Genomic DNA, 487,587 nt, shown 5'->3' with positions numbered 1-487,587 from the left:
CATCAGGATACATTGATCACATTGTAAAGAACTGTCTACTTCGTATACATCACTGTATACATACATCACCAGCTGTAATTCGGAATACTCTCCCTAAAGTATTTAAAATGAGATCCAATCTGCAAATCATTAATGTATACTCATTTTCTCTTCAGGAATTCAGTTTACTTGGATTTTTATGTACATAATTTAATACAATTTACTTAAATTGTATTATTTAAATATAATAGAGGTACATATGCTCAAATTTATATTAGACTCTTGTTTCAATCATCTAGGTAAGTGCCTGGCATAAAATAAGTGTTCAATAGATATTTGTGAATGAAGGGATAGAAACTTGTTATATGCAAGGTCTTGTGTGTGTGTGTGTGTGTGTGCACGCATGTATCTGTATATGCGATGTCAGTAGTATTAACACTGATAATCTACTAGGAGAACTAAGGAAATCATAGCAAAAATCACATACAGCAAAAACTAAGTGATGAGCAGACCATTAAGCATGGTGTAGAAGTAGGGATGATTCGGCAAGTCTTCTTGGAGATGTGGAACTTGAGCTGGGGTAGGATTTTTATGAGTGAAGAAAGTTGAAAGGCATTTCAGGTTTTTTAAAAGGCATAACTAAAGTCAAGAAGATGGCAATATGCCAGTCATTTTCAGGCCTTGTGGGCTGTAGATGTATTCCGGAGGCAACATGAAGGTGCGTTTAGAGTCCAAGGTTGTGGAGTAAGCAGTATATCTTAAAGACTGTTGAATGGAGTGATGAGATAACACAAGTGCTATCTCATGAGAATCATCCTGTAAGCAGATAAAATTTAAATTAATGAGAGGTTCAACACTTGAACTCAACTATAGAAATCTCAACACCTTTCACATCATAATGCTACAGATCTATTATGCAAATTTACACACATACTGTGGATTCGAATTTTGCACTTTTCTGCTGAACTGCTGCTGCTAAGCCACACTTCACCGTCGCCTATTCATTGTACACATACATAACTTACCAGAAGTAATTATGCAGAAAGAAAAATGTGTGTTAACAATATGCTCATAAGCTGCATTGATAGAAATGCAGTGTATTATGTAGAACAAAGATGGTTTCTGGCTCAAGGCTTTCAGTAAAGATTAGCTGTATTGGTATTATTACTATTATTTTTTATCACTATTAATTTTATCCTTGTTGGCATTGTTGCTAATGTAAACTCCATGTTCAGGTCATGTGTCACATTCAAAACTTTAAAAGCCTTGCTTTCCCTGCCATGGAGCACTTTTAGAGGAAGATTTGCTTAAGACCTTCAGTTGAAAATTTCCAGAAATATCTGGAAATGTGAAACTAGAGCTTGAAAATATCATGATTTTCAACATCATGGTCAAAAGTGCTTACAGATTCTTCCTACATCTTATAATTTACCAAGTAAATTCATGTTCACTAGCTCGTTTTGACTTCACATTAACTCTGAGGAATGAACACTATTTAGTTCCATTTTATAGATGGGAAAACTAGGTGTCCACTGTCCAATAGAAATATAATGTGAGCCATATATGTAATTAAAAAGTCTCTGGTAGCCGCATTAGAAAAGCAAAAAAAAATAAAATAAAAGGAAAAGTTAAAATCAGTTCTAATAATGTATTTTATTTAACCCAGTATATCCACAATATGATCATTCCCACATGTAATGAATTTGAAAATTATTAAAGAGATAATTCACATTCTTTTCTCATTTCTTTTGCACTATGAGTTTGAAATCCAGTGAATATCTTTCAGTCACAGGACCTGTCACTTTGGACTGACCACAGTCAAGTGCTCAGTAGCCTTGGGTAGCTAGTGGCTGTTGTCTTGGATGAGCTGGTCTAGAGGATGGAGTAGGAATGTATGTGCCCTGAACAGTCAGAATAGTGCCCACACCAAAAAGACAGCTAGGAAGCCCTTTGCTTCTGTAGTAATACATGTAGCCTACAACAACCATAAAAATGAAACAAATTAGCTAAAAAGAAAATGACTGTGCCATTCAATCCAAGTGTGTTAATGTATCACACATACTTTAAATTTTAAAACGTGAGGACGTGTGGGAAGGAAACAGTTTGAATCCTTTCTAGCAAAATGTCTGCAACTGAGAAGTCAGAGTCGGCTGTGCTCACAACCCTGAGAACAGAATCAAAACCCACATTATTTCAGACTCTTTCAGAGCGTGATTATATTTCAGGTGACAGATTCTGACTAATGGGAAGGGGTTTAAATCTCTGTGGCCACATCCTCCGGTAGGCGAGTCTCAAATCCACTTAATGCTGTCTGCCTTTAATAGAGGCAGTTCTCATTCACCATCAATAATACAGGCATGTGATTGTAAGTGCAGGCATGTTGTGTGCATTACAGTGGGAGTTTACATGGAAATATGTACATATTTAGATTGAATGAAAAATAATATATATCCGATTACCAGGATTTAGTTGTCATTGATTAGAATTGATTATGAGGGACGAGGTTTCTATTATCAAAATATTAATGCAAATATTTAAGTTATTCAAAAACAGAGATTCTCCCTGCAGTGGGACCAGTGTCCTTCAAACCCTAAAGGGAGGTTGTTGACTCAGGGACACAGAGGAGGTGAATCTCCATTAGTCCTACATGCTGCCATGAAAAATATGGCGAAGTTGTCAAGACATTTTGATTATTTGGCACTCACACAATATCCCTGATCTGGGCTATTCTCCCTTACCTCATATCTGACTTTCAGAACAACCATGAACATATTAAAACATATATATCTCTGAAAGGGAATATAGATGCCCTTAGCAGCTTTGGAGACAGAAGGTCAGTACGAAATGAGTAAAGTGCTGATTTCTGGAAAACATGTGCTTTCAAATATCTACATGTGATTTTTATCCATTCCCTGTCAGCAATTTATTACTTAAAAAGAACTTCCACAGTTAGGGTCAGTCTTGCCCTTAGGTGTTAGGGCAGTCATTGTTTCACTTTTAGGCCTTTTACATATTAATAGGAAATAAAGAGTATAATAGATCCTTTGCCCAAAAAGAAAAATCACATAGACACAAAAATCTTACCCGTAATTTAAATGCACTTCCCTGCTAAAATCCCTCTATTTCTCTCCCCAAATCTGGCATGAACTCTAGGTGCAGAGGTCCTGTTTTTAAGAGTCACTTGCTGTAATGTGCTGTGCTGGTTCTATTTGGCAGAATGAGAACCACTGATCAGAATGCATTTAGATTTGACTGCTTTCCCAATTATGAATTGTAATTACACAGGATGTAAACACGAGTTTAAGTGGTTGTAAAGCTGCTCCAATACTTGTCACACTATTAATTTAATAAACTAAATATTTAGCTAGGGTCTTCATAATTAGGCATCAACTGACTGAAGGCTTCTTGCAAATATCATCATCCTCTATTTGGACCCATTTGGTTGTTTTGTTTTGTTTTTTCTAAAGGGAGAGAAAAAGAGACGGAGAGTGATGACACTAATCTCTTTGCCTTTAGGTGTTTATCACACCATGAGAACCCAAACAATTACTCAGGGCTTCATGGGGTAGGCATGACTGGTAAACAGCAAACTGCTACTTCCTTGGAGAATGTTTTCTTGTCATGCTTCACGCTGGCAGAGGGAAAACCATTCCCCTGCCAGACTGGACCTCCTTCAGAGTGCAAATACAAACCAACAGCAATGACATTATGCTCTTGCCTGCCTGGGGCAAAAAGAATCACCTATTCTTAAAAGAACTTCAGGTGTGTAATTTTCTGCCATTTTCCTGCTTTTGTTAGTTTGGAATGATGGCCCGTGTCAAGCAAAGCTGTAATGTGTTGCTGTCAGAGCAGGGCAACTGGAGGGAACACACCTTGGCACATTATGGCTTTAATGTAACTTGTCACATTCTTGCCATGCAGGAATTTCAGAATCTTTAGACAGATGAAGGAGGAGAAGTAATTATTTTTCTTCTCTTCCAATCAGGTTTTTTTCTCATAGAATTCATAGTTCACTAATTCAATAATGGTTAAAAGTGATGCCTCTGAAGAAAAGGAGACTAGGTTAAGTAAATGGGTATTATTTTTATTTCCAGTTTCTCTGCAGTTTGCTTCAGCCAGTCCAGCTTAATCTTTAGTGTTAACATAATTAGGTCTTGCAGAATAATGGCCCATTTTCTCAGCTATCATTTCAGGTTAATAAAAACATCACATAATTTTAAATGTTACTATCCCATTTTAATTCGTCCATCAATTAAAAAGAGCTCTCAGGCGATGGGAGAAGGTAGACAGGGGATTCTAGCATTTGTTAAATGGTCAACCAGGTAAATCTAAATAGCACCTCTAAAATCATTCAAGCCTTCTTTGTAGATTTGTTTCAGGACCTATTCTAAAAATGTATTAGAGGCAGGATTTTTTTTTTTGTCACAGAGATTTCAAGTAACTGCATTTTCAATATTAGTATAAAATTTCCACAGATGTTTTTTTTCTAACTTTTGGTTAAATGCAACAATATGATTTATACAAGGGATTTGCCTGTTTTTTAGTTATTTGAGTCTCAAGATGCAAACTGAAGATGGTAATATGTGAGTCACACCTTCCAGGTGTGTGAAGAGGAAAAGTTCTCTATGTTCCCCAGATTGTTGGTGAAAATTAAAAATATGATAGTTGGCATTCTTTAATCTCTTTAACATCATATTACGTTTTTGTGCGGTTTATGCTGGGAGTTGGCATCAGAAACTATTTTAATGTAAAAAAGTGAAAGTGGAGTTAAAAGTGAAAAATTCTCCAATGGGGAAGTGGTCAGAACTGTCAGAATATTTGTGCCAGATCAACATTTTATATTTTTGAGAAAGGAAATTGATTCGAATCTAGCCCTCATATCCTGAGGCAAAGAAGGAACTGCTCACAAATAGACATTTGGATCAAAACCCTGGGGGTGCTTCTTATCTATATGTTTTATTTCTATGAATCAAGTCTGTCCAACTGGGTTTTCTGAAAAAAAATCCTAGAGTTTTACCTGTTTATTCATATTGTCCTGAGACACAGCTTAGTCTCTGCTGCCATTGCCATCTTTATTGGTAAAGAATGAGAATAAAAATGATCGGTAAGAAATTCAAGGTCAGGTTTCTGAGGCTGAAGCTTTAAATTGCACCAGATCATAATTACAGAGTCCCACATGTAACAAATATATGGAACATGTAGTTCAAAGTGCCCACATATTCTGTGCAATCCTATGAGAGAAGGAAACTGTGAAAAAGGTATTTTATTCAGTATTTAGCAACAGGTGACATATGACAACCCATTTCCCATTTGGCACAGAGGGTCCCATTTCAAAATATGGGGTCTTACATCCCAATAATCCTGCATTATGGATGGTGCGGAGGGAGGGTGTTGCAACAAAAGATACGATTTCAGGGTTTTGTCACAGCTTCTACCAGTCCATCCAAAGCTTCATTAATCCCAGTAATGCCACAGGTCCAAAGAAGAGGTGAGGTGGACATTAACTACAGGAACCATTGAACTGTAGCCCATTTCCTTCCCCAGCCTGTACCTTTCTTAATGTTACCCGGGTGAGTGATTTGTGCCAACTTAGCAATTTGACTTGAGGACACCTCATGCAGTGCTCACCTCCAGGCAGATCCATCAGGCAGGGGCAAGGACAAAAGCACCAGTGTGAGCTCAGATTCCATATGTCTAAATATTTAAAAGTTATACAACAGGCTAACATAGTGTCAGTATGTTTCCTCCTGCTATTTTGACACAAATACTTTCCTAACAACTGGAAACCCAGGTATAGGTTTACAATCCTTAGATGCTCAGAGTTCTATACTGGTCCCTGGTCCTGAGGCAGCCCCAGTCTATCTTCCTGCCATTCCTTAGCCCCTTCTTATCCATCCCTAAGCTATGGTTTTCACTGCACGAGGCCTCTTCCCCCTTACCTGTGTACACCCCCAGGCCCAAGTCACTCATCTATCCACACATATTCACTCTTTGCCACTCCTTACACCCAGGGATGTGCACTAGTTACTGCCTGCCTTCGGGAGTTTGGACTCTCAGAAGAGGTGCACACATACCCTTCAAGTGGGTGGAGGACAGCTAGGTAGGGAATTCTAGGCTCCTGGCTACTGAGAAAAAGTGGGAAGAGGGTCAGAATGGGTCCCCCTGAGCAAGGGCCTTTCTTTGCTGGAACTAAAGTTCTCCCTCTAGGCTGTGTACAAGGTCAGAAAGGATTCACTCCCACAGCATGCAGGCAAGTCTGGTTAGTTTCCTATAAATAACACTTTCTATATAGATGACCCTTTAGACAAAGAGTTCATTGAAATGTTATGCTTGTCAGTGGTATTGATGGAAGGAATCTATTTTTATTCTATGGGAAAGTTGAGAGGTTAACTCATATGCAAGACTATATTAACCTACTTAAGGGTTAATCTAAGTAGAGACAGAGCAACAATTAGGACTTTAAGTATGTGAACAACTTAGTATTCATTTCACCCCAATTCTGTTCTTAAGACATAATATTGTAAATGGTACCAGCTTTGCAAGAATGCTGGAAAACAGCAAACAAAATCCAGTGAGTTGAGGTTTCTTTGAAAGAATAGACCCTTTAGAAAAACTTGAGAATCCAGATTAAAAAGAACATTTCATTTCCATTTTTTATATACCTAAAAGTGACTTTTTATTAAAAGCAGATCACATCACTTTAGGAAATTCAGAAAACTATATCTAAATACACTGAATGCAAGATATTCCTCATCAATTTAGATTCTTATAGCCTCATAAAGATAAAATGCAGATGAATTGATTTAGATCAGGCCTTCATTAAATTTCAGAATTAGCTTTTGGAATCCCACTTATTGAAATGTGCAGAGTCTGATTCCTGAGCATCGTGACAAAGCCATGAATGGATAATGATAAAGTGCATCGTTGCTAGAAATAACAGTCTGCCTTTGGTTTGTGCTAATAAGCTATAAGACAACTTAAATTCCAATTTTAATATTGGAAATCCACCTCATTATAAGTTATCTCAAACTCTGGGTGTTACTGGCATTTTCATGGGTATTCTTTGGTGAGTCTGAAATATAATCTGCTGTTTATGCTTCTCATGTAAATCTCCAATTTCTGGTTGGCCACTCTGGTACTAAGCCAGAGCTCTAATTTATTTCCATCTTTCCTTATTTCTTACATCAAAAGAGACTGTTGGTTTGAATAACAAACATTCAATCGACTTAGACGTGGGGTGGCAGACAGTACAGGCATTACCCGTTTATCTTTGATTGCCTTCTTTGAATTGGTTTTTCTGGGAACAAAACCAATAAGACACACTGTTTCTTCATCTAGTTTTTTAACCAGGTTATTTATCAGAAGATATCCCTCCCTGCAATACCCCCCGAACCCCCCCTGCCCCAAGCCCCTCATTTCAGCGGAGAGGCAGCAGGGTGATGAATTCAGACTGCAAGTAGGCTTCCAGCCCTACACTATCATAGCTTATTGCTCTACCAAGTCATGTAGGACTCCATTGTCCTTAAAACTGGCTTGAGCTGATAATTGATTTTGATTGCAGGAAACACTGCTGCTAACACACTTGTAACCTGTAGGACCACAGTGTGCCGGGAATGGAATACACACTGTTTCAGCCACTTTGAAACTTTGCCAGGGTTCTCCTCCCCCTCCTCCCCTTGCTGTCTTGCACAGTAATTGGCCTAATAAAAGGCAGAAACAACTTATTACACCTTGGGCGGTACTTAAAACAAACTTTATTCTCAAGAACAGCAGTTATGTCTACTTGCTGCTGGATATTTTGATATTTACTCTAAACAGTTTGAATATATTCAAGTCAAATTGCTCATCACTCAATTTCCCTGCAACTTCCCTGGTTCCCCAGGTTGCCTCTTATGATACTCCATGTAAACACTGTATTTGGAAAGATACATAGATCAGCATCCCTAGAGTCACATGATCACATCAATCTGTGAAAATAGCATGACTTAAAAATAAAAGTCTCTTAGTACTTTGCCAACAGGCTTTGGCATAATCTTGGCAATCACTTAGATTTTTTTTTTTCTGTTATAATTTTCCCAAGTGGAAATAGTCTCATATTTTGCAGAAGTTGTCCAAACTAGTGAACATCAATCCATCTTCCTGGGTATTAAATTCGTCAGCTGAACATATTCAGTCCACACAGAAATTAGTAAAGTGAGTGTGCAACTGCTGAGTGGCTGCTCCTCTCATCTTAAGAAATTGCAATACAAATTCCTGAAATCGTTTACGCAGGAATTTTTATTCTTTAAATCTTCCAGTGTTAAAGCAACAAGAAAACACTTAGGATGTCCTTTGGTGGAATCTTATTACACTTGTTATATATGTAAACTGATATTCTTTGATGCCAGCACGTTCGTTGCCCTTACAGAGAAATCTCTGCACAATGAAACAAAACAGAACGAAAGAGGACAAAATAAAGTGTCAGTCTCTGCTGATTTGAGTTAGGTACATTAACGGATTGTCTGCTAACACAAATTGGCAAGAATACAAAAAATCTACATATTACAGTATTTCAAGAAAAATAACTTCATTTGAATACAAAAGGATAGATACACTTTCTGTTTCCCCTAGAGCCACTCGTGGCCAGTGGATGTGTGCTCGCACCGGTTGACTCCGTGCGGCTAGGATATATGGGGTATGACTGGCTTGAGCTTCTGGAGGGGCTGTTACGCCTATGCATTACTAACATCAGACAAAGAAACCTTTCAACCAACGGGGGTTACAGAGCAACGTTCACTAAAGCACAGGTCGGGAGGGGCTCGGGGGCTGAAGCAGGCCAATGCGGCAGCTCGGAACAGATCTCCTTATACCCACAGCACACTGCCAGCAATGACGATCGATGCCTCCAGGCGGCGGTCCGAGCGGTCGGGAGGCGCTGGCCTCCCCACGGAGGGCAGCGAATGTCTGTAGGTTGGCTGATTTCGTTTTCGTCGGTCTAGTCCGGGAGCTGTCCCAGCCTTTCCAATCGGCAGTCAGCTCTGCAGCTGGCAAGGTGATTTGCAGTGATAATATCAACAGCTGCCAACTCCTCGGGAGTCAGAAATTAACAGTCTTGACTCGGACGTGCCGTCCACGGCTGATAGATATGGCTTAGGTCAGTTAGGCCTTCTTAGCTTGTACACTGTGTCTGCGTGGGGTGTCTGAGTGTGTTCCTGTGTCGGGCGCGAGTGCCCGGGGCGCGCCGGCTTCCCCGCGGCACAGGCTCGGCGGGCTGCGGGCCGAGGCGCCTAGAGCGCCAGGGGCCCGGCGGTCCCCAGCAGGGCGGCCAGGAGCAGCAGCGCGGGGGCGCCGCGCGGGGGCGCCCGCTGGCCCGAGTCGGCGCCGCAGCTGCCCGCCTCCTCGCACCGCAGCTTCTCGCACAGGATGCCAGTGTACGCGGCCGGGCACAGGCAGCGCACGTTGTTGTGGCACGTCCCTCCGTTCTGGCAGTGCAGGAGCTCGTTGTCGCAGACATTCGCTGCAGAACGAGGGGAGGGTGGGGGTTGGCGCGGGGAGGAGAAGCAGAATCAATTTAAGTTCATCTGGTACATCATGCTTTCAGCTTTAAAAAGAATCTCAATCAATCTTGTGCTCCCCCCGCCCCCTCCACAAACTAAGCATGTGACTCCAATTTCCAAACAAATGTAGTTTGCTGCCTTTGTTTTCACCGTATTAGTCCTTTTCATATAGATTTTTGCTGCAATCTTAGATGTTATCATTGCCTGTTTCAGGCTATCCAATACAAAGTAATGTAATACTCCTGGTTTGGCAGTATCTTCCCTTCATGGAACTGGGACCTGTTGTGACCTCCAGGGTTTTTAAAGGACAAGTGCCTGATACAAGAATGCAGAGCTTTAAAGTCAGATGAATAGTAATTAAAATGCAAAGCAGTACTGCTGATGTGACCAAGAACCGCTAAGGAATGGGCCATTCCCTCTGCAGGTGATTCCAGCCTTTGAGCAGGAAGACTGGAGTATGAGGAGGGAGGGGAGGGGGCAGGGGACAGGCAGCATGCTGCAGGCAGCTGGCAGCCAGATACGGAGAGAGAAAGCTTTTACGTGGGAGGAGTGCGAGGAAGAGCAGTCACATTTTCCCCTGAGGGCCAATAAATATGAGGATATTTATTGCATTGTAAGTATGAGAAGTAGAGTCCAAAGAAATCAAGTCCTTTGATTTATGAGAATAATAATAATAAATGCAATCATGAAACCCTGATTACCAAAATTTCATTATATCAATTAATAGAATCAGTTTGAATAAGTCAAGCAAGCAATGCCAGATACTAAAATTCATTCTGTCATGTATGTAACTTTCATCTCTAATAATTTATTTCTTCAAAATTCTGGTTGTCCTCATTAACTCCATGTCTCCTATTCTTTTAGATAATCAAGGTTTCACTGATTTAGCAGAATGTTAAATAGAACCCAGGGAAATTAAAACAACAACAAAGAGCAAAAGAGCCAAGAACACTTCTTAGCAACACATGCTGCTTAAGCACTTAATATATAGAACCACTCTGGAACTGGGGTGGGGGGCAGAGCAGAAAAAGTAGCTTTTCATAATTTAGAACATTTTTCATTTTTAAAAAATGTTATAGATTTCCCCAGGGGGTACCACATGAATTAAACATACACACACACACACGCATGCACACACAATATTACTATCAAGGGCAAAGCATTTTAAAAAAATGACCCCCAGCTCCCAAGTAATAATTCAATGGAGAATGTTGCCTTGTCCATTAATCATGTTCAATAATCATGTCTTCTTCAAAAGAAACTTCTTACACACAAAGATGCTAACGCTCTGCGTGCAAATGAACTGAGAAAAGATGGTGGTGGATGCTCACAGAGTTAATGACAAAGTGCCCTAAACAGGGCCCTGTTTTACCACCTTCCACAAAAGTTCTTTGGCAAGCTCTAAAACAGTTGCACAATGTGTTGGTATAATTTTCAAATGTACCCACACTTGCTATCTGTAAATGCCAGAAGTGGCTATTAAGGCCTACGAAATCCTTCAGGCTCAAAATACTGATATATATAAGGTAGTGTTCCAGGGATTCTAATGATTATATAAGCTACCTCACACTGGGTGGTTTAGAAATCATGAATATGAGACCCAAATTATAGTATTTTATGAGTTATCGTTAAAAATGTCAAGATCTGTAGCTGTGAGGCAAAGTCCACAAGTGGAGAGTGGTTAAACTCACGATCAAAACTGATAAAAGTCTTCTTTCCTTTTGGTTGTTGTTAGTTTGGAAAGCATAAGTAGGTTTTCAGGATTTTGTTTTGCTTACACTTCAGGAAATATCTGTTTAATTGGGGCAACATGGAATAAGCAGATCCAAACAATGGCTTCCATTTAAAGTTAAAGATTCTCAGCATTTCTTGTTCCAGGCAGCAGATTGCTGAATGGGAGATTTCCCTTCATTTGCACACTAGAGGTAGGGAAATATCTGTTCCGTCAATATCGATAATTGCTTGCCTTGAATAATTGAGAACAAATCAATAGTTAATTAAATATCACTTCCCTTAAGAAAAAAGCACTATTTTTCTTCTTCTTGGACCTGCATGTAAATCAGTTGTTGAACAGAGGTTTCTTTATTTCAAGAAGCTGATGATTAAGTTAATGTTCAATACCCTGCCTACATTTAAGGAATCGACTAGGTGATGTGATGATGGTGAGCAATTTAACAAATATACAAGGAATAGATGTAACCCAGGATTAATAATCTCATTGATTGGGGGAATATGTTTTGTGTAAGAGATGAACAGGAAAAATGAAACCTAGGATATATTTCATTACCCCAGAATTCACTGGAAGACATTATGTTTGGTCTCTTGATTATGCTATTCAACAAATACAGAACTTTATCATATGCACTCTCTGTTGGAATTATGTGCTAGAAGCACATCTAAACCTAATTACACATCTTACCTGCTATTCATAAACTTATGCTCCATCTTCATGTCATTTTGAATCAAATTTGTGGTGTTTAATGAATAAACTAGGAGGTTAACAAATATTGCACTCTTCTTCAGCATTTGAAACCTTGTACTAAACACCATGAAGAAATGAAAGAAACATAAAGTGTGATCTCTGCTCTTACGGGAGTTCAAGGCTGGTTGGAAAGATAAAATACATACAAGAAATCATCTAATATTAATTTCATTAAAATGCCTTTATCAATTCCACCTAGCTCAACCAACATCTGTTTTGTGCCAGGCGCTCTGCTATGCTGTGTGGTTGTAAATCTACCTGCCCTAAAGGAGCTCACAATTTAGCAGAAAACAAATAAACGAACATATACAAAAATAACTATGACGCTACATAAAAAGACTGTAAAGGAAGTATTTGCAAACTACTGGCGGAGCTCAGATGCTGGTGTAATTAATTCTTTTGGGGAAGATTGGAGAAAGTTACAGAAAAGAGACTGTATTTGAACAATGGTGTGTGGCAGGCAGATATTGGTGGGAAGAACATTATGTACGGGCAAACTATGAGTAAAGACAAGGGGACATGACCGTGCATTATTAAGCAATTGTCTCTCAACTTTAAATCCTCCCTTTCTTCTGATGTTGAGGCGGCAACTCTGCAAGTTGTCTCCTGGCTTCCACTAACTGGGAGCACACGAGGGAGCAGGGGACGTAGAAGGAAGGAAGAAGCAATTTCCTTTTTCGTGCTTGATGGCTCTTCCTAACAGCACTGCCCCAGCAAAGGCTCTTCATCCCAACAGCAGCGTTTGCCTCCAGTGCACAGTTTATTAGAACCAGCTTCATCTGATCCTTGGAGGTTCCTTCACCAACCTGCTGGCTTCCCTTCCCTAGATGTTTCAGCCCAGCCCCAAGGGGCCCCTGCCACCAAAAGCCAGGCATTACCCCTCCTCAGAAGAGCAGATTCTACCTCTGTGGGGTCTCTCCTCCAAACTTTAAGTTTCTAATAAACCCTTCCTCTTTCTTGTAATCCCTCAGCTCAGGAGTCAGAGACGCTCCCTGCTTACAGTTACTATCTGCGTTACTTTCGTGTCCTCTTCTCATCTTAACATTCTAAAACACCCGTTTAACCATTTCCTTTAATAAATTTTCTGTGTTAGAATACCTAGTGTGATTTCTGTTTTCTGACTGGAGCATGAGTAAGTGATGCGGGGAACATGCTGGTGAGTGGTGACTGTACTGGTGTGGCTGGTACATTGCTGTTTGCAGGGAAATGGAGAAGAGAAAAGCAGGCTGTGGCTTGGTGGTGTAGGGGCTACGTAACACACTACAGAGTTTAGATAACAGGCAACTGGGAGCTGTCAAAGACCTATGAGCAGGGTAGTGTAATAAAGTGGGGAGAAAAGGTGGGCTAACCCACAGAAAGGACAGCATGGATGCACGGAGACCAGATGCTGCGATAGAATGGGCGTGGTCTGGGATAGAGCCCTGGGGACAGAGAAGGGACAGCTTTGGAGACAGGTTACTTGAAGTGAGTCAGACAGATTTGGAGGTCCCTGCATTTGGGTGCCTCATAATGTAGTTTATTAACAAGAGAAGATTGGAGGATGACTTTGGTCAGCAACAAAATGAACATTTTTTGGACCTATTGATTTTGAGGGTTCTGCAGGCTCTTCTGCAGGGCTCTTTCTATTAGTTGGAAAAACTGGTTAATAGCTCAGGAGATAGGTCACCCTGGGGATACAGATTTGGAGCAAGGGTCATAGTGATCACTGTTACAAAGAATGAAGCACAAGGAATGGAAGACCTTATCCTGGTAGAATTTATATCGAGTAGAAATGAAGACTACAGACAGAACACAGAGGAATATCAGGAAGAGAAAGAACACAAAGGATGCTGAGAAGAAAGATATCAACAAAGTGCAGTGATCCTATGAGGGTATAAATTAATCACAGAAGTGTTCCTATGTGGTTGACTGGAACCTAGGAATAAACAGGCAGACTGGAAGAATACGAGAGGAAGGGCACTTGAGCTGGGTAAAGGAAATATGCAAAATAAGAATGACATGTTCTTGATTGAATCTGACTAAAGGGATTTTGGAATAATTAGAAAAAGGTTTGGAGAAATTTGAGGAATTAACATTTAATAGAGGTCTTCAGTTGTCAATCTAAAGTAGTGGTTTTCAACAATGGATGATTTTGTCTACAGGAGACATTTGACAATGTCTGGAGATGTATTCAATTGTCACATGTTGGGGAGCGCGTGCTACTAGCCTCCAGTGGATAGAGGCCAGAGATGTTGCTAAATACCCTATAGTGCACAGGAGAGCCACCCCTCAACAAAACAACTATTCCTCAACTGCTGCTGGTGGTGAAGAGAGGGCGACCTGGATCAGAGTGTCAGCAAAGCAGTGAAGATGAGCAGCTTGTCCTTATGTGTACTGGGAAAAGGGGAATGAAAACTTCTCGGCAATTCCAGACCAGAGAGAGGCAGGTGCCTCTCTCATTCTCCACCTGTGAACAGTACTAAATGGTTCGTCGTAGATCCCAGATTTCTGTATTTACTCCCCTGGGAAGATAATCCAGTGTTATATTTCAACTTTGAGTACTTATAGTCACCCCTAATACCCGACATGCACTTTGCAGTTATCACTCTTTTTACTTGATGCCCTCCTCTGTGGATTTGTCTCATACTGAAAACTCTGACCTTTTTTGTCAAATATTTATGTTAAGCATTTCCCGATTCTTTCTTCATTGCTATTGACAACCTAAGAGTGAGTTTTCAGGTGCCGAGCAATGGGAATTAGGGGTGACTATTAGTACTCAAAGTTGAAATATAACACTGGATTATCTTCCCAGGGGAGTAAATACAGAAGTCTGGGATCTACGACGAACCATTTAGTACTGTTCACAGGTGGAGAATGAGAGAGGAACCAAACCCACCCTTGTCATGTGCTTTGTTCTGCCTCACTCTGACAGAAACAGTAAAATCTCAGAAACTGTCTAGACAGACAAGCTCTAGATGAGGAAACCGAGAGCAGCTTAGGGGAGAACTAGAACCCAGGCCTCTCATTTTACAGACTCCTGCCCTTTCACACAGAAAAGGTCAGGAGAAATGCAGCAAATGCCCGCAGGGCTGCAGAAAGGCAGTGTTGCCCAGTGCCCGTTCTATATTCCTCCAAACAATGTAAATTACGCCTTCACACCACACTGTGACTAGGCAGAGGTCTTTGTTGATAGCATTAAATACCACATCTTCCAGAGTTATACCACATCCTTGTCAATCTCTAAATACAAATCAGATCATACATCAAATATAACCAAAAGCATCAGAGGTCTAGGCTGGGAATGGCAATAATGTTGTATAGGCTTTCATTTTCTTTCCTCCTATAGGGAACATATGGCTATTCAGCCATGGCACTCTCTTGCACTGAACTTCAGATTTCCTCTCCACAAAAGGTTTCAAGCATCCACCACCTGTGGACAGAACTGGCAAGAGGATAAACAACTCTTACAATCCTAGCGTTACCTCTATTTGATCTTGCATTTCATTGCCTATTAAAAATGTAGGTAGGAATTTCTACCCGACATGCACTTTGCAGTTATCACTCTTTTTACTTGATGCCCTCCTCTGTGGATTTGCCTCATACTGAAAACTCTGACCTTTTTTGTCAAATATTTATGTTAAGCATTTCCCGATTCTTTCTTCATTGCTATTGACAACCTAAGAGTGTGTTATCTTGGTAAATAGGGGAGGTTCATTTTTAAATCCCTTATACAACACTTGATCCAGTACTGGATGAAAACTGTTATTTGCTAGACATAATTCTTTTTATTATGATACAGGAAAAGCTAAGACTACTTTGGTAATAGTTTGACTATGTTCTAAAGGGTCATTTTACTATCGATAAAAATAATTCACTTAAGTTATGTCTAATATCACACCATGCAACCTATAACTCCTTGGCTTTTCAATATCAGGAATGCTTGCAAATGGAGTGACCAGGTAACCTGTGGCCCGTTATAGAGAAGCTTATAGTATTAATGTTAGACCCAAACAGTTATGTGGCTAAAAGATGAACTGTGGAATCCTGGTGGAAGGGCTGAAGTCTGCAAGGTGTTATAATAACTCTGATCACAGCTTCCGTAGACAAGCCACAATACTAGATAAATAAGCTCTCCCACTTGCTACAAGGATATAGAAACACACAGAATTTTCATAGTGAAACAGTAGGAACAAGTGTACTTCTTCCTCCCTCTTTCGCTTCTTATTTTTCCTTTAGCTTAGATAATGAAAGGCACAAGGATGTAGCTACAGTATTCAATTCTTGAACTTGCTTTTTGTAGGTTTCTTGATTGTCATGCACATTTCCTCTTCCCAAACTGCAATCTATTGTCAAAATGTGACCCATGAGGCCTTGATTCCTTTTCCTTCTATTAGTACTTTCTGGAAGGTATGGAAAAGCAGAACTAGACCGGAATCCCATACGCTCAAAGAGAGCACCAGCCAGGACTTAGTGCTGTGGCTTGTTCTCGTCTTCTTTTCTCTTGTGACCTAAAGGGTCATTTATTCCCATTATGGTCATATGACCCATTACATTACCAAAGGGAAGTTTTCTTTTCTCTGTTTGGTTCTTGTTCAAAGCTATACCTTCGAGTTCACCCTGTCGGTAAGCCGCTAGCAATGCCGGGTCTGTATTTATAGACTTGAAAGTTTCTCTTTTTGGCTTTGTCTCCTGCACTTCAAGGAATTGATGTAATGCGTTACCATGACAGCCTTCCTTGATGGTTGTATTAATAAAGTGACCTCTACCTTCACCACCTGAAACAAGCCCAGGATTGCCGAGGGAGAGATGTTCCAAATTGTTCCCGTCCTTTTCAAAGAAACATCGAACAGTGAATAACCTCCACCAAATGGGCTAATAACAAAGGCATATGTGCAACATTTAGTTCTGATTTAGGCATTTGAGAGTTTGTATCAGGGAGATAAAGAGGTGTGATTATGACCCATTTGTTCAGCATTGGCAGCTGTTTTACTGTTAAGAGAAGTGAGATATAAAACTGAATCTACAGGCTAGACCCTGGGGTATGGAAGGAACTTAGGGACTGTTGTTCAGTGGCCTTCTTGGGGAATTCCATGTACAGTAACTGCATTGCCCCATTTTTTCTCACTCCTATCTCCATGCTTGGTGTCACGGTGCTGTGGAAAAGCCACTGACTGCAAGCCATGCAACCTGAGTCCTAGTTCTGCCAGCCATCACTTTGCTGTAAAGCCTTGGCCATACAAAACTGGTAGGTGACATCATCCATCATCCCGCCAGGCCCTGCCCTAGACGCGGGCACACAGTGTGAGCCGCGGGGGAGTGCGGCTGCTTCCGGGCACTTACATTCTAGTGACAGCTATCCAGCTAAGGGCAGAGTTTGCAGTAGGCATTTCTTAAGTTCTCTTGAGCTTTATGATTGGCACACACATTTTTCATGGAAAGCCTATCATCTTAAATGACGAAGAGTGAGGTATTTTCTCCTCTTTTTGATCAAATACACAGTGATGGTTGGACTTCTCCAATATTATGAATCCTGGTGATGATTCAAGTGGCTGATTTTGCTTGATCAGTTTTGCCTGTCAGTTTTATCTGTTGCCTCATCGAACTGGGATAGTTTTCTTCCCATTTGTACTAAAAGCATAAGGTGGTATGAAGAGGATTAGGTGAAGAGCTTGTGATTCAAGCCTGGTCTCTGTGATGAATGGCTGGTTGGACTTGGGGCAACTGTGTAACTTCTTTGTGTCTCTCTTGCCTCCTTTCAAAGCAAGGATATCAGCACTTGTCCTATTCACCCACCTCACAGTTGTTGGGAGCCTTGAGATGGGTTACATGGAGGCACTTTACAAGATATAAAACACGGCATAACAATACTTTGTTCATGGTCCATATCTTTCCATTCCCCTGCAGTACTAGAAGCCTGGGGCAGAAGAGCGAGGTGCTTATTCCTGGGTCTGCCAGAATAATGAATTCATCACTAATTGTTCAATTCAAGGGACTTGCAGTGAAAAAGGAAGCAAGAGTCCTTCCACAAAGACAGCAGCATCTGTGTATGTCCTTGGTGGGTAAGAATCCTGAGGCAGCATGGGGTCAGACAGGCAGATCTTGAACATTTGTTTGTTACAGCTGTGTACTCCACAAAGCTTTGCAAGGTCAGCCTGCACTGGCAGTGCCCGTTTGCTCAAAGGTGACGTGTATACTCTCAGGGTGCATTCTCTTTTACCAATCAGAGTGCACGAGTGTGTTTTCAGAGGGGCAGGGAGGTGACTGCCTCATAGCCTGCCTCTAGACTCTGCCATGAGGAGACAGGGGAGAGGCCTGGATGCAAACAGTATCCAGACTGAAATTTGGGGACAATCAAGTGGAGACATCCTTGCTTTTGGCTCTCTGCCTACACTTCTGTCTGTGTCTGCATTCATCTGTAGACAGTCATGCTAGGGCATGATCCCTGTGGGACAGCAGCCAGCCTAGTTGGCTTCAGTGTAATGGGGCTGAGGAGCAGAGCTGAAGAGGCTGTAAGGAGCAATGTGGAAGCTGTCAGCTGGGTAATCACACATGTCTGGGTGATCAAGTACAGCAGGTTCTGACATTAGGGGGCAGCCATTCTATTCTTATTTATCTAAGATCAAAGCACCAATTTTGAGAGTGACACTTGCTCTTGTCCAATCAAAGGGAGCACTGCTCAAAACATCATAAAAAAATCAAGCCACGTTCATTATGAAAGAGCCTACATCTGCAGTATACTGTAACCCAGCTAGTGTGAAAGAGGTGACAGGTGACTTTAATGCAGAAGCGAGAGGCATTGGCACAAAAACCCCTAAAATTTTCAGCATTTGCCACCTGAAAAAAGCCTCTGATGATGTTGAGAAAGAATTAATTCACTGAGAATCCCACAAGCGGAAGGCTGGGCACCTTTTCCCAAAGTGATCATTAGTGATGTATTGAAATCCTATTTAGGTCAACACCTTCAGACACAGATGCAGACAAGGTGCTCATAAAAACACTGCTGAGAAATCACAGTTTCTCATCTGGTATCAGAAAATGCACTTGTCTAGTTTAATAAACAGATGCAACCTCTACTCTTTGGCTGAAGGTGAAAGATGGGGCTCATTGTGAGGCACAGCCACACACAGCGGCAAGACCCAGCGGGCACACACCATCGCCTCAAAGGGTGTTCATGACAGCTCACTGTGTTGGGAGGACAAGCAGTATGGATGTTTATTCAGTGTGATTCCCATCAGTACGACATATGCCTCTTCATATACTTTACCTAATATACACTTTAGGGAAAAACACTGGAACGACTTGCACCAAAATGGGACCAGTGTTTACCTCTGGTTGGTGAGAATGCACATGACCTTAGTGATTTTAATGTTCATCCTTATACTTCTCACTCTTTCCAAATTGCCTAAAATAAACATACAGTCAGTCCTCTGAAGATACTAAAAATGTTAATAAAAAGAATTGTTATTAAAAATTTTTATAAAAAAGAGAACATAAAAATTATCTTTTACTGACATAATACAGGTGATTCACTTAAGAAATGACTAATGTGACTAAATTTTGCCATATTTCAGTATTTGTGTTATTAATATGTGTTTCTAGTTCAACTATCAATTATCTTAGGTCTACACAAATTGTCTCAGAAAAGGCATATGAGATTGTGTAAGAGTCCCTACACAATCTCATAATCCTAAGAGGAGCCTAGACACTGGGATTCCTTCCCTGGCCAAAGACTGCACAGCATCAGTTATGGATGGAACCACCTGAGCTAAGGAGGCCTGCAGCCTGTGGGCTGTCTTACTGAAGACAGGTGCAAAATGGGTGGACATTTTTACATTTGAAGATCACAGTAATGCCTGTGATTGAACTTCGCACCACCATTCTAGTACAGGGGCTCACAGTCAGATTTAATTTAAAGAAAACATATGTCATGCAACTTGTGTTTGTGGGAGACTCATACAGGCTACCCTTGTACATGTGTGCCATAGCTGTGACCTGTTCATTGTGGTTGTGTCATTAGTATTTAGCACTATCCCTGACATCAAACAGAAGCCCAATAAATATTCATTAAATGTGTCAGTAAACTTTTCTCCTGTTCTGTGCCTCCTTCTGAATGGTGGATATGTATCTATTATTAGTAGATAGGTCGATATTGATACGGGTGGAGATAAAGCTTACAGGGTGGAGTGCAGGAGTGGAAGGAAATATTCCTTGCTGGCCTCACTTTAGCTTCTGGGAATTCGGAGATGAGATTATCTCCTGAGCTTGAGGAGGCAGACGCAAGGTAGGGTCTCAAAGGTAGGGTGCAGTATTGGGCAGGGAACAGGAGAGCATGCTAACTAGGGACACATGGAAAAAATGCCGTCAGCTTCAACTCTCCAGCTCAGCTTGTATTCCATAATTTCTCAGGGCTTCCCATATATGATTTCATGATGGTGAACAGCAGCAGGAGGAGAATGGCGACTCGTGGTGGGTTTCTTCTGTCAACTATCGCTGTTCGCCTGGGAGGGCGGGGAGGAAGGGGAGGAACAGGGGCGGCCCGGTGAGCTCAGAGATCAGAAGCACTCCCTTCATTTTTCACCAGGCAATACACTTCAGCTCTCATTATAATCTTGGCATTGAGAGTAATATGAAGGTAAAAAAGACATAGCCTTGCAGGAACTTGGTGGCTTTTATTATGAAATTTTTTTAAAGCTGGAAGGTGACAAGTTAAGTCAGGAAAGCCCAGATGGAGCTGTTTTAAGTGGAGCTGGGATGGAGGTGACAGACCATGATGGACACACAGAAGCATGCAGGCGAGGGGATTCGGTGTCCTTTGATGTGTGCATTGTAGAAGGCAACCATACAGCCTCATTCAGTGCTAAAGACAAATCTGCACAGCATTCCACACTCCGTGTAGGAGGCAGAGCAGTACTATGGGCCTTTGATATGCGGCATTAAGAAATCCAAGTATCTGTGACTGAAAGGAGATAATTGTGTCATTAATTCACATGTGTGGGCTTTTTTTTTTTTTTTGAGACAGAATTTCAATGCCTTTGAGCACTTTGTAAAGCTAAAATATAATTTGAGGTTCCTGTTTGTCAAACTATAGCTAAATGTCTCCTTAGAGACTTAATTTTTCCTATATATACTTGGAAGGAGTGTTCTAAATATGGTCTAAGCCCTCTTAGGATTTTTAAACAGCAGGAATATTTAAGTATGAAAAATAGCTACTGAAATCACACAGCAGTAACTTTTCTGAATGATTTTTTTTTTTTCCTGGGATTCACTGTAATGCACCCTTGTCTGCTGTGGCCTTGCTCTCACCAGAACCAGCCCCTGACAGTGTTGAACCAAGACTTGGGAGGTGATTTTATAACATCAGGATGAAACAAAGCTATTTCCCTGTTCATGCCAATGTCAAGGCAAAATGAATTGGTGTCAATAAATTCAAGGTGAGGAAAACATTACAGAATCAAGAGAATGTGCAAATGATGACATGAGTCATTTAGGGATGCAGAGCCCAAGTGAAAATGATGGGTAATTTTCAAACCTGTTATTTGTTACTGCACCTGGGGCCAAACACTTGTGTCCTAAAATACATTAGTGAGGTTAAGAAAGGACAAAGTTATAATTATAGACAAGTCCTAAGCACACCTTTTCAAGGAAGTCAGTGCTGACCACTTCAATTCACGTTGTCCTTCCCATTGCTAAATTCCTGAGACGCTCAAAATTTGAATTGTGAAGTTTAGTATTTAATTGTTTACTCTGGTGTTCCACAGGTCTGGCTTTGGATACTGACAGCACTGCCTTTGGCTCTCTGATCTGGATTGCTGAGACTCTATTTTTTTCATCTGTAACAGGGACCATTTTGCAGGACTGTTCTGAGTGTGAGAAATCACTCAATTCAACGATTATTATTAAGTGCTTTGTAAGTGCCAGGCACTGCTCTGATTCCAACAATACTAAGAAGACAGACTGGAAGAGTCACAGAATGGTGTTTATATTTATAGGTGCATGTATTTACATCTCATTAGACAATGTAACTTCACATAAGATATGCTCTGGTGTCTTCTTGTTCACTTTCATCATTAATAATTTCTAGCTTCTTTGATGCTTAATAATACTCGTCAATTTGAAAAAATAATCTTTCACTCTTACAATTTCCCACATGAAAAAAAAACCTCACCTGCTGAAATATCTACTTGTACCTTTTTCTTCAGTGAAGAGAGAAAAAGACAAAAGCCTTTATTGAAGGGAGCATCTAGGGAAAGATGGGGATGCTAGGCTAGCTCATGAGTAATGTTAATTTTATGTAACATAACTTTTACTAAAACTGTTCAAACATGAGGCAGCCGGAAGAGGTACTCAGTCCTTTCTTAACATCTGAAGGAACCCTTCCTCAACTGGTTCAGAAATAGCATGGGAAGGAGAACAAATCCATAGAGTAGATGACCTGAAGAGGGGAACACGGTCACTGCAGATAGAGAGAAGGTTGTTTCAAAGCTTCTCCCAATAAGAGCAAAAGGCTATTGTGTCTCAGCAGAGAAGTGAGCTAGTTAGACCAAAATCAAGAGGCTGGCAAGCTGTGCTTTCTGGGGCTTTCAGAACCAATGGGAGAAAGAAGAAAAAATTATGAACTGGTTTGGATACAACTGGGAGGCTGTGAACATTCTTGAAAGCACAGTGAAAAGATGTGAGCACTTCTTTTTGAAGCAGACTAAGGCACACCAAGGTTAGATTAAGCAGGGATGAATGCGATTTGGGTGGGCTTGTGAAAGAAATCACACGTGCTTTGAAAATATCTTGCTCTAATTCATTTCATCTTCTTGGACATTCCTCTTATTTTTGAATATGTGTACTTTTATATTAATAAGGAGTTATTTTAGGATATGAACTCTGTGAAGATAAAGACTTTGACTATCTTGTTCCCTGCTGTATGTGCAATGCCTAGAACAGCACCTGGTACCAGATTGCATTCAGTGAGTGAGTAATTTTGAGTGAATAACTGAATTTTATATTAAAAAAATCACACAGTCCATATCCATTACTTTCTTTCTATTTCTAAAATAGCTTCCCAACTGTATCTAGTCTCTCTCCTCCAAATCAAATTGTAAAGAAATGTTATAGCCATATTGAGTTTTTTCACAAAGCATTTTCACAATACCTCTCACTACCCACTGCTAAGTGGATAGTCCTGTAGTCAGGATCCTCCACAACGTGGCTTATTTCCACTAACCTGGCAGGAAAGGCTTCTTCTTATTACTATCATTTCCATTTTATGGGAGGCCTGTGGATCCTGCCCCCGCCACACCAGTGACTGGGCAGCAGAAGCAGGGTTATGACTCAGGCCTCCCTGACTCCAGAAACCATCAGCCCAGGTTGTCCTCCTGTCCCTTGACTGCTGCATGCTAGCCCCTGAGTCGGTGCCTCTGCTCCTGGTGTGTCCTTCCCTAAATTCCCTGCCCATCCTTGAAAGTCCAGCTCATGACAACTCCCACCATTAAGATTTCTCTGTTGCAGGCTTTAGTTAGAAGTTTTACAGCAGATGATATAGATCTAAGCAGAGATATAAATGTAAATATAATTTGAATAGCCTGGATTGAAATTTTGGTCCCACCAAATATTCCCACCACTAGGTGATTTCATGCAAATTTTTCACTCTACCTTTATTTCATTCATAAGTGGAGATAATTTTATATCTGTTATCCATTTCATAGGACAGCTATGTAGATTAAATGAATTAATGCATGTGAGGTAATGACACCAATGCCTGACTACAGGAAGTACTTCAGTAAATGTCAAGGTTTATTTGACTTTTCAAAACCTAACAAACTCTCCTTTTCCATGTGCATTTCCTGTCTCCTCCCCTAAGACATAGCAAGTTAAGGGTAGGGCACTGTCTTGTACCTCTTTTCGTTGTCCACACTGAGCAGCATGGTGCTCTTCACAGAGTGGACCATCTGTAAACTTCACTTCTCGAGGGTAGTGGACATCTCTTACCTTTGTCTCCTCAGGCACCACTTTTATCTGTATAAAAAATACCCATTCTATAGCCTGGCACATTACAAAAGACTCTTTATAACATGTTCTCCAAGCATGTTCTGCACTCCTAGAATCATATTAAGAGTTAAGTAATTCCTGAGAATATAATTGAAAATAATTTGAATTTCATTACTGACTCTAAGTAGTAGTTTCAGCCAAGTCCCTTAATTTAGTAATTTTTAATATCTTTTGTTTCTGTGCCTTTCATTCCTTTGGAGAAAAGGAGAACAGTAGGGAGAGGGTCACAGAAGACAGGGGAGGAGGGGAAATGCAGGACTGTGGTGACTGGGAGAGAAATATCCACACGGACCCACCCACAGATGCAGTATCTGCCCTCCTCAGGGTGTCTCCCGCTCTGCAGGCTTGCGGGTAGGGGTCACATGTAAAGGTTTGAGTCTTCAAGTTCTTAAACTAAAACTACATCTTGGATTTAGCTTCTGTATAGGCTATTTTATCCCAAGGACCAGGAGGATGAATGAACCTCATGCACTCCCCAAACCAAGTATGGAAGGGTGCACAGGCTTTTGCATTCTACACATTCCCACTTAGACTTTGACCCCTGAGGTTAAAGCTAAGACCCTAACTCAAACAAACATGTTTCACGTCCTTGGATGTGCTGCTGGTGCACTGTGTGATCCCATGAGACCACCTATCTGGTTGCTTCCAGAGTACTTATTGTTTATAGCAGTCCCATATAGGCCTCTTGGTTAATCTAAAGTTCTGTGTTTCTATTTATCCCCCTTTCCTGGGTTCCAGCTACTTGTCAGATACTTCATTCATCTGTGTCCAAGTCACTCATTTCCATGTGGTGCTGGCTTTCTACACCAGGGGCTGCTAACTAGTGAAATCTTTTGACCGTCACTCCAGCCTGTTAGGAGGTTTCAGGCAGATCTCTAACCTGTTCAACTAGGCAATTCCTTGTGCTGATGATGTTGCTGGTTATAAATCTTTACGCTCATCAAATCTACTTACGATGTTTAAACACTAGTCTAAAGGTTAGCCTATGGCTGGCCTGGCTTTAACAAGACATCACAGGTCGGTTTACTCACAGATTACATAGAAAGAAAGGATTCATAAGGGTAGAGGGGAAACAGGTTTTTTTTTGACAATTTGAGAATTTTTTGATAAAAATTTTTAGACTTTCTTTCGATCTAATGCTAAAATACCTAAAAGTGTTTTGATTAACATTGCCAATTATTCATTTGCTATTTTAAATTCATCAATTCTGTTTTTTTTGAGAACAGGTGTAAAAAGCAAAGAAGCAAAAGTACCATGAACTAAAATTGTGTATTATTTTTATGCTATTATATAACTAATAAGAGGAAAGTTTATGACAAAAATTCAGTCAGTAAAGAAGAATCGTGCCCAAATTTCAAGATAAATGAATGTGTGTGATCAAGCTATGAACTACTTGGTATAGATTTATTTTACAATGCTAACATCAATAGACATTAAACTATATTGCCAAGAACAACAATATGAGAATAACAGGAAAAGATAGAATGACCACATGAAAAAATAAAGGATTTTCAATGATTTCCAACCTTCATCAATTTATTTCCTAAGAAGCACATAATAAATTAATGCTGATGATGAATATTTGCCTAATGACATCAAAATGTATGATCAATATATGTTAAGTGGGTGATGAATCTACCTCAAAAAGCATTCGTGTTGGAAACTTCTCAGGGCACAAATGAAGACCTGAGCTGGCATGGGAGGAAGGAAGGGGAAGAATCTAATTTCCTGCTTTGTTTGATGATGGGTCTGAGAGACAACTGGAAGTAGCCTGGTATAGTTTGTCTCTAACCCATTCTTTAGAAGAAAGAACAAAGCGCTGTGAAATTACAAAGCTGCATCAAATCTTGACTCTCAAATCATTAATTGTGGTTTTATAGCAGGGCAAGTGATTTCCCTCAACCTCTGGAACCTTCCACATCTGTAAAATAGGCATAACATGTTCTCCTAGAATGGTACCTTGAAGATGAATATAGATACTGAATATAAAAAGCTTACCAATAAATGGTAACTATTTCCGTTACAGAGAGGCCTAAATGAGATACAATGGTCTATGAAACACCTGTCAAGTAACAAGAGCTTCTTAACAGTTAGTTCCTCTTCTTTCAAGAGATATAATTCTCTACATAGTTCCTATTCCGGTTGATATGTCATTATATGTACCGCTTGACATCACATTGGGGGTTCACTAAGTCCACAGTAATAACAACAAAAGCTAATATTTATTTTTTGAGTCCTTGGTCTGTCCCAGGCATTATTCTAAGTGCTTTTCCTGTGTTAACTTATTTAATCCTCTTAACACTCTTATAAGGTAGGTATTCGCATCCTAACAGTTTTATTACAAATTAAGAAACAAAGACTCAGGGAAGGTAAATAACATGTCTAAGGTCATGGGTAGGGGGTGGCAGACCCCAGGATCCCACCCAGTTCTGTGGGCTCGATCACCTTGTTATTCTGTCCAATCACTGTGCTCTCCGTCCATATGCTGGGACGCTGGTACTGCTGCAACTTTTTCCCTTTGTTTCCTTCTCTACCAAACAGAAACCATTATGAACCAGTAACAGAGCATCCATGTGGTAAGGGCAAGAGAAAACAGAAAAAGCCTCTCTCTGTTGCAGACCACCTCAAAATTTAGCTCTAATACCAAGTTTCTCAGCAAAAGCAGGCACGGGGTACAACAGGTCCTGACTCCATCCATTTTCCTTACTTGCTTTGCTCTCAACCCAGTTCGATCCACTAACACCTCTTCCTGGACTGCTGTAGTCTTGATTAGCTCCACTCTGGCCTTTCCCTCCTCGCCCCTCTACCTTCCAGGGTCCACACAGCTGCCAGAATTATTGGTTTTTAATTGAAACCCTTACATCATGCAACTCTACTGCTTAACATCTACTGGGCACTTAGAATAAAACCCACACCTCTTGTTCTGGCCTTCAGGGCCAGGCCATCTGGTACTCTCTCTCCTACCTCCCCTCAGACCACCTCCACCTCACCCTCCATGCTCCAGCTACACTTGTTTCTTTCCATTTTCTGAACTGGCCAAGCTCCGTCCTGCTTTCCGGCTTTTGCAGGAAGTGTTTCCTCTGCCCGGGTACTCTTCCTACAGAACGTGCCACCACGGACTCTTTCTCGACACTCAGGTCTCAGCCTCGGCCGACCACCAGTCTAAAACACGGCCCCACACACTGTTACTTCCTTGACTTGTTTCCTATCTGCCACCCAGTAGCCTGTGAGCTCCTGAGAGCAGGATCTATGTTTGCCTTTTTATCCTCAGTACCCAGAACAGCACCTGGCACCAAATTCATGCTCAATACACATTTATTGAACAAACTAAAGGCTTCTATGGCTTGCTGCACCCAGCACCCCTTCTTTCAGGGCCTCAAAATAGGGCACGGATAATGGATTTTGTTGGAAGGCCTCCTGGCTGGGATGGATGTTAATTGCTCTCTTACCCCAGGATTAGATAAACTCTTCTGACCTCTGGGCCGTAAGATGGATGATAACTGTAGAACACAATTAGCGCCCCAGTGCACGGAGCAGCCAGATCCTTTAGAGTTAAATATCATGGGAAGTGTCACAGCAGTGTTGTTTTATGTAGCCTCGCTCCAGGGGAATATTATGCACTTGGCAATCCAGCAGAAAATTCCCCTCAGAGAAAAGTTCCTCATGATGGATGAACAGTTTGCAGCAACAGTTGCCATGGCTAGGCTACTTCCTAATTTCTTGTTTGGTATAAAAGTGAAAGTTGAAGGATGTACTGCTGTCAAAAAAAAGAACCTACCAAATAATTATAGCTATTATTTCAACAGGACTGCCTTTTTTCCCTGGCAGGGCAGCTAAGATGCTAGGAATATAAATATTCGTAAGAAGTCAATATCAAACCACCGGCCATAGAGGAAATAATTTCATAACCCAAATAGAAACTATCGGATTTCTTCGTGAGATTTAATTGCCAAAGTTATTCCAAATTGTAAAACCTGTCCTGCCCTGTAACATATGGTCAGTTCCCCTGTGTCTGAGTAAAGGAGCAGAGGAGTGGTGTCATGGGGGAAGAGGCAGCTGGTGACCCGAATGTGCTCCTGGTGAGCTGACAGCCTGGCACTGTGCAGGGGCCCGGCTCAGTCGGGGGGCACTTGGGCATGAGATGGGTGTCATGACGAGACCTGGGAGCAGCCATCTGTGACTCGGAAATGAGTCGCAGTCCACACAGTCACTGTGCTGAGAACCGGGTTTTGAGGTTTTTCTCTCCTGGCAGAGCAAGCTTGTTTTCCCCTCTCAATGTACTGAAGAAATGGAAAGGAACAAATAGCGAAATCGGAAGAGACGAGCCACGATTGTACTTTAACTCATCAGTTCATTTGCACTCCCTCGGTGACATCTGGCTCGCTGGGGAGGAGGGATACTGATTTATGATTTAAAGTCTCTCATTGATAAATCCACAAGCAAATAATTCGCTCTGGAGGGACTTGGTTGGCTATGTCTGAAAATGCTGCTGTGAACAATTTTCTTCAACAGCCCAAAACCATGTACTGGAACAGCTCCTTTGTGCCAGGTTCTAGGTTAAAGTGCTCTATTCCAAAGGTGTTTTAACAAACTCTCCTCTGCTGGCTTCCTGTTAGAGTCACTGCATAATGGATTTTGTCAGGAGAAACTAGTGGGGATGCTAAACCCTCCCCCCATCTGTAAGGAATCATTAATCTTTACTGTGAATAATTTTGAAAGACTTGACTGAATATAAATAACCTCAAATTGAAAATACAGTTTTTCTCTCTTGGCGACTTCTTATTTTCTACTCCTGCCTTGCTCCCACCCCCACCTTCCCTTTCATTTTTCCAGGCTGACATCTATGTATACTGGCAAGGGTATTTGCAAAGACTCTAGCAGCAATGAATGCAGGGAATGGGATCTTCAGAAAGTATGTGTTCTATTTTGAGGCTGACTGAATAGCATAACCTGAAGCTAGTGGCCTCTGTGTTAGGAAAACAAGACACAAAACAACAGAGCTTGAGTTTTACAAAGGATATAGGAAATAAAGTTATCCTAGGTGTAAAACTCAAACTAAATTAATGCAATTTCTACCGCCCTCTTCTTGAACAATATATTACAAGTCTTTGCAAAGTTGCTAAAGAGCAAAGCAGTGAACTGCTCTGTTTTCTCTTTGATATACTTCAGGTAACAATAGTGTAAAAAAAAAATCTAATAATGACATTTTTCAGAGGTAAAAGAGATTAATAAAAATAAATAAAACATACACTTGCATTAAAACAGCATCCATCCACCACTTCCTACACTGTTTTGATGCCTTCTGAGATTGTAGGAAGCAGAACAAAATTAGGTAAAAATTAAATTATATTCCTTCCTAGGGAATAACACTCCCAACTTGAAAATGAGGTTTATATCCTATCAATAGGATTGCATATACAGGAAAAATGATAGCAATTGAAATGATAATGTGGCTCTCCCGTTTCTGGCATGCAAAAATGTTACGCAAGGACCAATTAGAAAGGAAAACGGCAACTGTAGTAATGGTCTCGGTTAGACAAGCCATGTTTCTTTTTTTGACCCCTCAGTTGTTCAGTTTCAAAAAGGCTTTTGGGCTATTTTTCTCGGTAATTGTTTCATGAAGGTTGCTCACACGTGAATTAACTGAATTTGAAATCTTTAAAAAGGAAAGATACAGAGAAGATTAGCATGGCCCCCTTGCAAGGATGACATGCAAATTCGTGAAGTGTTCCATATTTTTTACTGCACCAGAGAGGGTGAGGATTTAATCATGGGGGAACTGTTGAATCGCTGTGTTGTACATCTGAAACCAATATAAGATTGTATATCAATGATACTTCAATTAAAAATAAAAAAAGGAAGCTGTGGACACTTTGCTCATTTCTGTCCATATATCAAATGATACCTATTTTTTAGTTTTAAGCCAGATGGTCAATGAAGGCAGTGGCCTCAGTAATGGCCAATGTAATTACCTATTTTATTTTCACTGAAACTGAAACTACATTGAAAATAATTTTGTCTCAGTTTATTTATGGTGAAAAGTGCTTTTTACCTTTTGAACTTTAAGACTATTGGGCTGAATTTAATGGCTAGAGATCTCCTTTAATTTTCTCTAATGACTTAAGAGTAGGCTGAGGTTAAATTTAAAATGATCTAGAATTCTTTTGCTTACCCCAGATTGGCAGTTCCTAATTTTAGAAGATTGTCACTGGAGTAGTATAACAGTGGAACTAATGTGTCATCCCCATTAATCTGACTAATTAATTGAAAGTTAGGGGATTTTGAACTAGCTTTTTACTATTTTGTGTTTTCTAATATTGACATTAGGCATATGTTGAATAACACTCCCAACATTTCAGATGAGAACATGTCAGAATTGAATATATATGTGCACAGGCTATTAGAGCAAATGAGATAAATTTTTAAGGGGAAACTGAACTTTTTCCTTACATACTCTGGATAAAGACATACCATCCTGAGGATGGGCTCATTTTATAATATCTCTAACCAAGGAGTCTGGCACACATAAATGAATAAAAATAGTCTTCAGAAAAATTTCCTTACACTATTCATAACACAAAATGCCAAGAAATTAATATTCTGCTTCTTAGGTATTATGGCAAAGAATTAGATTCATAATTTTCGAATACTTTAGGAGGCAAATACATCCTCATGCTATGAACTCATAAGTCTACTGATATAAATTATTTATTCTGGCAGCTTATGTATGATTCAAACTGTAATATTTATAAAAGAATGTTGTAATTTTCCTGTTAGGAAAAATCTTCATAAAAATAAATTATTGTTAGATAAACCACAAAACAAAATATCTTTTGCCACTTAGAAACCAACATGAATATCTGATAACCACATACATGACATAATTAAGCACAAGGTTGAACACTATTTCCCAATTCTCCATTAATTGAGTATAACACACTCCATGTAATCATGTTGGATACATGCTCCTATCTATGTGTATCTACAACATTGAGCGGAATGTTATGCACATGGGTAAACATGAAGGGTACAAACGTCATTCAAATGTATTACTTCCAGATTTTTCCATATATGTGCTGCTCTTTGTAGTTAAAGTATTGGATAGGGAATTCTATACCAAAAGATTCATGACATCACACTGAAAAATCAGCTGAGTGATAGGTGTATGGTGCTTCCTGCCAATTTGGATATTTTTGATGGCCTTTATTTCTCTCCATGAATGCTTTTCTAATGAAGGAGAACAGACTGAACAATTCTAAGTGTTCATGTCTAAAACAGCATGAAAAAGGATTGTGTTAGCCACCCAAACCTGAAGCTTGAGATTGGTGTTTTCTTCAAATAATAAGGTTTAGATGTGCTAGCAACTAGATTTATGATGGAACAAAGAGGCTATTTCTTAAATGTGTGGATGGTGCTGTATATAGAATTTCTGCAGAATAATGATTTGTTCATCTGCACATTGGGTTACATAACATGCAATATTCCAACATGCAATCCATGGACATGAGGCCTAGCCTAGCATTCTGGTGTGGTCTCATGGAGAATGGTTTCGTGGCAGGTTCTCTTATGGGTAATAGTTTACATCACAGCACAGCTGTCATTCAGCAGGGTGATAAAGCTCTTGCATTATGGCAGAGCAACAGCGTTGCAATGTATGGGCAGGCGAAGATATTTGTAGACCAGTATGAAACCAAATGGAACCTCTAACCCTGAGTTACAGAGTATCCTGGTTGGTACCAGATACTTCAGTCTACTCTGGAGGTGGGGATTAGATGAAGTGCGGTACGGCACCGGCAAACACATCAAAGACTATTCTAAAGTCCTCCTGGGAGTCACAGTAAGCAAGCAGGCCGAGCCTCCTGATGGTCCACTTGCTTCCAGTGGGAGCTCTCAGAAGCTTGGCAGATTCACTTGACTGAGAGTGATCCTATTATTCTGGGTGCCCAGGATTGAGCATGGGCTTATCACAGATCCAAAGCCAGTCTGGCTGAGAGAGAACTTGTTTGTGCCCACTAGGTCCAAATCCTGCTTTCTCTCCATTTGAAAGCAGGGATATAGACATCTGCTTGGTGACACTTTGTTAAACCCACATAGCTTCCAGCCAAGGGGTCCTAAGAGTCCCTACGAGCCCACGGCGGGCATGCTTCCTGTGGCCACTCTACTCTCTCCTTACTGTGTGCAGATCCATGTGCTCCACTGGAGGTCTCAGGGGACTCCAGGATGCTTTCCACTGCCTTATTTCATTTCCTTTGTCCTTCATTGTCCTCTTCACAAGATGGTTTTCAGTTTTAAAGATGGAATGACCTGTCTGCCATCGGGATGGGTCACTGTGTTATAGCCTGGGGAATAGTCACATCCCTTCTACAAATGGGTGCATTTTTCCAAGCCTCATAGGAGACTATTCCATGACTCTAAGCCATGTTTTCAAAGATCCTGTTCATAGCATTTGCTTCCATTATATCAAGCCATCTTCACTCCTTCTCTTACACCCTTCCAAACAGATGACAGGCACAGGACACGAGGGCTGAGACAGTGTGTCTGCCACCAGCAGCTAATGATTTGATGATGAAGAGAATTCTTGCTATTCCTTGTCTCCAGGGCAACAGGGGGAGCCTAGCCATGTAGTTCCTGACGTGACATCATGCAAGTTGCTGCCATGATCAAGGTTTGTCCCCATATTGCTGGGCTATGCAGGACTGTCACTCAATTCACAGGGGTGGTTGCTGTGTGACAGCCATTCCGTTCCATTTCACCACGAGCTGTACAGCAGAGTCACTTTGTAGTTGCCCCACCTGTCTGAGAATACTGGGCCCTCAGATGAATCTGGCACTTGTCACTTTCACAAGCACTAACACAGCCTGGAGAAGAACAAGAGAAGATGGGCACTGTCCTGCTTCTAGCACCCGACATTGTTTCTCGATCCTGAGGAGTGCCACACTAGGCTAGTGGATGACATTGTGATTAATTACTTTTTATTGCTTCAAAACCATCATGCAGGTGTCTGATGTGCAACAGCCCTCCTCATGACACCTCGCTTCTCGCCCTCCTCCCCTGCAAGGCTCACCCCTGAGTTGCTGTAGCTCAGGGCTCAGCACACAGCACCTGAACAGTGAATACATGTTGCGGTGGGTTGCAGAGGCAGAGAGTTGGCCTTGACCTCATTCTTATTTCTTCTAATTTTGTGACTTTAGACAGTTTGTTTCATCTTCCCAAGTCTTAGTTTCCTCATCTCTAAAATGCAGAAGGTGATACCTTCTCTCATAAAGAGGTGAAGATTAATGATGGTGAGGCACAGTGCTTGCTGTGATGACGATGTTGGAATGAGATGATCTCTTTTGTCATATATGACCCAGTGACTAAATATCTGACAGCTGTGTAAGTGGGCAATTTCCTTCTTTGGGGTACTAACTTGTGAAGTGACATGGCATCTGCTGAAGTTTGATGTCCATTTATTTGAATTTTTGACTGGCTGAGGAACTGGTCAGGAAGTATTTTCATGACCAGTTTGGGTGATTCTGTGTGTGTGAAACACAGAAGTTTTGGCTTGACTTGCATGATTTGCCTCTTTAGGATGGCAGCCCACTCTCCCTGCTAACACCCCAGGCCTGCGTGAAGTGCTACGCCCCAACAGTGCCTCTGCATTGCAACAGAGTCTCTCCTCAGTGCACATCTGAGGACTGACCTTGAGAGCTGGGAATCTAAAACTATAACTTGCCTGTCCAAGCGAGCATGGGTGAACTAGCTGTTGATTCTGAGAATTTGCTGCACATAGAGGACAGTGAATAAACATTCACTCCTGTTAGCAGATGCTAAAGTGATAGTGAGAGAGAGCTGGTAACCTTTGTCCTTTGCAGCTTGTTTTTGTTTGGAAGTCTCTTTCCCTGTTGGGTGGCACTGTGTGTGTTCGTGAACAGCCCTAATAATGAGTACTGAGGCTTGTTTCCATCTCACTGAAAAAACTGATCCTGTCACTCAGCTATGGTCCACGACTAGAACCTGGCAAGCTCCTGTTACCCTCCTGCCTCTAAAGGAGGACTGAGCACAAAGTGAGTCTATTTTGGACTTGCAGCAATGAGTCAGTGAGGCATGGGGGACAGGGAGTAAGATCTCTAGCTCGGTTTAATAACAGCTCTATTGCTTACTAATTGTTTGCTTTGAACACATTAAACTCTCCGAGGCTGTTTTCTCATCTATGAAATGGGTATGCTAGCACTTCCTGGTAGGGTTTGGGAAGAAGAAATGAAATAATATGTGTAAAATGTTCAAGTATTTAATGAAATATTTTTAACACAGTTTAATTCATGAAGTGTTTGTGATATGTGTACATGCATTTGTAAGACTCCAGCGTATTTCCGTACATGGTATTTGTCTTTCCTGTTTCTTAAAGGCATGGCAGCTTAAAAAGAAAGATAGAGCAGGTAAAGCTTAAGTACATTGGAGAAAAAGAACTGGACTTAGGCTGGACTGAAGAGATCACCTCAGGGTTTTAGTCATGATCTCTAGTTGTGTTTTCAAACACATTTTTTTTAGTGAGTGATGCATACGATTGTAGCTGGAAACCAGGTACCTGCTGAGGGAAAGAAAAGAGCCCAGTGAACTCCTGTTTTCTCTTGAAAAAGAATGTGTTCCAAGTGTTCTTTTTGACTGTCAACTTCTGGCTGATGTTTTAGACAGAGATCCATTCTCTACAGGAACATTTTTTTCTGTACTAACATTAAATTTGTAGCTAGGAATAGGTAATGCTTTCTTGATTAAAGAGAAATAAAAGGCCACCTTATCTTCAGGTTTATTAACAAACTTGAGGCTGACTGTATGGTTTCACAAAACGATAAAATTCTCATTTGAAATTGGACACAGGAGAGAACTCTTTTTTTCTACTATATGGCTAATGCTGACCATTGTTTTGAGACACTAAACTTGTATCAGGGAAGTAAATGGATGCCCCATTCTCTGACTCAGTGACCCAGAGGGATGTATGTGTTCAAGAGTCCTGAGCAAGGCTGTGGGGCGCAGGCACGCCCCTGGGACCAGGGGAGCTGACCTGTGATGTCAGGTACATTCTGAATACAGGATGGACTTTCAGCTCCTTATCTTTCCTGCAATTCCATCCTCTGCTGAGTTTCAGAACTTCAGGGAATCCATACTAAGGTCTCAGTCTACCCCCAAAGACTTCCCACTTTCCTCTGATGGTATCTTGGCACACACAATTGTCTTGTCAAATATTTCTTGAGAACCAGTATTTCCATTTACAGAGTAGTGACTCATTCACAGTTGCAAACCCTCCTGAGTTCTTCATCAAGGCTCTCTGTTTTCCACTGGAGTTTGCTTATAGTAGAGCACTACCAGTAACAGTGATCATTTATAGACACATTTATTGTGCTCTAAGAACTGTACTCAGCAGTTTACGAACATTTCATTTAATTCTCTAACAACCCTATGAGGTATTATCACCTCTTTTTTAGAGAAGCAATCTTAGGTCAGAGAGGTTATATAATTTGCTCAACCAGACACACAGTAAGAGGCAGAGGCAGGATTCCAACCACTATACAAACACAGCTACTCGGTGAGAGCAGACCTAGAATAGATTCCAGTTTCCTTCTACAACCAGAGCCATTAGGAGGGCCCTCAGTTCTCTCTGGACAGAAAACTCTGTTTCACTCTATGACATTATGTGCTTTACACCGATCTCAAGTTTGGTAACCTCCTTGACGGTCCAGACTGTATGAAACTTGGATACCTCTTACACAGAATCTATCACGGCACAGGCTTCATGGAAAAAGATCAGTAATGTTTGACTCTTTATTGATGAATTCCTCAACCTTGGGTCTGTCTTCTCACCAAGCTCCTTCAGAGTGGTGCTTCTTACACTGTTCCTCTCTGCCTTGATGATTCTTCATTCAACATGTAGTTGTAACGACTAGTATATTCTTATGCAAATGTAAAACAACATGCCAATATAGAGTGTAGAGGGACAGCGCATTTCAAATAAACCAAGATTGGCTGACCCTTGACAATGAGGCCCCTGGACACCTGCTGCTAGGACAGTCACAATTCTCTCATTCTCCTTATTCTTTGGAAATTAGGATTCCTTTTTATTTTCACATTTTGTGGTGGCATTGTTAGGGCTGCAGAATTATTAACTTAATGTCTGTTCCTCAATGCCTTTTGGTTTACTATAAAAATTCAGCCTTACTTCCTCAAGGAAAATATGACATGTGGATTTTTAAAATTTACAGGAATTAACACCTTATTCCCTTCAAAGTAAGAGTCCTCAATTTGGGTATCTTTTTAGTAAAGAAATCTTAACTTTGCTGAAAAATAGCATGTAACACGAACTTGCTAAGAATAGCCAAATAACCCTGTGAAAAGTCTCCTGAGAAGTTCTTTAAAAAAAAAAAATAGATGGAGCTGAATGTTCCCTGATATATAAATCCCTAAGGGCATCAACAGTCACCAAGCTGAAAACAGTCAAGTATCCAATATGTCTGATGGTGACCGAATGGATTGTAACTGTCCAGTCATCACTCCTGAGAAGCTGGCTTATGTCCAAGCACAGGACCCAGTCTGCTTTTGGTTTGTTTAGGGGTCACCATTATTCAAGACCTGGCTAGCAGACAGGCATTTTACCATTACAGGGTAATTTCCAGGATTTAGGATGATCCTAAAATTGATGAAGGAGTGCCGCTAAGGTTAGGGTAAATTTAATGGATAAAAGTTTATCACAAGGGCTTTATTTCCCTATTTGGAAGCAGCAAAGGCATTGATTTTAGACAAAATCTTAACTAAATTTTTGCAATTACATATGGCAGTTAAAACTTAAAATAACCCTAAAAATGACACAATATTAAATCCCATTCATTTTTCAGCCTTTTTTTCCCCAAAAAAGCAGCCATGACTATTTTATCATGTTATTTGTTTGTGGCTTGATTGATTTCTTAAATTTTTTGATCCAATTCCTATCATTTTCAATGATACTTTGAAAGTAGGTAACATCACTCAGTTTATTAACTCACTGCATGTCAGAAATCAGGTTAAGTGTCATTATAGTATTTGATTCTCATAGTGAGGTGGATCCAATTTTTATTTTCATGAGCAAATTGAGGTTAAGTAAGGGTCATGAATGCTATAGAACTGTCACTGCTGCACACAAAATTTTTGGTTGGGTCTAGAAGGATTTATGCATATTAGTCAAGGTTGCAAATTTGTTTTGTCTCATCTTTAAGTTTCTGTCATTGCCATTAATGTTCTTACTCTTTACTCCAACATTAAAAAAATTAGCAGGTAGTAATGTATTTTAAAAATCCTAATCATATTAAAAAGTTTAACTGATTATAAATAGAATTTTTTGAAGAAAGAGGATCAAGCTATCAAACAGGAATGAAGCAGCCATATTTTTATCTTTATATTCTTGCTTTCTCTCTGTCTTAGAAATATTTTATCAAGAGAAGTATGTAATGAAGAATTTATTTTAAAAAACAGTAATTGGGAATCAAGTAAAATATACTTCAGAGTAATGCTAATCATGTGTGTCAAGATAAAGGAAATTAAGGTGGCTTAAGTTTTCAGTTCTCTACAGGAAAATCAATTATAAAGCAATTAAGCTGCTGACACTAAACAATAAATCCCTGGATTTAGTTAATAAAAAAAAAGTTTCCACTTTTTGAAGGTTTGTTTTTTCAGCCGACAGAAGAAATTCATAACATTGATTTCTGAGAAAGAAGGGGCTATTTACATCAGGTATCTTTAAATCCAGAGGTACTCTTGCTCTGTGCCTGTTTGGATCAGAAATTCACTTGCCATCTAGAGAATACATCTTTATCTAGCTGCACACGGTTTACAATGCTTGTGGCATTAGGGGTGTGAGTCCCCGTACTTCAGCTCTAACTAGGGGTGGCAAACGCAGCCCAACTTAAATCTCACTTGAGGTTCAGAATATTCTGAGTCAAATTCATGACTGGACTAAATCTCTCTGATAATGTGTAATTACTGAAAAGGCAGTCCTCAATCCTGGCTGCATGTTATTACTGCCTAGGGAATTTTGTAAAATACAGATGCCTAGGCCCACCCCAGAGAATCACACTTCAGAATGCTGGAGTGGGGCCAGTGATAACCATTTCATTTAAATCTCAATTAACCTTTGTGTAGTTACTGAGATGTTTGACAGTCTTGCGGTTTCTAGTTTTGGACGATTAGAATCTTGCTGTCATTCCTTTTTGTTCTCAGAAAACCAGTGACACAAAGGTTAAAGCCACTGTGAAAGAAAGTTTTTCAACAAACGCAGTTCTGCTCTTCGCTTTTCAAATGAGCAATTAATAATTCATAACAATTAACTGAGTTATGAGTTTCTCTTTCAATACGTTTCCAAACATGAATAGATTAAATGGTAATTGCCATCAGATTTTATGTTCTATTTCATGTACCCAATAAAAGTTTATCTTTTGGAACTCACTTTGTATTTCCTCTTGATATATTCATAACCAAATGCAATATACTATATTAAAATATTTATTATTAACCTATCAAATATTAACCACTTTTAAATTATATAGATGAAAGAAAACAAATAGGCTACTTGTTTAAGTTTTCATGATTCTCCTTATTTTAATATGATTTGGATTTGTAGAATATATGCTGGTAAAAACTGATGACATAAAGTATTTATATATATATATGAATTTTATATATATATATATATATGAATTTTATATATATATATATATATGAATTTTTCTAAGGCATATGTATGCCCTTGATTTCCCAGCATTATTTTATGAACACTAAATGATAAAAATAAACACACACACATAAAAGTTGGACTTGGAGTCAGCCTATCTTAGGTTAAAAGCCAGACTATCTCATCCTCTGAAACTGAAACTTAATGCACATGTTAATTACCTGGAGACCTTGTTAAAACGCAGATCTTTAGTCAGTCCGAGGTGGACTTACTAATATTCTGCATTTCTAACAATTCCCAAGTGATGCTGACACTATTAGTTGGAGGATCACACTTCTAAATGGCAAGAATCTAGAGGACCATGTACAGGTTACTTAGTCTCTCTGTTCCTCAGTTCCTTTATCTGTAAAGTGGGGATAACTACTAAAGGGATTTTATGCGGATGAAACAAGGCAGTATAAATGGCATAGTTCCTGGCATGTGGGAAACACTTAATAGTGGCCATTATCATCATGAAATGCAGTAAAGAGAGCTTATAAACTCTATAAACAATTTTAAAGATTAAGCCATTTTAATCTATGACCTAAATGCGATACTAGAATATCTTTAAGACTCCAATTCAGATGTAATATTCTAAGTTTACAGGTCAGAGCAGAGATGTCTATGACCAGAGAAATGGTACTGGAAGTCAGTGTTCTCAGATTCCAGCAGGAGTGACAGATTTGAGACCCCTTTCAAATTGTCAGCACTTAGAAGTCATAGATCATACTTTATTTGTATTTTGGTGCTAAAATTTAGCACAATTCCTGGCACACAACAGGACTTTAAAGTTTAAAAATGAGTATGAATAAGTGAATGAGTAAATGAGTGAATGAATGATTGCATGGACAAGTGAATGATTAGGCAACCCTAAGCGAGCCCAGTTTGCTAGGGAGGAGAATTCAAACAATTTAGCAAGGCTCTGTTAAGAAGCCCTTCTATCACCTTGGTTAAATTGAATTTAGTAACTAAAGATGAAATGAAGGGCAGAGATTTCCTATAGAGTGTGATATGATCTGACCTCATTTCTTGTATGTGAAGGAACATATTGAGCATGATTGATTTAATCATGTTTTATTAAGTGGGCTTTCAATAGGTGAAGCAAAAATTCTTCCATCACAAGACTCTGCACAGTCTTTAGTAAAACTGACTTAAGAAATTTCAAGGCCTGACGTAATCAGATAGAATTCATACATTGTGTCTATAGGTCTATATGTGGTTTAGCATCTTTCATACAGAATCAGCAACCTTAATTTTTATTTGATTTAGAAAGAACTGGGGTAAAATATCTCAGGAAAGGCCTCATAATACATCCAAATATCTTCCATTTGGGCACTAATAAAAGCTGAGTCAGCTAACTCATTGAAAGCACTGAGATTGTCACCTCTGACATTACATCACTAATAAATTGCCAAATTACCCTGGTAATAAGCCCTCCTGTAAGCTCACCCAAACTTTGTCTTTTTGTACTCAAAATCATGTGAACAATGTAGTTGTCCATATTATTGATTTTGGGATAAAGAATACAGATCAACATAAGACTAAGTCCATAGGGTCAAAATGCTAATTAAGAAGAGGTCTAAATGTGATTCTTAAAAATAATTACATCAATATTTCATTATTCTTGAGGGTTTTGTCTCTGAAACATATGTTGATTTCCCCAAAAGAATTATAGCTTAGAAGAATAATTGCAACACATAATATGAATTTGCAGAAAATGAGAAAGAATACTGTTAAAAATACAATTTAGCAAATGTTTCTGTTTTAAAATATCCAGCAATGTTTGTATGAGTTGTGGATTGAGGTTGGCCACAGAGCAAATGAACTGTGCGCAGGCTGGACTTTGCGTGTGTGCCTGTTCTAGATGACATCCAACCTTATTGGCATTGATATCAAGATCATCAATTGCTCTAAGCTAATGCATGTTCTTCTTGCTCTTCTTCCCACCTTGCAGCAATGGAAAAGCAAAGGTTGATCACAATTTTTAAAAACAGAAAATTTGACAAAGATGGGACAAGCATATTAAATATACTTAATATGCATATAAAGCATATTTAAGCATACTTAAACAGAGCTAGGTCATGACATAATTCTATTCCTGTAGGTACAGCCACTTGATCTAGAATGTCCTGGGTTGAATAGACTGTCACCCTCAAAAGAGCACTGGACAGAAAAGGCAAGGGTTCACAGCACAAACATGCACTATATTCAGAATAATTACCTCAGATATCAAAGTCAATGGTAACACATACATTCTCTACAGGTTCTGTGTGAGATTTTTTTTCTCCTGTGCCCTTGGTATGGTAGCTGACATTATTACTGTAATTCTCTCTTAGGAGAGCTTTTTACTGATATTCAAGGTGATGGGTTGTTCCTGCAGAACACAACAGAATGATTGCCCACACCAACATGAGCAGTCCTGATTGCATTAGGGCCACCCCGACTTCTCTTTCATTAGTTGCTGATTGTACTAAATTGATGCTAAATTGACTTGGCTGGTTTGTAAGTCTTTAAACAGTTGGCCCTGACTAAGCCTGTGATCATGTCTTGGAAATTATATGGTCAAAGCCTTCATGTTTCTGGAATCCTCACATTTTTCTTAAGGTCAGTTAAGGCCTGGTAAATACGAACCAGTTAGATCAACTTGTGATACCCACATCAAGATAGAGGACTCACCTTAGTGAAATGTATGGTTTTTATTTTTCAGTATTCTCTCCTGCCTCCCGCTTAATACACTCTTCACTTTATTGGACAGGTCCTTTCTTTCTTCATTTCTAACTGCTCTGTGACTTTGAAATAAATCAAACTGTGGTCTGTAGGCCAAATCAAGCTCACTTCCTGCTCACTACAGACTATGGACTAAGAATGGTATACACACTTTAAGTGACTGAAACAAAAACAAAAAAGAATAGTATTTCATGGTAGGTGAAAATTTTATGAAATTAAAACTTTAGTATCCATAAACAAAATTTTATTGGAACACAGACACATTCACTTCAGTATGGTCTGTGGCTGACATGGGGCTACAACACCGGAGTTGAGTAGTTGCCACACAGACTGTCTAGCCCGGGAAACCCAAATAATCACTATCTGACCCTTTACAGAAAAAATTTGCTGATCCCTGGAATAAATCACAAAGCTTCCATCTCCATCTGCAAAGTAAAAATGACAAAAGCCTGTAAAATGCCACAGCAAAGTCAATCAATAAATATTCACTAATAAATGGTTTGTTACTTTGCGGTGTTTGGGTTGGGGAATTAACCCTCTTTAAGTCTCAGTTTTGCTGTCTACCAAATGAGGAAAATAGTCTTACTCCCCTTGTAGAAATGAGATAATACATACATGCTCTTGACACATGGAACATGCACAATAAATAACTTTTTGTTATTTTAAAATAATTATTCTTCTTCAGAAATTGGTCCATGTGCAAACACGTCAGACCATTTGTGAGATTTCAGGGTCATAGAATTTCAGACCAAGAAGTAGTCTTAGAACGTCTAAGCCCTCTCTAGAATTTCACAGGAGGACATGCACAGAGAAGGCGAAAGTGGGTGAGCAAACATTCCCAGGAGAGGTGGTAGAGCTCCCACCCAGAGCCAAGGCACCGGACTTCACACTGTGTTGCCTCCCTGAATTTAGTTATCAGGAACCCTTCCACACCGGTTTATTGGTGGTATTCTGCCACAGAATTCTGCTCTGATGGTGGCCCTTCACTTAAATGAATGTTTTTCTCCTATGAGTTGCAAATGGAATGGCCCTTTTTCTATTGGGTTGATTTTCACACTCAGAGATTATCTTTACATGAGGAATGTCTGCATATTTTGAGATTCTTCCTCTTTCTCTCTTTCACACATACATACACACACAAACTCACTCACTGGTGTGTAAAGAGTGGATGAAGGTGAAACTCCACTTATGTACTGTGTAAAGTGAGGAAAGAAGTTCATGTGTCATATTTCTGCCTGCTCTACTGAATATGTTACTATCATATAGGCCCAGGCTGTTGCTTTGATTCTGGGCTACTAGTAGGTAAAATTGTGCCTACATTTCTCCATAAGTTTTGACATTTTATATACCTTTCACTGTTAAGCTCGGATGACTCTGTGGTGTGAACTGGTAGAGTTTGGGCATGCCTGTCATTCTCAATAGTCTCTTCAAATAAAGGGGGGAAGTTAGCACGGATTGCCAAGTAAATATGGAAAGTTGCTCATCTAGGTCAGAGCTGCGGCCCCTCTCTGAGCTAAGCACAGGAGAGCTGAGGAGTGGGCTAACCTCAGACTATCAGGACGTAGTCTAGAACTGCCATTACTATGTACACGATTTGTCCTATGTCGAGCTTGAACAATTCAAGAGCCTCAGGATCTGAATGCATTTAGGACATGATCCTGCTGTGAAGGGCATTCCAGACAATTCACTGCTTTCAAGCTGCTCCATCAGCCTTTACTCACGGTTGCTCCAAATGGAGTCATTGGTGTTGTGAGGAATTAAAGCACTTTCCATGGCGTAAGCATAGGCTGACAGCCCATCCCCCACTGCCCCGCTTGCAGATGGCAGCAGGTCCCTGATGTGTTAGAGGTCAGTGGGCTTTTTCTATCAACTGCAAATTAAAGTTATGTGATGAATGGAGGGAAAACAGGCCTGGAACTGGAAAGCAATGGCTATTAACATTACTGAGTGGTATGGCATCATCCTGCTGAAATGAGAGAACTTTCACAACTGGGAGCAGCGCTGAGGTTCACTTGTCTAGCTGACAAAATGAGTCTTTCCTCCCCGGAGGACTACCCAGCATATTTTTAATGCCTACAAATTGCCACTTTCCATCTTCTGTCTTCCTAATATTTTCCTTTTTAAATTACCTCTGGGAGGTGCCTTTGGTTCTGTTTAATGAGCACTTCCTTCCCACCCTTAGGAGTTGAACAAGAGCAACATCAAGTGCTGTTCCAAGTGTTCAGTTTTCATCACTCATAAGTACGTGGTGCTCAGTAAGGGAAATGAGACTGCCGTTTAAGTTGCTAGCAAGGAAATGAAAAACTTGGATTCAGTGATGCTATTCATTTTTAGCAATAGAAATATAAGAGCCAAATGAGTGAAATCCTATGTGTAGGACTGCAAATGCTCAGAAGCATTGCAGACCTCCTTGTCTAAGTGACATGCCACTGTCAATGGATTCAAAATGTGAGGTCAACTGGTGAAATGTGAACTGGACATTTTAATACAACACAGCAAATAACAGGAGGCTGCAACTCAAGGCAATTGAAAAATTACAAGTTAGGCTCAAGGTATTTGTCCAAGGAGGTATAATCTTCATTTCAAAGAAGTAATTGGAAGCATCATCTTAATGATCACCAGTTGTCAGGCCTGTAGAAGTTATATCTCATACCACAAAAAAAAAAAAGAAAAAGAAAAAGAAAGAAAATAAAAAGAAGCCTCCTCAACTGTGGTAGCAGAAAAGCTATGATGAAAACTGATTAATATCTAGAAATTCTCATCAGTGCAGGTCAACATCAACAAAGATGTGTTAGCAAAACACATCTTTTGAATTTGAATTCCCCCATTTTGGACCCCATTTGAATTTGAATTCTCCATTTGGAAGATTAGAGAGAATTTATATTTTCTAATTTGGTTTTGGACAATTTCTATGTACTTTAAATGATTGTGTGGTCTATGATACACACTCATAACACCTTTTCTATAGGATCTTTGGTCTTGAATGAAAAATATTCCACTGTTTCTACCTTTTTCACATATATCACTCTTTTCTAATCCTATCCTATTATATACTTCTTTTAAGTAAGTTTTACCTTTGCATGTCTTTATTCCAAGTGTGAGTTATATTTTGTCTCCATGACAGCTGCATATTTATCCCTGGCATTAAAAATTGACATTCTTGATGATTATCATGATAGGCAGTATAAAATTCTGCCCAAATGTGTACCTCCAAATCCCTTGAACCTGATCCCTTACATGGCAAATGGAACTTGTCAAAGGAGATTAGGTGAAGGAAGGACCTTGAGCTGGAGAGATCATCCTGGATTATCCGGGGTGTCCAATCTGATTGAATGGGTCCTTAAAAGTGGAGACCCTTTCCCAGCTGTCCTCAGAGGAAGAATGTGGTAATGGAAGAAAAGCACAGAGAATGGGAAAGTTCCTGGCTTTGAAGGTAGAGAAAGCAGGCCATGAGCAAAGGAATGCAAGAAAAAGGAAGGAAAAAGATTCTCCCCTGGAGCAACAGAGGGAATGCAACCCTGCAGATACCTTGATCTTAGCCCAGTGAGACACATGTTGGACTTCTAACTACAAAACCCCAGAAAAATAAGTATGCGTTGTTTTGAGCTACTTAGTTTATGGAAATTTATGGTAATTGTCTATAGAAGCAGTAGAAAATGAATACAGTTATTGTGCATTCTCTGGGAAGGGATACATCTAAGCCATGAAGTTTTTTTCCCAAACTTTCTCTCACCCTTCTCCTGAGAACACTGTAGTTTGCCATAGTGTCTGGTTTTATAGTTTTACAATGGGCTTTCCTCCTTATTTTGCTCAAATTTACTAGAAATCTTCTTGATCAAGCTACTGTGCCTCCCAGTAACACATTCTCCTCTTCTTGGTACTATCTGTATTCTGATATTATAGGCCATGGGCCAGCTGCTGAAATCTCAGCCTTCCCCCGGCCGACTGCTTAATTCTTGGTATCCTACGTGCTCTGAATCATAACACTGAATTATGTCACCAGGTCTTTTGACTTTAACCCAAATATTCAGACTAAATTCTTATGTAAGCACCATTAGTATTCATAAAAATTAGGCAAAAATGGAGGATAACTGGTGGCTTTAGTAAACCCTGCATGCTGTTCCACTGTATCTTGTATATCATCTCACCAGCCTCACTGGGTCTCTGTGTGGCTATTTCCATTCCATTTTCCAAACCAAGAAAAAAATATCACCGATCTCCCCTATGTTTAGTTTTCTTCTAGTGGGGAACAAATCTTCATTACTTACCACTACCTGCTAACCCTCCATATTCTATGGGGTGGGTGGAATGAGACTTCTTCTATCGAGGGTTCAGCTTTATCCTCTGGGATGCGGCTCATGCCTACCCTCTGATTGCAAAGGGGCGCATTAAAAAAAATCTCTCCTTAATGTCTCATTCCTCTACTGACAGCCTTAACATGAATTTTGATTCTGCCTGGCCTCCTGGAAATCTTTTTCTTTCTTTGATTCCCGGATCTTGTGTTCCATGCTGTCCAAGACCATTGTGACGGTTTTCAAGTGTTTGACCTTTTATGTCAGAGAGACTCGCTTACATGTACAGAACACTCCCTCGGTTGGCCCCCTTAAGCGGGAAGTTCTTCATTACTTGAGCTGAAGCAACGATACTGCTTTTGGGGCCAGCCTTGCTTCAATCTCTTAAATTAGCCTCTTTCTCAGATTGCAGGCTTTTTGGAAGTTTCTAGGCCAACAGTTTGATACTCCAGGGGTGGCCCTCTTGCTGCATGTTCAACTATCATTGTCCAGTAAGTTTTAAGCACCAGTTCTTGCCTCATATTTTGACACATACCATGTGCTTAGAACTAAGTAATAATGATTGAGTGCTTCTGTGTAGCATAGTGTCCACATGTACTAGTTTCCTTGAATCTCCATGATTGTCATATGTGTTAGGTCCTAATATTACTCCCCTTTTTAGAAAAATAGGCTTAGAGACTCTGAATAATTTCTTCTAAGTCTTGCAGGCAGTGACCAGTGGAGAGGAAGTTCAAACCCACGTCTGTGTGACCCTGGGGCCTGAGTGCATACTCACTCTGTTCTGCTCATTGGATGAGAGCAATAGTGTTGGAAACTGGATCCCTTTCTTTTCTGTTCTCAAGACCAAGTCCTTTTGATCTGCAGGCCTACACTTCTCCTTCTCCTACCAGGCCATTTTGGGGTCTGGATCCCTCAGACTCTGTCTTGATAGCAACTAGAGCCCATTGCTTGCAGCGTCTGCCTAAACACCTGCTTGCTCCGCACTCACCGCTACCAGCGTTGCTACCAGCCCTGCTCTACCACTGTTTTTCTGGGCACTGGTTTCTTGCTGCCAGGTTACCAGCACTGCTGCTGGTAATGTGAACCCATGGATGGGTTCAACTCAGGGCAAACAGAAGCATTTATGGGGGTGGAGGAAGAGAGAAAAAGAGAGAGATTAACTTGAGGGACATTTCTGAGTGCATTCGTGTGTAATATGAAAAGTATTTGCCATCCTACAGTCACCAATTAGAATGGACACCTGTTGTAATACTGGTGTGGGAGGCATCCTACCATGACAGGGTTACCTCCTTAGCTGCTAGACCTTAGGGGTGGTCTAACGGATCCCAGGGGAAGGCATTTAGAGGTCTTTATGAAGGAGCCATTTGCCAACTGAACGAAGAATTTCTGATTTTAATAGAGAATATCTGCTCTGTGTGGGTGGGTCTGAGGGAGGGAAGGATTTCATAGTTAGATAAAGCTATTATGTGCTCAAAGGTATACTGAAGTATGTTAAGTTTATATAGCAAATTCAGTCTCACCCTATTCTGGTCCTCCTTTCACAGAACAGCTAGAATAATCTTTCTAAAACAAAATCTGATCCTTTCATTCCTCTGCTTAAAACTGTATGAGGGCTCCCGTGTCTCCTCAGGATGAGGGCTCCTGTATCTCCTCCCTGATGAGGTGAAACTCCTCAGCTTGTTGTTCAAGAAACCAGATGTTCTGCTCCCTGGTTGCTTTTGACATCTTTCCTCCCTCCTAGCATGTGGCATGCATGCACACACAGGCATGTGCACATACACATACACATCCTTATCCCCCAATCACATCAAAACTATTTGATATGCATGGAACGTACTGTGTTAGCTCACATACTTCTGCCCAAGGTCCTTCGTAGAAAGCTCTGAGTAGTGCTTCAGAACTCAAACCAGTCCCCATGGGGGCTTCACTAAGAGCATGTTCCTAGCTCTTCCTGACTTCTCATTACCTAGTGTCAAAATTGTTGGGGTGCATGATAGCCTGTTGCTCCAGACTCCATGTGCACATGTCCACAGCAGCTATCTCTTCATGCTTGCAGCATCTAGTGTCAGCTCAAAGCCTAATTCACAGTAAGTGCTCAAGAGAGATACTGTGGGGTAAAGCACGCACTTCCATCGTGTCACTGATCCCCGTCAAGGACGTGCCATGCTGGAGGCCCCAGAGGGCCTTGGACACAGCACAGCCCTTCCAGTGGAGGGCCACCCTTCAGCTCAGTCTTCAAATTCCAGAAGGGAAGATTTGGTGACATTCAATCTTTATATATCACTCCAGAAATTAATACAGATAAATTAAGTTAGACCCTACATTTCCCCCTGAGACTAGATCAGTTTATTTTCCTCTCCAATGTCTTTCCCTGGTGACACTCCAGGAACCCCTTCATTAGGTCCTGTTGTGTTAGGAAGTTCATAGGAGACTGTCCTTTTGACAAGTGTGTCTCACTTTTAAGTCTCCTCACACCTCATGCCTTGAGTCTTGGGGCTGGTCTTGGCTCTTCCTTTGTCTATTCCTTCTTTCTCCTCCTGACCGCCTGCCTTCCCTGGGCCTCCACATCCCTGTGTTCCAGGATTGATGCCTGTCCTCTGAGTCCTGGCTCTACAATGTCCCTGGAATCTGTCAACTCCTCAGACCCTAGGGTGTTTTCTGGGAACTGACAGCATGTAGGACTTTCAAACCACAGCCTTCCCCACAGCTTGCCTGAGGGTATGCTGCCTGACTTCTGCCTATTCCCTGTCTTTTAATGTTCTTCCCCACTATCTCTGCAGATGCTCACCCTCCAGCTCCTAGATCCCATACTACCCTTGGCCCACTCAGTGCTAAAGCTCTTATCCTATCACCATAGTTCACGGCTGTGCATGGCATTAGTGTGGCAACAGAATTCACCATGGCTTTATAATATGTAGGAATGTAGCTTCCAGGTAACTCTAACTTCCACAGGTAGCAGATAAAATAGTCTATACAGCTCTGGTAGAAATTAGCCTCTGCCAGTTCCTGCATGTTGACATTTTTTTCAAGTGAAAAGTAAGCAAAAAACCTCTAGCTCTGTGTTGTCCAATGTGGTAGACACATTTGGCTATTAAGCCCTGTAATGTGGGGATGTTCTGTAAGTATAATACATATCTGATTTCAAAGACTTTGAAAATTGTAAAATAGAACCTTAAAAATTTTGATGTTAATTATATGTTGAATAATATTTTAGATATTTTAGGGTAAATAAATTTTGAAAAATAATTTCTTTGATTCTTTTTTACTTTTTTTAATGTGGATAACTAAACATGTGGAATACCAGGTGCAGCTTTCATGATTTGCTATAGGAATGTGCTGCTCTAGAGGATTTGCCTGGTGGCTTTTTAATATTAGTAAGGGGACTGAGTATAGACAGAATGGCAGTTAGTGCAGAATTATAAAGCAGAAAAGGTTATGAATGACAGGAGGAAGCTTCTGCTCAGGTTTTAAAATTTCTGTTCCCTGAATATATCGACATGCCACCTGCCTGACAAGCTTTTAAGAAGGTCTGATAATCCTCAGAGAAATGAGGCTGAACCAAATGGCATCTGTCTAAGGCTCACTGCATGGTGCCTAACCTCAGAGGCTTAAAATCAATATTGATTTTCATCATTTATTTTACTCTGGCATTTAAACATCCTTTAGATTTATTACCTTTAGGTTTTTGGTTAAGAGTCAGTGATGGGTATGATAGCAAGAATGGTAATAAGTTATGTAGATATCATTTAATTTATGAACTCTGGAGCACCAGGGTAGCTTTCAATTCAAGAAATATATTAACCACATACACATCACCGTTCATTCTGTGGTAAGGATTTCCAGGCTTGGTCCCTGTTGTGCCACTTAATTTATTGTCTTGCCAGGTACACGGATCTGCGTACAATATTTCAGTAAGTTGCCGCAGCCATCAGAGGGGATGAAGATGGACTTCAAAGAAGCCAACTGGACAGCTGATGGATCACTCTCTCTCCTCTACATAGGCTGGGGCTTTTAAAGCTTGCCAGCGGTTTGGGTCTTTTTCTGCTCTGTGAAGCTGCACGCGCTGGCCCGGTAAGCGGAATCAGTCATGCTGCAGCAGGCGGAGGGCAGCCCCCAGAGTTACTTACGTTGGCAGCCGTAGCGCCAGGAATTTCCTGGCAGACACTCATCACACTTAGGCCCTGTCGTTCCAGTCTTACACTCACAAAATCCTGAGCCATTACAACGATCATGGACTGAGCCCAAAGGGTTACAATAACACTCTGTAGAAATGAGACAACACACAGGCTGGAGACAAGTCTGCATGGCTTATGGGTTATCAACACAGGAGCATCGCTTACTTAAATGCATCACTTACTTAAAGGAAGATGCCCACTAATGAAATGCTTTGGCAAATACAGCTATTTCAGGTCCATTTATTTATTTGCTCAGTCTTCCATGATATCATTTTTATGATATGGGAGGAAATCAACTGAAAACTTTCAAGGAAATAAGACATCATGCTCCTCATTGCTAACAGATCATAATGGAGATTCCATTTGTTAGGGCATTTTTAGATGGTTTAATGAACACCATGAGGAGTTTTATATCAAGGATAAATCAATATGCCATCATTGTAAACTCTGTTCTAAATTATTCAAATGGGCTTATCTGTTACACTCAATATTTGAGAACTGCTGAACATTTAAAAAGTGCCATAAGAATGCACTTTGTTCATTCAAAAGCAGTTTTACTTTATGATTTGGCACAGCACTGTAACTTATTTATATATATACTGCTTTGTGATGAGCCTTTAGATACTGTATCTGTTAGGCATGTTAGTACAGCTTTTATGCAGCCAAGACTAATAATCATAAAAGAAAAATAAATTTTGTAATCCCCAGTAAATTTCAACATAGGCATAATTTGACACATACTTTTCATTATAATGTCTACTGGCAGGACAATACAACTGTGTCTAACAAAAGGTACATAGAATATTATCTTGATTCCTCACACATACTTATACAGAATATTTGTACCTCTCAAGTTTTATTTTGCTTAAAGGCTGAACCAGAAATGGGAATTCCTCAGGCTTCTAGTAGCTTGAAAGGGAACAATAGCCAGTTGGCAGGTTTTGGAATTTGTGGGCCAAAGTTTGTTTCTTTGTTACCTCACTGCATGCTCCTGGGCAAGTGATTACAACCTCTCTGTCTCTCAGTTTCCTTTACTTTAAAATGGTACAATTAAAAGGTCTTTTTGATAAAAATCAAATCAAATACTAAACAACCAAGAGAAGCCCTGAGAACCTCCATTTAATAGCATCAAGTTTAACATTTTACATTAGCCATGGAGATCAAAGGGTCAATGTTACAGAGAGCTCCAGAAGTTTGGCTCGGTTTTTGTTATAGGGACTCATTAGATAATTTCTTCAGAGTGTGGAGTACCTTAGAATTGTGATTTAGTTCATGTTGATGAAGTCAGTTTTTAAGTTCAGCATTCTTCCGATACAAACATTTATAAGACTAATAGCGATGTATGTAGATATGTAGATAAAGATAAAACTATATAAACTCTAAAATGCTCCCTCCTTGCCTGGTTTGATTTGTACTTCATAACTAGAATTTTATTTTAAATTGGCATTTTCTATTTTAGTGTGTGTGTGATGGGAGTTGTTAAAAACATTTCTTAATATTAATTTTGTGTGTGTGTTATGTTTGTCTGTACATATGTATACTCCAGGAATGTACCTATAACCGAACTGTAATATGTTTTTTCTGTTAAAAGGATGTAAGTTGCTGATGAATCACAAAAATTTTGTAAGACAGGGAATAGAGTTATAGCTGGCCAACATGAATTCACATACTACTTTAGTCAGTCCATACCAGTTAATTACTATAACGTTTTTGATGTAAAAATTAATATAATGTTTAGCAAAAAATGTAAGCAAAATTTTTAAAAATATGGAACATCTAAACCACAGTACATCCCCGTGATTGTTGTAAGAAAAGGGTGTAAGTGTGATGTGACTCAAACAGTCATGAAAAGAAGTGACAAGGAGAGGTATGGTCCACAAATAATTTAGTTAAAAAATACATATCATTTTGGGGACTATGGTCAATGTTGGGGTGATAAGGATGGCCCTGGAGCATTATATTTTATTCCATGAAATTAGCAAGAATATGCAGAACTGGTAGACTAAAACTCATGAAAGGCTTTTGGAGGTTTGATTAAAAATTTATACTACAATTGATTTATAGATATTAGAAGTGTTCTGTGTTTGCTTTGCTCTATAGAAAGTACCTCTGATTATCTGACCTTAGGTTTCAAGGGGAGTAAAAAATAATACATCATAACCAGATGTGTTTAGTAACAACTGCTGAGTCCTGTGTTTCATTCTGATGTTCAGGTATCTGAGATTATTAGCAGTCATTACCCAAGGTCATGAACCATGCATCCTGTAGCTTCCTGCTTAATGCTCAAACTTATATGAAACAGAAGCATGCAAGGATGTCATCTTCATGTAATTGCTGCATCATACAGCATAATTACATGCATCTTTGGAGACATCCTGTGCTTGGAATTTGTATGAAAATGTATAAATTCACCAGTAATCACAATGCAGCAATCACTGTGGCCACATGGGCTGGCCTGCATTTTTTGTTTGCTGTAATATAAAATGATACAAATAGTTTATGACATCTATTTCAGCACAGTCTACATTTTGTTAAAGATAAAGGCTGTTCTTGAACAGCCAGGGTGGTGGATTTCATTATCAAATGCTAAAAAAATGGCAGAGTGCCTTTTTTCTCTTGAATTTAGAGAAGACTTAGATGAAGTTCAAATTTTCCAAGATTACTGCCTAATGCTATGCAAGTGAATTGGGCAAATTTCCATCCATTTTCATTAGTGCTTTCTATACAAATATTAAAATTAATTCTCTATTACTTGTGAGGGTACTTGTGCTATACCCTTTCAAATTTAATTCTCAGTCCTGCCTTAAGCCCTTTGAGGGTAATTTAAATGTGGAAAACAGTGGCTAGGTTCATGCTGCCCTGTAAGGCAAACCTTGGCAATGGAGCCACAGTTTCCAATGGCCCTCAGAGAGCAAACTCCAGCCTCAGCCTCGTGCACGGGCAGCCCTGATATTTCTCCCCTGGCCTCTCAGGTGGGAAGAGTGGAATCTATATGCCTCTTCTAGGAAATTGTTATCCACTCATTGTATGCATGCATAGGCTAAAGACAAAGAAAGATGGTAGCATATATCATCTAGCCAAATTTTGCAGTTCATTCTTTAAAACACAATTTTACCCCTTAGGAAAAGGACAGCAATTTAAGGAATTTTGGTATGTGGGGGAGATACTGTAGCTAATTTTAATGGTACCTACAAATCCTCATCTTTGTGCTTACCAATTATTTTACTTGGTTGGAGGTTATAAAAGACTGAAGAGGAACATGTTTGCCTCAATGAAAAAATTCCCCAAAGACTTATAATTTTAATTAACAAAATTTCTAGAAATGGAGAGAGCAACTTGTTTTTTTAAGTAGAAAAACATGCATATTAAACTAATAAATGCATATTAAATTAAATATGAAATTCATATTTCATCTGTAGTTTCTGTGATTTGAAAGACAAAAGCTGAATGGGCTGTCTTCTTGTCTGTTACTAAACAAACATGGATTTACAACAGAACTATATTCTTAGAACTGGATAGGAAGTGCAGATTGTGTAGTTTGCAGAGTACTTCAGCCACACTATAATAGAATACACTAAGTAAAACATATTGGGATATTGTCAAGTTACCTGCTATGAGAAATTTTATGGACTAAAATCTTTTTTAAGACCTTTTTATTTGGTTTATTTAAAAAAATGTGAAATTTGCATTTTAATCTTCTGTATTTCATAAAAATGATTAGGTTTTATTACTGTGTTCCTATTTATTTTACCTTCTCTCTTATTCCATATGTGTACTATGACATTTATGTATTTTTATGGATGACATTCACTGAAGTGCAATTCTGCATTCAAATCAGACAGCTACATGTATCTTGGTTTTTATTAATATCTTCAAATCTTTGTAACTCAAGTATCATGAAGGCATTTGAACTTTGGCTCACAAGCTCATAGTGGGATTGTTGCTGTTATCCAAAAAGTATACCTTAAGTAGAAGTCTGAGAAGTTTAGCTTTGCTAATTATGTCAGGGTAGTTGGGGGAAAGTGTTCAAGCTTTGAAGTCAGAACACAACACTTTGCTGAACTGTATAATTTGGGTCAATTTGCCTTATTTTTCTCAACTAGAAAATAGAGGAAATTATCAGTGGAATACTTACCTCATGGTTTTATTAATGAGGATTAAGTAAAACACAAATTTGCAAGTCAATTCACAGTCCTCTGCATCCCATATAACACCAAATTGACCAGGAGTTCTCAAATGACTTACCTAAGGCACACAGTTTTAAATAGCAAACTGGGACTTGGACCCAGATCTCCGGCCTCTAAGTCCAGTGATTTCTCCACTAATCCACAAATAATAAATAAGGAAGAACTTTGAAATAGAACATGCTGTAGACATAAACAGTATTATGTAAACTTGGCTCAGTTGAATTCAAAACAACTTGTACGGCTATTTTATGTGACACTTGGCGAGTATCTGTATGGCCTTGACAATTCAATCAGAAAACAGTGATCTCAGAACAGCAGATTGACTGGATTCCTTTTTTGATGAAAAGATCACCTGTCATTTTTCAGCATGTACATTCTATTTAGATTAATCTCTATGTGAAAAGTTCTACCTTTAAAACTGGTTGCCTGTATAGTCACCTACTATGCGCTAACACACATATCCTCCATCATTTCGCATATATGTATTTCTTTAAATTGTGATGTGAAATTCCATTTACTGTTTCTTATTTTTCCATCAGCTCCTCTTCTTAAAGACAGGCTCCTCTAGTCGAAAGATGGAAGCCCCTTTTTGGTGGGAAGAACACCTGGTTCTCTCCGATTGACATGAACAGTAGCCACAGGGGTGGAAGAAGTGTTCCAGGGAACACTGTGGACCCAGTTTTCCAGGAATCATGCACCTTGGAAGCTAAGGGTATGAATCACTTACAATAGTTTTGAGAAATTACTTCTCCTTTTGGGGGCTACAGGAAAATTCAATAAATGGAATTTCACTATTATAGGTGGAAAATTCAGGCAAACATCTACATTACTGATTGATAGTGGCTTTCAATTCCAAATCGCAGTATTTTAAATGAATCAATATTTGTTGATTAAAAATTATGTGCAAGAGTTTATATCCTAATTTATCATACCTATAATTAAATCCCATATAATGAGTTTCCATTTTGAAGTCTGAATGTTCGACTTAGGACTCTAAGGTCAGGTTGAAATTACTAGGTTTTAAGACTTCATGCAAAAGGAATAAAAAAGGAAGAAAGAAAAACATAAAATTCTTCATATTCAAAATAGAAGTTTTCAGCTCATCATCTTTAAAGCAACAATAATATAAGGACTCAAAATGTCTCCTCCAACTATGATTTCAACCAGCAAAAGTGAATTTTAAATCTACCACAAGGATGTTTTCTCCATTGAGAAAGTTCACTCTGGCTCAGACGTGGTGCAAATCAATGGCCTCTCCACCTTAAATTGCTCCCCATAGTTTGAAAGGCACAGAACAGTAGCTGAAAGTATAATGGAACTGACCTATGCACACATTCTCATCGTCCAGCTGTGCAGAAGCATTTCTGAAGTAGCCCAGCCTGCATAACTCACAGTGCTGCCCTCTAGTGTTGTGTTTACAGCTCACGCAAATGACTGTGTTTAGCAGATCGATATAACTGCATCGATTGGAGTGGCCGAAGCATTCACAATCTTGCAAGGAAGAACAGAGATGTATACAGAATGTACACAATAGCAGAGTAATAGCACACTACATGCGTGGATAAAATGAGAAGTGGAGAAAAGATGGCGGAATGGCATTACATACATGTGACTGATCATGATACATGGCGACCACAGTGGCTGTGACTGGCATGGAAGTTGCATCTGTTTCAAGCAGGATAGAAAGGTTGGACATTCAGAACATGACTGGAGATTGTTAATTCTTGGCAAACACTATGAACAGAAGCATTTGCAGGTGTACACCTTTTAAAATTTGGGAAGGCTTGGTGTCCATTGATGCAAAAGTCTAATTTTTACACTCTGAAAAACTTTACTGTCTTTGCATCATTTCCCCCATTTTCTCTTCATATTTGCAGTCTTAAAAAAAAAGAGGGAGAGAAGTATATGAGCATCTCTGCTCTGAGTCTGCCATGCTGCATGGCTTCTTTGTTTAGAATCTCTCATTTACCTCAAGACGGTAATTCAGTCAGGGTTTCACAGAAATTATGGCAAATTTAACAGGGATCTACACAACTACATAATGCTTTATTTTTGTTTTCTCCAAATGCTAAGAGGAAAGATGGCTTTTGTGAGCCTTTCATCAGGCCAAACCTGCATATTTGTTTATGTGTGAGAGAAAATATAAAAAGCAGGGAGATTATTGGTATGAAAATACCATTGTTATTACTGTGAATTTCCTTTTCTTACAAGTTTCAAGTTAAGTTGGCTACAAAAGAAGGGTTAGGCAGCTACTATAACCCCAGGTTTCTCTTCATTTGTCTCTCCAAGATGTTGGGGAGTGGTTTGTCTGAAGTTTAGGGTTGATGGTGATAAGAACTAGACAAGGAGATGGAGAAAAGAGGATGACAGCAGGCGGGGAGGGGTGGAGAGTGACTAGATTTTCTCTGTGTTGCATCTCAAGCAAAGCAAAAAGTTGTTCATTTAATTCTATCTTTGCAAAAGAAGTGGTCAAGACAAAGCCTCTATTGGTAGCACTAATTATCAAATCAAACAGAAAAAACAAGGCATAACTAGATGGAGTATGTAATTTGTCTTCTCGAAATGTGGTGGTAGACCTAGATGAACATCTCTGAGGACGGTCAGCCATGATACTGCAAACTTTACCTAAAAACACTCCTCTCATTAATGTCTGTTTTTTATGTTCTTCCACAAAGCAGCCCAAAACAGTCACTATTTGAGCTCATTCATTCAATAAATTATTTTTTTGGTTGATCTACTATGTGCCAGGCACTGTGCAAGGTGCTGAGTTAGTCCTTTGGCCTAAAATTTTGGAAGTACTGCCTTTGGTGACCAGACTGAAAATGAATGAGGAAGAATAGGGAACAGTGACTAGCCTTAAAATTTTTTTACATTATTAACATGCTAGATGTTAATGTTATTATGATCATTATCATCATCAGAAAGGTGTGGATTTACTTACTGGGGAGCCAGTTACTATAGCAGAGAGCTGAGGCCAAGGTGCTGACATCAAATCAAATTTGGATAGAAACAGAGGAGGACACTGTAAATGGTAAAGAGTAGAAGACATTCTGGAGTAGGGTTGGCACCTTGGGGACCCCAGATACTTAAGAGATAGGCAAGAAGAAGGGGCATTTCTGAAGGCAAGCCACTCCCTTTTTTGGAAGCACCTTTACCACTAAGTTAAGTGCACTGGGGGTGGGGATCAGGAATAAGCAGAAAGACAACGCAAGTGCTGGGATGGGGAAGCCTTGGGAGTCTGATGTGGGAAATGGTGTAAGAAGATGCCTGCATAAATTTACTGGTTAAGGCATGCCAAATTAATAATAATAATGATAACTACCAAAGTCATATAATTACAAGTCACCAAATAATTAAGTCTGTTAGAAAACAAGCATTTCACTTCAATATGCTGTATCTTCCTGAGTTACACCTTTTTAAGCTGGCATTTCTGACTCCTTAGGAAATCTAAAAGTCCTCTAGAACCTTCCTTGGTTGAAAGCTTGAAACAGAGAGACTTTTTTCTGGCCCCAGAGTAGTGGTAGCATGGAGGAGATGCAAGCCCCAAATCAGCTGCTTCCCAAAGACCTCTTCAGAGTGACCAGGAATTCCCGAGGAGTGGGCTCTAAGGGCCCAGCCCTGGGGCTCTCCATCTCTGGAGGAGGCCTTTTAGTGGATGACATTCTTCATGTTCCCCAGCTCAGGTTGGTCCTAGGTGTACCTAATGTAATTAATCAGGCTTTTTTCTAAAGCATTCTTTTATGTGCATAAATTCACCCTAGGAATTTTCCAGAACTACACAGAAGTCCTGTTGTCAATAAGTTCGTTTAGTGGGTAAGACAAACACATGCTCAGATAACTAAGGAGTAGGTGCTAAGAAAACCAAATAGTGACAAAATATGATCTAGAGATAAATAACTTCAGGGGGATTAGGAAAATGAACTACACTGCACTTAACATTGAATCTTCTGTGAGGGTAGATAGGGTTGTTTTTTTTTTTTTTTTAAAGGAGGAATGGACATTTCAGGTGAAAGGAATAGAATGTGTAAAGACGTGAAGTTGGAAAAATGTAGAGAATGAGTAAGGGCTGGAGAAATTTTGGAACATAGCACCTTTGTGGGTATTTGAAGGATTCTGTAGGATCTGCCCAGCAGCCAGAACTACATCTAACAAAGCAACATCTGACAAAGCTTTATCCAAGAGAGAAAACATATCTCCAGGTTCAACACTTTCAAGAAACAGTTCATGAATCTTCACAGACATGTCAAATGTGACACTGTCATCTACTATTCTTTGAATTCTGTGAGCAGTATCATGTTGCTGGGTCATGTTTCAAAATGAATTTATTAATTTTGATAGGAAAAAGTAATATAAATTATAATAACTAATTATATACAAAACTATACTCAGCTAAACACTCAGTATTTAAACATATTTTAGAAGATAGGTGGATATTTATGTCTTATAATTTAGGGAATGGGCTAAGAGTTACTCCATTTTTTAATGAGAAAAAGATCTTTGATTAGAAAAACATGAGCACACTATATAAAAGCAAGGCATTTCAAATGTTATTATAAGACTGCGGTATTATTTTGCAATATTTTGTTAATTTACCGCTCTTTAATAACCAGTCTTTCCACATACACACAGAATACATGAGAGATCATTAGTGATACAGACTGAGCTGCATTATCATAGTAAGACCCTGAAGGGATAACAGCAATAGTTCAATAATTCTTCGCTCCTCTAATGCATTGACCTATCATGTCCTGCCGTCCCTTCTCTCAAAGTAGGGCCCCGTGGTCCATCCTTGCAATGACTTCCTTACTTCCTTTGATTTGATGCACTCTCATTTCCCCTTGCCCCTTAGTCCCCCTTCCCCAATCATAGTCTCCTGAAAAAACCTGACCCTGGTTCAATCCAACTCTCCATCTCTCCATGCCTATCCCCAGCAGCTGAATGTGGCTGCAGTTTTCCTCCAACCATTCTGTTTACACTCTCACTTCAGTTTACAACCATAAACCTCAACAGGACCCTCAAGGCTGCCTGGTGATCCTTCCTGAAACAGGAGGCTCCTGGTCACCACTTTAGCTTGGTTGTCCTCCTTCCCCACTCACCATTGCCTTGTCCTCTCTTTTGCTTTTTGTCCTATCTTCTCAAATGCCTCGGGCCTTAGGCCTTGTACCTCTTTTCTCTTTAGGCTTATCATGGAGCCAGGGTTCTTTGCCCAGCCTCATGACTTTACAAAACATCTATATGCTGGCCTTTCTAAAATAGTTAAATCTATCCTGGACCAAATTCCCCAGTTCATGATCTACTCAACAGCATTCTTAATGGCTCCACTTGGACATTTAATATATATCTCAACTTTAACATGTTCAAAACTGAGCCCTTAGGTTCCCTTCCCAAACCTGCACCTTACCCAGGCAGTCCACCCTATCCCAGCGAATAAAATGACAATTCCATTCCTCCAGTTGCTTAGCTCAAAATTCCTAGAGTTGTTCTTGACACCTCTTTTTTGCATCTCTGACAACCAGTCAGCAGATCCTCTTGGCTACGCTTTTAAAATACATTCTAAATCTCACCACCTCTCACCATCTCATCCTTAGCTAAAGGCACCTGGATTATTGTTGTTGTCCCCAAACTGCTCTCTTGTCCATCCTTGTGAAAGTTTCCTCTCCACACAGCAGAGCAACTCTCTCAAAACCTAAATTAGGTCATGACACCCCTTTGCTCATGATCCAAATGGCATCTTATCTCATTCAGAAAATAGGCAGAGTTTGGTTCATTTTGTCCCCAACTGATCTGGCCCCTGGCTGGGCTGGGGGCTCATTGCTATCACTCTTCTTCTTACAATGCCTCCATCTTGCTCTGCAGAAGTCAAACCCCTTCCCCAGGGCCTTTGCACTTGCTGTTACTTCTGTCTGGAATACTCTTCCCTCAGAAATAGCTATGACCTGCTTCCTCACTTTGTTTTTAGGTCTCTGCTCAAAGAAAATTCTGTGACCAGTCTATCAGAAATAACAATTCTAATCCAAACACACTAATCTCCCAATCTTGTTTAATTAATTTTTTTGTAGAATTTACAGCATCTGGAGAGCATTATTTTTAAAAAAGTTTTTCCCTTTACTCTAAATATAAATACATGAGTACAGACTATGTCTATTTTGTTCACAGATGTAACCACACCACTCAAACATCATGTGGCACATACTAAGCATTCAAAAAATGTCAAATGAATGAATCAGTGAATCAGTGAATCAAGGATGATCCTGAGGCACCTTCTTTGGGAAACAGAGGAAGACAGAGGAAAGTTTTGTTTCAGTTAATTCCTCTACCACTAGAATTCTATAAGAGAGTTTGGCTATACCTTATATATTAAAGAGGTTAGAGAAACAACAGCCACACAACAAGATATAAAAAAGTTAGTGATTATTTTAGCTGAGAGTTGACTAGATGTCTATGCAGATCAGCTGAGGCAGAAAAAAAGGTATTTCCAAAAATTGCTGTGGTTTTATAGTTTTTCAACTTCAAATCATATTATAGATTTATATATTCTTTTTTCAGACAAGTTTTAGTGACTATTATATAAGCAAGTTAACAGAGTCCTTTAGAACACATTTTCATGGTGTGACACAGCAGGCATTAGAAACACATATTTATTCAGAATCACATTGTACCAGGGGACAAAGGGAATGAGGCCCCGTCCTGCAAAGTCTAGTGCAGAGTTTCTCAGCCTTGGCACTATTGATATTACTGGCTGAAGAATTCTTTGTTTTCCTATATGTTGTAGGATATTCAGAAGATCCCTGGCCTCTACCCACTAGATATAGTAACAACCCACCAAACTGTGACAACTAAAAGTCCCCTGAGGGGAAAATCCCCCCACATGACACATATTTCATCATGTAAGGCACTGAGCATAATATGGTGCTTAGTAACAGGCAATTCAGAGCAGTAAAAGTAGAGATGTTTTAGGAGAGCTCAAAGTCAGCTTTCTAGATCAGCAAAGACCCAAACCTCTTCTAAGGCTTAAAGACTCTTTGACTAAGACTGGCTGGGGAAGGTGGGGCACGTAGAAGGTACAGAAAAGCAAAAGTTTGGAGAGAAAGAGAATGGAAGGAAAGGAAAGTCAAGAATAGAAGGGGTTAAATTGCCCCCTGGTGTCTTCCTTCTTACTGTTCCCAGTGTTGCCTCTAATTACATTATCACATTGTCTATGTAAATAGGAAGGATTCTGAGTGTGGCCTCCAAGGGGTCTCTTCCAGGGGTAGAAATGAAGAAGCTGGAGCATTTTCTTGGTCCTTACCCCTCCACCACCCCTGTCTTGCAAACTTATGTAGCTTTTGAAGCTCCTCTGTACACATCATTTGATGACAATGTGGATTTTCCTGTAAGTCTACCTCATTAGGTGGTTTCTTCCTGCTTTTGGAGCTGCGTTTGGACCTCATTGGACCCCAAGGAACTAACCACTCAGTGATGCAGGGTCAAATGCCAGGTCAAGTGGCCTCTTGTATATCCAGTATGGTTGACATGACATAAAGGAGATTGACTCTGTGAAAGTCCCTATTGCTTCCTTTTTCCCTCACCTCCTTGGCTTCTTTGTGCAGATTAGCATATTGTACATAAGGAAGGACATTCCAGCCTCAGTGACTGCCTCATGATATGTACACATGCCCAGACAGGCTTCATGACCTGGGAGCCTGTGGCTTCTCTGCTCCTGGAGAACTGAATTCTCCAAATTTCAAATCCATATGGAGTCCCCTCAAAAGGGGACCATCAATGTTCAAGACGTAAAAGCACATTGTGCTTTAAGCTATGGTTTAAATACAATTGGTTTCCATTCTCCCATCTTCTGACCACTTTACTTCTTTTCCCTTATGCCACAGAAGAACCAATTCGCTGCTGATCAAAGTCTGGGAAATGATTAGACTATACTCAATACAGAATAAGGGAAGCTATTATGGTTATTCTCACCAAGTGGGTCAAAATAAATTCAGATTTTGTTAATAAATAGATTTCTTTGTAAGAGTTATTTCATAAAACAACAACAAGAACAATGTGACATATACCCAACAGTCAAGGGTGAAAAACAAGACACACCTGTCACAGGGGACATATAAAGGAAGCTGGTGACATAAAAGCAGGATTCCTTCATGTTTCCTCAATAACCTTAATTCTGTGAATGACAGATGCTAACTGGAATGGGGAATTCATGAGTCAGAGAAGAGATACTGCTTGCTTTCATTTAATGAAAGTAATATAACCATTATTTTTGGGTCATAACCAACATCTAGCCCCGTGCAGATCTTCACTCCTATGTATTCAAATGTATTCCAAACGTTTGGAAGTAGAAATTCCAAGATATTTCATTTGTCACAGGCAAATGGGCACCGTACATGGAACTTGTCTCTCTTTTCTTGTGAAAAGCAACCTTGAAACTCACTGTAAGTGGGTTTCCTTATTTTCAATGCAAATGAGTTATAATATTAGTACTCTAACATTCATGTTCTAAACATGAATCTAAACTGTTATAATTCTTATTTACACATTACTCTCTTAGAAAACAAATGTTGCAGCATTTCAAATTTCCAACAGTCAAATATTTGAGTGAAGCCTTTTCTTATTCTCTTACAGATTACATTTTCACTACTATTTGATGCATTAATCAGTATCAGTCAACATGCCTCACCAATAAGCTGATGGGTACACTTCACAGATATTCCAGATTCATACAGTGCAATGTTTCACAACACATAACACCATGAAATCACTGTATGAATCCAAGAATTCCTACCTCTCTTGTGGTTTGCAACTTGAACAGAAGAAACTGTTGACAAAGCTAATTTGGGAGCAACTGGATAGGTTTAAAAGAATGAACAGCACATTAGAAACAACAGTGAAAAGTTCAAACTGTAATAACTTATCATCAACCCACTTGAAAAGTAGCCCTAAATGAAAAGATTATTTGTATTTGTTGTTTTTGGGAGTTTGTTTCAAAAACAAAGGAAGTCTTGTGTTTGGCTGAAAGTGGTTTAACATGGTCAGTAATAAGGTTCAGAAGCTTTATTTTTTGAGGCAAAAAGAATTACCATTTAAATCAAGAATCCAGTTGTGTGAAGATTATTCCAGTAATAATATGTATTTTAGGATCCCCTACTGTCCCTCTCTTAAAATAACAGTTGTGTTGTTGAATTAATTCTCTGTATCATTGCTTCAATTTACCATGTCATTCTATGTAATCATAAGCTCATCTACTTATAAGCCAGTTAAATGATTTTTTGTTGCATTGATTAGACATCACAGAGCAATGATCAACCATTCATTGATATCTGGACCTTAGTTTCAGAGTCACCTTGAACTGTGTCTACCTTTCAAAAATGTAGTCTCCTCAACATGCATTACCTTTGTGATGATATCAGTTTGTTAATGGCAGGGATTTCTCTCTGTTTGCATGCCATTTCTTTTCCAATTATTCATCAAGTTTGTGAAAACAGCAAAACAGGATAGAGCCTGCTGTTCTTTGCAGATGCTGACAAGATAAATTATAGCTGCACAGAGCTTGCCTCTGCTAGGAAGTGCACCTTTAGCTAAAATTTCAAGTTCAAGCACTTTATTCAACTGTGCTGCTTCTCAAATAAGTTCATTTGAACTCATTATCCACATTCTAAAAAATTGCAACTGGTGTTAACTAAAGATATTTCTGAAAGCTTTTAGTCCTTGTGACACTCACAGAAAACACAGCAAAATAATTAAATGTGTCTGTTTCAGGTTTTGAAGAATGCATCATCTCATTCATCTCAAAACTCAATGTGGAGAAGTGGTAATTCTTAGATCCTGTCTTGTATAATTTGTTGAGCTATGAAATGCAATGGGAAATATTGAGTGACATTTCATTGAAGATGCTCTCATTGAACTTGCCAAGAAATAAAGCCACTAAACCTCCCCCGAATCCTCACAGAATTATACTAATAGGGGTGAGTTTGATCTGTATTTCTTTTTCCACAATGTATGCAGAAACTTGAAAAAATTCATTTGGAGCAGATGATTAAGATAATTCTATTTGCTACTAATATATGTATCTAGGACAGTCTCGATTTCATCACTCTCATCAAGGACTGAAAATGCAGCCCTTCCAATTTGACTCCTCAAGAAATTGCTAATATATTTTGTTTTGCTTAGCAGCTATTTCCTGGCTCCTCCTTTTGCTCATTTCCTCCTCCATCTGTATTCATTAGAGTTTAAAAGGAACATCCTGTATATAACGAAAGAAGGAAGGTGGACGCCAAAGATGTGTCTTTTTTTTTTTTAAAGAAAGGAGGCAAAATAACAGTTTTCCAGTAAAATAACTTCCTATTTATACATACCTCTGTACATCTATAGACTTGATGTTAATGTGAATTTAACATAAATTACACTGCACCTTACGAATTTTATTGCCCAGTTTTTCAAAGTTCTATTTCTTCTTGTGCAATCATATTGCACAGTCAGTTTCTCTCTTGTATTTGTTTATTTTTTTTGATGTGGGAAGTCAGATAATAATTACTATTCTAAGGACAGGTAACAGGTTGCTTTTAATGTTGGTAGAAAGGATTGCTAATTCGTAAGGAATTAAAAGAGGGAATGCCCCAACAGAGAAAATACATTGTGACATGGAAGAGAGAGAGGGAAGAGAGACTGAGATTCAAATTTCTGCAAGTCAACGTGAGCCCCAGTGAAAGAAAATAGGTCTCTGAGGCACTGCAACATCGCTGTTAGGTATTTTCCCCGCCCAAACTGATCAGTTTCACTTAAGATAAGTGAAATAGAGACAGTGGAGGACGCCTGTGCCACTCACATGTTTTAAAGACTTACTATTTGTGCCCCTTACTCTGATGGGAATAGAACTCTGGGCTCTCTTGGGACAGACTGACAGTCAGTGTAAATTTGACCAAGTGCTACACCATCTCATTTTCCTCTATATCTTTCACCATAATATTTCTGGTGATGCTCTTCATGTTAGAAAAAACTATTCTAATTATGATTCTTTCAAAGACATGGCATTGATGATAATGTTCTTCTTGAGTGCTAAAAAATAGTGTACGGGATTTTTCTCCTCAACATGTGGGACTTTATATCACTAGGAATTTTACATGCTCCTACCTTGTTTTGGGTTAGAAACCTCAAGGGAAGAAATATTCGGCCATATCCTATTAAACTTTGGAGGATCTGCATGCATCAGGAAAAATCAGGGTATGTTATTTTCAGCTATAATGTCATTTAGTCTAAACAGAAAATTATATGGACAAAGACACAAACCACACATCTGCTCTTTAACTTGGCTGTGATGCAGTTAACAGACCATGACTTCCGCACCAAACAAGAGCAAGCAATTGATGACTCCCAAAACATTGAATGGACATTAAATATATAGCCCCTTCCCTAAAAAGCTATATACATTTACTTTGGCAATAAAGTGGAGTGTTCTTACAAATAACCAAATAGGGACTTCAGCAATTCAAACCGTTATATAAAGCTGGTGCCTGAAACTAGAAGATAACGTGTAAGAAATAATTTCTCACTTGAGGATTTCATTCTCTGCAATTTATATATACAGATATGAACTGGTTGTATTAGTCTTTCGTGAGAGATTCTTTGGGGTAGGTTTTAAGTGTGAGCCATTATCTCTGCGAAGAAGTGATTTATTTCCTATTTTTATTTATGCAATTTCTCAGAGAAAGAGAGGGATTGTGGGTGGTTCTGGCTTAAGGAGAATAGTCCAAAGTGCTTTTGATCATATCTGAGGTTTGCATGTATAGGTGTTTTCATGATATTTTACCACCAAATATGTTTCTAGAGTTATTGGTTCCAATCCAGAAATAATTATAAGCATAGTTAACTTAAGAATTGGTGTTATTTCTTCCTCAGATTCACCAGTGTAAAAAACATCAATGTGGAAAAGTAGGTGAACAGCTAGGTTAGGATTTGATAATTTAAAACTATTTTTGCTAAGATGCAAAGGCCGTAACTATTAAAGCAGTCATTTCATGACTCAGATCCACCGTCTGCTGAGATCAGCTCAAAACTGCATCTCTTGAGCTGTCCTTTGGGACCACCTAAGTCCACAAGGAGAGCTGTTGCCTGAAAACCCCTATAGCATGTTACTGTCTGCGCTCCTGATTTCTCATTAATACATGGATTGCCATGAGTTTTAATATTGCTAGTTTAAATTTTCTAAGTCTATTTCTTGTTTCCATAATTAGATTAGATCTTTTTGAGGAAGGGCAAAGCCTTGCAGAAGGCCTCAGTAAATACTAGTAATTGCATAATTGATATCAAGTGGTGGAGCTACTATAAACAGGTATTATCAGATTGTTTCCTCCATAATTACATTATAGCAAGTAACATTATTGCAAGACATGGAATTTGTATTGTAACTTTGGTTTTTTAATATTTGTTAAAGAAGGTTTTTTCTATTGTGCTCCCTTCTCCCTCTCCCTCTCTCTTTCTGTGTGTATACACACAAAACCAAAGGAAACCTTAATATTGATGCTGCTGTATTTGTGAAAATTTATGGAAAAAGAATGTAATGATTTTCCACATCTGTATCCAAGGGTTACTAAATATGTAGATATTTGGTAACACGTAGGCAAATGTGAAGTTTATTGACAGAATGTTGCTTTTCACTTGAGCATTTTGGTGATGGGTAGATAATGAATTAACAGAACAAGCTGACTTGAACCGCGATGATCACTTCTGAAAAACCATACATTTGCATTTTGAGTGAATTAATATGATTTCTAGAAATTTTTCATTTAGAAAAAATTTCAAACCGTTGTTATGGTTTTACATAGAAAATATATTTATATAATTTGCATCAAATCAAGAAAATTTTAGTTTGTTAAAATGCTTTTCCCCATCTTTTTTTCTGTAGGAGAGGCAAAAATAGGTTGTAAGTGGGGTGATATTTATAAATTTAAATTTAAGTATTCAGTGACTTGCTTGTCTTGATGAAATGAAAGCAATTTCAAAAATTTAATGTAAAGGCAAAAGTTTATATGAAATCAATTTAGAAGTGAGTTTTGAAAATTAACTTTATAAATCAAGTTTTATTTCCTACTCCAATATGTTAACTATTTGTTTATGCTATACTATAGTATACTCTTGGTCTTAGTAATGTAGGTCACTTTACTTCTGAATCGTTAATTCTATTTGACCTTTGTGAAATTATCAAGATAAACACCTCAGTTACAAGCTGATCCCTACCTAGAATATAATTTTCTTCCATATTGTGTACCTAAAATAGTTTCCTGGGGAGGGGGAAAGGTAGACCTTGTATTTGGTGGGAGTACTAGACTATTTTTCCAAAGAATTTTCATTATGTGGGATGCCTAAACTTCCTGAACAATTAAAACAGAACCATCAGTAGTCACCATGTGGAAATCCTAATCTAATCTAAACATATCTCCAGTGGGACAAAATTTATGTGTTTTTTCTTGGGAGGAAAAATGTCCTGAAAATGAGATACTGAAATTTGTGGCCCCTCAACTCCTATAGCATATTACTGTCTGTGCATACATGTTTTAATACTTGACCATCATGGCATTTTTAAATTTAATATCTCATCTTACTTTTAAAAACTTAATTTTGTTTATATATAATTGTAAGGCCAAATAAGAAGAGAACTTAAAATTAACCAGTTACTGTCTGGTTACTCTTGCTACTCTAAGATCCTGGCATATGAAAATATTCAATCAATATTACTAACAAATATCTAACTTTCAGAAGTAGATTAGGCATATAAGAGTCTCTATGAATAGTATAAATGAAACAATTTCTATGTTATCTTTTCCAATTCTAATGAGAGTCTTGGATAACATGTGGCCCCTGAGAATTTTAACCAGTTAGCCACTTGTTTCAAGTAGTTAGAAACTGCAAATAGAAAAAAACATATAATAGATCAAAAGTATTTGTGTTACCTCTTTGGGTGAACTGTTGCAGAATTAATAATTTAATTATTTCATGAATTAACTAGGGAATATCTTCGGCTCAGTATGAAGGTCTCAGAGGGGTAGTTTGTTACAAGGCAAAGAGTACTGGGAATCAAAAGGTAAGGGGTCTGGTCCCACATCTGCTGCTGGGGAGCTGTGTGGCTATTAATTTCTCTGGACTTCAGTTTCCCTATCTATGAAACAAAGGTGTTGGGCTAAAAGATCTAAGGTTTCTCTCACCTGCTAAATTCCATCACTCCAGTAGTTCTTTTCTGGTCTAGGAGGGTTATACTAAAGTTCATGGAAAGATGAAATACTGGGATGAAGAATATGCTCTTTGGAGAATCTATGGGATTAATGGTTCCCTATGTGGAGGGAAAAGTATTGCTGCATGTTTTGACTGTGGACCTTCTGACTGTTGTAGTGCTGGATTTGAAAATTATTATTGGAGAGAGCAGAGGGATACCACATGTGTGTGCAGATGGACAATCATTCAAAAATAGCTTTTTTTTTTTTGGAAATCCCTTCTTAAAGATCCTGGTCCCATACAGCTGGGAAAATGGACTGAACTTGTCTTGGTGATCTCCTCGACTGTGTTCCAAAGACTCTTGCCCTGGGAGTATAGAGACCAAAATCCCACTTCACAACTGTCTCCTTTAAAAAGAAATAAAATATCTGAAATGCCCATTAGATGCTATTACTCCATTGTCATTGTTGCATTTTCAAATGACACCTATGGGTGGCCTAGAAAATATCTGTTTAAAGGAAATTTATTTAATATATGGTGAATGTAAATAGCACTCAGGCTGGATTTGAATCTCGATTCTATCACTTGGACAAGTTTCATAACTTCTGGGTCTAAGCTTCTCATCTGTAAAGTGGGGATGAATGATGACACCACCTGCTGCTTGTTGTCAAGACTTGAATGAGTTAATATTTGCTTGTCACTATAGTGAGCGTTCAATAAATGTTACTTTTATTATGTTATTTATAGTTGCTGTTTTAATAAAAATCAGACTTATACTGTAGTGTAAATAGTTCTTACTGAATTGAAGTAGAGAAAGTAATGTACTCCCTTATTTTTTGAAATTTTAATTGTTCCCAGAGTATGTGACCTAATACATAAAAAAAGCTCACTTAAGATACAGCTTACTTTAGGGAATAATCTGGTTCTAGCACCTACATTGATTAATACTATTGTTCAGAAAACAATAGAAATCATTTTGGAATATTGTGGAAAAATTTGATTTTTAACATTTGAAATAAAGTGTTAATTTCCAAATTAATTTCAGTTTAGTAGCACATCAGTTTAGACTATGGATCAAATATTTGTTTCATCTGAATTTTTTTCAATAGGGAGAGAATCAGAAAATTATTATGTGACAATTTGGTTGTGGCACTTGAAATTCATTTTCATGAATTAGAAAAATTGAGATTCTAGTTGTGAAAATGAGGTTTTGGAAGAAGTTCTCCTCTGTGCCTCGAGGAAAGTTCTTTGCAACGTGAGTTGGAGAGAACTATGTTAAAATTGCTAAACTTGATCGACTATTGTTGACATCATAGTTTGTCAAGCTGAAAAGCAAGCTTGAAGCATAAGGCTAAAACATTTTATTTATACCAAGAAAGCTTTAGAGGTAGGGTTGTATTACAATATTAAGTTGTCTTCTGTCATATACAGCATTCACTTAGCATGAATGATAGGCAGTTTTCAACTCACTAAATGGATGCCTTTAAAAACAGAATAAATTATGACTATGCTTTCTCATTTTTTTCTAGAATAACTGACAATGTAGGCTTTCATAGTTTAGTTATTTAAGTAAATGAGAAGGTGAATTCTAATGTCATGACAGAATGTAGAGAGTCCTAGTTTGGAAATTGGACATTGAGCTGGAATCCCACTTTAACCACTATTTAGATGACTTAGACAATTCACTCAAGCTTTAGTTACCTTATCTGTAAGATGATGATGTTGAATGATTGCTCTTTAAGATTGGTTCTAAAATGTGGTGGGAAATGGTGCCATAGGTAAGAAAACCACTGCTGAGAGGATTTTAGTGAGCCTTCTTTGAACATCCTTCTTCCAGGGGTGTATGAGGAAAGTATCAGGTGGAGACAAAGTCACAGGGTTCCTTTGGGTTTATACAGTTACTGTTGCTGTTCCCTAGGGAATCTGGAGACAACATTACTGATGCCTAGAAAGGAATCAACAGACGACCCTCAAGCTCTCCAGGAGAAATCCGTAGGCCCTTGGAGGGAATCTTATCATCCTCACAGCAAGCTGCCTACTCTCAGAAATGCAGCATCATTAAACTAGTGGGGAAGATACAGTTTAATGTGACAGTGGGTCTGTCCCTGAGATGGCACACAGAATTTCATTTTGCTATAAGTGACTATCTTGATAAAGAAAAAAATTTGGATTTTTACTGTCATAGAATATGTACAAACATGTTCACAATATGCATAGCTAATTTGATGAACTATCTCATGTTTTAGAATATATTTGACATCTATACATTTCTCCTCTTTCTCAGCATATTGAGGATGCCTGGTGGTAGAGGAAGGGCTTATTTTAATGTGGGGGAGGGTCACAGTCTCCTATCCCCTCTCCTCAGACATTATGCTTGTTAACTTCTGTTCACAACACAATGACGTACCAGAAAGGGAACGTCTGTTTTTCTCCAGGATGCTAACGTTCCCTGCAGAGAAATGGGTCAATTCAGGGATCAACAGGTCTAAAGATACAGTGTAGTGGATTGGAAAGAGTGTGGGGGTAGGAGTCAGAAACTGGAATTTTTCTTTCTCAACTCTTCCACTTGGTATGATGTTATGAGTGTAGCTTTTGGAGTCAGACAGGCTTTCCCAGCTGTATTACATTCGGCAAGTTATATGGCCTCTCTGAAACTCAGATTCACCATCTGTAAAATGGAATTCTGTAGAGATGTGGGATCATTTCTCTCCAGTTCCAAGCAGAACCTCTGACTCTTCCCAGGAAGTGGAACAGTTGGTTGGCCCACTTCTTACTGATACTCCAAGAAGACATCTATGATACCCACACTTAGTGTGGGTGTTCACAGCTACATGTTTGAAGGTTCATCATAGGATCTTATAAGAGATCTTGGTAAATCTTTGTTTATGCTAGGAATTTCCAGATGCCCCCACACAGAGAAAACAGCAAAGGTACAGATATCAGCTCACACTTAAAAAGTGGCTTGACATTCTAAATTCATTTGCATAAAGGTTAATGCATGAAACAAAGTCAGTTTGCTCAAGGTAGGCAATTATTGTCAATAAAGATTTCTAAACCTCTTGGATTTTTTCTTTCTTTTTTTAGGTAGGGAATACTTCCCCCACCTTAGTTGAAATATTTTATTTTTTCTTCAGGATTAAAGAAACAGCTACGTCCTAATGTTCATTCAACTTTAGGATAATCACAAAAGTTTCATGAATGTGAAATGCTAGTTACACAAATATGAAATGGATCTGTGATGAGGATACTTGGTACATGATATAACAAAGTCCCAGAAGTATATCACCTGGGACCTTAGCTTTCCTTCTAGAACATCAGCAAACAGTTCAGAATTAATGTAGCACACCATGCAATTTGCCATATAGCTATACTAGCCTGATAATTCTTTTCCTCATTATATAAAACCCAATTAGTTAAAGGGCAATTCAAATGAAACTTTTATTTGGGGGATTTAGAAGTATTAAACCAAAAGGAAACAAACAAACACTGCAGCTCTCTGGATAGCATGAACACGATTACTAATAACCCTTGGGTGGGGAAATGACTGACCTTGTTATTTTCCTCACGATGCAGGCTCCTACAGTAAATCAGTACTGAACAAAAATATTTGGATGCTGTCTGGTAAACAACTTTTACAAGGTCTCCAACTGGCATCAAATGTTTTCAAGTATGAAAACATCTCTGGGCTTTCTCAACAGGCTGAGGGTTCCCTGCAGGTAATAGTTCCCTTGTTTAATAGTCCTGCCAATTAAATCAAATTAGCGATGATTTTTAACTATGTGATGAAGGCAATGCTAATTATAAGAGAAAACAGGAAAGTGGAATATATCCCTTATGTGAACTATTGTTTCAAAGTGAATAAATTGGAGGGGAGGTAATAGCCATGCCTCCATCAATATTTCTATGCTTTATATACTATGATGTCAATCATTTGGAAGTAATTTAAGGAAATAACATGTATTTGGGTTCACAAAATGTTTACATCTTTTTTTTCTATTGTTGCTATTCTAAGAAATATTTTCATTCTTAAAGAATTCCAAGTTTTTCCTTATGTGATCTTTGATTTTCAGTGGATGGCCTACTTTTAATCTCTGACTTATCTGTCTGCTTTTTTTTTTAAGTGATAAGCACCCACACAAAGCTATGTGCACATGAAGCCAATTCTTGTTCTATGTATGTTCTTTAAAGTACACTATTTAACATAATTAGTGAAATCACTTTCTTTTCCGGACTAAGATATTATGTTAGAAGCTAATGATTAGTTTATTACTTTAAAAAAATCATCCACCTCAAACCTACTATTAATTTGGATCATCCACATCAATCAGTGTTCACTTGTGTAAGACTGTGAATATTTACTTATAAATGCATGATACCTTTTATTAAAAAATACCTGAGTGAATTACTACTACATCAGGTAAAACAAAAAAACAGATCATAAGGTTCATAGGGCTAAAATTTATTTGGGGATTCATTAATTGCTGACAATATCACCAATAATTTTTTCAGCCACAGCCAAAGCACAGCAAAATGACTGAGTTTAAACCAAGTACCTCTGGGATGACTGGGAAACCTATTTCCTAATAGATAGACAGCAGCAGGTACAAATGACCTTCATGGGAAATTTGTTTTAAAAACATTTTTAGCAGATGATCAGAAAGGATGACTCTCCTGTCCATGCATTTGAGCCTTAATACAGGCATTGATAGTTTGAGATCTATACTAAAATCTATTAGGCCTCCAAAATCTTTAGTCATTGAGTATAGGTATGTGAACTTATGGTTACACACATCAATAATTTATGATGATAACATACATGATTCATTTTCTTTGAGGTATGCTTCGGTGATGGGAGTCTCATGGGTGTTACATCTGTTATAATGGCATCTCTCTATATACTTAGTGGAATCACACTCATTGATTCCTTCTTTGGGATAAAGGGAAAAGCTCTGGCAAACACCCAAACTTAGTTAAAAATCAAAGCAGCTTCCTCGTCTCTGACTTGTACCTTGGCAACCCCATTCCTATGGCCTCCAGAGCAGGCTGTGTCATCTATCTGTGCGTGAATTTTTGCACTTTTGGAGAGGAAAAGAACCCACCAGTGCATACAACAGGCACTTTATGAGCTCACAAATGGGGAATGTGCGAATGCCAGTGAAGCAGCCCAGAAGATACACCCATGTTTCCTGATTTTTATCATAAATCTCTTGAGCTTACAGCCAGCAAGAGGCAAGCCAGTCATGTTTGCTGTAGGGTGACCCCTGGAAAAGCTTATGTCCTGGTTGCTGGAGAAATCTGAGGAAATACCCCTTGTACTCCAAGCAGAACAGTCAGAGGCACCCCAAAGGCAGGGTACAAACTATCACTTTATCTGTTAGAGGGTTTTGGTTACGTTTTAAGGAGTTAAATTTTCCTACGTTCCTGTAATAACAGTTAATATATTTTCCAAAGGCACACAATGCATCCTTTCAGGTCACCACACTGAGTTCAAAATAAAACAAAGCAGAACAAAACTGGAATTTCCCGATTCAGCGTGTAAAAGGTCAACATCTGCTGATGCTCAGAGATGGGGCATGTGGTGGAGGTGGCCGAATGAGATGGTGAGTGAGCTGTACAGTCAAAGAATCCATGCAACACATGACTGACACTCTGAACAGAAACACACCCAGCACCAAAGAACTACTTTCCACCCATCCATTTCTGGAACTTTTGACAGGCCAGACCACGGCAGCAGTACTCAGTAACCTGTGTCAGCGTGCTTGCACTTAACTCCCTTTTGTTCTAAAATCCATGTGCAAATGCAATTGCCAAGGCCTGAAAGGAGCACCTTGTGGGCTATAGCTACAGTGAAGGCAAATGCCCAGGGAGATCCAAAAGCAGAACACAGACCATTAGAGCTAAAGGTTTTCATTTACATGTTTGTAGCACTCATGCTGTTTCAACAAAATCACAAAGAGGATGTTCCAGCATTAGGCTGGAATCTAAATGGATGTGGCCCCAACTTTTATTTACAAAGCAGCTGGTTTTCATGGCAGTTAATATGTCTGGTGCTTAACAAATCTGTGTCCCAGCCTATTCACAAGATTAAGTAAACTGGGTTGATTTATAAATTGGAAGATCCGACTGTGAATTTATAAGAAGTGGGAAGTTGTTTTCCCAAAATTATCAGATGGATGTTGGGTGTTAGAATGCTTCACCCACTGCTGTCTATGCTGCTGCAGTCATCCTGTTGGGCACAACTCCTGTAATGGAGCCTGTGAGGTGTGAGGCCACAGTGAAAATTCTTCTCTTCACTTACAGTGCATAATCTCAGTTTCCTCAGAATTTTGAATCAGTTATTCAGCAGCTGCTCAAAGGCTGCAGCCATCAGAGAGAAAGGGTGCAATATATAAAAACATGAGAATCTGCTCTGAAGATATATGGGGCATTTCCTTACTGAGCATGTCAGGCGTGGTGTTGGGGGTGTCATTGTTTTATATGGAAGAGAGGGTTACAATCCGGTTCTCCCATTATAGCTGGGAGAATGCTCTTTGCAACAGTACTGAAGTGTTTCCCACAGACAGGCGAAGAGGGATTTCTCCTTCCATTGCTTGTATTTCTACTACAAGATTTCTTGCAGGAATTTCTAGTAGCCTGGCTCCTAAATAGTGCATGCATTTTTATACCTCTTCTCTATCAAACTTAACCTAAGTAAACAGGAAAGCATGGGTCACTCTATTTTAGGAGGGAAAAATGGACATTCTGATTATTTTCTTCCTTCCTTTCTCCAGAAAGACTAATGATCACAAACCTGCCCCTTTCAGGCCTTTACAAAGACTAAACCTTGATGCATTAATAAAATTCCCTCCCCCTGGTTTCATGCATTTTCCTTGGATTCTAATGAATATGCCTAAAGCATCCATTGACATCATTTTCTGCTTTTCCAAGTTGTGAAAGAAATCCATATCCAGTCCTAGGAAGAGAGTTCAGTGTGTTTGTTGGTTACTGAGCACAGTTAAACAGGACTTTATAATTTCGCTAAATGAACTGCCTAAGTTAATTGTACCTTGTAAGGTAACCTTCATTGATCAAAAGTGGTCAGGGAAGCTGGGGCACTGCCATGTCCTCAAAGGAGTTGTACACAGGTGACCACTGTATTTGTACTCTCACCGTATCTGTGCAGAGAGCGAACTGATACAATTACCAAAGAAAATACTCCCTTACATCAGAAATGGACACTGGGAAAATAGGTCTGAGGAGCTAAACAACAAAGCAGAGCTAGCTTAGACTTGGTTTGGTGATTTTTTTACTTACTACCAATACTGGAAATACTGGGGATACCTGGAGAGAAAGAAAACAATAAAGAAAAGCTGTTAGACATACATTAGTACATGACAATCTATAACTTAATATAAAATCTCAGAAACTTCACACTTGATAACATTCAGATCATTAGGAAATCAGCACAAAAAAAGCAAAATTCATCCTTTGAAACCATTTTGCTTTCATTATCAAACTCCTGAACTCATCAGAGTTGGGAAATTAATGCGCAGCTTTAATAGTTGGTTCAAGACAGCTTCATGACATCAAACATTTTGTGCTTTCCTATAAGGTTAATGAACATTCATTTGTATGTAGGTCAAACAGATACTAAGCTAGGCTTAAATTCTGAGCGCAGAGTAACAAATATACACTACGGGGGCCCAGCAAATATATCCACATATGCAATAGATCACTTTAAATGTGTTGTGAAATGCATGTGCTAGCTTTAGAAATTCACTTGGTGCTTTGATTAATTCCACATAAGCAACATTTTTATTCCTCTTTTACTTGTCAGATATGTGGATTAAACTCTCTATAGAAGCTTAATTGAGCAGAATAATTCAAGAATACATTAGGTTGTTCATATTGATCATGGAATTAATTGATTTTCCAGCTTCCACTTTAATTTACAAGTTAGTGCTGAGATGGTGGAACTATTTCAGAATGTGCCTGGACTTGGTATAAATATGGACATGAATTCAGTCAGTATCCTAAACACTCCTAGCCAAGAGCAGGGGCATGGAAGCCTGGCCTTTTGGCTTTGAAGCTTTGTTCTTACACGTACTGGCTGTGTGACCATTGGGCAAGTTGCTTATGTTCTTAGTGGCTTGGTTTCCTACCTCTTCAGGTTGTTGCAAGGATTACATAAATTAATATGTTTAAAGTACTCAAAGCATTGCTTGGTAGGTACTCTGTGCTATATCCAGCTCTGCTATGATTACTATTATTGATATTGTTGGTTCATGAAACAAGCCACACCATCACAGACATTGCTAATTAAAAGTCAGAGATATGTATCTTCTCCATTAAATTCAGGTAGTGGTGCATGTGAGCATGAGATGAGAATCAGACAAAAACTAAGTAAGGGTTCTGCTTTGCAACTGACTAGCTGGGTGATTTCAGGCAAGTTCCCAGCCTCTCTATGTATGTTTCCTCATCTGAAAGGGGCTAATAATATCTACTGCATGGAGCTGCTGTGAGGATTGAATGAGATAATCCATAACAATGTCTGACACATGGTATAGTCAATAAATGATAGCTGTTAATGAGCTGTTCAGACTTGTTCTCCACAGTGCTGAAGTGTGCTAACAGGTGGTAATCATAGGAATCATTAAACTTCTATTTTAGTATTTATCTTTGAACAACTGCCCTCTGCTTATTTTAACTAATCATTGTGCCTTATGCAGAGATTTCTAGCTTTGTGTTCCGTAAAACTAAGAGCTATATTCCTCTTTCTTGGGAAGGGAGAAGGAGGAATTAAAGCTTACTATGATTTTTAAAAACCCTGGAAGCATTGAAATCTTATTTTCAGCTGTTACATACATCAAAATATTTTATGTTAAATGCAAAGAGTTTTATGGTGCATCTGCTTAATTACTGATCAACGATCAACCCAAACTGGAAACCTAAATTTCCATGTCCATGTTTTAACTCTGCCCTGTGAACTGAATTTCAAGCCAAATGTGATTTCTGCAAAGGACTGTTGAGTTCCTGACCTGACACTTTAGTAGCCTATCTTTGCTGCAGGGTGACAGTGACTTGGCACCGAATCTTTTCTTTTTTTTTTTATTCCTTTGCAAATCCACTGAGTGAAGCACGATGGCAGCATCATAATTTTACTATCAACTGCAGAAACTCCAAATTTCCCCATGATTGAGATCCTGCTCTATTGCAAGGACCTGCTTGCCTTTGGTAATTCGTCAAAGAGAATGGAAGGTAGGATGGCAGAAAGAGACTTTTCATGTGTTTTCTAACTTACATGGAGCTCGAGGGCCATGCATAATGCAAGGCAAAGTTTTTCGGGGTGTTTGTCCAGACACAATGGAGAACAAATCCACAAGACTGTTTGATGCAGTATTTGCTGTAGTTGAATACTTTAGAAAGATGCAGAAATGTTTCCATTCCTTTGGGGAGGCCAGGGCAGGGAAAAATGTTCACTGCAGCTATACAAACCTGGCCAAGCAAGGCCATTACATGATCCTATTTTCTTCATGAAGATGTTTTCTATTACCTAACATTTGGATGTTTAAAATTCAGGCTCTTCCTCACTGGGTGGCTCATAATTTTTTGAGGTGCTGCCAGATGAGTCACTTTCTATTCCACTGCTGTAAAATGGGAATTGCTTAGAAAAGATTTTTAAACTGCTCATTGGAATAAAGATTTTTGAAGTTGAAAATATATGAACACCAAAGGATATCCATTAGTATATTTTCAAATGTTGTTTTTGCCCTAATGTTTCTTATCATAACATCCAAACAGATCACTCTTGGTTCTCTACAGACACCTAAAGCATTTAATAAACCCATTACATCCATTACAAAAACTACAAGCAAGCCATGAGATATCTTTCACCTGTTTAAGGACATAGGCAGGAAGGCTACTATTCATTTCATAAAAGGTGGGTTTCTTGGGGTCTGAAAGGAACAAATCAATGAATGGGATTCCATCTTACCACTGTGACAATACTCATAAACTGTGGGAATAAGAGTCAGATCATGCTCAGGAAAACCGTCTAGACATGTGTTGGCAGTTTGTCTAACATTACTTGTGAAGTGACAACTCTTATGTAAGGAATATTTTTACCTTTAAAATTGAGCTTAGAAATTCTTCCTTTCCTGACTTCTCCATCTCCCTGATGTGAATTAGCCGCTCTCCTTTGTGTTCACATACCTCTTTGTCCGGGTCTCCATGAGCAACCTAGCAACTTATTTTTATGATTGTCTGCATGTTTGCCTGAGAGCTTTGAGGGGGACAAGTGCCATGTCTCGTTCCAGCTTAGATCTCTAGCATCTGTCTGGGACAATGCCTGGTAGAGAAGAGTTCAATGGTATTTGAGAAAAACTCTATTGCTTCTTTCAAAGAAGGTTTCTACTATAGTAAGAATACAACTTTTGGTCCTAGTATGATCTTCTCTCCTACAAAATCTTCCGCTGAGACATTTCTCAGTACTGACGTCTGTTTTTGTTCTCTGAGCATTTCCTCCATTCTGATAGTGACAGTCCCATTGGGTACAGATGCCTCCTTACCACTTGCCCTCTGAGAACTGCAGAGGCTCAGAGCTCAACTTGATGCTCAACTGGGTAAACTCATTTAATATCTGGCTTGTTTTCTTTCTATTTTTTCTCACATTTTCCTTTTGAATTCCTATTTGGGTATTCTTCTTTGTATTTGTCTTTTTGTCCTAAGTCATCCCGGGGCAAATACAGATTTCGTGGGGCCCGAAGCATATACAAAAACGGGAGTTCTCTTTTGAGAAAGAGATATTAAGTTTAAAATACAAAATTAGATATTTTGAATTTAGAAGGGGTGTAGGGAAGGACCTTGAAATTTAAGCTTCATCAGCTTAAATCCATCTCTAGAAAAGCCTCAGAAATGCTTGGGAAAGATAAATAGATGATTAAGTACATAGAAAGGAAGGAAGAGAAGAAAGGAAGATACAAGATAAACTGATTCAGAAAGAGTGACTTAAAAAATGGAGAGCTGAAAGGAAATTAAGAAATAATCTATTTCAGCTATTTCATTTTACAGAAGAGGAAACTAAAGGCCCAAAGAGAAGCAAGGGCATTGGCCAAGTCGAGCCCTTTATGTTCAGCACCGGAGCATGTAATTCCTAATTACTGAGACGTTGCTGAACTTGCATGGAGCAAATGAAGCACGGGTGCCCATGGGCTTTAAGGGAAGGTTCTGCAATACAAGGTATTGCTTCTTCCAGAACCGAGATGCTCCTTCAGTCAGAGACACACATGCATATTGAGTAAGCCAAACGGCACTGTGCGCTGAAAGAATGAGAAGGTGCTCAGTGTATAGGCACTTGTATTTATTCCCTCCTCCACCAGCCCTCCCACACCTATATTTATAATCATGTTTGTTTTAAAAGAATTCGGTTGAAATCAGGTGAATAAGAACCTAGAACCTAGTTGAATTATAAAGTGTGTTTTCTTCTTTTTTCTTTTCTTTTTTTATCCTTTCAATTTTACTAATCCTCCCATCAAGCAAATGACTAATGGGGGTACAGTTAGGCTTAAGGAAGTTGACATGATGAGGATCTCAAAAATAAACACCCTGATCTTCCAAAGCAGGTTAATATAGTGCTAAAAGCCATAACTCCTTTGAAGAATCAACGGAAAGTTCAGCAGCTCTTCATCAAGAGGGAAGCCAAGGGGAGAAGGATCTGCCATGCTTCGCACTGAGAGGAAGCGTTACAGCCATTGTGATGGATGGTTTGAAAGAAGCCCAAGTGGGTGGGCAGATCTTCTCGCCAGGCTGCTGCCGCTGGGGCACTGACTCTGAGAAGCCCAGCTGAAGAAGAGGTAGGTGGTGATAGAAAACCATTCTGCGACCTCATTTGTATTCTGGAGGAATGACCTCCAGCGTCTTTCCAGCCCTGGTTCCTGGTCGGGACCACTCTTGATAGGAGGAGGTACAGTGAGTTACCTCCCGGGAACTTGAAAGTGAATGAAATAAGATTGCCTTCATGGAATCTGATTTCTGTGAGATCATCATATAAATGATCCAAATAGAGATAGTGGAAGTCATTTTTATAACAGAAGGTTTCTGGGACCTGCAGGGCTGTGACAGACTTGCCAGAGGTGACAGTAACCTGACCTGGTGTATTAACATTCCTGAAGAATGGGAAAACGGCGAATCGAGGAAGGTGGGAGCCAGCAAAGTGCAGCATCCTGAGGCAAATGGCGGCAGTGCCAGCGTAGCATTTTCTCGGGAAGAGGGAGGGGTAAGCGGCAAACTTTTAGACCTTCGGTGTTCTGCTGGCTTTCGGGAGGAAGACCCCATGGTCGGATGGATGTGTCAGGATATTTCAGCCTAATGCTACCAACACTGGAGTCATTTAAATTTCCTGATCCCATGCTCACCAAGCAACCTTCTGATAATTATCTGCCTCTGCAAGGAGACTTAATTACAGGGGAGAGAATACACTGGTCATAAGGACTGAAATATTCTGAATACTGTAATAGTTATTTCATATTGTGGATGAATAAACTGGCATTTGGACACAAGCTATCTCCCCACACAGCTGCTACCGCCAAAGGGAGAATTTGCTCATCAGGCTGGGAAGGACCCACGTGCTAGATCTCAGTGAGATTATAATGTCAGTAGTGGCTGACTTCACTGTGCTTACTGTGTGCCTGCTACTGTTCTCAATACCTTATACGAATAATTTGATTTTTATGACAACCCTATGAGGTCAATATTCAGGCTTATTTTAGAAACGGGGCAAAAATCAAACACAAAGAGCTTGCCCAAGGCCATCTTAGTCAGTAGGGAAGGAAACTGAGATTTGAATTCAGGTCCCAGAGTTTCGCTTATAACAACTACTCTACATTATCTCTCAATTTATTGAAGGCCCTCTTACCTCCAACCCTCAAATAAAAAATATCCAAAAACTGATTTTTTTCCCCCAGTATTTACCTACAGTACAACCTAATGTGATCTGAACTAACTTGGTGGCAAACCTGACTGGAAGGGATATGAGGTCTTTCCTTATCAAACTTGGTGAGAATAATCACAGGTTTGCTGTGGAAATATCAAAATGAGTAAGGGGCACTACCCAATATTCTGCTGTGGGCATTGTCATAATATAACATATGTTCACTGTATTTCCTTTTAAAATCCTAAAAATTGTGAACTTCAAGTCATATCTTGTACCATAAACTTCAGATAAGAGACTGGAGACTGGTGGTTGTACATGAATAACTTGGTTTCTAATTTGATATATGGGGCCTACAGCTTGGATCATATATATATGGCTCTGAGAGGAAGGTCCTTTCTTACTATACTAGCAGAATTATTAGGGTTCTGAGCCTGAAAAGCTGGAGGTCAGAGCCTGACACAAGTCAAGTCACTGAAGCCATGAATGCCACGTGGGGAGGCCTGTGACCACCAGCCAGCCAATGTGCCACCTCTAGATGCCTGGATGGGTCATGAGCACCCACGAAAATAAAGGGAGTCTTTCTCCTATCATATTCCTCCAAGATCTCAGATGGTATCTTTTTGTAGGAGACTGAAGGTGCCTGTGCTACAGCTGCTGAGCTGTGAAGGTCAAATATTCCAGGAGACATGGGAAGACTGATGGTCAATGCACCTATATGCACATTACAGGGTTATTGAGGTTTTACTTACTCATTTACCAAATAATTCATTCCACACACATTTATAAAGGCTAAGAATAAAGCATGGCCTCATTCTTAAATTGCCAACATTTTAGTTCCTGAAGTCAGATAGACCTGAGTTTCAGTCTTGTTCTGCCATTCATTCCATGTGGGACTATGGGGCAACTTAAACTTATTAACTTTTATGTGCCTGTATTTCCTTATCTGTAAAATGGGAATAAATATGATACATACCCTATGGGGAGGTTATAAGGATTTAATGCAAAAAAGCACATAGAACACTTCACAAAATATACAGGCTATCATAAGCTTAATAACTAGTAGCTACCATTATTATCATAATTTTGGCTATAGAGTTAACCAATTGTAAGTGTATGGACATCATCAAGAATGTAGAGAGAAAAGAAGCTGCTGATTTTGCATGGGAGATCTAGGTAGGCTGCACTGAGGAGTTGACATTGAGGAGTGATCTTGAAAAAAGGAGTGATCTTGAAAAATGAGCAAAATTTCAATAGAGAGGGAAGAGAAAGGTGATTTGGGGAAGAGAAATGAATTCAATACTTAACATGTTGACTTTGAGATCTTCATAGACAGCTGGTAAAATTGTTCTGGATTCATTAAAAAAATTCAGGATATAATTGGTTGATTAATATTAAACCAATAATGTTAAGAACTAAAACTACAGGAATAGGTTGGAATGAAAGCATTATAGACAGAGAAGAGGCAACCGTGAAGAGAATGAAAATTTAAAGCAAGGGCAGAAAGGAGTTCTTTGAAGGCAAAGAAACAGTAAGATTTCTAGAAAGAGAGCAGGTTTAGAGAAGACTGACTTTTTCAAATAGGTATCAAAGTGGAGTCCATATCCCAGTGGAAGACAGAACAAGTCAGTGAACTTTAACTTGAGAAACAAAGAGTACAAAGTATAGCCCTGGTTCTAATTCTCCTTCTCATCCTGACTAGCTATGTGAATCTTAAATAAAATTCTTCCCCTCAATAGTCATCAGATTCCATATCTGTAAAATGAAAATAGTAGCATCTACCTACGAGATTATTGGTAGTTAAGACTGAACTAATGCATGTAAAGCCCTTAGGAAATTGTCTGGGTAAATGACACACACACATGTATGTATAAACCTGGGAAACTATAAATTGTCAGTGCAAATTTAATACTGGAGAAAATAATAAACAATCATCAAATTACTTTCAATCACTCAAGGAACCCTAGATATTGTATAATTCAAGTTGGATTTCTGAACAAACAAATAATGTCAATATCAGATCAATTTAATTTTCTTTCTTTGAACAATATTAGACCAAGTAGGTGAGAGGAAAGTAGAAAAATGAATACAGCTGAACTAGCTGGGCTTTCTCTGTCTCCATGACATTTCTATCACTAGGCTGAAGGAATAGTTTAGAGCATCACAACCCTAAAAGAGTGTTGCAAAGAAAGTTATTAAGTGTTGCATGAGCAATTAAGTTTGGGAAACACAGGGTAAAATAGGTAACTTTCCTATAGGATTCTCAAATGTTTTTAATAAGGTGATGTGAATGTCTAAGAATCAGTATAGTGTACAGCATTTTCCAAACCTATTTGGCTGTGGAATTCTTTTAAGGGTCTTAGAACACAGTTTGGGAAACAGAGGTGAGGTGATATTATCTTTACTGAAGTTTTAGTTCCTAGAAGTTCATTATTAAGTTTTCAGCAAGCGTATACAGAAAAATGTGTGTTATTCTACAGGGATCAGATTTTAAGGAGGTGTTATTGAATCCTTTAATTTATAAGCTGGAAAATGGGAATCAAGAGAATCATGCTTACGCTTGAAGTTGGAAAAGTTGCTATCTACTTGGAAGACAAATGAAATTCAAAGGAGTAGAATTCTATCAAAAATAGAATGAAGATCAATAGGGAGAAAAGAAAAATGTCTTAGAGATAAAATGCTAGCTTTGTAGAGAAATAAGGAAAAGATTTTGATACTTATATAATGGCCTTAAAAGACCAAAAAAAAAAAAAAGAAGAAGAAAAAAACCACACTGGGTCTCAAATAAGAAGCACAATGAATAAAAATACCACAAGAGTTAGTGCTTCTGTCTCTGCCAAGTTTATTATGATAAGAAGCACAGGGCAACATGATGGGTCTCACAGACTGGGGTGGCAATGCCTTAGAGTTCTGGGGTCTTCTACTCTTCCCTTCTGGCTCAAGATGTGGCTGTGGAGCTGCTCCAGCATTCAGGACTTCCAAAGTCTTATGATTCCCAGTAAGGTCCCAGTGAAGGGTACCTTAGAGCAATGGACTGAGTGTTTTCAAGGGAGATCTTACAATTTCCTCATTTAATGAAGGCCTCTCGGTTCTTTTTGTAAGAGTGGGTAGGAACTGACTTTCATTTTCAAAAATTATCCTGCCTGCTTGAGATTCCGTTAAATCCGGAAACTATCTGGTGTGGGTGGCATTTCTAGGCCACTGAGGAGTTGATGTTGAGGGATTGCAGCCACTCCTTTTCATTTCTTAAGTTTTGAATTCTTGTATTTGGATATGGCATATCTTAAGTGTCCCTCTTAAATAACTGACTTATAGTGTACCAATGAGAGTCGTGTGTGTGTGTGCACAGGTGTGTTTGTGCATGTGTGTGTGTGTGCATGTATATGTGTGTGTGTAAGAAAAAGCCAGTATGAAATGAGAGTCACAAAAGTACTAGAAGTTCTGTGCTTGGTTTAAATTTCCACACTGAAAAATTAGAGGACTTCCAGGGCAAACAACCAGGTAAGAGATGTGTCCATCTTATCACATGAAAAATGGAGTTGATGTTAACTGGGAGAAGAAAAGAAACAGGGGTCAATATAGTTCTTTCACTACTTGTAAAGAAAAAATGGTTGGAAATTAGGAGACACTCAATATTGGTGTGAAGAAATAAATTTTTTAACAAAACTTCAATAATGGACAAATCCGCCTTATGAAAAAAATACTAAAAATAAAATTATTTTTGAATAATTGATTATCTGAATAACTTACTTTGCATCAGTTGTTATGATAAACACATTACATGCGTTAGCTTATTCAATTCTCTCAAAATCCCTTTGAGGTGAGAACTGTTATTATTCTCCTATTACAGATGGGAAACTGAATGCTGGAGAGATTTATTTTTTTCAAAGTCACACAGCTAGTGAATGGATACACAGGTATTTGATACTGGAATCTGTGTATTAAACCAGTAAGTTGCTTACTTTCACCCATGGACATTTTAAAGCACAGTCTGATGATTTAGTTTAAGGGGTTCTTTTAACTGAAAGAATGAACCATCATTTTAAATAATCTCTAAAATCTTTAATTTCTGCCATATTGAGGATTGAAACATTGCATTGAATCTCCTCGGTCATTGTGTCCACCTGTCACCTTCCTATTTTAACAGAGATGGAGAAAAGTCTAAAAATCTAGAGAAGGCTGCTAAAAACTAAAGGGTTTGGACAATGACATCAACAAGGAAAACCAAAAGGGGTTCCATTCCTTTAGCCAGGGAGTGAGCTGGTGATCTTCAATGATTATATACCCCTAATAAAAGACTAGGGGCATATAAGTCATTTCCATGGACATTAGAACAAGAAATCCATTTTAGTGAAAAAGCTTGGCTGGCACAAGCAGGCTTTCCCAATGAAAATGTCTAGAAACAAACAAGACTTTGAAGCACGGTTATGGGTCATATTAGAAATGAACCAATGCCTTCAACACCAGCCCCTCCAGCTGCCTTGCTAGCAGCCCTGAAAAGTTGGCTCGTCTGGAGAAGGAACTAGAATGTTGTAAGTGTTTGCAAACTTCACTCTCTTCCTCCCTGTCCTACTAAAGAAGCAGCAGACAAAGGAAATGAAATCTAAGCCATTTTCATCTTGGAAAACCTTTCAACTAAATTTCATGACTTTAGTGATAAGGTCCCTTAGGTAGTCAGCCACAGGGCACCACAACATATAACCTCACGAGATTCCTTCTAAATTCATGAGTCCATGGCCCTCACCAAGGAAAGCCCACAGAGCCTCCGTTAATGAAACTACCTAGAAAAATCCACATTTCTGCTCAACAGCTTCTTGTATTAATTTTAGGTGCTAAATTGTCTGTTTTTTCTTTTTGCTGACTGAATATCTTTACAAAAAGGAATTTTTTTTTCAACCTTTGGAAGGATTTCCTTTTCTTTCCTCACAGAAATTTATCATCATTTCATGCCCCCACATTCATGGCTTGTTACTTGGTCCATTACTCTTACATTCAACTTGATAAGGTCTCGGTTCCTGTCATCTTAGTTTTTAGGTTTTGGTTTCTCACAGCTGTGGCTGTGAAGTGCCTGGTAACATCCTGAGCGTTGTGCACAGCCAGCGGATGTTCACGTTCTCATTCTCCCACTGCTCACTGTTCTATTTCTGGCCCTCACTTGAATGGATATATCGTCAACTTCACCCTTTCTCTGCTTTTGAAAGAGGGCACACCTTGGGCTTTTGTAAGTGGCTAATGGGTCCATCCATAGCACTGGGTCATTTACTCGGGAAGTAGTCACTTCTCTGAGCATGTCAGAGCATGGTTTCCTATGGATGTTCAGGGACTTCAGTGGGGCACACACGTGAGTGGTGAACGACTGTACTATTTCATGTGCACACAAACATCCATTTTCTTAACGTGGTACCCACAGGCCTACAGTCATGTCTCTGCTAATAGGATCCATGCCAGGCATGGCTTCAACCACTGGTATTCAGAAAAAGCCAGTTATTTCAATGGGCAAAGTTAGGCCACAGCTAAAATTGGAGAGGAAAACTGCTTCTGGACAAAACATCTTTCAGGTGACCGAGTATGGAAAGGAGGATTGTAAACATTTAGTGGATTTCTAGAAGTTGTTTATGGTTAAAATGAAGTTAGAGTTGAGAGTTTTGAATGCTTTCATTATTTTAATTGGGAGTTAAATAGGAAGTTAAATAGGGAGGAAAAACAGCACCTCCTGTTTCATCTACTTAGAATCAATTTCCATCATTTCCCAACACATTTGATGTGACTGTTGGAAGACTGAATTTAACAGATGATCCAAGTTGTACAATGTGCGTATGAGTGGTAAAATAGAGACTGAAGCTTTAGCTGCCTTTTGAAGAGAACCAGTGGGAGGAGTAAAAGCACAAAGGCAAGTGAAATTGGGAGGAACTCTCAGTTCACCGTGCACAACATAAGGTGTGACCGAGCAAAGTTACTCACAGGTATTCGCAGTGCCTTTGGGGATGGGGAGATACGAGCCTGGACTCCAAGGTCGGCCCTGATAATTCTTCTTGCATTTCCCACAGTCTGGACCTGTAGTGTTGTGCTCACATTCACAGGTCAGTTTGCTGTTGTCAAACACACACACAGTGGCGTGGAGATTACATTTGCACCTAGGCAGAGAGAGACAAGAGTTCATCGTAAGTCAGAGTGGTCTTAGTATCAGGGAGGCTGCAGCCAGCTGTCTCCCAGGCTGGGGGCATTTCACCCCACAGGGCTTGAGGGCTCCGTGGAGGCTCTTGGTAAAATGTAGATTTACTGGCTTCACCCCTGGGATTTTTTCCTTCCAGCACCCTTGGGGGTGGGAGTGGGATTGTGCTGCATCCTGCCCTCACACTATCCTTAGGAATTCTAATACCAGTTAGTCAGCTTAGTGTGGACCTGAGCTCCCCTAAGGGGCCTGTGCTCCGAAATCAAGGATTTCCCAACAGGTGTCCAAACTGTTGCCACTAGTGAGAGGTTTTTGTGGGATATCATCAAATCTATGACAATGTCGTCTGGGTCCAAAGAGTAATGTCATCTTCTGTTTTCCCTTAAACCAGAAGGACAGTTTTTATTTGTTTAGAAAGGAAGATAAACATTTAGACAATTTGCTCTTGAGACATATTTTATAGGCTCTAAATGGTGGTAATCAGGTCTTTTCATTCTGGGCTCTAAAATGGCACCTCAGGTCAGAAGAGCTTTTCCACCAAGCTGAGTAGTCCTCAGATTTCCCCCTCACAGCAAATAAGCTAATTACAAAGGTCTCTCAGAAATGGGTCAAATGACTCTGACAAAAGGTGCTCAGAATCCTAGAAAATAAAAACCTACTTGTGGCAGGGATTTCAAGTGATCAGCAAAGGCCCTGCCTCTGGTGCCCCTGAATAAAGCCACGACACAGGAGGGCAACAATGGATATGCAGTTTCCACAGAACCACATTTCCACATCCAAAGTCTTTGACTGCAAAATTGCAAAGCCCAATTTGATACTGGTTGAGGTAGCAGGTTATAAATTGTAACACACTAAGCATGAGTCACATTCTCTGGAGCAGGAAAACCTGCATGGACAGAATGACCATGACCAGGTATCAGAACAATGTGTGCAGGAAGAGGTGGGCCCACACAAGGGGGAACCAGATGCCCAGGGCACCTGTCCCAGGCAGAGCCTGAAAATGGTGTGTGTGTGTGTGTGTGTGTGTGTGTGTGTGTGTGTGTGTGTGTATTTTAAAACTAGTCAGGCCTTTTCCAGGAACTAGGACAAAAATAAAGAAAGCCAAGTTTCATGAAGACAAAGAAATCTTGCAGTGTTTTACATTTGTTTTCTTTTATGGCAGGTGTCATGAATTGGGAAAAGCAATACGAGTTTTTCTTAAATAGGAACATGAAGAAAATGTTTGTTTCTATAATGTTGGTAGGGCAACACTTAAGTTTCTCCCCTGTGCACTGATAATCTGTCTGGAACACTGAGCCAGACTATGGCACAGAAGCAAAGGGATGGCTGAGACTATTATGGAGAGCTGCCGGGCTCTCTTCTAACTAAAGCTGCACCCCAAAAGCAACGGCCTCCCACTCAAAACCCCCTGGGTAAAACCAAGCCTCAGATTCACAGGAGTCTACTGCTATTTGTAATCCTTGTAGCTATACTCTGCCCTCTGTAGAATTAAAAGTTGCAATAAGATGAAAGGCTACTATTTGAGCAATACTTACTCAATTTAGACACAGAAACAGAACCTTTAAAAATTAACATTTGTACAATCTTTTTAAAAGACAAGAGAAAAAGCAATTCAGTTAAGTAAAATGATAGTGCTTAGTTATGAGCTTGGTCTTATAACAATCTCCTACATGCAGGAACTTCCTTGTGCTAAGCTGCTTATTAAAGATATTTCTCCTTCCACATTAGCACCTTTATTTACGGATGTGTTTATATATATCAAAGATGTTAGAAACCTAAGTGATAGAAGCACCAGCTTATACTGATTTAGCACCCTACCTGGTGTTAAAAATTCTAACTGAAGAAATGAACAGTGTGACCCCAAAGAAGATGCTGGTTTCATGTCTGAAAACCAATAATGCAAATAGTTGTAATTATATTCTTGTTAACTGTTTATACTTATCGTCTTACAGGTGATTTCCATTTGAAAGACTTTGTATTTGCTGAGAAAATATTCCTTGAATAACAAAGGAGGTGAAAGAAGAATAGATGAATGTTGAATGTTATTTATTTTTCTTAGATTTCTTCCAATGTATGACTCCTCTTCAGCTGTCCAAAACTTATTAATTACTCAAGACTCAATTCATAATTGTTCCCTGATCCCCTTCCTGCCCACTATAGATGTCCTTCTCTCTGCTCTCTTAATTTCCTTACATCCTTCTCTGTTTTATGTTTCACTGGTTGTTACTTAAGGATCTTTGTGCTTTTAAAATGTTTACTCACTGCATACATATCTCCCACCCTACAGGAGGAAAATATCTACCTTACGCCCTTATCTTCTTTTCCAGCTACCTCCTTAACACCTGCTTCTCCCTTTTTGAGTTTCCTGCACTTACCTTCTCCGTTTTCTCATCTCCCACTCACTCTTCCTTTCCAACTAACCACAGCCTCTCTTGCCAAGATCACCCATGACCTCCTTGCTGAAAATCCAATGGATCCTCTTCCTTGCTTTATTTGATCCCTCGGGGCATCTGATTCTATGGGCTGCTCCCTTTCCCCTGATAATCTGTCCCTGCTGATTCCCAGACTCATTTTTAGAACCTCTTCTGTGTGCTGTTCTCATGCACTGTCCCTGGGCTTCTGGCTCAGCACAAACTCCAGTCAGCCTCATTGACTGTCCTTGGACATTCTTATCCAGGCATCCCTTCAATTTCCTCTGTGGTCCTTAACTGCCTTTGAGTTGTAGTCATTTTAAAACAAACCTGAATCATTTTTTTCCCCTGAAATAAATAAACATCTGTGAAATAAGCTCAAACATTTGAAAACATTTTAGGAGACTGATAAGTTCTCTGTTACCCCTGGGAGCCATGGAACGCCATCCCTGTTTCCTCACCAGTTGAAGGTCATCTAATGAACATGTTGCTAAGTCTCAATCTACATCCGCACCGTGGATCTCTCTCCTGGGCATGTCAAACTCAGCATCTCCAAAACTAAGCTGTTTGGCTGCCCTTGCTCACCTACTCATCCTGTGCTTTCTGCTTTATTACATTGCATCACCTTCCTGTCACTTGCTTAAAAATGACTCTCCCCACTTCCTGTCACATACAGTTGGTCATTACTCAGTCCCTCACCAAGTTCTGAGATTCCTCCTCACTCTCAATACACACACTTCCAGCCATCGCCACTTCTCCAGTTGAGATCATCATCATCTCTGATCTGGTTTATTACCCTGGCTTCTAAACAGATCTTCCTAACTCCAGTTGTGTTCCTCCCTTGCCGGATCTCAACACAATAGTCAAAACAGTTATTTATGCAAAAATATTTGGGTTGCCCTGGCTTAGAACTATTGAAAAATTTCTCATTATTCCTGGAATAGAGTCCAATATCTATAACACGGCCTACAAGTCCCTTTGAAATCTCTCTCTTCTCCCTTCTCCAGTCTCATCTGCACCAGTGCCAACTCTATACTTAGTTTTTTAAGCTTTGCTTCAAGTAATTTTATAAACTGTTCTTCTTGCCTAGAACATTCTACTCTCTTACCTCTACTTTTTTATCTGCATAATTCTTACCATTCAGATATCAACTGGAAATCTCAGTATCTGGCTCCTAGCTGACTTTCAAAAAACATCTCTGATCAACTATCTGAATGCATCTCTGACCCACCATAACCTGCCTTTCCTGTGTGCTCCTTGGACAGTGGGCAGGGCCAGTCACATGATAAGCCCATACTCTCTGATAAGCCCATACTCTCTCTGCTATAGATGCTGGTTGCATTATAACTGGATATTCTTCCATCATTTCACTGGAGTGTAAGTTCCTGGGAGCAGCAGTTATGTCTGCCTTTTTTAATGTAACATCCCTAGTATATGTCAAGGTGCTTGGCACATAAGTACTTGAAAAAATATTTGATGAATAAACAAACAACTAATAAACAAGCAACTCTCTGAAAGCAGGAATGTCATGTGCTTATTCTGCTCTGTCTAGCATAGCAATGGACTAAAAATAGAGAATTAATAGGCATGGCACTAAAACAAACACTCTGTGATGTGTGCTAAAAACTGTCACATGTCCTCATCATTGTTTTCCATAACTAACCTTAAAATGGGTAGAGGGAACTCTACAAAATTGGTGAGGTTTTTCAAAGCAATTTAATTTAATTTAAATTCTAGAGGATTTGCCAAATGCCTGAAACCAAACACAAGAGCTATCCTAAAATAATGCCTGAAAGACTCAGGAGAAGAACACAGCTTAGAGCACGGAAAAACCATGCCACTTGAGTTGTATAATTATTCTGGAATGTACATTTCTTAGCTTCCACTTCTCATGCAAGGATGAGCACCCTGGTTCAGTTGAAGTTAGGCAGAGTGTTGCTTGGCCTGGCTAACGCTCTGACTTCTCCAGCAGTGAATCTGCTGACCTAGCCCAGCTTCTGGGCTTTCTTCCTCCTTCAGTCACTGTGACAATTGCTGTGCCAGGGCTGAGAATGCGAAAGTGGACACTGAGGCACCAGGACATTGGCTGGTGTTTGGAAATGGCTCCTTTTCCTTTTCCTTTTCATAGCTCTGTTCATTCTCATCACCCCATCCCAATCAGATGCTAAAATCCTTTATTTAGAGCCTCTGCCAGAGTGGCTTTTCCTCCAATGGAAAAAAATGGATTTCACAATGCTGGGAGATTGCCCTCAATTCCTGGTACTATGACCTCCAGCCTTGTGCTTGGGTGGAGGGCAGATTTGTGACATTCTCTTGTTTCTGGCAGATTATCCATTTCCATGGCTACCCAGCCCCCATGTCCACCATCACACCAGGCATGAGAGGAGCTGTGCAAGTGGAGGCCTAACAGGCTCTGCCAGCAGTGACGCCTGATGTTCTGGAAAGCTCAGCCTATTCACTGGTTCTGTTTACACATGTAGAACTCACAGCAAGACACTGCATAGAACTAATTGACTGGCTTGTACCTCGAAGATTCACTTGCGTGGAAATAACACTGCCAAATAAAGGTCTTCCGAAGACAGACTTTAAAAAAAGGCAGCCCTCTTCATGATGCACACGATGAAGACCACTGTGTTCTTGCTTTCAGCCAGATCTGTGCTTCCTGTATTTCAGTGACCAGCTGTCACGAGTCAATTTAATCTTGCTTATAAAAAGGCTCCAGCATTTAGATCTGTGCCACCTGCCAGTAGGTATGAAAAACCCATACAGTCTGCCTGTTTTTTAAAAATATATATAATTTAATATATTTATTCTGGGAAACATGTTACCCACCAGAATTTCCTGTGAGTTAGAGGTCTGGATATATAGTCTGTTTCTAGTGTTTCAGATAGAGGTACTGAGATAAAGAAGTTTGAAACTGGCCCTTTCTGAAGCAAAACAGGAAGGAAAGCCAGGCTTGCTGCTCTGCAAAGTAGGATTTTGGCTACTTTTGGGCCGGAGGAGGAGTCATCATGAGGTGGATGAAGCCAGAGCATCAGCACCCTTCCAAGACCTGGAGGACACCCCCAGCCAAACCAGGCACTCACATGCTCATATGCTTTTACATCACTTCACAAATAAGATATTATTCTACTTTGTCAATTAATGAAGGTTTTTTCCTGAATGAGCTCTCCCGCAGGCCCCCCACATGGAGGGTAAATAGGTCTATGTTTCAGGCACCACAAAGGCTGGGTCAGCCTCTGGGTGCACTCCCTGCCTTGGATGGTCACTAGCTGCATCCACGCTTTAGAAAATGAGTGAGTGCAAACACTGGGCTTGGTACACGTCTTCTTCAAAAGGTGGTAAGTTATAAAATGCCCCTCACATGCTTTTTCTGCCTCTGCAATCTCCAAGCTTTCTCTCCATTTTGACACATGGGCTTTTGGTTTCCACCTTAGCACATTATTTGAACGGGAGTCTTGTAGCACTATAATTTAGAGATTATGAGTTATGATGCTGAAATCAGAGAGCCTGAGTTCAATTCCATCTTTGCACATACTTGCTGCAAGGCCATGGATGAGTGACAATAAACAAATTAATGGAACCAAAGTTGACTGAATATTTCCAAGCACCTGGCATTGTGCTGAGTCTTTTTTGTATATTTCACACATTATTTCATACAAACCTCATAATAATTTCATGAGATTGGCACTATTACTCAGTTCAACGATGTACCTAATGCTGAGAAGTTAGGAAACCTGTGTGCCCCAGCTAGTATGAGATGGAGCAGGGATTCAGGCCGTGGGCAGCCAGCCTGCAGAACTCTGTTCATACCACTGCAGAGAGCATGCTGTCTTCCTAAATATGGCTAGGCCTCAACCACCTCATCTGTAAACAGGGGTATGTTTCAAAGAAAGGTTTTGGGGATCAAATGAGATAATGCATGCATGCTTTCAGGATAGGATCTGACACAAAGTTCTTACTAAATGTTAGTCCCAATTATTATCTCTATTGTTACCACTGGTACTACCATTACTGAAATGGGCTATCTGATTTATTCTGAAAGCTGTCATTAATAACATATTCTGTGAGTAACACCTTGACAAGTCTCATGGGATTCAAAAAGAAGATAAAAAAGAGTCCTAAATCTCTAGAAACATGCAATCTGTTGAATAAGTAAGATGAAAAAATGGGTAAAGGATCTGAATAGCTGTTTCTCCAAATGGCCAATAAGCACATGAAAAAATGTTCAACATCATTAGCCATTAGGGAAATGCAAATTAAAACTAAGATTTGATACCATTTCACATCCACCAGGATAGTTATAATTAAAAGAGATAGGTAATAGCAAATGTTGGTAATGAGGTGGAGAAATTGGAACACTCATGTATTGCTGCTAGGAATGTAAAATTGTGCAACTACCTTGGAAAATAGTCTGACAGCCCCTCAAAAAGATAAACATAAAGTTACCATATCATCTGGCAGTTTCACTTCAAGGTATTTTCCCAAAAGAATTGAAAATATATCCATAAAAACTTGTATACAAATGCTCATAGCAGCGTTTTTCATAATAGTGAAAAAGTGGAGACAATCCAAATGTCCATCAACTGATGAATGGATAAACAGATGTAGTATATCCATACAATGAGGTATTATTTGAAAAACAAAAGTAAGGACTTACTGGTATATGTTACAACGTGAATGAAACTTGACATTATATTAGATCAAAAAGCCAGACACAGAAGGCCACATAATATGTATTTTCCTTTATATGAAATATCTAGAATAAGCACATCCATACAGGCAGAAAGAGATAAGTGACTGCCAGAAACTGGGGAGAAGAGCGAGTGGGGAGTGATTGCTCATGGCTGGGAGCTTTGTTTTAGAGTGATGATAATGTTCAGAAATTCAACAGTGGTGATGACTGCCCAACTTCTTGAATATACTAAAATCACTTAATTATACATTAAATAAATAAAAAATGAACTGAAAAATATGGTATTTGTCCAAAAAAGATGACAGGAAATAGTTGGCAAGCATTTGGGCTCTGCAGTTATGTAGTCTGGCTTTAGCAAAAACCTTAGGCAAGTTCCTTAAACTCAATTTATTCCTCTGTAAAAGGAAGATAATAAAATACCTACTTTAGGTGTTCTTGAGAGTATTAAATAGCACAATACAAAGAGACAGAGACAAGTAATTGACGGAGTCTTTCTTTTTGCCACACTAGCAGATGGTCACCTGTATAAAGACCATGCTTCCCAGCACCTGCAGTAGCCAGGTGTGGCCATGTGACTAATTTCTAGCCAATGGGATACTAGTGGAAGTGGTGTCTGCAGCACTCCTGTTGGGTCTGCACTCTTCCTCCATTTCTTATTTACTTCCTGGAACATGACTAAGGTGGTATTGAGGTACTTTGGACCATATGGACTATGGCAATAATGAGGATGGTGGAACTTGGTCCCTCAGACAGCCTCCCTGCAGTCAGGGGAAGGTGGGTCAAAGTGTGTGTGCAGAGCAGAGCCACCAGCCCAGCTCTGGAGCATCTAACTCCCAAAAGCAAAGAGAGAAATAAACTTCTACTTTGTTTAAGGCACTGTTGATGTGAATCTCTCTTACACATAGCTGAACTTATATCTGAATACAGCATCTGGTAGATAGTAATCACTTAATAAATATAAGCTATTACTATTATCACCTTGTACTATTAAGCACAGTCTTACAGCAAAAGGTCAGTCTTCCAGTATTAAATGAGCCTGTTCTAATCCTGATCCCATGAGAAAAGAGGGGGACTCTCATCTTTCCAGCATTCTACTTCTTGCTCCATTAATAAAACCTGGAGTCTGATGGATGTGACCACTGGTAAGCAAACTTTTTTGCAGAAGATGTATTTTTATAAACTATTCAATGGCCAAAGCTCAGTGTGAACTAGATATGTGCTTATAACAATTTTGTGAAGGTAGCCCATAACCTAAAAGACCAACAGAGAGACTGGACATCCAGCTTGTGCTTGGATCCCTGGGTTACAGGGGAAGCGGACACTACGGCAGGCACACCAGGGCTCCAGGAAAGCCACCCTACAGGTCCACAGGGCAGGATTCCATGTGGCTCTTGTGCTCATTCTTTCACAAAATACATTGAGTTCTGAACATGGCCCTCGGTTGACGGGTGCTTTCCTTTCCTGAGCTTTGTTCTTGGAAGAATTATTTTTGAAAACTGATTAGTATAGATCTATTTTTTCTTGAAGCAGAGAAATGTATTGTTGCACAATTTTTTCTACAGTATAAAATAAAACCAGATCTTAATCATTTCCTCATGGATACTGGGGGTCTATGATCTTTTTTTAAATGTGTAAGGCAATTGGTTTGCTCCAAAAACTGATAGAATAAGGACTAGAAAGTCTTATTGTACATTTAAACAATAAATGACTTGGGCATCCTTATGGCATTTTACAAAACCCTCTAAAGTTTAATGTAAATCTTATTTAAAACCTAAACTTACTCATAGTGAGGCATCAGATTACATGATTCAATAAACTGCTGTTTCTTTTAGATAATATTAAAAATAGCCCTTTTCACTTTCTAAAGCTTGCCAGGGAGACTGGAGTACCATGAGTATCATAACTGTAAAATAAGAATAGGAGGTTATAAATTTGAGATAATGTATTGCCCAAATTTACAGTAGGTGTACGATGGGGCACCATGACCCACTTACTACACTCATGAGAAATCTGATTTGATAAGAGTATTGAAGGACAAAAGATGAAACAAGATGATTATTGCAATCCAAACTGCCACTGTTCTCTGCACAACCAATCAATCTGAAGATTGGGAAGTAAAGAGCTTGTTAAACTAAAACTAAACTAATCCAAGGCCATTTAGCAATTAATAGATGACTCTAGCTGCTTAATATATGCATGGTGAACTTTTATGTTCTAATTTCCTTTGAGAAAACAGACAATTTAGGGGGCTTCAGTCCCAGAAATACAAATGATCATTGTTCAAGGAACCATAATATATAAGACAGACAGGGCATCATGCTGTTAAGAGCTTGGACTGTGGGGACAAAGGACCTGTGGAGTTCAAGTCCTTGATCTAACATTAACCTGCTAGCTGTCTCCATCTGAGTCTCAGTTTCCTCACCTGTAATATGGGCTACTATATAATATAATAAAGGCTATGAAGATTAAATGAAATAGTCCATATATGGTATATATTACAAATTCTGGTAGATAGTAGGTATTCAATGAATGTTAGCCATTCTTATAGGGAGGTATGGCAAATTCATGGTTTGTCTATCTAAAAGTTCTTCACATTCCCTTCTCTCTCACCTTCCTTTATACAGTGTTTTCCCAGTCTTCCTGCCTCTAGGGTTGGCCATGGTATGTAGTTTTGACCAATGAGATGTGTTTAGAAGTCACTAGATGGGTGCAGTTTTCAGGAAAGCTTTTGAAAAAGGACAGCTTAAATGGGGTCATTCCTTTTTTGGGATTTTGCCTCTTCCTCTTTTTCTTGTCTGGGATCCGACCGAAATGCGGGAGGAACATCACACTTTGTAGTCCTAACAGTGGAATCTCAGTTTAATGACGGGTATCCAGGAGGTCAGAAGGAAACTCAAGGCCTGATGATGTCCTTACACACTGAAGGCACTGAGCCCCCAGCCTGCCGACCTCCCCCGAGGCCCTCGCTTGAAAACAAGCCTCATCCTGTTTAAGATAGTCAACTTTCCTGTTTTCAGAAACTGAGTTATTCTTGATACAAGAAACAATGAAAAGATTGTTGATATACTCGTTATTTTTGCACACTCATCCATTCTGAGGTCTATGGTAACCAACTGCTAAGTTAGATTTCATTTTTTCTCTTTATTGAACCACATAAGTGAAACATTTTTTTCACCTGTTTTTTATTTCCAATTTGATGTGAATTATGCTATAATTTCTTACATGTTTTCTTAGATTAAAAATATATAATTCTCCTTTTTTCTCAGAAACTGAACCAAAAGAAAAACAGGGTAGGAGTAAATCTAAAGTTCTCTTGTGCTCTGCAAAGCCAGAGTCCAGCAAGTCTGGCTATGGGGCTGAGAGCCATTTGATGCTATGGGATGCCTTTATCTGGTTAGGTTGTCAGGTATGTTTTGTGATCTCTAAGGCAGGTATACTTGTCCATTGTAAAAAAAGTCTTATTTCTTCAAATGGTTATTTAAGAGTCTGATTAAGAATGGATCTGGCTAAATAAATAGCTTTGACTAGGAATTAAAAAAAAGTCAATTCTGTGTATAAGACTACAGCAACCTTATCCCATACTTTCACTTTTCACTACAAAATTTGAAAGGAAATTGAATTTGATTCCCATAGGTGGTAAGGAAAATTGGGGGAAATAGCTTTCCTTTAATTCTCCTTTTACTGAGAAATAAAATAATATCCAATAAAGAAGAGTGCAGCTAGCAAGGCCTTTGTTTTGTTTCTCCTTATTTGGTGTCCTACTTTTGTTAACAAACCCTGGAAAAGCTGAAGTTTAATGAGAGAGAGAGAGAGAGGGAGAGAAGGAAGGAAGGAAGGAAGGAAGGAAGGAAGGAAAGAAGGAAGGAAAGAAGGAAAGAAGGAAGGACAAACCCACTCACTAAAGGAGATTGATCTTACTTTCTGGGGCCAATGACCTGAACTGTGTCACTTCAGATTAGAAACAAAGGCTTTAATGTGAAGAAACAAAGGATCCTGAAAACAGAAATGAAGAACAGTAATGAATTCTGAGAAGATCCAATAGATAGGACATGGTGAGGGTAAAAATAACTAGATAGTAGCTACCAGATTTATCGATACTGTCATAATCATTGTCAGTCTTTCCATCTGTATGGTTTAATAGTCAGAGGTGGGGTCTGAACCAAATGTGTGAAAATATTTTAATGAGAAGTAAAATCTAAAATGATTTAACATAGATCATGGTCATATCTTAGAGTCAAATGTAAGCAGGAGACCAGGATTCAATCACTAACAGATTCACCTTGGGTGGGTTACACTAGCTTTTCAGGGCTAATTTCTTTGAAATGTGAAGGGTTTTGTATTTATTTGAGAAAATGCCTTCCTCTGGCTTCCTGACTGACCCCACCTTCTGGCAATATCTAAACCATAGTGGATATGCGTGCTGTAGTTTTTGCATACCCCAAATCCCTTCTTCTTCCTTTGGTAACACCCCTTTGGGGCTACTCTTTCTCATTGTCAGGCTAAGCAGTTTAGGTGGGAGATTCCAACCTGCAGCTCCAGGGGTGATAAGGGAAACCAGGCTCAGCCTATCAATCCATTTTATCTTCTTGGACACATTGATTTGTTCAAGGATAGGAACAGGACCCACTCCCTGTGAAACGGGCTCTGGGTCTTTACTGAAGTTATAGGTAAGAAGTGCTTTTCCTTATAGTATTTCTCAGTTGGTAGGAGGTAGCCTGGGACTGCCCAGGGCCATTTTGGCCACAACATAAGAATCTTATCTTAGAATAAAGCCAAGACAATGGAGAGCAAAACCGAAAGATAGGGACAATATGCCATGACTTTGTGCACCCCGTGCTGCCAGCCTGTCTGAATCTAGTTGTATCCTGAATTCCTAGTTATGTGAGCCAAAATAGTCTATTTTTTTAAAACTAGCTTGATTGTTTTTCTGTCACTAGCAACCAAAGATCCTAACTTAATATACCATGTTACGTATCCAAGACTCCACCACCTGCCAAGTTGATTGAACTAGACTGGCTGTATGACCCAAAAGTAGTCATTACATAAATTGATCAATGACCCACATTTTATGGTTTGGCTTGACAAGATGAGCTGGGCCAACAGATTTTTCTGCCAACGATTTACAATTGGAAAATGGAGAACTGTATCTCTAGGAGGTGGGCATGCTAGATAATTTCAAAGTCTATTCCAGTTCTAACGTGACACAATTTGTATAAAAAGCTTAGTTGTTTTTGTAACTAAGCTTGTAAGGTGAAAGGACTTTTTAAAGTTAAGGGGATAAGTGCTGTATTTTGGAGTTAGGAAAGACCTGGATTTGCATGCCCCCTTGATCACTTTTAAACTGTTTGACTTTGCTTCTCTAACTTTAGTTCCTTATCTTTAAGACAGATGACTAAGGGGGACTTCATTTGGTTTTGTTTTGACTTTTGAATGAGATAGCATGTCAAGTGCCACTGTGAACAGCTCACAAGTAGGTGAACCTGGTAAGTTTTCTTTCCCACCTGTCATCATTGTTTTAAATTGGCATTCACGTGAAAGCATTTTCCTAATGGGTATTTTATTTCTTCTATACAGTATCTTTGTGAAAGACAGATAGGCAGGTATCACTTTCCCCATTTTTCGGACAAAGATAAAAGTCAGACTTATAGAGTTTACATGTAGTAGGATATTAGACCAAACATGTTTTAATACGGAAATGTGATGGTTTTGTTTTTCTCTGCACACTTCCTTTTTCCTTGAATCCCATTAGAAGTAGTTTAAGCAAAGTAAGCCAATGTTTTTTTTCCTCAAGTGTTTAGAAACTGAACTCTTTCTACCCAGCTTTTATTGCCAAAGATTTCAGCTCTGGTTTTAAAGACTGTCAGAGGCTCTTGATAGGATGAAAATGAGAAGGGGAGAAGACTTTGAGTATGAAAAGATAAAAAGTATGCAGTGGAAGGACCATTGCCCCTGTGGAGAGTCCCCCACAGTCAGCTTCTGGGTCTTCTCCTCGGTGCATTGGTGCTTGGCCAGCAAGCTGAATAAGCCAGTGGTGACTTACTTCCCAGGAGCAGCCCCCAACCAATGAGGGATGAATGTTTAAGGATAAATACTCTCATTTCCTTGCCTCTCAGGGAGACAGCCCGATGGTATTCCTTCCTGCTGTATTTACTCCCCAACCTTTCACAGTGCTTTCTGGAATTATTTTCAGGATATACCATTTACATCCAGATCCTCAGGGGGAGCTAGGAGGACAGAAGGAAGGAGCCAGAGAAGTGCGCTGTGTGACAGGCCGTAGACGGGGACACTTAGATTGGTAAGTCCAAGACCTCAGTCACCAATCACACCTTCCCAGCAGGAATGTTCAAACACCCACTGTCCACGTCTGTTGGTCCTTCACTCAGGACACGGGAATGAGTTTTGCTTTTTATGTAACAGGACTTCAGTGATTAACTGCCTTCCTCTGGGGTTCCTGGATCCCTCCTGGGATATTTGGGAAGGAACCCTATACCTCCAGAGGCTAACTGACCAAGCCTTAGAATTCTCTAGAAATAGGACAATAGTCATTATGTACACAACTTGTCTAAATGCGCAAGGATCCAAATGTGTACCTGGGTTCCTATCTCTCACGTCTAAATGCCTCAATTTGGATTCTGTCTCCACTACTTGCTTCCAGTGTGGCCTTGGGCAGATTTCTTAACTGTCATATGCCTCAGTTTCCTCATTTGTAACACTGGATAATAATAGTACCTAACTCATAAGTTTATTATGAAAAATAATGAATTATTATCTTCAAAGCATTAAAAAACAGTGCCTGCCACATAGTAAATGTTTGCTGTCTTCCTCATCACCCTTTTATGATCATCACCTTCAGTCATCTTGTCCCCATTCTGGTTGTGGGAAGGAAGGCTAGTGGGGCACCAGAGGAAGCCATGGCTGCCAAATTCCTGACTTGTAGAGCTCCATGTAACACGGGTGCTAAATCATCACACAGAAGGTTTCTGGGTGCACCTGGCTGACAGAGAGCTTAAGCTCTTACCAATAACACTAAAATTTTTTCTCCCTTACAAACTGTAGTTTGGACATGATTTTAAAATTTCAGGTGCTTGACCCAAATCTGAAGAATGTTGCAGATCCTTAAACAACACCACTGGAGGCAGGGAATGAGGATATGTCACCTGAAACTGGGGTGGAAATCCGAAAGGCCCACAGTCTCAGATTCCATAAAGACAGCTATACAAAAGAAGTGACCTGTGCTTTTTCTAATAAAAGCCACATGACGGTGGCAATAATGGCCACAGTGCAGTCTCGGACCTTGAGGTTTCCCTTCATTTGAGGGCCCGACCGAAGAGCAGGGCTGCAACAAAAGCAAATCAAAATTGCCTCACCTGCAGGACTGGAAATATCAAATGCAGAGTGTGGTGTAGCCTTTCAATCCACAGGGTGGCAAAGTAAAGGTCAATTACCTCACTTAGAGGAATGAAAGGCATGTAGTAAAAGTCAAATAGATATGCCATTAGATAATATATTTCAAGCATGAAAATGAGGATTTTCTGTCGCAGTTTTTTGCACTGGTATATTTAATGCACTGGTAAACACAAGAGCTTTATGACAAAGAGTAAGATACGAGGCTGATGAAGATTAAGATACGAGGCTGACAATGAATCTCCTGACAGAGTGCCTTCTGTTCGATGGGGGTGTCTGTGTGGGACCGTGTGGTCACCATTGATTGGTGTCAGGACCCTGCCAGCAAGCAAGCAGGCTGGCCCCACAACCCACCAGACAGAGCCAGGAGGAACAGGTGCTTCTGGGGGTGGCTCTAGGGATTTAAGGCTGTCAAGGCACTCTGAGCCGTGCCAGACTAGCCTCTCTCTCCATCTCCGGTCTGTCCTGAGTGGTGAACCTATATTTTGGGCTTTTCTCCTTTCCCAACTTTCTCTTTGTGGTCCCAACGTTGGCTGGGCAGTCAGCTCTGCTATCCTGCATTGGTGCATTTGGCTTAATATCCTGGGGCTGTGACTTTTTACTCCAAGGCTGTTCTCCTCTATGTACCTCAGATCCTGAGCTCCATTTTTAACCAAGATTAATATGCATCCACCCTGGTTTCTGCATTTGTTGTTTATTTGATTTGGAATGTCTGACCCTGATTTTTTCATTCAGATCACTTCCAACATACTGGTTCTTTAGGAAGAGTCTTTCTCCAGAAGCAATCACTTGGTTGTCTCTGGATTTATCTTCTCTCCTAGCCATGCCCTTTGTTTCCCACCTCATCAGAAATATCCATAAGGGTCACAGCTATGTGCTAAGACTGGGAGGGAGATGTGCTTCTGTTGCTGAGACAGGCGCTCCCTATGAACCTGGCGTTATTTCACCCAGGGAAGCACCGCCTTTACTGGCCACCACTTAAGAAGCTGTGTGACTTTAAGGCTTAATACTTACCGAGCTACAAAACCATCACTTAGGGCTCTGTCAGACACACCTGCAATGGACTGTATCTGTGTGGCAAAATCTTCCTGAGTTCTGTCTGGAAAGCATACTTGGTGAGCTTTTCGTTCATGCAACGTAATGCAAATACCTACGAACTCTTACTGAGAAAGCACTGATCCTGTGAAATTAACCCAAATGCAGATGCTTTAGTTTGAGATGATAAGCTTTCTGTTAGTGTTGTAAATGTGGTGACTCATTTACAGTACCAAGACTCTGGGGAGACTTCAATTTATGATGCCCTATGCCAGAAAAAGCTCACTTGCCCCTGGGAGACACGTGCAACTTTTTGCCCAAGCATTTGCTCGTTGGAAGTTAGGGGAGTCGTGTATGACACAAACAGGAAAGAGATGCTCTGATTTCTTCTCCTCTTTTTGGAGAAAACGCTGTGAAGAGGAACCTGACTGAGCTTGGCAGGCACAACATGGATTGGATTTTGGTGCTTCAAAGATGATGTTACAGAGGATCAGACAGACTTGGAGATGTGTACTGATGAATAGCACAGTTGTTTTCTTATGAACCAGAAGGTCTGGTCATATTCTGTGGTAAGGATGGGACTTTCCCTCATAGGAATAGAATGTTCCCAGACAATCTTCCTGAGGCAGAATGTTAGGTGGCTTTGAAGAGAAAGGAAGTCTTTCTCCTCTCTCTGGAGCCAGGGAGTGGGGAACCAGGACTATGAGGCATGGTGGTGACTTGAGATTCCAACCGGTGGTGACGGAGCTGCTCCTCACCGCCCTGGCTGCCACATCCCCATGGTGTGACACCTTGTGGGAGTTGGGAGCCACTCAAGATTGAATTTAAGACCCTAAAACTAGTTACTAACTCTCAACATAGTACTTCAATCTCCCCAAACCTTCCATAAAGGGTTGTTCAATTTCATAAACTTGTTTTAAGGAAGTAGGTGTCCACAACTGGGGAAAACAGGCATGTGGCAAGCACATGATTAGCCCCTTGTAAGCAAGTGAAAGGGGCTGGAGGCACCCCGGAGCCCCACAGCAGTCTCAGGGCACCGTAAGCCCCACCAGCAGAGCTGCATCTCCTGGCTCCTCCTACCTCACTGTTATTCTGAATGAGGCTCTGCTGTGAAACCAATGAATACGTGGGCAAAGGATGTAATAATTAAAGAAGAGGTATTATTCAAATACTTCTGAATGAACAGAGTGGTAAATATGAAGAGTAGGAAAAGAATATCAAAAACAGGCACTTCCGTGTGCCTGGACTGGGGACGGGGGACCAACTGGAGAAGACTACAGGTGGGGAGCACGGAAGGCAAGAAATAGTCCAGTGAAGTCCACTCCAGGTGATAAGTCAGAAACCAGATTAGAGATCATCACATCATACAAACTGGTAGTCAGAGTAAAGCACGTCAGAAACTCAGGGCAAAAACGCCCAGAGTTCTGGGCAGATGTAAATTCCAAAGTTGAGAGAACCCGGGCAGAGAATGGTAATTTGGCAGAGTGGGTAGGATCTTTGGTCCTGGGGTGGTCTTTCCTGGTTGGAATCCTGGCCTTTGCCCTTTTAACTAGTTAAGTGATGTTGGACACTTTTTCTATCTTCTCAATGCTTCTGCTTTCCCACTTATTAAATGGGAATAATAATCAAAGTCTTATTATATGGGTGTTGTGATGATTAAATGAGTTACTAATAGTAACTGCTTAGAAGAGTTGCTAGCAGAATGTAAATAATACTTGTTAACTAGTACTGCCACTATTATTATTTTCCAGGCAGAGATGAGCTAGAAGCAACTGAATAATGGTAAAATGTGCTGACTAGTCAGCTACTCTGTGTCGTCCCCTCTTCACAAGTTGGAAGAGGTGAGTAGAAAGGAAGGAGATAGGGTACAAGAGCTTAGAGGGCAAGGGAAACAGTCAACAGAACGAAGGCATGACTATCAAGGAGACTGTGGTTTTGAGCTAGTCTGACGTCTAACATTTACTTCCTTTTGGCATATCTAAAAATCCTACTTCTTATCAATTACCAGTCAAATGATCAATCTATAACCTGATGATTGAGGCACTAAAATGGGTTTAGTTATGGAGAATGACTCTTCTTAGGCTTAGAATTAAATATGTCAACACCTTGGACTAAAAGATAGTAAAAAATTTTTTTTTAATCTCTTATATCCACGAATGGCATTTTAGTCAATGAATCTGCCATATACAAATGCCTGGTCAACAATCCCTATAGATCAGGCCAGAAATCAGTAGAAATCATATTAATTAAAAACATGAAGTCTAGGACTTCCACTTCCTCCTAAGGTGGAGTAACAGGGTCTGTATTTACTCTCTCACCTGAAACAACCCCTAAAAAAGACAAAATAGATTAAATATTTTTAAGATACCAGACATCAGACTAGGAAGGACAATGACCCCCTACATAAAGGAAACAAATGAGGTGAGTCCAAGGAATGCCTTAGCTTGCTGCCTTGAGAGGTCTGTGGCCATGGTGTAGAAGGATCACCCAGGCTGAGCGCACTGAACTCGCTGGTGAGAAGAGATGGAGGTGAGAGCGCTGGAGCCTAGGGCAGCTAGAGTCAAGGCAAAGTACTGGGGAGGAGAGACCCGCATACAGTAAGAGCACTAGACATCTGCACTTGGCCCCTCAAATCCTCAGCACAGTACTGACCAGCAAATGTGGATGAAGAAACTACAGGAGGCAGGGGGAAAACCTCCAAAATCAGAGAAGAGTACCTGGCACTCACACAGAACTAGGAATAATGTCTGCTTTCAGTAGTCAGACTAGAAAACTTTTAATTCATGGGGCACTGGATAAAATAGTCAGGAAAGTCTTACTTCAGTAATGGGGAATAATTAATCCTAGACTAAGGACTGATCCAGACCAGCCTAATAAATCATAAAAGACCCCAAAGGATCAACATGTTTACAAATAACTTCATTAAATCCCAGGAAAACCTAAGGAATATTCACAAGAATAAAAAAATAATATGCAATCAAGAAGTTATAATTCACAATATCTGTGATGTAATCAATGATTAACTACCACACAAAGGAGCATAAAAATGATGCAAATAATCAGTAGAAACCAGCTTAAAACTGACGCACATATTATAATTAATAGGACATTAAAATAGTTAGATATAATTATTATAATTGCATTCCATATGTCCAAAAGTTACCTAGAACAATGAAAGACATAAAAAAGATCCAAATCAAACTTCTTAAAAAATATGTATAATTTCTGTAGTGAAAAATATACTGGATTGGGACTAACAACAAATTAGACATCACAGAATAGATGAATGAATTTAAGACAGCCATAGACACTGTCTAAAGAAACACACAGAGAAAAAAGAGTTTTAAAAAATGGAAAGAACATCAGTGAATTGTATGACAATGTTGAATGACCTATCACATGTGTAATTAAAATCCTCAAAGAAGAGAAAGAGAGGTGGACAGAAAATATAGGTGAAGAAATAATTACTGAAAAATTAAAAATTTTTTAACAAATCCAAGAAGCACAATGAATTATGAGCATAAGAAACAGGAAGAAACCCACCCCAAAGCATGTCATCAACAAAATGCCTGAAGTCAGTGATAGAGATGATCTTAAAAGGAAAAGGAAAGGTGATAAAAGGAAAGACATGTTACATACAGATTTCGATCTGGAAACAATGCAAGTGAGAAGGCTGCAGCAAAATCTTTGAAGTAATCAAAGAAAAAAAATAACCTGTCAATCTGGAATTCTACACCCAGCAAAATATCTTTCAAAAATGAAGCAAAATAAAGACATTTCAGGCATAAAAACGTTGAAAGAATTCATCACCAGCAGACATGAACTACAAGAAATGTTAAAAGAAGTTCTTCCAGCATAAGAAAAATAACAGATAGGAATCTGGATGTTCACACAAAGGAATGAAGATAACTGGAAATGATAGATATAAGAATAAATATATAAGACTTTTTTTATTATTTAAAAGACAACTAACTGTTAAAACCAGAATGATAACAACATATTGTGGGTTTATAACATACATAAAAGTAAAATGTATAAAAACAAAAGCATAAAGCCTGGAAGGGGATAAATGGAAGTGTGATATTAGAAAGTTCTTATACTGTATCTGAGGTGGTATAATATCACCTGAACTTAGACTGTGATAACTTGTAATTACATATTACAAATCCTAAAACAATTCTAAAATAACAAGGAGGTCAACTAATAAGCCAAAAAGGGAGATATAAAGAAATCATGCCTAATTACATTAATCCAAACAAAAGAAGAAAAGGGAACAAGAATAGGACAAGTGGAAAATAAAGAGCAAGATGTTAGACTTCAATATAACCATATCAATCATGATATTAAATCTGAGTTTAAACACCCAATTAAGAGAGAGATTAAAAAAAGGCAAGAGCAACTATATGTTGCCTACGAAAGGATGGAAAAAGATACATCATGCTAACATTAATCAAAAGGAAGCTGGAATGACATGTTAGTAGCAGACAGAATAATACATGTGAAGGGCTCCGAAGGCTGTTCCTTGCAGAGTGCTCATTGTTAGTGGGTTACTCCTATGGTAGCTTTAGTGGAAGAGGCAGTGCATCACAGTAGACAGAAGTCAATGCAAGAGAAGACCAGGAGTTTTAAATTCAACTCCTCGCATTTTATTTCATTGAAACTTTAGGGACATAACTTGTCTCAGCCCCAGTTTTCCCTATCTATAAAATGGCGATCGTATTTACCACACAGCACTGTTAGGAAGGGAGGTGAAATGAGAAACTTGTACTAAAGAACTGTACCATCAACTTTTTTTTAGAAAATAAAAAATGTGTTTTGCATACCTGAGAGTATGGCCCAAGATCATCCCTGTTGTACACACTGTGTGCATGTGATGGAGAGGGAAGGGAACAGCAGCAAGAATGGAGAGACAGAATAAAGACAGCAGAAGTAGGAAGATGGAGCAAAAAGTGATGAAGAGAGAGAAAAAATCCTCCAAGAACCCTGGAAATAATGGGGAGATGAGGAGAGAAGAAAGGGTTTCCTACTATACAAGTGGATGCTTCAGCCATTTTTATTTAACAATCTTTGTGCAGATAATTCCAGTAGGCTAGGGATTGGGGAATCTAGATAGCTCATATATTGCTTTATGTATTTTTTAAAATTTTGTGGCAAAATTCTCTGTTTTGCAAATGAGAAAAATTGTCATTCTAAAAGAATGCCATTGATGTTCCAGGCTTCACCATGAGTCAACAGAGATGTATATGCACGATACCCTAGGGTTGAAGAATCACACAGGAAAATGTTTTCCTGAGGGTAAATCTGATCACAGTCGCAAAAGAAGTTTGTTAGGTCACAGTAATAATCATTCACTCAACAATTATTTAGTGGGTATCTGATATGAACCTAGTGCCTTATGTTAGAAGAGAAAGTGCCTTTCTTTAAGGAGTTTCAAATCTGTGTGCTTCTACTTCCTATCTACATTTCTTAGGGTCTAGGATGAAAAGAAAATCAGTTTTTGGAAAATACTAAGGTCTACACCTCCTGTTTTTGGCAGGCACAGGTTTCGAATGCCCAAGTTTCCATTCAGAATGCAGCCTCTTTTCTAATTATATCTGTAGGACAGTAGTGATTTATCATATGGCTTAATGTCATTAAACATTTATTAAGTGCCCATAGTGTGCGAGACACACAGAAAACAGATAAAAGACATTGTTTCTGCTTAGCAGCCTTTTGTAAAAGAAGACTAATGAATGTATGCTTATTCAATAGATCAAGCAATATACATTTTAAGAAATCTATAAATATTTAATCAAGATGTACAGTAACTGACATAAAAACCTAGGCTTCTTGGATTTCTAAAAAAGAATTCTAAATGGCTAAAAATGTAAAGGTCTATAGCTTTTGTGGACAAAAATCAATTGAAAACATGTTGAATGAGTATTTCAAAGATATTCCAGATAAGTTCTCCTAAATTTCCCAGAAAAATAGAACACCAGAGTACATCTTAAATCCCCAATAGACAAGATGAATTAATTCCGCATCATCTCAATCTAGATTTAAAATGTGGAAGATTTCGTATTATCCCAGTAGCTTATATGTTAATAACTTGGAAAGGATTTGAAGTCTGACTTTATCCTTTCATTTTGAGTACCTTTATATATAAACACACGCACATGCACACAGGTTTATAGAAATAGGAGATTTTGTTTTCAGCTCTGTAACTCCGTCATGTTGGCATTTTGTGGCCCTTTGGGACGTCATCCTTGACTCTAAACCCTTTTGTTCTAAAGTTAATTTTAGCTATGAGTTTCCAGATCTCTGAAGAGAATGTGTCACAACAAACTTAACTTCGAGACAGATTTTTTTGAGTCTATATTTAATTAAAAGTGCCCTTACATCTGCTCAGTAGCTCCTAAAAAGTCCTGAGATGTGAGTGATCCCCACAACTTCCGATCTCTATTTGTAGGTGGTATTCCACCGCGCAACTGCCAGCTGGTATCCTGCACTTTTCTCCCTCCTGTGCCACTGAAAGGGAACGATTTATTGTGTGGGAGGTCTAAAATTGTGGAGATTGAATTACCATCTGAGTGGACATGGTTACAATACCATTCAAAACTAGGACTTAACTCTCTGCTATGTGTTTTTTTTCCCTCACACTAACAGAGCTACCCAGGTGAGTTGTTACAGATCTATGTCAACTGCTATTGTTGCAGGGAACAGACATGGGTAGTAGAGTCTTTATCTGTCATCAGCTTACTAGGGAGGCAAAGTAGAGAAGGTATTTTGACACAGTGGGGAATACAGTACATTTATAAACTGAAAGAAAATTGAGTTTCTGTTGAATTGTTTACTGCTGCTGGAGAAACAAGAAAGGTTAATTTCATACTGTTTAATACAGCTTTGAAAGAATGTAAGATAAAATAATGCTTGAGCATAATAGTGGTATGCTTACAGTTTGCCCTCCCCCAAGCAAAACAAAGTCAATGTGGTTTTAGACCTTTAAAAATACATTTTAAATTCTTACAAATTCAGATCCTGAGGGATTATGTTAAGTAGTTCTTACAAATCATATCTTGTGCCAAGTGGCATATAGAAAAAATATGCAAAAATATGATTATGTTTCATTGAAGATTTGGTCTATTCTGTATTATGACTGAATTTGAATTTTTTATTTATAGACATTATTACATCACATATGGTAAATGACTATAAAATAAGCATATATAAAATTATATTGGTTTACCTATATGCAAATGAATAAACATATTCATTCATGTGTGTAACTTTTTTGTTGTTACTTCTCAGAAATGGGGCTGGAATCCAGTTGTTTCTTATAGGCCCTGGAACACTAAGATAGATTAATGTGTATTATCAATAAATCATTCACCACACTTTGGCTGTCTTCTATTGGTAGGCATCATCATTTCCCCCTTTCTTTTTTTTGACAATTGAATTATACGGGGGAGTTACAGAATTTACTGTGAATGAAGACAAGATCCTAGGGTTGACTTTGACCAATATGTATGAAGTCTTTCAGGAGAAAGACTTTGCTCCATAGCCCCAGACAATATACTGGATTTCAATTACTTTGTAGGTCAGCAAATGTAAGGTGAGCCACAGACACAAACCACATATGTAATTTAAAAGTCAAAAAAGTAAAAAGTAACAGGTGAAATTAATTTTTAAAATATAGTTAACCCAATATATTCAAAACATTGTTTCAATATTTTTTCTAATACTCATTGGAATGAATGTATAACTATGCTTGTGTAAAACGATTTTGTTTCCCATCAGTGCTATAGGTACCAATTTTGGAAAATACCTTTTTTTCAAATAATGAGGGATGTGGGTACCAAGAAGTAGAGAGATAATTAGGTGAGTTTCAGACAGATCTGGATTGGGACTCCTGGTTCTGTGTTTGACTATGCAGTTGATATTTACACAGGTAATTTAGCTTTTGTAACACTCTTATTTCTGAGTGTGTTCTTATCCTGAAACACTCTGATTTCTAAAGAGAGAATAGTAACACTTGACTCAGATTAGGTAAGTATTCAGAGTGCTTCAAACATTGCATGGCACAGAGCAAAATCACTCAATAAATTCTTTAGGAAGAGGACAATGATGGTGACTATGCCTCAAGTGTGAGCCTTTACTTTGTGGACATGTTGGAAACGGTTGTAGAAGCCCCTTGTGAAGTGATATGTGAAACAGTAAGAATACTAAATGTGTCTTTTAACCAAGTCAGCTCATTCCTAGAAAGTATCTGAATGAAATGATTCAAGTGAAACAACAGTAAAAACTTTATTATGAAGGTCTTCACTTTAGTGTTCTTTATGAAAGAAATAAATGGAAAAAGGTCAAAAGTTCAATAATGAGTGAATAGCTTAATTCACTTAATAATGAGTGAAAAGAGAATCCACATTGTAGAAGGGGGAAAGTGTATAAAAGCAGGGAGTGAATGGAATAGCTTAATAAAACTATGGTTCACTCTTACAAGGGAATATTATGAAGTATATTATTATGCAGTTAACATGATGATCATGAAGATTCTGTAAAATTACTGAAATGATTACAGCAAATACAAATGAAAATTCAGAATAGGAATGGTAAGTGTACTCTGGTAATGATTATATAAAATATATATGGGATGTGGGAAAGACTTGGAGGGTAATTTGCAAAAGTAGGAGTAATTGTGTTAAAGTGAAAAATTATTATTTAATATCATTACATCATATTTGCAGTAAAATAAGTGTGAGCAGCTTATTACAGAAGTACTTACATATTCTTATTATTCACCTAAGCACAAATACTTATTTAGCATCTGTTCTGTGTTCTTCCCTTCACTGGTTACAGTAGGGCAATTCAAAAGAAAAATGGGACAGTGTTCTGTCACCAAAAAAGGCTACCTAGACCAGTGACACAAAATAATACTATCAAAGGGAAAATGAAAAATGTAATACAATAGGTATGTAATTATGTCGTATTTAATTGTAAAAGCATTGCAATATAATATCTCAGGAAATATATACATACATATGAAAGCATTAAATGCGCAAGTGAATTGAGCCCAAGTAAGAAGGAAGACAATGATCAATGTAGGGTGGTGTCTGTTGATGGAGATTAGTCTTGAGCTGAAGGTTAAAGGATAGGCATTCTCTGTATAAATGCCAAGAGAGAACCCACATTCTAGAAGGGGGAAAGTGTATGAAAGCAGGGAGTGAGTGGAATTAATCAGAAAAGAGACTGATAATATTAACAAGTTTCTTTTTTTTGAAGAGGAAAGAATACTGGGACAATTATTCATTTTACTTAACTAGCACTTATTAGGTTCAAACAATGTAAAGAGCAATCAAATTAGATGTGGTGTTGAAAGTAGGTCACATTAAATCACATGTCTTGTCTATTCTGAATGATGACCAAGTTGGACTGGATGACCTTCTGGCACAAAGACTATGTAATGCTACACTCCTCTCATAAGATTCTATCAGGTGCTGTTCTACTATATTTGTACTTCAAATAGGGCTTTTTCCCATTGTGTTCCAGAAAAGAATCCAAAATATAAGCCCTGCCTTCACCCTATCATACATTCATGAATTTCAGATGAGAATATGCTTTATTTTGTAAAGTATAATTAGACTAATTCTAATTTTATAAAATTTACAAAATAAAGAAAAAAACTAACTCTAATTCTTCGGCTAATTTTAAAAAAAGAAGGAACAAAATGATGGGACCATGACAGTTAGTTTGACAAGACACATAGGGGCCCCTCAGGAGTACCTGCAGCCAACCTCAGGTGGGACACAGGGAGCCTGGGAAAAGCCGAGAGACACAAGAGAGGAGAGGCGGAGGCAGGAAGATGAAACTCATGGGGAGGCTCAGAACGGTCTCCTGAGAGCACCCTCAAGCAATCAGCCATGATACAAACCGACAGCTGGGAAAGGTAGAGAAGCTTAAAAAAATCTAAAAGATCTTGAAATCTTCATCTGCCCTGATTCTATTTTTGCTTACAATGAAAATAGCATCATTTGCCTTGTGCTTTACAGTTTACAAAGTGTTTCAACACATTCTGTGTTTAAGTGTCATAAAAATTGCTGTGGGATTTTAGGTGATGTAAGAGTCTCTGAGGCAGAGGGACCCACCGCACAGCTCTCGCCCCACAAGCAGTGGGGACAGGCCCACCCAGGCCTTCGAACTCCAGGGCTCCCCCGACCCCATCGCATGCCTGCCGGCTTTGGTAACACGTGTACTGGGCTCAGGACACCCAGAGAGTTCAGCTTCCTACTTAGCCACACTATAATGGTGGCTAAAATGGGGGATGAATAATGAATATCTGACCTTCCAGTAATGAAATTAGTAGAAATGCTTGGCAGTTACCTTATTCAGCCAGGGTTTTAGGCAGTAGTAGCCTGTGCCCAACAACCCCGCCTGTCTGGCCTGCTCACGTCAGACATTAAACAGTGGTACTCCAAGGACAACAGGAAGCCTCTTTTCTGGGGGGCTCCCATGCTGCCTGCTAATGCTTCTAGAATTCCTACCATTCAAGTTAGTCCTTTTGGGAAGATACAAGCACCCATTTTAACAAGAATTATGTTACTGAGATGGAAATACCATGGCACACAGCCTTGGGAGGCTTTATCAGGGAGAGGGCCCTAAGGAAGGTGGATAGAGGCCAGACTAATTCTGAGGGGTGGGTTCAGGGTGGGTATTTTGTGGAGTGCCCAGAGAGTTGCTGATGATTATACAAGAGCACTGCACGAGTGAGGGGTGGGCATGAAATAACCCTCCTGCCCCTTTCTTCAGAGCTTTCCATGCTCCTGTCCCTGCCTCTGTCATATGTAAACTAGCCTGTTCTTGCTGAGTATTCCTTAGGCCTTGTTAGTAACACCCTAAAATACTGCAAAATAGGACACCAGAAGCCAGGATGCAAATTTGACATGACTCCACAATTATGAAGTGATCCTCAGAACTGAAATGGCAAACACTGGCTTTCCCTGGGCTGCTGTGGTGGTGTGCAGACTGGTTTATCATTTCTTCCATATAGAAATAATTTCCTAAGTGTCAAAAATGACATCAGCTTTCAGCAAGATGATAAGATTCTGGCAGGGATTAAAAGGTTTGTTTTCTGAAAGTCATCTCAAAGATCTCTTGCCTTTTTTTCCCCTGGAGTTCTGAGCTTCCATATTACAATATGCTTTTCTTTAAAGCAATGTAATTAATAAAAGAATTGAAGGAGTGACACAAGAGTTCCCTTAGAAGCAGATTTATTTGTTATATACATGGATGAATAGCTGAACTAAGGTTTTTAAGGCCACTTTTTTAATAATAATACAAAGAAAGATGTAACAAGTGTATTTTGGAGGCAAAGCAGAAAACACCTAGTGACTGGTGAATGGATGTTAAAGCGTAGTGTCTAACTTTGAGTCAGATACCATGAATTAAGTGATCTACATACTGTAAAGAGAGTTTAATGTAGGACTTTGCACATAGTAGATGCTCAGTAAATGTTTTCGAACATTTGATTAGCTGAGCAGATTAAGAACACAGATAAAATTTCAGGAGCATTATTTAATTTTGCAAATATTTTAAGAATTTAAAGTAAATTAAAACATTTATGTACTACATATGAATTAGAAATTACCTGTTCATTACCAAACAAATTAAATTAAAATTATAAAATTCATTGTTTTGCTCCTATCATACTCATTATCTAGCATATAATAAGTAGCCACCCAGTAAATATTCCCCTCAAAGAACTGATGTCTCCAAATCAACCTATTGGATGGTGTAGACCAAGTGGTCACAACTCAACTGACTTGAGTTGTCAGGCAGGGAAGCAGATCCTGTATCAGACAACATGGTGTGGTAGGAGCTTGAACTACTTGGAGGTTTAGCTCCATAAAAAATGTATTTAAATTAAAAAAATTAAAACATGGTATTTACCAAATAAAATACAACTGAGGACCAGATTTAACTTGATATAATGTATACATTCATAGTTAGCAATAGTAGACAACAAAAATATTGTTTCCAATGAATATTTATTCCCATCTATCGCGCTCTCTTTGGCCTTCTCTTCCTTACCATTTTTCTTTAAGATCTGAATTAGCACAGTTTATATGTTCAATTCTTGACTGTTCAGCAACCAAATGCTATGAGCAGTGACTGTAAATGAAACCATCTCTAGGTTTTCTCATCATAGAAACTGATCCATAGAAAGCTCCAAACTCGAGAACATAGAGTCAGTTATGAAAATGAGAAGGGAAGGGGCTTTTAAAAATCCAGGCAGAACGCAGAAAATGTTACCCCTAACTTCTGGTACCTACTCGCAAGTCTTCAGAGAAGGGTAATTTCCAGATGGCCATCTTAAAAGTGTCTAAGGCTCAGGGGCTACAGAGTTTTATTTGATGACTGGACCTCCCCACTCCTCCTCTGTGGTTTCCTTCTGGGAAGCTAAGATTGGTTTTAGGTGATTTTCTGATGTCTTAACTGGTCTGTGATAGGGTTCAGATTTAGTCAATCTGTTATCATCTGTTATTCATATTTCTCTGCAGTCAATATCCTTGCCACATTGCTTCAGGCTGTGATTTGCAACCATAAACTGTGGTTTATATTTATAAATTTCAGTTATGAGAAGAATTAGGCAGGCAGGATGTGTTGTCATGAGCTACTAGAAGATAAACACAGAATCTCACAGCAGCGACCAAAGAAGTTAGGCACGTTCTCCCCAGTAGCTCTGTTTGTATGTCCACATCTCTATGTCCCCAACAGCACTGAGGGAGTTTCAATCTCCTGTGTTTTTAACTGCCTTGTTCCAATTGCTTCTACCAAATTGGAATAGCATTTTGTGATAAAGATGTCAGCATTTTCAATAGTACTTTATGATTTTTTTTGCAAGACAATGATCAGCCTTGTAGGAGTTTGTCATCATTTAGGTTAATTTATGATGGAGCTGTCAAGCCTAGAATTAACAGAGAAAACCTAGCAAAAACTAATCTGTCAGTTGAAGACACAGACAATCCTTTAATCACAACTAAGCTCTTTTACTTCTGGGGCACCAAAGCTGTCCTCACAGTGGGGTGTTATGGCAAGTTTATAATGTCTAAAAGGTAGAAATATGCTCAAATTCCAGTTCAAATTGTGTGTTTTCAAGCAACATCAGCTTGTGAATATTGTTAAATTCTCCACCTTTTTTTCCTGAAATGATGTTATTATCATCTAAGGTGCTCTTTAGAATCATTATTTTCAATATAGATATTCTAATGTTGACTTTTTTTCACAGGATATTATGTTGGGAAAAGGTAATCAAATTTTGTGTCCTAGATGTACACTAGGAATGCAGCAGATGAATGGACATAAATAAAACTGTTACTGCTGACAGACTCATCTAGAACGAAAGAACAGAAAACTCCCATTTTGTGACCAAACCTATGTACAAGTAGCCATTTGTTGTTGATTAATTCTAGCTTCTTCAAATATGGAATCACAGATATCAAAACCAAAAAAATTACACACTATCTCTTCACACCCACCTATTTTCCAATGTTCACCCTTAGAGTAGCATCTATATTGAGAAGGCCGGATGAACTAAACCTTAAAAATAACTCAAATTGAGGCGCTGTCCTAATCAAGAGAGCCATATTCTCCTCCAATTGCTTTTGTCTCTGCAAAGATAAAAAGGCCATATCTTTGGTATTTACTTTCAGATTTTGCATATTTTTGGATCAAAAATCACTGTTTCATTTTTAGGACATGTAAACATTTTTTCATAGTGCTTAAAATAGATTCACAATAATAGTTCATTTTAAATTCAATGTATTTCAAAATCTTAATCATATATTTGAGCAGCATAATCCATTATTTAAGAGTTGTCAGAAATTTAAAATAAGTAATTTGACTTACATAGTCGAGTAGGATGTAATGTTATAAATTCTACTGTTAAGAGAGTTTCTAAATGTTCCTTAGATATATGAAACAAAGTGCAACTTCAATATTCTATCTAACTAAATGACTTCATCTATATTTCAAATGTTTCCAATCAATAATTTCCCTCATTTTGTATCAACTCACTGTTATAACCACATATAATTGAAAAGCTAAGGACCAGATAGTCTGTTATAAATAATTTACAGTGTCACTGTAAAGAAGAAATTGTTAAATACTGCTGACCAGAACATTATGTTTATATTTTTATGTTAAAAAAATACATTTTTTTCCAGTTTCTCTCCTTTTCTCTTAGTTTTTAAAACCAGCCCATCCTCTTTATTTCAGTGCTATGTGACTCAGAGTTTCTGCCATTTCTCAATGATTTCAATTAGGCTTTGAATGAAATCAGTTCAAGTTTTTAAGGAACTATGAAATATCTGTGAAAGAACTGAAGTAGTCAAAATTGAACCTGGATTAGTGTATAAACCTCTCTGAAGGAGATTCTGGGTACAACTTCAACAAATAGATATAAGGCTAAAGTATCCAGAAAAAAAATGTTATCTTGAATTATTTTTTTAGCCTCTTTTCCTTCTTGTATTCATTGCATGCTTGCTTACCTCACCTGACCCACTTATGCATATATTTAGGGATTTGTTTTTACTGAGATCATCGCTTAGTGAGGCCTACCTACTATCATGGACCTGGTCAGCAGAAAAGAATACCCTTCAAGTAGCACTCAGATACTATAGGCTGGTGCTCTGTACCCGGGGAAAAGGGTCCAGGCACACAGTTGTCAGGTCCAATTCTGACTGGGGTGGGGCCTGCCAGAGAACATATTTACAAATCATAATTTTTGATTTGGGAGGTGATGTTTGGTTAGAAATTGCTGATATAGGTGCACTGGAGAAAGGCTAGGTAAAATCCTCCCCAGGATTAGCCTTTTCTGCTGGTCCCAAAGAACCCAATACATTTCTTTCAATGACTTGATAATAACACAACAACTCTTTCCTGGGGGAGTTTCTTAATTCATTAAGTCATTCAATACATATTTGTTGAATATATACTCTCTACTGGGTATATTCTAGATCAATGTATCCCAATCCTGGCTGCTCACTTAAATTTACTAAAGGGCTTTTAGAATATGCCCATGTCAGGCCCCATGCCAAATGCATAGTCATTGGGTACCATGCTAAGTGTAACAATTTTGGGAAACATTTTCTAGGAACTAAGGTTACAAAGGTGAACAGAACACACCAGATCCCTGCTCTCATGGTACTTGTATTTAGTGAAGGAAACAACCCAAAATATTTATAAGGACCTTTGTTTCTGCTGTTAGGGCAGTCTAGAGTGCACTTAAACCTTCTTGCAATACGTGATTTAAAAATACTTGATGAAATACTTTTAAGACTGAAAAAGAGTATTAAAAACTCAGTGAAGTCAGAAATAAGCCATAAAACCATGGAAACTGGTGAATATGGAAGCCATGGATTATTAGATTTCTGTGGCCTGAAGCTTGAGGATAGTGGTGGTGGTGGAGTTACACTGGTTTTGGGACAAGACCTTGATGCCAGTGGAGTGGATCAAAGCTCACCCTAAATAAAAATGGAACCCAGGAAGGACTAAAGTCCTGTGGGAAAGGATAAATTTATGTGTGTGTACACATATATACACATCCATACACACACCCACACTCCATATAAGCACTCCAGGAAGCCAGTGAGGAAAGCTCTTTTTCTTGGCTTGGCTCTCAGTAGTGGTTGAAGCCAGCAAACATATCTGATTGTCTGACATCACTGCCCAGGCCACAGGAGACCTGGAATTTGAATATATATTATTTGCATGGTCCTTAAGAAAGCAAGCTGTGAATTATAACATTGAATAGACTTGGGTTGCCCCTAGGTGCCTGAAAGAAGAAAACGTAAATACATTTTATTATTTAAAGAATTGCTATAGATAGAGCACTATCAATTTATAAGCTAAGAATACAAAAAAAAAGTTACAAAGCTCACAGGAAACCACCATATGTGAGAGTAGTGGAAGAAGTAAAAAAAAACCAGACCTGAAAAGACTTCAGAAATTAGAATAATTAGAAGATATTGATGAAAGAAATTGAAGACACAAATAAATGGAAAGATATTCTGTGTACATGGGTTAGAAGAATTAACACTGTTAAATGCCCATACTACCCAAAGCAATCTACAGATTCAATGCAATCCCTATCAAAATTCCACTGGCACTTTTCACAGAAGTAGAGCAAAACAATCCTAAAATTTGTATGGAACACAAAAAGACCCCAAATAGCCAAAGCAATCTTGAGAGAGAAAAAAGCTAGAGGCATCACACACCCTAATTTCAAACTATATTACAAGGTATAGTGATTAAAACAGTTTAATGTTAGCATATAAACAGACATATAGATTAATGGAACAGAGTAGAAAGCCCAGAAATAAACCCTCACGTATATGCTCAGTTAATTTACAACAAAGGAGCTAAACATATACAATGGAGAAAGAACAGTCTTTAATAAATGGTAAAACTGGGTAGCCACATGCAGAAAAATAAAACTGGACCACTAACTTACACCACACACTGAAATTAACCCAAAATGTCTCAAAGACTTGAATATAAGACCTGAAACTTATTTCTCCTAGAAGAAAATATAGGTGGTAAGCCCCTTGATATTGGTCAATGGGTTTTTGGATCTGACTCCAAAAGCAATAGCAACAGAACAAAAATAAATAAGTGGGACTACATCAACCTAAGAAGATTTGCACAGCAAAGTAAATTATCAGCAACATGAAAAGGCAACCTACTGAACAGAAGAAAATATTTATAAGTCACATATCTGACAAGCAGTTAATATCCAAAGTATATAAAGAACTTATACAACTCAATAGCAAAAAATGAAACAATCTGATTTAAAAATGGACAGAGTATCTAAATAGATATTTTCCCAAAGAAGACATACAGGTGGCCAACAGGCACCTGAAAAAGATATTCAACATAGCTAATCATGAGGAAAATGCATCAAAACCACAGAGAGATATTCCCTCATACCTGCTAAAATGGCTATGATAAAAAAGACAAGAAATAACAAGTATTGGTGAGAATGTGGGCAAAAGAACCCTGTACATTGTTGGTGTGAATGTAGATTGGTATGTTTGCTTACAGAAAACATCATGGAGGTTTTTCAAAACATTAAAAATAGAACTACCATAAGATCCAGCAATCTCACTTCTGGGTATTTACCCGAAGACGAAAACACTAACTCAAAACGATATATGAACCCTGACGCTCCATGTTCATCGCATTATTTACAACAGCCAAAACATGGAAACAACCTAAATGTCCATTGGTGGATGAATCAATAAAGAAAATGTGGTATATATACAATGCAATTGTATGCAGCCAAACGAAAGGAAATCTTGCCATTTGTAACCAAATGGATGGACTTTGAGGGCACTATGCCAACTTAGAAAAAGAAAGATAAAAACGTTATGACCTCACTTACGTGTGAAATGTAAAAACAAACAAACAAACTGAAAATCAAGCAGAAAACAGGTTGGTGGTTTCCAGAGGTGGGGGAAGGGAGGTGGGTGAAATGAGTAAAGGGGTCAAAAGGTACAGACTTTTAGTTATAAAATAAATATTATGAAGATGCAATGCACAGCATGATGACCGTAGTTAACAATACATTAACAAATATATTACTAATAGAGCACTAATACTATAGTGCATATTTGAAAGCTGCTGAGCATAGGTCTTAAAAGTTTCCATCCCAAGAAAAAATTATTTTTATAACTATGTATGGTGACAGACATTAATTAGATATATGCAAATATCTTACCATTATACTACACACATGAAACTCTTGTAATGTTGTATGACAATTACACCTCAACAACAACAACAACAAAATGTTTTAAAAAGTAAAAATAAATCCATAAAAAAAGAAATTGGAAACTGATTCTGAGCCAAACTGAACAACTTTTGAAGGGAATTCTTACAAATACTGATGGGAAATGGAGTGTCTATTTCTAGCAAGGTTAATATGCCTGTTGTAGGGAACTCTGGTAGTTTCTGGTGTTCTGTGCTATAGTTTGAGGAACAAGTAATATTGCCTACTGATGTTAGAATAAATATATTTAATTATATTGAGAATATAATATTTCTTTACCTAACTCACACTTTAACTTTTTTAAGAATAATGGATCATGTCAGCTTGTTTAATATTATTTCTAATTTAAAAAGGAAATTAATATTAATAAATGTTGCTTATCTATATACCATATTATTTATTTTACAATTTATTTCACATTATATTTCTATCATATAATTTATTAATTATAGCAATAGATTTATTAACTTCCTACTAATGAAAGATCTGACACATCAAAAAATCGATTCTCTTAGTATGATCAAGTCACCTTCTATCAGCCTTGAGAAGAGCAACATAATAATATGGCCTGGGAGACATCGGAATGTCCACCCTTTCCTATCACTCCAGCCCATTTTCTGCTGCTTATAAACTGCTAAGCAAGATTTTACTATACTGGGTATTTTGACATAAATACAGTTGAGTAGATACGGTTTGATTCTCTAAATAAAATTCCTATTTCACCTGAGCACCCACATACAGAAAACATGTCCTCTTAAAAAAATAAGAAAGTTAAGTTTTAAGTAACATGATACATTACAACCTACATCTAGAGCATAGGACATAGCCTGACATTGAACATAACCTACTTCTTGCTTGATTTAATATTCATTTAATTGTGGCTGTCCAAATAATATTAATTATTGCAAAGGTTGCCTGGTCCATAATAATTTGTAAATAGTGTAATAGCTGAACCCCTGTGCACTGAAATGGGAACTATTTTCATGTGTTTATTATAGTGCCATAGAGGCCAATATGCACATTACAGCCAAAACATGGATGTTTAAAATAATTTAATGTTTAAACAGTTATCACTGATGCTTTCACACTATTTATTAATAAAATCATATATTGTCTAAAAAAACCTCCCATTTAAGTAGAAAAAGAAGAAAAAAGATAATGGAACAATCAGATAAAATACAGAACATATATTAAATATCTCTTGACAGCCTTAATAAATAAAGAGAAAATTGAAAACACAAGGGGAGAACAAGAGACTATCAAAAATGGTCAAGTAGGTTTGCAAAAAAACCCTACACACTTAAGAAAAAAATACATACTCACTGAAATAAAAAAAATGAAAGTTTTATACAGCGAATATTGACAGATGTAGTACTGCATATCAAAAAGAAAGTATGGATGTTAAACACTAATTCTTCCAAGAACCTCATGAGGCCAGTTATTCACACTTCACTGATGTAGAAAATAATAGCTCAGAGAAGCAAAGCATTTGCCCAGTTACAGAGATAGTAAATGATGGAGCAATGAATTTGAACCAGGTCTGTCATCTTAAAGATGACCATTAAGTAATGCAAAGCCCTGGGGTGACCATTCTGTTCACTCTAGAAGTTTGCCCTTCCTGCTTGTTCTGTCTTGTTCTGTTTTCTTTTCCTCTCCCTTTTATCCCTAACAGATGCTGCAGCAGTTTCTGCTACAGTATTTGCCACAGTCAGTGCACAGCCTAAAGAAAGGAAACATTTTTTCCAGGACAGGAGAGGTATAATGGCAGAGATGGGAGTTGGAGGCTAAAGGAGAACTGCTGTGTTTGAATTCCTACTATGTGCAGGTTCTTGACAAATGCAAATACAAGATAAGAAAGCCCTGGCTTAGTTAGGAGGGCGAGATTAAAGACATAGTTAAGCAATTTTGAAAGAATGTGTTAAATAAAGATTGCCTTGCAATAACTTCCAAATGCTATTCCAGTCCCCTAAGCCTGATCAAAGCTTCTTTTTAAACCAGGCACTGAACATTTTATCTTGGATATAAATTTTTCACTTGTTTTGACATCTCTGAAGATTTTTTAAACTTGCCAAAAAAAAATCTAAATATATAACGTATTTGTGAGTGCACCTTGAGAGAAATGTATTCTGGATCCAGACCAACCATCCCAGCCCATGCAGTCAAGCTGTCATCCAAGGAAGGGACCACAGGTCCTGTGTGTGCTGCCGCCTGGCACGCACCTCACCTGGCATCTGGTTTGCTCTCAAAAGAGTGTTCTTTTTCTTCAGTTTGCAACCCCCCAAGGTGTGTCAAAATGGCTTACTCATGCCCCATTTTGCCCTGGCCAGGCAACTATGTACTAAATTCATACTCAGAGCTGAGGAAATGCAGTTTCCTCTTAGCTGGTGCCCAGGGAGCTGTCTTCTCCCAGAGCTGTATTACTGATGGAGAAAACCTTCAGCCACTCCAGGTTGGCTGCAGTTCAGCATTTTTTACTCTCATACATTTCTCTTCTTTGAAACCTATGGAAATTGCATTGCCTGAGCAAGTCAGACTGTAACATACGAGCCACACAGGGAGGGAGACGCCAGGCCCCAGCCCCAATCCAGGCCCCTCCAGCATGCTTCTTTTGTTTGTTCCTGATTGGTACAACTATACTTCCTCTGATATCTTGGGGCCTGAGCATCCTCAGGAAGCCCCACTCTCAAGAAACAGACCAGTGCATTACACAATCTATGCCAAGTGAACTAACGGACATTCTCAAACCTGAGACCCACTGTATCCTCAGTCTAGAATGAGAAGAGAGTATTGCTCACTATGTCATATACATCATCTTGGAATGAAAAGTTTTCAATTCAGAAAGTTTTTAAAAAAGCAAAAGAAAGAATTGCACCTATGTAGGGCAGCCAGCACACTTTTTATAAGGGGATTAGTTGGGGGGAAAGATACTTGAAGGTACTTAAAAGGTTGCATTCAGACTGCTGGTGGGAGGCAAGGACAGTTATCAGTCAGCAGGTGGTTTTCTAGAACAATGGCTCTGGGCTGAGGGGTTGCCATCATGAATAATATGAAATGCCGCCTGACATTCTCATTCCAGAAAAAAGCCATTTCAAAGGAGAAAACCAAAGTCACTTGCTTCCCCTTGCTGCTGTGCTGTGACTTCTGTGACACAGCAGTTCACACCTGTCTGGAGACCTGCTGAGCCCCTGCCTTCCGGCAGGATCTACAGAACTTTGAAAAAATCACCCTCTAGGCTCTTTAGGTTGACACAAAGAACAGTAAGCGTTGGTTATTCTGAACATTACAGAACAAGTAGCAGTTGCTGCTTATAACATGTTTTAAAACATGAGCTCCCCTCTGTTTTGACAACTAATTCTGGCATCAAGCTATGGGGAGATAAGATATCTGATATTACCCAAACTTTCCAGATAGCTTTTGAACACTGGGTTTTAATTCCCAGATAAATAAATGAGACAAACTGAAACATTTGGAGAGATTTTCATGATCATTTCTACAACACAATGTGATCCTTATTCTCTCCTGGAATGGTTAACTTTTATTCTTCCTATAAAGACAAAAATATTATGTGTCATTTTGGAATTATTCCATGAATAGTTTGTTTGAATGGTATGGGACTGCTTTCCTTGATAGTAAAATAAAACACATTTTTTTGATGTGTTTTAAAGAAAACTAGATGTTTTATTCACAAATGAACCTTTTCTGCAGTTTTATAGTAGACATCACATTGCAGAGGAGAAAGCAAGGTTTCAAAAATTATTCTTATCGTTGAGAATAAATACATGCCTGCCTCTACCTAACTTGAGAGCTTGAACATGACCCTGGGGGGTTTTCAGAACAAAAGTGAGGTAAGGATTTTGGAACTGAGAACATGGGCAGTATAAAAAAATATTAAGGGGTGACAACAAAATTCTGCTTTGCATCTCTGATATATATTTGGGCCCAAGAAGAGGGCCAAACCTCAAGAACATGACAGAGTGGCAAGTTTGCTGACAAATACCTCATCAAGTGGATTTGAAAAAAAATTAAACCACCGCCAGATGGAATGTGTCTGAGTGCCCTCCCTGATGGTGTATGTGTCACTGAATAGCAGTGGAGTGCACTGGGGAGGTCCCTTCGGATCCTGTCAAGGAGGAAGGCAGCAATGACCCAAATTCACTTCCCTATATGGAAGACTCAAGGTTGATGAATGTCACGGCTCTTCTTGGTTCTTCTTATTTCTTTGGTTGCCCTTTACTCTCCTAAAAAAAAATACCCAAAATTCAGACCATAATTTTGGATCAAAGAAACTTTCCATTTATAGTTCCATAAAAGTTTTTCATAAATATCATCTGTAGGCTTAAAGAATCAATCCTCCTGTTCCCTGTAATTAACTGGGAAAAGGAATTAGTGAATGTTTCCAAACACAAGCATTAAAAACAATAAATATGCCTCTATGGCGAAGTTTTCCTTGTGGAGGGGAAGAAGTAACAAAATCTAAATTAAATTAAAGTGGTGTTCTGGGAACCAAAGTGGTACTATAGCTCTATAAATTAAAGTAATTAGACAACCTAAGAATTTTTTTTTCCTTGCCTCCAAATCCAAAGCATGGACTTTGTAAAGGTTCAGGATCACTGTTACAATCCAGTTCAATATTCGAGCTTCTCAAATCCACAGCCACCACACTCGGCCTTCAAGGTATTGCTAGTCTGATTATCCTGCCAGGCTCTCCATCTCCTAATGGTTCTGTGTGACTTTCAAGTACAGCAGCTGGGTTTGGGAACTGATAAGTGTTCATTTTGAAACGGAGTCATCAAATGCGTGCCGCCTTCAGGAGGCTCCTCTTTTCATGAGAACAAACAAAGGGAAATGTTTTTAGTACAAAATCTCCTTTTAACAAATAAAAAGCCTGTATTGCTCTGCAGGGCTGCCCACCTCCACAAAGCCCTGGCTCTTTTTGGTGGCCCTCAGAAGCAAGCTTTTCATTGTGTAATTCATCCAGGGATAGAGCATCTGTTGGGCTAATGAGCTCTCCTGCAGCCTCATCTCCAGCAAGCGAATCCCCAAAAGCACAGACAAATCAGATACTGTAAAAGCCAAAAGGGAGAGGGGTGGGGGAAAGGAGAGAGAAAAAAAGGAGGGTCGAGAAAGCCAAGTTAGCAGTAGGCCAATAATCATACCTTGCATCTGGCTTTAGTGAAGTTATGTGCTTGAAGATTTTCATCCACAGAATTAATTTCTAAGCTTGTTCGTTCATGGCTGAGGTTCTATTTTGAGTATTGCATCATTTAAGGACACCTCCAATGGATATTAATGTAATGGATCATCATGGCAGCTGGCTCTTAAATATATTGATAGCAACCTTGACCAGGAACTGATTAGAAAGGATAAGAGTAAGCAGCATTCCCTTTTTACCAGAAAGTGGAGCATGACATTGGAAACCTGCAGGCTTTGATTCTTGCCCTATTACTAATTTTCCCATGTTTTACACTGTCACTGGTGAGTCCAGCAGACATTATTAGCAAGCCCTATGACAGCACCTAATAAAATACGTTAGGAGAGAAATCATGGCTCTTCTTTGCACTGATGATCTTTTGGAGACATGCAATATTGAGGATTATGGGAGGTGGAGGTTACAAACACTGATATTCCCCATGGCAATTCATCATCAGCCTGCAACTTGCCAATGATCTAGAGCTATAAACGAATAGCTTCCAGAAGAGACAGTGTTACTCATGTTAGCAAAGATATTCTAGAGAGGATTGTCCGGTTGTTTATTGGTTATTCTAAACCCCTGAGCACAAGTTTAGGGCACTGCAGGTGAAGTATCTGTAAGGATGTTCTGCCTTTTGAGGTGTCCAAGAGGGTTGCATTAAAACAGCACAGACTATATTACAAGTGGTTGAGTGATGAATCTGTAGAATTCAAAAGGCCAGGGCAATATTAGTAATGTTGGAGTTGACAGAGGCAGCTCATTTTAGAAATTTGGTATTTGAGTTTTTCGACATCATCCAAAGTAGGTTCACCACATTCTTTTTAACAAACTCTCCAGCATGAAGCAGATGGTTCCTCTATTAACCATTTGCATTTAACATATTGCAATGCTTTATGTACCACATGCCACTGAGCAAAGCAAAAACATTCAGTAGTGACTAATTAGTTAAGTGTAAAGACACATATCTCAATGTACAGAGCCCTCCTCTAACTATGTTTCACATTTTTTATAGTTTACTGTGTTATTTGTGTAAGGCACTCAAATCTGAACTACGACCCTTATCTTACAATTATGGTAATGCTGTCATTATGGTTCTATTAATGCTTCAGTCATGTATGTTTTTAGGAGGTTATTATTTGTATGTCAGAATTTCCTGGGCACTGATAGGTCAGTCATCTTTTATTTTTAAATGTTAAAATGCTTCTAAGTTACTCCCAGGCCCACCTAAATGCTGACTATAAGGCATCTACTTTGCCTTTAAAATAGAAAACTCAACATGTAATAGAGATGAAATAAGGCTATTGCACAGGGTGACTAATTTTAATTGGGCTTTGAGCATCATTTATTAATACATAATTTCTTTTGTATTTTATCCTTATCACTAAATTGTCCACTCTAGTGAGCTCACATAATTTTTTCTTCACCCGCTAAAATTCTGCTCCAATTCCCTCACAGCTCATGGATTTGTCTCTAAACTGGATGTGATTCTTAAGTTGGTGACCCTTGAACTTCCCCAGCACACAGGGGTTTTTGCTGTCTTTCAGAAGCAGATTCCCTGAAACCAGTGGAAAAACAGAACGAAAAATTGCATTAGTTACTGAATTCTATGGAAAGCAAGTCCCAAACTCTTTTTCTGTCTTAGATGATCCTGCGACATTTTCTTCTCCTTTTTGCTGACCAATAGAACAGGGTCAATGAATATTTCAATACTGTCACTGTATGTCAAGGTGACAATGTTAGGACTGTAGCATGAGCCAATGAATCCTACAGTTTTCATTCTCAAGAGTCATCCATGCAAAATGTCAAAGTTGGGCATCCATCACTGGTGAGGATAAATGCACGTCTGTGACCCAGAGGAAATGGGGTAGAACATAACTGCATTTACCCAGGACTCAAGGAACTAACCTTAGAAAACCTGAACTTTTTAATTTTCATGGTGATCTCTATCTACAGAGAATGCTAGACAACCTACTGACGTCTTTAAAGGGAAAGGAAACAATTAAGACATAACATTAAGTGCATGAATGTAGGTATAATAGAGTATGAATTATGTATTAGTATAAATACAAGTTCAGCCTAGTAGTATAGGAAAGTGGAAAGAGTTAGTAGAAGAAACAACATTAATGGTTAACATTTATAGGGCTAAAATATGGCAGTGAGACTAATAAGAAATAATTGAAAACAAAGCAAAACTGCTTTCAGTCATAACATTCAATTGAAGCTGCTGTTCCTGGGCCTATGATGATAATAACCACCATTTATTTAACATGAACTTGTATTTTACATACACTAGTAATCTTTAAAATAACAATGCAGGTAGCATTTCGTCCATTTTACAGATGAGGGGACTGAGACTCTGATATATTTAAGTTTTGTAATTTTTCTGAAGTGTATCAAGTGGAGGAGGTGGAAATTAAACGCAGGTCTGCCTCGCATCAAGCTACCCTCTGCTGCCTGTCCATGCAAACCAAAGTTAGTTAACACGCATATGCCTCAACTTGGTATTTTAATTTGTGTCAAAAACTCAACTGTGGTATGTAATTTCCTCTGCATCTTCTTTTGGTAGTAAAATAATACTAGAATCTTTACATATGCTGTTGTTAGTAGCAAAATCTAATAGAACGATCAATATCAAGGAAAGGAGCAAATAATCAAATTGCAAAGATGCCTCTTGGTTTAAACTCATCAATGCTAAGCAAATATAAAACTTGTAACCCTGAGAGATATCCTTCTGCTTCTGAGGGACTCTTGTTTTCCATAAATAACATTTATATTTAATGAAAACAGGATTAACTTTGTATTGAAAATTGAGCCTGTCCTTCAGTCTGATTAAACAACATGCAGTCTTGCAAATCCACAATTTACTCAATATTTCTGTATGTCTGGAACCAAGTCGACTGCGAATAAATTTTCCGGATGTACCTATGTTAGGGAAAGGACTGTGTAGTGGCACTTAAACCGGACATTAGATATTTTCAATCATTCGATAACATCCAATCATTTTTAGCTGATTAATAACAATAATTTCATATGGTTCAACCTAACATAAGGATGTAATGGTTTAGAAATAACCTTGATGAAGAAGAGAATATCAAAAGGTCCTCCAGAAAACTTCCCTCATCCCACCCTCCTCCTCTTCTTCCCCGCTGTTGCTACAGCAACCTTATGTGCATCCCAATCACTGCACAGACAATACTGCTTTGTGATTTTCCTTGTGAAATGTCTATCAACCCGTCCAGATGGTAGGAACTTGAGGACAGGGACTGTGGCTTTTCATCTCTGCGCTTCCAGCAACTGGCCCACTGCCAGGACCTAGTTAGCGCTAAACATTGAAGTGCTTGTATTTACTTGTAGTGTATTTCACATTTTCAAAATTGCTTAAAAGTTAAGGTAGGTATTATTATTTCCCATGTTATAGTCCGGGGATTAGAATTCATGCGATTTGTTCTCAGATAAATGATGGTTTACTCTTTTTTATTCTTAACAGCTTGTCACGCCCTCATCAAGTTTATAACATCATTTCTATTTAACTCTTAAAATTACAAAATATCTGCAATTCATCAACAAGTTTATTAAAATGGTTACAGCTATTTCCAAAATGGACCTGACTTTCTTATACTATATTTCTGATATTTCCTGGCTTATTTGAAGATTCTGTTCTACATTATTGGATTTTGTACATTTTATAATCTATGTAGTGCTGAGGTTAAGAAGGTGGTTGTCATGCCTCCTTTGATATTAACATTATACACTTCTCAGCATGTTCTTCCTCTTCCTCTAACAGGTCACTCTGGAACAGAGAAAAAGCCCCAGTTCTAGATTGTGATCTGCTGACTTCCCAAACTCACAATAGCTAGAGAAGTAGGCAGAGCTGTAAGAACCAAAGAGTAGTTGAGAGGCTCTAGTGAGTTGGTGATGTACATCTCAACCAAGAAGGACACATGCTCCGTCTGCCCTTTTAGTCTCTCGGATCTGTGGTCAGCTGTGAGGTTGGGCAATAAAAATACTTCTGAAGTGAATGTGGATGAGATTTCTCAATTGATTTGCTCATCCTCAGTTGGAGTACAGAAAAATGCAACGTGCTATTAAAGACTTCTCTTGCAACTTCAAGGTTTCCCAAGAAACACCATTGCCTATTCTCCCCTTAAATTTTTTCCTAAGGGAAATAAAACATTCTCAAGATACTTTTGTATTACACTTCCCATCATCCAAAACCCTATTCTCTATTATTCCATTACTGGTATATTTTCTGGGAAACTCAATGAAGAGTCAAACTATTGTCCTAAATATTGGTAATTAGTGGTCTGAATGCATTCAGGGTTATATATAAGGTAAGAATGTCTTATAGGCTTTCTGATGTCATTCAGAAATATCATGGCTGAAATCTGCTTATTTCTAAAGAAATATTTGTATGTAGATGGAAATTTTAAGATGTGTAATAGCAATTTACTGTATTTATAGGTCAACAGACAAATCTACTCATACATCACTAAACAAATACTTATCACATCTAAGTATCTCTCATTCTCTTACCAGTCTCATAATTCCAATTACTCATACACCACCATCATTTTTAAGTGAAGTTAAACTATGAGTTTATTGTATTCTCAAATAGGTACCCACTCCAATTTCCAAAATATTACCCAGGGTGCCATTACCCTTCTGGCTCCCTAGAGTGAAAAGTGTGGTCATACATTGTAGATCTCTCTATTTATGTCCTCTGCTCTCTATTACTGCTGCCCCTAGGCCACCACAAAGGGGTCGCTATCCTGCACTCTGAATTTAGAGTGTCCCATACATCACAAATATAGAAAGAATTTTTTTCTTTTTGTTCTCTTTTGTAAGCCTGGCAACAGATTAAGCAGAAAGGAGTTATAGAGGGGGACTTGAGGGCTAAACTGAACCTCACCATTGTTCTTTCAGAGAGTGGTGGCTAACAGAGCTCGAGTGTGTTGGGGGTGGGCATGGTGAGGTGGTTAGAGATATGAGAACTGCTGCTTATATTCTTTTTTTTCATTGTTTAAAAATATTTGGCACCCCACATCATTCAAAGTGGATGTCTAGGCATACAGGCTTCTAAGATAACTGTGTTTCCTCCCTTCCCTGATCTTGGGTGACATAGTTTTGGCTAGACTATGCATTTGATAAGATTTCCATTTCAACTTACCTACTGGCTTTAAGATACAACTCATTGAATTGTTAGTGTTATTTATGATTCCTCTAGGGATATATATATATCTTTAATTTTTCACATCTACTTAGCACTAGCATGGTACTACTTCATGTTAAATGTAAGAACTTGTAAACATATATACCCATTTATCTGCTCCTCCCATGCTTTATGCTATAGTTGTAAATTTTCACTGCATATAGAATTCTGGATTGACGAGGTTCATTTTTTTTTTCTTTCAGTGATCTAAAGATGTTGTTCCACTGTCTTCTGGTCTCAGGTTTTTCTGATGGTAATTTCAATGGTCCTTTGGGTTACTGTTTGCTTATATTTGAAGTATCTTTTTTCTCCTGCTTTTAAGATTTTTTCTTGATCATTGAATTTCAGTTGTTTCCATGTGATATGGCTAGGGACTGTTTTCTTGATTTTCATTTTGCTTGAGGCTCACTATAACTTTATGTCTGAGCAAATTTCAGACATCACATCCTCAAATATTTTTACTGTCCTATTTCCTCTCTTCTCGCTCTCTGGGGCTCCTATTAAATGTCTATTAGACCTTTAGATACTGTCCTAAAGATCCCTGAGACTTGGTTTTTGCTTCTCACTGTTCTCCATATTGGATAATTTCTACAGATCTATCATCAAGCTCACTGACTCTTCTGTCAGCTTCAATCTAAAGTACATCCAATGAAATTTTGTAGAAGTTATATTTTTCAGTATTTGAATTTCCATTTGGTTGCTTGTTATAGAGTGAATACTGCTGATATCTCATATGATCATTTATTAACATCAGTTTCTTATATTCTTCAGCAGTTATAATAGCTGCTTTAAAATCCTTGTGTGCTAATTCCAACATCTTGTTCACATTGAGTTTAATCTCAGGTTGTCTTTTCTTCAGAATGTGGGTCATCTTTTTCTGTTTTCTTCATATATTAAGTAATTTTTATTGTATCTGGATATTATGAACGATACCTTGTAGAGGCTCTGGATTTTATAATGTTCTGAGGAGTATTGATTTTGTTTATTTTAGTGGTCAGTGAATGTGGCTAAATTCAAACTATACATTCCGCTTAGTTTGTAATAGCAGCTGAAATCTCAGTTCAGTTCTTTTAGCTTTAGCTAGGCTGCTTGGATACTGTCCCACACATTAATAATTCAGGGTTAACCAGAGATTTAGGCAGTGTTTATATACAGTATTTAGGGTTTCTCCCTCTCTGTTTTTTTCCTTCTCATATTTCTTTCTTGACATTTTAGTTGCTATGATTGCTTCAACCTATCCTCTGGTTGTCCAAGTCAATTAAAGAAGAGGATTTTCCACCTGAGTTTTAACTGTACCACTCCTTCCCCATCATGCATGGCATAGACTAAGGCCTGCCTCAGGGAAAAAGCAGAGAAAAAGGAAACTATCCAACTTTCCTTTCTTCCAAGTACCAACTCCTCTTTGCATGCTTCTTGTCACTCTCTAGGGCTTTCAAATAATTGTTTTTATTTTTAGTCCAGAGTTTGTAGGTGCTCTGTGCAGGAGAGTTAGCATGGTAGGAAATGCTCGGCCATTACCAGAAGGTGAGCCTGTTCTATAGTTTTGAGAGGCGATTGGAACAACCTGGCAATCCCAAAATGAAGAAGCAAGGCAAAATGAAGAAGAGTACCTTCCTGCCTTGGTCTCTTAAGTACTTGCCTGTGTAAGTTTCCATCCAAAATTCAGGCAAATCCAGTCACCACTTGTGAGTCAGGATACAGTGCCTGCCTTCCTCCAGCAATACCATGTCACTATCAGGCTTCACACAGCAGAACTGGCTGGGGTGAGAGGATGGCTCCTTTGGCCATACATTGTGGGGTATGCTATGGGGCCCTGCCTGGGAAAATGGGCCAGTCAGAGATGTACTTCAATTTTTGACTTATAAATATTTAGGCTATAGTATGCAGGCTTTCATTTGTATTTTTTCCACAGTGTTGCAAATATTAGGGATATACTTAATCTCTGAATTATTAAAATCTGTTTTTCAGATTTATATCTTCCTATCTATATTGCTAGCCATCACTTTTCATGAAGGTTATTGAAACAGCCAATAACATTCTTCTTGTAATGCATTTTATACACAGATAGTAATATAATCTTCCAAGTCTTCTCTTTAAAAATTGTCATCTGCCCAACATACAACCCTTTATAGGGACCTATAGTGGTTCCCAATGGCTTATCTCTAGTATGAAAACTGAAAACTCAGTCTGATATTAAAGATCCTCCACTACTAGTACAACGACTGTCCTTTAGGCCTACTTCTTTCTAATTGCTCTTCACTTCTCCTCTGCACAGAGAACCCCTCTGCCCAAGCTGATCTCTTACTGAATTCTCTCAACAGAAGTTATTATCTGCTGTCTACTGGGCCCTCAACATGCTCTTTCCTCCAGCTAGCATATCTCTCTCTCCTCATGAAGCTTCTTAAGAAACTCAGATGTCTTCCTAACATTTTCCTGCATCTCAAAACCAAGAATAATACTAAAAATAGGAAAGAACTAAGAATGATGTTAAAGCAGGATAGAGAGGAAAGGCACAATAGCTGCCCCTTAAAATACACTTTCTATATTTTACTTCGTTGAGGCAAGAGGTATTTTGTTTATGCTGTTACTTAACTTTATTTACGTTTTACTGTGGTAAAATACATACAACATAAAATCTACCATTTTAGTCATTTTCAAGTATATAGTTTGTGACATTGTTTGCATTATTTTGCAACCGTCACAACTGTCCATCTTCAAAATTTTTTCATCTTCCCCAAATGAAACTCAGTACCCATTAAATTTTTTTTAATACTATTTTTGTTGTTGATGTTGAGTTGTAAAGTTCTTTACATATTCTGGATGACAGTCCCTTATCAGATATATGATTTGCAAATATTTTCTCCCATTTTGTGGTTTGTCTTTCATTCATAGTGTTCTTTGAATTTTGATGAAGTTCAACCTATCCTTTTTTCTTTATTTCCTGTGCTTTTGGTGTCACATTTCCAGAAATCATTGTTGGATCCAATGTCATTAAGTTTTCCCCTTACATTTTTTTCTAAAAGTTTCACAGCTTTAGTCTTACATTTAGGTCTTTGATCCATTTTGAGTTAATGTTCGTGTAAAGTCTGAAGTCAACTTCATTTTTACGCATATGGATATCCACCTTTCCCGACATTATTTGTTGAAAAGACTATCATTTCTCCTTTGAAACAAATTGGCATCCTTGCCAAGAATTATCTGATTCTACATGTGAGGTTTTATTTCTTGACTCTTTATTCTGTTCTTGCTCTATATGTTTATTTTTATGCCAGTACCACACTGCTTTGTTTATTGCAGTTTTGTAGTAAGTTTTAAAATAAAGAAGTGTAAGACATCCACCTTTATTCTTCTTTTTCAGGATTGTTTTGGCTATTCAGAGTCACTTGAGTTGCCATATGAATTTTAGGATGGATTTTTCTATTTCTGCAAAAATTGTCTTTGGGATTTCAACAGAGGTTGTATTGACTTTATAAATCACTTTGGGCACTACTAACATTTTAACATCTTCCAAACCATAAACATGACATTCGTTTTCATTTATATGTGTTTTTTCAATTTCTTTCAGCAATGCTTTGTAGTTTTTGGTGTACAAGTCTTTTGCCATCTTGGTTCAGTTTTTTCATAAGTATTTCATTCTTTTTGATGCTATTGTAAATGGAATTCTTTTCTTAATTTCCTTTTTGGATTGTTGATTGCTAGTGCATAGGAACAACTGATTTTCCTGTGTTGATTTTGTTTTGTGTAACATGACTTAATTTTAAGTGTATTTTTAGAACTAATTTTATTCTGATGTGTTCAATGAATACAATGTGAACAATACAGAAAAGCACATGTAAATAAAAAATTACCCACAATTATACCATTGTGAGCCAGGTATACATTATTTTCTTTCATTTTATCTCTCCCTTTTCCTCATAATCTGTCTTATAGTATTAATATTTTTAATCCTACTTTGCTACTTAGAGTATATAATAAACTTGAGTTATTTTACTAAATATATATGTTAATAAAAGGTCACTAGCCTATTTCCACATCTCCTCAGCTCAAACTCTTTGCAACCCCAACCCTGACTCTAACAGTACTTATAGGTCTCATTTACAAATTATAAAATGGCTTTTCTAGATCTTTTAACTCCTTAGTTGCTGAACCCAAGAGACTAACATCATTTGAAGACAGCTTTGGGACATACGTGACATTGAATTTTATTAAATATTTCTTGAGGGTGGAGAACTTCTTTTCATGGACTTGTCCTCACCCAGAAAAATAAATATGAGTCACAATTTCTGGTCTTAAAAGCACCAGTCAGACAAATGACAAAAAAAACAGTGTGTGCCTGGGTAGGGTGATATTCATTTATCCTGAATACATGCATTACTCTGATATTTGAGTCAGATAAATTCTTTTTTCTCACTGTGGACAACTGGTTGAAGCCCAAAGCTTTGCAATTCTAGTATAGTGGACAAGGTGGCATTATCAAAAACATGGGGCTTTTCCAATTCCCTTGTGGACCTGTATAAGGAATACAAAAGGTGGCCACAGGATGCTAAACGGAAGAGTGCAGATACTTAGAATGGTTGGTTTACATGATGCTCAAGAGGGTATTTCACATCCATTCTCTCACTCCTTCAACAAATATTTATTAAACCTCTACTGTGTGCCAGACTCAGCAGTAGGCACTGGGGACAGATCAGTGAGTAAAGCACATCCCTTTTGGGTCTAATTTCTTGTTATGCAGCAGTATTATCCTTGGCTAATTCATTTAACTATTCTGTGTCACAGCTGAAAAAGGAGTTAGATTAAATTATTTCATGTTTTATTTCAATTCTAAAAAAGAATGATTTTGCAATGTTATGACTCTCTTCTTGGCATACACACTGCCTATATAATTCTAGTACAGGAGTTCATGATGCTTTCTACTCCCAACTTGCCAAATCACTGACCTCTTACAATCCCTCCTTCTATCATCATTTGGCTCACCCTTCCCCCATCTGTTCCCTGTGCTCATCAGCACTGGAAGGTCTATAATTACACATGGATGACACCAGTCTGTTGTAACAGCTTTTCTTCCCTGATATCTGGAAAACCAAATGAGTAAAAGCAACCAGGTCAACAACACAATTGGTAGATAAGATGATATCCCTTAACTGTGCACTATGTTTAGCTCTACTGGGCTCTCATTTGTTATTCATTAATATACTCATAAGAGGTAAAAGAAAGGAAGCTTGTATTTAACTAAAATCAGCCTGTGGTTTCAAAAATTTCCAAAGCAAATGAAAAATATAAAAATATAAAACATATATATATATATATATGCATATATAATATAGATAATCTTATTTTCTTTTAAGTATATGATTTTAGTTTATTGCTATAATTAGAGTTTGGGTAGCTTACATTAGAGAGGCATAGAAATGCTCCAGCATCTCTATTTGTCTCTAAAACACACCAGATTGTACCACTCGGCATTTCATTTTTTACATCTTCACTGACTCTTCCATCACAATTTCTCTAGCTTAAAAACAAAACAAAAATATCCCTCTCTATTCCAATACAGTACTTAATTTCTTATAATTCTCAAAGATGGGCAATACTTCACAAGTTTTAAATAATAAGAGCAACAATTAAAAAAAGAAAGATACTCCTTATCAAAGCTAGCCTTCTCCTAAAATAGTCTCACTTGCAAACCAATTTTGCAACAATATAGGGAGGATGACAGCTAAAATTAGACCTTGCTGTGAAATATCAATCTGTTCTTAGCCCTTCAAATAGTTCAAACACACAAACAGATGCACACAATGTTTTCATGTATTTTCTTGTATCATATAAAAAGCCCAATGATTCTGGAGATGGAAGGGGCCCTGATGCCCCACATGAGTTTTGGTAACACTAGTTCTTTGGTGTACAAATAAATGTTTTTCCGCTAAATAAGTATGTGATACTCTGGTTGAATAAAATAAAAATATGTTCTTACTGTAGTACATCTTGGGGACTTTAATATATTAATAGGCATTGTGATTCTCCTAGAAGAAAATATTGCAAACAAGGATTCCCAAATGTATTTGAGCATTATGGCCTTTATTAAAAGAGTACTTCTGACAAACATTAATTCAGTATAACATTCTCATTTTGTGATAAGGAGATTCTGTTTATAGACAATGAATGGAAATGGTGTCTCTACTGAACCACAGATCCATAGATCCACAAAAGCTCTTACACTATATATCAAGCAGTGGTCATGACCTCCTAACGTGTCAGAAGTACCTCTGATCCTAGGGACAAAAAGTGAGCAAGACCTTTCAAAAATGTCAACCAATGAGTAAGGATCAAAATCAAGTCTTCAGAAGTCAAAAGAGCTGACTGTATCCCTGTTTCCCATTGTTTGGGCATGTGAATGTATGCCCAAACATACATGCAGAGTGTAGCCTCCTATACAAATGCTAGACTGAGAGAGGAAATTATCTCTTTTTCATTATGTGGTAGTTTGTCTAAATATCCTTATGTTTTTTAAAAAGGAGACATCTTTCCTTTAATGACTCACTTGCTTAAAAAAAATCTATGGCACTGGGGAATTCAGGATAAAGAGACAAACTCTTAAACTGGGTTGTTTTTCTGCACACTAATGAAGTTCATAATTTAATTGGAGGAATTATTAGATACATTCTCTCCTTCTAATGGTGCAAACCTCAGAGGAAAATGAGCTGTTTATGCATATGTTCTCCTTATAATTCAAGAAATCCTCAAGGATTTACAAAACATGCTCCAAATCAGAATGGCACTCAGTTGTCTACTTAAAATGGGTTCATACCATAAATCTTTATTCTAAGCATTTCCACTGGAGAGTTGAGTAGCAATGCTTTCTGTTGTTTTCTTATTTTTAACTATGTTATTAAGTTTTTCATTTGAATGCTCTTACTTATGGAACTTCATTCTCCCTTTAAAAGAAGAGGAAATACAGTTTAAAATTTGGGGATGGTGTAATGGTTACATATAACTTGACAAAATGACTTGGGGGATAGCATCCTTGACAGCAAACTTATGAAATTTTAGTAAATGAAAGAGGTAGTACACTTAGTCACTATAGTTCCAGAAGAGAGAATATGGACTAATAAATGTAAGTTAAAAGGGAAAGCAAATTGCCCTCAATTGAGGAATAAACTTTCTTAAAGTAAGCTAAGGCAGCTGGCCATTTTCAAGCTTATCCATGAATATTTGTGGTTTGTTTTAGTGCTTGATGATGCCCATTAAGCAGAAGTAGTTGCAAATATTAAGGGCTTATGTAAAAATATGGAAGAAAAATTAGTATTGAGAAAATTCAGTTCATTTATTTTTTTCTCCCCTATAGAAAATAAAAGACTATGATCATAATTTTATTTTAGCATAAAACTCCTAGAACTAACACAATATGACAAATTAGCCCAATCGCACATTATAAAATTGATAAAAATGAGGTAAGAAGTTAAAGTTCAGATAAACACACAGCAATCTCAGATGGTAAAATAGTGAGCCAAAAGTCGTGGAAAAGGTGACTCCCAGAATATTCTCAGAAGGCCAAAGCCAGCAGACCTACTGGTTCATTGTTGCCATTTAAAGATTGCTCTGTTGGCAATATTTTGAGCCTCCTATCTGTACTGAGCCCACTTCAGGCTAGTATGGCTGCAGAAGCCTAATGGAAAGAAAGCATAAGGCTTGTAACTAGCAACCTGACTTTGTTACTTTATTAGGTGAGGGATGTTCAACAACAAAAAAAATCATGAAACTTCTCTTGTCCTCAATTTTCCCATCTGTAAAATTGGGTTGAACAACAGCTGGCTCATGAGTTTATGAGAATTAAACGAAGCAAGGTACCACACAGGAGCCTTGTAGCCTGAGTGCTGTGCAGATGCCAAGGGCCATTCGCTAACTACTAATGGGGCGATTAGAATTCCCTCATTCCCTGCTCTTCTGCTTTCCTCCTATTGCTCAGATTATTTCTCAGTTTCTTTCAGAAATCACTGTTAAATGACAGTATTCCACAAAGTTCTGTAAATGTTCTATAAATGGCCATAGTTTATAATTATAAGGGAAAACACCCTATTTTATCAATGTCATCCATTCCCTAATCTTCAATCATTACATATAAGGGGATAATTTTCAAACCTAAATGTCTAACTCAAATCTCTTTCTGAAACACCAGATCCGTATTTTCAAATCCTTAACTTGATGCTTCACTTGGCTTCCTACTGAAGTCTTTCTTTCAGCCCTTTCTTCCTCAAAAATCTGGTTGGTCACTGAAGTCCTCCTGACTTGGTAAGCAAATCTCAAGCCTTTATGTTATGATGGCTTTTGTGGATTTTGGAGAGCTTTTCCACACCCTCCTTTAAGCCTCAGGGCGTAGGGTTATAGTTGCTCTACAATCAAGCAGTGTTACAGCTCTCCTTGTCTCTCTGCAGTTCTTTGCTGAACACAGCTGCACTGGAACATCCTCTAACTGTACTGCCTTAGAATGGTTCTCACCTGCAATTAGTCAACATAGGAAAACCCAGGTAATTTTAGGTCTACTGTAGCATGGGAGACCGAAGAGGTCAAGATGCAAGAATCATTCAGTGCTTCTTGTAGATGCCGAAGGTCCCCAAGGAGAAGATGGAAGGGCATCTCAGTTCATTTGTCCCATCCCAGCATTTGTCCACTCTACCAGTTCCCAACTATTTGGAGTTCCTTAATATGCTGTCCTGTTTTTAAACATGATTGCTACATAGAATATCCATTTTGCCCTGGCTGCTTGGCATTCTAAAGCACATGTTTCAAGACACCATGCAGTGTCATATCCTCATTAAAGCTTTTGTTGGGCTGCCCCGGTTAAATTAGTGTCTCCTTCTCTGTTACCAGTACACTTTACACATTCACTCAGTGAATACACTTAATGAAAGTTGTCATCATTTTTCATTTACATGCCTGTGCCCTTCTGAATATCAGATCCTTGAGAGCACTGAATACCCTGTATATCTCCATATACCCACTGGCTAGCCCAGCATCTGTCCCAGGGTAGAGGATACCTAATTTTTGGTGACAGAAAAAAGGAAGGTGTTATAAAAGCAGAATTGGTTAAGAGGGAGTAAAACCCAACCTCATAATTAGGACTACCTGGGAGGAATGAACAAATTTACCTCACAGAAGAGGAAAATAGTAAATATTTTGGTAGATTTATTTGAACTGTGGTTAGGGAAAAGACAGAGAACTTGCAGGATGACTGGCAAGCTTTTTGTAATTAGTAGGTTGCTTCAGTACTACATAATCTTCCAAATTAATTGAGAAAATTTAAAGAACACCCTACTGCTTTTATCTTTTTAAACTTTCCCGTGTGTTCTTACTTACCTAGTATCACATGTCCTTGCAATTACCATTTGAAAGTGAATTTCAACCTCATGCTGTCCTATTCATAGCAAATACCAAGGTATTGACATTCAAAGAGTGTGGGTTTACAAATATATCTGATCCCTGAGCGGGTGGGGACCTTCCTCACTCCTGACGCCCCGTTAGAGTGGTGCTGTCCCTCGACCTTCCCAGGCCCTTAGATTAGGCAGGGAGGGTATGGTTCCGAGCTGGGGCAGTAATGAAGAGAGGATGGTACCCAAAAGTGTGCAGAAGTGGAACCTCTGTGTTAGCACTCCCTGGCTTCTTTCTTGGAGGCATGGAAGGCAAAATCAATTCTGTAAACAGACTAAATTTAAAAAATATTAAATTAAATAAATAGTATAAAAAAATTCTGGCAACCAACTTCCTATAAGGGGCTTGGGTAGGCAACACAAAGGGTAAGAAATGAGTAAACACCACTGAGAAAAATTATTGATAATATATTTAGGAATATTGTGTAACATGGCAAATAATAGAAATTTAGTTTGGAATTTCCTAAGCCACTGGGAAAAGTTCTTACAATCCTGTCCTAAAGTTTTTGAGGTTGAAAAAGAATTTTCCATTGTCTGAAACCAATACCTTGACACATTGCTGATAGCATATCTTACAAATAAATGAGCATATTGTCAAATGTTCATATCTTTCAAATTTAACAATTATTACAATAAATTATACCACCTCCTTGAAATGGTTCACTTCAAAGGAACAATAAATAATGTAGTGTTTATGTTCTATGAAAGCTATGCATCTGACAAATATGATGTTCAACTTTTAAAAATTTAATTATGGAAAACTTAGAAGGAAATAAAACATGTAAAAATCAAAATTTCCAATTGTACAGCTAGGAAAACATTTGGACATTATCCATATTTAACAGTCTGAATTTAACTCCCTGTCTGTATAAGAAGATATTCAGAGCAAACATCGACTCTTCATTTCTCCTCTCACCCCTCATCTGGGTAGATTTTATTTATGCATTAGACGACCTTTTTGGCCATTAGAACCATCTTGCTTCAGCAGTTAATTAACACAAGTACCATAATTTAATACAGTTAATGCTACTTGATGCCCTTTAATGTATCTTCCATTAGTGATATTATTGTAGTATTACCCCGTAAATTAAAATGAGATCAAGGCTAAGAGAGCCACTCTTTAATTAAGGTACTGGCACACTGCACTCGCCTATTATTCACTAGAGAAAATCACCCTGATTTACTGAAGTAGGGCATCCATAAGTCAGAATTAGTACATGAAGATTATTAGGTTTATTGAACAATATAAGTACTATGGAGTCACGGAGATTGCCAAGAGCTATGTTTCCTCTTTTTCCTCCATTATCTTAATAAATACACAATGAGGTGGAGTAAAGGGAAGCAAAATAAGTACATAGCAGAAGAGGAATACAATTTTTAGGATGGGATTATAGCTTTTGTCACAGTGAAATAGGTATCAGATGTGTCACATGCCAAAAAAAACACAAATGCTACATCAGTAACTATCAAAACATCATTGTTACCAAACAATACTAGCCTTTATCAAACATAAAGGCATGTACATGTGTGCACAAGAAGCAGAGAATTGAAGCTCATAGTCAATTCAAGCAAAGGCTGCAAAGTTTTTGTCTCATAGCTTTAATATTTCAAGGTGAAAAATCTTGTATTGTCTGTGCACTTTCTATGGATATTGACACACTTCCTTCAAATGAGTCCTGCAAATTCCCACTTTACGGTGGATGTAGTGGTAGAGTGACGAGTGGAACAATAGTGGTATAGTGAAGAGACACTGACATGTTAAGGCATGCTGAATATTGCAATTGTTTCATGGATGGTGGAAGGTGGAGGCAGAGGGGCTGTTGAGAGAAACAAATATCTCATTTATATTTTGGAAAGTTTATATTTATGATGTCCTTGAACAGGAACCTTTAGAATTTTCCTTTAGAGAATCATCTAAATTCAATAAATTCAACCTGCCTATAGATGATTTGCCATATAAAAGAAAGATAACCTAGACTGTTAACCCTATGGAAGTTTTCCAGAGTAAAATGTACAACAGCTTTTATGCTGAAAGGCCCTGAACCAGCAGCAGTTCCCTTCAGTAACTCCTCCTTCCTTATATAACTTAAAAAGCTGGAGACATGCCCAAGCCATCAGGCCTTGCCTCTTTAGACCCTCCCCTAACACTAAAAATACCCTGGCCATCTGGTGCCTACCATGGCACATGCCAGCATCGGTTTTGCCCTGAGGAATTTGGACAGAGTTTAGAGGTGACAGAGAGGGACCTTATGGAAGGTGCTCACCTCTATTGGACCTTTCTCTCCTGCCCAGCTGCTTCCTCACCAGCTTACAGGGGACTGGTGAACAGGAAATGACAGTGGAGGTGAGTCCCAGAGAAGGGAGAAGGGCTCCTCCAAAGTCTGCAGATCCATGAAATAGAGCTAGAGGATACTACTAGGATGATGGGATAAGTGAAAAGTGGAAAATCTGGTGGGAGTCCACATTTCCAACTTGCCACCTTTAAGACAGAGTATGTCTGGCCCCAGTAAAAAAAAAAATGCATAAAAATGCCTGTGGCTTTATATATATTTTCACTCTCTTTGAAATAATCAAAGGAAACAAAAATAAATATGCAATAACAGAAATAAGCCCAACAAGGGTTATTTCCCATCCAAAAGCCTCACAACATTGCATCCTTTGCAAGTGGAAAATCAGCATATTTGGGGAAGTTGGGCTATAAGGATTATGGTTTAGATTAAGGATTTCTTGAACTGCAAGGAAACTGATTTAGATGATTTGACCTAACAGCATAGATCACACTAGGATTCAAATTCAGCTTATTAATTTTGACATTTCTTCTTGTAGGTGAACAGAATACTTGTTACTTTGTTATGAAATGCTATTGTTCAGAATTATCAACCCCAATTATTTATATATATTATGGTCCCCATGAATTAGATACTGGAAACCAATCATTTATTGCTAAAATATTCATGAGTTTAATGGCTATATTTTATTATAAATAGGAAGCTAATGTTTAAGGAAACAGCTCCATGTTGCCCTCTCATGGTGCCCTATGAACTGTCCTTTGTACCTTGGAGCCCACAAGCTCAATATTGTACCAGTGCATATCTGTCTCACAAACACTATTTTGCTTTAAAGATACCTTCATCACATATCACCAAGACCTTGGTTAAAAAGTTTAAAAGAGATTCCATTGCTAAGGTTTCTTGATGCCTACAGGAGGAACATGAAGCTAGAACAAAGCTGAGTAGTGGCCGCCAGTTCCTAGCACCTTCCACAGTTAAGATTCTGAAACCTCTACCCCCAAACTGAGGTCACACTTACCACACCATTCTGTGTGCCCACTATGGTCCTAACCTTAACAGCTGTGACTCCTTCTTTCTTCTTGTGCCCAAATATGATATTACTATTATCAAAGACAAGTTGAGCCAACTTTGAAAGGCCAGGAAGTCTCAACACTTCTCCAGTTTCTAAAGTCTAGGCTGCCCTAAGGGAGATGCTGGAAGCCAGTAAACTTAATGAAGCCTACCTTACTTGTCTACATTTTATGATTACTTAATTAAACTTAGATGATTTATGTACTGACAATGTTCTTATCCTCAAGTATTCTGATTTAAATCAATCTTGGCATTTTTCAGAATGATTATTGCTATGCTTTCCTTTCCCATTTTTCTGTATACCCCCCAACCCTTTAGTTTTCCCAACTCATTCTCGCATGCTTCAACTCCCATCAGTTGGTTATGTTAATAACACACCACGCTTAAAAGCTGGTTGAAAAAAATCTCTACATTGTGGTCCTTGTTCTCACTAAGTTTGCATTTACACATCTTCAAAATTCTTGGAAACTTACTCACTTGTGGTTCTGTATATTATCAAAATAAAAGATGTGCTTAAACTGTGATCAGGCATGTGTTTAAACTCTGGTTCATCTGTAACTGACCCACAAAAGGGAGAGAGCCTGACTCAGGTCCATGTTTTAAATGGTAGTATAATTTTTTAAGGCAATGAGCTCCCCAAACCTGAAAAGTAGAGCTTGTCCATTTATACCAAATGTACTGTGTTTCCTAAATGCTTTGGTTTGGATTTAAAGATAAGAAACAATCTTCATTTCCAGAACTTCACGCAATATAATATACAAAACATAAACAAAGATAGTCTTATATGCCGAAGCCCCTCTCTTGCTTCTGAAAACAAGGGAAAGGTATATTTCTTGTTTCTCAGTCCCTCCTATAGAGCAGCCAGCTTTGTTCCTCCTGGGTTCATTGCCTGAAAGACTTAAACTGCCTCATGACCTAGGGAGTTCTTTGGTCTCAAATAAGATGCTTTCTTTCCCCCCTTTCGTTTAAATTTTAAGAAATTCTGGCAGGTTCAGGGTCAGTGACAGAAAGTCTGAGATTACAAATGATTGCCGAGTAAGAGGAGTCTCAGGTGCCTCGGAACCTACCTCTTAGCAGGTGTTCAGGAGACAGTGTTGCAGTGGCAAGTGACAAATGTTACTACAGCTGCAAGACTCACACTCTGGCATTTTTTTTGTTTAACACGCCCATTCTCATTCAAGTCAGACAGATGTTCTCTTACCTTCCATGCACCTTTATGTCTGAAATTGCGTAAAAGTAGCGTGCCAAATGTAGCTCATCTACAAATATTTCCCCGACTGCTGGTCTCAAGAGCCTTATCCTCAGGTCTGTGACTGTAAAGAAATCTCTGAGTTTCTTGGTTGTATCCAGCTGTCCGTAGAGGGAAGCCATGTTGCGTAGCCATGGTCCAGCAAAAAACGCAAACCTGTCTTTGATTTCAAAGTGGATTATTTTGCTATTCGTCATATACCCTGTGGAGTACTCTTCGGTGCAAATGATTTCTAAGACCGTATGCTGTGATAAATCCTTCACGGATTTAGGATCCATGTGAAAAGCATCTAAGCAGTCTGTGGCATAATACTGATAGGGCTGCCATGTCCGTCCATAATCGAGGGATTTCTCCAGGATCATTTGGTCAGGACGCCCTGATTCAAAGGTAATAACTATGTTGTCTGTGAGCTCAATAGTTTTGCTCCAAGACAGAGTGATGTTAACCTGGAGAGGCTTGGGGTACTCCTTCCAAGTAGCAGACTGCCAAAATGTGGAGGGATGTCTTCCTTCAAAGTCAAACATCAGCTCAGGGGGGTGCGCCAGCTCAGGGGTGCTCGCATCGCACTCATTATTGCACATGTAGGGGTTGCCCTATGGAAGAAGAACAGAAGAGGTGCATCACAATACCGGTTTGACATAAGTCTTGCCATATTGCTGCTGCAGAATAAGAGGCTAGGAAAGAAAGAAAAGAAACCTGTTCATGGTAACCGTTTTTATTTGCCCTAACTGGATTCTCCTTTTTAATGGCTTTAGAAAAAAGAAGGCAATATGGTAATTTTCATGCCTTGTTTCCTTCTATGAGTTTTAAGAAATGAAAACAGTTTATCCCATATGTGTTAGACCCATAATGTGGTCCCAGAAGCACAAAGACACTGAGTAACTGTCTAACAGCTCAGTATCTCCGTGTCCTCTTACAAAAGTGCCATAGAAAAGCAAGGAAATTCCTCCTGTCTCAAGGACGTTCCTTAAGAGCACAGTTCTTTAAAAAGTCATTTTTCAAGCAAAGCTTTAGAACTAGCAGTGAACTGTAGATACCTGTATCCTGTTTGGGAAATAATACCCCCACACAACATTCAGTTTCTTTCTGCTTTGCCTCAAATCCATCATACTTAACTAGCTCCCTGCTTCATAAAGCCTGCTTTTAAACATTTACTTTGTTCACCACAAATCATTAAAATGTGGTACACTGCAGGCTCTCGGGCTTGGTCCAAACATCTGCCATTCCATTAGCTGGAGGCAAGGGGCTTGCTCAGGAAAGACTTGGGATGGGGGTGTGTTCCAACGTATCAGGGCAGGAAAATCCAGTACTTAATAAGAGGTTGTTGCAAAGCTCCACAGCCACTTGATGGGTGACCCTGTGCGGGTCCACAGCCAGCTCGCCATGGAAGTCAGCCATTACTATTAGTCTCCCTCTCACAAGGACTCCTTTCTTCACAGTCCACTCAAATGAGAAGCTGGAAAGAAGCCTCCTTGTCATAGCCCGAGTTATTAACACCACTTCATGCTGCCCTGAATGGCTGCTTCCAGCTTTCATCAGTAGATGTAATGGTAAACTGGCTCCCCAATTTTGGTTTACTTTGTGTTTTAAGGAAACAAATGGTATCATTTGGAATCACTCTTCAGGCATTTCTAATTTTGTACTGGGTAATTGTAAGCATGGAAGGCTGAAAGAATCCACCTTCCAACATTGTCCTTAGGCTCTCTCTTGTAATTACAATTAGACTTTTTTTTTCTTTTCCATGTAATGATAGCTTTTCATCATATCTGCAGCAGGCATGAGCTGGGTCTCAAATAATGCATTTACACTTTAGACACCGACAGTCAGTTTCTGGCTGACTGTGTGAAATGTAAGATGAACACTGGGGAACTGCTTTGGCTTCCCTAGAGGCAACTTTCTTCTACTTAGTCAGCTAATACTTTCACCCTCTCTTTCCCATTAATGCAATAGAATACTAAAGCTGGCAACAGGTTTGGGAGATTCAAGTATAATTGAGATGGGGCAGAAGAAAGGAGAGAAGGTACATTATTTGAGGAACAGGACGGTTTTAAAAATAGATTCAAGGCATCAGTGATAATGGAAATGTTTCTGTACTTCTCCCTCAAATCTCAATTCTCTATTCCTGATCCCAGCGTCTGTGGCGCTATTTATAGTATCCCCTTCAAAACAAGCCAAGTGGGGAAAATAAGTTTCTGTTCCAGGTGGAATAAATCACCAAATTTATTATTATTTAAGCTCTCTTAGGCATACCAGAGAGCCAAATGCAAAGCTCTGCAAACTGGCAAATGCTTTTTATGGAGGGCTATAAATATTGTGGAATCTGTCAGGATTTATAAATTCTAAATATATGTAAATGAACATATTACTGGAAGGGGTCAGATTTACACAAACCACACCTCACTGAAAAAACATGGTCACTTCAAAATCTGTCTGCATGTGGCATCTGCACAATCATTAACTTGGATGCTACCACCTTCCTCCTGACAAAAGCATCTTCATCTGTGGTCAAGGGCACAGACACACAGGAAATCAGCTCTCTGGGGGATACAACGAAGTGAGTTATCAGACCTTTGTATTAAGTGGTGTTAAAAGATAGCATTTCTTTGACTTTGGCATAAATGCACAGAGCTTCTCAGATGGGGATATTGTGCTGAGACAAGGCAGGCACAGCACACTGATGCTGGGGAGGGTCAGTACCACCAAGCCTGTCTTAGAAAATGTATTTGAAGATGCTTATATAAAAAAGCATTCATTCCTAGACTGGATAAAATGTGTCGACAATTGCTGCCATTTATTTAGTCCTATAGGTCAGATGCATATTCACTATCCCGGGTGATTGTTTTCATCCCTACCTTGTGAGAGGAAACTGAGGCACAGAGAAGTGTTAGGAAGCTTGCCCAACATCATATACCAGTGTGAGTTAAGGGGCAGAGCCAGTACCTGCTTCTGCTGTCCCTGTCTGACCTGTTCAACTCCCAAATCAAGAGTTGCCTCTGATGCAACCCAATCTTTGAAACAGGTTAGCTGGCAGAAAGGAAGGACTTAAGATCAAATACCTTTGGGACACATAGCCCAAGATTTTCTTATCTTAGAGAGTCCCAATGATCATTGTCATACATCTAAGATACCTTAAATAACAACCTTCCTTAGTTTCATGAACACCAAGTTTCAGAAAAGTATTTGACCCTGGAGCCCCTTTTTGTTTTAGTCACCCCTGTTTGTAGCCCACACAAGTAATGTCCCAGAGAGCCTCCTTTGAGATTCTCTGCTTTCTATTACTTTTAAAATTGTTAATGTGATGCCAGACCCCACAACCCTTAGTTGTAATCCTCTAAATAAAGACAAGTCCATATAAGGCATCCAGTTTCTGCTTTTCTGCTTTTGTTTCACAGGGACACTCTTTGACTGGGGCTCAGCAGGATGGTCAGCTCAGGATAAAGGCTGGCAGTCATCAGAATGCATGCCAGGCCAAGGAGACATTTCATTGCTCTGCATTGATCTGGTGCTTTAGGGCCCTGAAAAATGGGAGAAAAGCTTCATGCATTCAATAAGTATTAATTGAATGTCTACTCTATTACTGTATTTAAGGCATATGCCCTGGCTCCCAGATACACCAGTAAACAAATACAAGTCCTTCCTTTCAGCAGAGCTTCCATCTTGGCTGGGAGACATGCACCAAACAAGCAAATATGTAATGTTTTAAAATGCTACCTGGTGACAACTGCTTTGGAGAAAAAGAAAAACATTTAAAGGGAAGAATGGTGCTGGAGGAGGAATACTGATTGTAACAGTACATTGGGAGGTCAGAGAAAGTCTATGCTCAATAATGTGGCATTTAAGCAGTTTAAGGACAATTGTTAATTTACACTGGAGATGATAAGAGGTTGACCAGAACATGACAGTCTCGTCCTTCATCTGACTCCACTCTTTGTGATAATTTCAAGCAGCATAACAATTTACTGAAATAGATGAGTAAACAAATCATTTCCAGTGAGAATCTATGCCAAATGACTGTAATATAGGAAAAAAAGAAATATCAACCTAACCGTTCTTTTTTCATAGCACCCTTGCTCTTTTAGGAGATTAATGCTTTGATGGCCATTAAGATAACTCACTGAGAGACCACGGACATTGAAAGAAAACATTCAGGGGGAAAAAAAAATTCATTTTGATTCCCTATGAAGAAACCCTGCACCTTAGGTGAGAGAGAAAGGAAATGGACAAAGTAGCCAAAAATCTAGAAAGAGAAATGGAGGAGAGATTACATGCCAAAATATTTCTCGTGACTGTTTCACATGGATGTGACCTGTGATACTATTACGGATCATTATCAATATAAAAACAATTGCTGTTAAAGGGATTAGGTTCATTAATTTTTCAACTACTTCAACCCCACCCTAATCCTCTCTAAAACCATCAACAATGAAATTTATATAAGAAAAATAACTTCCCCCTACTTGTGAAAGCAAAGAACACTTCTTGCTTCTAAGTCTAACGGATTCAGGCATTAGCAAGAGTAAGTAATTATTTTGTGGCCAGCAGGCAGTCTCAAATAGATCTTAATTTAAGTCCTACAAGCAACAGATCTTTAACTGATTGTCTATGGACAAAGCAGAAAATATTTATGACTATACTGATAATATTTACACCATTAAGAGATGCCTAAATAATTAAACAGATATTGCTGATAAGTATTTTTTTTTAACAATTAGAAGAAGATTGTGATGCTTAATTTCATTTAAAAAATGTTAATATTTTACCTCCAGGAGAACTGTAGTTAGTTATTAATTAGCACTTTGTAGCCGAAGTGGGAAGTTGTTATTCTTCCTTAATGTGCTTTCAGAATTTACAGGGATAAATAAAATTTGAGACATGTTTTCATTGTTACTATTGACAGAAGTGCCTTCCTTCTGGCAAGCCACACTTGAAAAGAACATCCTTTCCACCTGCAATCTGCTAGAGCCTTCTGAGTTAAAAAAGGAAATCCTACATAAGCCATATTAATATAGTATTTGTGGTTCCTACCATTTTGGATACACCCTTCCAAGCTTTACCTATTGGCAAACTACTGGGAATGACAGTCAGAAATGTAGGGAATTCTCTTGGGAAATTTGCTACTGAACTGGAAGTTACATGCCAGAAAGGCATGTACTTACAAGTGGTTGTGAGAAGCATTTGGGTTATCACTTAAAAACAGTGAGAGCTGCCTGGCACCCATTTGCATCTGGCTGGCCCATGCTTGTTTTATTAGTAAGTGACAGTAAAAATAAAAAATGACACAAAGGCAAGGGGAGCAGGAACCATGCTCTGGGATAGCACTCCTGTATCATTCCCCCTGGGACTTTGAAACAGATGTCATTGTAGCTTTTAATGTCACGAGGCTTGAAAGGAGTGAAGACACTGTTACCACAGCCTACTGCTCCTCTCAGAGATGAGCCATGGGCACCACGTTTTAGCTGCTAGGCTGGGCTATCGTCTGGAGGAGACGGCTTCCTTTTCTCTCCTTTCACTGCAGCTCACTGGGAGCCAACAACTTCTGGGAGGCTGATGACTGGCCTCTTTATATCAGAGGGATAGCTTTTGGTGGGGGCGATCCCTACTCACAGTCCCTGCTTGGAACTTCTTGGTCACTTTCCCCAAGTCCGTCTGCTCTGGATTCCTGCTTGGCTATGACATGGGAAGGCCCCTCCTTTAGACTGCCCTGAAGATAGACTACCCAGAGCCTGGGAGCTGATGTTCACCAACCATGATTCCTCAGTGATCACGATGTTCATCACAATGCCCCCTTGAGGTCTTAAAGTCCTGTGAGCAGCATTAGAGAGAACAGGGAGAATTTAAAACCGGAGGTTAAGTATAATCCAAGATAGCAGACATCTTTTCCAGAAATCTGAAAGATAAGGGTCATTACCACCAATATCGACAGGCCTTGAAGGCCACAGCTATGGGGATGAACTCTGTATGTCCTCAGACGGGGTCCCAGAAGACAGCATGTTTCCAGTTACCTTTTGTCCCTTCGGACAGAAAAGACAGCAATCTCTACAAACCACAGTGCAATCTTACTGAACACCTGCCCTGTTAACTAGTATGCCGGGTCCCAGTGCAGGGTGGACACATGGTAACAATAGAGCCTGAATATTATGGGACTGTGCCAACTTTAGATCCTCTGAAACTGCTGTGACAAAAGTACCTCTGTATTTGTCAGAGCATGAGTCTCACATTTTAGTTTGGCAAATATGGACACTCTAAGAATAGCAGAGGATAAAGAGTTTTGTTTTTGCAACTCTGGCATTAAAAAAATGGCTGCTCCATTTCCTAATGGATCCTCTTGCTCATCACAAAGATTCCTCCCTGGCATAGACACAGGCTTAAGGCCTGACTGAAGCTGTTGCTTGTTTCAATCTGCTCCCTGACACTTCTTTTACTCAGGAATAAAGATGGGAGGGCTTAACCTTTCTGTAATGAGAATACTGGAAGCCACAGCACAGATCACGGGCCACAAAAGACACCTATAGAAATCCCCACGGAGGATTATGGTTAGGATTTTCCAGCTGGTGACCGCTGCAGAGGTCAAGAAGACCAAGTTTCTAAGAAGGAGCCAAATACATTCACAAGCCACAAGCCACAAAAATGGATTCATATATAGCAATCTAAATCATTATTTTGCATGTACTGGAGAAGAAACTAATAAGAATGGAATCAAGTAGGTTTAAAAGTGAATATCTATAGAAAAACACTGTGGTAAGGTGACACTATTGTAATTGGTAGGGAAATTGCTTTCTAGAATTTATTTTCTTAGAAAGCATCAATTAAAAATATTTCATACAAAGTTTGCCTTATAGAATATAGTCTCGGGATAGACCAGAACACAGACTCTTAAATGTTACTAACACAGTGCAGAAGTGGACTGTTAGTATTTTAAATTAAAATAACTTGGGAGTTAAAATATCATGAAAGTGGGAATGTTCAGAGTCCTGATAACCTAATGTACTGTGAGAGTTTGAACATTTTGAATCCTGAGAGTTCTGACTTGATTCTTAAAAACTGGTTCCTCCTTCTCTCACAAGAGAAAACCAGCCCAAGACCTGCTTGAAGTCCATTTTCTAAAAGCCTCCAGCTTTAAGAGAGTATAGGAAGACCAAAGTGTACTTCGCTAAAGTAATCATTTAATCCTAAGAGGCATGACGAGAACTTCCTAATGTGGCACTTTCCAGTGCTGGTTTCTGGTGAGTCTATTCTGATTTCTCATACTCTTTATGTCTTTCGAACTCCTTTCTTCTAGATTCATTAGCTGTTCACTAGGGATCTATTATGTTAAAAACATGGTGAGGAACCCAGAAATAACACAACAAAATGTTTGCAAGCTGTGGAGATGAGACCTATACGAAAACAATGGTATGTTTCTCAAGTTGGTTACTCATGCTCCTAGATGGACCATTGGTGGTCCTTGAGGGTAAATGAGAGGCACCAGCAAGACTGTGCAACTTCCTGGAGTGTCTATTTCACCCATTGGTACATAATTAAACACATTTTTATATTAAAAACAGACACGTTATGAAGTAAAATGCAAAGGGAATTCACAAGCATTTTTTAGGAAAAAATATGAAGACATTTCATGCTTGGAGCAAACTTGGCGGTACTTGTCAAATCCTACTGCACAAGAGTATGTACAAAGAGGAGTCTAGGGCTTCAGCTTGGTGATAATTCATTACATTCCACCATGCTTCTCTTGCAGATGATCCTTCACCCAAACCACCCCGGTGTGGCTGCAGCAACATTATGCTTACTATGGCTGAGAATTAGGAGTTAAATCATGCCAGCCTCAAATTCCAGCATGAAAATATTTCTTCATTCCAACCCTACAGCAATCCGAGTGGCATTTTCCATACACTAAATCTCCATATTAAAAAAAAAAGTGAATTTGCCGTCCTTTCTCTAGCAAGTTGTAATATATACTCTGTATTGTAGTGGCATGTAAACTTTAAGGTGCCCAAGAAATACTTGGTCAGTCCAGTCTCCACCCATCAGGAATTCTGCTTCAACAGACTGGTTTAGATCCAGGAGCCTAAGTTAACAAGTAACAAGTACCTGTGATGATTCTGATGTAGACACCCTCTAGATGGCACTTTGATAGACGCTGGGGCATTGCTGACTAAGAACCAAGGCTCTGGGTTACATACGTCTAGGTTTGAATTCCAGCTCTGCCACTCAGCAGTTACATAGTTTTGAACAAGCTACTTGCCTTTTTTGAGCATTGATCTCTTCTTTAAAATTCAGTATAACAATATGTACTTTATGGTGTTAATTTGAGATACGACTATATAATACATGTTAAGTGTTTAGCATCTCCTTGGCATACAGCCAGTCACCAGTCAATAAAGGGTAGTTAGCATTAAAAATGGTCCTGCTCCTGTATTCCTTGACTAAAAATGACACCCAATACTCCTCAAGCAGAAAACCTGGGAATCACATACTCCTTCTTTTTCCTTCCATAGCTTTGTTCACACTATCAGTGCTTTAATTTTTAATATTTAAAAACTTTTAAAAATATTTTCTCCTGAATTACTGTAATTGCCTCTCATATGCTCTCCATATTATATTGCCCTCTTAAAATACTTTTTCTACAGAGCTTTTACAGTGAACTTTTTAAAATCCAAATCAAACTGCATCATGCCCCTTCTTAAATCTCTTTAATGGAAAATCCATTACCTCCATATTTTTTACTTTTTAATCACTCATGTTCATACCTCATGAGCCAAACATACCAACTCATGAATGTGTATATGTGTGTATGTCTGTGTGTCTGTGTGTATATATATACTACATAGAGGACTATATATATTATCATGCAACCTATCATATTAAATTCTAATTGTTTACTTTTATGTTTCTCCCACAAAAGTTATATGAGGAGAATTAACACATAGTAAGTTTTGCAACATAAACATATGGATATAAAAAAGTAAGGAAAGCAGAAAGACAGGAAGGCAGGGAGGGAATAGCATAAATTAAGTAGTTTGAAAGTAGGAATAAGATAGAAAGGATTTGCTCATAGGTTGGTCACTGGAGGTCCAACAGATAACCACACATAAAGAACTACCCAGCATCCTAAGTTGTAGGTGGAATTTGTATGATGTAATGTATCACATTACAAAACAAAATAAAACCAAACAAAAAGCAAACATCCAACTCCATGTGCCTGTGTGTGTGATTGATAGAGTTACTGGGACTTTGGTAAGGTTGGAGGACAAAGACAAATGGCATGAGTTGCAATGATGTCCCAGTCTTTTCCTGGTATTCATTTTTCTCCATCAGTCTCAGCAATATTTCTCCCAGTGGCTGTAGAGCTGGAGATCTCTTTTTCTCATCCTATCCTGCCTTATTTATCCAGCCCATAGCATATTTCTGAGCTTACAGGAGTAGTTGAACATCAAGATTTTGATTGTTCATGGGCAATTATGGACAAGTAAATAAAAATGGAGGGAAGAAGCAGCAAATGGGGTGGTTATAATTTTACAAGGTCCAGGCAGGGAAGTGGTGGCTTAGTGGTGTAAATCCTTAAAAATACAGATGTGTTAAGTAGAAAGGAGTGGAGAACAAGGAAGCAAGCATATTCTGTTGGAAAAGAGGGATGTGGTTTTCCATTTATTGTGCTGCAGCCTAAAGAGCTCTCCTAATTACAGAGATAGATCCTGAAATTTTACCTGGGTCTAGAGATTGATTCATTGGGAAGCTAATGAAGCTTACACCTTAGAGCCATTCAATTACACTAGCTGTTTCTCAGGCTTTGCTCCTGATTTGTGTCTTTAGTTTTGCATTTCTCTTCTAAAAGTGGGCCCACATAACTGTATGGGTTCTAGGATCATAACACCTGGTCTTGCCATAGTCTGGGACACAGGATGTGTATTTCAGAGCTCAGTGAACTAAAAACTTTTCTTTCTTCTTTTCAATTGATTACATTCCCCTTTTTCCCCTAAGCAGCTTTATTCTCAGCATTTCTAACTTTGAAATATATTTTCTCTAAATTTTCTTTCTCAAGTTCATACAATATATATATGTATGTGTATGTGTAATTTATAATATTGATAATATACTGATATTTATTATATTTATAGCATACCAATATTTCATGCAAATGTGGATGTATTTTGTTCAGATAACAGATATATAATTCTCTTGGTGTATTACCAACTATAAATATAATCATTTATTTGTAAGGCTGAAGTGAATGTTAGTCTTTCAGAGCTACCATCATGCACCAAAGTAATTTAAAAACAAGAAAAAAAAAAAGCTAAGCAGCTATCATATACCAAGCATGTTCAATGGTATAGATTAGTTTAAATAAGGTTGATTTTCCCTTATTGGTTATAATGTAGTAGCAAGACAAAATTGAGAAAGATGTATCAGTTTCAAAATAAGACAGTGTATTATAAAGGGCCATCTTGAGTAGGTTACATAGAAATGAATTAACAATATTCTAATTTAAAGAATTAACATTCTAATATGCAGATAATACATGCAACAAATTATTGTTAAAGAGAGGTACAGAAGTTAGAAATTCATTACGAAAGAAAGCAGACAGAGTCTTGGCTTTCAAAGATGTTTCAGGTTTGCATATGTGAGGAAGGTATTCTGTTTTTGGAATGGAGAAGGAAATCAATGGTCACTGAACACCTTTTATGGGTCGGAAGTGCGAGAGGAGCTTTATATTTGTCATCTCATTCCCTGAGGCAAGTATTATTCAAATTCTCCACGAGGTAGATATTATTCACATTTTTACAAATAAAGAAAGTAAGATTCAGAAATGTCATGGAGCCTGTTCAAGACAAAAGGTGTTGGAACTCTGTCTGGAAAGATGAAGATGAACCTAATGTTTGGGAGGCTGGGAGGTAGTGGGAGATAAGTTGAAATATACAATGTGAAGTTGATTTTAGAGAGCATTGAACACTGAGTAGAAGTGTTTGTGTTTACTTGGAGGGGAGAATGCTGTTAGTAGTTTATTAGCAGATGTCTTGTACACAGTTAGCTTTCTTCAATAGTTTTCCAGAATCCTTTCTAGAGAAAACAAAAGATTCAAACCGAGTCCAATATTAGGAGCCATCTTGATCAGGTCATGGAGAAGAGTCAAGAAAGGAAGATTCAGTCAGAATTCTAGGAATGAGCATGCAAATAAGCCTGGACATACCTTATTCGCCTTTGTATCCAGCCCAATTCCTGGCACACAGTATAGAGTCAGAAAATAATGAGCATACAAGTGAATATAAAACAAGCAATTTCCATAATTATCTTTTTTGCTTAACAAAGTATGAAAATTCTCAAAAATTGAAGAAGTAATTATATGTCTTCTGATTGAATTGCTTCTGAAACATCAGGCAAAGAAGAAGCATGGTCTTTTATTTTTCTCTTTATTTAGAGAGAAATTGCCCAAATTTCAAACATTAGTTCATACTTCTCTTAGAAATCAAGAGATTTCATTGTGTTGTCAAGAAGGGTCCAGAACTGACTTAGATCTTGGTGACTCTATTTCCACTGAAGTCTAGGACAGGGACTGAGACATCCTTAGAAACAGCGGAATGTCATGGTAACTGCAGTGCGGGAATAATAAGAGAGGGATAGACTGGATGTAGGGAAGCAAGCTAGGATGAGATAGCTTTAATATTCTAGATGTGAGAACCAGGCATTAGACTAAATGAATAGAAAGGTAAAGGAATATTCAGCAGGACTTAGATTAATTGGAAGTGGACAAAAAAAGGAAAAAAAGAATCAATGGTGACACCAAGGTTTAATGACTGGAAGACAGTGAAAATGGTGATGGTAATATTTCTGTCTGAAACAAGTAGAAAATTGAAACTTTTTCATTGCCCAACCCCAGCAGAGTTCCATTCACAAAACATGAGTTTGACATCCAGTGTAACTGAAAATAAAGAAAACGCCACAGAGGCTTAATTCATAATGCATAACAAAACATTTCCAAGTCCTCCATCCTCATTTCTCCGTAAATATCTCACATGCATAATTACTGATCCCCAAAATTTTCCTACCTCACTTCAAGTCCCCATTAACTCAGTACCAAAAGTGGTCTGCAAAGACTTCCTTATCTCCCTTGGTTTCTCTTCCTTCCTGTGTATTGTCTTTTAGCCTTTGTGCATCTCACTACAAACCCTGCTGGTGTTTTATACATAACTCTCATTTATAAAATTTAGGCCCAAGAGCCTAGAGGGCAAAAAAGAACTCTCTGGAGCCAGTGCAAGAAGCTGTGACTACTTTTAAAAAGCCAAGGGGACCCAACCATATTTTGAACAAGAGGCTTGAGCTCAGTCATCATTGCAGCCGGGGGAATGAACAGTGTATGTCACCCTCCCCTAAGTAGGCACAAGAGTGTAGGAGGCCACGTACAGACCCAGGCCGAAAGAACCAGAGGGGAAGAGTAAAGAGGGCTAACTGCCAAAGGTCATTAGAAACCAGTGAAGACAGGAGCAGGTCAGGAATAAGTTAAAGATAAGTCTTGTTAGCTGCAAACCAGTGATGCATGGGAGGATTAGTGCCGGACAAACATGGAATCATCATTTTTAAGTCCAGACAATTGGAACAAATAGTTATTCTAGCAAGAAGTATCAGAATCTTCTCTAATACAGAGCACACAACTGCTTCTCTTGGGATTTGCACCCCCAACTCCACAAGAGCTCTATGCCTCAGTTTTCTCATCTATGTAATAGGAATAATAGTGGTGTACTTTCATAGTGCTTTTGTGAGGACTAAATGAGTCAATATGCAAAAAGAGCTTAGAACAGTGCCCGGCACATAGGAAGACCTCAACAGATGAATTTTAGCAACTGCAGGTATCACCATTGTTATCATTATCACTGCAATTCTCATCTATGACCTTCCCAATTTGTCATCTCATAAAAGCCTCCTTTTCAGTGTTCAGTTTGCCACCAAATAGTTCAGTGCTCATCTCTTCAAAGTTGGCTGATAAAATGCAGGTGTGGAAGTTAGTTTCCTCACAGAATCCAAAGAATCAGTCAATCTCTTGGGGATGTAAATGCAAAAACACCATTCTTGTTACTTACAGTGTAACTGTACGAGGTCCCAAGGAGCCCTGTGGACAAATATAAAAACATCCCCAGATGGATCTTACTGAATAACATACCTATATCTCAGTGGCAAACCTGTTGTAGCAGCTATGGTCAATCTAGGAAAAAACCCACAATCCTCTCACCCTGCCAGCTAACTCAGAGTTCAGTGTAATTAAAATCCAGATAGGAGGAGACCAAACTTGGGACTGAATCTGAATCCTTGAATTTATGAGCAGAATCCACTTGGGGAAATTATCCAGTTCTTCTTAGACTGTTTGCTCAAGTGCACAAGAGAGACTACATCTCATTCTCAGGTAAAGATTAAAGTATCTAATACATTAAACACACACACACACACACACAAAATACAAACTAAAATATATTTGGCAATACAGATCCATTTTCTTCCACTTCTATTCTCTTTTCTTTTTAACTGTTTGCACCTATGTTTTCCAACATGGTAGCCGTGAACCATGTGTGGTTATTAAGCACATGAAATGCAGCTGGTCCAAAATGAGGTATGACTTAAGTATAAATGACACACTAGATTCCAAAGACTTAGTACAAAAAGAAAAGAATATGAAATACCTTACCAACAACTTTATACTGATACACATAAAAATGGTAGTATTTTGGATATATTAAGTTAGATAAAACACATTTTTAAAATTATTTCTACCTGTTTCTTTTTTTACCTGTGTTAAATTTAAACTCACTTATATGGATACTTACTCTCTATTGGACACACTCCCAGTTTAACAGTCAATTAGATGTGATTAAGATAACAACTGTTTGGCAAGTGAATCCTCACCGGGATCCTTTCTACTTCTTGTAGCCTAGACTGAAATGACATTTGCCATTGATGCCAGTAGGCACTTGAGGTCCTTCATGTGTTCGCTTTGAGTAGGAGTCTAGGAAAGGAGATAAGCACCCCCCACACACAAAATCATAACAACAATGATAAAAAGCAATATAAGTGTGGAAGACATGAAAAACATAGCCTGATCAGCTGGTGAAAACAAAGCCTAAGGTGAGAAACAGTGATAAGGAGCCTTGGAAGAACTGTCTGCATCCTGTGTTGCTCATGATTGGGAAGGCCAGAGATCAGCTACAAGGACCAAAAAATTCTTCAAAAATTACACGAAAAAGGATATGAGCTGGCCAGCCAAAAATCAAACTACAGCAAGGATGTATGTATGTGCTTCCAAAAAGGTAATTAGAAATTCCTCAAACCAATACTGGTAAGTTGTTCTAGAATTTAGGGATACAGGTAGAATTGCTCTTTCTGGAGGAACCTCTTCTGGATCCACCATGAGGTGTATGTTCAACTTCCCTAGAAGAAGGAAGAGTCCATGTATTTGGTCACAAATGTGAAAACCTCATTTAGTTAGAGCTGGTTTTACTGGCAGCTTACAACCCATATTTGAGTTAATATATATAATTTAGGGTTCCCTAGATATTTGAATATGTGTACAAGGAAAGCAATAAAAATTTAATCTGATCTCTGAGAAAATAAAAAGTCAGTTCATATCTTAGAAAATAAAATTATTTTTTTCTTCTAAAATGCCAGAAAGGAAAAAAAGAGAGTGTGTGATCAAAGCCCAGATACCGAAGAGAAGATAAGGAGTAAGAAAAATCTTTTGATTTGTCCTAGAAGTGGTTGTCAACGACCCTGGAAATACTTAGACTGTTGAGGCAGAAGCCATTTTCTTAGAGAATGGTGGAATGATAAAAACGAGAAGGGAGGCTGGGATTTAAAATACTCATTGGAGAAGTCTGAAAACCAAAGCAAAGAAAATAGGACAGTAGTTTAAATGGCAAAGAGGATCAAGTAATGCATTTTAAATGGTCAGTGTTTGAGGGCAGAGGGCAAAGAAGTGCAAAGAGAAAGGAAAGGGCAATCACACTCATGAAAGAAGGGTGAAGTGTGGGACCAACTTGCTGGTACCCACACTGTAATTTTGGAAACACAGGATCTATTCCCAATGCAAAAAACTCTTATTTATTAGTTGAATCTTTTTAGCTAGTAGCCAGGATGCTCTACAACTACATTATTGGGTAAATGTCTCCTTTGCTCCCTACCTTCTAATTTCACTAATCAGCTGTGGTTAACTCTCACTAACAGGAACCAATATAAGGATTGATTTTAGGCAGTTTCAGATCTGCCTCAGTATTAGTTCAGGACCATATTAGCGGAAAATCTCCTTGTCTTGAATGATTGCACTGGTCTACTCAAGTGATTTCAGAACTGGGAAGTCAGAAGATATTGAATTTTAAATATTAGATTATCTTATATTGGACTTTGGTCTAATATTAGATATTAAAGTGTAAAATCACATTGTCCTTATTGCTAGCCTTCTTTTTTATTCTGTTGCAGGATCAGTATTATTTTAGTATAGTATTTGATGGCTCATAAGCCTACAGGGTGAGGGAAAATATCTACACTACTTACTGAATGGTGGACAGCCCAAGCTTTTAAATAAATGTTGCCAAACTTCACATGCACTAATGTATGGATGTCTGATGGCCAAATAATATTTTACTATATGGCAAAAGAAATATCAAACAAAATGGAACAAACACCAAGCTCACATAAAGAAATGGTGAATATGGTTGTGAGTCATTTGAGGTGTTGCCTTCAAAAAAGAAACATTCACCCAGAGGATAGCTTCTGTACAGTCTGGTATGTTGACATCATAAAAAAGGTAGTAAATGAAAACAAATGGAGAGTATAATTATGAGGAACCAAATTTTAAGTTTAAAGTGGGTCAACACTGCTTTTTAACTGTTCTGTTCTGATGTATATTAGGAATAATCACTGTTGAGTGATACTTAAAACAATACTGAAACCAGAAATAAATGTGCAATTTTGTACCCTCAAATGAAAATCAAATATTTGATTTTTTTATTGAACTACAAAAAAGCCCAAGTTTCTTCAGAAAAAATAGCTAATGCATTTGCTTAAAACAACACCAACACTAAAAGTTAATATTTCTTACAGATATATTCTGTGCTAAGACTGTTCTAAATGCTCTATTCCAAGTACTTTACTGATATTACAGCATTGGATTCTTAAAACAAATGAACCAATCCTACGGGAAATATACTGTTAATTATTCTAATTTTGCAAATAAGGAAACTGGGACTTAAGTGGCTTGCCAAGATTGTATGGTTAGTAGTGGCAGAAAGTGGATAGAAGTGAATCTAAGTTCTTTTTTTACGACCAAAATGTTGGTATACTACAGTTGTTTCTGAACAGAATCGAACTGATTTTCTACTTTGAGTTCCTGATAAGCATGTTCTCTGTATGGTAAGAGTTTAACATATTTTTCTTGAAATGGTCAGGTGCCAGGCAAGTTAGCGTCATTTGGTTTTTTGCGATGAAGTACAAAGTGGGGACTAAGTCCTAGGAATAAGGTCATTAGAATAAGTGTTCCTATACACGGTCAAGACTAAGGAGGAAGAGCGAATCTGTGGTGAGTCCCAAATTATGGAGTAGATCTATTTTAAATGCCTTTTACCTAAGACCAGGATTCATTCTAGAAACTGGAGTGAAGTTAGGGTGGCAAGTTTTGTCTAAAGCCAAGCCAGACCAGTTACTTGAATAAGAAAAGAGCTGAGGCTGAGACCCAAACAGGGCTTATGCAAAAATCAAATTCTGTGCAAAGAGGATATGGCCCTAGGGAAGAAGGGAAGAATCAGTGAGATAAAGCGTTTGTAATACAAATTTGCTGGGCACTGGTGACCAGGAACTTTCTGGGAGTATATGGGGTTCTTATGGAAAGAGCTGGCAAGCAGCAAGCAAAGATGGTCTTCGGGAAACATGAATACAGCAGGATTTCCCAGTAGGATTTTGATTTTGGAGGAATATGAGCCCTGTGGGTGCTCTCCTCCTATGGACTCCTAGTGGGATTCTGTGACAAAAGAGAAGTCACATAATAAGGAAACCTGCCTAATTTTAACTTTGCACTTCCCAAGCTTATAGGACAACTAAGCCCTTTCAGATTCTTATAAAAATGACATTGAGCTGGTGCTGCATAGAATAGACTTTGGAAAACAATGGGAGGGACACAATTAAGATGAAGGCCCCAAAGAGCCCATTAAAGAAAATATTGGAACCTGTATTTCTACTTGCATTATTTCATCCTTTTAAATTTCTTATTTCAATATGTTTTATAATGTACAAAATGTGTTATTGCAGTAGAACATGCATTCTGTTTTTACCCAAGTGAGCATACACACAGTACTGAGGATTCTGCTCCCTACTTCTTACTGAAGAGGTGCACATCAAATAGTTGTGGAGACAACCAGGAAAGGAGGGACATGGCTTTTCAGGTGGATGTTCTCGGCCAGAGGCGACCCTAAAATCCCTCAGAATTGGGAGGCTGTTACTCATTTCTCCTCTACCTTTATTTCTTTTGGTGTTTGTCCAGAATGAATTCCAGCCTCCCACAGTACCTCACTCAGCCACTGAGAGCTGTAGTGCTTACGTAGCAATATCAGCTTAAAACATGGCATATGAAAACTTTCAAAGATCATATGAACTTTTGTCCCTTCAGAGTAAATATGAAAATAAGATTAAACATTTTATGTATTTTTATTGTTATTTCTCTTGTTCAAAGAAATAACTACATCAATAGGTAATTCATATATAGGTCCTTTTAGTAGAAATCAACAATATTTCTTTTCTTTCTAATATTGATATCTACTTAGGGTCTAATATAGCATTTTTGTGAGCAAAAGAAGTTAAAAAAAAAAGTACTTATCTTAAAAAAGTCCCCAGCTTTTAGGTAGAAAAAAATGAAATAGAAAAGAAAATCCATCAGTTACCACGGTTGGATTTATAAAAATCCCTTTCTCCCAAAGCCTTTAAAATGCTGTTTGCTGACACATTTTAAAAACCCAACCTGAATTGGCAAGGATATTATTAACTTTTAAATACCCAATTGTAATTAGTTACTAAATCTTAACATTTTAACATTTGACTGCGGGGTATTTAACAGAACAGGAAAACAGAATGTAAAGCTTGTTACTTTTTGAGACACAAATATAACTCCCAAATTTAAAAAGGGTCGGGGCACATGCCTGATGTTGATCCCCTTTGAAAGGACTACCAATATAATTCTACAATCACTAAACAGATCTAACTGCTGCTTCTAACTTAAAATATCTTAGGGTTTTCTATAACTGCCATAGTTTAGGCTTTCAAGTAATGAGTTGTCTGAATTATAACATCGTTTAGATTCCAGGCCACAGACTCAAAGCCCAGAGTGGCCAGGAGGAGAATCAACCTGTGAAGTGCTCTGGTTGTGAAAAGAATCAAGTGTTGGGCGGGGGTAAAGGGGAGAGCCCGGGCACTGGATCAGGGCAATGGCCAGTCAACTCCAGCTGAGTTGCCGTGTAAGAATTCAGATCCAGTCCTGCTAAATTCTCTCATGTTTCAAGAGAAGCTACCAAAACCTAGATTTGGGGTGAGCTCTGAGCATTTAAAGTTGAGGCAAATTTTAAAGAAAACATTGCACATGGCAAATGAACCATATCTGTAGGCAAAATCGCAGTGTAAGTGGCTGGTGTGTGACCTCTGCAGCAGCACCGAGCTGCCTTTCCACAGTGAGTGCTTGTACTTAATTAGCTTCGGAAAATTAAAGACCATGGGCTTTGTAGGCAGGTATGTCTAAATTTGCATCCTTATTTTACCATATAACAACAGTTCTGGAACATGGCACAAGTTACCTATTCTCTCCAAGACTTCATTTCTTCATCTGTTCCACAGGGGAAAATGGTAACTTGAAGTGCTGCTGCAATGATTAAAAAATGTAAACAGGCTGACTCTCCTTTAACATTTCCTGCTTTTCCTTTCCTCTCATTTTGCTGCCAATGATGGGAAGTGTGCGTGTGAGGCACGTGCAGGGTCTGAATATGCCCAATGGTTTTTGGTTGTTATTGAGGCCATATAAGGTAGAAAGAACGTACCGTAAGATCCAGTGCTGCTGACTTACTGCATGCTTCCCGTCAAGCTCCTTCAGTCCTCTGGGCCTCAATTCCATTCCTTATCTGTACATCTGTCAAGTGAGCAGCAGCTGCTTGTCATCCTAAAGTCATTCAGACGCAGTGATACAATGCTTATGGCCTTGACCACTGGAGTCAGACTGCCTGGATTTGAGTCTTGGCTCTGCCACTTACTAGCTGTGAGGTATTGGATGCATTACATAACTCACCATAATTCAGTTTCCCCTTCTGCAAAGTGGGGATAATAATAATACTTTACTTTTAAGAATTAAATAAGATAGGTAATGCCCTTAAAACAGTGCCAGAACATAGCAAGCGCTCAATGGATAATAGTTATTTCTATAGTTCATAGTCTAATTCACCACTGATTTTAAAGTGACATTGTACTAAGGAAGAAAAAAAGTCACTTCAAATTAAATTTTGACACAATGCTTTCTTATTAGAATTTTCATTTTGTATGTTATAAAAAAGGTCTCTAGACCTAGGTGTAGATTTGCATCACACACTACTCTTGCTCATATATAAAAAGAAAAATATAAATTTAATTGATTAGATTGGCTTTGCTGAATCACTTTGAAACTCTGAGTTACCCACATTGGTGCTTTTTTATCCAATATCATCTTCTGAGCAATCAGAAGCATTGGGGATTCATTATCTATCCCCACAACTGCTTCTTGCTCCTTTTTCTCCTTATTTTTAAAGACTTAATTTCAAAATTTTTGCAAGATGCATATTAGTAGAGAGAATAGTACAATGAACGCCTTGTGCCCATAACCCAAAGCAACACGCTTCAAGAGGTGCTTTTACCATCTGCAGGATTTTTCTCCCAAGTTGTTAACACCCATTTTGCAAGTTTTGACGCTTACATTTAAAAAAAAAATTTTACTAGAAGATGCCAACAGAAGCTTTTCAGGCAAGAACTGGGACTCATTTCTTCCTCCTATCACCCTGAAGTGGTTTGTTTTCTGAAACATCAAGGAGCTGCCCTTGTTCAGCTGTGTAAACAGGAACCCCAGCCAGGTTTGTGTGGGTGCAGGCAACAGTTGCATCACAACTGCCATCTGCCAAACAGCAATTACTGGACATCGTTGACTGGAAGATGCACCCTGACTTCAGCAGTTAAAATGAGGGGTGGGGGAAATTTTCTATTGTGACTTATGATTGATGCAGTAGAATATTATCATAAAATATGACCCAGAGGATATAAGACCCTTTTCTTGATTTTTCTTCAATGACTTTAACTACTTGTCAACACATTTGGCAAAATTGTTTCCAGGATGACATATTCTCCACTGTCTTACACATCTGACGATGCCTTCTCATATGAACCTCATGATTTCTCCCCAGGGATACTAGGCCTATGAAATGCAGGTAAGAACTAGGAAGAAGTTAACGTTAACTCCTTCTGAAGGAACCCAGCTCTGCTGCTGTGAAACATATGGAATTCATCATTACCATCTTCTAAAATTCAAAAGTTGCAGCAAAAAAGAGTTGGTGTCATTACCCGGATTGCTAGGTTACCTGGACCATAATAAACTCTTTCAATTGCTATTTTTGGGTCCTTTTCTCCCTGGACTTTGAAAATACATGTTATTATATTTTTAATGATTCATTTTGATTCATTTGTTGAGTCTATAGGTTTTATCTTCATGGCTGACCTCTACACCCATTATATTCTGTCTCATTTTTTAAACCCATGATTTCATTTTCTCAGTATTCTGGGTATGGCTGATTTGATTATCTGCAATGTCAGGTCTGCTTTTTACTACTTTCAAATAAGATTTTTATTTCAGTTATTGTCATTTTCATTATGTGGCATGCTCTTCTTACCCAGGCCTGCTTTTGCTCAATAGAGACAATGTCCTCTTTTATTTCATTAGGAATAAAAAGTAGCTAATTTCTAAAACCATGTCTTCTATTTCGTGGAATAGATCAGATTTATTTCTGAACCCTTATAACCTGGTTCTGTCTGTGTGGCAGAATTGCTGTGATTGTTATTCATCTTTGAGATTGATGTGTTGATATTTTCATCCTTGAAGTTAAGATTTTGCGTGGACATATTGAGCAGCAACAACTGTTGTTTTGGGGAGAGACAAATAGGATCCTGCCATCTTAAATCTCAATCAGCAGTTCTCAATTTTTAGAGCACATAAGAACCACGTAAGTAGTTTTCTAAGAATTCAGATTCTAGGGTTCCACTCCCTGTGATCTTTATTTAGTCCAACTGGAGTGGGGTGACTGGTACCATCACTGGTTAAATGTTTAATGTAAGATTTTCAAACATACACTAAAGTAGAATAGCATTGTGAACCATTCTATATTCATCATTCAACTTCAACAATTATCAGTAGTTTGCTCAGATCTGTCTCTTCCTCTATCATCAGCACCCCTGTTTTATCATTTTTAAAAAATTTTTCATTGTTTTTAGTAGACTACATTAGAACATATCACAGACATTAGGTCATTTCACTCTTAAATCTGCAAGCTGCTTCCCTAATTGGTAATTTTTTTTAACACATAACTGCAAAGATATTATCACACCTGAAAAAAATGAACAATTCCTTAATATTTCCCCTTGTGACTAAAATATGTCTTTCACAGCTAATTTGTTGCACCGGCCCCAAACAATGTACATAGATTGCATTTGGCTGTTACATCACTTCTGTTATATCAGCTATTCTTAAAACTTGTTCTTTAGGGCCTGTATAAGACATTGGCACAGGATCCCTTCCAGAAGTGAAATGTTCTGATTCCCAACACAAGAAGATCAGAAAGACCATTCTCGTCTTCTAGCACTGATGGAGATGGACATAGAGAGATCAGTTAAAGATGTGAGTCAAGAACAAAGCCCAGGGTTAGTTGGACAAGGTACCTTTAGTTCAGGGTGGGTCTGCGCCATAAAGGTCTTACACTAAATGATAAAGTATATGAAATGTGAGTAGATGACCTGACATGTAGTAAGCTCTGCATAAATGCTAGCTGTTGTTACAATTACTCAGTGGGACATAGAGAATGCAGTTGGAGGTCTGGTAAGCGACTGAAAGCAAAAGGAAAAACTAATTAGCATTTATATGTCTTTTGTGATTTAATTCAGTGTTTCATGGCAGGTGACAGAGGGCAAGTGCAGGAGAGAAAGCTGAATGGAGCAGTGGGAATCCGAATGTACAGCACAAAACAAGGTGAAGCCAGTGGGGACAGCATAGGCAATGAAGACAGTTCTTGGTGTCAAGCACGACAGAGATCCAACTTAATTCTCATTAATTTTACCTTTGTGCTTTGGTTAGTGCTTCATAGGTAGCTTTCATCTCACTTTGGTTAGTGCTTCACAGGTAGTTTAAGAGAAATGAGGAAGGTGGAATGCCGTAATTAGTATAAAACACTGTGTTTTCCAGTCACCGTGCTAGGAATGAATGACATGAAAACAAATGAGATGAAATCCATGCTGTCAAGGAGCTCATGGTCCAGTGAACAAGAGATAAGTGAGAATTTATAAAATAATGAGATTTTATGAAACAATGGGATAAATCTAATGCAGAAGGCAGTGCAGAAGGCTGTGGAAACAGAAAAGAGAGGAAGCTTAGCTTGTCCTGGGAACAAGCGGAGTTTAGGTAGGGTGACCATATAATGAATCATCCAACTGAGAGTGAAAGGTTGTGCTATTAATAATTACAGCGAGACAGTTAGAAACCAAGGCTACCCTTGACAAGCCAGAATGGATGGTCACTTAGAACAGGCCAAAGAAAATCTTTATGAGTCAGGTGATATATGAGTTTTGAAGAGAGAGAACGTAGTCACCAGGGCAGAGAGTGTCTTCTAAACACAAGAAAAGTGTAGGTAAGGACAGAGATGTGTGAGAGACCTGAGATGTATACGGATCCAGGAAATTGCTTAGAAATAGAAGTGAAGGGTATAAAAAAAATAGCTTAGTCCAGAGTGAAGGGCATAAGATGTACAATGCTAAAAGAAGAACCTAGAGTTAGGACCAGGCCATGGGAGAACTGGTCAGTTGAGCAGAGACTGAATTTTATCTTCAAAGTTATTGGGCATCATTAAATGGGAAGTGACATGGTCAAGTTGAATAGAAATATAATAACACTAAATAACTCATATTAAGGTTCCTTTCTTTCAAATTAAATGTTTCCAAAAACATGATGATATTGATATTGTCATCATACTTTACAGCCATATTAAATGAGTTAAATAATTTGCCCAGAAGAGATGGAACTGGAACTTAGATATAGGTATATCTAACTCAAAATCTATGCTACACTCAACTTTGCCAGCAGGTTTGAGGGCAATTTGGTGAGGAGCCAGAGTAGTGAGTCGGGATGTCCACTGAAGTGATTACTGGAATTATAACAGGCACCAAATATTCAAGAGGCAGGGGGATGGTCAAGGAAGGGAGAAGCATGCCATATAAAAAGAAATAAAGTCATAAGACTTGGTTTATTGAGTGAGGGGTAGAGGCAGTAAGTAGATTTGAAGATTCTAGGTTTTTGTTTTGTGTGTCTGAATAAATAGTGATATCATTTACTAAGGTCATTAGTTGCAGGCCAGATGTCTTATGAAACCCAGTGAGTGGTTTTCTTTTAGAATGTTGGTATAGAATTAGTGGGTTACACTTAGTAAGTAATTGGATATGTGAATCTCGTGTTCACCACTGAATCAGTAGTCAAAGCCATGGAATATTATATAAAATGGAAATATCAGAAGGTTGAAAATGAAATCTGGGCAATACCGCCACTGAGAAGATGAAATGAGGCAGATAAGAACATAAAGGAGACAAAGATGGAAGAGCTAAGAGGTAAGAAGAAAACAAGGAGAATGGGTCAAGAGAGTAGGAAGTTCAGGAGGGTGAAAGTGGTTTACTGGCACAAATATTGCAGTAAAGTATAGCAAAACAAAGATGTTGAAATATCTTCTGAATTAGGCAACTTGTAGCCCATTTTTGGAACCTAAATTGAATACTGTATATTTATATTTATTAATTATAATACTTTCTGAAACAATTTTGAATCTTGGTTTTGCCATCTTATATTACCTAGCTTTTCCTGCTTTGTGTCATTATAAACTTCATACATTTATATCTATTTTACATACACTCATAATAATAGATACAGTTTATTTAAAAAGCCTATTATAGGTCTGGTTCCTTACAAACATTATCGTGAGTTTACCAAGAAACTGCAAGATCAATATTCCCATCTCCATTTTACAGATGAAAAAACAGAGTGTTCCCTTAACTGTAATTTGAAGAAGGAACTGAACCTGAGTCAAGCAGATCTCAAGGACTGTTTTCTTCCAATCCTCCCTTCAGGTTTCAATTGCATAAGCCAAATGCTATCAGATGCATTTTCATCATGGCACAGGAACAGCAGGCACAAACAGCAGGGTTATTTGATGCTTCTGATCCATGGAAGAAGCTGGATTATTTAATCCACTGTAGAAGCAACAGGATCTGCTAATATGAAGCAAAGTGAAGATGGCTATATGTGTAACAAATGAGCAAAAAGAAAGGACCAAAGGTAGAGGTAACGAGGCTTAAAATAATCACATCTAAAGGGAACCAGAAAAAAGAAACGGGTTGAGTGAGACCTACAGGAAAATCAAAGTGACATAACTCGCTCCACTGGGCTCCATTTTAAAAAGGCAAGAGCAAAAAATTCTTGCTGCACATCCCAACCCACCCTGATGTAATTACACAACCGCTTTCTGAGACTGGAAACTGAACAGTGCAAAATCCACAGGATGATTTTAATTAAAAGTTATTTTCAAAAGCAAATAGGAATGGATTTTGCAAAAGGACAAGTAAAAAGTAGATGTCTCTGATGCAAAGATTTCACTTATTTGGTGCACTTAGGTTGATGCTACTTTGGATGAAAAAACTCCTCACTCCCCATCAGGTCAGCTCATTTTATATGCAGGAACACTCAGAACTTCAGATGAACTCAGACCCATAGCACATTATGTTTTAAGGTAATGCTACAAAATGGAGAAGAAATAAATGATACTAACCAAAACATGAGGAAAAGGCTGAGGGAATCCCAATCAACACTGAATAACTGTGAACTTTTACTAATCTCTGTGACTCTAGTGGAAAAGCAAAAGTACCCTTTCCTCTTAAACATGAACCCATTAAATTGATTTCTTTTTCAGATCATTTGCTCTCTTTGATTTTCATCTATGACCATATATAGCAGTCAAGGTCTAATTAAAAAAAATATGTCCTCTTACTCTCTGTCAGTGGTGTTATTACTGGTTCACCAATAATAGAACATATGTTTAGGTGGTTTGCTTAATAGTGTGTGGGAGAGGTGGAGTGAAGAGAGGGGAGATCATTTACTCTTTCCCTCGTGCTCTGACCTGGCCTAACCTTGGTTAGACGTCCAGCGATGAATGGGCGTGCAGCCTGCAGGGGCAGGAGGAGCTAGCCACGGCGGTCCCTTGGGGATGCCGTCAGAACTCTGGCCTCATTAGGACCATGCTCTAGCCTAAAGGTTCTCAAATTTTGGTGTAAGGTTCTCAAATTTTGGAGTAGTTATAAAAAAATTCAAGCCCTTGAATCCCATCTCAGTCCTAACAACTTAAAATGCTGGTGGAGGGGCCCTGGCATCGTTGCAGTCCTCAGGACCCAGAGTTGATTCACATACACATCACAACTGCAGAACCACTGCTCTGGCCACTGAGCTACACCTTGTTGGCCAGGGCTCTGGAAACTTCCTGCAAGGCAGATGGTGCGGGCTGAGAGTGCCTCTGCCCTGTGGCCCAAGTCTTGGCTGCTACTGCTGCCTGTCTGTTCTGCTTTCTTGGCAGAATCCTTTGTCCTGTTTTTACTATTTGTAAACAACAACAAAAAAACCAAAAACAATGTACTTTAAAAATTATGGAAGTAGAAAAATCTGGAAAATACACAGATAAAAAAAATCACTTATGATTGCACCATTCCAAGATTACCACTATTAATGCGGCAGTAAATTATTTTCATTGTGTATTCACACAGTTATAACCATCCCACCATGTGCCCCACAATAGTTTTTATTGAATGGTACATGCCTTGTGCTAAATACTTTATATTCATTATTTTGTTTAATCCACACAGCATCCCTGTAAGGCATGCACAAATATTCTGGTTTACAGATTAAAAAAACTGAAGTTTAGAGAAGTCACTGTGGAAGAGTAGCTGGTTTGAACTGAGCAACACAGTCTTCTCACTTTTACATTTGATATATGCATATTTCTAAGATATCGAAAACATTTCATAAGTAACATATATAATGGCCAAATACTGTCCTATTTTAGGACTACCATTTGCTTACCCAGTGCTCAGAATCCAGCAGTGGATTATAAATTGCTATAATGTTGCAATGAATATCTTCATGAATTTAGCATTATCTGGGTTTTCAATTATTTCCTTAGGAGAAATTCCTAGAAAATTAATCAGTATGTCCAAGAATATAAATATTTTAAAAATATAATTCTTGATGCACATGGCTAAATTGCTTTTAACAAAAGATTATAAAAATTTCTGCACACTATTTTCATCAATCCTGGCCAAAATGCCTATGCAGCCATCTCTCATTTTTCCTAATTTTAAATAAATCTGAGGTGATCATATTTATACAATTATCTTTGCCTCTTTAAGTTAAACTCATAAAGGTAGAATTGCTGGATCAATGGGTGCATGCACTTAAAAGTTGTTAATACTCAAGACATTTCTAAATTGTCCTCCAGAAAGATCACCATACACTCCCACCAACAGGGAATGTGAATGACTATTTCTTCACACCCTTGTCAACACAAGACATTTTGCTTCTATCTGAGTTTTTAAGAACTAATGAAGTAGAACAGTTTTTCACATGTTTATTGACCCACTGCTTTCTTTTTTCTTTCTTATAAATTTTTAAATTTATGCCTTCGCTTTTACTTAAAAAAAATCTTTAGGTTGCAAGCCTCTTTCTTATTAATTATTTATTTGAAAGAGTTCTTTATATTAAGACCATTACTATTAGTTCTGTCAAATCCATTGTAAAATATCCTCAGTTTGTCATTTGTATGTTTCTTATAAAAGTTTTTGATGCAGTATAGTTTAAATTTTAATACAGTCATGTTTATACTGATGCAATTTTCATTTATGGCTTCTATTTGTGGTTTTAGATAGAGTTTAGAAAATATATTTTCACTCCACTAAATATAAATATCTACATATATTTTCTTTTATTTATGGCATCATTTAATCTTTAAATCATTGGAATGTATTTTGGTGTAGGGTATAATACAGAAACACTATTATATTTCAAGTAGTTAATAAATTAAGTCAGCAATATTTCTTGAAAAGTTGTTTTCTCCCTATGTGAGGCTACCTTTGCATTTATGAAAAAGACCTATGCACACAGAATCACACAGGTACATTTTATGAGTGTACATCCACACAGACACATATACACACACATATGAAACACTTTAAAATCCCTGTAGATATAATCTTAATATCTTGAACACTCTAGTTCATTGATTCATTCATGTCATCTTTTGTTCATTGATTCAATGTATATTCATGAGTACATTCTACATGCAAATCCATAATTAGATGCTTTATACTCAATCTTATTATTATTGTATTGACAGGGAAGAGGTCTTAACATTTAATGAGAGGTTCTACTTTACTCTCTATAGCAAGGATGGTCTCTTCTGTTCATTAGGCACTCATTCATCTCAAGTACAACAGTATGTTTTCATTTAATTTTAGACTGTTTTGGTTTGGGTCACATGAAGAAAATAAGCTATTGTGGATAAGGACTGTACCTGTCTTCTAAGTACCCCTCACACTGCTTAGGAAATGTATCCTTATATGCACAATAAACTTTTGAGATAAGTTTACGCTTAATTAAAAGTTAAGTGTAAATCATTTACACTAATTTTGCAAATGAAGCAGATTCAAGGAGATCAAACGACTTACCCAAGAGTGTTGAGCTAATCCATGGTCATGTGAGGACCAGGGCCCAGGTCTTTCAGCCCTCACTTCAGGAAACTTTCTATCACCACACTCTTTTCTTCTAACATTTTATTTGCCTCTTCTACTTGGGCTGCTCTGCTAAAAATCTTGGCATGCATGCCAGGGTTAGTGAGGCCCTCAAGTCATAAGTGAGTGTGTTATCAAACCAGAAGGAAACTCCTATGGATTGTGAAATGATTCTGATCTATATTTCAATACAAGTATATGTAAGCATTATTTATTGATTAATTAATAATGCACATCATTAATGGTATAGGAAAATTAAATACATACACTGAAAAATTAAATACATATGGTAAATAAATAATGCTTGTTGAAGTAAACATAGGAACATTAGTGATGGTTATATCATGTGTGGAGGTCAACACTCTTTCTGTGGAAACATATTTGAAATCATGATTATGCTTAGTGGGAAATGATTTCATATGAAAATATTCCTTGCTTTATTCCTGAAGTCAATGTATAAACATCAATTGATATAAAAATCGATTAAATCTGAATCTGTTCTTTTGATAAGCTACATTATAATATGTCTACTAGGGAATCATCTATTAATAAGAATCTGGAATGAATATTCATCAAAAAATTCTTAATGCTTACACTGTGTAGGCTGTATGCAGTGTCATTGTATAAGAATGAACAGGACATTCTCTTTCCCTTGTGGAATTTACAATCTTTGAGGCAAGAATGACAAGAAGTTACTGGAAGTGGAGTAGGTATAATAAACACAAGTTCCTAGGCTAGGGTTGAGAGAAGACTACTCTAGAGAGGTGGTATTTAAGGTGAGGTTGCAAAGATGGGTATAAAGAAGACTGAGGAGAGGTCAAGGAGTTGGGAGGCAAGAAAGAACATTCCAAGCAGAGAAACTTCAAAGGCAGAAGGCAAGGAGTGGTGTTATATGTCAAAAGTTGGCCAAACTTTATGTAGCTATGTATCTTTATAAAAGGAGCTGGATGGGGAGGGGTTAGGGAGGTGGGTGAGGAGGGAGGGAGAAAGAGATTGTGGGGTATCGTGATTGGTGCACATGGTATGTGTGGGGTCACGGGGAAGACAGTGTGGCTCAGAGAAGACAAATAGGGACTCTGTGGCATCTTACTACACTGATGGACAGTGACTGCAATGGGGTATGGGGGTTACTCGATAGTAAGGGTGAATGTAATAACCACATCGTTTTTCTTGTGAAACCTTCATAAAAGTGTATATCAACGATACCTTAATGAAAAAAAGATTACTTCAGGCCTCCTTGGCACCTAAACTTTTCTAGTACAACCTTGTACAAGACAAATCAACAGGAATATAAATAAAAGGTCCCATACTCTGTTCCTTTAAGCATATTTAATATTTGAACTCTCATATTCTATTTTCCCAGACCCCAGAAAACAGAAAGTTTTTAGATGACCAATATTTTGTTCCAGAAACATACAGCCTTATCAGCTAATTCATAGAAGAGCTATTTTACAAAGGTACATCTGGATAATTAGAACAATAAAGTCTTTTAGGCATTTCAAAATGTGATCAGTAAAAATACATGATTATTAATAAATTTTTTAAGATAAAAAAGAAAGGAGCTGGATGGAGATTAAGAGAAAAAGCAGGCTTTCAAAAGATTTGGTGAGACCTGAGCCTGTTTCATGGCTGACACGAAGAAGCCCATGTGAAGCTGCCTATGTGGGGCTGAAGAGGTGATTCACTGCACAGCTTCCTGAGAAGGGGGAGGGGAGGCCCAGCAGAGCAGGTGGAAGCAACAGCCTGCTCCACTGTGAAAGGAGGAAGGAAAACTGGGAGATTCATAGGCACAAAAGGTTTTAGACGGGTGATGGGACACAGAGAAAATTAGCATCTCTGATGGCTTATGTCTCTCACGGAAGTATATTCTGTCTGATAAGAACGCAGAGAAGGAAGAGGAGGCTGGAGGAATGCAAAGATTCTGAAACAATCACCAGGGTCAATGGTAAAGCCAATGTGAAGCGCTTGAGTGTATACTATGTTATACAAAACTGATCTTGACTTTTGTCTATGAAGTTGTGAGAAATCAGGGAGAAAGGAAATGAAGACAAAGAAAATCACTGAGCCCTGATTCAAGAAAGACCATGAACAATCCAGTGGGACTGAAGGTATAAGCTTCCAATAAAATTAATGAATCAAATCTCTGCTGAATATAAACATTTCTTAACTTCCAGTCACTATCAAACTTCTTGAAACAATATATTATACTTGTTTCCTCCTTCACCCCCTACTCATTCCTCAGGCCCTTGCAGTAGCAGTTGAAGTTTTCAAGGATACAGTTGATTTAACTGCCACTCTCTGGCTTCATCCTGCATCACTTTTCCTTGGAATGTGACCTCCTTGAAACTCCCTTCTCTCCTGCTATCATGAAATGCCTTCATTGACGTATTTTTAAAATAACATTTTATTTTTTAGAGAAGTCTTAGGTTTACAACTTTGAGAGGGAGGTACAGAGATGTTTCATAAACCACCCTGCCTCTGTACATTCACAGCCTCCCCCGTTAGCAACATTACTTACCAGAGTGGCATGTTTTTTTAAATCAAGGATCACCAGAGTGATCCTCCTAAATTACAGGTGTAATCATGTGACAGACCCCAAACCCTAGAGATTGAGAGATCTCTGAACTCAAAGGGTGTATTGAGCTGTTGCAGAAGCTGGCCAAATAGGACTGAGCCTTGGGACAGAAGATTCTGCTTCACCAGCAGCAAAGCCAGTTGGTTAACAGAAGCAACATGTTTGCCAGACTTAAGAAACACGGAACATTTATAAGGGGTCTCAAGGAGAGAAAGTTGTTTAAATTTATACTGGCTACAGATAAGGAAGGTGGCCTAATGAGAAGCAGGGAAAGTCTGGGGAGAGGTGGTTAGCCCCTGAGAAGGCTGGTGGCTCGGTTGGTGGATGATGGTCAGGGACTGTTCATGTGTAAGAGGGATGCAGGGGTTCTGGGGACCTGCTAGATGATTGTTGAAATGACTTCATTCAGGAATGTGGAGTCTCCGGTTGGCTAGCTGCCTGGAGGCTAGAACAAAATATCAGCCTGCATGTAAGACTGTGAAGTCTTTGGTTAGCTAAGGGCCTGGTCCAAAGCTTTTGAGTGATTAACTTCTTTTTTCTCTCTCCACCATTCTCCGGCCCTATGTCACTGAATTTTGGGACATTTCAAATTTTTTTCCTTATCATATGTTACTTCCATGCTCAGAATCCTCCCATGGCTTCTCATTAGTGACAGTTGTCATTTATTAAGCTCTTCATAAGTTCCAGGCAATTTATGAAGCTTGTGTCTTATTACCTTATATTATTTATCCTGTTCCTCACCATGATCCGGGAAAGGGGTGCTGCCCCATTTTCCTGATGAGAGGAGTGTATGTCGTAGAGCTCAACTGGTGGTAAAGCCAGAATTCAAACACAGCATCACGCTGAAGGTCTTCAAGTTGTATCTTAAATAAGTATCTTCAACCTTTTGTCCTACTGTGGATAAAGTGAAGGTTCCTGTGGCTAGGATTCTTACTGCCCCTGGTCAGCTAGCTCACTACACAGGTGTTGGTAGCGCGTCGTCATTGATTCTTTATGAAGAGCTCCTCCCAGTGCTCTGAGTGACACAGTGGTACTGCTGCAACGCTCCAGGAGAGCAGAGAAGGGACTGGAGTGGTGGCAGCACCAAGGACTGAGATTGAGATGGATGCAGGGGTAGAGAGGCCCAGAGGCAGAGACTCACTCTGAGTGGACGTGAGCCTAGTGATTGACCTGCCACCGTGGGAATAAAGTTGGGTATAACCCTTTTACCCCAAGAACATTCCACTCTCGTTTCTTTGGTGTCATTGAATCCATAGTGAACTTGTCTGGGGTTGAAACCCATTGGCAAGATACCTACCATCACTCTTCCCAATTTAAATGAGTTGAACTACACTTCTGGCAGCTATGCTAAGCAGGGTAAAATCTTTGAGCTGCTAATTCTCCAAGGAATATGCAGTAATTAACCAAAGGCCATGAAACATAAGTATTCTACACTGTATCTGATGAAGGAAGTAATGATCAACTGGTTACACTTTAGACCAAAGTTTTTTAATAGTATATTATCTCTATACTTATTTATTAGGGGTGAAGATATTTTTAAAAGATGGTAAATAATTTTTGTGACACTTTATGTAAAGTTATACACACACTGTGCACATTTTGTTGAGCTTTAGCCAGTACAGTTAGTAGAACTTATTCTTCCTTTTATAAATGAATACATCTACCATTTCCTTGTGTTAATGAAAATTTTACATGGGCAAGAGCAAGAAGTCTCCAAAATGCCTCAGCACAATAAATGTAGCTGTGAGTGGCTGTACATCTTTGCAGACATTTAACAAGTTTTTACAAATGTAGAAACATCATTGTACATGTGTGTGAAGGATATAGTATTTAGTATCACTTGAATGCCCCAAATCTTTGTTGGCCCGAAGAGTGTATTAATATTTTGCATTAATTTGGATGATAAGATTTACATTTTCTTGGCAAACTCTTTGGAATTGGAAGAAGAGAGATCGTGGATGTCACACTGAATCACATCAATAATCAGAAATTAATATTTAGCTGTAAGTCCTTGTAGGCAAACAACCCTACTACCAGCTGACAAAAGACAGCTTATTTACAAAGGTGCTTACTCTGTTAAAATCTTCACCCCAAAGAAGTGACTTAACAATTCATTTCTCTCTTCTTTTTTCCACCCATTTATTAGAAAATCCCATTTGCTTCTCAAATCGTAGCTACAGCAAATATTCATACAACACTTCTGCAGAAGCTATATGAAATCAGATATAAATTACAGAAAGACAACAAGCTGGAAGCACACAATCCTCTGTGATCTTCATGAATGGGTGCTCATGACAAGATACTGTCTGCTGTAGTTTACTAATTTTTCCTTGGATTGTTCCTATTTCCTCAGCAGAAGGCTTAGGCATTACTAAGATGGCTCACCATTGGTGGCAGGAGAAAATGACTTTCTTCTCAGACATGCTACAAAGCACAGGCTTGTGACTGGGAAACATGAATGAGGCCCTCAGGTCTTACTCACTTAGTGGGAAGGAGAAGAAAATTGCCACAGTGGATTAGATGATGCCCCGTTCACCTTCAGCCACTTCTGCGCCACTGAGTATTCCTTATGCTCTCACAAGCACCTGGCTAATCAAGGAATTAGGGTTGGAGGGTGGCCCCTAGATGAACCTAGATATAAAAGCTAAAACATAAATAGCTCCCATGGCCTTATGTACCTGCTTAAGGCAATTTGCAGCAAACACTTCCACAAATGACAAAATGACTGCAGGTCTCCTAACATCTGAGTCTCTTTGAGGTGTTTCCTTCTTTTAGGAGGATAAACTGACATTTATTCTTTATTGTTAAATCTGTTGCTAATTCTAGTGGGTGGGCGTGAGGAACGCCACACATGCAGATGAAAAAGAGAACAAAGGCAAAAACAACAAATGACGCCTCTTTTCCCCCTACTTGGGATCTTTGAAATGTCCTGCTGGGCCTGTCTGCAATTGTGAACATTGTTCGTGGGCTATTGACTCTATACCTGTGGATTGCATGCAGAAGCCAGGTTTCTAAAATAACCACTATTTCATGGCTGATCATAAAGCTCTCATTGTTTTTGACAATTTCTGACCTGCTTCTATGCTGCCAATATGTCTGCTGCCATTTTTAATAAGCTTCAGAGCTGGTGGATTAACACTGAATGTCAAGCACCACAATTAGAATTGCTGATCATATGCAGAAACACTATTTTCATATATTAAAAAACTGCCTTATTCTTGCCATAAAACTCAGCATTCACTCCACTGCATTTGATCATTCTTACATATACTTTTTAACTCTCAGTAACCCTTCTGTGAACACAAGCCTTTGAAAGGGAAAGAGAAAGATGACATAAATAAAAGTGACAAAGTTAAATGGAACCTAATTTGATTTCAGTTTCTAAAAAAAGTGCATTGACTCTTTAGCTGTTCATTTTTCCTATGATTCATCATTAAAAACCATGTTCAAAACCTATGAAAGAGCAAATTTGAAAGCTGGACAACAATAGAATAAAGTATACCTCCTCGGCATGGATTAGAGTTAGGCTTCTAAAATTCTCAAATTACAGAGCATAATTGCCTAGAAAGGAGTGATGGAACTTTTCTGCTCAACTTCAAATTATTCTGGACAGTTATGAAAACTGTTCTGATTTCAACCCATATTTTTTTCCACAGCATCAATAGCATAAACTCAATTCGGGGGAGATGTCAGTGTTTCCCAACTGTCCCACAAAAATTTTACATAAGGCAAAATGTTTTTAATATATGTGAGTGGCAATCAATGTGACACAAATTACTTATTGAGATGTATCCATAACTGATTTAATGAAAACTGGATTTACAGCAGAATAGTATCCTTCCCCTGGAGGGACACCCTTCTCTGTTCCCATTCCAAGTGAAGGAACTCATCAACCTAACAAGAGCTATCACTGAGTTAGCCTTCAGTCAATCAGATATTTCTTCTTCCTTTTTTTAATCTATCCCTTTTTAATATTGTAGTCTAATCTATTCACTAAAGAAAACTAGAAATATAACAGAAATAGAGCCCACATACTTATGCCACCACATTTAATCACTAAGGTTTTGGAAGTGTTTCTTTCTCTCAAGTTTTTCTTATGTATATTTAAAAAAGAGGTCACACTTATACAATATATACAACTTTTATTCCACTTTTTTAAATTGCACTGTGTTAGTATTTTCCACATGTTTGCAAATTATGATTTATAATTCTTAATGGTTATAAAATTGCCCACTGAGGTGAGTAAATTATTATGCTATTATGCCAGTTGTCTTAAGCATAGATTTGCTAAAGATTCACAGATAAAACAAAGGTTTCTGAAAGGTATGTATACATAAATACTTTATTGTGAGAGGGAATGTCCAAGCCAGTTCCATATCATAAGAATTAGGTTCTGTTCAAGAGTGGTCCCATTTCTCCTTATCTTGGTTCAAACTTTCACAAGCCTACTTCACTAAGTGACCATCATAATAGTTCCTTTCATGGCTCTTCCTTAGTATATAGCAACCAATAAATGATTCACTCACTATCTATTTATTGAGTGTCTTCCATTTGAAAGAGATTGAGTTAGCCACTATGTGTGAACACTAATGCAGGAAGGAGCAGTGCATGCTCTCAAAGAGCTAACACCAAAAAAGAGAGCAAATAAGCATGTTCATAAATGAAAGGAAATGACAGTAAATAAAATAGGAGCTCAAAAGAGGAGATCACATTTGGCTGATATAGTGAGTAAGATGGTCCTCAAGAGATAGCATGTGGACTGAGCTTTAGAGGATGCATAAAAACTGAATCAGTAGAAAGGGAGAAGAAAGATATAACAGTATGAACAAAATTGGATGTAATAATTAAGGGCATGAGACTAAATAAAAGACAGCCTAGAGTGTAGGATTCAGTGGCTGAGCTAATGATGTGGCTTACTCATCAGGCAGTGGTTCTTGGGCTCCATCTGCTACACCATAGGGAACCACTCTAGGTTCTTCAGCTGATATGAGGATCCAGGCAGCAAATTAAGAAAGTTAATATGGCCATAGTATATAAATTGGATTGAGCAGAGAAAGAGTAAAAAGGTATTTGCATCAGATCTATTGCAGTGGCCTAGGCCTGACAAGGCTAACTCCTTGGAAAAGACAATACAGCAATAGATCTGACTTGTTCATTCCAAGGCAATCGTTAGATATAAAGAAAAATGTTACCACATGTATGTGGAAATGTGAAGGTGAATAAGCGACAAACAAAAGGTTATATGCACGAAAGTAACCTGTGTGTGTTTGGCCCTTGTTATCTCAGGGACTGGATAAGGTGGGGCTTGTCAGTTGAAGGTTAGCAGGGCTGGGACAGGCTCTGTGAAGAGCTTCCTCAAGCAGTGCCTTCCAACATCAACATCCTGGTAAAGAACAGCAGGCAGGTCCCAAGAGGGAACAGCTGTGGTGTCTGAGTAAGGCCACAGAGACTCTACCCAAGTTGGGCTAGGGTGTAACCTATTCGGTCTTGTGTTCAATGGGTGGCAGAAGTCAAAGGGAAGATGGTTTCCACAGAGGACCGTGTGCTATTCTGCGAGTGGACTGCAAAGATGGCAGGAGCCCCATTTAGAAACTAGGCCATTCCAGGATGGTCTGGCATGAGACTAAAGGGCCATAACATGACCTTCGGAATCTGGAACTAGCTGGAACCAGTGGTGGACTGGCACCAGACAGTGAGTGAGCTAGGATTTGGGTAGGCTTTCTCTTCAGTCAAGAGTGTTTAGGAAAAGAATAAAAACACTCTGAGTGCTTACAGGGGACTGACCCTGATGGGTTATGCCACAGCACACATTCAGGTGGCAGTACCTGCCCAATAGCATGGCAGGTATGTGTTGCCATTTGCCAGTGAACAGAGATGGAGATCGTTTTCCAGACTCTGGGGGAACTTATGATGGAAGACAGATGTTGATATATTATCTCACTACCCATCTCACTAGCAAAGTACACACAAAGGTTTGCAGATTCCAGGGTATTAATTAGCATCAGCTGGCATGAAGCCGCAGGATGTGGGCTCTCAGGAAGAGCTAGGACAGACAGGCAGGCTGGCAACAAGCAGAGCTCTGCCACGCTTTTGGCTATTGTCTCATTGGCAACTTAAATGATTATTTTCTATTGCATAAACCAATGGGGTCTCTGAGACTTTGCCAAACTGAAGAATAATAAAACTTCCACTGTGAGAAATTAGCAAAGTTCCCTTTATTATTTTATTAAAGAGATAAACAACTAAGCATCCTTTCTGTGAACTATCATATTAATTGATCATTCATTTAGAGTGAATTACTCCAAATTTCACTCCAAGGAAAACATGTGTCAGACTCAACTAACATTTATTCAGTGCCTTCTCTGCCAGGCACTGTTCTAAGTGATTTCTACCAGTCTTCTCAAAGTGTGGCTCAAGGACTGGTGCTGATCTGCAGACTGTCACCTGTCTGTGGTAGGAGAAGAAGCTTTTGCCAAAACGTTAAGCAGTGTGCTACTTCTTTCATTGGCAAGTCTTGCTAGGAAAAATGCCAGCAAACTATGAAGTGCATGAGTAATTTAGTTGATTTACATTCTGGTGCAGGTGCCCATCTTGTAGTGGGCTGGAAACAAACAACTCATGGACATGAGTAGTCTGCAAACCACATTAGGTGGGCTTGACTTATATACACTATCCAATATTTACCCAAGTAAAGGAGGCAGACCTAAATGAGAAAAATGTTGGGCAAAGCAGACATATATTTTATGATTGGTCCATTTCTTTAGTCTTATGCCAGCAACATGAAAAATTCTACAATTCCTAAAATATTTGTGAAATGGTTCAAATTCCTCAATTATTTTGAAAACTCTTGAATATAACCATCAAATCTCACCAAGGATACACAATAGCAAACAGATACATTTTTCTTTTTGTTTAGGATGACTGGTCAATATTTGTTTTCTAGAAAACACCCCTGTTCCATATAAATTCCAAAAGCATGAAGGGCACTGTGGGACAAGGCCTGGCAGACTGAGCACAGGTATATCAGTCTCTGAATTCCACTGGGGGCCCTGAAGAAATAGCATTTTATATGTATATAATTGTACAAAAGTCCAAAAGGAGGAGACACATGACAACACAGACAAAAGATTTCAGCACATTTATCAAAGAAAACAAATGGAAATGTTGATAGATAGTAACATAGATAGAAATGAAGGAAGAGAGATATATCCATATTAGTTATGAAGGTAAATGCACCATAAAAGTAAAAACAGGAATAATGAAAAGGAGTTGTCTTTGGGTGGGTAGGGATATTGAAGGAAGAGAAAACACTCAATCTTGGGTTTTCTTATCATAAATTCCATTTATGATGTTAGAAAGGTGACAAAACCAGCCCCCACATGAAATGGATTTGTTGATAATCTACTGTATGCATCCAGGAACAAAAGAGAAATCCATTTTCCTGAAGACTTCCTCATCTCCTGTGAGACAAGACACAAGACAACACAGGGAGAAGGCGGCCTGTAAGGGGAGCCTGGAGTACAACTTAATCGTCTAGGAGGTGAAGGAGCACAAATGCTTGAGGACAGTATTTCCTCTTATTTTCAGAGCTTCTGAGAGAAAAGTGAGAGAAGAGTTCTTTAGGAAAGTCACATCTTGGAAAAGGGTAGTCTTTACCAGCTCAAGGTATCCTCAAGAGAGTAATGGATACTTATGAGTGGAAAATGAAATGAACAGGCGTTTTTCAATAATATGAAGCCCATGAGAAAATATCCAGAAAGAAGAAAAAGTAGTAAACATGTGATTGAGTTTAGGGGATGGTAAGTAAGTGGGTATTGAACAAAGAAACCATATCATGTAGTTTTAATACCACTGCTTTCTGTAAGTTCTACCACTTGTTATCTTGACTCATTTCTTTCTGGAATGAAAAATGTTAAATGAAATAATGGTTTACTTTTATTTATTTATTAGGCTTGAGGTTGCTTCTAAGAGAGACTAGTTTATTTATAAGAATGCAAATTTAAAAAGCCTTCTGGAATTCTGAAAAGGCTTGTCATTTAAAACCTCTATAAATTAGATATGCTCTATTTTATACAACAGACTTTTACATGTTCTTTCTCACCAGATATGCAGCACCAACAGTTTGTTAAGTGTGAATCTTTTGAAGAAGACTTGAAATTTAACTTCTAAGATCCAGAAAACTATGACCTTAGTCAAACATCTATCTACTCAATAGTAACTGCATGTAAAAAAATCTCCTTTGATTTTTCTCTGAAACATAATTGTGCTCAAAATTTCCTGTTGAATTTATTCAGTTGAATATTTCATTTTTCTTTAAAATGTCAGAATTAGCTAACAGCTAAAGATTACCTAAAACTAAGTAACTTCATGGATTTAAGATTCCCAGTGCACTCTCTATTATTCTTTGATGTAAAGCACATTTCACATATTCAAAATATGTTTAGGTGCAAATCTGTAGAGGTGATAAAGGTCCATCCCTATTGCTTCAAGTGTGGTGGTCACCATGAAAGTGTGGCCCCTCATTACTTCAATTGCAGGGTTCATAACTGACCAAGGGCCTCAGCTGCTGGGCTTTGAAATCATCTTTGAGTTTGACCAGGGAGTCCACACTTTTGAAGAGCTGCTCCAGCCAACAAGAGAGGGACAATAAGACAACCAGTTCCTCAGATCGATGACTACTGGCTCAGAGACATCCCACTGAATTCGCTGAAACTGACTTAGAATTGCACCATGGTCGAAAACTTTTCACAGCCCGTCTTCATTCCTTCTCTCTCTCTCCCCCACGGGGGATCTGCACGGTGATTTGAAAACCTTCCCAGCTTCCCCTGGCTTCCTCTCCTTTTCCCCTCGTTTTCCCCCATAAATCTCCTATATCTAACCCTGTTGCAATAGCTGATTCTTAGATGAACTAATACATCACTAAAAATCACATCTTAAGAATAACCAATTTTCTATTTTTCCCATCTCTTCAACAAGATAGCAAAAGAAATTTAAATGACCTAGGGAGAGTCAGAGAATATTAGGTAATAAGCATCATTATTAATAACTTTATTATTCATTCAATAATTATTGGTTTCTTACTATTTGTCAGGGACAGGTATAGATAGATGGTTGGGCTACAGTGCTGAACATGATCTAGTCTTTGCCCCCTATACTTTCACTCCATGAATAAACTCCAATGGAAGTAGACACCCAGTGGTATGGGAACTCACTAGAAGATGATTGATTCTTCTACCAGAGAAAGGCTGAGGGTAGAGATTCAATAATGTGAGCCTGGAAATTTGAGTAGGTGTTCACCAAGTGAAGAAGTCAAGAGGAAAGTTTCCAGTCAGGGGGTATAGCATAAGTCAAGGCAGGGAGCCCGACAAATATGTGGGTTATGTGAGAAGTGGTGAATTGTAGGTGTGGTTGGAATTTAGAGTGATTTTTAGGAGGGTGGTAGAATTGAGAAATGAGAAACTGTTGGCAAGATAAGACAGTGATTGACTACTATGCTGAAGTCTAGTAAATAAACATCTGGATATACTGTTTTCCTCCTCACACAAGGGAGAATATAATCGACAAGTACTCAGAGTCTCCTCAGTATGGAATTAGATTTACAGCAGAAGCTCTGATCAGACACAAAGGGAATGGCCTGATCCCTATCCCTGATGTGCATGAGACTACATAGGGATGTACGAAATATATACATTCAGGATGGAGAATGACACAAAATTTGTTAATATCACTCTATATCTTATTTTGTCCAGAGAATATTTCAGGTGGCTAACACAGTTAGCACCTTCTGCATTCCAAGCTCTGTACTGAATGCTGGGAGATTCACAGGAAACTAAGAGAAGCCCTCCTTCTCTGTCATGATTGTTCATCCCTTGTGGGCAGAATGATGCAAGGAAATACAACAATGTGATAGGAGCTGTGAGAAAGGACTTCTGAGTCCTCAGAGAACAGGGACACCTATTCCACACATGGGGGTGAGGGATGGAGGGGAGGTCAGGAAGCTTCTCATTGGAAGGGTCTAAACTGAGCCTCAGTGCAGCAACTTTTATATATAATCAAATGCTAAACAATAAATGCTTAAAATACTTTTATTGGCAGTCTAATACCCACATATAATGGAGTGCAAATTCCTCAGCCAATATATCCAACACTCTGTATAATCTGTATGTACTGGGAGATAACCTGTTTCAAGTGCCTTCCTATTCATTGCCCCCCAGGAAGCCCCCTCATATGGCAGGATATGTTTGATTCATTATAAATATTATAGATATGGCTTCATCTGGCTGGAAGACCAGGAGCAAGTTATTTAACTACCTGTGCTTCAGTTTTTTCATCTATAAAATGGGCATGTTATGTGCCTAGACTTGTTGTGAGGCAGAAATGCATAATCAAAAATGGTCTTTGGCACACTTGTAAGTGCTATGTAAGTGTCTCAAGTTTTTACTATTGCCCTTCTTAGTATTCAAACTCAAGTTCTTCCTATTCCACAACATCTATCCAAATAGCATGCTCACAGGAGCATTTCATTTTCTTCAAATTTGATGGCACTTCTAAATTCCCTGAGGACGCTTAGCACATAATACCTTGCAATATTATTTATTGTTTTCCCTGAAGGGCCCCAGAAGACAGCCAGCCTGGGTTAGAATCCCAGCACCACCTCCTGTAGCCTTGGGAAAGTCATTGCTCAAGCCTCAATTATTTCGTTTGTAAATTGTGAATAATAATGATACCTGCTCCTTGATTTCTTGCACAAACTGAGTGGCAAAATATACATGAAGTCTAACAGTGTGGCTGACACATAAGAGCTTACTGAAGGTTTGATATTAATAAATTGCAAGTTCTGAGTGCACACAGCCGTGCCTCAATTCTCAAGTTCCCAGCACCTGGTCCAGTTACTGCACGACAATGATATAAGTATTTGAATGATGAAATTCAAAAGAGAGGGAGAAAGCATTGTCAGGTAAAAAGCCATCGAAATGTGAGAGGACAGACTTTGGTGGGTTTATTCCTCATGTGTCCAGTTCATTTAATACACATTCTGCCAGCACCACTGGCTGCATGGTTGTAGGTGACATACAGCTGCCAAGTGCCTCACAAACTAACAAATGAGATGACTTGTATAAACAGAAAACCATTATAAGGAAAGATGCAATTCATATTCCAAAGTGAAAAAAGATTCAGAATTGTGAAGAAAAACTTCCCTCATTCCTCAAATATTCATTTAACACCCATGAGGTGTAAGTTACAGTATGAGCACTCCCATGGGAGACTGCATGGACAGAGGCAAGGAAATGAGGACAGGAATGGTTGCTCTTTGGCTTCCCTCTTCCTTGTATTTAAAAAGAAAAAAAAAAAGCAAAGCAAACCTATCCCCTCTGCCACCAAAACACAAACACACAAAAAATAAACAAAGACACTACCAACAAAAATAACTATGTTGCTTTACATTTTGCATTTTCAAAGGCCTATCTCATGCAGTTCCCTTAAAAATTCTTAGAGGTGGATGTGAGTTTTAATAACATTAGAGAATTTATAACTTGCCCTAATTCACAAGCTAATAAATCTTTCCACCAGTTTTCAAACATCCTAATGTCTTTCCAAGTTCTTATTCCTAGTTCTACACATTTTCTACATCACTCAGCGGCTCTATTCCCCCATTTTTCTTACACCTTGCCACCCTTTTCAGGGCGTCCCTGTCTTTACACCTGTTAATTTCTGGGTGACCCATGCTATTTAGCAAGACTTCATACCGTTCAAAAACAGAGAATAAAAAGCAATAACCTTTATAGAAAGGGAAAATTAGGTACAGATTTCATTCCTTTACTCTGAAATGGGAAACTATTGATTTCAGCTTCTTACCATCATGCAAAAAGTAAGCTGCTTGAAATAAAATGACAGTAAGGAATATATGAAGCAATCTTTTAAGTATTTATGATGCTTTAGGATTACGTATGTAGTATAGACAATTTTACTAGAGCTTTTAAGTGCTTCTGATTTCAGTGCTTTAAGCCACTTAACCATTTATACTTAATAGTTATATGATGAAAATGACTACTCTCTTAATACAGCAGCAATGAAAGCCAAATTTATACATTACATATCATGTTTAAAGATTGGTATCCTAGTGTACACTTTCAAACCTCAACATTGCCCCTTGACTTTTCCTAAAATACATAGTAACTTTCACTTGCTTAACTGTGTCCATATGGGGGGGAAATCGTTCCTTCTGGGGGTTCATGGCTGCCTCTGAGGGTTTTCAGGTATCCAGAGAACCAAACTGAAGCACATAAATAGCCTTCCCAGGGGTGAACTTCCTCATCATATTGTTCCAGGTACCTAGAGGAATTCACTGCAACAAAATGCCCTGGAGGGCTGATTTGAATACCATTTCCCAGTGGAATTTTTTGTAAAATGTTCATTTATTAGCCACCAAGGACTATGATGCTTAGATCAGCCCAGTAGAGAACTAAGAAGTTTGAAGCAAGTGCACAGAGTCATTAGTTCATAATATAAACTCCTCAGGGTAGAAACAATGCCCGTTATTCTAGGCTCTAAAAGGAGCTACAAAAAAGGAAACAATTTGGCACATGAAAAAAATACTAGAAAAAGACACCGAGTAACCTCTTTTGTTTCCTTTAAGAATATTGCCATTAACAATATTATTATTCAAAAAGCTAGACAATATTATTATTGATGGTAATAACTAACTAGGTCACTTGTGAAGGCATAGTATTGACTGACATGAGAGGGCGCTCAATAAATATCTGTTGGAGAGTCAATCAAAAACAACAAGGATATTTTACTGAAGCTGATTTCCATTCAACTTTTGAAAGTTATCTGCATCACTGTTGGTCAGGAGGGAATTTTAACTGGAAGAGATGGTTTTGGCTTAGAACTCTGAATCACTGTTTTTAGAACAGGTACTAAGAACAGGTACTAAACTTGACAGAATAAGGTCTCACCTCTCCATAGTTCCTTCTTTTTTCATTAATGTGCTTTTTTTCCCAATGCATTTAGAAGACAGTATATGTCCTAGATTCTGAAGTCACTAATATATATTCATGAAGCAAACATGACTGGAGTGTTACCCTGCAAGGCTGTGTACCTTATCTCATTCTTGTCTCCAAATAGTAACACCTTTTTTTTAACCCAAAGATGGGGAAATGTCTATTTAACCAGACTCAGGAGCTTCAACAACACTTCTCTGTATGTATCTTTATACATGTAACTTTATCTCTATTACCTACTTTTAATTAAATATCAATCTATACCAAAATTACAATGGAATATAAAGCTTGATACTATAATTAAGTTATTCAGGACTCATTCATCTGCAGGTTGGGTTTATTGAGGTTTTGGTGTCTGCCCAGTTACCAGCATGTTCTTGTTTTAAACACAACCTCTGTGTAAATACTGTTATTTATTCATAAGCTTAATTTGTAATAAAATGTAAAAGGGAAACTTGGAGTTTATAAACAGTAGTAATATGAATCTGAAGAGGACAGACTTGTTTAGAACAGTCTCATTGATTTCCAACTGATTGTGTCTAGTAATAATTCTTACAACCTCAAATGAAATATATTTCAAATTGACATATTACCTGGAGACCAAATTATAATCTGTTCCTTAATAAACAAAGTTATTATAACTATCAAAATTTTCTTCATTTTACATTTATGTCTAAATACGATTACCTACTTTTTGTAGCATGTATTTTCCTTTCAAATCCTTTGGTTGAATATGCAGAACACCTTGTGTTGCCTAATAAGTTCTTTAGTATTTGACATGAGCTCACATGATATATAGTCAATTTCCTCATTATTAGAATCGCCCTGTAAGTTGTATATTATGGATAAAAGGTGCTTTAGTTATATGATGTTCTTCTCTTAAAATAAATCACATCACGCAAATAAAGAAAACACAGAATCACTCTAACTTGCCTTCTTTCCAGAACATACACTATCACCGAAAAACTTAACTTTCTAACTTCAGAGAAATAAGTCAGACCTTGATAAAAAGAAAGGAGTAAACACTGCACTTTAGAAAATCCAATCAATGCCTTCAGACTAGTACAGTTCATTTAGGAAATGAATAAAAAGTTTTATATTTTGAGGATGAATGTAGCTCCAAACTATGAGCTTTTGATAAAGATTCCTTCTGATAGTATAATTAATAACAACAGAAATACTAGTAAATACATGTTGAATGCTATATATGATTTATTTTAATCACCCATAACAAACTTACTGTTTCCATTTCATAAGTGAGGAAACTGAGTCTTGGAGATCTCACGTAGTTTTATGAATTTGCTGATATGACAATTCAAAGAGCTTGATTTCAAACTGAGATGTGCTTGATTACAAAACCTGAGCTTTGAAGTCCCAATAGTAAATCAGCAAATAAGCCAACCATAGCCATTTATAATGAGATTTTCATATCTTATAAAACTATTTGCAGAAATGGTAAAACAATTTTGATTAAAACATGAAAATCAAATAAGAGAAAATTAAAAATAATAATACAATGATATATGGCTCTAATTGGCTTAATATATTAAGTTTATTTTCTGTTTTAAAAAGTTATTCACTGTTTTACATCTGTCTTTTTGTTTAAGGTGACTTGGATTTGGTTTGCACCAAATTTGGAACAGTTTGCTGTACAGCTTGAAATAAAATGGCAGTTGATGGTATTCTTCATATTGGCATACTTTGGGTAATATTCAGTGGCTTTTCAGTGGCATTTGGAAAAAGAATAGAAATTACAGAGCCAGCTATCCTAAAAGAAAAACAGTTAGACCAGAATTGTGAGAGCCTCAATACAAAACTGCTTTAAAGCTGCCGATATCTACATGCTTTGTTAAATGTATGATATTTCAAGGCAGAAATCTGAACAAGTAAAGAAGAAAAATCTCTTTAAAGAACTCAGAGAAACTGCTAAGTATTTTAAAGACATGAAATGTAACAAGCATAGGGGTATTACTCCATGCTAGCTCATATGTGCTGCAGAGCTACAAGGAATGACTGGTGTCCCATGGTCATCTAAGGGTCTCATTCCTTCATTTGTGCATTTCAACAACTACTTTTCTTTTTAACACATTCCATGTACCAGATATTCTAAGTGTTGGGCTTTAAGATGAATGGAGGGAGGGGGAAGCCTCTAAAGACTCCAGGGTCATGGAGTTGTCTTCATGTGGGTAAAGATGGCCAATAAGCTGATAAATATATAACATACCATAAAGCAGCAAATGCTGTTAAGAAACAACAAAGCAGGGCAAACAGAATTGGATATGCTGAGGGTAAGGAGGGGATACTATTTTTATTTAGGTGATCAAGTGAGGTTTCACTGAAAAGGTGACAGGTGGCCAGAGAATTGAGGAAAATGAGAGTAAGCCATGCAGATTTATGGGGTAAAACATTCCAGGCAGAAAGAACAGCAGGCACAAAGCCCCTAAGATGGAGACATGCTGGAGGATGTAGCAGACATCAAAAAGAAGCCTCCGGGATCGCAAATCAAGGAAGGTGGAGGCTATCAGGAAATAAAGTCAGAAAGGTAGTAGGGTTAATGGAGATAAGAAAAAACTGTAAAATGATTTAATAAAGGAGTACAATAATATGCCTTACTTTTATTTTAAAAGATTTGCTCTGGATACCATCTTGATTAAAATAAATAAATAATAAAGAATCTTTTATTTTAAAAGAATTGCTCTGGATGCCATCTTGATTAAAAGATTCTAGGGAGCATGGGTGGAAAAAGTGGGATCAGCTGGGAGGTTACTATTATTGTCCATGTGAAAGATGATAGTGACTTGGATGGTGGATTCTAGATGTATTTGTTGATAAACGGGATGCAATAAAGAGAAGATGCCAAGGCTTGGGATTTAATGAACAGAGGCGATAAAAAGAGAACTCCAAAAAATTTTTGACCTGAGCAACTGGCAGAATGGAATTTCAATGAATTGGGGATGTCTGTAAGTAGAGTGGTTTGGGACAGGAAGTGGGAATTAGCAGCTTTGTCTAAGATAGGCTTGAAATGCTTAATAGAATCTCAGCAACATGAAGTAGGCAGTAAGTGTGGAGTTCAGGGGTAAGGTCTAGGTTTGTGCTATTTGGGGCTTATCAGCATACAACTGACATTTACAGCCATGGGGTTTGTTGGCCAGGAGATACAAGTAGAGACAGAGAAGAAGAAACAGCTTGTATGTCCAGCAGTCAGGGGACGAGGCAAAACCAGCAAAACAGAGAGAGGAAGAGCAGTGAGAGAGAACCAAGATGGAGGGGTCCAAAAGCCAAGCAAGAGGTTCAAGGGGGACTGATCCAGCTGAGTCCAATGCATGAACAAGTCAAGGAGGATGAAGTCTAAGATCTCACCAAGGAGTCTGCCAATGTAGAGATCAGAATGGTGTGGCCGAAAGCATGCTTAGAGTGGTTGGGAAGAGAATGGAACAAAAGGAAGTAGAGAAAGCCAGTCCAGACAACTTTTTCAAGGAGCTTTGTTGTAAACAGGAATAGAAAAACTGCAATGGCTGGAAGAAGATGTGAAGTTGAGGTAGTTTTATTTTTTTCTTTTAAGGTGGGACCTATTTTAGCATATTTGCATACATGATGTTAGAGAGGGAAAAATGATGATGTAGGAGAAAAAGGGTAAAATAGCTGCAGCAACGGTCTTTCTCTGGTGAGAAGGGATGAGATCCATACATGCAGGAAAAGTTGGTCTTAGAAATGGGGGCAATTCATCCATTGTAACAGGAAGAAGGGAAAAGTTTGCGGGTAGATGCACAAATATTGTTATACAGAGAACTGGGAACTTGTGGAAATTGGGCTCTTTGATGGTTAGCAGAGTGACTTTTGTGTTTACATTGTCAGGACGGAAAGAAATAAACAGGCAATCAATGTTATGATAAGGACTCACTGGAGGAAGAGTTCAGGCATTATTAGTGACTATGCCTGGTGTGTGTGTGCTCACTGTGGGGACAGAAAGGTGGCCAGGGGCTGAGAGCTCTAGGCTGAAAGCAGCATGGTCAAAGCCCTCAAAACAAGAGAGTGGAGAACACTCGGGGGACTGAGAGTGGCTGGAAGGATCATGGCTGGAGAGAGGTGCTGGGAAAGGAAGAGGTGCTGTGAAAATTGAGAGAATTTCATAAATTTGAGAAATTCATAGAACTTAGTAGTGAATTGAATATTAGGGAATAATATGAGAGGAAGGGAAGAGCTACAGCAGACACCAAGGTTTCTAGCTCGAGCGTTGGGTTTATGTTGATGCTGATATTAATTCAGTTACCTCTGAGCCTTCATTCTACACAAATTTGACTTCTGCTTTCCCATCTAATGCATGCACATCCTATCTCCCTTATGAAACTCAGCTGTTATTCTTCCATTCTAATCTTTCCCTTCCTTGAATAATGATCAAAATTGCTACAATTAGCCGAACATCTTCTGTATATCAGGCATTGAACTTGGCATTTAATATGCATTATATCATTAATCTCTACTACAGTCCTATGAGGTAGGTCTTGTTATCCCTTTTTACAGATGAAAAAAATGGAGGCTCTGTGTGGACATTTCAGCAAAGGTGTGCAAGTCTCCCAAGTCCATGCTGACTTGGTAAAGTAAAAGTAACCAAGGAGCAGTTTCTGGACCTCGTCCCTCTGTTTTTTGTACATTGTACCACAATGTGCCATGACTATGGTGAGACTGCAGTTATGACGGTGTCATCAGTGCCCTTTTAACTCATCATAGTGCTTCTGACACAGCAGGAATTCAGTGAATGTCAACATGAAGTGATGGAAATCTGTGGATGAGACCCCAAATCTTGAAACTTTAAGCAAATTGATAGTTCTCCCTGAAACATGTTTAGGGAGGATGGAGGAACCCAAAGTACATTCCCATTGGCTGAAATGCTAATACAATTACAATCTTAATGAGTAACACTTAAAAGATCTGAAAGTGGTCCACACATGGTCTTTTGATTCTTCTTTGTAACTGTTCCCCTCATCTATGAATGAGGAGATGAGCTCAGAAGGTTAAAAGGCTTGGTAATGTGATGATAGGACTAACCTTGGAAAAACTGCACATGCAGGATACTTCCTTGATTTGCCATTTTACCTCCCATTTCACTATAAACTGACACTTCTCCATGGTACCCAAGTCAGCTAGTACATATGGGATATTTACAGGGGGAAAAAATAGATGAATGAGATGCTGAACCGCAGGTCTTAGTGAAAGGAAAAATATAAGCAGCTAAAAAAGTCATCCTAAATTGTGACAAATGTAATTAGAATTACGTATGAAATACTAAGGAAGCAAAGAGATTGGAAAAGTTGCTTGGAGCAGTGGGTAGGTTTGAATTTGTCCATTAATTCCAAGATGCATTCTCAAATATATTGATCATTCCTGGATATTGAATTAAAGAGAAGCCCCCACTGATAGTAGGTCAATAAGAACACCAAAGAGGATGCCCCATATTTTTGCTATGCTTTCATAATTCTGCTTTATTGTTTTATATATTTCTTAAAAACAAATAATTCCTTATACTTCTAAAAAAAAGAGAAGCATGATTGAAAATCCCAGAAGAAGACACATTTGGGGCTCTTATTTCTTACTCCTAATACTGAAAGTTTAACAGAAAGCCATCTGGTTTAGAATAAGTTGTAAGCAAACTTTCAAAATAACTAAGGGTCAATATAATCAAATCACCCAACAGGAAGAGCTCATTGCTTTTCAGAAATTTCCATGTGACATCTATCTTGCTATCTAGGCTTGCAGCCATGTAAGCTTTATGATGTTGAGACAAACAATTTTCAGTGCTATAATTATTCTGTTAATCAGTTTATTCTGTTAAGAGCTGACTATTAGTCGACTCCCTTTCAGGAAGTCCTCCCACTTCCAGACTTTCACCATTCCAATCCATGACAAATTTATAAAATTAAGGAAGGAGAAGTGCTGTACTGAATTTCCATTAATAAAAACTCTCTAATTCCTAGAAAGTAATTTATGGAGCCTGGAGGGGTGAATTTATAACAGTGTACCAACGTCCAGGGGTAGGGACTTCTAGGTTCCTTCCCTTCCCCCACTACTTATTTATTATACATTTTGATCAGCTTCCACTCTTCTGTAATTCTTCATGGAACCCAAGGAGGCAGCCTCCCGAGAGTGGACAGTGTAACAGAACACTGGAACAATGAGAACACAAGATACAACTACCATACTAGCATCAGTCTTTCATGCAACATTTATTCATTTGCACATTCATTCATTCAGCAAACATTTACTGATGCCTGCTGTGCATGATGGTGGAAGAGAGAGGTGAGTAAAGACACAGGCAAGGTGTCCATAATCTGGGGAGAGAGCCAAATAGAAAAAATCTCAACACACCCCAGACACAAAAAATGTCCTGCCTGTGTGCCTGATCAAAACATTGATTTCAGTGAAGACAAGCCACATGTTACAGGCAGAAATACTCAAGGGAATTTCACAGGTGCACAAACAGACTGCAAGCTTCAGCTTCACCTCTCCCATTTTAAAAATAGGGTCAAACATAGAGACCAAACAGAATAAAAAGTAAAGGAAATGGCCCAAAGATGCCTTAAACTAATATGAATTGAGAAAATGTTAAGATCAGCTGGATAGATGCAAAATGATTTTTATTTTTAAAACTGCCAATGTATAAAAAAGAACAAAGAACTGTAACCAGGCATTCTCCTCAGAGAATACAGCATGATAGGATACAAAAGTCCAAGAAGCACTTACAAAAAATGAAAGGAAAATCCATATGTAGTCTTTTAACTTCATAAGAAAAGGATGGGGGGCATCGATTGTCATAGGATTGCAAAGGGTTTTACTCTGTAGCTTAATGGAGTTTCATCCACAAGAACTTTAGGGTTGCATTTTTTAATGAAGTCATCTTTATAATGAATGGGGCCCTTCAACCTTCACAAAGAAAAAACTGGCAGGGAGTTAGTTAACCTCCAATAAATCGTGTGGGAGGCAAGATAATCAATAAGAAGTCTCTCACTGTCACCTTGAGGAGCAACTGGCTACAGAAATGTGCAAAAGGATGGCAAAATGGTGGTGTCAAGTGGGGTGTGGTAAAGAATTCTGAAAAACAAGTGTGTGTGAGTGAGTGTCTGTGTGTATTCTACAGGCAAAGGGGAAAGTGGTATGGATTTGTTCAATCAAGCAACAAGAAAGAGCTAGGATTCTAGATTAATCTCCTGTCATCTACTGACATCAATCAAACAAGATAGCTTAGTATCTGTAATTCCTTGGGATATTTTGATAAATTATGATAACACTCCTAAAAGAAATAGTATAATACATTTTAAAAAAAGATGTGGTGTTTCAGAATATTTAATTACAAAATCCCAACAATACTGAAATCTAACGCCCCCAAATTTTTGAATACTCAAACACTGAAATAAATGTTGAGATGGATTTTTTTTATCACAAAATTAATAGAGGCAAATGCCTTAAGCATAACTCTCAAATACATCTTTCCCATAGGGAATATCTGGGATTGCCTCAGGTTATAAGGCTTGTAAGGAGACAAGAAATGCTAAGTGGGATGTCACACTGTACAAGATTTGGGAAGAATTTTTTTAACTTGCCTTGTTAAGGATAATTACCATAGATGAAAAGAGCTAGATAAGAGTATTCATTAGCTCTCTCACTCCACTAGGCAGCCATCCCCAAAGTGCTAATATCTCTGCTACTACACTCTTAAAATGTTTCCTATTCACTATTCATGACTCACACGTCAAACCAACTTCCTGATTAATACCTAAATGAAAATAGTATAAAATGTGCCTCACAAACTAGTACAGGCCTCAAAGGTGTAAGGCTCCTTATGTTAAGGGTTTTTGGAAAACTTGAAAGAGAAGAAAACAAGCAAGCCTAGAAGTGTTATCAGATTTTCCCACACTCCCCCCCTACATCCTTACTCACTCTCATATCCATGCATCCATACTCCTAGGAACTGTGGTGAGGCAGCCATGAACTTGGGGCACACATACTGGTTTTTGCACAATTCAAAGCTTCAGGTTCCATGCACTCCCATTCCCCTTTGCAATAAAGACAACACTGATTCCATGGTCATTTCCCCAATTTGATCAGAATTGTTTGCCACAGTAATTCACACATAAGTAAATGGCCATCTTTGGATTATTTGTGCTAAGTTATGGTTTCTTGTCCTTTGTCACCAGATCTTTCAATGGGCTGATCCTCATCCAGTCATCACTACACTGGTTCCCCTAATTAGAATACTCAAATGAATAAAGTTGTGTACCTGAGCAAAAGTGTTTCAACTGTTTACTATCAGACCAACTTACAAATAATCCTTTATTTTGTTTTTAACTCCTCTTTTCTTGGGGTGAAGGGAGAGTTTTTGTTTTTAAGCAGAAGGCTAATGTGATTCTGGAAATTGTGCATACCATATGCTCTAGTTAACGTGTGATTTTTAAGATCTTCTAATGCATGTCTTTATGTCTCAACTCAGAGTTACTACCTTCAGCATGAAAATGTACTATGTCACCCTCATTACATGTATTTTGTCCAGATTGACTTTTTTACTTTCATCATAATACTTTTCTGCCAAAAACCCTCAATGGCATAAACTATCTCATAAAATCTAAACTCCTTAGTTGGGCATTCAGAGTTCACCAGAGTCAGATCCCAATCTACCTTTATTGTCCTTTCTTTAACAGTGAAATAAATCTCATGTTAGCCAACTGGCCTCTGCTTGTCTCCAGGCACACCTTGAATTTTTATGGTAACAGACCTCCCATTGCTCCTCTTCCCTGAGCTGCCCTCATTACCTGTGGGTCATACAAATGCTCCCTCTGGCTGCCCAAACCGATCTAGTCTCCCTCCCACCTACACTTTTGTGCCCTTAAGTTTCTGGAATCATTCAGATTTTATCTGATTTACTACTTGTAGTACTGTTTGCACGATAGCTTTAACAAAATACTTTAACAAACCTTTTTATGTCAATACATACATCAGGGCAAAAATCTTTTATCAGCCCATGCATTACTGTTTTTCACCTCAAAATACATAAATAGCACTTATTTATATATTAACTCCCATGGGCCTTATCTCATATTCTGTATGTTGTGGTCATTTCACTGTGTATCTTATTTTTCCTCCATAGATTCTTAGAACATAGTTTTTCTATAGTTCATAGTAGGCTCAGCCAGAGTACCTTATACAAATCTCGTGTTTTGCTTATGTAATAAACATTAGGCCAAAAAAGTGATAATGTCATAATACAGTTTATCTTCTTAAATAACACATTTTGTCACTTATAACCAACAGCAGACTTGGAAATGAAATATTAAATATAATACTTATTTGAATTTTTATGAAGATGTTTTTAAAAAAACCCTGCTAAATATGCAAAGAAAAAATTTTAACTGCTAGTAGTTCTTATATGATGTTAATGATCAACTTATTATCAAATTGGCTACTGTAAGTTGTCTGGCATTTTAAGAAAATTATAGATGCTTACATGGCATTTATCACATTTGTGATTAAACAATCCTTTGTGTATTTATTTGTCTAATGTCTTTCATCTCCTACTAGGCTGTCTATTCCATGAGGGGGGACTATGTGTACTTTATTTCCATTTCTCCAGTTCTTAGAACAGTGCCTGGTGCATGCATGACAAGAGCTCAGGAAACATTTGTTGAGTCAATGAATTAAGGAATGAGTAACAGAAGGAAATGGAATGAATTAAAGAATATTAATCCCACCAGCATCTACTACTCTGTGCTCTGACCCGTCATAACTTCAGGTCTTCAGATGTCCTTACCTGTGCTGAAGCTCTAGCCCCTCAAGGCTCTCTGGCCATGTTTTCCCCCTCCCCATGAACTAAACTTGGTAAGTAGTGCCATGGGGATCTCCTCTCTGTGTAAAATACTGGCTTTGAATCAATGGTTTCCACTTTTCAGGCTTGTCAGGAAGCAGAAGCAGCAGAAATGCCAACAGAGGAAACCAGAGACGTGTATGGTTTGAAAGGAGAATATTCACTTGGTTGATTTCTGGGGCTCTCTACACACCAGCATCTTGACAGTAGTATTGCCTGGTGACATTGGTGGAGATGCTGTTATTTCAGAGCTTGGAGAAGTTAGACAGGAGGGTGTCAAAAAAGGGGTGAGTCAGTCCCGACATTATGAGAAGTAATGTGTTCTGGAAAACACAGTGATAGTAGTGACTGCTGCAGAAGACCCTGGTCAAAAGCCAGATGGTCCTATGGGTCTGTTTCCAGCTGTAGTAACTTTTATCTTGTTGCCAATACTACAGTTGAATTTCTTTTATGAAGGTGGTTGTTATTACAGCTGTTGGAGACAGGGTAGACTCTCACCTCACTGAAGAACATCAGAGTGAAAGGGGGATCCTGTTGTGCCTAAAGCTTCTAAATTGAGTGTGAAAAGAAGTCCCAAAGCAGCCCCAGAAAGTATCCAGATAGAAAAGGATCATCTTCTCCCTATCCTGCAAAGGCTCTTTATAGTCTGTACTACCAGAAATCACTCTTTTCGGGGGCCAATTCAAATAGGATATCTGGAAAGTTGGGAAAATAAAAAACTTCCTCATTTTTATATGATGTTATCAGAAAACTACTATTGTGAGATCGTCCAATGAGTGTTTTTATTTTTCAGTCATTGTTTACCATCATGGAGACATGGCCAAAATTTAAATTTTCAGTTTGTGTCTTCTTGTGAATTCCAGAGCCATTTTTAGATAAACTATAATTTGCATTCAAAAGGAGAGAAAGTACTGTTCACACAACCCTAGTTCTGGGGTGTCCCTCTCACCTACCACAGTATTTATAGCAAGTTGCTGACTCTGGAAACAAATTTCTGTTATTCTGGAGTTTGAATTAACAGGATTATAATTAAAATAGAATTTCAAATAGTATTTCTGACTAAGGATATTAAAAACTATAAAGATTTTAATCATCATTTAAAGAAGAAAAATGGAGACCTCATAAAAAGAAATCAATCTACAAAAAATCTCTGACAGCTATGACATACCCATCTTACACACTAGAGAATAGTTGATTGATGTCTGAATGAAGCAAATAGGAAGGCTGAAGTTTTTATCTTATTGGGGACGAACAGATAATGAGGGTAAAACAGAAGTAGCAGATGTAAATTTTTCATGACCAGCAGAATAATATTTTAGGGAGGGTAAATAAAGAGCAGAGCTTGAGGGAAAAGACCTAGAAATGAGCTTTACTAGGCTCTGGATTTGTATTTATGAAAATCATCCAAAACAAGTTCAGAGTTAAACTGAATGACTTTAAAAGTCTTTCCTAATTTTGATGATTGTATGGGGTAGTAAATCAAAGCTGTCTTACATAGTATGCCTTTTACAATATGATTCCTAATGTTTATTGACGATTCTTTTAAGGATCCTTGTCAGTTTATGCCTATTATGCATATACTGAGTTTTTCCCAGGGAACATATTTGTAACCTTGACCTAGTGAGGATTTGAGTGTGAAAGGACCAATAATGCAGATGGAAACAACTGAAAGTCTTTAAATTGCAGACTACTTTGGACATAAAAATATATAAGGAAAACATGGTGGGGAAAGAAAAAAGAAAGAAATGAAACAAGACTAGTATAAAAATTATTTGTATCCTTAGGAACTAGTGCTTACAATGTTAATGACTTTCTGGCTTTCAAAGCCCAACCATTTTTAGAGTGAAATTTTTTAGACCAGCATTTCTTAAATGATTTTTATTTTCTGTCCCTAATTCTAATCAAAATTTGGTCACACTTATTACAGAGCTGATTAATTTTTAGGACTCCTTTGAAGTATTCCTTTACTTACTGTACTTTCTTCCATTTTCTCTTTGGGCTTTTCAGATGAAACATTTTAACTTCTCTGAATCCTATTTTTTTTCCTTCTTCCAGTCCAAGGATTAAAACAGATAAACAATTACAGCAACAATAATAGCAGCAGCGAGAAGCAGTAAAATGTCTTACTCTCTTTGCATAAAGATGATCACTGGGTGGAAAGTCTCTCCGTCTTCGGTGGGGCTGCCGGCGCATGCTCGCTGTGTGGGACCTGAGCGCCCCCTCTGGCCAGAGGGACTCGGTGAAGCGCGGCTGGGTCCCGGTGCCCCAGTCTGCCACTTGCTTGTTTATGAACTCGTGAGTTATTTAATTTCTGTGCCTCAGTTTCCTCATTTGAAAAATAAGCATACAAAAGTATCCATTTTAAATAGATGTTTTTTGAGGAAATAAAGGCTTGGAAGCGTGCTTGGCTCATTAAAATTGCACAGAGTGCTGTTATTACGAACTGTATGTATTTATCCATGCCTCTGTCAAAAACCTAAGTTGATACTCTAATTGTTTTTCTTTTTTTCAGTAAATACAATACAGAGAGGCCATTATGGGGTTTTTATTTTTCAATCTTTTTAATCATTTCATCTACAAAGCGGATGAAATAACAAGCTTTAATTCAGAAAGCCGAACCCGCATTATTTTCATATAGTGACAGTGACAATTTCTCCAGCAACATCAAGTGGATTTTTTTCCTCAGCTATTATTAAGGTGAAAAAAAACTTCTTAGAGCCATTAAGACAATTATTTTGAGTAGCCCTGGGCAAAACAATAAATAAAAGAGCATTTAATCCCAGTAAAAGCATTCAATTTAATGAAATTCATCCTATAAACCCAAATGTAGATGATCCTATCTGTGCAGGACAGAATAGACAATACCCGACTATTCTGAGTTAGGGATTAACCTGACAATGTCTTTCATACAATGCTTTAATTCCACTTGCCCAAAATTGGAAAATGGGAATGGAGGTCCTATTGTCACTTGACAATGTCCTAAATAATAAGATGCCCTTGTGGGAAGGAAAGGTTCTTGGGGTTGCCATAGGTGTGAGGCTGCTGGAACCAAGAGGCAGGTTGGGAAGGGATGCTGGGTCATTGTGGGGAAACGGGGGTATTTTCTCATTGCTGAGGTCATAGGGAGAATAATATGTTTTGGTTGAGGATAATTCCAGCAAGCTGCAGCTACGTCCAGCTTCTACAGGACATTTACTCAGACCTTTGCTACTATCCCCCTTCCTCTGTGCCACCACGACTAACAGTTGGGAAGGGTTCTTTCAGCTGAGCCCACGCAAAGAGGGCTCTGATCCTTCCCCATCCAAAATTCTACACCATCCTTAGAGCACATCCACGTGCAGGGATCGAATTGGCTGTGTAGAGTCAAGTTGGCATTTTTGTATATATTCACAATCAATTCCAAATCAAGTGACTAGAACAGCTGCGTAAGCAAGTCAATTTGTTCATTAAGATGTCCAAAATGACTCTATTGATGGGTTTTGATACTTTTACTGTCTTAAGTAAAATGGAGCAAATTCTCTATTTCTGAAGAGCTGATTGGGACATTAGACAAAATATTAATGAGATGAGAAGCGTCCCTTAAATGCAGATTCTTATTTCCCTATCTACACTTAAACCACAAAATAGATATTTGAAATAGACATACTTCACCAGGCAGACTCTTCTTAAATATTTCTCTAGACCTAGGAGTTCTCTAGTCTTAGGAAATTTTTAACAAAAATGGCTTTCAGTGATATTCTCACTGTTAGCAACTAAAATATTTGTTTCTAGTTTGATGAATTATGTATGACCTAAACTGGTTTCTAAACTGGTTCATTTAATCCAAATAATTATGAAGGCAGGCAGTTAATATCAAGTAAATAGCATAACATCTTTTTAAAAAAGAATCGTAGATGATTATATTTTGAAGCAGATTTACCTTTCTAATATAGCAGGGGAGAAGATTTCAAGCAGGTAGCTGAGTAAGGAAGACAGAAGTTGGACTTTGAGACCAGAAAGAAAATCTTGCTAATTTTCACATAAGCAAAAAACACTTGAAAGTCAAATCTGAAGGAAATGGAAGCCAGCTCTGTTTGGACAACAAAAGATGAAAAGACAAAACCAATCTGGACATTTTGACAGGTAAAGAAAAGGCATAAAAAGCATGGCTGATTGATTCAGAATATTACACTCATTGGATGGAAATCATTTTCTTGATTAACTCCTTCATTTGCTCTCCAGCTTCTGCAGAGTGAAAGCCCAGTGCCTGCCTTACAAAGACCTTCCCTACTTTGCTCCCCTGCTTCCTGTCCCTGTCTCCTCCTCCTCAGGTTTAAGGAACATGTTGAGCAGGGTTCTCTCTGCAGCTCCAGCAAGTGCAGCTCCCTCTACCTGGACCCCCCTTCCTCAGCTCTTCCTTTCTAAGAGGTCTTCCTAAGTCCTCCCCTGGGATGTTTTTGGTAACTTCTTTGGGCTCTGTGAGGCCCGTTTCAAACATGCGTTATATTGATTGCTGGCTCCTTGGCAGGTCCTTTCACAAAATCCTGAGTTTTTTGAAGAAAAAGATTATGACTTTCATTCATACAGAAAATAAAAGCATGGGGTCTGGAGTCTAGTAAAGTACTCAATACATGTATTCATTAACTGACTGACCGAAAGAATGAATGAACAAATGATGCTCCAGAAAATGCTCAGTACTCCTCACTCTGGTTAATGTCTCCTGAGAGATATGTTTGGTTACATGAGAAAATTGATGAGAGGCCAGTGGAAATTCATTCTCCATAAAGGGGACAGGCAGCTAAAGTAAATTGTGGGTCAGAAGTAACAATAGATCAATAATGTCATTTTTGTTTTTAAAGGACAGCTACTTTTAGCCATCAAATAATTATAGGAACCTTTAAATGTCTGAAGTATGACCATGAAGTAATGTTTAATGACAATACATGAAAAACAGTTTCATTAACTTAACTTCATACTCTTAGAGATACATTTAACTTGATGCTTTTACAATTAAGACAACAGATATAAACAATCCAGTGAGGATCTAAATACACATTTTCAGTTTTTTCGAAGAGTTTTAAGAGTTCAGTAATATAAGCAACTTATTTATTAGAATAGGTCTTAACTGTAAAAGATATAATAATGTGTGAAAAGGACAATAAAGAAAGGTATCAGGGATGCTGTGCAAAACAGGGCTCATTTCTCAGGATTCCAGGCTATTTCTAAATATACTGAAGTTAGACTTTTCATATCACAGAAAACTTGTTTTAAAGGCAATTTTATTCCCACAGTAGTCTCAGTCCTACTTCCCAAGACGGCAGTCTGTCAGAACTGAGGGATTCTAGGGTACTGCTAAAAAATTGAATTACTAAAATTTCCTACTGGACTTAAACAGGTGCCCACAAAAAAGCAACAGGGTAGTCGATGAGAAAGGAAAATGTTTAAAGAATTAATTCCCGTCTAGTTCCAGTTTTCAAGTCACACAGGAAAAGAACAATTTAATCAAAAAGTCCTAAGTATGTTTCCAGCTGAGCTAATGCATTTCCTCTTATTTCTAGTCTTTGCACCACTGTCGAAAACCAACCAGCTCAGAACCACTGCCCATCTCTCATCATCTTCTCGTTTATCAATGTCCTTATGCCTATGCTCTAGGCTGTTTCCCCTTTGACAATTACTGTACTTTTATGGAAGAAAACTATCTTTTCCATAAGGACATAGTGGTTGTGATGTTCAGTCATCTTAAATTCATAATGATTTTAAAGGCTAAAAAACACTTCATGTTTGAAAATAGCTTACCTTCTGAAATCTCAAGCCATAATGGGAAGACTGTGACTAAAATATGAAGCAAGTTTTATTGCATTTTCGTTATTTTACTTCCTTGGTTATTGTCTTCTAATTTACTGGGATGTATGTTAGTTAAAATGCTCGCTTAGTTTTAATCCATAATATTAGAAGTCCTAAGCATTTTCTGCCCTATTTCTATTTGCAATTTTTAGGACTATGGTTAAGAGGCCTAAATAACAAGGTCAAAAGAGGAGGAAAAATGGAAATATCCTTTATAGTCTTTCTCATCTAAGGAAAGGCATGGTATATTTGGCAAGGATATATGAAGTCTCTTTGAGTCCTAAACCTGTTTGTCTAACACAGCCATAAGCATTCAGAGTCACAGATAGGTATAATATATAATCATGTTTAAGCAATGTATTTCTTGGTCCCCAAACAGAGAGATTAGTCCAGTCTCTCACTAAGCAAAATCTATTCTATTTTTAATCCTTAATTTATTTGTTTCAGAAGACTTTTCTATTTAAATTTTTTACGATCCCCCACTGCAACAAAATCCTATTACCATAAATCCTTTCCTAGTGCTGGCAGTCACCCCTTGAACACAGCAGACAATATGTGTTCTTATGCATCCCCCATGTGGTTTCCTATAGCCAGACAAGCACCCCAAAAGACTTGGGTGTGGGTTCTTCAGAAGGAACCAGAGGGCTTCCGTGCCCCTAGCGCGGGCCGACTCAGACAGCAGGGGACGCTGCAGCCCCCATGAGGCTGCTGCAGGGAAGTGAGGTGTATGACAGTTAAGAGCTAAAATGGCAACAAAGTCACAGGTTTGTTATTTTAGTTTACTGGAGACCACGAAAATCTTGGGAAGTGCTTATTCACCTCAATTTTACAATCCCAGTGGTGTGCTGGGTTTTCAGACTGTATAGTTCGTATTAACTCAATTTTAACATTGATTGTGTCTCCTGATGTTAAACAGATCTGATGGCTACTCTAGCCGCCACTGTAGGTGTTTGTTTAAAGAACACATTTTCCGCAGCTTGTTCTCCATTTCACAGCTTTACTGGAGCATCCTCATGTCGACCAAGCCCCCTGGGCTTTTAGAAGTGATGAATCCTAAAAGATGTTTTCCCCACAGAAACCACAAGGTAAATCTAACAAGTAATCAATCTTCTGAGCGGCAATCAGGCAACCACTTAACGAACATACTACACAAACAAAATAATTAATCTAAGCACTGTCCCGAATAGTAATTAATCTAATCGGCTTCGAGTGATGTGTTGGTTCACTGTACACGACTTTGTTTCATAGCTGTCATAGTTGAAGGTGTCAGAGACACTACAAATGTGTTAACCCGTTTAGAAGAATACTAATTCCAGGAGGAAAATGTGACACAAATGTTTATATAGTGTGGGCTGTTCGCTCCTTTGTTTGTAGAGAGAAACCACACATATCACTGTCAGACTAAAACAAAAAGCACAAATGCTTTAAAATGAAAGAGGAAACCAGAACGACACTCCCAAACATCAGGCAAGCCATCAAGGACCTGAGACAATTATAATGTGATCTAGACCAGTAATTGCCTCCTGGGTAAGGGCAGGTAAATTTAATTATAAACATCCTGATGAGTGAAAATGAAATGAAATGGAATGAAAAATGCAGAGAGCCTCAAAAGTACCTTTCCCTAAGATCTATGACACACAAATTGAGAAGAGTTGGTTGATCTTCTGGGGGAAACGTATTGCATGGGACCTAATTCTGGTAATTTAGAATAAAAGACTAAACATGAACCCCTTATTAGCTGTTTCCTTTTATGGATGCTGAATTCAATACTTTCAAATGTTATCAGCTACCTCTTATCATTGAACTTCACTTTACATATTGCAGGGTGGCTGCTGCAAGAGTAAAAAGGAGTCATCAGATTGTATTTATAGCTGACATTTGGCCCAGGAATATAACATACAGTAGTATTTGGCTTCACTCTAGGTCAGATCCTACTGAGTAACGTGGTTTTTCTCAAAACTGTGTCTTTAACCCATGGAAGCTGAGTGAAGCCATCTTTAGATTTTTAGTCTTTTTTGAGAAATCTCCATGAAATTAAGATTGTGGGTTTCAAATACTAGCATTTTCCCTGGCATCCGTTAGTTCCTCTTGGTAGGAAAAGGAGTGAATAAAGGAGGAATTCTAGAGCAAAACACAAAGACATATCTGCCTATAGCAGAGACATTGACAGGATATGGATATTTTGTGGTGCTTGCACCAATGATGGACATCTCTGCTACTGGGGATGCCCCCATCACCCCTACAGGAAGGCTTTTCTAAGTCTGTACCAGATAAATAACAGCTTTGAATATAACTAACTAAAGCAAGAGTGGACACTTGAGTCAGGGGCCAAACCATAGTCTGGTCTGAGCCAATGAGATACTCTTACCTAGGAATTTGGAATTCAGACACCGAGAGATTGAGTTTGTTAGTTGTAGGAGTCCTGATGCAAAGCCAAGTAATGTACAGGCAGAAATCAATTCCTGGGCAAGCTGAACCCACTCACGTGCAAGAAAAAGATGGGAAAAAGCAAAACTGAGCAAACAGAGAAAATTCGTCTGCTAAGAGAACTAGGGTTAGGGCTCAGGAGCAGACCAAACCAGGGTAAAAGGCCCCAAGACTGGCAGAAGTCTCATCTCAGTCTAACCCCATTGGCCTCGCTGTCTGTAATTTCCTGTTTTTAGATGCTGATGTGATGGCCTGTTGGATCTACTCAGTAAACATCGTGTTTACATGCATTGGTTTCTGTGACTTTCAATATAACATTTCTTGAATTGGAACAGAAAAAATCACCAGAGAAAAATCTGAGACCAGGCATACAATTAGCCAGGAGCAAATAGTTATTTGGTTTAAAAAGAACAATGTATTATGGAGCTTCAGTAAAAGGTTCCACACAAAAAGGGATGTCAGTGAAGATTTTACATTGGCCTGAAAAAAAGCCATAATAATAGCCAACATTCATAGAATGCTTACTGTAAGTCAGGTACTCTTCTAAGCATTTACACAGATGATCCTTTTAGGCCTCATACTAGCCTCTGACACAGATGCTATCATCCCCATTTTACAGGTAAAGAACATATGCAGAGAGATGTTTAGAAATGTGCTCAAAATCACACAACTCGTAAGTAGGCACACAAGTGAACCATGAAGGCATATAAGCCCAAGGCGCCCATTGTTGCAAGTTGGTAATGAAAAGAAATACCACATAGAAACATATATTATGGCAAGATTTCCCAAAATGAATCTCTTAATACACTGCAGTTATCAAGTGTGACTATTAATTCCAGTGGATGCTTATAGTTGTTATTTTATAGGAAAAGTCTCGGTAATCAGATAAATTTGGAAAGCTTTGGAGCAATGTAAAATAAACTCATACATATAATAAATATTTATATATGTACTAATAATATATATAAGGTAATATATACTGTAGATTATTACAGTATATATTCTGTATATATATATGTGTCCACTCCTACTTTAGTTAGTTATATTCAAAGCTGTTATTTATCTGGTACAGACTTAGAAAAGCCTTCCTGTAGGGGTGATGGGGGTATCCCCAGTAGCAGAGATGTCCATCATTGGTGCAAGCACCACAAAAGAGATATTTTATGCAGGGTTTTCCAAACTTATTTGACCACCAAACTCTTGTAGGATGGTCTCATCAAAATAACACACTTTGGGAATTTCTATCTTAGAGAATAATTAAAGCAGTAATTTCATGGGTAAAGTCCAAATACATGCATTGCTCCCCAAACTAACTTTCTATTTTCAATCAATATAATGCTTAAACTTCTGATAAAGTAAATTGGGAGGATTCTTAAAATTTTATAAGAAGGTACATATATGTACAGCCATAAATGAGAAGTGTTCTCATTTATGAAAGGAAAATGTGAAACTCAGCACTTCGGATATGAAGAAACACTTTCTTCCATTTTTAACACTCTCCTGGACTTGGGAAGTGACCCAAATAAGAAAACTGAATAATAATTGACAGGTTAATAGAATTGCTTATATTGTGATCATCCTTATAGAGTCACTGAACTCTATTTGATAGCCACAAGCAGTGAAAAATGCTTGTTTTAAATCACAGAAGACTTAAAGAAAGGGAATAGTGAATATACGTATATAATCTTAGTTCCTTGTTAAGAATAACTCCTTATTACCTCGTATGTGGCTGTAGTACCGAATTTGTAATGGCAGGTACCAGTCCCACATTTTCCCAAATCAAAAACTAGCTTCACTACCTGCTACTCCCCTCCTAGCAATTGAAGAAGTCATCGTATTTTCCACCTGAACACCTCGAAGTATGTGATGCTGCCACTGACCACCACCAATGTGTTCATGAATGAATACTCACCATTCTTATTCTGGACCCCAAGTCTCAGGCAGAAGCACTTCAGTGGCCAAGTCAAGGTCACACAAGTGAGCCCCAGCCACCAAGAGGCCTTGAAAAGTTTTATTCCCCTTGACTTCTGCACTCAAGGGATAGGATACTATATTCTAATAATACTACACACTGCAGGATTTCTCCTTTAAATAAAAAGGCAATTAGCAATTGGACAGCTAAAAATTGACAAAAGTCCACTACAGTGACCAGGGAAAAATTTGAGTTTCAACTCAAAGTTCAGCAGGAGCCTATACACTGATGTAAATACAGAACAAGGTGTGCCTGGTGATATCAGGCCTCAGCCTTACTGTGGAGCTCTGGCCTCTGACTTCCTTGGGTTGGCTGCATTAAAAAGGTAGGTGTCAGTCACATACTGACTGAGCAGAGGAAAGTAGAGCTTTTCAAGGTCTGGATGGCTGAAGGAGCCCACGGCTGAGACCCTCACTTCACTTGATATTGTTCCTCTTACTAGAGGCATCATTGGATAGGAGTAATGAAGATCCTCTTTTTTAAGTGGCAGATTATTGGCATTGCAACTTTGATGTTCAGGAAGCCAAGAAATAAAAACTGACCACATGATCTGGAGGGAAGGGAAAAGATGAAGTACTAAGACTGGAGCCTAATCCTATGGCATCCAGACAGAAAGTAGAAGAGATGGTCCATGCTTCCAAGTAAATATCTATCTCCAAGTCACCAACACACACTGAAAGGCACTGTGCTTGTATCATCTTGGTCAGTCCTCCTAACAGTCAGGTGGCATAGGTAGTATTATGAACTGACTTTACAGAAAAAGAAACTTGAGTCTTAAGTGCAAGGCATCACAAGTGCCCAGAGTCACGTGCCCCTGAGTGGTGAGGACACCTTGTCCGTCCGACGCCAAGCACTCTGCTGGCAATTGCTGACCCCTTAGTTTGTTTCTCTTCCATTCCCGGCTCTGTGACCTCATTTTTTAAAACATATGACTGAAAGAGAAAGAGAGAAAGACAAAGACCAGCCGATTAAGTAACAATTGTTTCTGGTGGGACTGAGAGTGCTACTGTGGTGTGACCAATGGCTCAACACTTCCCATTGAGTGTTCAAGAACCGGGTGTGTGTGGACAGAAAGCCTCAGAGGTTTAAGATGATTCTTATGGAGAATTACCCTGTACCTCTTCCACCGGAGTCTCACAGTGGTCTCCTAAAACCTACCTCAGTGGAAAATCAAACAGAAAGTCAGCCTTATCTCTGAATTCACTGGGCTTCCAGGGTGACAGCCACATCAATAAAGCTGTAATTCTCGATGAGATTTTACAATTTATGTGTGGGTGTTGCGTATTTAGAAAAATTAAACTTACCACATCAACACAATTTCCCTCTATCATAAAACAGTTCTTGTTTTTTGTAAGATTTGCTGTAAAGCTCCTTGAAGTAGCCAGTTTCTCTATTATAGTTGAATGTGTTTTTTATAACTTATTACACAGGAGCCCTGAGACAGCAGAATTTAAGATTTCAGCATTAGCAGCTACTGCAATAACATTTTTAACATAAATAAAAATAATGTTTTAAAAAAAATAATGCAGAATATTACAGGAGATAGGAGTAAATGAGAAAAATCAAATTTAAACTCAGGTTCTCAAGATTATGCCTAATATATGAATTGAGGTTTAGATGCATTTCTCTGTTGTAAAGCAGGGATTAATAAATTTATAATAGTATGCCTTTATGAATAATTTCATTTACTGAAGCTTCATTTCCCACAAGATCCTTTTTGGCTTAAACAGAAAGAATAAAACTTTAACACAGACATTATGACATAAGCCAGATGAACAAACGTAACATGCCCTTAGGTTATTGTCCTACCCATAAATTTACATAAGTTTGCCATAAAGCCATAATTAGACAATTAACCAGTAAGTAACCAGTATTCCTAAATATTTCATAGCCTACTATTAAGAATTACATTATTAAAAAAAAGAATTAAATTATTATATAGAAAAAAAGTTTTAAAACACTAATTTAGAGATTTAATATTTACTGTTAGGTGTATCAAATAAATTTTGTTTTAATAAGATAATAACAAAAATACATATCATTTATTGAACACCTAGCACATGCCTAGCTCTCTAAATTAGGCTCTTTGCATTCATTATAACATTCAATGCAACTACTTGTGGATTAGGTATTAATATTCCTATTTTATAGATTAGAAAACAATAACTTAGTATCAATGGCTGCTGTACCCAAAAGCACGTGAGTAATAACATGTGACAAGCCAATCCAACCCTGATGTGTTTCCATGACTATTATTATTCCCTACTAATTTGCTCCCCGCCCTTGTCTACCTAAAATGAATGCAGAGAAAGTATTTTCTTAGATTAACATGTTTAAATCATTCAAATATAGTAGCATCAAACTAGAAGAAGAAAACAGTATTGATTACAAACATGGGAAAAGATCAACACAATAAATGTGAACATAAAGAAATAAATATAAATGGTGAAAAGCAAATTAAACTTGAAAGTCATTTCAATTTAAAAACAAGCAGTGGCAGCAAGAGCAGAGATTTTTTTTCTCTTTTAACAGCCGAATATCCTAATGGTTTATTTCATTGTGCAGCAATATTCTGATTTTTCTCTCGAAGCTGGAAATGCCTATTTACCGGAATGAGAAAAATACTTACACTTATGTAAACTGCAGTGCTAAATTATGCATGCTCAATTAATTCGCAAGTACAGCCCTGGGTTTGCTTAATGTTCTTGAGGCATAAGATGCAGGTGCTATGATGATAATTTATCAACCCCTGGATTTTTAGTCATCTATTCAGATTAGGCTGCTTGTGTAAGAAATGTTCACTGTTTAAAACAAATTGAATAGATAAATTCCTGCCGCCACCCCTCCCCCACCACACAATTCATTATTGAGCTCCATGGATATGAAAGATGAACACTTCTGGGTCTTTTTTGATACAGTTCTGAGAAAACACTGTTAGCTAACAGATCCAGCCCATAATAAATCTTCTTTATTTACTGCCCACCTGGCTATGGCTCTATCAGAACCAGCAGGAGGAAAGATAAAATCTTATCAGTAAACTGTGCTGACACCAGATGCAGTTCCCCTTTAGTACTTGGGGTGCGTGAACTGAATACTAGCTCCAGCAGGTTCCAAAGTGACAGCTAAATTCTCCAGGACAAGTGCACTGACCAGGATATGCCACACTAAGGGTCCTGCTGCCCACTCACACGCTTTACCTTATTCAGAAGATCTAGAAACGGCATGTGAGACAGAAAGAGAGACTGACAGAGACAGAGACAGGAGGAAGTCAGCAAGCAGGACAGAGAAGAAGGGGGGAGAGAGTTACAAGAAAATAGAGGAGGAAGGGAGGGGGAGAGAAGAGAACGGAACCTCAAAAGTTTAACAATATACAAAATTCCTGGCATAACGGATCATTTATTCCACAGAGAAGCTGAAAACAAAAATATAGAGTGGAAAATTTAAAGCTCTAATACAATCACACATAATAGCCGTGTCTGTATTAGAGAATAAAAGGGGGTCTATTATTTCTAAGACAGCAGCACTGGTTTATATGGAGCAGCAGATGTGGGGACATAATACAAGATACCTCACGTGGCACATTTCAGAACAAGTTAAAATGATGGGGATGTGGGAAGAAAACCAAATAGTCGACACTTTTTTAATTCTTCAGAATGGTGAGTTTCTAGAGTGACAGGCAACATAAAGGAAAAAGAAATAGTTCAAAATTCTCAAGTTTTATTTACTGAACTAGTACTTGTGCCTCCACAGAGTAATTAAATGTAGATAACACTAATATTTTTATTTATAGATCTTTATCTACGTAAAACATATATTTACATATAAATAATAGATGGCTTCATACATGAAGTTATTAACCTACACATTAACTGCAATAATTGGTGTATCTTTCAAGTTTATTTAATATGCCAACATGTTTTTCTTCTGGTTATTATTACCATGGAGTGAAAAAGACATTATTGCTGAATGGCTAATTTACCTCCAAGATATTTCCAAAATGGAAGTTAGTAATTTAACTTTTCATTTCAAAAATAAAATAAAACGTTCTTGTTATTTATCCACACTTCCACTTTACTGGAATTTCTGATGAAATTTGGAATATAAATATACTTAAAGAGTGAAGGCATAAGGAATTGGATATTTCTTTATTTCATTCTGTCTATTCATCCTTATAGTAAGATGATTCAAGTACAAAGGGTCATAAGATGAGAAATAAATCTCTTGATCTTTTCTACCCTAGCATCTTTCCTTTGCTCAAAAGCAGTATTACCATTTTCTTATACAATTATTTCAAATAGAGTCTAAGATATGAAGTGAAGAAATAAACATACTACTCAACAGTAGGGGCACTTTGTTGTTTCAATTCAATATGCCTTGGAGACTATTCTGATCTTTTAAACTGGTAAGTAAAGTTCCATTTTAAGGATGCACCCTATTTATTTAAATAGTCCCAATTCATATTCATGTAGGTTATTCTCAGTCTTTTTTGAGTTTAAACATTTTTAGAGTCAACTTTTGGGGTCACTTTTCCATTGCCAAAACTTACTACTTTTTCTAGAAGTGCTCAAATTCAACTATGATATTACAACAAACATAAAACCTGCACAAGAAAAGCTGCAAAGCTACAAAGAGAAACATACCACATGGAATAGAAATGTGAGCAAAAAAATATTTTGTATAATATTTCAAAGAAATAAAAGTCAAGTTTACAACTTATGAGGATTTTCAACAACCCCCTTGATGCTCTGATCAAGCCTTAGAAATTTAAATCAGAAACCCTCTGGCAACCTTAGTTCTAAGGAATCAAAAGCTCGCTTTCCCCATATATGACATATTGACATATGCTAACCTCTTACTCCAAAGAGTTATTTCTTCTCAAACAAGGCTTTTCATTATTTTGTTCCCTGGTTGCATCTAATCCTCCAGTATAAAATTATTTCCCTTTAATTTGGAAATCCAACAAAACAAAGGTATTTTTAAAGCACAAATGTTCACCTTAGCAGTTCAGGGAGATCCAGCCACAGCATTAAATAGACCAAGTTGTCAAGTGATGGCAGGAAGAGATCTTTAGTTTGTTGTAGCAAGGAAGTCCTACTTTTATTCATTTTCACCCCCCAAAAGAGTAACTACCTTCTCAGTATAGAGCAAGGCTAAAATCAGAGTTAATCCAAAGCCTGAGGTATGTTCATACAGTAGACCACAAACAGGAAACATGCACTAGTTTGCTGTCTCAGTTGAAATACCTTACACGATGTTATTTGGCAAAGCTCAGAATCTCATTCCATTTGTTGTTACACTATTTAATACAACTGTGTTGTAGGTAGGAAGACTTTCTCTTTTTCTATATCCATAAATTTCTAAAGTCTTTGAATTAGGTGGTTTGGATATTCTTCACAGTATTTTCCTTTATACCATGTATGCACACATATGATACATTCATGGGCATTGTTATCAGGTGGTCAAAGTTTAAGTTACGTCAGGCTTTTAAAACAATTATGTGAACCCCTCCCTTTTTTCCCCCTAAACATGTTGTACAATTAAATGATCCCCCAAATTGAATCAAGCAATCTGTCATGTGTATTAAGATGTGGTATATAAGTGATGCCCTTGAGTTAATGACCACAATTTCTTGAGGAAAGGGAGTTGTGTCCTCCAGGGAGGCTGGGGAATATGACCAACATGTTGTTGGTCCACGCACTTTATCCGGTTTAAGCTGCTCTAGTTACAGAATGCAGGGTGTAGTGTGAGGCTCTGCAGAAGACTTAAAGCAGGGCTCGAAGACCCTGGTTTATAGTTTGTTTGTTGCCTCTTTACTGACGTCTTAACACAATGTGAGCTTCAATTACATTTGGATATTCTTTGTGTACAACACTCACTCAATGCAATTTTCTTGGCACAATAAACATCACTGCTTCACCTTTTCCATTTATGAGCAGGCTTGGCTGTTCCAGGAGGTCTCCTGTCCAAGAATGCATTAATTTATCAAAAGAGCAAATGTCATTATGCCGGAAGGCAAGGACACTATTTTGCATTTGATTTCTGGTTCTGATAGCATTACTATCGATGACAATTCTCCAGTATGACATGGGTTAGCTACAACAGATAAATGTATTTTTGAACTGTCAATCACAAATGATGCAAGGCTTTCCAAAATATTTGAGCCTTAAGAGTCAAAGGTCCAGACCCCAGATTCTAGATGGTGGTGTGAGTGGTGAGACAGAGTACTCCTCCCCAAATCACATATAATACAAAAATATAGTTAATACAACTAATCTTAAAGAGCAACAGAAAAGAAGGCTGCACCAGACTGCATACACCTGGAGAACAGAGCAGACCTCACAAAACAGGGTAATGTACCAAAGCCTTGGTCTGGTAGGACCCAAGCCCTTCCCCCACCCCAGCTCATCAGCAGGAGGAAGAGAAACGGAGCGGGGAGCGGGTGGAGGCCTAGGACTGCTGAACACCCAGCCCTGGATATCTGCTTTGGGAGCACAAACCTGCATTGCATGGTTCTCTGGATGTTAGTGGGGTTGGAAATCTAAGACAGGCAGAATACTTGGAGAGACTGGGTTTCCAGCCATTTGTGGAGGACAGAGATCCACATCCTGCCACCCTGGGACAAAGGAAAGGTGCGTGGTCTGAGAGGCTTCCTAGGAGCAAGAGGGCTGCTGAAGGGGTGGGGTTTACACAGAGCTTGCTGCATGGGAAAAGGAATAGGTGGACACAGTTGTCTGGGCCCGCACCATCCAGCAGGTTGGGAACTTCCAGGAGCTTCAGGGACTCTAACTCCTGGCTGGCAACTCAGCTCTGAGGCAGCCCACTGTGACATGAAGCCTGCTGCACCTTCCTCCAGGCCTGCTGGCACTGGCTTGCAAACCAGCAGTCTCTGCCCTGGTATCAGGCCAGCCAGAGGGGGGTCCAACCTAGGGAGGCCATAGATGCAAAGCACAGAGGCTTACAGCTGTGTGCTCAGCCAACTGGTCCAAACAGTGGAGAAAGGCACTGCAGCTGGGAAGCAGGAAACAGCTCTTTCCTACCCCCAAGCACCAGCGCCACTCCCCTGCAACCTGAAACATCACTCCAGGGGCTGAGCAGCTCCAGAGACTAGACTTTTTGGGCACTAGAGGGTGCCACATGCAAATATGAAATGTCAAAGGAACCTGGTTCAAACAAAAATCTCAGAAACAGCAGAAAAAGCGCCAAATGAAACTGAAATCACCAATCTTCTTGAAAGAGAATTCAAAATAAAAATTGTAAACATGCTTATGGAGGTACAGAAAAATATTCAAGCACTGAGAGATGAATTTAGGACAGAGATTTGATCATTAAGAAATTCCATATATGAAATGAAACATACAATGGAGGGATTTAAAAGCAGATTAGATGTAGTAGAAGAGATGGTAAATGGAATAGAAATTAGAGAAGAGGAATACAAAGAAGCTGAGGCACAGAAAAAAGGATCTCTAAGAATGAAAGAATTTTGGGAGAATTGTGTGACCAATCCAAACAGAACAATATTTGCATTATAGGGGTACCAGAAGAAGAAGAGAGAGGAAAAGGCATAGAAAGTGTCTTTGAGGAAGTAATTGCTGAAAACTTCCCCAGTCAGGGTAAGGAGATAGTCTCTCAGGCCATGGAGGTGCACAGATCTCCCAACACAAGAGACCTAAGGAGGACAACACCAAGACATATAATAATTAAAATGGCAAAGGTCAAGGATAAGGACAGACTATTAAAAGCAGCCAGAGAGAGAAAAAAGATCACATACAAAGGAAAACGCATCAGGCTATGATCAGACTTCTCAACAGAAACCTTACAGGCCAGAAGGGAGTGCCATGATAGATTTAATGCAATGAAACAGAAGGACCTCGAACCAAGAATACTCTACCCAGCAAGATTATCATTTAAATTTGAAGGAGGGATTAAACAATTTTCAGATAAGCAAAAGCTGACAGAATTTACCTCCTACAAACCACCCCTACAGTGCATTTTGGAGAGACTGCTATAGATGGAAGTATTCCTAAGGCTAAATAGTGAAACACTATTTCACCAAGGGAAATAAAGCCACAGCAAAGATAGGAGAACAATTAATTACTAAGCAGATGCAAAATCAAATCAACTACCCTCAAAGTCAATCAAGGGATAGACAAAGAGTATAGAATATGATATTAATATATAAAGAATGGAGGAGGAAGAAGAGGAGGGAAAAAAAAGAACCTTTAGATTGTGTTTGTAATAATATACTAAGTGAGTTAAGTTAGACTCTTAGATAGTAAGGAAGTTACCCTTGAAACTTTGGTAACCACAAAGCTAAAGCCTGAAATGATAAGTACATACCTATTGATAATTACCATAAATATAAATGGTCTGAATGCACCAATCAAAAGACATAGAGTCACTTAATGGATAAAAAAACAAGACTCAACTATATGCTGCCTACAAGAGACTCACTTCAAACCCAAAGACATACACAGACTAAAAGTGAAGGGATGTAAAAAGTTATTTTGTGTGACTAATAGGGAGAAAAGAGCAGGTGTTGTAGTACTTACATCAGACAAAATATACTTTATAAAAAAAGAAAGTCACAAGAGACAAAGAAGGATATTACATAATGTTAAAAGGGTCAATCCAACAGGAGGATATAACCATTATAAATATTTATGCACCTAACACAGGAGCACCTACATATGTGAAACAAATACTAACAGAATTAAAGGGGAAATAGAATGCAATGCATTCATTCTAGGAAACTTCAGTACTCCACTAACTCCAAAGGACAGATCAACCAGGCAGAAAATAAGTAAGGAGACAGAGGCATTGAACAACACATTAGGACACATGGACCTAACAGACATCTACAGAGCTCTCCATCCAAAAGCAACAGGATACACATCCTTCTCAAGTGTACGTGGAACATTTTCAAGAATAGATCATATACTAGGCCACAAAAAGGGCCTCAGTACATTCAAAAAGACTGAAATTTTACCAACCAGCTTCTCAGACCACAAGGGTATGAAACTAGAAATAAATTACACAAAGAAAATGAAAAAGCCCACAAACACATGGAGGCTTAATAACATGCTCCTAAATAATCAATGGATCAATGATGAAATAAAAACTGAGATCAAGCAATATATGGAGACAAATGACAACAGTAATTCAACACTGCAGAATCTATGGGGTGCAGTGAAGGCTGTTCTAAGAGGGAAGTATATTGCAATACAGGCCTACCTCATGAAAGAATAACAATCCCAAATAAACAGTCTAAACTCACAATTAACAAAACTGGAAAAAGAAAAATAAATGAGGCCCAAAGTCAGTAGAAGGAGGGATATAATAAAGATGAGAGCAGAAATAAATAAAATCAAACAGAATAAAACAATAGAAAGAATCAATGAAAGCAGGAGCTGGTTCTTCGAGAAAATAAACAAAATAGATAAACCTCTAGCCAGACTTACCAAGAAAAAAAGAGACTCTACACACATAAACAGAATCAGAAATGAGAAAGGAAAAATCACTACAGACACCACAGAAACACAAAGAATTATGACAGAATACTATGAAAAAGGATATGCTAACAAACTGGATAACTTAGAAGAAATGGACAATTTTCTAGAAAAATACAACCTTCCCAGGCTGACCCAGGAAGAAACAGAAAATCTGAATAGACCAATTATCAGCAACAAATTGAATTGGTATTCAAAAAACTACCTAAGAACAAAACGCCTGGACCAGATGGTTTCAATGCTGAATTTTATCAAACATTTAGTGAAGACTTAATGCCCATTCTCCTTAAAGTTTTCCAGAAAGTAGAAGAGGAGGGAATACTCCCAAACTCATTCTACAAAGCCAGCATCACTTTAACACCAAAATCAGGCAAAGACATCACAAAAAAAGAAAATTACATACTAATATCCCTGATGAACATAGCTGCAAAAATACTCAACAAAATAGCAAACTGAATTAAAAAATACATCAAAAAGATCACCCATTATGATCAAACAGGATTTACTCCAGGGATGCAAGGATGGTACAACATTTGAAAATCCATCAACATCATCTACCACATCAACAAAAAGAAGGACAAAAACCACATGATCATCTCCATAGATGCTGAAAAAGCATTCGACAAAATTAAACATTCATTCATGATAAAAACTCTCAACAAAATGGGTATAGAGGGCAAGTGCCTCAACATAATAAAGGCCACATATGATAAGCCCACAGCCAACATTATACTTAACAGTGAGAAGCTGAAAGTTTTTCCCCTAAGATCAGGAACAAGACAAGGATGCTCACTCTCCCTGCTTTTATTCAACATAGTACCGGAGGTCCTAGCTATAGCAATCAGACAACACAAAGAAATAAAAGGCATCCAGATTCATAAGGAAGAAGTCAAACTGTCCCTCTTTGCAGATGACATGATATTGCACATAACAAACCCTAAAGAATCCACTTCAAAACTACTAGATATAATATCTGAATTCAGAAAAGTTGCAGGATACAAAATTAATATACAGAAATCTGTTGCATTCCTATACACTAATGATGAACTAGTAGAAAGAGAAATCAGGAAAACAATTCTATTCACAATTGCATCAAAAAGAATAAAATACCTAGGAATAAACCTAACCAAGGAAGTGAAAGACCTATACCCTGAAAACTACAGGATACTCTTAAGAGAAATTAAAGAGGACACTAATAAATGGAAATCTATCCCATGCTCTTGGGTAGGAAGAATTAATATTGTCAAAACGGCCATTCTGCCTAAAGCAATCTACAGATTCAATGCAATCCCTATCAAAATACCAACAGCATTCTTCAACGAACTAAAGCAAATAGTTCTAAAATTCATGTGGAACTACAAAAGACTACAAATAGTCAAAGCAATCTTGAGAAGGATGAATAAAATGGGGAGTGGGGGTGGGGATTTCATTCCCCATCTTCAAGCTCTACTACAAAGCCACAGTAATCAAGACAATTTGGTACTGGCACAAGAACAGACCCATAGACCAATAGAACAGACTTCAGAGCCCAGATATAAACCCAAGTATATATGGTCAATTAATATATGATAAAGGAGCCATGGACATACAATAGGGAAATGACAGCCTCTTCAACAACTGGTGTTAACAAAACTGACTGGACAGCTGTATGCAAGAGAGTGAAACTGGATTATTGTCTAACCCCATACACTAAAAAGTAAACTCAAAATGGATCAAAGACCTGAATGTAAGTCATAAAACCATTAAACTCTTAGAAGAAAACAGGCAAAAATCTCTTGAGTATATACATGAGCAACTTTCTCCTGAACACATCTCCTTGGGAAAGGGAACCAAAATAAAAAATGAACAAATGGGACTACATCATGCTAAAAGAATCTGTATGGCAAAGGACACCATCAGCAGAACAAAAAGGCATCCTACAGTATGGGAGAATATATTTGTAAATGACATATCCGACAAGGGGTTAACATCCAAAATATATGAAGAACTCACACACCTCCATACCCAAAAAGCAAATAACTCTATTAAAAAATGGGCAGAGGATATGAACAGAAACTTCTCTAAAGAAGAAATTCAGGTGGCCAACAGGCACATGAAATGGGTATTATGCCTAGTGAAATAAGCCAGGTGGAGAAAGACCAGTACCAAATGATTTCACTCATCTGTGGAGCATAAAAACAAAGCAAATACTGAAGGAACAAAACAGTAGCAGACTCAGAAAACCCAAGAATGGACTAAAGTTACCAAAGGGAAAGAGACTGGGGAGGGTGAATGGGAAGGTGGGGAGAAGGGGAAGAAGGGACATTACAATTTGCACACATAACATAGGGGGCAGGGCACGGGGAAGACAGTATAGCACAAAGAAGAATAGTAATAATCAGGGGAACCTAGTAACCACAATGTTGCTCATGTAATTTTATATTAATGATAGCAAAATAAAAATAAATAAATAAATAAATAAATAAAATAAAAGAGTCAAAGCTCCATCTCACAGACTAATGCTGTCAAGTTTAACCTAAATTTTGCAGCCCCAAAATATTTAGGAAGGAGTTGCTTTTTTCTTTTTTAAAAAAGAAATTTTGTATGAAAACATCTCAGTAGTTATTTCCAAATATCTGTGAAGTAAATGAAGAGCAAAGTAAGAAAAATTTTAAAGAAAAATAATGCAATGTAATTAGCTCTTTTTAAAATAATCAAAACCCAATGTGAAATTAATGATATTTATTTTAGACCTCTAATAACCCCAAAGAAGAAACTAAAAGCACAGAGGACAGGTGAAAAGAAGGCACTTCACAGAGTTCCATTTGAGAAACTGAAGCATATTTCTAGTATATGATATGAATTTATTTTTAAAATCTTTTAATCGATCAAACATACATTAGTTTCAGTTACTGAAAAAAAAACAGAGTGTTTATATTGTATATGAAGAGCTTTTTCACCTTTTTTTCACTTACTGAACAATGAAAAGCAAATTGGAACCAGGAAAACCAAATTTCGTGGGCATCTGAAATAACCTTGGGTTAGCTGGGTATTAATGAAAAGCATTAAATGCATATAACCTTTTGCAAAGATCAAGACGGTATACATGAATGTACACATTTTTTGGTAAAAGTGTTATTACAAAAAAACTAACAACTGCTGCTGTCCAGGCAGAGTGGACACGTTCCATACGAAGCTCAGACACTGGCTGTGAAGAGGTGCCCAGTACTACGGTCCTGGTGGTCATTCAATCTGGGGTATGGCCTTCCGGGCTGTCTGAGAGTGCAAAGGTCAAGTAACAGGCTTTGGACTTAAGCAGCCTGACTTCAGCTCCTGACTCTGCCATTTACTACTAGTATGCAGTGACTTGGCTTGGCTGAAATTAAATTTCCCAGTTTCTAAATGTTTGAGATTTACTCTCCCCTACTAATGTTTGTTGGCAAAGCTGGATAATTATACTACAAGAGCTTTACTACCTTCACTGCCAAAATACAAATTTTTTAAAAGCTGCTTTGTGCTTTATTCTGGGAGATGTTAAACTGTGTTTCTCTATTGTATCATTACATCCCAGACACTTTAGAACACTACTGTCTAACAGAGCTTTCTGCATTGGCAGAAATGTTTGATTTCTGTGCTGTCCAACACAGTAGCCACTAGACACATGTGACCACCGAGCACCTGAAATGTGACTACTGCAACTGGATCAAGAGTGTTAAGTTGGTTCTGTCTCAGGTTCTATGCCCTCCTTCTAGTTCTCTCATGGGGCTTTGCTTCACAATCCTAAACATGACTGTTTGCTCCCGTACCTGTGATTTTACACCACCTTCTACACTTCTCCATTTCAGAAATTATTACATTGCCTGGTCTAGAGTAAGTGCTCAAGAAATATGTGTTGAACAAATGAATGAACTAAGATGATAGCTAATTACTGCTTGATTGTAGCTTCCTAAATGTGTGAACCACATTTATTCATTTATTACTCCTAATGTGAAGCAGTACCTGGGACATAGTGAGCATTATAAGTCACCTTTGACCTACATGACATGCAGGGACTTCCAGAAATCTGTTCTGTTCTGACTACAATCTGAGTAGATTCATCAGGCTCCAAATGTCTGGGTTATCATATGCATGCTTTAGTTAGTTTTTCTGTTCTTTCAGTCCTTCCAGAAGCTAACATTAAATAAGGCATTGCACTACATTGGGTCTAGCACACATAAAGGGCTCAATAAAAGTTAGCCTCTATTCCCGAAGCAGCTTTCATTTGAGCTTCTCCACGATCCTCTGCTGGAGGCCTTGCCTACCTCTGTGCATCCTGTCTCCTGGTCCCACACATGAGACTTAATGCTGACTGAGCAGCTCCAGTGCTGATAAATTTGGAAACTGTGGGTTCAGTAGAAAGCCTTCTCACTGTAGTCATTCACCTTTATCTAATGGAAGATAGTAATGCCTATCAGTGTTTGGTCCACTGGGGGGGACCAGATGACTTTGGGCTTCCCTGGGAATTAGTGTTGTTAAGAGTGGGTAGAAAAGAGATACAAAAATTGACTCTGTCATTTTTTAGCTGTATCACCTGAGGCATGTTACTTAACCTTCTGTGTACCAGTTTTCTTATCTGTAAAATAGGGAGAAATATTGCCTACTTCGTGGAATAGCAGTGCAGACCAAAAGAGGTAACACATACGCATTTAGAACAGTGCTTGGCAAAGAGTAAGAACTCAGTAAGCACAAAATATGATTTTCATTGACCATATATGTCTGAAAAGAAAAAGTGAAAAAGCCTTCTGAGCATCTCAACATCCCTAGACTATTATTTCATTATATCATCAAATGTATGTTACTCCTTCTCTATTACAAATTTTTTGTCCCACTAAAGGAAATCAATTACCAAAAGGTCTCTCTCTACTACAGAGTGACAGAAAAGCACAGGCCAGATTAGCACAGGTAGTTCTTTGCCCTTTAATCTAATGCTCCTCTTGTCCTGAAACAAAAAATTCTGTAGTGCTTTAGAACGGATGCCAGTGAAGCCAGGAACATGAGATGGAAAGGTGTTTCTCATTACATGACTTTCAGTGAGAAGAGCTTAATATAAAAGAGAGCAGAAGAGAGGGGGAAATTATTCAAAAAAAACAGATCTCATATCCATTAACCATCCTAAACAGGGAACAGACAATTAAGTAATTAATCCATAATCAAAATCTACAAATGAGGTTTCTATTCTAAGTGTACTCTCTAATCACTGTATTTGAAAGCTGTCTGGGGAGGATTTCTTGCTTCCAGGTGTGGGGAATAGTAAAAGACCATGATTGTTGGTGAACTTATTAAAATAACTTGACTAGCATGCTGAATGGTTTCCGAAATGCCGTAAGCACATTTCTTTTCCTATAGAGGATGTAATTTATCAATTGTTAAGATTGATTTTCTCAGTACAGCTCCTTTTTGGATGGGCTTTGAAATTGTACATATCACATTTCTTTTTTTAAAACCGTAATCAAGGATGCTTGCTTAAGGACCTAAAATCCTGAATACCACTGAATGATCCAAAGGCTACTCCCAGTGGGATGCCAGAGTTTAATAGACTTCACATAAAACAACAATCATTTTAGAAATATTTAAGCTCAATGAAATTATTTTCTAAGATCCATGAAGCACAATAAATAGAGAAGTACAAATGCTTAGAAGTAGTTGACTAAGTCTCTACCTAATAATATTTATCTTTTATCTCCAGGGTTTTGCTGATTTATTTAAACCTGAAATTCAAAATTGATATTCTCAGCACAGGTCTATTTGCTTTAATGCTTCCATAATCCTGTATTGATAGACTTTAAGCAAATGCAGCAGTCATATTTGAGACCATCATGAAACAAGGGTAAAACAGTGTTTGTGGTTTCTGAAAGGAAAGGCAATTAAAATAATAAAAGTTAAGAAAAATTATATTTTTATCCATAAGACATAAGATGAGATTTGTGCATAAAACACATATTTTGATGAGATTTGTGCATAAACTTTATCCTAAATAAGATGAAATCCAATATTTGAGCTTCTAGCTTTGATTTGTTCCTCTGTAATGTGAGCTATACACACTGTCATTATCAGATAATGTCTATGCAGCTGAATGCTATTAGTACCCTCCATTTTAACTGGACTATTATATTATAAAACATGAGATTGGACAATTTTGCGTCTACTCCTTTTATTGATTCTGACTAGTAAGTAGGCAATCAATGGTGATTACAAGATGCAAAGCATTCCAGAGTAGAAACAAAATTAAATTTGGCTCATCACTTCTGTTAACTATACAAATATAATATCTTCAAGATGAACAGCAGGAAGAATTTAATATAAATAAATACACCATTTAAGATCCCAAATCAGCGACGAAATTTATGAGACCACTTCGAAATGATGATACATTTAAAAGGAGATTATATTTTCAAAGGAACGTCTCTCCTTAAACTGTTAGCAATAGAGGCACATGGTGACACTAACTAGTGGGTGAGAGAACACAAGGAGTATTTCTTAAAGAAGAAGGGAGAAACCAGGGAAGGCATGAGATCCCAAGCTTCCGGTTTCCATGGAAGTAGGGAAAGAGATGCCATGCAGAATTGGCTTACATAGAATCATTTGAAGGTTTCTCCAAGCATAGGGTACAACCAACGTTTTGTTGAATTTTTTACCTATAAAGAACTCCATTCTTCATTAAGTGTCCTTTTTATATGTTGTTTTTCTGTATCTGTACTCGCCTTCACTTGAAAAGATATTATTTTAGTAAAAAAGATCTGGCCTTGAAATGTTTTAGTGGCTAGGAAAAGCAGAGATTACATATGGTAGTCCTATATTCCATTCATCTTGACTTAACAAAAAAGACCAGATGAGACTAACCCTGAAATTTCATCTGTTGAATGTCCACACAATGCTAGGCTGCTATCCAGAGTTTCTGAATCAAAATCAAAATAGGAAACTATTTCCTCTCATAAGAAAACTGTGCAAAGTAGAAATGACCCACAGATATATGAGTATATATTACCCATAGAAATTCCTGATAAGTCTCTAGACTGAGTTCATCTTAGACTTCCTAATGGAGGGGTCAATCAAAGGATTAATGTGTTTCTTCTACTGTAGCCATATATTAATTTCATTTCATCCTCTTTGGAAACAGTATGCTTCCTACAGCCTAGCAAGATTCAAGACGGTGAGAGAGGAAGAGGTGACACTGAGGACCAACTAACAGGTACTGGGAATTTTCCCTCTGCAATTGGCACACCTCACTGCCAGACTGGCCAAGTGTCACCCAGGGGTTAATCTGTTTACTCGTCTGCCCCTCTGTGTAAGGCACTGTAATTTAATATGAGATGAAGTTCTCAGAATTGTAATTGATTTGGTAATATATGATAACTTAATGAACTAATATCATAAAGAGCAAATGATTAGCCATGTGAGGTGAATTAGCCCCATGATATAATGAATAGTCCTAGAAAAAAGTAGTTAGTCTGTTGGAAAAAACACAGGAATCTATGCAATCTAATTAACTTCTCTAAATTAACCACCATTTACCAGTAGTAAATGTCAATCAGGAATTGAAATCAGAGTGCTTAACTCCAAAGCTTGTTCACTTGAACTTCTGTACTCTAACATGTCCCAGAAGGTCATAGCCAGGACTGAGAGGCCACCAGCATGCACACCAGCATCTGGGCTTCTAACTAGAGTGAATTTTATGGCCATCTGTGATCACAGCTATCACAGGCACTGTTTTCATCTTTTATTGTACAGGTAGTTCAGGTGTGTCATCTCTTTAAAAAATCTGGAAGATAGGGATATTTACCTTTGTTCTATAGGTGAGAAAACTAAGGGTCAAAGAGTCAAATCCATTTTCATACATTTGATAATTATTAGAATCTGACTTCAAATCCATCTTTATCTGATGCCAAAGCCTAATCTCATTCCCATACTAAGACAACACTTCTTTAATTCACTGGAAGTTAAAAGCGCATTGAAAGTTACCCATTCTAGAAGCGTATGTGGTATGCTTACAAGGAAAGCAAAGCCACTCATCTTTGAAGTTGAGTAGCAGTTGTACCATGGTGCTGTATTAGTTACCAAAGCCAACTAGTGAGTCAAATGCCATCTACATTTCTAGGCTCTGAGCATTAAACTAACATGTATTCAATTTTGGCAGACAGACCTAGAAATAATAACTCATTTTTGATATATTTTAAAAACAAACTGAGCATGTAACCCCCCAACCCCCACCCTTGGAAAAGCCCCTCAGACTTCTCACTAACAAAGAGAAGCCTGGGTCCTTCAGTTATGACTCAGAGTATGGGAACTCGACAAGTTAGATGGAGATTAAAGGAAATGGGAGTTTGGAAACAAAGCTAAAGCAAACTAAACAGATGGGACTTTTCATTCCCCCTCAAGGCCATGGGTAAAATGGGCAGATGTATCCTTGCAATGTTTTACAGGAACTCAGACTCCCACTAGAAAAGCCACCTGCTGACCACAAGCACATAGACCCCTCACTGGCTGCAACCAGAAGACTAGCTAAGATTCCTGAAATAACCCCTTGTTACCTTACCACTGACCAGGAGAATGTGCATGAGCTGGTCCCATTACCATTAATTTTGACTTTAAAAACCCTTGCTTGCAAGCTGATGGGCAGATTGGGACCTTGAGCATTAGCTATCCATTCTCCTTGCTTGAGGCCTTGTAATAAACACCTGTTCCCTTTCACCACACCACAGAGTCAGTGTTTGGATTGCTGCCTGGTGGGTGAATGAACCCAGGTTCAGTAAGAAAACAATGATTTGAAACTCACAAAAATTGATCAAGGATATTATTATTAATATTTCCATTTTAAAAAGGAAATGTATCTAAGGTCAAAAATAAAAAGGAAAAAAGGTGAGGAAACAGAATTTTACAACATTTGTTTAGCTAGTATGTACAGTCAGTCCTCAAATTTTACTCTATTGACTCAATCTTTCCAGAACCTTGAAAATGTCCAGCCTCCAGCTGCCCTATACCCACTCTTCAATCTACTTATTCTCTGCATAAGACAAATCCTGCAGGACTGCACACTTTCTAGGAATCTGTCTGATGTATACAATCCATCAGTGCACTGACTGGAACCTGAAGTAAAGGAGACCCATAGCCATCTTTTCTTTCTGCAGTAAGACTGGCACCTTTTATCACTGTTAGGTGTAGGGATGTCCAGAAGCAAAAATGTTTGGTGATGTCATTATTTCTCAGGGATTTGACCTTTCATAATTAGTTCATATGAGCTCATAAAACTAGTACAGTAAACAGGTATAATAATGCAGCAAATAATAATAATAAAAAAACTATACATTTTAGGATTAGTACTAGTATTATCACTTATATTTTTCATACTCAGTTTCCTCAATTTGTATTCTGTATTTCGCCTTAGTGAAGAATTCCAGGGCCAGCCCTTGCCGTCTTTACTAATAAACCAAATTCCTAGAGACGACAGAATAGTGCTTCTTTAGAAACGAATTCACTTTTTAGGGTTATTAACATATTCCCGTGGGTCTACAGAGCAGCTCTGAGGGAAAATACATTTCCTTCTAGTAGGAGAGAAACCACCACGTTATTTTCCAGCCCCCTCTCAGAGGATCATCATCATTTCCAACAGAATTCACAGTAAATGCAGAAATACATGACAATGTGATTTAAGTGAAAGAATCACTTGGGACTCAAAAAGGAATATTTTTAAGCCAAAAAAAAAAAATCTTAGAAAGTTTCTGCAAACTGTCATGGCATTGCAAACTTTTTAGAAATGGAAATAGAAGACAAAATATTACAGGGATCAACTTCCTCACTCACCACACAGCAGACTAATACACTAGTACCTTCACCTTCAAGCTTTTTTCCAATTGTTTCTTCTTTCAGAGCAGAATCTATTGCAGAAGTCCTCATTTAAAAATAAACGAAAATCACTTTGAAATGTACTAAACACATCATAAATTCTTGCAGTATAAATTAAGTCGCTCTGTACAGATAGGATTAAGAGCTGAGAGGGCAGCAGAGGCATCCTCTTCTTCCAGCTTTTGTACTCTTTGCTGTCTTATTTTCAGAGTAGGCATACTTGAGAAAATGGCATCAAGCGTATACAGGTGTGGTTGAAAGGCCAACACTGGATCAACCGAGGATATGCACAGAATTGAGCAGGGAATTGACTGTCCCTTTATTAATTACTAGTGGGGCAACTAATCTAAAAGGGGGCTGCCTTCCAAAGAGCACTTCTCCGTGCATAACGCTTCCATTCTCCCAGACTTGGAGCCAGCCCAAAGGCTTAGCTCTCTAGGACCACCCCGTATCTGCCCAGCACCTTGCTTGGCTGCCTGTGCAGTCTCTATCCTTTCACCCAGCATGTAGTCAGGCCAAGGCTTTGTTTCACTCCCTCCTCAAGGCACTTTTAGCCGTTTCTTGCTTAGAAGGAGGTCCTTGCTCTGCTAAGAGCAGGTACTTGGATGATATGAGCCGTGATCAGCCCAAGAGAGATGCGGGGGTGGGGGAGCAATGCTTCCATGCCCAGTGAGCTGACCACTGCACACGACCTCACTCATTACGGTCTAGTCTGGCCACTGTGTTCACCTACCCATGACACCAACAGAGACTCCTCACTGGCTGACAGGGGTGTCTTGGTTGATCGAGGCCTTACAGCCTACTCAGAATTAGAAAACATTATAAACATGTGGACATACAGCTATGCCAGTGCCATAGTTAACTTCCCTAAGCCTCAGTTTCCTTTTTCATAAAACTGGACTAATAACAATGCCTGTCTCATTGGTTTACTGTGAAGGTTATTGTAAAGTGCTTAGCCCAGGGGTGGCATGTAGTATATACTCACTCAATAATACTTACTTTGTTGTTTCTCAGCTTCTTGGAAGATGTGCTGACTCCGAGTATCTGGGAAAACCTAACATGGAAATTATAGCTATGCTTTCAGAGGAGTGAGCATCTGACCCTATAAACATGCAAGCTTATTATAACCAAGAGGGGAATGTTCAGTGAGGTGTGAGGTCAAAAGCAACTGTTTAAATGGATTTTGTAGTTAACAAAATAACAATGGAGTCTGAGCTCATAGATTTAAATTTTCCTAGCATGTAAAAAGCAAGCACTGGACAGTTTTTCAATATTAAGAAAGATTAAGAAACTGAAAAAGAGGAAAGAGAAACAGATTAAGGAATCATTGGAGAAAAGGGTCAATGTGTTTTTGTCTTGAAGGTGGTGTTTCAACTTTGCCTTTAGAAAAGAAACCATGTGATCATGTCTTTTCTAGCAATAACATTAAAGTGTTTTAAAGCTGATGCAAGAGTAGCTTATATAGTAAGAACAAAAGAAGCAGAGATGATCTGCTAACTAGAAGTCATAAAAACAGGTGTTATTTCATAAACTACTAAAGTAAATGCTTTCATTATTAGTCTTGAATCCCAGCTTCAGGGAATTCAAAAAGAACCAATCACTGAAAGATTCTTTGGGAAGTTCCATGCAGGAAACTGTCATCTCACAAGGGTGTTTTCTTGAAACTCCAGTGACAAAGTATCTTTGAAAGGGAGTTAAGAAGAAGTCAAGAATAGAAAGTCAGTTTTATGAGCAAATTATAATAGAAGGTTTCTGATAACTGAAAAAACATAAGTCTTTGCTCATATGGGGGTAGACAGTTTATTTCCAACTTGAGCCAAAAGTAATTTTAGCCAAGAATTAAAAAATACAGATATATCTTGGTCTGTCTGGATGCCTGCTTTGAGTCCCAACAGGACTGATTTGCTCAAGGGACTGGGAAGGTAGCTAGGCAAAAGGGAATCCTAAGGAAGGAATAATAAGACACACAAATACCATTTAAAGTCAGTACCACAGAGTTGGAGAGCAGGGTGTTTTTGAATAAAGCTAAGTGCTTACTACTCTCATCCTCCAGCTCATGGCTGAGTCCTAGGAAGAGGGACTACAAGTACAGACTGAAGAACAGTTTAAAATCTCTGCACTATCCTGGGAGCCTGAGCCAGTTGGAATATAATAGGAACAGTGGCCAATAGTTACTGAGCCTTGGTCTGGATTAGTGCAACCCAGTGAGGGAGTACTATTGTTAGCTCCCCGTACAGATGAAGAAACCCAGGCAAAGAGAGATGAAGTAATTGCCTATGGTCACACTGCCACCTGAGCCTCATTCCTACTCTGATCTACTATAGTTTAACATGCAGCAACATCTTCAAGTGGAGAACTGGGTTTTCCCCCATTACCCGAAACACACAGATGGAGTTTTGAGACTTCAGGAATCCTAGAGAACACAGACAACATCAGTTTCTCAGCTGCTGGGCCAAGCAGTATCTTAAGACTCCATACGGGTGCTTGTAGGCATCAAGAAGAGAGGCAGCTTCAGAGACATCACAGGCCTCCATAGCACCATCGCTTCAGAAGGTTAGACCATACAAGGAGGGAACCAGCTACAGTTTTTGGTCTCATCAAAGCAGGCTGAGCAGATCTCTTTGGAACAATTAAGGAAATCTCTACATAGGGATGGAGGACGTACAAGAATCAATGAGCAGAGAGTCAAAGAAATACTTTTTGTTGTTAGTTTCCCAACATTATTTCTCCCCCCAGGCTGACAGGGCCTGGAGAAACCACGTTAGGGGATAAGGCAAGGAAGGTTACTAGAAATATAGTTGGGGAGGAAACTTGACATTTGTGCACCTGCTTGGTGTTGAAGTCCACATCTACATGCACTTTATTCCTAAGACGTAAAACTTTTGTCACATCAATAACAAAATTATTCTCTGACACAATGAGAGAGGAGGTAAAAAGGAACATGAACATGGCATTTATCTCAGATGCAGCACTTTACTTCCTGACTGTGTTAATGATTGTATTTGAATAGCAGGGGGGAAAAGGACCTAAAACAGGGAATCACATTTAACATTTAACATCTGGGAACAATTCAGGCAAATTGCAACTTCCAGAGTTCACTGGGACACCATGAGGGTTCTGCTGTTGTTCTACAATATAGTCATAATATATTACATCTGTATATCCTACACAATTGACCCTGGCTAGGAAGTGGCTTTAAAGGCAACAGATTCCAGTTCAAATCCTGCCTTCGCTCACAAGCTGCATAACTTTGGACAAGAGACTTAATGTCTCTGAGACTCATTTTATTTGTCTATGACATGCAGATGATATTTGCCTTTCTCACAGCGTTAATGCGAGGTTTGCATCAGATATAATTTGGCAGGTGCTTAGAACAGTACTGGGCCCACAAAGTGTGCTCTCCAGAGCCCTTCTGCATGTTCTTCTTTAGTCTGTGATTGTCCCTAGGGGTTATTTGAGTAATTAAACTATTAATTATTTGGAAGGAGTTCTGTAAAAAAAAAAAAACCTCTGGATTATTCAACTGTCTATAGCAATAGAGTAATGCAGAATTTAAAAACAAATGCCCTATTTTATCTTGAAAAGGTGAATTTTCTTGAGATAGATTTTTGTCTACCTCAATACACACTATTCTAAAATCATATTCTCATGTAGAAAAAATATAACTAATGTGTATTGGTGGCCTATCTGATGCCACGCTTCCTGCTAATTTGCTTTTGGCATCTAAATTAATTCCCGCAAAAAGAAGGAAGATCTGGTTTACTTAGGTTATATAATCTTGCTCAAGGGCTCACAGCTAGTGAAGTGACGTGGCTGGGATTCAAACCCAGATCTGTTTAATTACAAAGCCATGCTGGAACCCTTAATCCATGTTGTCTTAATATCCCAAAAGGCATGTACAGGCATATTTACATATTTTCACACAGAAACTAACATGCAACACAGGCAATTTTTTAAAACACTTGCACTCCACTTTCCTTTGTCCTATGAACAGGGGCTTCTCACCGCCTTTGACATACCAGACAGATGGGGAGATCTTTGGCTATGAAATCTGCTGATCCCAAAAGTGCCCTGGAGAGTCCATTTCAAAAGTCAAACTCTTATCCAGAATCTTGGACCACTAAAGGGAAATTGATAATTCTTCCAAATCCATCCCATCTCAATCTTATGTTCTGGCTAACTAGCAAATTGGTACCTTCTCCTGGCACAGTCTTCTATTCTGGATGTGTAGACTAAGAGTTACAGTGGTAGATCAGTAATCATTCATATTTGTGTTAGGCAGAAAAACAGAAGTGAGCAGGATGAAAAGGAATTAGGGCCCCCCAAAAATGACTGAGGGAGTGGATCAGATAGAACCCGAGAGCCAGAAATGACTCAGAAAGTTAATCAGATGAAGCCACAGGGGCCAAGAGTGATTCAGGGAATGTCCAGGGTCCCCCCCCAGATAAGAAACATCAGAAGCACAGGTATGGCACAGCCCAAAAAGCCTAGAGAGCTGACAGCTGTCAATCAAGGACCTCTCTGCTCTGCCAAAATCACATAAAAGGAGCCTCAGAATGAGCACCCAGTCCTGTCTCACCTTAGGCAGGCCCGCCTTGTTACTCTCTTCAGAGTGCATTAAAACTTACTTTGCCTTCTTGACTTTTGTCTCTCATCTCACTATATCTGACTTCCCTGTGACACCGAGCCGAGTTCCTTCCTTCCTAACATTTGTAAAACATTTACTATATGCTAGGTACTATACTAATTGCTAAGTATGCATTACCTCATTTACTACTCACTGTAACTTGATAAAGGAAGTGACTATTACATAACAAATGAGAACCTGAGCCATAGTCTCAGAGCTAATGGTTTGCAGAGATGGGTCTCAAAATGGATTCTATCAGACAGAAACATCCATATTTTTAAGTGCTAGAGAGTCTGCCTCAGTTGTAAAATGTGAACTGGGATGCTATTTAATTTCTCATTATTCCTGCATAATTAAATGAGCACAGTGAAATCCTGCAGCTTCTGTTAAATATCATCTAATACCTCAGATGAAAAAGCAGACAGTAAGCCAGTAGGGAACACTTAAAACCGAACCATTCCAGGAAGGAAAACTGAATCAAACCCCATTTAGTAAAATCTTTAGGGACCAACAAACGTCTGACCCAAAAGCTCCCTAAACTGCTTCTCAGGAGACTGCTCCACAATCCTCTTGATGAGCTTTCTGTGCAGTGAGGGTGTAGAGAGGGTGAGACAGTCTGAGTATCCGGGAAACTGAGATTCATTACATTGGAGATGATGTCCTAAATCACCAGTCCTGGAAATCAGTAACCAATGCATGAGGGTTTAGATAAACATCGATTTTCTAGAAAATGTGTTTCTTAGGTCTCCATGGGCAAACATTTGATGGCAGTCCTTTTTAGGAAGAGCAACTCCTAGAATGTGAGCCTTGCCTTAAGGTTTTATATCTTCAAACTCAGCTCATCAGACTTCAGGTAAGGTTAAGTGCTTTGTCAGACTGGAGTACCTTAGTTGTGGATAGACATGAGCTTGCAAGATGCCAATAAATTTGCAATGATTCATTCATCCTCTTTTGTGTGGCATCTCTTTGTGACCTTTGCCATCATTTTACAAAACAAGTGGCTGATATTAGGGTAAAAATTAAACTTATAGGATGAGGAGAAGCTAATTGGCCCATTAGGGGATCAAATCCGTAACTGTTCTCTAAAAAAAGCATCTTAAAGCAACTGAAGTAACGCTTTCAAAATTCCTATGTAAATAATGCCTTTATTCTGCAAACTGTCATTATTTTCAATTCCTTGGCCATTCCTTCACAAAATGACTCGCTTCTCCAAACCAAGGCTCGAAGGCTCACTACTTAATCTGACACAATTCCAAATTGATTCTTTCAGGATTTTATCCCCGCCTCACTCTGCCTTTACTTTGTCCAACAAGCAAGAAGTAATGTTCTCTAATCTTAAAAATAATAATAATAATAAAGCCCTTCTTTCAGTCCCATTACCCCCAGAGATACCAATCTTTCTGCCTTACTCCATTCACACTATTTAAGAACAATGTTTATTATTTTAGCTTTATTATAAAACCAGTATGTTAACTATAGACAAGTTAGCAAAAACAGTTTAGCAAAAGGATGATGTTTTCACCATAATGCAACTAGAAATAACCTATATATCATTTTAGAATATATTGCTCTACATTTTATCTGTATGTGCACAAATGTTTTCAATAAAAAAAAATAGGGTCATGCTGATTTCTACTAATTTTACTTAAAAACATATAATTAATATTTTTCCACATCATTAAGTATTTTTATATTCTGGAAACAGTAAGGGACACTCGCCCTCCTCCCAATCCCCCTCACTACCTAGTATCTTAGCCACAGAAACAATATCCTGATCTATGACTTGCACTTGTCAAACACAGCAGCCTTTTCTCATCTTTCCTTCCTTTATCAACTGGTGATGCCTGCTGGGAAACCATGTGACGACCATACTTTCTTCCAAAACTTCTTTATTTCCTTAGTTTACATAACCTCGACACACACACACACACCCCACTTCCAGCCAAGTGACAGACTACTTATAAACCACTCACATTACAGGCTGCTGGCCTTGCAGTTTCTCTTCTCACTTCTACCATGTAAAAGGTAGATTTTTTTCCCCATTTAATACAGGCAGGAACTGAAACTCATAATAGATTATTTGTCCAAAGTCACAGTGGACTCATTTAAGCTATTTGTTCAAAATGCATATTCCTTGGCTATCCCCAGACTTACTCTGCTGATCAGAATCTGTACAGATAAGACCCAGGAGCCTGACTTTTAACACCATCCCCAGGTTACTCTGATGCATATTAACGTTAAAAAGGCACTGACTCAAAAGAGTCCCTCCTTTTAAAATGAATTGCAAGCCTATCTCAAATCTTTCATTTCTTTCTGAGTCCCAGGACTAAATTTTGAGCTTTCGACTAGACCTGTGACTTGAATGCCCCCAGATGAATTCTGACGATCATCTTTTTCACCCACCACTTCTGCTCCTATTCCAAAAAGCACTACTGGTCTTACCATTCCCTAGACTCAGGCCCTAGGTGGAGGCCGCCCCATCTCTTACCCCTCTCCTCTAAATGAGGTAAGTGACCGAGTTCTGTTGGCTCTTATTGCTACAACACTCTGCACAGTCACGTCTTCTTCATTTCTGCAGGCATTGTTTCAGTCACTGGACAATAGCCAGCACACCTGTCCTGTGCATGGGAGTATACTGTTGTGGCGGACTCTCAGGGTGACTGTGACAGCTGACAGCAAAGTTTTAGTGAGTTTATGATGTTTCCAATACATTCCAGGCCATATACTAAGGGCTTTGCATAGGCCATCCCATTTAATTCTCACACCAATCTTAGAAATTAGGCTCTGTTAGTATGCCCCTTATAGAGATGAGGTTGCTGAGAGTTAACCAGGTGAAGTGACTCATCCAAAATCACTCAGGCACTAAATGGCAGAATCAGGATTCAAAGCAGGTTTATATGTATCTCTCAACTCCTGCCTTTAGCCACTAAGTTACACAGTCCTTACTGTGCCAGAGCTTTCATCCTGGAGTGGCTGAGAGGCCAAGTACAGAGAAATAGTTAAAATGGAGCACTGGCACATGGGAAGGGTGGGATGGTGGGAGTCTCCGGGACAGACATGATCCAGACTTGGTGGGCAGAAGAGGGCTGTCTGCAAGGCTTCCTGCAAGAAGTGATGCACCAGCTAAGATGAAGGATGCCCAGCAGCGAGACAAATGATGACAAGAAAGGGATTTCAGCCTTATGCAGCATGTGTGCAGGTTTGAGATATAAGAAAAAGCTCAGCAAAGTGAAGAGACTGAAATACATTTAGCAGAATTAGACCTTAGTGTGGGGGGGAGTAGAGGGCCTTGGGGAAGAGAAGGAAAGGGCAGAGATGAGGCAGGAGAGCTTAGCAGGAGCCTGACAAAGACTATGCACAAGTTCAAGCGCACCTGGGCTCAGGTGAGTGCCGGGTGCTGAGTGCTGAGACACGCACTCCACACCGTGCCTTCTGTCTCCAGTCCTCCTGCATATTATGTTCTAACCAAATGAATCACACATTCTGTACATTTCTATCACTCTTTCTTTGCTCTGAATGTTCTCTCTACCTAAAAAGCCCTTTCCTTGCATTTTGGTAGGAAGAGTCCAGGCGTACCTCAGAGCCCAGCTCAGACCTCCCTTCACCACATAGCCATCCCGGGTCCTTCCAGCAGTGGTGGTCTACGTCTGCTAGAATCATCCACCACTTAGGTTCCTTTGTTAGGACATGTATCAGTTTTGTCTTATGGGTATTTTGTTTGTTTGTTTCTAAACAAACATTTTCTCTTGCCTACAGGACTGTAGCCTCCCTGTGTGCTGGGGCCCCAGGGTAATGGGGTATCATTGCTGTAGCTGTAATCACAGCCCTGCACAGCCTTAGCATAAAAACTAATATATATTGAGCCCTTCTGATTAGGTTGCATTGTATGACACTGTGTTTTCATAAGTCAAAAATGGCGAATATTGGCAATTTCATATGGTTTAATCTAACTATAGGCCAAGTACCGAGCTAAGCAATTTACATGTGATATCTCAATTAATCCTCACAATAGACCTATAAAGTAGGTGCTACAAGCATTTCCATTTTACAGACAAGGTAACCATAGTTTAGAGAAGTTAAGTGATTTGCTCAACGTTACGGTGCTAAAAAGTGGCAGAATTTAATTAAGTTTAAAACTGATTAGAACAAAACAGATTAAAATGGTAACATAAATTGCTTCTTAGTGGTGGGACCAAGAGAAATATACGTAATTTTTACTCATTTTCTATTTTTTCTCTTTTCTACAATAGGAATATAGGTCCTGATTGTGAATAAGAATGCTTTTAAAGTAATTAAAAACCTCAGAGTTACATTAAAATTTATTAAGCACCTACCTTGTGCCAAAGAGTGTTCTAAATCCTTTATATCATTTAATGTTCACAATAATCCTTGAGATACAGTTTGACAAATGAGGAAACTGAGGCTAAGGAGGTTGAGAACTTTGCCCAGGGTCACTCAGCAACTAAGTGGAGCCAGGAGTCAGCAGACAGTCTGTCTGGCTGCAAAGACCATTCTCTCCACCTTTATGTCATGCATATGCACAAAAGCTGACACCACGTATAAAGGATATATTTTAAATGGCAAGAAACAACATATGTTAATCTAAATCAAGGTTTTAAAATGCATGCAAAAATGTGAATGAATCTGGTACCTTCACTCTGGCTTGCATAAAATCACAGGCAGGCTCTTTTTAAAACTGCCACTTTCAAAGGCAGAATTATTTGTTTACTAGCTTCTTCAAAGAATAATGATTAAAAAAGCTCATAGGCATAGTCATACTGAGGCAGACATGACGGTTGAGAACCCTGAATACAGAAGTTTTTTCTGACTGCCACAGGAATTTGTCCGCTAGTTCTAATCAGGCACAAAATGTCACTGAGGAGCTAGTCATAGCTAATTTAATAACTGGCCTGGAAGGATAAACCAGGAGGAAGGGGGAGGGTTTGGGGAGTGAAGGGGGAGTGAGCTACCTAGAAAAAGATTCTGTTTGGGGAAAGAACAGTTCCAAGTAGGGCTTTGGGAAATGCTCCATCCCTCAGTCTATACTCCTAGCTGAGATGTGGAACACAGTAAGGGAGAGAGCATGGCTGGACTTTTATTGCTGATAGTTAGCCAAGTCTTAATAATATGTCCTTTAACAGGATTTCTTGTGGCAGTCTCTTTAGACAGGCTATTGTGCTTCTCATAGCTTCCAGATGTTAGGGCTGTGATGCAAAAAATTGAGACAAGTGTAATGGGCTTGATTGGGCAAAATCAGATCAATTCAAATTAATGAACTCACTAAACATTAACAGTCAATGAATTTACAAGAGATTAAAACTGAAAACAGCACTATGGTATTTTATAATAGGATAAGAATTTTAACAGATAAAATGAAAATATTTCACTTCAATTTTGTCTAGCAGCAATTTTTGAACCCTCCCAGAATATGTGCAGCTCTGAAGCTTGGCATTCGCCACCTTGTCTTTCAAAAGTGGGATCCAAGGTGAGAGAGAGCATTGCCCTAGGGTCTTTGCAGTAGGCACGGCCTCTGAGTGGTCAGCTCCATCCTCCTCATTACTTGGCCCCAAGTGAGTTAATACCTGGCTGAGCGCATCGTGGGCAAACAGTGGTGCTTAATATGCACTAATGTCTTTTCTTTTTCCCTAATATCATAGAAACTAGCCGTTTTATGTTGCCTATAGAGACAGCAGGACACAAACAAGTGTATTTCAGGTTAAATGGAATCATACGCAGCTAGTTTTCTTCTGCAAATTTTTGGGAAGGCAGATTGTTCAGGCTAAACCCAAAAGTGTCAATGAATAATTCACCACTCAAAGCTCAATAATGTCAAGATTCTTTAAAGAGAACAAGAAATGTCTATGGACTTTTCATAAGTCCAGTGGTGCTGAATTAACAAGGAGAAAAATGGCTTGACAGTGCTATTCATATAATAAAGTTAAACGAGCACAGATTTGGGAGCCAAAAAGACGTAGGATTGAATCTCAGTTTGAACACTTACTAGTTCTGTGACCTTGAGTAAGTCCTTTAATCCCTTTGGGAGTCATTTTGAAAGGGATAATCCTCTCTTTGGGGTGTTGTTACAAAGATTCAAGATTAGAGATGGAAACTCCTGGTCCAGTCTTTGGCAAATAGCACTCATTAAGCAATATTATTATAATGGATCTTCAAGCATACTTACTTCTATTAAGTGTGCAATTGATAAAACAGCGATATCATAGATTTAAAAATCTTTAACAAAAATGTGTGGGTCATACTACTGCAGTGGAAAGTAAATGGGATTACTTGGTCTAAGGGTTTAACCAACCCCTAAGGCTTTCAGTTCTTATCTAATGCTATCCCCCAGGAAAACAATAATAACTAGTGCTGATTTTCTCCTTAGAGATTTATGAGTATTAAATATATTTTAATATATATATAAAGAGATTTAAGCTCTTTTTTTGGAAATACAGCTGAGGGAGCCATTGATCAGAATCTGACATGGGAATAATTTCACTGCAAGGCTGCATTTTTCCAAATACATTTTTCCCCATCAACTGATGGGAAATTCAGTATTTCATTTTTCCGAATATTGCCCAAATGAATTGTGGAAGTCCAGCAGAAGTGCCTGATTGTACTTCCATTAGTCTTCCTTTCCTTTAGGCCATACAGGTGCAATGAAAGAAGAAAGAAAATTAATTAAATTTATGGGCATGTTTATACCCTCCAGGTGTCATAAAATGTACTGGCTCAGACATTTTTCAAGTAATTAAGCAGACATCTCTGGGTTTCCTAATGAGTTGCTGCCCTTCCCTTTTTAATCTGGTGAGAGATCTCATCACCTGCCTTCTGTCAGCTCATGGGCTTATTCCCAGGATGAGCTCAACCCTCTCCTCATGCTAAATGTGCTAACGGGACTCCGGGACTCCGTTCGGTGTGAATAGGAGGTCATCTTGTCTGCGAAAATCTTTCCAAGGGTCAAGCAAGTAGTAATGGTACTGATTGTGACGGTTTAAAGATATCAAAATGAACCTGTTTGCCTCTTACATGTATTATTGGGGGTGCTGGTTTAATTCTTTGAGAAATACTATGACTGAGATATGTTCAAATATTCAAATGTATAGACATACACATGTTCGAGTACACATTATATTTTATATATATTACATGTTTTATATATTTGAATGGAGAGTGACTACTTCACTCTGGGGTTAGATGAGACAAAATTTGAACTGCATCTTAAAGGATGTATGAATAGAATTTGGACAAAATGGGAGTGGAACAGTATGTCAGAAGGGTGAAGACCACATGTAACTGGCCTGTAAGATGCTTTTGCAATTCATCCAGCACTGTTCCAGATACCAAAGACCCTTAAGGAGTACTACGTTCAGTTGACAAAGCAAACCAACATACATAAAATAATTAGGACTCTAAAAAATAAAGAAGATAGATAGATAGATGATAGCGAGATAAAACTGCATTACACAGTAAGAGCTGAGTACCAGCGGATGTTCAGAGACCAGGGCTACAGTACAGACAGTACGGAGAAGGAGGGCATCCCAAAGGACGGGAGGAAGAACCCAACTGCACCCCTGGAGGAATAAAGAAACGGAGAGGGGTTCCAGGTTAGGGGGCCTCACAACCTCAGCATGCACAGGAGCGTGGAAGGCACGGCTCTCCCTGGAGTGGAGTGCTGCATGGCAAAACAAAACTCGCCATGAGCAAGGTGAGGAGGCACTGGAGCCAGGAGGGCCAAACTGAAGCGGTAGGCTTAACGGCCAGGAAGTATGTCAGAATTTGAACCTTTTGGGCAGATTCTTTGGCAGTGGCACATAATCAATTCTTTTTTAAAAAAATCACTTTAAGAAATCTATCTGAAAGATCACCTAATCTAAACCTGTCCTCCTGGAAACAACTTTTCCACCGATGAAGAAATATACTGAACAGATTATTTTATTAAGAATCACCCGGCAGTGACCTAAGGATATCGTGAGCTCCCAGGCCCTCCAAAGGAAGCCTCTTCTTTCCCCTGCCCTTCTCGGCCTGTATTCTCTGGCGCAGCAGGATGGCCCTCCATCCATGGGGTGGCCCTGGGCCTCCCTCCCCCCTCCCCACCCACCTCCACTCAGGAACCCAACCCTGGCAGTTATCTCTTCATTCTCTCAAAGTCACCCCCTTCCTCTGCCCCCAGGACCACTACCTTAATTCTGCTCTTCATCACTTCTGACTGAAGTGCTACTAGAGATGTTTAACATCTCTCCTCGCCTTTGGTCTTGTCCCACTCCAGGTCATTCTCCAAATGACCTTGCGTGGAACAAGATTGGGGCCCTAAGCAATATTTCTTTACTTTAAAATACATATTTTATTAAAAATTGTATATGTTTAAGGTGTATGAAATGATTTGATATACATATAGGGACATGATTACTACAGTCAAGCTAATTAACATATCATCAGCTCACATAGTTCCCATTTTTGGGTGTGATAAGTACACTGAATCCCACTCCCAGACTGTTTCTAGTGTTGAGTACAGGATTACTAAGCATGGTCATCAAACCATCTTTCTAAAGTGCATTCTTTTATTATTGTTTCAGAGTGAAACTCCCAACTCCTGTGCTTGAGCTGCCTCCTAACTGCTTCTCCACCACCTTCTCTCTCAGCAGTTTCCCCTCCCCCGCCATGGATGTCCCTACTCTTCACATTTACCTCTCAGAGCAGCCTTTGCTCTGCTTCCCCTTTCTGCAGTGCTCCTTCCCTCCTCCCTCAACACACAACTCTGGCATCATCTTCTTTAGGACACATTTAAATCACACTCTTTCAGTTGCAACTGACTTAAATACTGATCTATCCAACTTAAACAAAACCTGGATTAACTTAAAACAAAATAAGAGGGGCGTATGGACAGAGCCGGCTGGGCTCAGACACTGCCTGACCTAATGACCCATCCATTGTCTGCTCTCTCTCTGGACCCTGCTCCTGCCCCTTTCCCCAAAATAATGGCTTCATTTCTTCCTCCTTTTTTTCATGTGATGGCAATATGGCTTCAGGCAACTGCCTCTAGACCAGACAGGAAAAAGAATTCTTAGGAAAATTCTAGAGGCCAACTTAGGTCCTGTGTCTCTTCATGGACCTATTATTGTGAGAAGCAGGATGGGGCTCACTAATTGGCTCAACCAAGTTCGTGCGTCAGAGACTGTTACCAGGAGAAGGTGATAAATGAATGAGTGAGGGCAGAGGAAAAACAGAACCAGCCAAGAAATGTTTTCTTACCCGTCCAGGCTGAGTCACCTGCATAGAAGCTCCTTTTACATCTTTTCCGTATTGTCCTTTAAGTCACTATTACATCAGAATGGGCTTCCTTTTCCTCCTCCCTCAAGGTTTCACCCTGAGGCATGTCCATCATGACTGTAGTACTTAGCAAACAGTACTGTCTTGAAAAGCATTCATTGGAAAAAAAAAGACAAGTGGGAGGATTTAAAATGTAACAAGAGTTTGGAATCTTAGAAATCAAGCAAAAAAGCCTGTAAACGTAAAATGTAAAACTTTAGTTTTATTTGTTTAGACCCTGGGTAAGTGGGAATGCTGTTTTCCCTGAGTGTTTGCACTTACTGGCTGAGACAGGAATCTCACAGATAATGCTGTGGTTGGTGGGCAGGGGCAGCAGTGGTGGTGGGGTTGGGGGAAGAGCCTGCAGAGGCTGCGAGCATTGTTGGGAGCAGGCATATCTGCCAGATGAACAAGACATTAAACCACCTGCTGGAAAGACTACAGCACTTTCTAGAAGGGATTCTGCCTAAGTGAAGGGACAGTAACACAGACAATCTAGGAAGAAAGCCTTGGTCACTGGGAAGGGGAGATAAATCTCAGGACAGCACAGTACTCATCACTGCATGTCTCCTAGCCAGCCGTCTGCAGACAGAGGGCAGGGTAACAGATGGAAAATGAAGGAGGTCCCTCACTGTGTTGCTGTGGGACATACTTTATAAAGGTTAACACTGAATTGAGCAAAGAAGCACTCTCAAGGCTTCTCTGTAAGTCAGAGCATGACCTTAACTGTTGGAGGTCTCTGGGACACACAGCCCTTTGCCACCTCCATGACTGAGCATCAACACTGTCCCCACAGTTATGGCGAGGAATGGGGGGTGACAGAATGCCCTACTAAAACCATTTTCCTGTGATGCCAGACACGGTGGCAGCAGGGTCACTGGAACCTGAATGGTAACTGACCATATGCATGCTACCTCGTCTTCACTAGTTTTGAGCCATCTACACAAAGTTTTTAATCATTTTGAATATTGAAAAAAAAAGCCAACATTCACACCCCAGGCACTAAACATATGTACAGTTTCTCGATGGAAGAGCCCATTTTTCTCCTTAGTTTCTGTCAACAGAAGTTGACAACACAGAATGTAGAAATTCTTCAAAAGAAATAAAGAGGTGCACAGTGAGACCTCCTCTAAGCACCATGAAAAATTGGGCTCTGTGCCATCTCCTTCACACGGTATTCTTCCTTTGGGAAGTGTCTCTCCACAACCTGAAAAGCATTTTTTCAGCCTGCATACCTATTGCATAAAGAATGTGATACCATAGAGTAGTTTTCCCAGATATGGGAGGAAAATGGGAAAGTGTCTGAAGCAAAATGAAATCTCTAGGTATCACAGTTACTACTAAGAAAAAGGCCTCTTCAGCATGGAGGCGACAGTACTTCTATTATAGAAGATGATAAAGCTGTGTCAGAAAGAGGATTTCTTTAATAAAACCCACACTGACACTTGTGACCAGCCAGGATACCTGAGAAATTAGGAATCAAATAATTGGATGTTTTCATCTCCCAAACATACTTCATACCACTTTTGAAAAAATGTCAGTGAAAAGTCTTTTTTTCCCTTCCAGAAAATTACTAGGCAGAAATCTCTCAACACCAAATTTCAAAGTGGTCTCCACGTTCATATGCTGAAAGTGCTATATATCTGCTTCTGTCCATCCAGTTGCACCAGAAAGGTGGGAGAACAGAGCCAAGAACTTCAATTAAAGGAGCACTCATTTGAAACCAGCACTTAATCTAGGCTGGCACATAGTCTAAAAGCTCCCTGAGTAAAGGAATTATCTCTGATTCACTCATATACGCTCCCCCAACACAGCTTTACCCAGAACCCAGTACATACTAGGCACCGAACAAATACTCGTGAAAATCTTTAAAAAATGCTTAAAGTCTAAAACTTACATACTTGATTTTGCAAGAATATTCCTTGATGGGGTAGCAGGTACAGCTTTGGGTATAGAAGTTGAAAGCCCCATACATTCATTGAGGTAAGCAGGCAGGCATCTCTGTAACACTGCATGGAAGACACTGCAGATTTTCAAAGATGCAAAAGTAAATGATATGAGCCCTGCCTAGAAAGAACTCCCAGTCTAACTGGGAAGACAGACTGGATTAAAATTTCATCATAATAAATGGCACCTTCAAATGGCCAGAAAACATAAAATGCTCCACTTGGTTACCTACCAGGGAAAAGAAAATTAAAGCCACAGTGAAATGCCACTATATGCTTTGGAATAGAAGAAGTGAAAAAAATATGAGATATGGAATGTTGGAGAGGATGTGGAGCTTTCAGAACTTTCACACACTGCTGGGTGGTGTCAGTGGGCAGAGGAATGAGGTGTGGCCACTTCAGAAAACTGCTTGTCAGTGTCTAGGAAAGCTGGAAGGAGAGTAAGATATGACTCGAAAACTATACTCCAAGGCAGACACTCGAGAGAAGCACATATATGTGTTCACTATACAATGTGTATAAGAAGTCCCAACAGCCCTGGAAACTACCTAAATCTTCATCTTCATAGGACAGACAAAGAAATTGTCACATGGTTATGCAATGAGTAATGAGAATGAACAATTTACCACTACACATAATAAGACAGATAAATCTAAAAAACATAATGTTAAACCAAACAAGTCAGATGTGAAAGAGTGCATATTGTATGTTTTCACTTATAGGAAGTTCTAAAATAAACCAAAATAGTTTATGCTGTAAGAAGTTAAGCCAGTGGTTATCTTTTGGGGTTCAGGAATAATTAGTAAAGTGTAAAGGGTTGTTGACCGGGGCGTGGGAGATGTTTCTAGGTGTGGTGGTAATGTTGTGTTTCTTCATCTGGGTGCTAGTCATACAGATGACTTTCAGTGTGTGAAAATTCACTGTTCTGTATGTACACTCAGGATATGTGAACATTTCTGTATATATATATATATATATTCCAGAAGACAGTCGCATCCAGAGAGACACAGTTTAGTTCTACATGCCTGGAGCAGAGACCTCTGAAGCCTTAAGCTGATAGGAACTAAAAGGGATTGTTGATGAATTGCTGGAGGTTGAGTGTGGACTAGCGTGAAAGTGAGACTTCTGGGCCCAAAGTCTCAGTGGGGACCCCACATTTTCATGGCCTTTATATCTGGAAACCCCACTAGGTTCTCACTCCAAAGATTCCCATATAACTCTGGTAGAGAAAAGGGAAGATAATATTTGTGCAATGGGCCCAGAGCCTTCTCCATGAAAGACTTAATGTTCAGGAAAAAACTGTCAGGAAGTTATCCTGGCTGGAGGAAGGGCATTCTTCCCACTTCAGCACCCTCTACACTTCCTAGTTCACCTAACAGGGGAACACACACAGTCAACAGGGGTGGGGGCTTTGAGGAAACAGACTAGGAACACAGCTGCCAGGAAATGGAGCAAGAGGCAGGGAGGAAAAAGCTATGCTATGGGAAAAACACTGCTGAAGGTCACAGCCCCAAAAGACATGTCCTTTAAAGGACAGAGATTGAATCAGTAGATGATAGAATGCTACCTTTCTCTGACACCTTTCCATCATTATCAGCATTGCTCTGCTATGAATGCAGTGAATCATAGTTAAAGAGCTCCAAGATACAGTTTCTCTCTGAGGAGATGTAGTTAAGGAAGCCAAAGGCAAGAGGGGGACAAAAATTAGGATACTAAAGGTATTTGAAGCCTCTGGTATCTGTTGCTACAGCAGACATTAAAGACGCCCAAGTCCTAGCCACATTAACATAAATACACTAAAGATCTAATTAGCTCAGTCCTTATTACCCAATGCATTAAATCTGGCTTTCCACAAAAATATTACAAGGCAAAACAAGCCCAAAGGTGTGGCAAAACACAGTCTAAAGGGACAAAGGAAGCATCAGAATTGGATCTGACAGGGAATTTAAATAGCTACGATTAGTATGTGAAGGGCTGTAGATAAAATGAAAGTTCCTGTGGCCAGGATTCTCACCTGGCCCTGGTTGGCTAGCTCACTGCACACCTGTGGGCAATATGTTGCTATTGACTCTATATAAAGAGCTCTGCCCAGTGCTCTAGACAACATGGTAGCACAGCTGCAAGGCTGCAAGAGAGCAAAGCAGAGGCTGGAGTGGTGGCAGCACCGAGGACAGAGGCCCAGAGGCCGAGACCAGTTTGCTGCATGCAGACTCACCCTGAGTGAATGGGATTTTAGTGACCTGCCACCATGGAAATAAAGTTGGGTATAACACTTTCACCCCAAGAACATTTTACTGTCATTTCTTCGGTCACACTGAATCCATAGTGAACTTGCCCAGGGCTGGAACCCATTGGAAAGACAAGGGCTGTCATAGAAAAAGTAGATAACATGCAAAAACCGATACTGTAAGCAGAGAGGGTAAAGTCTAAGAAAGTAAGAGAAATGCTAGATATTCTGAAACCACTCTACAGGTATACTGGAGTTCAAAAGCTAAAGGGTGTACAGCAGACAGTGGGAGTCAGGTTTTTCACTGTCCTAGTGGGAGGTTAAAAACAAGCAATGGGAGAATGCTGGAGTGGTAAGTGTGGTACTAGGATAGAATTGGAGACATTAGTATGGACTCATGTTTAACTTAATATAGATATAGATGGTTTTCTATAGAACTAATTATAAATATGTGTGTCAACAGGGGTTAATATACACCCAATTTCATTGCCTGTCCTCTGAGAAGATCTTCAGCAGCAACAAGCATAGCTTAGCCCCAGATCTGAGTTTCTAACATTGCTCTCTGATGCTTGGAGGAAGTGGTTGGTTCTAGGCCTGGGGCAGGAAATACACAAGATGAGTCTAGAGCAACTTGTCATGGAAGAAAGTGAAGAAATCCTAAAACACACACAAGAGAATGCACATGTGCACTCTCACACACACTCGAGGGTATGCACATGTACACTCACACCACATACACACACACACACACACACACACACACACACACACACACACACATGCATACACACACACACAGTGATTGGGTATATGTCAAAGGGATCCAGGAGCCAACTGAAAGAGCTCCCAAAGGTCAAAGTTGGAAAATTTATGTAAACACTTCATCCTTAGGAAAGTGAAAGGTAACTCCTTAAGTATGGGCTATGCATAATAACTTTCCTCCAGAGCATGGTGTAAAAAGAGGGATCAAGGTATAACACTGCAGTAGAGAAATCTAACAAACAAGACTTCAGCCAGGTGAACAAATCTAGATCGACAATGACAGTGTGAGTTGTGTTGGTTATATGCACTTTTGACAGGATGTAATGAGAATGATATTTTATCTCTGTGATTTTCTTCTCAAAAACACATAACTCCAGTCTAATAATGAGAAGAACATCAACCAATTCCTAAATGCAGGGACATTCTACAAAACACACCACCAGTGTTCCTCAAGCTGTCAAGGTCTTCAAAAACAAGGGAAGTGTGGAAAGGCATCACAGCCAAGAGGAGTTTACAGAGACATAACAACTGAATAAATGTAGTGGTGTCCTAGAGATAGGGTGGGATCCTGGAACTGAGAAAGGATATTAGGTAAGAGCGAAGGAAATCTGAATCAAGTATGAACTTCATTAATAATTATACCTTAATATTGCTTAATTAATTGTGAAGAATTTATCTTACTAACTTAAGATGTTAATAGTGGAACTAGATATGAATAGATGGAAACTACCATCTTTGTGATTTTTCTTAAATCTAAAAGTGTTCTAAAACAAAAAGTTTACATTTAAAACATGAAAAAAAAATCATTGTAATGGGAAAAAAAAGGAATGAAAGAGAGACCCGGCTAAGCTCCCAAAGAAGATAAGTATCTCTATGGATCAGAAAAGGAAAAAGCATCCCAGTAAACGGCGCTGAATTTGAAAGTCTCCTGGGCTTCAAGTGTGGAAACCAGCAAACGGAACTGGGCCGTGAGCTCTTCTGCAGTAGCTGGGACTAAAACTGCCCGTGTAGAATGAGAAACTACAGTCAAGCATGGCCCCCTCCAGAGCCATGGCTCCAGAACAAAAGCTGGTGCTTACATGAAGCTGGAGAGCCTAAGGAGTCAGGAGGAAGCAAGCACAGCGTGGAGGCAGGGACTTGGACTGAGCTGCTTTGGCTGGGTGACTCTGTCTGCAATATTTCCGGTATTGCCTGCAGACTGGAGGCCTAATGCCCAGTTTTGGACTGGAGGAACAGGGAAATTCAGTGGAACATCTCAAACCCAGTAGTCAGGGTGAATGTGCACAGAGATTATGAGATTGTGGGTAGGACACAGGAAAACAAATGTAAGATAAGACTGTTTCCATTATCTTCCACTGTTTAACAAAGTACTCTAAAACTCTGGCTTAAACCAATTACTATTTTACTATATCTCATAATTTTGTAGTCAGGAATATGAGCAGGCCTCAGCTGGGTGAGTCTTCTGCTCCACCTGGTGTCAAATATGATCACTTGATGGTATTCAGATGGTTTTTGAGGTGGCTGGAGGGTCACAGACAGCTTTGCGCACACGCCGGCCTTGTTAGCAGGGACAGCTGAAAGGCTGGGATCAGCTGGGCTGCTCTCCCTCTCCATGCAGTCTCAGGATCTTTCCACATGGTCTTTTTATTAGTTGGACTTTTTACATGGTGGCTCAGGGATTGTTCCAAGAGAAAGGAGTACCCAGATACTGACTGTGTCTTGGTCAAAACAGGTACAGATCCCACCAACTACAGAAGAGGCAGAAATCCACCATTCAATGGAAATAGTATCAAGTAACTGTGACCTTTTTAATCCTCCATGCGCTCAAGCCGAAATAAAAACAGATGATGACAATTATTGCTAACGATTTCAATCAAAGAAATCAACAAATGGGAAATAAATGAAAACAAGAACATCCAACAACTTCAACATAAAAATATTTAGAATCATCAGAGATACATAGGAGCAAAAACACCAATGAAAAAAAAACTACATCACAAAATACAAACAAGTAGTTAAGAAGAGTAAGTAGATTAGAACTTTTGAAGATCAAAATAAGATACTAACCATTTTTTAAAATAAAACTTATTAGTGGAATAAGCTTTAGATAATGAATCACAAGAATTAGTGAACTGAAATGTGGTATTGAGAAATTGATCCAAAATGCAATGTAGAAAAATAAAAATATTTTAAAATACATTTAAAAAGTAGTTAAGAGGCATAGACGATCAGTTGAGACTCTCAAGTATGCTTCAAAAAATAATTCAAAGTAGAATCTCCAAAAGTGAAAAAAAATATTCTTATATTGAGAGTATATAAGAAAGCGCAAGAGAAAAACTAAAAACTGTATTTAGAGCATACTGAAGTTGCACAAAGAATAACAAATATATATCATACATATATCTTCCACAGAAAAAAATCATCTACCCAAAATACCCCAAGAATGATAAAATTTACAATAAAATTTCATTAGCAACAATAGGTGTCAGGAAAAAGAAAACAATAGAAAAGGAGGGGATTAAATATGCCATGTGAGAGGTGAGACAGAGAACTCTTCCTAAAACCTATAATATGAAAATATAATTAATACAACTAATCCTGAAAGAGCAACAGGACAGAAGGCTGTGCCAGACTTCATACAACTGGAGGAAAGAACAAACCTCACAGAACAGGGTAACGAACCAAAGCCATGAACCAGTGGAACGCAACCCCTTTCCCCATCCCAGCTCACCAGCGGGAGGAAGAGAAACAGAGTGGAGAGGGAGTGGAGGGCTGGGACTGCTGAACACCTAGCCCTGGAGATCTGCTCTGGGAGCAAAAAACCTATATTGCATGTGCTTTGGTGATTAGAGGGGTTGGAAAGCTAAGACAGGCAAAATACTTGGAGAGACTGAGATTCCAGCTGCTTGTGGAAAACAGATATCCATATCCGGCTGACCTGGGCAGTCAGTCTGAGAGACTTCCTAAAAGCAAAAGGGCTGCTAAAGGGGCAAGGATTGCACAGAGCTTAATGCTCAGGAAAAATGACAGGTAAATAAAATTTTCCAGGTGCACTCTGCCCAGCAAGTTGGGAACTTTCACAATCTTCAGGTGCTCCATCTCCCTGGCTGGCTACATAGCTGCAAGGCCCCCCACCATGATGCACAGCCTGATGCACCTTCCTCCTGACTCACAAACTGGCAAACCCTGCCTTAGTGTCAGGCCAGCAGAGGGAAGCCCTGCCTACAGCAGCTACAAACGCAAAGTATAGAGGCTTACACCTGTGTGTTCGGCCCACTGGTTCTGGCAGCAGAGACAGGCATAGCAGCCAGGAGCAGGAAAAAGCTCTTTCCTCCTCCAAGGCACCAGCACAACTCCCCTGAGACCTACCACATCAGTCCTGGGGCTGAACAGCTCCAGAGAGTAGAGCTTCTGGGAACTATAGAGGGCCCACATACAAATATGAAAAGTCAAAGGAACCTGGCTTGCCAGGAGCCATGCTACTCAAGCTGTGTAGCGAAGCTCAGGCTGGAGGAGACCCCCACAAAGCAGGGGCTTTCGCAGCTGGCTCCCCCTACTACACACCTTGATTTTGCTTTTTCTATTACACTATTGGCTTTGCTTTTACCTGCATTTTTTGCTAAGGGTTAACTAACTTTTGCTGAGCAGTGTGGAAAGGATGAGAACATAAGTTTCCCAGGAGCTTTTCAGGACGGTGCTCTTGAAGAATGGAACACGCAGGGGCCCAGTGGTGATCTTGGCATAAAGTACCAAAACCTGCTGTTAGTTAGTCAAACATTGACCACCCCATTTCCACTGAGAATGCCCCCCTTGTTTACAATACTAGTGAAACTAGTGATGGAAAGTTTTATAGAAATAGAGTCATGAGAAAATATTGAATAGAATAACCCTGTTGACACTTAATTAATCATCTCATGTTTTCTTCCCTCTACTACTTCTATAGTTTGTTTTTCTTCTTTCCTAATTATGGCCCTTTACTAGAATTTGTGCGTCATATGTGAAATTACCAAGTATCATAATTTTCCAGGAAGTAAAGATACCTCAAAACAAGTGCTGGGCATAGAAGCCATGGAGCATAAATCTGCAAAGAAGTGAAAAACTAACCTTTTCAAAGAATATTACTTCTCTCTCACTTAACAGCTTTACATCTCCCTGTATGGCCCCATAAGATGGCTGGTTAGCCAGAGACAGGTAAGATTCCTCAAGGGAGGAACAACCTAAGACAGGCACAGTCACAGGGGGGCCATCAGGTGAGAAAAAGGGGGCCAACAGAGGTGACGCTTAGAACCTCACCCCCCCAGTTTTGAGAGAAATCTTCTACACCTGTGGATGTTTTGTTGCCCTTGTTCAGCTTGGATTAAGACCTGGTCCGTAAGCACAAAGCTGATTACCTACACCTGCCTTCTTACAGTTCTAAATCATGCTTTCTATCTATATCTCGCATTTACCTACTACATTAACATTTTATTAGATTCACATATAAAGTATAAAAATCAAATGAATAATCATACATTATATTTGACATGATTGTTTATAGTTTAAGGTTTGTAGTTAAAACAGAAACAGTTTCTATGATATGAATGCCCTTGCATTGTTCACCATGTAAGAACTTGTTTAGTCCCTGCAGTAGTGGAGTCATGGAGACCTGTGTAGCATATGTTAGGGAGATTTTAGTATCCACACAGAAGAAAGAGAAATGTAGATAAAAAGAAGAAATTTAGTTTGCTGCCTACTGTGCCCTATAAAGGAGTATAAGGTGAAGATATGAGTTTATGATTTTAGATTGATTATAAATTTATTAAAACCTCTAAGAATATTTTTGTGGGAAAGAATCTTAGCTAACTGTGGCACTAGGTAACCTGTATTTCACCATGAGCTGATAGACTCCATAGTCACTGCATGCTCCTACGGTCACATGCACTACTTAAAAACTGCGTTGCATAGAAACGTAAAATACAATAGAGTACATGTTGATAGGAAAAGTTTCAGTCAAGGAACAGAAAAACAATCACCTGTCTAACGCTTGACCAACCATGAATAAATTAGAAAGGAAAAGAAAGAAAAAAGCTTGCCTATACTTATTAGTCAACTGCCTATACTAATTAATCATCAGAATAATAAAAAATAATCATATCCTTGTGCAAAATGGTATAAATAAAGCTGTCATCGGCACTTTGTCGAGAGACCACCTCCATCTGACTCCGTGTCCTGTCTCTCCACGTGCCAACTCCATCTCATCCTTTTGGGCTTCACACCCCCCTGCTGGAGCTGGACTCCAGCACTGGCTCAAAGAAAAATCTCAACAACACCAGAAAACGGTCAAGTGAGACTGAACTAAAAAAATCTTTCTGAAAGAAATTTAAAAATAAAAATCATAAGCATGCTCATAGAGGTACAGAAAAAAATATTCAGGAACTCAGGAACGAATTTAGGATGGACATCCAATCTTTGAGGAACACAATGGAGGGTATTAAAGGCAGATTAGATACAGTGGAGGAGACAATAAATGAAATAGAAATTAGAGAAGAGGACTACATTTCTTATATTGAGAGTATATAAGAAAGCACAAGAGAAAAACTAAAAACTTTATTTAGAGCATACTGAAGTTGCACAAAGAATAACAAATATATATCATACATATATCTTCCACAGAAAACTGAGGAAGCTGAGGCACAGAGACAAAAAAGGATCTCTAGGAGTGAAAGAATACTGAAAGAACTGTGTGACCAATCCAAATGGAACAATATTCGTATTATAGGGGTACCAGAAGAAGAAGGGAGAGAAAAAGGGATAGAAAGTGTCTTTGAAAAAGTAATTGCTAGAAACTTCCCCAATCTGGGTAAGGCGACAGTCTCTCAGGCCATGGAGGTGCACAGATCTCCCAACACAAGGGATCCAAGGAAGACAAGACCAAGACATAAAATAATTAAAATGGCAAAGATCAAGGATAAGGACAGACTATTAAAAGCAGCCAGAGAGAGAGAGAAAAGATCACATATAAAGGAAAGCCCATCAGGCTGTCATCAGAATTCTCAGCAGAAAGCTTTCAGGCCAGAAGGGAGTGGCATGATATATTCATGGCAATGAAGCAGAAGGGCCTCGAACCAAGAATACTTTATACAGCAAGATTATAATTTAAATTTGAAGGAGGGATTAAATAATTTCCAGATAAGCAAAAGCTGACAGAATTTACCTCCCAAAAACCATCTCTATAGTGTATTTTGGAGGGACTGCTACAGATAAAAGTATTCCTAAGGATAAATAGCTGTCACCAGAGGTAATAAAAAGGGATAGATAAAGTGTACAGAATATGATACCTAATATATAAAGAATGGAGGAGGAAGAAGAGGGGAAAAAAAAGAACCCTTAGATTGTCTTCATAATAGCATACTAAGTGAGTTATGTTAGACTCTTAGATAGTAAGGAAGTGACACTTGAACCTTTGGTACCACAAATCTAAAGCCTGCAATGGCAATAAGTACATACCTATCAATAATTACCATAAATTTAAATGGTCTGAATGCAACAATCAGAAGACACAGAGTCACTTAATGGATAAAAAAACAATACCCAACTATATGCTGCCTACAAGAGACTCAGTTCAAACCCAAAGACATATACAGACTAAAAGTGAAAAGATGGAAAAGATATTTCATGCAACTAGTAGGAAGAAAAGAGCAGGTGTTGCAGTACTTGCATTAGACAAAATAGACATTAAAACAAAGTCACAAGAAACAAAGAAGGATATTACATAATGTTAAAAGGGTCAATCCAACAAGAGGATATAACCATTATAAATATTTATGCACCTAACACAGGAGCACCTACATATGTGAAACAAATAGTAACAGAATTAAAGGGGGAAAAAAATGGAATGCATTCATTCTAGGAGACTTCAGCACTCCACTCACTCCAAAGGACAGATCAACCAGACAGAAAATAAGGACACAGAGGCACTGAACAACACACTAGAACACATGGACATAACAGACATCTACAGAACTCTACACCCAAAAGCAGCAGAATACACATTCTTCTCAAGAGCACATGGAACATTTTCAAGAATAGATCATATACTAGGCCACAAAAAGAGCCTCAGTAAATTCAAAAAATGGAAATTATAATAAACAAGCTTCTCAGACCACAAAGGCATGAAACTAGAAATAAATAACACAAAGAAAACAAAAAAAGCCCACAAACACATGGAGGCTTAACAACATGCTCCTAATTTACCAATGGATCAATGACCAAATAAAAACAGAGGTCAAGCAATATATGTAGACAAATGACAACAATAATTCAACACTGCAAAATCTGTGGGACACATCAAAGGCCGCGCTAAGAGGGAAGTATACTGTAATACAGGCCTACCTCAGGAAAGAAGAACAATCCCAAATGAATAGTTTAAACTCACAATGAGTGAAACTAGAAAAACATGAACAAATGAGGCCCAAGGTCAGCAGAAGGAGGGACATAATAAAGATTAGAGCAGAAATAAATAATTGGGAGATGAATAAAACAATAGAAAGAATCAATGAAAGCAAGAATCAATTTTTCTTCGAGAAAATAAGCATAATAGATAAACTCCTAGCCAGACTTATCAAGAAAAAAGGAGAGATCTACACACATAAACATAATAAAAAATGAGAAAGGAAAAATCACTACAGACACCACAGAATACAAAATTATTAGAGAATACTATGAAAAATTAGATGCTAACAAACTGGATAACCTAGACGAAATGGACAATTTTCTAGAAAAATACAACCTTCCAAGGCTGACCCAGAAAGAAACAGAAAATCTGAACAGACCAATTACTAGCAATGAAATTGAACTGGTAATCAAAAAACTACCTAAGAACAAAACCTCTGGACCAGATGGCTTCACCACTGAATTTTATCAAACATTTAGTGAAGACCTAATACCCATTCTCCTTAAATTTTTCCAAAATGTAGAAAAGGAGGGAATACTTCCAAACTCATTCTATGAGGCCAGCATCACTCTAATACCAAAACCAGGTGAAAACACCACAAAAAAAAAAAAAGAAAATTACAGACCAATATCCCTGATGAATGTAGTTGCAAAAATACTCAACAAAATATTAGCAAACCAAATTCAAAAATACATAAAAAAGATCATCCATCATGATCAAGTAGGATTCATTCCAGGGATGCAAGGATGGTACAGTATTAGAAAATATTATCCACCACATCAACAAAAAGGACAAAAACCACATGATCATCTCCATAGATGCTGAAAAAGCATTCAACAAAATTAAACATTCATTCATGATAAAAAGTCTCAACAAAATGGATATAGAGGGCAAGTACCCCACATAATAAATGCCATATATGACAAACCCACAGCCAACATCAAACTTAACAGCGAAAATCTGAAAGTTTTTCCTTTAAGGTAGGGAACAAGACAGGGATGCCCACTCTCCCCACTTTTATTCAACATAGTTCTGGAGGTGCTCACCATGGTAATCAGACAACACAAAGAAGAAAAAGGCATCCAGACTCATAAGGAAGAAGGTAAACTATCACTGTTTACAGATGACATGATATTGTACATAAAAAACCCTAAATAATCCACTCTAGAACTACTAGATCTAATATCTGAATTCAGCAAAGTTGCAGGATACAAAATCAATACACAGAAATCTGTTGCATTCCTATATACAAATGATAAACTAGGAGAAAGAGAAATCAGGAAAACAATTCCATTCACAATTTCATCAGAAAAATAAAATATGTGGGAATAAACCTAACCAAGGAACTGAAAGACCTGTACTCTGAAAACTACACGACACTCATGAGATAAATTAAAGAAGATACCAATAAATGGAAACACATCTCGTGCTTATGGATAGGAAGAATTAATATTGTTGAAATGGCCATACTGCCTTAAGCAATCTACAGATTCAGTGCAATCCCTATCAAAATACCAATAGCATTCTTCAAACAAAGTAGAGAAAATAGTTCTAAAATTCACATGGAACCACAAAAGACCCCAAATAGCCAAAGCAGTCCTGAGAAGGAAGAATAAAGCTGGGGTGATTATGCTCCCTAACTTCAAGCTTTACTACAAAGACACAGTAATCAAGACAATTTGGTACTGGCACAAGGACAGACCCATAGACCAATGGAGCAGACCAGAGAACCCAGATATAAATACAAGCATGTATGGTCAATTAATATACAATAAAGGAGCCATGGACATACAATGGGGAAAAGACAGCCTCCTCAATAACTGGTGTTGGTGAAACTGGACAGCTACAGAATGAAACTGGATTATTGTCTATCCCCATACACAAAAGTAAACTTGAAATGGATGAAAGACCTGAATATAAGTCATGAAAGCATAAAACTCTTAGAAGACAACATAGGCAAAAATCTCTTGAATATAAACAAGCAACTTTTTTATGAATATATCTCCTTGAGCAAGAAAAACAAAAGCAAAAATGAACACATGGGACTACATCAAACTAAAACGTTTCTGTACAGCAAAGGACACCATCAACAGAACAAAAATGCATCATAAGGAATGGGAGAATATATTTGTAAATGACATATCCGACGAGGAGTTAACATCCAAAATATATAAAGAACTCACATGCCTCAACAGCCAAAAAATAAATAACCCAATTAAAAAATGGGTGAAGCATATGAACAGACACTTCTCCAAAGAAGAAATTCAGATGTCCAACAGGCACATGAAAAGATGTTCCACATCACTAATTATCAGGAAATTGCCAGTATCGAAAAGACTAAGAAAAACAAATACTGGCAAGGATGTGGAGAAAGTGGAACCCCTCTACACTGCTGGTGGGAAGGTAAGCTAGTTCCACCATTGTGGAAAGCAGTATGGAGGTTCTTCAAAAAACTAAAAATAGAAGTACCTTTTGACCTGGGAATTCCACTCCTAGGAATTTACCCAAAGAATATAATTTCTCATATTCAAAAAGACATATGCACCCCTATGTTTATTGCAGCACTATTTACAATAGCCAAGAGATGGAAGCAACCTAAGTGTCCATCTGTAGATGAACGGATAAAGAAGAGGTGGTACATATACACAATGGAATACTATTCAGCCATAAGAAAGAAACAAATCCTACCATTTGCAACAGAATGGATGGAGCTAGAGGGTGTTATGCTCAGTGAAATAAGTCAGGCAGAGAGAGACAAGTAGCAAATGATTTCTGTCATTTGTGGAGTATAACAATGATGCAAAACTGAAGGGACAAAACAGCAGCAGACTCAGAGATGCCAAGAAGGGACTAGTGGTTACCAAAGGGGAGGGTTGGGGGAGGGTGGGTGAGGAGGGAGTGTGATGGGGACTGAGGGGTATTATGAGGTGGGGGGGATCATGGGGAAGACAGTGTAGCACAGAGAAGGCACATAGTGTCTCTGTGGCATCTTTCTACACTGTTGGGCAGTGACTACAATGGGGTTTGGGGGGACATGATAACATGGGTGAATATAGTACCACATTGCTTTTCATGTGAAACCTTCATAAGAGTGTATAGAAATAATACCTTAGTTAAAAAAAATAAATAAAAAGAAAACAATAGAAAATATCCTAGTAGCAGATGGCAAATAACTATCTTTCTGGAATGTTATATCTGGGTATAGTACTCTCCTAAAGATATGGGGGAAAAAGACACATTCAGACACAGACTAAACAAAATTAGTACTTACATACCCTTATTGAAAAAATTATTAAGGAATGCCCTTCAGTTAAAAGATATACAATAAATACAGAAGGATATAAAGATGCAAAAAAATCTATGAGCAATCAAAGGTATTGGCAAGACTGCCAAATTTAATTACCTGTAAAAACAAAGAAATATTCTGTTTTAAAATGCAGAACTAAAATTCTAGTCAACAGGAGCAGAAAATGAGAGGATTAGAGGATCAGGGTGTAACAATCTAGAATCTTTTTCACTTAAAAATAGTGTAGACATAGTGAATGATTTTAAATTTGAATTGAAATTTTTATAATTAAAGGTATATTAGATGTATGTTCACTTGAATGGATCTCAAAAGGCATTATTCTAAGTGAAATAAGCGATCTCAAAATATTACATACTGTATGATTCTATTTATATGAATAAGGGAAAACTTTTCAGAAAGAAGACAGATCTGTCACTTCAGAGGGTGACAGGAAAGGCTCATGGCACAAAGGCAATTGAATTTTGAAATGAGAAATCAAGCCGTCTCTCATATCAACAAATTATGCGAAGAAGCAGACAACTATTCGAACAAGGGGCAACCCACAGCCCTAATTTCTTTTTAAAAAAGGCTTTGAAAAATTTCCTCATCAAATAGTATTAAAAAGACAATGAAACAAAAGAAGCTTCAAGTGGTTGGAAAAGAAGAGAGAATGATTCTGTCAAAACTCTCCCCTGGACACATCTTTCCCTCTAGAACTGATGTGAACCCTCTAGTGAAAATATACTCATTGAAAGTATCTTCAGAAAGAAACCAGAGACACAATGAGTAAGACAAGGCAGACTGTTCTAACTCAACCACACAGCATATGGTCAGCTGATAGGCTACGAAGGACACCAGACTTCAAAACATGTTACTTTGAAAATAGGGGCTGCTAAGGTTACTTTGTCAGTATTGTATTTACCTAGCGCACAGTGAATTCTCAAAAAAAATGTTTACTGAATGAAGAATGAATGAATGAATGAATGACTTAGTAACAAAAGAGCCCATACTAATATATCAGTTAAAGACAAGAAAGAGAATGCAAGAAAGGAATGGTTACAAAGACAGTGTCTGAGAACCTGCCTGGTTACTAGAATACACATCTGACTAAAGAGTGGATCATATCCCTTGTCATGTCAAGTACTTCTAACAGGCTGAAAGAAGGCCTCATGACTCCATCAAGGTCAAACAGCAGGTAGCCCTGAAAGACTCTGGAGAAAAGTACCATCATTTCACAGGTGCCAAACAAATCCTGGTCCAGAAGGATTATCACAGAGTAAGTAAAGAGGGTTTGTTTTAAAAAGTGATAATGGATTTCATAAGGATATTCCATTATGTCTTCCACGAAATAAGTCACTTCACTTTAGGAGGACCAGAGTCGGGACTCTGAATTAGTTATGGTAATTAAGTATCTGTGTGAGAGGAGGACTGTGTGTATGAATAAGTAAGTGTCTCTTATTAACATTTTCTGATGAATAAATCAGCTTAAAATTGGAAATCTCTGTCCTCTGGTAATTTGTTCTAAGCCTTCTTTCCTGTGAGATTCCTTTTCAAAATTAACACACCTAGAAGACATTCATTAAATATTTTTCAAATGGATGAATTTTGATGTGATATTGAGATAATACTTTTAGCATTTCTGTAAAGTTATATCCAATGCATATTTTTCATAAGCACATATTTTGCAATAATTATAGGACTGCAACAAAATTGAGCAGAAGTTACAAGTAGGTCTGCAGTGAGGGTTGCCCTTCATAAATTCAAAAGTCTCACCTTTGTTTGAAAAAAATGGCATGAATACAACATGAATAATGCACACCAAACTATGGAACTAGGGACGATTCAAAAAAGAGACAATAAAATTGGTGAAGAGCACAATGTCCTGTTATAAGAGAATATATGAAGGATTTCACCGAGAAGACTGGGGACATAACAGGATATAATAAAATCGTAAAGTCATATAAAGAGAGTAAATAGTAAGAAAATCTGCAAATCCTAAAATGAGGGTGTACTTTTTGAATCTTGAGTTTATTTAGCACCACACCAAGAACATTGTTCAACTTTTCAGTGTTAAATGAATTCTGTACATCATTGACTAGGTAATTTTGCTAAGAAATAACTAATATCAGAAGGACTTAAATAACAAATTCATGTACAGGAGACCCATAGGAAGCATATAATATTTCAGTGTCATGTTCTTAATATCATTAAATTAAAATCAGTTGTTCCCAGAATATAGTCCATTGCTCCATTAATAGGGACGGAATAAAGGTTAAGCACACCATGAGCCAGCTTAATGGTGTATTTGGAAAGCCTGTGTGTGATATCATCAAGTCAAACAATTTTAGATCTGAACACCCTATGCGACCACATACAACATTCTCATTTTACATAACAAGAAAACTGACACCCAAAGAGATTAAGTACCTTGCCTGAGGTCAAACAACTAACAAAAGGCCAAGGCTGCTATTCTGAGTCCCCTTTTCTAAGTTCTTAATATTATATGTGACTCTCCCAAATGAGTAGAGAGGATGAAAAGAAGAGGCACACAAGTATTGGACTTTAAGGCAAATGTTGTTTCCGTTTTTTAAATATGAGCATTAAAATCTTTAATTTCCTGTAATAGAATTTTACTGAAGCTCTGGGTAATCAGACTAGCATTTGGGAATCAGGAATATAGTTTTAGCTTTTTATTATGGAAAGTTTTACACATATATAAAAGTAGACAGAATAGTATAGTGAAACCTCCATGCACCCATCCTCTACCTTCAATAATTATCTTATGGCCAATTATGGTTTATATACTCTGTACTTAATCCTTCCTCCTCTCACAGCATAATTTTGAAGCAAATCCAAAAGCATATTCGTAAATATATCAGCATGTATCTCTAAATGTAACTGCCATACTGTTATCACATCTAAATAATTACTAATAATTTGGTTTAACATCACCGTAAAGCCAATGTTGAAATTTCCCGTTGTTTTATGAATGTCATTTTCAGATTGGTTTTTGAACCAAGAATAATCTAAATTTTACTAAGTTATTGAAAAGAAGAAAGAACCAAATAAGCTTCAGTGATGAAAGTCAAACTAAAATCTCCCTTTTAACAGCAGTATATCATTGCACCTTGAAGAAAGGGAAGAATGCGTATTATTATAAGGGTCTGGGAATAAGATCATTATTTTTGTATAATCACAGTAAGTGACCCAATTTAATGCATAGAAAAATATTTTAATAGAGATGAGTTTATGATGTAAAATGCAGTGGCCAAATTGATGGCAATGTTTACACACTATGGTGCACCAAATTATCAATTACATCCGTATATCCAAATGGTCCTGGGCAGGATGCCACACAGAGAAAATGAAACAGATTCTACCCTGTCACTACATGCAAGTGTATTCTAATAAGTCATGCAGGAATTAGATAGGGAACACTGCAGGAGAAACTGTAGGAGAAAATCCAGCTGAAGTTGGAGTCAGGGGACCAAAATTCCAGCCTGGGCTCAGCCAGAATATAGTTGTGGAGTTGATTGAACTCTTTGACAGTCAGGTTTTGTTCTAAAAAGGAGTAGCCAAGATGGCCTCTGAAGTCCCTTCCAGATCTGATAGTCGATTTTAAATATTCTGTCACTGTATTATTAATTTGAATGTTGAAAAATTACTTCATCTATCACGCAGTTTCTGAAGAACGAAATCCCAAATTGGTGACTACCATGATTCCTCATTAGATTGTTTAATGGTGGGACTCTGTGACTATGTAAACTGCTGAGGCCAAAGGTAGCAGTGAGCAAGCAGAGACCAACTTAGTTTCAGCTTAGTTGACCACTGTAGCTAAGGGCTGCAGGAGCGCCACCTTATTTCCTGTATCACACTCATCATCTATGGGTATTACACGGATATATACTAGTGCCCCCTAGAGGTGTGTCAGATTTAGCAAATGAAAATAAATACAGCATGCTCGGTTAAACTGAGTTTGATAAACAATGAATAATTTATTACTAAAATTTTATATACTAAAAAAATTTATACAAAATATATTCATTGTTTACACAGGATTCATATTTAGTTTAATGTTCTGTATTTATCTGGCAGCTGTAACCCCTTGACATGTATGGGGGGAGGATTTATCTTCATCTTACAGGTGAGAAAACTGAGGCTTAAGTAAACTATCCATCAATACGGAAAAAAATAAGTGGGGGCAGTGGAATTCACATTCAGGTCTGCAAAACTCTAAAACACATGCATTTTCATGACATTTTCATTGTTTCTTAGGCACATATGGAGAGCAATTTAAATTTTATTTCAATATGCAGAGGAAATACAAAAAATTCAAATATAAGAAAACTATAGCTTGCCTAAGGGCTATGTCTCAGGTCTGTAAGGTGGTTATTTACAATTTGGAAGGTATCTTTCCCACAGAAAGTCTGACAAATGGTTGTTAGTTTCTGGGTCAACCCAATAAAAGTCTGTGAAACCCATATTCTAACGAATCATCATAAATATTTTTAATTAAAAAATATAATAGAAACCAAGCATGTTGCCCTATTAATTAATAAATGTGAATTAATAGGAAACATTTTATTTATTTTTTTAATAGTGTTCTAGAAGTAAAGCAAATCATATGGAGACAGAGAAGAAGGTAATGGAAATATTGTGGAGACTTGACCAGGTCTTCAGGAAATTAGAGATGGATGCTATTACATCACTTTTAAACATTTTAGATTTTCTTTGCTTGGATACAGGTGTTGGCTTGCATGTAAAGACTGTAACCAGGGCATTCTCTTGACTCACAGATGAAAAGATGCAAGGGAAAGAGAGAAAGCAAGCACAGGAAAGCAGACAAGTGTTTACCTATGGGCCTGAGTTGACTGGAACAAGTTTTAGGAGAAAAGGAGAGATTGATGCATATTTGTGTTTCTGTAAGGAGATTCTCATTTAAGATGTGATTAACAAATGATAAAGAAAAAGCCAGAACAGTGCAGTAAATGTCACAGGGGAAGAGATTTTAAATCACAGAATTTCTCGTACCAGTCGCCACCTGATATACCCATCCAAGAATATGTACTACTGTCTCAAGCAGGCTTCAGAGGGTGCGTGAAAGGGTGAGGGGACTACCTACCATCCTCAGGGAGTGACTGTCAGCCTGAGTTCTGAAGAATGATTGGAGTTGGTCAGGAAGAGGGGATACCCGGGCAGAGGAAGGAGTATGTGCAAGATACAAAGACCAGAATATGTGACCCACTGAGAGCTTTAAGCAGTCTGGAATCGCTGGAGTGCTGCATATGGAGACAAAATCCTGGGCAGGAATTCAGGGACCTGATCATTAAGGGATAAGAAGTTTAAATTTGATTGGGAAGCCAAGGTAGAGACTGAAAAGTTTAAGCAGAAGAGAGCCAATCACTCTCTTCTTTTTTAATCACTCACAAAAAAAAAAAAAAAAGGAAGGAAGGAATGTCTAGTAGCAGCAAAAAGAATGAATTTGATGGTGAAACTAAAGGCAATGTAAGAATTGGAGTATTCCAGGTGAAATTATGACAACTTGAGCTAAATAGTAGAAGGAAGACAAATTCAAGAGACATTAAGAGGTCGCAGGAATTAGTGACTCGCTGGCGAAGCACAGCATGGATGATATGAGGCCTACAGTCTCAATGCCAATCTTCACTTGGAGCTCCTAGGAAAGCTACTTAACCTTACTCAGACTGTATTTCCTCATCTGTAAATGAAAGAGATGATTAGATGCATTTCCAAGGGCTGTTTTGTATGAAAGTGCCTGATACATCGTAAGTGCTCAGTTAACACGAGTTACCACTTGCTATTACTAGGACAGTGAGGAGGGGCTTCTGGCTGGAGAAAAATAGGCAATAAAAGAGAAGTGGGCAGCAAGGAAGAAGTTTGAGGTATCTAAAATTTCAATTCATTCTGAGACATGGAAATGTTCAGTTAGCAGCTGGGAACCCCAAGCTTGGAAAGCACAGGAAGACTGAAGCCGAAGAAATGGGAGCAACTAGGCGGTTTCAACTAACCTTGAAACCATGTCAGGTAGATTATGAAAAAGGAGAACAATGAGCAAAACATATAATATTGAGAGGCAACAGTGATGAGGAAATAGTGAAGGAATTCTCAGAGAAGCACGAAGACCACCAGGAGGGAAGTTGTTCTGCCATCCGAGGGAAAAGGCAATTGGGCCACCGATTGAGGTACTTGTAATTGTTGCTGGATCTAACAATTAAACAATTAGTATATGTTTAAGGGTGTTTGTTAAACACTATCTCATTTTACCTACTAGTCTCTGTTTACTTGTTTACGATACCCACGAAATTTAAAAGGCAGAAAATTTAACTATTTTAAAAAATAGTCAATGGTTCTCATTTTCCAAGAAACCACCATGGTCTAACTTCCATTATTCCCAATTAGTCAGATTTTATTGTCTAATGTGAGCCAATTGCATTAAAGCGAACATTAGAATCAAATCCCATGGCATCACTGGTAATTTCCGAGCATGCACAATGTGCTCACACATATGGAACAGCAACTGTTAACAGAGACCGTTTCCCCATCCAGGACTAGCAACTGTACCTTAAATTTTAAAACTAAATACACATTTTGGAAATAAAAGAAAAACAAGATAAAGGGAAAATGTGCCAGCAAAATAGCAAATGCAAGAAAAGAGAGGGGGATTCCAGGCTAATACAAGTGTTTCTAGGGCCCCCGTGAGTTGTAAAGTGGAAGTCAGGGGCTAACCTCCAGAGTGGCATTTTTGGGCTAACTGCTGGATTCTGGGGCCTAGAGGTTAGGAGAGGACTCCTGGGGAACAAAACAAAACAAAACAGAACACAATTAAACACGCTGGAACTGAAGTCTCCCTTGGGATTAGGCTTGTGAACAACGCCCGTCCACTTTCGTCTTGGGAAACACTGAGTGAGCTCATGCACCCAGGGCAGGTGCGCAGGGAGGAGGCCCGGAGCACAGAGCAGGCAGCAGCCATGCAGGGAGGAAGTACAGGGAGATGCTCATGGGCTCCAGGCTTCTTCCAAGGTATCTTGTCTTTTGTTATTACTGTTGCTGTTTTTAATTGTGGCAAAATACACACAATATGAAATTTACCATTTCAACCATTTTTCAAGCATTAAGTTCAGTGGATTTAAGCTGTTAATCATATTGGTGTGCAACCATCACCACTATCCATCTCCAAAACTTTTTAATCTTCCCAAATTGAAACTCTGTCTCCACTAAACAGTAAGTTCCTGTTCCCCCTTCTCCCCTCCCCTGACAGCCACTGTTTTACTTTCTATCTCTATGAATTCGACCATTCTAGATTCCTCACGTAAGCAGAATTATATAGTATTTGTCCTTTGGTGTCTGGCTTATTTTAACCTAATATCATATCTTCTAGGTTCATCAAAATTATTAGCATGGATCAGAATTCATTCCTTTTTAAGGCTGAGTAATATCACGCTGTATGTATTTACCATGTTTTGTTTACCCGTCTCTCTGTCAGCGGCTGTTTGGGTTGGTTTTGGCTATTGTGAATAATGCTGTTATAAACATTGGTATATAAATACCTATTCAAGTAAGGCACTTGGGTTTTTAACTTTTGATTTGCAGTTACCTGCCAGGCGACAGTTGTTTGCCCCAATTATCTTAGGACATTAAGAACTTTCCATTCTCAGATGTGTTCAAACTAGATTTATCTGTCCAAGGTGATGTATAGGGAATTCTTACACTAGATATGATGCTGGACAACTGAGGAATTATATACCTATGAAGGCCTTTTTAAAAGTGTAGAATATTGAAATATTTCATGAACCAACATATACCATTAGAGTACTATGATCAAATGGTAAGGAAAAAACTAAGTCAAAGATTTTGGAGCAGCAGAGTAATTTAAAAGGGCTGGGAATTTTGACATTCAATTTTATCTTTAGAGACTAGTAGTTGTTATTTTCTTTTTTTAAAAAAAAAACCCTACGAGTTATTTACAGTTTTGTCCCCAAGCTCCATTTTCACTTCTAAATTAATCCAAATTCTCAAAGACCCTAAAATATGACCGATATCAATGCCTATTCTGTCGTAGAAGTCCCTCAAATGGATGGAATTAATACTCTGAAAATTTTCATTGATTTGAATGTCTCTAACCAAAATGAGTTTACCAGGAAGGAACATTTGAAATTTAAATGAATGCTTCCTTAGATGGAATAACTTACTCTTGATCCTCACATTTGTTATCAATAGGGAACTCTTTGGCTGCATCTGATGTTTCTCATTTTTCAGCTAAGTCAGGAATCCTAATGCAAAATTCTGCTCTGTTATGTGGATTTTTGAACTGTCTAGAGAGTTCTGGGTCCATTAACCAATGGATGGATTACCATGAGACACAGATATAATGTTTTTGTCTCCAACTGAGATAGTCTTGCTCTGATATTATTCATGTGATTTCAAGAAAAGTGGTTGCTGTTTTCTTTAGACTCACACCTGGAAACTAATAAAGAGCAAGGCATTTCTCTTGGTATTAATTCAAAATTCTAAAGCAAAATTAATTACACATGCACTTTAAGAACTCTGGATTCTGGAGCTGGCAAGGAGAGTTTAGAATGCATTCATTCAAAACCCCAGAGTGAATGTGCATAATAGGAGATGTTACTTATGCAAAGAGTGAAGGGACTGCAGCATATGGGGCAAAGGTATAGACCTGTCAGTTAAATAAGAGACACATTACACCGTGGTCTTGACTAGGACAAGAAATGTAAGCATCACTCCTTGTCTTACCACTCTGGGTGCCACCACCCAATGTATTATATCAGGACTTTCATACCCAATGGGATAAATAAAACCCCACCAAATGCTACAAATTCATTCAGATATATTGCCAGAGTCACACCAGTATGGGACTGCTGATCAAAGGAATTAAAAAATCAGTGGATATTTTTGTAATTAAGAACTGTCAATTAGATGTCAGTAATGCTGAGAGGCATATAATGATTTAAAAAATAATGCCAATGTCATTCCATATTACATATGGGGTAAATAATTGAACTAATCATAAAGCAGTCTTTTGTATGATCATTCAGCATAAAAGTCTACCAAATATTCTCAAGGAAATTTCTCTTCCTGTAAGTAAGCACTTTTATACCTAATGTGGAATATTAATGGCTTTTTCCCTTTCTCCTTTCTTTTTATTCCTTTGTGCTCCAATCCCAGACACCCTTTCCCTATAAAGGATAAAACAAAGTCATCCCGACCTTGCTTCTGAATCATGTGTGTCCTCGCCAACACCTGAGGCAGTGAAAAAACATGAAGAAGTGACAGTTTCTGGTCTCAGTGTTTCTCACTACATTGTCATAGAGATATTTAGTATCTCAGATACAGTGTTAACTCTTCATTGTCCTTTCACAGCTTTGATAACAACTGTGCTCTCTCTGAACTCTCACCAATGTGCACAATCTGTTTGGAGCTAAAACCACAAGGACTTATGGAGAGAAGGAAACCCCCACCCCTAGAAAACCAGTTATCATGAGTGAGTTACCCTGTTCTCAGCAACAGTCATTCAGTCAGTCATTCACACTGTTTGCCCATTGCAATCAACCCAGTGGTGACAGTACGGAAATTCAAAAAGCTACAAATCAGCTCCCACCTTGACCCAAAACTGGTGGTTAAACATTTGCCAAACACATCACTACACTTACTCTTCAAGAACTTAAGTATCCAGTATGTTGGATGCTAAGATACACCTATGAACAACAAAAGTTCTTCAATACTAGTGGGAAAGATAGGCAATAAGCAAGTAAATACATACTAGTAAAAAAAAACACACACAGAGTGATTAGCAAGATGAAGGAAGACATGGGTGCTATGACTGAGAATAAAATAGACGGTGAGTCTTTGTGGAGGGGTGGGAGAGTGTCGGGGTTGAGAGCGCAGTCTCTGGAGTTAGACAGTCTGGGCTATAATCTGAACTTTATAGTATGAGGTATATGTTATAGAGCATAGTGGTATGATTTGGGGAACTTTATTTAAAATTTCTAAGCCTTAGTTTTCTTATTTGTAAAATACAAATGATAATAGAACCTCTTTCATACGGTGTTAAAAGGATTGAAAGAGATATGCTAGGCAGAATAACCTAGTGCCAAGGCCTGGCAAATGTTTTGAGCTAACTTGAAAGAATGTTAGCTATAATTATTGTTATCATTATATGTGAAAAGGTAATATTTAATACAAAACTTAAAGTATGCAAATGCAAGCCTAATGAAGAACCAAAGAGAGTTTTTCAGACAGAAGAAAGCATAAGGGCACACCCTTTGAGGTCTAGATTCAGTTGGGGTCAGTCCAAGAACTGTTGGAAGCCTGGATGGCTGGAGATGAGTACATAAAGACTGGGCCATATGTTTTCAGTGAGGCAGCAGGAAAGACAGGTGAGGGGAATATTACATAGGGCCTCCTAGGCCATTGGGAGGCACCTGGATTTTATTGTATATGCAATTGGAAGGCTCCAAAGAGATTTAAACAGAGTGACATGGGTCAATTTATAGTTTTAATACCTCTTTTCTTGCAGCTTGGTGGTGGATGGGTTAGGAGAGGCACAAGTGTGTGCAAAAAGATCAGATGAGAGACTAATGCAATAATTCAGATTAGAGACTCTGCAGCTTCACATGAGTGGGGAGCAAGGGAGGAAAGTTAAAAGATTTGGGACATATTTTGGAGGTAGAATCAATAGAATTTGGTCATGGACTGGATAAGAGTGTGGCAGATTGTGTTTTCAAAGATGAACAGAAGAACACCTCATATCCCATATTCTTTCAACATTGCCCCGAAAGTCCCCTTCAGTAGGTGCAGTCTAACTCATCTCCCCTTAAACCTGAGTGAGCTTGATTGCGACTGCTCTAAGCCATTGGAGGAGATACAAATGATGCTATGCAGCTTTCAAGACTAAACTGGAGATACAGTACAACTTCCAACATGTACTGGGTTGAATAATGCCCTACAAAAATTCATGTCCACTCAGAATGTGACCTTATTTAGAAATAGAGTCTTTGCAGGTATCATTAGTGAAGATGCAGACATAGTGGATTAATGTGGACCCAACTCTAATGTGGCTGGTTTCCTTAAAAGAAGAGGAGACACAGACATAGATGCACACGGAGGGAAGAAGGGTGCGTGAACAGGAAGGGAGAGGTTGCAGTGATACAGGTAAGAGCCAAGCAGCGCCAAGGACTGCTGGCCACCGCCAGAAGCTAGAGGAGGCAAGGGAGGATTCCTCCCTAGAGCCTTCAGAAGGAGTATAGCCTTGCTGGCACTTTGATTTCAGACCTCCAGCCTCTACGGCAGAGAGAATAAATGTCTGTCTTAAGCCACCCTGTTTGTGGTATTCTATTACAGTAGCTTTAGGAGACTAGCTTTGTTAGGTTACAACACTCACATTTGAAACTAGGAGCTTCCATGTAGTAAGTTGAACAACTGTTGAGTCCACCATTCAGTGAGAAAATACTGGCCACGTGGAGAGGCCACATGCACATGCTTCAGTGAACAGCCCAAGCTGAGGTCTCTACTAACAGCCAGGACCAACTGCCAGACATGTGAGTGGAGACACCTCAAGATGATTCCAGCCCTAGATGTCAAATGGTTCCCAGCTGTTGAGTTCTCCCAGTTAAGATCCTAGAAATTATGGAACAGAAATAAGCCATCTTTGTTGTACCCTGCCTAAATTCCTGATCCACATAATCTTTAAGCACAATAACAGGATAATCTGTGCCATTAAATTGTGTGGTGGCTTCTTATGCATTAACAATGAATGGAGCAGAAGTTTGGTACCAGGATGGAGTTTTGCCATGTCAAAAGCTTAAAACAAGTGGCATTGGCTTTGGGATTACAAAGTGGTCAGAAACTGGAAGGACCTTAAGGAGACAGCTGATGAAAGTAAGTGAAAGCTGGTCAATCTAGTGAAAGCTGGAAAGGTCTTAAGGACCGTTCACCTTTGGTGAAAGCTGGGACGACAGGGGTAAAACTCTTACTGGAGGCTATGAAAAAATTGACCTTTGCTATATAGTGGCAAAAAGTTTGGCAACCCCACTGGCTGCATTCGCATGGGAAATAAAGAATGTACCTAATAAACTGGCTGATTTGGCTAAGGACATTTCTCAAGCAGAATGTTAAACATGCCAGCCTGTTTCTTCTAGCCATGTGTAAGACACAGATAAAGAGATACAGGAAAAAAAGGAATTGATCATCTTTCCAGGAAGCTCTAAAGGAAATATGAAAAGTCTTGCTGGATCAAAAAAATATTGCTCATTCAGTGTGTCCCAGTAGAAGATTCTCAAAGTGAGGAAGGGCTGTAGCACACTGATCAAATCAGGCCTGTTAGGATAATGCTTCAATGTTAAGAGGAGGATAAGAGTGTGATTGTAAAATTTTTCATTAAAACTTCAGATAGGATTTAAGATGGTGCCTCATAAACCTTTCAAATACATACAAAGCCTTCTGGATTTGAAGCCATGCTTTTTTAAACAATGGGTGCCTAGCCTCTCAGGGGTTCTGCCTCACAGCAACTTCCCAGGGAGTCCTGGTAGACAAAGGCATATGTAGAAGAGATTTCTGGGCATTCCTTTCGTCTAATATAGTGGATTTGTAAACTAATACACAGGAAACCCCAAAAGTTTAAAGGAACTCTATCAGCTTGAACTGAAATGTGTACATGCACCATAAAATGAAGGGGATGTGGTCTTTGGACCATGGACTACTTTGGGCAGGAAGCAGGATGAGAAAACAACTCAGCTGCAAATATGGGCTACTTCTTATGGAAAAGGCAAAATAATGGAGGAAAAACAAATGATAGGGAAGGTGAATCCAACAGTGGGTAAAAAACAACTGCTAGAGAGTAGATTTGAGCTTGTATTAAGGAACTGGCAAGATGTGCCCAACTGAATTTCAGAACTACTGTTTGACAGCGTTCTGTGTGGCTCCCGTTCCCACTCTATTTTATTTAACAGGAATGTTTGTAGGGGTTTCCCTGTGCCTGACCCCTACTACATGCTGGGTATGTGGGAGGAAGATAATTGGAAACTTCTATTCACAGCTCTTTGGAGATGGGGAAGAACCTTGTTAGAAGTGTTTCACTGGCACCTGGATCTGATTTGGGTGACAACATCCAGGACTTCAAGTATTCAGATGACACTCAGAAATTTTGAGGGCAGGATAAGGAGTATTTCTCACGTGGAGAGGATGTGAATAGCTGTGGACAGAGAGGGTGGACGGTGGCTGATAGAATTTACCAAAGATGGCTACAATAGTATCTTTCATCCTGTACACTCTTCTTTATACTCTATGCTACTGAGTTTTGAGGTATTGTGTTTACAGCAATAGGAATCAGATTGTAAGGATGAGAGAAAGAGGGCTCAAGAATGACTGCTAGGTGTTTGGCTTAAGCAAATGGGGGAGTGGTGATACCCCTGCTGAGATGATCAGTCATACATTTTGGAGAGGGGAGATGAGGTAGACAGGATGGGAAATCACAGTTTTCTTTTGGCCATGTTGCTTTTGAAATATGTATGAGATATATGAGACATCTCTTTAGTTCATTCAGGATTCTGAAACCACAACTAGACTTCTGTAGTGGAAATAGCTCACCAGTGACATTTTTAAGGAGCATGGCACCACAAGCCCAATATGACATTGAAAACACAAAAGATTGATGTCCTCTGAATGGCATAATCATCCAACACTAATACAACTAAACATAAGCTTCCCCCAGTTCTTAATATTAATGTTTGTTACTTTGAAAGGTCACCATTTGGCCCTAATTAAATAAGTGAAAAGGAACTTTATTATTTGAAAACAGACAAATGCTTGAATTGGAAAAATATCTTTAAACAATCACTCTTGCAAGAGAAACATAATTTGAGGTTGACCTAACGTTGGTCACAGGCCAAAAATCACATCTTGGACAGGATTCCAGTTTCAGTCCAATGCAATGAGGGCTATTTCAAAATGGTGTTTCTTAAGGCAAGGCCAAAAACCTGAAACATTGCAGTGTGCCAGACATGGCCATAAAGAACAGAAGTAGCTGCTTTACATCACAGCACTAATCAGGAGCCAGGCAATAATCAACAGCAGTTGAGTGATGGGATGTCCCACAAACAAGCATAATATATGTTTGTGATGACCTCTTCCACCAGTGAATTAAAGGCTTTTGGAGGCATAAAAAAGTAGAGCAAAAGAATTCCATCTTTTGTTACCCATGTGGATGAAGCACTGTGCAATTTTTATGAAACCTCTACTCAAAACAAACCATCCTCAGCCAGCCAGCCACCACGTCTCTGGTTACAATGGCACCTTAACACCATAGGAATTCCCCTTCACTTTTGGATGTTGGGATTGATCCATGACACTAGATTCATGGCAACCTTCAATAAAATGCTATTGTTTATTGAGGGGGCAACTGAACAGCAACATATCAGCAGGCATAAGAAAGAGTCCCTGACTCCCCTTCTCTCCTGAGAAGGATAAAGAAGGCTGCCATCTACACAACATCCTGCTTCTCCTCTGTCAATGCACTGGTGGTTTCAACTGCCCACAAGATTGCAGGTCAGAGCCTCCTGTGCAGCTCATACCTCAGAATCCTGCAGAGTCACTACAACACATAAATAAACCCCTACAGGGCCTGTGCCAAGGAAATGTTGAGTGCTGGAAGTTTACTATGACAATGGAGAATTGAGATAGAAGCCAAGGCAAGGAGGATATTTTATTACTTTTCTTGTCCCTATCACAGGGACTGTAGAGGCTAACACAGAGCTCTACCCCCAGCCAGACATCAACGAATGTTTTTTTGGATCATGATGGGCTAAAGATTAAAAGAAAATATAATCTTCATTGGTCATTACTTCTGAGAGAAAATGTAAGCAAAATTTCATCACTCGAGTTTGACCATCAGGAAGGAATGAATTTATTAACCAGCAGTATGTTCTATTCTTTAGGATGTTCTGTGCTAGGAAATTCCTCTAACATGAGATTCAGGGAGACTTAAATGCTACATATGCCTATACTTTTTTTTCTACCCCCTCCTCCTTCCAATTCCTAATGTTAGATATGGATCATAAATAAATGTCTTGTTTTGCATTTCAATAAAATATATTTATGTATTCAGATCTTTCATCAAATGTTAAAGCTTTAAGTATTTTAAACACAAAGAGGAAAAAGCACATTGGTTGGGGAGTTTGGGGTGTTTTGGGTGGTTTTTTCCAAGAGAAATTGCAAATGGTGCAGGACAAGATCTAGGAGATCATTCAAGCCTAATTCACCTAATAATTATTAATATGAAAAACTGGGAAAATAAGGAGAGCTCTCCAGTATTTTTTCACCTAAACACAACCAGAATGAGATGCAAATCAGTGCTCTTATCTGATGAATAATGCAAATAAGCGTTCTGCATATAGCAAGTCAGTCTGCAGTAATTCTCTCTGCCTCACCTCACATTTCTTGTGGATTTAAGCACCGTGTGTCACAAGAAATTAGAGGAAGGAATTGCCAAGTAATGACAGAGCCTTGGAGCCCCAAGTCAGTGTAGACAGCAAGGACATTAAGATGCATGGTACAGCAAGGGAGGGAGCTGACAGCTCATTAAAATGAAAATGTTGCTATTTTTCCTTCACCTACTTAATGGAGTTGTATGACACTGTAATCTGTGATTATTTGTATGGCTATTACTTAAAGGAATCCTTAACATTCTTCTTTGGAAGGGTTCTGGAAAAACTTTAAAAAGCCACCTTGCTTCCAACCCCCAGTACGGAGAATAAAACCTGTATTTTACTTCCTCTTTCACACAAGTTAACCAAGACTTAACATTGTTTAGTGGCATGACAGAATCCACTTAAAACTGTGCACTTCATGCAACTTTCTTGCTACTTGAAAGGTACTCAATTCTCCAAATTACAATTGAAAACAAACCCTCATTTACTCAACACATACTCAATTGACGTTAACCATGGGTGTGCTCAGTTACTTCTCAGTAGTGGGTTATTTCACCAAAATGTATTTTTTATTTAGAATTCACTGCCATTTTCTCTCATTTTCTAAGAAAGAAGTCATGAATACAAAATTATTTTCCTTATGTAACATAACTGCACATGCCTCACGGTGTTTTTGAATCCCTTCCTCTGCTAGTCCCAGATTTTAATCAATCTAAGAGTGCCTGACCAATTTCATGCAAGTTTGATATCCTTTTTTCACCAAAATCAGGGGCATTTTAGGCATGAGCAACCACTGGCCAGGGGGTGCATTTGCAGCACAGGACTTGGGCTATTTGATTCCAGCCATCCTTAGGGGGACCTCAAATTACAGAAGTGGACCAAAATCAAGCAATGATGCCTAAATCTTTTTGATAAGAATTGTTTGAAATATGTTGTAAATTCCCTGCCATAAAAAGGTAATGCTGACCACCCAAAATCATAATTTAGACAATGACCACAAACACCCATTATTATATGAGACAATCGCTGGGCCACTTTTGCATTCTAGTTTCAAAGTTTTCCTCTAAGTTAGAATTTTAGGGAAAACAGGAAGATACATAGCTTGCTAAGAATTGTTACATTAAATACACATAACAAGACTCTGACATTTAAAACAATGTTAAAAAATAAAGGAAATAGCTTTAGAGTAGGGATTTTCTGACATGTATTTGGAAACCCAGAGAACATTTTTATTTACTTCTTAGAACTTCTAGGGTACTGTTTTATGTACTGTAAAATTATTTTGATCACAATTTTAAAATCCAAAATATATAAAAAAAATTCTTTGTATATAGTATGTAGGGCACTTTATGAAACATCTATTTTATAGTTAGATGAGTTTTTGTGTTTTGTATGTGTTTATTGAGTGTTGATGTAAAATGCATTAGCGTTAATTTTAGATTTAAAAGTTTTTAAAGCTTGAGCTCTAGGACCCTTCATCAAATCATTTAACATGCACAATGACATTGGGAAAGAGGACAGAGAAGCCAGACCAGCTTAAGTATTATGTTTACTAGATAAAAGGGTTGGCTAAGTCTTCTCCACTAGTGTAAAATACAAGCCTTGTGAAGTTCACAGCTTGTGAAGTTCACAATCTTATAGAAATGCAAGTATCTTTTCATTTCTTAATGGGCTCTTCAAAGAGAAGCATACACTTTATTACAATTCCTATCTTGTTGCCAAGGGTGGCTATCAATCCATGTTCATGTCCTTAGGCAGAAAATGTAAGGCAGTCTCTGGAGTGTAGGTGATAAGAGCTAGAAAGGGCCTCGAGTTAACTGGGCAAAGGTAAGACTCCCATGTGGATACTGGCATCTCAAAGTAGAGCTTTGGCATCCTTACATGTCAGACAGTCATCACCAGACATGCTACTTCCTAAAGCTAAACTAGATACTTTCCCTCCCAGTGCTGCTAATCAGAAACTCCTGAAAGAAGAATCAAGATAAATGAGCAGACCAGCGCACACTGGAGACAATGGAGGTAATTTAGGAACCACACAAGAACATTAAATAATTTGATTCATCTACTCGGAGATTCAAGAATATTTTATATTCATAAAACAAAAACAAAGTATTTTAAGAAAAAAAATGAAGGTAATTTGTTACTGTCAATTTTAAAAAATTGAAAATAAATGCCTTGAAAAAGGTCAAAGAGCAAAAGGACAAAAAAATGAAAACAGTAGAAAAGATAAGAAAATACATATAAAAGCAGTTTAGATGGTTCAGCTTCTAAGAAGAATGAGTGAAGAACAGAAAGGAGTTATTAAAGAGATAATTTAGGAATCTTTCCACAAGAAGGATATGAGTCTTTTGGATTGGAAGGATCCATGAGGATCAATGGATGAATAAAATAACCATCTGGATACATCATTGTAAGGTTGGAGGCATTAGGGGGAGGGGTGAACACGATGGACACTGATGACGTGCCAAAGTCCCCGGCTGCTGCCCCCTCCCAACCTGAAAAGGTGCCTTAGGCTAGCCAATCCTCGCGCAGCTGTAAACCTAAGCTCTTCCTCCCCCTACCTTCTTTAAAAGCTCACTGCCTGCCCTGCTGGGTGTGACTTCCAGGGCCTGTGATAGCCAGACAGGGGAATATCACCCAGGAATTGCTCTCAAATAAACTGCCTGGCCCTTTGTTGCCTCTCGTCACCTGCTTATTTCAGCTAGAATTTATCTTACAATCATCATAAAATTTTAGAACACCAATAACACACAGAAAGTCCTAAAATCCTTCCAGACGATGGTGTATAGTATGATGATTCCTACCTATTTATTGTCCTTCTCTTTAGGGTCCATCCCTCAGGGCCCTCCCCTGGGGCACCTCCCTTGCAGGAGGTAAGTGGCTGAAGCCTAGGAGGAGGCTTGGAGGGTATGTTTTTCATTCCACTGGTGTCAGGCTTGGACATATGACTGGCTTAGAATGTGAGTGGAAATAACATGACCAGAAGTTTTAAGTGTCAACATCTGGTACTAGCCTAGTTGACAGGCAAGCATTCTGTGACAGAGACTACTCCTTCAGTCTACATCCAATACTTAAGAAGACATCAGGTCATGCTAGAGCTACACACAGCTAATGTGTGGCAGGCCACTGAAATTTTGGTGTTGTATGTTACCGTCGCCTAACTCAGTGATGCCAAATACAAGAAAGCAAAAATATGTTAAAAAAAAATGTACACCTTTCAGCAGCACTGGGTCTAAACTATAGCTTTACAATGGTGAACAAAAATGTTTTTAACTGAGAATTCTATGTCCAACCTATATATCAATCAAAGCAAGGGTAGACTAGAGAAATTTTTCATCACACAAGGAACCATGTAAAGTCCACTTCCCATACACTTTTTGTTTGTAAGTTACTCAAACTTGTACCCTAGCAAGATGAAGAACAAAACAAAAAGTAGAAAGACATGGGATCCAGGGTCCAACCTAGAAGAATAATGAAGAGAAGCCCTAAGCATGGGGTTGGGCATGTGGGGAGAGATCAACATGATAAATGTAAGACAAGATGAAGGAAAATAGACAAATGTGAGAAACAAAGCAAATAAAAACTCCCAAGATGTGTAACACACAGCACGGTGACATAGTGACTGCAGTTAGTAACACTGTATTGTATATTTGAAAGTTGCCAAGAAAGTAGATCTTAAAAGTTCTTATCATAAGAAAAAAATTGTAACTATGTGTGGTGATAGATGTTAACTAGACTAAAAAAAGAACCCACAAGAAAATATGACCTTACTTATGAATCATTGTAAAGTATGGCATGATTTTTCATAGTGGATTAGAGTTGAAGTAAGAATTTATCTGACACTAACCCTGATCATTCTCCTTCAAGTGATGCAAGGACCCTAACCTTGGACCTATGGGGAAGAAAATAAAATTACAGCTTTGTACTTGACCTGGCATCAAAAAATGTTCACACAGTTAAGATAATGTAAATTTTGTGTACTGGCTTCCCAATGTAAAGAGCCAATCTAAGAATACAGCACAGAAGACTTGGTTGTATTTGCAAGACAGAATGAAAATGTCAACACTGTAAATGGTAATGAAAATAAAAGCATAGCTGACAGAAGGTGGAATATGGGAGAGGGGAAGAAAAGGTAAAAGCAGCAAAGATCCCATCTTACCAAGTAGGAGGGCTGAGATATGTTATCGACTGGGTCTCTAGTCCCACCCAGCTTCAGGAGGTACAATATTATTTTTTAAAGGTTACTATGTATGACTACCAATAATCACCTACATGTCAAAAAATGGAAAGAAGGGGGGAAAAAAGGCAAAAAAAGAAAGAAGTCATATAATTGAGCAATAGCCCCATCTTTAAAACAGAAAGCCAATAGATACTGCCTAAAATTGACAAGTCAAATAAACAGAAGTAGAGTTGTATTTAGAGCTATGGAAAAAACTACCAGAAGTAAATCAAAAACAGTGTTTTTAAAGTTGCCTCTTGGACACAAGAGGAGGGAGAATAGTGCAGGAGGCTGGCTTCTCATGGCTCTTCCATGCTCTTCTATTTGTTAATAGGCACAGGTAGTATTTCACTAATAATGAAACTTAAAAAAGACGGGGGTGACTCTGCAGATGAATGCGGAAGCCTGGCAGGAGATGTGAAATGACCCAGGCTTCCCACTTCACGGCCACTGCCATCTTCTCAGGGAACTTGACTGTACATTTGGAGGATTTAAAAGCTAATTAATAAAAGCTTACTAAATACAGTGCTGAACAGTAAGCAAGAAAACAAGGTGTCTTCTAGATCAACACTTAATAGCATTTCAGGGGACAACATTCAATGAGCATCTCTGCCACTCTTAGGACGTAGTGGAATCATGCCCCTCCATTTTTCCTGAAGAGTAACAGTTGAGGCCCGATGGCTGGTACCGATCCCTAGTGTACGTGATCCACTGGAGGAGGAGGGAGGAAGGGAAGGAAAAGGGACGGAGGAGAACTAAGGCCTGAAACAGCTTTTATGATTTAATTCCATATAGTAAAACTTCTCAATGAAGAGTTTATGAAGTGCGTCATCTTTTTGAACCAATTGTTTAGATAAAAATCAATGGAAGAACAAAAAAAGATGGCATGTGGGTGATACAGGCCTGAATGCTAGAGTTAAATGTTACTGAAAAGTGGCATGAAGAGAGCAAAGCTTAGAACCATTAAAATGGCAGCTATCATGAACAGAGGTGAGACTGGAAATTGCCTCAGACAAACGGTTCTCAGCTAAGGCAATTTTGCCCCCCGGAGGATATTTGGCAATGTCTGGAGATATTTTTGTCACAACTGGGTGTGTGTGCTACTGGCATCTGGTGGGTAGAGGCCAGGGATGCAGTTCGACACCACACAATGTACAGGCCAGTCACCTTCAACAAGGGATTACCCACCCCCAAACGTCAATTGTGCCAAGGCTGAGAAACTCTGCTGTAGACTATGTGCATTTGTTCAAATGAAGATAAAAAGATACCAAACTAGGCAAGTGACAAGGACTGAATGTAAGAACCAGTTAGGAAGAAATGGCAGCACTTCGGGCAGCCTGGTGTGGAAACCAGACACTTTTGCAAATATAGATTGTGGACAATTATATTCTGCTTATCCATTTTAGTGAATTCCCTAATGAAAAACAGCATCATATTTAACCTGCAAATTTTCAATGGACTCCAGCTCAGATAAGCACCATAGAATACTTAAGCCTTTCTGTAAGTGAAATTCATCCCTGTCAGCTAATGTGCTAATAATGGTGATGTTAAGATTTGTACTTTGCTAATGAACAAATGAATATAGGCAATCCTTGAATTCCTTAGCTGAGGATCAATACAACTGAATTACCTATAAGGTTTAATTCAGTGAATTTCTTTCTCCAAAGCATCTTGGCTTCAGATCCTTAGAGTAAAAGTATGCTATTCATGTCTATGGAAATGCATGTGATTTTTATGTTAATTTCAGAAACAAATAATGTGCACAGTAGATCCCCCCATCCTTGGTCTCACTTGCCTTGTTTCAGCCACCTGAGGTCAATGGCAGTCTGGAAGCAGATGATCACCTTCTGATGTATTGTCAGAAGGCCAATAGTAGCCTCACCTAGTACCATATTCCTACACTGTTCACCTCACTTCATCTCATGTAGGCATTTTATTTCCTCACATCTTCACAAGAAGAAGGGTGAGTATAGTACAATATACTTAGAGACAACACATGTCTATAACTTTCATTACAGTATATTGTTATAATTGTTCTATTTTATTGTTATTGTTGTTCTTGTTAATCTTCTATTGTGCCTGATCTAGAATGAAACTTTATCATACATATGTATTTATAGGAAAAAACATAGTATGTATAGGGTTCTATTTGCATGTTTATATATCTATAGGTACGATCTATAGTTTCAGGCATCCACTGGGATCTTGGAACATATCTCCCTCAGACAAGAGGGGACTACTCTGTATCTGTTTATTTCAATATCATTCCTTGTCAAATGAGTTGCTGATTGCAGCTGAATGGGGAGAAAAGGTATCCATAGGGAATGGGCAACCACTTAACTTTCCCCATGTCAGTCTCCCCTTTCATTGCTCTACTCTATAAACCATCTGTTTCTTTGCAACAAGACTATTTAATAGTCAAAAGCTGCAGTTTCCCTACCTGACAGAAAGTTCTTTGAGGGTAGGACTCTTGTCTTACTCAACTCCCTTTCCCTTTGAGTGCCCAGCCTGGAGTACAGTGGGCCCCAATAAGTAGGTATTGATTTGTACTGAATTGCTGAATTTGATTTCAAACTGCTCCCAGCAAGAATCTGTACTTGTAAACACTAAAATTACCTATGATCCTATGCAGAGACATAATCAACAGACAAAGGTATGAATCTTTACAAAACTGGCCTTAGAACTACTTGCAGTTCTCACCATGCATGCTGTAAACAAGTTGGCATTTCCATGATGAGTTGAAATATGGCAGAATTTTTATGATTGATCTTATTCAAGCAAATTTAGTCACTGTTCCCCAAGATCCGACTATTAATAGAGGCTGGCCTTTTGTTTCAAATTATGTAATAGTTTTCATAGATGACATCTTGTAACTTGCTTAACTTTCTTAACAACAACAAAAAAAAACCCCACAAAACAAAAGGGAAAACAATACTTCACCGACATTAATTATACCAGCATGTTTTCCAGTGCTTTGAAAGAAGGACTATGAGCATTTATAGCCATTGAAATGAGACCTGAAGGATATATTACAGCCCTGGAAACTCCACTTAATGTATTTCTGGCTCCAAGAAATCTAGTAATATGCTGATGGATACCTAGGGTAACAATCAATTTCTCCTGTTAAGTTGCCTAAGGCAGTAGCCTGCTGTGTGCTGCTGCAGGATTCCTTTGCAGGTTGTTGAATTCTAAAATGCCTCTTGCTTTTTGACACAAAGTGAGCAGGACATAACATACCAGCAGGTAAAGCCCTTCCAATCCCAGGATAGAGTTGCAATGAAATCTCCCATTCTGAATGCACTATTGTTAGTTCTTCATTCACTCCAATAAACTGCTTTTTCTGGAGTTAGGAGTTCTTACGAAGCATCCTAGAAGACCCACTGTGCTAAGACCTGCTAGGGAAGTACAGCTTAGTTGTCAAAATCAGAAAGCATAGCTGAATTTGAAGCTAGTATTATAATTGCTCTTGAATACTTAATGATATTCATGCATTCATCAACCATACATTAATAAAATAAATAAAATATTTATATTGCAAAATACATGGTAAGTCAGCATTTTAAAGTTCATTCATTTACTCATTCATTCAGCCAACCACTATTTATTTAGTACCTGCTGTGTATCAGGGAAGACACTAAATTCTGGGAATATGGGTGAATTATCTTTGCCCTTGAAGAATTTATAGGCTAATATTTGGTTCTCCTCTCTGAACTTGCATTAAAATTAACTTGGCATTAAAAAATTACCTATAACTTCACCTCCAAAGGTAGGTCCCAAATAGGCATTTTTTCAAAACATCCTAGGAAGTTCTAATGTAGAGCAGAAAATGAGATTCTTGCTCTAATAGGTGAACTACACAAAGAGGAAATACTAGTACACTGTAGGAAATGCTATCACAGGCATAGACAGAAGGTTATGGGAGCACTTTGGAAGGTCATAAAAATCATCTTTGGAGGGATGGGGGTATAGACAAAGTTTTATCAATAAAAACTTTGTATAGCTTCTACAGAAAGATGTATAGCTTCTACAGAAGAATAAAAGACCATCTAAAAAGATTCAGAAAAGGAGGAGGGAGACAAGAAAGCAAAGAATTAAGAAAATAAGCAAGAAGACATGCATATTTTAGCATAATAAACTAGTGAGTAAACATCCAGCCAGAATGCTGGATTCCATAGTAGAAATTCGGGGAATTCATCTCAAACATCAGCAGTGTGTCTCTGGACAAAGTATTGAACTTTTTTAAACCTTTTTTCCATCTATAAATTGAGAATAATAATAGATCACTGGGTTGTTGTGAACAGAGATAAAAGGTATCATGAAACACTCAATGAATGCCATCAGTAAGTAGATATCGATGATACAAACCCAGATACCGTTCAATAGTGTTATAGTGATTGGATTAAAAGTATAGTTTCTGTTTGTTTAGAAGACTGAAATCTTAAGATTAAATAAAAGCAATCTTGACATATCTCTCTCTGCAGTGGGAAATGGCACACATTACTTTTTATGCTACATTAATCTCGAACAAGACTCAAAGTTTCTATATTGGTATTGACTAGTGTAATGCATTGATTAATCACGAGAGAAACTTCTGAAGGAATTAGAATGGGATTGAAATTCTATTCCTACAGAAATGGAACTCTATAACTCAAATCTCTCTTACATAACTAAGAATAAACTCTCAAGTGGCACAGAACTTTTGATGCTTCAGATTTACTCATCTCTCGTAGAATGATAGGCAAGAATAAAGAGCTACATTTTTTTTCATTGTATTTCACTGTTCTAAATAAGAACTTCTTAAACATCTCACACTGCTCTCACCAGATGGAAATGGTTTTCCTTAAGATCCAAAGAGCTGTAAACCTTCACTTTCAAGGTATCAGGTATGTTAGGGCACTATTGAAGGATGCTGTGTTTGGAATACACTTTTTCAGGCAAGACAAGGTGTTGTGGGTCATACTTTGTTGTCAAAGAAACTTTGGCCCAATTCTTTACTCTTTCCCTGTCCCAAGGCAAAAATAAATAAATAAATGTGCCAAGTTATTCAATTTATCTACTGATCTCTTCTCACTGGGGCTGTGAAATTGGTACTTCTAAAGAATCACAAGTCTTTTGGTATCCTAGACTGGACTGTATCCAGACCTTGGAGAAAAATAAAGAACATAAAGGGAAAAAGTAACAAAGCATAAAATGGGAAAGACTTCTAGAGTAATGAATTGTGAGGAGATTTTAAGGTGCACTGAACAACAACAAAAAAATGTATCCTGGATGGGTATATCTCAAAAAATACTTGAAGCACTGCTACTTGAGTCTTTGACAAATGTCACATAATGGCTTGGAAGTGAGGTATAAGCTCAATTCCTACTACAGAGCCATCTGATGCTCTTGTGGACTACTTAATTTATTATGGAGCACTCCTGCAGTAATCTCATACCAGTCTAGAAACAGAAAAGTTCCCTGTTCTGAATGAGGTGATTTCTCTAGAAACACAGCTTGTTCTCAAGGGTCAAATTCGCAACACACAGATTGCAGAAGGTCATTATGAAAATCTCTACTTTGGAGTTTACCAAGAGAAATTATTTTCATACACCAAAAACATTCTACCAAATTCTTATTGATTTAAATATTTATAGTTTTGTTTGCATTTTGCAAGTATAAATTAGTAAATTGATGTTTGTGAGAGTCCCTAGTGAGAGAATGTTGGACACAGAGTTTATAATTTAAGATAAACTCTTAATCAGGCTGATTCCATAAAAATTCTATTTACTTTTAAGACAATTTTTAAAAGCAAAGCCAATGGTCACCACATTCCAACCAAATGACCGGTCACTTTTCTTTCCTAGTGCTAGTATAGTTAAGGTGATTTTAAGTCTTGGGTACTAGAACTCTTGACTTCAAACATTATAGCATACAAGTCAAATATAAGAAGTTTAAGCCAGATTGCCAAGATTTTTGCTAGTTGTGTGACTTTGGGCAATTAGTTACCTTTTCTATGTTCCACCCTCCACATTTGAAAAATGGAGGTAACAACACTACGTAATTATTGGAGTAATTGTTGAGTTAGCATATTTAAAAGTTCTTATAAAGGTTCCTGACACATAGTAGGTATTCATTGGAAATTACCTGTTACTATGCAATTATAGGATCTCCAAAAATTCCCTTGGCAGTATACAGATTTTGAAATTAGGGATAAATCCCACCTCAGTCCTTTATGCAGCTTTGTGATGACAGACAAAATTATTTGACCCTTCAGAGTTTAGGTGATCTCACATGTAAAACAAGGACAGTAATGCCTACCTCATATAATTGATGATTAAACAAGCAATGAGCAAAATACTTGCTGTTCAGTCAAGTGGTTATCTGAATAGAATATAACAACTAAAGCAAATAAGTAGCATATATACCAGATTGTCAAGTTGGTAAAGGAAGGGAAATAAGAGACTGAAGAGTAAATTAACATTTAGTTCTAAAGACCCCTGAATCTCTCACCCACCATTGCCCCCCCCATACACCCCATCCCCCAAAAAACAGGCTGTTGGTGAAAGTATTTCTATGTCCCAGTGTGAATGTGAGACTAGAAAACCAGTGGTGGCTACTGTCGGCCTTCAGCAACCATATTGACTGGACAAGGTTAATCATTGTTCCTGAAGAGGCTTCTGAAATACTGTGGGTCTTGGGGTGGATGGGTAGTTATGTCTATGAAGGACAGGGAAATGGATTTAGAGCGATAAATGCAGCAGGTGTGGAATGACTAATGCTGGGGAGTGCAGGGTTCTCTGAGTCCCACGGAGACTTGGCACAGAACAGCCAGGAAGCCTCTGCGCCCACTGGAACACACAATGGCAGGCTGAGCAAGCGACTGAGAGTCAAGAAGAACCCAGTGTCTTTAAGACAGCCAGACACTTACGGGTGGAAAAACCTTAAGTCTACAACTTCCTGGATTGCCTTTGCCAATGGTTTTGCAAAGGTGACAGGCCGGAGGAAGAGAAAAAACTGATGAGCTATGGAAGGAATCTAAGTCCAAAAACTCAGTGCTGGTACAGAATTGGTCAAAAAAATTAGGAAGTGGTATAGTTAAACATATACACAATAAGAAAAAATATATGTATATATATTTACTGAGCATTTTTAAACAACAATAAATCAGATACTAGTATTTTCAAATATTAAAAAGGGCACACAGTGTGGTATTGATTTGAAATACAGAAAATGCCACACTGAAAATATATCTGGTTTTGAATTGACAAAATAAGACCAGTCGACCTGATTGTGTCACCTAGTAAGGGCTAGATTTCAAGACAGTGAAATTTTGTTTTAGTAAAATGTGGGTTGGGACATAAATATTTGTATGGTGCTACACATAATGATGGCCCCTTTATTAATCTGCTATTTTTATTAAAGAATTCAGAAAAAAAGGAAATTGTGAGCCTAAATATATCTTTAATGTGAAAAATGGCTGCCAATATTTGATTTGAGGATCAGCAGTGGTAACTTGATAAATTATATGTTTTCTAAATCTGACCTATAATATCTGCTTGTAAAATAAAACTTAAATGACACCAAATGGAACATCCAATTAATTCATTTCTAACTGATTTTGTTCATCAGCATCAATAATTATGTCCAATTGTATCTGGTTATTAACCTCAGTGATACTATATCTGCCATTTAAATAATAATTTTTTAACCATGCCATCAGTGACAATGTTTTTGCTTATAATTAGTTGATTGGTCATTCATTAAGACTGCTAATTATAATTATCTTATTAAATCATCATCCACAAAATGATCATAAAGATAAATAAAATATTGCCTGGGTAATGAAATTTGTGACCCACTTGAATTTTCAAACATGACTAGACATGACCCAAGAAAAAAAGAAATTACTAATTTATCTTCCTTAGGCTCTAATACCCTTTCAGTCTCACTACCTTTAGGTCTTAAAGTATACTTTTATGTAAGAAACCTAAATAGCTAAACACTTTGAAAATGGTTTTCATTATATTCCTAAAATGGGATGTGATGATCTTTTTAAAGTGTCAATACAGTCTACAGCTGTTAGTTATTCAAATGTAACTTAGGTGTTGCTGTGACCATATTTTGTAGATGGATTAAAGTCCATAATCAGTTATTTTGAAGTAAGGGAAATTATCCTAGATAATCTGGGTGGGCCTGAGTCAGTCCATTGAAAGGCCTTAGGAGCATAGCCAATGCCTTCCTGAAAAAGAAGAAATTCTGCCTGCAGACAGCATCTTCAGAACATGCCTGAAAGTTCCAGCCTGACTTCCTGAATGCCTGCCTTACAATTTTTAACTTGCCTAGTCTCCATAGTCCCATACACCAATTCCATGCAATGCATTTCCAAGTACGTATCTCCCACTAGTTATGCTTCTCTGGCTGAATTCTGATATAGCAGGTACTGCAAGCTAGCTTGGGTATCAGAGAAGAGAAAGTAGAAAGGACTCCTTGCCTTAAAATTGATACATCACAACTTAAATTTCATTATTAGGTGGTCATTGACTACTTTATGAGATTCTATAAAATTACAGATATTTCTGGAAGAGGTAACAATATAAAGTATTCTTACTAAGGCTTTTGCCGTTAGAGATCCCCTTCTCCAGCCTGAGGCAGTAAGGGGGTGGAATCCACAAAGGGAAGCTGTAAAGCCCAAGGGTGACAGTAGGTAGCAAATGGAAGTGTTGCCCCTCATAGCTTGGCCAAGGGCCAGTGCTGTCAGAACTAGTACTGCTCCAGATTTCCTTGGATTTCCACTCAACATAAGCTTTGCCTTCTGCCAGATGGCCATGACCTTACAGGAACGTACTTCTCCCACAAGGATTTCATTATCCAAAGGGCATGCACACCTTGTGTCAAGAAGGTCTAAAATACTCTTGCAACTCTATCAAATCTACAGGTGTACTGAAGACAGAGTTTGATACCTAGACAGACTCAAATAACACCTGTGTAGATTAAACGGAAATGGCTAGTTTTTTCGTCAGTATACCAATAAATATGGGTGTAGGTTTGGAAGGAAAAGAAAGCTAACCTGCATCTATGGAGGGGGACTTCATGATGCCTTTAGTAAATTGCAGTGTGCCAAAAATATGCTGCATATTTGAAATTGATAAATTTAATCAATTTTTAAGACTGTCAGAAAAGCACCAAAACCTATCCAGGAACTTCAAGTTCTTTCTATAGATTTGTCCCTGGTGGTTTCTGGGACTCAGCCTGCTAAGGTTGGGAGACTGACGAACCTGTCCTGAGTTTGGAGGACTCAGCCGAACTGTGGAGATATCAAAGATATTGCTATAGATCTGAAAAAAATAAACTATGTGCTTATTTCTTATGTTCATCCAGGATGCAATTTAAAAGAGGATTATTTTAAAATAGATTTACCACTGGGTTTATTTTGTTGACCTTGACAAATGTCACCTCAAAGGCATTCAACTTTTATTTCCTCGAGAGAGCAGAGATGCTCATGAACAGTTCAAGACAGAAGCACACTGTCAAGTTAAAGATATTGCAAATTTCTGCTAAGAGAAATGTTTAATTTTCCAGAATATTAAAAAGAAATAAAATTTGCATATCAGAAAAATACTCTCCTGGACACTGTGCCTTATTGCATAGATTAGTCACTATTTAATTATAAACATGAGTTCAGAGCTTCCTGAAATTATATACATTAGAATCTAGTGCTGAGGTCTCTTTTTACTTGACATTATTCTAACATGGAAATGAGAACTTTACCAATGATTTCCTAAGATAATTTTGATTTTCACTAAAGAAAGGAAAGAAAAACCAGTAGAAGCAACATTTGAGAATTGCTTTGCTCATTTCAGACTACAACTACATGAATAATCTTCTAGTTTCACAGTAATGCTCCCATTAGTTATACTGCGAAACTGTAGGCTACTTCTCCAGAGATCTCAAAGTTCTTTTCTGCTATCAATTTGTCAATAGCCCAATGCTTCTGGTCTATGGGTACCAAAGGAATATGTTCTAGCATTATTTCTGTGGAAGCCTTTCATAAGTCTTATGACAACCCACACTCAGGAGCATCGATAATGACTGAACATTATTTTGCCAAGTGCTTATTTAACTAACAAAAGACATATACATGAAAAAAGTATGGCTTTGAGAAAAGTTGGAGACCCAAGGGCACTATATTTACGTGCTTCTTAAATCTACACAAGCTTTCATTCAAAGATTAAATTAATACATGTTATGCACTTAGTGCCTCATGCAATATACTCAATAACAGTTCATTATTATAATTTTACAAATAAGTGATAATTCAACATCTACAATTTATTACTGTGACTCAGAGCATGTCATTTAACCTTTCCAAATCTCAGCTTCCTCCTTTATAAAATGGGGTTTTTCCACTTATATGCTAAGATTAGCATGACTCAAGATGCATGAAACCATTTTTAAGTTATTTTATATGAATTATTAGTATAGTAAATCTGAGACTTCCTTGAATTTTAGATGTTCTAGGAATTTTAACACTACAGTGAATTATATATGATACTTTTAATAAACTGGGGAAAATGTAATACCAATGTTCTGCCATTTGCCAATAAATTCTTTCAGAGTAAAGTCCTTCTTAGTGATCATGCATAAATTCATGCCACTCTAAGGATGGCTACAGGCAGACTCATGGAGTTATGAAGACGTTTTGGAACACTGCAGAGCAAATAAAGTAAAATGGCATTTAAACAGTTTTATAAATGCTTCTTACTGGAAAACAATGGTTAAAAAAACAATAGTCCAGTGTGTCAGTGAAATTATCTTATAGTGTTGAATCAGCATTTTGGAAAAAGAGGGAAAACTGAGATTTGGGCTTGGACTGTGGAAGGCCCTCTGAATATTAGAGCTCATGGACATAGTCCAGGTAAAGTTGCCTGTGTTTGAATTCTTTATTCTCTGTAATCTTTCTGACTACTCCCATCTCCGAACAGAGACACAAACCCATGATACTTAATGACAGTACCAGTGATTTGGATATTTACTCATTTTGCTGTATATTGTTTCATATCTCAATTATGAATGCCTTATATCTCTAGTAAAGCTTTCAGTGGGTAACAGCCTTGTTTAAAACCCAAAGATTTGTTATGTATTAAGAGGGTCTTTAGTCACAGAATACAAAGTCAATAAATATACAGAAATCTGTTTCATTCCTATATGCTAATAACAAACTAGCCAGAAGAGAAATCAAGAGAACAATTCCATCTATAATTGCATCAAAAAGAATAAAATACCTAGAACTAAACCAAATGAAGGAAGTGAAAGACCTGCACTCTGAAAACTATATGACACTGATAAACTGAAAAAGACAAATAAATAGAAATCCATCCCATGCTAATGGATAAGAAGAATTAATATTGTCAAAATGGCCATCCTGCAGAAAACAATTCATAGATTCAATGCAATCCCTATCAAAATACCCATGTATCAAAATAGATGGCAACTTTCAATGAACTAGAGCAAATAATCCTAAAATTTATATGGAACCACAAAAGACTCCAAACAGCCAAAGCAATCTTGTGAAAGAAAAAAGTTAGGGCTATCACCCTCCCTGATTTCAAGCTATACTACAAAGCTAAAGTGATTAAAACAGTTATGGTACTGGCAAAAGAGCAGACCCATAGACCAATGGAACAGAATAGAGAGCTCAGAAATAAACCCATACATATATAGTCAACTGATATATGACAAAGGAGGCAAGACTATACAATGGAAAAAAATAATCTCTTCAATAAATGGTGTTGGGAAAACTGGACAGCTACATGCAAGAAAATGACACTGGATTATTCCTTAAAACAAAAGTGAACTTCAAATGGATTAAAAACCTAAATATAAGACATGAAACCATAAAACTCTTTGAAGAAAACATAGGTAAAAATCTCTTGAACATATGCAAGAGTAGTTTTTTTCTGGAAAAATCTCCCTGGGTAAGGGAAACAAAAGCAAAAATAAACAAGTGGGATTACATCAAACTAAAAAGCTTCTGTACAGAAATGGACAACATCAGCAGGACAGAAAGGCAATCTAGTGTGTAGGAGAATATATTTGCAAATGATATACTGAATAAGGGGCTAACATCCAAAATACAGAAAGAACTCATATTACTCAACACCAAAAAAACATATAACCTGATTAAAAAATGGGCAGAGAACCTGAATAGACAGTTTTGCAAAGAAGACATACAGATGGCCAACAAACCCACGGAAAGATGCTCCACATAACTACTCATCAGGGAACTGAAAATCAAACCACAATGAGCTGTCACCTCAAGCCAATCAGAATGGCCACCATTCAAATGACAAGAAATAACGAGTGTTGGTGAGGATGTGGAGAAAGGGGAACCCCCCGTACACTGCTGATGGGGATGTAAATTGGTACAGTCATTATGGAAAGCAGTACGGATGCTCCTCAAAAAACAAAAAATAGAAATACCATATGACCCAGTAATCCCACTTCTAGGAATTTACCTGAAGAAAACAAAATCTCTGATTCAAAAAGATATATGCACCCCTATGTTTACTGACATATTATTTACAATAGCCAAGATATGGAAGCAACCGAAGTGTCTGTCAATAGATGAATGGATAAAGATGTGGTACATATACATAATGGAGTATTATTCAGCCATCAAAAAGAAAGGAATCCTGACATTTATGATGACATGAATGGACCTAGAGTGTAATATGCTAAGTGGAATAAGCCAGTCAGAGAAAGATGAATATGTGATTTCACTTATATGTGGAATCTAAAAACAAAACAAAACAAGCAAAAAAGCAACAGACTCATAGATGCTGAGAAGTGACAGGTGGTTACCATAGGGGAGGGGTTGGGATGGGAGAAACAGGTGAAGAGGATAAAAACACAACAATTTCTTCTTGTACTGTATTTATAAGTTTCAAAATGTCAGTTAACCTTCAGTTAATCTTCAGAAAAACTATGCAAAAGAAACTGGAACTTTGGAAATTTAAATAATTTCTCCAACATTATTTGGTTAAACTTCAAAAAATGTTTCTTAAATTGAATCTCAATATCATCTGTTAAGCACCTATGATTTGTGATAATTGATTTTGTAAATAAATACATAATAAGAATTATAGTTTATATCAGACTTTCCCCTATTTTATATAATATTTGTCATTTTATAAAGTACCTTCATTTACACAATTTTGTTTGATGATTGATATATTAAAGAGTGAGAGAATATGACAAATAAAAGAAATGATGTTACAGTATTATGTAGTGAGAAATATTAGGGCAGCTGAGAGGGATTTAGATTAATTCATGGATGGCACAGTCATAACATTTGTTACTATTGAGATAAACCCACAAAGGAAAATTATTTTAAAAGGAAAGTTAAGACAACACTTTGCTTGTCTCCTTAAGCTGTAATGTCCTTCCCTTTCTTCTTCCATCGCAGAGCAGCTTACTCTTCCTCAAAGCTCAGCTCAAAGACCATCTCCTTTATGAAGCTAGAATTAATCCTTCTGAGTTGGCAATGAAATGCTTCCCTCTGTGTTCCCATAGCTCCTTATACATAGCTCTAGCATAGCATTTGTTTTCTTCTTCTTTATAAATAGCTGTTTACGTTATAAAGCTTCTGAGGCAGAGGCTAGTTTGTAGTCGTTATCTCCCACTATGCCCAAATGCCCAGCACAAGGCTCTGCAGAGCAAAGAATTCCATAAACACTCACTGTATTGAACTGAAGGGAATACCACTATGTGAAAGAACTAAATACTCCCACAAAAATATCCCCAAGGGTCACCTTCTGCCAGCTTCTTCAGGAGGCTATTTTGATGTCATAAATGAAGGCAAAAACCGTAAAAGAATCGAAGTGGCAGAAAAGATCATCGAGGGATGATAATAATAAAAAAGTAAAAGCAGATAGAGGCAATTAAGGAAATCAGGCTACTAGAGGAACTCTTCAGTTCACGGTTGTATATTAAAGGTCCACTCTATATATCAGGCACTAAACTAATTAGGGGGAACACAACAAGGAGCAAGGCTCTGTCCCTGTCTTCAAGGAGTTTCCAGTCCCATGTGGGAAGCAGCCAAGTAACCGGTGATCACAAAATGAAGAGTTACATGTATGGGTAAGGATAACTACTTGCTACAACACACAAGTTGCTAATCTATGCAACCTTATTTTTAAATCTCCTCAAAAAAGAATCTCAATGAGGAAAAAGGGTTAGCAATCAGATAGTCTAGGCTGTGGTAACAAAGTTATTTTACTGCAGGAATTTCAATAGTAAAGTTGTATGTTTAACAGCTCCAAGGATATATGTGCAAAACCATAATACTATGGAGCAAATATAACCTTTGATAACAAACATCTAGACTTTTCACAAAAAGAAAGATCTTTCCTTTCTTTTTAACCCCCAGACTTGTAGTTAACACATGCTCATAGGGACTTCAGTTTCTTCTTTGAAACATTAATTACAGTAGTCCTTATTGGTATACTTGTTTAACATGTTTTTCCCTACTTTGATCATGAGCTCCACAAGATAAGAAAGTGTCTGTTTTGCTCATCTTTACATCTTGAGCTCTGGACCTTGCACATAGCAGGTGCCCAATAAGTATTTGCTAAATCAGTTCAACTACTAACATTTGTTACTTTTGTCATCCAATGCCATGAAAATAAACTATGGCCTGCCACAGATTTTCCCCCTGTGTGGTGCTCATTTCAAGGCAGTGTGAGTCCAGCACAAGATACAGTCATAACTGGGGTCTGAGTAATGCACAGAACCAGCAAGCACAGTCAGGCAAGTTGTGCCCATCACAAAGAAGTCAAGTCACATAGTGGATGGGGGCTGAGATCCCACCTGCTCTCTCCTTTCCAAGCCATGATGCAAAACCACATTTCCTGGGAACAAAACCTCTTCCTAAACCATAGTCAGTAGCCTTGATAATGCCATTTGTTGGTTACCCTAACTGAACACTCTGTATCCAAACATCACTGTGAACTAAAAAGTGCAACAGAAGCAAGTAAGAATTACAGATCTAAAGTTTCACCTAACAATTTCTTAACTAAGGTATAATTGATATACAACATTCTATTAGTTTTAGGTGTACAATGCAAGATGATCACAGTAAGTCTACTTAACATCTGTGACCACACATTGTTACAGAATTCTTCTTGTGGTGAGAACTTTTTAGATCTATACTCCTGGCAATTATCATACGTGCAATATGGTATTTTCAATCATAGTCACCATACTATACTGTACGTCCCCATGACTTATTTTATAACTGGGAGTCTGTACCTATTAACTTCCGTCACCCATTTCACCCCCAGGATTTGATAACCATCAATCTGTTCTCTGCATCTATAAGCTTGCTTTTTTCTTTATTTTATATTCCACATATAAGTGGGAACAGATGGTATCCGTCTTTCTCTGCCTGATTTATTTCACTTAGAATAATGCCCTCAAGGTCCATCTATGTTGTTACAAATAGCAAGATCTGATTCTTTTTAATGGCTGAATAATATTCCATTACACATATATACCACCTTTTCTTTATCCATTCATCCCTCAATGAACATTTAGATTGTTTACATATAGAGGCTGCTGTAAATGCTGCAAACAATATCTTGTTTTGTTTATCAGGCATGTGGTGGAAATCCACTGGATGCTTTTAAAGAGGGGGATAATATAGATAATATAGCAGCCAGAAAAACTGATTTAGGACCCAGCATTTCCATTTCCCATATTGGAATTTGTCTTTTTCACTTCTGAGCCTCCATGAGAGAACCAACACATTGAGCCCATTCCAATACTTTTTAATAAGATGAGCTTTTGTTTAATTTATTTTCAGTTATTTATTTTGCTAACATTTTCTTTTCATTTTTATAGGAAATCATCATGCTGTTGTGTTCAGTATGCCTAGTGCAGTTGTTAAAACATTGATCCATTATAATCTCAGTGCAAATGCCATTGCATCTATGAATGATTATTTTAATACTGTGTTATTTAGAATACATTTCATTTACTTTAAAACTGCAGTTGTGAAATTATTTTGATTTTAAATACCTGGCTTGGAGCCAAAACCTCATAAGCAGTTAGTTATTAGATGCCATAAAACATCAGAAAAGGCCAGACAGAAAGGGGAGCTAAAGGGAAAACATTCAGAAGATCCTTTCAAAGCAGAAAATGAGAAGCAGAACGATTTCAACTTTTCAGCATCAGAAATGATAATCACGACAAACATTATTAATATTTATTGAGACTTCCTATGTGCCAAGTACTAAGCTATCTACATTGTTATCTTTCTGTTACTCAGAACAAAGAAGTTAAATAAATTAAATTGGAACTTGGACCTCGAGACCTGTTTGAATCCAAATAAAATATTCCTAAAGCCATGCACTTTTCCAAGTTAGACAACCTAACTTCTAAACACCTGTTTCTAAATGTCCAAAACCCGCCGATCCTAGAAACCTCCTCTCTAGAAGAGGCAATTGGAACTTTTGCAGAAGGGCATGAAGGGGTGTAAAACACTTCTTTACTATTGCTACTCCTAAAACAATTCGAATTCACTCCAAACACACAAGGCAATGTACCAAGTATATACTGATTTACCTACACTGTCAGTCTAAATGGAAACTTCCTGGCTGTGATTTTAATTGGAAATGGAACCCTTCCCTTGCTGTCCAGATTTATTACAATTACACATCACCCTCAGGTTTTCATCTAAGAGAAGTCATTCAGTGATGGATGAGGCAATATTTATATATCATCTTGCAACGTAAGCAAGCAGACTTTCAGTTTAAAAGCACTTTAAGGCTATTGCTAGAGTCCTGTAATGAAGACAGTAATTTGGGGGAAAAAATTACATACAGCAAAAAATTAGAAATTATTTTTAAAACTGTGATGTTTGTCTAAGTTGTACAAGTCTGAGCATACCTTTCAATTCAGGTGGCCAGATGGAAGATGTCACTCTTAAAATCCGTTGCCCTCTGTAGAGAGACCAGATTATCATTTCTTTATAGTTTAGCATGGTAGTTTTTATTTCTCCAAATTTCATGATTCTTCCTGTTGATTCACCAGTATGAATATTTATTACTGATGTTCATACAACTTCCAAGTGATTTACTATTTAATAATTAAAACAAAGATGGGATATTAAGAGCCATGATATATATACAGTTTTATCAAAAATCCTCAGTCAATTATGATTGCTATGATAGGTCATAAAATCTGAGTGTCCTGACAGCTAAGGCAATAAGAGAAACATGATTTCTTAAATATTTTTCATTACATAATAAGAGGAAGCGTATCAATAAACAAGACAAAACAGGACTTAGGGTGGCTGCTTATAATCTGCTGTAGGATCCCAGGCACAACTTGGCCAGAACAAACTGAAACAAAATACAAAACTCTTGCTCATATGCACCTATTTCTTGAAATAGGTACAAAGATGTTTCTTGTAGAGTAGCTTGTAATTGTGAAGAGCTAAAAATTAAAAATTCTTAAATTCTCACAAATGAAGAATATATTTAATCAATGGAATATATATATTATATATAGCATTTTAATTTGAATGAAGTAGATCATATGGATCAAATGGATAATTTAATTTACAAAAACAATGTTGAATAAAAAGGCAAGTTACAGAACAGTTTTTCAGGATGGTAACATATAAAAAAAACCCAAAATCAAAGCTATATATTGTTTATGAACATATAAGCTTAGTATAAAAAATATAAAAATGTGGGCTAGAAGGAACACCAAAAATATGACCTCTGTTCCCTGAGAAAGAGGAGCAAGAAATGCCTCAGGGGATAGAGATAAAGATGACTTCAGATCAGTCAATGATTTTTGTCTTACTCCTAACAAAAACAATATAATAATATCACTGTTAATTCCAAGTGGTGGTTGTATATATATATTTGCTATATTGTTTAATGTTCAGTTTAATATTTTTAAAAAACTAGAAAAAAGAAAAAGTTTAAATCTTCAAGATTAAGGATTTCCAATGCAGCCTATGTATCTCACAAACAATGTATGTATTAGAGCAATAATCTTGGATATGAATGTATGTTCAAGTGAACATATCTCTGTTTCAGCAGTTCATTCATTCATTCATTCAACAAATATTTATTGAGCCTTACTATGGGCAGACCCAGACAAAGTTTCTGCCCTTTGGAGCTTGTACTGTAGAGGAGAAAAGAGATATAAATGAGTGAGCTATATATATAACATAATAAATATGAGGTAGTTATAACTGATATTTAGTCAGAAGGCACCTGCCTGAATATTAAGGTCTAAACACTGATGTCTCTTCTAGTTTGTCACAGTCAGGAGTGGGACACAAAAATATGGAAAGAAAATGAACAAGGAAAGACTCAAGAGTCTTAAAATTATATATATAAACATGTACAATTACATTGTGTAATTATATATGTGATATATATAGTAATACATTATGTATTTATACATGTAATAATATGTATTTATAATACATATAATACATATTATGATTAAACATCCCATACACTCTGTTACAGAATATATTATATAATATATTATTATATTATGAAACATTAATTTGATAATAGGACAAGAGTAAGAAGCAGGGAGATCAGTGGGAGATACTGAGGAGTCTAGCCTAGAGATAAAGCTGATTGGATCCGATTGTTAGCAGTGAAGAGGGTGAAAAGTGGTATAATTTGGGATATATTTGGAAGACTTAGCTAACAGGGCTTGTTGATGTGTGTTGTGAGGGACACAAAGGAGTTAAAGCAATTCATAGAATTTTTCATCTTCAGTAACTAAATCAATGTAAGTTTATAGGTATGGGAAAGACTAGAGGCAGAATCAATTTGGGAAGAAACCAAGAGTTCTATAATAAATATGTTAAGTTTAAGATGCGTATTAGACATGCAAGTGGAGACAGCATGGAGGCAGTTGGCTATAGGATAGCAGTTGTTATTGATAAATTTAAAAAAATCAAAAGCATCATGCTAACTACATTTCTCAACATCTCACCCACAAGAATATAATTCTGTTAACTAGCCAACAGTAGCTGACTTATTATTCTGGTTTTAGATGGTGAATACAATATGTACTCTGCTCTCTATGATTTCTAACAGCTTATTTCCATTTATATGAATACGTTAATGGAAAAGAAAGCAGGAATGGAAACAAACACTGTTGATTGGTTCTCTTATCCCTGAATGAAGACACTCATCACATAATGTGTATTTCCAACATTCCATACACTCTGTTTACAGAATCCAATTTTCTGAGGTTATTTCAGATAAAAAGCTTTTTAAATAACAAAATCGTAGTATTGTGGCTCATAGTCCAGATCATAAATGTACTTTTTAAAAAAGTTTCTTGCAATGGCTTTATTCTATATTATACAAACAAAATTAGGGGGGGAATTTACAGTATAGTTTAACAGTGTCAGGGACATGTGTGTCAGACTGCCTGGGTTCTTATCCTGTTCCTGTCACTTAGTTGGAAAGTTACTTAACCTCATGCCTCAATTACTTCACCAACTAAATAAGGATAATGATAGGGTAGAGGACTACATGAACCAAAAAAGGCCAAGGGTTTAGTATAGGGCAAGGCACCATGTAAGTTCTTGATAAATATCAACTACAAACATCATTTGTGAAAACATAGCATGAATTTAATTCAACAAGTATGCATTAAGTACTACTATACATTCACATTGTGCTAGGCACCATTAAAGCACCAACCCCAGGGATGGCTAAACAGAACACTATTCTGAACCAGAGAGTAGACACTGCTAATACATGGTGATGAGACAATGCTGCTAATACACAAGACTAGTTGTTCTAAACTTTGAAATCAAAGTCACATGAAGTGGTCTAGGCATCAAAACCAACCTCAGACTGGCCACCAATTCATTTGTCACACACATGTCCTCTTCTGTAACTTGTGCTGACCACATACATTGGCTTTCACTCTCCCTGGAAAGAGAGTTGCTTGGAAGTGTATTTGGTTTCTTCATTGTGTGATTTACAAGAAGAAAAGAGAAAGTCACATTTGATGGTGAAAAATCAGTGTTCAGACATGACCTGCTGATAATGCCAGCTGCTGGACCTTCCAATAGACATCAACGCTCTGGAACAAACAGGCTATTTCTTTGTGCTGAAGCAATATTCAACTCAATTCTTCATTTAATATTTTAGAAGTTGGTTTTAAAGGAGGTCAAAGAATGAAAACCAATTCTGGTTTCTTCCTCTGCTCACATCTTTAATTTTCATGGAACTGATACTATATGAATCTATCTATTTCCAGAAAGATGAGAAAAAATGTACAACCTGCCAACTCAGTAAGTTATTTTCCAATATTATGTTTGTGAAACAACTTTCATCATTTCCCCCTTTTGTAAGAAAAGAAATTTTGAAATCCAAAATTTGCACATGAAAAACAAGTCTTCCCATTGGTCTAAGAAATTAAAACCAAAGCAGGTTTCCCACCAGCCACTTTATACAGGAACTATGTTTCAGCATGCAGCTGTTCCCAAAAGGACTGATTCTAAGTAAAAAGTGACATTTTACTTAGGGTAAATGACAACTTCTTGAAGTTCTTACATTAGCAGCAAAAGACATGAGGGGCCATTCAAATGAATCTTTCCTAGCCCTGAGATGATGGCTCCCTGCCACTAAAATCCAGTGCAAGAATATGTAAAATTTCCACGAAATGAAGGGTGTGGAAAAACATCTCTGAAATGAAACTTATAGAAGAAACGATATTCCAGTTTTTTAAGTTGATCAAAGGACAAAAATGGTATCTGTTTAAAAGGACCAGATATACATATTTTTCAAACTGCTGGCTTCAACAGAAAAGTTAGAAAGGGGAAAAAGAAGTACAAAGGAGTAAAGCTACTATAGTTAGGAATAAAAACATTTAAGTGGTCAAGAAATAAAAGTGAATCATTTTAATAAATAAATAAATAAATAGATATTTAAAAGTAAAATGTCATTTTCACCTTCCAATATGCCTATATATCAATCCCAAACTTTAAAAATTATTTTCTTAGCAGAAAAGGTAATGGCAATAAGGATAATTTCATCATTATCCTTTATTTTCATATCAGCTAAGGCCCTATAGTAGAAGAAAATTTGAGAATATAGTGTCCAGAATTGATGTAGATCTAGTGACTAGCAAATTTTCACAAATTGCTGGAAGGATTACAAATTAATTATATTTCTGGAGGACAACGTGACACCAGTCAAGAGCCTTAAAGTATAAAAATCAAACAACCTAAATGTCTATAAATAGAAAATTGATTAAGGAGATATCCAAATGCTAGAATAGTACATAGCAGTATATCTCAATAACATAATGTTTCGTTAAAAAAAGGAAGTTACATTATGATCTGCACAATTTTTCCTATTTACATAAGTTTTAAAAACAACGCTACTTATACTTTGTTGATCACAATCAATGTGTAATTTTCAGTTACTTGTTAAAGAAGAAAAAAGAATATAAAGGAAGCAACATGTCTCAGAGGGCATAGACAAGGAAAGTGGTAAGTTCTGTTTTGTGCAGCTTTTGTTGATTAAGTGTGGATAAATATGTGTTTACTGAGTTACAATATAAAATTTATTTCTCACTGTGGATCAATTTAAAGCAAGTTTTAAAGCCATAGGTATGGCTTACAAGGTGTAATTTGCTCATCTTCAGCTTGCTGCTCTCAAAGAGGCCTCCTGACTTTGCTCTCTGCCACATGTCAGAAGCTGTCTACTTTCTCCCTCCAGACGCTCTCTCAAGTCCAGACGAAAGAGAGTAAGGAGCAGAGAGAGGCGCCTGCCTAAGTCCCGTGTTCTGATTTCAGCCCAGTGCCTCCTTCCCCGTGACTGACTACAGGCTACCCATTCCATTCAGTGTTCTCCCTTGAGAACCCAGGAGCACAGCCCTACCCTTTAGGCTCAACTAAGTACAACAAAATTGTATTATATTCTGTATAATATATTCAACATTCCAAAAACATGTGTGCATTTAATATGGGAGAAGGATATGTTAAATAAGACTACACTAATACATGTTCATCACAGCACTATAACCAAAAGAAAAAAATGAAAATAACACCAATCATCAGAGGATAATTAAATATTGTCTATTCACATAATATTTATAGCTATGAAATCATATTTTCTAATCATACAATCATATAAGTAAATGTTAAAACTATAGTAGTAAATGAAAAAAGATGAAAAAGTCTGTGTGATATGATCCCAATTTTATAAAACAAATTATATATTACATTTAGGGAGAGAGACTTGTAAGAAATATGGCAAAATGATTTCAACTCTGTGTGTTAGTTTTTTCTATCTTTCCCAAATTTTCTTTTTGGAAAAATATTTTTTCAAAGACTCAATTAAAGGTGGGGGAAAAAATCCCTTATCTATTATTATAATTCAAGAGTAGATTTTGCCTCTTCCATCTCTCTCACATCATCAGAAACTACCCAAGTGCAGTAGCTAAGTTTTTCTAGTTGTCTATTAATTTACAGAGGAAAAAACAGATTCATGATAAAAGTTCTCAAGAAATAGAAAACACTAATCAAATACCAACTAATTGATCAATTAATCAATAAAACCATGTTATTATTTATTTGTTGCCCAGGAATATGGCAAATGCTGTGAGGTAGAAAGGCAATATGTAAGTCCCTGTTGAGTTCCTACTCTGCATTAGAGAGTATGGTAGACATACACATATTACCTCATTTTAATAGTCATGATCTAGATAAAGAGTCAGGGTACAATAAACACAGGATACAAATGTACATGGGTATGTAAATCAATAGGATATAATGAAGTGCTAAAGGGTGCACTATAATACATTATGCCAGGCTAATTACTCTGTGTGTGTGTGTATGTAATATATATAACAGGTTAAGAGAATGACATGAGCTGAAATTAGCAGGAAGTATATACAGAAACCCACTTGACATACACATTGAAGGATGAGTGGATTTGGGATACGTAGGAGAGGAGCACAGACTATTTTCCAAGCACAAGGAATGTCTTCTGTTTGTCCTAGTAGAGAAAATACAGGATATGAGATTTTTAGTGTGAGACACTTGTCCTCAAAATCAGAGGAATCAGATGCCACATACATAAAAGACTCACGTACAGTTCAAAGCTAAGCAGAGGAAGTGCCCCATCCCCAAAGTCTGCAGAATATACCTGAGAGACCCCAAAACAATCCGGACATACTGTGGTATTTTAGGACAGTGCTGCTTCTCTCATTTTTCATTAGTTCAAGGAATTTTCATAGATTGAGAGATAAAGTTACCTCTTGGGGGTCTAAAGAAGGGAACTCAAAGTGTCCCCTAGAAGGCCATTATTATTCTGAAGTCTCATGTTTCACCTTTAAAAATCTTGCATTTATGTATACAATTAAATGCTTCCTTTAATCTTTGTATAAAACTGGACCTCCAGGTAGATGAGCCATGTTTATTGTATTCAGCACACTACAGTATCTCCTAAGATTACACACACACACACACACACACAAACACACACACACACACGTCAAACTCATCAAGTTCTATGATTTTTTTTTCTCCTTTTCCATCCTGCCTGATATAAGAAGTCATTCTACCATTAACCAGGCCACTAAGCATCATTTAAATGCTGTACGTCCATCTGCTCCACCAAGCCTTTTTCTTGTCTTTTTCAGACACTGTTTAACATTAGTCACGTTGCTACCAGACATTATTCTCCAAGTGGCCCTTTGATATGGAGCAAAATAAAGTTTTACCTTTAAATTCTGAGTGTTCGCCTTACTTCTGTGAAGCCCCCCCCCCCCCCATTCTCTGGGGACACACTACTTTGTATTAATTTTGCTTAGGATCCTTTTTTCTGTTTTTGGAGGCAGGGACCATGTGTTACTTGACTTTGATTCTCACCACCACAGGGTTTTGCATGTGCAATATGCTCTGTTTACTTAACTCTGCATTCAGTAATCCAGAATATTATTTATGAAGCATTAGTCCAACAGAGACAAGGGCACTTATGCACATAGAGGACACTGTCTGGGAACAATGAATGACATGAAGTGTTTTTGAGTTTTGTTATCCCCACTACAAACTATCAGCTCCCTCCCAAGGCCTCCCCCATAAACCATGCATGTATGCCAGTGCAGCTTCAACCCAAACCCAGGAGTCCCCCTTCAAATCAGACTACTACTATAAGTCCCTATAGGGTCCTGGTGGGTGGTAAAGGGAAAGAAGTTGGTATACACCCAGTTTTAAAAATCAGGTAGAGTACTTTGGACTTGGTGCAATAGATAATAAGGAGTTATTGTAGGCCCCTTAACAATTAAATACTTGATACAGTGATGTATCAGAAAGACTAATCTCTGTAGAACTTAATTCACTGCAATCAGGGATTAAAATTTTTCAAGAAATGGGACTAAATAATGAGCCAAATAACAATGAAGTATCAATAGCAAAGGAACTGAGGGTTTTTTAAAATTTCATTCCAGAATAATCAAGGGATAAGTCAGTTCAAATGAAAGATGTCACTGTTATCAAAACTTCATTTATTGAACTATGTTTCATGTGAACAGAGTGTATTTTTTAAATTATTTGGTCATTATATGAGTCAATGTCATTTCCAGTTTTTGGAAAATTAATATTAATGCCTTGTCATTGAAATGTAACTGAGTTTATCAAATTAATTTCTCAAAGGCCACCTGATAGCCACCAGATGGCAACCTGAGCTGATGTCAAATTAGAAATTTTAAGTTATGGAGAGCCCTGAGACTGCATTACAGCTCACTCATCCCACTGGGTTCCTTTAAAATCAAAGCACAAAAGCTTGCTACTATTTGCCTGAGTCCCATTTGAACATAATGAAATACGCTCTATCCACAATGCCCACAATAATTAAAGTTTTTTCTTCATAATAGGAGTCCATCTAGAAATAACAGAATATGGAATGATCATTAACAGACATGTTAAAGTACTTGAATAAATGTCTATCAAGAGCACAGGCACACAGTAAATTTCCTAAAGAAAATCCATTTTCATTTCAAAGTATGACATTTTATTTAGAAAAATTACACCCTTTCTTTTAATTATTTCAGTAAACATAATGAGGGTACTGCTAACTACACCTCAGAGTACTTTATTTTCTCCATTTTTTAGTAATATGAGTCTACTTGTAATTAAAGGCATACTGCATTAATGATGCTCAAAGTCTCCAAGGGAAACCTTTAATGTACACCTCATAATATTATGTCAAAATTACACGCACAGAAGACTTTTTAATAATCTTTGTTTCCTAATTTAGTTTTGACTGGCTCCAAAATCCATAGCAGCATGCAAAGGCTCACATTTCTACAGTCATCAGCACTTCCGTATCATAAATTGCAGAAACGCATATGACTTCTTCTGTCTGTAGGCTTCTTTTCAAAGCTTCTGTTTAACTTATCCAGAAAATTAGCTGCAGGCTGCAGATAATTGCAGATAATTTTGCCATTTTTAAGCCACTGGGGTGTTGCGTGGAGATATGACAGCTAAGTTTGTCTAAACACAAAGAACAAGACATAGCTTTGTATTGTCACTTTGGCTTTACACACACGTTCAGATCACCCTATTTGCTCCTTATGCAAATTGAAACAAATTGTAGTCACTAGTGATCTGTGTTACCTGACAAAGCTATGCTACATGAAGCTTTTATGTGGCTGAAGAAGGACATGATCTATACTAACATTTTATCACAGCCTAAAAAATATGGTTAACCCTCTTCTACCCTTCAGATTCTTCCCCCTTAACAAAAACAAAGATTTTCTTAGCTATCAACTTAAAAAGAATGTATTAAATTTAAAAGAAAACATATGGTCTCAATAAACACAATTCAGATACATTGTTTTCTCCTATTCCACTATCATAAGTAGAAATAGCAGGCTTCTCCCATAAAACTTAATGTTTATAAATGCTGGTACTATTAATATGCAACAAATAGATATTAAAGAGGTATTAAAAAAAGTCATCCAGGTGAATAAGCAGAGACCTATTGTTAAATAGAATCACATGGTCCTTTTCTCCTTAAGTTTCACTCTGAAGTAGATGCAGCCTTCATGGATGAACACCGTCACAGAATGAGGGAGCAAATGCCAAAAGCAGCAACACAGACCCTTAATGCCCTGCAAATCAACTTCAACTTCATGTGAAATAAATCAGCTGTGTTAATTATAGGTTATTTCTCTGACTGAATGTCCCCTCAGTGCTCAGAACTGCTCTAGTCACAGCTAATAAGGGTCCCACTAGCTGAGCAGGTGGTTATTGAAACCATTTTGCAGCCAACATTTACATATAGGGGCTAAGTAGTGAGCGTGCTTCTGTGGCAGCCACCCTGATGTAATGGGCCTTAATGACTCTGAGGGTGCAGGTATGCATGCGTGTGTCAAGAATGGGAGAACATGGAAGTCATAACACAAATGGCTTTATGTATTCCCATTAGACCCTGGGCTAAGGAGCACCTTAACAGCTCTGATATGACAGCATCCTGAGACTGCTTTATGGCCTTGTGTCAGGAACCCTTACACTGAAGGATTTCATGGAAAATCCAAAACCGCAAAGGAAGAATTGCTCTATTAGGCCACTATCAGTATATACATACAAATAGTTCCTAAGTATGCATTTAAAGGATGATTAAATTTGTTATGCCAGTCATGTGCATAATAAGGAGTCCAATTTAAGCATTGATAGGTAATGTCCCACAAACCTTATGCTCTCCCTTGGAAAACAGTTCTGCCCAACAAGCTTAAGTATACTAAGGCTTCCTAATATCTGCATCGTACTAAGATGTAGCCTTTAAAAAGACTGTCTTTTGGAGTTTCATGTAAATAACTAAAGAATACACAGTACTCTCTTGAGAAAACTGAGGGGTGTCATTTTAATTTTTTTTCCTCTTTGGGTCTCGAACACCGCTTAGCCAGTGGACTGGTAGGAATTGGCTTGTTTAGGACCTCAGACCACGTCCCTGTGACAGGAAGGCATAAGAACTTCTATAGGCCTGTCCCACTCATTGGGGGAGACAGAGGTACACTAGGCACACTGATGACACCTTCAACATGATGGACAGGAGCAGTGCTGAGCCAGCATTCTCTTGGCGACGGCTGAGATCAGGGAAGTTGCACGTTCAAATCACACACTAAACACATCATACAGGAACTATGCAAGTGGAAACAGCACTCTGAAAAAGGGTATTCGCTATTTTACTTAGATTTGTAAATTATTAAACAATTCCAGAAGAGGCATATTGCTACAACTGTCCTGTAAACCAATACACAGAGCTGGAGTGTAATATAAATGGTTGACCCAGAACTCATCCTCTGCTGTAGGGAGTAGAAGACACCACCATCTAGCACCTGAACAGCAATTTCACCCTACATTTGCAATGAGATCTTATATTTGACCTTTTATGAGATTATTTAAGACCTTAGATAAAGCCAACAAATGAACCTGCTTTTTTACAGATTTATTATAGTTTTGCTAATGTGCTTGAATAAACTCCTCTTCTGAAAGTCCTTGGTTTCTAAAATGCAACTTCTTTGCAAAGTACATACCTGTTCCCAGAGAGACAGCTTTTCTCTTTGAAATATTTAGTCTTTTCAAGGTACTTTAGTCAGAGCGACACCTAATAGCCAAGCTCTTCTCCTCACTCTCCACAAAATCAGCTGGCCTATAATTCAAACCAGTCCCCAAAGGCACTTCCGAGAAATGGCGAGCCCTTAGCTTTTAGGTAAAAACACTCTTTATTGCTCAAAATTGTTTCCCGTTACAAAACCCTTTCTATGGTGCTGGGTCTAAGATGATCTTATGCTAATTTAACTCACTGGGGACTGTGAACAGCTGCTACTCTGATTAATAGTTTCACTCTCCTGAAAATGCCAGGCCAGGTTCAAGATAATAAAGTCAGGTAAGAAAACTATTAAAATCTGCCATACGATTATGTCTGTTATGCAGAGAAAAATGGGATCATAGTTTTGGTACCAAAGAGAGTCCACCTATCATAAAAAACAATGACATCAACCAAATAAACACACTATCTGAATTCTTTAGCACACTGATTTATATCGCTTTGATCACCAAACTCTTTACTAATATTTCATAAGTGTATTTTCAAAGAAAATTTTCAGTGAAATTTCAGTGTGTCGCTCCAATGATGTCTTTTCACATAGCATTAACTTTCCACCCAGAAAAAAGACCCATAAACACAATGAAAAGGGTGAACTCTGCAACTTTGCCCATCAAAAGGATTGTCCCTGAGTTTGTATGTCCCAGGTCATTACTTTTCAACAATGTTTTCATCATTCCATCTTTGATATTTAAAAAACCCAAAGAAAACCATGACCCTTGATAGTAAGAGGCTGCAGGAGTTGATAAACACGACTTTTCTGGAAAAGCTTCTCACAAGGCTTTTTATTAGCCCCTCTCTCCTCTGCTTCTCTTCTCATGAGTCTCCCAAAGATTTCCAGATCACAGCAGTTCCCTGATGAGGAAAACCATGCGATCTCATATAGCCTCGAACTGTGAAACTTGGCTGGGACTAGATGGATATATATAAAGAAACTTATGTGCTTTTAAAGTCAGTTCACCGATGGAGGTTACCCTTACCATAACACATACGGCCTAATCATATTCCCAAACTCCAATATGAAATTTATCCTTCAGTTGGACTTTTTCTTTTACAATTTGTGTACAGTACAACACCTGTCTCAGTGAACCTTTGTTTGCAGGAACGCAGAAGGCAGGTTCCAGTGCATCAATCACAGTGTGCTAATTGTACTTACGGGTCATGTAAGCCTCCACTAAGAAAGAAGCTCACCTATTAGGACCAATTTGCTACCTGCAGATTAAACTCATTTTATGAGTTAAGTTTTTACATTCACCACATTTGTATGCATATATGACATGTCCCCACTTAATAAGAAATATTATATTCAAAAGGGTGGCCTCACCATTGCACAGAATGTCTCAGGAGGGTCTCCGCAGGTAATGTCCGGAGGATCCAGTTTCACTTTCAGGTACTTGGTCATGTCCGTGGATTCTGGCTGACAGGCCATGTAATCCCAAACTTTCCCTTCTTCTGTGTAAATCTGTGTCTTACACACATCATAATGTCCCCACACCAAAGGGTAGGGCTGCATCACTGAGGACACTGTAACCCAAAGGGCATGAATTGACAGGAATTGTGACAAATACATCTCTATGTTCTTGGCAGTCTTCGTGGTAATAAAGCAGGGTTTGCTTATCTGTGATTTATGTCTATTTCACATATAAATATATGTCTATATATAGGTATGTCTGTATATATATTAATATATATGTGTGTATATATATAATATATATATTGTGCGTATATATATAATATTATATATATCAAGAGGATGAGAACGCAAAGTAGATTCCAAAACTAAAAGTGGAGGGTGAAGAGATGGTGCACATTCAGGTATATTGAGAACTTTGGTGGAAGCCTAACATACTTGTGCATTAGGCGTTAACAACTTGCAGCTTTTTCGTTGTCCTAGAATATATCTATAAGACTCAGATCTAGTTTGGATTTTGTAAAAGATGCCCAGTAGCAGATAATGATTTAGCAAAGCGATGTCTCTCCAGTTGTATATCCGATAACCCTGGGTGGTCCTCGGCGTTCACGGCTCACAAGGAATGCTTTGATGCACTGAGGTATCAGTGTCTGAAGCAAAAGGATGAATATCCACAGCCCTGTGTCTGTTTCTCATCAGACATTCTTTTCTTCTGGCACCAACACCCTTTAAGAAACAATAAGAGGAAGAGTTATGGTCCCAGAATCAATGCAGTACAAAATGTATGATATGTTGACATTTAAGAGTTTGATGCAATATAAGGTAAATTGGTGTAATATGTATAACCTTTACTCAGCTGCTTTGCTAGAATGAGCAAACCACAGAAATCATTCACACTGGGGAGAATTTCTAGATGGAGGATTTAACTCTTCCATAACAAAGATAGATGTGTTTGTTCCAGGTGAGTTACAGGTTTTCACTTCAAAGACTGTATTTCCATCTCGACAAACCTGAGAGCAGGCAGCTAGATTTAAGCATTTCTCACATATTGCAATGCTAGGAAATCTTCCAGGGGAACAATGGGGAAATGAGCGCTTTTGTAACAATGACAAAGAAGTGACAACTACTTGTATGCCTTTTGTCTATTGGCAAAGAGACCCTAAAAATCTCCAAATTCCTTGTATGTTTCTTAGCTTTTGTTAGCTGGAGTGAAAACCGGCATTGTTGCACGAGCCTGTCCCTTTGGATTTGTTCATTATATTAGAAGATTTCGCATCGTTTGTTTAGTTGCATTTAGGGATAAAGATAACTTGGCTCTCTAAAAAAATACTCAAAAATAAAACCAAAGGAGTGAATTTTCCTTTCATAAGAATTTCCTATTTTCTTACATCTTTTTATAGCCCTTGCATCTGCATTTGCAGTTACTTTCTGTAACAGAAGAGAATTTGTCCCAAAGGTGAATATTATACGCTGCTTTAAAACTAAAAGCTCTGTAGTAAAATGTACATTTTAAAACGCACATATAAAAATAGCTGAGGGTGAGTTAACAGGCCATGAAGCAGAGGAATATGTCACTAATTCTAAGAGATAATGAAAAATCACTATTACTTTTGGTTAACTGATAATGCTGTCTACACAACGATGGGTACGAGTCACTGGTGAGTTTAACTGGCAAGTCTTCCTTTTAGAGAGACCACTGCCAAATCTAAACAAATGATAACATTTGGAATCCAGGTGTAAAGAAGTGTATCTGCTTAATTAGTTGTCATGATTGTCATAGTGCCAATAGTTAACTATTTATTAAACAATTGAAAAAAGACAAAAAAGCCTACACTATCAGAAGATACCCTTATAGACCCTTCAATTCACATTAAGAAGTTCACTATCTTCAAACAATCTTACAAAAGGAATTCACTATATTTAAATAATGTACCATCTTAAAATGAACCAAGCCATAGAGACTATGAAATGGCAACAAATGGCTGAATAGTGTTTCCATAGCAAAGTAATTTATAATAATTGCTTTATGGATGCAAGTGCAATTTTCATTATATTCAATTCAGAAAATGTTATCATACAACTGCAATTTGTGATATTTTCTATTAGGAAAAGTGTTGAATATTTGAGTTCCTATGAAGCAATAATTAGCAGTTTGTCTAAACATGTATATACTACAGATTTGAATCTGCCTCTTCTTGTAACGTGAAGACTACCATCCTACAATTTGACGATTAATAAACTGAAAAGCTGTTAAAAATACTAATATACATTTTCTAGATGCATTTCTCAACTGTGTTTACTACTTTATCATAACAAGAAGAAACACTTTCATGGATTGGGGGGAGCTGGGCATTACAAATGAAGCAGTGTAAAAAACACTCTGCTATAAATTATTAGCTTCAATTCTTAGTTTCAAATACATAGCGACTTATTTACCAAGAACAATATAATCTTGAAGACCTCAGATGGGCTGCTTTGATTCTGAACTGAGTATCATGAGTTAATTTTTAATATTATTTTTTAAATGTGACCTTAAGCATATATTTGAATGCTCCCTGAGATTAATCTTCACAGTTTTTAATCAGCAAATGTTATCCCTAGTCCATTTATTCTTCGTACCTCTGTCTTCAATCCCATTTTGCCTTACTAGAACCATAAAACAGGGTGACCAGAAATTTGCGTGAGAAATCTGGATGCTGAGGAAATGTATGTGAATCTGTTACCATTTTGTGACACAACAGTGATCCCAATATAACGAACTCTCATTAGAGTATAACAGAATTATAATAAAGGTCATTACACAGAATTATGGACTACACCATTGATTGAAGTTTGAGAACTGACAAGGAAAAAGTGCAGAGAAGTGCAAGATACTTGAATATTAGGCATTTGCAGGACTGTGCGACAGACATTCTTGACAAGAAGCAGCCAATTATAGCTTAAATTTCTGGCACATAACCAGTTGTGATTAATAGTTTTCCATTACATTACAGACATATTATTAATGTATTAAAAATGTCAAGCTTTGGCAAGCACTAATATGGCATGGCTCAGTTAGTGTGCAGAACTTACATTTAATAAGCTCCCATTGATACAGAAAAGATATTGACCACAGCATATCACAGATCAGGAGCGGAGAGCCCATTAAGTCTTTCTGTAACATAATTCTTTAATTTCATTCTAATTTTTATGTCTGTAGCATCGCCTATATATCCTTCATATCCACATACACTTCAAAGAAAATCCTTTTAATTTAAAATGAGTACGAAATTAAACCTATGATCTTGCATGACACACAACAGAAAAAGCCGCTGTCAAAATCAGGAATTTGTTATTAAGGTATAATCATGGGGTTTTCAAAGAAAATAAAATGATATTAAAAATAGAATATTATTTACCCCTTAACCTCTATTATCTAATGGCACCAGTTCCCATCTGGCTATGGTTTTAACCAGGTTGAAATCATCAATAGCTTCTTAAAAGCTAGGTCACACAGCAAATAGCTAGGCAAACAGATTATGAGAAGGACGGTCAATGACATGTTTGGGGATTTAATATACTAAACCAATCCCTTCTGGCCCATAACTGGACTAACTGCCAAGTGATGCAGGCTTTGAATTTGTCTCAGGTGTCCATATCACCTGTATGTGAGCAGCTTCTGAAGAGCTCTGGGAAGCCCCAGCTCTAATTCTTTATTTTGCAAATGTTGGGACTCACTGTAATCAAATAATTCCATCATCTCTACCTGTGCACTGAAGTTCTGAGAAGTCCTCTTGGATAAAAATGCCCACTAGTATGCTATGAGTGCTCCACAGATCTCTCACTGGTGTATAAATTTACAGACCCAATGTAAAAATATAAAATTGTGTCATGTCCTCAAGTTGATGTTATTGATCTGGACTATGAGTTATAACGTGCTTTACATATATGGAACATCCTTTTATCTAGGATTCTGCAGCGAATTCCCTTCCACCTTGGTTTGGCTTTGCAGAAGGTAAGTCACAGGCCCTTTCTCTCATCAGAAAAGAAATTTACCAAAATATTACATAGAAGTAATCATGATCAAAATTATAGACAATTTATTACAAAAACAATTGCCAATTTCATCAAATGAGAGGAAAACATTAACAGTAAATCCCTAACTCTAGCAGGCTTCCAGCATTCATTTTATTATATAATCTCACTAGGAGGTGGGAGTGGTGGTAGTAGGCTATTTATTCCATAAATACTTAGCTCTTTAGGGGCACCTGAAATAGACAGCTATTGACTCATTAGAATTTTATAAATATGCATGTTTCTGAATGGGAAGGAACAAAAAGAACATTGAGTATAATCATATTCCATTGAGTGAAAAATATATAGGGAAAGATATGTCCAAATTCTATAAGCTTTCAAAACTAGCAGCTTCCAACACTGTTATAATAAGATTGATTAGATGATGTATTTAACATATACTGAATGCTCTTTGCATTTATTTATTTGCTTTGAAGAAAGCATTTTCTGATCATCTTAATGGGAAACATTTGCTTCTATCCTTTTGTTAACTGTCTCTCAAAATATAAGGAGTTCAACATGTACTGCAACATTACTGGCATATTTTACTCATACTTGATTGGGTATTATGAGCAACTGCCTATCATGAAGATTCTTAATAAAACCAAACAGCACACCTTAGTATTTGAAAGATCTGTTTTTACTGAGAGTAGAATGATTAAAGAATTTGAATAGCATATATTTTGCAGGATATCTGGGATAATACATAAGATTGTTTCAGAATCAGTTAAGCCTGGAAAAATATCTGGTGTTTCATTATCATGGAATAACTAATCTTTCCTGTTCATGTAGGAAAGCTCAGAGGTCCAAGGTTTCAAACACATATTTGAGAAAATCTACACCCATCTAAAGTTTTGAACCCTGGAATCTAAAGATAAAATTATTTTTTAAAGCATGCTATATCTCTTACTGATCTATAATATACACATACATATTTTCATTAACATAATATAATTTATTTTCTGAGTTGTATGAAATTTGATTTCTTTCCAAGTAACTTGGGCGTTCATAACTCAAACTCTCTCTCCAAGTCTTTACAACATGTAGAAAACATATCAACTAAATGTATAACAGTTTAATTCTTTTTAAACCTATTACCTGCTTTTTTTTTCAGAATAATAATGGAAACAAAGGCAGTTGTTTGCACCAATTACAAATATACAAAAGAAAATTGAAAAATACATTAGCCTCCTCCAAGAAGGCTAATCATTTTAACACATATGCCCAAAGAAAGCTGACAAAACAAAAATGTCAGTAGGAAACAAAGCTTTATGTGCAAATAGAATAATCTGTCCTCTTACAAAATTTTAAGATTACCCCTCTTAAATTTCACCATAGGAAATATCACCAATAGCTAAATCTATGGAATTCTGAATGCCCTCATGTTGGTCTTTAATGATGAAACAGATCTCATTTCATGGCATTCAGAAGAGAAAGGGCAATACATCCCTATACATGTGGGCTGGAACATTATATGTGAAACACTTGATGCACTTTTTGTTTTCATCCTGACCCAAATTTTGTCTTAATGAAAAACGGAGTTGCTTATCTTCCTAAAGAATCTTGGACAGTTTTTAAGCTGCCTTTCCTTTGCCAAAGAGAAAGGCGGGAGGGTAGGAGGTTCAAAGTGACACAGTTCAAAATACATAATGAAATCTGGGGTTGCTAATTCCCCACAGACTAGATATGGTCTAAAGGGCTAGACAAATCAGAAAAACCTTGCCCCTCTTCCGGAAAAAAAGAATTTTTGGAAAACTCCTAACAAGCTTAACCATTAGATATATTTGAATACATGATTTTGTTGCAAGATCTTCCTGGCTAATTTTTTTTCCATTTCTGTAACAGAAGAAAACTTTTAGTATTTTCAGCCATAAAATAGGGCCTTATTTCTAGAGCAAATCTATTGCCAGATACACCATATGTTTAGTGGAATTCTGAATCTCAGAATTTTCCATTCCAAAGATTGACAAACTGTTATGATAACGAGTGGCTCCATTACCATTCCCTGAGTAAAGAGAAGGGGGTAAAGGGTAGGAAACAAAAGCCACTACTCTCTGGAAATATATACTTGATGCTATGATGGTAACGCAACCTCTGACTTTTCCAAATAAGTTGCTTTAAAATCCCCGCTAGGAATTTTCCTCCCTTGCCCTGTAAGATGACAACCTCATTCTAAGTGGATTTCTGGGGCGGAGTGGGGTGGGGTGGGTGGGGTTGGGGGAAGGTCCTCGAGTGAGGTTACTGAAATAAACAGCAGAGGGCGCAGTTTCTTTTTATATCTAAGTTTTCCGCTGTATGAATCACTTAATTGGTTATTTTGGGCCCAATAATATTCAGGATTATTTGTATTATATATAGGTATCTACAGATCCATACAGGAGAGAAATTCACTGCCCCTGGCCGAATCCATCAACCGATTAACGTAATGCCAGTAAATAATCTGAGAAAATATTACAAACCGCATTTCTACACCAAGTCTTTCCCTCCTCCAATTTTTGCTTCTCCCCAGCTGCACGAAATGGGATAGCAATGCTTTAATCTCGCATCAACAAAGCACATGAAAAGAAGGGAACTTCAAAATCTGTCAGGGTGCCACCGGCTCCACGGAGCGGGCAAAAGGGCGAGTTTGTTCTCAAAGCAAAGACAATTGGCAAAGAAAAGAAAAAGAATGAACGAACGAACGAACGAAAGAAAGAAAAAGAATCCTCCAGCGCGTTGTGTGTGGTCGGTCAGGCGTGAGAGAGGGAGAGCGCGCTGCGTGCCCGCCAGTCCGCGGACGGAGGCACGGACCCCGCGCCACGCTCGCGTACACGCACAGACAGCACCCCGCTCGGGGCGCACCCCCAGGAGGACTCGCTCGTGTGTGGGTGTGAGAGTGTGCGGGCTGTGTGCGCGCCCAGGCTCCGCGCGCCGCCTCCTCCGGGCGCTTCGCAAAGTTCCTCGCCCACCTAGAGCCTTGCCTCCCGCCTGTGGATTGCGCTGGGCGGGGGGGAGCGGAGGGAGCGAGGAGGCCGGGGGAAGAGGGGCAAAGACACGCGCGCCGGTCGCCGAAGGAGGGGGCCGCCGGCGGCGCTTACCCGGGTGGCCCGTTCGCCCGAGAGCCGGTCTGGAGCCGAGCCGACGGCGCGGGGCGGCGGCCCTGCCCAGCCTGGTGCGCCCCGGGCGGCGGCCGCTGCAGCAGAGCCCGCGGGCAGCGCACAGGCGGGCGGCGGTGGCGGTTCCCTCCGAGCCTGCTCCGGGGCCCCCGGGGGAGCAGCGGGAGGGGTGGGTGTGGACGCGAGTCGCGGCCGCCGCCGCCGCAGCCCCAGGTCCCGGCGGCCCCCGGCCCGCCGAGGGAGAGGACTCTGCATCCCGAGAGCCCGCGCCCGCCCGCCGCTCCCCGCCGCTCACTTACCTGCGTCTCCGGCCCCTGTGGGGGCGCCTCCCGCGCGTCGCCCCCTCTCGGAGCCCTCACCCAGAGGGGAATTCCTTCCCGTTGACGTCCTCTTCCGAAATGCAAAAGATCAGTGACTTTGACAGGTAGACAAGGGGGAGGGAACAGGGGTGGGCGGAGAGGAAGGGAGGATGAGAAAGGTGCCTCTCCCTCCAAAAATATAGTGATGTTAATAATGAAATCGCAGCCTTCGCGAGGTCTTGCCGGACCAGTCCCCTGCTTGCCGGCTCTCCTCCGCGCCTCCTCGCGCCACTGCCTCTGCCACTTCTCGCCTTAAACTTTTACTGAGGGATTTTTTTTTTCTATTTCTATTTCTCTCGCTCGCTCGCTCTTTTTTTTTTTTCCTTTAATTTTTTTTTAGGCTGCAGGACGATTTCCTGATTGCCGGGGATCAGAACCAGCGGCCGGGAGGTTCTACCCCGCTTGGCACAGCTTTCATTTTATTTCAGATGAAGACGTTGAGCTTAGTCAGAAGGGACATAAATCAGGACAATTAGCATTGGCGCCAAGAAGATCCTCGAGTACCAGTTTCGCCCGGGCTTCCTTCGCGCATTCCTCCACTCAAGTCAGAAATGTCACTGCACATACTGTTGACGGCTGCGAGACGCGACGCACCCAAAGTCCATTTGATGAAATATACATGGCCCACGACGCTCCTGGACTGCGGCTCCCGGGCTCCCCGCCCCCACCCGCGGCGCCCAGCCGGACCGCGCCGAGCGGGCAGCGAGCTCCCGGCAAACTTAGGGGCGCGTGCGAATGACAGAGTGAGCGCTGGGGCCCGAGAAGGGACAGAGGGCCCAGCAAGCCCGGAAAGCCGCAGCCCTCCGAGGGGTAGCTTGTACGTTTCACTTAAAAGCAGATCTTCTTCTGCAACAGCAAGTGGAGGGATTGCAAACCTTATACTACCTCGAGACCTGGGCGCTCCGAGCGGTCCTAACTCCTTCCTGCTCGCTTCTGCTGCTGTTCTGGCCTCTGCAGCTCCACGACCTGTGAGCTGAGGCTCTGAGACCACCCTTTACCTCCCCCACCCCCAGATCGCCCACGGAGGCGCGGTTTCTAGTAGCGCTTTTGCGTACCTTTAGCTGCTATGCCCCGCCCGTCCCATCCTTCACTCCTCGTTCTCCTCCCCCAAACCGTTCGTAAGCACTGCCTCGCCCCCAGTGGTGATCGCAACAGTGTTTTTCAACCGACAGTTACCATGCCCTGCCAGTGGCCCCTACCGCGCAAGCCTCGAACCTCCTTGTTCAGAAATTCATTCTCCTTCGGAAAGTTGAAAATAGCTGTGCTTTTCAGGCTTCCTTGTCTTTCCCAAGAGAAACACAATTGCTCCAGCCCGCCAGCATTTCATTCCCCACCAGTGGAGGCTCAGACTTACCTGGAATCACTCTTAGCTACATACTAAAGTAAAGTAAAAAAATAAAATAAAATAAAAATCAGGCTTAGATTGGGTGAGACTTTAATTAGAAAGGCTATTGCAAAGGGAGAAAGCTCTGATCTCAGAAATCTGTAAGCCTCTCAACACCGAACAGAAACAATCTTTTGTATGGTAAGGGGGGTAAGCAGTAAAGGAAACTTACAGATGACAGGGTCTAAACCCAAGGCAACACCTGTGGTTTGACAAAGAATGTGCCTCTGTGGTCCATGGATTTTGGCAATAACCTGACAAGGAAGTATGTTCTGCATTTTAGTGTGTGCTCAAACTTGTGGGCTAGTTAATGTTTAGGGTCGGGTGGGGAGGAGAGGAACCTGACTCAGGTTTGGTCAAGGCAAAGCAAAGCGTAATAGGAAGTGAGCAGCTGTGAAGACTTGGTCACTAACTGCAAGTCCTGTAGTGCAGGCAGAGAGCTATGAGCAGAGGAGTTATTTTTCTGTGGTAATTGGGTAGCAAGGAGAAGGTTGTTAAACTGAGCCTGTGACCAGATCTCCCTTGGCCCTGAGCAGCCAGGCAGGAGGCAGAGGCTCCTGGCACCCCAACCCTAAACACTTCAATGCCTGAGAGGTCACAAATGCATCCTCCCTCCTTTGACTCCCTCCAAAGCAGGCATCTATGATTCCTGTGCTTTCCACCTCCCCAGCTCTGTACTCAATCACTGACATTGCAAAAAAAAGAGCCACCTACACAGATGAAACTCCTCCAAGGCCTTCTTACAATGGCCATTCCTGGCTCTGTCCCTGCTCATGCTCCTCCAGGTTTGAAATAAATTGATTATATGGAGATGCCATTCACTACCTAACTTACCCTCACAGGCCTCCAGAGCCTAGTTCCTTCTGGGGAGCCAGTGGGACTTAGAAACAACTAGGCAGAGTGGACTTCTCGCTGGTCACAGTTGGCCTGGCCTGACCACTGAAATACAGACAGCTCAGCCTTACTGCTCCCTCTTGCCCTTTTCTCTCAAGCCAAGGAAACCCTTTCTGAGTTCCTATTCTGATCATTTTAGGTCCTTCTCCAGTAAAAAATAAATAAATAAAGGAAAGCAATCTATGTGGAAATTAGAAAGTTCCCTTCTGGAATATACCAAGATCTTTGTGATATTGGCTCTCAACTTGGAAGAATGATCTCTTTCAGCTGTCAAAATCTCAGAACTATCCTCCTTCCCCCTCTTCTTCCTATACTATATCCTCCCTTATTCCCACAGTTCCTTGGACTAGGAGGCAAACACCAGTCCCCAGTAAGTCTGATATGTGAATGGGGACCCTCTCCAATTAAGTAGCGTCCCCCACTCTGGAGTGGAAAGCCTTCCCAGAGATGAATTTTTCTTTGAAACATCTGTTCTGATCTTTGCACAGATTCAGTAAGTCACCAACTAAGCATGTGGATTTAAACTCTAGGTGGGAAATCAGAATCCCCAGAGGGGATTTTTCAACATTAAAACCCCTTCCTCTTCACATCATGGTTTCTCCTCGTGGATGGTGTTGGGGGTGAACTTTTTTCCCAAAAAAGCACTTTGGATGGATCTGACATACTCCCTCAAACTGAGAACCCATGAATTTATACATTAAACAAGCTTTCTTGAATATACCTTTGCTTATTTGTTTATATAATACACATCAGAAATTTACTTTAGGTATTTTCTTCGCATCAGGGAAAATAATTTAAGACATGCTTACTTTTCCTATTATCCTTTCTTTCTTCACCTGTATATATTTAACTTTGTTTGGAAAGAGTGGCTTTTCTGTTTTTATTTAACCTTCCAACTCTACTTTTTCTCCCCTCTCCTTTTAGAGAATTGTTTGATCTGTCAGTTCTCTGATTTCACTTCTCTCACTGGTTTCTGTACATTCCTCAGTCATCCTCAACTTAGATTTTCATTTATTTGTACTCCTATTAGGTCTCTAACTATTGTTCATTTTTCTAGGTTATTAGCTATTTATAAACGTTCTTTTAAGACATTTGGCAGGGCCATTTAAATACTTTTAACATCAGCATGCCAAACTGGTAACGGTAGCATATTTGTAATATATCTGGCCTGAAAAGATACGCCTTCTTATAAATACTATAAAGTACTTGACATAAAGTAGGCATAAGATAAATGTTCATTGCAATGTGAATAATTTTTATCCATTCCCAGGATTCAGTTATAGCCTCCTTGGTAACAGAAACTAACTCACACTATATTGAATTAAGACTCAGATGTCGGAAATATCCAAATAAGGAACAAGTTCTATTTGGCCAATTGTATAGTATGTGATAGATGCTTTTTATAACTGCTGCTTGTGTCCCAGTAGAAACATCCTTTCTAGCAGTTGTAAAACCTTTAGCTCTTTCTAGCCTCCACTCTGTGCTTGGGGACATGTTTTATTACAGAGCCATTAGCAGTATAGTTTTGACAGGTTTTGAAGTTCCTTACCTAACAGGATTTTTTAATGCTTAAATATTTTGACATTTAAACCTCTCACAAGCCCTAAGCATCTGGTATGGGCTCTATTGCTAGACTATATTGGCATTTCCCTGCTGTTGTAGGCGTACCAAGTACCCTTATCTTGAAACTTTAAATTTACAAGCCCAAACTGTCCAACTATCAAGCGGGCCCACCGTAAGTCTATCAACAACTTCATTTAGTTCTTCTTAGGACTGATAGGAGACTAAAGAAAGTATGCATTTTCTGTGTTACTGATTCTAGAACACAAAAAATAGCAGGTGGTATAAACCACTGATAGTTAATGACTGATGGCAGGGGACGTGACCTTCAGCACTCATGTGCTTTCTAATATATGGTGCTGTGTAAAATAGTTTGGAAATAATAAACTTAGCTGCTTCATTAAAACAGTAATCAAAATTAACAAAGTTTGGGGGGTTTTATTAGGAGAAAGCATGCTAACATAAAAGATGATCTTTTTTAGGCAAAAGATGACCTATTTTATGTCTCTTTTCTATTCCAACTTTATGACCTTAGAATTATTTGAGTGGGGATAGTTCTTTTATTTTTGTTTATCCTCTTTGACCCATAAGAAATTAATGGAAATAACTTCTTAATTTTTATGCTTTCAGAGCACATGACAGTAGTCATTTTTATCCAACAGTAAAATTTGTCAAAATGTGTCAAAATAACACCCTGAGCTTTTTTTTTAAGTCTGTCTCAGTTTTTTTGAGACTCTGAACACATAGTCAATATTTGTTTAATGGTTTATATTTTCCTAAGGCTACAAAAAGAGGCACCCCACCAAGCAGGATTGGATAATTCTATGGTCTGAACACACTCAGTAAGCTTCTATGAACCTGTATCTTGTTGTATTTAGTTTATCTAAGATCATTCACTTATTTCTTGAGAAAAGGAACTCTCACAATCTAGTTTCTTGGCTGGAAAATTTCATCTCAACAGCTGTGTAGATTTCCTCAAATGTAATTTTCGTACTTTCATTTTTTCTCCAGCAACAAATTGAGAAGGAGAATTTATGGAGGAAGACTGGGTAACACCCCTTGCCTAATTTAGAGATCTTTCCATCAATTCTATCTCAATGGTTCTTCTCTTCAATTCAATAAATATTGATGGAACCCACAGTGCCTGCCAGGAACTGTATTAGGTGCCAGAAGCAATGCAAAGCTCTCAAGTCAGAGTACACACTACCGTGTCAGAAAAAGAGAGCTGGACTAACTGTAATGTGCATTTTTAATGTTGTGCTAACAATTGCTTAAGAGAACTAACTCAGGTGATGGTACCAGGCTTCAAAGACCTCCCAGGCCACTGGCCCAAACCACAACAGAGAGCAGCCTCTGTGGTTTAGCTGTTTCTTCAAGAAGTTCTTAAACTGTCATAAATGTGGGGCCCAATGCAATAATGACTGACTTAAAATTTGGTGAACCACTTCAATGAGAATATCCATGATGAAAGATAGTCCAAGAATAGAAAAAAGCAGACACAGAAGACGACTCACAGATCACACGGTGCCTTGGTTTGAGCTCTACTCTACCCAGATGTTTCTCCCTGTGTTTCTTGAGTTCCTGCTTCTGGATTTCATTTGAGGCTTATTGTTCTGAAATGAATACCTCGGCTGCTGTTTGTATCAGCTCTATGGCTCCCATTCCTTTAGCTTCTATGCTGAATGGCGGCAGTGAATATAAACTGGTGTTGGCTTCCAATGAGTAGGATGGATTTGTGTCAAGTGGCCTCTATTTCCCAGTGGGCTGCATCGCTTTTGGCACAAAGGCTCTATCTCCTACAGAAAGTGACTAATCCTCTCAAATTTTGCCTTGATTTGTAATAGTAAATAATGAAGTCAAAAGCATTACAAATTCTCTTCTTAACTCAGTAAGCTAGGAAGAAACTCAATTGTCATCGTCAGTTCTCAAAACTTTAAAATCCCATGGAAAATAACACAACTGTAAGATTCCTATGATATCATAGAAGTTATTTCTTATTACCCTCTTCCTTTCTTTTTCCTTATTCTCAAACATGAATATAACACTTCCTATGTGCTACCGACTTGTCATCCAAATAGTGAGGTGAATAAGGCAGACCCTCCCACAGTTTACAATTAGAGAAGACAGACCTGCAAACCAATGGAAATTGCTATAGGAGTTGAGATTGAAACCCACAGGGAACAAGTAAACCCCAAAGGAAACAAAGGACCACTCTCTTCGGAGGATCCTGGAAAACACTGGGTGGATGAAGTGGTATATGACCTACATCTCAAAAGATTAGTAAGTGTTCATTCAGCAGACAAAGGAGCAAAAGGCCTTCTGACCAGGCAGAAGGCAGAACAAAGTCAGAGGGCTTACTGCAGTAGGGCGGGTGTATTGTTGCACTTCCAAGTATTCCGGTACTGACTGTAGCACCATAGAGATGGCCTTTGGTGAATGCTTACAAACTTTTGACACTGAAGATCTGCACCAAGAATTGAGAGCAATAGACGAGAAAATCAAGGGAAAGGAAGTATCCTGTTATTTAGGGTAGGTTCATAGGAGACATATGAACACACCAATAATTTAGCATTATTGATTTACAAAAATGGCAAGTTTTATGTCTCAGCAAAATAGAATCCAAGGACTGCCCATTCAGTTCTGAGTAATCTGTGTTAAGAGAGTAATTAACACAGAAAATAACTTTTTAAAAAGTTTTCTATTTGCTTTGAGTACATCATATGCCTTATTTTTTGCAGGAGATACACCTTCCTAATGAGGTTTTGTGCTTAGACTGGTATTCAGATCAGCTGGATTTCCCTGAGTAAGCAGTGACAGCAGGAAAACAGGGCTGCAGAGCAGACTGGTGACCAGGGCAACCCAAGGTTCAAACATTTAACCAGGGATAAACCACATATGAATAATGGAGAGTTGAGTAATTAGTAATTATAGACACTAATTAATCCTTAAATACAAAACCAGTCCCCAGTCATTCCACCATTACTGTCTTAAATCAGTGTACCTCAAACTCCTTTTGGAGAATATTTGTTGAAAGAAAGGGGTAAGAAAAGAAAACAAGACGGAAAAAGATGCTGAATTCAAGAAATTTAGAAATCATTATGCATAACGGAGATAACCCCTCTTAAGCAACAAATCGATATTTATACTAACCAGCACTTCTCTAATCAAAGTAGAACTCAGATTTTTTTCATTGAATGAAGATGGGACAGTTAAGCTCTTTAGCTGTTTATGATCAAAAAGTCAGGAGATGTACCGATGATGAGAAAAAAATGAATAATCTGTTTTTGTTCTTTTTTCTTACCTGCCCCTCCCCACATCTGCCTTCTGCATTTAAAAACCTTAGATTTCTTGATATCTATGTAAAATGAAAATTTGGAAACTCTCTCTTTAGCCACTTCCCTGAAACTGCTCCCACTTGTCTGAAGGTTGAGTTTGCAATCAAATCAGAGAGTTACACTGTCTGGTACTGTACATCATGGTATATATATATATATCACTGTTAAGATGTTGCAGTTATCCTCATATTAAGAATGGATTGAGAGTTGAATTAGATGAATGGAAGGTAGTAATTCTCTGATGGACTTCATGGACTTCCTGCCTTGGACTAGTCTTGGAGCCTTGCTAAAAAGCAGGATCCTGCATCAGTATCTCCACGGGTGATTCTTATTTAAACATATTACAGTTTGGGGATCACTTGCTTAAGGTTTCTTTCCGCTTTTGCATTTGGAGTCTTGCTTTTTGGCTGGGTCATTAATTTATATGAAAACAGAGATGAAAATAAATATATCCTTCATATTCTTGGATAATAGAATCAGATCTCTGATTTCTAAAAGTTGTATATAAATTTCTATGTATTAGAATTAAGTGGGATATATGTTTGATTCCCTGAAAGATTAGGTAGAATGAAGGCCAAGGACTTTGAAATCATATTTTTAAGAACGAAAGAAATCAAGCATTTGCAACATAATACAGTTAATTTGTAACCATGCTCACTGAGGCCCAATTTCTGGAACATGTGTATTAGATATAAGCTGCCATAAATCTCTCCTAGAAGTATATCACTCAACTTGTAAACACCAGTTCTCTGAAACCTACCATAAGATCTAGTCATGAGGTATTAAAAGCTTTTGGACATTTTATTCCAGTTGCATTTCTTCAAAATGTGTCAGTGATTACTGGACTTTCTTTACCAGCACTAGCTAATATATCTATGCAAAATGCCCTTGTGAATTGTTAAAATCAGACTTCTTTCTGTAAATGTCAGAACTTCCAAAACATTTTAGATTAAAAACTTATCAAACTTTGTATTAAGTGTATGTATATATTATATATATGCATATATTTTCTGTGTATTCAAAATCATTATGAAATGTAGTATGATGTATTGGCAATTCCTCAAAGACCAGAGTTCAAGTCCTTAATACATTGCTTAACAGAACAGTTGCATTGCCTGAGGTAACTGGCTTAATCTTTCTGAGCCTCTTTTTCCTCAGCTGTACAATAGGAATAATGGTAATACTGCTGACTACTTTATCAAATTTATGTGAAGAATAAATACGGCATTCGGTTAAAAAATACTTTGCAAATATTAACTATTTTTTACTTCCCATATTGAACCTTCCATTACTAATATACCATATAAATACTTCATTGATTTTATTTGATAAACAAGATTTCATGACCATCTATCATACTTCTAAAGCTGTACCAAATACTCTAGACAATGAATATAAAAACATAAGCTGTAATTTCTATGCTTAAGGCACTGCAATTTTACTTGAGGCACTGAATATTACAAGTGTAAGGTTAAAAACTGAAATATAAATTCTAAAAACTGGCAAAAATGAATACCACTGGTCCTCAAAAATCAGGGAGCATTTCATTGAAGGAGGTAGAAGGAGGAAAGAAGACCTGTTAGGGTTTGGATAGGTAAATGATGGGGCATCTCAGCAGCAGACTGAGCAAGAACAAAGGCAGCAGAGCCCAGAAGGTCAAGCCACTTTCAGGAGATGGTGAGGAAGCACAGTGGTTGGAATTAAGGTACCATGTTAGGGAATTATGGGTACACCTTTGAAAAATTAGATGATCAATGATCCTTGAATTCCCTAAAGAAGAATTTGAAATTTATCCAGGAAGGAACATGGAGCAATTAGAGTACTGAGCAGGGAAGACCCATGAGTAATATGGTGGGTTTTTTATAAATGATGTTCATAATGAATGTGAGTAGGGAGATGCTACAACCTGGGAGAGCTATTGTATGAAGCCAGGCAGAGAAGGACTTAAAATGGTAGTTGTTGAAATACAAAAGAGGAATATGGATATGTGAGACAATGGTGAGATTTAGTTATTTATAAAATTATAATTTTATGCTAAACAATTCTTTGAATAAGATGACAATGAAAACAGTTATATAAAGCTCTTATATTTTCATTTTTCCACAAATGTGCAAAATGCACACACTTTTCCTTCATTGAACCAAATGTTTATTGAATGCATAATATAGGCATTGTTCTAGAAGATTTGGATTCAGTGGTGAACAAAACAAAGATTGGATTTGTGAACATTACATCCTTATTGAGGGACATGGGATATAAACAAAAAACATAGTAAGTAAATTATGTACTATGTTAGAAAGAGAAAAAATATTTGGAAACAAGAAAATGTAAAAAAAGATATGAGGGATTGAGAGTGATAGTTTGAGGATGAGTTGCAGTGTAAAATAAGTGGTCAGTACAGACCTCACAGAAACAGTGCAATCAAGCAAAGCAGTAAGAAACAGAGCTAGTCTCACAAATATTTGGAGGAAGAAAGTTGCAGGAAAAGGATAAAAGTAATGCAAAATTCCTGAGCCTTCAGGGCATGTTGGAAGAGACCAGTGTGGCTAGAGATTTAGAATTTTGCTTTTGAAGTCTGACAGAAATATACTGCAAATAAGGTTAATTCATGTTAAAGCTATTCTTTGAGGCTTAACCATCTTGGCACTGTTTTTGTGTCACATATCCCTCTATAAAGCAATTTTGAGCTTTGGAGAAAGGCTCAAATACACACACACACACAAAGTATATATTATAAGAAACAATCCTTTTCACAAGTTCACATTTGATGTCACCTAGCATTTTTAAAATTAATATCAATGACTTTTTTATGGGGATTTCATTTCTGTAGTTTCCTGGAAAGTTTTTTTTTTAACTCCTTTGCCTGTTTTTTAATTTGTGCTGCCACCGTATTTCAGAAAGGACTTCAGACCACTTTTAAGAATATGTAAAATAAGATTCCAAAACAGGAGCGGAAAGAAAGTGTAATGAGGAATTAGACTTACAATTCACATCATAATATTGTTGTACTGTGAAATTTTCCTGAGATTGGCTTAAAGATGGTGGCATGAGAGATGAGACAGAAATCTCCTGCCAAAACCACATATAATATTAAAATGTAGCATATACAACTAATCCTGAATGAGTAACAGGAAAGAAGGCTGTGACAGACTGCCTACATCTGGGGAAAAGAGCAGACCTCACTGAAAAGGGTAAAGTACCAAAGCTGTAATCCAGCAGGACCCAAGCCCTTCCCCCTACCCCAGCTCACCAGTGGGAGGAAGAGAAATGGAGTGGGGAGTGGGTGGAGGCCTAGGACTGCTGAACACCCAGCCCTGGAGATCTGCTGTAGGAGTACAAACCTACATTACATGGTGCTCTGGACATTGGTGGGGTTGGAAAGCTAATAAAGGCAGAAAACTTGGAGAGATTGAGATTCCAGGTGCTTGCAGAGAACAGGTACCCACAACTGGCTGCTCTCAGACAAAAGAAAGGTGGGCACCCTGAGAGACTTTCAACAGCAAGAGGGCTGCTAAAGGGAAAAGGATTGCATAGAGCTTGATGCTCAGGAGAAAGGACCGGTGAACAAAATCATCCTGGGACATTCAGTCCAGTAGGTTGGGAACTTTCAGGAGCTTTAGGTGCTCCATCACCCTGACTGGCAACACAGCTCTGAGGCCCCCCCACTATGATACGCAGCCTGCCACTCCTTCCTCCCAGCCAGCACTGGCTCACAAACCTTCTGTCCCCACCACTGTGCCAGACCAGCCAGAGGGCAGCCCTACCTATGGCAACTACAAGGGCATAGCATGAAGGCTCCTCCCTGAACTCTCAACCCACTGGCCCTGGCAGTGGAGGCAGGTACTATAGCTGGGAAGCAGGCACTGGCCAGGTTCACTTTCAACCCCTGCCATTGCTCCAAGCCAGCCAGAGGACAGCCCCCACTACAGTGGCTATGGGGATGTATCCAAGAGGCTGCTGTCAGCATGCATGCAGCTCACTGGCCCTGACAGTGGAGGCAGGCACTACAACTGGGAAGCAGGAAAGATCTCTCACCTCCTGGCAGTCACCAGCACAGCTTGCCTGCAAGTTGTGCCATTGATCCAGGGGCTGAGCAGCTCCAGAGAGTAGAGCTTCTGAGCACTAGAGGGTGCCACCTACACCAACTTACTACTACAAATATGAAATGCCAAGAGAACCTGGTACAAACCAAAATCTCACAAACACTAGAAAGAGGGCCAAATGAAACTGAACTCACCAATCTTTCTGAAAAATATTTCAAAATAAAAATCATAAATATGCTTATAGAGCTATAGAAACATATTAAAGACCTCACAGAGGAATTCAAGGAAGAGAGAGAAAATTTGAAAAATACAGTATCTGAAATGAAACATACGATGAAGGGATTTAAAAGCAGATTAGATGAAGTAGAGGAGACTAAATGAAATAGAAATTAGAGAACAGAAATACAAAGGTGAGGCACAGAGTGAGAAAAAGATCTCTAGGAAAGAAAGAATATTGAAAGAACTGTGTGACCAATCCAAACAGAGCAATGTTTGCATTATAGGGGTACAAGAAGAAGAAGAGAGAAAAAGGGACAGAAAATGTCTTTGAGGAGGTAACTGCAGAAAACTTCTCTACTCTGGTGAAGAGGATAGTCTCTCAGGCCATAGAGGTGCACAGATCTCCCAACACAAGGGAACCAAGGAAGACAACACCAGACATATGATAATTAAAATGGCAAAGATCAAGGATGAGAACAGAGCATTAAAAGCACCCAGAGAGAGAAAAAAGAACACCTACAAAGGAAAACCCATCAAGCTATCATCAGATTTCTCAGCAGAATCCTTACAGGCCTGAAGGGAGTGGGATGATATAATCAATGCAATGAAACAGAAAAGCCTTGAACCAACAATAATCTACCTGACAAGACTGTCATTTAAATTTGAAGGGGGGATTAAACAATATCCAGATAAGCAAAAGTTGAGAGGATTTACTTCCCACAAACCATTTCTACAGTGTATTTCAGTGGACTGCTGTAGAGGGAAGTATTCCTAAGGCTAAATAGCTGTCACCAAGAAAATAAACCCACTGTAAAGAAGTAGACCAAGTGATTACTAAGCAAATGCAAAATTAAAGCAACTACCCAAAATGTCAGTCAAGGGATACATAGAGTATAGAGTATGACACCTAATATATAAAGAAAGGAGGAGGAAGAAAAAGAAGGGAGGAAAAAAAAGAACCTTTAAATTGTGTTTGAAATAGCCCAAGTGAGTTAAGTTAGACTTTTAGATAGTAAAGAAGCTATCCTTGAATCTTTGGTCATGATGAATCTAAACCCTGTGATGGCAATAAGTCCAAGCTAAAAGGGAAGTATATTGCAATACAGGCTTACCTCAGGAATAAAGCACAATCCCATAAGAGCAGTGTAAACTCACAATTAATGAAACTATAAAAACAAGACCAAATGAGGTCCAAAGTCAGTAGAAGAGGGACATAATAAAGATAAGAGTAGAAGTAAATAAAATCAAGAAGAATAAAACAATAGAAACAATGAAAGCAAGAGCTGGTTCATCAAGAAAATTTACAAAATAGATAAACCCCTAGCCAGACTTATCAAGAAAAAAACAGAATCTACACACATAAATAGAATCAGAAGTGAGAAAGGAAAAATCACTATGCACACTGCAGAAATACAAAGAATTATTAGCAAATACTATGAAAAATTTTATGCTAACATTGGATAACATAGAAGAAATGGACAACTTTCTAGACAATACAACCATTTAAAGCTGACCCAGGAAGAAGTGGAAAATCTGAACAGACCAATTATTAGCAGCAAAATTGAACTGGTAATCAAAAAATTATCTAAGAACAAAACCCCTGAACCAGGTAGCTTCACTGCTGAATATTACCAAACATTTAGTGAAGACCTTATACCTATCCTCCTTAAAGATTTTCAAAAAGTGAAGGAAGAAGGAATACTTCCAAACTCATTCAATGAGGCCAGCACCACTCTAATACCAAAAGCAGGCAAAGATACCACAAAAAAGAAAATTACAGACCAATATCCCTGATGAACATAGATGCAAAAATACACAACATAATATTAACAAATCAAATTCAAAAATACATCAAGATCATCCATCGTGATTAAGTAGGATTTACTCTAGGGATTCAAGGATAGTACAATACTCAAAAATCCATCAGCATCATACACCATATCAAAAAAAGAAGGACAAAAGTCATATGATCATCTCCATAGATGCTGACAAAGCATTTGACAAAATTCAACATCCATTCATGATAAAAACTCTCAACAAAATAGGTATAGAGGGCAAGTACCTCAACATAATAAAGGCCATATGTGACAAACCCACAGCCTACATCATACTTAATAGTAAGAAGCTGAAAGCTTTTCCTTCAAGATTGGGAAAAAGACAAGGATGCCCACTCTCCCCACTTTTATTCAACATAGTTCTGGAGGTCCTCACCATGGCAATCAGACAAAACAAAGAAATAAAAGGAATCCAGATTGGTAAGGAAGAAGTTAAACTGTCACTGCAGATGATATAATAGTGTACATAAAAACCCTAAAGAATCCACCTCAAAACTACTAGAACTAATAACTGAATTAAGCAAAGTTGCAGGATACAAAATCAATACACAGAAATCTGTTGCATCCCTATATACTAATGATGAACTAGCAGAAAGAGGAATCAGGAAAACAATTCCACTCACAATTACATCAAAAAAGAATAAAATACCTAGGAATAAACCTAACCAAGGAAGTGAAAGACCTATAGCCTGAAAACTACAAGATACTATTGAGAAAAATTAAAGAAGATACCAATAAATGGAAATACATCCCATGTTCTCATGGATAGGAAGAATTAATATTGTCAAAATGGCCATCCTGTCTAAAGCAATCTACAGATTCAATGAAATCCCTACTAAACTAGCAATGAAATTCTTCAACGAACTAGAGCAAATAGTTCTAAAATTCATATGGAACCACAAAAGACCAAGAATAGTCAAAGCAATCCTGAGAAGGAAAAGTAAAGCTGGGGAGATTATGCTCCCTGACATCAAGCTCTACTACAAAGCCACAGCAATCAAGACAATTTGGTACTGGCATAAGAACAGACCCATAGATCAGTGGAATAGAATAGAGAACCCAGATATAAACCCAAGCACATATGGTCAATTAATATACAGTAAAGGAGTCATGGACATATAATGGGGAAAAGACAGCCTCCTCAACAACTGGTGTTGGTGTAACTGTACAGCTACCTGCAAGAGAATGAAAGTGTATTATTGTCTAACTCCACACACAAAAGTAAACTAAAAATGGATTAAAGACCTGAATATAAGTGATGAAACCATTAAACTCTTAGAAGAAAACATAGGCAAAAATCTCTTGAATATAAACATGAGCAACTTTTTCCTGAACACATTTACTTGGGCAAGGGAAACCAAATAGAAAATGAACACATGGGACTACATTAATCCAAAAAGCTTCCGTACAGCAAAGGACACCATCAGTAGAACAAAAAGCCATCCTACAATGTGGGAGAATATATCCTATTCATAAATGACATATCCAACATGGTGTTAACATCCAAAATATTAAAATATCCCATAGGCCTCAACACCCAAAAAGCAAATAACCCTATTAAAAAATGGGCTAAGGATATGAACAGATGCTTCTCCAGAGAAGAAATTCAGATGGGCAACAGGCACATGAAAAGATGTTCCACATGGCTAATTATCAGGGAAATGCAAATTAAAACCGCAATGAGGTATCACCTCAAACCAGTTAGGATGGTTAGCATCCAAAGACAAGCAACAACAAATGCTGGAGAGGATGTGGAGAAAGGAGATCCCTCCTACACTGCTGGTGGGAATGTAAATTAGTCCAACCATTATGGAAAGTAATATGGAGGTTCCTCAAAAACTAAAAATAGAAATACCATTTGATCCAGAAATTCCACTCCTAAGAATTCACCCAAAGAAAACAAGTTCTCAGATTCAAAAAAGACGTATGCATCCCTATGTTTATCGCAGTACTATTTACAATAGCCAAGATATAGAAGCAACCTAAATGTGTGTCAGTAGATGAATGGATAAAGAAAAAAGGTGGTACATATACGCAATGGAATATTATTCAGCCACAAGAAAGAAACAAATTCTACCATTTGCAGAGTATGTGGTGGGGACTTTATTACAGGGAGAATGTAGTAACCACAATGTTGCTCATGTGAGACCTGAGTATAAGATTGTGTATCAATGGTACCTTAATAAAAAAAAATGGATAACAACAACAAAATTCTACCATTTGCAACAACATGGATATAGCTAGAGGGTATTATATTCAGTGAGATAAGCCAGGCAGAGAAAGACAAGTACCAAATGATTTTCCTCGCTTGTGGAGTATAACAATGGAGCAAAACTGAAGGAACAAAACAGCAGCAGACTCACAGACTCCAAGAAGTGACTAGCAGTTAACAAAGGGAAGGGATTGGGGAGGGTGAGTGGTAAGAGAGGGAAAAGGGGATTGAGGGGTATTATGATTGGCACACATGGGTGTGGGGGGGGGTAGGGGGTCACGGGGAAGACAGTGTAGTACAGAGAAGACAAATGATGGTTCTGTGGTATCTTATTATACTAATGGACAGTGACTGCAATGGGGTGTTGGGAGTACTTAATAATATGGGAGAATGTAGTAACCACAATGTTTTTCATGTGAACCCTTTATAAGAGTGTATATCAATGATACCTTAATAAAAAAATTTTTTCCTTAAGCTTATTAGTGGACAATGAAAAAAGAATTATAACTTAATTGATAATATCAATAGGATTTTTAAAAAATTAGGTATACCATAGAAAAAGTATATCTGTTCTTTGTAATAAGACCAGGAATGTATTTTTTCTGGGAGTCCTCAGAACAGAATATGATGTTATAAAAAAACATGTTTTCACAATATCCTTATCAAAGATATGAACAGAGAGGAAAAATTGTTTTATAGGAAAGGCAGTTTAATTCAAGACTTCAATTGATTATCTTAAGCACCTCTGGGAAAGGCATGGAAGACACATGAAATAATACTTGTTTTAGCAAAAAAGTTTTATAATCTCTACAAATTACATGTCTGTCCCTTGTTCCATATTAAGATACTAAATTCAAACCAGGGAAACATGGATAGGATACCCAGTTTTGTTGCCCATCCTTATAAAAATGCTAACAAATGAGAGACTGGAACGTTTTGTCTGGTGTTGGCAGGCCTATGAGCATGAGCACCACAGACCTTAGAAAGCATGACATCACAGTCAAGGTCAGATCTGAAGGCTTAACTGTCCCATAGCCCAGTTTAAACAAACTTGTTAGGTTTGGGGTTGTGGGAAAAATTAAGTATTATTCAAGAATGTGCATGGGTAGGAACACACATTAACATTTCAGAATAACCAGAAAATTATATCAATAGCTATACAGCTTCTGCATAGCAAAACAACAATTCAAAAAAAAACTACAAATTAAGACCCCCACCCCACCTACTAATAATGCTCTTGTTTTGAGATAGTGGAAAATTTTTCCAATGGTTTTATGGTATGCCTGTGATGTGGAGCCCATTACATATTCATCATGATTTGTAATGTCTACCTCATTCTCATCTCTTAATTATATTTCATGTGTTAGATTTGTTTGAAAATCTCACCTCGCTGATCACAATGAAGGCACAGATGACCACTTGGGTATGGCAGGTAATTTTGAAAGAACAAATGGGAAATTCTAATGACCCCTGATTTCAGATGGAGAAATGTCAGTGTAATAAGTAGTCACAGTTTCTGTGAGGAATGGGGTGAGGAAGAGTTATCTCACATGGCTCCCGAGCTGATCTTCCCAAATGTGTGTTATTTGGAAGAATGCATAGCACGTGGAAATCTTCACACCTTTGACAGCTGACCACAAGTTGTGGTTTGCGGTACAGCAAACCAGTGAAAGGCAACAACAGCTAATGGTTTTGCAACATTAACTGAAAAATGCTAATTGCTATTTCAAGTTGTAATAAAAATGACTGACTTTGTTGTATATATATTTACTGCATATTAGTTATATTATTCTGATAGTTCTGTGGGGTGAATTTAAACAGTATAATCTTAACAAAAACAAAATTTATAATTTACTTGGCTATTTGTCATTTCAGAATCAGGTGGTTTTTACAGAACGTTAGAGAGAGGCAGAAATTAAAGATTTTTCTGTAGTTATTCTGGGAACATCTAACAAATGAAATATTTTCTCACCCTCTAGTCTGCCATCCAAAAATATATTATTGAAAAGCGTAAGCACTCCAAAGACTTTATTGATCTGAGATTAAAAAATAAAACGATAATCACATTCAATGGAACATCAGCTGATATACATCTCAATTCGATAAATTTGTTTTCAGCTATCGGTTCACTTCATGACTTGAACTCACATTCTTTTGCCATAGATTAATAATATGAACAAGAAAAGGGGGGAAATCCTTGCAACACATTTTACGCTTTGCCACAGCTTTCTGATTAAATTAATTTGTCAGCACAATATAGTAAAAAGTGGCATGGAGGGAAGTATTTATCCTAAGTGATTAAAATGAGTCAGGAGAGAGAAAGGAGGAGTAGGCAACAGCCCCATACTTTGAGCCACATCTCACTTTCATTTTCTTTCACTGGTTATAAGCATGGGGGGAGGATTTATAATGGCTTCAAAATATTCCAGGATAATCATTAGTGAATATGTCTAGATTTTAGACTTTCTTATAGGGGAAAACGTAGTCTTTGTAGGCAAATGATTTTGATGTGTATTTTCTGCTGAAGACCTGTGTAATCTTGACAAATGACTTCATTGTCTCTGAAACTGTTTTTTATGGAAAAAATGGAGATAATACAGAACTCATGTAATTACCAAAACAAGTTAAATGCCTATGCTGATAACAATGTTGTTTTTTAAGATATATATATGAAGCCAATCAGTTAGACAATTTATATAAATTTTATTGCTTTGGATTGTTTAAAAAAGTATAGGATATTTAAGTGTAATATTTATACTTATAATGGAACATTTATATGGTGTAATAAGACACTATATAAGCCTTAAATATTTACTAATGCAAAATAGTTACTACATGTCTTATAAATTCACAAATCAAAAATTTGTGATGACTACTTGTTTCCTTCTTATAAAGTATCGTGATAATTTTTAAAAATAGATAAAATTCTTATTTATTGAGAAACCCATGTTGATCCTTATAACTTTATTGGTTGTAACAAGTTCCAGTGAGACAAAGCAAAAGGCTAATGTCACAGCCCATTTGTAAGGACCTGCCAGAGTCATCTCTTTGCTCTCAGGCTGCCTAGTTTTGTCACATTTCTCTTTCAGTGTGCGCATCTGGGGTAGGTCCTACTCAGTAGCAAATGAGTATGTCCTACGAAATTTGCAGAATTTTTACAATTTGAAATAGCTTCTGACAGAGTAATTTTCAAATTGCCCCATTAAGATCCACACCATGGATAGTAGATTGAGCCTCTGCGGCAGTTGTCTCATTACCTGGTCTTCCTTTCTATCCTAGTAATAGAATTATGGCTGAGGACATTTCCTGGCCTCACTTAAATGTTTTGTAAAACTTCTAGGAAATACCCTCGCAAGGAAAGAGTGATAACACTTTGCCCTTTTTTCCCCTTCCTTTTGGAATGCAGGTGTGAAGGTCAAAACTACAGTAACCCTCTTGAACGATGACATTGAAGCCATGTGTTGAGGGCTGCACAGTGAAATATAAATGGTCCTGATATAACACCCCACCATAGGAGCCCTGCACTATTGTGCTCGAATAGTTATATGAAATTATTTGGGGTCTTATTGCAATGGCCAAACCATTGAATACAGCTTCTATAACATCATCACAGAACCTGCATCATTCACAGCCAAGCAGAGCAATTACCACTCACTAAACTACAACATACAGTATTTCAAAATTTGTAGTGAAATTATCTTCTTAAATAAAATAAGTCACAATTTGTTTAAAATTTTAGATTGTTTCTATTGTTGAGATATTCTAACATACATGGTAATTTAATTTGTGCTTTTTCATTCCAAATACTTTTTAAGAATTTTTTCTGTCCTGAGCTTCTCATTTTTTAAAAAGTTACATACTTATTTTCATATGATGAAGAATTAAGGGTAAACTAATGTTGTACTCTCCCTAGTGAACAGACTCTAGACTTTCTGACCAGTGGGTTTTTAAAAGCTGATTTTAAAATATGTTTTCCTATAGCATACAGTTACTAAGTGCTTCCCCTCATAGTCTTACTCATGGACCTTCAACAGTTAAAGATACCTCCGGTTAGAACGGCACCTGCATGGTGGGTAAGGAATACAGTCTGAACAGCACGTCTTTAAACACAGTGGCCAGTCTCACTGATCTATGGTCAGATTACTGTAATCCCAGCTACTCATAATCAAAGCTTCATTTGAGCAGGCTGAGTTAACATGTGTTAAAGTGAACAGTTCTGAGTGCAGCAGAACCGTCTTGAGCCTTGAAGTCAGATATGCTCAGCTGTAAATGCTGACCTTGACACTTACTACCCTATTTACCCTGGGTTATTTCCTTGATTTCTCTGAGCCCCATGTCTGTAAATGGGAGCTTAAAAGATTCATTTTGCAGTCCAGCTGAAAACAGTGCTTCATTTCTGGTAGGCACTCAGAAAATGTTAACCCCTTCCCCTTACTAGACTGTTCCTCTTAATGACCCTATGTGAGCGTGAACATTCTGACCCTGTTGCTTAGGACTTATTCACTATATTTACCTATTGCTGATGTTGAGGGATGTTAATGGCCTTGCTCAGCAGCTTCTTCAGTAGTTGTGGCACTCATCCCCTTTTGCCTTTAGTTGGAGCTGAAATAGATGGAAATCCATGTGGAATGGAGAAAGAGCAACTTTGCACATCCAGGTGGGCTACAGGTGTGCTCTGCTCCTCTCCCCCTCCCCCACCTCTCACCCTATCTTGTTATCTCTTGGTGGATTTCAGACAAATTTTCTAGGCTGCTGGTGCTTCTGCAACAGGGTGTCTTTAAGTTAATCAACCACAGCTCAGCTCAGCTCAGTGGAGATGGTACATTGCATAAGTGGGTGTCCCGAGATGCATATCACCACTTCCATCTGGACACTGACCAAGGGTGTGACCCAAGGCGAGGGGAAAGGGGCAAAGAATGTTCATCGAGTGTTTGTCATGCACCTTGTCATATGCTTGACACTTGATGCCACCACTTAATATCATCCTTAAAAGAGGCCTGTCATGTAGGCATTCTCATACCCTTTCCGGGTAAAGAAAGAACTCTTTCCTGCCCTAAGGAACATATTCAAAATTATGGAGTCATTAACTGAGTCTAGCGCGGCCTGTCTCCAAAGCCCTGACCCCTTTGCTGTAATATTGCCTCTTTGACCTGAGTCTTTCTTTCCTCTGCCAAATGCTGTGGGATGGATGCTCTCTAACATTTCTTCCACTCTTAAATCCTGTAATTCAACCCCTTTTATTTAAATGCAGGAATATGAAACTTACTAAGCTTCCTAAAGACTTAATAAGTCTTCCTCTAATAAATGCTCACACTGTTTGCCTCAGTGCAGTAGGCACTTTTAAATGTGGGACATAGAAAGAGTAAGTACATATAATTGGGGTAAGGAGTAAAGAATTAGGTGCTTATCACTTTTGAAAGCATCATTTTTCAGTAGACTGCTATTTAAAATCTAAATACTCATCATTTTAGTTCTTAAAATTCTAATTGTACAATAGAACACAAATAAAACAATTCAGACTCCATGCTGTGTTGAAAGAAGAAAGGGTTTCAGCAAATACAATTGAACCCCACAGGAGACAAAGTTATAGACCTGTTACAGTTGAAGGAGCCAAGGGCACAAAAGATCATGTTGAAAAGCCCCACATTGTTTGCTTGACTCCTTTTAGTTTTCCTGGGCTGCCTAGGCAGTCAACACAGCAATATCTAACACTTAGCTTCTTCATTTGTCACACACATTTTAAGTTTGAAGATTATAGTCTCACACTGATTAACCAAAAAAGAAAAAAGAGATTTCCTTACCTTCTTTGATATCATAATGCTTTCTTTTCTTTTCTCTCTTTCTCTAACAGCAGGGCCAGTTCTAGGGAGATTTTTCAGGGCTGTACTGAAGCTCCTCTATAATACCCTTGGGGTGGCAAATTCAGTGTTATGTTTAAGGGATACATCTGCCTTAGTCATAATCGGTAAGCTTTCTTCTGGGTCGCCAAGATTTATGCAGCTTTTGGTTGGGATTTATTATTTCTATTTATTGCTCTTTGTGTATCTATTTGAACAATAGGAGGAGGTGACTCTTTTATTTCCTTTAATCATCTTCAAGGCTTTTGTGAACCAAATTAGAATTTGCATTTTGCTTTAGTTCATGATACAGTAATATTGCCAGCTGCTGGGAATTAAAGGTATCTAAAAGAGAAGCAAAGCACATTTTCTCAATTATTCAATAAGCTGCAGAAGCAGATTCATGATGGGATAGGCATTTAGGTAAAGTGACAGAGGTGTAAAGGTTACAGTTTCAGAGGTAGATGCTCTGTGAAAATACAACTGGGTCCGTTTCCCTGAAGTTTCTTTACTGGTATTGTTTACAATATACTCAAGCTGACTCACTTTATGGACCAGTTTTTGCAAATGTAAAATTCACCATTTTGATTCCACATGCCAGGTTTTATTGTCACCTGCACCTCCATGGCACCATGCATGATTTTCATGCACACGAGGTTTCCACTGGTGTCATGTGCATTGTGAACTTTGGGCAGGGACAAGCGACTCAACTTCCCCTGGAAATCGAATTGCAGGACCCCACACACCCCTTCCAAATGTTGCAGTTAATCAGCTCCACAAATATGTTTTGGGTGTGTGCTATGTGCCAGGCATAAATACTGCAGAATGGCTTCTGCGGTTACTTGATTTACCGCAGTTACTTCAATTCTTTCTATCCCACCCCCAAGTTTTGACCTAATTAAACACTCCTTAACACCTGGTGCTTAAAAAAGGAAGGTTCTTTTAAGGAGTGTGTGAACAAAAAGGAAAGGATAGAAAAGGCACCAACTGCTCCTCCCAGAATGTGCCATTCCTACTTTCAACACAGAAGGCTCTCTGATTCCGGGCATCTGGATGTCTCCTGGTGGATGTTGAGAGCACACCCTGTGACGTCAATGATCTCTTTGGGCTATAACATTGGTGCTCAGCGTCCAAATTCATTTGCTTTGTTTATTTTTTAATGGTAAAATCAAAGGAGGTACACTTGGGTCTCAAAGCATGGTCTGAACCAGATAAATGTGCCCCACAACAGCCTCAACACTGACTAGGGCTAGGTTCTCAGTGCATAAAAGCTGCTATATTTAGGCTAACCTCTGAATAAAAATATTGTGAGTGAACATTTTGGGGACTGTATTTCCTTTTCAGTGAATGAATGAAGATGGAGGTTTGTTATAGAAGGGCGGATCGCAGTCAGGAAGAGAAATGCTGTCATCCACATCTTGTTTGTTCAGATAAGGGCTTTGAGTCCCAGTTTCATCCTTTTTGACATCTCCTGTCAAAACCACCATAGCAACTGGCAAGGGGAAACACACACAATATTCCCCAGAGGAAAATCCCTCCCCTACAGGCTGCTGCTTCTTTGCCCTTTCTCTTTAAACCCATGGTCAAATAATTGCAAACTGAACTTTAAAACTATCCTTTTCTGAGTGTGACTGACATGCAGGCATATGACTTGTTTGATTGATCACATTATAACTTGGTCAGCATGGTACTTTAAAATTTACAGAGGACTTTTTATTTAACAATGACAACAATAGGCAACATTTCATGGGACCTTACACTAAGCCAAGTGTGGCTCTCTGCATTTCATAAGCACTTCTCATTTAATTCTTACGGCAGCCCACACAGAGAGAAGCTGTAAGGGTCACATAGTTTGAGGTTCTTCTTGGCACCATAGCTTTCTAGCTGTGGGGCCCTGTTGCTTCTCTGTGTTGTGTCCTTTAATCTTCACAGCTACTGAGCGTGGTAACTGTGATTTCCCTACCTTACAACTGTGGAAATAAAGTCAAATATGTGAGTACAATGATCTGCCTTTGAATTTGATTCTTTGCAAGAAAATCTCATGTTCTATCTGCTCTCCATCTCCACTACAAACACAGCTGGTTCAGACGGCTGTTTTCACCAGCCCACCACAATAACCATTACGGGGTCTCCTGGCATCCACGTTTGCCCCAACTCCTGACTTTCCACCAAGCCATTCTCTACGTGGTAGCCAGAACATTAGAAGCAGATCTGATTATATATGTACTAAATACATATAATCTAATTTCTAATCGAATATGTGATAAACATATCTAATCACATGTCATGTTTTGCTTTATACCGTTGGTGGCTTTCCATTGCTCTTGGGATAAAAACAAAATCCTTCACATGACCTATAAGGAAAGCTGTTTCTACACTTGCCTGTCTGATCTCACAACACTTTGCCTCATGTTCTCCTTATTAAGTTAAGAAAAGTGGCCATGTTGTCCTCTGAACTGCTTCCCAAGGATAAAGTCCAGTATAAAAAATATTAAACATTATCAGCTTTCCTTGGACACTTATTACCCATCGACTGATTGAGACTGTCCCCATCTAAAATGTGCACATGTGCCTCAACTTTGGATGGAGAATGCATTTTCCCACAGTCAGTGTTGTGAAATTAGGTATGTTTCAAGGCCAAAATGCCTATTTTCCCTATAAGTTGGCAAAGCTATTCTACTGAAAGTACTGTAGCTTCCCATTTGAAAAAAATAACAGTATTTGACAAATAGGAACAGCTAATATTTATTTAGTCTTTACAGCCTACCAGGTGGTATTACTTACATTTGGTACATTATAGCTCCCCTCAAAGTAATGGGTAGTTACTATTATAATCCCCATTGTACAGATAAAGAAAATGAGGCACATAGCAGATTCCAACTAGGAAAAAGTTCAAGCTGAAGTAAGCTACACCATAGTTTTTATAAGAAAAATTATATTCATATGCCTCCTATTTGTACTTCTAATATTAGATAGCAGCACAAGTTTTGGCAACCAACTATAGTTTTGAAGATTTTTTGCTCCCTATTTCATACTTTGAAAAGCAAAAAAATGGAACTGCAATCATTAAAATTCAGTGCTTGTTTCTCAGCCTTTGAAAATTCTCCCATAACTATGACAATAAACAGTCCCTGCTTTTTGTTGATATACACTTCATTTCTGGCTATTCAAACCCATGGTTAGAAGTCCACCATCTTCAGCCAGACATTCAAGTTTTTCTGTGAAGTCTGACTAAGAGATAGATAACACAGCACACACACACAGTCCAGGTCTGCAGCCCACAGAGTCAATTTCCTTACAGTTACTCCGCCTGGGACACAGTCTCTAGGAATGCACAGAAATAACCCTGTTCAAATGTCCTCAGTTGTCTCATTCTTTCTTCTACCAAATTGGGTTTGCTTCCTGCAGGATGGGGCTAAGTTTCTGTTCAGCTTTTTATTTTTTAAAGGTTTAAACAGCTTCTGCAGGGTTAGCAAGATCAAATCTCAAATTATTAATATTTGAGGAACTGTAAAAAATCAAGCTAAATTCTAGACAGCATCAGATTCATTTTCATCTGTTGCCTCTGTTGTTCATACTCTGGGGAATATTTGGCCAGGGTCTGTTTCTCTTGGGAGAATTGTTAAAAAGTGTCTTTATTACTTACAATGATTTTCAATAATAGGTCAGCAAAGGAAGGGATTTAAATACATGGTTTTTTTGAAAGCTTAAAAATATCTTAGATTTAAAGAGATGCTTTAGTATAAAACTGTAAGGTTTTGCAAAAGCAGAATGGCTTCTTAGTTAGGAATTAACGTAAGGTGCAACATTTTTAAACACTAAAATTATTTAAACACAATTAAACATTGCTTATATATTTGATATTCTCAGCAGAGATTGTAACCAGGGAGCATGTTATATATTTTTCCTATTCCATCATGCCCCACTTTTCCCAGAACACGTGGTCCTCATACCATTCTGGTGTACTTTTCTTCAAATAAATATTATAAATGTAGTATAATGCAAAAAAAGATGTTATGCAATTTTTAAAATAGTGTTGACATATAGAACATACATAATATATGAGATAAAAGAAATACTGAAGCATTTTCTTCAAATCCTTATAATGGGCTTAGTAGGCTGAGACCCTTCAAAAGATAAAAATGCTGAACAACTAGTATGAACCAGGTCCCTACCAAATGGAGCCAACAGGAGCTTCTGTTTAATGTTGTGCCAAAAATGAAATGTTCAGTCATGGGGAGATGGCACATTGGTAGTGGGGAGTTGCAGAGTGTTCACTACAAAGGTGGTTTGCCCACTAGTGCATAGTATTTTAATATTTTACCCAACTGGATGTCTGTAGTGGTATATACGGCTTATGAAAGCCATGATCTCAGGGTGAGAGCAGGTAGTAATGTGCAGCCCAAGAAACCCACCACTTTGCATTTACCATTTTAAGATCCTATTTCTGCATTGCTATCTGAGAGCCCATTTCTGTAACAACATCTCCCTCCAGCCCTGGCTTATAAAGAAGAGCTCCCACAGAACTTGTCATGAAGCCAGTGGCTCTCTACCAGTGCATTCTTTATTGCTTTGGTAAATGGACTATCTCGAAACATAGGTGGTGGGTGGGTTTTAGACTTTATGTCTGTATGATCACTTCTCTGAGTCCTTATTTCCTTCTTCTACCAACTGCCATGGCAATTATCTCCTTTCTGTTTTAGCATGTTAGCATTTTCCCTGAGGGTCCTTGTTAGGAAGCTAAATCCTATAACCTGGGAGAATGATCCCGCTTCAACACCTTCCTTATTTAACTCTATGTTTTTAGGGGTTTTTTTTTGATCCAACACCCTTATCATCTATTTCTAAACATACTGTCTTCATTCCTTCTACAAGATGTTGACCAAGTACTACACCTCCTTTGATGATGTTCTTTTCCTCTTTTAGCACTTAGATCTAGCACTTGCCTAGGTAGGTTATGTTTAATTATATGTGATTTTAACCCTAATTATTGTTCTGAAGGCCACGATAGATCTGGAGAGAGCATGTGTTGTCACATAATGCATGGGTTTCTGTGTTACCACCAAACTGGGGGACATGCTGTCCCCAAGGAGGGAAGAGGGGGCAATTTCTATGGATCTAGAGGATTCACTGGAAACTGGGGATTTAAGATTTTCAAGTGAATTTTATATCTCAGGACCCCTTTCATTCCCAAAGGTTTAACTATGGCAAACCAGACTTACGTAGGTTGAGAATTCAGCCTTCTTTGGAGCTCTACTACTTTTAAAATTCAATTTGGGGCCTAGTTCTCAGCCTTTTTTTTTTTTTTTTTGCTATCCAGTTTTAAAAGACAAGAGACTGTTTATATGCTGTCAATGAGAACTCCAGGCTCTCATAGCTACTCCTTAATTACTCAGCCTTTTATTACTGTCTCCAAAGCACCAGTAACCAAATAATTCCATTATCCTTATAACTAAAGTAATAATAGTAAATATCTCTCAAACGCCTGATACACTGCTGCTAGAGTTTCTGGTTAGTCTGGGATGTGACCTGAGAATTTGCATATCTATCAAGTTACCAAACGATATTGATACTGCTGTCCTCAGGATCATACTTTGAGAATCACTGGTGTTCATTTCCTGGAGGGACTTGTCAGCTGGCAGCACTCCCAGAGAGCTGGGAGAGTAAGTCCTTCAGTCCTGAAAGCAGAGCTGGGAAGCGTATCACGGTGTCTATTAGCAGCATGGACTCAGGAGTGAGAGGTATAATCCTACATACTCTACCACTTACTAGATTTGTGAGTTGGGTATTTATCTAACCTCTCTGGGCTTCATTGCTAAAACGGGTATGACAAAACCTAATGCAAGGGATGCTGTTCCTTTTGTTCTCTAATTTAGTGAGTGGCACCACAATCTAACCAGTTGCCCACATAAGAATGTTGAGACCATCTTGGATTGTCCCTCTTCTATTCATCTAACCAGCACCTTAAAGAGCTGACAATTCTACCATTTCAATGTCTCCTGATCCTTCTACTTCTTTTAAAGGCCATGGTCACATTTACTTTTACCTGAACTGGTTCATCTACTCCCAGTTTTTTCTTCCATTTCATTCTATTAAGGCATCCAGAGTAATCTTCCTAAGTAATAACTCGGTGAGGCCTTACCATTTTAGGTAGTTTTTAGCAGTTCCTTCATGTTCTTGGGATGGGGTATAACTGTTCCAGAGTGGTTCTGCCCTGTGGAAGCACTCACTTACTTTTGCATCTCACATATCTCCACTCATACCTTCACAATCCACACTCTAGGCCAGATCAATTATTTGTAGCTTCTTGTGAAGTTCTTTTTATTTTTCACATTCAGTCTTGATACGATTTTCTCTCTATGAAATGCCCTTCTCTTATTTCTACTATACCTTTACTTGGATTGTAAAATATCCTTCAGGTCTCATTTCCTCTGAAGACCTTTTCTAACTCACCAACACTGGTTAAGTGTCCCTACTCTGTATTTCCTTAGCTCCCGCTGTTTTTCCTGATTTTACTACAGTTAACTACCTCTTTGGTTTTTCTATTCTCCACCTTCCACAATATAGAAATGGTGCTTGAAAACACTGTCATACTAAAGCAATTGGTACATAGTAGAACTCTTTGCTTTCAACTTTTAGAAGGTTAAATCAATAAGCCATGTGCTCACCACATAAAAAATTATTCAGTGAATGGTAGCTGTTATTTCAAGTGGAGTTGGAGAGAAAAAAAGTTCAGGATGAGTGAGGGGAAAGAAAATGCAACAGGCAACTGGCAATTTTTAAGTGGGAAGTTCGTAACTGGAACAGTGTCTATCATGGTTATTGTCTCTACCAGAGATGCAAGTGATTTAGAAAATTCAATCTTTTTAAACAACTTATTTATCCTCAATGTTATTAGCATTAGATAATAATAGTATAAAAATATTTCAATTTTATAGCCTACCATGGAAATGAAAACTATAAATAATACTGTAGGAACATAATAATCTTACCATAAATTATTGTTAATTTTGTTTTCAATTATTATTTAGTTATACATAGTGATTGATTCAGATTTTAAGTGTTGATACTCAAACACTTTGCAACCATATGTGCTTAATAAACTCAACAATTCATGATATATACATAAGCCTATGATTGTTTTTGCAAGTGAAGAAATAGTTATGCAGGAACATCTTAAAGGAGTGGAAGAAGCAAAAGTCAAAATTTGAATTTTTGGCCACAGGAATCACATATCCCACCTATGTGTACTTTCTGTAAGTAAAGAATTCTCTACCAGAATATCCATGGGCAATAAATAAATAACATTGTTATGATTAAGATACAAATAGAAGAAATCAGAAGCCAATACAGTATAATAAGGTAGATAAATTCCTATTATGGTACGCAGGAGCCTCTTATGCTAGAAAATATAAGGCCATTTTCTATTTACTATTATATCCTCTTAGTTACTCAGCACTGCTTTTACATCATTTACTTTCAACTGTCAAAAATCTCTTCAGGAAATTTCTGATGGCACACTTTTCAGGGTGTATAGTGGCTTTACAATGTCTCAAATTGGTTAGGCTGAGCTACATTTCCCAGAATTCTCTTCCCTATATGTTACCAGTCACAATGGGCCCAAGAGTGATTCTTTTGCAATATTTAGAGGCCATACACAAAAGAGCAGCCATTTTGTAGGGTACACACATCACTGATCTGCTGATGCACCTTATTGGCATGAGGCAGAGTCTGGCCCCCAACTGCTCCAAAAATTCCAGGATCTCTCCTCTGCTTCTCTGACTTCTGGAGCAAGTGTGTGCGTGTGTCAAGCTTTGCAGTGAAATGTTCTGGCTTCTGCAGGACACCCACACTACCAGTCAGAGGCAATAAAAGCCAAACATGAAACATTCTTGTGAATTTAGCTTGTTCTTAATGGGTTCCAGCTTATTCTTGTTTTCCCCCCTTTATATTCCTTTCCTAACTCTACTTGGCCTGTGGACTTATGTTTCCACCATCAATTGTGAAGGATTAAACTTCATAGACATTGCTTAATCAATTCCAGCTTCCATAATTGCATAAGAGTAAATCTCTCTAACAAATTTTCTATCTATCACCACCTATCATCTACCTATTATATACCTATCTATTTGTATTTCCTAGTGGTTTTATTTCTCTGATAATATCCTGAATGATACATAATTTGGTACTGGAAGTGTGGTGATTCCAGAGACACAAAATCTTAAAGATGAGTTCTTTATATAAGTTCTGGGCTTTCTCAAATTGATCTCTGATAGGATTAAATTTAAAGATATTCATTATCCTGCATCCCATAATAAAGGGGGCACTGCTGGTAATCTGTGACATGCACAGACAATACAAGCAGCACGGTGACTCAGTTTATGACCCTTAGAGACCTGTAATCAAAAGCCTTTAGAAGGAAAAGTTCTGACCAAATACTTGCAGCCTTAAAATATTACAGCAAAATACAAAGTATAATGGGCTTGGTTATTGACTCCTAACTATGCTGGAGAACTTGAAGCAAGAAGTTAATGAATTCACAGTGCTTTAAATTCCCATTTCAAGGTCCACGTACAGGTACAAACACTTAGATGACTACCCAAAGGAAAACTCTTTATCTTCTGTAACAATGGAACCAAGAGTTTTGAAAAGCAAACCCCAAGTCTAATCCTGTAGGTGGTTGAACTATAAGCAAATTAAATTCCCAACCTTGAAGAGTTTCTTTTCTTAGGGTTATGGCATGATTTGGGAAGGAATGAGATCCTGAAAATTGGGATTGGACATATGGGCAGATTTTGATGACCCAATTTCCTAAAATCCTTTGGGCTTTATTTACCCGTGGAAGCAGCCCTTTCACTTCTGCTTGGGTAGGTAGGTTAGTCTGCCTTTTCCCGAAGAAGTGTAATGGTCTCTCCTGAAAGAGCTGCCTTGCAAAGCACTGCTTCTCATCCTCTGGGCCTGCCCGTAGCACTCGGTACAAATATAACTGGGCTCCAGTACCAGTAAGTCCCAAAGGGTAAGGTACAAATCATGACCTGTGATAAGAGATTCTATTCACCAAGAGAACTGTATGATTTGCTAATTTAGTTTTGACAGAAACCTGGAGAATATGTGTAGGAATAGATCTTACAAGTATAGGATCAAGGGGGAAGGAATATAAAGTTATGTCAGGCCTAATATATTGCTAGAGGCTTACTAAAGAGAGATTCAAGATTTAATGTTTTAAGCAAAGGCACTAGAAATGGCCCTAACTTATTTTTTGGTAAGTTGGTTGAAATAGCATATACCAAATTAGTTAAAATTCTATAATTTTCTTGGAATAATATAAAAGAAGGCATCCAAAAGTTTGGAATGATTGGAATAATAAAGGAGTTTTCACATCTAAGACTTGTTTACCTAGTGGAGGAGGGTCCAGAAGATGTCCTTCTCATGAAATTATGAGAAATAAGTCTGTGAGGGGACCCCTATCTTCCTTGAAGAGTTTCATGGGTGCTCTTCTCCAGAGCTCAGAATTTAGTCAAAACTTCTCCCATAAAACTGAGACTGTGGGATGTAGTGAGTATAAAGGGATCACTGGGACCGAATGGCAGAACTTAACCTCCCCAAACAAGAAGAGGGCATGGTTACTGCAAGGAACATTGCTGCTGATGCAGTCGTCAGCACAGACTGACTCAGCCATCTCTGGTGCTGGCTAGGTTATCATAGTTCTCTAGAAAAAGGCATGCAGCCTACTAAATGTCTTACTTGATCTTTATAGGCGGGAAAAATCTACGTCTAGTGAACGGAGATCTGACTTGAATTACCAAAACAGAGTCATAACCCCTCCACCAATTTCCAAACCTGAGCCAGTTCACACAACATTCCCCTTGAATGAGAGAGAGCCTGGCTTCCTTGGAGAATATACCATTACTCTTTTCCCCAGAACTGCCAGAGGATCTATGGCCATTTTTCAGTGCTTCTGTAAATTGTGAAGGAAAAATAATCAGATTTTTCTGGATATTATTAGAAACTGGCTCAGAACTAAAACTAATACCTATAGACTTAAAACATCACTGTAGCCCACCAGTTACTGTTGGGTTCTTACAGAGGTCAACTAATCAGTGGTTTGGCTCAGGACCCTCTCATAATGGGTCTTGTGGGTCTCCAAAGCAGCTCTGCTATTATTATCCTTGTTCTAGAATGCATAGAGGTAATACACATACCTACTGATGGGAATAATCCCCATAAAGGTTTCTTGACCCAGGGAGTTAGAGCTATTATAGGAAAGGTCAAATGGAAGCCATTGTAACTGCTTCTACTTATAAAAATGGTAACCAAAATGAAGGCTGCATTTCTGGGGACATTGTGAAGATTAGTGCCACAGTCAAGGGCTCAAAAGACCCAGGGATAGTGACTCCCACTCAACTTGCCTATCTGGCCTGTGCAGAAAACAGATGGATTTGGGAACCTGACAGTCGGCTATTGTGAACTTAATCAGACGGTGACTCCAATGCAGCTGCTATTGCAGATTTTTTCTTTTTCCTGGAGCAAACCTACACATTCCCTGGCACTTGGTATGCAGCTATTGATCTGGCGACTATTCTTTTTTCTCCATACCTGTTTGTAAAGACCAGTAAACAAGTAGCTTTCTTGCAACTGACAAGGCCAGCAATATACCTTCACTATCCTCTTAGAGTTTCAAACCAGTAGTCAAGCCCTATGTCATAACTTAGTCTGCAGGAATCTTGGTAACCTTTCCTTTCCACAGGACACTGAAAATATCATTTTTGTTGGACCAGGTAAGCAGTAAGTAGCGATTTTCCACACAAGTTTGTAAGACACTTGCATGTGAGGGGTCTTTATGTGAAATCCATAAAAATTCAGGGGACTGTCTTCTTGGTGAAATTTCTAAAGATGCAACAGCTTGAGGCAAGTCAAATTATCCCTTGCAAGGTGGAGGAAAAATTGCTGCACCCAGCCACTAAGAGAGTAGCATATCACCTAGTGTGCTGCTTTAGACTTTGGAGTAACATGTACCTCATTTGGGCATGCCACTCTGATCCCTTTGTTGAGTGATCCAAAAAGCTACTAGTATTGAGTGAAGCACAGAGAAAGAGAAGGCTCTGCATGGGGTCCAGACCACCATGGAAGCTGCTCTGTTACCTAGGCCATTATAGCCCAGAAGATCCAGTGGTGGTGGAAGAGTCAGTGGTGAACAGAGATGCTGTAAAGCCTTTGGCAGAACTTTATCACAGTACATACCTTTGAATTTTGGAACAAAGCCCTGCTATCCTCTGGGGATAGCTTCTCTTTTAATAGACAGATTTAGGATTACTACAGGTCTTTAGAAGAGACTGGCCACATGACCATGAGCCACCAACTTACTATGGGACCTTCCCTGCCCATCTGAACTACATGTGGTGCCTGGTTCACCAAACCATGAAGCCGGGTGCACAACTGCTACACTGCATCACCAAATGGAAACAATACATACAAGATCTTATCCCAGAGGGCCCTGAAGGCGCAAGTTCCATGAACCCCAAATGCCCATTGTCCCTACTCCTGCTACCTCACCTCCTCTTTCTCAACAGGCACCTGTGGTCTCCTAGAAAGTTCTGCATGGCCAGGTGACAGGAACAAAAAACTGGGCTTTGTTTCATAGAGGGTTTTGCATGATATGCTGACATGAACCAAAAGAAAATAGCTGCAGCACTACAACACTTTTGGGATGGCCCTGAAGTACAGTAGTGGAGAAGTCCTTCCAGTGGGTAGGGATTCAAGCAGCCCCTCTGGTTGCTAACGTGTCTCAGGAGAAGGGATGGCATGATGTATACACCTATTGTGATTTATGAACTATTTATGATTTATGCCAATGGTTTGACAGGGTGGTCAGGGACTTCAAAGGAACAAGATGGGGAAATCGATTGTTAGGAGGTCTGAGAAAAGGGTGTGTGGTAGACCCTTCCAAACAGGCTGAGGGGCTGAAGATTTGCATCTCTTGTGAATGTTCATCAAAGAGTGAGTCTAACAGAGAATGACTTTTATAATTAGGTAGATAGGATGATCCATTCAGAGGGCAAAATAAGGCTACTTCTCCAGCCACTCTTATCATTGCCTCATGGGCTCATGAATAAATAGCCATGACGGCAAAAACAGAGGTTATCCATGGGCTCAGCATCATGGACTTCACTCAGCAAGGCTGATCTGGCTATACTCACTGCCAAGTGCTCAATTTTAGCAGAGAACTGCTGCAGAGACAAACATGAGCCCTGATATGACACTGTTCCCAGGGGGCATCAGCCAGCTATGGTGGGATATTTACATTGGAACTCTTCCATCATGTAAAGGGTGACACTTATTTCTTATTAAAACAGATACTCTGGAGGGGGATTTGCTTTCCCTAATGCTTCTGCCAAAACTATCAGCTGTGGGCTTCAGGATGCCTCCTCTACCCTGATGGCATTCTACACACATCACTCTGACCAAGGAATTCATTTCACAGAAAACTAAGTGTGGCGATGGGTCCATGCTCATTGAATTCGTGGCTCTTTCCTTGTTCCCCATCATCTCGAAGCAGTTGGTTTTGCTGGAGTAAAAGCTATCTGAAAACTTGGATGAGAAAAGATGGAAATTCCTTGCAGTATTAGTGAAATGTCATCTTGGCTGTGGTATGTGCTCCAAACAGCCATCCAGTGACATAGTTCTCCTATAACCAAGATTCATTGGTCCAGAAATCAAAGGGTAGAAATCAAAGTGATTTCTTTCACTTGTACCCAAATAATCTACTAACATTTTTTTTCCCTATCTCCATGACTTAAGGCTCTTCTGGGGACACAAAGATGGATCCATTCAACTAGTAGTTGAACCTGCTGCCTGGACACTCTGGTTTCCTTATGTCTCTGAATCAAAAGGCAAAAAATGGTTATTCTATTGGCTGGTGTGTCTGATCCTGCCTCATCAGGGGAAACAGACCAGTAGCACACAAAGTTTTAACACCAGATGCAAAGTCAACAGCCTTACAGAGACTACTTAGCTAGCTTGAGCCTCCAAATTGTGTAAGGTCAAATCCTTACAACAAAACTATATGTCTGTTTACCTATTGATCTCCATCATCTATACTTTCCTAATGTTTCTGCTTTTTTATTGGACTCTGACTGATACAAAGTGTAAATGTAAATGCACAGAAATTAAAGTGTTACTTTCTACCAAGGATCAAATCCTTAAGCCACCAGAGAAGATAAATGCCTTTGAGGAAGGGCTTTTGGACTAATTACCACTAAGGTCAGAAAAGATGTTTTCTCAGAAGGATCTAGTACGTGATTTTCAATGAAACAAGGTACGTTAACCTAAATAGGCCTGCTACTTTATTTGCTAAATAGGCTCTGCAGCTTGGCTGAATCTAATTAGTCTAACAGCACCGAGTCTTAGGAAAATGTTTTCTGTATCTCAAACAAATGGCTGCAATAGAACTTCTAGGACAATCTACCTTATATCGGGGATTGTCTGTGTGAAGCAGTCTATGGAAAGAACCAGAAAAAGTCATCATCCCATAAAAGGGGAAAAAAAATCAAAGTGGAATTTGAGTTGGGGGGAATGTCTCTGATAACATGGTTTGTACTATCCATCGGCTGACGACTGGATGGGCCTTGGAGAAATTGTTTAAGAGACAGTTTTTTCAGACTTATTTAAGACCAAATTTTTGGACTTGAAAATGATAACAAGGATGTGACCTACTTTGTGATATGTAATTACTGTGATGAAGTAGATAGCACTTCTTAAAAATCTCACAAATGTAATGAATATTCACCGACATTTTTCAGTGTCAATAAATCTGAGACCTATAGAGATAGCCCAGCATAGGCCATGTGACTGCACCACCAACAAAGGATGAAATATGTTTTTAACAGGCCTTGGTGTGTTTCAGGACGTTTTCTGTGATTATGGTAAATGAAGGAGGCCACTGAACATTATCTCAGCTTTACAGTCACCTCACAAATACCCTAATTTTATCTCAGAATTCATGAAAACAACTTATTTTTGTCATTTAACACTTTAGTGTTCAATTCAGGCACCCAGTTTAGGTTTCTAGAGCTTTCTGTTCCCAAATCAGGAGCTGATGTATTCCATGTTCTGCCTTTCCTTCAGTAACAGGCTCTTTTAACCATTCAGTAGATCATAGTCTAGCTAAGATTAAAATCATATAATGAATTCCAGATTGTATGCTAGACTAGACTCCAAGAAACATGTAGCTCAAGAAACATTTACACGTAAGATCATAAAATAAAATATTAAGTCTCGTCCTCTTTCTCTCTTCTTGAATTAACCACATTGTCAAAGCACAATAGCATCATTCAAGGATTCACTGTCCAACGATGCCAGGCCTCCATCCTAAAGGAATGCCAAACTCTAGAACTCTATTTCCAACAAGGCTTACAGCATTATTTTTGCAAGCCTCCTTACTACATTTCTTTGAATCTAATATCCCCAGGTATCTTCCTTCCCACTTCCATTTTGAGGAGCAAATATGTTTTTTTTATTTCGGTTGGTTGATTTTTACTCCAAGTTATTTTCACAGTGGTGAGCTGCTTTGGCTGTTGACCAAAGTAGTTGCTGCTCCGAAAGAGGCATGAAAGACCCTATTTGCTGAAAGAGAAAGAAAGAGTGTATATAGACTTAGTAACAATGCTTGAGTGATTTGCAATGGACGAAATGTAGCTGTAAATCACAGTGGCTGTAGTCCCCGGGGCAATCATAATCTATTCATCCAACTTTTATCTGCTACTGACCACCTTTTCTGCCTAGTCCTATTTTAAGGATAAAATGTTCATTTATGAGGCCACAGAACTTAAGGCCCCATATAAACACAAAGCATGGGAGGGACTGGGGTCATAAAGCAATTTCTGTTCTGAAGATTTTTCTCATTTTAAGAGATTTCAGAAATGATTACAGGAGAATTCTAAGCATTCAGTTCATCTCAGCAGTTAAAGAATTCAGAGTGTAACTTCCCTAGTGTGAAAAATCTGAAGCATATTTTGAAATAAAATCATTGGAAACACTATTTTCTAATTCATTTCACAGGTTAGCCATGCTGAGCCATGTAAAAAAGGAGAGAAAATACAACAAAATGGCATTTTGTCCCTGACCACATTGGTAATTAGAATTGACTAGTAAACAACTTGAGAGTGAGTTGCAAGCTCTAATATGGTCTAGCACATGATTATCAGCCCATTGTCGTTCCACGCATTTAAGCCACTAATTAGAATTGTAACCATCACCAATTATAATACATATAGCTAGGTGGCTTAATAGTTGAAGTCATTATGTATAAGGAGTGTGAGAGAAATAGGTTTGTGTTATCGTTTCTAATCAGTGGAGTATGCATGCAATATAGCATAAGAATGAGTAAAGGAAAGATGATATAGGTATAAGAGGGCAAAAAAATATATATCTACCTCATTAAAATTCACTTGTTTATGATCTCAGTATTCATCTGGGAATTTACCAAAATCCTAGGATATTTCTGAGTGACAAAAAACTCCTTTCTGTTCTACACTGTAAATTAAAAGAATGCTTGGCTCTGAATCTACATTTCACTTATTTGATAAATGAATTGTGGTAAGATTCCTCTTTAGTAGCCATTAATAACAAAGGCTGTTCAGTGTGGCCCTTCAGAACAAGCTTTGATGACAAATACAACTGACCGTGAACTTCAATTCTGCTATTTACTAAATGTGTGATCTTGGACAAATTTCTTAGCTTCTCAGAAACTTTGTTTCTTTATCTAAAATGAGGCTAAAACAATAGTCCCTTTTCATAAAGTTATGTGGAAATGAAGTAATCTATAGGAAATGCTTACCACCGTGTCTGGCACATAATAAAAACTCAATACCTGTTAGCTATTTTTAAAGTTGCAAGATTATATAACCTTGCAATATTCATAGTATGCTAATAGAACTTAGGTCCATAATAGGTTGAATGGTCTTTGAATGGAGCAAGGGCCCACAATTTTAGACCACAATCTGATGATGTAAAGAAATTTCAGATTGGATCAAATGAGTTCATTGTTCCCTGGGGGTCGAAATGCAATGAACAGGGACATTCAGAATTAAGCACAAAGACAATCAGCTGATAATCAATCTGAAGCCAGGCAAGAGTACAGAAGATCTCTGTAGGGAGGAATTCCTCTTATAAGCAATCAAGGAGCTGGAAAAGTTGGGATGGGCACAGGTAAAAGATAGATACAGAATCTTCAAGGGTGTGTTACAAGGAAGTATGCAGCATCAGGCCACAATTTAATCAGAATCAAAATTCTGGAAGGAGAATCACTAAGTTGAGGAATGCAAACAAACACTGAAAATGGACCAAAGGCCTAGCTGTCGGGCTACATAACCTGAGCCTTAATGAAGGAAGGAATAAGAGACAGATTGATGGCAAGCCCATTTATTCATTCACCTACTATGTGCCAGGTGCCAATGAGTCTGGTGAATTAAAACAGTATATTCAGAGAGAAAATGAGTGTTAGAACTTTGAAGTATTTCTTAGTTTCTATTTTATTTATTCATGCATTCAAAAAATATTTATTGACCTCTAGTTTTATTTTGTGCTGGGCTTTGTTCTAGATACTGAATTGACAGTATTATACAAAGACAAAAATCCCTACCCCCATAGAACTTACATTCTAATGGGGAAAAGACACAGAATAAATAAAAACTAAGGACAATAAAATGAACATGAGATGACAAGTGTCCAGCAGGAAGGGGCTAGAAGTCTTGTGGGGGATGTGATTTTATATGGGCCAAATGGAAAAGTACCATCTGAGTAAAACCTTGAAGGAGATAAGGGAGAACACCATGTGGACAGATGAAAAGTGGCATTCCTGTGTGGTATGAATGTCGAGTTGAGAGCCAGCTGGCTTGCCATGAGACTTGCCATGGCAGGAGCAGATAAACCTCCAGCAGAGGCAGGGGCTGCAGAAAAATCACCAGTCCAGGCTAGATGAAGGGTCTGGTGGACACTTAAGTGTCTTCAGTTGGTGGAAACCATACTGAGATTAAAATAGCTAAGAAGGACCACCAGGCCCTAAACAAGCCAGAGACCAAATCATGAACAGTACAGTCAGAAATGCATCCGAAAATATCAGTAAGGCTGGCATATTACTGGTCAGTGGGTCCCAAGCTGGACCTGGGTGCAGGCACTAAGCCTTCTATCCTAAGTCCACAAGGGAGAGAAGCAAGGAGAGAAGGTGGAACCACTGTATATTTTTATCCAAGAGAAGCTGGGCCCTACCTGAAAGTTAGACTATACTAGATTATGTAATAGATAACATAAATTATATATGAGAAAAAAATTCTATAATTGGACAAACGTTTAAACTAAAGGGAACATTTGATTTCTTTTTCTCCATCCCTCCCCTTCCCACACCAGTGGGTGTGGCCCCGGAGGAAAACATCTGAATTGTACTGTGAGTAATGTACAATTCTAATCCATTTAAATTATCAAAGGAAAAATACATGGATTCATGTTTCTTCAACTGCCACAGTATAAAAGACTTAAGTGTTTTCTTTTAAGTTACCTGTAAGTTTATTCTCATTGCCCTTGTTTTTCTTTCCTACTTTAGACAAATGTTTAGTTCTTTAATTTTGTCATTTAGGTGTTTTTATCTATTCTTGTTCCAAAGTGATTTTCAGAGTAAGATGTTCTAGCAGAAGCATAAATGACAAATATTCTTTGGCTTGTCCAATACTTTCTATTCTTCTGAAGAGCACATCTTTCCCTTTCCCAGCACTGTAATTCTAATGGGAGTTTCTATGATGATGATGATGATGATGATGATGATGATGATGATGATAATTTAAAAATATTTTCTATTTTACAGAGTATTTAATATGTACCAGTTACTGTGTTAATCACTTTATGTACATTAATTCATTTAATATAAGCATGCTGTGGGCTGGGAACTAGTATTTTTTCCATGTTACAGATGAGGAAATATTTACTTAGGGAAGTTAAGTAACTTTTCCAACATCACACAGTAAATGGTGGGTCCAGACAAGCTGGAGTATCACCTTCTCTCCCTGGTGACAGGGCTTGTTCTGCAGTGGTTATAGGCACCCAAATGGCCCAATGATATTACCTTTCCTTAAAACCTCTGCTGATTGTTTTAATGGGGAGCACATGACCCAGTGTGGTAATTTGCCTTTTCCAAACAGGGTTGAGGAAGAAGAATTAGTGGTACTAGCTGTAGAAGGAGAAAGAGGAGGTGGAGAAGTTAAATTGAAAGTTATAGGTGCTACTGGAAGCATGTTTTCCATAAAATGGAAGAAGCCAGACTAAGAGAATGGAGCCAAGATTAACAATTTAGGGAACACAGGAAGATTCATTTGTTCTAGTCCTGGGCTTCCTTTGCCCTGAGGTCCAGCAGCATCCCTGCTATTACGTCATATAGTTCAAGTTGGGTTTCCATCACCTGCTACCAAAAGTCCTCACCAAATGCAAATGAGAAAATGGGATATAAGTGCTAAATAACCTCATTTTTGACTATATTTGTGGTGATCTAGTGATTTCAGACTTTCAGTTTTATAACTTTAATCATTGAGCTACATATTAAGATTTTCACTATTTCTAGTAATAGTAATATTGTGTTGTTCAATACTTGGTGGCAAAGATCTCAGCAATTTTCTTGGATAATAGTATTTGAAGGGTTTTGGAGAGGGCATGATAGTCCACCCCAATCTGCCAAGAATAACACCCTTCAAGCTCTAACTCAACACTTTCAATGAGATTATTTTTCTCTACATCCCACAAATAATTAATGAAGTTTTCCTCTTATCTTTAAAATATTTTTTCTATGCTGCTAATATAGCATCTGTTATATTTGGGTAGGTGTATAAAATGCTGTAGGTTTTTTACTTTGTATTTCAATATTTAGCATATATCTAGCATTTTCTAGATACTTAAGATACATTTATTACATAAATGAAAAATCATTAAATAAAAATTAGGGTAAGGAAACAGATAAAAATGAGAGGTACTAAAAACCTTATAAATCATCTAACATAAGCGTCTTAGTTTATAAATTTGTAAACTAAGGCCTACAGAGCCGAAATGTTTTATTCTAACTTCACATAACAGTATTAAAATTAAAACACAACTTTCCCCTTTAGCTACACCAGGTTATAACTCCAATAAGTTGTTTTCTCAAATAAACCTTATGTGATGTACCCCTGCTTTGAGAGAAGAGAGAGCTCATATACCCAAGAAGGATGGCCCTTCTTATCGTCCACAGAGGTATTCAGAACAGAGAATCACTCTCCCCCTTGATGTCTCATTTGGTGAAAACTGCTTGGCTTTGTGACTTTGATGAGTGACATTTTTTGAGCATGTGCTGTCTAATGCCATACTCTCTTATTTGTGTTTGAAATATTTAAACAGGCATTCAAACATTTCCTCAATGTTGGAGATGTTTAAAGTAAGTTATTTGAATGTTAGTTATGAGTCTGTTTGGGATGTTTCAAACCTGCTCTCCAGGTTTGATCAACCTTCTGGGTAAGATTCTGCATTTTCTTTTATTTTAGAGCATTACATTATTTCCATTGTGATTAGGGAATAGCCATAGCTGGGAATCTGTTTTATTACCATGTGCACTTGCAGGACCTATGTAATATTGGTGTTCAGCTTCTGTAATGATGATGGATACTGTGGAGGGCACTACTGGCACTAGTAGGAATCCAGATAATGAAAGGTTGATGGCATCTTGGCCCAGGCTGGGATTGCTAATTGTTGATTGCTTGAAAGTCTTTGTCCCTAACCTACCAAGAACTTTTAAGGGGGAAATAAATGTATTCATGAGGATCAACACCTCTGAATTGGAAGTAATATCTCTCTTGACAACAGATTTAAATAATGTGGTTGGTGGATGCAGGTCACAGAGATGAGGTGAAAAAGCTAATTTGAGAATGGATTATAAAGGAGATTATGACCTAAAGATTCCCAAATGAACTTTGATGAAAGTTTACTCTTTTGAAGTGAAGTTGAGGCATGCATCATCTATTTCCAAGTTGCTAGTGCAAAACACAAGGCTCTTTTCTTAAATTTTGTAAGCTAGGTAGGGCTCATGGAAACCTCATGGAGATCACAGATTGTACAAGCACGTGGTGTAGGTTCTGGTACCGGTCACTCTGCACTGCAGTTGGTTTACCTACCAAGATTGTAAGAAAGAGACAGACAGACCCACGTGTCCTGTGTTGCCTGTGATCTCCAAGACATTCAGTAGATAACTGAATCTCTGTATTTGTATCAGAGCCAGTCATCAAACCTAATTTTTATTACAGGATTTCTTTTCTCTTCTTTTATATTTTTTACTCCATTATACCAACAAATTAAGATATTGTTTTGCTCATGTGTCAGCAATATATGTCAAGTATACAACTCTTATTCAATATTTATTAAAAAACAAACATTTTATTTTTCTGTACATAGTTACTGGATATTTTTTCTTGGTATACACTTAAATAATACATTTTAGAAAAAATTATGAGAGTACCGACTTAAACTTATACTAATGTCTTGAAGGAGAGAGATTAAAACTCATATTCCAACTATGCTTGAGAAGACTGACATATTTTATGTTTCTTAATTATCTTTAAAGTTCCCAATTGCATTACTGTTGAAAAGACTCAATTTAGTATGTGCCAGTGAAAGAACAAAGAACCTCCCAGACAACTGCTATTATAGATGAGAAAGTATTTCATTCTTTTGTGCTGTCAGAATATAAAACTTTCATGTGAAGGGCGTTTTTAACCTTCTTTTGTTCTACTCAAAGTCATAACATCGTTTGGGTCAAGACTGACATTCAACACAAGTGTAAAATATTAATTTTGTAAAATTTTCCAGTATTTATTGATTTTCTGTATGTATTAATTGGCAGTGCCTTTAGGTCTCTGTCTCTCAAAAATATTTTATGATATATGAAAGCAATCTCAAAAGTAGCTTGACAAATTTGATCAATCTCTTGAGGTTTTTACTAGCCTACTGAAATTTTTTTACCCCTTCTGCCACATTTCCTGTTCTTTTACCAAATTGTCACTTCATTCAAAATCTTTTGTACCCTCTAGGACCCTTTTCACTATGTGCCTTTTGGAACTGCTAGGGAGTGTTTGATGAATTGATAGTAGCCTGGAGGAATGGATGCTGCAGTTTTTCTTCATCTGGAATGACTCAGTGGGAGAAACCCTACCCCCTTCTAAATTTGCATTTGGGTTGTTTTCAATCTTCTGAAAATCACATTAACCATAGACCTACTAACATACTCATTATACAATTTTTTACATGCGTTTTGGTTATACTGTGTTTCGTTCTTTTCGGGTGGCAGTACAGAGACTTGTTTTAATCACAAGGTCTAGGTTCATGGCACACCACCAGTCATCAGTCCTCAATTTATCTTATTTTAATTAATTATTCTTTTCTAAAGTAAGTGTTAGGTCCATTCTTCTTCTGCTCCCTCCTCTCCCCAAAGACACTTACTCTATTTTGTTTAAGATATGCCGATTTGTGTATCCTATGCTTGTGAAATATTGTTTTAAATCTTTTTTAAAAATGTTATGTAAACGATATTGTATTATGGATTACAGTTCTTTTTCTATTTCTCACACATTTTAAAACTCGGGTATTCATTAACATAAGTGACATTTCTTGTGTGTCTACCATGTTTAATTATCCTTTCTTCCAGCAACCAGCAATGGACAACCAGATTGCCTATGTGTGTACCAACCCCACCATGACCCCTCTTGTGTTGAGGGTTGGAGGTAGAAGAGAGCTGTGAGTAGAGGAGATGCGCAGGAGCTAAACAGTCTGTATAAACAGCTAACCAGAGCCTGCATCTGTTGTCACATCCTCCAAAGCACATATGATCTCAAATGCCCCTCTGTTTTGCCTCTGCCATGCCTGTTGTTTCACTGTGAAGAAGGCACCAACAATGATCTACCTAGGGATTCTTTTTGTTGTTAATTTTTCGGTAAGAAATCTTATCTCGCTTCCAGGGTATATCACGCGTTAGATTTCAACAAGGGGAGCGAGCCAGCTTGTGTTCTTAATGTCTTCAGGAACCAGGAATCCATAATTACTTTTTAAGACAAATTCTTGTGTATAATGTGAAGATGAATTTAGACATTTGAGAAATACAGACTTGAAAATACTTTCATTGGGCACATTTAACATGAATAGTGTTGAACTGATATATACACTAAATAAACAGAGCTATTAACCACATTAAAAACAATAACCCTCACAGGGTAGAATTAATGGCTGTACAAATGTACAAATGACCACAGATTTATTTGAAGTAATGAGTAAAACAAAAAAACACTGAGAAAGATTTCCCAAAACTATTGCATCAATCAATAAATTTTCTGGTCATGTTCTCACCCTCCAAGCAAATTTTGATCTTTCTGATCTCTTTGATCTCTTTGATCTCATATACTGAAACAACCCCTTTTCTTGGTGGACCGAACAGGACTTGACATAACAGCACTTACCTTTGTCTGCTTGGTGAACTCTGATGAGAACAGTTAAACACTGCCTAAAGTCTTCCCCTGGAAAGACAAAATAAAACAAAACAGGGGAAAAAAAGAAAAGCAAAGCAAACAATAAGCAATAAATACATTCCTTGACCCCCTATCATACACTAGTTACCTTCTTATATTTTTCACAGCCAGATTTCTTCAGAGACATCTTCCCTTCCCACTTTGACCCACCCTAACACTCCCTTGAAACCAGTGCCATCCTAGGGAGCCAAATTCAGCACTTTCCATTCTTTGCTGTGCACTTTTTCATATCAGAAAAATAACAGTATGAACCACTTCTTCCACCTCAAAACTCTCTCTGTAATGCCGTCTTGTTCAGTTTTGATTGCTATTTCTCTAAGAAATTCTTCTGTCTTTGTCTCATAACACATCCTCAGAAATGTTCATCAGCCCTCTGTCCAAGATGCCCTTCTCTTCTTGCTGTGCTCCCCCTCGCTAAGCAATTTTATAACTTCATCTGTCATACACCTATTTTCCAGGAACTTCCAGATCTATTATTTCTGTCCAGACATCATTCCTACTCCATGTATCCAACTCTATATACCTCTCCCCTTAGCTAGTTGACAGGCACGTCAAACTAGGGCTGTCCAAACTGAACTCATGATCTTTCCAATCTCTCACTCCCACCCTCCCAGCCCTCTCCCTCACCCCTGAAAAGTGCTCTTCCAGTTTTCAGAAATGTTCTGTGTTTGATACAACCATCTATCCAGTCGTACAATCTATAAATTGATGAGCTGTCCTTTAAATTGCCCTTTCCTTTTTCAATTGTGATATGTAATCAATCATCACATCTTATCAGCTATATTTCCAAAACATATTTAAAATAGATCTACTTTTCCCCATTGTGTCCCCATACTTCCTGCCTCCTTTCAACACGTTCTGCAACCAGTAACCATAATGAATTTAATAAATCCTAAATCATGTTTTAAAACTCCTCCAGATGGTACCATACTCCATAAGACACTACTGAGCTCTTCATTGATCAAGTCCTGCCTGTGACACTTGTAAGGCTACTCACTGCTCTGCTGTCATCACTCCATGTGACTCAGGTCCCCAGGAGCGACCTGCTCTGTCTGCTCTTGTGACTTTCCTTCTGCCTGGACAACTCTTCCTAAATCACGTTCTTGCACTTCACCTGAATAACTCCTCCTCACCCTTTAAACTTTACCTCCCCAGATTAGGTGAGGATTCCTCTTTGAGGGGCTTATACAGGACCTTGTACTTCTCCTTCATAACATTCCTCAAGCTTGTGATTATCTGTTTATTAGCTGTACATGATACAACCTGAGCTTCAAGTAGGAAAATTAATTATCTTACTCTCCTGGCAGGGTGGCTGGCACCATAGGCACTCAAAAATATTTGATGAGTGAATGAATGAACGCCTGAAGGAAGAAATTCATTCATGTACAATCTCCTCAATAAAGTCTTTCCCTAACTTTCTGTTTTGGCTAAGTGCCCTTCTCTTTATAGTCCTAGGTCTCTATCCATGACTCTATTAACCTCTACTAAATTAGGGTGAAAATATCTGCTTTAGGATATTTCAGAACTCTATTTCAGAACTTGTACCATCAGTCAGAACTGAACTGCCTTGGTCTGAATTCCAGCTCTGCTACCAAATTGTTGTGTAAGCTTGGAGAAGCTCTGCCTCAGTTTCCTCTCCTATAAAAAGGAGATAATAATCATTACATTGTAGTTTGGTATTTTTATTAAAGGACAGCACACATAATAACTGTTCAATAAATGTTAGTTATAATTGTTACTAGTTTTTTGTGTTGTTTTGTATGTTCTGTATTGTGCTGTGACTGATAAAGCAAATTTCCTAAAGCAGTAGAAAAAGAGAGAAACAAAATTACAATTTAAATTAATCCATGTACTCTTCATATAAGATATGTATTTGAGTACCTATTTCTAAATTCAATCCAATTCATCTTCCACACTGCAACCAGACTTATATGGTAAAAGTGCAAGCTTTCTTTTGCGATTTCCCTGATCAAAATTTCTCCAGTGGTTCCTTATCACTTAGAGGAAAAAAAAAACACAAAAGCTTTAGCATGGGATGAAATGATTCAGACCAGCCTTTCCTCTACTTGCCTCCTCAAATTTTGTGTTTCATTCTGTTAGTTTCTCTTGCTTCAGCCATATTTACCTGCCGGAAAGAGAGAAAGGGGGGAGAAAGAAAAAGAAAAATGAAGGCCACTGCCCTTTTCTAACCCAAACACCTGATCTTTCCATGATCAAATTCTACTTCCTTTTCAAAATCCTTCCGAGTCTTTTCTCTCCTCCCCCATCTTCTTCCCACTCCAAAAAGAATTATATTCTCTCTCTTTTTAAATTCTCATGGCATCCTGTGAAGTCCATATTATGATATATATCACATTTTATTATAATTATTTCTGAGTCTATTTTTCCACTGGGTCCTGAGCTTCTTGGGGGCAGGGACTTTGTAGAACATAGCAGTTCAGAAGACAGAGGCAGACCTTGTATTTTAATCCTGGCTTCATCTCTTCCAGGCTCTGTGATCTTTAGCCAGTTTATTTTGGCCTCTCTGGTAAATGGAGATAATGTTAGTACTTACCTGAGGATTAAATAAGTGCCTTAAGACATAAGAACTCAATAAACACTGTTGGTAGCTTTTGTTAGAATTACTAATTTGTGCATAGTGACCCCAAAGCAGAGTGGCTTACACCAACAACCATTTAATTTTGCTACAATTTTGTAGGTCAGAAATCCAAGCAGGGTTTGTCTGGACAATTCCCTACTCCTTGTAGAATTCACTAAGACCAGATGGTCTGAAGGGCCACAGACAGCTTCATTCAACACCTGATGTTTTGGTGAGAATGGCAGGAAGACTGAGCTCAGCAAAACACTTGGCTGGAGTGTTTATACCTGGTCTCCCCACCAGGCAGTCTCAGGGGAGCCAGGCTTCTTACATGTTGGCTGGCTTCCCCAAGTACTAGAGTTTTAAGAGAACCAGCAGAAGATGCAAGACCTTCTGTAAACTGGCCTCAAAATTCATGCACTTTCATTTCTACTATTGGTTATGAACAAGTTCTAAGGCCAGGAATAAGACTTTACCTCCTGATGGAGCAGAGGCCAGGTCAGTCTACAGAAGAGCATGTGGGATTGGAGGCAGTGCTGCTGTCATCTTTAGAAAATACAGTCCACACAGTATCATCAGTGTCTAGCAGAGTGCCAGGCGCTCGATCAGTATTTGAAGAATGGGTGAGAGATCCTGGGAAAAGAAAAGTAGAACACAGTACTTCTCTCTAGGATATTTTAATTCTGTCCTTGGTAGATGCTGAGAATCAGGGATAATCACAGTCTAGGTCTGTGTGAAACTGAAGAAATGGCTCCCTTCTTTTTCTCTTTCTCTTGTAAAATATATCTCAGAGCATAGTGTTTTGAAACTGGAAATGAAATAGAGTTTGTTTCCATGGACTGACATCCAATGTCAACTTCCCCTTCTACCCCCATATCTACCATGTTTTAAAATTTAATTAAATTTTCTATCAGTTGTCTTACTAGTTCAACACATAGAGATAGTCTTTATCTTTTCTAGAGAAAATTATAGGGAGTTTTATGATAAATCATCTATTTATCTCTAAGAATGTGAGTTACAATTTTAAGATAATTAAACTTGTATCAAAAATGTTTCAAAAGACAAAAATTACTTTTTATTGAGTGACAACTAAAAATCAATTGATCTGAAAATCTTGGACCAAATTGTTTATAAAAAAATAACAATAAAACAAAAAAGTCTTGTGCCCATGGGAGTTTTAGGCTCTACTTTCTGATGGAGATTCAGCTTGTAGTTACACTACTGGAGAGCATATTATATTTTCCAAATTCATAGTTACACAAATCTGGAATTAAATATTTTAAAAATCACAACAGCAACAATAGGAAATACTTATCCAAAGATACATAGCACTTGATAAAAGGCATGTCCAAGGAATAGCACAACAACCTGAAATGTAACAAGACAGAAAATAAATATTTTCCAAATTGAATATAGAGTCCATGCCCAATGTAAACAAGCTCCAGTTTCGTTCTTTAGATGCATTGGTTAGTTGCATCTCCTTTAAAATTTGAAATGTCTTGTTGAGCAGTAGATAAGCCAAGACTCTAAATTCCAGATTTACCTTTCTCCTGGACCATAGCCCAACACACTGAAGTAGAGAGTGGCATTTATTACAATTTAACAGCACCTAAGCGACTTAGAGGAAGAATATGCGTTGATTTACTGTGACTATTGGTTGCTATGATTTGGCAGAAACCAAGGGATGCAGAAAATTATACTTTTTAACATGTGCTCAAGAAAATGCAGGGAAAAGTGAATCAGTTCAGCTGTGTGAAATTTAGTGATGTATTTTGGTTAGTAATGTGTTTTGCTGGGTAATCTCTGCATTTATTATTTAAACTAAGTATTGATGAAAATATATATGTTTGACCTTTCTATTGATTGTATTGTGTTTAAATCTAAATGATTATAAACAATTTCTGAATGAAATGTATTCAAACATTGAAAATGGATATGACTAGTCAGTCCCTGAATGAGATGTAGTCAAACATCACTGAGTCCTCGAGATTTAAGCAAGTAGACCTAACTGTTCAGGAGAGTTAAGGCAGCTGAACCAAAAGATCTGTTTAGTGCAAGTTGTGGCTATGCAGTAAATTTTGGAGAAATACCCATTTCAACTCATTTGTCATTGACTGTTCTCCTAGGGTTAACTTATGCATGGAATCTCTGTCCCCCCTCATGCCTTGGAACAAATATTTGGGGTGCCATGCCCCCCATCTGTGTAAGACAGTGAACATAATTTCATACATTTCATTATTAAATCTGAAGAGCAATGGGCATTGGTTTGACCTCAAAAGAATCATCTCCATCCCTTTTTCTTTTTGTTAGTTTGGACAACTTTTTCAAAGTCTCGAGTTTATCTTTAAGATATAAAGAACCATTCATTAACTCATGAATGTATTAATTTGACCATAAATTCAAGTGAACATTGCTGAACTCCTATTATGTGCCAGGCACTCTAGAAGGTATAACCTTTACTCTAAGTGTCAAATAGTAAAAAAAGAAAGTCATTAAACTTTAGTTATTCATGTAGGGGGAGACAAGTAATTACAGGAAAATGTATTTTTCTGAATATGATACATACTTAGTGTACACACTCAAGCATATATATACCACAGGAACCCCCAGGAAAGAGACATTCACTCTTTCCCTGGAGAGTTATAGACGTCTTCTTGGAGAAGGTGATAATAAGTGGGAAGGAAGTCTTATGAGATACAAGGAAGGATCAGAATATGTTTTGTTGTTATTTTCTGTTTTACTTTGAATCGGGTAGTATATACTATTGAATGGAAATGGTCTTTATTTTCTCCATTATACTCACCTAAAGACAACACTAGGCTGCAAACTTCTCACCTCCTCATCTTCACCATTGGAAGAAAAATGTGTGCAAATTTATGTACAGGCATATCTCATTTCCTTGCATTTGGCTGTAGTGCACTGCAAAGATGTTGTATTTTTTGCAAATTGAAAGCTTGTGTTAAGTCTACATTGAGCAACCATTTTTCTAACATTTTCTCACTTCATGTCTCCATGTCACATTTTGGTGATTCTCACAATACTTCAACCCTTTTCATTATTGTACTTGTTATACTGATCTCTGATCAGCGATCTTTTTGATGTTGCTCTTGTAATTGTTTTGGGGTGCCATGCCCCCCATCTGTGTAAGACAGTGAACATAATCAATAAAGGTGTGTGTTTTGTCTGCTCCCCTGACTAGCCATTCCCTGTCTCTCCCCTTTCCTCAGGCCTTTCTAGTCCCTATGACAAAACAATATTGAAATTAGGCCAATTAATAATCATATAACAGCCTCTATTCAAGTGAAAGGAAGAGTCACAGGTCTCTTGCTTTAAACTGAAAGCTAGAAATGATTAAGCTTAGTAAGGGAGGCATGTGGAAAGCTGAGACAGAACAAAAGCTAGGCTTCTTATACCAAAGTCATCCAAGCTGTGAATGGGAAGGAAAAGTTCTTGAAGGAAGTTAAGAATGCTATTCCAACTGAATGTGTGAATGATAAGAAAGTGAAACAGTATTATTGCCACTATGGAGAAAGTTCAAGTGGTCTGGGTAGAAGAACAAATCAGCTACAGTACTCCCTTAAGTCAAAACCTAATCCAAACCAGGGCCCCAATTCTCTTCAATTCAGTGAAGGCTGAGAGGGGTGAGGAAGCTGGAGAAGACAATTTGGAAGCTAGCAGAGCTTGGTTCATGTGGTTTAAGGAAAGAAGCAGTTCCCATAACATAAAAGCATAAGGTGAAGTGACAACTGCTGATGTAGAAGCTGTAGCAAGTTATTGAGAAGACCCAGCTGAGATCATTAATGAAGGGGGCAATACTAAAGAACAGATTTTCAATGTAAACAAAACAGCCTTGTATTGCAAGATGATGCCATCTAATAATTTCATAGCTGGAGAAAAGTCAGTGCCTGGCTTCAAAGCTTCAAAGGACTGGAGACTCTTTTGTTAGGCGCTAATGCAGTGCTGATCTTAAGCTGAAGCCAATGTTCATTTACCATTGTGAAAATCCTAGGGCCCTTAAGAATTATGTTAAAATTACTCTGCCTGTGCTCTATAAATGGAACAACAAAGTCTGGATGATAGCATGTCTTGCCAATGAGTTTCAGCCCTGGGCAAGTTCACTATGGATTCAGTGAGACCAAAGAAATTGATAGCAAAATATTCTTTGGGGTGAAAGGGTTTATTACCCAGCTTGTTCCCCAGTGGTAGGTTGAGTACTATCATCTCTGCCTCTGCCCAGATCCCTGGGACAAGGCTCTACATACTGCAATAAAACTTATTGCTTGAAGGTGTGGAAGTGGCAGCATAGCAACAGGACAGTTACATCATCAGGTGGTTTAAGTTCAGTGAGGATCCTGGACATAAGAACCCCAACTTCCCCACACTCCACCCCTCCAGGATTCTCGCCTTACAAGCTACATGCTCTCAATCTTCCACAATGGTCCCTGTGTGAGAAAGCTGGAGCACTGTAACCAGATACAACAACAGCAACAGAGGATAACAAGTAGAGTCAATAATAAAAATTAAGATAAAACAAGATTTTGATACAGGTAACAAAAATTATAATAATCCTCAAGCCAGAGGAAGTTCCCAATCCACAAAGACCTTAGGGGAGATAAGACACATGTTTTAAAGACACCAACATAGGCAAATCTTATCTATCAGGTAGGATGCATGCAAGAGAGCAGTCCTGTGATAGGACTATAGCAGAAATGGGGTCCCTTCCAGGTCTAGTATACCATGCTTTTACTCCTTTCCCCATGGGGGTTACTGAAGGTTCTATATATAGTGCTGCTGGAGGTGCATGCACTGGCCATATTGATAAAACAAAACTCCCCAGTAAGATGCTCCTACCTTCTGGCTGTTCAGGATATATTACTGTGACCTTTGGGGGCCACTCTGCAGTTATTCCAGCAATACAGAGGAGGCCAGCTTCCAGGCCTTGTCCCCAAGGTGCCAGGAGAGCCAGTCATCATGATTCATGTGTCGAGATGTTATTCTGTTGGCCAAACCTTGGCTTCAGTGATTCTTCCTTGGTTTGTACTTGCAGTTGCGTAGGGGAGGCAGTCATATGTGTTAACATGTCTACGGGGCTCAGGACTCCCTTTTGGGGTCTCTTGTTCAAATGCTGTAGCACGGTCCATAAGCAGATGACCATTCCTGCAGACTATTGGTATCTGACTTTAGTCCAGATTTTAACAAGCCATTGTGCCTTCTATCGTGCCTGCTGCAGTAGGATTGTATGGCACATGAAACTTCCATTTGATTCCATTCTTGCAGTGTATGTCCAGTAAAATGGGTGCTCTGATCACTCTCAATTACTTGTGGTCGGCCATAGGTGGCAAAGAGATGCTTCAGGACTCTTTAGGTCATCTGCTGGTCTGCACAATGTGTAGGAAAAGCAACCAGAAGTCTAGTAGCTGTGTCCACACAAGTGAGGGCATACTGATATCCTTCTGACACAGGTAGAGGCCTAATATAGCCTATCTGCCACCTGATGAGGCATATAGGCCCCTTAGCTATTGTCCCATGTTGCTGTGGAACTTGGTGTAAGTCCCTTTTGGAGCACACAAACACACTCCTGCCAGGCTCTACTAACATCTTCAAAGGTCAAAGGCAAGCCCCAACGATGGGCTCCAGCCCACATTGTTTTTTTACCCTGCATGCAACAAATGCTGATATAACCATGGGGCTAAATCAGAGTCAGGCTTTCCTTCTAACCAACGTATCTGGGCCAATTTATTTGTTTCATCATTTCCTGGGGATCCCAATGGCAAATGACCAGTCACATGGTATACTGTAATTATTTTAGTTTGGCCACAGGTGCAGAAGTCTTGCCACAATTCAGGCCCCCAAAGGGGTTTGTGACCAACCAGCCAGTTGGCATGGTACCAGCTTGGTAGCCACAGGATCAAGTCCCAACAGATAGCCCAGCTGTCAGTGCAGACAACTATAGGGGAGAGCTCCTTGCTGATCACAAGCCACACAGCCCACAACACAGCCCATTAGCTGCTCTTTCCCTCACCATCTTTCATCCATATTGTCTCAGTCTTAGGATGGAAAGCTATGGCCCTCCATTTTGGGGGCTGCCCATGGCTGGAGCCATCTGTGCACCATGCATCTTTGGGTATAGGGGCTCTTTCCTGCTACTAAAAGCAAGTTCTTCCTAGTTTTCACTAGTATATGTCACCAGCCCCAATAAGCGCTGGAGTTCTTCACTCAAAAGGACACTATGCTGCTGTAGAAAAGTACCCCACTTGACTAGTGTGGGCGTTTGTGCCACACAACTCCTTGGCTTTTGGGTCCAGTCTCGGACCCACCCCAAGATGGGATAGGTGGTTATTACTTTTATTGGGGCCATTCCAGTGATGAGTTCTGTAGCCATCAAGGCATGATACATGGCAGCCAGTTGTTTTTCTATCAAAGTGTATCATACCTCTGCCCCTTTCTAGAGTTGTGACCAGAATCTAAGGGGTTGGCGAGTTCGTTCAAGCCGCTGCCAGAGATCCCAGCCATAACCATCTTCAGTGACATGAATGTCCAGCTCACAGGGCCTTGATGGGTCTATCACACTCAAGGCCTGCCAGGCCTTCATTGCCCGTTTTGCTGTAGTAAAGGCAGATGCACATGTCTCAGCCCAGTCCCTCCTGACGCCATTTCATACCAACCAGGATAAGGGCTTCAGAATTTGTGCCAAGTGCAGGATAAACACTCTCCAGTAGCCTAGAAGACCTAAAAACTCCTGTAGCAATGCTACAGTTGTAGGGGTAGGAAAGGCCTGGACTTTATCTATAACTGCTTCTGGTATAACTTTGGTCTTACCCGACCTGATGACCCCCAAGAATTTGACAGACTAACCAGGTCCCTGAAACTTGGTGCTGTTCACAGCCCATCCTTTCTCCTATACATGTTGCAGCAGTCTAGGTGCTGCACCTTCTAGATCTGAAAGAGAATCGGATGTGAGTATGACATCATCAATATAATGGTACAACTGCATCGTTGGCCGTTTTGTCCCATGTAGCCAAGTCCTTGGCTACAAGTCTGTGACAGATGGTGGGGCTGTGGAGGTATCCCTGTGAGAGGATGATGAAAGTCCATTGCTGTCCTTCCCATGTGAAGGCAAACTGTTCCTGACTTTCCTGCTCAATGTCAATGGAAAAGAAGGCATTAGCAAGATCTACCACATAATGGTATGTTCCTGGTTCATGGCTGAGGGTATCCATCAGGCCTGCATTAGAAGGGACAGCAGCATGCATAGGGGGTATGACTATTCAGTTCTCTGTAATCCACAGTCATATGCCAGCACCCATTTGGCTTTTTTACTGGCCACACTGGGGAATTGAAAGGACTATGGGTTGGCTTTATAATACCCACCTTTTCCAGCTCCTGGAGAGTTTCTCCAATCTCCTTATGCCCTCCAGGCAGTTTGTATTGTTTGGTATTTGTCACCCACCAAGGCACAGGCACAGCTATGGGTGGGTACCTAATATGTCCCCTCAGAACTACCTTTACCACACACACTCTCAGTCTGAACTCATTTACAGTGGTCTGCAACCATAGACCCTGCAGGATATCGAACACCAAAATACACTCAGGCATAGGAGATATATACACAGTATACTCTTTTGGGGGTAGATGCCTTATTCCCAAAGGGATTTGAGATTGTTTCACTCTGACAGCCTTACTCCTGTATCCATCTATGATAGTGGGGGCTCCAGGGAACCCCTCCGGGTTACCATGAATTAGTGAACATTCAGCCCCTGTGTCCACCAGAGCCAGGACACATTGTATGTTCACTGGAGACCAATGGACAGATATTTCAGCATGTGGCCTCTGGTCTCCCCCTGGTCCCTCAGGGAAGATACCTTGACTTTCCCCTCAGTCAAACTGTGTTCCGCAATCACCTTCCTGTGTGGGCTCAGGTGAGGTTGGCTTGCTCCCCAGCAGGAAGTCTTGTAAATACACAGGCTGGACTCGTGGCTCTGTCTCTGACCTCTGCCTCATTAGTCTTAATGGCTGGAACTGCTGCTCTGGTTTCAGCTGTTGCCATAGCTCTAGTAAGATCCTATTTGACTTCCCATTTAATTTCCTTCCATCTCCTCCTGCCTGTGTTAAATCAATCCACATCTGGGTCCTTGTAACCTTCATGGGGCCATTTAAATTCTTCTTGTGAGTAGCAGACCTTATTTCTTTCTGTTTTCTCATTGCTTCAGCCTCTCCTAAGTCAGCTACTACATGTGTCACCTTGCTTATCGGATGCATTAAGTGAGGGGAAAGAATGGCCACTAGAGACCCAAAGAGGGATGTAAGAGATGTTTGAAGCACAATATTTCTCATCCAACTAGTGAAAATCTCTTCATCTCAGCCATAATTCTCTGGACTATAGATGATATTTCTTATGCCTAGCTCTTATAACACCTGTTGGAGTTCAGCATCTGTCTGCCATCTAACAGTAGAGGGTGGTAGATCACCCTGATTGGGCCACACAGCACAAAATGCAGCCATAGGCAATCAAAGGAGTGACTCCCTGCCGTCTGATGTGCATTTTGTAATCGCTGCCTCAAGGCAGGCTGCACTGTCCGGGAAGACAGCTTTCCATCTCTGATCCTGACAGAACAATTCCATCCACCCCTAATTCCACAGATGCAGGAGCCAAGCTGATATTGACTCTGAGGGCTTCTGCCTAAACTGGGAGCCCAAATCCACCAGCTCAGCCTGAGTATAGGGGCAGACCATAGAGTGCTCCATGACCTGAGGAGGGGGCTGCTCCTCTCCTTGGGGAACCCTCAGCTGCTGGGTCTTTATTTTCTTTACAACCACTGGCTGTGCTTTCAATACAGGAGGGGTCACCCCTTCATCCTTACCCAGCTCCTCCATTTCCAGGACTGATGGCATCTTTCTCTCCCTCCCCTGGGTGCCTCCTCTACTACAACCTTTACCTTTGCTACAGTCCCTCCAGCACTGCTAGCTGAGTCTTCAGCAGCTCTATTACCCTCAGCTCAATGCTTCACATCTGGCATTCTCATGCCACCTCTGCCTGTGCTTCCCTCAGGAGTTCGTCTTTTTCCTTGATGGCCTTTTTCTCCTTCAGAGCACCTGGAAGTGCTGCTGTCTCATTCTGTAAGGAATCTTTTACCTCTTCAATGGCACCTTGCTGCTGGCATTCTCATGCTGCCTCCTCTTGCATCAATGCCCTTTCCTTCTTCAGGGAATCCACAGAAGTTTTCAGCTCATGTTCTCATGCTGCCATTTCTTGGGTCTTTCTCAGGAGCATGTCCTTCTCTTCTGCAGACTTTTAGTACTGTGAGAAGCAGCCACCCACAGTCCCCGCTGCCTCATGGGCACTCTGTCTCTCAAAAGACCTACTTACTTTACCAAGAGTGACCCCTACTGCCTCAGGTGTCACCTCCACTTACCTCCAGTCCTGAGGTGGGGCCCAGTCCTCTAGGAGGCAAGCCACCTCAGACCACATACCCATTGGGGCACAATCCACTGTCTCTCCATTCACAGGGGCAGCCCACTGAAGCACCCCTCCCATAAGTGCAGCCTGTCTTTTTGCTTGGTCAACAATGAACCCTGCTGACTTCACCAATTATCTTGGCAATGGGTTTCAGCCATGGGCAACTTTGCTCTGGATTCAATGTAAACAAAGAAATTGACAGCAAAACATCTTTGGGGTGAATGGGTTTATTACCTGGCTTATTCTCCTGGCGGTAGGTCGAGCTCTAGTGTCTCTGCCTCCCAGAGCACTGGGCCAAGCTCTCTATGTAGTACAATAATAGATTATTGCCTAAATTTGTGGAAACAGTAGCCTAGCAACAGGCCAGTTACATCATCAGGTGGTTTAAGTTCAGTGAGGATCCTGGTCATAGGAACTCCAACTTCCCCACACAGCACATCTGTTTACAACACGCTTATTGAATATTTTAAGCCCACTATTGAGAACTCTTGCTCAGAAAAAAAAAAAGTCCTCTCAAAATATTACTGCTCATTGGTAAAGCAGCTGGTCACCTAAGAGCTCTGATGGAGATGAACAAGCAGATCAGCATTGTTTTTATGCCTGCTAATACAACATCCATTCTGTGGCTCATGGATCAAGGAGTAATTACAAATTTTATGTCTTATTATTTAAGAAATACATTTTTTGATGCTAGAACTGTGATAGTGATTCCTCTAATGGGTCCAGGTGAAGTAAATTGAAAACCGTTTGGAAAGGATTCATTATTCAAGATGTTATTAAGAACAATTGTGATTCATGGGAAGGGGTCAAAATATCAACAATAACAGGAGTTTGGGAGAAGTTGACTCCAACCCTCACGGATGACTTTAAGAGTTTCAAGACTTCAGTGGAGGCAGTAACTGCAGTGTGGAGGAAATAGCAAGAGAATTAGAATTAGAAATGGAGCCTCAAGATGTTACTGAATTTCTGTAATCTCATGGTAAAACTTTCATGGATGAGGAGTGGCTTCATATGCTTGAGCAAAGAAAGTAGTTTTTTGAAATGGAATCTCTCCTGGCAAAGATGTTGTGAATATTGTGGAAATGACAACAAAGGAATTTACTGTAGAACATTACATAAACTTAGGTGATAAAACAGTGGTAGATCTGAGAAGACTGACTTCAGTTTTGAAAGTCCTACTGTGGGTAACATGCTACCAAACAGCAGTGTGTGCTTCACAGAAATCATGTGTGAAAGGAGAAGTCAATATACAGCAAATTACATTGTTGTCGTATTTCAAGAAATCGCCACAGTCACCCCATGCGTCAGCAACCACTGCCCTGATCAGTCAGTAGCCCTCAACCCGGAAGCAAGACTCTCTACCAGCAAAAAGATGTCAACTTGCTGGAGGCTCAGATGATGGTTAGGATTTTTGAACAATAGTATATTTTTTAATTAAGCATAGTACATGTTTTTATATACACTTCTCTTATACACTTATTAGACTACAGTACAGTATAAACATAATTTTTGTATACACTGAGAAACCAAAAAATTCATTTGAATGGCTTTATTGTGATACCCACTTTATTGTGGTGGTCTGGAACTGAACCCACAATATCTCCAATGTATGTATGGGTTTGTCTGCTCTGCAAAATAATTTGATTTTTGACATTTTAGAAGTTAGTTACTTGCAGCTGAGACAAAGGGGGCAGATACTAAGGAAATCATAATGATTTTTTAAATCATAATTTAACTCACTGGTTCTATGATGACAGAACAGGAAATGAGGCCAGTCTACATAATTAATTTTATTGGCAAAATCTTCCTTAAAGGCAATTCCTTAGATGGCTCTTCTTTCAACAAAGCAACTCCCAATACACTTTCTATTGACATGTATTTCCTGATGGTGATATTAGTTGCTGTTATAAAATGAACTATATTCATTTTTCCATTTATTCCTTTGATAAATATTAAGAGCCATCAGGTCAGGCACTGTCCTAAGTGCTTGGGATACCTGTAGGAGGGTGCTAGGCAATTAATACTGGCTAAGGCAGGGGTGGGCTTGATTCCTAGCACTTGGTATTTTCTCTTGTGTAAATACTCCTGTGATGGTTGATTTCAAGTAATCAACAGGATGTCACTGAATGAGGCATCAAGAGCAGATGTACGGAATTGATTCCTGTGAGCTTGTATGAGCTGACTTAGGCATGCCACTGAATATACCAATGAATAAAATATATGAAAATCACACCATAACACAGTTAACATTGTACATTATATTATGTAATTGTGGGACCTTGCCCTACTCCTCTAGAATATTAACCTCTGCAAATTAGGTAACAAGAAACACAATCAGAGACATTAAGTAACTTGAACTGACTCACACAGCAAAGAAGATGTTAGAAACAGGACTCATAGCCAGAGTTTCTGATTGTGATGACTGTGCTTGCCACACTGTGACCAATTGCTTATGATAGCTCATTCAGTGTTTTGAAAACTATGGGTTGTGATTCAGGCAGCGTTAAAAAAAAAAGAAGAAATAGAATTTTAAAAAATCAGTGTGTCACTCAATATAAGGGATTAGTATTGTTTGTGAAACTTTGGTTTCAGTTATGAGTGCAATTCGATCACAAATTAAAATCTACCTTCTCCTCTGGATTATAGTCTAAATAAGTTTGAAAAGCAGCCTTATTGACCTAAGCTTCCTAGAGTTGCCCTTTAATTGGTATGGTACAGAGGAAATGCCCAAAGGCTGTAATTACTGAGCACCCCACTGAATTGGATTTTATCTCCTGGGAAATCCTCAGAAACACAATTGCCCACTTGAGGTCAAAGGAGTAGCTTTTAGTCTACCTTGAATCCATATTTAGGCTTTAATTTAATCTACAGTTACTATCTGTACTCCTCTGAGTAATAGCAAGGGAATGCTTTTAGTTACAGAAAATGAGTCAAAACTTCTGTGGTAAGAACATTCTAGGCTTAAAAATTTACCTTTTGTTTTTGTTGTTGATATTATTGAAATTGCTTATTTTTCTTCAGTGGTTAGCAGTAAATGTATTAAAGAAAAAAACTGAATCAGTATGAATAAAATAGCAATATTTCCAGAATCTCTCACCTGGCTTTAGTACAGCTCCATATCAACAGGTGTTTCCAAGGAGTGGACAGAGGAAGTCGATCTCCACATCAATAGGTAATTACCTGGGCCAGCAAGGGCTTATCTGGACTTGAGAGGCTGGGGGCAGGATTCGCTTGCTTCTGCCTCATCAGGAGAGAGAGAGACTCTGGACAGTTGTTTGTAAGCAATAAAAGGGTTTTAAACTTTATTTCTTCCTTTGACTGATTTCGGTTTCTGCTAGGTATTTTGCCCCAGGATTTCCCCTCCCTGGATTTACAATCAGGCAGGAAGAGGAGAGGCTGACAAGACTAAATCCACTGCATGGCTAGTTTTGAGGAAGAAGGAAGACACTGGACAATAAATCTGGGAAAGAGGTAACAGGAGGGTGACTGAGCTCTGTAGTCAAAAACAAAGAAGTGTAACAGAGGCTCTGGGACTGAGTCTGACTATAGCATCTCATCTTTTGATCCAGAGTTGAGTTTACTGTGCACTTCTTTTGTAGCTCTCGTTCTACTAGGCCAATTTGCATATAAAGTGAATACCCAATGAGTAGAATTTTGAGACTTTTCAAATCATAAATCTATGAAGGACAGAAGCTTTGTCTCTTTTGCTTCTATCTTCTCAACACCCAGTTGAGAAGATAAATAGGTGCTCTATAAATAATTACTGAATAATTATATACCTGAATAAATATGAAAAAAGAAAAACTTTGGGAACTTTGTTTCTGTGTTTTTTAATATAGCCTTTGGCTGAAAATTTCTTAATGATAATGAAATGCTAACTTCCTTTATTTTTTTTCTGGTTTATTATTTGCTAACTGTAGTTAGAATGTTTTAAAAGCATCAAACTGATAGAGACACTTGTAACTCCAGGGGGAATATCTTTCTCCCAGACCAGGGCAAATTGCCTTTGAAACTGAAATCAGAATCCATAAGGCCAGGTGAGAGATTCAGGAAATATTGCAATTTTACCCACAGCCCACCCCTCCAGAAATCTCACCTCATGATCTACTCACTCCCCATCTTCCACAATGGCCCCTGGGTGAGAAGACTGAAGCACTGTGAACAGACTAATGACATGCAATAACAATAGTAATAAAATCATGATAATCCTCAAAACAGAGGATTCAGCTAGGTTCAAATTCCTATGCAGATTAATTTCCTAGCTTGCCCAGTCCACAGGTGCCAGTAGCTAAATGGGTAGGATAGGTAGGTCAGAGCAATAATCATGTGGCAGCTGCATCCAGGCCACAGAGACTGCAGAAGAAAATAAACTTAGGGCAATAAGATATGTGTTTTAATGACACCAGCATAGGCAAATCTTGTCCATCAGATAGGATGCATGCAAGAGAGTGGTCCTGTGATAGGACAGTGGCAGGAATGGGATCTTGTGTCCAGCACCACGTCCACTCAACAGTCTCCAGGGTTTACCACAGGTGGGGCAGGCAGCAGGATGTTGCTCTGCTGTTCAGATCCTGGCTTCAATAACTCCTCTTTGCTTTGTACATACAGTTTGTATAGGAGAGGCAGCAAAGTATGTTAGTATATCCATAGGGCTCAAGGCTTCTTTTTCAGGGCTTCTCATTCAAATGACATAGTACTATCCATAAGCAAACTGACCAGCCCCATAGACTATTTGTATCTGACTTCAGGCTAGATTTCAACAAACCATTGTACCTCTACATCATGCCTGCCCCAGTAGGGTTATATGATACATGAAAATTCCACTTTATTCCTAATTGCTGCACCCATTCTTGTAATGCATGTCCAGTAAAGTGGGTGCCTTGATCACTCTCAATCACCTGTGGCCAGCCATAGGCTGCAAAGAGACACTGCAGGCCCCTTTTGGTCATTTGCTGATCTGCATGACATGCGGGAAGAGCAACCAACAGTCCAGTGGTGGTGTCCACACAAGTCATGACATACCGATATCCTTATGATATGGGCAGAGGTCCAGTATAGTCTATCTGCCACCTGACAGTGGGTATCAACCCCCTCACTATTGTCCCATGTTGCTGCGGGACTTGATGTAAGTCCCTCTTAGAGCACACAAGGCACTCCTTCCAGGCTCTGCTGACTTCTTCAAAGGTCAGTGGCAAGCCCCACCTATGGGCTACAGTCCACATTGTCTTTTGCCCCATGTACAACAAATGCTGATGTAACCATTGGGCTTCATCAGAGGCAGGCTTTCCTTCTAGCCCACACACCTAGGCCAATGTATATGCTTCACCATTCCCTGGGGATGCCTAAGGCAAATGGCCAGTCACATGATGTATAGTAACTGTTTTAGTCTGACCAGAGGCCCAAGGTCTTGACACAACACTTGCCTCCAAAGTTGCTGGTGACCAACCATCCAGTTGGCATGATACCATGTCGGTAGCCACAGGGTCAAGCCCTAATAGATGACCCTGCTGTCAGTGCAGACAACTATGGGGGAAGGCTCCTGGGTGATCATGAGCCATACTGCCCACAACTCAGCCCATTGACTGCCCTTCCCCTATCCATCCTCCATATATAATGTCTCAGTCTTAGGATGGAAAGCCACAGCCCTCCACTTCAGGAGCTGCCCATGACTAGAGCCATATGTATACCAAGCATCTTCAGACATAGGGGCTTTTCCCTCCTGATAAGGAGTCTTGGGTACCAATGGCTCAAAAGCAAGTTCTTCCTGCTTTCCACTGGTATATGTCACTGGCACCAATATGCATTGGAGTTTTCACTTAAGGGATTAATGGAGAGCATGCTATGCTGCTATGCACTCCATTTGGCCAGTATAGCCATCTTTGACATGCCACTCCATGGCCTTTGGGTCCAGGCTCATACTCACTCTGTGATGGGATAGGTGGTTATTACCTTGGTTGGAGCTGTTCCAGTGAGGGGTTCCATAGCCAGCAAGGCATGGTACATAGCAGCCAGTTGCTTCTCTGTCAAGGTGTACTGGACATCTGCTCCTTTCCATAATTGTGACCAGAATCCAGTAAGTTGTTGTGTCTGTTAAAACTTCTGCTAAAGGCCACGTCCATAACCATCTTCCCTTATATGAGCATCTAGCACACAGGGCCTTGATGAGTCCATTACACTCAAGGCCTGTACAGCCCTTACTGCTTGCTTAGCAGCAGTAAAAGCAGATGCACAAGTTTCATCCCAGTCCCACTTGATGCCCATTTTTACCAATTGGTATAAGGCTTCAGAATTTGTGCCAAGTGTAAGATTAACACTCTCTAGTAGCTCAAAATACCCTAAAACTCTTGTAATACTGCCACAGTGGTAGGAGTAGGGAAAGCCTGGATCTTATCTATGACTACTTCAGGAATAACTTTAGTTGTACCCAATCAGATGACCCCCAGGAACTTTACTGACAAACCAGGTTCCTGAACCTTGGTGCTGTTCACAGCCCAACTTTTCTCCTCCAGATGTTACAGCAGTCTAGGAACTGCCCCTTCTAAATCAAGTTGTACCAGAACTCTGCCCTTTTAAATAGCTGGGAGCAGAATCCAATAGGTTGGCATGTCCATTCAAGCTACTGCCAATGGCCCCATCCATAACCATCTTCCATTATCTGGCCATCTAGCTCACAGGGCCTTGACTGCTCTCTTAGCAGCACTAAAAGCATGTGCACATGTTTCATCCTAGTCCCACCTGATGCCCTTTGGTACCAACCAGTATAAAGGCTTCAGAATTTGTGCCAAATACAGGATAAATACTCTCCAGTAGCCCCAAAGACCCTAAAACTCCTGTAATACTTCCATAGTGGTAGGGGTAGGGAAAGCCTGGACCTTGTCTATGACCACTTATGGGATAACTTTAGTTTTACCCAATCAGACGACCCCCAGGAATTTTATAGACAAACCAGGTCCCTGAACCTTGTTGCCGTTCACAGCCCATCCTTTTTCCTGTAGATGTTGCAGGAATCTAGGAACTGCCACTTCTGAATCTGCAAGAGAATCAATCGTGAGCATAATATCATCAATGTAGTGATACAGCTGCACCATTTGTGGTTTCTTCCATGTGGCCAAATTCTGGGCTACAAGTCCATGACAAATGGTGGGACTGTGGAGGTATCCCTGTGGAAGGACAGCGAATATCCACTGCCAACCTTCCCACATGAAGGCAAGCTGTTGCTAACTTTCCTGTGCTGTGTCAGTAGAGAAGAAAGCATTAGCATTGTCTACAACATAATGATTATGTCCCTAGCTCATGACTGAGGGTATCCATAAAGGCTGCTATAGAGGGGACAGCAGCATGAAAAGAGGGTGTGAATTTATTCAGTTTCCTGTAATCCACAGACATATGCCAGTAGCCATCTAGCTTTTTCACTGTCCACACTGAGGAATTAAAAAGACTATGAGTGGGTTTATTATGCCCACCTTCTCCAACTACTGTAGAGTTTCTCCAGTTTCCTGTGTTCCTCAGGCAATTTAAACTGCTTAGTATTTGTTACCCACCAAAGTACAGGCAGAGCTACAGGCAGGTGCTTAGAATGTCCACTCAGAACTGCCTTCACTACATATACCCTCAATCTGAACTTACCTGCAGTGGTCTGTAACCACAGGCCCTGCAGAGTATCTACCCCCCAAATATATTCAGGGATGGGAGAAATGTGCACAGTATAGTTTTTGGGGGTAAACACTCTATCCCCAATGGGATTTGGACTTTCTTCACTCGAATTGCCTTACGCCCATAGCCATCTATCACAGCAGGAGTTCCAGGAAAATGCTCAGAGTTGCCATAAATCATAGAACATTCAGCTCCTGTGTCCACCAGTGCCAGGACACATTGTACATTCACAAGGGACCAATGAATTGCTAATTCTACATGTGGCATCTGGTTCCCAGCATGTCCCCCAAAGTGGGGGCCTTGACTCTAGCCTCAAACTGCGACACCCAGTCATCCTCCTGTGGGGATGAGGGCCCAGGTGGAGCCCGAGTACTGGCCCCCAGGAAGTCTTGCAGGGACACAGGCCAGACATAGGGCTTTGTCTTCAGCTTCCGTGTCTTGGACCTCAGTGGCTGGGGTCTGGCTTTAATTGGTGCCACAGTTCTAACAATATCCTACTGGGCTGCCCATCAAGTTTTTCTTTCACTACCTGGGCCTTTATCAAATCAACCTACATCTGGGTCTTCCAGACCATCATGGGGCCCTTTGCATCTCTTCTTTCAGTTGTAACCCATATTTCCTTCTGTGCTCTTATTGTTTCAACCTCCCCCAGATTTGCTGAAGTACAAGTAGCCTTACTTATGGGTTGCCCTATGTGGGGGGCAAGAATAGTCACTAGGGACCTAAAGAGAGATGGGGGAGCTGTATGGAGCACCAGGTTTCTCATTCCTATGGTGAGCAACTCCTCATTGGGACCCTGGGGGTTCATATTATAGATGATATTTTTCATGCCCAGCTCCCACAACACCTGCTGGAGTTCTGCATACATTTTCTAGCTAGTGGGTAAGTGTGGTAAATCACCCTGATTAGGCATAACTGACATCATGGCTACTGTCAGCCAATCCAGAAGCACCTGATTCCCTGAGGTGTGATGGGCACTTTGCAGCCACCTCTGGAGAGAAGGGTGAGTAATCAGAGAAGCTAGTCTACTCACTTCAGAACCTGGCATAACAATGTTTTCTACCCCTATATCCCAGAGACGCAAAAGCCATGTAGGCAGAGGTTCTGATGGCTTGTGCCGATACTGATGCTCATGTCCACCAGCTTGTCCTGGGTACAGGGGTGGAGCACAGAGTGCTTCACTGCCTGAGGAGGGGGCTGCTCCTACCCCTAAAGAGCCCACTGTTGTTGAATTTTCACTTTTTAAATTACAACTGGGCAGACCTTTAATATGGGAGAGGCTGGTGCCTCAGGCAGTGGCCTCAGCAACAGTCTGCCTTCGGCTCCACCCACTCATTTTCCCCAACTATCTTTTCTATTATCTCTGGGGCTGAAGGCACTGCTCTTTCCGCCCCCCCTCCCCCATGGCCTCCTGCAATGAAGATTCTCCTGTTGTCTCCTCACTCACTGCTAATGTATTTTTCAGGAGCATGACTTGTCTTCTTGATAACTGCCTCTTTTTCTTAAGGGCATCCCATAGGTCATCACCCAGCTCTAACAGGTGGTGCTGAAGTGTGTTTCTCTCCTTCCGAAGTGTATCTCTCTCCTCAATAACACTTTCTACTATCTTGACAGACAAACATCCCACAATTCTGGCTGCAAGCAGTCACTCAAGGCCTCTAAGCAGTTTTCTATCTCACAGAGGGGTAATTCCACAGCTTCCAGTGTCTCCACCCTTCTCCAATTCTAGGGAAGTGGCCACTCTTCTAGGAGGTGCTTTACCCTAGACCAATTTCCTACTAGGGGATCCCCAAGAGGAACCCCATGGATAGGGGGTTCCCAGGTGAAGCTGAATCCACTGGGGCCTCTCCACCATCCACAGGGGTGGCCCACCAAAGCATTGCACCCATGAAGACAGATTTTCAGTTCAGAGGTCCTGCTGACTACTTCCAGGTGTATCTCTGAAGGGAATACTGTAACAGTTTCTATGGCAGCTGTACCAAATTACCACAGACCAGTGGTTAAGAATAACACAAATGTATTGTCTTACAGTTCTGGAGTTTGGAAGTATAGAATGTGTTTCACTGGACAAAAATAAAATGTCATCAGAACTGCACTCCTTTCTGGAGACTCTAGGGAAGCTTCTGTTTTCTTGCCTTCTCTAGCTTCTAAAGGCTCTCAGCACTCCAGGGTATTTAGCTCCTTTCCTTCTTCACAGTAGGCGATAGGGTCAGGGGTAAATGCAAGTTTTCACCCAGAATTTCTGGAATTTCCCTCCTGGTACCTGGCCTTAGCCTATTTGCATATCAGTGGAGGTTTATCACTGGAATGCCTGCAGTGGAGCTGGGGCAAGGGGTGAAGTGAAAACGACACCCCCTCCTCCCCTCCACCTCTGTTAGGTATTGGTCTGGTGCCCGCTAGTCACCAGGGGCCCACCCATGGAGTTCCTCCTGGAAGGGGCAGGTGGAAAAGCGTGTGTGTGGCTGGGTGGGGAGCTGGTAGTGAACTCCAGTCTACTGTGAGCCATAAAAATGCCTTCTCCCAACCTCTCCTCCCCTTGTCCTCCTTCAGTTTTACCAGATTCATAGTTAACTTGTCCTGGGCAGGGACTTCCTCCCCGAGCTGCGGGTGGATTAAGTCGTTCTCATATCATGTCACTTGGACACTCAGTCTTCTGCCACATTTAAGGATTCTTGTGATTTCAGTGTGTCTACCTGGGTATTCCAAGAAAATCTCCCCATCTCAAGGTCAGCTGATTAGAAACCTTAATTCCATCTGCAACCTTAATTCCATTTTGCCCTGTCACCTATCATATTGATAGGTTCCAGGGATTAGGATATAGGCATCTTTGTGGGGCCATTATTCAACTCACCATAGACACCAAACACCGGGATTGATATTTTTGTTTTGTAGTCATCAAAGGTTAAATTCAGCATAAGCCCTTTGTCCTTCATTGACTCATCCATCCAATCCAAAACTTTGACAGAATTTGAAAGACTTTTGTCAGAGTTGGGTTTCAGTCCCAGCTCTGTCTCTCCCAGTTCTGTGACCTTGGGTAAGGTACTTAGATTTTCTCAGTGTCATTCTGAGTCTGTGAAATGGCAATGTGTGTTGCAAGAGTTTTATAAGGGATAAAGAAATATGGGTACAGGTAATTATATAATTTATAGGCCTATTAAAATATTGATTTATTCTTAGGAGAGAATAGAAAAAATGGAAAGGGAGCTAAACCTCTTGGTTCTTGCACCTGTTGCCCTAGTGGTAATTAACAGCTACTTTAAGTCTGAAGCCATCTTGAAATTTTTGTTAGCAAAGAAGACACGGCTGCTCAGAAGAGGTAGAAATGGAGGTGAACATCTGAGAGGATGATGGAGGTAGCCAGATTCAGCCTAGGAGGGCATAGGTATTGCTGGACCAGAAAAGGAGTTTTGTTTCCCATTTGTACAAGCACACTATGGCAGGTACAACCTCAAATGGTGATGGCTGCACTTGTGCCAAGGGAGATTGAAATACTTGACACAGATTTCCATGGTCACAAATGGCGCAGAAGTGAAGCATGTTCATGCCCAGAAAAGAACCCGAAAGATCTGGGCAAGGAGGAGTGACAGAGTGGTTTCTACAGACTCTAGGATTCTTGAATTGTGGGAGGAGGGGAGATGGATCAAAAAATTTTAATTTTAGCAAATAATGGTAATGGATATTTATTATGGTAAAAAGTTTCTGAATATATTATTAACTCTACTAAATTAACTTTTGATCTAATTTCTTTCTAAATATTATGCATGCTAAATGTAAAGTAATAAAAAAATTTCTGACTCTCCTGTATATTTTTTGCTTCACTGTCCTTAATAAATAAGGCCCCTTAAAAACCAAATGGTAACAGGTTTTGGATTTTCACTCTTCATGAATACAGTAAAGTAATTCTCTCTCTCTCTTTTTTAAAAAATCTTTAATCCTATTCCTGGAATTTATTAATTCTAATGTACTTTTTACTAATTGTTATAAAATGCAAAAGCAACAATACTGAAATGCTCACTCAATATGATGAAGAATGTATTTGAATGACTCAAAAAACACTCTAACCAAAGTGTGTGTATTTTTTCCCTTTTTTAAAAATTAAGGTATCATTGATATACAATTAAAAAATTTTTTTAATTAAGGTGTGATTGATATACACTCTTATGAAGGTTTCACATGAAAAAACAATTTGGTTACTACATTCCCTCCTATTGTCAAGTCCCAACTACGTACTCCATTAAAGCCACCGTCCATCAGCATAGTAAGATGCTATAGAGTCATTACTTGTCTTCTCTGTGCTATACTGCTTTCCCTATACCGCCCCCCCATTATGTGCATTAAACATAATACCCCTTAATCCCCTTATCACTACCTTCCCACCCACCCTCCCCAACCCCTTTCCCTTTGGTAACCATTTGTTCATTTTTGGGTTCTGTGAGTCTGCTGCTGTTTTGTTCCTTCAGTTTTTGCTTGTTATACCCCACAGATGAGTGAAATCATTTGTACTTGTCTTTCTCTGCCTGGCTTATTTCACTGAGCATAATACCCTCTAGCTCCATCCATATTGTTGCAAATGGTAGGATTTGTTTTCTTCTTATGGCTGAATAATATTCCATTGTGTATATGTACCACCTTTCTTTATCCATTCATCTACTGATGGACACTTAGGTTGCTTCCATTTCTTGGCTATTGTAAATAGTGCTGAGATAAACATAATGGTGTATATGTCTTTTTGAATCTGGGATCCTGTTTTCCTAGGATAAATTCCTAGGAGTGAAATTCCTGGGTCAAATGGTATTTTTATTTTGAGCTTTTTGAGGAACCTCCATATTACTTTCCACAATGGTTGAACTAATTTACATTCCCACCAGCAGTGTAGGAGGTTTTCCCTTTCTTCGCATCCTCGTCGGCATTTGTTGTTGATTGTCTTTTCGATGCTGGCCATCCTAACTGGTGTGATGTGATATCTCATTGTGGTTTTGATTTGCATTTCCCTGATAATTAGTGATGTGGAACATCTTTTCATGTGCCTGTTGGCCATCTGAATTTCTTCTTTGGAGAAGTGTCTGTTCAGACCCTCTGCACAATTTTTAACTGGGTTATTTGCTTTTTGGGTGTTGAGGCACATAAGCTCTTTATATATTTTGGATGTCAACCTCTTATTGGATACGTCATTTATGAATATATTTTCCTACACTGTAGGGTGCCGTTTGTTTTACTGATGGTGTCCTTTGCTGTACAGACGATTTTTAGTTAAATGCAGTCCCATTTGTTCATTTTTTCTTTTGTTTCCCTTGCTCAAGGAGATACGTTCATGAAAAATTTGCTCATGATTATAATCAAGAGAGTTTTGCCTATGTTGTCTTCTAAGAGTTTTGTGGTTTCATGACTTGCATTCAGGTCTTTGATCCACTTCGAGTTTACTTTTGTGTATGGGGTTAAACAATAATCCAGTTTTGTTCTCTTACATGGAGCTGTCCAGTATTGTCAACACCAGCTGTTGAAGAGGCTGTCATTCCCCATTGTATGTCCATGGCTCCTTTATCATATATTAATTGGCCATATATGTGTGGATTTAAATCTGGGCTCTCTATTCCATTCCATTGATCTATGGGTCCTTTCTTGTGCCATTACCAAATTGTCTTGATTGCTGTGGCTTTGTAGTAGAGCTTGAAGTTGGGGAGCATAATCCCCCCTACTTTATTCATCCCTCTAAGGATTGTTTTGGCTATTTGGGGGCTTTTGTTGTTCCATATCAGTTTTAGAACTATTTGTTCTAGTTCATTGAAGAATGTTATTGGTATTTTGATAGGGATTGCATTGAATCTGTAGATTGCTTTAGACTGGATGGCCATTTGACAATATTAATTCTTCCTATCCATGAGCACGGGATGTGTTTCCATTTATTGGTATCGTCTTTAATTTCTCTCATGAGTATCTTGTAGTTTTCAGAGTACAGGTCTTTCACTTCCTTGGTTAGGTTTATTCCTAGATATTTTATTCTTTTTGATGTAATTGTGAATGGAATTGTTTTACTGATTTCTCTTTCTGATAGTTCATCATTAGTGTATAGGAATGCAATAGATTTCTGTGTATTAATTTTGTATCCTGCAACTTTGCTGAATTCAGATATTAGATCTAATAGTTTTGTAGTGGATTCTTTAGGGTTTTTATGTGCTATATCATGTCATCTGCAAACAGGGACAGTTTGACTTTTTCCTTGCCAATCTGGATGCCTTTTATTTCTTCTTGTCTGATTGCTGTGGCTAGCACCTCCAGAACTATGTTGAATAAAAGTGGAGTGAGTGGGAATCCTTGTCTTCTTCCCGATCTCTGTTAAGCATGATGTTGACTGTGGGTTTGTCATATATGGCCTTTATTATATTGGGGTATTTGCCCTCTATACCCATTTTGCTGAGGGTTTTTATCGTGCATGGATGTTGCATATTGTCAAATGCTTTATTCAGCATCTATAGAGATGATCATGTGATTTTTGTCCTTTTTATTTATGTAGTGGATGATGTTGATGGATTTTCAAATACTGTGCCATCCTTGCATCCCTGGAATGATCCCACTTAATCATGATGTATGATCTTTTTGATGTATTTTTGAATTTGGTTTTCTAATATTTTGTTGAGTATTTTTGCATCTATGTTCATCAGGGATTTTGGTCTGCAGTTTTCTTTTTTGTGGTGTCTTTGCCTGGTTTTGGTATTAGACTGATGCTGGTTTATAGAATGAGTTTGGAAGTATTATCTCTTCTTCTCCTTTAAGGAGGATGGGTATTAGTTCTTCTCTAAATGTCTGATAAAATTCAGTGATGAAGCCATCTGCTCCTGGGTTTTGTTCTTGGGTTATGTTTTGATTACAGATTAAATTTCATTGCTGGTTATTGGTCTGTTCAGATTCTCTTTTTCTTCCTGGGTGAGTCTTGGAAGGTTGTATTTTTTAGAGAGTTGTCCATATCTTCTAGGTTATCCAATTTGTTAGTGTATAACTTTTCATAGTATTCTCTAATAGTTCTTTATATTTTGGTGTTGTCCATAGTGATTTTTCCTTTCTCATTTCTGATTCTGTTTATGTGTGTAGACTGTTTTTCTCTTGATTAGTCTGACTAGGGGTTTATGTAGTTTATTTATTTTCTGAAAGAACAAGCTCTTTGTTTCACTAATTTTTTCTGTAGTTTTATACTTCTCAATTTATTTATTTCCTCTCTGATCTTTATTATGTCCCTCCTACTACTGACGTTGGGCCTCATTTGCTCTTCTTTGTCTGGTTTCAATAATTGTGAATTTAGACTTTTCATTTGGGATTGTTCCTCCTTGTTTAAATAGGTGTGAATTGCTATATACTTTCCTCTTAGTACTGCCTTTGCTTTGTCCCACAGAAGTTTGGACATTGTGCTGTTGTATTCATTTGTCTCAATACATTGCTTGATCTCTGTTTTAATTTGGTCATTGATCCATTGATTATTTAGGAGCATGCTGTTAAGCCTCCATGTGTTTGTGAGCCTTTTTGTTTTCTTTGTACAATTTATTTCCAGTTTTATATCTTTGGATCTTTGGTATCTGAGAAGTTGGTTGGTAGAATTCCAATCTTTTGGAATTTACTGAGGCTCTTTTTGTGGCCTAGTATGTGGTCTATTATGGAAAATGTTCCATGTGCACTTGAGAAGAATGTGTATTCTGCTGCTTTTGGGTGTAGAATTCTGTTGATGTCTGTTAGGTTGATCTGTTCTAATGTGTTGTTCAGTGCCTCTGTTTCCTTACTTATTTTCTGTCTGGTTGATTTGTCCTTAGGAGTGAGTGGTGTGTTGAAGTCTCCTAAAATGAATGCATTGCATTCTATTTCCCCCTCTAAATCTGTTAGTATTTGTTGTACATATTTGGGTGCTGCTATTTTGGGTGCATAGTTATTTATAATGATTATATCCTCTTGTTGGACTGACCCCTTTTTCACTATATAATGTCCTTCTTTGTCTCATGTTACTTTCTTTGTTTTGAAGTTTTTTCTGATACAAGTATTTGCAACTCCTGCTTTTTTCTCCCTATTGTTTGCATGAAATATCTTTTTCTATCCTTTCTCTTTTAACCTGTGTATGTCTTTGAGTTTGAAGTGAATCTCTCATAGGCAGCATATAGATGGGTCTTGCTTTTTTATCCATTCTGTAACTCTATGTGTTTTGATTGGTGCATTCAGACCTTAGGGTGATTATCAATAGATATGTACTTATTTCCATTACAGGCTTTGTATTTGTGTTACCAAAGTTTCGAGGACAGTTTCTTTACTAAGAGCAGTCCCTTTAAAATACACTGTAGAGGTGGTTCATGGGAGGTAAATTTCCTCAACTTTTGCTTATCTGGGAATTGTTTAATTTCTACTTCAAATGTAAATGATAATCTTGCTGGGTAGAGTATTCTTGGTTCAAGGCACTTCTGTTTCATTGCATTGAATATATCATGCCACTCTCTTCTGGCCTATAAGATTTCTGCTGAGAAACCTGATGATAGCCTGATGGTCTTTCCTTTATGATCTTTTTTATCCCTCTGGCTGCTTTTAATAGTCTGTCCTTGTCCTTGATCTCTGCCATTTTAATTATTATATGTCTTGGTGTTGTCTTCCCTGGGTCTCTTGTGTTGGAGATCTGTGTACTGCTATGGCTTGAGAGACTATTTCCTTCCCCACATTGGGGAAGTTTTCAGCAATTATTTCTTCAAAGACAAATTTGTATCCCTTTTTCTCTCTTTTTCTTCTTCTGGTACCTCTATTATGCAAATATTATTCCATTTGGATTGGTCACACAGTTCTCTTAATATTCTTTCATTCCTAGAGATCCTTTTTTCTCTCTTTGCCTTAGCTTTCTTGTATTCCTGTTCTCTAATTTCTATGTCATTTATCATCTCCTCTACCTCATCTGATCTGCTTTTAAATCCCTCTGTTGTATGTTTCCTTTCAGCTACTTTACTTTTTAAAGTGTCTATCTCCCTCCTCAATTTGCCCCTTAGCTCTTGAATATTTTTCTGTAACTCTATTTGCATATTGAATATTTTTCTGTAACTCTATTTGCAGTGAGGCCTTTGTCTTGTGTTTGAGGGATTTTGCACTGAACAATGTTCTTCTACCTTTTCATAATCCTATTGGATAGTAAGAAAAATTAGGTTTGTGTAGGCAACAACCTCTAGTGCCCAGAAGTTCTGCTCTTTGTAGCTTCCCAGTACCTGGAGTGATAGCAGTAGCTACAGGCGTGCTGTGCCAGTTCCTACCCTAAAGTGTCAGCTCTTTCCTGCTTCCCAGACACAGTGTCTGCTTCTGCTGCCAGCGTCAGTGAGCTGCACACAGGGATCTGCCTCTGGGTTAAGGTCCTAAGCTTCCTTGGGTGGGGCTTCCCTCCTGCTGGCCTGGAGTGATGGTGGGGGTCATAGGCGAGTGGCACTTATGCCTACCATGAGAACAAAGTCCTTTCATGCTTTCCAGCTGCAGTGGTCGGCTGTCATGCCCAGTGGGCTGTGCGCAGGGTGCAGCCTCTTAGTTAAGCCCCTAAATTGCAGTGAGCAGGGCTGCTCTCAGGATAGCCTAGGGCGATGGCGGCAGTTGCAGTTGAGCAGCGCGTTTTTCTGCTGGAAGGACAAAGCCCTTTACTGCTTCCTGGCCGTAGTGCCTGCCTCTGCCATCAGGGCCAGTTAGCCACGCAAAGGGAGAAGCTTTGTGTTAAGCCATGTAGTTGCTGTAGGTGGGGCTACCCTCCAGCTGGTCTGGAGCAATGGCAGGAACAGTAGGTTTGTGCACAAGTGCTGGCTGGGAGGAAGATGCTGCAGGCTGCTTATCATGATGAGGGACCTCAGAGCTGTGTTGCCAGCCAGGGGGATGGAGTGTCTGAAGCTCCTGAAAGTTCCCAACCTGTTGAACTGAATGAGCCAGGAAAATTTTGTCCACCTACTCCTTCTCCTAAACGCTTGTTCCTTTAGCAGCCCTCTCACTGTTGGGAAGTATTTCAAAGTGCCCACTTTCTTTTGTCCCAGGGCAACTGGTTGTGGAACCTTTTCACAATCTCAGTCCCTGATTTTGGTTTTCATACCCTCTAATCTCCAGAGCACCATGCAGTGTGGGTTTGTACTCCCAGAGTAGATTTCTAGGGCTGGGTATTTAGCTCTCCTGGGCCTCCACTCCCTTCCTACTCTGATTCTCTTCCTCCCTCCGGTGAGCTGGGGTGGGGAGAGTGCTCAGGTCCCGCCGAGTTGCAACTTTTCTACTTTATCCTTTTCCATGAGATGTTCTCTTCTCCTGAATGTAGACTGGCTGGTGCACTCATACTTCTGGTCACTCTTTTTGGAGTAGCTGTACTTGCTGTATTTTCAACTTATATGTGGTTTTGGGAGGAGATTTCAGCCTCACTTCTCACGCCATCATCTTTTTTCATCTATGTATTTTGATATTATTTTATTTTAATTTTTTAAAATGTACATTACTTATCCAACCAATTGAAATAATTCCATTTTTAATTTATTTATGAATGCTTTTAAAATCCAAGTGGTTCATAATAGCATATTTGAAGCTATTAGTGTTGATGCTGTAAGTGAATATTAAGACTCATAACCCAAATGAAAAGCTGTTATTACAGAACATTCAAGTCATTTTCTAGAGCATAATATCTCAGCAATTTTAAAGTTATTTATTAAAAATACCAAGAAAAATAAGACAACATGATGACAATCCCTTTATAAACTTCAACTCTTAAAATCATTCTTGAACTGTCCTACTGGAAAAGATCAACCAAACTCACAAACATTTTATTAGCATTACAATAAATAAACATTGACTATGGCAATAAAAATGCCATAAGAATTTTAATAGCCAAGAAAAACAATCTTCCATATAAAAAAAACCACTCCAGATATATAGCTAGATTATTCTATAAAAGGGGAGAAGGTATAAATCTCTTCTCAGAACTCAAGAAAGACAGATATATGGTTAATACAGTTCATGTGTTTTACCACTATACAGTTTTTGGAGCATCATACCCTTTACTGGTTTTGTTCTCCATAGTAAATACCTCATTCATTAATATGTATGTTCTATGAACCATCTTATCCTATTTTTACTATGTTGCACTATTTTCTGGCTGGACTGTATTTACCTAGTAATTCTTAGCTATACATTTTAGAAAAATTTGTATAAAGTCTTTTCCCTTTGAATTATTTTTAGTGAGCTAAAAAGTGCCAAGTAGTAGCTCTAAATCAATGATTTTCAAACTGGTGGAATTTTCTCCTCAGGGACATTTATCAATATCTGGAGACAGTTTTGGTTGTCATAACTGGTACTACTGGTATCTAGTCAGTAGAAATAAGAAATATTGTTAACCATATTACAATTCATGGTCCCAAAAAATTCTTTGTTTTGGGACAGTCCCAAAACAAAGAATTATCCAACCAAAGGCATGTGAATAGTGCCAAAGATATAGCTCTTGGGGGTGGAAGGGTGTTCCTGGCCCAGAGTGGGTCCCCTGTGAAACCAAAATAAGGGAAAATGGCAGGTTGGGGGAAAGGCTTTTATTTCTAACAGATGCTTGAGTTTACTAGCCAGGCCCAGCCCATCCATCTCCTCTGGCCACCGCTTACTCTTGGCAGCCACCACACACTCTGTACTTCCCACCCACCCCTTCCAGGAAGTACTCCATTGGTGGGTCATTGGTGAGTAGCAGACGCCAGACCAGTTATGTACCAGGAACAGAGTGGAGGAGAGAATGGCTGTTTCCTCTTCACCCCTTGCCCCAGAGGCTGCAGTGATAAACATCTATTGATATGTAAATGGACTAAGGCTATGCAGTAGATTTTGGAAATTCTGCCATTTACCCCACAATCTACTCCTTCAGAATTCTTGCCTCACAATCTATGTGCCTCCCAGTCTTCCACAATGGCCCCTGTGAGAGAAAACTGGAGTACTGTAATCAGACTAATAACATACAATAACAACAGAAATTATGATACAGATAGCAATAAAATCATGATAATCCTCAAGCTTGAGGATCCAGCTGGGTTCAAAGTTCTACTCAGAGTAAGTCCATAGCTCACCCATTACATGGGAGGCTGGCAGCTGAACTGATAGGGAGCTCCATGCACACTCAGCGAACAGCAGGTGTGGCTAGGAGACAGGCCCAATCTGCAAGGACTGTAGAAGAGAATAAGCCTGAGGGCAATAAGATACATGTTTTAATGACATCAGTATAGGCAAATCCTGTCCATCGGTAGGATTTATGCAAGAGAGTGGTCCTCTGATAGGACAGTGGCAGGAATGGGTTCTTGCCCTGGTTTAGCATACCAGACTTTCACTCCTCTCCCTGCAGGAGTTATGGATAGGTTAATATGTAGAGATGTGAGATACATGCACTGGCCATAAAGCTAAAACAAAACTTCCCTGTAAGATGTTCTTACCTCCAGGATGTTTTGGGTACACTACTGTGATCTTTGGGGGCACTCTTCTGTTACTCCAAGAACACACACTTCCAGGCACTTTCCCCAAGTTTCCAGAAGGGCCAGCCATCACTGGTCCATGCATGTGTTTAAATGTCCAGGGCCACATCCACTCAAGTCTCCAGGTTTAACGCAGTTGGGGCTGGCAGCAGAATGTTGCTCTGCTGGCCAAATCCGGACTCCAATAATTCCTCCTTGGTTTGCATGTGTAGTTGTGTAGGAGAGGCAGCAACATGTGTTAGCATGTCCACAGGGCTCAATGCCTTCTTCCAGGACTTCTATTTCAAACACTGTAGCACTGTCCACAAGTGGACTGACCAGCCCCATAGACTATTGGTGTCTGACTTCAGGCCAGATTTCAACAAACCATTATACCTTTCTATCATAATGCCCTGGTAAGATTATATGGTACATGAATGGCCTTATCCCTCATTGTTGCACCCATTCTTGTAACACATGTCCAGTAAAGTGGGTGCTTTGATTTCTCTCATTTGCCTGCAGTTGACCATAGGCTGCAAAGACATGCTCTAGGCCTCTCTTGGTGGTTTGCTGATCTACATGACGTGCAAGAAAAGCAACCACCAGTCCAGTAGCTGTATCCACACAAATCATGGCACACTGATATCCTTCTGATATGGGCAGAGGCCCAGTACTGTCTATATGCCACCTGACAAGGAGTATCGGGCCCTTTATTATTGTCTCATGTTGCTGCAGGATTTGGTGTAAGTGCCTCTTAGAGCACATAAGGCACTCCCTCTAGGCTCTGCTGACTTTTTCAAAGGTCAACAGCAAGCCCCACTGACAGGCTACAGCCCACATGTCTTTTGCTCCATGTGCAACAGATGCTGATGTAACCATTGGGTCACATCAAGGATAGGTTTTCCTTCTAGCCAATGCACCTGGGTTAATGTGTCTGTTTCATCATTCTCTGGGGGTGCCAAAGGCAAATGGCCAGTCATATGATACATGTTAACTGTCTGGCCAGTCATATGATACATGTTAACTGTCTTAGTCTGACCAGAGGCCCAAGGTCTTGCCACAACTCTTGCTCCCAAAGGGGCCAGTGACCAACCATCTATTTAGCATGGTACCATGTCGGTAGTCACAGAGTCAAGCGCCAATAGTCGGCCCAGCTGTCAGTGCAGACAATTATTGGGAAGGTATCCTGGGTGATCATGAGCCATACTTTCCACAATTCTGCCCATTGAATGCTCCTTGCCTCCCCTTCCTCCATCCATATTGTCTCAGTCTTAGGATGGAAAGCCACAGCCCTCCACTTCAGGGGCTGCCCATGACTGGAGCAATTTGCATACCAAGCATCTTCAGGTATAGGGGCTCTTCCATCCTGATAAGGGCTTTCTGTACCAATGGCTCCAAATCAAGTTCTTCCTTCTTTCCACTGGTATATGTCACTGACCCCAGGAATGTTAGAGTTCTCCACTTAAGGGGCTAGTGAAGAGGGTGCTATGCTGCTATAAATATACCCCTAACTTGGCCAGTGTAGGCATCAGAGCCATGCCTCTCTGTAGCCTTTGGATCCAAATACATACCTACCTTGTAAAGGGATAGGTATTATATATTTTATTACCTTGGTCTAAGTGGTTCCTATGATGCGTTCCACAGCAAGCAAGGCAAGGTACACAGGAGAAGCCAGTTGTTTCTCTAACCTAGGTGTACTGAATCTCTGTTCCTTTCAGAGTTGTGACCAGAATCCAAAAGTTGTCATATCCATTCAAGCCATTGCCAGATACCCCATCTTCAGTTACATGAGCATCTTGCTTGCAGGGCCTTGATGTGTCCATTATGCTCAAGGCCTGCATGTCCCTTGACTGCTTGCTTAACAGTTGTAAAGGCAGATGCACATGTTTATCCCAGTCCCATTTGATTCCCTTTTGTACCAACCAGTATAAGGGCTCCAGAATTTGTGCCAAGTGCAGGATAAACACTCTCTGGTAGCCCAAAAGACCCAAAAGCTCTTGTAATACTGCCATAGTTTTAGGGGTATGGAAGGTCTGGATCTTATCTGTGATTGCTTCCAGGATAACTTTAGTCTTACCCGACCAGACAACCCCCAAGAACTTTACTGACAAACCAGGTCCATGAACCTTGGTGCTGTTCACACACCATTCTTTCTCCTGTAGATGTTGCAGCAATCTAGAAACTGTTCCTTCTAAATTTTCAGGAGAATCAGACATGAGCCTGATATCATCAGTGTAGTGACATAGCTGCACTGTTTGTGGTTTCTTTCATGTGGCCAAGTCCTGACCTAGAAATCTGTGAGAAATTATGGGACTGTGGAGGTATCCCTGTGGAAGCACAGTGAATGTCCACTACTGGCCTTCCCACATGAAGGCAAACAGTTTCTGCCTTCCCTGTGCTATGTCTATAGAGAAGAAAGCATTAGTAAGATCCACAACATAATGATACATTCTTAGTTCATGACTGAAGGTGTCCATAAAGGATGCTATAGAGGGAGAGCAACAAGTGAAGGGGTTGTGACTTTATTCAGTTCTGTAATCCATGGTCATATGCCAGGAGCCATCTGGCTTTTTCATTGGTCACACTGGGGAATTAAAAGGATTATGAGTGAGCTTTATGATGTCTGTCTTCTCCAGCTCCTGTAGAGTTTCTTCCATTATATATACCCAGGCAATTTATATTGCTTAGCATTTGTTACTTGTCGAGGTACAGGCAGAGCTACAGGCAGGTGATTAACGTGTCCACTCAGAACTGCTTTTATCACACACACCCTCAATCTGAACTCACCTGTAGTGGTCTGTAACCACAGGCCCTATAGGATATCCACCCCCAAAATATATTCAGGGATTGGAGACATATGCAGAATATTCTCCTTTGTGGTTAAATGCCCTATTTCCAATGGAATTTGTGTTTCTTACTCCCATAGCCATCTCCCACAGCAGGGTTCACAGGAAAATGCTCAGGGTTGCCATAAATCAGAGAACATTCAGCTCCTGTGTCGACCCATGCAAAGACACCTTGTACATTTGTGGGGTACAATGAATGGCTAATTCTACATGTGACCTCCAGTTCCCACCATGTCCTCCAAGGTTGGGGCCTTTCCCCCTGAGTCAAACTACAATGTTCAATTGCACTCCTGTGGGGGAGGAGGCCTGGTGGGTCTGGGTACTCTCCCCAAGGACGTCCTGCTTTTCCTCTGGCTTCCATGTCTTAGACCTCAGTGGCTGAAATCACTGCTCCAGTTTAATTCATGCCACAGTTCTAACAAGATCCTGTTGGGCTTCCCATCAAGTTTTTCCTTCACTGCACCAGCCTTTATCAAATCAACTCACATCTGGGCCCTTGAGACCTTCATGAGGCCCTTTGAACCTCTTCTTTCATCCAGAGACTGTATTTCCTTCTGTGCTGTTACTCCTTCAAGCTCTCCCAGATCTGCTATAGTTTGAGTAATCTCACTTACAGGTTGTCACATGTGGAGGTCAAGAATTGTAACTAGGGAACTCCAAGAGAGATGGGAAAGCTGTATGGGTCACCAGGTTTTCATCCCCCTGGTGAACCACTCCTCATCGGGTCCCTGATGGTCCATATTATAGATTCATGCCCAAGTACCATAGAACCTGCTGAAGCTCTGCATATGTTTGCCAGATAGCAGGGAAGTATGGTAAATCACCCTGATTAGGCCAAACTGCCTGGAGGACCGCTGTCAGCCAATCCAAAAGCGCATGATTCCCTGGAGTTTGATGGGCATTTTGTAACCTCTGCTGAAGAGAGAGGTGAGTCGTCAGGAAAGCCAGTTTACCCATTTCTGACTCAGACAGAACAATTCCCTCTATTACTAAATACTACAGACACAAAAGCCATCTGACCAGAGGCTTCAGAGGCTTCTGCCAAAACCAGACGCTCAAATTAACCAACTCAGCTTGGGTATAGTGAAGCATGGAATGCACCACAGCCTGAGGAGGGGGCTGCTCCTCTCTGTGAGGAGCCCACAGTCACTGCATCTTTATTTCCTTAACTACAACTGAGCAGGCTCTCAATATGGGAGGGGCTGGTGACTCAGTAGGCGACTTTGGCAACGACTCCATCCTTGGCCCACCCTCGTATCATCCCCCAGCTTCTCCTCTCCTGACGTCTCCTCTACCATCTCCAGGGCTGAAGGCACCACTGCTTCCTTCACCTCCCCAAGAGCCTCTTGTAGCTCTTATTTTTCTGTTGCCCCTTTCTTCTCTGCTAGTATGTCTCTCAGCAATGTGATCTCAGTTCTCAATAGCTTTCATTCCTTTTTCAGAGCATCCCACAACTCATCTCCCTGTTCTTCCAATCAATGCTGAAGTGCGTCTCTCTCCTTGAGAACCCTTTCCAGTACTGTGAGAAACAGCCACCCCACATTTCTTGCTGCTCCATGGCCACTCAGTTCTCTTAAGGAGTACCCTATTATGGGGTGGGCCAACTCTACTGCCTCTGGTGTCCCCACCCTCCCCTAATTCTGAGGAGGGCCCACTCCTCTAGGAGGCACTTTACCTAAGACCAAATCCCCACTGGGGAATCTCCAGGTAAATCCCCACCACCAATAGGCAGGTCCCCAGGTGTCTCCCCACCACCCAGGGAGGGGTCCAAGTGTATTTCCCCACCGTCTACAGGAGCAGCCCGCCCAAACATCACACCCATGAGGACAGATTTCAGGTTACCAGATCCTACCATCTCATGCCAGATGTAGCTCCATGGGGGAAGGGTATGCCAAGCCTGGCAGGAGTCCCCTGTGAAACGAGTGGAACCAAAATAAGTCAAGGGAAAACAGCAGGTTGGGAGAAAGGTGTTTATTTCTTACAGTCCCTTGAGTTTGCTAGCCGGGCCCCACCCGTCCGTCTCCTCCAGCCACCGCTTACTCTCTGAAAGCCATGGTGTGCTCTTTACTTCCTACCTTCCCCTTCTGGGAGGAATTCCATTGGCAGGTTCTTGTTGACTGGCAGATACCAGACCAATTATGTACCAGGAACAGAAGGGAGGACAGAATAGCCGATTTTTCTCTACCATTTGCCCCAGAGGCTATGGGAGGCTGCAGCAGTGTGAGCAGCTATTGATATGTAAATGGACCAAGGCCAAGCAGGAGATTCTGGAAGTTCTGCCATTTATGCCACACAAGGGTGTTTGAATAGTGCCAAAGTTGAGAACCCTGCTCTAAATCAATCACCAGTAATAAAACCCATATATAGTCAGTTTGTTAGTAAAAATAGTTGATTGGCTAGTGAACATTCTTTATAGAATGAAGAGGAGTTGTTGAAATACAAATGACCTCTTTTCTTGAAGTTTTCAAAGTTTTAATAAAATAAAAGGTCTAACATTGTGTGCTTACTCTGTCTAGAATTTCACTTCTAAATGTAAGTGAAATACATAGATACCAAAAGTAAAAAGTTCAGATATATATGATTTTTTACATAGTAGATTCTCATTGTTACCTAGTAAAGATTTATTCAGTGCCAACTGTGTTCTTGGTAGAATCACAGTCAGTTAGTGATGGTCTCTGAAACTGAGGTCTGTATAGTTTAGTAGGAGGACTCAGACAAACAACACAAATAGAGGAGAGAAAAGGCTGGAGAGCAAGGCAGGTGGGAGCCAGAGGCAAATACCGCTGTGTGACATAGAAGTTTACACTTTATTTTATAGGCAACGGTATTTAGGATTGGAGTAGGGACAATGGCCTGGAATGATGGAATACTAGGAGGATTTTAACAGCCAGGGGAGAGATGGCAAAGACCTGAATTAAGAAAATACCATGGGGTGGAGGAGAGAGGGACAGTGTAAGAGATATGAATGAGATTGAACCAAATGAACTTGGTGACTGATTAACTGGGACTGGGACTGGAGAATGGGACAGGAAGACTAGGCATCTAGGATAACTCCAGGCCTCAGGATGCTTGAATAGATTGTTATTCATTAAAATAGAAGGTTAAAGGAGCATTTGAGTTATGGGGAAGTTCACTCCTGGTAGTCTGAGTTTAAAGTGCTTTTTTGATAGCTTGGTGGTATTGTCCAGTAGGAAGTTGTATATGCGGGTCTGGAATTCAGGCAAGAGACGTGGGCTGTGTTGAGACCATTCTCCCGGACTGTGTAACATTTCTGCACATCTTTCAGGCAGAGACACAGTTTTTGGTTTCCTAATATCTTTTCAAGGATGTTTGTATAGGGAACAGACTTAAAGATGGACATAGTATCTCACTTTGGAGTACAGATCAGGCTGCTTTTTACTTTAGGGTATTACAGTGTCTCCCAGTGGGGCAAAGTTTGAACAGGATTGCCTATAGCCCATTTAAAACGTCTGCGGTTTCTAAGCTTGGGGCTTCTCAGAAGCTGTGATGCAAACCCACTGCATGCACAGCATCTACCTGGGCCTCTCCACTCTACCCTCATTGGACTTGGGTGGTGCAGAGAGAATGAAAGTTCCTACAGCCAGGATTCTCACCTGACCCTGGTCGGCTTGCTCACTACACACATGTGGACAATACCCTGTTATTGACTCTATATAAAGAGTTCTGCTTAGTGCGCTGGGCCACAAGGCTGCAGGAGAGCAGAGGCTGGAGTGGAGGCAGCCCTGAGGACCTAGACTGAGATGGCTGTGCAGGCAGAGAGGCCCAGAAGCAGAGACCGGCTTGCTGCATGCAGACTTGCTCTGAGTGGATGGGATTCTTATTCTTGACCTGCCACCGTGGGAATAAAGTTGGGTGTAAACCCTTTCAACCCAAGAACATTCCACTGTCATTTTTGGTCTCACTGAATCAAGAGTGAACTTGCCCTGGGCTGAAACCCATTGGCAAGACTGGTGGGAAAAGGAAACTAGCATGAAGATGAGTAATAAAGTCCTTTATTTATGATCCAAGTGTCTTGTCGTCTGCCAGCATCCATGAAACTGTTGCAGGCTAACTCATTAGCTTGCAGTCAGGGTAAAATTTCAGACTCTTGACAGTCCTTAACACAATGGTAATGGAGATTTGGGAATGATCAGTGTGGTAGCAGTGGCTGAGGTCCTAGGACTGCATGGATCTCCCAGTGCAATCTGAAAAGAAAGAGATTCTTTGTCCCACAATATATATGACATCTGTTTTCTTTCCTGATTTCACTTCATTTCTTTTCTTCTTTTATTTCTTTCCTCTCTCCCTTCTTTACCCCTCCTCCTTCATTCCTTCCACCTTTTCTCTCTCTTTCTGTCCCTTTCCTTCCTCCCTACCCTTCCTCTATCTCTCTTTCTTTCATAATGGGAGATAAATCCGGTAGGAATTGAGAGCAGACTGCATCGCTCTTCTTCAGCACTGTAGGCAGAGATGCCATCCTTCTCCCCAGGCTCAAGCAGTCTTCTCAGAGAAACAGTCCCATCCAGAGCCAGAATAGACAACCCTGCCAGAATCTCACAGCCTGGCCACATAGTAGATGGAGGTGGGAAGATAAATTGCTTCTGCTAGAGAGGACACAGAAGGAGCCTATAATAGCAAAGTACTTCAGAGAGCATTCTGAGAAACCATTTGAGAAGAAAGGTTTGCCTAGGAGGGCTCCAGAGAAAATGCCACATATTAAATGTCTTCATTTCCCCACATAGACATTGTAGAAGAATAAGAACATCCAATCTGTTTTAACACAGGAAGCTAACTTCTGTTTTTCTTCCTTTTCTTTGCTATCCTAGAACTGTTTCAGAGAAGCCTATATTTCTATTTCTAATGCTTTCAGGTCTTGCTTTAATGGACCATCAATGTCTGTTTTAAAGAAGAAGATTAATTTGTTTGAGCAACAATCCTGGTGGTGGGAGTAGAATACAGGGGCAGAGTCCATAGGGTGGCCTTGGGAGAAACACAGACTTGTTTCTGGAGATGCAGTGGTCAACAGATGAGTTTCCCAAAGTTTAGGAACTAATTCCAGTAAAGTGTTCAAGAAGCAAGAAGAGAAAGAACTTGGTAGGTAGACATAATGAAGGACCACCGGGTAAGGTGTTGAAGGACCTCCCACGGGATTGGGCTTGGTTCACTGGCTACTCATCCCTCAGTCAAGCAAGAGTATCTCAGGGCTGACACCCAGGGATGCCATGTTAGTTGAATCTCCTGAAGTCCTAAAGAAAATCTGCCTTTTATGACACATCCACCTTCTCTCTGAATGGCCAACCGGAGTAACAGTCATTTAAGACAGAAATCTTTATGTGGTCCTGCCACCTTCTGTGCACACCATTACACACATATGTGATGTCACAGAACAAATGAAAGCCCAAAGAAAGAGGTCCTGAGCTGGATCCATTGGAGGCAGAGTCACTTCAAGAATTGATTTTGAAAGAGGGATATTTTAAATGAGGGCTATAAAGAGGGATGAGCACTTTTCCAGGACAAAAAATGGCATGAACACAAATATGGATTTTTTTTTTACAATTGATGGTTATTTTGCAAAATATGGTGAATAAACCTGAACCAGTAGTGAATCTATTGGTAGAAAAAATTATTTCAGTTGACTAGGGGATAATTACATTACGTAGAAGGGAAATTAATGATTTAACTTCTGCAGTGCCAAGTTTTGGTATGGAAATCCCCTGAGGGCAGATTGATTAAATAAATTTAGAATATTTCAAGGCATTGCTGCTAAGTACAGAATGTTCTGTGGTTAGCAAATATTCTATATCTGTGGAGTTGCTCCCCAAACTGAAAACAAAACATAAAAAAATAATAATAAAGACAGGAATATATAACAGTTAAATATTTCTACGAGAAAAAAATAATTATTTTCCTCTATTCCTTCTGGGAAAAAGTTACATAAAGTAAGCATTTCAACAAATAACCTTATAGTACCCCAAGCAAATGTTTTCCAAAAGAGTATGCTTTTCCCTTTGTATATTTGTATCAAAATATGGATCTAATTTTCCAGATACTATCTGTGAACACTTCTTGTGAGCAATATTTGCATATTCAGTCCACGTTTTTTCTGAATCTGGACTATATGCACCCTATGGCCTATGTAGGCTGATGATGAAAATGCCTACTGCAAAAATATGGACTCCCTGTTTTAGCAAATTCACATCTAAATAAAAGCTGTCAATAACTATTCATCAGTAAGTTTTACTAACCAGCTTTTTTCCAGAATATGCAGTTCCTGTAATTTATTGTGATAATGCTGGTTTAAAATATTTATGATTCCAGTCATTTCACATTAATAGTAAACAAACAGATGGCTCACCAAAGGATGGATTGTCTCTTCCTATAGCCCAAATATGTCACATACCTACTTCCATAAATACAAACACCCATAAAAATTATCTTCAGCAATGGTTGATTTTATGTGTGAATTTGGCTGGGCCACAGTAACCATATGTTTGGTTAAACATTATTCTGTATGTTTTCTGTGAAGGTGTTTTTTGGGTGAGATTAACATTTAAATTGGTGGATTCTGAGTAAAGTAGATTACCTTCCATAATGTGGGTGGGCCTCATCCAATCAGTTGAAGGTCTTAAAAGAACAAAAGTGACCTCCCCTCAGGCAGCAAGGACTCAAATTGGACTCAAATTGCAACTCTTTCCTGAATCTCCAGCCTGCTGGCTGACCTCATCAGATTTTGGACTTATCAAGCCTCCACATTGCATGAGCCAACTTCTATAAAATACCACTCCCCTAGATAGATAGGCAGATAGATAGATGGATAGATAGATATATAGATAATAGATAAATGATAGATAGATAGATATAGATAGACATGTAGATAGATTATAGATAAATAGATAGATAGATAGATAGATGATAGATAGATAGAGATGGCAATAGATTGGATTTATGCATAACTACATAAATACATATTCTGTTGGTTCTGTTTCTCTGGATACCTGTGACAAACACACCTAACAATTACCTTAGAAAAGTCACTGTACCTATTTACAAAAAAAATTTTTTAAGTGGGAGGTCTTAGAATGTTCAGAGTAAATACAAGATATAAAGTATCTTCTTTGTTAACCTGTAGACAAGGAAGAAGGAAAGAAACAACATAACTATGTCATGAATATCAGTCAAGCATTTATTCTTGCAACTTCATCAATAAATTGTTGATAAGTCCCCCCTTTTGTAAATAGTTTTATCAAATGCTTATAGGTGGTATATATCCTATCATTGAAAAGGGAATATCTGAAGGAAATAAAGTAAGCCCTCTTACTATAAAGTTATATTATGATGTTTTCTGAACCGCATACTCTGTAACATGCACATCAAACAGTAAGTGAAGACATTTCCGGGAAAGATGTAGGAATAAGAGGAGGTTTATGGCCCACCCCATGCTGAAATGCAACCAAAATGAACAAAATAGGCAGAAAACTTGAAACTAGGGATTACTTTCAAACTTTATGGATTGTCTTTCAGGAACTGTATAAATTGAACAAAATTTAAAGTAGACACTACAAGTTGACATTAAATAATCATTCCAAAGAGAATGATTCAGTGTTTTAGAAAGTAAGTGAAGTAAATCTGGAAAATTCCCAATAGCATTTCCCATTTTGGAAAGAAGCCTGTAGGTAGGGACTAGATTTGAGAATGATAAAGAAATCTTTTCTTTGTGAGTAGAGTATCATAGGATTTAGTGCTCAACATTTATGCTCCCCAAAGAGAAAATTACTCAAAGTATTCAGGGAAGACAAGAAGGTTACTTGCAAAAGAGTAAACAAATAGTTGTCCTGATTTTTCCTTAGCAGTAGTGGGTACCAGAACAGCAATTTCTATGAATGAAGAAATGTCAGTAAACAGTTTGATATATGATATACTATAGCTTACTAAGAAGTCTAGCCTAGAGATAGAAATGCCTGCTACTCAGCTTCCCCTCACTACTTTGGAAAGGGATATGAGGTCAGCATTGCAAGATCATCTAAGTCAAAATTCCAGATTTTTAAGTGAAATCTCCTGATCTTACTTATTTGAATTTAAAAAGATAACATTTGGGGGCTGACACATGACTAATCAAATGAAGTGCAGACCATTTATTTGAGAACTCTGGAATCTAGAAAGAGGAAGAAAGGTCCTAAATTGAGCCTCAGGGAATTTTAACAACCATCAGATTTGTTAAAACATACACACCCAACTTGATCTATAGAGTCAATGCAATTCCAATAAAAATTCCAGCTGGTTACTTTGTGGATATGAACAAACTGATTCTAAAGTACATACGGAGAGACAGAAGACACACAGTAGTCAATGCTATATTGAAGTGAATCTAAGTTAGAGAACTGACTCTACCCATCTTTAAGTCTTCCTATGAAGCTACAGTAGTCAAAATAGTACAGATGTTGGCCAAAGTACAGACAAGTAAATCAATAGAACAAAATAGAGAGCCTAGAAATAGACCCACATAAGTGTAGTCAACTGATCTTTGATAAAAGGGCAAAGGCAATGTAATGGAGGAAAGATGCACTTTTCAACAAATGGTGCTGGAACAGCTGGACATCAACATGCAAAAAAAAAATGAATCTGGATCTTACAACTTTCACGAAATTGACCTAAATGGATTACATGACTTATATGTAATATATAAAATTATAGAACTACTACAAGATAACATAGGAGAAAATCTAAATGACCTTGGGTAGGGTGATAACTTCTAGACACAATGCTAAAGGCACAATTCATAAAATAAATAATCGATAAACCAGACTTGACTAAAATTAAAAATTTCTGCTTTACAAAAGATACTTATCAGAGAATAAGTTGATAAGTCACAGACTGGGAGAAAATATTTGTAAAAGATACATCTGAAAAGAACTCTTATCCAAAATATACAGAGAACTCTTACAATTCCACAATGAGAAACTAAAAAAGCTTAAAAAAATATGGGCCACCACCTTTAAAGATGTCTCACCAAAGAAGATATGCAGATGGCAAATAAGCATATGAAAAAATGCTCAACATCATATGTTATTACGGAAGTGCAAATTAAAACAATAGTGAGATACCATTACACTCCTATTAGAAAGGCCAAAACTGGAACACTGACAATAGCAAATGCTGATGTGGAGCCATAGGAACTCTTCAGACCCTGCTGGTGGGAATGCAAAATGCTCAGTCACTTTGGAAAACATTTTGTGGTTTCTTACAAAACTAAATATACTCTTATATAATCCAATAATTTTTTTCTTAGGTATTTCCATAAAGTTCAAAATTTATGTCTATAAAAACCTGCACACGGACTTTTTTTGTTTTTTGTTTTTGTTTTTTAATTTTTTAATTTTGATATCATTAATGTTCAATTACTTGAACAACATTATGGTTACTAGACTCCCCCCATTATCAAGTTCCCCCCACATACCCCATTAGAGTCACGGTCCATAAGCGAAGTAAGATGCTATAGAATCATTACTTGTCTTCTCTGTGCTATACTGCCTTCCCTATGACCCATGCCCTATATTATGTGTGCTAATCATAATGCCCCATTTTTCCCCTTATCTCTCCCTTCCCACCCACCCTCCCCAGTCCCTTTCCCCTTGGTAACTGTTAGTCCATTCTTGGGTTCTGTGAGTCTGCTGCTGTTCTGTTCCTTCAGTTTTTTCTTTGTTCTTATACTTCACAGATAAGTGAAATCATTTGATACTTGTCTTTTTCTGCCTGGCTTATTTCACTGAGCATAATACCCTCTAGCTTCATCCATGTTGTTGCAAATGGTAGGATCTGTTTTCTTCTTATGGCTGAATAATATTCCATTGTGTATATGTACCACATCTTCTTTATCCATTCATCTACTGATGGACGCTTAGGTTGCTTCCATTTTTTGGCTATTGTAAATAGTGCTGCGATAAATATAGGAGTGCATATGTCTTTTTCAAACTGGGTTGCTGTACTCTTAGGGTAAATTCCTAGGGTGGAATTCCTAGGTCAAATGGTATTTCTATTTTTAGTTTTTTGAGGAACCTCCGTATTGCTTTCCACAGTAGTGGAACTAATTTACATTTCCACCAGCAGTGTAGGAGGGTTTCCCTTTCTCCACATCCTTGCCAACATTTATTGTTGTTTGTCTTTTGGATGTTGGCCATCCTAACTGGTGTGAGGTGATATCTCATTGTTGTTTTAATTTGCATTTCTCTGATGATTAGCGATGTGGAACATCTTTTCATGTGCCTGTTGGCCATCTGAATTTCTTCTTTGGAGAAGTGTCTGTTTAGATCCTCTGCCCATTTTTTAATTGGATTATTTGCTTTTTGTTTGTTGAGATGTGTGAGCTCTTTATATAATTTGGATATCAACCCCTTATCAGATATGTCATTTATGAATATATTCTCCCATACCGTAGGATGTCTTTTTGTTCTACTAATGGTGTCCTTTGCTGTAGAGAAGCTTTTTAGTTTGATATAGTCCCATTTGTTCATTTTTGCTTTTGTTTCCCTTGCCCGGGGAGATATGTTCATAAATAAGTTGCTCATGTTTATGTCCAAGAGATTTTTGCCTAAATTTTTTCCTAAGAGTTTTGTGGTTTCATGACTTACATTCAGGTCTTTGATCCATTTTGTGCACACAGACGTTTATAGCAGTTTTGTTCATAACTGCTAAAAGTTGGAAGCAATCAGTATATCCTTCAGTATGTGAATGGATTTATAAACTTTAGTACATACAGATAATAGAATATTAGTCAGTGCCAAATAGAAATGAGCTATCAAGCCATGAAAAGATGTAGAGGAATCCTAAGTATATATTACTGAGCAGCACATGGCAATCTGAAAAGTCTACATACTGTATGGTTCTAATTATATGATATTCTGGAAAAGGCAAAATTATTAAGACAGTAAAAAGATCATTTTTTTGGAAGAGAGTGGGTATGGGGGGAGAGGATGAAAAGGTAGAACACAGAGGATTTTTGAAATAGAAAAAAATACTCTGTATATTGTAATGATGGATACATGTCATTATGCTATAGAGTAAACCACACCAAGAGTGAACTGTAATGTAGACTATGGACTTTGGGTGAGTATGATTTGTCAGTGTTGTGTTGGTCCATCAGTTATAATAAATGTACCACTTTGGTGAGTGATGTTGATAATGGGGGAGTTTATGCATGTGTGGGAGCAAAGCGTTTAAGGAAAACCTCTGCACCTTCTCTGATTTAGTTATAAATCTAAAACTGTTCTAAAAAATAAAGTTCTTTAAAAATATATACATAAAGCTATATTTATGGAAAGTGTAATACGAGACCAGGACAAACAAATAAAACACTAGAACATTTAAAGAGTTACCAAAAAAATCCAAATTTGGGGAATTTGCGGAATGGTGGCAATGAGTATGGTAAATATAAGTGATTCAGTATACAATTTGAGGACAACCATATAGCTTATTGCAAAATACTGTTATGTTGAAATCCTGTCTTACATAAAAAATGACTTGCACTTGAAAATAAAAATTGGAAAAATAACTGAGCATAACCTAAAGCCATTGTATGTTATTTATTGCTGTGTAACAAACTACCCTAAAGCTTACTGTATTTAAATAATTTGTTATTTCTTATGATTCTGTGGATTGGCTGGATAGTTCTTAAGTGCTATTCTTGACTGGACTGATACATGTAGCATGATCAGATCACGGCTCAAAAGGTGGCTGAGTTCAGCTAGAGAAAATGAGGCTTGCTTTTCATCTTCAAAATGGCTAGATTAGGGTAATTCAGGGCATAGTGGTCTCAAGGATTTCAAAGAGGCAAACGTAGACACTGCAGATACTTTGAGGTCTTGCTCAGTAGTTTGCACAAAGTCACCTCTGCCTTATTCTATTAAGTCATACCAATTCACAAGATATGCCAGTTTCGGGGGTGGGAGGAAAACACTATCTCTTGATAAACTATTTTGTCAATATTTTATCAACCACAGGTACAAAACCATAAAGGACAATTCTGATTTTTTGCATGACATAAAAATGAAAATTTAACTGCCAAATTCCCATAATAAAGAAGGTTGAACCATAAATGACAAAGTGGTTTAAAAAATTTTATAATATATCTGAAAAAGGGTAAATATTTTTCACATATAAAGAGCTCTTACAAAACAAATCAATGAAAAATGGGAAAAAATAATTAGTATAATGAGAAAAGCCAACTGTAATAAACACTCCCAAAAGAAGAAATATCAAGAATATTATGAAAATAGCCCAATCAAACCACCTACTAATCAAATAGATTCAAAATTTAAAAAACCATTGTAATATTTTGCCACCTGTAAAATTTCCACCCATGAAATTCAAGTTAATGAAATCAACAATGTCTTTTTTTGTGGAAAGATGTAAGAAAAGAGAATTGTCCCATACTGAAGGAATGTAAATTTGAGTTTCATTTCAGGTAACAACTTGGCATTCTATCAAGTCTTTTAAAATATGCACACCCAACTATTCTGCTTCTTGTAATTTATCTTAAGAAAATTCAACAAGTAAATGAAAATAAATTAAAAGAATGTTCTTTCCAAAGTTGATTTCAATAGCCAGAAATGTAAACAAGTTCATTTCTTTATTCATTCATGCATTCATCCAACAAATACTTACTGAGATTGCTGTGTGTGTAGGCATTGTAGTCCTGATGGCAAAGTGGTGAATGAGACGACATCCCTGCCACCTTGGTGTCTATGCTCTGGTGAGGGTGCACGCAATAAACTAGTAGCTATTCTGTACAATATACTGCCAGGCAAAGGGGTGAGGTGTTATTTTAATAGAGTGGTCTGAGCAGATCTCTCTAATGCAGTGACATTTGAACACAGACTTTATGGGACACCTAAAGATGTGCTTCCCAGATCCCTTTTCAAAGAAGGATTTGCTTCCCAGCAAGGCAGAGACCTTGTCTGTCTTGTTCATAGGTTTATCCTTAGTCTTAGCTCTATGCTTAGCACATAGTAGGAACTCGAAACAATAAAAATATTTCCATTAAAAGTTATTAGTTGATATTATATAGATTCTGAAAACTTGAGCAGCTTCAGTGTAAAAAACCTATACTTTAATGCTGTTATCTTCCTGTTGGGCTGCATTTGCTTCTGGGCTGTCCTAGATTTTTCCTGGGACCTACCTGAATGCACTGAATTATTGAAGAAGTGACCAGAAGAGTACTGCTCTGGTCTGTCGCCCTTGGACTGTCATCTTTTTAATGCTACTAGCTTCACCTTTATACTCAGCTGGTGACCTTGATATTTTGGACTTCTGGAAAGCATAACTTTGCACAGTAAATGCTTCCTTGTAAGCCTGCTTTCCACCAAAGGCACAAGCCTCTCTGATATTCCAAGGGGCCTTGTAATACAATTATTTTCTCTTCATGTAACCGATTTCTTTCCTTTACTTTTTTTCTTCGACTGCCTTCATCAGAAAACCACTTCTAAATCTCCTTTGAGTCCTTAAATGGCTAATTGCCTATTCAATCCTCCAGACTCTTCCTTCTTTCTATAACATTTCTATGCTTTAGAAATGTTAGAATTAAATAATTTAACTTTAATCAATATTTATTGAGCACCTAGTACATCAAGAAACTTAAGTAATTAGACACATAGCAAAATAATGTAAGAATATGCATCAGTCTTCAATTAACACGACGAACCTGCACATACCCACACAGAACAAGTTATATCAACAAGTACAGAAGGGAGGAAGGGAAGGTCCCCCACCGCAAGGTAGTGACTGATGAGTGCCCAATTTAGAGCCGAATATGAAACATGTAGTTTAGGTTTTTTTCTGGAATGGGATAAGAACTTTGAACAATTTTGTCTGTTGCCCTGAAAGTTAGTGAATTAGAAATTCTCTTTATCACTAGCAAAAATAATGACGACAGCATAAAAAAACTGTTAAATCTGAGCATCAACATAGGTAGCAATCTGTCATTTTTAATTTTAAATCCAATGACCTATGGAATGAACCTACTGTTTTGGGCCCAGGTCTCTGTTTCAAATAATCATTAACTGATATTATTGCCTTCTTACAAACTTCCAGATGCCTTAACGTAGATCTTCAATCCATGCTTATTGACCTGAATTGAGTCTTGCTGTCAGTCATTTGGAAGACAAAGCAGCTGGAGCTGGAATCTTCTTTCAATGATCTCTTAAGTGATCCATTTAGTTTACATTTTTATGCTTACCCATATAAATCTTGTGGCATAAGAATTAATGCAAGTCAAAAAAATCTTATAGATTTGGAAGAGTACTTTTTGATATCTGTGATTTACTTTTTTTTCCAAAAATGAGAATAATAAATTTTCTCTTCTAAACAAAAAGTTTTAAGAATACATTTTTTAAAATTCATGAAAGAGTTTTGCATTATTCAGAGGTAAAATATTAATACTGTTACTTGTGGTGCAAAGGCAATCCCAGTAGAGCACATTCAGAAAGATACAATCAGGTGCAAACTTATTAAAACAAAATTGGCAAAAAATCAACATGTAGTTAATCTTAACGACTTCTAGAAATAATTCTCTCTGTCTCTCAAGATAGCTTGCTTATATTCTTGAGTCAAGTTATTGTCTGGATCAAATCAAGAACCCATATTTCTGTGATTCTAATCAAAGTAACCAAAATGTTTCTTGTAAAAATGCAACCTAATTGATGATATTTACAAACAATCCTATTATGTTTTCCCATTGAAGTCATTTTTTTCTAAGATAACTATTTCCTGTCATTCTTTCCAAAGAGAATAGATTGAGATACATATTCCTTCTATTATAAAATTGTATCTCTGCATTGAAACATACTCCCAAAGATTTATGCCTCTTAAAACAGAATTCAAGCACACCAATTCTTCATTGCTGCAACTAACAATTCTAAGTCCTTACTCTCAAGATAGAGGTGGAGCTATATATTTTTGCCCTTTGCATGAGAAGAATTTGAATCTAGGTTATCTTGAACTTTCAGTCATTGGATGGCTACTCATGGCTTAGGAGGGGATGGGCAAAGCACTATACTGTCTGGAAATCAAGACTGTTGAAATGACTGCTCCATTTTAACTGTATAAAGCAGCTACTTTTATGGGACTCTGGGATATTAGCTGATGTCAGTATTTAGCGACAAATGCTTATCTAGGGCTATAGACTGTCATTTTTACATACTTTTAAGTTTAGTTCTTAACAACTCATTAAAAGATGTTGAACATAAAATCCTTACTGCACAATGAATTTTAAGCAGCTAACACAATTCCTATTACATCACCACAAAAGAAACATTCTCTTCTCATCAATTAGTTTACTATATTTGACCATAATTTAATTATCACTCCAAAATAATGTGTTCATAGATAACAGACTTAAGAAACTGGCTTCCCAAGTCCTTTGCATCACAAGGGGGAGGCTTCCTTCTACCCCACCTCCGCTTTTTGCTGGGGGAAAATTGGCCCTTTGAAAGGAATTTTATGGTATATCTCTTGGTGGATATACCCTCCCTTACCAAATAACTATCCAACACCACTTGAATTCTCATAGCTAACAAAACAGTGCTATCAAAGGAGATATGTCCCATGATAGCTTCATAGACTGGCCTGCCATCGTCCATTTGTACCCATCCTTCCTGCCTTCTGTTCTTTATGCCCAGACAAGTGCTCTGCTTCCATGAGAGTCTCCCTATTTTGCTGTGGAACCTATTTGTTATCTTGCCAAGGATGTCCCACCTTCTGTTACTTCTTCTTTATCCTTCATTATCAATCTTTCCCTCTCTAATAGATCATTTCTGTCAACGAACAATCATATTCTCTTACCTTGTCTCTTGAGAAAAGGAAAACTGCTCTTCTTTGACTCAGATCACCCTACAGCCTTCACATGTATCCACTGCTCTTTACTGCAACGCTTTGAAATGCATGGTCTTCCTTGACCGGATCTATCTCATTCTTCAACCCATTTCAGTTAGGTTGGAACTGGTCTGGTAAAAATCCCTAACTATGATGCTAAATGTAATGACTATATTTTCTCCTGCTTGACCTCTCAGCCACATTTAACACAGCTCTTCCTGCTACATGAATGGTCTGCTCTCTTGGCTTTCTGGATGTGGTATTTGCCTAGCTTTCTGAATTCTTCACTTGTAAATCCCTTAGGAGGCTCATCCCCTAAATTTGGAATGCCTCAGACTCAGTCATTACTTGGCTCTAAGTCACATCTGCATACTGATGACTCCCAAATGTAGTCTGTCAGTTCTTTCTTCTGACCTCTGCACTCGTATCTAAATATCCATGACATCTCCACTATCTCACAGGCACTTCAAACATATTAGGCCTTGAGGTGGCCTGGATAATGGCTTTCCCATGATGTCTATGGCCTAATCCTCAGAACTGTGACTATGTTACCTTACATGGCAAAGAAAATTTGCAGGTGTTACTAAATTAGGGATGAGATGGGAACTTATCCTGGGTTATTATCCTGGTAGGCCCAATATAATCAAAAGGGTGCTTACAAGAGGGAGGCATGAAGGTCAAAGCCAGGGAAGGTGGTGTGACCATGGGAGCAGAAGGCAAAAAGATGTGATAAGAAGTCACAAACCAAGGCATGAGTTCAGCCTCCAGAAGCTGGAAACGGAAAGGGAACAGGTTGTCCCCTGAGCCTCCAGAAGGAACCATGCCTCCTGACATGGTGACTTTAGCTTAGAAACACTGATTTGGGACTTCTGTCCTTCACAACCTTAAGGTAATAAATATGTGCTGCTTTAAGCCTAAGTATATGGTCATTTTTAACAGCATCAAGAGCAAACTAATACAGGTCTCAATATCTGAAACTGGGTTTTTAATCCATCCCCGAGCCTGTTGTTCTATATCTAAACTAATTCAGTAAACGGCATCATTTTCTACCCAGTTGCTCAAATCAAAAACCAAGGAATCACTATAGATTCCTCTTTTTTCTTTCACCTTGTCCTTCAATTTACTAACAAGTCCTATTTATATATTTCTCTCCCTCTCCACTGTGACCACGTTTGCTAAGTCATTATAACTTCTTTTCTATAAAGTTAGATTTCTTAGGGAAAATTTCAAATATACACAAAATAAAGAAAGTAGTGTAATGGGTCCCAAGTACTCATACATAATATAATAGTTATAAAGTATATGTTGATCATCTTTCTTTCAGCTCTTTTTTTTCTGGAATATTTTAAAGCAAATATTATATATCATCACTTGAACCACATACTTATTTCATCATGTATCTCTGAGAAGAACAACCTTATTGCTATTTTCATGCATAAAAATTAACAATAATTTCTTAATATTTTGATACAGTACTTATATGAACTTCCCTTATTGTCTCAAGTATGGTTTTTACAAATGGGTTGTTTGAATCCAATTGGGTGTGCATATTGCACTCAGTTGTTATGTCTCTTAAAACTCTTTATTCTATAACGACCTCCCTACCACCCCAAAATCAGCAGCAGCTTTTATATGTCTTTGATTTGTTAGAGAAATTCAGACATTGGTTTTCTGTAGAATTCTCGCATTTTATACTTGTCTGATTGCTTCTTCATGGCCTTACTTAACTTATTCCTCCATACCCTCTATTTCCTATAAATGTAGAGGCTTAACTAGATTCAGGTTCAATACTTTAGGCAACTATGCTTCCTGTTGCATTCATCATGTATTAAGACACATAGTAATTGGTTTTCCCACTTTCACTAATCAGTGCAATTGGTGGATTCTGAGCATGTCGGCCTAATTCCCTCATAAAATTGTTTATTAACCACTCCCCTCCTGGTTTAAACAACCATGTATGTATGAGAATTGCAGAGACCCATTCTTTCATTATGGGTTACAAAATGGTGATTTGTTTTAATGCTATCATTTCTACTGCTTTATTTGCTGGAATACCATAAATAAGAACTTTCCTTCATCAACTATTGGTTATCCTAAAGTGTAAATTAGGAGGCTCCTGTGATTGGCTTGGCCAGAGGTATGGTAGTGATACCAATTAGGGTGATGGTAGTGTTGATTCATTAATACATGGTTTCTTAACATATTTTGGTAGTAAAACCCTCAATATTTGCAACCAATCAGATGTGATGAAGAGTAAATGCAAGTTAAGATTGACTAATTTTTAGCTAACTGGTGGATGGAAGCGCAGTATGTTGAGCTGTGAAAGCTTTGTGGAAACCAGCCATGGGAGAACATGAGCTGACTGAGCAGATACTGTAGAGAGGAAGTAAGAGGGAGCCTTCATACTTGTCCAAAATAGTCACGTTTGAGAGACAAGGAGTTCCCAAAACAAGAAATGAGCTTTCTAAAATTTTAGAAACATAGGAAAACATTTTGGCAAGCATTCAACTAGTTTTATATTTGAAATACTGCATCTAGTCCTTTAGTCATGTTGCTGCAGGGACTGAGGCAGCATCGGCAAATGTTATTACGGAAGCACACTCCTTCTTCTAAAAGGTAAGGTTCTGTCAGTATTTCCATTATAAACTCCAATTTTCAGGGGTTTGTAACTTGGCTATTTTAAAATTACATCAGGCTGAAGCTTGCAAGTAATAAAACATTTTAAAAAATAGATTTAATGCATTTTTGTCAAGATCCAGTTAAAATATTGCCTATGTTTTGCCTATTTTTTCTGAGATAAAGTGACTTACAGTTAATATATTGTGAGACCAGTGTTTAATTAAAAACACTTTTTCTTTTAAAGTTTCTGGAAATGATTACACTTTATAATAAGGTCACATTTCATATGTATAGATTAGATATGGATGGACCACAAACATTCTGAAGCAATTTTAACTATAATTATTTAATTATAGTTTATTTTAGTTACAGCAGAACTTGCCATATGCATTGAAGTTTTGAATGAATTTCTTCCCAGTGAAATTTGTTGCCAATTGGTTAAGGTTTTTTTGAGGAACAATAACATGTTCAATTTTTATTTTATTATTTTGCCAGACAGAACTTAGTCTCAAAGTTACTGTTCGATTAAAAATATACCATCTTCCATTTGGGATTTGTATTTCTGTTTGTATTTTTTATTTCCTCTTAGTAATGGAATTTTCTAACATACGGATGCCAGTTCATCCAAGGTCTTTTGTAAAATCAGTTAAGCCAGGAATTCTACCTTAAAGACAAAAACACGGTCTTCCCTTATGAGATATAGGAAAAAACAAAGACTGCTATTGAAGAAAAACAATCAAATACTATATGCTAAGTAAAATAGAGCATGTAAAGCTGAGTAAGAAATGTGCCCTGCCCTTAAACGGCAATAAAACAAAACTAAGGTAGACCCAGATAAGGCCGCAGAAAGCAAGGTAGTAAGTATAACATGAGACTGTGAAGAGAATTCTTCCATCAGGGGAGATGAGGAAATACTCAGTATGGGAGGTGGAATTTATGCAGGATCTCAGAGGCTGAACCTGTGACAGGAAAGGAAGAAGATGGGCATTCTAGAGAGGCAACAGTGACAACAGGCAAGGAGAGAGGGAACTGCATGTTTCTCAGAGATTGAATCATATTTGCCCAATAGATATTGTCCTCTGAGCCTGTTTCAAGCACTTCTAAAAAGTGTGGAAGTGTGTGTGTGTGTGTGTGTGTGTGTGTGTGTGTGTGTGTGTGTGTGTGTGTGTGTGTGTGTTTATGCGCATCTTTGACAACCGGCATACTTTAGTTAAATGCAAAATGGACTCTACAGGGTAAATTCCTTCTTTGCAAATTTAATCATGAGAAAAAAGCTTTCACTTTGACGGCTTTGCTCATGGATTCTTTCTTGTAGTGACAAAAATACTCAAGTCTAATACAGAGAAAGCTAACGCCATAAGAGTGTGATTTTTCCACAAAATTTTTTAAATGGCACTGTAAATATAACTAAATTAATCAGTATATGTAAAATACCTGCCCCATTTTGTTTGGGGAATTTCATTCTTGGTTAAATATCTTTGAAGAATACCTTTATGTGTGGAGAAATAGGTGGATAGAATGCATTTACCCATACCATATAAACATAAATTTAGGTTTACTTTAAAATTTTGTCTCTGGCAATTAATATTGCATATTATTTAGATCAATTACTTAATATCTTTATTCTTCTAGGGCTATTTCAAAATTTGAAGAATTTGTAGCTGATGTAGAAGTGAAAAATAGTATCAGTAACTTAAAAAAATTAAATTTTAAAATAAAATTTTAAATGTCTTAAAATTTATGAATTTCAAAATAAAATAAATATTGATATTTATAATAAAGAATAATAAATATAAGCATTAAGAAAAGCAATCCTTTAATTACAGAGAATACCAACTGTCAGCTATCTTAAAAATAATTATTATCCATCATTAAAAAGATTGCATCAAAGTTGGCTTAGACAAGAAAAAACAGATATAAAACATTTTTTTGAGTCAAAAGTATTAATGATGATTAATTTTTTGCATTGTGGTCATATTGTTAGATTCTTTTCTTTCACAGACATTTCATGTCCAATATCTATCTTCTGGATATTTTTTGAGTTCCAAACTCCGAACACTTTGTAATAAATAAGAAGGCACTTCTTATTTATACCAGTAGACTATTGTGATCCTCCCAATATTTTAGTCACTCCTTTTGTGTTCTCTTCTAATTTTGGACTTCTAGTTTCTCTCTGTCCTGAAATCTGTTGCCGTTTTCCATGTCTTGTCTAATACTAGGTAACCTTCCCCCTTATTCCCATCTTGTCTGTTATTAAATTTATACTTTCTCATATATCTGAAATGCTTGTTTATTTTAAGAACAGTGATCCAATTTATGCTACAAGTGAAATCTGGTCGTATTAATTAAGTGGATTTGATGTTTTTACAAATGGAAACCAAAGAATCCTTACTTCAAGGTGTAAAAAACAAAACAAGATACAAATTATATAGGAATTAAAATGTAATTTAAAAATTAAATAATGAAAATGAAAGATAACTTGGGAGTATTTTCCCAACTTTTAATTAGGGAAAGATTTCATAATCAGAAAAGAAACTCAGAAGCAATTACAAAGTTCCTAGATTTGGATTCATTAAAATGATAGTGTTCTGAACAACCCAAAATTAATACAGTAAATAAAATAAATGAATGTAGTGTAACACATGATAGACTTCTCCTAGTTAACAAAGAACTTTCCCTCCTAATAGCCATAAAATCCAAAAGAAAAATGGATAAAGTAAACAGTAAATTCACAGAAAATGAAGTGCGAAGGGTCAATGAATATAAGGAGAGATGCTCAACACTGGGAGTTTGGGTAATGAAATTTAAAATAAGAAGATAGCATTCTTTACCCTTAAGACTGAAAAATAAGATTAATAAAATCTAGGTAAAGTCGTTAAGAAACAGATTTTCTCTTATATCTTTGGTGGGAATGTGTATCATGATACCTTTTCAGAAAGCATTCTACCAGAATTTATTAAAATTGAAAATAAATTGAAAAGTACTTAGGGAAATCTAAAAGTACCAGTACTAAGATGATATTATAATGATATTAATTAAAAATTTCTACATTAATTGACTACTTTCTTGACTGCATAAAAAAAGTGGATTCTTCTCTTTATAAAATGTAGATTTTATTTGTAGAAAGTCAATAGAGAAGTAAGGAAATGAACAAAATAACTTCAGGTAGTAATAAGTGCCCTTTGAAAAATAAAACACGATGGTGTGGTAATTAAGTAAATGAAGAGTTGTAGAAGACAACATGATGTAATTCTATAAAGTTCAAAAACAAGCATATGTAAAGAGTTGAAATAGAAAATATGAAAATGTGAAACTATGGATGATACATTATTTTTTCTGGTGTTTCTATAGTTTGAAATTTGCTGTAATGAGTACACATTACTTTTTTGATGGAAAAAACTATTTAAATAAATGAATCACTTTTCAAAATAGTTTCCAATGAAATTCTGTCAGAAATATGTTGGCCTGAGCTTCTCTGTAGTTGCTGACCTTTAATGTAGTCTATCCTAAAGCATGCCTTTGATGAGCTTTAACCATTCAGAGCACTAATAAAAGATCCTGTTGCTTCCTACCTCAAAGGAAGAATTGCAGGCTCATGCTAACCCAAATGGACCAGGCAGAGACTGGGCAGCATGGATGCTGACAATGAATGAAGGGCACACACGTGTTAATTCCTTCACTGGCTTTTTGGCAATTTTGTGGGATCTTCTACACTAAGACCTGGTGGGGAAGAGAATACTGGCAGATACTTGTCAAATAATAGTTGAGGAGAAATCTGCATGAACTAATTGTCAAAATATAGTTTTGAAAATAGTTTTCATCAACTTTCCTTGATAAATCATGTTTTGGTTTCATTTTCATCCTTTGTCATAATGTTTAGTCTTTCTCTTCATGGAAATTCTGAAAAATCAGTCAATTGTCTTTAAAGTCTTATCAATGCTTATATTTGTCTTATGCCTTGCAAAATTTCATTTCTAGAGATCCAACCAAGTTCTCTTTGACAAACTTTATTCTGTGCTCAGGGAAAACTGGCAGAGTCGTGAAGACTAACTATAAACTAACTAGGGATTATTATAATAGCCACAAGCCCAGTCATTTGCGCTGTCCATCAGTGATATTATTAGTACCCCAGATATTCCTGAAATTTGCATGTAGAGAGAAGAAAGTCATCTACAGACCATGATTGAGAACTCTCTAGGTAGCACTTGTTTTCCAAGCCATTGCCCTTGCCTCTAATGGTTACTCTGTCCCCCATATATAAGCTCCTTCAGGTTTACAAGACCCATTTAATCAACAAATATTTATTGAATAGCACTTTGTGGCAGACAGTGTTTTAGGCAATGGTAGACAATGGTGAACAAGAGAGACACTGTTCCAGCTGTCACAAATCCTATATTGTGAGAAAGACAATAAGCAAGTAAACGACTGAATTTTAGTTAACAAAGGGAAAATGGAATCTGTGTTGGGGAAGAGGACTGTTTTCATCACAGTAGTCAAGGAGAGCCACGCAGAGGTGACATCTGAGCAGAGACTGAAAAGAGAGAGTGTGTGTGAAACATGGAGTCTACGGAAACTTAAGGTAGGATGCTGACAGGATTGAGAATCAGAAAGATACAGTTTCATTCCTCCATTTTCAAATAAAGCTCTGATTCTCCCATCTTCCAGTAACCACTCTTATAACAGTACTTGTCTGTAAGATTCATTTGACGTTGAACATATGTTGCATTATAATCTAGCTATCCTTGAAAAGTTGAGATGCTTGCTCTCCATTTAAGACTCAGCTCCTTCAGGCCAGAAGTCTTGTCCTTGGATCCTGATATACCAAAACCAAAAATAGTGATCTCCTGTAACAAGCATTCAATAAAAACTCACTAATGATCATGGTCTGATACAATGATTGGTGCTGTTGTCATACCTTCAAGGAGCAGATCAACTCTTGACTAAAGATAGAGTTGGGCAGGGGCTAAGGAGAGGTTTGGGCTATTTAAAAATACATCCAATGAATATATATTGGTTTTGTAAAAAAAAAAAAAACAAGCAAAACTTAAGACTATGCTGTTTATAGATAGACACATACATGGTAAAATTATATATATAGTTGGATATATGATAATGTATACATAGAGTAGTTTGGTTGTTAGGTTTGAAATACCTATTATGTCCAAGTGGACAGGACAATTAAACAGCCATATAAATGAATATGAAACTCAGTAGAAATGTCAGAACTCCCCCAAATTTGGGATTCACCAGCATATAAGTGGTACGCTATTTAAAGTGATGGGACCAGGTAAGATCACCTAGGGAGAGAACAGAAAGAAGGGAAGGATAAGTATGATTTGCAGTGGAAAAAATTGCAAACAATTAGCTATCAATGGAAAACAATAAATTATGGATTATGTATACCATACATTTTCATATTACTCTTAATAAGTTATATATACAAGTATTGCCTTCATGGATATTTAGTATATGAATTTTAATCTGGAAAAATAATTTTCAGAGTGACACAAATATGTCTGTTTTTTTCAAAATTACATAAATATGAGTATATAAGTTTATATAATAGAAAGATATATTTTAAACTGTAGGGAACAGGCGATTATTAACTTTTCCTTCTAAACATTTGTTACATTTGTACTTTATTCATGAAGCTAGAAGTCTAACAAAAGAGAGACATAAACAAAACAATTGTGTCTGTAACTCTTGACTATTTAGAATGTAAAGTGATCTTAGATGGATATTTATAACAGTAGCAATATCCCCATCAGGGCTCTACTTACTCCACTTAGGTCCCTTGTATCCTTTATCTTTTTTGTTTTTTTGTTTTATTTGCTGCCTCAGTGCTTTCAGTGTTCTGCACTGGCAGCCCTCAGCTGGAAGAAAATCTTTAGGCTGTGGAAATTGCTATGTCCGCCCACAGGAGAGCTGGTAAATGCCTAGGAATTTGTTTCCGCAGGGATATCATTAACTATTAGCTAATGTCCAATGGGTAAGAAGGTATGAATATGAATGTTCCAGCTCCCTTGCTCCTTAACTGGGGACATTCTGAGGTGTGATCTATGCCATCTCCAGAGCATTTCTGCAGGACTGAGCCAAAGTTCACTTTCTTGGGATTTGGCTTAATGTCACACTCTAACCTGGTCTCCTCTTCCTAATCCGGCTTCCCAGCTGGCCTTCTAGCATTTTCTGGGAACACTTCCTGATAAACAGCTTTGTGTGTATCCTTGTCTCAAGGTCTGCTTTTAGGGATTCCCCCTTTAAATAATGACCAGTCTATTTTAATTGTCTATAAATGTCACCTGAGAGCCCAGGCATCACGGATAGGATATATAGTCTAGAAAGTCAGGTGCTCAGACTTTAGATGAGTTCCAAGTTTTGTCTTTCTCTTCCTGTGGCCTTGGGCAATTAACCAAATTCCATGACTTTTTTTCTCATTTGTAAGATGGGATTGATAATAGTACTAGACAGAACTCTTTCAAGGAGTAAATGTGATAATGTACTTAAAGTGCATGTAGCACATGTTAGGCACTCAATAATGATTTTAAAACTGATAAAGATGCTTATGTAAGTCTCATGACTGGCTCTGTGTATGGCTGTGTATGTGTATGTTATGACATGTCTGACTAAAGGAGGAGTTTCCTTTAAATGAAAATACATGAAACTTTTCTTAGGATGAAAGTCACTTTTTACAGGACATTATTTTATTGTGTATAACTCATGTGAAGTAAACAAAGTTAATACATCATTGATTTTAATGTGACTGCACAATTTGATTAATATACCATTATTGCATAAAAACATTCTACGTGCTGAGAAGTAGTAGCTGGTGCATTTGAATATCATTTAGTATAAAGCCTCAGCATATGCTATTTTCACTATATCTTCCTATGAATGTATTATCATCTGGTATAAAATAAATCTGATACTGAATCAAAAAATGAAAAATTGTTATCTCCCTAACAACCATATCACATATTTTAGCACTGCATAATATATCATTTTAGTGTCTTAAATAACATCACTATTTTTGGTAATGGTGCAATGACCATCTTTTTATTGGTCTAGTTTTACTTTTAAGAACTTTGATTGCTTACAGTAATTCAACTCTTCTATCTCCTATGTAAGAATTTACCTTCCCAAACCCAGTTTTTATTGGATTGAATACCATGGAATTAATTTATATGTAAAACTATTTTATAATAATGTCTGGGCTCTATAAAATTCCCCTGATTGGGATTCAAACAAAGCTAGCTAATATTCTATTTATTACAAACATTTCCTGGTAGTTTCTAATTTCATTTCATATTAAAATCCCCTTGTTGTAATTGCTGTCATTCTCTTTATATTTTCTCCTAATTATTCTGAACTAGAATAAATTCTCAGTTATTCAGGGACATGTATTTAATCTGCAGATTTTCCAAATCCTCTCTTTTTAATTCTTTTCCTGTACTTTCTTAACCATTTAAATGTTTCCTATTTTTATAATTCACCAGATGATAAATGATGGTAGAGAGAGAAGTTCACATTAAAATAAGCAGCTTGTTATTTTTATAGGAATTGCTGGTAAAAAGTCTGATTCCAGTGAATGCATAAAATGAAAATTTTAACCATTTGTAGATCTTAATCTTTTCTCCATTACGGAATACAAAGTTAGACCTCAACACTTGCTTCTTAAGTGTAATAATTTTGCCAAGAGCAAAGCTGTGCTTCCAAAAATAAAAAAAGAAAGACCTAATGTCCCACTCCATGGCACCCATTATTAAATTGCATGTATTTTAAAATAAGAATTTAGAAGGTTTTGTTCACAAATCTGATAGGATTAGGAAGTTCTTATATAGAAGAATCCTTGAATAGGTTTAGAAATTAAGCTGAAATGAGAGGTTAAGGACAAATATCAAATTAAGAAATACTTTGTAATTAACCAAAATACTTTGTTATGTTCTGATCCCATGTCTTCAGAAAAAGAATATTGTGATGTTGGCAAATGTATGCATAAGTATCTTCATCTTCAGATAGGTGCATTTCTCACTAACTTCAGATCTCTTGACCCCATTTTTTTTTTTAATGCTGTCCTTTGACTCTGGAAAAACATCTACTATTCTCAATTCCACTATCTCACCATCACCTGAATGCTCAACTATTTTCCTTCCACTCTACATAGGCCAGAACTTCTCTTTTCTCTTTCTGTTGATCTTTCCTGGTAACAAAATACTAAACAGATTCATACTAAAGGGTGGTTATGGCCACGTATATGCCTCCCTACCTCCATTCCATTTTCTTTTAAGAAAATTGGTATAGAAAAGGAATGAAAAAAAACCCAATGGAGTTTTGAATTACTTTAATTTCTTGAAACTGAACAAAGGACAGAATGTTCTGCTACAATGTGGTTTCTGTAAAATGAATGAACTCAAATAATATTGCTAAGTAGAGGAACAGTATCAGAACATTATGTGAAAGTTGGTTGATTTATATGTGATCATTTCCATCATTAATACCACCACCAGGTAGCAAACACCAAACACAAAGTTGACACTGCTGAATGCAGATAGTCAACCATAAATGTGCCACACCCTGCATTCTCTCTTGGCTCTGTTTGGCCACAGCTCTACATCTTAAGACATGTTAAGCCTTCTCCCCAACTTTATGGATTTTGCTGTCTCCGTAACTCTTTCTTTTGCTCTTCCATCAATCTGTCTTATTCACTGCAGTATTTATTTATTAGGATTAACATCTTTTTAAACTATTTTTTATTATTATAATGAGTGTTCTTACTGCTTTTGGTTACATAGGTTTTGTTTGTCCACCCAAACTAATTTTCCCTTAAGTTTGCTACTCTTAGTGTGTATTACAAAATGTGAAGGTTTTCACAAATTCACACAGCATGTGATTGCTGGCATGCCTGTAAAGCATTTAAAATAGTGTGGAGAGGATTTCTTCCCATGCCACCTTGGTTTTCTTGCAGGGGGCAGCCTAGAGAAAGAGAAGGGGGAATTTTTCCTTCCCATACAGCTTTCTGTATGCTAATGTCTAATACAAGAGATTGTTTTTAGAACTAAAAAGGCACCCAATCAACAGAAATCTTCACCAGTCTTCCACCAAAGTTGTTATCAGTAATGAGGAATTTAAAAAAATCAAAGCTCACGAAGGAGTACAATTCCACTGTTACGAGACATGTCGTAATTTTTATTAAAATTCTCTTTGTGTTTAGGTTAAGTCCAGATTCTTCATTTTAAAGGTCTTTCCTGCAAGCATGTACTGTATTTTGAGACTCATTATATCATCTTCCTCTTTATCAACCCTTTAAACTATTTTGACACATATTTGGAAGAGGTTAGGCAATCCACAACTCTCCTGTCATGTAACATTCAACCAGGGCCTGCTCTCGGCTTAAAAGAGCTGCAGACCACTCAAGGTTCCCTCAAGATGGTCTATGTCTGTTTTTCACACATTCAGAAATCTTGATTCTACAAAATATAAGATGCTGTAGGTTAGCTAAAGTGATGAAATCGAATCAGCTATCTATCCATATGAACAATTTGGGACACCAAATTTTATAGAAAATAAATGGGGTATATCTCAAAGTCCTCTCGCCCTTTCTCTAACCTCCTCTTAGAACTTTTGCAGCTATTTCAGAAAATAGGAAAATATTTTAATGCCAAAAGTATTAGAAGAGAATAAAGACACATAAATTCCAACAAATCATGTAATATTTAGTATAAGAGAAAAGGATAAATCAAGAATAAAAAATGGGGGTATGGAAATGCAAATAGAGCCAGATACTAAAATAAAAGAAACCCAAGTGAGTATTAAACTTGGTTCAGCTTTTTAGTAACCAATGTGAGAGCAGTCATCTACCCAACTGTGTCCATTAGCTGAAATAAACCAGTTATATAGAAAACATCTATTTTTAGAGCTTACACTGTAAAGGAATTTTTCTCTTAGGATCTCATAATCAATGTGGTAATATATTTACACTGGGGAGAAATATTAAGGATGGAATTGAGAAGAGGGTTGGCTTCTCACTCTTGCCTCAGCAGAAGTAAGATTTAGTAGGACTGAAGTCTTTCCATGTTAAAGAATGTATGCAAAGTATTGATATCCCAGTTCTTTGAGGATATAATTGGCTTATTTATAATAATTCTTAGATTGTGTTTATTAAATCATTAAATGACTGCCTCATAGGATGCCTCCCTGCTCTCTAGCACCAAGTACTGATAGCCAAAATGGCAGAATTCATCTACTTCAGCTACTGGGTTGAGAATGCAGTTTCCTGGGGACCTCAGAAAGAGCGCCCCATTTGATTAGCTCTGTTGGGAAATAGGCACAGGAGTGCCCAGTATTTGTCAACCTTGAGATCCTATAAACCAGATGGCTCTTTGAGTCCTATGGGATAGCTCTCCAGTGGAACTTCCTGAAACTTAAGGGGTTGTTTGGGGTTAGGAATTAAAACCACTTGTGTTCAACTGTTAGGAATTAGCTATGTAACCCTAGGCAGATCCTTCAGTATCTTTATAACTCTTTCCTAGTATGTAAAATGAAGATAATTATTACCTTCCTTTCCCCTCACATGTACACCGTCCCAGCCTTCAACCTATTATCATTTATTTCTAGTTTTTCCTATGAACGTATATTTGGAGGCAGAAAATATGCTTTATTGGTTTGTATCCCAAGTGCTTTATCACAATGATTGTTAACACTGTGCACTCAATAAAATGTCCACTGGTCCACTGAATTAATGGAAATATTCAGAAAGTTCCCAGTGCTCAATAAATGTAAACCATTGGGAGGAAAGCAGATAGAATTTCACCGTGATTTCCTTTCCTTTGGGCTGTTTTTTTCTTGTGGCCCAAATGGCCCCGAGCAGTCAGTACCAGTCCACAGGGACTAGACAGTGCCCAGATGTTCTTGCCTCTCACATGCTCATCCTTTTTCAAGTGTCCTCACTCCAAACTGCTTCAGTTTCTTCTGGATCATCGGGTGCCCAGTGTCATACATTACTCATCATATACAGCCATGCTGATACTGTCAAATACCTGTAAAAAAAATCAAAATGTTGAATATTTACTCTGTACCACATTTTGTTATGTGTCCAACTTCAGGTTTGCACATTACTTTTCCAAAATTACAACAGCTAGAAGTTACTGAACTCTAACTAGGTACCAGGCACTATGTACTTACTCGTGTTAATTTATTTTATGCTCACATTCCTAGAGAGCAGGTAGGATTGTTATCCCCAGCTTATGCGAGCACCAGAGTAAAAACAGAAGTTAAGCATTTTGCTCAAGGTCACGTAGCTCCAGAGTGGAGGAGCCCAGATTCTGGCGTGGGCCATTTGGCTCCAGAGTTCAAGTTTTTAACCACTATGTTATGCTGCCCCTTGACTAGTTGGTTTAGTAGCTGTATTTTTATAGTTGTTTTCTTTTGGGAAATGGTAACAAGAATTTTAAAGCTTATTTTGAAATAATTACCTTTTTATAAAATACCCTTTACTTCTATAGATACCATTTTCACTAGTGTTTCCTTTGTGTGCTTACACTGGTAATGAGAATTCTATATAGTACTTGTATGTTTATACAACATCTATATATAAAAAATGGTATTTGGAAGAATGCTTTGTGCATAAAGCAAAGGGATTGTTAGAGGAAGTTAAAAACAAACAAAACAAAAACACCAAAAATCTACTCACAACAGTACACTACAATTCTAAATAAATAAGTGTTCTTATAGTTGACCCTAAAATAAGGAGCTATTTTATACAAGGAGCTATTTTATATCTCTAGCTTAAACCAGGTTTAGCTTACTATGACTTTTGTTTCAATAGGCTGCTATCTTGACAGCAGACTATTAAAATGGTAACAACTGTACTGCTTGCTACTCAAGGAACTTGTAAAGTTGATGATTTGGTACATTTGCTTCCCTTTAAAACGGATGTCATGTATTAACATCAAAGTTTAGCAAAATTGTTGTTAAGTACTTTAATACGTGATGAATAAAGGAGAAAACTGTTAACAGTAAAACTGCAAGAGTACTTCAGAAGACTCCTTGTCACACCTGTTTTATCAGCACACAAAAGCTATCAGTATGAAAACAGCCATACAGGAAGCATAGCTGAATTACCCTGAAGCTATATTCTGAAGGGGTTGTAACACTTAAAAACTGACAATATTAAAGAGGCAAAAGCATCGTAATTCACATAGTACACAAGACTTACTTTATAAAAATAGAGAAAATGCCAATCTTTTATTTGCCACAGGGATAAGGAGTGAAACATTGGTGAAAGAAATTTGGTAACATAACTCACACTTCATTACACATGATTTTCCTAAATTCACAACTTATACAATTGGCTAGGATAAAAAAAAAACAAAACGCTGAAAAAGGAAATTTAATTTGCTGTAAGTTGGCCAAATCACATGATCCCTCAAATAAGGGAGTTTAAATGAGAATGAATGTATTTTTCTAGTTGGGGAAATTATTTTCTTTAATTTATTGGGCTTAAGTAGTTTACCCAAGGCAATAAACCTTTGGGTCAGCTTCAGAAACCTTCTATATCACCCTGTTTCGTAAGACACAAGTGTCTCATTAAATGAACAGACATGAAACATTTTCTTGGTTAAGTCATAATGGCAAAGACAAGAATAAAAAACCCATACTACTTCCCTATCTTTCAAGTCTTTTTCTCCTAAAAGTACCCTCTAGATTTCTTAGGTATGCTGTACAATTATCTATAAAGTTGATTTTATTCAATGGAGAAATGCGTTCATCAACTTCACCCTATGGGAGTACTTAAGTGTAAAGAGAACTCGGTTATTTTAACTGCTTCCTCATTCTCCTTCTCATTTTCAGTAGTATAGTTTATTTAAATAAACAATTTAGTACTGTGGCCTAGAGGCACCTAAGAAGGCAGGGAGTTCAGAAAATGAAGAGCAGATGGCCCTAGAGAGATTAGAAGTCACACTGGAGATTTGTGAAATCTAAATCCTTTTTACTCTTCTCTCTGGCATCAGACTTCAATGTGAGGTGCCCCCTCCGGAAACATTTTCTCACGTGTTTTCTTTTTTCGTGCGTGTGTGAAACAAAAGAAATAGAAATACAAGTGCTTGGTACCACATGCTTTTGAGGTTTAAAAGCCATTAATAAAGTAGCTGCTTCCGTCACTGGGGGGCAGGGGCATCACTTTTAAAACAAAGATCTCCAGAACAATCCCTGGGAGAATGAAGTCACTCTCCCTTCTCCAGAAACGCTAAGGAAAAAAGGAAGACGGAGAACATTGCCCCCCTACTTGTACGTGGGATCTCCTTTTCTTCTCCGTACCCTCCTCCGCCTCTACCACGCAGGTCTGGCCGCCTCGGAAGGTAGATGGGAGAAAAGGCTCAGTCCTCCATGACAAAGTCTTTGGTCTTCTCCTCGTGGTCGCCCACTTTATAGCGCAGCAGCACACACAGGAGACGGAGGTCGCCCGGGAAGGGCAGAAGCGTGATCTATCCGGAAATGTCCGTATCTTGCTCCACTTGCACAGGCTCGTTCAGGTAGGAGTGACTGCTTCCAGTGCGTGACTGGGTGAAAAGGCGAGGTGGACAGCACCAGGGGTTTCCCCGAGTGCCCTCCAGGGAAGGTCACCTGGAACCAGACGGCAAAGCCGTGCAGGGCGGCCGAGCCGCAGCAGCTGAAGCGGGAGCGCCCGCCCACCCCGGCCTCCAGCTCCTGCTCCAGGCCCGCGCGGCCTGGAGCACTGCGGCCGTGCCAGCACATCCTCTCCGGACAGGCCCTGCACCACGATTTACGAGTGGCCCATGAGGCAGCGCGTGGCGAAGCGCTCCCGGCAGCTCATGTCCACACCGTAGACCTGCTTCACTTGGCTCCAGAAGCCGAGGCGCAACTCCAGCATCTGGTCGCTGATAGGTGGCAAGAAGAGCTCGGCGAAAGCCGTCAGTAGAACACCGCCTCCTTCAGCCACTTGGTCTGCGCGTGGAGCACAGAGCTCAGCATAGACTAGTGCAGGAGTCCATGGCCCATCCACTCGCTCACGATGGCATCCACCTGCTCCGGTAACTCCACCGTCTCCACCAGCCCCGGGAGGACGTGCACCCGGTCCTGCAGCCCGTTGAGCCGCACCACCTCCCGGGCCTGTTGCCATATGGCACTGGCCTCCACCGCGTACACGCCGAGCCCCGGCCTGGGCACAGATGCTAAGAATGCCGGTGCCCGCGCCCACGTCCAGCACCGTCTTGCCCCGCAGCGGTGCCCAGTCCCGCAGGATGCCCCGACGGTAGGCATCTGTGCGGACGCGGTCCGCAATCATCTCCTCGTGGATGCATACGTACGAGTAGCACTCGTAATACAGCTGGTCCCGCTCCCGCTAATCATCCGGGGTCGCGTATGGGCCGCCTCCCGCTCTGCGCCGTCTTCCTCTTCAGTTCCCTCCCCTCCTTCGCCGCCGGCCTCCGACTCAAGATTTCTTTTCCTGGGTTGCGCCATCTTGGCGGTTAGGGCCGGCTCCCGGCGGGCGCTGCGCGGCTCCGCACGGGCTCTGGGAGGCGAGGGCTTCTGGGACTTGTAGTGCGCACTCGCGCTCCCGGCTGCCCGCGGGGTTGCCTGAGCCATCCAAGGTTAGGAGCTGTTGAAGCTGCTCCTCTGCTACCTTGGAAGCCGTTTCGCACGCACCACACCCAAATGCTGTTCTTCTTTACGGTCTCTCACCGTCCCTTAGGCCCTCAGTTCTCTTGATTTCACTACCTTCCTGAAGGGAAGGCACCCATTTAGACTCCCAAGTTTTATCTTGTCTGCTCAACTCCCAGATTTTCCTCCATCGAAGTATCTGCGCACACCACCCCTTCACACACCACATCACCTGGACCGTTGCAACTCTTAGCGCTCTCCAGATGTGAGATTTAGAAGTTGCACTGCACGTTTTTCTCTTCTGTTTCGAGTGGAGTTAGGGTGCAAAGAAGGCATTAATAGAACAAAGTAAACAGCTGACAGTGCAAAACTTTGGTTCTGATTTCAGTGAGACCACAGATTAATTGCACGATCAGGGCAACTGATGTAACTACTCCTGCTTTCAGTTATCCATTTACCCCAGCAACAAGGACGCTTCACGACAGTTGAAGAATGACGTTTCTGGTCTCTATTCAAGGAGAATAGTTACTTGTCTCTTACTCCTTCCTTGGTAATTCCATCTGTGACTCGTTCAAGAGTTAAATTTGGAAGGGTTCAGACTAAGCAATTGCAAAGCAAAGGTGGTATGAAACCCATTGCAGGTGTATTCTAGTAACCTATTAGAACTTTTCCTTAGAAATAACTGAATCCTTATCCCTTGTCATCACTTTCACAGTGCAACTCCTTGTTATTTCCTGTGTGTCTCCTTGTCTAGAAAAGATTGGTACTCCCTCTTCCTCTTCTACTTTTCTTTTAATCAACAATCAGCTGTTAATTTCCTCCCTCTTTGTTTTTCATAATGGAAATAAAATATATTCTAAGCTATGCGTGATGTCTGAGTATCTGTGCTCCTAACAAGGTGAGAATAACATTTCTCCCAGCTTAAAAAAAAAATCACATAAATAAAGGTGACTTTTCTTGTACTCTCAACTATGTCTGTTTAACCAATGGGTCTACATTCCTTATCTGAGGAAAAAGTTCCCTCACCCCATTCTCTCTATTAGTCCCTCACTTAGTGGATAGGTTTATTGACCTGATACCCTCAGCCCTACTTCTAACTCAGGGCTCTCAGTTCTGGCTACTCATTACAATCATCTGTGGAGCTTTTAAAAAGGCGATGCCTGTGTCCCACCCCAAACTAATTAAAGCAGAACCACTCCAGGGGATCCTGGGCATATAGTTTTAAAAGCTCCCCAGGGAGTTCGAATGTGCAATCAGAGTGAGAACCACTGTTTCTCACTAAAATGATCTTAGCTAAATCTTGCTTCATTATTTTCAGTGGTTAAATTATCTCTTTAGTGGCCTGGGCTCAACCACTTAAGGCTAAAAATTCTCAGAGCAGTTCCTTTCTCATTCTGACCAGTTAATATCTTATTTTAAGAAAATAGAGGCCCAGAGCAGGATGTAGGATTCAAGTTGCAAATGTGAACATTTTAATATGCTACTTCTAGGCTGTTACTTAGTGTATACTTCTCCAGTTCTTTCCTTCTCAAAATCTTTTTTCTTCCCCTTTTAATGCATTCACTCCTCTACCTAATTTTCAATTCACTTACTTGTGGTCTCAAGAAAATTCTGAATACAAGTTTTGTTGGTTCTACTGTTACCAAGTCTAAACTCATGCCCCTTGCCACATGCCATGCTAATAAGTAGAGAGACCAGGTGTTGGAGCAAGGAAACCGACTTTATTTGGAAAGCCAGCAGACTGTGAAAACGGCAGACTAATGTCCTAAACTCCAGGTTGATTTCAAGCTTCTTTTATGCTAGGAAAAGGGGAAGCAAGAGGAGACGCATTGGGGACTGTCTGAAGGCTGCAGACATCTGGGCCCCAGCAAGGGTTCCAGGAGACCTGAGAAACCCATGTCCGTGGTTAGTTGACTCTCCTTGACCTAGGTTGGGTCACTATGTTCCTATAAATATTTGACAGGGCAATCATTATTTTCATACACATTTCCCTATCTCCTCTGGGAGGTGAGCTTTGGGTAAGGAACTATTTGCAGAAAACTCATACTGTTGGCAAAATTCCTTTTGATGATTAACAAGCCTATGTGCATGGCCACAGAGTTGAGCAGAAGCCCTTTTCCTTTTGGCCCAAAGATTAAAGCAAAAAATGGAGACAAATACAGTATGGAGGCAGAGATGCCAAGCCTTTTCTTCCTGTTACACTACCTCCAAAATATATCTTAAGCCCTTTTCCATTGCCAACACTAGTCTAATGTTCCATCTTTGCTTGCCTGGAAATCAGTCTCCTAAGAGATCTCTCAGCTTCTAATCATCCTCCTATCTGGTCCATTCTCTCTATAGCTACAAGCATTGAGCTTTTAAAAACCCAAATTAACCATAACCTTCTTCAATTATTTCTATTCTAGTTACTGAACAATCCAGTAACTTCAAGTAGTTTCCTGTCTCAACTCATACCACTCTTCCCAACTCCTCACTAGGCTCAAGATATACTGGCCTTTAATAACACACCTCTTTCCTGTCTCAGGTCTTCACTTAACTCTTTCAGAGCCTGGAGAACTGTTTTTCTGTTTATTAGTACTTCCTCATCCAGCAACTCTTTAAATATCACCTCCTGAAGAACAGTCTTCCCTGGTTACATTACTTACTATTTTCTAGCCCAAGACACTGTTTATTTCCTTCATAGCTGTTATCATTATTTGTTTTTACTTAGTTTATTTGTCTATTTGCTTTCTGTAAATGCAAACGCCAAAAGACTTGGACTTCGTTTTCCCACTGTTGTAGTTCCTACCACTAGAACAGAGTCTGGCACACACAGTGTGTTCAATAAATAGTCTGCAGTGAAACTATTGTGGAAACGTTGTTATTCACAGGGGAAGGAGAAGAAATGTTTTGCTCTTTGTAGTTCAGTATGACAATTTGACTCTGGCAAACCCAGATATAGATTGAATTCACAATGCTCCCAGATATGCGAGTCATTTCATTTTCAAACACTCTTAATCCTTCTAGATAAGATAACAGTAACCCCTAAATATTATGCCCAAAGAAGAGGAGAAATGGCCTATGGTACTTTCCCTTACCGCAGTTTGGTTCAATATAGAAAGGGATTTATTTTCTTATCTTTTCTACCACAGTGAATTGTTTTAAGTGGGGAAGGAGCCTTAATCATAGTCCTCTAAGCATTGCAGCTCAGCAGCACACCACCTGGATGGGAGAAGACTTGGAGCTGTGCTGGCAGAGTGGTCTTTGTATTTTCATTTCAATGGTCTGCTTGCCACATCTACTCAGTGCTCAAATCCAGTGTTTTTCAAACAATGGATCTTGAAATTGATTTAATAGATCTTCACCAGCACTTAAAAAAAAGGAAAATTTCAAATATGTAAAATGAGTGAAGGTATTATTTCATAAAACTTAAGCATAATACATATATTTATATATATACATATATTATATATACATATGTATTACATGTATGTATTTCTTTTTCCAGGTTACAGTTAAAATGTTTGAAATCCACAGGTTAATGTTTTCAAAACGACTGTGAACTTTGATATTTCTGTACGTTTACTTCGGGCGCCCATGCTCTTGTCCTCTCATCGTTTTAGATAATGCTTAAATGCTATCATTTTTTGTAGCTTTTTCAACTAGTCTTTGGCCTGAAAATACTTACATCTAACTCTTTCTTCATTTATCCCATTCTACTAGAGCTATTTATGTATCTGGCTTTTCTGCGCCAGATGGTGGACATTTGGACACCAAGATTTTATATTTTTCACTTCTATGTTAGAATCTAGTGCACTTCTATGTTAGAAACTATGGAACCATTTCCACAGTGCAGATTGTCAGTCCTGAGTACATAAAGAATCACAGGTGTGTTTGTATGAGTGGGAGAACCATGATCAATTTTCTAAAACACATAACACTTCAAGCATTTATCCAATCATTCCCGATTTATTCAACAAACATTCTGGACTTCACTCAATATTCTAGAAATAGGGAACACATTAATAAAGAAAAAGACAAAAACCTACCTCTGCGGAGCTTATGTTTTTATGTTAGTATTATGTTATTCATTATTCTTATATTTCCTTAAGCAAATTATTATGCTACTTTTAATTCTCAACTTTCTTCCCTGTATTCTTTTATCTTAGATTTGCTAATGTGATTTCCTCCCAAAAATACTTATTTCTAATTTCTTTTCCTCTTCAATTTGAAGGTCTGTTGTTTAAAAATGTATTTTAAAGCATAGTATTAGAATTGAAGGTAGTTCCTTCAGGATTGCAATTTCATTGTAATTTTCAAAGCGTGTGTTGGGAAGGGTAAAGGAGCAATGACAGGAAAAAGTTATAAATATCTCTTTGATATGAATATTCATTAAATGATAGTTCTTACCATTTTGCAGTTACTTGGAAGCTGCCAGCATAGAAAGAAGCACTTCTGTATAAATAAATAGATAAATAAATAAATAGATAGATAAATAAATAAAAGTCCTTTGCAGAAAATGAAGACAAAAGGTGGAGATTTTTATATTTAAACAAATGGAACATCAAACATAAAAAACCTAGGAATATGTTATTCTCTCGATGTTTATAGTGTCCTTGAGACCCATGGGGTATTGGCCCAGCTAGTAAGCCTTATACTAAAACAGGTAAGTAGCGAATTCGTAGCTCCCTGATGATATTGTTATAAGTAGTTGTAATTCCTTTTTTAAATGTTTGTACTGAATTGTTTGAGTAGTGACAACAGGGGTATTATTAACTTAATCCATAATTATCAGTTCAGTTTAAGTTTATTGAGCCCTCTTAAAGAGTATTGAATATGGGGTTTTAACAATTCAAGTATAAATATCAGTTATGACATTTCAACAATTTCTACTATAAATTGGGCCACTATGATGAAAATAGTACAGAAGGAGAGGAATGTAAATTATACTATGGGAAAAGTTATGGATCAGGGCATCTATGGAAATAAACATTTGCTCACCTGCCCCAGGTGTAATAGCAATCAGGGGGCTTAATGAAAAGCAGGTATTAAGCTTAGTAAATATCATTTGACAAACTCTTCTTCTCTTGCTCTTTTCTCTTTTGTGAAAACCTTTAATATGAAAGGAAGCCAACCATTTGTTTCAATCATATGCTTATGTTCTCATAGTATTTTGGTACTGAGGGCATTTAAAGTGCATAGCAGTAAACAGTAGATAAGCGTGGTTTTTAGATCAACAATAACAGCATCACCTGGGAAAATGTTAGACTTGCTCAGTCCTGGACTCCCCCGCCCCCCAACAGCCATCTCTAGCTGATGAATCAGCATCTCTGTGGTTGGGGCTCTGTCTTCTTTGTTCTAACCTTTCCAGGTGACTCTGATGCACCCTGAAATTTAAGAACCACTGAGCAAGACAATTTGAAGAGTTCTAGGACAAATGTGAGGCCACGTGTAGTTTATGGAATGGAAGGTCTAAATCTCTACAAATTCAATAGCTTATAACAACACATATTTTTTTTTTATCTCCTGGTGTCTGTGGGCCAGGGGTTCAGGCACTGCTTCACTGGGTTCTCCACAAGACTGTAATCAGGGTGTCAACCTGCCTGTGTTTCTTTCTGGAGCTTAAGAGTTCTCTTCCAAGCTCATGTATTGGCAGAATTCAGTTCCTTGCAGTTGTAGGACTGAGGTTCCGCTTGTATTCCTGATGGTCAGATAGGAGGCTACTCTGAGCTCCTGGAGACTGCTGGCAGATCCTTGCCATGGGGCCCTCTCCTGGGCTCTCTCACAACATGACAGCTTTCTTCCCCAAGGCCAGCAGAAGCAGCTTTCTGACATCAGGGGGGGCCCTAGTCCAAATCATTCCCATCATTTTGATGATGATTCACATTTATTTCATGCTTTCCATACACCAGATACCACTCAATCTTCACAAAACCTATGCTGTAGATATTATCATTAACCCTATTTAGAGGTCAAAAAATAGGCAAAAAGAGGCTAAGTGACTTGGCTTTGGTCTAGATTTGTTTGCCCTACATTACCTGTATTGAAATTAATCCATGTAACATGTTGCATATAACAGTAGTTCCTTTATTTACATTGTTATATAGATTTCAGTTCTCAGTTACCTGAAAAGCCACCATGGTACATACTATGCTATACCTATGAATGACTTTGCATGGAGAAGGTATCTGATTTTCTCATTTCTTCCAACTCTGATCTGCAGCTGCTCTATTTCTACACAACAAAGGGGAAAAAGCATGTTAGACATTGTGTTGTTATCTAATATCTACATGTGTTTCACTCAGCAGAGTTGTGGTATGGGAATTGTTAGTTATGCTGTAGCAGACTGATGATATTTAAAAATTGTAGTTGGTTTATCCACTTAATATTGTTTAACTCCTTCTGCATACCTATCACTGATCTGGGCTTTAGAAAAAGGAGAAGGAAGCAGTTTGTTTCCACTCTAAGGAGCTCACAATTGCTGGAGGAGGTCACTGAGAAGATGTGACTGCAGGTTGACACTCGAGCTGCATCCAGGCAATTGGAAGCTCCTTAACCCCTCTTATCCTTGGAATGTATGTTCCATCCACCATTCCCACAGCATGTGCCATTTCCAGGATGCAGCCTTGAGGGAGTAAATTGTTCTTGGGACCAAGTAGACTGTGTATGTGACTAAATCCAGTTAAGACCTCGATACAAGCTTTGAAGATTCCAGCCAGCGGGTGCAGAGATCTTGTCCTGTGGCCACTGAAGACAAACTTGTGTGTAAGTTCCCTTACTTATCAAAGCTGCCACATACCAATCTGGAGTGGTCTGTGTCTTTCTTTGGCCTCTTCTTGCCCTGTGTACAGGGGTGAGTTTCAGATTTCACCCAGGAAGCTCTCCAGGTTTTGAATAAATGATTGGTGAACCAGCCAGGTGACCGAGAAGCTGATCTTGGAAAAAGGCATGGACTGAAGGAGAAATTCCAAGTTTTCATTGGGATTTCATCATTGACCTCTGTGTGGAGAGGGAGCCCATATGTTAGGTTCTTGTCAACCATCACATCAGTACAGGGACTCCCCTCAAATGCTGGATAGTTTAATGCATTTGTTTGAGGAACTGTGCATAGTGCATGGTGGCAAAAAAAGGAAGGGAATGAATGGCTGCCACAGTTGGCTGGCATCTACTGTGGGCAATTAGGCCACAGATGCCCAACTAAAGGCTGAAGCTTGAATTAGAAAGTTGGAACGAGAGCTGAGGTTATAGAAGGACATGGAGGTTTTCACTACTCTGCTGGTTTCATAGCTGGCAGACAAGGTGGAAGAGCAGGACAGTAAGTTGGAGAACTTAGTGTGCAAATTTGAAAGCTAGAAGGGCACAAGCTGCCATGGATTGAGGTCCAAGAACTGAGACAAAGCCTGATTGGGACACTGAGAGGTGGAATTACTGGGGAAGTGAAGAATGAAGAGAAGGATGTTGTGGTGACATGAAAATGAACAACTTGCCCCATGTCTCTGACCCTTAATAGAAAGGGAAGCAAAAATACAGCCACAACTCCAGCCAGTAGGACAGTCCACAATTTGGGAAACATGCACCATGAGAGAATATACTCCTGCTGAGCTTACTGATATAGCTTCCAAGGCCCAGCAAAAGGCCAGGGCAACTATCCAGACACAGTTAGTATGGCTATGGGAAATGAGGGGCAAATGCATTTCTCTGACCTTGTAGGAGGCAGAGAAAATGAGCAATCTCACCATATACTCTGTCCCTAGGTAGCACCTGCATGGCACTTGGGGGATTCCATGTGCTCAGCCTATTTTAGATTGGATTACTCTATCCAGAAGCTTGAGCCAACGAAGGGGATTTCCCTGGACACAAGGAATCCTGGAAATCAGAGAGTATACAGCAAATTATTAATGACCTAGGAATGAAACAGGCTATCTATGCCCCTGTCTTTAAATGTCTTGATCAAGCTACATTTACTACAGAAACAAAAGCTAAGATACTCCAGTCTGCTTCCAGCAACTGCTATGGAACACCAGTGTCTGTGCTGTGCCTAGTTGTGGGATATGAATTGGGCAATCCACTCCTGATCTGGGGGAAACTGACAAATCCTGGGAATGTACAGGCTTTGGAAAATAACCAAGACAGAGAGGAAATTCAGAGCCAAAAACCTATCCCAATCCCCTGAAAAGCGTCTGATAGAAGTAACCAGGAAGCAAATGTGATCTGACTTCATTGGTTCTGGGACTCCACTTGAAAAGACAGACTGGCAACCCAGCACTGTGTTGGTTGGCCTGTGAAAAGCCTTAAAACTGAAAAACAGTTCAGATCTTCCCCATGTGCCCATACTATCCTTGATGCCCTGCTACCCCAGCTGAAGCTCCAGGGATACGGTCCTGGTCAGGATGTGTGCCTCCCTTGCCCAAGATAGAGGATTGCAGGCCATGACTGGTTCCAAATGAGGGCCACCGGGAGGTGATTGGAGGCCTCATGTTGAGCTCACTGTTCTCTGGTCCCTCAGAAATAAGCAAGAGGTGATGGTTGACCCTGGAGCTAAGTGTACACTAATATGTGCTAACCCTCAGAAGTTTTCTGATGCCTTCAGCATCATTGATGGCTATGGAGGTCAAACAGTTATGGTCGGGAAGTTCCCTTTGACATTGAAAATTGGATTTTCTCCTCCACAAAATACAAATATTTTATGTCTCTAACATTAGAGAATATCTGAGCATTGATATCCTATGAAGTTAAGCTCTATAAACTTCTTTCAGTGAATGCTGCCTCCAGGTTAGAGTAACCAAACTAATGCTGAGGGATAACACCAACTGGGAACCATGAGGTCTACTGCCCCTGGCAAACAGTGGTAACTCAAACAATATAAATTGCCTGGGGGGTATAAGGAAATAGAAGAAACTGTCTAAGAACTGCACCCAGTGGATATGGTACGGCCCTGCCCATAGGGCTTTCAACAGCTGACTATGCCCAGTAAAAAAGCCAGATGGCTCTAGGCAGATAACTGTGGGCTACTAAGAATTGAACAATGTAGTGTCTCCAATCCATGCACATCGCTATCCTCTTAGATACCTTGGCCATGGTCCTAGAAGTGTACCATGCTGTACTGGACTTAGCAATGCTTTTTTCAGTACACCCCTAGCTGATGAATCACAAGCTCAATTTGCCTTCCTGTGGGAGGGAGATGGGACTTTTCAAGTACTCCCCTAAACCTGCCCACAAGCCCCACGATATGCCACAGGACGGTAGCCTGAGACCTCTCTCTCTTCTTGCTCCCCACACCAATAAAACGGGCTCATTACATTAATGATAAAATGTTAACATGTGACAACTTGTGTCTGCTACAGGGCACTCTGCAGACTTTGCTGGAACATCCTCGAGGGAGTAGATAAACAGTAGACCCACAAAGAAACCCAAGGCCCAGTCACCACTATAAAGTTTTGGGAGTCATATAGTTGGGCAAGACATGTCTCAGAAGTTGTGATTGACATGATGCAAGTCCACCCAACCCTGAAGAGTATGAAGGAGATGCAAGCCCTTGTAGGGGGTTTAGAGCAACATGCTATCTTTGATAAGGTAAATATGTTAATAAAACAGATTACATATCTGGGCGTTTCCCAAATAGGTACAAGCCCTAGGAACTGACCATTCAGTAGATACAGCAGATTGGGTACACAGAACTAGTGGCTACCATAGTACCCAGATGAAATGGCATAGTGCCAAGGATGCTGGATTGTTCCAAGGGGATGGCCACTCCAAGGGGTCCGGGGCCATTCACTGATGTTGTCAACTGGTGAGAGATTGGCAAATTGATTATATTGGCCCCATTCCTCTGAGTGAGGTTCTAAATGTCTTGGGCATATGTTTGGACACCATATTTGACCTAACTCAAGCTTTCTCCTGTCACCATGCAAACCAGGCTGAGACCATTAGGGTACTAGAGAAGCTGAGTATCATGTACAGATACCTTCATCAAAACAGACCATGTTTGGTGGGGGGGGTCACATTTCAAAGGTCATGATATGCAAGACTAGGCAAAAGACCATGACATTGAATGGAGGTTCCTTCTCTTCTATAACCCACAAGCAGCAGGTTTCATAGAAAAAAAAATGTAACATTAAAACAGCAGATTAAACTACTAACAGTTAAAGCCACCTTGACCAGGTGGACTCAAGTACTGTCACAGGCTTTGATACACTTGAATGATCAATCAATAAAGCCTGTTGCTCTACATGGGAGACTGGAGACCCTTGCTGAGACATCCAGAACCATAAGGGTATGGAAGTTGTGGGAGACAGACATCTCCCCAACTCTTATCATGGGTCAGTGTGCTATGCTTCTGAGAACACCAAGTCCTCTCATGCCTGGTGTGGATAAAGCAAAGGTTCCTGTTGCCAGGATCCTCACTGGAACCTGAACTACTTGATGATGTAACTGGCCTGCTGCTAGGCTACTGCTTCCTCACCTGTAGGTAATAAGCTATTATTGACTGAGTCACTATAAAAAGAGCTCTGCCAAGTGCTCTAGATGAAGGCAGAGATGGAGGAGGATTATAGATCTGCAGACTGTTGGATACAGAAGTAATTCTAGTGCTTGACCTATTGCTAGGAGAACAAGCCAGGTAATAAACCCTTTCACCCCAAGAATGTTCCATTGTCATTGCTCGGTCTCACTAAATCCACAGTGAACTTGCCTGGGGCTGAATCCCATTGGCAAGATGCCTGGGAAAGGCATCATTTACTGGAATTCGCAATGGGCATTCACCCAAATGGGTGAATTACTTTGCTTTCTTGAACAAGGGGTAACTACTCAATCTCCACTCACATTCCCTTGTTCTGCTGCAAGCCAGACCTGCTGAAACTCACTGTACACGGAATGGAACAAGTACTATTGAAAGGGGAAAAAATGGGGTGTAGTCTGGTATACCCCTCCCCCAGGCCATCTTATCCCTGACAATGCTGCCTCCCCTGGCCAACATGTATAGTAAGCATAACCAGGTCAAATTCCCAAAACTGTGGCCACCTTTACATTTAAGGATCTGTCCACAAGTGTAAGTCATATACAAGAGGAAGACTTTCCCATACAAGTCCCTACTAAGTATTTGTCTTTTCAGCCTTAGACTTTTGCAGCTCCTGGGGTGTCTGGTCACGGGATGGGCACCTGATGGAAATATCTTTCTGCAGTGGGCCCACTCATATGCCTCAAGAAGGAATCAGTCCTTCAGCTGCCTCTCTCTAGCTCATTAGGATCTCTATGGATGGATATCACCACTCCAGGGAGGGGAATGGAAGTCTCTAAAGGAGCACATTAATGAAGAAAAAACTAGGACTGGGACTCCTCATTCATCTGGTATCACCAATAGGGATCAAGAAACCTGGCCTGTAACACACACTATCAGTAACACTGACATGAGTATTCTTTTTCCATCAAATATACCACACAGGCAATCCATCACACCATTGACCAGAAGAATCCTGAAAATACCACCATTAAAGCTATGAGTGACTGTGCTCAGATTTGGGATGGGTTCATGTGGCTCATCCAGGTTATGGACATTAGAGCACCTGGCACCCCTATGCTGGAAACAGAAGAACCACTCCAAACAGCCAACCCAATTGTTCTAGGAATATTGGATGAACATCATGGGAACTATAGTCATTCTGTCACATTAAAGGACAGTGACTAGTTTGACACTGATCAGCCATGTATTTACTGGGTAATAATGGGACCCAGTGGTTGTGTGGCACAGACCTTTGGCCATGGCTCCCTCTGGGTAGTTGGGCCACTGCAGTCTGGGTTTACCTGGGCACAGGGGAGAATCTGCCCCGTGGTGACAGCAATTGCCAAGTGCCCTCCCCTCAGGGCTAGATGGGCATGTTCTGTTTTCCACTGGAACAATCATTTGACCACCGTCTTTGTCTCACTGGTCTAGTGGATGTCATAGCACACGTAGAAGCCCTTACTGACTTCACAAAACAAGCCTTAAATGATAGGTGACAAAACCTATCTTGACTGGACCTTGAAATGTCTGTGTGGATAAAGTGAAAGTTCCTGTGGCCAGGATTCTCACCTGGCCCTGGTTGGCTAGCTCACTACACACTTGTGGGCAATGTGTTGCTATTGACTCTATATAAAGAGCTCCGCCAAGTGCTCTGGGCGACACAGTGACACGCTGCAAGGCTGCAGGAGAGCAGAGATGAGACTGGAGTGGTGACAGTGCCAAGAGGGGAGTGACAGGGGCAGACAGTGCTGAGAGGGGAGTGACAGGGGCAGAGAGGCCCAGAGGCAGAGACCAGCTTGCTGCATGCAGACTCACTCTGAGTGGACGGGATTCTAGTGATTGGCCTGCCACCGTAGGAATAAAGTTGGGTATAATCCTTTCACCCCAAGAACTTTCCACCGTCATTTCTTCAGTCTCATTGAATTCATAGTGAATTTGCCCAGGCTGAAACCCATTGGCAAGGCAGTCTGTAATGAGAAAAACTGTCTCCAAAACAGGAGAGCCTGGGCATTATCACTGCCTAACAAGGACACACCTGTGGCATTATCCAAACAGAATTTTGTTATTTCACACCTGATGAGTCTTGTATCATCTTTATTAAGTTACACAAGGACAGAAGCGAATGCCTTGAATGATCTGACCTCCAGCCTAGAGGACTTGGTAAATTAATAGTTCAGATCATGAGACTCTTGGTGGAAATAGTTGTCACTGAATTTGGAAATCATAGTCTTAACCTGTGTTTTCTCTTGCACGTGCCTGTATTGCTGTTGTGGTATCTGCGTCCCATGTAGACAAGTAGCCACTAAATGAGCACACCTCCATGCTAGTAAAACCCCTTGCTGACCACTCAGGGCACATTGTGATAGAGGGGGACAAATAGGATCATCAGAGCTGCTCAGGGAGGGATGGTCAGGCCCCTCAGAGGCCTGACCTCTGGTCGCCCTCTGGGTAATTGGCAGCTCCTCACTCCCGCCCCGCCTTCTGAATGTATGTTCCGCCCACCATTCCCACAGCCGGAGCCCTTTTGAGAGAACTAGCCTCCAGGGAGCTCTGTGGCGTTGAGACGGTCTGGACTGTCTACGTGACTGTAACAAGTTGAGGCTTTTGTATGACTTTGATGCTGGCCGGCGGATGCGAGATCCACCCGTGTTGCCGCCAGCCAAGACAGGCCTTGCATGTAAGTTCCCTTGCTCGTTAAACCTGCCTCTGCTAACCTGGAGGGGCCTGCATCTTTCTATGGTCTCTCTTCACTCTCTGCATATGGAGGCCAGCTTCAAATCACCCCCAGGAAGCTCCTAAGGTGGAGAACCAACTACGCAAAGGGCCCATAACCCACTTGGCCTGCCAGTGGGTCTGTGGTTTGCAAATGGTGCTGATTGTCTTTCTCAAAAACTTCAGGACAGTCCTTGTGTTATCTTTTGCACATGGCTCCGCAGATACTTAATTCACATTGAATTTTGTTGCTGGTTTAAGGAACTGTTCTGTTAGTCTTCTGGTGAATACTGTTATGTTCTCTACTCAGTTCATATACTTAGGATATCAGTGGGTAGTGTAATGGCCATACTTAAAGCATTCAATTAATTTTCACTTTCATGTGTATTAAAGCCCTTTTTCAAGTGCTATGAGATGACATTGTTGGGTTTATGCTTTTCACCATTGTCAACATGAAGAAATAACTGCCCAATTGAATCCATTTTTTTGTTTTTAAAATGTCCACTGAGTTGAAGACTTCCTCCAAGGACAGGAAACAAAATTTAATACATGCTTCCAGCCTTTTCTTTATATGCTCAAGTATGGTTTACAGCTGTAAGCATGGTTGTCCTTACTGATAGAATTACCTTTTTATCTCTTTTTTACAAGATAAGATTGATCTGTTTTTTAAGTTAATACACTACTGGCTTTATATTGTTGTTGTAGCTTTGGGAATAGGTTAAAGCCTCCTTGTCTTGCATTATTTACTGTGCAGCTACATTCAAAAGTACAATGAATACACTGAAATTAATAACTCTAGAAGGGCTCCAAGTGATAGTATTCACACTCAATTACAGAGATGATCTATTACATTAATATAATAGGGATGCTATTCAAATGCAATATGGTTAATAAAAATAAAGTGGCAGGTTAACAGAATTTCAGCTTTTGAGTTTGGAAAAAAAAGAAGATAAATGGTTAGCAGGCATGGTTAATAGCTCAAGTGCATATGCTATAGGCCCTTATTTCCATGTCAGCTCTTAGCAAAGGACACCAGGCGAAAGAACTTGAATATCCATTTGATTACCTAACTAGCTTCTTAAAAACTGAAATAAGCTTTTATATATTTTAGAAAGAATTGCTAGCTAAAAGGATAAGAGGGTGAGTTTTAATGGAGGTAATCCTCTAAGAAATTACTGCTTAGCAATGAGAAATACTGAAAAGCAACATAAACTTGAAATAAGTCTGATAAATCCTCTCTTACCCATTGTCTTCTCTTAATAGATACTTTGGATCTGGATTAAACTGTGTTCAGTAGTCATCCTGAGAAATCCTCTTCTTTTTATATGCTCCTTCCACCTGTCTTCCTCCTAAACTAATAATTACTTACCCACGTACGAATTATGAATGAAGTCACTGAATGCAATTACTGGGTGGAGTCCCAGTTTTTGAATTAAGATCATGGACCTCGACCTTCATGTGTTCTATAAATGGTGACTCTCAGACCTGCCTGGGTATGAGTATGACCTGTGAAGTCTGTTAGAAATATGCATGCCTGCTTCTCTTTCCCATAGATTTTGGTTCTCTAGATCTGGGAGGAGCCCTGACAAGTGTATGATGCATGAACAAGATTCAGAATCCTATACCATTTTTGGTTCAAAGTACATGTCATAAAGCAGTTGAAGAGCTCTTTAAAACTTAAGTATATTGACATTGACTTGAATTCATATTATTTATACATTTTTACACATATAAACTTTTATTATCTGTGTAATGCCTGTGTAGGGTAGGCGCATGAGAAAATACTGAAGCAAAAGGAAGAAAATAACTTTGAATATAACCATTGATAACATTTCAAAAACACAAATGGACATTTGGAATTTAACTCTAGTGACAGAGCATTTGCCTTCACAATCGTAAGTAGAAATCCATAGGTGCTCCACAGAATTATTTTTCTCATATGTAATTATATATTATTTGTTCAAATTGTCATTCTTTACCAAAGGAAGGATCACATCTATCCTTTCTTCCTTTACCCAAACATTTTGCTGGTTCTTTCTCTCAAGTAAATGGTGTATCTGTGTTTAGCATAGGGGTTCAGCAAAGCTGATAATGGAGTTTTTGAATTATTGTTCCTGGGACATACCACAGTCATGTGACATCCACTCATTTATCCATTCCACAAACATTTATTGAGTACCAACTAATATGCCAAACACTATGCTATATGTTGGTGATACCCAGTGCCTTCCCTGGAGAAACTTTACCCTCTAGTATGGATGATAAACCCCAAAACAAAATTATGGTATATTGTCTATATGCTATGAACGATGTAGTAGAGCATGTGTTGAGTGCACAGATTAGGGACATCTAAGTCAGAGTAGGGAGTCAGGGAAGAGGAATATAAGGAAACTATGTGAAAGCAGGATGTCAGTGCTAGAAGAAACTCATATGAGGCCATTGCTGATGACAGAAATCTTTATCAAGGGACATACTAAGTCTTCACTTATTCACTGTTAGACCAGGGATGTCTTACTCATTTCTGGTGTTCCTTTTTTAAATAATGCTCTATTCTCTTTTTCATAGATGCCTTATCTTTAATTATGTTTCTGAGGGTCTTAATATTTTGAAAACCTCTCCCTGCATAGTTTCATTTCTTCTGAGAAGCCTTTTCATTTTTGTTTATTTTGGTCCCTGTCTTTCAAGGTAGAAGTCAGATTTCTTCTGAGAAAACTCTTCCCATCTCCTGTATGATGAGTTTTATATATAGGCTTAGATTTCAGTCTCTTAAGTGCAAGAGTCAGAAGCCTGGGGTCTCAGCATTCAGGATGTAAATGTTCACTGGGGAGAAGTGGTCACCCAGCTGGCTTGGTTTTGTAACAGTGGGATAACTGGTTCTTCGAAAGACTTATCACCGATCTTCGTATTTTGGATTTGTTTTCATCTACATCTTGCAGGGAGGGCCAGTACTGAGGAGGTGTATATATACAGATATATGGTGGAAATAGGGTGGCTTCTCATTTGCCTCATTATCTGCTTTGCATTTTGCCTTCCTGGGTCTGCTGTCAGTTTCTATCAGTCAATTACTTTTTGACTTCAAAAGTTTGTTACTTTTCTCTCACTCTCTTTCTCTTTGTCCTTGGGCTTTGTGCCTTAAAACAACGCAACTCCATTATAATATGGTTGCAGGAAGGAGAGAAAGCAAATTCATGTATTCTCTCTGCCCTTTGACCTGCATCTAGGTACCTCCTTTTTATAGGACATGTGCTAAGAATTTAATTCATAATAATTCTAGGTAACTGACATTACTATTATCACTCTTACAGATAAGGAAATTGAATTTCAGAGAAATGGCCAAATTGCTAGCAAGTGCTGGAACTATGGTTAATAATAGCTCTCAGATCTGTATAGTAGTTCATATAGGTTATGAGGTCTCTTTTGGCCTAACATTGCTGTCAAAGACAAGCTTATTCTCCTGCATGTATCAGGGCTAACCCTGATTCCAAACCCGGTTTTAGGGATTTTATCAGCTCTCTTACCAATATGGATTGGACTATATTCTGATATAAATTATTTCTTTAAGAAGTTTGACAAAGTGTGTTCTGATGATCTAGTTTAGTATTTTGCTAATTATGGAATGCAAGCCACCTGCTTTCAAAAAGGGAGCTGGAATGGAGAATAATAGAGATGTAAATATGGTGACTTTTATGGGCCAATGCAGATTTTTAGCAGCGTGTTTTAAAAAATTAAAAATTTAACAGCTGTTTTGCAAAATAAGTGAAACATTTCTGTTTTGCTAAAGAATGTGCACAGGTAATTAATTTTAAAGTAACTGTGACCTCATTTGACTGTATTTAGCATCACTCAAATAATTAACTATTTTTATCTATCAAATTATTGACTAGATTCTAAATCTCTGCTAACTAAAAATATTGGCTTTTTTAATGAGAGGTAAATATAAATTAGCCAGACCAATTTTCTTATGTAGTATGTGAAATTGACCACATGGTTTTTATGTACATAACTCATATGAAAGGGAATATACATTACCTTTTCTAGAAGTGATAACTAGAATAAAAAGTTATAAGATGAGATTTTGGGGGCATAATATGTACATTAGAGAGTAAAGTTTGGAGTGGAGAAAGATAAATTTTAAGTACAGATGTTCCCCAACATATGATGCTTCAACTTGAAATTTTTCAACCTTATGAGAGTATGATAGCAATACACATTCAGTAGATACTGTACTTCAAATTTAGAATTGTGACCTCTTCCCAGGCTAGTGATATGTGGTGCGATATCACCCTCTCATGATGCTGGGCAGTGGCAGTGAGCATAGCTCTGTGTCACCTGCGTGATCATTAAGGTAAACATCTGGTACACTTACAACCATTCTGTACCCATACAGCCCATCTGTTTCTCATTTTCAATATACTACATGAGATCCTCACCAGTATATCAGAAAACAGGCTTTGTGTTGGATGATTTTGCCCACTGTAGATTAATGTAAATGTTCTGAGCATATGTAAGGCAGGCTAGGCTATGCTGTGAAGCTTGATAGGCTGGATGTATTAAATGCATTTTTAATTTAGGATATTTTCAGTTTACAGTGGGTTTAGTGGGATATGACACCATCTTAAGTTAAGGCAGATCTGTACACCAAATTAAAATGCAAGAGTGGAAAGAGAACTGAAAAATCATCTCTCTTCCCACAAGGCTTCCATAACATGCAAATTTCTTACCCAGCAAGTCGTTTACCTTGGCCCCTTATGTGAACAGAATGTGTCTTCCCCTAACTTATATATCGAATCCCTAACCACTGATGCAATGGTATTTAGAGATGGGCATTTGGGAGATAATTAGAATTAGATTAAGTCATGAGGCTGGTGGGGGTCTCATGATGGGATTAATGGCTTTATAAGAAGGGGAAGAAAGATCTCTGTCTCTACCACATGTAAATTCACAGAGATAAATGGTAGTCTGCAAGCCAGAAAGAGAACTCTTACCAGAATCTGACCATGCTGACACCCTGATCTAAGTTTGGGGCCCAGAATTTAAGAATATAAGTTTCTGTTGTTAAAACCACCCAGTCCATGGTATTTTGAGATAGCAGCTCAGCTTACTAATATAACCCTTAACATTGTACTCTGTCTTGTCTAACATTGTCCTCTGTCTCCAGTGTAAACTGCATTCTCTGGTACCTGAAAAACTTCCTTCTCTCATCACTTGGCAATCCTTTATGTGACCATTTTTTAAGAGAATCTGAAAATCCAGATTTTTATATGAAATTCTCTAGTATTTTAAAAATTGACTTATCATTCTATAATATAACACATTTCTATGTTCAATCTACCCTCAAGCAACGCTTTTACATACTTTGTTTTAATGTGTCTATCTTATCTCCTAAGCTCCTGGAGGGGAGTGTTTGTGTTTTATTTTTATTCTCTGATTCGAAGGTCAAAAATAGTTGGTAAATAATATGTGTTCTTGTTGATGCTGATTCTCCTTGCTCTTTCTCTGATTCCTCTCTACTTTAGGTGAAATATTCCCAGTTTTATTCATTCTTCCATTCTCCTTTAATTGTATTTCTAGCTTACTGGGTGGCACTCCTTTGATCTCTCAGATTTTGGTGAAGACTTGTTAGGAGCTGTAGTTGCAGAAGCCTACTTGCCCATTCCCACCACTTTTTAACCATATGCTTTTGGATCCAAAAATCGGAGTATTGGCGGGGAGGTCTTTTTTCAACTGAGGGCCTTGAACTGCACATGGAAAGAAATTGACAGATGGTAAGTGTAAGAAGGGTTTCCTCTAGTTCCTGTGTTTTCCTTCTGTTTCTGTCACTCACTATCTTTATTATTTATAAAACGAGAGTCCTGTGTTATGGCTAGTGCTCCAATATTTCTTTTTATTTATTTATTTGTTCCTATTATGTGGAAATTAAGCTTTAAGTGGCTATGCACCTGTTTATTCATTCCGTAAGCGCCTTGCTCACTGTCAGTGGTTGCTTTTGATGCTAATACTACTTCTTGCCGTGTTGAATTTAGATTCCTGACATGTTTGCCAGCCTTCAGTATCTAATAAATAACCAGAATGAATTCTTCACCAGTTCCTGGTCCTTCTTCACCACAGTTTTCCTGGAGTCAAAATGAAGAAATGTTCTTTTTCTCTGGTTTCATATTTAGTATATCCAAAGGGCCCAATCAAGGCATTTATAAAATGAAGTTAGTTGACATTTCAGTGATGTAATACTTGTGATTTTCTTATGAGCTATTTTTCTGCAACTGTTTATCGCTTGGTTTTTAGGATAAATAACACATTTTTATAGCTCAAAAATAATATAAAAAGTGCAAAATGGTATGGTGAAAGATTTACTTCCACCTTTTCCTGTCTGTTGTCCAGTCCCTACCTCCCAACTCCACAGGTAACTACTTTTATTAACTTTTATATATCCTTTCAGGGTTTGTTTATATGCATGTAAACAAATGAAAATATAAATATTCTTATTTCTCCATGTTTAAAACACAAGGTATCATTGTTCTATTTCTCTCAGTTTTCACTTAACATTATATCTCAGAGCTTCTGTCATATCAAAATATAGAGTACCACATTCTTTTATAGAATTGAATAGTATTTCATTTGATGAATGTACCATCATTTATTGAAACAAGGCCTACTGTTGAGCATTTGTTTTATTTCTAGATTTTTACTAGGAAAGGCCATGTTATAACAAATACCTTCTTACAGGCTTCGTGTCACACATATGCAAATAGATTTGTGTAGGATAAATTTCTGGAAGTGGTAATACTAGGTCAAAAGGCCTATGCATTTGTAATTTTGTCAGGTATTGGTAAATCGCTGTCCATATGAATTTTACTAGTTTATACTACTAACAACCATGTGTGTGAGTGCTCTTAGGCTCATTTAAGGAAAGTTTTCTAAAGCTTTTGGACTTCATCAGTCTGGTGGGTAAATATAGTATCTCAGGGAAGATTTAATTTGTATTATGAGTATATCTGGACATCTTTTCTTATGGTTAAAAGCTGTTCTTATGTCCACTTATATATTAACTGTATGTTCATAGCCTTTACCCATTTTTCTATTGGGTTGTTAGATTTTCTTTTTAATTAATTTCTAGAAGCTCTTTATATTTTACAAGGACTAACTTTTGTGATATGAGAGTTAAATTGTTTTTGTGATTTGAGGTTTTTCCTTGGTGTTGTGCAAGAGGTTTTTACAAATTTTAATTCATTCAAAAGTATTTATTCTTTTTGATTTAAGGTTTTGAGATACATTAGAAAGATGTTTGTTAGGCAACATCTTCTGCTCCCACCCAATGCAGTTTTCTTTCAGCATTTTGTAATTTCATCTTTTTAACAGATAAAGTTTGGTTTCATTTGTTACCTTTCACTGGAAAAATATTTATTGAGAGTTTCTCATGTGCTAGGAACTATTTTTAAGTGCTTAGGATGTATCAGTGATCAAGCTTTTGTGGCGCTTACATCCTAGTAGAAGGAGATAAATTTAAAAACAACACCAGAATAATTAAATAGTCAGGAAGTGATGAGTGCTATTAAAATTAAAATAGAAAAAGGTCAGTTAAGGACAATTGGTATGTCAAGTGTCATATATATGCTGAAATTTTAAATAAGGTGATTGGCACAGACCTCGCTGAAAACATGATATCCTAACAAAGCCAGGAGGGAAGTCAGGGTCTTTCAAGCAAATCTCTGGGAGAAGGAAGTTCTAGGTTGAGCCCTAGTCAAGAGCATGCCTGAGAAAGAGCAAGAACCTAGTGGGACTAGAGTACTATGAATGATGAAAAGAGTTGGAGAGGAAACCAGAGACACAGAGGGATAAGATCATTTAGAGCTTTCTTGACCATTACAAAGACTTTAGCTTCTACTTTGGGTGAAATCAAGGATCATTGCTGAGATTTGAGTGGAGCAGTGACAAATAGGACATTTTTTAAAAGGATCTCATTGGCAGGTGTGTTGAGAATATTTTATAGGAAAGCAAAGGTAAAAATGAAGAGACTAGTCACAATGCTATTGCAAAATTCCAGGAAAGATATGATGAAGTCTGAGAACAGGATGGAAGCAGCAGAGATGGTGAGATGTGATCACACCCAGTATGTTCTGTTAGATTGATCAGCAGAATTTTCTGATGGATTGGATATGGGCAAAATAAATAGAGGATACTAGGATGCTTTGATGGCTTTCCTGAGCAATTACAAGTACAGAATTACCACTAACCAAAATGGGAATTCTGTGGGTGGAGACATTTTGGTGGAGAGGGGCACAGCTTTTAGAAGTTCAGTATGCACTTATTTTATTTCAGATTTCTAACAGGCATCTGAGTGGTAACGTTGACACAATGAGATTGGATGAGGTGGCCAGGTGAATGAGTCTAGAGAGAAGAAGACCAAGGATGCTAGGCTGGGCACTCATTATTCAGATTTTGAGAAGAGAAAGACCCAGCAAAGGAAGCTGACAAGGAGTGGCCAGTAAGGTTGGAGGAAAACAAAGACAGGTAGTGTCCTTGAAGCCCAGTTACCACAGTGTGGCAAGTGTTGCCGATAGCAGTAAGCCTCAGGAAAGATAAGACCTGGGAATGACCATAGGATTTAGCAACATGGAATTGGTGATCTTGTTAAGAACACTTTTGGTGAAGTGGTGGGGGAGAAAACCTGATCTGAGTGCATTTAAAAGAGATGGGAAGAGATACGTTAATGACAGTCAGTTTACATAACTCTTTCAAGGAATTTCTTATGAGGGAGGAAAAAAATGAAATGGTAGCTGGTGGGAAAAGTGAGGCTAAGAGAAAGGGTTTTTTAAAAAGATTATTGTTTTCAGTTGGGAGAAATAATGCCATGTATGTATGCTGATAGAGAAGACAACAGGAATTTGATGATGAAGGTGTGGCAGAAGGTGCTAATGATGCCCTTGATTAGTGAGGGAGTGGGATCTGGTGTGCAAGTAGGGGGACAGGGTTTAGATTATGAAGATGAATGGTGTATCTATGCCAACAGGAGGGCAGATTCTCCCAGAGTCTAGAGGGATATAGGTACATACATGTCATGGGGCCAGGATCCTCTGAATGCTTCAATTATCTCAGTGAAGTAAGTAGAAAGGGCTTGAAGAGTGAGGATGAGGGAAGAGGTGTTGGAGACTGAGGAGAAAGAATGGGTATTTTGGTCATCTTGGAGCATGTGGGAGTGAATTTACAAGGATCATAAAGTATGCTGGTAGAACTAAGGGATCCCCTGAGGCTCATGATCATGGATTTAAAATGAGGCCAGGTGGAATACTTTATTTCAGCGATGTTGGGCTCCAAGGATGCAGGCACAAATGGTAAGGATGATATTTAATCCAGGTTGCGGCTTTTCCAAATTCATTCAATGAAGTGAGAGAAGGTGTGGGTGGGGGTACCAAGTATTTAAGTAGGAAATGACAGTTAAGACATCAAAAAGCAGCAAAAAGGTGGTAGGATCCAATTTAGTAAAAAATTACTGAGACTGAGATAAATTTAGACTTAGGATGGAAAGAGGAGTGGCCTGAAAGTAGGGAACAATAAATTGAGATTATGGAGTAGTCACAGTTATGACAAAGCCTGTGGTGTGCTCTTGAGAGTGAGTGGCTCAGGGTGAATGACATCGTATTACCTGAGTTTTTAAGGACTTATATTTAATGATGGGATCATTTAAAAAGGTGAAATCAAGGAAAAGAGAAGGCAGAGTATATAATAGATCACCCACATGTGATATGACATGAACTGTGTTCCCCACAAATTCATATGTTGAAGCTCTAACCCCAGGACCTCAGAATGTGACAGTATTTGGATACAGCACCTTTAAAGAGGTGATCATTAAAATGAGGTCCTTAGGTAGGCCCTAATCCAATCTAACTGGTGTCTTTATAAAAAGAGAATAGGATATACAGAGAGTGATACCCAAGGATGTATGTGCCAGATAAAAGCTCTGTGAAAGAGGAAGTGAGAGGTGGCTACTGGTGAGCCAGAGAGAGGCCTCAGAGGAAAGTAACCTGCCAGCATTTTGATCTTTGACTTCCAACTTCCAGAACTGTGAAAAAGTAAATTTCTGCTTTTCAGGCTGCCCAGTCTCTAATATTTTATTAGGGCAGCTCTAGCAACGAGGATGGAGAATGACATCTATGGCACTTACATGACGTGACACTAGGGTTATAGGTCAAAATAGCCCCCACCTGAGAGAGTTGCAGGGAAAGCACGGTCTACAGGGGACAGCCTAATTTCATGTGGTGAAGAAGGTGAAGGAAAGAGGAGTTTGCTGTTAATGGTACTTTGAATTTCAGACAGTAGAGTGGAAAAGTTTCAGTAACTGAGTGTATCTGGAGAATGAGAAAGAAAAGAGGGTAGAGCAATTCTTGCTGGGTGTGTAGATGTTCTGAGCATGGTGACAGCCCTAAGGTGGGATAAAGGGCTGAATGAAGAAAGTCTGGGTCTTTAAGGCGGAGAGCCCCTTCAGGACTTAGGAATCTAAATTGGAGAGTGGGCAGGGGGAGTTCCTGTTCAAGGGGATAGAAGTCCTAAGAGGTATGGTTTTAGGCTCTTGACCTTGAGTGGAGTGGGGATGATCTCTTTCAAATGTGCTGTCTTGACCCCTTGTCGATAGCCTTGGGGAGTTCTGGGAAAGCAAAGTGTAGTCCTGAAAGTGTTGGTTGCTTCACTCCTGATGATTTGGAAGTTTATTCTGTTTTACACTGTGAAGTGCTGAACCAACTTCATTTTGTTCTAGACAGTTACTAAGTCGGCTCAAAGCCTTTTTTGGGAAGGTAGTCTTTCTTTCTCTCATACATTTGAGATGCCACCTTTAAAAATACTAAATTCCCTTATCTATCCTGATTTTATGCATATATGTATTGTATTTAAAACTTGTGATTAATAAAATAAAATTTTTTTATGAAGTGTTATGTATGGTATAGAATGTCTTTTGTTAATATAATTTTCTCAAAAGGCAGTTCATAAAAATATACAACTATTATTTGATGTGGGAGGCATTAAGTCATTAAAATTTCTTTGTTATCAAAGAATTCTTATAACAAAATGTGAGAACAAGCTTCTTATTTTCCTTCACTGAACTTATAATTCTACGAATGTTGCTTACTGCTTCTGTGATAGCGTGACCTTCATTATTAAACAGTGATACAGCAACACAGCAAAGCTCCCAGGAATAACATGATCACAAATTGCTGTCTGCCACAAAATAAGTAAATAATGCAAAGTCGAGCAAGTCTTTCCCTAAGGTAACCAGGAGATCTTCATGGGGTCAAGTGTCACAGTTTCATCTGGGGCATAGGCTGTTTGTTCTGTCATCAACAGAAAGAGGCCTGCCACCGATTAGTCATAGGAACAATAATAATAAACACAAAAAATACTACTACTGATAATAAATAGGTGCAGTTTTTGAGCAACTTATTAGATGCCTGGTAGTATGCCATGGATTTTGATACTATTTATACAATAAGAAATTATTATTTTGGTTTTACAGAAGAATATACTAAGGCTCAGGGAAGTTGAGTAACTTTTTTAAGTCATGTGGCAAGAGGCAGAGCCAGGAAAACACAGTGTCTGGGTTCTACTCTTAAGTGGTAGAAACTTTTTTTTGCTCTCTTCTCACTTTATTACTAATTACAGTTTAGATTCATTATGTGATAGAGAAAATCTCAAAGAAGACTAGCCTGCAGAGCAAATAATATAAAACTCTGCTTTAGTTTTGCATAAATGATTATCATTCCCATTCAATATGTTCATAACATCAATACATATATACTCTAATTCATCTTTCTATCTATCTATCAATCATTTCCCTGTGGTAGAATAAATTTGTATAAATGATAATAAAGTTAGCAAACATTTATGTAAATTAAAATGCAAAAAAAAAGCAAAAAAGAGTGGTTTGTTTATATCTCATAAAATTGAGGATTATGGAAATCTCAGTGGCAAAAATATGTAATTGAGTGCCTTTTACCTGGTAATTGTAAAACACACAACTCAAGAAAGAGCCTCTTTATCAGTAATGCTTAAGGGAGTTTAAGAATGAAAGTCCAGTTTTATAAACTTGTGAGGTCTGTATTCTGATTTCCCACAAGGAGTGGATTTTTAAGCTTTTTTTCACCTTCACATTGAATATTTCTTAGATATTAATTGTTCAGAGAAATTATGATTTTCCAAAGCATCAGGGAAACATAACAAAACAGAGTACCTTGGCTTTTGTTTTATAAATCACAGTAGCTTCTTTTCTTTTCCTTAACACAAATGTGGTCCACATTTTTATCACATTATTGATTTTACTCAATATGTTTATGTATTTTGTTTAAAAGTTTTTCTCTTTTTCATTGTTTTGAGCAGTAGTGTGTAGAAATCTACAGTATGTTAAACCAGTGTGTGGAAAATCTAACAGTCACTGAAAACAAGAATTCAAAGTGAAGATGGATTTTCTATTGTGTTCTAGCCACATGTACCTCAATTCCTTCCCTTCAATATGTTGAGTAAGGCCTCTGCTACCACAGGGCATTTGCATTAGTTTCCTATCCGAGAATGCATTTACCCCAGATAGCCACGTATTTCTCTCTGTTGCTTCTGCCAGGTTTTCTTTCATCTCTTACCTTCTTGGGTCTTTCTTGACTAGACACTCTAAAAAAGTGTCTCCTTTACTCAGTAACCCTATATCTTGCTCTCCATGAACATAAGACTACCTCACACTTTATTTTATATGCGTTTATTTGTTTATTGCTCTCTCTTCCACTAGACTATGTTCCATTCTATCAGGGGTTATTTTTTTTGTTCATTAATGTGTTTCTAGACCTAAAACAGTGTCTGACACCTAATGGAAACTCCAAAAACATTTGTCAATTGAGTGTGTTTAGCTTTCAATGTGTGATCATTTGTAGGTTCTCTTCCTTTATTTTCCCGTTTCTCAAAATAGCTGATACATGGAGAGTAGTTTTCGGTTTCTTTTTTCTTTCTTTAAAACAAGGTAATCATATTTTGTAGTTTCCTTAGATGGTACGATTTCTATCTCAATTATCTTCCATGATCTTTTCCTTCTGTAGCAACATATGGAATCAAATGATTTCCTTTACGTGCATTGTTCAGAATTTCCACCAATCTTTATACTCTACCCAATTTGTAAAGACTTTCAAAAATATTAATTAAAAAGAAACATAAAGAGATTATTTCTCCATAAAAATCTTTAAAGCACCTATGTTTCACCATTTATTGAAATATTTAAGACTAAGTATGAATAATGCTTATGAAAGCACTTTGAAGTACTTTTCAGTTATATTTTTATTATTATTTGGAAGTAACAATAATAGTAATTTGGAAATATCTCTTGAACTAACATTGCACATTTTATCCTTATTTTTAACAGAGCACATTTACTTATATTGCTTAAAATTTACTTCTAAAAATTTAAACTTAAAGTCATGCAGAGTGTGTTCTTGAGATTTGAAATTTCACTGTTAATGTAATTTATTTATATAATTTTATTTATATAATATGTTATAATATATAATATATATTTGTATATCATAATTATATTAATAAAGTATATGAGTATATATATACTTTATATATGCTCTATATTAATGTATATAATTGCTTGTTTTTGGTGAAAATTCAACACTAAATATTTGAACTTGAAATCATGGGGGAAAAACATTCTGAGACTAGTAGTTGTTTTATTGATACTCAGTCTATCTCTGTGGGGAGTAGGTCTTCATGGAAAGTCATTTAAACCATTTAACAAGAGAGCAAAACCATTAAAAATATGCAAGCTCTTGGAAAACAAAATCCAGTATACTAATTAGACCTATTAAGGCAATTACAGAGCACTATAAATGATGCAAAGTCATGTTGGGCTCCTCATGGTACAAATGACAAAAAAGTCAAGGAGTCCCTATTTTTCTAAATAGAGATAAAGAGTCTGGGTGATTAATTTCAGCACCATTGAGCTAATGTGCAATGAGTCAACAGCAGAAAACATTTCCATGGGCATAGATTAATGGTAGAAGATGGTTGTTTTACCACTCAATGGTAGTATAGCTTTTTATCTGGAAATGCTTCAGCAATGAAGGAAAAAGTACAACCACCTGTTTAGAAGAAAGAAAAAATTTAGTTTCCCGAAACAGTTTGAGGTCTTCGGTTGCAGCTAAATCTGAGATTTGCCTGACTAACAGACACATTTAAGAAGATTCTTAACTGCTGCCTTAATATCTTTTGATGGGCAGTCAAAATATTATGACTTCTGTTTCAGAAGACAAATTCAGGCTTAAGAACTAGAATAGGAATTTTAAACCTGTTCCCTGAAAGGCACTGATAATTGTGTTGTGGTATGGAAAACCATCTCATTCAATAAATATAATAATGAGATAGTAGCCAATAAAACCTTAAAAAAATGTTCATACAGACTTGTGACTTTTTTTCAGTACTTAAAAACAGAAGATCTTAGTTATTGTTTATAATCACTCTGAAACAATTGAAACATATATAACTACCTCACTCTTCTGAAGAATGATTGAAGCAGAAAAAATTAAGAAATTTCCTGAAGACCTTTCAGTAGGGCAGGAGAAATATTAGATCAGGACTGGCTTTCTTAACTCCTAGTTTGGCACAGGATGGCTACAGTGAGGTAGCCCCTGATTCTATGTGCTTATTTCCCAATCTCAGCTGCCTAAGGGAATTTTCAGTCATCTGTGCCTTGTAGCATCATACATTGCAGAACATATTATTATTCGCCAGATTACAGCAGATATGCAAAGTCAGCTAGGGCAGAATAAGCATGAAGGAAGGGTAACTGGCAGCGTATGTGCAGATGTAATACCTGTAAGAGTCACCCTCCATGGATTTGCCAGGGAATGGAAGCTGTCAACAGAACTGCTTGAGGCTGCAGAATCTTGTACAATGCTACCTCCAGAGCTAATCACAGCAGGGCAACTTAGTTGTTTTGGTTTTGCATTAGTGATGGTCATTCTCATTTAATGTGTTCATAAAAACAACATGATGCATTTTAATTTGTATGTGCCCCATGACAGAACGAAGTGGTACAGGAAGGTGGACCCAAGCTAAGCATAATTAATGGCCTGTTTTTAAACATGTAAGATCCAGGGTATAGGAATCCCAGTTGCAAAGACAATAGTCAACTGAGTTGCTTTTATCCAGTTGTCTCACACACTGTCCTTAAGAGAGGGTATTTCTTAATTGAGGTCTTATTAAACCTAACAGCTAGTTTTTTTTCTGCCAAGGTATAAACTAATAACAGTGTAAAATAAATTCCTTGGGGAGTCCATAGTCTATGGACTGAGCAGTTTGTTTTTTTGGTCTGTCTTCAAATTGCCTGACCCATAGAGCTCTTAAAATGCATTGGCCATGTAAGGCTTTTTTGCCAAGGCTAAGAATTCAGTGAGAGCAGAAACTTTCTCTTTCATATTTTTATTGCTCTTGTTTAATATCACACCACAGGTGTTGAAGAAATGGCTCATGAACCAGCAGCTTTATATCTGATCAACAGTAAAAATACTGATCAAGAGAGAGCTATTCCTAGTCCTGGAATGGCTAATTGGGAGGAAGACTATGTCTTTGGAGAAATTGTACAGGGGACCTGGTGAAAGTTCTAGAACATGATTCTGATTTTACTACTTTTAAAGGATGAATAAAAATTCTGAAAAAGACTTAGCATGTCTAAGGTTTATGAAGCCTTGGACTCTTCTTTCTCCATATAAGGTATAGACAATGGGAAAGAAAAGATAGTATGTCCAATTAAGACCTTAGTTGCTGATGATATCAGTGTTTTCCCAGAGAATGGTTTAAGATTACCAAAACTATGAGTTCATGATGGGAAAAACATGAAGTTCCAAAGAAGAATAAAATTCATTTACTAAGAGATCTGCCTGGTTGATCAGGTATAAATAGACCAGGGATTCTAAAACATGTAAATACATTCAATTACCCTAAGCTGACCTAGAAAGAGCACTAACAATAGAGAAAATTCCTAATAGGTCATAGTGGAAAAGAAAATAAATACTTAAGATGACAGAGGTAGAACAACTTGGTTATATGACTTTAAAGATATTACTGAGATTTGGTATGATAGGATTGACTATAAGAATTTTGGCTATGAAAAGATATAGATAAGTACTATATAAATACTATACACAAATCTAATAAAACTGTAACATGAGCCATGTATGTAATTTAACATTTTCTAGTAGCCACGTTGCATAGTAAAGAATTTGGCCTTGCTCCAAGAGAGACCCTTGTCCTTGCTTCCAGGAGTATTCTGTGTCCTACCTGGTCATATCTTTGTTTAGGGTGGGTGCCAGCCATACAACAACATTTAAGGTGGGATCAACCACAAACAACAGTCTTAGAGTGGGGACTGGCCATGCTATAAAGACCAACTATGTGATTTAAGGTGCAGGCTTTGGATCATATGGTATCAGTCAACATGGAGACTGAGTTCAACCACACGGGACATCAATCAATCAATAAATGGTGCCTTTGTAATGAAGCCTTAATAATAACTCTGGACACCAAAGATTGGATAAGCTGCCCTTGTTGGCAATCGTCTGTGTGTATTGTTATACCCTGATGCCAGGAGGGTGATAATACGTCTTGATACCTACAGAAGATTCACATTAGGAACCCTCCTAGACTCTGCTCTGCCAGTCTCCCCTTAGCTGGTTTCACTTTGTCCTTTCCCTGTAGTAACCATAACTGTGAGTATAACAGCTTTCAGAGAGTTCTGTGAATTCTTCTAGTGAATTATCAAAACCAATAGTGGTTTTGGAAACCCCTGAAACTAGTGGTTGGTACTTGAAGTGAAGGCAGATTCCCCTCTGACTTTTTAACTGGACTCTTAACTCCTTGCAGTTAGCGTCAGAAGTCTTGGGCCTATTTGTCAGTCTGGAGAATTGTACCCTCAATTTCATAGTTTATCTAACGCTGGATACACATTAATAAGCTAAAAAGATACAGGCAAATTAATATCACCAATGTAGTTTATTGAACTCAGTATATCCAAATTGTTATCACTTTAACAGGTAATCAAATAAAAATTATTAATCTGCTGTCTTATGTTCTTTTTTTTCATACTAAGTCTATTGACTAGCAGCTAGTATGTTGGACAAATCAGTTATAAATTGTTAAAAAGTAATAGATCCCTAAGCAGAAGAGATGAAGTAATGTCATTTGTCAAGACCACATTCACCTACCATAAAAACTTATGAACCTGAAGTTGAGGCAGATTGGAGAACATTTGGGTACAGAGTGAAAGGGAAGAAGAATATCAGTAACTGAGGACCACATATCTAGGTCAGGTATGTGATTACAGAACTGTCATAGAGTCAGCAAATGGCAGCAGCCCTGGGGACTTTAGCTATCAGCTCATCTACTGACATTCTCATTTAGCTAAATGCAGTACATATTTTGCAGAAAATGCATAAACGCATTACCATTTGCAGGAAATCTCTCTGTGTCTCTGTCTCTTTCCTCCTGCTTTTCCTCTCTGCCTACTCCTTCCCTTACTTCCTTCCTCCTCTTCTCCTCGTTTTACTTTCTTTCAACAGGTGTTTATTGTCAGCTTATTTCTGTGTCATGTACAATTTTTCTAGCAATTTTGAACCCCAATTCCAGTGGACATTTGCTTATGTCTGAAGATTTTTTTAGTTGTCATAACTTGGAGCAAGAATGCTATTTGGGATACAGTAAGTAGAAGCCAAGGATATTGCTGAATGTCCTACAATATACCATACAGTTCTCGCCACAAAATCAATCCAACCCCAAGTGTTATTAGTGCTGATATTGAGAAACTCTGTCCTAGAAATTAGAAATGAAGGGAATAACTCTCTAGCATAATTTTGATTGAAAGGAAAAATTGGAAGTTTAAAGTCTTTAGAAAAAGAAATAATAATAGTAATAACAGTATTGATAATATGACAGCTGACACTACTATGTTTATTATTTTACAGGAACAATGATATTTTACTTATCTTGACCTCCTTAATCCTTGCAACCTAAAAATAAATGTTACTATGAATTGCATTTTATGGATAAGGACACTGAGACCCTTGCCCACCAGCTGAAACTAGGAAGTTGTGGCATTATCATTCTAGAGTATGGGAGAAAAAACAATCTACTTATGCAAGTAAGTGAGTCATAGACACCAGATATACAGATTTCAGAAATGGAAGGAATGATGGAGGCTTCTGTGATCTGAGGCTGTAATAGAGATTGGCTTAATAGGAATTGGAATTTCTGAAAGCATTCTAACAATGATATGGGAAATGAGCTCATCAAAATAAAGAATGGCTGTTTTCTAAGGAGACATGTCAGTCAGTGTGTTGTCACAGATGCCGTCAGTATCCTTGTCTATATCCACTGAAGAATGCCTACAACTCTTTGCCTGAGATTTTTCTCGGGAAGGTGGAGAGTTCTCAGCCTGTAAGGGGCAGCCTAGACATGTTTTTAGAATTGATTTCTTTGGCAGAAGCCTTCACTAATCGTTGACAAGAGTGTGCAAAATCAGCTAGCTTCCTTGGCCCTCTGAGGAAGGCACTATGCACTTGCCCAAGCTCCCAGCAGCATTAAGCCTCTGTTGTCCACAATGATCCTCTTTAACATGACTCGCATTTTCCTGTCTCATTTATTCCATCTCCTTTGGGTGCTTCCTAGGATAAGCTTGTACTCATAACCTTGCTCAAGGTCTTCTGCTGGAACCCGTCCTAAGATGGGTGTTCTCAGATTGGGTCGGATTTTGAAAGAACATGGCAAAACCAGAAATGGTGGAAACCAGGTAAGGATGAATATGAATAAACCAAAAAGCTATAAAAATCTAGAATAAACTAAGGCTTAAAAAATTGCTCTAGACAACCTTGATGGCTGTCTTGGAAACTAAAGGAAGAATGATAAACATTTGAGAAATCATGTTTCCAGTGTTGAAGAAACACCAATATTGTGTCTGTCTTTTCTGTTAAGAAAAATTATCTTTACTCTTAATGCAGAGGGCAGAACAAATAATCAGTAAAGAGAATTGAAATCCAAGTTCTTTGGAGAGGCAGAGACTTCTCAGCCTAGAATGGGCAGGTCAGACATGTTTGAGAATTAATCTATTCGGTATTAAGACTTTGTGCAAAATGTCCTGGCTTCCTTGCCCCTCTGAAATGTCCTCTGTGCAGGCTCTGAGGTTTTCAGCAGTCTAAACTATTTAAATACTTTGATTCAGACAAATTATATTGTAAGAAACAGGAATTTTGGAGATGATACTGCTGAACTTCTATCAGAAATCTTAGAAAAATCATGAAACATTTGTAAATATAAAAATCCATATTTTCAATTGGTGTAAAAGTATTTTATTGATCAATTGCATTTCCTCTTATGTTTCTAGACAGGATTCTAAAATGAATTATGAAAAAGAATAGTTTGTGAGCATTTATCACAGGAAATTATAATCATTTGGAGCCTATATGGTTTCCTTGATTATTCTGGTTTTCCTAGACCTGTGAGAAGTTAAAAGACCCAGAATTCTCCCCCTCCATTGTCAGACAATTAAGTCATGCCAGTTATGGCCCTAACTGTTATGGTTTTTAAATGATGAGAAAATAAGAAATTTATATTAAAACACAGATCTGACTTTTATCTTACAGAAAAATGGTAGCATAAAGAGTCTTAACTAGCTGGAATAGGTAACTCCCTTTTAAAAAACAGGCCACAAAAGAATGGAAAGAAGTGCATTTTGAAACAATTTCATTTAATTTTTTTTATTGTCATTAAATGTTGATTGTCCAGAGCTTGTGGTAGCCTAAAAGATCAAAGGAAATTACACTGGCAGTAAGAGAACTATGAACAAGAACTTACAAAATAAGGTATTTGTGTTAGCTCACTGTATCAATACATTTCCTGTATTAACATAAAGATATGATTTAGGGAGATGATGAATGTTTCCCAGGATGACATTAAGGATTGAAATGCCTGGTGATAGAAATCATAAAGGCATTCTATTGTTACTTCTGGGCCATGCTTTGTAACTCCTTTAGTTTAAACATCTTTGCATTTCTCTTAAACTGCATGGAAGGAAGTTTCTGTGTGCATATTAAGGTTTTAGTATGAGCCCTCTATAAATATTAAAATATTAATCTGTTTTAAAAAGCACTGCTTTTACATCTCATCAGACATATTCCAACATAAAACAGCTATACTCCTCTCAGTACATTGTTTCCTCTATGATTTATGTCACCGTTTGCTCATGTCCAGATGTCTGTGTTTGTTGCATTTTATGGTGGCAGTGGTGGTAATAGCAGGGAAGAATGAGAGATGGATCCTGGTGCCTGCGGAGGTGGTTAGAGGTGTTAATAACATGTTAGTAATTTATAAAGTTTGGTAGAGGAAATGAACGATTTAGCCACGGAAGGTTTGACTATCTGCTTCTGATCAGCGGATCACTCAGAGTGGGGCTGTGGCCAAGTCAGCACTATCCTTTCATGTTAAATCTCTAGTGGCTGAAAATTATCATCTCATGAATGTCTGCTAATGCTTTTTAGAGCTCCATATTGCTGCTTAAGCTCTTCGGAGACAGAGCATATGTAGATATTAGAACCTGATTGTAAGCAATCCAGCAATTTAACTCAGTCAGTGTTTTGTAGGATCTTCTTCTGATGTAAAATTGTTGAGCCATCAGGAAGGCCCTACTTTGTCAACACATTTCAGCTAATTAAATGTTTATGTGCCCAGTAGACATATTAAACACTGTGTGGGTCAATTGTTTTCTGTTTCACTTTCATAACTTTTGTCAAAGCTCATTCTCTAATCAGTCTTGTAGGAGCTTCTTCACATGTACAGAGGACTGCTGGATTCTCAGAAGTGTTAGAAAATGGGGTATTTTAATTATATGAGGAGTTTCTCCAAAGAAAATTGACACAAATTGCAATTTACAAGTTAACACAAAAACACTGAGCAAGGGCTTTCCTTTTTTAAGTCAATGTGGGAGCATTAAAATTCTAATCAAAATTGTTTCAAATGTCAGCTATCAAATTATTTTAAGAAGTACATAATCAAAGAAACTCAACAAAAAAGATTGAATAAACTCAACAAAAAAGATTGAATATGAAAAAAAGATTGGTATTCATCTTCCTTCTCTTGTCCATTTCCCCCTTGTCAGAAAAATCACTCTCATATCTTTTAAATATCTGTCTACTATTCTCCATCTATATATCCATTCATCCATCTAACCTCATCCACTTATCATTTATCCATCTATCTGAGTGTATGTTTGTGTGTATGTGGCATTTTACCTCCTGTTTCTAAATAACATGCTTATATTGATACTCTCTGGGCATTACCTACTAACATCCTGCCATGGAAAGCAAGGGTTTAGCTGTCTTCCTCTGGGTCTCATCACATATCCCCCACCCTCTCTCTCCCTTCCTGCTCAAATCTGATCCTCTCAGTATAACTATGTTATAATTTTGGTTGGAACAGATTTCAGTGTTTATATTATTAAGACTAGGTTATATTATTAAGACTAGGGAATTTTATCAAGAGCTGTGTTGTGTAGTCAATCATGTTACTGGAATGCTGTTGTTGAGAATCCAAGGCTACTCTGATACTTGTTTCTTCATCTATGAACTGTTTCTTTTTTACCCCCTCTCTGGAGGCTTTTAGGATTTGTCTTTGTCCTTGGTGTTTAGAAATTTCATGGTGATGTTCTGTGATATGGCTGTATGTTTACCCTTTTTTTTTCTGAAACTTGGTGGGCTTCTCAATCAGTTCTAGGAAATTTTCTTTTCTTATTTCCTGGATGATTTTTCTCTCTGTATTCTCTGTTCTTTCTATCATTTGGAGTTTGGATTATCTAAATTGATCTTCTCATTTTCTTATCTCTGTTTCTCCTGGTTTCCTAATTATTTGTTTTGTTTCCATTTTTAGCATATGTACTTTATGTTATTTGCTGAGTTTTACATATCAGCTGTCATATATTTTTCACTTCCAAGGACTCCCTTTTTGCTCTACTCAATTGTCTCATTTCAGAAGTGGGGGCCTTAAAACTCTAAAACTATGAAAGGAATTTACCATCTATGAGCTTTGCTATAGGATTATCTGGCTGGGCTTTTGCAAAGACCTTAAAACCTCCACTTTTAGGACTTTTGTCTTAGGGTAGTCAGATGCTGTAGAGAATGGTTTCTATTCACCTGTGTGGAGATGAAGGGTGGCTGTTAGCATTCTGGGATTTGGAGCTTTCTATTCCTAAATTCTTCAGAGACTAAGAGATTAATGGAATTGGCTTTCAGTTTTGCCCAGTTCCCATTAAGGATTCAGTTGTTCACCTCTCTTCCATCTCTTTTTAGCTTCCAAACCTTATTGTTGTTGTCCTTTATCATGTACTCCTAGTTATTGTAGAATAATGTGGAAAAAAATTCCACTTACTAGACTTCGATGGAATTTTTGGAGGAATAATATATACATGTGGGTTCATCATACATACTCACTACTATTGTATCTATTTGAAATTTCTCATAATAAAAAGTCTTAAGAAGGCTATTTTACAGTCATTAGTGTTTCTAAATCTAAAAATTGAGTATTTTTTTCTTAAATTTTACATAGCATTCTGTCATATCTGTTATATATTCAAAAGAATTTAAATTACATGCGTGTAGGAAAGTGTGGACTTCAGTCAAAACATCACAAGTCTTTTTAAATTAAAATCAAATTAACTTCCTAATAATCTAGTGTGCTATTGCTATTAGGCTTACATTGCCATTTAATTGCTTACCATCTATCTTTTTAACAACCATACCTCAGTTTCTTTTTCTCTTACTCTTCTGCTCATAACTTTAGTTTAAGATGGTCCCCTCCGAAACTCTGCCCAATATACCTCTACTACCTAAATTTAGGTACTCAGATTTTCTTTAGGCTTTCACTGCTTCCTCATAGGTCAACTGAGATATAAAAAAGATGAGTTTGAAAAGGATTTTATAATATCCTAATAAAATAAATTCAAGATCACTATATACGTATGTGATTACAATTTGTCTAAGAAAAATCTATCCTCCTCATGGAATGAAAATTTATTTTAATATGTATAAAATGTGAATTTTTGAAATACAGAATTTGTTTCAGATGCAGTATTCTATTCGGAATAGTGCAGAAATTTAGTTATATCTTATAGCAGTATTGCCAAAAGTAAGTCTGGACAATAATGATCTGACCAAATGTATGAAAATATGCCAAGAACATTAGGAAATTTTGGTTATTTATACAACTACTTTAGAACTTGAAAATTAGAGGCAATCATGCAGAAATTCAAGATAGTAACAGTAGAGAGAAATGTCAAATTTATGAAAATGCTTCTACCAGTCACACTAAGTCAACATTTATTTATAAACCTTCAGTTCCACTGGCTGCTCTTAGGGCTCTAATTTATTATCTATTGTTTTGTCTCTTGAATTTACTTTGGTTTAATTTACCAAAACCCAAGTATAGCTATAAAATGACATTTCTTTCAACAAGGGAAATTGGGGAACTTTGATGTCTCTGGGGAAAATATCTTACTGAACTGAAAGCATCAGGAGAGTCTTTTTGTTGACTTATGGGAGATCAAAGAATCACAAGATTGGAAGAAACCATTAGAAACCATCTAGTCAAGTGGTTCTTAGCCAGGGCGGGTTATAGACCCTCTAAGGAGTATTTGGAAATGTATCTTGGCAATTTTTTATTGTTACCTGAATAGAAGTGGCCCTACTAGTATTTAATGGGTGGACAGCAGAGATGATAGACATCCTGCAATATTCAGGATGGTTGTGGATAATGAGGAATCGTCTTTCTTAGTTCCTGTTCATGGTAGTCACCATCTGATGCTTGAAAAATTTTCACATTGTGGTCTTTCTCTAAGAATGATGAATAGAAAATTCAGTTTTAGAATTACAGCAATGCAATTCTGAGTAGTTGGGGATCAGCTGTAACAGTAGAGAGCAACGCAATTCATTGAAATTGAAAGGTCACATAGTAGAACTCTACCATCTCTCTATCTAACAATTAAATTTCTGAATAAAGTGTCTCCAGATTTAATTTTATTCAAATTAATTCAAACATGCCAAAGTAATTGCTTTTATTTCCAAATGGAATCGCCCTTTACCCTGATTAACACAAACCAAATCAAACACATACCTTCTGTAAATAATTCATAACATAGAAAAGCACAAATAACAGCAAATAACAAAAAAAAGTAATAACATGCAGTAGATTTACAGTGGTGCGTTCTACATGGATGTATCAGGACTTTGGATTTTTAGCTTTCCTGCACCCATAGAAGTAGACCCATGTGGAAAACTCTTTAGATAAAATAACTATTAATTCTATTACCCAGAGAAACTATTATTGATGTATAGATTAGGATTTCTCAACAGCAGCACTATTGAAATGTTGAAATGGGTAACTATTTGTTATGGGGGTCTGACCTGTGCACTGTAGGATGTTAGCAGCACTCCTGGTCTCCACTTACTAGATTCCAGGAGCATCCATACAGTTTTGACAACCAAAAATTCCTCCAGATAGTCCAGATGTTTCCTGGGGAGAAAACCACCCCAGTTGAGAACCAGGAATTTAAATGTACAGCCTGTCATCTGTGTGTGTGAGTGTGTTCCTGTGTGTTTAATCAGGTTGTCCTCTTGGGCTCAGCAAGAATTCCAGTGCTTAACCAAACTAACTAACTAGCTAGATGCCATAGTGCCCTTTGGAACATCTTTCAGGGTTGTGACTTCGTGGAATTCCTAGCACCCAATAGATTATATGCGTTCTTTTACATATGTAGCAGGAGGGTGTTACTATGGTTTATTTTTTATCAATATGCTCCTTTTACATTTGAACTGAGTCTCTGTGGATGATAATTCACACAAGTAAGCCACCTGGTCTAACCTTCTTGGGGACCATTATAGTCTCTCACTGTTGTCATTTAGTTGTTGGTATTTGCTGTTGTTTTTATTTTGCTCTCTGTATTCTCTCCATTCTGGGCTCACATCTATTTTAAGGCAGGCTGAATATCATCCATTGGTGGTTCCGTGTGCTGCTTGCTTGATGTGTAGACATTTTTAATATGGTTGCACACATTTCCTCCTGTAGTGTATTGGCAATTTCATATCCATTTCTGCTTACGTTGGTTGCTAGGTTGGCTGATGAGAATTTGTTCTCTGAAAGAGCATGAAAAATATTTTCTGCTTTTTCCAAGTGAGTCACTGTGAATGCTGTTTTGTGATTTATTAAAACAGGAAAAATATATGTTGGCAAGTAATAACATGCAGTAGATTTACAGTGGTGCGTTCTACATGGATATATCAGGACTTTGGATTTTTAGCTTTCCTGCGCCCATAGAAGTAGACCCATGTGGAAAACTCTTTAGATAAATTAAAATAGCCCCTCTATGCCTGATCCTCACATCTCATTTTCTTGTCCATAAAAAAAGAGAAAGCCAGGTTTCTATTGATAATCTAGTAATCTCCTACTCCCCCATCTTCAGTCTAATCCAATTATCCTGAATGAGTCAATATTTACTAAAAACTATGTTACTGAGTTACTGGGAAATTTGATGTATTCCAAGGGCAAGAGATGCTACAACTGGAATAAAGCCACACACACACACACACACACACACACACACACACACACACACACACACACAAATGATCTTTCGTGTTGAGCAAAACTGTAGCATTAGAAAATCTCAGATAAAGACAAAAAGCATGAACATAGTTCCATAAGTTCACTGTTGTATCAGAAATGATCAGTATTCACCCACTACCACGTCCTCCTCTGCAACTCCCAGCCTCCTTTGCCTATGATGGTTCTGAATGATAGCCAATGAAATGTGAGTGTTCCCCTTGCAGGATGAAGAAGAGCTGTAAGCTACCTCATCCCTGTATTTTCCTGCCATGACAACATTAAAGCCTGCATGTTCTGGACTACATGGCTATAAAATTTAAACAATGTAGATCTCTGAGTTATCACATGGATTAGAACTGCGTGAGTCTAGACCTGTGACCCGAATAAGAAACTCTTTGTTACTGTAGCATGTCCTCTCCTAGCCTAAGACATTAGTCAGCCTTCAAGGGCTGGAAAATGAAAAGGAGGGAGTGTGACTCAGACACAGCCAAACAAGTAAAGTGGAGCAGAAAGACAATGAGCTCAATGTGAGAATTTCAGAAACATTTTAAATAAATATTTTCTTTGGAAACAGAAAAAAGGCTTTTGTTTGAACCTTTGGTTTGTGAATGGAAATAAAAATCTCCTGGAACAAAAGAATTTAGACAGAGGACCTGAGGACCTGCCAGGAAGAGAGCTGTCACCATAGCTGACTACATCATAATACAACCTAGTGGTGGTAGACAGGGAGGGATGTGCCAAAGTCTATTAAAATTCCTCTTTGTCCCATTGTTTCTGTGTGGTGTACCAAACATTTGTTTACCAAACACTTACTCTTTCATATTCCTGTGAGTTGCTTCCCTCTTCCTTTGAAGTATCAAACCTCTACCCACTTTTTGGTTCAGGCGAACATACACATTTCAGTTTCCCTGACTGCCTTTGGAATCTATGTCTGTGGATTCCCTGCACATACATAACTAAACTTTATTTTTCTCTTTTTTTCTGTTAATCTATCTCATGTCAATTTGATTCTTAAATCAGCTAGAAGAACCTTGAAAGAGAGAGGAAAATTCTTCCTCCCCAGCAATACCCACTTCTACATCCCCATCTACTCAAAGTCCCATGAAGTAACAGGAATAATATTTTGAAAAAGAAATATATCTATAAAGTTGCTGGAAATCAAGGAAGAATGCTACCTGAAGACTAAAAATAGTGAGTTTTTTTTTTAAGGTATAATTGGATCGATGAACAAATAATATGAAAAAACGCTCAAGCCAAATGTGAGCAGGGGAAAAATGGTTCCTCAAGCTCGGAGTGGTCAAATCCACGTGGAGTAGAGCCTGCCGCCCTCGTCAGCATTATCACTTGGATGATGGCCCCCAAAGGGCCTTGCTATGCAGAGAACCCACCTGCACAGACACCTCCCCACAGTCACTGAGAGGACAACACATTTGGAACAGGCAACAAGGATTTCCATGGGAGCTGTGAGAACGTACTGTGGTTAGATATCAGCCTATGTAAGAGCTAGTTTTTAGATATTTTTTAGATGATGTGGCTATGTAACTGATCAATTTATGAATATAGCATGAATGTTTGAAAAGAATGTAAACTCTCTGATAAGTCAAAATGCTCCCTTGACTAATATATTAGTCCATACTTATTAGTTGTAGTACTCAAATCCTCTTCCATGCTGTCTGATAAAAATATTATGTGAGCCACATCTGTTTTTTTAAATGTTCTAGCAGTCACATTAAAATAAGCAAAAATAAAAAAAAATCAAAAAAAAAATCTCCTGGCAGATTTCTGGGAGGAGAACCTCATTGTGTTGATAACTGAATTCTTTCATTTCAGTTTTTTTAAACTAAATAAAGTTATTTTGGTTGTTTGACATACCTGCCTGAAACAGTGACCAATCAGAATCACAATCTCATAATCAATGCTGATTTTTGTATCTACTTTGTTGTAATGCTGTTCCTGTGTGTTAGGCACCACCTAAAGAATTAATTTTTTTTTTTTACTCTTTTTAAATTCAAGTCAATCTTCACTCTTATTGCATACAAATCATTCAGTTTAGGAGGGAAAAAAAGCAGTTTTGAAAATTTTTTAGTTTATACTTGGGGCTTTTTCAACTTTATTGTTACATTTTAAATGTAAATTGAAACCTCAAAAATTAGCTAAGTTGTTCATTTTTATTTTAAGTTTTGTCAGAGGATTCACTGCTGTTATAGCACTTGATTCCAACAAATAATAGGGACAATCAGAAGACTTGCAGAAAAATTTAGAGATTCAAGATAGCTTCACTTTAATCTTATTAAAACACCAATGTTTTGCAACATTTCCAAAGTCATAAGAAGGCAGGATTCCCCTATTTTGTCCCTCTCAAAAGATGACACAAAGAATTGGCAAGTGGATTAAGTCTGGGAAGAAGGCCACCTGGCTTTTGTACATTAGGCAAGAAGGAATAAGTCAAGCCAAAGGGTTTTCCCCATAAGGAGAAGCTGATTAGGAGGAGGATTCTTGAGGATGGGTAGAAACAGGGAGCTGAAAAGCCTGGAATCTAGCCTAGATCCCCACACAATTTGGAAAGCTTGATTTCACACCAAAACTGAGCCAAGGCTTCATGGAAGCTTTACACTTTAGCAAATGTCAGTTGGGTTTCAGATTTCAGAAAAGAGATTAAAAGAAGAAACTGAGCCTTGGCAGTGAGGGCGACTGGCTGGTAATGGCTGCTGCTAGTGAGGGCCACACAGATCGCACCATCCTGTCCTCATAGCTGACTCAGGTTTAATTTGTGACAATGTGGAGAAGGAGAGAGCATTCTGTGTTCTTTGCTTTTTGGAGGTTCTTCATGTAGAAAAGCAAAGAACACTTTAACAATTTAAGAGATATAGGTGAAGTAGAGGGCTTTTAAAAAGCATCTATTTGTTATCTGTTTATTTTATTCAATATTTTGCAGTCCACAATTTCACAAATAATTAAAAAAAAAGATGCAGTCAGCTCTTGCTCATCAGCTATCATAACGTTTCCCTACAATGGCTTCATTATAATAGAGTAAATTGGCCAATTAAGGACTTGTTTCTGGGCAATGAGCAGAGGGGTTGAATCCAAGAACTGGGGAGTCAAAAGAGTGGAGTTAGGCAGGAAGAGCTCCAAGTGCAAACTGGCTTACAGATCTGCTGCTGAGAGCGGGGCCAAAGTTTTTATGAAGGGGGCAAAGCTTTCAGATTTAATTCCTGGGTCTTGGTAGAGCCTTTACAAGTACATTAGCACAGAGAGACAGCTTTCTGCTTATTGCCTGTAAAATATTTGATGTTTATAATTTATGAAGTACACCCCTCAGAATGAGTAGGACAAAGAAAAAAACAATAAATAGTTGGAGTATTAGATTTCAGTGGACTTTATCCTGTTTTTCATGTTGCTACCCTTACGTGTAATAAAACATTTATCATCACATTTTGGGTTTTAGTTCCAGTGTTTTTTGGGTTCTCATGTTTAGTCGTGATGGGCCATCTGTTTAGCAGACACATAAACACTGGCTCTTTCTCTAATACAGCTTTGATGTGGTTATCTTAGCGACCCTTCCTCATGGGGGAGCTCTTCCTCCTTGTGCCCTAACATGAGAAAAGTTATCTCCAGGTGTTATGTCTCTCCCTTCGGGTAGTTCATCCTACAAAGATGTTTTTCTATCTGGTTACTTTGCCCCTCTTGGGCCTCTTGGGTGAGAGAGGTTTGTTTGAAAATAGCATAAGTCTGGCTCTCCACAGATCTACGAGGCCAAGTGACAGCTGGCTGCACCACAGCCCTCTCTATGGGCCCTGCTGTCAGCGGGATCCAGGCGGCACCTATGTTCAAACTTCTCCAGGAGCAAGGCAGGTGGCATCACATTTGAGATCCCTGAACACTGAGTAGTACAAGTTAGTTTTCCAAGTATTTTTCTGAGCATTCCCAATTCCCTCTCACTTGGCTTGTGGAGGTGGGGCAGAGAGAAGGTGAGCAGCAAAGACAGCTTCCAATGAACTTCCCTATTCTAATCTACCTCCAGTGATGCCTTAGCTTTCTCTCATATGGCCTGGAGGTAGCCTATGAGGTAGCAAATCATGTGTTTGGTCAACAACTTTGCAAATTCTTCATAAATGGTCTAACATATTTTGTATTGATTGTGGACGTTTCCTGTAAAAATTGGTTAAGGTCTTGGGGTTTTAGCTGAAACTCCAGGAGAGAGTCCCATTTTAATGGTTACACATGTCAAACAATTTTAAAGGGGATTGTAAACACTAAAATAATAAAAAGGATGGAAAAAATTCCCATTCAAGTAAGGGGGAGATGGAATAATAATATTGTAATAAAAATAAAATTGATGAATCCAAATGAAGGAAGGAAATAAAAAATATCAAAGTATAGAAATAAGGCAGATAGAATAAAGTAAGGCAAACATCCAAATATATCTACAATCACAAAAAATGTGAATGGATTAAACTGCCAGTTGAAAAAGAAATTCATAGACTTGAATTACAAAAAATCTAGCTATGTTATTAAAAAATGTTTAGACAAGAAAACTTCAAAGTGAAACAAAAAAAATTTACAACAGACAAATATCGAACAAAACAAATCTGGTATATTGCAATCAAATAAAATAGATTTTAAGGTACAAAATTATCAAGCTATTAAGACATTTTTGTGTGGTGCTGCAGTAGACAAATAGACAGACTGGAGATCTCAGAATCAGACTTAGAAACTTGACCTATGATAGATACGGTATTTCCTATCAGTAGGGAAAGGTTGGTCTAGTTAGAAAAGAGTGATGCTCAAACAATGATTCACCCACAAGGAACAAAATATACATTGGATTCCTGCCTTCCACCATACCCACAAATTAGTATCAGAAGATTAATAAAACCCATGCAAATTAAATCTTTAGATCTTTCAGAAGTTATAGAAAACTTCTCTCTTAGGAAATATTTAATGCTTTTAGGAGAAGAGTATAATAAATAGATCCCCAGGAGAGCAAATATGAAGAAAAATTTAAGTTTGACTACATAAAAATTAAAAGTTTAAAAATTATATCATAAAGAGAAGCCATTGAAACAACCTTCATGATGGAATTAAGAGTCTTTGTAAGAAGAGGAAGAGATACAAGAGCCCTGCCATGTGCGGTCACAGCAACAAGAAGGTGACCAGCTACAAACCGGGAAGAGGGCTCTCACCAGGAACCAAACAGGAACCAAATTTGACCTCCCAGCCTCCAAAACCATGAGAAATAATTTTCTGTTGTTTAAACCACCCAATCAGTTGTATTTTGTTTTGGAAACCTGGGTTGACTAAGAGACCTATTTTATAATGTGTGGTCAAGTTTAAGATGCACGGATACTATGTGATAGGTACAAGGAAGGTTTCCCAGCATTCACCCCCATCCTGGTCTATTGGGCCATTGGGTTCTGAAGCTTGAGAGCTAAGATCAATGCTTCTTAGACTCTCATCAGGTAAGAGCCTCAGAAGTACGTGAGGGTCTGTCAAGCAGATACAGTTGGGCAATACATGGAGAGTAGGAGTGATATGGGGGCGCTTCCTGAAATTCTGTTTTGGTTAGCAGGCAAAGTCATGCAGACACTGTTTTTGGTTCTGTTTTCCTTGTAGCTGCAGGGAATATCAAATCACTAGTTTCATTAGAATAGAGAGATAGTTGTAGATCAGGGGCTGTGGTTTCCTGATCTTGGAATCACAGTGACAGTAGTTCTTCAACTCAGTAGTTCCAGTAGTAGCCTCCTGACTTCCACGCTTCCTGATTGTAGGCAAGGTGGAATTCTGCTGTTGGGTTAATTTGGTGGCATGGTTCTGAGTCATTCCCAGAGGTCTGGAGCCCCCTCCTTTAGCTCATTCGGTATTTTTACAAGTACTTAATACTCTGTATCATATACTCTCTTAAAACAATTGGAGTTGTTTCTGTTTCCTACAACTGAGCACTGACCAATACACCTTTGACCTACAAATTATGTAACTAGGCTGGTAAGGAGGGTGATACAGCTACTGAATGCCTTTTAAGAGCCCAATATTATAGATTCTGAGAATTGAACTGAGTGCATTTCACTTCTTCTCTAAATATTCTCAAATAATGTATTTCAATCCTTGAAATCCGTTTTAATTTATATTGGGCCATATTAATTATTTTTGACCAGAAGGGTGCATGGAGTCTCATTTTGTCAAGCTAATTGTAGGTCCTAAAGATTTAATTTAAATAAATTTGTTACTTGTTGGGTGTCCATGCCCACCCTAGGATATTTTAGGGTAATGAGTACTATAGCTATAGAGAAGTTGGGCATGGCAATAGTTCTGATGGCTAAAGTGAATCTTTCCTGTGTGTCCTTCATTTTATGTCTGGTGACTACCATAAATATATAAGATACACATTATTGAAATTTAGTGGCATCCCAAGTATTACTGTTATTTGAACCCAAAAATAGATTAAGGTATGAAGATTTGTCAGCTTGTGCATTTCATCACATATTAAAGTTAATTCAGAACCTATGTTATAGAGACACAAAAGCCAATCAGCATGCTTTTATATTTAGCAGGGGAGGATTTTTTAAATAAACTTTATTTTTTAAAGCAATTTAAGGTTCACAGCAAAACTAACCATAAGATATGAACTTCCCATGTGTTCCCTCCTGTGGTACATGCACAGTTTTCCCTATTTCAACATTCTCTATTAGGGCGGTGCATTTGTTAATGATGAGCCTATCGTGTTACATCGTTATCAACCAAAGTCCATAGTTTACATTTCAATATATTCTTGATGTACATTCTATGCACAGTGCCAAATACAGGATATATGTCTGCTATTATAGTATCACATGGACAAGTTTTACTACCCTAAAAATCCTCTGTGCTCTGCCTTTTCATCTCTCCCCACCACCTAGTTCCTAACAACTACTGACCTTTTAACTGTCTCCATATTTTTGCCTTTCCCAGAATGTCATATATTTGTATTGTATGGCTTTACAACAATTTATCTGTCCTCTTACCTACTGAAGAACAGCTTAGTTGCTTCCAAGTTTGGGCAATTATGAATAAAACTGCTATAAACATCCAATGTTACTAAAAACATTTATTTTTGTGGATGTTTTCAACTTCTCTAGGTAAATACCAAGGAGTGCAGTTGCTGGATAGTAAGTTCAGAGAGATGTTTAATTTTGTAGGAAACTGCCAAACAGCCTTCCAAATTGGCTGTGCCATTTTCCATCTCTACAACAGTGAATAAGAGCTCCTGTTGCTTCACATCTTCAACAGCATTGGTGTTACAAGTGTTTCTTATTTTGACCATTCTATTAGGTGTTTTGTGGCATGTCATTATTTTATATTTTATGTTTTTTATTAAGGTATCATTGATATACATTCTTATGAAGGTTTCACAAGAAAAACAATGTGGTTGCTACATTCACCCTCATTATCGAGTCCCGCACCCATACCCCATTGCAGTCACTGTCCATCAGTGTGGTATGGTATATGCCACAGAGACCCTACTTGTCTTCTCTGTGCTAAACTGTCTTCCTCGTGACCCCACCACACCATGTGCATTAATCATGATACCCCTCAATCCCCTTCTCCTTCCCTCTCCACCCATCCTCCTCCATCCCTCCCCTTTGGTAACTGGTAGTCCCTTCTTGGAGTCTGTGAGTCTGCTGCTATTTTATTCCTTCAGTTTTGCTTCCTTGTTATACTCCACAAATGAGGGAAGTCATTTGGTATTTGTCTTTCTCTGCCTGGTTTATTTCACTGAGCATAATACCCTCTAGCTCCATACATGTGCTGCAAATGGTAGGATTTGTTTCTTATGGCTGAGTAGTATTCCATTGTGTATATGTACCACATCTTCTTTATCCATTCATCTACTGATGGACACTTAGGTTGCTTCCATATCTTGGCTACTGTAAATAGTTCTGCGATAAACATTGGGGTGCATATGTCTCTTTGAATCTGAGATCTAGTTTCCTTTGGGAAAATTCCTAGGAGTAGAATTCCTGGGTCAAATGATATTTCTATTTTGCTTTCCACAATGGAGCCTCTATATTGCTTTCCACAATGGTTAAACTAATTTACATTTTCACCAGCAGTGTAGGCTAGTTTCCCTTAAAACTCATCCTTGCCCGCATTTGTTGTTCCTAGTCTTTTTGGTGTTGGCTATCCTAACTGGTGTGAGGTAATATCTCATTGTGGTTTTAATTTGCATTTCCCTGATAATTAGCAATGTGGAACATCTTTTCATGTGCCTGTTGGCCTTCTGAATTTCTTCTTTGGAGAATTGTCTGTTCATATCATCTGCCCATTTTTTAATCGGGTTATTTGCTTTTTGGGTGCTGAGGCGTGTGAGTTCTTTATATATTTTGGATGTTAACCCCTTGTTGGATATGTCATTTACAAATAAGGTGTACTGTAGGATGCGTTTTTTTTTCTGCTGATGGTGTCCTTTGCTATTATGTCATTATTTTTTAAATTCGCAAATCCCTAAAGACATTATGTAGTGCATATTTTTGTTATATGTCTTCTTTTGTGGTGAGGTGTCTATTAAGATCTTTTGCTCATTTTTAAGTTGGTTGGTTTGTTTTCTTATTGTTGAGTTTTAAGAGTTATTTGTATATTTTAGATGACAGTTCTTTATCAGATATGTTTTTAGCAAATATTTTCTCCCAGTCTGTAGGTTGTATTCTCATTCTTTTGACAGTGTCTTTTGTATAGCAGAACTTTTTAATATTAATGAAATCTAGCTTATTAACTTTTTCTTTCATGCATCTAAGAGTTTTTCTTTCATGCACCTAGAAGTCATTGCCATACCCAGGCCGTTTTGATTTTCTCCATTATCCTTTAATAATTTTATAGTTTTGTATTTTATATTTATGTGTATGAACCAATTTGAGTTAACTTTTGCAAAGAGCGTAGGGTCTGGATCTAGATTAATTCTTTCCTTTTGGATGTGGATGTCCAGTTCTGGCATCATTTGATGAAAGTGTACTGTCTTTGTTCCATTACATTGTCTTTGGCTCTTTGTCACAGTTAACAAATATGACAATATTTGTATAGATCTATTTCTGGGCTCTCTAATATGTTCCACTTATCTATTTTGTCTATTCTTTTGCCAATAACATCTTATCTTGATTACTATAGTTTTACCATAAGTCTTAAAGTCAGGTAGTATCAGTCCTCCAACTTTGATCCTCTTTAAAATTGTGTTGGCTATTCTGAATCTTTGGCTTCTCTACATAAACTTTGGAATCAGTTTGTTTATATCCACAAAAAACCTTGCTGTGATTCTGATTTGGATTGCATTGAATTTATAGGTTATGTTGGGAAAAACTGACATTTTGACAATATTGAGTCTGCCTATCCATGAATGTGGAATCTCCTCATTTATTTAGTTCTTTGATTAATTTTGTCAGTTTTGTAAGTTTTCTTATATAAATTTTGCATGTATTTTGTTAGATTCATATTAAAATCTTTTTTATATTTTAGATTCTAGGGTAAATGGTATTGTTTCTACATTGATGATCATGTTGCTTGTTAATAAAAACAGTTTTACTTCTCTGTTTCCTAGCTAGAAGCCATTTATTTGTTTTTCTTGTCTGATTACAGTGTATAGAATGCCTAATACAATCTTGAATAGAAATGATGAGAATGAACATTCTTGCCTCTCAGTATTTCACCATTAATCATCATATTATCTGTAGGTGTTTTGTAGATGCCCTTTATCAGGTTGAGAACCTAGAATCAGGTTCTATTCTCAATTTGCTGAGATTTTAAAAATCAGAAATATATGTTGGATTTTTGTCAAATGCTTTGACTGTATCTGTTGACATGACAAAATCTATTGCTATCCAACAATATAATTACAATTATAAACAATTATGTTTGCTCTCTAGCACACATACCAACAAAACAACACATATTTATATCTCACAGTTTTGGTGAATTAAGTATGGACAGTGCTTACTTAGCTTAGTGTTCCATTTCAGGATCTCACAAGACTACAGTCAAAGTATTGGCCTAAGCTGCAGCCTGATGTGAAGTTTGAATCATGTAGGATCTGTATTCAAATTCAGATCAAACTCAGATGTTTGCTGGAAGCATTCAGTGTCTTACAGGTTGGAGGACTAAGGGCCTCAGTTTCTTCCTGGCTAGTGCTTGGTTGCCCTTCGCACTTTTATGCATGGAATTCCCCAAATGGCAATGTACAACATGGTAATTTGTTTTTTAAAGCCTGCGAGAAGTGTCTTTTAGCAATACTGATATCACAACTTTATGTGATATAATTACAAATACACAATGACACACAATCTCTCACCCTTTTTTGTATTCTATTCATTAGAAGTAAGTCAGAGGTCCTGATCACACTCAAAGGTAAGGAATTAAACACAGGTGTGAAATGTCTTGAGGTCAGGATCATGGGGACCATATTAGAGTCTGTTCCCCAAAAATGATCATGTGGATGATTTTTTTAAATCAGTTACTGTGGTGAAGTACACTGATTGATTTTCAAAAGTAAAAATAACCCTGCATTCCTGAGACAACTCTACTTCATTTTGATCTGTTACATTTTGGTTTGCTAAATTTGTGTTTAGAAATTTTACACCTATCGTCATGGGAGATATTGTTGTAGTTTTACTTTCTTGTGATATCCTCAGCAAAGTTTAGTACTAGGGCAATGATGGTTTCATAGAATCTGAAAGTTCTGCTTCCTCTTTGATTTTCTGGAAGAGTTTGTGTAGAATTGGTATTATTTCTTCCTTAAATATTTCGTAGAATGCACAAATGAAGACTTCTGGGCCTGAAGTTTTCTGTTTGGAAGGTTTTTCACTGCAAATAGAATTTCTTTAGTAGTTAAAGAATCAGTCAGATTATTTCTTCTTGAGTCCTTTATGTAGTTTATTTCAAGGAATTTCTCTTAAAGTTGTCAAATATATTGGCAAAATGATTTTCATAATATTCCCTTATTATTCTTGCTATATCTATAGATTCATGGTGATGTTACCTCTTTTGTTCCTGATTCAGGGAATTTTTTTTTTCTGTTTCTCAACCTCTCTCAATTAGTCTGCCCACAGGCTTATCAATTTGATCTATCTTCTAGAAGAACCAGCTTTTGGTTTCATTGATTATTTTTTCTATCTTTTTTTTTCTATTTCATTTATTTTCCACTCTTAATTTCTTTATTTCACATTTTCTTACTTTTCATTTATTTGACCTTTTTATCGAATTTCTTATGGTGGAAGCTGAGGGACTGGTTAGAACCCTTTCTAACTTAGGTGCTTAGTTTCTCTTTAAGTAGTGCTTTAGCTGTATCCCACAAATTTTGGTATGTTTCATTCAGTTCAGAATACTTTCTAATTTCCCTTTTAGTTTCTTGTTAACCTATGGGTTATTTGCAAGTGTGTAATTTGGAAGCATATATCAGTTTCCAAGAATTTGGGGATCTCTTAGATATCTTTCTTTGCTCTGCATTATGTTTTGTCTTACATTAATATAGCCACAGTGTTTTATATCTTAATGTGTGCAGTGGTTACATGACTAACCATTTATCAAGCTATACAGTAAGATTTATGCATTTTATTATATGCATCTCAATAAAAAACTTTTAACTAAAAAAATACAGCCTATTTTTCTTCAGACTAATTTTAGTAAGGTATCTATTTTTTTTTTCAGCCTTTCAATCTATTTATATTTAACTGAGTATCTTGTAAACAGCATATATGCTGGGTCTTTTTAGAAAACCCAACTTAGCAATTTTTGACTTTTAACAGGAAGTATTTAAACCATCTAGAATTAATTTGTTGAATTTATTGGTATAAAGTTCATGATATTCACTTATTCATTTAATAACTATAGAATTTGTTGCATATGTCAGCTTCCTCATTACTGATAGAGTTGAGTATTTGTCATTTGTACCTAATCAGTTGCTACAATTTTATTTTCATGGATTTTTGCCTTTTAATTGGGATCTTTAGAACATTTATTTTTAATGTGATTATAGTTAAAATCAGGTTTAAATTCATATTTTTTATTCATGTGTTAGCTAATTTTCCTTCTCTTTCTCTTCTTTCTGAATAAGTAAATATTGATTTATTTTGTCTTTATTTACTTGTTAGCTATAATTCCTTTTATTTTAGTGGTTGCACTAGGATTTATAGATTTGATTTATTTATTTATTTATTATTTATTTATTTTTTGAGAGGGCATCTCTCATATTTATTGATCAAATGGTTGTTAACAACAATAAAATTCTGATATAGGGGGGTCAATGCTCAATGTACAATCATTAATCCATCTCAAGCCTAATTCTCGTCAGTCTCCAATCTTCTGAAGCATAACGAACAAGTTCTTACATGGTGAACGAATTCTTACATAGTGAATAAAATCTTACATGGTGAACAGTACAAGGGCATTCATCACAGAAACTTTCGGTTTTGATCACGCATTATGAACTATAAACAATCAGGTCAAATATGAATATTCGTTTGATTTTTATATTTGATTTATGTGTGGATCCCACATTTCTCCCTTTATTATTATTATTATTTTTATTTTTAATCAAATGCTGAAGTGGTAGGTAGATGCAAGATAAAGGTAGAAAACATAGTTTAATGCTGTAAGAGGGCAAATGTAGATGATCAGGTGTGTGCCTATGGACTAAGTATTAATCCATGCTAGACAAGGGCAGCAAAATATCCATGGACGCAGAAGATTTCTCTCAAAACAGGGGGGGTGAGGTTCTGAGCCTCACCTCTGTTGATCCCCAATTTCTCACCTGATGGCCCCCCTGCGACTGTGCCTGTCTTAGGTTGTTCCTCCCTTGAGGAATCTTACCCGTCTCTGGCTAACCAGTCATCTTCCGGGGCCATACAGGGAAATGTAAAGTTGGTAAGTGAGAGAGTAGCCATATTGTTTGAAAAGGTTAGCTTTTTACTTCTTTGCATATTTATGCCCTGTGGCTTCTATGCCCAGCACTTGTCTCGAGGTATCTTTACCACCTGGAGGAATTATGATACTTGGTAAATTTGATATGAGGCACGAATTCTATTTAAGGGTTGTAATTAGGAAGGAAGAAGAAAAGCTATAGAGGTAGCATATGGAAGAAAACATGGGAGGATTGATTATTTCTTTGACATATCTTCTTGTAGAGTACCTTAAGCATGTATAGGTTTTAAACTACCAACTAACTTGCGCTCACATATTAACATAATAGGAATACGGTGACATAAACAAAGCAAATCTATAATTACCATCCATATCCAGTGAAGCCAAGAAAACCATTTAGGCACCCTAGGCATTTGTGAAAATTTGTCTATGATATGATGGATATTGTCCAACTGTACTTGAACAGTCTGAGAGAAATCAGACAAATTAAAGCAGCCCATTTCTGGGATCTGTTCACATCCCATATGTTCTTTTAACTGTAGATAGTCTATAGTCATAAGATTTTGGAGTGCTACAACTTGCATCCCTCCCAACTCCTGGTTGAGTTCCAACAGTACAGATCCGGTCAAATTCGTTGTCTCACTGTATGCACATGCCAGCCTAGACATCTCCCTCCTCATTCCTATGGCAAGTCCAGGAAATGGTGGGGTGGATGCAGCCACAACCGCAGCATCGTCCAGATCCCTGTGGAGGCATTTGAATGATCATCCCCCAGCACAAGTCCTCCAGAGAGGGCTGATGCCGGAAGCTCCTCCTCATATCGTATCTTAGTTCATTTTCTGGGTATGCAAGCTAGGCCTTGATCTTCTGCATAGAAACAAACAGACCCTTTGCCCACACTTTGACATGCCCTCTATACCACTGTGCAGAACTCATTGGAGGTCAGCACACAGGAACTGCTTTTTTTTTTTTTTATTAAGAGAAAGGAATATTATCAGAAAAGAGTACCTCCATAGCTGATCATCTGACACCCTTTAAGTGATCAACATTAAGGATATTTAAAGCATGCGTTGATCTTTGATTTACCAACAGTTTTATCCTATCAAGGAGTAATCCCCCTTTTCTTTCTTTCTTTCTTTTTTTTTTTTAATCTTTAATCTACACTTACACGAAGAATACTATGTTTACTACGCTCTCCCCTATATCAGGTCCCCCGTAAAAACCACATTACAGTTACTGTCCATCAGCTTAGCAAAATGTTGTAGACTCACTACTTGTCCTTTCTGTGTTGTACAGCCCACCCTCCTCTTTCTCCCTCCCCCCCATGCATGCTAATCTTAATAACCCCCTTCTTCTTCCACCCCCCTTATCCCTCCCTGCCCACCCATCCTCCCCAGTTCCTTTCCCTTTGGTACCTGTTAGTCCATTTTTGGGTTCTGTAATTCCGCTGCTGTTTTGTTCCTTCAGTTTTTCCTTTGTTCTTATACTCCTCAGATGAGTGAAATCATTTGGTATTTCTCTTTCTCTGCTTGGCTTATTTCACTGAGCATAATAGTCTCCAGCTCCATCCATGTTGCTGCAAATGGTAGGATTTTTCCACTTCTTATGGCTGAGTAGTATTCCATTGTGTATATGTACCACATCTTCTTTATCCATTCATCTACCGATGGACATTTAGGTTGCTTCCAATTCTTGGCTATTGTAAATAGTGCTGTGATAAACATAGGGGTGCATCTGTCTTTCTCAAACTTGATTGCTGCATTCTTAGGGTAAATTCCTAGGAGTGGAATTCCTGGGTCAAATGGTAGGTCTGTTTTGAGCATTTTGATGAACCTCCATACTGCTTTCCACAATGGTTGAACTAATTTACATTCCCACCAGCAGTGTAGGAGGGTTCCCCTTTCTTCACAGCCTCGCCAACATTTGTTGTTGTTTGTCTTTTGTATGGCAGCTATCCTTACTGGTGTGAGGTGATACCTCATTGTAGTTTTAATTTGCATTTCTCTGATAATTAGCGATGTGGAGCATCTTTTCATGTGTCTGTTGGCCATCTGTATTTCTTTTTTAGAGAACTGTCTGTTCAGTTCCTCTGCCCATTTTTTAATTGGGTTATTTGATTTTTGGTTGTTGAGGCGTGTGAGCTCTTTACATATTCTGGACGTCAAGCCTTTATTGGATCTGTCATTTTCAAATATATTCTCCCATAATGTAGGGTTCCTTTTTGTTCTATTGATGGTGTCTTTCGCTGTACAGAAGCTTTTCAGCTTAATGTAGTCCCACTTGCTCATTTTTGCTGTTGTTTTCCTTGCCCTGGGAGATATGTTCAAGAAGAGGTCACTCATGTTTATGTCTAAGAGGTTTTTGCCTTTGTTTTTTTCCAAGAGTTTAATGGTTTCATGACTTACATTCATGTCTTTGATCCATTTTGAGTTTACCTTTGTATATGGGGTTAGACAATGGTCCAGTTTCATTCTCTTACATGTAGCTGTCCAGTTTTGCCAGCACCATCTGTTGAAGAGACTGTCATTTTGCCATTGTATGTCCATGGCTCCTTTATCAAATATTAATTGACCATATATGTTTGGGTTAATTTCTGGAGTCTCTAATCTGTTCCACTGGTCTGTGGCTCTGTTCTTGTGCCAGTACCAAATTGTCGTGATTACTATGGCTTTGTAGTAGAGCTTGAAGTTGGGGAGTGAGATCCCCCCTACTTTATTCTTCTTTTTCAGGATTGCTTTGGCTATTCGGGGTCTTTGGTGTTTCCATATGAATTTTTGAATTATTTGTTCCAATTCATTGAAGAATGTTGCTGGTAATTTGAGAGGGATTGCATCAAATCTGTATATTGCTTTGGGCCGGATGGCCATTTTGACGATATTAATTCTTCCTAGCCATGAGCATGGGATGAGTTTCCATTTATTAGTGTCCCCTTTAATTTCTCTTTAGAGTGACTTGTAGTTTTCTGGGTATAAGTCTTTCACTTCTTTGGTTAGGTTTATTCCTAGGTATTTTATTCTTTTTGATGCAATGGTGAATGGAATTGTTTTCCTGATTTCTCTTTCTATTGGTTCATTGTTAGTGTATAGGAAAGCTACAGATTTCTGTGTGTTAATTTTGTATCCTGCAACTTTGCCGTATTCCGATATCAGTTCTAGTAGTTTTGGAGTGGAGTCTTTAGGGTTTTTTATGTACAGTATCATATCATCTGCAAATAGTGACAGTTTAACTTCTTTACCAATCTGGATTCCTTGTATTTCTTTGTTTTGTCTGATTGCTGTGGCTAGGACCTCCATACTATGTTAAATAACAGTGGGGAGAGTGGGCATCCCTGTCTGGTTCCCGATCTCAGAGGAAATGCTTTCAGCTTCTCACTGTTCAGTATAATGCTGGCTGTGGGTTTATCATATATGGCCTTTATTATGTTGAGGTACTTGCCCTCTATTCCCATTTTGCTGAGAGTTTTTATCATGAATGGATGTTGAATTTTGTCAAATGCTTTTTCAGCATCTATGGAGATGATCATGTGGTTTTTGTCTTTCTTTTTGTTGATGTGGTGGATGATATTGATGGACTTTCTAATGTTGTACCATCCTTGCATCCCTGGGATGAACCCCACTTGGTCATGGTGTATGATCCTTTTGATATACTGTTGAATTCTGTTTGCTAATATTTTATTGAGTATTTTTCATCTACATTCATCAGGGATATTGGTCTGTAATTTTCTTTTTTGGTGGGGTCTTTGCCTGGTTTTGGTATTAGGGTGATGTTGGCTTCATAGAATGAGTTTGGGAGTATTCCCTCTTCTTCTATTTTTTGGAACACTTTAAGGAGAATGAGTATTATGTCTTCTCTGTGTGTCTGATAAAATTCCGAGGTAAATCCGTCCGGCCCCAGGGTTTTGTTCTTGGGTAGTTTTTTGATTTCAATTTCTTTGCTCGTAATTGGTTTGTTTAACTTTTGTGTTTCTTCCTTGGGCAGTCTTGGGAGGTTGTATTTTTCTAGGAAGTTGTCCATTTCTTCTAGGTTTTCCAGCTTGTTGGCATATAGGTTTTCATAGTAGTCTTTAATAATTCTTTGTATTTCTGTGGAGTCTGTCGTGATTTTTCCATTCTCATTTCTGATTATGTTGATTTGTGTTGACTCTCTTTTTCTCTTAATAAGTTGGACTAAAGGCTTATCCATTTTGTTTATTTTCTCAAAGAACCAGCTCTTGGTTTCGTTGATTTTTGCTATTGTTTTATTCTTCTCAATTTTGTTTACTTCTTCTCTGATCTTTATTATGTCCCTCCATCTGCTGACTTTAGGCCTCATTTGTTCTTCTTTTTCCAATTTTGATAACTGTGATGTTAGATTATTCATTTGGGTTTGGTCTTCCTTCTTTAAATATGCCTGGATTGCTATATACTTTCCTCTTAAGACTGCTTTGGCTGCGTCCCACAGAATTTGGGGCTTTGTGTTGTTGTCATTTATTTCCATATATTGCTGGACCTCCATTTTAATTTGGTCATTGATCCATTGACTATTTAGGAGTGTGTTGTTAAGCCTCCATGTGTTTGTGATCTTTTTTGCTTTCTTTGTACAATTTATTTATTTTTTATGCCTTTGTGGTTTGAAAAGTTGGTTGCTAGGATTTCAGTCATTTTGAATTTACTAAGGCTCTTTTTGTGGCCTCAAATGTGGTCTATTCTGGAGAATATTCCATGTCAACCTGAGAAGAATGTATATCCTGTTGCTTTTGGGTGTAGAGTTCTATAGATGTCTATTGGGTCCATCTGTTCTAGTGTGTTGTTCAGCGCCTCTGTGTCCTTACTTGTTTTCTGTCTTGTGTATCTGTCCTTTGGAGTGAATGGTGTGTTGAAGTCTCCTAAAATGAATGCATTGCATTCTATTTCCTCCTTTAGTTCTGTTAGTATTTGTATCACATATGCTGCTGCTCCTGTGTTGGGTGCATATATATTTAGAATGGTTATATCCTCTTGTTGGACTGAGCCCTTTATCATTATGTAGTGTCCTTATTTATCTCTTGTTACTTTCTTTGTTTTGAAGTCTATTTTGTCTGATATTAGTACTGCAACCCCTGCTTTCTTCTCACTGTTGTTTGCCTGATATATGTTTTTCCATCCCTTGACTTTTAGTCTGTGCTTGTCTTTGGGTTTAAGGTGAGTTTGTTGTAAGCAGCATATAGATGGGTCTTGCTTTTTTATTCATTCTATTACTCTGTGTCTTTTGATTGGGGCAGTAAGTCCATTCACATTTAGGGTGACTATTGAGAGATATGTACTTATTGCCATTGCAGGCTTTAGATTCGTGGTTACCAAAGGTTCAAGGTTAGCTTCTTTAGTATCTTACTGCCTAACTTAGCTCGCTTATTGAGCTGTTATATACACTGTCTGGAGATTCTTTTCTTCTCTCCATTCTTATTCCTCCTCCTCCATTCTTCATATGTTGTGTGTTTTGTTCTGTGCTCTTTTTAGGAGTGCTCCCATCTAGAACAGTCCCTGTAGGATGCCCTGTAGAGGTGGTTTGTGGGAAGCAAATTCCCTCAGCTTTTGCTTTTCTGGGAATTGTTTAATCCCGCCATCATATTTAAATGATAGTCATGCTGGATACAGTATCCTTGGTTCAAGGCCTTTCTGTTTCATTGCATTAAATATATCATGCCATTCTCTTCTGGCCTGTAAGGTTTCTGTCGAGAAGTCTGATGTTAGCCTGATGGGTTTTCCTTTTTAGGTGACCTTTTTCTCTCTAGCTGCCTTTAAAACTCTTTCCTTGTCCTTGATCCTTGCCATTTTAATTATTATGTGTCTTGGTGTTGTCCTCCATGGATCCTTTCTGTTGGGGGTTCTGTGTAATTCCATGGTCTGTTCGATTATTTCCTCCCCCAGTTTGGGGAAGTTTTCAGCAATTATTTCTTCAAAGAGACTTTCTATCCCTTTTCCTCTTTCTTCTTCTGGTACCCCTATAATACGAGTATTATTCCTTTTGGCTTGGTCACATAGTTCTCTTAGTGTTGTTTCATTCCTGGAGATCCTTTTATCTCTCTCTATGTCAGCTTCTATACGTTCCTGTTCTCTGGCTTCTATTCCTTCAATGGCCTCTTGCATCTTATCCATTCTGCTTATAAATCCTTCCAGGGATTGTTTCACTTCTGTGATCTCCTTCCTGACATCTGTGATCTCCCTCCGGATTTCATCCCTTTGCTCTTGCATTTTTCTCTGCATCTCTGTCAGCATGTTCATGATTTTTATTTTAAATTCTTTTTCAGGAGGACTGGTTAGGTCTGTCTCCTTCTCAGGTGTTGTCTCTGTGATCTTTGTCTGCCTGTAGTTTTGCCTTTTCATGGTGATAGAGATAGTTTGCAGAGCTGGTACAAGTGACCGCTGGAGGAGCTTCCCTTCTTGTTGGTTTGTGGCCTTCCTCTCCTGGGAGAATAGCGACCTCTAGTGGCTTATGCTTGTCAGCTGTGCGCAGACAGGGCTTCTGCTACCTGCCCGTTTGCTATGGAGTTTATCTCTGCTGTTCCTGTGGGCATGGCCTGGCTGGGCCTGCTCCTTCAAAATGGTGGAGCCCCATTGGAGGGGGAGCGGCCGGGAGGCTATTTATCTCCATAAGGGGCCTCTGTGCTCCCTGTTGCCCAGGGGGTTAGAGTGCCCAGAGATCCCCAGATTCCCTGCCTCTGGTCTAAGTGTCCTGTCCTGCCCCTTTAAGACTTCCAAAAAGCACTCTCCAAACCAAAACAACAACAGCAACAATGAAAGAGGAAACAGAAAAAAAAAAAAAAAAAGAAAAAACACGCGATTTTCTTTGTCCTCAGGTGCCGGTCCCAGGCACCCACTCACTGGTCCTGCTGTCCTGCCTCCCTAGCACCGGGGTCCCTGTCCCTTCAAGGCTTCCAAAAAACACCAGCCCAAAAAAAAAAAAAAAAGGGGAAAAATGCGTGATTTCCTCCATCCTCAGGCGCCGGTCTCAGCCATCCGCCCACCGGTCCCACAGGGAAAAATGCGTGATATTCTTTGTCCTCATGCGCCTGTCCCAGGCACCCACTCACCGGTCCTGCTGCCCTACCTCCCTAGCACCAGGGTCCCTGTCCCTTTAAGGCTTCCAAAAAGCACTCGCCAAAAAAAGAACCACTTCGGTTTCTTTCCACCCGCCGGGAGCCAGGGGGAGGGGCGCTCGGTTCCCGCTGGGCCAGGGCTTGTATCTTACCCCCTTCGCAAGGTGCTGGGTTCTTGCAGGTGTGGATGTGGTCTGGATGTTGTCCTGTGTCCTCTGGTCTCTATTTTAGGAAGAGTTTTCTTTGTTATAATTTCATAGATCTATGTGTTTTTGGGAGGAGATTTCCACTGCTCTACTCATGCCGCCATCCTGGCTCCGCCCCCGGATTTTTAGATTTATGTATACATGTTTAACTTATCACGTGTTAAAGTGCTATTATACCACTCTATCAACAGTATAAGAAACTTAAACTGTACAGTTCCTCTTATCCTATCCCTACCTCTGTGCTATTTTTGTCATAAATTTTGCTTTTATTTGTGTTATAAACTCCACAACACATTGTTTTGTTTAAACAGTTGATTATATTCTCGTGATATTCAGATAATTAGAAAAATTTGGATCTACCCATTTCTTGCATTGTTTATGATAAGCAATCTGATGTCATCTTTTTCTTTGTTCTTCTGTGTATAATTTATCTCTATCTGCTCTCAACCTCTTTTCTTTATCTGATTTTGTGCCTTTTGTACTTTTCTTCATATTTCTTGTGTTTGAGGTTGACTGAGGTGAGTGCATTTGTGAGTTAATAGTTTAAAAAAATTTAGAAAATCTTGGACATAATTTTTGGGGAAATATTTTATAACTTTATTCTGTTTTAGGACTCATATGTATATATATATACACATTAGGCCACATGAATTTTATCCACAGCTTACTAACATTGTTCACTTTTTTCATTCTTTTTTCCTCTGTGTATCTCATTTTGGATAGTTTGTTGTTATGGCTTCATGTTCTAATCTTCCAATTATTCCATCCAGTGTATTTTTCTTCTCAACACTGTAGTTTTCATCTCTAAAAGTTCACTTTTAATTTTTTAATTTTTTTGTATTTCCCTACTTAACTTTCTGAATAAGAATACAGTTATTACAGCTGTTTAATAATCCCTATCTACTAATTCTAACATTTGTATCAGTTCTGGGTCAGTTTTGATTGATTTTTTGTCTTATTAGAGTACTTTTCCCTGGATTCTTTGCAGACATATTATTATATTTAAAAAATTTTGACTCACACATTGTAGTTTTTACCTCATTGTGTGCTAGATACTTTTGTGATAAATATTCTTGAGGTATGTTTTGGAGAGTAATAAAATTACTTGAAAGAGTTTTATCTTTTGGTTTTGCTTTTAAGGGTTTTTTTGTATAGAAACATTAGTCCAAGACTAATTTTCCTCCACTATTGAGGAAAAATTCTTATGTGTACTCCATTCAATGTCCTATAGATAATGAGGTTTTTCTGACTTGGCTGGTGGGAACAGGCACTGTTGCCAGTCTGGTTGATCTTTGGTGCTGTCCATTTGAAGCCTTCACAGTGGTTCTTTCTTAGGTCTTAGATAGTTTCCTTCTGGGTCTTCAGAGTGCTGCTTTGTGTATCTCTCTTTACAGTGTTCGGTCCTGTGGACTTTAGCTCTTTTGATGCCCTGGACTCCCAAATACATGTTTCATTTCAGGGAACCACTTTCTCCTTCCTGGGATCCCCCCCACCCACTCAGTGTCATGCTTTGGAGACCTCTCAAAGCAGTAAGCTAGGACAGTTTTAAGGATTAACTCACTTTAGTCCTGTCCCTCATGGACTAATATCCCTCGTTGCCTGATGTCTACTGCTGTGACCTTGAAAACCATTATTTTATGTATTTTATCCATTTTTTTGGTTGCTTCAACCAGATGAGTAAATCCTATGTATGTTATTTGATCTTGGCTAGAAGCAGAAGACTTACAGATTTCTTTTAATAATTAAGTGAAATAGCATGTTAAAATATGTTTGTGTATAAAGTGTTGTCATACATATAACTTATTCCTAGAACAATGTATAAAGTGTAAATATTATCTTACTATTCAAAAAGCAACCATGAAATTCTGTTAATATAGAATATTATACATACATAATATATAATATGCATTTTATAGGTTATTTGGAAAACAAGCACAAAAAAGACTGTTGAAATCACCTATAATTGATTACATACAAGACATAATCACTAGTGATATTTTGGGATGTATGTTCCCAATTAATTTTTTGCATATATTGGGATTTCAAGTCCCTCCCCTTACCCAAATTATATAATGAGATCCTTTGGTGATATTAAACTGTTTTTCAAGACATGATTTTTCAATGGATGAATAAAATACTATTTATAGATCCATAATCCTTATTTAACCATTACCCTTCTACAGGGGCATGTAGATAATTTTGAATTTTCACTACTATAAATAGTATCTTTTACATAAATATTTGGTAATTCTGATTATTTCCTTAAAATAGGATTTTAAATAGATAACTACCAGTTCAGTTTTCTTTGTTAGAAACAAAGGGAACTGATAATTTTTGTTTTAAATGGTACTTCTTTCTTTCCTAGTGGATGGAATATTTTATCTTCTGCAGTTAAAGTTGATTGATGTTAAAGATCATTTTGCCATACTGCATTGTAACACTACAGGTATAAATAAACTTCATTTAGTCAAGACACTTCTCTGTAGTCATGCTAGTTAATTGAAAA

General features: G+C 38.5%; 2 protein-coding genes, 1 long non-coding RNA gene and 1 other non-coding gene across 8 annotated transcripts; 2 read left to right on the top strand and 2 right to left on the bottom strand.

Annotated features, from left to right (window-relative positions):
* Window positions 1–8,238: 8,238 nt before the first annotated feature.
* NTNG1 (netrin G1) lies at window positions 8,239–315,586 on the bottom strand. 5 transcript variants are annotated; one of them, XM_017664603.3, is made up of 8 exons: window positions 314,060–315,586; window positions 306,526–307,338; window positions 145,119–145,759; window positions 87,174–87,346; window positions 75,599–75,625; window positions 55,433–55,600; window positions 49,875–50,009; window positions 8,239–9,475 (listed from the first exon to the last, which is right to left on the bottom strand). In XM_017664603.3, exons 2-8 carry the CDS (start codon window positions 306,769–306,771, stop codon window positions 9,246–9,248), a joined length of 1,620 nt encoding a protein of 539 aa, XP_017520092.3. In that variant the 5' UTR covers window positions 306,772–307,338; window positions 314,060–315,586; the 3' UTR covers window positions 8,239–9,245. The 5 variants fall into 5 exon arrangements, with proteins under 5 accessions (XP_017520092.3, XP_017520095.3, XP_017520096.3 ...); XM_017664606.3 differs by lacking the exons at window positions 49,875–50,009; window positions 55,433–55,600 and adding exons at window positions 62,886–62,945; window positions 65,231–65,296 and having other exon boundaries at window positions 314,060–315,568; XM_017664607.3 differs by lacking the exons at window positions 49,875–50,009; window positions 55,433–55,600 and adding an exon at window positions 65,231–65,296 and having other exon boundaries at window positions 314,060–315,568.
* On the top strand, window positions 29,651–29,755 carry LOC118968391 (U6 spliceosomal RNA). Its single transcript, XR_005056025.1, has one exon. It is a non-coding gene; the product is annotated as a U6 spliceosomal RNA (small nuclear RNA).
* LOC108399695 (uncharacterized) lies at window positions 33,199–54,989 on the top strand. The gene is made up of 3 exons (XR_001853714.3): window positions 33,199–34,061; window positions 49,632–49,818; window positions 54,649–54,989. It is a non-coding gene; the product is annotated as an uncharacterized lncRNA (long non-coding RNA).
* A 101,481-nt stretch (window positions 315,587–417,067) lies between the features above and the next one.
* On the bottom strand, window positions 417,068–426,965 carry PRMT6 (protein arginine methyltransferase 6). Its single transcript, XM_017673161.3, is given in 7 exon segments — window positions 417,068–422,508; window positions 424,758–425,008; window positions 425,010–425,207; window positions 425,209–425,422; window positions 425,425–425,636; window positions 425,638–425,836; window positions 425,839–426,965. Coding segments are annotated over 6 exon segments (1,224 nt in total). The 5' UTR covers window positions 426,080–426,965; the 3' UTR covers window positions 417,068–422,508; window positions 424,758–424,848.
* Between the last annotated feature and the right edge of the window lie 60,622 nt (window positions 426,966–487,587).

Source organism: Manis javanica, chromosome 4 (assembly GCF_040802235.1).
Source record: "Manis javanica isolate MJ-LG chromosome 4, MJ_LKY, whole genome shotgun sequence".
Taxonomy (NCBI): domain Eukaryota; kingdom Metazoa; phylum Chordata; class Mammalia; order Pholidota; family Manidae; genus Manis; species Manis javanica.
This window is presented reverse-complemented; position numbering and strand designations above follow the sequence as displayed.

What these genes read in the sequence shown, in the direction of transcription:
- NTNG1 (XM_017664603.3), bottom strand. Translation starts at nt 306,771, where the DNA reads ATGTATTTGTCACAATTCCTGTCAATTCATGCCCTTTGGGTTACAGTG. An exon ending in CTGAGACATTCTGTGCAATG is followed by an intron (nt 145,760 to 306,525) that starts GTGAGGCCACCC and finishes CTTCTTCCATAG; the next exon opens with GGCAACCCCTACATGTGCAA. An exon ending in CTGGCGCTACGGCTGCCAAC is followed by an intron (nt 9,476 to 49,874) that starts GTAAGTAACTCT and finishes CTCGTTCTGCAG; the next exon opens with CGAATGTCTGCGACAACGAG.